The sequence below is a fragment of the Panthera onca genome, chromosome C1, assembly GCF_046562875.1.
Source record: "Panthera onca isolate mPanOnc1 chromosome C1, mPanOnc1 haplotype 2, whole genome shotgun sequence".
NCBI lineage: Eukaryota > Metazoa > Chordata > Mammalia > Carnivora > Felidae > Panthera > Panthera onca.
This window is the reverse complement of record NC_138346.1, coordinates 130,655,814-131,232,529: the sequence shown is the minus strand read 5'-3', so window position 1 is coordinate 131,232,529 and position 576,716 is coordinate 130,655,814. Positions and strand designations below refer to the sequence as shown.

The following is a 576,716-nucleotide window of genomic DNA, read 5'->3' as shown; positions in this document are numbered from 1 at the left end:
GATTAAGTCACAATTTCATACATCAAAATATGATAATTCAATTTGTCAGTGTATTCATTCTAGGAATTCATGTATTCATTCACATGTACAATTTCTTGATTTAGTGTATTACATATGAATTAGTAAAGGTATTGATTAACTTTGGTATGAGTAATGATTTTTCTGATGTTTTCTATTAGGTAATTTAATTCCAGCTTAAGACAGGAAGCCATCAAAATCCTACAGGAAAACACAAGCAGTAACTTCTTTGGCACTGGCTGTAGCAACTTCTTACTAGATGTGTCTTTTGAGGCAAGGGGAAAAAAGCAAAAATAAACTATTGGGGCTTCGTGAAGATAAAACATTTCTTCACAGCAAAGGAGACAATCAACAAATCTAAAAGACAGTCTATGGAATGGGAGAAGATATTTGCAAATGACATATCTGATAAAGGGTTAGTATCCAAAATCTATAAAGAACTTATCAAACTCAACACCCAAAAAAACCAAATAATCTAGTTAAAAAATGGGCAGAAGAATGAATAGACATTTTTCCAAAGAAGACATCCAGATGGCTAACAGACACGTGAAAAGATGTTCACCATCATTCATTATCAGAGAAATACGGATCAAAACCACAATGAGATACCACCTCACACCTGTCAGAGTAGCTAAAATTAACAACACAGGAAACAACAGATGGTGGTGAGGGATGCGGAGAAAGGGAAACCCTCTTGCTCTGTTGGCGGGAATGCAAACTGATGCAGCCACTCTGGAAAACAGTAGGGAGGTTCGTCAAAAAATTAAAAATAGAGCTACCCTATGACCCAGCAATTGCACTACTAAGTATTTATCCAAAGGATACAAAAATACAGATTCAAAGAGGTACATGTACCCGATGTTTGTAGCAGCATTATCAAAAATAGCCGAATTATGGAAAGAGCCCAAATGTCCATTGACTGATGAATGGCTAAAGAATGTGTGTGTGTGTGTGTGTGTGTGTATATATATATATATATATATATATATATATATCCACAATATAATGTTACTGAGCCACAAAAAAGAGTGAAATCTGGCCATTTGAAATTGCAGGGGTGGAGCTAGAGTGTATTATGCTAAATGAAATAAGTCTATCAGAGAAAGACAAATGCCATATGATTTCACTCATATGTGGAATTTAAGAAACAAAACAGATGAACATAAGAGTAAAAAGGAGAGGCAAACCGTAAAAGAGACTCGATATAAAGAACAAACTGTAGGTAGTTGGAGGGGAGGTAGGTGTGGGGGATGGATTAAATGGGTGATTGGTACTAAGGAGGGATGTACGCTCGGTGTTGTATGTAAGTGATGAATCACTAAATACTACACCTGAAACTAAACAAACAAACAAAAAACACTCAAAAAGCAAAGAAACAAAAAAACTGAAAACAAAGCAAATAAATAAATAAAAAGTTTATGTATATGATGTTTGGAAAAGTTAACGAGCCTTAAGTTTGGTCAAATACTCTGTTAGAAATAAGCTAACTGAAAAAATCAAGGACATTTTCACGGCATAACATACATTTATTATATTGAATATTAAAAAAGAAACCTGTGAAACAGTAAAAGATGTTAGTTTTGCTGTCATAAGAAAAAAATACCCTCATTTTTATCTAACAATTTAAAAATATTTTTAATATACTAAAATATAATTTAACTTTGATATACACTAACAACCAAGAATGGCAATCATTTTTCAAAAAATTGAATTTGACAAAAGGTAAAAATTTTTCAAATATAATCAATATTTTTAATTCCATAAAAATGAATACTATTATTATAATAATATTGTTAATTGGCTAGCCAGTTAGAGATCCAGTGTTCTTTCTTGCCACCTCCACTCTAGACTGGAAATGCTACACATTTTTCCCCACCTCTGTTACAGGGAAGTATAGCCACGTGACACAGATCTGATCAATGAAATGAAAGCAAAATGTACTGAAAACTTTGGAGAAGGGTTTTGCATTTCCTAAAATAGAAACAGATGTCGCTGATGCCATTCATGTCTGTTCTCTTATTTTAAACACTCACATGAAGCCTAGAGCTGCTGCAACCTTCGTGGCACCATGACAGAAAGGAAAAGAGGAACATTGAGATTCCATGACCAATATCATTAAGCTTCTTTTCTCTCATTTTTAAAGATATAATTGACACATAACATTATATTATCTTCCTGTGTACAACATGATTCGGTATGTGTATGTAATGTGAGATGATCATCGCAGTAAACCTAGTTAGCATCCATCACCGCTCATAATTACAAATGTTAGCTCTCAAACTAATGCCACAAGCTACTGACATCTTTATTTCTTCATATATGAAAAATATTGATTCCTATTTATTTAAGACATGGTAGGTCAGGATTGATTCTTACTGATATTGATGTGACAGACAGTTAAATGTATTTTTAACTTGTATAATACTTTTTTATTGTTTTGTTTGTTTCAGGTTGGCTATTTCACTGAGCAGATTTTCTTTTATTTGCATTATGGCTATTATTAAAATTATGCTGTTCATGAACAGCAGAAAAAGCTATGATTTCTTATAAAATTGATAACGTCAAAACAGCAGTCAGGTTAATTCACGTTAGAAGAATGAGTGTTACCAGGATAATTCAGCACGCTATCAGAAATTTCTAAGCTAATTCGATAAACTTTCATTTCATTTAGCTGGCATAGATTTGGTGGGATCTCATGAATAAAGAGAACGGTCATGCTAAAAGAAGCATCCTTAAAATAGAAAGAAAGTATTTCATAGGTATGAAATTAACATTATATATGTGTTCATATAAATTCTGTTCCCTATTCATTTTTCTTTTATAATGATTATAATAATAAACCTAAATCTCCAGTTAAAATCTTTATTTCATTTAAGGTCTGTAAAGCTAGGTTCATTAAACAATGAAAAAATACACATAATAATAACTATAATAACAATAATAATAATAATAGCTGAAATTTATTGAGTGCTTATTAAGTTCTGGATGGGGGTGTAAGTGATTTACATATAAATCAGTTAACAAACTTATGAATTCAGTACTAATATTATCCCAACTTTACAGATGAGACACAAAGAAATACAGTAACTGAGACACAAAGAAATAAAGTAACTTGCTCAATGTCACGTAGTGAATTCCAAAATTAAGTTTTGACTGATGTAATCCATTTGCAGAGCCTGCTTGCTTGTTATCTACAAAGTGTCTCATTTTTTCTTTGTGTAGACATGGGATGTTGTGGGCAGAGGAATCATTTCCCTTCATAGATTTATCTCAGTCTTGAAAGAGGGATTGTCTGGTATATTTTGAAAATGGAAACACAATATGTGTTCTTCTCCAATAGCCTATGGAAATTGGTAACCAACCTTCTCTGTTTTTGCACAAAAACATGTGGGGCAGTTGCAAAGAATAAGCAGATCAGTTTGTTAGTATTCATCTTTCAGTCTAAGAAAGTATATAGATTTAGTTGTTTGGTAATTTCGTAAGGACATGGTCAACTGGAAGTTAATCCTTTTTCCCTTCCCTACTTCCTTCCATTCTTCCTTTCTTCCTTTCCCCTTCCTTCCTTTCATCTTTCCTTCCATTAAACAAGATTCTGGAAATTTGAAAATGAATTTCATAGTATTAAATGATTTTATTATTTTAAAAAGAAGAAAGAATTTGTTCGTCCTTAAAAATACTAGATCTGCTAATTTTTCACATACACTGTAAGAAAAAAGTTATTCTTTTTATTCTAATCCTTTAGAAAAATTTTAAAGAACTTTATTTTTTAAACTTAAATTTTATTTTGAAAAATCAAGTTGGGTACCTTCCAGTAAGAGGAAAAAATTAAGGAATTTCTTTGGAGTGAGAAAAGTAGGTACTCTTTAAAGTCAAAGGACAAACTAGAGAACCCATAATCTCTTCAATGGGCATTAAAAATGAAACTTTAGCATCCAAGTAAAGCTAGATCTAAGAAAGGAGATACCATGCACAGTGGGTGTAATAAAGCTGTTAGTGGCCTAACATGTTGCAAGTGTTTTGTCACCTATAGCACTGCATTCTTTAAAAGATGTCTAACACCCAAAAAATCTCTCAAGTGAATTTATTGACTAAAACCAGTTCCACAGAACCAATTAGCATCTTACACAGGCTGCCCTGCAAGGCTTATGAGGCCATCCATCACCTGTCCATTTAACTATTTAGCATTTGTTCCAGCAATTTGTCACCATGTCAGAATGCTAGCATTTCAGAATGGGAGTTTTTGGTTGAAAGAAATCTAACTCAGATACTGCAGATACTTCTCCTTTAATAAGACTTAGAGAAGATTTATGTTTCCATTATACTTAACCTTAAACATCTTGTCTTGGAGGGTGAGGTTAATTCTTTACACTGTAAATTTTTCAAACTTAAAGCAGTCGTTTTACATGAATTTAAAAATATTATGCAAAATGGAATTATTTTATATTTTCACAACAATTCAGAGTGATAACACTGCAAAATACCTTACTTATCTCACAGCTTCAGTGATTACATTTTTATTACTTTTCCAATTCAGTCATTTGCTTTTATATTCATTTCTCCTACCTTTATTAATTTCACACTACTGAATGAATTACATCATATTTACCACTGAATGAAAGAGAAAATATCTGCATTGCTCTTAACATTATGCAGCTCAGGTAGACTTGGAATTCTGGAAATATTTAATGGTGGAAAAATCACTGCAGCATTTCATTTCAATTATATATAATTTACAATCAAATATGTACCCATTTCAAGCACAGAGTATTAATTATAAAGCTTGGCTGTTGATTACAGATCGTAGTCAACCATTTAATTTTTCTCTCATAAAATGTCACACAAATACTACAATAGTATAAATTGAAACATGCTGGTCACTTAATGTAGAATAAATTGACCAGAATCACAGAGTAGAGGACTGTAGCAAAAATATAATTTATGAAATGGGTCCATGTAGTAGAACAATTGTAGAAAAATATAAGCTTTACATATTGTCAAAGAACCAGCCATTATACTACCTTAGACATGCCAATCAAATGAAAATTATTCAGGTGTCTAACCTCTAGAATTGATTAAAAAATAGGATGCGTCTTTTACTGGTGAAAACAGATATGTAGCTGGTCTCTTTTTCCAACTACCCTGTAAGTTCACCTGATTAAGATTTCCAATGCAAAAGAGGCAGGCCAGATGCTGGGAACTCAAATGCCATCCCCTCATCTGAATGCTGTTAAGCAGTTCCCATGGCATTTCTCACAGCCTTTCAATGTGTGCTTGTCACTAAACTCAATCCCAGAGATAAAACAGAAAATGTAAACTCCTGAGGGAGGAGAGTTGAGTAAAAAGCTTTTCTGAAGTCCTGAGCATGCTGTGCTTCTGTCTACTAAAGCACTAAAGCTTTAGTAGATAGCTAAAGCTTCAACCAGCAGTCTCATCTCTCTCAACATATACAGCCAAGAGTTTGACACGGATGGATATTAGGTTGAAGTAAGGAATGTACAATAAAAACGTACATGAGTAGGTGTGCACACATGCATACATGGGTGTTCACAACTAATCTCCACGTTTAAGTCATTGCAAACCCCATCATCCATATCCATTCCTGACAATTATGTTGTTACTAGAAAATATATTTAACTAATAAACCATCCTTTAAAGGGTGGAGAAAAGGAGAAAAATGTTTTTAAGGATTATTGGTTCGATATATTATATTATATTATATTATATTATATTATATTATATTTACACACCAATATATATTACATTTTGACAGGTTTTTGAAATTCTTATTTTCAAAATGAGTCTAGAAAAGAAATAATCTTACAGAGATATTTTCCATTGGTATCTAAAATAATAACATTAGAATATTTTCTTAAGGATTTGTCAAATAAAAAATAAGTTATGTGGCCAAATCATTTAGCTTAAATCCTCATTAAAGTAGCCTATCAGAGGTTATAACTTATCAGAGGCCATAAAGTACCTTATCAGAGTATGCAGACAAATATAACTATTAGAGAAGAAATTCTTGAGAAATTGTCTTCTTATGAGTAAAAGGGGTGGAGAGAAGAAAGAGGGTCGGAGGTAACAGAGCTAATAATGAACAAAGTAAATAGAAATCTCTTGGACCCACCTATGGAAACTACAGAATAGGAAGGACATACTCTGCTGATGACTCAAAGAAGTAATGATGATCATGCTGGTTTTGGTTATGCTCTTGTTTTTTGTTTCAGAAAAAATAATTCTCTGTGTGTAATAACATGATAGCTTGATTTTCTCATGACTCTCAATTAAGGATAAGTACTAGGATTGAATGGAGAGAAAGTGAATTGTATACAAATGTTGATTGATTTCTTTTTTTAAATAATTTTTTAACGTTTATTAATTTTTGAGAGAAAAAGAGAGAGAGAGAGAGAGAGAATGCGAGCAGGGTGGGGCAGAAAGAGAGGGAGACACAGAATCCAAAGGAGGCTCCAGGCTCTGAGCTGTCAACAAAGATCCCGACATGGGGCTCAAACTCACGAACCATGAGATCATGACCTAAGCTGAGGTAAGATGCTTAACTGACTGAGCTACCCAGGTGCCCCAGATTGATTTCTTAATCTACTTTAGCATAGGAATTGGAAAGAGTATTGTTTCCATACATGTATCGTACCAAATTCAGATATAGCAGCTGTACAGAGATTACCTCTGGGCAGAGTGAGCTCCTTTTGTTAATTAATCATGATAATAATATATTAATATTGGAGAGGACTTTTATTTATCAAAAATTACTACTAGTAACAATAATAATGATAATAACTATTAATAATACTAATAATGCTACTAACTATATTCCAGCCACTATTCCTTACTTTTTTGTATAAATGTATTTATTTCTTATTTATTTTTATTTTTTAATATGATTTATTACCATGTTAGCTAACATACAGTGCATACAGCGTGCTCTTGGTTTCAGGGGTAGATTCCCATGATTCATCACTTACATACAACACCCAACGCTCCACCCAACAAGTGCCCTCCTCAATGCCCATCACCCATTTTCCCCTCCCCCCCCCACCGTCAACCCTGAGTTTGTTCTCTATTTAAAAGTCTCTTATGGGTTTGCCTCCCTCTCTGTTTGAAACAATTTTTTCCCCTTACCTTCCCCCATGGTCTTCTGTTAAGTTTCTCAAGTTCCACATATGAGTGAAAACATATCTGTCTCTCTCTGACTTATTTCACTTAGCATAATACCGTCCAGTTCCATCCACGTTATTGCAAATGGCAGGATTTCATTCTTTCTTATTGCCAAGTAATATTCTATCATATATATAAACCATATCTTCTTTATCCATTCATCAGTCGATGGACATTTGGGATATTTCCATGATTTGGCTATTGTTGAAAGCACTGCTATAAACATCAGGGTACAAATGCCCCTGTGAATCAGCACTCCTGTATCCTTGGGATAAATTCCTAGTAGTGCAATTGCTGGGTCACAGGATAGTTCTATTTTTAATTTTTTCACACTGTTTTCCGGACCAGCTGCACCAGTTTGCATTCCCACCAACAGTGCAAGCAGTCACTATTCTTTATATATCATAACTCATCCAATACGTTCACCATCTCTAAAAGCAAAGTATCACAGGGGAAGGGGTACAATTTGAGCCCAGAAAGGTCTCTAGTGTCTATACTCTTAACTTTTATTAGAGTAAGCTCCTCTTAACTGCCTCAACTATTATAGAAGCAAAGAGAGAAACTACCATTTATTGAGTTCTTTCATTTTTACTCGATAGCAACTTTATATATACTATCTCATTTAATACTACCCGAAATCTTGTAAAGTTATTATTGTCCCAGTTAAATAAAAATGACTTGTCAGAGGTTATAGCATGAGTAATTGACAGAAGATATATTCAAACCCAGGCCTATCTCATCTCACAGTGCATGTTTGATTGCCTTTCAACCAGTTAACATAATACTTTTGCCTGTACAAAGCTTCTGTTTTAGCCTTAATGTCATCTGTAGTCTTCCTAGGACATTAAAGCTGTATTAAAGCTTGGAAAGGGTAAGCATAACATGAATGTAGATTTTCTTTATTCTCATAATTATCAACTTGGAATAGCCATCTTAAATTTTCTTAAGTCTTCAAGGAATAAGAGAGAAATAATTTTCTTCATGAGCCATAGACAATGCTAAGGTTTAATTAAATAATGAATATGTGTGTAAAAATATAAAGCTATTGCTCTAAATATGCCAGTGGTTTTATTTTTTTAATGTTTATTTATTTATGAAAAGAGAGAGAGAGAGTACAAGCAGGGGAGGGGCAGAGAGAGGGGAAGAGAGAGAATTCCAAAGAGGCTCTGTGCTGTCGGCAGAGAGCCTGATGCGGTACTCAGTCTCCTGAACTGTGAGATCATGCCCTGAGCTGAAATCAAGAGTCAGATGCTTAACCAACTGAGCTGCCCCCCACCCCAGGTGCCCTGCCAGTGGTTTTATTTTAAGGCAACGTGAGTGAGAGTTCTTTGAGAGCTTCTCTCCTATTGCACATGATATTTCCATGACTAATGATGGTGGCTGGCACATAGTACGTGCTTGAACTATGTGCTGAAAAAGAGGACTCAGCATAGGCATGACTAAAGCATGTGAACAGAGGAACAACAATATTTATTAAGTGTACCAATTAAAAGAATTCTAGAAGCTACATTTGCCCATAGGACAATGTTTCTAACTTTGCCGGATGAGGCAGGGTAGAAATAAACAGAGATGTGAAAGGGAAAACAGTCAAGTGTAGTCCCTACCCTCTTCGTAGAAATCTTTAAACTCTTCTGGAACTTTGATGTTTAGTCATATTACATACTATGGTGACACATCACCAATAATTAAATGGTAGGATCTATATAGAATAATTTGCCAAGAAGACCCTCAAAATTCTATTTGAAGAGGAAGCAGGGAGAAAAGGACTGGATATGATCTAAACAGATACAGAGAAAAGTGTGTGTGCATGTGTGTGTGTGTGTGTGTGTGGCATATATATGTGTGGTTGCTTTAAATATCAATGTTTTTCCCTTCCTCTATAAGTAACATTTGACTTAAGCCAGAGCTAATATTGTCAAATGAGCAAACATTCATGGATAAATGCCTCACATCTGGCAAAGTGAAGTTAGCTGACATTTACTTCATACAAAGGAGCAAGGATTAAGTCAGACAGAATCTCATAGGATCTAATATTGGTGTATTTTTCTCTCAGTTTTTTAGTTGTTTTTGAAGAAAAGTAGGAAAATTCATTATCAACCAGGAGGTTTAAGGGTAAATCATATATTATATATGTTTTTAACCTATTTGTCTCATTGTATCAATAGATACACATTGTAAAAAAGTTGAAAAGCACAGAAACATATGTAGATAATTTGGAAAATGCAGAACATGTTAAAAAAAAAAGGAAAAATAGCTCATGACTCCTTAATTCAGAGAGAAACACTCTTAAAATATTTATGTGTTTGTCCACAGTATTTTCAGTATGTGGATAGAGAGATGATAGATATATTGAAAGAAAGAAAAATAGAGTTAGATATATGATAGATGACAGATGATTTATCAGTAGATAGATATATAGATTCTGTACAGAGATACATAGAGTTATGTGTATGCATAAACATTTTTTATAAAACTAAAATCAAATTAAATAGACTCTTTGTGACATGCATTTAATTTCAAATATATCCTGAGTATTTTTCTGATATAATTACATAGTTTTGAAAAACTTAAAATTATTTTATAACATTCCATCATAATTATTTTATCTTATGGCAATAAGGTGCAATTTAAAAAATTTACAAGAACACTTTCAAAGATATCACTTTGACTCTAAAACATCTGGGGAGAATGAAATTTTGCTTAACATGAATGTTGTAATGGAGAAATGTGACAAGAAATGTTGGAGAGATAAGCCAGTGTTATAAATGTGAGAATAGGGAAAGTTGAAAGACTCAGAGGAATAAAGAATGATGTGGGCAACTGGGTACATGGATGGTGGTGTTTCATTGTCACTGGGGAGACAGTAAAAGAAGTTATATTGTTGTTTTTAGAGGAAGTCAACATGTAATGATCACTTCAGTTGATGCAAAAGGATAATCAGAAGAATAAATAATATTGGTAAAAATTAAGAATGAAAATTGAAATTAAGAATAATGTAATATTTTGAATAAAGAAGTTGAAGTAGGTAATAGGAAACCAAATGAGAAAGAGTGAAGGGCCTAGAAAATGATGGTTGATATGATTTCAAGACCATATAAAAATAAGTTAAAAAATGTTAGGAATGAAGCGCCTGGCTGGCTCATTTGGTTAAGCATCCTACTTGGGCTCATGTGATGACCTTGCAGTTCAAGAGTTCGAGCCCTGCACAGGGCTCTGTGCTGACAGCTCAGAGCCTGCAGCCTGCTTTGGATTCTGTGTCTCCCTCTCTGTCTCTGTACCTCCCCCACCCATGTTCGTTCATTCTCTCTCTCTCTCTCTCTCTCTCTCTCTCTCTCTCTCTCTCTCTCCCCTCCCTCCCTCCCTCTCTCTCAAAAATAAAAATAAACATTAAAGAAAAATTTTTTAAATGCTAGGAAGGATAACAGGTTATAACCAAAGAGTGAATTTTTGATGCATATAACAGAATGTATGTGGTATATATGGAAGTTAAAAAGCATGATAATAAAATGAACTCTAATAATTCCAAAATCTAACAGAAGAATTAGAAGATCACCAAAAATCATTGAATAAATTCATGTTTTCCTCTTCTATCCCATCCTTATATATTCTAGAGGTAAGTAGTTCCTGGACTTTTGAATTTATTATTATATTGCTTTTTAAAATATATATTCATACCAAGTACATTTTTTCTCTTTTTCCATTTACCATCAATTCTAACCCTTTAACTATACAACTTGATGTTTCTGACTAATATAAGGTGATATCTGTTACAGGTGGAAACACTCTGACTCTGCAAAAAGAGTAGACACGAAGTCCCAACAATCATGGTAGCCATCTCAGTTCCAGAGATTCCAGAAAATATGCATTCTTCCCTATAAGTTATGTGTGTGGCTTCTAGTGGTATTTTCATGATCTATGAAAGTAAAGTTAAACATCACTAAAAACCATCTTTCTAAATGGGAAGAAAATGGGGGTGGGGGAATCAAACATATGCAAAAACAGATACATAAAAATTTGTTTGATGTATACATAACAGAAACCTACACTGTTAATGCAGCCCATATTTTGTAATTAGTCAGAAGTTTATGGTGATATTTATCATATCCTTTCTTTTTTACCTATACCATTTTTCCATCACCCTCAGCTAACTTCTCAGCTGGTTAGTATCCTCTACTTGATGGGACAGTTTAATTAATTTTGAAATATCTAAGTCCTTTATATAATCTTGTATTTATTGAATTATTATGTTTTTCCATTGACATCTACCATTTATCATGAAAGTACAAAGAAATGTCAGTAAAACATGTAGGTTACATTCATAGTTTTCTCTGTCTCCATTGAATACCAGCAGCCTTATTTCTTCCTGGTACTTGGAATCAATCATCTTATTCTATCTATTGGCTCAAGATCATAAGGAGCTTATTAGCATTCTCAACTTAAAAGAGAAGGATCAATGTTGTATCCCATTTTGAAAAAATTTCCCCATTAAGTCTTAAGAATTCTGAACAGAAATAGCCCAAGACTATGGAAAGAGAAAGCAAAAGTCTTGCAAATTAATAGTTAAGTGGTACTGTAGAGGGACCACTCACACTCCACTCCTTAGGTCTCAGATAATGTGTATTCTGGCTATAGAATAAACAACACCACTACATTTTATAGGATGGTACCCCAACTTCACTGGATAATTTTTTGGCAGGTGCTATAATTGAACCTTCCATAATTGTATCAGGCTAGCTGAATGTAATGATGGTAGTAAATTTTATATAATCCGTGAAATCCATGATCCATGAGCATTGTTTTTTGTTTCTTTTCTTTGTTTTTGTTTGTTTTAAAGAAATGTGAGGGTCACCTGGTTGTCTTAGTTAAGCTTTCGACATCAACTCAGGTCATGATCTCACGGTTCATGAGTTTGAGCCCTGCATTGGGCTCTGTGCTGGCAGCTGAGGGCCTGAAGCCTGCTTTGAATTCTGTGTCTCCCTCTCTGTCTCTGGCCCTCCCCCACTTAAACTCTGTCTTTCAAAAATAAATAAACGTTAAAAAATATTAGGAAAAGAATAAATGTGTTATTTGGTTGTAGCAATGCAGTTTGTGGTATCAAGATTGGCTTCCTAAAACTATGAATAGTGGTAGAGGCAGAAGCATTACTGGGAGGGAAAGGAAATTAAATTCATAACCCATCTTCCCTTTATAATCTTTCACCAAGAGCCTGACTGGTATCTCTATGAAAGGACCACATCAGGTGCTTAGCACCCTTGATACTTAGATAGGAGTAGTGAAATCATCTTCAGGATTGGGCAGTCCTGTTATTAAGCCTATGCACAGCTTGCATTTGTACACCATGACCACTTTGTAGAGAAATAAAGAATTAAAGTAATTGACATCCAAAACATGGATTATTTTATCTGATTATGGAAAACTCATTTTCATTAGACCTTTTTGGTGAGTACCAAAAGGGGGAAATTATGTTCACAGGCTATACCCATTCAGAGAAGTCAATTCTCATGATTTTTACTTCTTTATCATCAAATCTTATTTATCTCAAGTCCCTGATCAATTATCAAATTGCCATTGCCCATGAGTCCATGAAAACCCATTCCTTTGGTTATCACTTCAAGCAAAGCAGATAATCAGATATGCTACTATAGTGGCTAAAGTTTTGCTCACTAGCAGAAAGTCTATTTGCCACTGTCTTTCAGGATCACCCCTGAATAGAGTTGTAATATGATTTTAGACTGCAGTTGACTCTTGAACAACATAGAAGTTAAAGATGTTGATTCCCATGCAGCTGAAAAATTTGCATATTTTTGACCCCCCCAAAACTTAACTACTAATAGCCTATTGTTAACCAGAAGCCCTACTGATAACATGAAGAGTGAATAACCCATATTTTTTATGTTATATGTGTTATATACTGTACTCTTACAATAGAATAGGCCAAAGAAAAGAAAATGTTATTAAGAAAATCATAGGGAAGAGAAAATACATTTACAGTACCATACATTTATCAAGAAAAAATCCGTGTATAAGTGGACCTGCACAGTTCAATCCTGTGCTGTTCTGGAGTCTGATGCCAGCATATCTGTCTATAAACCAGATCTGAGATATTTTTCTTCCTCCATCAACCAGTAATAAAGAATTTCCCATGAAAGCATAGAAATTAGTGTAAGAGTATTTTTACTGAAGTCTGAATTCCTTACTCATGCAATGGCTTTGTGTCTTCAGAACCTATTCAAGGACTATCTAACATGTACTGTTTCCATTTAATAAGAGGTTGCTTCTGTATGTACCCCTTCTGGCTTCGCAGATCACATAGACCTTAGTTTAAATGGGTAGCATAAGTCACATAGTCACTGTGACCCAATAGCCAAATCTTCAGATTCTATAACAGTTCAATGAAATACCTGTTATTTAAAAAGAAAATATTCATCTAAGCCCTCTCATATTACCATCCTAAGTCTGAAGTTCTCGTTTCTTTCAGACGAATTCCCTAACATTTACATGGAAGAGTAGGTGAAGTTGTTGGAGTCCGTGTCTTTGGCAGCATCTCCTATTATCCACACAGCCACCAAAATAACTTTGTTGAGAAAGTTAGTTTTGTCTTGCTTGTGAGTAAATTGACTTCTAAACCCTTTCAGGAGATACAGTTCAGGTTAGGATGAGTAGTTGCACACAATCCACTCTAACATTTCTATTTTCTTGAGTATTTTAGTTATTTCCCTCCACATTATGCTAGAAATATTCTGGCATGCCAACTTCATTTCATCTGACAACTTTTGAATCCCAGTATCAATCAGCCAACTAAGATCACTTCCAGCATCTTGAAGCTAAAGCATTAAATCTAAAATCTCATATAAATGTCTCATATGAATAAATTTGGTCTGATCCAATGTTATAATTCATCCTGCTCAGACTAATACCATAAGAATTCATTCTTATGTGTATTCTCAGATACCTGACAATAAAACTAGTAATGTCTCAGTTATTTTGCTGCCTAAGTGTTCTCTCCATGAAGCACATGTTGTGATATTCTCCTTAGTGATAAATTCAGACTGTATCAACAAGGATGGTAGAGGTGAGTCTTGGGGAGAATAGACACCTTTCTTATGAAGCAACTATCTCTGGTCAGGTCATTGCATAGTCTATCCAAAGATAGTGGAAAATGAGGCTGTTTCTGGTGATGAGAAACAATAAAGGGGAATTGGGAGTTCTGAGGTTCTCAGCTTTATCCAGTTCCTCCCAAATTTCTACATTCCAAGTTTCAGGGTCCTAGTCTATCCCTAACAATGCCCTCATCTTAATATAGGAGATGTATTGAAGTTTTACAACTCATGCAGTCGTTTTGCAACCCAAACAATATGTTTTGGGGTCTGTCAGAAACCACTACCACATTCATGGCTGGAGGGATAATGAAAAGAGGTAATATTATTATATGTCTTAGAGCCTTGGTTGGGACTGCTTTGCAGACCTGAGGCCAAAGAGAGATTGAGTCACGGAATAGAGATAACTTCTATTTAGATACTATAGGAAGCACATAGAGAAGAAGAAATATATTGGCTTGAGAAAGCTTCTTCATACTCTCAAAACATCCATCCTTCCTAAACATACTAAGAAGTCAGCTAACATATGACATATGATGTGTTATAGAGAGAAAGTGGGAGATTGTGGACAGTTATCTTAAAAGTAAACAAACATTCAGTTGTCTAACATAATACCACACATATACAGCTAGTCTTCTATGATGGACATTTGTGTTGTTTCTAGGATATATTTTAATGAAAAATAAATAGTATAGCTATAACAGTTTTTGGCACCTGTGAAAGGTTTTCTCCAGTGTATATGTCTATAGGAGGATTGCCACATTTTCAAATTCACAAAATAATGTGAAATGCTTGAACTATTTCATCTTTCCTTTAACTATGTAACAGTTTTTGTTAATTTAATCCTTGACAATTTTTTTTGCCAACTTGGAGAATATAAAATCATAACTCAATGTGGTCTAGGAGTGGACACCTTTGTTTTCAAAATTAGAGTTGTGAGAGTTCATATAGCAGAAGAAAAGTGTTGTAAAAAGCCCTCCAGATGAATAAGCCAAATATTTGAGAGACTAGGATAATTTCTGAGTCATCACTGTAGATTATAAAGCCAGATGATAGCAAGACGAGATAAAGAAGGTGATAAAAGCAGGTGCAAATGGAATAGGAGGTAATTTAGTTTCTAATGTTATCATAATATTAGTTTTTGGACTAGAGGAGACATTTTTAACCTAAAAAGGATACACCTACTGGCAAAAAAAAAAAAAACAAAAAACACAGACACATAGATCAATGGAACAGAATAGAAAACCCAGAAATGGTCCCACAACTATATGGTCAACTAATCTCTGACAAAGCAGAAAAGAATACCCCATGGAAAAAAGACAGTGTCTTCAACAAATGTGTTGGGAAAACTAGACAGAGACATGTGAAAGAATGAAACTGGATCACTTTCTTACACCATACACAACGATTCACAATGGATGGAAGACCTAAATGTGAGACAGAAAACCAAAAAAACCCTAGAAGAGAACACAGGCAGCAACCTCTTTGACCTGAGCCATAGCAACTTCTTACAAGACACGTCACCAGAGGCAAGGGAAACAAAAGCAAAAAATAAACTATTAGGACTTCATGAAGGTAAAAAGGGACTGCACAATGAAGGCAACAATCAACAAAACTAAAAGACATCCTACAGAAAGAGAGAAGATGTTTGCAAATGACATATCTGATAAAGGGTTAGTATCCAAAATCTATAAAGAACTTATCAAACTCAACACGCAAAAATAAATAATCTAGTTAAAAATGGGCAGAAGACATGAATAGACATTTTTCCAAAGAAGACATCCAGTTGTCTAACAGACACATGAAAAGATGCTCAACGTCACTCATCATCAGGGACATACAAATCAAAACCATGGTGAGATACCATCTCACACCTGTCAGAATGGCTAAAATTAACAAGTCAGGAAATAACAGATGGTGGTGAGGAATAAAGAGGAAAGGGAACACTCTTGCTCTGTTGGTGGGAATGTAAACTGATGCAGCCACTCTGGAAAGCAGTATGGAGGTTCCTCAAAAAATTAAAAATGGAACTACCCTATGACCCAGCAATGGCACCACTAGGTATTTACCCAAGGATACAAAAACACAGATTCAAAGAGGTATGTGCACCCTAATGTTTATATCAGCATTGTCAACAATAGCCAAATTATGGAAAGAGTCCACATGTCCATCATCAATGGATAAAGAGGATGTGGCGCATATATGTGTATATATGTATATATGTATACATATATACACACACACATACAATGGAGTTTATATATATACATACATATACATACAATGGAATATTACTGAGTCATCAAAAAGAAAAATTTTACCTTTTACAGTGATGTGGATGGAGCTAGGGTGTATTATGCTGATCAAAATAAGTCAGAGAAAGACAAATACCATATGCTTTCATTCCCATGTTGAATTTAAGAAACAAAACAGATGAGCATAGGGAAAGGGGAAAAGAGAGAGAGAGAGAGAAAGATGGAAGCAAACCATAAGAGACTCTTAACTATGGAGAAAAACTAAAGGTTGATGTAGAGAGATTGGTGGGGGATGGGTATTAAGGAGGACACTTTTTGGGATGAGTACTGAGTGTTACACGTAAGTGATGAATCACTAAATTCTACTCCTGAAGCCAATAGTACACTATATGTTAACTAACTAGAATTTAAATAAAATTTTGAAAAAAAAAAGGATATACCTAATCTTTAAGTGGTAGTGGAATATTCTCTCTATAGGAAAACAAGAAATCTTCATAAGAATGAACACCAGCAGATGAAGTTGTTTCAGGAAAAATCAGAGTTCAGTAAAAGCATAATATTGGTAAAAAAAAAAAAATGGTAAAGAGGTAAAGAAATAAGGGACATTTTGTTGTGTTTGAAATAATATTTATTATACTTTGTTTTAATTATATTTCTAGGTCATTTGAAGTTATCCCAAAACAAATGTCTTATACTATAACATTCCTTTTTAGAGCTCTTAAATCAGTTTTCAGGCTGATATATATGTCGGCTAGCTGATATGGTTATCAATATATATTTAAGTTACATACAACTATGATAGGACCTAATACTCTTTCATTTATTATATTCACTGGATAAATGGGGAATGAAATCTTAGGTCACAAATATTTTCCTTAAAACTATGCAGATGAATTATTGTTTTAATATTTTCCTTCATGTAATATTGTGAGATTAAAGGAAGTCCTAATTTTCTTCCTTTGTGGATATCCTACAGTTTTTTTCCTTTTTCATTTTTAAACATTCTGATTAGATTTTATACAATTATTTCTGTATTATTAAAATTTAAGGAAGTCACCAAATTTATGTAGACAGGGGTATAGTTCTTTTCTTCCCTGGAACCCTGCGGAATCCTTTTAACCTACAGACGTGTGACATTCTTTGACTTTTTCTTTATGGTATTTCTAACTATAGCTTCCATTCCACTGTGTTCTGAGGTCTCTCTAGACAGCACCAATTATCTCCAGGTTTAATTCTGTTCTTGGTGCTCCAAACATACTCTCTTTGCTTGTTATTTTCATCCCTTTTCCTCATCCTCCATATTCTAGAACATATTTTTCCTCCATATTACTTTCTGTAGTGTAAGCTCTGTTATTTCTTTTTCCTCAAATATAAGGGACTTTTCTCCCTGCTGCTGCATTTAATTTAATTTTAGTATTTTCCTATCTCATCCATCTCTGTTTTATTTCAGTCTGACTCTCAGCCAGAACTTTTGTCATGTGTCTTTTGTCTTATCATTCCACATTTCATCTCTTGTTACAGAGGATCCAAGTTATATTGAATTATATTGAAAACATAGATATATTCTAGCATTTATTCTTTTTTCTTACAACAAGATTTTTTTCAAAGCTTCTTATTTTTTCTTATCCTTAAATGGTATAACCATTTTTCTGCTTTTTTTTTTGTCATTGTGGAATCTTTTTATAGGCCAAAAATGAGGGGTTTCATTCTTCTCTACTTTATAACATTAATACTAGAAAGATCTATTCAGGGATATTATCTCTACCAAGTGGAAAAGTTCTCCTGCTGTTTTCTTATCCTTAGGTATATTGCTGTTAGAATATGCATCAGAGACATAGTGATACAAAGCCCTGTTTCAAATGTTTTTCACACATAGGTTCATGAAAGTTTGGCATTTGCTATTCTCAGAATCTATGGTGGAATAGCTTACCCTATTTTCACTTGTTTATAATTGATGAAATTGTCCAACTTACTGCTCTAAAAAATAAGACTAAATTTGAGTTAAACAAAATGTAAGCTACGATATGGTTATATATTAATATTTATACACACACACACACAAATACACACACACATATACAGAGTCACTATTTCTTATGACAGAATCAAGAAATCAAAACTCTGAAACTAGTAACTGATGAACAGAACATTTGGGATTACAATAAAGATGCATTCAGAAGACATTGAAAGCTAGAACAATTCTTCATCTTCTCCAGCATCAACATCAGCCAGGGAATCATCAGAGGCCAGAAAACTGGCACATGAAGAGTTGTGTCTTGTCTCATGTAATAAAAAGATGAGGACAAGAAGTTCCAAAGGTATGCAGATACTGAGTCTTATATCAAGCATATAGTTGCTCTGAAATCTTCAGTGTGCTGGTGATGTCTGCCTCTTGAACATAAGATAGCTGCAACAGTTCTGAACATCACACTTAGGAACAAGTATCGTTTAGCATGAGGAAGGGGGCACTCTGGTGACTATCTCTTTATTATATAGGAAAACATTTCCCAAAAGTTGTCCAGCAAGATTCCATTGGTCAGGATTTGCTGTGGTTGCATTCATTAACAAAAAAGAAAGACAAAGAAAAAACATAGAGAAAGTGCATATTCAGCATTTTTAACCTCTGAGATGAAAGCCAGCTTCTACTAGCAAGGGAGTATGGCACATATTCAGTTCATGGGCTTATGTCACGGAGAACTAGAGATGAATATATCTTTTCATGAGACCTAGAGGAAATATTCAAATGTAAAATTTCATTCTGAACCTCCAGAACTATCACCAATAAAGTCGAGTCTTTTTTTTTTTAAATTAATTCCCAAACAAAAAGAATGCTTAGAACTGATTGATTCCAAATATTTTAGAAGATTGGCATGTAGATTTTTGTTACTGGCTAGACAAATAGGCTAATCTGTTATTTTGAACCATGTTATGAACATTATTTAAATTAATATATCCCAAAATGTCAAGGAACCCTGAACCTATTCCCCAAATTTTATTCTCTAGGCTTTTAAAAGTATGTCTCTATATCCAGACTTATATAAAACCTAGAACAAGGGAAAAGCAAAAGTATCTTAATTTCATGTCACTTTTCTGCTGCTATACTAAATAGTATTTCTACGTATTGTTTATTTCATTGTCATTGATCACAGCCAAAGACTGCTTTTCCTCATCTTATTAGAGAAACCTCACATAGATCCATCCAAAATAAAAATGTTAAGCTAAAGAAGTGGTTGATATAAAATTGCATTATCAGTTCAAAGATCACTACCTGAGGTTAGTGGGAGAAAAATCTAGAGTAACCTAACAGAGGAACCTCATATGTGTGTCTTTCCTTCTCTAGGAAGGGTGAGCCTGCAGCAAAGGTGATCAACTTATTAGGTCGCTCTGGAGTTTGAGCAGATCCTGTACTAGGCAACTTTGTGGTTTTGCTGCACATTCTTTTTGCCTCAAGCCACACCTGTTACCAGCTCTACTCCTGGCTGCCTTTCTGTTTATTTTAGTCACCAACTGAACTATGATGTATAGTTATCATCACTGGTTTCAAATACTACATTCCCAATAGGGGGGAAAATGAAGCTCAGGCCATAAACTCCCTATATGATGCAAGGCTTCTCTGGCTTTCATATCTCACTACAAATTAGTAACTTTTTTTTAAGTTTATTTTATATAATTTGAGAGAGATGAGAGAGGTGCAGAGAGAGAGAGGATGAGAGAGAATCCCAAGAAGTCTCTGTGCTGTCAGCATGGAGCTCTATATGGGGTTCGATCCCATGAACCGTGAGACCATGACCTGATCCAAAATCAAGAGTCTTATACTTAACTGACTGAGCCTCTCAGGCTCACCCCCAAATCAGTAACTTTTAATGGGTTTCTGCTTAGATGTTCTCGAGTAACATCCCTGGGAATGGTACTGTTTCTTAGGAAAAGAAGCAAGTATAAAATGTTCCTTGGTGACCTCCTCAAGTCTAGTTCTATATGCTTTACATCTAATACTAATTCTTTATTATTCCTTATTTGTGAGTAGCATCCTTCTCTAATTAAAAGCAGTTTCAGATTGTTTTTTTCAAACTTGAATATTCTATTAGTCATTTCAACAAGAGTTGGGGAGGAAAATTGGATAAAACTATTCCTTTCAGCATCTTGACTTGATATCTTTTATGCATTATTTTATACTGCTAAAATTTGAGGGAAACAATTGGAAAAACAGTTTCACTCCTGAGAGAAAATAAAAGAGATAATTTCATCCGAAAAATATTTCTCTGAAGCTACTGAAATTGATGGAAATCAAATCAACTCAATTTTCTTTTTCCATCTGTATGTTGTTATTGTTGTTCAATTATAGATATGTAAAATTTTGTGAAGTCGATCTCAGAATATTGCTTAGTATAAGATAATTTCTTAGCAGACAATTTATCAAGTGCATTCCAGAATAAAGAGCTTTATAGGATATTCTGTACCTTGTCTCCTTCTAAGTGAGATCTCAAGACAAAAAATAAAATAAATAAAATAAGTAATGAAATACTTCAACTAAAACATCCACCAATCTTCCCCCACCACCACCACCATTTTAAGAACACGCATGCTCTTCTTTTCTTCAACCTATTTCCACAGAATAACATCATAATAAATAGTTCTGTCAACCACGTGGCATTCAGAGGTGCTGACCAGAGCATAAAAATGCTTAGATAAAAGAGATAAGAAAGCTAAAAGTACAATAAGTTGATAAACACTTGTGTTGATGAATGCATAAATAAAGTAAAAAAGATAGCTGGAAGAATTCTTAAGATTTGTGTGTATGAAATCTGATTATTCTTTTCAGAGTATATCAGTGGAAACACACCTATTGAAAAATCTTTTAAGACTTGAAACTTGAAGCAAACCATGAGAATTTCTAAATATAAAACCTACAAATATTCTCTAAGTTATAATAAAGGTCCTCAGGCCCTAGCACAGAAAAGCTTATGAAAATAGATGTGGCCATTCTGGAAATAATTTTGCAAGTATTTAATGAACCTTAAATTATATGTATTTTACAAGCCAGGAACTCCATGCCCCAGTATTTATACATTCTAGTAAAATTTAAGTCAAGTAAATAGACACATATGAGGATATCCATGACTCTGTGTGTATGTGTATGTATACATAAGTGTGTATATTCTGTAATAGCAAAGAGAGGAAAATAAGTGTTCAGCAATGAATGGATAAATAGAATGCAATATATAGAAACAATAAGACATCTTACAGCAGTTAAAATAAATTAAATCTACATATATCAACATGGACCTCAAGATGGATCAAAGGCAAATATTAAGAGGAAAAACAAATCACCCCTACAGGTCCACTAATGTAGTTTTGTAGATATGAGATCATGGTGATGATTTTTAAACAAGGAAATATATAAATGGTTTTAAGACATACATTACCTACCTACAAACTATAGGTAGCATGGGGGTAGGGAAAATGAGATAAAGGATGATAAATGAATAATAAAATAAATATATAGGGATTCTCTTTGGAGAAAAAAAAAGCAATATTCTGATTTTGAAGGTTGTGATCCATTTAATTTTGTCAACTTAAGATCAAATGTAAAATCAAAAGATGAATAAAATTAAGTCAGACCAAAATTGAAAATATTAAAATAAATTCAGTCCTTTAAAAAATCTTATTAAAGAATAAACTCATAACTAATACTAGAACCTTAAAGTATAAATTGTGAAGCTTCTTTTATGTGATGGTTTAATTATAAAAGGTACTTTGATCCTAATACAATGAACATTTTTCATTTTCTCTTCTACAGGACATCTTATAAGCATTTAACACTCTGAAAATTCCATTTTTAATAATATATTTTCTTATTTTCTATGTTTGTTCATCATTCTGATTTTGTTATACTTCCCTAATTATTCCTTGTATTCCCTTTTCCTGGACTATTCTTCTCTTCCAGGCCTTTCATTTTCCTTTCACTCTATAGCATTTATCTTTGGGATCTCCAGTCAAACCTCTCCATGAATACTAGGATCTCAACAGACTTCAAACACATTTCCAACTCTGAACATAGAATCTTTACTCTGATAAATCCAGCCTTCCTCCAGCAATCTATCTCATTGAGCAGCCCTGTCATCTAAAAGTTTCCTTCTTTACCTCTTTCTCAGAAATTCCATGAATTCAATCCACTGGTCACTGATGATTCATGTCATGATTTTTTTGCCCCAAATTTATCCTTTTTTTTCCCCACCTGTCACTTATAGTCATATCATGCCTGGAACGCTTCAATAGCTTTCTGACTGGCTTTGCTACTTCTACTCTGATCAATCCAAACCTGTTATCTACACAGCAGCCAGAATGATCATTTCAATACTAAAAAATCTCTTCAAAGTGCTTGGGTGGCTCAGTTGGTTAAGTGTAGGACTCTTGGTTTCGGTTCAGGTCGTCATCTTGTGGTTTCATGAGTTCAAGTCCAGTGTTGGGCTCTGTGCTGGCAACACAGAGCCTGTTTAGGATTCTCAGTCTCTCTCTGTCCCTGCCCCTCTCCCACTCACACTGTCTCTGTCTCTGTCAAAATAAACTGAATTTTTTTTTAATTCTCTTCATTCCATTTGCCTGCTAAAAGCCTTTCAGTAGCTCCCTATTACTTGAAGCATGTCACAAAGAACAAGTTTCCAATAGGTCCTATAAGCCCTGAATCATCTGTTTTGTGTGTGTGTGTGTTTTGTTTTGATTTTGTCTTTTATATTTCCTCTGATGACCTAAGCAAACCAGTTAGGGACTGAGACAACTTTAGAGCTCATGCTCCAGCCTTGTCTAGCCCATCATAACCATGCAGGAACATGGATCCTTTGCTCCTAGAGCTCGTAGTTTGATAAGAGAAGTTAGTCTTTTTTTTTTTTGAGTATAGTTGACACACAACTATTACATTAATTAAATTACATTACTATTACTATTACTATTACTATTACTATTACTATTACTATTACTATTACTATTACTATTGTTTTAGGTGTACAACATAGTGATTCAGCATCTCCATATATTACGCTATGCTCACAAGCATAGCTGCCATCTGTCACCACACAACACTCTTACAATATCTTTAGTATATTCCCTACACTGTGCCTTTTATTCCCATGACTTATTCATTCCATAACTGGAAGCTTGTACTTCCCACTCCCCATCACCCATTTTGCCCATCTCTCCAAACCTCTTCCCTCTGGAAACCATCAGTTTTTTCTCTGTATTTATAGGACTGATTCTACTTTTTTTTGTTTATTCATATGTTTTGTTTGGTTTTTAGATTCCACATATGAGTGATATCATGGTTTTGTCTTTCTCAGTCTGACGTGTTTTACTTAGAATTATACCCTCTTGGTCCATCCATGTTGTCACAGATGGCAGAATCTCATCATTTCTTATGGCTATATAACAGCCACATCTTATTTTTTCTTTTTCTCCTTCTTCTTCTTCTTCTTCTTCTTCTTCTTCTTCTTCTTCCTTCTTCCTTCTTCCTTCTTCTTTCTCCTTCTTTGAGATAAGAGCAAGAGTAGGGAAGAGGGACAGAGGGAGAGAGAGACAGAGATCAAGAATCCTAAGCAGGCTCCACATCAGCATGGAGTCCAACATGAGGCTTGATCCCATGATCCTGAGATCATGACCTGAGCCAAAATCAAGAGCTGGATGCTTGGAGCACATGGGTGGCTTAGTCGGTTGAGCATCTGACTTCAGCTCAGGTAATGATCTCATGGTTCATGGGTTCAAGCCCCATGTTGGGCTCTGTGCTGACAGCTCAGAGCCTGGAGTCTGCTTCAGATTCTGTGTCTCCCTCTCTCTCTCTCTGCCTCTCCCTGCTCATGCTCTATCTCTCTCTCTCTCTCAAAAATAAGTAAACATTGAAAAAATTTTTAAATAAATAAAAGAGCTGGATGTTCAACCAACCGAGCTACCCAGGTTCCCCTTCTTTATCCATTCATCTATCAATGGACATATGGGTTACTTCCAAATCTTTGCTCTTGTGAATAGTGCTGCAATAAACACAAAGGTGCATATATTTTTCCAGATTGGTATTTTTGTTTTCTTTGAGTAAATATCCAGTAGTGGAATTATTGAATAATACGGCTTTCTATTTTAATTTTTTGAACAACCTCCATACTGTTTTTCACAGTGGCTGTACCAATGTACATTCCCGCCAACAGTGAATGAGAGTTCCTTTTTCTCCACATCCTTGCCAACACTTGTTATTTCTTGTCTTTTTGATTTTAGTCAGTTGGAGAGGTATAAGGTGATATCCCACTGTGGTTTTGATTTGGATTTCCCTGATGGTAAGTGATAATGAGCATCTTTTCATATGTCTGCTGGCCATAATGTATGTGTTCTTTAGAAAAATGTCTATTCTATTAGTTTTTTTTTTTAATGTTTATTTTTGAGAGAGAGAGAGAGAGAAAGAGAGACACAGAGAGGGAGAGAGTGAACAAGTAGGGGAGGGGCAGAGAGAGAGGGAGACACAGAATCCAAAGCAGGCTCCAGGCTCTGAGCCATCAGCACAGAGCCTGGCGTGGGGCTTGAGCTCATGGACTGCAAGATCATGACCTGAGCCGAAGTCAGACGCTCAACCAACTGAGCCACCCAGGAACCTTGTCTTCCCATTTTTTAATTGGATTGTTTGGTTAGTTTGTTTTTTAGTGTTGACTTGTATAAGTTTTTTATGTATTTTGTATATTAACCCCTTATCACATATATTATTTGCAAATATAAGTAAAGCTCGATTTTTAAAAATAACATGTAAACTTCAGATTTCAAAATGTCTACCACAACTCAAATGTTTTAAAAAGACTGTATAAAGTAAACAGATAGCATCTGTGGCGGATTTGAGCTACAGGCCATATGATGCAGCTTCTGTCTTGTAGTGGCTGGTTCCATTGGAATATATTTGTTGTTACATGTTACTTAAGCATTTCTCAGGCTCCAAATTTCTTAGATTTCTACATATATAATTATGAATACTAATATCTGTTGAAGGAATTTATGAACTTGGTGTTCTATTTTTATTTTTCAGTAATTTCCATCATGATTAAGTTTAACAGAAAATCAAAAATTAAGAATTAATGCACAGATAAGAAGACACAGATGGTGGATAGATGAAATAATTTATGTACAGTTTCAACTTTAAAAGTTTAAAAATGGGTGCTTTCAGAGTAGACTAAAACACAATGTAGAGCCTCGGTGGGAGGCAGAAAACCTGGAATGCAATAATGATAAAATTAGCTTTGCCTAAATTCTTCCCCAAATTAGATGCAAGTTCTTAGCATGAGAGAAATAGTTCAGAGGGAATAATACAGAATAAACCAAGGGCCGGTACTCTCATCTGGACAAGTTTGATTAAATTCCCACTTAAGTTCTATGTAATTCTTCATAGAACTAAACATATTTTGAAAAGAATTTAAAAAAACAACACTAAAATGTGCAAGACTAAAGAAATCAGTGGTTGTCAAAAGTAAGTGAATGATAGCTCTATTCTTATTCTCAAAGGAAATGTGATAAAATACAGATTCATTTAAAGTACAAATGTCCCCAAAGAAATGTGGTATAGATACATAATCACTCACAAAATAATTGTGGGAGCAACTAAAAGTTGTATTTGGAGCTTGGCACTGTTTCAGAATTAGGCCGTGTTATTACGTGAACTTTTGAACACGGAATCAAGTCTCTGATAGGGTAGGTATCTTGTCTATACATTAAGAGTTCAATGAATCTTTCAGGGACAATTAAGAAGCAAGTTAACTCCTTTCTGTCTGAGAACAAGTGTTACTCGTTTTCTAGTAAGAGGTTTTTCCAGGATCACATCCCCTAATGTCCCCTCTGGGATCGTCCTGACAATTACCTGTTTGGTTACTAATTATTGACTCTCATAGCTTTGACTTTTTCTATCTTCAATTCACAAACATTGTTGATTTAATCTTTTTAAAAAATTAAATTCAACATATTATCTCACCCCAACTTTTCACCTCTAACGTCCATCTTTTCTTTAGAACAAAACTTCTAGAAAGAGGACTTCATGTTTTTATACCATAACAGAAAAAGACTATATATATATTTTAACAATATAGGAATTTTTGTTGGTATAAGACCCAGTTAAATGGTGAAGTTTTATTTTCAGAACTAAAAGTTCAAACCAACATCTCTTCCTTATTCTCTGCTTTAGGCTTTCTTCATCTAAGATAGATTATTTTGCTGATTAAGAGCTAACATGTGAGGGGGGCCTGGGTGGCTCAGTTGGTTAAGTATCTGACTTTGGTTCAGGTCATGATCTTGTGGTTCGTGAATTCGAGCCATGTGTCAGGCTCAGTGCTAACAGGTCAGAGCCTGGAGCCTGCTTCAGATTCTGTGTCTCCTTCTCTCTCTGTCCCTCCTCCACTCTTCCCCCATCCCCCACCAACCTCAAAAATAAACACTTAAAATTTTTTTAATAAAAAAAGAGCTAATGAGGGAAGTGCTGTGCTGAGTATTTTATATGTATTAACTAATTTAATTTTATCATAATTATTTGGCACATTACACTGTATTAGGTCAGAATCAAAACTTTCAGACAAAACTAGAGGCTACACAAGTTGCCAGCTATGAATTCAGCATCCAAAGTTCACCTTCTGCTGGAATAAGCAGAACAGAAAAATAGCAACTAAAAGAAAGAACTATCAGAATATTTTCTTAGAATCCTTAATCTACCCCCACTACATTCAGAATAAATACCAAAATTTTGAGTGCTATGCTATCAAAAGCCAAAAAATAAAATAAAATTGTAAAAAATAATAGCACAATATTTGTAAAAAATATTTTACATAGCAAATATTTTAAATAGCAAAATAATTGTAAAAAAAAATAGCAAAAAAGCAGAGCTATGTTTCTCTTTCTTCACCTGATCAGCTTTCTTATGGATTACAACCCAATTTGAGGGGCGCCTGGGTGGCTCAGTCAGTTAAGCAGCTGACTTCGGCTCAGGTCATGATCTCGCAGTCCATGAGTTCGAGCCCCGCGTCGGGCTCTGTGCTGACAGCTCAGAGCCTGGAGCCTGTTTCGGATTCTGTGTCTCCCTCTCTCTGACCCTCCCCCGTTTATGCTCTGTCTCTCTCTGTCTCAAAAATAAATAAATGTTAAAAAAAAAATTAAAAAAAAAAACCCAATTTGAGCATTACTCCCACTGGCAAGCTTTACCTGATTCCCATAGGTATTTTGTCACTCTTTTGTGTTCCCATAGCATTTTCCCTTATAATATTTTTAACCCTCCATTAAAATGTTCTTACTTTATTAGCCTGTCTTGCAAACATGCTAACTCACTGAGGTCATTATTCATCTGTGTATTCTTGAGGCTTAGTGTAGTCTCTAGCACATAGTAGATGCTTATATGCAGAAGAGGAGGAAGGGAAGAAGGGAAGAAACAAAGGGAGGGAGGAGAAGGAGAAGAGAGCAAGTAACTAAGTTCTGAAAATGAAGACTACAATTGAACAGGAAGTGGTTGAGATTATGTGCATAAAATGAATAAGAAAAACAGAAAAATATGTTGAACAGAAAGCAAAGCTAAAAGTTATCTTTGAGTTCAGTGAAGGCAAGGAGTTTGATTTCTGGAATTTCAAAAGGTTAATAAGTAATAGGATCCATATTTCTGAAATTCTGTGATATATAATGTAATAGTAAATAATACTTAGGACCTATTAACATATATGGTAATATATGTTTGTATATATGTATGTATGTAATAGAGGTAACTAATGACAGAGGCAGGCTCTTTTGAACATTCAAATTATATAGTAGAGTTTAAAGCAAAATAACAGAAATCAATGCTTATACATGACTATATTTTAAATATTGAATTTATGGGGCACCTAGGTAGTTCAGTGGTTTAAGCATCTAACTCCTGATTTCAGCTTGGGTCATGATCTTGCAGTTCCTGAGTTCGAGCCCTGCATCAGGCTCCATCTCATAGTGCAGAGCCTGCTTGGGATTCTTTCTCTCCCTCTCTCTCTGCCCCTCCCCTGCTCTCTCTCTCTCTCTCTCTCTCTCTCTCTCAATAAATAAGTAAATAAATAAATACACTTAAAAAAATAAAATATTTAATTTACTAATTAGCTATGCTTCCTATTCCAGCAATAATTAAGATGTGTGATTTCTTAATGTTGGGTACACTGATCATGCCACATCTGAGAATATAGACAGTAATTTTCATTATTATCATTATCACAATCATATTTGATATTCCTTTACTCAAACACTCTAACTATAAAAACGAAGGCTTGGGGCACCTGGGTGGCTCAGTCAGTTAAACATCCATACTCTTGATTTCAGCTCAGGTCATGATCTTGTGGTGTATGAATTCATGTCCCACATCTGCACTGCCAGTGGAGCTTACTTGGGATTCTCTCCCTCTCTCTCTCTGCGCCTTCCATGCTCTCTTTCTGTCTCTCAAAATAAATAAAATGAACTTTTTAAAAAAAGCTTTATCTTTCATCTTTTGCTACTCTTTCTCACTTGCTTCATCTAATTAATATATCTGTTACATGATATTGTAACAGATATGTCATATGTAGGTATGATCTCAAACTGTTATAAAGTCATCTGCCACTGGTTTATCTCTGTTCTTTCCAATGTTATATTCATAATAAATGCAGCTGCAAAATTAATTTTCCCTTTCCTAAGCTCATGTTACTTTAGTAGTTAAAGAACAATTTCCTACTCACACGAGAATTGGGATGAAACTGTTATTTTTTGCATTTTTGAGTTTCTGTTGAATGGCTCCATTATATCTAGTTAACAATCTGTGTCTGCACTTTTCAGAAGAGAACTGCAGCCTTTCTGTGAATCCATCTGGGCCTTGTTCCATTTTGAAATCTAGGGCATTTTCCTATTTGACTCCTTCTTGATGAAATGTTCCATAACTTGAAGTTCAAGCATGTGAGTTATTTAATTAAGATTCAAGCTCAAGCACATATTTTCTGCTATATAGTGTGTGTTCATGTTCATCTGCACGCTAAACTGAGTACATTTTGCCTTTTCTGTAGGCATTGATTTTCTATAGTAATGTAACATAAGGAGTGTCTGGGCACCCAAAAGGCACACAAACACTTAGAATGAATGAAACGATGCTTGTATCAAGATAACTTCCACAGTTTTAACATAATTAATAGTCATTTTTTGAACATTGAATTTGTATTGCTTTTGTAATAAATAACCACAAACTTGGTAGCTTAACAATACAACCTTATTCCAGTAGTCTACCCTCATCTTCAGTTTCACTTTCAGGAGTTTAGTTATCCAAGGTCAACCACAGCAGGAAGCAGAAAGTCAATAGTTGCCTAGAGCTACATCACACTGCTTACATCATTCACCTCACTTCTCATCTCATAGGCATTTTGCCATCTCACATCATCACAAGAAGAAAGGAAAGGTGAGTACAGTACAATAAGATATTTTGAGAGAGAGACCATATTCACATACCTTTTATTATAGTATATTGTGATAATTGTTTTATGTCATTGCTGTTGTTACTAATCTCTGACTGTGCCTAATTTATAAATTAGGATTTATCATAGATTATCATAGATATGTATTCATAGGGAAAAAAAACATGGTATATATAGGCTTCAGTGCTGTGGATGGTTTCAGGCATCCACTGGGGGTCTTGGAAAGTATAACCCATGGACAAGGGGGGTACTACCGTATCTTACAGTTCTGTAGGTGAGAAGTCCAACACTGTCTGACTTAGCAAAAATTAAAGGGCCTGCTAGTTGCAGGGCTGCATTCCTTTCTGGAGACTTTAGGGAATAATCTGTTTTCTTGTGTGTGTGTTGTTTTTTGTTTTTTTGTTTTTTCTTTTTTGTCTTGTTTGTTTTTTGCTTCTAGAGACCACACATATTCCCTGGATCATGTCCCCTTCCTTTTTCTTCAAACCCAGCAACAGTAGGTGGAGTGCTAATCAGGCTGCCATCTCTCTGGTTCTCTGCTGCCAGGAAAGGTTCTCTGCTTTTACGAACCCGTGTGATTAGATTGGGACCACCTGGATAATCCAAGCTACTCTTCCTATCTCAAGGTCTTTAACCTTAATCAAATCTGCATACTATTTGCCATGTAAACTCATACATTCCCAAGTTTCACCAATCAGGGAATGCCCATGGGGGATGGCCAGCATTAATCTGCCTATCACACCCTTAAATATAAATATCTATAAACATCTCTTAGGCACCTACTATAATGATCTGGCAACGTGATCAGGTAAGTAACTCAGAAGCTCGAAGTATCATTTAAAAAATATTATGAAAGTATATATTAAATATAAAAAAATCATAAATGATGAAAATCTTCATCTCAAAACCAATTCCAATTCCACTCCTGCCATTGTAAGTACTATATTCTTAATACATTTACATATATATTCATACACATATAAATAGGACCATACTTTTATTCAGCAATTGCTTTCTTTATTTAACAACTATATTATCAGTTTTGCACATCATTGCATATAGATTCAACTCATTTCACAGTGTAGCTATAACACAATTTGTTAAATGTTTGCAATATTAAAGGAATACAAAACATTTTTATTTTTTAACTTAAAAATATTTCAGTGAATATTTTTATAATTAAAACTTTGAGTACATATTTTTAAAACTTTGAGTATGTGTGAGTACATGTTTGTAACTCCTTGGTTACACATCACAAAAATGCAATTCAATTAGCTCAATAGCAAAATCAACTTATTGGTTAATATAATTAGGAAACCAAAAAGTGCATGTAATTCAAGAACTATTAGATTATGGGTTAAACAATGTCATCAGGCATCTGTCTATCTATATCTCCCTTTTTCTCTGCTCAGTGTCATTCGAAGATAGTTTCTTTTGCTATGGTAGAAAGAGTATATCCAGCTGTCCAAGCCAACATTCAAGAAGAGAGAGTAACTTTCTAGAATATTTGGAAAGATCCAATAGCCACACTGATTAGTCTAGTCTGAGTCATATATACCCAGATGGTAGAAAACAATCAACTGTGGGTAAGGAGATAGAATATTCTGACTTGAGTCACAGAATTTTGAAAGAGAGCATGGAGATCCATCCCCACTGAAACAGCAGGATAGAAAAGATTACTGTGGTTTAGATTGGGTTAAGTTCCCAAAGGAAGGGACCCACAAAGTTTATATTTTTCTGTGGAGTTTCTGAGTTACAAGGTATGCCCATTTATAAACTTCATAGTTGTTATGGGCTGAATTCTGTATCCCCCAAATTTGTATGTTGAAGTCCTAGCCCCCAGTATCTCAGAATGTACTGTATTTGTAGTTAGACCTTTAAACAGATAATTAAGGTAAAATTAGTTCATGTCAGAGAGGATCTAATCCAATATGACTGGCATCCTTACAGGAAGAGAAGAATAGGACACACGCAACACAGACTTGGGAGCAACCATGTGGCACACGGCAAGAAGGTAGGCACCTACCAGCCAAAGTGAGAGGCCTCAGAGGAAATCAAACCTTCCTACATCTTGACCATAGAATTCCACCCTCCAGAACCATGAGAAATTAACTTTGTGTTGTTTACCCATCCTGTCTGTGGAGCTTTGTTATGGGAGTTCTGGCAAACTAATATAAGAGTCATTGGCAAATTTAAAAAGAGAAATATAGTAACATTTAACACTCCTACCAGCCATATAAGAGAGTGACTAACCTCTTTTCATTATCGATTGTTAATGGTTTCCATTCTTTGACTAGTCAAAATGGTATCTCATCTTAAATGTAGATGTTATTTCCCTAAGGATTAGAAAAATTAAATATTTTGTATCATTTTGGTCATTTCATTTCCGATGAATTCACTGTTTATATCCTTTCTTCATTTTTATAAGGTTATTTTTCATTTCATATCATTGATTTGATTTTCTGTTATAAATAATTCTTCTAGTTTGCTGCATGTCTTTTGTTTATTTGTATCTATGCCTGAGTGTCAGTTTGATCCTGCTAAGAAGCAGACAGAACAAAATGGAATTAGACATGAAAGATATTTCTTGGGAAACACCAGGAGAGAAAATGGGGAGTGAGCCCAAGGACATAGGAAAAGCTAGTGAGACCGTGGTGTAGGTCCGTATGGAAGAAAGGAACAGGAAAGAAACAACAAATATTAAAAGTCCTAGACTATGGTGCAGTTATAAGAAAATTTGGTCAAAATATCCATGAGGCGGCGTGCCTGAGTGGCTCAGTCAGTTAAGTGTCCGACTTTGGCTCAGGTCATGATCTCAAGGTTTGTGAGTTTGAGCCCCGCGTCAGGCTCTGGGCTGACAGTTCAGAGCCTGGATCCCGCTTCAGATTCTGTGTCTCCCTCTGTCTGCCCCTCCGCTGATTGAACTCTGTCTCTCGCATTGTCTCAAAAATAAATAAACATTAAAAACAATTTTTTAATTAATTAATTAATTAATTAATTAATTTTAAAAAACCATCCATGAGGCAAAGTCACTATCAGAGGACTTGCCCATCTCCCAGGAATGGGCCTGCCATAGTATCCCTGCTACATGCTATCATTTTTGGGGAGCAGTTCATGTGAGGTATGGTCTCTCTGTGATGTATTTCAGAGCACAGAAGCCAGAGTTTTTCATCAATTAAGCTCCAGGCAGTCAGTGATCTGAGAGGTAATTCAGAGCTCTCATGGCTGCTACAGCCTGTTTGCTCTAAAATACATTCCTCATGCTTCCCCTGCTCTGTTCACTAATGCAGAGAGCTTCATTTCCTAGACTCTCCTGCAAACCACCTTTTGACAGTTTGTGCCAATGGTAGTTTCAAGAGAGAAACCATTTCCCTTTCCCTTCCTCTGCTTTTGGAGGGTATCTCCAGCACTGGCTGCTCCTCCCACCAGGCTCCACCTTTTGCAGAAAGGATTCTTCCTTCTTAGTCCTGGTTTCCATTGACCTAGCATATAATAGAGATATAATTATTGAACATGCAAGAATAATTTTGATCAAATGCTAGAGGCAAATACCTTTGTAAGTAGGTTTTTGGGTAGAATAGGAGAAGAGAGCATGGAAAGGGGGAGTAGAGGGAAGGAAAGCAAAAGATATATCATCAAGCAGATTTCCATGGCAATAGGGGCTTAACCCCACTGGGAAGTTGGGGAGACATTGTGGAGTGCGTTTTAGTATTATCCCAACAAAGAAATGTGAAATATTTATTTACCATTACTCATCTGTCATTGAGATATCAAAGTCGGGGACTTCCGGTTTTCCCTGTGGGCATGAGCTAAACACTTATACTCCTCCATGGCTGGAGGCTGAAGGGTAATAAATGTCTGGCAGAGAAATTCTATAATTATCAAGGTAGGGGGCTGAGGGGTTGTGTGTTTGGCGCAAGCATCATCTGCTACAGTTAATGCCTCTTTTGGGACAAAATATGAATCTACCAAACACTGTGTTTGAATATTTTAATCAGACATATGGGGAAAGGAAAAAGGGTTAGCTTTTTCATTTGCTAGAACGGTAATAGAGTCATATGTGAGGAATGTGATAGGATGGAATGGGGTAGGAGCTGGTGGGTATCAAAAAAAAAAAAACATACCTTCAAGAGCATCAAACCAGCTTCTTCATGTGAGAGAATTTATATAATAAATGGAGTCACTCAAGGAATTAATATTTACATATACTCATTCCGCACATGGACTTATGAAGCACTGTTATCAATTCACCATTCTCAGTAAGAGACTATTTCAATCTTATTTTATTTTTTATGAAACAAAAATATTATGAGGTCTTAGTTAAGGCCTTTCAATTCCAAGTAATAAAAACCCATATGAGCTAGCTTAATTTAGGACTTCGTGCTTGAGCTAGTCAGAATTATCATATGGTAAAAAAAAAAAAAAATGCAGACAGGTCTCATGAGATACTAGAATCAGGAACTGAAAAGCCATCAGAAATAGAAGCATATATTTCCTTTGTTTTTCTATGAGTCTCTTGAGTTTAGCTTTTTTTTTTTTTTTTTTTTAGTTTAGATCACATTCTCCCTCTCTCTCCTTAACTCCCTCTCTCTCTTCCTCTATCCCTCTCCCTCTCATCAATACTTTCCACCTCTCCTATTTGGTTGTCTGTGGTTCTGCAAAAACGTGTTCATTTTCTATTGCTATGTAACAAATTACCAGAAGCTTAATGGTTTGAAATAATACCAATTCATTATTTCACTGTATCCAGAGGTCAGGAGTCTGGACTTGGTAGGTTAACTGGATTATCTGTCAGGGTCTTAACAGGCTGAAACCACAGTGTCAGCTGAGACTCTGGGTGCTCTTCAACATTCATTGCTTGTTGGAAGAATTTAGTTCCTTGTGGCTATAGGAATAAAGGCATATGGATTTTTCTTTTGCTTTTTTTTTAAGTTTTAATTCCAGCTAGTTAAGATACAAGTGTAATATTAGTTTCAGGTGGACAATACAGTGATTGAACACTTCCATATATCACCTAGTGCTCATCATGACAAGTGCACTCCTTAATCTCAGCACATATTTAACACACCCCCCACACATACACACCTCCCCTCTGGGAAGCATTGGTTTGTTCTCCAGTTAAGAGTCTGTTTCTTGGTTTGCCCCCTTTGTCTTTTTCTCCCTTTTGTTTTGTTTCTTAAATTCCACATATAAGTGAAATCATATGGTATTTGTCTTTCTCTGACTGAGTTATTTTGCTTAGCATAATACTCTCTAGCTTGATCCACATCATAGCAAATAGCAAGATTTTATTCTGTTTTATGGCTGAGTAATATTTCATCTTTTTATCCATTCATCAGTCAATGGACACTTGGGCTGTTTCCATAATTTGGCTATTGTAGAGAATGCTGCTATTAAAATTGGGGTGAGTGTAGAGGCACCTGGGTGGCTCAGTCGGTTAAGCGGCCAACTTGGGCTCAGGTCATGATCTTGCGGTCCGTGAGTTCGAGCCCCGCGTCGGGCTCTGTGCTGACAGCTCAGAGCCTGGAGCCTGTTTCAGATTCTGTGTCTCCCTCTCTCTGACCCTCCCCCGTTCATGCTCTGTCTCTCTCTGTCTCAAAAATAAATAAACGTTAAAAAAAAATTTGAAAAAAAAATAAAATTGGGGTGAGTGTATCCCTTTGAATTATTACATTTGTATTCTTTGGGTCAATACCTAGTAGTGCTATTGATGAGTCACAGGGTAGTTCTATTTTTAACTATTAGAGGAACCACCATACTGTTTTCCAGAGTGGCTACATCAGTTTGCATTCCCAACAAAAGAGCAAGATGGTTCCCCTCTCTCTACATTCTCTCCAACACCTGTTGTTTCCTGTGTTGTAGATTTTAGCCATTCTGACATGAGTGAAGTGCTATCTCACTGTAGTTTTGATTTGTATTTCCCTGATGATAAGTGATGATGAGCATATTTTCATGGGTCTGTTGGTCACCTCTATATCTTCTTTGGAGCAGTCTGTTCATGTCTTCAAGGCAGCTGGATTTTTCAAAGCCAGCAGGAAAATCTCTGTCATCCACCAAATTTCATCTTTTAGGAAGGGCCAGCTCCCATGTAGCTTCACCTGGTTAGGCCAGGCCTACATAGTATTGTCTTCTTTTGATTTCTCGATGTCAACTGATCAGAAACCTTAGTTAACATCTGCAAAACCCTTCCTCCTTTGTCAACATAACCTTATCCAATTATTAGAAGAAATCCACCATATTCTCAGTCTCATCCACATTCCACACTTATGAAGGCACGAATTATACAAGGCACGCACATCAGGGAATGGGAATCCTTGGAGCTATCTCAAAATTCTGCCCTCACCAGACATATCGCCAAATGTGACCCCAAATGTCAAGTTTGGTTTTGGTAAACAGCTAGCGGGCAGTGACTATTTCAAAATTAATTTTAAATTTCTGGGAGTAAGACTGAATGACTAAACTGGGGTCTGGCAAAGACCCCTGCCTAATCATTTCTGGCTTATGGGATTGAGTAAGTTACCATAAACCTGGTTGTCAGAGTGTTCAAAATAGAGGGAATACACAATACAGTATCAAATAATAGATTGAGAAAGAGTAATTAGTAGGAAAAAAAGAAAACCAAGGAACTGTGTTGACCTAAAAGTCAACCAAAAAATATATATATATATATATATATATATATATATATACATCACACACACACACACACACACACACACACACACACACACATACCTACACACACACACACACACACACACACACACACACATATATATATACACACACCCAAGGGTAGGGTATAATCAGCTAAGCAAAATGTTGCTTAGGATTAATAATTAGATCTAGCAATATAATGATAAAAATAGTAAATACAAAAGTGATATAACCACTATTTCTATTACACATAGTACCATTAACTACCCTAAATACATACAACTTCCTGCATTCAAACATGGTAATTCCTACCCTATTTCTAGAACTTTTATTTTCTACCCTACTGTAAATTAAAACCATCCCTGTGATAAACTACTCACTATCCATCTATTATCATCTCAATGACTATTCAAACTTTCGTATGAAATCTCGATAGATATATATAGATAGATAGATATCGATATATAGATATATCCTTCCATGTCATTGAAAATGACAAGATTTCATTCTTTTTTATGGCTGAGTAATTTTCCATTATATATATGTATATATATGTATATATACATGTATATATACATATATATTTTTTTACACCATATCTTCTTTATCCATTCACCAGGTGGTGTACATTTCACCTGTTTCCGTAATGTGACTATTTTTGATAATGCTGCTATAAACATCAGGAGGCATGTGCCCCTTCAAATCAGTATTTTTGTACCCTCTTATAAATACCTAGTTATGTTAAGATCTAGTCTCTTCCATTTGCAATGATGTGGATAGAGCTAGAGAGTATTATGCTATGTGAAATAAGTCAGTCAGAGAAAGACAAGTATTATATGATTTCACCCATATGTGGAATTTAGGAAACAAAACAATGAGAAAAGGGTGGGGGGAAGATACAGAGAGGCAAACCAGGAACGGACTCTGAACTATAGAGAACAAACTGATGGCTCCCAGAGGGAAGGTGGGGTGTAGGGAATGGGTAGAATAGGTGATGGGGATTAAGGAGTGCCTTTGTCATGATGAGCACTGAATGTTGTATGCAACTGTACATCTGAAACTAATATTACACTGTATATTAACTGGCTGGAATTTAAATAAAAACTTAAAAACTTCTATTCTCAGCAGTTTTCAATATTTGGGTTTGTTTTTTAATTGGATAAAAATCACAGTACTTGAAAACTTCTTTTAGTGATCTTTAATAACTTTCATTTTTTTAATGTTTATTTTTGAGACAGCTACAGAGACACAGCACGAGCAGGGCAGGAGAGGGGCAAAGAGAAAGGGTTGAGACACAGACTCTGAGCAGGTTCCAGGCTCTGAACTGTCAGCACAGAGCCTGATGTGGGCTCAAATTCATGAACTGTGAGATCATGGCCTGAGCTGACATCAGACACTTAGCTGACTGGGCTACCCAGGCGCCTCTGTGATCTTTAATAACTTTAGTCTAGAGATCTGTTTGGAAAACAATTAGCTAGACCAGAAGAAACATTTCAAAATACCCTTGTACAAGGCAAAGTGGTAGAATGTGCTTTACTAATAGAATGTGAATTAATCTCCACATTCTCTATGTGGATTTCAACATACTTACAGAAAGTGGTTGGGGTCCTATTATTTCATATTTCTATGATTTCACTAATTTTCAGCTTTGAATCACTCAATACTGCAGGCAAAAATGGAAGTAGAGAATTTAGCCACTTCAGTTCAGCAAAGCACATCGTTAATTTGTTGATAATGTCCAATATAGTATAGTGGTTAAAAATGTAGTTATTGTTGCACAAAGCAGAACTGGAATCAAATCCATTTCCTTAGACACACTTCTTAACATTCTAGACCTCAGTTTGCTCAGAGGAATAAGAGGGATGATAAAAGAATCTACAGTTTTGTATGTGTGCAAAAATTAAATAAGACAATGCATATAAATTACTTGAATCCCAGAAATCATGCAGGTAAACTGCCATTATTATTTTAATTATTATCAATCTAATTAATTTGGATCTCAGTGATTTTAGAGCATTGATCTACTTTTCTTCTATTTCCAGCCAAAGTAACTATGGACTTCAATTGTACTCATTTCTACCATGTAGAAATCTAATCAAAACAATTTGATTATATGTGGCTTGTAAGTCTCCTAAAATGTTATTTTATTAGAGCATATCATCTGGATGCAAAGGTAGTAGAAAATTACTTGGTTAATGCACATTTGGAGCCCATTTCACATGCCAGGAAAAAGGAAAGTTTATTCTACTTTCCATCCAAGCATGGTTCTGGGTATGTTAGTTGCAATGTAGGCTTTGGATCAAATATTGAGTTAGTAATGACCTTTTTGGAAGGAGACGTCAATCTAGCTTAAATGAAAAAAAAGGCACTTCCTATAACCTACACAGCCTAACTGGGAAACCATTCTATTAGAGTAAACTTCGTTCCAGAATCAAAAATTATGTAAGAAGCAGGAAAAATGGAAGTTAGTACTTATTTCTTAGATTATCCCTCTGTATGGTATGTCTTTCTGAGTCCAACTTCTGTGTCTTTCTCAGTCCACTTCATTTTCTACTCTCTTAACTAATAATATTTACTACTTCATATGCTTGGCCTACTTAGTATAAAGGCTAAGCTGCTATTTTAAAAAAGAGGCCTAAAGAAAGAAGCTTAGAAAAAAGATTTTTTTTCTCTCAGATATAAAAGTTTAAGCAGCCCAATTCGGCAGTCATTCAAAGACTCAGATCCTTTCTAAATTCTGATTTTTGTATACCCTCTGATTTTGTTTTCAGCAGTTTAGGCTGGATTGTAGGTATTTTTAAGTTCCATGAGATGCACGGCAGGATGGGGTCACATAATGTCTTAAGACCAAGACAAACATTTCAATGATGAGAATTTAGTGTAAGGTCACATCTGGTGTAATGGAGGTTGGAAAATATTGTCTTTACATAGGCAACCATCTGAAGACCACTGTTTTCTACCTCAATACTGAAGTCTCAGCTCCTGAATTTATTTATCTTAATTTCAAGAAACTAGGAAAACTGTTTTTAATCCCATTTCTAAGTTTTCAGTAGGGAGAATCTGAATGGACCACTCTTGACCTAAAAAGTGATGGACAGAGATAAGTGATCTAAAACAAATAGGGTTATCGATACCCATTTCTAAAGTCATAGAGTGGTTCAGTGGAAAGAGGTTGAACAAATAATCCAGTGTTTATTTACTACCTATGTCATGGAATGTTAATTTTGTGAAGCTAATTATAATGCTGATACAATGCTGACATTAAAACAAGATAGTACAGTCAAAAACAGCTACCAACCAAACAAATTTGGTTGATGAAAATATTGTTATCTAAAATACTACCAAACTGAATTTTGAAGGTACTTCAATAGTAAAACACCATGTTCAAGTACAGTTCACTTTTTAAAATTAAAAATATTTTATAGATTGACTCTTTTTATATAATTGATTCTATCAGTATGTCAAGGTAGAGAAATTATTGTTATATTTTTAATGAAAAAGCATTTGAATTGATTCAACACACATTTTTCTATTTAAAAACATAGTACTAAAAATAGATTTACCACTGAAGAGATACCATGTCTGAAAACTTTTCAGTCTTAATTAGATATGGTGATAGACTGCATGTTTTCTTCCTAATTCAGGAAACCCATAGAATGCTAACCTGACATGATGTATGAGTTGGCCTTGGGATCACAGTCCTTGATTCAGTCTGCCAGGACATGAGTGCCAGAATATCTGGCTTCGTCCTATACTGTGTGTGTGTGTGTGTGTGTGTGTGTGTGTGTGTGTGTGAAAGAGAGAGAAAGAGAGAGAGAGAGACCAGAGACAGAGAAGGAGATAGAGGAGATTTTAGTGTGTGTATGTGGAAACTTCCCTGAAATGTTATTTAATAAGAAAAATGGAAATAATCTTTTGCTTATTAGTTATTTATTATATACCAAGTATCTTTGATATTGGTGGTACCCATGCTATTATTACTAAATTTTTTACCATTAAAAAATAAAAAATAAGAAAAGCCAAATATTTTTCAAAGTTTTGGGTACTTTACTATTTCATTGAATAAAAAATAAAGAAGAAACTATTTAGATTATTCTCAATGGAGAATTCTCTTCCTTTTTTTGGTCTTTCACAATACCAACTAATTCTGTAATTGAATGGCAGATTCCAGCACTTAAAATACTTTCTAGATGTATGACTGTTTGCAGTGAGATAGATCTCCAAACATAAAGTATAGCACTCAGATATTCACACATATTATTTGTTCTTATGTGAAAAGGAGTTATTAATTCTTATATCTATTAATAAATCAGTTTTATAGTCATGCAATCAAAGTTCAGTAAGAGTTTCTAATTCAAACTTGCAGATACATTAGAATGAAATATGTTTAAATCTAAACAAGCAGCACTAGTCTCAAAATTTGCATTTCTACTTCCTGTCTTTCAAGATATAAAAATTTCCCTCAGCATATCCTGTCTCTAATCCTCATAACACCACATTAAGAGAATAAACATGCTTTGAATATATCTGCTTTAAGATAGATAGATAGATAGATAGATAGATAGATAGATAGATATAGATATATCCTATACATATTTTTCAATCTTTGCTTTGCTGAGCATTAATTTAGTACCTGTGTCCTAATTGTTTATTTGTGTATTTCTGAAATGCTTAGCTAAGGGGAGCCCTGCCAAGGAATGCCATGATCAGTTGTTTCTAGACCTTATAAATAACACTTATGCAAGCCTACAGACAGACCATCTTTATATAGTCCTGATGCAACTGTGTATATGGGATGCTTAGTCATTATTATGTAACCACTGAGCAATGTAGCTAGATAATGCTGATGGCATAATAAATTGTATTTCAGATATAGACATTAGACCCAGCATTCTGGCTTGAAAAAAGACAAGTTCTGCAAACAAGTAATATAATTTTGCTGGGGTTTCAGGATGACATACTTGAGGTGTAGAAGAGGGTGTTTGCTAATCCCCCAATCTCTTTCCACAGCCTGGTGAGATCTTACTCTAGAAGGCAGAATTTCATCACCATCAACCCCAATACATCTCTATTTAGATAACAGGAAATATAAGCCTCCCAACACAGTAAATTCGCCTCCACCCCAGCTTGATGCCCGCTACTAATTACAAAAAAAAAAAAAAAAAAAAAAAAAAAAAAGATGTTTCATTTTTGCCAAACATCAAACATTGTCCTTGGTAGCACAATTTGAGTAGCACATTCTGATACAAATAGTGGAAACTCAGTGAAGGATTATTAACCAAGGGAAGGGATAAGTAATTACCACATCTTTGAGAAATGTCTTTGTGATCTCACTCCTGGATTCAATAGCTTTATAACCATCTGTTCCTCTCTCCAGTATTTCCTATCACAATTTATTCATCCCACTATTTCCAGTTATTCTTTCTTCAATGAGACATTTCCTAGGACACCATTCTGTTTACAACCTTGATAACTTTTGAGGGAAAAAGTGTGTTGATGTTTATTGAACTCTATATTTGTTAACATTCAGAATATGTCATCAAAGTTTTTGTAGACTAGATATGTAAAAATTACTCAGTAAAATTAAATTAAGGGACCCGTGTTGGTTATGTGACAGTTGGAAGCATTACCCACTACTTAGCGATTCATCTTGAGTATATCTGAGGTAAATGACAAAGCATTCTCAGGGCACAGATATTCAGGGTCAACAAAATATTATAAATTTTTGGTATGTGTTCCTCTCTTACCAATTACAAGGGAATGAATTCAAGTGAACTCAACAGAAAAAAAATTCATTGAGTTTGGAGAAACCGTAGGAGTGGATCTTTGAGATTGGAACACAGTGTTCCGTGTTGTTTTCTAATATTGAGCTATCAAACTGACAATTGAGTATGTGAAGCTGGAGCTCAGGGAAGATGAAATCTAAGTATTTATATTTTTATGTCATTACAAATAATTGGAATATAATGCCCATAGGACTAAAGTAGCTTATCTAGGAAGAAAGTGCAAATAGAGAGGAGAAAAGGATTGAGGACAAGGTCTGGGGCGGGGAGGGGGGGGGGCGGTGCTCCTTCTAGAGATTAGTGAAAGGATGTATGGATGACAATGACAACAATAACAACAAAAGACTGAGAAGGAAAAGAAGATAATTAGGAGACAATGCCATCATAGAGTCCATAGAAGGAAGTATATCAAAAGGAGAGATTGATCAAAAATGTCACAGGAAGAAAGGTGGATTTCAGGAGATGGAAAATGTTGATGACCTCACCAGAGTAGTTTCAATTATTGTTTGAATAAGAACTGGGTTAAAGTGAAAATGAGATATAAGGAAACAAGCTCAATTAGTTCAGACAACTAACTTTCAAACTTTTGTAATAAATAAATAGAAAAAAGGAAATTGGGAAGGGAAAACTAAAGAATATGGAAGTAATATGTTGTTGTTTTGAGTTCCGATTAGTTTGTTTTAAAACAGGATCTGTTATAGCAGTTGATGAGAATAATCCCGGAGAGAGGGAATATTAATGATGCAGGGAAATGGAACATTTCAGGACAAATTCCTTTAGTGGCAAGAATTTGTAGGATCCCATGCATATTTGAGAAACTAAGTTGTCTGAGATCGCAACAGAAACATTCACTGAAAGAGGGGGATTTCCAATAGTCAGGGCTCTAAAATGAGACAGTTTCTTTTTAGTATACTTTTCAAATGGAAGAAGCTAGATTATTGGCTGAGATTGAGGAGAAGGTAAGTAGTAAAGTTGGATAGAAAAGAGGTATTGAATTACTATTTAGGATGGTAAATATTCTTTGAATATACAGTAGGATTGTTGGATAGTGCGGGTACCCATTTGAAATGTGTGTTCCTAGGGGCGCCTGGGTGGCGCAGTCGGTTAAGCGTCCGACTTCAGCCAGGTCACGATCTCGCGGTCCGTGAGTTCGAGCCCCGCGTCAGGCTCTGGGCTGATGGCTCGGAGCCTGGAGCCTGTTTCCGATTCTGTGTCTCCCTCTCTCTCTGCCCCTCCCCCCTTCATGCTCTGTCTCTCTCTGTCCCAAAAATAAATAAAAAACGTTGGAAAAAAAAAAAAATTAAAAAAAAAAAAAAAAAAAAAAAAAAGAAATGTGTGTTCCTAAATTTAATGTCCACTCAATATATACAAATGCTCTTAAGAAGACATTCTTTATGTATAGGTATGTGCATTTAATAATTGATGGGGCACCTGGGTGGCTAAGTCGGTTAAATGTCTGACTTTGGCTCAGATCCTGATCTCGCAGTTTGTGAGTTGGAGCCCCACTCCAGTTCCTGTCAACATGGGGCCTGCTTCAGTTCCTCTGTCTCCCTCTCTCTCTGCCACTCTCCCACTCTCTCTTTCTCTCAAAAATAAATAAACATAAAAAATCTCTTTAAAAATTAAATACTTGGGATTTATGAGAACTGTTGTTTTCCCAGGCAAATATTTTAAAGGGATATAGCATTCAATGGCATTTATAAGATGCTTGTTGCAATGATGGATCATGGAATCTAAGATGAGTCAGGAAAACACAAAACATTAAGTGTTATGGACAGAGGAAAGGATGAATAATTAAAGCCAGTAGGTTAGAGAACAGGGATTCTCATTCAGGTTGAAGAAATTCTAGACAGGAATATTGAGCTGAAAAATAATGGAAAATAGGACAATCATAAGGTATAAGTCAAGATTTTGAATGAGGTGCTCTTATTGGTGATAACAAAGTTAGGGTTTATGGCTGAAGAGTAATGGACGAAAATGTTATTGAAACCAAGAAGATCAAAGGTCCAAGATGCTCAATAGTGGCTTGGCTCATCCTTGTGGGTTTTGACATTAGGCAATATTCACAACGGTCCAGGAATGGAACTATGGGCTGATAGATGTCTAAAACTGTTGGCTTCTAATAGTCACTGACAAAAAAGGGAATAGGGCACAACAGATTTAGAGAATATTGAAACTCTACTAAATCAATGTGATACAATTAGTAGAATGTTAATAGGCTAAAGGAGAAAAATGTCTCAATAGATGTTGAAATGGTATCTTATAGAATTAATAAATACATAAAAATACATGTGTGCATATGTTCATTTACATATATCTGTCACCATTATTATTTAACATTGTCTTGAACATAATGAGGCAATTAGAAAAAAGAAACAGAAGTGAGGTATAAGTAATGGGAAGTAGAAGGCAAAACTGTATATATTTATATTTTATCACTTATTAGTAAATTTGGAGGAAAAATTAGGCAATTTCCATAGTCTCTTCCGGGGTTAACATTCTTCAGTACCTCGGTATTTCTTCCCTAGCATTTTCAAAGGGGACAGTTTAATTGCCCCTGAAAACCAGCATGCTTCTTGCTGAAGCTTTTTGCATTGCCAAGGTCATATCTATTGACTGGAAGAATCAACTAAAAACACTGATGATTATATAGGATCTTCATAGGTACAAGTAAACCCTCTTTATAAATAATTTAGTTTGCTTCTTTACATGTGATACTATATTCCATGCACACACCAATACTGTTATCTAACTGGTAGAAGGAGGACAGTCATTTGATAGGAATAGTTTAAACAAAATTATGATAAAAGCTTAAGCTTGGCTTTCAGTTGCTGTTTTTTTTTTTTTTTTCTAAAAGTTAAATGGCATTTATTTAAACGATCATGGTACAAAAAAGTAGTGAATGAAGAATGAGGATAACTGGGACATTAAGTGACTGAGCTAGTTTGGATGATATCTGAATTTCACTTCAGCTAGAAAATGTACTTTCTCACTATATTTTTGTTCTTTTTCTTGTCCTAATTCTTCACTCTATCTTTTTTCTTCCATTATCTGATCTTTATTTGACATCGCAAAAAATTAAATCAAAATAATAGAACTACTGTTATACATAACAAAATTTTGATAAATATAACTTCCTTACACTATTAAGTTTCCAGATATTCTAGAATCTGTGGAAAACCTGAAAGGACTAATACAACAAATTTTCATTGCTTGATCTATTGCTCAAGAACAGAATGGATATTATTCAACAAGCCCAAGCAGACACGAATGGATATTCTCATAAACAAAATGCTGGAGGCTAGCTACATCATCTCCAGCTTTATTTCCTAAATTCTCTTTTTTCTGTTCTAGACCAAGCACTCAAATGATATATCACCTTTCTGGAATGTCAGAGAGGGTAGCGATTACAACCAGGGAACATGTTAATCAGCAGAATTGATATGTTTGTATCCCTAGTCCCATTTTTTTTCCTCTCTGCTTTTCTTTTCTCTCCATTTTTTCTTTATATTTCAAGTCCCTATTGCTGAATTTATTGTGGCCTGGATTTCTGCCCTTTCCCCATTCCACTCAGAAGCAAAAACTATATAGTTGGGGAATCAGGAGAGCCAAACATATGTGTGTGTGTATATTTTAATTTATAATATAAGGAGCACCAAACTGAAAGGTATTTTTATTTTTGGCACAAAATATTTAATTAGCTATATTAGTAAACTTTTTATCACATTGCATATATTATATATGTTAAACACTGTATGTAATACATTAATAATAATGTTTATCCTTATCTTCAAGTAGATAACATTTACTGAAAGAAAAATTAAAGGAAACATAATAAATATTTTCTCTAAGAACAAATAAACAGCACAATAAATTTTAGAGGAGAGATACAGTCAACTGTGTCAGAACTCAAAGAATAAAAATAAGGAGGTAAAGGAGAGGAAAAGAGAATGTGAGTAAAATTTTGAAGGGCAGATCTGAGAGTACATCAAGTAGTAGTAACCTGCAAAAGTAGAAAATAAATCGATGTGTATGGAATGTAACCCGCAACCCAGCTTCACTGAAGAATACGGGAAGAAAGGTCATTAGGGCTGAGAAGGTACTGGGTGTGAAAGGCCTGAACTTTTAGGTGGGAAGCTGGTGTCAAGTTATTCACCATCATTGGGAGTCAGGTGGACTACAATGATTTACGGAGCCCAGGGAAACATAAAAATGCACAGCCCCTTGTTAAAATGTGATCAAGAATTTCCAGACAGCTATAGCAAAGCATTAAACCGGGTGTGGGTCCCTTCTTAGCATGGAGCCTTGTGGGACTGCACATGGCCATGAGTTGGCCCTGTTGGTTAGTCACTGTCTTTGAGTGCTAGGGAAATGATAAGAGGTTTTACTAAGGAAAATAAATCTAGCATGAATAAAGATTCCCCCTGCTTTTCGAAAGTTTACATACACTACTTCACTTTTATGGAAGACTGCATTAGTACCTGTTTTTTGGTGTTTTGTTTTTCTAAATGAAAGATATCTGAAGAGCATTTTTACTATTATGAAAATGGGCAAAAAATGAAAATAGGGGTGCCTCGATGGCTGAACTGGTTAAGCATCCACATCTTGACCTTGACTCAGTTCCTGATCTCATAGTCATGAGACTGAGCTCCTTTAGGCTCTGTGCTGGGCTTGGAGCCTGCTTAAGATTCTCTCTCTCTTTCCCTCCTCACTCACATGTGTGCTCTCTCTCTCTCTCAAAAAAAAAAAAAAAAAGAGAGAGAAAGAGACAGAAAGAAAAGAAAATGAAAATAGCATTCAGCATCTGTTTTATGGAGAGCCCTTATAGAGGCAGCACATACCCCCAACCATGAGAGTGACCCCACCAAGCTCCTTCCCCAGAGCTACACTCAGTATCTCAGCATCAAGCTGCCAGAGCTTTGAACTGTGTCTGTGAGCATCTGTGCTTTATCTCAATTTCTTTTGTGCTTTTAGTAACATGTGTCCTAAGGTATCAGGAAAGCCTAAGACAAGTTATTTTTGGGTTCTGGGAATGCTCACAAAAATTTTTCCATATAAATTAAATGTAATTGCTTCTTTATTTTATTCCATTTCAGCTTACAGAATGTTTCTTAAAAATGCTCTACTTTTGGATAGCGGGAGAAACATATCCAAGATAAACTGGAGAGTAAGAGATAGGGAAGGGAGAATAATTGAAAAACACTAGAATTTTAGAGAAGAGTTTATAGTAGCCAAATTGTTCAGAATAAAAAGTAATAAAAATTTTTTGAAATGGAAAATCACCAATAGTAGTTGATAAAAGGCAACTGCTAAAAAGATAAAGAAAATTGAATCAAAGATGAGTCCACATTTTTGTCTTGGATGATTAGGAGAGACAGGTAACATAACAGAAAAATCAGAAAGAGGGGCTGATTTCAGGGAAACATTAGGAATAATGCTGGTCTTAATTGACAGATGCCAAAATGCAACTGGATGGAAAAATGCATGAGGTAACTGGGGATATGCAATCAAATGTCAGAATAAAACGTCATTAGGGAAAGAGTTAAAGATCTGAAAGTTATATAACCTAAAGGAGAGAACGGTTGTCCTCTTTTAGAATGAATTGTTCAGATAATTAATCCTTACAATCAAGGGAATAAATTATTCTCAGATGAGATACTGATTTTCTTATCCTAGACTTACCTAGGTCTTCTCTATGCAAGTTAGAATTGAAGGTGTGAAGACGAATGTGATAACTAATGGAGAGAGATTTGAGTAAGAAAATACTTTAGACTCTAACTTGGAAGGTACCAACACTTAATAGTCAGAGGGAGAAAGAGAATACAATAAAGGGTAAAATAGAAGAAAAGAGATGAGTTAAAGAATCGCAAGTTTAGAGATATTGCCGAGGACCAGTTGTGAGAGAGAAAAAAGGAAGAGAGGAAGAGAGAGAATTGAAGATGTTGTGATAAAAATGAGAATTTCCAGAATTCATGACTGTAGAGACAGGACAGGGTTAAGAGTTTTTGATACTTTGTGATTTTAAAAGGGGCCAAAAGTAACTTCTTGTAATATGTTTTATTCTTTGAAAATGCTAGTTAAGGTTCAAATATGATTGGTATATTTTTCTATTATTAATTTTATAGAACTTATTTTTTAGTTCATCTCCCAAAACATCAGCTTTCTGGTTTATTATTTTAAGTTCTATATACAAGAGTTGTACTCTGACTTTTTGCTCCAAAGCTATTTAAATGAATTATATTTAGCAAGTATTTTCTGCAATCTAAGAGCTATTGATGCAGCCCTTTACTTCCATTGTCTGATTTAAATTTCAATCTCATGAAAAACAGGAAGCCTTGGTTTACTGGAAAGGTACAAGAACTAAAACAAATCTCTACCTTTCAACAGTTATACTTGCATTATAATAAATCAAGTTCAGAATTCACTGTGGATTCAGACTAGTACAGACAAGAAGCCAGAATTATCTTGGCCATTTCTTCAAGTTTATAAAATATATGCACACCCTTAATTCTGACTGGGACAGATAGATAGTTTGTATTCTTCCACCAACACCATAGGGGAAATTGTTTTTGGTAATAGTGTTTCATTGTGAACAAGATCACATAACCCTGCTGAAAATACAAGGTGTACTTGCTCATATTCTAAAGTTATTTAAGAAATATCGCTGCTTTGCTGTTCTAGGTGTCAGGGATGGCATATGAAAATTGTGAAAAAGGCAACATTTTCCTTTGGTTTTCTCTGTGATTCTTGTCTTCCTTCCCCTGCTCTGCCCATTACTGCAGCAGTACCTTCACTGAACATGATAATACTTATTAAAGGATACAATAAGTAATAATTTACTTCTGAGTATGCCTTTAGGTTTTGAATTCTCTAATAGGAAAGTTTCTGCTCTAATAATGCTGGTATCAGTATTTTATAACAGTATCTGAATTATAATAGACTCTCAGCATACATTTCTTAAGTTAATGTTAAACGTATACACATGAGCCAAATTTGGGGAAATACTGAGGGACATTTTCCGATTTCTCCCAGACCTAGAAAAAGATTCCCCACCATGGGAATTCAAATAAGTCTACGGACTATGGCCTGCAAAGTTTCACAAACATGAGAAGCCTTAAGGTAAAATTCTGGAACATGGTGAAACTTCATGAAATCAAGCAAAGCAGGATAAGGAGAATGAATGAAAAAGTGACGTTAGGGATCTCCTCCAACAAGAGTTCATCTCAGCAATATTTTTCTCCTTGTGAGAACATTTAAAGAAATGAATCATACAGTATATAACTTTTTGAGAATTTTTTTCATTATGCATAATGCATTTGAGATCTCTCCAGGTTTTCGCATGCATCAGTACCTTTTATTGCTGAGTAGTATTTCATTGTATGGTATTCCATTGTACCAGTGTTGGCTTAACAATTCACCTATCAAAGGACACTTGGGTTATTTCAAGTTTTAGATTATTATAAATAAAGCTGCTATGAACAATTGTGTATAGGTTTCAGTGTGAACATAAGTGTCTACTTCCTCTGGGATAAATGTCATAGAGTATGATTGTTGAATCATACTGAAAGTGTATATTTAGTTTTGAAAGAAACTGCCCAACTGTTTCCCAGAATGGCTCTTCTATTTTACATTCCTACATGTAATATATGCAAGATCCAATTTCTCCACATGCTCACCAGCTTTTGGTATTATCATTATTTTTTTCACCCTTCTAATAAATGTTTAATGATACATCCTTGTGGTTTTAATTTCCATTTCCTAATAGCTAATGATGTTGAGAATATCTTCATGCACTTGCCATGCATATCCTTTCTATTATGAAATATCTGTTCATGTCCTTTGCCCATTACATGATTAGATTTCTTTTTTTTAATTGTTGGATTTTTAGAGTTCTTTTTATAGTTTGTATACGAGACCTTATTTGGATGTGTTTTGCAAATGCTTTATCCTAGTATATAGTTTGATTCTTTATCTTCTTGATAGTGTCTTTCGCAGAATAATTTTTTTTAATTTTGATGAAGCTTAATTTATCTTTTTTGATTTTTAACAAATCACAATTTTGATATCACAACTTAGAACTCTTAACCTAGCTCTAATCCCAAAGACTTTTCCTTATGTTTTCTTCTGACCCTTAATATTTTCAACAATTACCTATCCCAGTAAATGTTTTCCTGACATGCTACAATACTGTGATAGCAAATAAGTGATGTAGTTAGATTTAGTTATAATTGAAACGCATGAAAAATTTCCTGAAAGATGACATAATTTAACATGAAAATAACATTATACATTGTCATTCTGTTTCAGAATGAAAGGGTTGGGGGAAAGGTGCCAAGAACAAATTCATGAATAGAAAGAACATCGCTAAGTGGAGCATAGCCAAAAACTTGAATAAAATTTTCTGTAACTAGCTTTATGTAGCCATTTAATTAACTAATTAGTTAATTCTTTCCACCCATTTCCAAGACACATATACACACTGATAATCCCATAATTATCCATTAATTAAATTATCCTGTAAAAAGTGCCACATTTTTAAAAGTGAAGGTAGACAATAGTATTGTAAGAGAAAAGTAGGTTAAGCATAATTACTGCCATTACACACAAAAGTTAACTCTGTATGTCCCTTAGTTGAAGGCATAAATGAAAGCATAATTAGTTACAAAATTTTTATTATTTATTAGTAAGAAGTATGCTTGCTGGTTGGGAGAAATTATTCATTCCCTATAAAATTTCAAAAGGACTGATGATGACATACATTTTTTCCATCGATGCCATAAAATGAGAAAAGAACATTGTTTACAAATGTAATTTTTACCAATAAGCAGAAAAGACATTCATGTAGTCATACTGACCCTTTAAAAGATCAGTTCTCAAAAGAGCTAAAGAAATGCTTTTTAGTTATATAAGTTTCTGCTGTTGTAATGTCATATGCCAAAAGAAACGGGGTCCAAAGGAATAAATATCCCTTTTTAATTACTCTTAAATATTTCAGTTAACTCAATCTGAGCTGAGACATTTCTGAGAGGAGTTAATGATCAGATTATTAAAGGTCAAGGTCACAAGAAAGAAGCAATAGGAGTCTAACATTCATTAAGTACCTGCTGTATGCTGTGGTCATTTATGTACACAAGAAAATGGTGAGGACACAGAAATTGTTTTACACAATTGCTCTAGTTAATTAACTTGATTCATTTCATGTTCCTCAAGGGACACAAGGAAATTTGGGACTTCTTTTAATGTACTGTTTGCTTTCTGGATTTGTTTCTTTAACTGTAACGCCATACTCAGATCAGCCGTGTATTCTGATTATATTTTAAAGTCATTTTAACATACGTGGGCCAATGGTACAGTTCTCAACTGGACCTACTATTAAAAGTATTCCTCTGAGCCAGAAGTTTATTTTCATTATAATTATTCAAACTTTATACTTACGATGTCATGTGTTTATGGTTCTAAACATACATGAGAGTCAACAATACCATGAGAAAATCACTGTGATGATAACAATAATTTTGGAAGAGAATGCTTTCTTCAAGACTCTATGACTCACACAGATATATGGCATACTGTGAGTTTATTAAATTGGAGATATCTAAACATCTTCTGACGCTATCAGTTGAAAATTAGATAGTACCCCAACTTTTGAGGACATTGAGTTTTATATGCTATGAAGTCTCTTTTTTTAATTTTTTAAGTTTATTTATTTATTTATTTTTGACAGAGAGAGACAGAGAGAGAGAGAGAGAGTGCATATGTGCATGCACACAAGTGGGTGAGGGGCAGAGGAAGGGGGAGAGACAGAATCCCAAGTAGGCTCTGTGCTGTCAGTATGGACCCCAACACAGGGCTCAATCTCACGAACCATGAGATCACGACCTAAACTGAAATCAAGAGTAGGATGCTCAACCTACTGAGTCACCCAGATATCTAAGCCTCCTTTCTTTTTAAAATAGATGAAGCTAATGTGATGCCCACCTAGATTAATTTATGAATTCCACCTGGCTCCATTGGCTACAAATAGTAAAATATTCTGGGGAAATTGGGGTTAATGTTTTACTTTAAATCAATCATACCTTGGACCCCAAAATATAAGCTAATGTATTCCTACTCTGAAGGTATTATATATAAGTTCTGGGGGAAGAAAAGAGCATCTAGCTATATTTCAGAACAAGCCACTGACAAAACATTGTGATGAATATCTTTGGAGGTGAAGGCCTGCCAGTGCTTAAGTAGGAGTCTCCAAGGTCCAGAATCAGGATAATTTCAGACCTCAGATCATAAACCCTTTCATTTCTTTGAAAGCCTCTCTTTTTTCAAACAATCATATAATAGAAAATCCGTGTGATTGAGATCCTGAATTCAAATGTGTCACCCAGAAGAGAAAATATCTCACTTTGCATTCAAAGTGGAAGAACTATAGGAAGCTTTGTGGGGAGGGTGTCTGCTAACAAAGCATGTAGGCTCAGGAGCACCTGAATCTCTTTATGTAGGAATAATGTAAACTCAATATTTAGTAAATAATTCTGAATTTTTTGCAGCTCTCCCCCCACAAAAAAAAACCTCTCCTTCCAGAGTGCACCAACACTCTCATGTTGGTGAGACTAATCAGGGCTAAGAAAGAAAAAGATTCAGTTATGGCTACTCTATGGAAATGTAACCAAATACCCTACTGGAACTAAGTCTACTCAGAGAACCATAAACCATGAGAGTATGATCCAATCTATTTAAATTAGGATCTTAGAAATTTGCACTCAGTAGGTTTTGCAATTCTGATGAGGGGATTCCTAGATATAATCTAGAACTTATTTTAGACACCATGCTCCTTACTTTGCTTCTAACAAGGCAAAGAAGGGCACACGTGGAGTCACTGTGATGTTGGGCCTTTAATTCACAGACATTTACCTTCTCCAGCAGGGGCTGGAAAGTCCATAATTATTCTATGAGACTTCCCAGGATTTTTTAAAATAGACATAAGTAGGGTTGGTAGTATAGTTTTAGTGAAGACAGTGAGATACGGTCAGCATAGATATAGTATCTATCATATGGATATATGAGCTAGTATCAACAAGCCTTGCTGGTGGATTGAATGAAGTTTTGATTACAGATTAGAAGTCTGAGCAAGAAGGTGAAGCATGGTGACCTTTTTCGTGGGAAGGAGCATTTTCAGGATGATGTGAAATGCTGAATTCAACGGATCATCCTTTAATCGTATTTAATACATGCTTATTAAATAGCCAAGCAGAGATTCCAGGTAGGCGGTATTGTGGATTTGAAGCTCAGAAACAATCTCTGCAGTTAACACCTAGATGAGAGAGTCGACACAAGTTGGTGAAAGGAGACTGAAAAAACTGTCCAGTCTAACCATTACAGAAGGAGGAATGAAATGCAAGGGGAAAGTGTGGAATGACACCAATAGTTATGTGGCCCCCCACAGGTCAGCAAAAACTTAACTGTGATAACACAATGCATTTTTATCTTCTGAAATTTCCTTCCCCAAACATATCTTGAGCAAAGCTTTCAGAATAAGAATATAATGGATGTACTCTCCTTGCTTCCCTATGGGGAAGAAGGGAGCTGGAAAAGAGTGTGGGGCATAAATTGTCAGCCATCCCTGCTATCCTAGGGGAAACTGGACTTCCAATGAATTTGAGATTACACCGAGTACCTACCTCCTCTTACGTGAGAAATTAGTGTGGAATGTCCAATGGAGTGAAAAATTGAAGGCCCTATATAGGACTTCTGCCTTGAGAAATGAGAGACCAGAATGGGAGACAGAGACATCAGGGGCAGCTGTAGAGTCTGAGAGAAAAAAAGAAACAACAGAAATAGAAAGGAGACCACCTCCTGCAGATCCAGAAGTAAACTGAGATGAGCAAAGTTCCAACACCAGGTAAGATGGAGTAGGCACACTCTAACACTCCCCATCTGAGCGAAGATAAAAAACTGACAGAATGCGAGAAGCAGCAATTCTAGGACTCAGAAAGTAAATACTATAAGGATATTAGGTAAGAAGACAAGAATTTGAAGTGCTGTCTGTTTTGTTTCTCCCTCCAGTTTCCCTTGACCTGATCTCGATGAAGTTTGAAAACTGAATGGGGGCCCTGGGACAGACAGACAGAGCTCTAGTAGAAACTTTCTAATTCTGGCTTGAGGAACAGAAAAAAGGAACACATAACACTCAGAATGCAGAAATCTCCCTTTTGTTTCTTTGTCTTTTCACCTTCTTTGTTCTGTCAGTCACTCCTCATCAGTCATGTGATGGTAGTAGCAACAGTGGCTACAACAGGACCCTAAGAGGAGAATCTTTCTCTCTGATTGGTTGAACTGTGTTACTAAGCAGGTAGTGTTGCAGGTTTTTGTTTTTTGTTTTTTAAATCAATACCCAGGTCTGTTGTCTCGTGCTTCAAAGAATGAAGAGGTGGACACAGAATAAAATTAGCAGCAGGAAAAAGTTTATTACAGTATAAGATCATAAAGGAAGACTATTATGAAAGCTCTCTTTACATTCATTTGAAAGCGAATGCCTGCAATTATAGGCAAGGGTCCTTGTTTTAGAAGGTTCTGGTCAGCCCTCCTTTCCTGTCGTTCCTTCTCAGGTCCTACCCTTATTGGCTTGATAACTCTAAGTGCTGGGCTGTCCATTCCGGTTTGGCTCATTTCCACTGTACAGTTAAGCAAATATTCTTAAATATGACACCAACATCAACATAGAACAAAATTGGTAAATTTTCCTTCCCCAGGAAAAGAAAATGAGCCATTTTAATGAACCTTTCCTACAGTATATTGGAAAAATGCCTAATACAGAGGCGTATACAAATATATGTGACCTAAATTAATAACTAACAAGAGTTTAAAGACTATATATATTTAGCCCTAGTTTGCTCATGATTTTGCAATGAATCTTTAAAATTCAAATTGAAATAATAATGTTTAGCCAGTGAAATTTGTTCTTAAGATGCTGATATAGGGACCATTCACAATCATTTTTCCAAAAGGATTATGTCTGTAAATCCAATGAGAATTTTGAATATGAATATACAAGTATTAATATGTGAATTGAATGAAATGTATGAATGAATATATGGTAAAAAGTATCTGTTTATTTCCTAAATTAAGTATACCTAAAAGTGTATAGAGAAAAATAGAGATACAGATAGGCAGAGAGAGGAAGGACATGAGATATATATATGATTTACATTTATGGATAATTGATAGTCATTATTATGAATCATCTTTAAAGGAGAGAAGCAATTTTAAGACAAAGCAAAGTGTTTTTCTAACAAATATGTTAAAATATTTTTAAAAATTTAAATAATGTGTGTGTTCAATAATTTATTAATATTTTAGAGTATACAGTATAGTTAAGAAATTCTAAAGAGGTACACTACCCTTTTGGTATTTTCTCAGGAATTTACAGTTTCATTATCTTGTCAGTTCCTTTAAAGTTCAGAGGCTAATGCCATCCTGGCATCGACCCTGCTTTTAAGTTAACAAAATACTTTAATTTCAGTTATAACTTATCCCTTGTAGTTTAATATCTTTGTGTAGTGCAGAAATTTAAAATAAGAACTACAAGAGGTCAATATCTGAAATTCTTGCCTCACTTCTGGAATAAAAATTAGTGTTTTCAAAGGCTTGAAAAGGATCTCAGGAGAACTGATTTCACTTAATTTTTAGAATTAAACAGATACCATTGGTTCTATTCTGGGAATTAGAACATTTGTAATTACTTAATATATTAATTATTTAATATGATTTGTGGTAAATCTATAGTAAGAGAAGTGGATATAGTTATCCTATCTATATATACCTCTTAGAATGTAATCACATTGTCTTGTACTTGATGTCTCAGGTTCAAAGTATTCTGTTATTATGTAAGTCAGAGGTTTCAAAGAGCCCATAGTTATAATGAACAATTTACCCAAGAGTCACTATGAATTTCTCCTCAGTTTATTCTGGAGTCCCAGTTTATCCTCACTCACAGGATTTTTTTTTTTTTCCAATCAAATGGCCATCAATGTCACTGCAACAATTAGAATTTTTCTTCATGTTTCCTGCAGTTAGCTGCCATAGAATATAACATGCTATTTGAAATCATTCTTCCTGTATAAGAAAAACATCATGTTATCAAAAAATGAACTCAGGACAGAACTATCCTAATTTCTCTTTTGCTTCAATTTACTTCATTAATGAAAACCACATGCAAATGCAAAAGTAAACAAAGTATTTTAAAAGGGAAATTTAAAGGGTGGGTTTCTGTGTAGAGTAATATATTGAAGATCCCTAAACCCACTGCCTGTAAGACATACAAAAGTTTAAAAATATTTTCAAGCAATGATAGAGACTACCAGAAAGTAGAAGAATCATTTGAAACTAACAATGAAGCAAGGACACCATCCAGGAAACTAAGTAAATTGAAAAATTATCAAAATGCCCTGATGTCATTTAGTCTTAATGCTTAGAGCTTCCATGTGTAGAAACTGCATGGAGGAGAAGAGAAGGGGTTTCATGGACTGAGCCTGGGGTTTGCACTAGGTGGTGAGCCAGAAGAGAAACAGCTCCTTACAAATCTGGAATCAGGACAAGCTATATCTTGAGGAAAATTATGAACTAAGAGAAATAGCTTTTATTGTGGGCTATGGATAGTGGGTTAAATAAACAACAAGAAAACTAGTCCCCTATGCCTCCCTGGAATTTCAAATGTATTAGTCACACTCATGTGTTTAGGGCCATTTATCCCCAAATCGTCTAGTTAAGATAGTAGGTACTCCTAAGCATACCAGGAAAAATCAAAACACAGGTCTTCTTGGGTAAATACACCCTAATACACATGTAGAGTGTGAGAGATATTACCTAGGCAGAGGGCATGGGGATCTCCAATCCAATAATAATGTCTTTGAACTTTTGTTCCAACAGCTCTGATAGAGGTGTGTGTTTTTGTAACACCCAAAAAAATAAGAGGGAATTCAAAACTAGTTATCTACTTTGTAACTAAATCTTTAGCAAATTTCAGTGGATTTATTTTTCATGTCTTGTATAAATTACATCTTAAGGTCTTGATGAACAGTGTTGATTTTATGGCAGGTCCACTGTAATCAACATGGGTTTTACAATCATGGAGAATCAGAGAGTAACTTAAAGTGAATGTAGATAAATGCAGCAATATTTAAATTAAAGTAATTCATTTCCAAAATTAAAGAATGGTAATGGAAATACCATAATAAAATCTAGCCTGCATTGTTATACAGATTGTTTGAAAAGACTAAAAGTGAAAGGAATCATCAGTAGCTACCTTAAATAGGAAACCCTGTAGCAAAAAAAAAAAAAAAAAAAAGAAAAAAAAAAAAGGAAAAATATCCTTCCATATTGTGCTTTCCAAAAGCACTCATAGGATTTCAAACAAGCATCTCACATGGAATTAGGAATATGTTGTTTAATACATTATTAATATATTAAATATATATAAGTTTTTTCAGGCTTCAGTGTCCTTATAGGCATAGTGGAGATGTTGTATAAATTTTGATAAATATGTTGTTATATTGCTATATTACTGGTACAAATACTGTACCCAAAGAAAGTTTATTATATAACTATTCAATAGGGACTAAAATCTCTTGCGGTGTGACAAAAAATTCTCTCTTCATTTTACTTATCCGTTCATCATTCAAATATCTTTATTTCACATTTACCATGTACCACTCACTGTCCTAGGAACTGAGGATGTAGCAATGAAACAAAGTGCAAAAATAAATAAATAAATAAATAAATCACTAGCCTGTTACATTTGTGTGCTGGAGAGACAGATACAAAGGTTAAGTGAATGAATATATAATATATGAGACGCACTAAGTGTTTTGAAGCAAAGTAAGGCATAGTAAGACAGAATAGAGAATCACAAGGTGTTTTATATAAAGTGTTATGGTGAGACTTCTCTGATAAAATGACATTTGTTCAGAGACCAGACAAAAGTGACCAAGAAAGCCAAACACTTTGCAAAAGAGGAAATAGCAGGTGCCAAAAACCTAGGGCAGAAACAGGTTCATCTTTACTGATGAACTCATGAACTCGTGAACTCATGGCTGGCGCAAAACAAGCAAAGGAGAGGGTAGTTAAGAGAAGGTATCTGAACGCTGTCAAAGAGCTAAATCATACAGAGCTCTCAGTGGAGAGTTCTGAGCAAGGTAGTTATATGATCTGACTCATGTTTTAAAATTATAACTATGGCTGCATTGAGGAGAATAATCAGTGGAGAAGATGAGGCAAGAATGGAAGCAGGGAGAGCCGTTACAGAACTATTGCAAACGCCCAGGTAAGAATGTTTACATGAGGCTATGAATGTTTAGATCAGGTCAATAGCAGTGGCAATGGAAAGATCTGACAGGAGGTAAAGACAGAAAGAAATGTGGAGTATAAGAGAAGGACAAATGTCAGAGGACTCCGTGATTGTTGACTTGAGTAATTGAAAGAACTGTCTTCTTTTTGGAACGGGAAAGACCTTTGGTGAAGGAAATCAGGTGTTCCGTTTGGAACATGTTACATTGGAGGTGTCTATTGGACACTGAAATGGAGACGCTGAGGAGGGAATTCAATTTTCAAATTGAGAATTCAGGAGATAGTTTTGAGTTGAAGATATACATTTGGTTGTCATCAGAATAAAAGTTATTGAGAGTCATAGATCATGATGTTACCTAAAGTATAAATGTATATGAAGGTAAGAACTCAGAGGACTAAGACCAAGCCTGTCCAAAGTTAAGAAGTCAGGAGGAGGAGGATGAGCAGCAGTGGCATGTAAGAAGAAGCATCCAATGAGGTGGGTAGAGAAGAAATGAGTATTAACTCAAAAATAAGTGGGAAAAATGTGCTTCAAGAGGAAGTCACGATCAACTCTATCAGTTTGCTTTAGTAAGATACTACTTGAGAATTGAAAATTGTATTTACTACCTGGAGGTCATTTGTGATATTCACAGTAACTGTTTTTGGTGGAGTGGTCAGGGGAAAAACCTGACTGGTGTGTGTTTAAGAGATAATGAACAGAGACAAAGCAAGTTCACTGGGCAATCTCACTGTAATTGGGAGCAGAGAAGTGTCACAATAGTTACAAAAGGGTGGGAGGTCCATTTTTGCTTATAGTAAGAAATACAATAGCTTGTCTAGCTGATCTTGATATGATACACTAAAGAGGAAACAATTGGTGAGGAGGGACCAGAAGACAGAGTTGTAGGAGTGCTATCCTTGAGTAGGTAGGGAATTCACCGAAAGGACTGACTTCTGCTAGGATCATGGATAGTGCACAGAAGGCAATTTATATAGGTGCGGATGTGGATTTGAACTACATCCCACATACCTGGCATTACTGTGCTTATTCACATGTTCATCCTGTACTTGACAACCATTTGCTGAGCATTTTTAAATTTGGCATCCTTGCATAGGCCAATGAGCAGGACACCTTAAAACAAAAATTGAGGTGAATTAAGATGTTGACTGCAGCATTCTAAATTTCCACAAAGGTAATTAAGAATCAGAAAAAATCCGTATTTAACATAAAAGTACTTAAAACTCATCTGTAAACTTGAATTATTTTCGTTTTCTTACATTTTGAAATGACAACTTTGACATAAGAAGCATCTAGATTTTCTACCCTTCTTTTTCCTTCTTAAGTTCAGGAGAAAACATTCTAGTATCTAATGTGAAGGAGAGCAGAATTTGTCAGCCCAAATAGGCCTCTTTAGCATAAGGATTATTTTAGGCTGATTATTTTTAAGAAACAGCAGACACTGGAGAAGCTCTGAAAATGAGGTAGAAGTTACCCTTTTGTAAGAGACATTTACATTTACAAGGGAAATCTCCATTTGTAAAGATGTCTCCCAGCTGTACCAGGAAGAGGGCGAGGACCAAATCTCTAGAAACTCTTATCAGTGAAGAAGGCAGAGACTTCTGCAAAACAAAAATACCATTTTTTATACTGTGCTTTGCCTGAAAACCTCCCATAACTGGACCCCTCCCCCCAATATCTTTTGTCTTTAGCTGGAGATGGTATTTAAAGTGAAAGTTTGGTACGCTTTGGGGAGATAATAAGTTTTCCTGTGTACCTCCCTTATATACTGGATTTATACATGTTATTAACTTGTTTGCTTTTCTCTTGTTAATCTGCCCTTTTACTAAAGGGATTGAGGTATTAGCCAAGAGTCTAGGATAGAGGGAAAAATATTTTTTCTCCCCTACAGATAATTCAAATTGTCCCTTTTGGATAGAAGATACACATTCCGGCACTTACTTGTATTACCATATAGAGGAAGTGCAAAAAAAGTTACCCTATTGGTCACAGTGCAACTACAAAACAAAAATTTATGTATTTATTTATTTATTTATGTCCATGTGCTTGGTTTTTGTTATTGTTGTTGTTGTTCATCCCTCTTATGATTTTTATGTTGAATGCTAGTAAGACAGCCCCAGGGTCAGTCCCAGCCCATCATGCGCATTTTAATGACTTGAGATGGAAACACCTGGTATTTATTTTTGGTTGTAATTGGCAGATTATATAACCTACTAACAATGTAATTGGTAACTTTACACAGCTCAGGATGTTTTGCCGCTAATGTTAAAATGTGATTGAAATGTAAATACAGTAACAAGTATTGCAGATAGCAATGAGTTCTAATATTTTTATTTAAAAATGTAATCAAATTGGAAGAGCAAGTTATAAACAATTTAATGAATAATTTAGGGTAAAACTGTATCTCTTCTCACTGAACATTGATTAGCTATTGCATTAATCCAATAATTGAGATGTTTTGCTTTTTTATTGTCACTTTTATCACAGGGCAGTATCTATTTTGAATTAATCAGTGACATTGTCAGGCAAAAAGGCTTCCAACATTTAAAAAAATCTTATGCTTTTTATGTGAAAGACCTTTTTATATCTTGGCAATGTAATATAATTCTGCTGCACTAAAGGTAGAGGAGAGATATGTGTGCCATTTTTGAATGAAATATTCATGTTCAGACTTTTTTTTTTTTTTTTTTTTTTTGCTTTTTCTTTTCTTTCCTTTTTCATTTATATGATAAGATAGGTTTCTCTTTTGGTAAAAGAGAAATTGACCGGCTCTTTAACAAAGGATTTTTCACACCAGTTTTGAAGCTTTATCTCTGTATATCAGCTTATATCTTCTGCAGCTGTTCCTACCAGTACCATAGATAAATAAGTGAAATCAGTAGCAAGAGAATTGTTCTTTATAGATTGAGTCCTGCATCAGGTTGGCACTATCACCTCTTTGGGTCATCACCTTTTTTATGGTGATTGGCATATCTGATCTGACATTTTCCAGCCTGCCTTTCCATTGGCTGAATTTCTCTGTTAGCCCTCCCAAAGGCACAACCTTGGACCCTGTGCTTTGTCCAACAGCTGTGCTTCTCAGGAGTAGCTAAGCATTTTCATGAGGAAAGGACAGAGAGGTTAGGAAAAAGTGTCAATCATCTCTAGTTCTATTGCATTCCCCACTGCCCTGGAGATAAAAAGAATATCATTTAGGTGACTTCGGCATAAATACTATTATGTTCACTTATGTCTAATTGTACCATCTTGTCTGGCCTGGTCCAATTAATATAATTTGTGGAATCACAAGTCTATTTCAAAATATATATTAATTAGGAGATTATTGTAAATAAATATATATGTGATGATGAAATAAACCTTTTAGAAACTAATCACATAGAGTTCCTAAACTACTTTTACATATGTCATTATACTTTTATTAAACTATTATAAAAGATAATGGTTTACTTTAGGAATAGGACTTTGTATATTCTATAAAGGAAGGTTAATCACTAAAACTTGCCACCAAAATTCAACTGATTAAATTAGAAGATCTAATTGACTTTACTCAATGATTCATGAACAGGTAACATCCCATCTAGCACACAGAAAGGAACTTCAAGGAGCTATACAAAACAGAAGACTTTTAAACAAAGACTTTCAAAGACTTTAAAGGTGGGAAAAGGAGGTTTCTGGCAAAGAGTGGATTGTTTCAGGCACAGTCTCCTTATCTCACTAGAGCTAACCGAGTAATTCCAGACTGTGCTAGTTAAAGATCACCTTTCTGGGACAGGCTGAAACTGCAGTTAGGTTGGGTATTACGTATTGGTTTGCTGATGTGGGGCTTAGCAGGAGTGACTCCATTAGGGCCTGGTGTTTCTTTCTGTCTTTAACAAGCTCTAAAGCAAACAGTCTTTCCCCAGTGACAGAAAGGAACCTTTCGAATGCTAACATATATTTGAAATTAGTATATGAAAAGATTTGTAGCCCCGTACATAGATTGCCTAGAAATTTATGCTTAAAGATGAAAAAGTAAGATATACACAAATCAGTTAGAAATAGCGGCATATTTTTCTGAATTGTTTCATATGATTTTTCCTTGGTAATATGAAGTAACCATTGAGCTAAAATTTATTTCTACTTTTATTGATAGAGTTTTGTTTCCAAAGTATTAAAATATTCAAAGTAAAGAATAATAGAAATTTATTGAAGACATAGGAAATCATAAAAACCCACTGATGTGAAATTATGTCACATCCAAGCAAATATGCTTTTGTGAATGTCTGCATTTTAGCTATATTTTCTTGCCTGAAAATTTTCAATAGCCACACAAATTCATTGTAATCACAAAAGCATTTAAGAAAATTAAGTTGCAATGTAGCACAAGTATTTTATCTTTTACAAAAAAAAAGTTTCTAAAATGATCTCAAGGGATTGCATTTCTTTTCTTTTCATAAGGATTCTTAGCAAATCTAGTGGGGAAATGTTTACCATAAACACACTAGTAACTTTGATGAAATAAATTATTTTGCTATCGGGGGTAGGAGAGGAGGAAAAAGCCTGTTCACTTTGTTAAGGAGCTGATCTAAAATGCATCAGCTGTCATCTGCGCTGTCCCCGTTTGACAGTTCAATACCTCCTCATCTTCTGAGAATGGCATTGCTGAACTCTGAGTAAACGGTGACTGTATGCAAACTGTCAAAGGGAGCCTGACATATCATTAGTACTGACCTCCATGATGACAGTCACAACATGAAACCAACAGCACAGCTAATTTTCATTAGAGTTCAAATTAATCTCTAAATCTTTCCATCCCGGACTGTGCAAAGCAAGTCCCAGAAAGAAGGCATGTGATGAACTGTGTGATAGATGGACATAATCTTAATGCTTAGGAATCCTAACATAAAAGTCTGCATTCTAAAAGGCTTGTGCGATTATTTTCATAACTCAGGCAAAATGCAGCCTTTGCGACCAACAGTGGGATTAAATTAGTGTGTGGTAACTCACAGCAAGTATTACAAATTGCCCAGTCTCAGCGGCACTGCGGCTTTAATACCCTCCGAGCTCAGATGCTTCTGAGGCACGCAGGTATGGCGTGGCGTGCCAAGCTCTCCGACGCTTCTTTGCCCAGCTGCTCCCTGGCCTTACTTCAGCATGAAGTGCGTGGGGAAATGCACAACACGTGACCTCCAGTGTGAGAGAGCCAGCAAGGGAACAGGACCAGCAAGTGTCATATTGAAAACACTGTGCAGTGATGCAAATGCACCAATTTTCTGGCGTTTGCTCTTCAGATTTCAAGAAGTCACAGAGCTAGGTCATCTGGGGGAAACAATCCTCCTCCTAGCCCCAGGACCTTAATGATCACACATGACCCATCCTCTCACCCTGGGAGAGTCAAACCAAATGACCCTTGGTCCTGACAAAGCCTGTTTACTAAAGCCATCAACACATTCGGCTTCAAGTTGTCAAGTCATACATCCAGCATATGTGATTCTCTGAGTATTTGTTCAACTCCATCTGGGGGAAAATGCATTTTAAAGATTAAAGGATTGATTTCAAATATTTAAATTGCCTATTTCTGTATGTTAATATATAAGTTGATTTCTTACAGAACAAGCCAAATTTTCCCAGAAAAGTATATTGGGCATCTTTCCAAGAGCATTAAATCTTTGAGGTAGCCCTGGTCCTGTTGCTAAAATTACTGCCTCCGTGCATTAAATATTGGCCTGTTTAGTAGCTCTGGGTATGCAGAAATAGGTAAGCCACAATACGTACTGGAAAACAAGCTCAAAATCTGAGACATTAACTGTGGGATATTGAAGGGCAAGATCAGCCAACTAAGTTGGGAGTTTATTTAGCAATCAGATATGGAATAGTTCATTTTGTGCAAAGGCTCTGGACAGCTGGTGAGGGAAAGTGGCAGAGCTACAAACAGTGACAGGCTCTGGAGACAGTGACTACATTAGCAACAGTGATGTATATACAGTGACTCATTTTTTTTCCACTTTCAGCCATCCTCACATAAATAGCAACAGCATCAGCAACAATAACTAAGCTGAGATATGAAACATCAATGATATATTTTACATTTTCTCAACATTGGGACATTTGTCATAACTTAATGGAAGCCACATGGCATAGTAGAGAGAGCACAGGGTTTTGAAGTCATACAGACTATGGTTTCAATCTTGCTTTTTGATCCTTCCTGGTTTTGTGACCTTGAAAGGGTTAAACTCTTTTATTATCAGTTCTTCTTCTGTAAGATAGTGATAATAACCTCCAAGTTACTTACCTAAGTATGCATTAGAAATGATATATGTGAATAGAGAGTATCGCTGGCGTATCAAGTGCTGATTATAGATTTTGCTTGGTGAGGCTGGATTTCTGGAGAGTATTATTTTCTGCTCGATGCTTGAACTAAAATTTAGGTAACGGCTAACAGGTTAAGACTGTTTTGACTTGAATTTTGTGTTTTGAATATTTGGGTTTCCCCCGAAGTACAATTACCTGTGTCAAAAGTAATTTAAACTTTTTATTTACTCAATTTTATTTTTCTCATAAAATTGAGGATAACTAGTTAATGGCACATGTTGACCACAAGGAGGAGCTCAAGATTCCTTTATCCTCTCACTCATTCCCTTAGAATGGGATAAATCAAAGGACAGCAGAGGTCCAGGTGTCATGGGTAAGTTTGTCTCTGTCTATACCTTAAGACTGTCATGCTGTCCCATTGCAGCTTCTCTTCAGCTTCATCACACTGGAGCTGTAACCTCTGAGGTAATTACAAGGTTATTGGATTAAGTGAAGGCCTCTTTCAATATGAAGGGCTACATCTCTCAGAAGGCCTTGCATGGGGAGAATTCATGTAGTTGTGCTCCAAATCCTGAAGAGGGAAAACACTTTTTATTTTCTTTACTCTTCTTTGATCTGGTCTTTTCTTCCCCCTGGAGTAGTAATTTTTTAAGAACTATGATCTGGAAATAGGTTTAGGGAGAAAGAGATCAAGTAGGTTGCTTGACCTACTTAGTTGCCTTGTTTCAATGACAAGAATCTTTGCTATCCTACAGAGATCAGGCTGATGACACACAAGGAGATTTCATCAAGAGTTGTGTTAGTATAAGCTTTACTTGCAACTTAATACTACAAGAGATCGATTGCTGCATATTTGAGCTTTCAGGATCCTAGATCAGGATGCCAGGCAAAAAAATCATTCTTTACCTTAGTCTCTTCTTACAGGCAGCCATAGTGCATCCTCAGAACTTGGGTTCAAATCATGGCTCTGCCATTTGTTAGTTGTATGAACTTGGGTAAATTCCTTACTCTTCATGTGCTTGTTTCCTGATCTGTAAAATTAAGATTATAAAAATACATTTCTCATAAGGTTGTTAATTCATTTATTTATCAGATATTGATTGAGCCCCTGCTAGTTGACAGACACTGCTCTAGACTTTAAAATATGATGTTTAACAACAAGCACTTGGTCTGCACAAGCTAGGTTCTAATGAAGGATATTGACAATAAATGAATATATACATTCAATAAATGAATTATATATATTTAATATAAATATAAAGTAAATATATAATTAAATATAAATATATATATATATTTCTGTCTCTCTCTCAAAAATGAATATAAATTTAAAAAAATTACCTGAGCAAAGGGGAAAGTGTAAGTGATATGGTCAGAAAGGGTCAAGAGACAGATAATGAAATGTCCTTTTGGGCCATTGAAAGAAATTCGGCTTTTATTCTATGTATGATGAGAAGGTATGTCCCTTTGAGCAGAAAGTGACCCAATAGGATTTCCATTTTGATGACATGTGGACAGTGAAACTTAGGCAAGTCCAGATTGGATGCACAGAAACATCGGAAGTTATAAAAGTGGCCCAGCCAATGATTATGGCTTGGACTGGGGCATACGTGTAAACATAATGGGGGAAGAAAGAGATTAGAAATATATTTGAATAGTAGAGCTAACAGAAGTTTCTCATGGATAGATGACATGTAGGGTAGAATATGAAAGAAATGTGAATGTGAAGTTTTTGCCTAAGAATGAATGGCAGTGCTAGGAGAGAGGAAGAATAATACGTATATCAAGAGTTCCTCTGAGGTGCTTGCTTAACATCAAAGTAGAGATTTTAAGAATATTCTGATAATTACTAAAGTCTTAAAACCATGTTTTACACATTAGAAGAACTCAAAGAACCATAGCTATTATTTCTATTTCAATTTCTGCTTTATCATCTGACATAATATTGACAGAGAAGGTGAATATGTGCACAGATCAAGGATAAAAGTGCTGCATGGGGACAATAGGGCTACAGTACTGAGAGCTGAAATTATTCTGGATGAAATCCCCTAAGTAACAGCATCTGGCATTTGCAGGATTAGCATTTATTAAGCAGGCTGGATGTATGGAATTTAGGGATTCAGATGTGCCCTGGTCAATTCTTTATGGGCCTCACTGGAGACAAAATTAGATGAATAGAAGCTATCTTTATTTTTAAGTAATTGTTCAGAGGAAAAAAAACACACACACACATACCTGGATAAAATTTTTTACTGTATAGACCACCGACTGTTTTTTCTTCCTGTATAATTGAAACTATTTCTATCTTTAGGTCTAGTAGAATATATTCTTCCAACTCACCTAGGATCCTTCTAATATTGTCCATGGTGCTTTTGAACATGAATAACTTTGTGTCAAAGACTATTGCAGAGAATTTCAACTAGCTTTTTAAGTTATATTTTAATATTTTAAATAGAGAGGGTAAAGTACTTTCAATATAAATGGAGATATGGGTACTAAAATTATTTTGAATATATATTAGGAGACATTTTTAACACAGAAAGACCTAGAGAACAAAATCATGGGTAGTTATGTCCCTACCACAGAACATTATCAAAGATAAGCATTTTTTCCATAATCACTTCAGAATTTTTTGAAGAACAAAACTCTATAGGCACAGTTGAAATCCCTTATGGTTGTCTCCCAGGTCTCATTCTTGTTGACTACCCCAAAGAGAAAAATTACCTTGATTTGGAGTGTAGTTTTTCTTACACATCTTTCTAACTTGTGTTATATAGCTATGTATTCAAATACAGACTTTAGTATTTTTGCAGGTATATGGCTTTATCTAAAGAGTAACAGTCCACACTTTAATCATTTGCACTCAACCTTATACTTGTAAAAGTTATCCATTTTGATACATATACCTTTTGGCCATTTATTTTCATTTTTGGAAATATGCTGTAATGCATTAATATAGCATATTACTTCATTCTCCAGTTTGTAGGCTTTTAAGTTGATATAGTTTTTCAATATTAAAATGAAGTTGCAAAGAATTTTTTCCTATATAATCTCCTTGTGCACAAATTCACTATTTCCTCTCAGGCACAGACTATTCCCAGTGTGATACAAATGGATTTGAGTATATCAATATAGTTGTGCCCTTGGGCCTCTGAGCAGCTGGTGGCAAAGGAGAAGGAGCCTCCACATGTTGCCTCCTAGAACAGCTTAATTTATTTATAGGTGATCCTTCAACAGTATGGGGTTAGGGATGCTGACCTCCCAGACAGTAGAAAATCCAGGTATAACTTTTGAGTCCCCTAAAACTTAAGAACTACTAATAGCCTATTGTTGACCAGAAGCCTTATTGATAAGATAAACAGGCAATTAACAGATATTTTATATGTCATATATATCATGTGCTGTAATATTATAATAAAATAGAGAAACAAAAATGTTAGGAATATCATAAGAGAAAACACATTTACAGTATTGTACTGTATCAAAAAGCATCTGTGTGTAAGTGGACCCATGTAATTCAAACTCATGTTGCTCAGGAATCAACTTTAGTAGGTGTTCAAATATCATTCAGACATGTTTTATGGCAAGGTAATATTTGGGAAACACACATTCAGCTTATGTAGCTAAAAATGGAATTTGTAGTAATCGGGTGTGCAGAACAGAGTTGACATGGCAAGACTGAATGTTATCTTTTCAAAGGCCTGCTTATGAGGTTGGTCCTTACCTGACATCTGACATCTCTGAGAACTTGGATTCCAGGACGTTTTCACCACTCTCAAAACTGATAAAAGCATTTCACTGTGCCTAAAATATTTGTATAAACAATACAACTACTACTGAATACCTGCTTTCCGTCTGGGGCTCTAGAATTTTGGTACATGCTGGGCAGAAGACAGTATGTGGCTGGCCTCCAATAAAAACCCTGAGCACTAAGTCTCTAACAAGCTTTCCTGAGAGATACCCTTGTGTTGTCATAAGTCATAGCTTTGAGAGCTATGTGCATCCTCTGTAATGCCACTGGAAGAGGACTGCAACCTGTGACTGGTTTCTGCCAGATTTCATTCATGTGGCTTTTCACTTTGATGATTTTACTCTGTATTCTTTTTGCTGTAACAATCATAGTAATGAGTATGATTCCATGCTGCGTCCTGAGAGTCCTCCTCTTGGAGAATCATCAGATCTGGAGGTGGTCTTGGGGATTTCCCAACATGGAATATTGCTACATTATTCTTATTGTGAGAGCTTCATTCGAAACATTTCTGGTTTGTGACTCGTAAACCACGTGTGATGTGTTCTGTCTTGCAACTCAGAAGATCCTAATTCTTTTTTTTTTTTTTTTTTTTGAGAGAGAGAGAGAGAGAGAGAGAGAAAAGTGGAAGAGGGAGAGAAAAAGAATCCCAAGCAGGCTCCATGCTCACCACAGAGCCCAATGCAGGGCTCAATCCCACAACTCTGGGATCATGACCTAAGCTAAAATCAAGAGTCAGATACTCAGCCTACTGAGCCACCCAGGCACCCCTGAATATTCTGATTCTTTATCTGGATCCCAGAGCTTTCAGTGCAGATCCTCTGAAAAAAAGGAAGCTTCTTCTTGGTGGATGCCCTTATTAGTGAGCAAGCAGCCAGGCTTCAGTGGGGAAGCTGAGTGTGTAGGCCATCTGTTACATCCTTTGCTTTTCTGTGCACCCCTTATGATTCACTTGTTTCATTTCACATCATAATATTTTTCCACTTCAGGAATTTCCTTATGGCTTGATTTCAAGCCACTTCTGTAACACCCCTCCTTTCCATTACTATTAATCATTATTTAATACTTTGCTTATAATTATCTCTGTACTTCTCAATAAGTACCCCAAAGATGAACTGTCTTTAAATGTCTTTTAAAAAAGAATATTTTTGTCTCATTAGTTTAATAATATCATAAATTTAACTGATTCTTTTCTCAGTGTATTCACTTTTCTATTCATTGTACTTACTGAACTAAAGATAGATAGGTATATATCTATGTATCTATGTATATGTATCATACTACATACATACGTACAAAGCACACTCTAGAATATCTCAAGCAAATGCTCATATTTTGGAAAAGCACTTAGATTGACGAGTTAAATATCCTCATCTCTTAAAGGATTAATTGCTGATTACTTAATTAAGTATTTAATTTAATTAAGAGGCTTTACTTGGAATAGATACATTAAGAACACCTGTTTGGATTTTCACTGTTGCTTTTGTTTCTGAGAAATCTTGTTTTGCCAATATTTTGATATGAAAAGTGATTTTTAACCAAAGAAGCCTCTCAATTAAATTTTTTTCTTAGAAATAATAAGGAAAATGGAAGAATAACTTTTGAAGTTAGTCATTATATTTCTGTCTTAAAAAATTTTACCCAGACTTCAAATTTTGCTCTCTACAAAATGCTCGGAGCCACATTATTCAAGGTAATGTATTATCATTTCTGAGAGTAAATTTGGCAGCTTTGGTAGGTTCTTTAGTTGTTTCATAGCACATAAATGCATTTAGCAAGTAACATCCCATAATAAGGCTTATTTTACCAAGTAGGTTATAGATTCCTGGACGATAAGGAGACATGATATAAGGAGCTAAGGTAGGGTGTCATAATGATGCCTGGCCTTGTGATAGATGCACAGCAGCTGGACACACACACACACATACACACGCACACACACACACACCACTGCTAAATATATAAATAGGGGGATTACTGTTGACAAAAGAATAGAAAGTATATGATTTTTTTTTTTTAACTTCATCAATGAGTCACCAAAGGGAAGACATCTTATAATGACTTTTTTTCTAAAGTTTCCAAGTTTGGACCAAACTTCTCCCAGACACCTCATCTGGGATCACTAGGGCCTGGGAAAGTCAGTAGGCTACTCTGACTTCCAGACTTGTAAAAATGATGATGCCTCATTCTTAGAAGTGATTTTTCAAAGAGTTCTCATCCAATTTCACTTTCAAGGCTTGCTTGCTGTGGTCCATCCCTCTTCTATTTACTGCACAGCATCCACTTAGATACCCTGCAGTAATTGTTAATGTAACTGCTATTGAAAAAATAGTGCTGCCAAGGGATAGAACACATGTTGCCTGCATTAGAACTTACTTAAAAATCAAGTGTTTTGGATGTCAAAACCAGTACAAACCTTAGGGACCTGACACTTAGATATTAATTCTTTGCCATTATGAGATAAATGCTTCAAGCAGAGTCAGAGATTTCTAGATGGTCCCATAAAAGAAAATATTACATATTAAAGGTTAATAAGTAGGTAGGACTTTTTATTCTGTACTTCACTGGCAAAGGTGAAAAAGAAATGAAAATAATGATGCATTTTTTGAAAATATAATGAAATCTGGAATAAAAAGATAGATTTGTTTTTAGTGTTGTCATGGGTGCATTCAACTCATATGAATTTGAGTAAAATAGTTTACTGAGTGTCAATGAATCCTATAATTTTAGACAGGAAGGAGCTAAATTGAAAACCTACTTTGGAGATGTCAAAATTTTTTGAACATGAAAATCTTTTATTTTTTTTTTTTAATTTTTTTTTTGACGTTTATTTATTTTTGAGACAGAGGGAGACAGAGCATGAAGGGGGGAGGAGCAGAGAGAGAAGGAGACACAGAATCGGAAGCAGGCTCCAGGCTCTGAGCCATCAGCCCAGAGCCTGACGCGGGGCTCGAACTCACAGACCGCGAGATCGTGACCTGAGCTGAATCGGACACTTAACCGACTGCGCCACCCAGGCGCCCCAAAAAAATCTTTTATTTTAAAACATCAAACAAAAAGGTTGTGTTTTCAATGCCTGATAACTTACAGAACATTTAAATATTTTTTAAGCTAGTATAATTTCAGTAGTGTTACTAAGTGTATACATACCTTTTCAAGATATTTTCTCTATTATGTATACACTCAGCACTTGGAGCATATGTGGATTCACCAACCACTTGAAATTACACCATTACCCTCCTCTTCTTCACTCCTGTAAAGTATCTGATCAAAAAGTTCAGACCCATGATTTAGAATAAGAAAAATCTGAAATCCAGGAAGTAAGTGATTTACATATAACTATGGATGTTCTAATAAAAAGACAAAGCCAGGACTCAATATCAGGTCTTCTGATTTTTAAGACTGCTTCCTGGGGTGCCTGGGTGGCTCAGTGGGTTAAGCATCCAACTCCGGCTTAGGTCATGATCTCATGGTTCATGGGTTCGAGCCCCATGTCAGGCTCTGTGCTGACAGCTCAGAGGCTGGAGCCTGCTTCAGATTCTGTGTCTCTCTCTCTCCTTCTCTCCCTGCCTCTCCCCTGCTCATGCTCTGTCTGTCTGTCTCTCTCTTTCTCACTCACACACACAAATAAATAAACATTAAAAAAAATTGAAAAAAAAAAGATTCTGCTTCCTGAAGACTAGTCCTTTGCATTAAGGATATTGTTGTATAGCCAGAAAGGCATGAATAAACTTTAGTCTGGCTGGCATTTCAAAACAAGGAAAATGCTATTACTACAATCAAGGTCAACTTAATCTGACCTTTTACTTTGTAGTCTAGGTAATGAGGTCCTTCCCAGAATGGGAAGAAATGGGTATGCCAAGAGGAGAGGAAGAGCAGAGGAAAATACCACTGGTCCCTTACAGTCAATTATCCTTTGTTTTCCATATCTGCTCTGGCTTATTTATTTCCACTCAGTACTGGTCCCTGAGAACAGTAGCTCCAAAAGAGAGGGTCTTCTTACTAAGGGTCTTTCTGCAATACTGTTATACCTTCATTATACCCCATTACAGCCAGGGGTAAGTTTGTGTGGTGAGGTCTGCAACTTTGTACTGAGAGTTTCTGTTCTGAATTCAGTAAGAGAAAACAGCAGGTGATACACTATTTTATTCAGTTCTTTAAGTACGGAGGTATTGGTGGACAAAGATTGTAACTAACTATGATAGGTGTGGCTTAGAGAACTATACATGGTAGCTACCCACTAATATTTAAAGGCTGAGCAGCCCAGGGGCAGAGTGTAAATTTAGCCAGATTAAAACAAGTAGGCAGGGGGAGGAAATATTATTAAAACAAAACATCATAATTCAAATGGAGAGAAAAGATGACTCTACCTGTAAATAGTAGATTAAATAAGCAAGTAATATGGTGAGGTGGAGGTCAGATGGAAAGATACTTCTTTTACGGGAGGCTCCTGTTTTGGGAAAGGAGTTTTCTGGGATATGGGGTAGGCAATATTAAGAGGTTCATTGAAGTCAGGAAGAGATAGAGAACACAGGTTAACTGTTAGAGCAAAATGATCTCCCCACATTCTTCTCTGCCTAATGGAGAAATATTTTATTCTAAATCCAACAAGTACTGAATTCCTGAAAATGTATGTGACTGTTTTTTTGTGGGGTATGTTAAATGAAAGTATGGCAACTCTCTGATTTTGAAAGAAGTTCTACATGACATGATTATTAATAGAATTTTGAATATACTGATTGCCTAAAGCCTTCAATTTTGCTGTAATAAAATAGAGCATTTCCTTTAAAGAAGTTAAATAAACTTTAACAAAAAGATAAGCCATACATCAGTGTTAGAATGGATTATTTTAACAGCCAGTAAAAAACTATATAACAATTGTTCACTGCAATCCTTTCCTCTGAGTCCTCTTTACCCACCAAGAACTGATTTGCTTATTAGGTCAGGCAGTGATTTGCAGAAATGTCACTTACGATGGGTCTTTCTGCAGTGCTGTTACACTATCTTGTCCCTTTACAGCCAGTGGTAAGTTTTTGAAGTAAGGCCTGCAATTTTGTACTGAGAGTTGCTATTCTGAACTCAGTAAGAAAAACCATTAGATTAGAAAGCAGGTGACACACCATTTTACTGTTTTCTGACTAAGGCCGGAGGGATTGATTTATGGACAAAGATTAAAAACGCACAATGGGTGTGGCTCAGCTAAATGAGAGCTATAAATGATAGCTACCCACTAATATTTAAAGCCTGAACAGTCCAGGGGCAGAGTGTAATTTTAGCCAGGTTGAAGTAAGAATAAGGGGTAAAAGAGGGTAGAACAAAATCAGTATAATCTAACCAGAAGAAAATGTCACTATGAATTAGTTTGCAAGAAAGAAAGAGGAAGCACTTCATTTACACATATATATTTTTTTAAATAACAGTTTAAGTAAAGTACTTCCACACTTTGAAATGTAGCTTCAATTTACAATGATACTACCTAGGAAGATGAGAATGGAGAATGGTATGACCCAACATGTGAATGATTTTGGGGATGAGAAGGTATGTCAGGAACTACTGGCTATTAATGGCTTTGGGTTTGTTAAACCTTAATAAATAGAATTTTAGTGTAGATAGTTTGGGAAATATAGGACGGTTTTTATTTTACCTATAAGTAAGGAGGGGGTCATTTGCAACTGGCAATATTAAGAACCCAAACAAGAAGCTTTTAAAAAATGCTGGAGGTAAAAAAACTATATAGAATAATGTCTCTGATATGTAAAATAATAGATTTCTGTGTACTGGTGTATAATGTTTATTGCCCTACATATTCTACATCACTTACATTTCCACTCCTCTCCATTTCCACATCACTTAATAATTTTTCATAAATCTTAGATCCCACTAATCTTAATTTTTCCTTGAGTTTTTAGACTGAATCTGACATGAAAATACCTCAAGCTTCTGCAAGTCCTGTCTTCATATTATTATTTGTTGTTGTTGTTGTTAAAATATAACTTTTAATATTTGCTTTGCTAAGGAAAAATGATAAATTGCTTTAGTTTTATATGAATGAAAATATATTTATTTGGCCAATATGCCCATATCATGTTATTTGATATAAAAATCAAACTTGAGGGGCGCCTGGGTGGCTCAGTCGATTAAGGCTCTGATTTTGGCTCAGGTCATGATCTCACGGCTCCTGAGTTTGAGCCCTGCACATGGGGCTCTGTGCTGACAGCTCAGAGCCTGGATCCTGCTTCAGATTCTGTGTCTCCCTCTCTCTCTACCCCTTCCCTGCTCACACTCTGTCTCTCTCAAAAATAAATAAACATTAAAAATTTTTTAAAATCAAAGTTGACATTTATTTCTCTCAGAGCAATTAATGTTTTAATTTATTGCCCTCTACAATGTATTTGTTAAAAAAGAATTTTATTTTTTTCTTTTTTGGCCTAAGAATGATTTCTTTATAGATAATCCAGATAATTCTCTGACAGCTTTATATATATATATATATATTTCATTCTTGCTGTTTTGCAGCTTTAGTGTATCCTCGTCCTCTTTCTATGTGAGCACAATTGTGCTCTAAAGATGCAATAATTTAGAGTCTCAGCAACTCTCTTCAATGTTTCTCTCCCTTTTGACCGTCTTCTGTTGGAACTTCCCATTAGACGTGTGACTGAGTTTCAGATCCACCCTCTAGGTCTCCCTATTGCTATTTGCTTTGGTTCTTCAAATTTGTGGTATTTTCAAAATCACCACATCTCTCCTCAAATGAATTCTGTCTTAAAGTTTATAGAGTTCCATTTTTGTTCAAATCTAACCCTGAGTGTTTACGTAATTTACCTTAAGGTTTTTGTTTTTTTTTCAATTAACGGAAGCCTATATTTTACATTATACCTTATACCTATACATTCTGTAGGTATAAGAAATATATAGTGACATATATCCTTCCTTATAATATCACACAAAGTATTTTCACTGAATCTATGCTCCACCTACTCATCTGCCTTTCTTCTTTAACCTCTGGCAACGACTGATCTTTTTATTTTCTCCATAGTCTCCATAGGTTTTTGCTTTGTCCAGAATGCAAAAATCATACAGTATGCAGCCTTTTCAGATTTGCTTCTTTCACTTAGTAATATGCACTTTTCTTCCAAGTCTTTTCATGGCTTGATAACTCAATTCTTTGAATCAGTAATATTCCATTGTACGGAAGCCCCACAATTCATTCATTCATTCATTGGTCTTTTGAGGGATTCCTTGGCTGCTTTCCAGTTTTGGAAATCATGAATAAAATACCTATAGACACCTGTGTGCATGTTTTTGTGTAGACATAAGTTTCCACTCATTTGGGTAAATACCAAGGAGCATAACTGCTGGATTGTATGGGGGAAAATGTTTATTTTTAGTTTTATAAGAAACTGCCAATTGTCATCTAAAGTGACTATACTATTCCCACCAGCAACGAATGAGAGTTTCTGTTGCTTCCAAACTTTCTAGCATTTGGTGTTGTCAGTGTTTTGCATTTTAGCCATTAAAATAAGTATGCATTTGTATCCTCTTCTTTTATTTTTAATTTGCATTTCCCTGCTTACATATGAAGATGAGCATCTTCTGATATGCTTATTTTCCATATGCATATCTTCTGTGGTGAGGTGTCTTAAGAGCTTTGGCCCATGTTTCAATTGGATTGTTTGTTTTCTTATTATAGAGTTTTAAGAGTTCTTTGTTATAGTTTGGATAATAGTCCTTTATCAGATAGGTGTTTTGTGAATATTTCCTCCCAGTCTGTGGCTTGTCTTTTTACTTGCTTAACAGTGTCTTCTGCAGAGTGTGTGTGTGTGTGTGTGTGTGTGTGTGTAGTGTATATATATATATATATATATATATATATATATATATATTTAAGTTTTAAGTTTTAAAAGTCAAACTTCATGATGTTCTTCTTGCATGGATCATGCTTTTGGTGTTGTATCAAAGAAGTCATCACCACACTCATGGTCACCTAGATTTTCTTTAATTTTCTAGGCATTTTATTGTCCTGCATTTTGCATTGAATTCTGTGATCCATTTTGAGGTTTTTTTTTTCTTTTGAAAAGGTCTGTGTCTATCTATGATGATGATGATGATGCAGCATGTGGATGTTCGTTCTTCCAGCACCATTTGTTGAAAAGACTATTCTTTCTCCATGAATAGATTTTGCTCCATTAGTAAAGATCAGTTGACTCTATTAGGTCTACTTCTGTGCTCTCTATTCTGTTCCACCGATCTCTTTGTCTATTCTTTTGCCAATAGCACTCTGTTTTGATTACTGTAGCTTAATGGTAATCTTGAAGTTAGAAAAAGTCAGTCCTCTAACTTCAATATTGTGTTGATTATTCTGCATCTTTGGCCTTCACATATAAACTTTAGAATTAGTTTTTCAATATCCTCAAAATAACTTGCTGAGATTTTAATTGGGATTGCTAAATTTATAGATTCAAGTTGGGAAAAACTTACATCTTGACCATATTGCGTTTTCCTATCCATGAACATGGAATGGCTCTCCATTAATTTAGATCTTCTTTGTAAATCTCTTATACAAATTTTGTTATACTTATGTCTAAGTATTTAATGTAAATACAAGTATGTTTTTAAATTCCAAACTTTTCATTGCTGGTATATAAGAAAGCAATTGACATTTGTATACCAACCTTGCAACCTGCAACTTTGTGATAATGGGAGAAGAGGCGTGAGGTTTAAAGAGTAAGAGGGATTTAGCACTGTACTACTAGCTTTGAGATGACAGAAGGGAGGCATGAGCCAGGGAATGTGGGCAACCTCTAGGAGATGAGAATGCCCCTTAGCTGACAGATAGAAGGGATAAAGGGACTTCAACTGATTTTACATATATGTAACCTAATAAAATAATATATGCCAATTCATAGATTTGATAAGAGGGCTCTCAAACCAATTTTCAAGCAAATCACCCAAGACTGTAGTCCAAAACTAGACCATAGATTTGGTTCAATAATAAATCTGCTGCTTTAGTGAACCATAAATAAATCACTACTGTCTCCACCTGCTGATACAGCTTTTTTACCAGGAACCTTGTATTGCAGTCACTAGTAAAATGCTGCCATTGGCATCACCAAACATCCAACACTTCTGCCATCAGACATGGCAGCAAAAATGAAAGTTTCACAGAGTAGAGTTTTTTTAAATTGCTTACTTGTGAACTGAAGTCTTATTGATTAAACCTATTGGCAAACCCTGGATCATAGTCCCGTATCCTGGTTTGCAGGACCTGCCTAGAATTTGGGTTTCTACTCCTACATTGGGGAACTAGGATTCATTATGTCAGTGTACCACCAAATATGTTTTATGATTTCAAATGTACTATATGTAATGTTGGTAAAAGGAGAATACTAAACTTGTGGATTTAGGATAACTTATCTGGGATAGAAAATACATAAATAAAAATGAGATATGTGAATATGCAGATAAAAGGACAGGTGAGTTTATGTAACAGGGTAAAATAGGATGGGAGCCAAGATTAATCTGGGTAGGCAGTGATCCCTGTTGCTTTGTTTGTAGAACTCTATCCTCCTTTCATGACATTATAATAAAAATAAATTAATTGAATAGTGACCATGAGCCATTCAAAGCAAAATCTTACAAACTTTGTTTTCAAGCATCCATTAAGAAGCATATCAGAAGTATTTCAATAGAGGGTAAAGGGATAAACCATATGGGGGATAGCTTGGATGGAAGTATAGCCAGATCTAATTATTCACTACTGTTACTTCTATAAAGGATTTATGTACACTAAATCATTGCTCATAAACAGGCTTCGATTCCTGCAAGCCTCTGATCACATTTTTATCGACTGATTAAAACAAACTTTTTATGTGTGTTTCTTTTTGAAGATACCTTATTTAATATGTATTATTGGTTCCTTGACATTGAAGTCATGGCCAAGAGAACTATAACTCATATCTGAAAGAAGCCTGTCTAACACAAGGCACATGACAGCCTTCTTGCACTTAGGAACACTAGGCAGAACCTCAGCATTATACTTTGGGACTATTTAAAACAGAAAAAACACCCAAAAAAGCACAGAAATGTGAAAAGCATGGCACTAAAAAGACTGTGAAAGGATGCTTGTTTATAGTAAAAGAGCTGAGACAGAAGGAAGAGGGTTGCCTTGTTTGACCTCTCAGCTGGGAATGTGAGTCAGGTGGCTTAATTTTTTTTTTTTTTTTTTTTTTTTGCCTTTCTGCATATGTAGAAAGCCCATGAAATACAATGATCATAGGTTTTGGAGTTACACAGTAAATTTGAGGTAATGAAGTTTGCAGATATGGAAACTATGTATAATGAGGCTCAACTACACATGGAGCACGCAGAGCCTGCATGCTGGTCTTTTCTCCCTCTAGCATCATCTCTACCATGTACATAAACCAAGTTTCCATGATCAGTGTTGCCTCACCTTTCCTTCTTGTTGATACCATGTCTGATAAGAACCCCAGGATGTAGCCTGGCAGCAAGCTCCGTATGATACATAACGCAAAATTGGGAATAACCTAAACTTCCAAACAAGAGGGGCTTGGGCAATAATCTACATAAAATTGTCAATGTTGTGAGATCATCTGAAGCCATTCAATATTATGATATACAATTATTAAGCTTCAGTGATGTGGAAATACTTTTATGTATTACAAATGATAGATTCCATCCAGAATAGAGAAGAGTGTCATCAATTTTCATAATTAATGTATGTGAAATATATTTTTCTATGAATAGGACTAACAGATTTTCATCAAAATTTCTATCATTGTCATTCTTAGATTGTGAACTTTGAGGTGTTGTATTATTTTTTAGGTTTATTTATTTTTGAGAGAGAGAGAGAGAGAGCAGGATTAGGGACAGAGAGAGAGGGAGGCAGAATCCCAAGCAGACTCCTTGCTGTCAACACAGAGCCCAGTGTGGGGATGAACTCACAGAACTGCAAGACTATGAACTGAGCTGAAATCAAGAGACGTTCAACCAACTCAGCCACCAAGGGGCCCTGAGGTGTTTTAATTTCCACTGGTTATCTTGATTTTCTACTTTTATACAATGATTACATTTTATTTGTGCATCTAAAGATACATATAAAATAGGAAAAAATTAGGGGGTTCAAATTAATTCAATTAATTCATAATTACCAGTAATTATGCAGCATTGTCCATATGCAGAACTGTTTGTTTTCCTTCCCTTCCTGATTTTTATTTTCTTCTCATTTTCAGTACATATTTATGGTTCATCTAATCACATTGAAATGCTGTCAGTCAAAAATACAGGAGCTGAACTGAATTCGCACTTTAGTTTATATATGGCCATTGATAAAAACTAAAATTTGAACTATTTTAGCAAAGACTAAGTTCAAAACTAAGAACATTATATAAGTGACATTATTTGAGCTTTAAAATAATCCTGTTAAATGAGTGAATATTATTTGCATTTTTTATAAATGTGAAGTGCTGAAAGAAATAGTTTATTTAACTGTCTAAGAATACACAGCTAGCGAGATGTGAAAGTAAGATTTGTAGTCAGGGAGTCTAATTTCAGTGCCCATGTACAAGCCACTATGCTATTGGGCTGTCTCCAATAAGAACTTCCTGTTTTCTGCTTCATTGTCGCTGTTGGAAATACCCTATAAATTTGAAGAATATATTTTTGAAATGGACATTTTTTCACTCTTGGGACAAAGAACTATTTGAGGAGGGAGATTAAGGTTTGGTGTGGGTGGAGGAGTTGAACAGGAAAGGAAGAGAGTAGAATTCCCTTGGAAACCTTGAAACAATCTAGCAGTTCCCCATGTTAATGCCTGCTTTCCATCTAACAAGTCAGAGAAAAATATCAATGGGCATTTTAGATTTTTTTGCTCATAAACTCATTTGATTAATGATGTTAGCTGAGGAACATCAATTACAAAAGCACACTTTGCTCTAGGAAATCCCAAGATCCAGTCACAAAGGGATATTTATGGGAGAACACAAGAGATTTATGCTGTTTATGTAAAGCACTATATGTCTTGGATGATAGTTTGTTTATCTTGTACTTCAGAACAGGGATTCCAAAAATATGTATGCTATGAAAGACATCATAAGAGAAAGAGGCCCACAGTGTGATAAATGCACGCTTGCTTCAAGAACAAATTACTACCAAATAAACGGATCTCTTTAAAAATTTGTGAAAGCAGAATATCCACTCACAACCAAATATCATTGGCTGGAAGAGAAAAAAAGAGACATCTACAGTAGTATATGTGCCTGCTAACTTTATTTTTCAGATTTCACATTGGAGCATATAATTTGCAAATTGCATGTTTAATCTTCCAGTTCATTCTGAGTGATTCAAAAGTGAGGAAGAATGCTACCACTAGCCCCTTCAGTGAGGATTTATTCTGTGATGCTGAACACACTTAAATTGTGTGGAAAAAGTCTGTAGCTAACAAAAAGAAAACCAAATAAAAACAAAAACAGAACTATAACCTGTGATATATTATTGGTACAAATTATCGTTGCTATCATTTATCTAATGTCTGCCATTTCCCAGGCATGTATGATATAACACAATATCATTAATTTCCAAACTTCTGTCCCAGATAGCCATTTTATTGCATGCTGACAGTTTAGCAAACAGGGCCTGGGTGACTAAATAAGTGACATGCCTAATAAAACTCCATTGAATTACGATGTATGTATTTTATTTATAACATATATTGTTGCATAAAGGTCCCGAACTTCCACACCAGGCACAGAGTTTATAATTGCTGAAATTCAGCTATATTAAAATCCCTACAACAAATCTTTGATATCAAAACCTGGTTTTGAAAGTTCAGTTTGCTTTGCACTTCATCTACCATATTCCACTAAAAACAAATATTGGTGCTGTGAGGCAACAGTAGGTGGGGAAGAGACTAGGACAAGGATAAGAAGAAAATTTTAAAAAGAAGGTCCAACTTGTAATCCAGCAGAAGTAATCCAAACTAGTGGGAAACAGGAAAGGAGAAGTAAAGAAGAAAAAAAAAGAAAATACCTTAAGTGTAAGATGTATACAAGATGACAGAAATCATTCCTAAAATAACCAGAAATTTAAAATGTATTTAAGTAGGATAACTTTAAAAATTAAAGAGACTTTCAGATGAAATAAAAAAATAAAGTAAAACTGTAGAAATATGTGGTCCACAATGAACACACAGAGACTGAAATTTTAAATATGGACAAATATGCATTAGGCAAATATGAAAAAAAAGAAAACTAGAGTTTAAATTTTAATATATATCATTCTATGTCTGGACAGGAAAATATAAGCCTCTCTAGGTTTTTCAAAAAGAGAGAATTTAATGCAAGGAATTGTTTTTATTTTTTTATTTTTTAAAGTTTATTTATTTGAGAGACAGAGAGAAAGAGAGCATAGCTGAGGAAGGGCAGAGAGGGAGGGAACAGGATATGAAGTGGGCTCTAGGCTCTGTGCTGACAGCAGAGAGCCCAAGGCAAGGCTCGAACTCATGAACCATGAAATCATGTTCTGAGCCTAAGTCAGATGCTTAACTGACTGAGCTACCTAGGCGACCCAGGAATTATTTTTTAAATGTTGGAAATGTTAGAGAAGAAAAAGTGAAAAGGGGAGATACTTCCAAATAACCTCAGGAAGGTGTTAACAATCCTTAGACTCAAGGAACGTACATTGAAAATACCCTTTGTTGATGTTTGAAACACAACCCTCCCCCAAACCAAGAGCCTGCACTTGCCCACCTGCCCAGCTGCTCTGAGGCTGCAGTGGCACCTGTAGCGGCTGCTACTGGAGATGAAGCCCACAGTGGTTCCTTCTCCACCTGAGACTGCATTGCTAGGGACTTTGCTTCTTGAAAGAAGACTCAAGTCTCCAAGTCTGCATTTGCCTGCCACCATTCATATCGACAGAAGTGCTGCTAGAGGAAGAAAACAAAAGTAGGGGAAAATATGTTTTCCTTCCTCTGCTTTCCATTGTCTTTCCTGTGCCTTGAACTGACAGAACTTAATGGGGATCTTGTTGATAAAAGTGTTGATAAATGTCGTTTGCACAGACCCCTAGTATAGAGAGGAGATAGATCATTGTTGGGTGAAAGAGATTGTAGAGCAAATAAGGGATCACCTCTTGGGGGAATAAGCACCCATTCTCATCAACAATGCAATTTACAATATATAGAACAGTATTAACAATAACAAAATTCTGCCTAATATGTTACAGCTCTACCTTACAAAGACTAATTCCACACACTTACCCTCTCCCCCCAACTCATACATCCCATTATTCACTGCATCCCTCACTAGGTGATATTAATACCTTATCTAGTTCAAAACATTCAACTGAAATATCCTATAGTCTAGCAACTAAATTGTTAAACCAACACTTTATAAAGATAGGATGGAAAGGACAAAAAGTGACAGAACTGGTTAATTTAAAATGTGTATGTAGTACAAGAAAGTCAGTTTGCACAGTGCTCAAGTTTTCATTGCAGGAACAATTCATGGACATGTGTACAGGGTTATTAATTATAGTATTATTTCTAATAACAAAATGTTGGGAAAAACTCGTGTCCAAAAAGAAATGATTGGTTAAATGGCATAACCATACAAGTATATGTGTGGTTATACCAGTCCTATAAAGAAATAAGAATAATCTCAATGAATTGGTATCTTTGAGGTACCCAGTGTTTAAAAGTAAGGTGCAAAGAATATAAATAGTATTCTGACTTTTTGTAATAAATGAAGGAAATTAAAGAATATATTTATTTATGGGCGCCTGGGTGGCTCAGTAGGTTAAGCGTCCGACTTCAGCTCAGGTCATAATCTCACGGTTTGTGAGTTCGAGCCCCGCATCGGGCTCTGTGCTGACAGCTCAAAGCCTGAAGCCTGCTTCAGATTCTGTGTCTCCCTCTCTCTGTTCCTCCCCCACTCGCACTCTGTCTCTGTCTCTCTCTCAAAAATAAATAAAGATAAAAAAATTTTTTAAAAGAATATATATTTATTTATACACATATAAACACAGTCTTACATTTGAAAAAATAGAAGAATAAATTTGAAACAGAAGATTGCTACGTACAGGAGCAGAGACTTTTGTATAATAATAGTTTTCACTTTTGACAAATAAGAAATCCATTATATTTTCAAAAATGAAACAATTTACAAACTTCTAAAATTAAAAATAAATTGAATAAATGAACAAGCTATATATCTTACTGGTTAAAAAAACACTCAGATAAATAATTCATCATAAGTGACTGTAAAACACAGGGTTTTGACTGTAAAACACAGGGTTTTGACTGTACAAACAGTGGAATATATTCTAAAGGCAAAGGAAACTAATAAAAATTTGAAATTTTACTCCAAAATTTTAGTTTTTATGTTGATATTGTCATTTTAGAAAAATTTTGTTATAGATTTTGTAGCATAGATTTATCTTATAGATTTCAGTAATTATACTTTTTAGGGATTAAGAAACTCAGTCTGAAAGGTAAAATGTAATCATGGAACTTTAAATATGTATGCATAGCAATATTAAAAATAATTGAGACAAAAAGAATGTTTTTTAATGTTTCAAGACACATCATTAAGCTCTGTCCACTGACATGAGCTAATGTCAATACCAATCCAGGAGCAGTGAGTTCCCCTAGGACCTAGATTTCCATCTTAAATATAATTTCTTCATGGCAGAGCCAAGACTCTTTGGGGAAAGGACTGATTGTAGGTCTGAGTAAAAAAAGGTACAAGGTAAATCCCAGATATCTTTTTTGAACCAGAAAGCAAAGAAGTTTCCAAAAAATTTGTTAGAATCACAGAAGAATTAGGAGCTGGCCTATAGGAGCCTGCACTGGTGAGAATGATGGCAGTATGTGCATCTAAAATAATGACGTTTAGGGCATCTGGGTGGTTCAGTAGGTTAAGTGTCTGACTCTTGGTTTTGGCTCAGGTAATGATCTCAAGGTTCATAGGCTCGAGCCCCGCATCAGGCTCCATGCTGATAGTGCCAAGCCTACTTGGGATTTTCTTTCTCTCCCTCTCTCTCTGCCCCTCCCCCTTTCTCTCTCTCTCTCTCCCTCTCTCTCTCTCCCCCAAAATAAATAAACTCAAAAAAAAAAAATTAAAATAATGATGTTACTTATTTCAAATACAATCAATCAATAACAGCCATGAGTACAGAATGATACTCAAAAAAGAGAAATCTAGGAAAAATTTTCACTATTCAATGCCATTGATAAATCATCTCCTTTCTTTCAAATATTGTAACTAAAAGAAAAGATGCATGAGGGTTTTTTCCCCCTTTCATCAGGCACTTTTTTTCAAAGTAGCTGAATAAGGACCAGGAAAGCTCTTGACTGGGGAAAGCTCTACTTTATAGAAGACTTCAAGGGAATATTTTGGTAGAACTAATGCCAGAATTAGAAAATCATTCTTGTTGTATAGCCCTTAATGAAATGGTTGACATGCCAGGATTATCAGTGAAATCGATTTTATGTATCTTGTCAAAGCATGCATTGTTATGTTATATATAGTATACATAGTATTATATATACTTTGTAAAGTAAATACAAAGTGAACTATGAAGATTACCCTCTAGTCTCAAGGGAGGAAAAACAAATCACAAAGAAGGGATCTCCCATCATCACCTTAAGCCAGTGGTCAATATTAACCTTATTAATGGAGAGTCATCTAGATGTTCTGAGTCTCCTAAAGTGATGTATAATAACATTTAAGATTGTATTCTACCCAAATATGTTTAACTTGAATTTATCACACTTTTAAATCTAAATTTAAATACAAGTGACAGATAATTTAAATGATACCACAGAAAAAGCAACCATGGAAATCCAAAAGATGAGACACTTTGGAGGACAACTGGTATGGATGAGTCTGTTCAATGAATCAAGGGCATGAAAAATAAAATTAATCTGATGTTAAAAACAAAATGACCTAGAAGGACAGTATACCACATACAGTGCATTTCTTTTAATTTTTTAAATGTTTTTATTTATTTTTGAGACAGTGAGAGACAGAGCATGAGCAGGGGAGGGACAGAGAGAGAGAGGGAGACACAGAATCTGAATCAGGCTCCAGGCTCTGAGCTGTCAGCACAGAGCCCGATGCGGGGCTCAAACTCACTGACTGTGGGATCATGACCTGAGCCAAAGTCAGACGCCTAACCAACTAAGCCACCCAGGCACCCCTACAGTCTGTTTTTATAGGCAAATCTAACAAGTTTTATAAAGGAAATTTTGGGGAAAATTCACTTATTAACTTGGGCCTTAAATGAAATAAATATCTATTTATTAGAAAAGATAAGTTTTGTTTTGTTTTTGTTTTAACTGAAAAGATCAGTCTATATACTGGCATATAATGTGTGATAGTATTTTGGTTAAAATGCATATATATATATATGTGTGTGTATATATATACATATATATATATATAATTCATAAAAATAGGTGATCTCTTAACATTGTTTTGATCAAGAAGGTAAGGATATGATTTAATTCTTATTTTTGCTTTTCATTATTTCCTATCATTTTACAGTGCATATATACTTCTTTTTGCATAATAAAAGCTTGTGTAACATTAATTAGACATTATTATGACATTAAAATTAGTACAAATATGATAACATATAGATATTAAATTAATCTCTTGCAACAGCATACATTTAAATCCAACAATTTTGTGGGAATTGAGCAAAAATTTAGAAGATGACTGGTCTAGATGAAGGGGACTTATTAGGTTCTCCTTTGAAAAATAACAGGGAGAAGCCAGGAATCCAATGGAAGGACTGATATCAACAAATAGAATTCAGAAAAGGAAGGTCAAAAGTCTTAGGCTTTTAGAAGAAATGGTCACATTCAATGGTAAACAGAAAAGCAAATTAAACAGTAGGGAAAGCCTACTCTATGCCTAGTCAGCTGGCATAACTTAGTTGATACAGCCATGTGATATAGGTGCGTAGTTTCTACTGCTGAAATATAATATGGCACATTCTTTTTAGGGGGGAGGGGCAGAGGAAAGAAGAGAGAGAGAGAAGGAGAGAGAGAGAGAGAGAGAGAGAGAGAGAGATCTTAAGCAGGCTCCATATTCAGCATGGAGCCTGACATGGGGTTCAATCCTATGACTCTGGGATCATGACCTGAGATGAAATCAAGAGTCAGGCACTCAACTGACTGAACCACCCAGGTATGTCCACATTCTTTCTTAAAAACAATTTGAGAGTATACTGATTCTCGGAGTCTTGACTTTTTCTTTGACAATATTTTGATTCTGAACTCTCTCTTAAAGTTCTCTATTACTATTACATATATAGTACATATGTGTCTATGTATATATTATGCATTTGTACATGTGTATGTATGTGTATGTGTGTGGATGTATATATATGTATGCATATATGTACATATAAACGCAAGTGCTTCAGTAATCTACTAACCTAGGACCCTGTTATTTAGTATTAGTTTGTTTATTATGTTTGTTTGCTTATCTTGCGCTTCTCTATATAAGTATGCAGTGTAAATTTAATACATGAAAAAAGGACAGCATGATGTTATTTAAGAGAAATATCTTATCCATGATCCTCTACCAGCACCAAGACAAAGAAGGGTTCTTGTCAACATTTTTTTTTCCATTGGGCTAATAAATTTCCAATACACCCTTTTACTGACTTTTTAAAAATTATCATTATTTACATTTTAGATAGGAAAGAATTTGACAGAAACAGATAATGAGTAAATGACTAATGAAAACTGCAAATGAGTGAGGAGCTAATTGCACTGAGATTCAAAAGAGGCCTAAAGCAGTGGAATCAAGTGCCAGGATGCAGAAGTAGGTTTTGCTGTTTGGAGGGTAAACAGACCTTGCTCTGAATGAAGCAAAGAAGGGGGAATCGTGAAGATAGAACAATTTTGCGGGGGGTGGGAGGGGGAGTGGGTGTTGGCAAAAGACTGTGAAAGTTTATGAGGTTTAGCTGTTCCTCACTCTTAAAAGGAGCAAAGTGATTTTCCACTGGAGGGAAACGTTAAGGCTTTGGGCAGTAGTTCTTTACTTTGAATACACATTGGACTCACCTCTAGAGTTTTAAAACTACTGATAATGGGTTCCCATTCTCAGACTTACAAATTTCATTGATCTATGTTGTGTCCTGTGCATTGAGATTTATAAAAGTTTCCTTCCCAGGTGATTGTAAGGTGGAGCCAAGGTTGAGAGGCACTGGCAAAGGAGGCTTAAATAAAGTTTGAAAATCAATTTATGCATAAAGAGATAAGAGGCCATTTGTGATAGATACGGGATTGCTGGGCAAAGTGAAAGCCTACTTAAAACTGGACATGTCACTTTGTAGCATTTCTAACCAGCATGATGGTCTAACACTTTAAACAATGTTGACACGTAGTCACACAACTAAAGAATGAAAACTGGGGGGTTAATACTCTTAGAACCTGGAAATAAATTACAACCTACTTCTCCAAATATCTCTATACCCAAGGTAAAAGTGACTACATGAATTGTCCAAAAACTTTTCTTTGGTAATATAGATTTTACCTAACCCATATCTGTTTCACAACAAAGTCTTCATGTGAACCACAATTTTTATCCATGTACTGAATACTTCAAAGTAAAGTTAATGTATGTGGCCAAATTGAACTTAATGCTAACACTCTAGATCTGAGGAACAATTTATCTCACATCTGACAGCTTTGATGTCCTAATCTCCTTCCAGTTTGAAGGCAAATTAAAAATAAGATTTTAATTACTATGTTATTGACCTAACGGCATTTTTGGGGTTTCTTTTTCTATAAAAACAAAAGCAAATTCTTTGATGTGCTAGAAAATATTTGTGCTAGAAATTTCTGTGCCTTTAATCACTGCTCTCGTAGAACTATATTTGCATGGTTATAGGCAGCATCATACAAAAGAAAAAAATCATGACTCTTCGGTGACTTAAATTATTTTATTATAATTTTTTTAAATACCCAAGACTTGGTATAGGTTTCTTATGATAATAGCTCTTTTATGATTAAAAAAAATATTTGGACAAATTAAATATAACCAAATCAAACAATGAAATCTCAAATTAATAATATTAAATAATAAATAACATTACCAATAATATTTTACTGATAGCAAATGCCCTTTTCAACAAAAATATTAATGCCTTTATGGGAAACACTTTCCAACCCCTGGCATTTCTTTTTACCTTTGTAAGCTTCATCTCTACCACCAAATCTAGGACTGCTGCAAAAACCTTTATATAGTGCTTCGTTTACACATAAAATCAGCCTGTGTTCTTTTCTCATTAGCCTACAATAACCAAGCAATACTAGGCTTAAACCAATGAGATACTAGGCACAAATAAGATGGGCCTCAAGAGGGGCACCTGGGTGGTCTAGTCGGTTAAGCATCTGACTTTGGCTGAGGTCATGATCTTGTGTTTCATGAGTTCAAGCCCTGCATCAGACTCTGTGCTGACAGCTCAGAGCCTGAAGACTGCTTTGGATTCTGTGTCTCCCTCTCTCTCTACCCTTCCCCTGTTTGCGCTCTCTCTCTCTCTCTCAAAAATAAACACAACATTATAAAAATAAAATAAGATGGACCTCAAGAGGTTATTTTAGTTCTCAGTGTAAGGTAGCCATTCAGGTATTGGAGACTACAATAATAATGAATTTTTGTTAGGTTATAATTGAAAAGAAAAAAAAATTTTATGGTGAACTCACATAATTCTAAGATACACCCTTTGATTCTGTTTTAGAAATAATAATATAATTAGCCACATGAAGAGGTACTAAACTGAGTTATTGTTCTATAAATCATGGACAATCAAAGACAATAGCATTTTATGTGTACAGGTTACCTATGTAAACCTTAAACAGTTGGCTATCTCTATAGCTCAGTTCCTTCTAATACCAAACACAAATAACATTATTATCAATTCTGGCTTCCTGCTGTGAGGGTCAACAGATGTGTCATAAACACAACGCTGTATTTTTTTTTTTTACAAGAACAGATTTGAGTTTTGATCTCATGAAGACCTTCCCCTTGTTAACCTTAGAAAAGTTGAAAAATAAATTTCTAAATGTAATAGATGTCAGAAATTCACATAATTTTTTAGATAAAAGAAAGCACAGAAGAACATCTCAGAGTGAAAAGATAATTACACAGTAGCGAAATGAAATGTTAAATGCAGTAACTAAAAATGAACTTAATAAAAGATCATTATTAATTGTTTTATTCTTAATTTGACTGCCACTTTAATGTTAAAATCCCTAACTAGAAGGGATGGGTATATTAGTAACTTATGTCTACACTATTTTTACTTTATATACATAGTGAAGATGTCCTCACTTAGCAGGAAAACCATTCAACCATTTCAATCAAAGATTAAATATTCATTCAAAATATGGTTTAAAAAACATATTTGAAACCTCAAAAAAATTGCATAACCATTTTATACTAGGCATAAGTGGGGTTTCCACAATTGTTTGACAATGGCTATTGCCCAGACTCCAGAATAAATATCTACCAACCTAAGTTAATGAAACATTGTGAATAGTTTTATAAAATTTTCAGTATTATCCATAAATGTTGCCATCTAATATAATCTGCACTTACCCTTGCAAAACTGAAGTTAGAGTTGCTCACTATATACCAATTATCTGTTAGGGAGAAAACAAACAAACCAAGAAAATTAAATCTACTAAAATGTTTCTATTACGTTTACTGTTCCTTATCTTAGAAATAGATTAAGCTAACCAGTAACAATATCAGAAATAGGTATTACAATTCTCTTTGAAATTTCACCTGCCTTGTTTAATACTTCATTTGTTCTGACATGTGCTTTTAACTTTGAAGTTACTAGATCATTATAATGTTAACTGAAATGCCAAGTGTGACTCTTAAAAGAGACAGAAAATCATTTCTGAAGTGCATTTACCTATGGGTATTTTAAATGACTTTAATAAGCTATGAAAATATGAAATAGATACATGTTTTAAAAAATCATGACTATTCACTGTCCATATCTCTTTGTTTCACATGACCTTTTTTCTTTTTTTGCTTACTTTGCTATTCTTTGTTTTAAATATATGGACGTTTTAAGAATTCTTGTCTCCCCTATCATCAACAATTATATCACTTGATATATTTGCATTTACTCAGAATAATCCAGTTGGATTCTAATGCCCTCCATATTTATGGTTTGGCACACGTTCTGGATATGTATTCATTTTCCCCTTTCATTTTGTTTATTACAACTATAGATAAGCTCCTCTGAAAACTATTTCATGAATTGTTGCCAAATACCTATCCTTAGAAAGAGAAGAAGGATCTAAGATCAGTGTTATGAACAAAGTAACTGAAAACTACAAATTAGGAATACATTTCTTATGTTACTCCTCTAAAAAGCAGGATTTTCAGAGATCTACGAGAGTGTCAGTAGTTGGTGAAGTGGTTTTAAAGCACAGCTATGAAGTTTGATATATCTGGGTTTGAATTAATTATGTGTCATTGAAAAACATATTGAAATTTTCAGGGCTTCATTTCCTTATATGTAACATAGGACTATAATACTGCCAATCCCTTGAGTTAGTGTAAGAATTAAATGAGATAGCACTGAACAAAATGATTAACATATAGTGAGTACTCAAAAATATTGAACCGTTATGTCTCTGGTTTTCTATACCCATGTGTCAAAACAAAACAAAACAAAACAACAAAAAACCTTTAAGTGAGAAAGATATACATGCCTACACACCCCTTTTCCCTCCATGCCTCTACCCCATTATACCAAACAAACAAATATTATAAACATTTACATACCCAAAGAGGGACCTCAGAAAGAGTGAAAAACAAACTGTATTGCCAAAAAGCCACAAAGATTAGAATAGAAAATTGATAAAGCACATTCAGTTCTGATATGTAGGAAACTTGGAAACTATCACTCTGTCCTCACTATTAAAAAAAAAAGTTGGACAAATTGAAAATCAGTAAGTTTCTTGGATCCATCAAAGAATTGAGGTTGCAGGGCAAATTGAAACCCCCAAATTCAGATAGACAGACTGGTCTACCCCTGTGATCTGCTTACCTGGAACAGAAACTGCTGGACACCATAAGTGGTAAGACTACTTACTTCACTAGTAAATGTGATGAATTTACTGAGTGTAGACTAGTCTAGTGTAAGAGTTTGGAACATCTAGGGCCACAAACATAGGTGGAGTCTACATAATTTCTCAATCTTTTCCTCCAGAAACCACAGGGTGGGGGGTAGGGGAGAATAAAACAGCCAAAACAGATTATCCAAGAACCATGAGACAATATCAAAAGGTATAAAGGAAGTGAAATTGGATGAACAGAAAGAACTAAAGACAAAAAGGAACAAAAATAGTTGAGATAATAATGACTGAGGGCTTTCCCAAACTAAGGACAGACTGAGGAAGTTTAGAGAACATGACATGATAAAAACCAAATAAACACACCTAGGGATATCACATCCAGACTTCAAAGAATCAGACAAAGGGAAAATCTTAAAGAAAGGCAGAGGGTGAGAAAACATCACATCATATCCATATTGGAACAAAGATGAGAAACCACATAAGTAAGGATGAGTTGAGTGAAGTGTCTAAAGTATTGAAAGGAAAAAAAGAAAGAAACTACAAACCTAGAATTTCCCTTCAAAAAATATGGACAAACGACTGTCTCAAGCAAATGACAACTGTGGAAATCCATTGCCAGTTTGCACAGTAAGGCATATTAAAAGAAGCCCATTAGGCAAAAGGTAGGTGATAAAGGTCTGAAGATAAATCTACCCAGAGAAAAGAGGAGTGTCAGAGGAAGCATAAGTGAAGCTAAATTAAAATATGTACTCTTTCTTATTCTTGAATGATCCAAAAGATAACTGTTTAAAGTAATAACACTAGCAATGTAGTGAGTGAATATAGGATATGGATAAATTAATTGAATGCTAGCAATATCACAAGGGATGGGAGAAAGGATGGGAATACTTGGTTACAAAGTCTTTCACTATTCACAAAGGGAAATCGTGGCATTTGAGAGTACACTTAAATTATTTTTAGGTGTTATTGTAAACTATAAGGCAATCATTAAATAAAAAATAATTATAATCGTTATGCTAAAAGAAGAGATAAAATAGAGCTGCAAAAAGTGCTCAATTGAAACATAGGAAGTCAAAATAAAAGGAGATAAAAAATAAATAGCAAATATAAACAAAAGTTACTAAGATGTTAGATTTAAATCTAACTATATTAATAATGTGAAATTTGAATGGTATAAATATTCAATTAAAAGATAAGGAATATTGGATTGGATTTTTTTAAAATGTGTGTTGTCTACAAGAAAGTAATTTCATAATATATGTATTAATATCTTTATTTTTAAATGTAACTTTTAGGTTAAAAGTAAAGGTGTGGAGGGGTGCCTGGGTGGCTCAGTTGGTTAAGCATCTAACGCTTGATTTCAGCTCAGGTCATCATCTCATTGTTCATGGGATTGAGCCTTGCATCCAGCTCTGTGCTGACATTGTGGAGCCTGCTTGGGATTCTCTCTTCCTCTCTTCTGACCCTTCCCCTCTCCCTCTCTCACTGTTAAAATAAAATATTTTTTTTTAAGTAAAAGTATGGAGAAAGATATATCATAAAAACCCAATCAAAACAACACTGGGATGGCTGCATTAATTTGAAGAACAGTTAAAAACAAGATTATCAGAGATAAAGGAAAACAAGATTTTAAAAAAGAAGGGCATCGAAAGAAGTCATAACAATTCTAAATGTGTAAGCACCTAACAACAGAGCATCAAAATACATGAGGCAAAAATCTAATAGAACTGAAGGAAAAATAGACAAATCTGCTGTTATACTGGGAGACTTCAACAACTCTCTGTCAGAAATTGATAGTTTAAGTAGGCAAAAAATTAGTAAGGAAATGGATGAACTGAACAGCAAATTGATCTAACTGATAATCATGTAATACTTCATCTAACAATAGCAGAATTCATGTTCTTCTCAAGCACAGATGCAATATTCACCAATAGATTACATTTGAGCCATAAAACATACTTTATTAATTTAAAGGGATAGAAATTATGCAAAGTATATTCTCAGATCATTGTAATATATCATATTAATGCATTAAAAATGGAAGAACATATGATCACATTAGAAGATGCAGAAAAAGCATTTAAAAATTTTATTACTCAGTCATGATATAAACCAGCCCTGCAAGAAACTTTAAGGGGGACTCTTTGAGTGGAGAAAAAACAACAAAACAAAAAAAAGATTTTTTCTTTTTGCGAAGCAGCGAAGACTAGAAAGGACCAGAGAATATCACCAGAAACACCAACTCTACAGGCAACACAATGGCACCAAATTTATATCTTTCAATAATCACTCTAACTGTAAATTGACTAAATGCTCCAATCAAAGGACATAGGGTGTCAGAATAGATAAAAAAAAAAAAACATAACCTACCTATATACTGCCTAAAAGAAACTCTTTTTATATCTAAAGACACTACAGATTGAAAGTAAGGGGATGGAGACCCATCTATCATGTTATGTATGTCAAAAGAAAGCTGGAGTAGCCACACTTATATCAGACAAACTAGATTTTAAAACAAAGACTATAACAAGAGATGATGAAGGGCATTATATCATAATTAAGATGTCTATCCATCAAGAAGATCTAACAATTGTAAATATTTATGCCCCCAACATGGACCACCCAAATAATAAGTCAATCACACACATAAACTCATTGATAATAATACAATAATAGTAGGGGACTTTTACACTCCATTTACAATAATGGCCAAATCTTCTAAGCAGAAAATCAACAAGGAAACAATGGCTTTGAATGACACACCGGACCAGTGGACTTAACAGATATATTCAGAACATTTCATCCGAAAACAGCAGAATACATATTCTCAAGTGCACATGAAACATTCTCCAGAATAGATCACATACTGGGTCACAAATTAGCCCTCAACAAGTACAAAAAGGTTGATATCATACCATGAATATTTTCAGACCACAACACTATGAAACTTGAAATCAACCACAAGAAAAAATTTGGAAAGACCACAAATAATTTGGAGATTAAAGAACATCATAGTAAAGAATGAACGGGTTAACCAAGAAATTAAAGAGTAAATAAAAAAGTACATGGAAGTCAATGAAAATGATAACATGACAGCCCAAAACCTCTGGGATGCAACGAAGGTGGTCATAAGAGGGAAGTATATAGCAATCCAGGCCTTCCTAAAGAAGGAAGAAATGTCTCAAATATACAACCTAACCTTACACCTAAAAAAGCTGGAAAAAGAACAGCAAATAAAGCCAAAAAGCAGCAGAAGATGGGAAATAATAAAGATTAGAACAGCAAACAATGATATTGAAATTTAAAAAAAAAAAGCAATGTATCAATGAAACTAGGAGCTGGTTCTTTGAAAGAATTAACAAAATTGATAAACCCCTAGCCAGATTTATCCAAAAGAAAAAGGATATGATCCAAATAAATAAAATCAGAAATGAAAGAGTAGAGATCACAACCAACACTGCAGAAATACAAACAATAATAAGAAAATATTATGAGCAATTATATGCCAATGAATTGGGCAGTTTGGAATATATGGATAAATTCCTAGAAATATATAAACTACCAAAACTGAAACAGGAAGAAATAGAAAATTTGAGCAGACTCCTAACCAATAAAGACATTGAATCAGTAATCACAAATCTTCCAACAGAGTCCAGGGCTGGTTGACTTCCCAGGGAATTCTACCAATTATATATATACACATATACATATATATATATACACATATATATGTGTATATATATGTATATGTGTATATATATGTATATGTATATATATATACATATATATATATGGGTACCTGGGTGGTTCAGTTGGTTGAATGTCCGACTTTGGCTCTGGTCATGATCTTGAGGTTCATGGGTTCAAGCCCCTCATTGGGCTCTGTGCTGACAGCTCCAAGCCTGGAGCCTGCTTTGGATTCTGTGTTTCCCTCTCTTGGAAGTCCTATCCAAGACTTGGATGTCATGCAAATGACATGATTGTCCTTATAGAAAACGTCAAAGAATATAGAAAACCTAGCAAGCAAGTATAATATGGTCATATGCATATGAGGTCAGTATACAAAAGTCAATTGCTTTTTTTAATGTTCTCAGAACAATTGGAATATGAAATTTAAAAAACAGTTTATAGTAAAATGAAAAAATTGAATTCTTAGATATAACTCTAACATAAAATGTATAGGATCTGTACACAGAAAACTACGAATAATGGGTCTCCTGGGTGGCTCAATTGGTTAAGCATTTGACTCTTTTTATTTAGGGTCAGATCATAATCTCAGTTTGTGAGATCAAGTCCTGCGTCAGGCTCTGTCCTGATGGTACACGTGGAAGCTGCTTGGGTTTCTCTCCCCCACTCTCTCTGCCCCTTCTCCATGCATCCACTCTCTTTCAAAATAAAAAAAAATGATAATAAGCATTAAAAAAATAAAGCTACAAATATTGATGAAAGAAATCAAAGAACATTTATGTAAATGACATTTATGTAAATGGAGAGATTTTCTATATGCATAGATTGAGGGACTCAACATTTTGAACATGTGAAACTTCTTGATATTTAGAGATTCAATACAATACCAGTCAAAATCGTAGCAAGTTTTCTTTTATAGATGTCAACAAACTGATTTGAAAATTTATATGGAAAGAAAAAGAATGTAGAATTCCCAACAGTGTTTAAAACAAACAAACAAACAAAAAATTTGGAGGGCTCACTCTAATTTTGAAACAATAAAAATTAAGAATAATCATGACAGAGTGTTACTGATGAATTAACAGACATACAGATCAGTAGAACAGAATAAAGAACCCAGAAACAGGTCCACACAAATGTAGGTAACCAAGTGTTGACAGAGATACAAGGTCTCAATGGAGAAAGTTGAATCTTTTAAACGAAAGATCCTAGAGCAATTGGACGTGAACATGCAAAAATTGAGCTAAAACATAGACCTTACATCTTTCAAAATAATTCATTCAAAGTGGATTATAGGTCTAACATAGGTTCTAGAAGAAAACATAGGGAAAAACTTGAGTGACCTTGGGTACTGGGGTCAATTTTTAGATACTACACTAAAACTACAACCTATGAAAGAAAAATTTGAGAAGTTGGACTTTATTCCAGACTTGCTCTATGAAAGACACTTGGAGAAATATTTGTAAATCACACATCTAATAAAGGACTTGTATCCAGAATATACAATTATTTCTTAAAATTTAACAACAGGAAATGAAAATTCAATTTTAAAATATGAGCAAAAGATCTCAAAAATATTTCCCCAGATAAACAGATGACAAGTAATCATATTACAAGTTGCCCAACATCATCAGGGAAATGGAAAGTAACACAATACTGAGATAATTATACAATTCTTAGAATGGTTAGAATTCACAAATTGGAAAAACCAATTGCTGCTGAGGATGTGGAGCAGCAGGAACATTTATTCACTGCTGGTGGGGATACAAAATGGCACAGCCACTTTGGAAGACAGTTGGGAGTTTCTTACAAACCCCACATAGTCTTACAATACAATTCAGCAGTCTTACTACTAGGTGTTTATCCAACTGATTTGAAATAATCGAATCCACACAAAACACTGCACACAAATGTTTACAGTAAGTCTACTTATGATCACCAAAAAAAAAAAAAAAAAAGAGGAAGCAGCCAAGATATTCTTCATAAAGTGAGTGAATAAAAAAAACTGTAGTACATACATATAACTGAATATTATTAGTGTTAAAAAGGAATGAACCATCAATCCAGACAATGACATGGATGAATCTTAAATAAATACTACTAAGTGAAAGAAGCTAGTGCAAAAGTGCTGCATATTGTATGGTTCCATTTATTTTTTTAAATTATTTTCAATATATGAAGTTTATTGTCAAATTGGTTTCCATACAACACCCAGTGCTCATCCCAAAAGGTGCCCTCCTCAATACCCATCACCTACCCTCCCCTCCCTCCCACCCCCCCATGAACTCTCAGTTTGTTCTCAGTTTTTAAGAGTCTCTTATGCTTTGGCTCTCTTCCACTCTAACCTCTTTTTTTTTCCTTCCCCTCCCCCATGGGTTTCTGTTAAGTTTCTCAGGATCCACGTAAGAGTGAAACCATATGGTATCTGTCTTTCTCTGTATGGCTTATTTCACTTAGCATAACACTCTCCAGTTCCAACCACGTTGCTACAAAAGGCCATATTTCATTCTTTCTCATTGTGACGTAGCACTCCATTGTGTATATAAACCACAATTTTTTTTATCCATTCATCAGTTGATGGACATTTAGGCTCTTTCCATAATTTGGTTATTGTTGAGAGTGCTGCTATAAACACTGGGGTGCAAGTGCCCCTATGCATCAGCACTCCTGTATCCCTTGGATAAATTCCTAGCAGTGCTATTGCTGGGTCATAGGGTAGGTCTATTTTTAATTTTTTGAGGAACCTCCACACTGTTTTCCAGAGCGGCTGCACCAATTTGCATTCCCACCAACAGTGCAAGAGGGTTCCCGTTTCTCCACATCCTCTCCAGCATCTATAGTCTCCTGATTTGTTCATTTTGGCCACTCTGACTGGCGTGAGGTGATATCTGAGTGTGGTTTTGATTTGTATTTCCCTGATGAGGAGCGACGTTGAGCATCTTTTCATGTGCCTGTTGGCCATCCGGATGTCTTCTTTAGAGAAGTGTCTATTCATGTTTTCTGCCCATTTCTTCACTGGGTTATTTGTTTTTTGGGTGTGGAGTTTGGTGAGCTCTTTATAGATTTTAGATACTAGCCCTTTGTCCGATATGTCATTTTCAAATATCTTTTCCCATTCCGTTGGTTGCCTTTTAGTTTTGTTGGTTGTTTCCTTTGCTGTGCAGAAGCTTTTGATCTTCATAAGGTCCCAATAGTTCATTTTTGCTTTTAATTCCCTTGCCTTTGGGGATGTGTCAAGTAAGAAATTGCTATGGCTGAGGTCAGAGAGGTCTTTTCCTGCTTTCTCCTCTAGGGTTTTGATGGTTTCCTGTCTCACAGTCAGGTCCTTTATCCATCTTGAGCTTATTTTTGTGAATGGTGTGAGAAAGTGGTCTAGTTTCAACCTTCTGCATGTTGCTGTCCAGTTCTCCCAGCACCATTTGTTGAAGAGACTGTCTTTTTTCCATTGGATATTCTTTCCTGCATTGTCAAAGATGAGTTGGCCATACGTTCGTGGGTCTGATTCTGGGGTTTCTATTCTATTCCATTGGTCTATGTGTCTGTTTTTGTGTCAATACCATGCTGTCTTGATGATTACAGCTTTGTAGTAGAGGCTAAAGTCTGGGATTGTGATGCCTCCTGCTTTGGTCGTCTTCTTCAAAATTACTTTGGCTATTCAGGGCTTTTTGTGGTTCCATATGAATTTTAGGATTGCTTGTTCTAGTTTCGAGAAGAATGCTGGTGCAATTTTGATTGGGATTGCATTGAATGTGTATATAGCTTTGGGTAGTATTGACATTTTGACAATATTTATTCTTCGAACCCATGAGCACAGAATGTTTTTCCATTTCTTTATATCTTCTTCAATTTCCTTCATAGGCTTTCTATAGTTTTCAGCATACAGATGGTTTACATCTTTGGTTAGATTTATTCCTAAGTATTTTATGCTTCTTGGTGCAATTGTGAATGGGATCACTTTCTTTATTTGTCTTTCTGTTGCTTCATTATTAGTGTATAAGAATGCAACTGATTTCTGTACATTGATTTTGTATCCTGCAACTTCGCTAAATTCATGTATCAGTTCTACCAGACTTCTGGTGGAGTCTCTTGGGTTTTCCATGTATAATATCATGTCATCTGCAAAAAGTGAAAGCTTGACTTCATCTTTGCCAATTTTGATGCCTTTGATTTCCTTTTGTTGTCTGATTGCTGATGCTAGAACTTCCAGCACTATGTTAAACAACAGCGGTGAGAGTGGACATCCCTGTCGTGTTCCTGATCTCAGGGAAAAAGCTCTCAGTTTTTCCCCATTGAGGATGATGTTAGCTGTGGGCTTTTCATAAATGGTTTTTATGATGTTTAAGGATGTCCCTTCTATCCCGAATTTCTCGAGGGTTTTTATTAATAAAGGTTGCTGGATTTTGTCAAAGGCCTTTTCTGCATCAATTGACAGGATCATATGGTTCATATCTTTTCTTTTATTAATGTGATGTATCACATTGATTGATTTGCGAATGTTGAACCAGTCCTGCAGCCCAGGAATGAATCCCACTTGATCATGGTGAATAATTCTTTTTATATGCTGTTGAATTCAATTTGCTAGTAGCTTGTTGAGAATTTTTGCATCCATATTCATCAGGGATAATGGCCTGTAGTTCTCTTTTTTTACTGGGTCTCTGTCTGGTTTAGGAATCAAAGTAATACTGGCTTCATAGAATGAGTCTGGAAGTTTTCCTTCCCTTTCTATTTCTTGGAATAGCTTGAGAAGGATAGGTATTATCTCGGCTTTAAACGTCTGGTAGAACTCCCCTGGGAAGCCATCTGGTCCTGGACTCTTATTTGTTGGGAGATTTTTGATGACTGATTCAATTTCTTCGCTGGTTATGGGTCTGTTCAAGCTTTCTATCCTCCTGATTGAGTTTTGGAAGAGTGTGGGTGTTTAGGAATTTGTCCATTTCTTCCAGGTTGTCCAGTTTGTTGGCATATAATTTTTCATAGTATTCCCTGATAACTGCTTGTATCTCTGAGGGATTGGTTATAACAATTCCATTTTCATTCATGATTTTATCTGTTTGGGTCATCTCCCTTTTCTTTTTGAGAAGCCTGGTCGAGGTTTATCAATTTTGTTTATTTTTTCAAAAAACCAACTCTTGGTTTTGTTCATCCGCTCTACCGTTTTTTTAGATTCTATATTGTTTATTTCTGCTCTGGTCTTTATTATTTCTCTTCTGCTGGGTTTAGGCTGTCTCTGCTGTTCTGCTTCTATTTCCTTTAGGTGTGCTGTTAGATTTTGTATTTGGGATTTTTCTTGTTTCTTGAGATAGGCCTGGATTGCGATGTATTTTCCTCTCAGGACTGCCTTTGCTGCATCCCAAAGCGTTTGGATTGTTGTATTTTCATTTTCGTTTCTTTCCATATATTTTTTAATTTCTTCTCTAATTTTCTGGTTGACCCATTCATTCTTTTGTAGGGTGTTCTTTAACCTCCATGCTTTTGGAGGTTTTCCGGACTTTTTCCTGTGGTTGATTTCAAGCTTCATAGCATTGTGGTCTGAAAGTATGCATGGTATGATTTCAATTCTTGTCTACTTATGAAGGGCTGTTTTGTGACCCAGTATGTGATCTATCTTGGAGAATGTTCCATGTGCACTCAAGAAGAAAGTATATTCTGTTGCTTTGGGATGCAGAGTTCTAAATAGATCTGTCAAGTCCATCTGATCCAATGTATCATTCAGGGCTCTTGTTTCTTTATTGACCATGTGTCTAGATGATCTATCCATTTCTGTAAGTGGAGTGTTATTACCACATTCTTATCAATAAGGCTGCTTATGTTTGTGAGTAATTGTTTTATATATTTGGGGGCTCCGGTATTCGGCAGATAGACATTTATAATTGTTAGCTCTTCCTGATGGATAGACCCTGTGATTATTATATAATGCCCTTCTTCATCTCTTGTTACAGCCTTTAATTTAAAGTCTAGTTTGTCTGATATAAGGATGGCTACTCCAGCTTTCTTTTGACTTCCAGTGGCACAATAAATAGTTCTCCATCTCCTCACTCTCAATCTGAAGGTGTCCTCAGGTCTAAAATGAGTCTCTTGTAGACAGCAAATAGATGGGTCTTGTTTTTTTTTTTTATCCATTCTGATACCCTATGTCTTTTGGTTGGCACATTTAGTCCATTTACATTTAGTGTTATTATAGAAAGATATGGGTTTAGAGTCATTGTGATGTCTGTAGGTTTCATGCTTGTAGCGATGTCTCTGGTACTTTGTCTCACAGGATCCCCCTTAGGATCTCTTGTAGGGCTGGTTTAGTGGTGACGAATTCCTTCAGTTTTTGTTTGTGTGGGAAGACCTTTATCTCTCCTTCTGTTCTAAATGACAGACTTGCTGGATAAAGGATTCTCGGCTGCATATTTTTTTCTGTTCATCACATGGAAGATCTCCTGCCATTCCTTTCTGGCCTGCCAAGTTTCAGTAGAGAGCTCGGTCACGAGTCTTATAGGTCTCCCTTTATATGTTAGAGCACGTTTATCTCTAGCTGCTTTCAGAATTTTCTCTTTATCCTTGTATTTTGCCAGTTTCACGATGACATGTCCTGCAGAAGATCGATTCAAGTTACGTCTGAAGGGAGTTCTCTGTGCCTCTTGGATTTCAATGCCTTTTTCCTTCCCCAGATCTGGGAAGTTCTCACCTATTATTTCTTCAAGTACACCTTCAGCACCTCTCCCTCTCTCTTCCTCCTCTGGAATACCAATTATGCGTAGATTATTTCTCTTTAGTGCATCACTTAGTTCTCTAATTTTCCCCTCATACTCCTGGATTTTTTTATCTTTCTTTTTCTCAGCTTCTTCTTTTTCCATAATTTTATCTTCTAGTTCACCTATTCTCTCCTCTGCCTCTCCAATCCGAGCTGTAGTTGTCTCTATTTTATTTTGCAGCTCATTGATAGCATTTTTTAGCTCCTCCTGGCTGTTCCTTAGTCCCTTGATCTCTGTAGCAAGAGATTCTCTGCTGTCCTTTATACTGTTTTCAAGCCCAGCGGTTAATTTTATGACTATTATTCTAAATTCACTTTCTGTTATATTGTGTAAATCATTTTTGATCAGTTCGTTACCTGTTGTTATTTCCTGGACGTTTTTCTGAGGGGAATTCTTCCGTTTCGTCATTTTGGATAGTCCCTGGAGTGGTGCCGGACTGCGGGGCACTTCCCCTGTGCTGTCTTGAATAACTTGCATTGGTGGGCAGGCGGCAGTCAGACCTGATGTCTGCCACTAGCCCACTGCTGGGACCACAGTCAGACTGGTGTGTGCCTTCTCTTCCCCTCTCCTAGGGGCGGGATTCACTGTGGGTTGGCGTGACCCGTCTGGGCTACTTGCACACTGCCAGGCTTGTGGTGCTGGGGATCTGGCGTATTGGCTGGGGTGGATGGCAAGGTGCACAGGGGTGGGAGGGGCAGGCTCAGCTCGCTTTTCCTTGGGTGATCCGCTTTGGAGGGGCCCCTCTTCCGTGGGCCTCTTGTCTGCACTTGGCTCCCGAGACTCCGTCGCTAGTCTTCTGGTGGTTTTCTTGGTTATTTAGGCAGGTGTAGGTGGAATCTAAGTGATCATCAGGACGCGCGGTGAGCCCAGCGTCCTCCTACGCCGCCATCTTCCCAGGATTCCCCCTGTATGGTTCCATTTATAAGGCAAATGATGTGGAAGGAAAGTCATCACTGGTTGCTGGGAGTTTGCAGAAGGGGTAGTTTTTGAAGAGTTGAAATTCTGCATTTTTAAGAGCTATTAAACTATTCTGTATAATACAAAGTGGTATATTACATATTTGTCAAAATCCACCAAACTCTATAGCACAAAGCGTGAGCCTTAATATAAGCAATTTTGAAAAATTTTGACATTTGGGGATCCCATAATGAAATTCAGACTGTGACAAAATATTCCAACTGCATTACAGTTGTATGACATCACCTCATTGAAGAGGGAAAATAAGTGCTAACCCAAATGACCATCAGACTGAAGACAACAGGAGCTGTACATATGCACTGCCCTCTAGTTATCAAAATTGTTTCTTCCTGGTGTATGAGTTAACAACTCTGGAACCACTGTAGTTATATTTTTGGATCTAATAAATCAGTAAGTGGATGGAAGATGGTGGGAGCCAAGTTTCTCACTATTGGAGTCAAATGTTAAATACAAGCAAGGAGAAAAATCTGGAATGAGTCATGTGATACTGGCTTATAGTTGGCAACATTAGTGTCCATTTATGGTTAGTATAATATAGATACAGATGGACAAGTATAGAAATAGGTATAAGTACATGGGTATACATGGGTTAATATATACACACACAATCCCAAATCTAAGAGATCCTAGAAATAACACTCAAGTACCAAGGAGCCCATCTGTTGCCCAGATCTTGGTTTCTAATACTGCTCCAATAAAAAAAATTAGGGCTTCTTGGATAAATGGCTTATTATAATACTGGAACAATAAAGATACGAGATGACCCTGGAGGTAGTGTTAAAAATTAAGAAAGTATTCAGAAAAAGAACCTATTGAGAATATGTCAAAAGGACACAGATGCTGACAGAAAGAAATCCAATGGCCAACACTGGAATAATTTGAGCAGCGAAATATATAAAGTAGTATTGGATTATAATAAAAAATCTAAAATAAATATGCCCAAGTTCATGCTGCAGAAATGATTGAATAAATAAATGGGAAAATAAGTAGATTTCTCAGGTAAAATAATTCCAAATAATTTATGTTGGTATTTCCCCTCATGGGGGTGGCATAACTTTTCATTTCTAAGTATGGGCTATACACATTGACCTCCTAAGAATACAGTATGAAAAGCTGGGGAGAGGGATTTTATAAGTGGAATAACTTAATACCTCAACTAGCTAATGATGGTTAGCATCAATTGTGATAACTCATGTTCATAAAATGTATCTGTCATATAATGTCATAAAAATAGCACTTTACCTCTGTGGTCTTCCTCCCAAAAACTCCTAACTCCTGTCTAATCATGAGAAAATACCAGACAAGTCCCAGTTAGAGGACATCCTACAAATACCTGGCTAGCACTTCTTAAAATACTTGAGCTCATCAAAATCAAGGCAAGTCAGAAAAACTGTCATAACTGAGAGGAGCCCAAGGAGACATAATGATGAAATGTGATATGGTATCCTGAATGAGATCCTGAAACAGAAAACAAACATTAAGTAAAAACTAAGGAAATATGAAAACAGTATGGACCTTAGTTAATAATGTATCGATACAGGTTCATTAGTTGGGTGATATACATCATACTAATATAAGATCTTAACAACATCAAACTCGATATAAGGTATATGTAAATTCTATAAATTATTTCTGTAACTTTTCTTTGAATCTAAAAGTTTTCTAAAATAAAAGAGCATATTATCAAAGCAACGATAAACAACTGGTGTCACCTCTGAAAAAGCTATCTGGTTTATGTTTGTCTCAAAAGTACAGGACACAAATAATGCACAGCCTCTGATCTGAAATTCCCTTTCTAAAATTAACTGATAACTAGTCATAGTAATTATAAAGGCATAATTTTGTGATTTTTTTCCATTGAGATTTTTACTGGAATAAAGCCTGGGGAGCAAATAAACACTCTTTTATTCAATAATAAATACTGAGAGTTTCTGGGACTTTTCTCTCTTCAGAATAGAAGCATCATTACCTCTTCAAATTGATAATAGTTTCCCATTTTTCTCTCTCCTTTTTTCCCAAGGATTTATTCATGGTGCAACTAGTGTTACATTCTCTTCTTTAGGCACACTGAGGAGCTCTTTCCATTACAGTATATCAAGTATGTAGTTCAATGCTCAATAAATTTGTTCAAGTATAGCTTGTAATAAAGGGAAAGTAGAATGAATTTTATTAACCATCAGATATGTATTTTTTCTAAGAAATCTGGAGTAGAGAGCCAATTTGGAGGGCACACATAAATCTTATAAATGTATTGGTGGAGAACCAGTGAGCAATGCTATCAAACACTGTATTTCTTATAATTTGATGATCTTTAAGTAGATGGGTGTGCAGAGTGTCTGGAATGATATCCTGAATATTATTCTCACAGTTCTTAATATCATTCTCAAGGCTATTCACATATGGAGTCGTTAGAAAACATTATAAAATTGTTTAATATCTCTCATTTAATATTAGAGATTGTCTTTAGAATTTCAACATTTCACTGAACTCTACATATTTTAGTAAAATAAAAAAACCAATCTTTAGTATAATCAAAATGTCCTGATTAATTACCAGGGATTGATAAAAAGCCCTGGCTTAGCTTGATTAAATATAACTATTAATAAAGAATAGAACAATGAACTCAGGACTAATGTGTTCAGATACTGCACTGTAGATATGTCAGAAACAGCTTGAAGGCCACATTTCTACCAACAGTCATAGGGAGGAAAGACTTTTAAATAAAAGCACAATTGAACTGCAGAAAATGTTTGAATACGAATAATTATCTGGAGTGCTTTTTGCTAAGATATTCCAGTAGATTATTGTACTATGCTAAGATCCACCAGTCATTTTTAAAATAATTGTAAGCATTTCAATAAAATTTAATGCTACAAATATTTTTGAGCATCAGAATAATCTATAATTGTTGCCCTTGCTGGGTTGGGCATGTGTTAGGCTATACATATATTTTCTGTGTGTGTGTGTGTGTGTGTGTGTGTGTGTGTATGTAAATCTGTAATTAAATTTATCTTAAGTAGAAAAACAAACAATGATGTTGTGCCTCTGTTCATGCAATCTGCAAATTATTAAGTGCCAGGCATCATTCTAGGTTCTTGGAATACATCAATGAATAGAACAGACAAAAATCTCCATCTAGGTTCCCCATGAAATTTACATTCGAGTAGTAATTTGTAAGAGTAAAGGAGCAGTGGGGGGGGGGGGGAATACTACAAATGATGTATCTAATAAATAAGTACTTCATATTGTATATTAGAAGATGATAAGAGCTGTCAGAAGATTTTTAAAAAGAGGGGCAGGATAAGGGAGACCTGAAACATAAGGGAGTGGGAGAATGGGTTAACATTTTTAACTTTTTTTTTTCCTAGTGAGTGTCATTAAATTTAACAAATATCTGAAGAAAACCAGAAAACTAGCAATATGGATATCTGATGTAGAGGAGTCCTGGACAGTAGGAACAACCAGTACCATGGCACTGTCAAAACACTGCTATGTGCTCCAGGACGAGTAGAGAAGCGAGTAAAGTTTTAGCAGAGTGAGCAAAGTGGAATATATTAGGATATCATTCTAGGTTGAAAGTAATAGAGGTCATGCATGACTTTAGAGGGAATTTATCTATCTATCTATCTGTCTGTCTGTCAGTCAGTCAGTCAGTCAAAAGGTCTCACATGTTTATTACTGAACCAACCTACTGGTGCAAAAGCATCATAACAGAGAAAAGCCATTTCCCTGATAAAACAGATCTACTGGTCAGGCAGTAGGGAGGCAATGCAATAAGAACACAGGACTTTCAGGCAGCATAAATGTGTGCCATCTCATGTGCGGTCCCTTACAGCCCCAGCGTCATTCTTCTCCAATGCTGCCTATTGGAGTTGTATCTGATTTTATTACCAGTTTTCATCCAAATCCACTGGGGAATGGGACGATTCTGCTGTTGTTTCTTGACCAGGAATCACTGGATCTTGGAAGTCTTGTGAGAAGACCTGGCAAGAAACAGCAGCACACACCGCAATGGCGGAGAAGAGGAGCTATTTTAGAGGGAATTTAGAGAAGTTTGCATTTTACTCTGATTTAAATGGGAAAACACGGAAGGGTTCAGAGCAAAAGAATGACAGTTCACGTGGAATGTCACTCCATCCTAACAGCAAGCAAAAACCTGAACAAACTGGTAAATCAACAACTTATCTTAGTTCTGTCAGGGATGTGAGGTCACAAGGCAAACTACTACCCCCCAAATTGGAGTTACAGGCAGATCAACACAGAGCAGCACAACTGAACAGAACAGAAACGCTCAAGCTGAAAGCTCTACAGGAACTAGTACTGGCGGGAAAATCTAGACTATAACTGATAAATTTCTAGAGAGTCAGTGTAGACAAGTCTGAGGATAAAAACCGCAGGATGGCACAGTCTTAGGGAGTAGGGAGGCAAACTTACATGAATTTTAGCTCCAGTAGCTCTACCAGGTATTAACAGGGAATATGGGAGAAAAAAAGTCCCTTCAGCCTTCTAACAGGGGGAGGGGAAAATAACCATTTTGAAATACATCAGAGCATTCTGTTCTTTGGAACATGGCCCGGTCTCAAGAGAAACTAATTTATCAGACCCTAACCTATTGTAGTTTTATCAGAACTTAATCTACTGAGGGGAAGGAAAATATCCAACTCCAGTCCCTCTAGCCATCCTGTCCCACTTAAAGGGAGTAGAGGACAAAGAAACACTTGTGAAGTTTACAACCCCAGGGCTGAGGTTTACTAACAGACTGAGACGCAATCCAGGACTGTAGAACAGACTATAGAACTCCTCCCCATACCTTACTATTACATTATTAAAGGCCTATTTATCATGTACCTTTTCCCCAGTACATCATTTCTGGCCCTCAACAACAAATTCCAATGCCTATGAAAATGCAAAACAAAACAAAACAAAACAAAACAACAGCAACAACAAAAGCCACTCAGAAATGGCATGAATGTTAGCCTCACCAGACCAGAAGATTAAAACCATGGTGATTAATACTAAGGTCTAAAAGTAGACAGCATATAAGAACTGCTGGGTAATGTAAGCATAAAGATGGAATTCTAATTAAAAATCAAAAAGAAATGCTAGGCATAAAAACATTCTGACAGGTATGAAGAACACACGTTATGGGCTCGTCAATAGACTGGACATGGCTGAGGAAAGGATCTCTGAGCTCGAAAATACGCCAAAAGAAACTTCCAAAACTGAAAATGAAAGAGAAAGAAACAAGACTGGGGGAAAAACAAACAAAAGCAAAAACAAACCATGACAGAATATCCAGGAACTGTGGGGCAACTACAAAAGGCATAACACATAGATAATGAGAATACCAGAAGGAGAAGAGAGAAAGAAATAGAAGAAATATTTGAAGCAATAATGGCTGAGCATTTCCCCCAAATTAACGCCATGCACTAAGCCACAAATCTAGAAATCTCAGATAATACCAAGCAGGACAAATAGCAAAATTAAACTACACACCTAGGCCTGTTGTATTCAAACTGTGGGAAATGAAAGAACAGAAGAAATCTTGAAAGAAACCAGGGTATGTGTGGGGGGGAGGGCACCTTATATACAGAGAGGAGCAAATATAAAAATTATACCTGACTTCTCAGAAAAGGAATAGGAAGAAAGGTTTAGATGAGGTCAGAATTTTAATTTCAGGTTTATTAGGTTTAATATGTCTGTTAAACTCCAAGCAGAGATGTTAAATAGCACAAATAGCTATCTGTAGATTAGGAGAGAGGTCTGGGCTTGAAATATGCATTTAGGCATCAATGTCATGTGGACATTTAAAGCCATTAGAGTGGATGAGATCACCAAGGTAGTGTTGATAAAAAAAAAAAAAAAAACAAACAACAAAACAGAAAGCTGATCTCTGGGGCAATCCAACATGAAGAGTTCTTAGTAAAGATAAGCAGCTAAGGAGTGTAAAGAGTGACCTATGAAGCAGAAAGAAAATCAAGAGGCTTCCTGTATTAAAAACAATTTAAATAGAGTTTACAGGGAAGAGGGGCACAGTTGCTAACATGTGGCTAATAAGGTAATTAAGGTAGGAACTGAGAATTGACCATTGGATTTAACAAGATGAAAGTTATTGCTGATCTCATAGAGAGAAGTTTGATGGAACGATGCAGAATAATTCTAACTGGATTGAGATTAAAAGAGAATATATATATATATATATATATATATATATATATATATATATATATATATATATGGAGAGAGAGAATATAAATAATTTACCCAAGGAATTTTGCTGCCAAGGAGAACAAAGTACTTTAGTGGTAACTGATGGGTAAGTAGAGTCAGGATTTTTTTTTTTAATGTGGGATAAATATTAGCATTCTAAGAAAAGGTAAAAAAAATTGATAATATGGGAGATTACGGAAATGATGGTCAGAGGAGATATATGTAAATTAACCCAGCTGTTCTAAGACCTACATCTAAACCCTCCATTGCTTAACACAGTAGGAGTTTGTTACTCACTCAAAAGTTTCATGAGGGTCTCCAGTAGGTTGTTTTCTATGTAAAGTTTTCAAGGGACAAAGTCTTCTTCAATACTGAGCTTCAATCTGTCCCCTAAGACCTGAGAGTTCCTTTTTTGCCCCCTTGACTAGTTATTGGAAGGACAGCATGGAGAAGACACATTTTTTTTCTTAATTACTTGCCCAGAGTGACACATATTTCTTTCACTCACATACGATTAGTAAGAATAATATCCTTTATCTAGGTACAAGGGGAACTGAAAAGTGCAACCCCAGGATGAGTAAGTTTCTAATTATCAAAATTGTTTACTGTAGAAAGAAAGCATGTATCTTTTGTGATCTGTCAGCCCTCTGTCCCATAAGATGGAATCTAGTGTTGAAATGGAGGGATTGGCTTTACATAGGGGAAAGTTATCATCACAGAATAAAAATGGGAGACTTTGGGGGCACCTGGGTGGCTCAGTTGGTTAAGCATCCAACTTCGGCTCAAGTCATGATCTCACAATTTATGAGTTAGAGCCCCACATCGGGCTTTCTGCTGTCAGCACTTAACCCACTTCAGAGCCTGCTTTGGATCCTCTGTCACCCTCTCTCTTTCTGCCCCTTCCCTGCTTGTTCTCTCTCTCCCTCTCTCTCTCTCTCTCTCTCAAAATCAATAAATAAACTTTAAAAAAAAGGAGACTGTGGTATATAGGTTTTCAGAAATGGGAAGTGAATGGACTAGACCATATCATATGATTGCCTGGTAAGATTAATGGCCCATTTGAATTTCATGTAAATTTATAATAAGAACAATTAACAAGGTTATATGTTCTATCAAGCCACATTCATCTATAGAGATGTATGTCAGGGAATCAGTGATGAGTTGAAATTAACTAGACTTAAGCAAATGTGATAAAACATGAAAGGTGTAAAGGAACAAAGGGTATGTGCAAAGCATGATTGTAATGATTGGCCATAAAATTTTATTTCATTTTATTTTTTAAAAGTTTATTTATTTATTTATTTATTTATTGAGCACAAGCAGGGGAGGAGGAGGAGGAGGAGGAGAGAGAGAGAGAGAGAGAGAGAGAGAGAATATCCCAAACTGGCTCTGTGCTGTCAGTGCAGAGCCCAACTCAGGGCTCTATCTCATGAACCATGAGATCATGACCTGAGCTGAAATCAAGAGTCAGATGCTTAACTGACTGAGCCACCTAGGTGCCCTTTGAGATAATTCTTTTTAAGTTTATTTATTTATTTTGAGAGAGAGAGAGAGAGAGTAATTAAGCAGGGGAGAAACAGAGAGAGAGGGAGACAGAGAAAAACCCAAGCAGGCTCCACACCATTAGCACCGAGCCCAACGTGGGGCTCGAACTCAGGAACCATGAGATCATGAATGGAACTGAAACTAAGAGTTGGGTGCTTAACCTACTGAGCCACCCAGGTGCCCCATTGACCATAAAATTTTAAACGGAAGAAAGAGGACATTACGAGGATGAGGGACAGTGAAAAATTGATAGGATTAATGGATCAGAGGGTGGAAAATGTACATTCAGAGCCCTAGGAAGGGAAAAAAAAAAGCAACCAAAAAACAAAAAAAGCAAAGCAAAGCAGTGGTCACAGAACGAGCTGTACAAAATTGATGTTTCAAAGAGAGTGCAATTATTAGTAACAGGTATATCTACAGAGTAAGTGGCTGAGGTAGGGTGGAGGACAAGATTATTGGATGCAGATAATTTTAAGGAAGTTAAGGCCAGATGGGTAGAGCATTATCTACAATTTAATTGAAATCACCAAGAGTTAGGATAGAGGTAATTGAAGAGGGACAGCTAGAAAATGACTCATGGAGAAATGAGTAGGAATGATCCAGCGTTTGGGAGATAACAGCTACAATTGCAGGATATGAGGTTATAAAATCGAATAGTATGAAATACAAAGCTTGGGGGTTTTAGTGGAATTGAAGGAAAATGCCCTGAAACATGAGAAGAAAACTCAAAGACATCTACCTCATTACCATTTCTAGTGGTACAAGGTCTATAAGAGGGAAAAATAATTTTATAGGCTACAGAAGAAAGCATACACGGAAAAACTCATCATAATTTAGGAACTGGGGTCAAAAATTAATGACCTATATAGGAGGATTATATTTTTGCAAGATAAAGAAAGTTACAAAGAAGTTGTTTTAATTGAACCATGCTGTTATAAGAAACACAAAGGCAAAGACAATGGGATGTACATAATGTGTAATTGACCATAAACTGAACTGAATAGTCCCAAATCATCATAAGGCAGTGTCACTTACTTACTAGCCCTCCTCCCCATTTTCACCAGGAAAATAAAACTTCTTCCAAAATAGAACTTAAGCCATCCTTTTTGGGGGGCGGGTGGGGAGCAGGGACTATGGGCTTATACAAAGGCTGAAAGTCAGTGATCAACTGACTTTCAAACTGGCGTTGTGGCACAATTTTCTTTGCAACGTTTAATGTATTTCATTCTGATTGTGCATATCAAGGAAGGATTCTTGGAAGAGGAACACGTAAATTTCATTCTTTAACATGAAAAGTTTGTTTTGTTTCATTTTTTTAAGTTTTAACTTTTATTTAAATTCCAGTTAGTTAATATACAGTGTAATATTAGTTTCAGGACTACAACACCTGGTACTTCTCACAAGTGTGCTCCTTAATCCCCATCACCTATCTAACCCATCTCCCACCCACCTTTCCTCTGGTAACCATCAGTTTGTTCTCTATAGTTAAGGGTCTGTTTCTTGTTTTGTCTTTCTGTCTCTTTTTTAAATCTTTTTTCCTTTGTTCTGTTTCTTAAATTCCACATATGAGTGAAATCATATGGTATTTGTCTTTCTCTGAGTTATTTCCCTTAGAATAATTTATTTCACTTAGCTCCATCCATGTCATTGCAAATGGCAAGATGTTTTGTTTCATTTTTTGAGAATGGACAAAAAAATATTTTGACTGATATCTCCATATGTTAGGTGACAAATCAGAGCTATAATCCTCAAATAATTCCTAGCTTACAAGTAATTTGTCCCCACTCACTCTTGACTGAGAATGTCATTATTTTCTATATATGTCCACCTACATATATTTTTGGAGGAAGGAAAAGCTGTAATATTTCATTTCTCTTTTAAATAAAAAATTAAGTCAAATTATAACATACATGCCAAAAAGAATGCCACATCATAACTGAACAGTTTGAAGAGTGAATACATCCTTGTATCCACCATCTAGACAAATAAACCAAAAATTATTAGCACCCTAGAAACTTTCCTTGAGTTCTATACCAGTCATTACTATTTCTCCTTAAAGGCAGACACTGTTTTGACTTCTTTCCCCAACATTAGACTTTTGAACTTTGTATAGAGTTATACAATACAAATAGGCAGAATTCTAAGATGGCTCTCAAGATTCCCTCTCCCTGATATATATGACCTGTATATCCCCTCCTTCTGGGTATAGGAAGAACTTGTGAATATAATGGGACATCCTTCCTGAGGTTAAGTTACTAATTAGTTGACTTTGAGTTATGCAAATGAGAGATTAGCTTTGGTGAGCCTGACTTAACCAAGTGAGCCCTTCAGAGTAATGGGACCCTTCCTGAGAGAGTTTCAAAGTCATATATGTTCTCCTACTTGAAGAAATAACCTGTCATCTTATGAGAGTTTCAAAGCCATATATGTTCTCCTACTTGAAGAAATAACCTGTCATCTTGGACCTGAGAATGACTTCCAGGACCTAAGAGCACACTGTGGCCAGCTACCAGCAAGGAAACATAGACCTCAATCCTGCAATTGCAAGGAACTGAATTCTGCTAACAGCTTCAATGAGTTTTGAAGATGACCCCAAGCCTCAGATGAGACTGCAATGCCAACAGACACCTTGATCAAACCTAGTGAGACCATGAGCAGAGGAAATAGCTACCCATTCCTGGAATCCTGACCCATGGAAACCATGAGATAATTAACATACATTATTTAAGCCGCTAAATTTGTGTTAAATTGTTACACAGCAATAGAAAACTAAAAAAAAAAGAAAAAAAAAGAATATTCCTTGTTGTTGCATGGAGTAATAGTTTATTCATTTTTAATTCTCTGTACTATGCCACTGTATGATATAAAAATACTTCAGATTATTCACTCTATTATTCCAAGCTTTTGGCCATTACAGATAGTTACATGATGAACATTCTTGCTGTGTTTTCTGTGCACATGCTCTATTGAGTAGGACTGGAATTGTGACTCTAGAGCATGTATCTGCTCAGCTCTAACAGACACAAACAGTTTTCCAAAACAGTTGTATCAACTTAGAATCCCAAAAACAGAATGAAAAGTTTCACTCCCTCCATATGCTTACCACTAATTGACATGGATCTTGTAATTTTGTTTGTTTGCTTGGTTTTTTAGAGTTTAAATATCCTGGTGGGTGTGCAGAAGGATCTGATAGCAATTGCTACTCCCCACATTGTGAACCATCTTCCCCTTAGTCTTCTGTTTGGGTCTGTGGACTGACTCGTAAATTGTATTCAAATCATGCTGCTGTTTTTAAGTGAGCTGGCTAGAAGTAAGGATTTGACTTATGTGGCAAAGGATGGGAAGATTATCCCTTTAAAATCAGCAGGCAGCTATAATTATAATTCTATGAAAAAGGCAAGATGTTCCTTTAATCAGTTAGACTCCTTCTTTTTACCTCTGACCACTTCTCCAGAGGTGCTCCTGAGCCCCACGGTTCACCCTTAGTTTCAACTCCTACACAGTGTAAGCACAGCTGTTATGCACAGACATTACCAGAAATTTTAGCTCGTCTTAATATAAACTTATCAGAATTCCAGTAGTAAATGAAATAAAATTTTTGCTATTATATCCTTTGAACATTTTATCTTTTGTGACAGTTGATTCCAATAGAAAAAAAGTACAAAAACCATGAACCCTAAAAGAATGTAGTATTCTAACCTTTATTTAATTAATAGTAGAATCACTATAATATATTAATAAAGTAATGCTTTCTCTCAGAAGACATATTCATTTTTAAAGATCTTTTTCCTGGATTGTTCTTATTTACCTTTTGATTGCAAGGGTATATCTAACATAAATTATGAGAAAGAATTATACAAACTGCATAATTTCCCTGATGTGCTCACTCTGGATCTCATCACCCTACATGTATGCCTTGTTTTAAGCAGATTCCATGTATAATAAATTCTATGATTTAAAATTTTTTTAATGTTTATTTTTGAGACAGAGAGAGAGACAGAGTATGAGTGGGGGAGGGGCAGAGAGAAAGGGAGACACAGAATCCAAAGCAGGCTCCAGGCTCTGAGCTGTCAGCACAAAGCCCGATGCAGGGCTTGAACTTGTCAACCTCGAGATCATGACCTGAGCTAAAGTCAGATGCTCAACCGACTGAGCCACCCAGACGTCCCATAAATTCTCTGATTTAAAAAAAAAAAAAAAAAGACTTACCTGGGAGTCCCTTACATAGTAAGCTGTCCAAAGTTTTAAAAATTATTACATTTATATAATACTAATTAACACTTTTTTTAGGCACAGCTAGAGTATAAAGAAACATACACTTGTCATGTGCAAGTAGAAACAAATCAGAAGATTTTATTTCCATGAAGCATTTCAAGCCTATAAGAGTATAATATAGCATAATAAATAGCAGCACATCCATCATTCAAATTTACAAATGTTAACATTGTGTCATATTTGAGTCAGAAATATTTACCCAGTAAATAAAAATTACAGATGTTTATATACTCCTCTCCATCCCTAAGAGAGACCCTGTGCCTGAACTAGTTGTATCTCATTCCTGTGATTTTTTAAAATCCTGGATGCAACTTCAAAGTCATCTATTTCATGATAATTACCTTAGATAATAATAATAATAACAATAGTAATAATAATAATAAAACTAAAATTAATGGGGACGGGCAGGATGGAAGCTGAAATGACCTCCAGAAATCCCTGAGAATTGGTAAGTCACCTGACTGGAAGTCTGTCAGGGAGATAAACAAAGAAAAGCGGGATCTTCACCCAGCTCTACCATAAACCAACCAGCTGTGGGAAGACACAACACAAGTAGCCTGCCTATTTGTGGAGCAGTTGTCCAGAAGTGCTTATTGTTTATTTATCTGTTTGGGTTTGGGGGGAGCACATTTGACACATAATGTTACATTGGTTTCAGGTATACAACTTGGTGATTTCACAAGTACAGCTACCATCTGTCCTGTTACATAGCCATTACAGTACCATTGGCTGTATTCCTTATGCTCTTTTTGTTCACATGACTCACTCATTCCGGAACTGGAAGCCTCTACCTCCTTCTCCCCTTCACCCATTTTGCCAGGCTACTTATTCCCCTTCCCCATGACAACCATCAGTTTGTTCTCTGTATTTATAGGTCTGAATCTGCTTTCAGTTTGTTTATATGCTCGGGGTTTATATTTTGCTTTTTAAAAAGATTCCACTTATAAGTGGAAACATATCATATTTGTCTTTATCAGTCTGACTTGTTTCATTTCACATAATATCCCCCAGGTCCATCCATGATCCATGCTGTTGCAAATGACACAATCCCACCCTTTTCCATGGCTAAGTTATATTCCAGTGTGTGTGTGTGTGTGTGTGTGTGTGTGTGTGTGTGCATGTGTGTGTGTGTGTGTGTGTGTGTGTGTACATCTTTATTATATTTGTCTGTTGATGGAAACTTACGTTGCTTTCCTATCTTGGCTATTGTAAATAATGCTACAATAAACATAGGGGGACATGTATCATTCCAAATTAGTGTCTCCAGAAGTGTTTTTTTGCTACAGAATTTTTTAATTCCAATGTAGTTAACTACTACAATTACAATTACTACTATAACTAATATTATATTAGTTTGGGGTGTACAATATAGTGGTCCAACAATTTCATACATCACCCAAGTGCACTCCTGAATCCCCATCACCTATTTCACCCATCTACTGCAATACTTAATACTACAATAGTATTTTAGGAGTTAAATTGTAAATGCCTGTAAATTGAGCCCTTTTCTTTTGTGTACCACAATTCCTAAGACTCCCTTTGTCTTACACCAACCCACTTTATTATTTGAGCTTAATTCCTCCTAGTTAAGCCATTTTAGTTAGGTTTATGCTAACCAAACTATTTACATTCTGTGGGCCTTTGTAAGTTGAATCCAGTGTGTTCCTTGGTCACAGTATCTTGAGAACTATATACAGAGGGTCTGCCTTCTTTACCACCATATCTCCAGTTCTCAGAGTAGTCTTTGACATGGGTAAATCAATAAATGATGAAAGAAAATGATCTATTTCCCCCCAAAAAATCTCAATCCAAGGAAATAAAATTTAACATGCTAAATTACTTGCATTCCTTGAATAGGCTATTCTATTACTTGATAAATAATTGGTTTGAAAACCAATAACCCTTGGGATGACAATAGTCTTTAGCCCTTTGGAAAATTATGACTAAATCTTTACATATGCACATAGTTGATTGTGTCTTCAGAAGCCTCTAGTTACATGTACAAAACAAGTAAATAGAAATTACTTATTATGCCCATTTTTGTAAGCTATATAATGAGTACATTTGAGCAATATTTCTAGCATAAAGCATAGTAGCTGTCTTTATAGAGTTAAACATTTCAGAGAACTTTATAATAAGTGGAAATATTTTCAAATGAAAATAAATGTTATCAAATTCAGTCTTTGATGAGACATGATGAGTCCATAACATTTATTATTATTGAACTTATTTTTGTTCCCTTCCAAATCTGTCATTAAACCCTAGAAGAAACATTTTATTCCTAGCAGCTTCAGATAATAAACTTCTGCCTTTGTATTTTCCCACCCAAACTCCAAGATTTTCTTATACTCTAGGCATTTCCAAGCATTTCCTTCTCCTATGGCAGTAATTCTCAAACTTCAGGGTATAATTAACTAAAAGGCAGACTAAAACACAGATTACAGGACCGTAGCCTGAGAGTTTCTGATTCAGTAGGTCTGGTGTGTAGCCCAAGGCAATAGAGACTGACTCAATTTTTAATATCCATTTCTGAACAGCTTTCAAACCCCATCAGTCCTTTTACTCCTTCTGCCCTCCATCTGGACAAGCTGTTGAATGTTCAGAAAGTCTATGTGTTCCCTCTTTGGTACTGGTGGGAAGTGCAATGAAGCAACACCAGTTGCAATCTCACCCCCTAACCGCCATAAGAACCCATGCCAGTCTCCTTTCCCTGTTTCTCAAACCATTTTTGAATTTGCTTGAGAGTCTACCATGATGTCAGAAATACTATCATGTGAGTTACAAACTTTTCAAATGTTCTGTGGTGGGGGGGAGGGGGCATCCATCATCCGTAGTAACATGCAAACAAAATTTGGGATGGGACTCCAACCCATATCTGTAAGGTGATCCTGACACCCAAGAATTTAAATTTCTAGACAATTTCCAAGGTATAGTTATGCCACTGATCCAGGTTCCACCTTTCAGAACCCTTGCTCTAAGGAGTCCCACCCATTCACAGTTGACCCATTCTATAGACTGCTTCTAAATCTCTCTTCCAGAAAACTTCTATTCCATTTCATTCTGTAATTATTTCCTTAGTAGTATCCTGTATCCGCAACTAAAGTTCAATCTCATGATGAGTAGATACTATATGTCATTTTTTTTTAATTTGCTTTACCTCATAGTATAGTATTAGTTTAATAGAAGTATTCACTTGTTTCTTCATTCCATGTAGGTACTAAGATTAGTGATTTAAATATCAGGCCCCTGGTTCCATTGTGTGTATACAACACACACACACACACACACACACACACACACACACACTAATTATAATCTAACCATTGCATTAGATATGTCATACAAGCTCATCTAATTTTTTGCTGAATTTCTGCAAGTATATTGTTTTCAGCCCATTTTACAGATAAGTGCTTGGAGAATCAAGAGTTTAAGTGGAAGATATAATAGTTAAACCCAGATCTGTGTGACCCTAATTCCTTTTCTTTAGTTATATTTCATACTGTAGTCAGAATATATTATGACCTAGCAACAGACTCATCATATAAAAAGGTAAGTAAATAATTTTTATAAAGCAGATTTGTGGTAGAGAGTAGTGGGAAATAAGTGTTTTTTTCTTTTTCTTTTAAAGTTACTATAAATTCACAGAATGTGGCAAAAATCATTCAGAAAGATCCCATGTACCCTTCACCAAGTTTCCCCCAACAATAACAAATTTGTTACTGTAGTACAATAACAATTCAAGAAATTGACATCAACAAAGTACATGAAAGTTTTATAAGATTACTCCAGTTTTACAAGTATTCATTGTGATTGTGTGTATGAATGTTTGTGTGTTTGTAGGTCTGAGCAGCTTGGTTACATATACAGATTCATGAGACCACTACCACAATAAAATTGTCACATTGCCACAAATAACTCTTGTGTTACCTTTCATAGTTACACTGGTGTCCAGAGTGGCTCTATCATTTTACATTCTCATGAGTAGTGTATGAGAGATCCAAATTCTCTGCATCCTCTCCAACATTTGATATCGTTACTTTTATATTGTATTAGCTGTTGTAATAATATGTGTATTCCATATGTAATAATATGATAATTCCTTATGGTTTTGATTTTCATTGCTCTAATCATTAATAATGTTGAATATATTTCCATATGCTCATCTGTCATTTATGTATTCTCTTTGCTGAAATATCATTCATTTAGCCCGTTTTCTTTTTGGATTGTTTCTTACTGTTGAGTTTTGACTTTTTTTTTTAATATATATATTCAGGATAGGATAGGATTCATTTGTCATCTATGCTGTTTGCAGATATTTTCTTCCAGTCTGTAGCTTGTTATCTCAGCTTCTTAAATGGGTCTGTGACAGAGCAATTATTTTAAGTTTTTATTAAGTCCAATTTATTTTTTTTTCCTCTATAGATCATGCTTTGTGTTTCAAATGTAAGAACTCTTTACCAAGTTCTAGGTCCCAAAGATTTTCTCCTGTTTTATTCTAAAAGGCTCATAGTTTCACATTTCACATTTAAATGATCTATTTTAAATGATTTTTCTATAATGTTTCAAGTTATTTTTGTTGAGGTTAATTTTTTAGCCTATGGAGGTCTAATTAGTCCAACACCATTTCTTTCTTTCTTTCCTTCCTTCTTTCTTTCCTCCCTCCCTCTCTCATTCCGTGCTTCCTTACTGCCTTTCAAATATTGTTTTTTAAGTATAATTGACATATAATATCTTATTAATAGCAATTCGGTATTTTTATACACTAAAAAAATTATCCCCATGATAAATCTAGTTTAATCTATCACTATATAGTTATCATAATATAATTGTAATATAATTGAAATATTATAATAAAAGAATTGCATAAAATAATGTAATAAAATATTATAATGAAAAATATTTTTGCATATATAGTTCATATCATTTTACATATATGTTTTTCATTATACTCTTTAGGTCCATCCATGTTGTCACAAATGACAAGATTTAATTTTTTTCTAAGGCTGAATAATACTGCATTTTAATATATCACATCTTCATTATCCATTCATCTACTAATTGTCACATAGGTTACTTCCATATCTTGGCTATTGTAAATAAAGCAGTGAACACACAATTACAAATTGGTGTTTTTTTATTGTCTTGGGATGACTATCCAGAAGTGAAATTGCTGTATTGTATAATAGTTCTATTTTTAAGTTGTTTTTTTTTTAATGTTTATTTATTTTTGAGACAGAGAGAGACAGAGCATGAACGGGGGAGGGGCAGAGAGAGAGAGGGAGACCCAGAATCCGAAGCAGGCTCCAGGCTCTGAGCTATCAGCACAGAGCCCGACTTGGGGCTCAAACTCATGGACCGTGAGATCATGACCTGAGCCGAAGTCGGACGCTCAACCGACTGAGCCACCCAGGCGCCCCCTATTTTTAAGTTTTTGAGCAACCGCCATACTGCTTTCCATAGTGGATGAACCAATTTGTGTTCCCACCAGTAGTGCATGAGAGTTCCTTTTACTATACATCCTTGCCAACATTTATTTCTGGTCTTTTAGATAATAGCCATTTTAACAGGTGTGAGGTCATATCTCACTGTGGTTTTGATTTGCATTTTCCTGATGATTACTGTTGTTGAGCATCTCTTCATATGCTTGTTGGCCATCTGTGTGTCTTTGGAAAAATGTCTGTTCCTCAAACATAAATAGGTTGTTTGTTTGTGTTTGTATAAAGTTGTAGAAGTTCTTTATATATTTTAGATATTAACCCCTTATTGGATGTATTATTTGCAAATATCTTCTCTTGTTCAGTTGGTTCCCTTTTTGTTTTGTTGATGGTTTCCTTTGCCATGCAAAAGCTTTTTATTTCAATGTAATCCCATTTGTTTAACTTTTGTTGCCCTTGACTGAGACAGGTCCAAAAAAGCTTACCAAATACTCACCACCTATAGTTTCTTTTAGTAGTTTTATGGCTTCAAGTCTTACATTCAAGTCTGCAATCCATTTTAAATTTACTTTTGTGCATGGTATGTTAGTTGGTATAGTTTCATTCTTTTGTATGAAGCTGTCCTTTTTTTTTTTTCCAACACCGTTTATTGAAGAGACTCATTTCCTCATTGTATATTTTTGCCTTCTTTGTTATAGATTAATTGACTGCATATATGTAGTTTTATTTCTAGGCTTTCTAGCTTATTCCATTGATCTATGTGTCTGGGTTTTTTTTGTTTTTTGGTGTTTGTTTGTTTGTTTGTTTGTTTTTTGCTAACACCATACTGTTTTGATTACTAGAACATCATAGTAGAGTTTGAAATGAGGGAGCATGAGACCTCCAGCTTTGTTCTTTTTCAAGATTGCCTTAGCTATTTGAATATTTTGTGGTTTTATACAAATTTTAGGATTCTTTATTCTAGTTCTGTGAAAATCCAACATCATTTCTTTAAAAAAATATTCTTCTTGCATTTGATTGTCTTTGTAGTTTTGTCAAAATTCAGTTGTTGATATTTCTGTGGCTTTTTTTCTGGGTTCTATATTCTGTTGCAATGATTTGTTTATTCCTGCTACTAATACCACAATCTTGATTACTGTAGTTTTATGGCAAGGCTTAAAGTCAGGTAGAGTGTTTCTACTCTCATTTTCCCACATTTTACCCAAAATTTCCATATTGTTTTTCTCATTCAAACTGTTTTAGCTATTCATTTTAGAATAAAATTGTTTATATCTACAAAAAATCTTGCTGAGATTTTGATAGAAATTGAAATTAAATTGAGTATACATAAAGTAGGTCACAAATCGATTTGGGTAGATTTAACATATTTATGAGTCTTCCAACCCATGAACACACTATGTCTCTCCATTTTTTAAAGCAATTTTTTAAATTTCATAATCATTTTGTAGTTTCCACCATATAGATCCTATGTATTCTGTTAAGCTTATACCTAATTATTCCATTTTTGGGGTACAATTGTAAATGATTTTGTGCTTTTAATATAGAAATATAATTGACTTATTTTATCTCTACCAAACACTGATCATTTGTATTGCTGTAGACAAGAATTATTTACATTGCTATCAGCTTTGCACAACTTAATGTGTATCACAACAGTGTTATAAAAAGGAATCATCACTTAGAAGCACAGAGGTGCACATCATATTATTTTTAATTTTTAAATTAATTAATTTTATTTTATTTTACTTATTATTTCATCATGATAAGTATCCCTTTAATTCCCATCCTCCATTTCTTCCATCTCTCTACCCTCCTCTCCTCTGGTAATCATCAGTTTGTTCTCTGTAGTTGAGAGTCTGTTTCTTGGGTTGCCTCTCTCTCTTTTATTCCCTCTGCTTATTAGTTTTGTTTCTTAAATGTCACATATGAATGAGATCATATGGTATATTTATCTTTCTCTGACTAATTTCGCTTAGCATTATACTCTCAAGCTCTATCCATGTTGTTACAAATGGCAAGATTTCATTCTTTTTTTACGGCTGAATGATATTCCCTCATATATATATACCACACTGTCTTTATCTATTCATCTACTGATGGACACTTAGGCTGCTTCCATAGTTTGACTATTGTAAATAATGCTGCAATAAACATAAGGGTGCATGTATCCCTTTGAATTAGTGTTCTTGTATTTAGGGGGTAAATATTCAGTAGTGCAATTCCTGGATCATAGGGTAGTTAATATTAATTAATTAATGGGTTGTAATATTAATTACTACCCATAGTAGAGTCTGGAACAGCATGCCAACATCAAGCACATTAGTATTTTTAAACAAAAATTTAATATACACATCGAATATAATAAAGTTAGCAAATAACCTCACTTAAATTTAGAACAAATTTTGCTATCAAATGGAATATTTTGAACTTTGTTTTCCAGAGCTTTTTAGATTCCATGAGTGTAGGAAAGGGTTTATGTACCTCTATGGGCTATCTCATGCTATAAATATTTTGTTTATTTTTACATGTTCTTATTTTGTTATACATTTAAATATTTAAATCACTTATTTATACTTGACTTTTATAATGAACTAAGATTTTAATGAAGATTACAAACTAGATTTTTTTGTATTCTTTGTGATGAAATAATCAAATGTTATTGCTTCGTTAAACAATTCAAAATCAGAAATCATGACCTCCCAAATCCTTAGGGAGAGACCAGTCTTAGCAGTGACCAATGCAGCTGTACACACTTGTAATTCAAAGGCACTGAGGCAAAAACTGTCAAACATTACTAAAATTGACAAGGATACATGGTTCATTAGTCTAGGAACTGATGCATTATAAACCAGTCAGTGATCAGCTTAATAATTTGAATTAAGTTGCACGTTTATGAAAAAACTATACTAGCTATTGTAATTAGTTTTCAAATCATGCTTGGAAGAGAGGTACATACAATTTTGGGCATTTATCACCAGGTCAAATCTAATGCCTATCAGAGCAAAATAATCAATAATCAAATTTAAAATACTATTGTTTTAACTGAAGATTTCTTACTATTTTCTCAGTATTGATTTTTAAGGCTCACCTGTGTCAAAAAGCCAACTCTTTGTTCGTTGACATAGAATTAACTTGGAAATGATTCCCCATTCAGAATAGCTAAATAAGACAAAAAAACAAATTTCACCTGTAGTTGGAAATATATTGCCTCTCCAAGAGTTATTTTTCCTGACTTACTAAATTCAATCATGCATGCAAAATATTTTTATTATTTACAGTTGACATTGTTATTCTAACAAGGATTGTTCTAAAGTTCCTTATCCAGTAAAGATTCTGTATAAGAAATCACTTATAGTTCTTCATTTCATTTTTAACATGATAATTATATGGTTGTGTGGGAAGGAATGTACGTGTGTGAATAAAATGGAACTTACTGGTACAGAAAATTTTACCTGGAGGTGGAGTGCTAACATAAACCTAAAGTGCATGGAAATGTCTCAGAGGTTGGACAATTGGTGGTGAAAATAGATACTGCATCAGGGAAAAATGATAAAACTATTGCCTTTACTAACACAGAAAGTAGGCCATGTTCCCACAAACCCTACTATTTGCTCTGGGGAAACATATTAACAAAATTTACAATGATGATATGTGATCATTGTTTTAGTAAAATTCTACAAGGGCGGGATGAAGTCAAACAAGAATTACATGAATTGACAGAGATGGAAGGAGAAACAGTACAGATAAAAGAAATTGCTTGCAGCTGTTTGTTTTCATTTTGTCATAAATTCGTTATCATTGAATTGAAGAATAAAGAGATGTGTATAGCATAAAGACCAATATGTGTACTCTTTTCTAAGCTCAAAAATTATGACAAGAAGAGAAGTTTGGCTGTGATTATTTGCAGAAGAGATTTGGATGAAGAGAAGAAAAGGAAAGAAAAATGGAAGCTGATTAAGTTTTGGGGGATTTGATTGTCAAAAGAAACAAGCCCTGCCTTAAAAAAATCCTCTGTTACTGCCTCTAAAGCAATCCCGGCCTCTGAAACTATACCAGCAGAATGCAGACTGTGAAAGCTATGGTTTGCCGAGCTACTTTTGATCATAAAGAGTAGAATGATATTCTAACAGAAGGAAGAACAACACAATAGAGGGAACCAGAATATCTTGATGTAGCTATGAAACAGAACACAGTCACTTCAGACCAGGACTCTGTATCTAGATTGTTTCATGGGAGAAAAATAAACTCTTGTCTGAGCCAATATTCTTTAGGGGGTGCTCTTCTTATGGTTCATATCATGTACCCTAAAAGTGAAAAATGAAACAACTGCTAAATTGTATTAAATGATCTGTTTAAGATGATCTGAGCATTATAAAACAGATAGCTTGATGAAAAGAAAAGAAAGAATAGTAATTAACTGAAGCAGGAACATTTGTTCCTGACTAAAATAGGATGGATTGTGGCAGATTAATGCTTCCACAGGTAAACTAAAAATTTAAGTAAATGAAAGAAAGAAGGAATGAGGCACTTGAGAACTGCAGAAGTAAGCCCAATTTGAAATGACAAGATCACACAGTCAGGAGAACCATTCCATGTGGAATAGTCACTGCTTCTGGGTGCTAGACCAGAGGCTAAGAAGCTGAATCACTGATAAAAGAGGTAAATATCTGACTTTAAACACCAGCAGAGTTTTTGGCAATTTTGTTAGTATAAGTTTTCAAAAATTAGAGAGTTGACCAGCTAGAAACTCTGCAAATTGAAATTGATATTCAACCTGTTTTCTCATTAAGACATTTATAAAATTCAAAAGCTATTCAGAACAAGAGACTGAGAAATTGGAGACTTCTTTGAAAAGCAGAACAGAGACTTGCTTCTGCCTAGGATGTAGAAAGCTGAAAAGAATATCACTCATTCTGAAAATACCAGATAATCTACAAAACCATGGCTGTTCTTGAACCTTTTAGAGAACTCAGGTCACAAGCCAAATAGTCTAATATCTAAGGAAAGTCAGGAGCTTCCAAGAAGAGAAAGAGCATGAGCACTAGATCACCTATGTTGAAACATGGGCGAAAAAATCAGCCAGATATACAAGTGAGTAAGAATTCAGGTTAAAATTGTAACTAATTGCTAAGATCTGGGTATTGCCTAGCATGGGAATCTAAATCCCAAGGAGTCACAGATACAGGAGGAAATTGGACCAATTACAGACTCAGCTCCATGGATCTCTATTAGGCACTCACAATAAAGATCATGGTCAAGACAGTGGTGCAGTCCTGGAGGAAAGAAATGACTATAGCTGCAGGAAAGATAGAAACTCTAACTCAGATTGTTCTCTTTTAAGTGACAACTGATTAGGCTCTTAGAGGAAAACCAGCAGAAACTATTGCCCTCATGGGACAGGTGAATACCCTTTGTAGCTAGGGAGTGGAAAAAGGAACCAAACCCTTTACCCGTGAAGGAAGAACAGGAGCAATTCTGAGCCCAGACCATTAGAGGTGTTCTACTGCTGGCACAGGGACAGATCACATCATTGAAAAATGTCCATACCCAAGACTCTGGTATACAGACCCAGGCCAAAACTAAGGTAGTTCTGGGACAACAGAAAACACTCCACACCCAAACACCAGACTGCCAAATACTGAGTAAAAAGCGATAGCAGTCTACTGCTATGTGCAGGCAAAAATGTGAGCGAGTCTCTCTCTAAGGCATAAGAGCAGAGAAATGGACTAAATATGAGGTGAGAGGAGAAACACTGGGAAAAAAATCTTCCCCTTAAGCACATGGTAATCAAGTAAGAATTTACACTGTTTAAAAGACTGACCACAACATAGGTGCATAAAAATCCAAAGTCAACTCAACTCTTGACTATGCTGACTCAACCCTCCTCTCCCGTCAATGCATTAGCATAAGAAATATAACAATTTTCCGGTATAAATACTATTTACCTGATTTTATTATCCTACATATGATATTCAGCACTGAGTCAAATATTTAAAGACACGCTTTAAAAAAAGGCAAGGAGGGGCGCCTGGATGGCTCAGTCAGTTGAGGGTCCGACTTCGGCTCAGGTCATGATCTCACAGTCTGTGAGTTCGAGCCCCACATCGGGCTCTGTGCTGACAGCTCAGACCCTGGAGCCTGTTTCAGATTCTGTGTCTCCCTCGCTCTCTGACCCTCCCCCGTTCATGCTCTGTCTCTCTCTGTCTCAAAAATGAATAAAACGTTAAAAAAAATTTTTTTAATAAATTAAATAAATAAATAAATAAATAAATAAATAAAGGCAAGGAAAAATTATCCGCTGTCAAGAGAGAAAGCAAATCCAAAGGCCCAAACTCAGATACGACAAAGATGTTAGGTTGGAATATTCAAAATAGCTATAAGTAATGTATAAAAGACTCTAGTATGAGTAATGGCTAAAATAAATGATCAGATGGGGAATTTCAACATGATACATTCAAAAACAAAAACAAAAACAAATTAAAAATAAACATCTAGAATGTAATAGTCAATTTATTGAAAAGCAACACTAAATAAATATCTTATCACATATCAGAAAACAAACTAAGAATTACAACAAATTTTCAGAAATTCTGCAAACTTGAAGACAATAGGAGGCATTAAAATATTTTTTTAATGTTTATTTGTTTTTGAGAGAGAGAGCCTGAGTGGGGGAGGGAAAGAGAGAACAGAGGACCCAAAGCAGGCTCTGCACTGACAGCAGAGAGCCTGATACAGGGCTCAAACTCTTCAACTATGAGGTCGTGACCTGAGCCTGAGTCTGGTGATCCAGGGACTGAGCCACCCAGATGCCCTGATAGGAGGACTTTTAAAAGGCTAGAAGATAAAAACTGTCTTCTCCAAATTCAGTACCTTTTTGAAAATGGGTTTCAAAAAGAAGGAAAAATAAAATCATTTTAGATAAGAACTAGAGAATTCATTGCCAGGAAATCTGCACTACAAGAAATTTTAAAAGAAATTATCAGGCATACCAATATAGTACCAGGAGAAACGTGGATCTACATAAACATATGAATAGCTCCAGATAAATTTTAAATAACTGTAAATATAAAATGTTTTTCTTCATTTTTAATTGCTCAAATGGCTGTCTAAAGCCAAAAGAGTAGCAATCTATTGTGAGTTTATGGCATATGTAAACATAAAATGAGTAACAATAGCAAAAGAAGTCCATTCCTGAAAAATCTCTTAGCCAGCTAGGAATAGAAAGCGTATGAAAAATAACATACCAATGCCCTTGTATCTGACATGAAAGTCTGACTACTTGTCCCCTCACATCACGCATAAAGAAAGATATCTGGTCTCATCATTTCTATACAACAACCTACAGAATATCTTTGTGGTATAAGAAGGTGATTCAAAGAAACTAAAGTTATACATATTTGAAAGGAAGAAAGAAAATTGTCTCTATTCACATATGACATGAACTTTTATGTAAAAATCTCCAATAATCTACAAAATGCTTCCAGAACTAATCAGTGACTTAATGGTGCAGTATACAAGGTTACTATTACTAGCAATAAACAATTGGGAATTGAAATAAAAACCAGTAGCTGCTACTGTAGCACCAAAAATATAAACTACATAGATATAAGCTTTACAAAATGCATGCAAGATCATATGATGGAAACTACACTCACTGTTGAAAGAAACAAGATTTAAATTAATAGAAATTCTCAATATTTAGATATCAATTGGTAAGTGTATAAACTGGACACAATCTCACTCAAAATATCAGCCAGATGTTTTGTAAAATCAATAAGCTGAACTAAAATGTATATGGAAGGGCACCTGTGTGGATCAATCAGTTAAGCATCTGAGCTTGGCTCAGGTAATGATCTCGCAGTTCATGAGTTCCAGCCCTGCATCCAGCTCTCTGCTGTCAACGCAGAGCCTGCTTCAGGTCCTTTGTCCACCCCCTATCTCTGCCCCTCCCTTGCTCTCTCCCTCTCTCTCCTTCTCTCTCTGTCTCTCAAAAATAAACATTAAAAAATAAAATGTATATGGAAACTCAAAGGAAATAAAATAAACAAAATAATATTTAAAAATAACGAAGTTGAAGGGTTCACGGTACTTGATTTCAAAACATATAATAAAGCTATAGTAATCAACAAATTGTCATAACTATCAACAAATGGATCAGTGGAACAGAATAGAAAGCCCAGAAATAGATCCAACCTTATAGTCAGATAAATTTTTTAAAAGGCAACAGAAAATCCAATAGGAAAGAGATACTTTGAACAAATGGTGTTGTTGATATACATAGGGGTGTGAGGGAAAGAATTTGACTCCTGCCTCACGTTATATGCAAAAATTAACTTCAGATACACCATAGATAAAAACATACAAGCAACAATTATAATGCTTCCAGAAGAAAACATGTGAAAATATTTTCATGGCTTTGGGTAGGCAAGATTTTCTCAGGACATAAAACACAATACACAGAAAACAAATCTAGGAATCAAAACTAGACCAAAACAAAACAAATAATAGATGTAACTTTTCAATTTCTAAAGGCAATATTATTGAACTACTTTTAAGATGAATCTCTTAACCGAATGGTGAAAAGGAATATTTTATTGATTTTAATTTTCTAATCACTCAATTCAGGTAAACTAACTCAGTATTTTCCAGTGTGGTCTTTAAACCAATTACATAAGCTATATGACTCAATTCCCTAGGTCCAGGACAGTATTACTGAAACAATCTCAGATGATTCACACAGGAAATCTGTACTTTAGCTAGCATCTCAGGTGACTCCTAATACACCTTAATTTGAAATTACTCTAGATAAGATCCATATTCTGCACACCAGTTGAATTTACCCTGATTGTCTCAGCAAAACTGAGATTCACCTTATAATGTAGTTGTTGCTTACATCTGTTCTCCCACTTTTGTATTAACTATCTTTTCTTCCCTTATTTCTATGGCATACAGTGCCCTAACTCTCTAACTCTATAGCCCCATAACCCTATCTCCTTCGAGTAATCTCTTATTCCTTGTTTTGGAAGTACTCATTGGGTTGTACTACAAATTAAAGAATAAGTATTAAAGCCAGTATTGACATTTACAATAATTCCAAATATGTTCATTTTTATCTATTGTGCAAGAAGAAAATCCAAATGTTTGTTCTCCCTGGATAGCTCTGCACAGTGCCTGGAAGAGAACCCTCTCACAACAATCCCTTCTCACACTTGGTTCTGCCTGCATCATTCAATATTGTTTGTCCAGTGAAAGAAATAATGAATGTGAGAATAATGATAACAGATTTACATAAATCTGACCATTTACAAAGTAATTCCATGTTTATCTTGGATTCTCCCAAGAAGCCTAGGGTTGAAAGAAATCATTATTTATAGATGAGGAAACTGAGTCATGGAAAAATAAAGAATTGGAATAGATATCAACTCATTCCTGCCACCTGCTATTCGAGTGGGTCACAAGACTGGTAGATGGGAGGTGGCAGAAGTGAGGCTTAATATTTGGAGCTACATCTCTTCCAATAATCTGCACTGCATCTTGGGCTTTTGTAATGAATTTTCTCTTTCAGAGCTACCCTTGATGTGTTATTTGAGTTCATTTATAAGGAGTATTAGAGAAAGACAAATATTTTTATCCATTAGCACCTTCATGAAGAACCTTCAGGGAAATGAAAAGTCATAATGTGAGGCACATTGGGAAGGGAAATGAATATTATAATATTTTTCTTGCACTTTGTTAACAAATATTAAATTTCAATATTAGAATGGTTTTCTTGGTCTCCAACTTATTAAATCATGGTCTTAATCAGTGCTGAATATGACCAGTATCTTCGTCTAAAAGCAAACACAAAAACTCTTCTGGTAAAACAACAGTATCATAGAAAGGATGCTCAGAGATTTCACTGTGATATTAACAACACATTGCAAGAAAATAGAGTCTTCTGGAACTCAACTGTACAAAGTAGACATATCCCTGTTTGTAACTACTGTCATGCATACAGGTGGTCATCCAAGGATATAGAAATCATACTAGACCTACTCATCTCTGGAAATACAACAAATTAAGAAGCATTTGTTACCCTTAACCTTGTAGCTATGGAATTTGATTTTAAGTATCATAATGCCTTGTTGTATGGAATTTTGTTTTTAAGATCATTTTAATCCTGGGATCTTTATTTGTTGCTCTTGTACAAGGGACAGCAGCTTCCAATCTTAGATGGAGTGAACTAAACACCTTACATAAAAGGACAGGTGTTTCCACTTCCCTGTTAATGACTCTCTAAGTGTGGATGATGATGATCCTTATCAGTCATTACTAAATTTACTTCACAGAAATTAAGAATTAAATTACAGTTTCAAGGCTCATTAGGTCTTGTTAAATTTGTTGAATTGCCCACGTGTGTATGTCTTGTCCTCCATGGGATATCTGTAAAGCAGGTGTTTCAATTCATTTTAAGTTGGTTGCTTTCTATTCTGCCCAAAGATTATTATACAATTGTGTTTGAAATTCCAGGTTGGGTTCTTATATTTGAAGATCAGACTTCAAATAGTCATATTTGACTATCAAGTTTAGCATAAAGAGGAATAATATGGAAATGGTCTCTTATGGGAGCTTTTAAAAAGGAGTATTGAATGTGAAATTCAAGGGCAGAATAGGGACCATATTCCAAATTTTATCTTTCTCCCTTGTCTCAATATTGTGATGCCAAATAATTCCAAATACAAGTGCAAGTGGAAAGATCTTTTACATTTTTATCCATGCCTATGGGGATGTGTCTTCTAATGCACTCCAAATACAACTTATTTCTCTTTGTTTGAATGCAGGGTATATTAAATCAGATAAAATTACTGCTGTTGTAGAAGTCCTTTCTGCCCTCATTGTCTGTATACTCTCGTTGGTGAGAGGAAAATGCCCCAGACAATGTCACCTTCAATTGAATGTTCTTCTGTGAAAACTTAAACCAAATCAAACAAACTGTATATTTTGGGGTGCAGAAAAGAACTAGATTTGGAAGCAGTTCAAATAATTGTCTGGGTTTTTTAAAGCAAATGTTTATACTTGTAAATCAACCACTTTAATATGATAAGAGAATTACATAATATTTGGAAGATCAATTAATATACCTAACCTGTTAACTCATAATATATCATGAGATGCTGTAGTTGTACTAAATTTACATTGGAATTTTAGAAACACAATGAAGTCTCACATCAGATGTCTTACAGAGGCATCCTGAGGCAATGCAATGTCACAAAAATGGAGAAGATATTGGAAATGGATTTCAGCTTCTTTGATCCAGGTTTAGTTTCTTCTCCACCAGATAATAGTGCCTGTGTTTAAGAATGAAAAGAAATACCTTCCCTGACATTGACATTGATGATGATGATGGTAGCAGTAGTAGTAATACCTGAAGCCAGTAGCAACTATAAAATTACTCAAGGACTACTTGTTATCCCCAGGACAGAGTTTTCTTAGATCCATGAAACCAAAAATAGGAAAGTTTGTGAAATAAATGAGAGTTTTTTAATGGTCAAAAACCAAGCCCGTAGCAGATTTGCTCAAGAAGCTAGTGTTTTGCACCCCATCTTTAATACCTGGGGCAATAGTACAGCAATATATTCTGTCATCTGGTGATACACCCGCACTCTCAAGGCAAATCAATATTCAAATCCTTGAAGAGTTTCTAAGAAAGAACTATTTACAGTGGTATCACTGAAACAAAGACAACTGACTCTCCTAAATTATATATACACCTTCCCACATAGACAGTGACTAAAAGAGATGCAAGAATGTAAATTCTTGATGCCTTCTCAATACAACCCTGAAAGGCCAATACAGTGGAATAATTGTGATCTAATAATTTATGAGAGAGTAGTGAATAATCATTCAGAATATAGGCTTCAAAGTCAGACATCTCAATTGTAGGCACACCACTTTTCTCAATATTTGGATTCTAAATATGTCAAAAAAACAAATGCAAGTAAAAAGAGTTTTAACTTTGTGTGACCTTGAAGAACCTCCTACTCAACTGTAATGTTCAAAAGGATAATATAGTGGTAAACAGGTCAGGATTTGTTAAGAGGGTAAAATAGGATTGTGCTTATCACCTGCTGGCATAGGACATGCCACAGATTAAACACTCAAAAGATATAAGCTACTATTATTATGGTTATTAATCTTACTGTTGTTAAGAGTTTCTTAGAGTGTGCCTGGGTGGGTCAGTCAGTTAAGCCTCAGGCTTTTGCTCAGGTCTTGATCTCCTGTTTCATGGGTTTGAGCCCTACTCCAGGCTCTGTGCTGACAGCTTGGAGCCAGGAGGCTGCTTTGGATTCTGTCTCCTTCTCTCTCTCTCTCTCCCCCTCCTCTGCTCATGCTCTGTCTTTCTCCCTTAAAAATAAACATTTGAAAAAAATTTTAAAAAAAGTTTCTTAGAGGTATGGCACATGTACCATTTATTCTGCAAACTTTGTGTTGTAACAATAAATGTTATATAAATGGAATTCTGAACCATTAAGGCCTCCAGTACAATTACAGTTAAAACATAGAAACAACATTAATCAGTAGACTCCATTGCACTTTTAATAGGCAAAAAGATAACTTTAAAAATTAGCATGTAAGCATTTTAAAGTACTGCCTAGAATGCTTCCATGTTTCAAGACCCTCTAAATTCTTTCCAGATTCTTTGCTAATGTTTAGTGTCATGTCAGAGGAGGTTTTAATGGCAATAATTCATAGCATAATTCTGCAAATGACAAAAATTTCTGACTTCAGTTTGACTAAAAAGTATTGATTCAGAAGAGAATCCAGATTTTTCCAGACACCAACATATTTGAAATGCCAGCCTGGCTTTTATTTTTAATCCAGTGGATACATTTTCTCTGCACTATTATTGCACCCTCTATTATTTTCTGTACTAAGGCAGCAAAAGACACCAAAATAGAAGCCTTATAAAATTCATAATTTAATATTGCCTTAAGATGCAGTAATTTTGCTGATGAAACTTTTTTTTCCCTTGAGGTCTGCTGAAATTCAAAACCCATAATGAATTGGGATTACAGTACCTAATAATCATGTTTTAAAAAATGCATTGGAATTCAGCTTATAACTCTCAAAAAAAATTTACCAAAGGATACATCGTTTATAAAATATCATTATATGGTAGTCTACACATTCAAATACATTTTTAATTCTAAATTTTTCTACAGCTTTCCTTTTTCTCTGTGTTTTCTAAATATACTCTCCGTATATTTTCTAAATATACATATAAAGATATAGAAAATAACAATCAGAGAAGGTTAAGATTATATCAAAATAAATCACACTAGCAAGCCATTCAATAATTTAATATTACCTCATGTTGACTGGCGATGCATTTTTATCCATTATTTAAATATAGCTAATTCAAATCGAAATATAAATTTATAAATACCACAATTAATGGAAGAACATAAAATCATGTGTAAATGTTTTAATATCCTCCATTTGTTCTTCATATAAATAAAATGATCTATTTCCTTCATTAGTTTTACAACATTGAAGTCCTTTTCATATGGAAATTACACAAGTTAACTCCCTTTTTACAAAAACAAAGTAAAAGATGCTTGTATTTCTATAAAAGAATAAAAAAAATACCAATTAAATTGTGTGTTTAAAAGGGTGTGTTTTTCTAATAACAATTATTTTGCATTGTAAAGCATCCATGAATCTCTGCATTTGAATAAATATATCAAATTAAGTCACCTACTGCCTGCTGTATACTTTTAAAAAAATACAATTACATTGTCCTATCTTATTCTCCACAAGCAATAGAATCTCATCCTCCAAATAAATAATATACTGGTATAAACATAACCACACAGATCTCTTCTAAATTATCTCCATTTATTTTTTAAAACCGTGACTATATAAACGTTTTCACCATAATATTTTAGGGTATTTTTCAGATAAACTTTAAACAAGTACACAAACCTATAATTGACTATATTTGCATAAGTTTTAGTTTTTCTTTAATTTCTTTAATATATCTTTTAATTTTTCTTGGTTATTTTTAAACCAATTTTAAAATTATTGCTACTGTTTTATGACTTCCTTGTTAAGAATTTCAAAATAAGTTACAGTTTTTCTTTATTTTATCTAGTTTAATTGTACCACAACTTTCCTCCCTGGGAAGCGCCCTTTGAAGACCCTTAGAACGTGAATATGAATCCATCAGGAGCTGTTCTGTCATTTAGGTTTAGTTGATGGCACCTGATGGAATAAACATGCTAAGGTTGCTTGTAAATGGTTCCAAGGCATTGATTTGAAATATAAATTCCTTTGTAGTTTAGATACTGAGAATTTAAAAAAATTTTAAGATTTTTATTTATTTTTGAGAGACAGACAGTGAGCGTGTGAGGGGCAGAGAGAGTGAGAGAGAGAGACAGAGAGACAGAATCCAAAGCAGGCTCCAGGCTCTGAGCTGTCAGCACAGCTCGAACCCACAAACCATGAGATCATGATCTGAGCTGAAGTCCTTCACTTAACCAACTGGGCCACCCAGACACCCCTAATTCTAACCATTTTACGGAATCCTTCCTAAAATTCCAGTCAAGAAAATAGCAATCAGAGTCATTTTCTTCCAGGATTCTGTGATTTAATCCAGAGAGGTCTTATACAGAATATCATTTGCTCCAATGACGACAAATTTCTGGGTATTAAGTGAATGGACCAATTAAGTGTTGTGGGCTTTCACTTACCGAGAGCTGTATGTGGGAATGTGATTGGACCACCACTCTACTCTTCTTCCTATCAAAACCACAAAAACAACCAAACCAAAATCTCAGTATACTTTTTGGCAATATTTTGGGTTTTGTTCTTACAAAACATATGACAATGAATAGATTTGGAATTATTGTCAGCATATATTTTTGAAATAATATTAAATGTTAGTATTAAATGTTAATATTAAATATTCCAATGTACCATTGGAAAGTCCAATATCTTAGGAGAAAGTTTGGGAACTGTTTCTATCTCCCCTTCATTCCCTATTCAACTAGCCTTTAATATTTTTAGTTTACCCTATAAACTAAAGCTGATCCTCTACTGTTGTTTTCTATTCTATTCAAGTGATGTGTTTAGCTAGCCAATATAACCTGTTAACACATTGAATTTCCTAGCAGCGACTCAGTAGCTGTCACAGTAATCAACATGGGAACACCTAAATGCTATAGATGGCTTCCTATTGATTGCTATAAAAACACACAAATAAAATGTGAACTCTAAAAATCTATTTACAACCATAGATGCAGTCCTTAAGTACAGTTTGCTGATTTTCAGCTGCCTTTGCTTGAGCAACTCTCTTTCAAGGACATCCAATAACAGCAATATTATAATAAAGCCTACAATTACAGGGTGTTCAGGAAACACCTATCTTTTAATTTAAAAACTAAATAAATAAATAACACTTTCTTGACAATAAGCTAATAAACCCACTTGACTAGACTTTATATTCAGGTTATATTCCACTGCATAGTTAATGTTCATATGATAAATCCACCATTTTGAGGACACAATGGCAAACTGAAAAACGCACTGGAGTGATGTGTCTTAAATTGAATTTCTCTTCTGACACTTGAGTCTTAGTTTTTCTTATCTGTAACATGGAAATGCTAGTTCTTTCCATTCCTAGAATTACAACATTCAGAGAGTTTCAGAAGTCTATGACAGCTTAAAGGTTATTTACTCTGTTGTAGACTCTAAGTGTAAAGTTCTCTTTTGGCCAGAAAAAGGGTGGACACAGGATTAAAGCAAGAGATGGCTAATGTCCGGGAAAAGACAAGAGCCCCAAATAAGCGTCCTTGCCCCATTTTTATTAGGATCAGACAGCTTACAAGCATGGCGATGGACGTGCACAAAGAGACAATGAATCTGTGAGCATTAACTTGTGGATGTGAAAGAAGGGAGTCTTGAAGATATTCGTGGTTAGAGGTTTGGGTTAATACAAAACAAAATCCAGGTGCCGGGCAGTCGGGAGGAGGGTTGTTTACATTGGACATGAGGTAGCACCTCTGTTTATCTTAGCTAGTCTCAGGGATGAGACAGGTAGGGGAATAACCTCAGGGTTGACAAGGCACCTTTTCTTAACCATCTCCACTCTGGGCTGCTTTGACTGCAGCGCAGCGGTCCATAGTCCAATTCACCAATTTACCTAACCTGGCCCTATCCTCCAGTGAAAGCACCTTTTCTGCTATAGTACTAAATTGGGGGTGCTTCCACCCTGAATATCTAATCTTGTTTATTTCATATACCTGTGTATTGGGCACCTTTGCACTGTTTCTATTTTAGGCCTTTTCCTCTCTCTCTCTCTCTCTCTATTCTGGGGGCTCTGCACCCCCTGTCTATTTTGGGGTGCCTTTGTACCTCCCTATTCCTGGTGCCTTTGTATCTCCCTATTCTTGGGGTGCCAATCTGATTTATCCAAACTCGAGTGTGAGCATTTTATGACTTCATATTTCTTTATGCCTTGTCAACCCATTGGTGTAAGCCCTGGGAGATTCCTAGGTTTATCCCCCACATTACTCTAGTATCTTCATTTTACATTTGGAAACTGAAGGCCAATAGCTGGGCCCAACGGTAGTCTGAACATTACTCCTGAGAGAGAAATGACAAGGATGATATTCACAAATTTAATAGCTGCGAAAGCAGCCCACCAATCAGGCAGAATTAATGGCAGCTAACTAGAACACCCGCTTGCTATACACAACCAATCATGCCTCTCCTAGTATCGGTTGGGTAATGTGTTGGTTTGCCAGGGCTTGTAACAAAGCACCACAAACTGAGTAGCTTAAACAACAGACATTTATTGTCTTCACAGTTCTGGTAACTAAAACTTCAAGATCAAGGTGTCAGTAGGTGATGGTACTTTATGAGTAGTGAGAGGAAGAATCTGTTCCATGACTCTTTCCCGGGTTCTGGTAATTTGCTGGGAATCTTTGGCATTTCTTGGTTTGTGGAAAAATTCAAATAAGGTCACATCCTAAGCTATACCGGAGGTTTGAACTTCAACATATGAATGGAATGGGAGCACATTTAAACCCATAGTAAGTAGACTAAAAATGTAGTAGATAAGGATGATGCAGCATGAATTACCAATGCTCCATTGGTAAACTTAAGTGCTCCTGAAAATATTCAGTAATTTGTCTCTCATAGTGCCATTGATTTTCCAGTAATTCTTTTTCTCTAGAGAAGTGTATAGAAAAATGTTACCAGGAATAAATTGGTATGTACTTTTAAACAATTCATAATAATAATAGAATTGATATCTTCATGACCAAAACTTGGAAAATCTATCAGATGCTGTGAAAAACCAAGGTTTTGGTAACATCTAACATGTTACATCCTGGTACTGTAGCAGCCAATAAAATGAACACATTAAGTCAGGATTGTATCACTAAGAGTTTGGCAAGGATTTGCAACAGCTAAACATTTCTCAAGACTGAAGAACAACAGTGACAATTCAGAAAGAAACAAGTAAAGATAATGCAATAAAATTTCTGACAGACACCAAACCACAAGTTATATGCACACATACATACATATGTACATGAGCATCATAAGAAGTGACACTTGTATCCTAAATTCCCCCTGAGAAAGGGAACATTCTGATTTAATCTCATAAAGACACTCATGGCCCGCCCAATCCAGACATCCAGGAGAGATCTTAACTACAAACTTGAGGTCTTAATGTCAGTCCTGAGGTTTCCATAGTACAAAGCTGAGATGCACCTTATTTCCTTGAGCTTCATGAGGGTAGGATGTTATAAATATGTAGTCAAGTAATAGATAAGCCTGATACTTTAGGGCTGTAGCTGTGGACATTTGCTTCAGAGCAAAAGTGCTTGGGGCATAGTTTTATCGAGGGGCTGTATTTCATCACAATATCCTTCCACTCTAGCTTATAAGAGTAAATACAGTGGAGCTCACTTAAAAATTTCTTAAAGACTGTCTTTGGAGAGAAAGAGAGTTCTTGTTTGCCAATACTACCATTGGCTTTTTTCTTTTTACTACTTTTTCCATTGAATAAGTAATGATGACCAGAGAATATTAGCAATTTGGAAGTAACATTAACTCCTTCAGGCTATTGGAGTATCCAAATGAGTCACTTTAAACCAGAAAGGTGTTGCAGGATTTTTTTTTTACCTCTAATGTATGTCATACTTGATCAGATGTTGATGGCAACAACATCAAATGTCGATGGCAACATTTGCATCATTTACATTCAAATAATTTTGTTAAACATTCTTTTCTTTTTGGCATCTTTCACTTTTAATATGTCTCGGTAATTACTAATGAAATTTAACTAAGTAATTTAACTACTAAATGTAACTCCCTAAAGGATGTTTTTTGTTCTGACTTCATGAAACAAAACTCTCCACTCTGATTCCATTGAAATTTATAGAATAAAGATTTGGGAACATAGAACAGCACTCAGGTAATGATTTGAGCTATATTTACAGATTCAACTAAGGAAAATCTCGGGTCTATGTGGATTCACTCTACTGTAGCATTTGTCTGAAAGCAGATCTGTAGATATAGTAATGCTTATTTTAATACAGCACAGGCTATCATAAAAGCCACTTTAGTATATCATTCTTGAAAGGGATAGGAGAGAGACAAGTTGATTATACATCATTTAGAGAAATAATTATAATAGGGTAATAGCTAACATGTATTTGATATCCAAAATGTCAGGTACCATGCAGTATACTTTCTACAGATGGTCATAGTAGTATTTACAAAAATCTTACATAGTAGAGGATATTATCCCCATTGTAGAGAAGAGAAAACTGAAGTTCAGACAGGGAAGTAAAAAGCATCTTTTTTTAAAGTTTATTTATTTATTTTGAGAGAGAGAGCAAGTGGGGTAGAGCAGAAAGAGGGGGGAGAGAGAGAATCCCAAGCAGGCTTCGCACTGTCAGTGCAGAACCAATGTGGGGCTCGAACTCACAAACTGTGAGATCATGAGCTAAGCTGAAATCAAGCATTGGACACTTAACTGAGTCACCCAGGCGCCCCTAGAAAGCATCTTTTGAGCTGCATAGCTACAGTTTATATTTTTAAAAATCAAGATAAGAAATCTCAAAAATCATTTTTTAAGGAAGTACTTTATTTGTTGTTTTATTGGAAGTGCTGAAGTGCAATGGAAATAAAATGGTTTAGGAAATAAATACAAGCTTGTTTTTTACACCTGTGCTAACACTAATGGCAAAGAGGAAAGCAGAAAATTCATGCCAGTTTGAGGTTTTTCTTAAAAGAAACATTTTCTGAGAGGAAAAAAAAAATCCCTGATGGCTTTCTTTATGTCAAATGTCTTATAATGAAAGACATGAAAGAAATATTTTCTAAGGGAAGTTTTTTTAAAAAGTCACTGAACAATTATTCTTTTTAGTCTTCTCATCTGTAATAAAAGAAAAAATAGAAAAAAATGAACTATAAAATAAATACAAAATATTCCTCAATGATAATAAGGCAAACAATTACACTTATTTATATTTCCCCATGGAGAGAGAACCTTCTAACAATTCAACCTGAAAGATCATCACAGACTCTCATTCTAAATAAAAAGGCTGCTATGACCTTTTGCAAAAGACTGCATTTGAGACATATATCTGAGTGCATATATCTGTAAGATTTTCTTTCTCTTTAATGAGACAACAAGTGGACAAAATGAGAAAATCCTCAGGCTCCATGGTCCCTGGCCAACGTCATATAGGACATTTATTTTAGTTCATTGGTGATATCAAAATCTCTGTTTTTGTTTGTTTTTTGTTTTCTTTGTGTTTTGGTTTGTTGGTTTGTTTTTACAGCCACTCTCAAGAGAGCATCTGCCCCAACAATGTGCAGGAGCAGTTAAGGATGATCCTAAGATCCTGAAGACAATGCCCAATGCCCTGATCATAATCCTGCTTTCTTTTTAGTCCTGCAACTTTCTCCATCAACAAAGGCCCCACATACCAATAAAATTAAAGAAAATTCTTTTTTCTCTCCTTTCCTGTCATAATGTTTTCACAGCTTAATGATGTGCTCTTTATCAAGCCTTTCTTTTCCATTTTGTCAGATTCTCTATCACTGTTATGTGGGCTGTTTTTTGTTACATTTCTGTGCCATGAAGCAATGTCGGTCACTGGCTATTTACAACATTATTTGGCTGCATACATACTAAAAAAAGCTTTTTTAATGTTTATTTTTGAGAGAATGTCAGCGGCGGGGAGCAGAGAGAGAGGGAGACACGGAATCCAAAGCAGGCTCCAGGCTCTGAACTGTCAGCACAGAGCCTGACGCGGGGCTTGAACTCACAAACTGTGAGATCATGACCTGAGACAAAGTCAGTCGCTCAACCAACTGAGCCACCCAGGCGCCCCTGGTTGCTTATATACTAAATGTTTTTAATGTATTGCTATGTCTAAGTAACTTTCTTTCCTTCCTTCCTTTTCGTTTGCCAAAATATGGCATTGTTTTCTTGTCATTCATTAGTTTTGCCTATTTGTTTTCTTCTAAGATTCTAAGCAAAGTCAAATATGAATAATGAGAAACATGAAAATGAAGAATTTTTAGAAGTTTATAACTTATAAATTTTAGAAGTTATATATAACATTTATAACTTATAAATTTTAGAAGTTATATATAACATTTATAACTTATAAATTATATAAGTATAACTTATATAATTATATATAAGAAGTTAAATATAACATAAATTTTAGAAGTTATAATTTTAAAAGGTAGAGGAAATAGCACAAATCCCGTTGTATGGATTACACATGTTCTGATAAAATAATTAATTTTACCCAGTGTTTAAGTATTTAAATTGCTAAATTCTGAGGAATTTTTAATCCCATGAAACCCTCATTAAATATGGCAAGAGAAATAACAGTTAAATTTTATGATGTGAAAGATGACAAACACTTCATCCAGGAAGTAAAGTATAGAGCAGTGGTTAAAAAAAACAAGGCTCTGGAGTTATGGATATATGGACTTGATTTCTGTTTCTAAAACTTTTTTTTAATGTTTATTTATTTTTGAGAGAGAGAGAGAGACAGAGCATGAACAGGGGAGGAGCAGAGAGATAGGGAGACACAGAATCCAAAGCAGGTTCCACGCTCCAAGCTCTCAGGACAGAGCCGAATGCAGAGCTTGAACTCACAAACCATGAGATCATGACCTGAGCTGAAGTCGGAGGTTTAACTGACTGAGCCACACACACACACCCCGATTTCTATTTCTATTTGTATTAACTATATGTCTCTGGCTAATACTTTGTAAGCCTTGGTTTATTTACTTATAAAATGAGTATAATGATGACCCCTATATCATTGGGTTATTGATATGACTGCATAAGAAAAAAAAAAAAAAAAAGAAACTGGACAGAGAAATGTCCAGAGAAAAATACTTTGCAATTATTAATAATTAACATTATCAGTCAGAACTGAAGTATTATTAAGAAACCATGGAATTATTAGACAATTATGATCCTAAATTCATAGGTTAGGTAATCCTACAATAACAAAAGAAGTAGGAGGAGAAGGAAAAAGAGAAGCAGAAACAGGAGACACAGAAGGAGAAGCAGGGAGAGGGGAAGAGAGAGAGAGAAGGAAGAGGAGAGAGAAGAGAAGGTTTATCGCCCACATGTTGTGCATGTCTTTTCTATTCAACATCATCATGGCTTTGGGACCCCGGCCCTCAGAACAAGCTCTGTCTGGAATGTTTGCTTTTGTGGCAGAAAGGGAAAAGACAGACATAACAAATACCTGCTGACTTTAGGCTTTGTCTTGAATGGAATCTTGACATGTTAATGCTAAGTCTTAACCTGGCCTAACAGTGGGTGAAACAGTATCCAAGAGCTCCAGAAACTTTGCATTTAGAAAGATTCAAATCCTAAGTGTTATAAACTGGGTGACAAAATAATCAACCTAGATCAATACCCTGAATTACCACCTAAGCCAAAACAAAACAAAACAAAGCAATTTTCTTTTGAAGGAAAGTAGCTACACATTAAAAAAAAGTCGTAAAGACCTGGCTCAAAATTCTGATTTTCTAGGCCACTCGCCTGTTTTTACACATCAGTAGAAGACACGTATGTAATTTCATCATTGAAATTCAGGTTTCTAAGAGCATTTATTTTGATGAGATATTAATCGATGCACCCAAGGAAATTTTCTGAAGCAAAATTCAACCTTATGAAATAATATATTTGCTTGGCATTTCTACTATGAACCCAGAAATGTTTTTAATGTTAGAAGAGGCCTGCACAGTGTCCCCCCCTTACCAATACATACATGTATTTCCCCAAAGATAATAGTCCAGAACATAAAGTCAACAATGTCAGTCCATGAACCTGAGAAAGCCTGAGAAGTCCTCAGTGTTAAATGTTTATTTCCAACAAGAGATACTACTCTCCTTCCTAAAATCACCATTAAAAGATGTGGGGAAATCCACATGTCAAATCTCCACAAGTTCAGTTAAAAAGAGAGGAAAAAAAAACACACAAAATAAACATGCCCCTATCTCTTTGATTACTTATGTTAACCTCCTTTGCTAGCTAAATTTTCTGAAGGGTTCTTCCTGTCTCCCTCTATTCTCTGATTTCTTCCTCTAATTCATGCCTCACCTTCCTGCAATCTGCCCTCTTGTCCCACATTTGCACAATACTTAAGCCATTTGAAATGTGTGAAATATTATACAACCGGTTTTGCTCAAAAGACTTTTTTTCTTGACCACCTGTAACTATTTTAAATGTGTATTTATTTATTTTGAGAGAGAGAGAGAGAGAGAGAGAGAGAGAGCGCGTTAGCATGGGGAGGGACAGAGAGAGAGGGAAAGAAAGAATCCCAAGCAAGCTCCACGTGGACAGTGTGGGGCTCAAACTCACGAACCATGAGATCTTGGCCTGAGCTGAAATCAAGATTCAGACACTTAATTGATGCAGCCACTCAGGTGCCCCTCTTGACTACCTTTCAAGATCTTAGTGAAAACAGGATGCAAATTGAATAATTCAATAGCAGGTGGCTACTGGATTGAATATTTTGTTAATTTATTGCTGACCTTAGAATGAACAATTTCAGTGGCTACCCTGCTTTTCACAACACACAAGTGCTGTGTTATACTGAGGACACACAATCTGCCTTAAAACCTTCTTGTTCCTTGGCTTTCGACACACCACTTTTTCTTGATTTGCCTTACAACTCACTCAACATTCCACAACTATTTTTTTTAACCCAGTGGCTACTCTTATTCTAGACATTTCTTAATTGCTGGTATAAATCAAGATATTATTTTTGCTTTCTTCTTACTCTACACAGTGTCTTCTGAGTCAGCCCATCATTTCTTCCACTCTGAATTTGTCTTTATTTCTTCCTCACAGTGAATGGTATTACTAACCACTTTTGTGCCTAAATCAGAAACAGAAGTTTCACTCTTAATACTCTTGCTTCTTCCCTCTACTTTATCTCATTGCATTCCAGCAGTCACTGACCCCTCTTTCTCCTACCTCTAAATGTATCTGCAAGCAATCCTTTCCCTTGCCTTCATCCATAGTGCTGCTCCCAGTTTGCATTATTTCTTACCCAGGTCTTCATAATATATTTTATCAAGTGATTTATGAGCGAAAAGAATCAAACATCTCCAGGAGTGTGAGCACACTTATGAAAACCTGGCTGGCATTCTCTGTAATGCCAGATACAATGAGACTTCTCACATTTCTTCTGGGTTACTGTATATACAAGCATGTATCGTGCAAGCAAACTGCTTATGCCTAGGCTAAGTATCAAACCTGAGTGAATGTGAATAAATAGGTAATAACCATCAACCAATTTATTATGTTCTTATTTATAGTCCCACAAGCAGTGCAGGTCAATGGAGTCACATAGAAATGGGAAATAGGAAACCAGCATACATTGACATCCACTAAATATTGGACAATCCTAGATACTTTACATATATTATCTTACAACAGTATACAGTTTTTAAGGGCAGGAATTGTGTTCTGTTCTAAAGCCCCAGTACTATTTTTATGACATAATAGGTATTCAATGAGATCTACTTATTAATTAAAAGATGTTTTATTGCAATGATATGTGGTAGGTTCTACTACCATGACAGTTTAACAAATGAACAAATCAATATTTGGAACAGTCTAGAATAAGTTTCATTCATTTGTTCAATTTTTTAAACTGAACGACCTCTGAGGATACATGACTTATACAAATAAGACAAACTAAACTTGTTACTTTCACAAAATTTTAAATCTAATGAAGGAGACAGACAAAACAGGAAAAAGATGGATGGGTAGATAATTGCAGTAGCCTGTTTTAGTCACTATTCTTCTAAGGTGACCCAAAAATCCAAAGAATAGTCAACATCATCCATTCAGCAAACATTTATTGGTACCTATAGAAATAACTTAGCTATTTTTTCAGATGCCCATAATCTCTATGAATAAAATAAAGCAGGATCATGTGACAGAATGGAGGGAAGTGGGACAACGTTAGATGTAGTCAGGAAAGGACAATCTGAGGCAACATTTGTGGAAGAGTGAGAAAGAGTAATCCATGTGAAAATATGGGGGACAGGAGGCACTAGGGGGAGAAAAAATAAGTGCAGAAGCCCACAAAACAGAAGAATGGCATCCCCAGTGGGTATGAATAGAATGTGGAGTCTGATTCCGAGGGCCCTATTGTTTCAGATCAATTCAGTAGCCACAGGAAATTTAGCTTGAAATTTTATCTTCTTGGAAATGGCTTTACAGGCATTTTGCATATTGGAGTTGTAAATGTCAAAATGGTACTTTAGTGAAGCAAATGTACATGGCAGATAAAGGGTAAATTATGTCCAATTTCAATTTTTTAAACTTAGAGATTGAAATAATTTAGGTATATATGTGTGAATTTGTGTGTGTGGATGTACATGTATTTCTTTACCACAGAAACATGTAAAGGTCTTGTGTCTATAAATAAATTGTGTCTATAAGTAAATAAATTCTTAAAGATAAGTTTCAAAGCCTATATTGTCTTGTAAAAGTCATCTGGATTTAGAAATCCTATGTTATTTTAACATCCCCTAGTGGTTCTTTGATAAAATTGGGGTTTTCTTGGCAAATTTAAACTGTAAGTCTAAGGAAGCATATTTTCTTCTCAAAATAAAGAGTCTGTTCCATTTGTTCCAAGTAGGAAAAAAAAATGAAAAGATAAAATGTTTATTCTTATGACATAAGATATTAACCTCTTAAAAGATCTAAAGCAACTTTCCTTCAAACTACACCATAGCTGACAATAGCTCCAAAAGTGAGAAAATAGAAGTTGCCATCTAAATACCATCACTCATGGACTTCCCTCCGATACCAAATGGAAAACAGCAACATAACAGACTAGATTTTCCTCTTAGGAAAGTTTATAAGAGTGGGGGAAAAAAGTTAAAAATCTCTCAGTAACATGAATTTGGAGATTTTTCATCCACAGACAGTGTTTTTCTCCTCCAAATAATTATATGAAATCAATAAGAGAGGCATTGTTTGTCTTCTTTCCCAATTTACATTTGCAGGACCTTTGGTACAAAGTCACTAAGTCACAGAGAAAGTCTGGGGCTGAGCCAAGACTTTCAGGTATCCTGTTTGCTAACCTCTTGTTACTTACACTCAACCAGGCTCTCAATTTTTTTTCCTTCTGAATACTTATCATACATCTTTCAGAATCTACCAGCTAATTGACTTCACATTTATGATACTCAGTGGGTTTATGTACCTTTGTCTCGTGTGGTGCTTAAAGATACATGGTTAGGGCGGTCCTCCCCACTTTGTGTGCTAGTGAAAGGGAGCTCTGTAATCTGCAGCCTTACTACGAAAGAGAGCTGAGAAATCTCGTGTCCAGTCTCATATACATTGGAATGTTTAATTCCGAGTATTTTCATTCTGTCCTCACATTCATGGGATCTGTAGCCATTGCTTACAATGTTGACTATAAGTTCATATCCTATTCTCGCTAACATATAAAGAGATGGTTTTTAAAAAATTTAAAAACTTTTGAGCAAACCCAAACAACCAGTTATGTAATCTGTCTACACATTTTCAAATGGCTAGATTATAGAAGACACTAAAAATGTTAGTGGCATGATTTACAGTATATCTCCTGCCCTGTTAAGGAGGACGAGATAGAAATGTTACATGTTCAGAGCTTCAGGAAGATAGGTAGGTATTTAGCTGGGGAAAAAAAGCTAATTTCTTTCACCCTTAGTGGTAGAAAGAGTGGGCATTTCGTTCAGCTGATTTGGTTTTATGCACTCTTATGCTCAAGCTGAAATATATAAATGTACAATAATAAAGTAATGATAACAGTCATGTTCCATTTTCCTTTTCTATCTTAATAGCTCCAGGTAGGTAATTTTACTGTGTATATAAATCATTAGTCTTCAGCAGCCACCCTGTTCTCTAGTTATTCTTAGGCTCCAAAGCAGTTTTATTTTGCTAAGAGCCATTTCCGATTGTCTCTGGAGTAATGGCAGGGGTGAGGGAGAATTCAAATTAGCTTCAAGGTACATTTAGTTCTATTACTCAGGAATAATACCCCCATGACATATAGACCATTCCCTAGTCAAATACTAATTTACAATTGTCCTGCATCAGTATAACCAGCATGTACTGCTAGATCTTTTCTAAGTTTGATTTCAGTGGTTGAAACTGAGCATTTTTAAAAAAAAAATTTTAATGCTTATTTATTTCTGAGACAGAGAGAGACAGAGCATGAACAGGGGAGGGTCAGAGAGAGAGGGAGACACAGAATCGGAAGTAGGCTCCAGGCTCTGAGCTGTCAGCAAAGAGCCCTGTGCAGGCCTCAAACTCAGGGACTGTGAGATCATGATCTGAGCCGAAGTCAGAAGCTCAACTGACTGAGCCACCCGGGAGTCGCTGAAACTGAGCATTTTTGATGATTCCAAGCTTCCTAGTGAAAAACAAAACAACAAACAACAGTAATGTTTCCCCATAATTTAAAAAGATAACCAAGAAAAGGCATCAGGGAGGAATCCACAAGGAGAGTCTATGTAATAAATAGAATTCCCCAAATTGAGCCAAACAAAATGTCCAATGAACTTCAAGGATTTAATAGATGTACTAAACTACTTCAGTCAGAAAAGTTACGAAAATAAAATTAATTATAATCAATAGACCCTTTAAAGATTCTGGGCCTAAATTCATGTTAAGAATTCCTGGTTTACTAAGGTTTAATATCAGTGTTTTCAAAACTTTTATGCTCTTACACATGTGTGTTGCAAGTATTTAGGTTACAATTAAGTCCATAATAGTTGTGGGGTTTTTTTTAAGGAATAATGGAATAAATAGAATAAAGGAATAGTGTATTGTTCTTTTCAGGACTTTCTTGATCTTTGCTTATTTTTGCTATATAAAAGTGCATAATTATAATGTGAAGTTAAGTAGGGAGAAGGGGAATTCTATGCTCTTCTATTTTCCTCCCAGAACTAAAAAATAATATAATGCTATAGTGTAAGCAAGAAGAATAAATAATACAACTTTTATGTTTGGCACATAATAGGCACTTGATAAATATTTACTGAATTGACACCATAGCTCCTAGTGGTCAAAAGGTGAGAATTAAAGTGACAAAAGGAATAGGAAGATAAAGCAAGGGAATAAGCATCCATAAAGTAGGTCCAAATTGCCTCACTTCAATTACTCCCCAGTTCGCACAAGTTAAAAAAAAAAGTAGTCCTTCTTTTGGGTGGCCCTCAATCTTTGGTGCCCTTTGAATGTCTCTTAATAGTTCCAGTTCCACCAGTAGATGGAAGCTTTTGTAGAGCAAGTGCTTGATGTGCTTAACTTTGTACACTGTTTGTTCAATTTGCGGGTCTATCAGTTACTCTTTTAAGTTTTGGTTTTTTTATTTATTTTGAGGTTGAGAGAGAAAGAGAGGTGGGGAGGAGAAGACAGAGAGAGAGAGAGAGAAAATCGCAAGCAGGCTCAAACTCATGAACCACAAGCTCATGACCTGAGCCGAAACCAAGAGTTGGACCCTTAACTGACATAGCCACCCAGGAACCCCAGTTATTCTTTTAGAAGTCATCATAGAGAGTGTTTTAGTGACTGAGGTAACTTTTGTACCTCTCACATTTTGTCTGGGCTCATGAAATCCTGCCTATATCTGGAGAGCTTGTTAATTCATGAGTGGAAAGAGGCGGGAAGGTGAGGGTGTGCCAGGCAGTTAAGGAATGTGGTGTTTTGATATTGTGTCCAGATGCAATCATATCACCACTATCATTTGACTGACTTTTGGAATCCTCCTAGAAATTCAGGGTAAGCCTGAGCCTAGCCTTTCAGAGATATGTTGAGCCTTGTATGAAGAATTGGTGGCCATGCTCCTGAGGAATCCATTCAGTTTCCCTACCCCTGACCATCTTGTTTGCCCCCCTTGTTCCCCTTTCCTCTAGCACTTGTGGCCTGTTTCCAGCATGGGTCACAACTGAGAACAATTGATGTTTAATCTAACACATTCCTCTGCCAATGCTTCTACTCCCTGAGGAGGTGTTAAGTGGTTGTAATTTGCATTCTTGAAATCTACTGTATCTTAAAATGTTCCTTTTTGAAATTTTTTGGCTCCCTCACTGATGCCCTTGGTTTGGATGAGGAGAAAAACAACCAGTAATTAATAGCATGCCCTTTCACTAGAAATGACAGATCCTTCTCACCAAATTTGTGTTTTATTTCATAATTAAATTTTCCTCTCAAAAACAAGACTCTAGTTAACAAGGCTCCAGTTTGTAGGTTTCAATCAAAGGGCATTGTACCTGCCTCAGAAGGATTAAAGATAACCCTTACATGGTAATGGCAATGGCTTCTCTCATCTCCATCCAACTTTTTCGTTGTCTACCAAGATCCCTCCACTAGACAAGATTGCATTCTCCAACTCAGTGGGAAAATGAAAGATATACAAGAGTACATCTTAGAACAAACATACTTTTTTAAAACTATTTATAGCTCTTTCCTTCTGCCCAGTATATAAAGCAATGGCACACATATATAATAAAGTATTAAATTACATAAATTCACTTTCAACAATCACCCTGTAATACATATTTTGCATGAAATTTCTTGATATCCAAAATACATTGGATATCAAGGAACATATTATCTAGATTTTACAAAAGATATCAAGGAAAATATTATCTAGATTTTACAAAAGAAAAATTAAAGCTTAAAAGATAAAGTAATCTGCTTAATATTATCCCAGCTAATTAATACAGGACGAAAGGTTCGAATCTAGTTTCAATGCTTTCAAAGGTCATAATGTTAAACAAAATAAAACCTTATCTTCCAACTTTAATTCTTAAGTATACACTTTAACATCGCCTTGGGAAGAAGGCAAAATTTGGTCTACAAAAAAAAAATTATAGATTTGGTAAAGGCCTTTTCCTTAATAATAAAAATAATTATTATTACTATTATTATAATGGAGGGGAATGTAATGATTAAGAATTAATCCCAGCTGTTATTTGGGAATAAAATAAAAGTTTCCCAGTTGTCTATTTTATGCTTTCTAGGAGGTGAGAGGAAATGAAATGTTCCCACAGATGCTTTGTTCACTCTGGTGGCATTTTGCCATATTCACTGTCATCATCTAGAGGGCCAGGCCCTCAGATAGGAGCTCCACTTTGACTCTGGCCAATCACTTCTTCAAGGAGGGAAAAGTCTTGCACTCAGGGCCGCTAATAAAACCTGTCCTTACATTTCCATCATGCTTTATTATTTTGTTTGCCCTCCTGATTCCTTGGTGAGTTTCAAGATTCACAAGGAAGGTTCAGGGTATCACAGTGGTCAAAGAAAGAGCTGTTTCTCTAGCCTGTTCAATCAGCTTAATGAACTCTGGGCCACCCAGCTCAGGCTGATGCTATCATATCCAAGAAAGACTCTAGGTAGAATTATCAACTCCTAAAGTAAGGGCAGACTTTATTTATCATCTTGCTAAGTTTTAATTAACAGAGGAGGAAACTAAGGACCCGAGAATTAATGGTTTGTGAGATTCTAATCCTAGGTTTTTGGACTCTCAGACAAATGCTCTTTCCATCACACCACCTGTCTAAAACAAACATCCAAACCCAGACTAACTTAGAGGGTTTTTTTTTTCACGAAAACACACACACACACACACACACACACACACACACACACACAATCTTTTAAACCATGAGCTACAGTAGGCAGGCACAGCACTTACTATTGTGAACATAGGTTCAAGCAGCAAAATCTAGCTAAAAGTTAGACTCCAAATGAGGGACCTCAACCCCTCAGATCTGCGGTTTTTTTTTATCTGCGTGTTTGAGGAAGTGTCAACCCCTCTAGGTTCAAGCACCAAAATCTAGCTAAAAGTTAGACTCCAAAAGAGGGACTTCAACCCCTCAGATCTGCGTTTTTTTTATCTGCATGTTTGAGGAAGTGTCAACCCCTCTGATGGCATGATCAGGAGCTGAAGTTCAAGTCTTGTGGTTTCACCTGTATAACCTGTTAGACCTCTGCCATTAACTGAGCACTCCAGGATGCATCATTCCTGTGCCTGCTATAATCTGGGGCTATGGTCAGAGACTTGAGCCCTGGAAACTTCAGGACCTGAGCAGCCAGGGGCTTCCTGTTCTCATCTGCCACCTCAGCATCCTACCTGCCTTAAGCATCTGACCAGTTTCCTTGGAGTAGATTTCAGTGACCTGCAGGAGGCTAACTCTTTCTCTGGGAAGCTATCCTATGGAGGAGGTCTCTATCAAGTAAGCCCTTACCTCACACAACACACACTTATCATCATTAACTATGGGACAAACATCCAGCAGTGTTAGGAAAACTGGCAGGGTTATTTGACTCTGAATATAAGTGGCCTCAATATTTTTTAGACACTGATATTCATGTTTGGCATTTCACTTAAATTAAGTACCAGAAGTACCACAATTACATCTTTTTGTTTTTTAGAATCTTCTTAGGAATGAAATCTGTACCTAAATGTCTTTTTAATTTGGGATTTCCTATGAATCCAAATGTCTTACTATGTGGTGCTACCACTAAAACTCTTTAATGCAGCTCCCAGTGTTAATTTTGGGCTTCGTTTCAAGAAGTACTGTCTTGGGGCAACAGTTGTCACTCCTGCCTGCATATTAGAATCATCAGGGAGGTTTTAAAAATCCAAATGTCCAAGGCACATCCTAGGACATATATATACATATATATACATATACATATGTATATACATATGTATATATGTGTGTGTGTATACATATGTATATATACATATATATACAATATTATATATATATATATATAATACACACATGCCTGCATCTGTGTGTATTTCTTGCTAATAAAATAGAGAATTTATTTATTTTTTTAATTTTTTAATGTTTATTTATTTTTGAAAGAGAGAGTTAGCAGAGAGAGAGGGAGACACAGAATCCGAAGCAGGCTCCAGGCTCTGAGCTGTCAGCACAGAGCCCAGTGTGGGGCACAAACTCACGAACTGTAAGATCATGACCTGAGCCAAACTCAGATGCTTAACCAACTGAGCCACCCAAGTGTCCCTAAAATAGAGTACTGAAAAATTTGTACATTGTCAATCACAAATGTGTCTATTGCAGAGAAGCAAGTAGCAATTTATTTTTCTGCAAGCAGTCAATATATTCAGTTTATACTTTTCAATGCTAATTTAGAGTTATTTGCATTGTCCTGATGGAAATCCAGTACCCAGATATTTTGGGATCACCTCTATTTAAATATTGTAACAAGGGAATTACCTCCAAATTTCACATAAATCAATTCTTGAATGTTTTCTGCTGTTACATGATACCTGGGAAGCTGATTTAGATAAAAATAGATGCTAGCCAATGAATTTGCTCGCTGCTGCTTAAAAAGACATATATCAGCAGCCACAAAGGCAGTATCATCAAATCATGGGAATTGATCGATTATTTCAGACCACTATGCTGCAGACTCAAGTTTGAAGTTATGCAAATGGAAATATATTCTCTTTGGAGCTAATTCCGGTTTTCTCTTCTGAAGTTATTTCTTTGGGTTGTACCACAAGGAGTTGATTATTCATCAGTTACTGAATCAAATACTTGTGAAGTCTATACTTTGTGTTAGGCCTTTTATATGCAATGTTTGTGTTTTAAATAAATAAAGAAAAGGCATTTGTATTTTATATAAAACACAGGATCTAGCAAAGGAACTCATAGCTATTTTCATAAATATGTTTCTGCTTCTACTAAGATGCTAAAGCTTCAGTATGAGGAAGACACTAAGATGATTCTGTATTAACTCGAAGTCTCACTGTTGCCCTGGAGACACCCAGTCACAAGTGAAGATAAAAGAGGAGTATGTCATAATCTCTATCGATGGGGTAACTTTGCACCTGAACTCTATCCATGTATGTGAATAACCATGTGATGAAAGCTGCTAACTGCATAACATTTGAAGGAATTGCAAAACTCATATTTTAGGGGTGTGAAAAAGCAAGAAGTTTGTTGGTTATGATTTTTTTCCAAAAAGGACAATCTGACACGGAGGGATGGCTTAGAATTGATTGAATTAAAAGCAGCTTGGTTTTTAACTTTATTTGAAAAATAATGCACTTAATTAAGTCATCAGCACCTTCTCAGCCTACATTTCTACAAAAAGCAAGAAAGATTCTCACAGTGATTAAATTCTCTGAAGTGTCAAAATATGTAATACCAGTGTCTCAAGCAGGGAATTCAAAAATTAGGGTAAACAGATCTGATTTGGGGCAAGGAGGATTTATTAAATTAAATTGTAATTTTTAACTATGCTATATAATTTATTCTTACTTTGGATGTCTTTTTTTTTTTTTTTTTTTTAATTTTTTTTTTTTTCAACGTTTTTTATTTATTTTTGGGACAGAGAGAGACAGAGCATGAATGGGGGAGGGGCAGAGAGAGAGGGAGACACAGAATCGGAAACAGGCTCCAGGCTCCGAGCCATCAGCCCGGAGCCTGACGCGGGGCTCGAACTCACGGACCGCGAGATCGTGACCTGGCTGAAGTCGGACGCTTAACCGACTGCGCCACCCAGGCGCCCCACTTTGGATGTCTTTAATCATAATAATAATTAAAATTCATGAACATAAACTTTTGAGAGAATACATGTTACGACTGTGTCATCCAGATAAGGAAAACCATAAAACAGAACATTTAGGTAATTTGATATGCATCCCATAGCCAATAAGTGGTGGGTCCAAAAAGAGGGAGTTGATCAAGGCCTCACCTATAAAAATTATCTAGGAAGGGTAATAAATGACATGAGTCACATTCTAGCAGTGCTAGAATGGCAATGTAGTTTTTTTTTTTTTTCTTTTAAATAAGTTCTTTTAATGGTCCATTTTCTGAAGTGAGTTAAGATTCTTAGGGGATCTCATGACTCTTGTGATAACCATCACCACTTTCAGTTTGTTAATTCTCTTAGATTACAATCTATATATTTTATGGCAACAGAGAATACCATCTCATGACTGTAATGAAAGATGGGTATTTCCTAAGATCTAAAATACTCTAAAGCATACTTCTGTTATAACGGGATAAAGACTGCATACTTTAGAAGCTATGTGTGAGCATTACAGAAAAAAAATATAAATATTTGTCCTAAAAGGTTTTCCTCACCCTTAGCTCATGCTACCAGTCTCCCTACCCAACCTCTTCCCAGACCTGTTGCACTTCGTTTTTCACATGTGCAGGTGAAGACGGTGAAGACTTCCAGGTGAATTTAGTGGTCATGTAAGGAATTGCCTGATCAATAGAGGCAAAAAGTGGTAGCTACTAGTTTTAAGGTGTGAAGAGAAAGCAGAGCATATGGCAACCACTTTTCACCGTTTTCATGCACCAAATGAAGAACAGGATGCAGACTCAGAGAAAAAGTTCAATGTACATGTATGTTTCTATGTGTCTGTAACTCACAGTGGCCTGTTCTCAACCAACTATAGGGACATAAGGGGTGGAGCTCAGGGAAGAAATCAAATTGATTTTTGTTTTGATTTGTTTTTCTGAAAGGATTCTTCTGCAACTGATACTTTTTGTCTCCTCAGAGCCTTAAGAGTGGCTCAATCAAAGTACTAGTCCCTCTTATGAGTCTGAGAGGGAGGTTAAGAAAGGTTTAAGTAGGAGGAGTGTAGGCAGTCTCAGAGCATTGCTTCCCAAACGTTAAGATGCCCACAGATGCCCTGGAATCTGGTTAAAAATGCAGTTTCTGGGTTAGTAGGTCTGAATTGGGGCCTGAGACTCCTCCTTTCTTTTTTATTTTTTTATTTTATTTTTGTAACGTTTATTTATTTTTGAGACACAGAGAGAGAGAGCATGAGCTGGGGAGTAGCAGAAAGAGAAGGAGACACAGAATCCAAAGCAGGCTCCAGGCTCTGAGCTGTCAGCACAGAGCCCAATGCAGGGCCTGAACTCACAGACCGTGAGATCATGACCTGAGCTGAAGTCGGATGCTTAACTGACTGAGCTACCCAAGGCGCCCCTCAGACTCCTCCTTTCTAACAAGTTCCTGACCATAGCAATGCTGCTGGTGTTTGGATACTGACTGGTTCAGTTTTAGAGCATAAGATGACCTGGAACACATGGCACGTGACCAAAATATGTCCCAAAAAGAAGCATTGCATTTTTGGGTTAAAAAAAAAAAGGAAGCTGGCTACAGGATGAGCAATCCCCCCAAAAGAGATTTGTGTCATTTGTTAATATCCGGTGTTGCTTTTCTGCATTTTAATGTTTATCTATTTATTTGAGTGAGAGATCTCAAGAGTGTGCACAAGTGGGGGAGGGGCAGAGAGCAAAAATACCAAGTGGGCACAAGTGCCTTTTCTTTCTTTCTTATTCAAGTCAACCAGTTATCAACATGTGTACTATCTATTTTCTCATAATTATGGGTTTTCCAAGATCAATTGTGTATCCCATACTGGCTTTCCCAAAATAGTGCATTCCTGAGCCTCAATCCTGCTATTCTGCCAATGTGTCCACACAGAAAATATAAATACATTTATAACATGAGCCCCATGAATATATAACTAGGAAGAAAAGTTTTGAGAGAGAAATAATTATATTTGAAAACAAACAGATACTATGTGAGATACACACACACACACACACACACACACACACACACACAGTCACACACACACTATTATAGACTAAGACACCAGGCGCCTCCAGTTCAGGGTTGTCTCTATCTACCAACCATATAACAACCTCGGCAAGTCTTTGAACATCTTTAGACCTTAACTTTCTTTATACGTAAAATGAAGGATCTGAGATATGTTGTCTTTAAGTTTCCTTCCAGATACAAAATTCTATGGATAAAGAACAAGTGAATATCTTTTAAAAGACTTCCCTTTTGAGTTTGTCTCTCTTTCTCTAAGGAGACAAATACTGTTACTTTCTGTCCTGCAGGGCAGCCTGACCCCACTCTCTCATCAGTAGCAGAACATTTATTAAAAACAAAAATGCTGACAGTGACTTTGAGGCCTGATTTAGTTTGTGTTTTCAAGATACAAATGCTCCCCATCAGTCCTTTTAATTGAAAGTAAATGGTATTAGGAAAGTGATTACGACAGGGGAAAGGGAAGGGTGGCCCTGCTTATGGTCTTTAGCCATAAATAGCGTTTCTTTAAAGGGCCCATTCAATAATGAGATGCCTGGTGGGCAGAAAACAAGCAGAAATAAGATATTAGCTTCTATTCTTTAGTGAGTGAGTCCCTTGCTGCCTCATTTACCCAAATAATAAAATAGAAAATAAGTTTAAATTCCTTTAAGAAAAATACCACTACCGCCAGAAACTCTGTATCCTCCCTAAACATTACCAAGTTATCTGCCACAGGTACCTTTTACTCTTATATGAAATTAAGACTCATTGAGCATATGTGAGGCACAGTGCTGGATGTTGGGGTTATATAGATGAATAAATAGCATTTCCTGTCTGGCAGGAATTCATTTATAGCTGTGACAGAGACAGAAAAATAAAGGGAAAATGACATTTATTTGGTGTTTGCCACATGCCAGCCACTGCTGGACCAGGTATATATATATTAGGTTATTTTGGCTTCACTGCAGCAACTCAGCGGAGTAGGTATATGTGTCCTTTTGCCCAGAAAGGAACTTGAAACTCAAGAGAGATTATACAATAGGTCCGGTAATAGTGAGTACAGCTAGGACTTGCACTCACGCTTTTCTGACTTCCAGACTTTCACTTGCTCAGGACAGCTCCACTCATCCAAACAGATTAATTGTAATACTCCATGAAACTGAGCGCAATGAAGCCAAGAAAGAAATAAAACTAAATCTGCTTTGAGAAAACATAGAAGCCTTGACATCGTAGAAAATATGTGAGCTATGCCTCAAGGGATGAGGATTTTGCCTGGAGGAAAAGGGCACTCTGGGCAACAGAAACAGTATCATTTATTCAGCTTCGGGGGATGACAGAGGCTCCCAGTAGACCATGGGAATGGCTGACAAAAATGTGTTCAGCTTTATAAAACGTTTTTTGGGGGCTCTTGGGTCACCACTTGGTTAAGCACCCAACTTTGGCTCAGGTCATCATCTTACAGCTCGTGAGTTCGAGCCCTGTGTTGGTCTCTGAGTTGATAGCTCGGAGCCTGAAGCCTGCTTCTGATTCTGTATCTCCCTCTCTCTTTGCCCCTCCCCCACTCACACTCTGTGTGTGTGTGTGTGTGTGTGTGTGTGTGTGTGTGTGTGTGTGTTTCTCAAAAATAAATAAACATTAAAAATAAATGAAAAATAAAACATTTTTTGCCCGCTTGACAGTGACATTTTTGCTTAGTCACCCTGGCTGCTATAACAAAATGCCATAAACTGGGTGGCTTATAAACAACAGAAATTTATTTCTCACACTTCTGGAGGCTGGAAGTTTGAGATCCAAGTGCCAGCAGAGCAGAGTTCTGGTGTGAGCCCTCTTCCTGGTTGCAGACTTGCAAATTCTCCTTGGGTCCTCACAGGGTGGACAGCAGAGCAAAGGAAGCAAGCTGTCTTAGAATTTATAAGAATACCTTCATGATTTCATCTAATCCTAATTTATTTCCCCAAAGCATCACTTCTTAATACTATCACATGGGGGGAGAGGGGGTAGAATTTCAACATAGGAATTTGGGGAAAGGGAATATAAATATTCAGTCTATAATACCTTTAAAGAGTAAATGTGTATGTGTTTAGCAAAATACAGGTTTAAGAGGCAACATAATTTTGAAAGACCATAAGACCTACTTTACAAAATGTATCTAATCATTTAATAAATGCTTAACCTTGTTCAAATCATGACAGTTTAATGAAATCTTGCATTTGTGTAAGAGTTTGCCATTTCAAAATACTTCTTTATTATAGTCAGAACCAGAAGACGATCATTCCAGGTACCTTAACACCTCTAATCTCAAGGTTCTTACCAACTCAGTGACAAGTAACATGTAATTGGAGAACAACACAAAGTATGACAAAAAAGCAAGTTATTGAAATTATAAGCTAGTAAGAATCCAATTTTGATCAATTTTCCATTGTATACAAGTAAAACCACCCAAGGCTTTCTGTGTCCACTTTTGAAATCACAAAATAAAATTTTCCCTGAAAAAAATGAAGTGTTTTCTGATACAAGACAGAGGAGACAGGGAATGGGTTGATGACAGTGTGTTTCCATGATACAAATATAGTCTTAGTATTTATAAAATTCCATAGGATTTTAAATTTGTCAGTCAGTACTTACAGAGATGAAAATCAGTACTTTTCCTTGGTATTGGTTTAGCTCTCTAAATAAGAACTTGTTAGCACACATATGCCTGAGAATCCTAACTTCATAACATTTTTTACTGAAGTTGAGGAGCGAGTTTTCACCTATCACATAATAATTTCATCTTATAAACGGCATAGTGGCTCATTATAACACATTCCCATTTAATAGCCCGTGGTAAAGTTATGCACCATAAATCACTTATTGTGAATTTTCTAACATACATATGGTTCATATATATTTATTTGATTACTAAATATTAGGTGTTTATCATTCATCATGATGTTCCTCAGGTCTACAGTGCCCCTTGCTCATGGAGTTGCTAACTCGATGCCAAAACAGGGAAAATATAGGAAATGACACAGAAAACATATCACATAAAGAGACCATCATACACTGTACAAACTATGTGAAATTGAATTAGCTTTGAAAGGGTCATTATATTGTGGAGTTGGAGAACAGTGGGACAAGCCAAGTATAAAGAGAATAGACTTCAGAGCCAAATTTGCCTAGACTCCTATATTGACTCTACCATTTAGTAACTATAAAGCCAGTTGGCATATTAAATTCTTTGGAGAGCTGATGATAAGGTTAAACATTAGCTTTTTATGAAGTCTTTTCTGATCCTATGTCCTTCTCCACAACAATCTTCACCAGACCTCTGTGCTCCCAATAGAACTATATTTATATTTCTATTTTAATATTCACCCTCTCATCTTTTATATTCACTGTATGCCAGGTTTCATAAGCTAGACTATGAGATCTTTGAGGACAGGGAGGTTTTATCTTTTTATCATCAGTACTTAGCATAGTTATAGATGTATAACAGAGTAAAAATTCAAGAGTTCATTGAGTCAATGAAAATTGTAGCAGAGCATTATTTTTAAATCAACATCATAATAAATATTCCAGAAGAAGGCTGTGTACTTTTTTTTAAAAAGTGATTTTGGGAGATCCCGGGAAGATGGCGGCGTAGGAGGACACTGGGCTCAAAGCACGTCCTGCTGATCACTTAGATTCCACCTACACCTGCCTAAATAACCCAGAAAACCACCAGAAGACTAGCAGAACGGAGTCTCCGGAGCCAAGCGTAGACGAGAGGCCCAGGGAAGAGGGTAGGAAGGGCGGAGAGGCAGTGCGTGCTATACGGACTGGCAGGACGGAGCCAGGGCAGAGGCCAAGCAGAGGCCCCAAGTCTGGCTTGCAAAAGCAGAGGGGCCGGAAGGTGTGTATTCTGAAAGCAAGCGGGACTTGACATCTGGAAGGTTATAAGCTAACAGCTCTTCTCAGAGAATGGGAGGGCTGGAGGACAACGGGAGGGAGAGTTGTTGAGCCCCGGACGACAGAGCTCAGCTTGGCAGGGAACAAAGGTGCTTGCCAGCACCATCTCCCTTGCCCATCCCCCAGACAAAATCCCAAAGGGAACCAGTTCCTGCCAGGGAACTTGCTTGCACCACACAAACACCCAAAGCTGTGCTTCTGTGGATCCATCCCTCCAGCGGTTCTGACTCCCCCCTGGTGCCACAAGGCCCCTCCAGAAGCAGATCTCCAAAGGAAAAGTGAGCTGAGTCTGCCCCTCCCGCCCCTGTGCACCTTGCCGATCCACCCCAGCACCACAAGCCTGGCAATACGCCAGACCCCCAGCACCACAAGCCTGGCAGTGTGCAAGTAGCCCAGACGGGCCACGCCACCCCACAGTGAATCCCGCCCCTAGGAGAGGGGAAGAGAAGGCACACACCAGTCTGACTGTGGCCCCAGCGGTGGGCTGGGGGCAGACATCAGGTCTGACTGCGGCCCCGCCCACCAACGCAAGTTATTCAAGACAGCACAGGGGAAGTGCCCCGCAGTCCGGCACCACTCCAGGGACTATCCAAAATGACCAAATGGAAGAATTCCCCTCAGAAAAATGTCCAGGAAATAACAACAGCTAACGAACTGATCAAAAATGATTTAAACAATATAACAGAAAGTGAATTTAGAATAATAGTCATAACATTAATCGCTGGGCTTGAAAACAGTATAAAGGACAGCAGAGAATCTCTTGCTACAGAGATTAAGGGACTAAGGAACAGCCAGGAGGAGCTAAAAAATGCTATCAACGAGCTGCAAAATAAAATGGAGATAACTACAGCTCGGATTGGAGAGGCAGAGGAGAGAATAGGTGAACTAGAAGTTAAAATTATGGAAAAAGAAGAAGCTGAGAAAGAGAGATAAAAAAATCCAGGAGTATGAGGAGAAAATTAGAGAACTTAGTGATGCACTAAAGAGAAATAATCTACGCATAATTGGTATTCCAGAGGAGGAAGAGAGAGGGAGAGGTGCTGAAGGTGTACTTGAAGAAATAATAGGTGAGAACTTCCTGGATCTGGGGAAGGAAAAAGGCATTGAAATCCAAGAGGTACAGAGAACTCCCTTCAGATGTAACTTGAATCGATCTTCTGCACGACATATCATAGTGAAACTGCCAAAATAAAAGGATAAAGAGAAAATTCTGAGAGCAGCTAGAGATAAACGTGCTCTAACATATAAGGGAGACCTATAAGACTTGTGACCGAGCTCTCTACTGAAACTTGGCAGGCCAGAAAGGAATGGCAGGAGATCTTCCATGTGATGAACAGAAAAAATATGCAGCCGAGAATCCTTTATCCAGCAAGTCTGTCATTTAGAATAGAAGGAGAGATAAAGGTCTTCCCAAACAAACAAAAACTGAAGGAATTCATCACCACCAAACCAGCCCTACAAGAGATCCTAAGGGGGATCCTGTGAGACAAAGTACCAGAGACATCGCTACAAGCATGAAACCTACGGACATCACAATGACTCTAAACCCGTATCTTTCTATAACACTGAATGTAAATGGACTAAATGCACCAACCAAAAGACATAGGGTATCAGAATGGATAAAAAAACAAGACCCATCTATTTGCTGTCTACAAGAGACTCATCTTAGACATGAGGACACTTTGGATTGAGAGTGAGGGGATGGAGAAGTATTTATCATGCCATTGGAATTCAAAAGAAACCTGGAGTAGCCATCCTTATATTAGACAAACTAGACTTTAAATTAAAGGCTGTAACAAGAGATGAAAAAGGGCATTATATAATAATCACAGGGTCTATCCATCAGGAAGAGCTAACAATTATAAATGTCTATGCGCCAAATACAGGAGCCCCCAAATATATAAAACAATTACTCACAAACATAAGCAGCCTTATTGATAAGAATGTGGTAATTGCAGGGGACTTAACACTCCACTTACAGAAATGGATAGATCATCTAGACACACGGTCAATAAAGAAACAAGGGCCCTGAATGACACATTGGATCAGATGGACTTGACAGATATATTTAGAACTCTGCATCCCAAAGCAACAGAATATACTTTCTTCTTGAGTGCACATGGAACATTCTCCAAGATAGATCACATACTGGGTCACAATACAGCCCTTCATAAGTATACAAGAATTGAGATCGTACCATGCATACTTTCAGACGAGAATGCTATGAAGCTTGAAATCAACCACAGGAAAAAGTCCGGAAAACCTCCAAAAGCACGGAGGTTAAAGAACACTCTACTGAAGAATGAATGGGTCAACCAGGCAATTAGAGAAGAAATTAAAAGATATATGGAAACAAATGAAAATGAAAATACAACAATCCAAACGCTTTGGGACACAGCAAAGGCAGTCCTGAGAGGAAAATACATTGCAATCCAGGCCTATCTCAAGAAACAAGAAAAATCCCAAATACAAAATCTAACAGCACACCTAAAGGAAATAGAAGCAGAACAGCAAAGACAGCCTAAACCCAGCAGAAGAAGAGAAATAATAAATATCAGAGCAGAAATAAACAATATAGAATCTAAAAAAAACTGTAGAGCAGATCAACAAAACCAAGAGTTGGTTTTTTGAAAAAATAAACAAAAATGACAGACCTCTAGCCAGGCTTCTCAAAAAGAAAAGGGAGATGACCCAAATAGATAAAATCATGAATGAAAATGGAATTATTACAACCAATCCCTCAGAGATACAAGCATTTATCAGGGAATACTATGACAAATTATATGCCAACAAACTGGACAACTTGGAAGAAATGGACAAATTCCTAAACACCCACACACTTCCAAAACTCAAACAAGAGGAAATAGAAAGCTTGAACAGACCCATAACCAGCGAAGAAATTGAATCAGTCATCAAAAATCTCCCAACAAATAAGAGTCCAGGACCAGATGGCTTCCCAGGGGAGTTCTACCAGACGTTTAAAGCACAGATATACCTATCCTTCTCAAGCTATTCCAAGAAATAGAAAAGGAAGGAAAACTTCCAGACTCATCCTATGAAGCCAGTATTACTTTGATTCCTAAACCAGACAGAGACCCAGTAAAAAAAGAGAACTACAGGCCATTATCCCTGATGAATATGGATGCAAAAATTCTCAATAAGATACTAGCAAATCGAATTCAACAGCATATAAAAAGAATTATTCACCATGATCAAGTGGGATTCATTCCTGGGCTGCAGGACTGGTTCAACATTCGCAAATCAATCAATGTGATACATCACATTAATAAAAGAAAAGAGAAGAACCATATGATCCTGTCAATCGAGGCAGAAAAAGCATTTGACAAAATTCAGCATCCTTTCTTAATAAAAACCCTCAAGAAAGTCGGGATAGAAGGAACATCCTTAAACATCATAAAAGCCATTTATGAAAAGCCCACAGCTAACATCATCTTCAACGGGGAAAAACTGAGAGCATTTTCCCTGAGATCAGGAACACGACAGGGATGTCCACTCTCACCGCTGTTGTTTCACATAGTGTTGGAAGTTCTAGCATCAGCAATCAGACAACAAAAGGAAATCAAAGGCATCAAAATTGGAAAAGATGAAGTCAAGCTTCCACTTTTTGCAGATGACATGATATTATACATGGAAAATCCGAGAGACTCCACCAAAAGTCTGCTAGAACTGATACATGAATTCAGCAAAGTTGCAGGATACAAAATCAATGTGCAGAAATCAGTTGCATTCTTATACACTAACAATGAAGCAACAGAAAGACAAATAAAGTGATCCCATTCACAATTGCACCAAGAAGCATAAAATACCTAGGAATAAATCTAACCAAAGATGTAAAAGATCTGTATGCTGAAAACTATAGAAAGCTTATGAAGGAAATTGAAGAAGATATAAAGAAATGGAAAAACATTCCATGCTCATGGATTGGAAGAATAAATATTGTCAAAATGTCAATACTACCCAAAGCTATCTACACATTCAATGCAATCCCAATCAAAATTGCACCAGCATTCTTCTCGAAACTAGAACAAGCAATCCTAAAATTCATATGGAAGCACAAAAGGCCCCGAATAGCCAAAGTAATTTTGAAGAAGAAGACCAAAGCAGGAGGCATCACAATCCCAGACTTTAGCCTCTACTACAAAGCTGTAATCATCCAGACAGCATGGTATTGACACAAAAACAGACACATAGACCAATGGAATAGAATAGAAACCCCAGAACTAGACCCACAAAAGTATGGCCAACTCATCTTTGACAACGCAGGAAAGAATATCCAATGGAAAAAAGACAGTCTCTTTAACAAATGGTGCTGGGAGAACTGGACAGCAACATGCAGAAGGTTGAAACTAGACCACTTTCTCACACTATTCACAAAAATAAACTCAAAATGGATAAAGGACCTGACTGTGAGACAGGAAACCATCAAAACCCTAGAGGAGAAAGCAGGAAAAGACCTCTCTGACATCAGCCGTAGCAATTTCTTACTTGACACATCCCCAAAGGCAAGGGAATTAAAAGCAAAAATGAACTACTGGGACCTTATGAAGATCAAAAGCTTCTGCACAGCAAAGGAAACAACCAACAAAACTAAAAGGCAACCAACGGAATGGGAAAAGATATTTGCAAATGACATATCAGACAAAGGGCTAGTATCTAAAATCTATAAAGAGCTCACCAAACTCCACACCTGAAAAACAAATAACCCAGTGAAGAAATGGGCAGAAAACATGAATAGACACTTTTCTAAAGAAGACATCCGGATGGCCAACAGGCACATGAAAAGATGCTCAATGTCGCTCCTCATCAGGGAAATACAAATCAAAACCACACTCAGATATCACCTCACTCCAGTCAGAGTGGCCAAAATGAACAAATCAGGAGACTATTGATGCTGGCGAGGATGTGGAGAAACGGGAACCCTCTTGCACTGTTGGTGGGAATGCAAATTGGTGCAGCCACTCTGGAAAACAGTGTGGAGGTTCCTCAGAAAATTAAAAATAGACCTACCCTATGGCCTAGCAATAGCACTGCTAGGAATTTACCCAAGGGATACAGGAGTACTGATGCATAGGGGCACTCGTACCCCAATGTTTATAGCAGCACTCTCAACAATAGCCAAATTATGGAAAGAGCCTAAATGTCCACCAACTGATGAATGGATAAAAAAATTGTGGTTTATATACACAATGGAGTACTACGTGGCAATGAGAAAAACAAATATGGCCCTTTGTAGCAACATGGATGGAACTGGAGAGTGTGATGCTAAGTGAAATAAGCCATATAGAGAAAGACGATACCATATGGTTTCACTCTTATGTGGATCCTGAGAAACTTAACAGAAACCCATGGGGGAGGGGAAGAAAAAAAAAAGAGGTTAGGGAAAAAAAAAAGCATAAGAGACTCTTAAAAACTGAGAACAAACTGAGGGTTGATGGGGGGTGGGAGGGAGGGGAGGGTGGGTGATGGGTATTGAGGAGGGCACCTGTTGGGATGAGCACTGGGTGTTGTATGGAAACCAATTTGACAATAAACTTCATATATTGAAAAAAAAAGTGATTTTCAAAATTATCAAATAAACATAGGAAATCCGTCTATATATAGGATCCCAGTATCTTTAATTTTCTATGAACATTCAATTCACAGAAAATATAAGTACAAATACCTTATAAGAAACAAGATTATTTCTTGCTAAAACAACTTAAACGTTATCAGCACAGATATACCAATTTCTACATAGTAGAATTTAAAATTTAGTTGATTATACATTCTTAAGAAATCAAAGTTTAAGAAAACAAATGTATGAGTTCCTTAAATTTGTGTCTTACCATTTTATTTAAAACATCTTTCCTGAGCCCCAACAATGTGGTCAGCACTGTATGGTATGGGACACTTGGGTGGGGGGGCTTGAAAAAGAGAATAACAATTCAATTCCTGCCTTTGAAGCTCTCAGCCTGGTGAGAGAAAGAAAGATGTAAATAAATATCATAGCACAAGCTGGTAAGTGTTATAATAGAACTAAGTACATTATATTACAGAGACAGAAATGCTGGAGTAACTGTAAAATGTCTCTTTCTTTTTTTGCTTGCTTGAAACTAGAAAATAATTGTGAATTATGCTAATAATGAAATCTAGGTCCCTGCTATTATAGCTGCCTTCCCTTTGAAATGCCTTTACTTTAATGGCTTTGTGAAATAAAGACTGTGACTATTGTAGATAAGCTCTGAAAAGCAAACACTGATTTTAAAAAGGAACTGCATCACAGGGACATGGGCTTTGCCAGTGCATTTATACTGATTTTAGCAAATATTGAAACTTCATCTGACACCACAATGATCTAAACAAAATTATAATAAAATTACCTGTAATTAGAGAGTGAAATTTCTCATGGAAAGCTTTCATTTGGGGCGTTTGGAAACAATAGAGTTTTCATTTCTGCCTGGCAGAGTTATGATCTTTGTTTGGATAAATATTGTGTGGCATTTAAATAAGATCCTCTTTCCAGAACAGGCAATGGGGATTTGGGGAAAAAGACAATTAGTCTGGCACCGACTAACTAATGTTAGCCTGCTTATATTTTACCACAGGCAGCCCTTTAAATCTCTGTCTAGGACAGTATATAGTGAAAATGTGGAAGAATATTTGTTTCTGACTAGAAAACATCAGGTTCCATCATTGTCTCAACAATGCAAAGTAATCTGTGTATTACTTTACATAATCTTTAGATGGAAAAACACAAACTACGACCTTTAAGGAAGTCAGTTTCTTGGGCACCTGGGTGACTCAATCGGTTAAATCATCTGATTCTTGATTTCGACTCAAGTCATGATCTCACTGTTTATGAGTTTGAGCCCCATGTTGGGCTCCATGCTGAATGTGCAGCCTGCTTGGGATTCTCTCTCACTCTCTGTCTCTGTCTCTCTCTCTCTTTCTGTGCGTACCCCCAATCTGCTCTTTCTTTCAAAATAAATAAATAAATTTTAAAAAAGGAAGTCAGTTTCTGACCCTCAGTTTTTCTTATTTGTTTTTCTTATATGTTCGAGCTCCGCATTGGGCTCTGTGCTGACAGCTCAGAGCCTGGAGTATGCTTCGTATTCTGTGTCTCATTCTCTCTCTGTCCCTCCCCCACTTGTGCTCTGTCTCTCTCTGTCTCTCAAAAATAAATAAATGTAAAAAAAAATTAAGAATGATATCTTGCCATTTGCAAAACGTGAATGGAGCTAGAGTGTACAATGCTAAGTGAAATAAGTTAGTCAGAAAGACAAATACCATATGATTTCACTAAAATGTGGAATTTAAGAAACAAAACAGATGAACATTGGGAAGATAAAGAAAAAAAGAGAAAGGGAAACAAACCATAAGAGACCCTTAACTATAGAGAACAAACATAGGGTTGATGGAGGGAGGTGGGTGGGGAGATGGGCTAAATGGATGATGGGCATTAAGGAGGACACTTGTGTTGAGCACTGAGTGTTACATTAAGTGATGAATCACTAAATTCTACTCTGGAAACCAGTATTACTCTATATGTTAACTAACTAGAATTTAAATAAAAACCTGAAATTAACTAAATACAATACAATACAATACAATACAATACAATACAATACACCAGTAGACTTTGAGTAAAGGAGAATACTCTTCATAATATAGATATGCCTTATCAAATCAGTTGAAAGTCTTAAGTCCAAGGCTTACAAAAGAAGAAGGAATTTTGCCTCCAGACTGCCTTCATACTCATGACTACATCAGCTTTTCCTTGAATTTCCAGGCTTCTGGCCTACATTACAGTTTCAGACTCAGCAGCCTTCACGGTCACGTGAGCCATTTTCTTAATTAAATCTTTATTCATCTGTCAAAAAAGAAATAAATAAAAAATAAATTGATGTCTTCAGTCCTGAAAACAGAGAAGGGAAGGGGAAAAAAACCTGTGAAGTAGACATTGGCGTACCTTCTCTAGGATGTATCTGAAGGCAGGGATGACTGCTGCATCTGGTCTCCCAAGTAAACGCTGGGTAAGTGAGTGATAGGAACTGTCATGAGAGCAGAAGAAATGGTTGAGTAGATGTGTAAACAATGAACTTGAGATGATCTCCCTTAACCCCAGGAGAGAAGGAGAATATTTTGGCTTCATCACATAGTGGTATAGATGTGGCACTAGGAGCTGTGGGACTCTAGAGTCTGGCATCTGGACCCAGAAGACATAGCAGTGACCAACCTCCTTCTTTGCATCTCACCTTCTCTTGTCTTGCCCACCTTCTGGGTGCAGCTCAATGCTTCCCTTCTTAAGTGAGGGTGCCAACCCATCAGGCAGCAAGTAGCCTGTTGCTCTTTGAAATATTCACAACACTTTAACCATACTTCTCTTTGAGCACTTGTTACCTTTTCTCCCTGAGAAGATTATAAATTCCTTAAAGGGTGATTCATATTTCATTGTTGTATACACAGTGCCTAACATAGTGCAGACATATAATGAGTACTCAATAAATATTTGCTGAAAAATTAATCTGTGTATATTTAATCATAACTTAGAAAATAGCCCTGATGGGAAATATGAAAATGAGTTAAGTTTACTAAAACCAGATGCAATTGAAAGGCATTTTTGAATGGTGATAATGTAAAAATCAAACAAAGGGAATAAAAATCAACCTCATACTAAAATTCCTGTGATCTGTGAATATCACCATGACAGAAGTAATCTTTCCTTTCTTATACTTAAAGAACACCAAAAAAAAAAATCAATATTATTAGCCTAAGTAAAATTTCACCCTGACATTGCCTCCCCAATGGCCATGAAAGAATACTAATGGTCTTGTTGTGGTATTTGGATAACCTGACATGTCAATATAAATTAACTCTGCTTTTCTTGCTTGCCAGCTTCTATCTGCAACCAATTCATAACTTTGTTTCTCAAACTTGTGCCCAAATAGGCCACATTCCTGGCAAACATTCAGCTATCCCTTCCCAGGCTCTGACATCTCTATGATTTCTCTGACAGCCTTCAGAAAATGTCCTGTCCCTCACAAAGTTTTTTCTACACAAATGTGAAGAAAAGCCCCTTTCTTCCCAAGGAAGCTAAAAAATCTCTTTCTCTCTTTGAAGCATAAAAGAAAAGGCTTATTCCCATCAGACTAAGTAAATAAGCAATAAAGCTGGAATCAAAGGTGCAAGAAGAGGAGTTTTCAATCCTACCTAAAGAATGTTTATATATGTTGGCTAATTCCTTAGAGAAATGATTTATTGAGTAAAATATTTATCTTCTGCCAAAGTAGTGGCTAAAAATAAAGTCATGATATTCTTTGTGCAGATGGTAGAAAAAGACTCAACAGATCATTGTAAGGAAATGTCTAAAGGTTTTACACAGATACTTCATCGGGAAATAATCTAATCAAGTAAGTAAATACAGGGGTTCGTTCATTCATTCATTCATTCATTCACTTATTCATTCATTCATGGCACAGCCTTTAATATATGACCTGTCAATTATGGGTAAGTATAATACCTGGAAGTGCTCTTCCTTCTCATTAAAAGACAGATCAAAATACTGTAATCCCCAAATCAATGGCTCTCCATTGAGGTTAGAGTCAGAAGAAGATTCTAGGCAAACGTTCCTTTAATTGAGAGGCCTGATAGGTATCTTCAATAAGAATCCAGATTTGATTTACAGATATAAAGACCATGAAAACAATCGCAAAATCTGTACCCGGGTCTTTCTGAAGAGGGAGAAAGTCAAGTGTGATAAATAACAAGTTACTTTATAGACTAGTGAAAAACTTAACTGACTCTCAGAAATATATGGAGAGTATTTAATGAATGAAAACAAACCACAGACTGCAAAACTAATCAGCCAAAGGAAAGGAAGAAAAAGAAGGTAAAGAATTGCTGAGGCAAAATCTAAAGGAATTTAAGTTTCACTAGCTCTAATTATGTGGCAGACATTTTTCTTCTCTGTGATTGCATTTTATCCAAAGTTTTAGTTACTTCTCAGCAAATCCTAAGCCATTAAAATGTCTCTCTTAAGGAAAAAAAGGGGCTAACTAAGGCAGAATAATGAATAAAACTTTTTATCTTATGTTTTCTTTAACTGGAGTGTCTAATAATATTGAACGTTTGATGCACAGCTAAACCATCAACAAGTCCATCGTTCCTTTAAATTAACCTGAATGCAAAGTAAAATTTAGCAGCTTGTAATTATTCACTATACATCCTTTTTTTCTGTCTCTTCTCTTCCTCTTTGACCATTTGCCAAGTTTATTTCTACACTTTTCATATCTTCATTGCTGTTGGGAAGGGAGAATTTCAATAAATCTATGGGGGGAAAAAGGCTAAACAGTAATTTCGGATTGTATTTGAAATTTTCTTATACACACCATGTTTATATATGTTATGGTAGAACAGGAATCACAGTGAATAGTAAATATTTTAGCAATAGGCAACATATCTTAATGATTGAGCACGTTGTAGGTGGACTGCATGAGTTAAAAATTGCAGGCCTGAAACATACTAGCTGAGTGAACTTGAGCAAATCAATTAATCTCCCTGTGGTTCCATTTTTTTAATGCAGAAAATGGGCCTGATAATGATAGTACCTGCCCCTTGGAGGTGTTGGGAGGAATAAATAAGTTAAAACATGTAATATACTTAGAAAAGTGTCTGACATATAGTAAATGAAATATAAGTATCTAGTATTGTAATTAGCAATTACCAATTAAAAGCAATGTCAGACTTCTCTCCTGAGTCGTCACCCTGGGGGAGTCTGGTCACCAACTAAGTGTGCCAGTTTGGGGCTTTATAGGAGCAATAAGTGAACTTCTGTGTTTGTTATGTCAGCTGACATTCATTTACCTAATTCAGTTGTCATACATGGTTTCTGCAACCATAAAGTATATATACAGCTCACTCTCTGGTTGAAAATTCTATAAATTATATTAAGTTGCAAAGTTTCCTTCCATCTTGTTTGTTTTTTTTTAATATCCATTCACATTTAAACATGTAGATCTACTTAATTCATGTTTAACTGTTGTAAATATTACCTTTTATGAATAAATGTTGAACTGTTCTGCTATTGATGAGTTTTAAGATTGTGTCTAGCTTTTTGTAATAAAAAGTGCTCCAGTTAACATCCACATACATCTTCTACAGATATAATAAAACTTTCCTATGACGAATGCTTAGAAGTGGACTTTCTACATCATTGGGGATATACATCTTCAGCTTTAATAGATAGTTCCAAATTGTACTTCAAAGTGCACTTATCAACATATTGAGCTATCAAATTTAACTTTACCAAACTGATACACATAAATATATTTTGTTATTTTATTATTTGTTACATTTCTTAATTATTAGTAAAATTGAACATATTTTAATATGTCTGCTGGCCATTTAGTCTTCTTCCTCTGTCAGAGCCATCATTTGTCATTCTATTGGAATGATTCTCCCTTCATTATTAGTTTGCAGAAGCTTCCTGAATACTGTCAACATTAATCTTTTATATATTTTAGATGTTGTAAATATATTCTCAACTATTATTTATCTTTTCAATCTAATTTGTATGATTTAGTTCAGTCTAGTGATATTTAGATTATTGTGTGCTAATTTCTTGATCCTTTCCTTAATTTCTGCTCTTTTGTGCCCTTTTCAAGAAAATTTTTCATACCCAATATCTTTGGGGGGAAATGCCCCATATTTTCTTCTAAGTGGTTTATAATTCAGGAGTATGCTTGTTTCTTTGTGTGTAAAATATGGAGATAGTTGTACTTCATGAAAGTGTTATGACGACTCTTTAGAGTCAGGCTTAACTCAAAGCCTGACTCTCATGTGGTAGATTTTCAATAAATGTGAATTACCATTTTATTCCATTGCTTATAGATCCAAATTAATAGGAGTTAATTCCAAGTTTTAGAGAACTTGGAGGGAAAAAGAATCAGAATACCTTTGGGGGAAGTGTATTTGAAGAAATTTAATATGAATCCAAATTTAATTTCCTCCCACCTACCTCAACCAAATGTCTGAATTGCCAAATAGTAGACATGATTCAGTATCCTCGGGTCAAAGAAGAAGGCAAAAGCATTTGATTTACAAGATGCTCACTAAATAAGGTAAAACTGGAGTGCTTTCTGGCTGAGTATCTTCAAGACAAAAGTAAATTTACCATGGGAATCTAGGAAAGTTGCTGAAAAGGAGATCTAATTTAAGAGAATTTTACATGAGTTATAACCTCAAACAGTGACTGAAAGGTAAATAAGGATCTGGAAATTCGGTGATTAAAGACTTGAATCAAACAGGGCTTAAATATCGGGAAGCAAGCACTAGATGTGTTCAGCTAACAAATGTGAAGCTACTTAATTTCACCTTTCATTTTGAAATGACAGTAGTTTATTTTATGCTGGCATATATATAAGGGGAGAGTAAATATTTCTGTCATAAGGTCGTATGAGTTTTATCTGCCCTAGTAAAACTGGTCATTAATATTCACTCACACCACCATCGTTTGAGCACGGAGTCACGTGGCTGTGACTTGTGTTTCAAATATATTCATTATAAATCCTTCAGCGGGGCTTTTCAAAAAGAAACAGCCAGCATCCCTTGTCAGATTGAAATAAATCTATTTTTGAAGTGTTTATTCTCTTTTCGAAGGATGTTTTTTTCTACCATTTCCTTATTAAAAAAATTTTTTTAAGGGGGCTGAGATTCAATTTTGGGTGATTCTGATCTCACAGAAAGCATTTATTGTACATAGTTCATGGAATATGAGGGTAGAGTATATAGCTAAACATACTGAAAAGTATAAACAAAATTTACAAACAGTATAGAGATATTAAGTGGAAGGATAAACCTCTTTTCTAAACTAATGTGTGTGTGTGTGTGTGTGTGTGTGTGTGTGTGTGTGTGTGTGTGTGTTTTAACTTATGGAGTGAGGAGATAGCACTTTACCACCTCTCCCTCCTACTTTGCTTATCTTCAGTTAAAGAGACCATCCCCTGTAGACACAGCTCTGAGTCTTGCCTGAACCAAACCTAACAAACCCTGAAAGAATATTCAGAACATCATCCACCAAAGTAGGTAAGAATTTGAAGTCTGATATCCAGGAGGTCTGGACCATTACCCCAAGTGATTTGCTTATTTATAAGAGTGTATCATCTTTTCTTCACATATGCTTTCCTTTTGTATATTTAGTTGGATTTCCTTCCTAATTCATGATTTCATTGCAGTTTCTCTACCCATTCTGCAAATATGAGGAGCAAGTACTTGCCTAGATTTTGCTAGTTTTCCTCTTTTTTGTGGGGAGACTCTTTACTGTGCCTCTGAATATAGTCCAAGCTCCAACATATATATACCTGAACCAACTAGCTTAAGAAATATTCACCAGCATTCTGGGCACCACCCTTCTATCTTTCCCCTCCACTTATGCGTCTTGCAAAGTACCTGCATGTCAGACTAATGTTCAACTTGAAACCTTCATATGTTCTTGATCATTATACACTTATGCCTAGGAGAATCTGTCCTCAGATACAATTCTCATATCCCAGGGCTCACATCATTCTTTTCTGCCAAGTATTTCCTCATTTTTTGTATTATGTTAAATTATTTTATTTATTTTGTTTTCTCCTTTACCTATGGGTCTCACTGGAGACAGATGTCTGACTATATTTGGAACATGTTTATGATGAACCAATTTAAAAATATATTTCTGATGCATTTGCTTTCAAAGTAATTTGTGTAAATAACTCTCCCCAAATGATCTCACTTCAGTTGTTTTTAAGTTAGAAGGTAGTGAAATCTAAATATTAATTCAAATGAAGTTATTTTTTAAAACAAAGAAATGGATTCTGCTTTTAATAACAGCAAGTTAGGTAATTTTTTCTTGACTTTCCCAGTGAGGGCAACTTGGAAAAAAATATCAGTGTGAAGGTCTCAGAGAGCTAACGTGATAATGAAAAATAAATGGATCAGATTCCAGTAAAGAGAGGCCCCTGGAGGTGTATCCAGCTGTGGGCTTTTTGTCCTCCTAAGACAATTGCTAACTCCAGAAAGGATGGCTTCATGGATGAAAGGCTAAGCAGGACTTTTGACAACCTAACGTGTCTGGGAAGACAGATGCTGGAATCTAGGACTGACAAGGTCATGTCCTGCTGAACCTCCCTTTATTTGGATTGTGACCTGAAGGATAAGCACATTCACAATAACACAAACCAAAAATCAGTAGTCTTTTGCAGGGGCTGCATTCTGCTCCAGAGCCCAAGTCCTGAAATTCTACTAAGGTGACCCCAGAATTTCTATTGCCCCCAAGTACTTGGCAGGAGCAAATGTAGAAATACTCTAAAACTATTTCTATGAACACATTTACAAACACAGTGCACAGATACAATTTAAAAAATAACTAGAAAAACAAAGTAAAAACCACGTCTATAAAAATATTTGAGCCAGAAACCAGAAGAAGCAACAGACAACAGAAATAAACCACCAGAGATTCTAGACATGGACACATTTATCTGCTTACTGCATTCAAGAAGATAAAAGAAAATACTGAATTCTGGGAAATAATTATAACAAAATAAAGTATAAGGAAACTCTATATGAAAACAAACAAAAACAGATTTATCTACTTTGTTACAGACAAGCCACAGCCAAAAATAGAACTGGAAGAAAATATCTGAAAGATGAAGATAATCTTTCACGTTCATTATGCCACTATTTCCTCTACTTACCTGGCTTAAAGACATCTGAATTTGTATAGATATGTGAATTGACCAGTAGTAGTAATAGCAGATAATTTAAAACATATCAGTTGATTCTAAACTATTCAAATTCAGTGTATGTTGCTTAGGAATTGTGCCCCACCTTTAGTAAATGCTTAATACATATTTGCCGAAATAATAATAGATGGATGGATAGCTGAATGAAGATAATACAGAAGATTTTGCTGTGATTAGTGATCAGTGGCCCTTTCATGATCATAGCTGGAAACAGCCCATGAAAACAAAAAATCATTGCTTCTCTGTTATCTGGTTGCAACCATGATCTTTGGCCAATATAGACAGCAGAGTTTATGTTTGAATGGACTGTTTACTATGTCCATGACCTACAGTCCTATTTTCTTCCAAAAAAGAACAGAAACAATTATGTGAAAAATTTCAAAAAACAAAAAACAAAACAAAACACAACAAAAAGCAGTTAAGGAGTGGCATGGCAATTTAAATTTAAATAAACACTTTATGCAGACTAATTAGCAGTGACTACAATGACTGCTCCTTTTCTTAAATTGTCATTCCTATTTAAGAAATTAAACTCAAAATATATGTTACAAACATGTATTTTTTAAAAGCATGTGTTTATGTTAAAGTGGATTTTGGTCTTCAAGGTGGCTATCATATATGATTTAAACTATGCAATACAAATGTGAAAATAATCTCTAATGTATATCTATCAAAAGCTATTTTTTCATTTAACACTCCACTCAAACAGCAATTTCAAAAACAATTTTCTTATCTCCTTTTCTATCAATGATGAAGCATTATTACTGGCCAGCAAGCAATCAAAAGCAATAATAAAAAGATATCCTACCTTAAGCATCCTCATAGTAGGTTTTAAAAAGCCTGAGGTTTGTACAATAAAGTACTTAATCACCTTAATAATTTTTCTCTCATATTGCTCTTTGATCTTTATGTTACTTGAGATATGTTTGTTTCATATGATTTAGTTTTTCAATATGATATTATATTCTCAGCTTTAAGAAAATCGAAATATTAGACTACAGAATGTAGTCTTTAAAATTACTTATTTGCTATGGATCTATTGTTAAACTGTAACATACAGTTATCTTACATATATTGCCTATAATATATATTATTGTATATCATTATATATAATTTTATAACTTTACACTTTCTGCATTATTTTATTTGTTAAAACAGTTTTAAATCATTATGATTGTGTGTTAACCAAGGCATCAGAATCTGACTTTTGAGAGTAAGAACCATCATTATTATTATTTTAAAAAGCAAATATTATTTTTAATTAGCCTCAAACACTGTACTCTGGCAGGAAATCCAGAATATATTAGATACAAAAGTGTTGGAAATGGTGCCTTATTATCCTAGCCCTTCTATCACTGTATGAAAGAAAATATATATGTGTATATTTGTCTTCCTCTTGGTTAGTTGTCACTGAGCCAAATGCTGCTCTCCTCACCAATCATATCTTTTTTTCTTAAAGAAAAAAAAAAAAGAAAGTACTGGAGGAACAGGAATCTGTATCTATTGTTAATCAGGACCATAGAAAAATTCCCACTTGTCACTACTCAAGCCCACTTTTGATGTGCTGTGAATGTTTTCCACTCTCATACCGAGAGTGCAAGTCTCACATTCACTGCTTTATGGAGCTAGCAATGTCCAAGACTCATAGGTCATCCACAACATTATTGACAAGTCAAGACAGGTGCAAGTAGGTGGTTTCCACATTCCAATTTTCCTGGTCCACAAGCATCACGAGTTTGGTGCTGAGTTCCTTCCACTCAGCTTCCTGTCTTTGTAATGGCATTACCTTCATCATTCCTTCTGCTTCAATTAGAATTAATTTTTTTTTACCTCTTTTCCTGTCCTTTCTCAGCCATGGTCTTATCTAGTCTTTGGATGTGAAAATAATTTTATCTGTGAATATGCATCTGATTCTGCTTCTCAAGGATCTCCCAGTTGGTCAATCTAACTGTATGAATAGCTCTACTCAGTTTGAACAGGAAGAGGGAAAAACAGCTCTTGGGATTCTGGTAACTGTAGCAAGCAAAAGGCCTACAATGGTGGTCTAGGAACTTGTTCTAAAACATGTGGTTTTCATTATTGAAGCTGGGGAATGTCTGCAAGGACACCAATCATGTCCTATATGGGACTTGAACAACATTTGCCTAACACAGCAGAAACCTTGAAGAAAAAAATTTTCTCTGCTAGGATCCTCCGAAAGGTTAGGACTTTCTTCCACATTATCATAATACTAGATTATTATCATACTAACTAGACATCAACCCTATAATTTAAAGGGGTTTCATAAAAGAATAATAAGTAAAATCTAATAATTATTTATTTTTTAAAAAAGCATGTAAGGCATTGCATTTAGTACTTTATATACATCATATCATTCACTTCTCAGAAAAACACCAGGGATAACATTTAAGATTCCTATTTTACAAATAAGAAAACTGAGGTTATGCTCTTAACCATTATATGTAGAACTGAAGTAAGTAAAGGATGCTCTCACTCTTTTTCTGGGACAAATATTGGCCTGGATATAATTTTTATCATTTAGTATGGGACCTCTGTTAAGAGTCACTAACTTAAAGAAGTAGAACTCAGAATTAAAACCAGCAGAAACGTATTCCTTACAAACGAAAGCAGAAATAAATGTACAAAGAATTTACATTTCAGCATCACTGAAATTCATGACATTTAACTTTTATGAAAAATATAAATGAAAGATAAGGCAATAAGAGAAAAAATAAGGTAAAAGTAGAGTTGGCTGAAAGTAAACAGAAATTAAAAAAAAGACAGGTAGAGAGTAAAATATACTAAGTAAGAGAACTCAACACTAGGTAGTACTAATTGTATTCCAGGAACTATTCTGAGTACTATGTTTATACTAACCCATTCTATCCATATAAAAGCCTATCGGTATTGATAATATAAGATAGGATTAATAGGATCAGTATTGAAATGTTTATTACTGTTCCCATTTCTTTGAAGAAATTGAAGCAAACAAATGTGACTTGTCCAATGTCAGGCATCTGTAAATTGATAGCATTGAGATGTAGAACTAAACACAGTTCTCACTCATAACCCCTTCTACTATCCTGCTTCTTGAGTTACAAACATAATGCATAATATTATAGAACCTGAGAAAAATAACTTGGGCTCTGGAGATAAGAGAAGTTTTTATCTTCATTATGCTCCAGGATCTACATATAAAAAATATGGCTTATCTCTGCACCACAGTGTCTGGAGGCTTATCCCAGAAAACTCAAAAGCTAGAGACTGGCATCATCTGGAGGCCTTTTCTTCACATGTCTGATTCCTGCACCGGTAGGATAGGACTTGAGGACTGCTAAGCACAAGACTTACCTATGGCTTCTCTGTGGACATGGGCTCTCACAGGACTGTAGCTGGATTCAGAGAGGAAAGGTCCAGACCATGAGACCTTCAAAGAGAACCAAGCAGAAACTGCGTGTCTTTTTCCAACTTAGCTTCAGAAGTCACATAGCATCCCACTTTATTGGTTGAAGAAGTCACAAGCCCACCCAGATTCAAGGGGAAGGAAATTAGACTGCTATGGATAAGGAGTGGTATTTAGAGAACATATGAGATGGGAGACAATGTCAGGGGCATTTTTAGAAACGTGATCTGCTACAGAAATAAGAAAGTTAAAACTAATATGATATAATTTTAGGTGATAAGAGTAGGTCAAAGGATAGAGCTAGTGTCCCTTTTAGGGACAGTGCTCAGGGAAGTCATTTCAGAAGAAGCTACATTTAGGCAGAGACACGGATGATAAAAAGGAATGAATTATGCAAAAATCTGCAGAAAGTATGAAAGTATATCCTAGCAGAGACCATGGTTAGTGTCCTTGTCCTGAAATGGGAAAAGTTTAACCTATTTGCGAAAAGGAAGGAAGGCCATGGTGTCTGGAATCTAGTGAGAGTAAAATAAAGTAAGAGAGAAAGTGGATGACATAGGAGAGCCCAAATCATTTTTTAAAAGCCCACTAAGTATTGATAAGATATGTGGATTTAGTCAAATCCTAATTAGAGGTCTTCTGAGAGTTATAATCAGGATGGGTAAGGTGACCTAATTTACTCCTTTTTTAAAAAAGGTCACTCTTGGGGCACCTGGGTGGCACAGTCAGGTAAGCATCCCAAGTTGGCTCAGGTCATGACCTCACAGTTCATGAGTTCAAGCCCCATGTTGGGCTCTGTGCTGACAGCTCAGAGCCTGAAGCCTGCTTCAGATTCTGTGTCTCCCTCTCTCTCTGCCCCTCCCCTGCTCATACTCTGTCTCTCTCTCTCTTTCTCAAAAATGAATAAACATTAAAAAAATTTTAATAAAAATAAAAAAAGGTCACTCTTGGTGTCAAATAGAGAAGTAAAAATGACAGCAGGGGGTCTATAGAAGTCTGGTGTCATCAGTCACAGGACCATGTGACATAGACCATGGTGATAATGAAGGGGGTGGTAAGGAGATGCCAAAGAGCTCATGGAGGTGCGAAAACTTACCGATGGGTTGGAAGTGGCATTGGAGAGGAAGGGAGGCATTGGAAATCAAGGATGACTCCACAGTTTTAGGGCAAGAATTACTGAGTGAATTGTGATACCATTCCTTGTCATGGTACAACTGGGGCAGAGGGGACTTTGGTAAAAGAGATCCAAGTTCTCTTTTGGGCATGTTGCCTTGAGACAGCCCATGAGATATCCCACATATATTGTAGGCATCAAGATGTATCAAGAAGAATGTCAGGAGACAAATCAAATCAATATGGTATTCTCCAGCATCTACTGCACATGGCTCTAAAATTCATTAGAATTATGTAGTGATTCACATGAAACAATTTTATAACTCAAGAAAAAATAACTTAGAAGCAAGTTTCTACTTAAACATTTACAGTGCTATCCCTTACAAGCTTACAAGGTTAATTTTTCCTATCAAATAGTGTTCTCTCCCTAGCAAATAAGAAATTACAAGAAGAAAAAAAAAATGTAGGGCAAAAAGGGCCTATATTATTTAAAGCCAGACTCAGTCCCTTACAACACTTAAATTATTAACATTATCATCAAAGTCAATGTCCAGAGACTATGATCTGCTGGCAACCTCATTTCATTATTCAGCTCAACTCTGAAGAAATGCTTCCAGCACAAAATGAACAACCTAGATTATCTTCCTCCCAGGCTCAAATCATCCTTTCTTACCATCTCCAGGGGGTTTAAGAGCAGAGAGAGGTTGAGAGGCCTGTGTGCTTGCCAGAGGGTGTCTCTTAGTCAGTTAAATGGCCTTTGAGAATCTGCCTCTTCCCTTCCTGAGGCTTCTAGGCCACAAGAGTTTCTCCCTCTCTGAGAACAAATAAAAGAATGAAGATGTTACCTGGTACGTTTCATTCCAGAAAACAATTTCTGCAAAAAACAAGTTTCCGAAGACATGCTTCTATTATAAAAATAGTGGCAAAAAAAGCAACAAAATGATCACTTTGATTTCTAAAAAAAAGATAAGAGGTTAATAAAGTCAGATTCAATTATTTTTAAGAGATTAAGCCTTTATTAGTTTTAATTATATGGATGCATGCTTTGATATTAATTTGAGAAATTGATGCAAGAATCGTTTCTCATTGGAAAGGCCACTTAGTATAGTTGTTACCAGCTGTCTCTGATATCCAACTCCTTGGCTTTGAATTCTGACTGTGCTTCTTCCTAGCTGCATAATCTTGGCCAGTTTTTATAATTCTCTATGCCTCCATTTGTATATATGTAAAATTATTATTACATTAATAAAAACTTCCTCAGAGGGCTTTTGGGGTATTGAATGCTTAAATAATTTAATACAAGTAAATAACTCAGAACAGAGAATGGCTGTACACAGTATGCCCTATGCCAGATAAGTTTATATATTAGCTATTATTAACTCTCCTTCCCATTCTCACCCTTTAATTTGCATCTCACTCAAGGTGATAGTACTTATTGTACCATTACACGATCCACATAGATCCTTTAGCCTTCAAAACCAAGAATTCCTCAATTAGAGGCACAGAATACTGAATTGAAATGCTCATCGTACGTTTAGTGATATCAATGTAATTATGCGGAATATTGTAAGGAGGGTAGGAGACACTCTAAATTTTACTTTGGCAATATAAGAATTGTCATTTTGTTACCTCTTTGCCTGTTACAGATGTTTCAATCATAAATAATATCTAAAGACTGTTTTGGGTGCCCAGTGAAATTGTGTGTGTATATCCATTCTATCCAAGCACTATGCTGAGTGTTTTATATGTAAATATCATTCAGTTCTCATAGCAACCCTATAATGATACATTATTTGTCCCATTTTACAAATAAAGAAACAGGCTTAGGAAGATATAAATATGCCCTAAGTCCCATCAATGGCAGACATGACATTGGAATTTGACTCCAAAATCCATGCCTAAGCATGGCAATAATAATGGGAAAATATAAATAAAAGAAAACCACATTACATATTGCTGTATTAAAGTTTCTGGAGTTCTATGAAACCAGTTTTTCATTTGGTTTCCAAATACAAGATGGTTCTTTTTGACCTCATTCATTAAGAGAGGCCATCTGAGTTGAATATAAGATACAACACGGTGTTTTGCTGGACAAATGGCCTTGAACTGAAGGATATGTGACTTTACTGTCTATGGGGATTTGCAGATAATTTTTTAAACGTTAAAAGGCCCCAGTTTCCTCAGTTTGAAAGCAGAATGCTAGATACATTTGTTTCATACTGTTCTAGATTCAGGTGATGATACACAGAAAAGATGGCTAAGTGGATTTGTTTTACATATTAATCTTGCAATTCTGTAAAATGCTTCTTTTAAAAAATGCTTAACTTTTTTAAAAAGCTCACCAGACTAGATCATTTATATAGGGTCAATTACCTCGAAGGGTAGGGAAACTCCTTTGAGTCAGTTAGGGTGCTAAACTTTTTATGGCAATCTCCTCACATAATATCCCCTGAAACCATGGTGGGTATTTATTATTATTCCAATTTTCCTGAAAGGAAACTGAAGTTCAAAGACATAAGCTGAATGTCCAAGACACAGAGCTAATAAACAGTGGATTCGGTTCTGACCAAGTTTGTCAAAATCCACGTTATTTCCATTACACTTACTCTGCTCTTCTGCAGGTATTAAAAAGACCTGAAAGTTGAGTTACTTTGAGTGTATCCTATTGACAAAAATCCTACTGACAGAGGCGTTCTTTTTAGAGAAAGATCCCCAGACAAGAACCTATTATTGTTTCATTGATACACATATTGTTAAATGTTGGGAAATCCACTATTATTGTTGACTGTTCATAGCATTTTCATTTGAAATGCTACTGTCCTAGTCATCTCCTTAGCAATTACTGAGCATAGTCCTATTCTCTGATTGTTTTTGTCTGGCATCTCCTACAGATACTCACTAAAATACCAGCTTCTATATCTGGAACAGTAGTTAGTGGGCTACCAAATGGACACGAATGATGACAGACTTGAATGCAACCTCCATAGTGGAAAAACTCCACATGAGCTAACACCAATGTGTGATCTTTCATGTGTCTATTCACTCGGATGAAAGATAAATCCTATCTTCTCAGGGAGATGACTACGTTATTGAAATCTTTCTATGGGTTTTCTAATTCGCAGAGTTTTATCCTCTCCATGCATGAGATTTTTGTATCTCCAGTAATGGTGACTGTATTCTCTTTACCTTGAAAAATATACTGTCCTCCCACACAGAAGCAAAGGAAATGTAGAATGTCTTAGGAATTGTTAGTTTAAAAAAATCTTTTTATAAATTTGGAATGAAAAGTTCTTGTTAACTACAAAATTAACTACATCTGACTTAATTGTCATTAACAAAACTTCTTCTTAAGGGCCTGTATCAGCTGTCAAACTTATTAAGTCCCAGACTTTTTTTAAAAAGTTTATTAATTGCAACATCTTAGAATTGTGTTTGTATCTAATCTCATCCAACTGTCAAAATCCAAGGCCACAGTATGTTTTTGAAAAGTAAGTTAAGTACCTCTAAGAGTTAAAATCAGAGTAATGAAAACCTAACATCTGGCTTCCTGTTTGATACTAAGATGTCATGCCCTTTAATCTAAGAAAGGATAAAATGCACGAATACTGCTGAAACCAAGACAACAGGCTCAAAATGGAGTCACTCATGCTAAGTACCACATGACCAAACTTCAACATATGTACAGTTTCACCTCTCCCAGAAGTGGAATCTTAACCCAATCAATCAGGAATCACCTGATCAGCACTAGTTAGGTAATCTGCCTGATACACCCTTGCCGTCCCCCAAAGGAAGGTGGCCTTGCAATAACCAACCCACTTGTTTGCCTAATATAACTTCCTTGTCCCACTCCCTTCTGGCTATGAAGTCTGTCATTTTGTACAGCTAACTCCTCACAGCTCCTTTCTATCTGCTAGATTGGATGCTGCCTGATTCAAATTGATTTTTGCTCAAATAAACTCTTAAAAATTTTAATACACCGCAGTTTGTCTTTTAACTGTACTCTCAATAGCTCTGCAAAGTTAAATCTCTCCAAATGCCCTTAGAGGTGGGCATGGACCTTGTCTTTAAGGGTCTTCTTTATGCAATATGTGCTATATACTGGGGCTTTGGTGTCTTTCCCTTATAAGAAAAGATTTCCAAATTTCCTCTCCCATAGAAATAGATTTCTCTGCTCTGCCCCAAATCTAGGTTTGCAGACTTTTACACATAAAAAATACTTTTGAAATGTTCCCCAAGCTCTAAGAAATAATCTTCTTAAAAAGATTTGCTCTCAAATATGGAAGCTGTAAAACATTTAGAACTGTATTACATGTGCTTCTTTCCCATTTCTATTTTTTAAATTCTAGAACTTTTCTCACATTCCTGAATGAAAAAGGACTCTCAACAGGAAAAAAAATAGAATAATATATAACATATAACACATAGCAAGCAAAGTCACTATGTCACTCAAACGCCTCCCTATTCTAAACCAAGTCTCTTTTCATGGCTCACTCTGCTCTCCACAGCGTCTGCCTCCTCCAGGCTTCACCCTTTGCTTTCTAACAATTACCATTGCCAATCACCCAGATATCTCTCCCCATGTGTGTGTGTGTGTGTGTGTGTGTGTGTGTGTGTGTGTATACAAGTCTTTGTATGGTCATTAAATCACCTTATCTATAAGTTACCAATTCCTGACTTTTAAAACAATATCTATGTTGAAGTAAAACAAAGAACACATACTGTATAGACTCTGTGGCTGATCTGTGAGAGTTTTAGTCTAGAGACACCCAGAGATAATTCTTCTAGCTCTATGGCAATAATTATAAGAACATCTTTGTGTCAAGTTCTGTTATCCTGGGGAAGACAAAAGTCATAGGAACTGTGTTACTGTTTGTATGTACTGTTGTTTACCATACTATACTCTTTGTTGTATTGTGTGTGTGTGTATATATATACATATATACATATGTGTGTGTATACATATATATATATATACACATATATATATATGTATACACACACATACATACATATTTAACGCTGAGTTTAAGATGGTACATCTAATCAAGATATATAATCATCCCACCATATATCCATAACAACCCATGTGCAGAACTGCTCCAGCTTGACTATATTTCAGAACTTTTGAAGAAATAATTGCTAATATGGCTGTTACCAGGAACAACTACATGATTTTGAGTGTAAAATCCTGGGACATTGTCTCTGCTTTGGAGAATGTTGCTAAGCTGCCTTATGTGTATACTGATCACACTGAATTTTTTACTTAGACTTTAGATCTGGAAATCCTGTTTCATTGACCCAAGAACTGTCTTATCAGTTCACACCTAGTAATATTTGTCAATAGATCTTTCTTGCATATAAAAATTGCAGTAAGGAAGACCATTTAGCGTCTGTGATAGGACTGTACATGATAGCCATTCCTAGGATAAAAATTGTCCTCAGTATTGTGGGCCCAGAAATTTCATTTGGTCAGAAAAACATCAGCAACATTCACTAAATGTCCACTATCTAAACATTGATGAGTACCGATGATAAAAAAAAAAAGGAGTAAAATACAATTTCTGCCTAAAAATCCAGTAGTCTAAACATGAAAAATGTTTAACAAATAACATACATTGTGGTCAGTAGTACTTTATAGAAAAATATGGACTCTTGTAGCAAGGAGGATGTACACACTGAAGTTTTTTGTTTTTTGTTTTTACCTTAGTCTAAATTGGTAAATGACATCCACGTGTAGAAAAGTTGAAGGAAGAGGGGTGCCTGGGTGGCTCAGTCAGTTAAGTGTCTGACTCTTGATTTCAGTTCAGATCATGACCTAATGGTTCCTAGGATCCACATCAGGCTCTGTGTTGACAGCACGGAGCCTACTTGGGATTCCCTCTCTTCCTTGCTCTCTGCCCCTCCCACCACTCACACACACAGGTGCATTCTTTTTCTCAAAATAAATAAATAAATATATTTTTTAAAAGTCTGAAGGAGTAAACCTGTGATAACAAAATTTTCTACTCCCCCAATATAGTATTTCCCTCATCTTTGGCAATGAACTCCACATTTTTAGCTGAGTAAATGGCCATCCAGAGTAAACATTACACTTCCCATCCCGATAGGATAGACAAAGAAGTGATGTAAGCAATTTTAAGACATGTCTATAGAGGGAGGGAGAAAACAAGCCCTCCTCTGCTCTTTGGACTGCCTGTAATATAGATGAGAAAACTGAAGCTCAAGGAAACTTCAGATTTCATGAGAAGAAAGCATGTTGAGAATTGTGAAGTAAAAGATTGAAGGTACATAGGTCCCCAGTGATTGTGGCAACACTATGGTAGCCTGAATCTCCTTATATTTAGATTTATTTTTGAATAATTTTTATACATTTCTATTCTTATTTTTATCATTTTTTTTTACCTTTAAGAAATATAAGCCTTTCTTTAGGTATAACTTACATACAATGAATCACACCCATTTTAAACACGGAGTTTGATAAGTTTTGACAAGTGATTTTGCAGTCAATCCCACACATTCTCCCCACAAACTTCCTCCCACAGAAACACAAATTTGCTTTCTGTCAAGAAAGATTACCGTTTATTTTCTGGGATTTCTTGGAAGAGAATAATAGACTTTGTAGTCTTTTGTGCCTGACTTCTTTCACTCAGCATAATGAAGTTTCATACATCAAGAGTATGCATGCCTCTTTTAATCCTGAAGACTCTTTCATGATATGGATATACTACAATTCAGTTATCAGTCCCTCTGTTGATGACCTGGTTATATCTGGGTTTTGGCTATTGTGAATAAAACTCCTATGAACATTCTTTTTTTTTAATTTTTGAAAAATGTTTTTATTTATTATTGAGACAGAGAGACAGAGCATGAGCAGGGGAGGGGCAGAGAGAGGGGGAGACACAGAATCTGAAGCAGGCTCCAGGCTCTGAGCTCTCAGCACAGAGCCCGAACGCGGGGCTTGAACCCACGTGAGATCATGACCTGAGCTGAAGTCGGACGCTCAACTGACTGAGCCACCCAGATGCCCTTCTTTTTTTGTTTTTTGTTTTATAATTTATTTATTTAAATTCAAGTTAGTTAACATACAGTGTAGTATTGGTTTCAGGAGTAGAATTCAGTGATTCATCACTTACATACAATACCCAGTGCTCATCACAAGTGCCCTCCTTAATGCCCCTCACGCATTAACCCATCCCTCATCCACCTCCCTGCAAGCAACCCTCAATTTGTTCTCTGTATTTAAGAGTCTCTTATGGTTTGCCTCCCTCTCTGTTTTTATTTTTCCTTCCTTTCCCCTATGTTCATCTGAACATTCTAAGTACAAGTCTTAGAGTAGACACAAGTTTTGCTTTTTCTGTATAAATAGGAGTGAGTGTCTTATGCTAAGTGTATGCTTAACTTTCCATTGTTAAGAAACTGTCCAATTCTTTTCCAGTGCAGTTATGCTATGTTACATTTCAACAACTGAAGTTCCAGTTGTTCCCTATCCTTACCAACATTTGGAATGGTTAATCTTCATTTTTGTCATTGTAATGGAATCTCATTGTTACTAGGATTTAGTTATGCTGTTTTATCATTGTGGCTTTCATTTGTATTTCCTTGAATAACAATGGTAACATCTTTTATGTATTTAATAGCCATTCATATATCTTCTTTGGTAAAGTGTCTGTTCAACAATTTGTCAATTTTGAAGTTGCCTGCTTACTGAATTGTAAGAATTATTTATTTTTTACAAAAATTCCTTGTTCATCTATGTAGCACAAATAGTTTCTCCCAGTCTGTAACTTTGTAGTGTTAATAGTGTCTTTCAAAGAGCAGAGTAAGATTTGTGTTTTTTCTGTCCTATGCAAGAAAGCTTTGTGTACCCCAATGTTACAAAGGTTTTCTCCTATATTTTTTTCTAGAATTTTTAAAGTTTTAGTTTTTACATTTATGTCTATGATTCTTTTGAAGATTTGTAGATTGTGTGAGATAAGTCTATGGGTTTTTTTTTTTCTATATCAGTATCTAGTAGTTTCTTTTTTTTTTAAACATTTATTTATTTTTGAGACAGAGAGAGACAGAGCATGAATGGGGGAAGGTCAGAGAGAGAGGGAGACACAGAATCCGAAACAGGCTCCAGGCTCTGAGCTGTCAGCACAGAGCCCCACGTGGGGCTCGAACTCACGGGCCTCGAGACCATGACCTGAGCTGAAGTCCAACGCTCAACCCACTGAGCCACCCAGGTGCCCCGAAATCAGTATCTAGTAGTTTCAACACTATTTACTGAAAACAATACTTTCCCTATTTGAATTGCCTTGACTCTTTAATTAAAAATTAATTTAGGGGCGCCTGGGTGGCTCAGTTGGTTGGGTGACAGACTTTGGCTTAGATCATGATCTTGCAGTTTGAGTTTGAGCCCCGCGTCGGCTTGTGCTGACAGCTCAGAGCCTGGAGCCTACTTCGGATTCTGTGTCTCCCCTTCTCTCTACCCCTCCCCTGCTCACGCTCTGTGTCTGTCTCTCAATAATAAATAAACGTTTAAAAAAAAAGAAAAAAATTAATTTATCACGTGAGTGAGTTTATTTCTGGACTCTATTCTACTCCATTGATCTATAGTAATACTCTTTTGCAAATATTCATTGTCTTCAGTACTGTAACTTTATAGTAACTCGTGAAATCTGATGTTGTTAATGCTTCAAATTTGTTCTTTGCTGTCAGCATGGCTTTGCTATGCCAGGTCATTTGAATTTTCATGTAAATTTAATCATCTTGTGAATTTCCTCAGAAATGCTCAAAATTATTTTGATTACCATTAAATCCAAAGAGTTAAAGATTAACTGGGAGAAAATAGCATCTCACTAATATTCTGTCTCTGATTCCAAAGGAATGGTATATCTTTCAATTTCCTTAGGTCTTTATTTTAGCAATATTTTATAGTTTTCAGTGTATAATATCTATGCATATTTTGTTAAATACATTCCTAAGTATTTTGTGTTTCAGAATACTGAAATATGGAAATGTATTTTTATTTCCTATTATAGCTGTTTAATGTTAATAAATTGGCACAATTATTTTGTATATTAACTTTATATACTGTGACTTTGCTAAACTTATTCATTCTTGTACTTTTTCTTGTAGATTGTTTAGCATTTTCTAGATATAAGTTCATGTCATCTACAACTGAAGGTAGCTTAGCTTCTTCCTTTACAATATGTATTCCTTTTTTTTTTTCTTTCTTTATTACCCTGGCTTGAATCTCTTGTATAATTTTGAATAGAAATGATGGAAAAGAACATCACATCTTCTGATCTAAGGAAAAAAGCATTTAGTCTTTTTCACCAAGAAGAGTGATAGCTGTGGGGCTTTGGTGGATGCTCCTTAACATGCTGAGCTAGTTTCTTTTATTCCTAATTTGCTGAAAGTTTTTATCATGAATGTGTGGTAAGTTTTGTCAAATAATTGGCCTATTGAGATGATCTCTATTGAGATGATCATATGGCTTTCTTCATTTATTCTCCACATGTGATAGAATGTATCAGTTGATCCTTTTATTCTAAAGTTATGTTTTATTCCTAGGATAAACCCCAATCAGTCATAATTTATTATCCACTTTATATATTTTTAATTCAATTTGTTAGTATTTAATTTTTTAAATATTTTTTAAAGTTTATTTATCTATTTTGAGAAAGAGAAAGTGGAGGCAGGGAAGGAGCAGAGAGAGGGAGAGACAGAGTGCCAAGCAGGCTCCACCTTGTCATCTCAGAGTCCAGCCTGGGGCTTGAACTCTTAGAGAAGCCTGAGATCACGACCTGAGCTGATTTCAAGAGTAGGATGCCATCCAGGAGCCCCAGTCGTTTTGTTAGTATTTTATTAAGAAATTTTGTGTCTGTATTCATGAGAGATATTGGTGTACTGGGTTTATTGTTATTATCATTATCATTATTATTATCCAGATATGTGTGTTTGGCAAATATTTTGTTAAAAATGAATGAATCAAGCTTGTCATTTCAAGGAAAACAATTGATAATATTTACTGCTAAAGATCAACACTGAGTTTCCAAATGAAATTTAGAATTTCGAAAAACCTGTACCTGCCACAATGAGCTTAATAACATACTGTTATTTAAAGTCTTTTATTTTCTTTTTTTAAGTTTATTTATTTATTTGTTTATTTTTAAAAGTTTATTTATTTATTTTGAAAGAGAGAGCAAGTGGGAGAGGGGCAGAGAGAGAATCCCAAGCAGGCTCTACACTGAGATCGAGGGCTTGACCTCATGAACCAGGAGATATGACCCAAACCAAAATCAAGAGTCAGACGCTTAATCAATTAAGCCACCCAGCCACCCCAATTTAAAGTATTCTCTGATGAAGCTAATGGTTGTATTAATAAATATGATTTTTATGTCATATAATAAATGTGTTAATATTTGAAAATTTTACATCACTCAATGACCCAGTATTCCAAATCACCAATGCCTGTTGCTACAAAACATGCATGTGTCAAAATACTCAAAGTGCAAAATAGACCAATGAATTTTGAAAATTTCATCATGTGGTTTCAGATTTGACAATGCAATGAACCTTTAAGTCACTATCACTTGTGGAGTTTGGTTTTCCATCAAAGAGGAATATTAAAAGTTACATGAAAAAGCTGATAAAATATTCATTTTCTAACCACTTATCTGAAACAATATTTTCTTCATACAATTCAAACCAGTCTATTGTGTTATAATAGATTGAACGAATAACCATAGAGTAAAACTTTGAATTTAGAGTAACTTGTTCTGCTAGTGTTCCACAAGATGAACAAACATTTCTAATAAATTTTAACTTATTAAATGAGTGATGTCTTGCAATACAAATAGTATGTGATGCTGAACATCACATGGTCACAACTGAGCCAATGGTTCTTCTGTCTCTCTCTCTCTTCCTGACCCCCAAAACCCCTGATAATCACTAATCAGCTTCTGTCTCTATGGGTGTACTTATTCTGACTATTTCATATAGATAGACTCATACAATGTATGACCTGTTTTGCTTGACTTCTTTCCTCTAACATCATATTTTTGAGGTTGGTCCACATTGTAGCATGTATCTGTACTCCATTTTATGTGAAAGTAATATCCCATTGTAGGTATATGGATTGTTTTCACCTGTTTGGCTCTTGTGAATAGTGCTACTATGAACATGTGTGTACATGTGTTTGAGTAACTGTATTCAGTTCCTTGGTGTATATATCTAGAAGTAGAATTCTAGGTGATATGTTAATTCTTTACTTTGAGGAACTACCAATACGTTTTCCTAGATATACCTTTTTATATTTGCGCATGCATTTAGTGTTTCTAGTGTTTCTCATCCCTTCTTTAGAAATATGGGTCACTATCTGTTCCCAGTTCCCCTGAACATGAAGAATGTCCTTTATCAATTCACATGACTGTCTACATCATTTTTTTACCCATTTTTGTTTACCTGAAAATATCTTTTTTTAATCTTCACTTTGAAAGATAGTTGCACTGGATATAGAATTTTTGGTTGACAGCCTTGCTTTCTGTTACCATTACTTTAAGTATGTTGTTTTAATATCTTTGGCCTCCACTGATTATGAGCAAAAGTCATTTATCAAACATCATCCCCTGTTATATAAATTCTTTTATCTGTTTTTAAGAATTTCTCACTATCTTTGCTTTTCAACAGTTTAACTCTGAGGTATTTAGGAGGGTTTTGCTTTATGGTGACATTGCTAAGGGTTCAATGAATTTCTGGTTCTATAAATTAATGTTTTCAATCTTATTTGGCAAATTTCCACCCATTATTTTTACATGTTTTTCCTACCCTTTTATATCTCTCCATTTTTTCTAGGACTCCAATTACATGCATGTTATATTGTTTGGCACTATTCTTCACATTTTTGTGGCTTTGTGTACTGTTTACCCATATTTTTTTATCTCTATTCTTTAGACTAGGTAATTTTTATTTATCTAACTTTGACTTTACTAATTCTGAAAACTCCAGTTTACTGCTGAGAACATTTCATAAATTTTTGCTTAAGTTATACTTTCACCTTCAAATTTTCTATTTAAACAAGTTTCAATTTCTTTGTTGTGGTTTCCCATCTGTTTCCTTATTGGAGTCATTTTAAAAATTATTCAAACACAATATAGTAGTTGCCTTAATGTTATTTTTACTAATTTTTAATAGGCATCACATTTTCTTCTTTTTTTGTATGTCTAGTAATTTTTGGTTGAAAACTATACATTTCAGATAATATAGTGTCTATCCTTCTGTGTTCTTTAGAGAAGACTTGGCTTTTTGATTCTTCTTCTTCTTTCTATTATTATTCCATTAACAATTAATTTGCTTAGAATCAAACTAGAAATTCTGTCTCACCAGGTGTGCAGTAGCTGATATCTCTGCTCAGTTCTTACAGAATCGGTCTCTGGTTTCTTTTATTTCATTTACCATGTCTCCTTGATGATCTCCCTTAGGTTTGCATGATTTGACATCCACCAGGGATTTGGGCAGATTGTAGACTCGTATTTCAGATATCACCATGTTTGTGATTTTCTTACTTCTTGGGAATCTATTTTAATTTTCTGATGTCTCTGCCAGCCTTTGCTTTTGTCTTTCTATACCTCAAGAAAATAAGGTTTCTTCAATTTTGCTTTAACCAACTTGCAAATAGCTGGGGAATGCATTCAGTTAAAAACAATGAAGAGAAGAAAAACAACGGAACAAATTCACTAATTTAAACTGAGATCCTTTCTGATCTTTCCCTGTTTTGTTCTTCTGTTTGTCTTTACCCAATTCTCAGCAGACGTTCTTGTGTATGCTTAATTGAACAGTCATTCAGGTGTTGGGTCAGCTCTCCTGGAGCTCTCTTGCATTAGGATATCTCTCTTAACTTTCCACCTGTGTTTTCAGCCCTAAAATTTATTTCTGCCTCCTCAAGTGGAGTAAGTCAGTCTTTGGTTTTTATCCACTGTAGCCATGAGTGCTAGGGAGTGCCCTTGGCCAAGAAAGGTGCAAGCTTGCATTATGTATCTTTTCTAGTTGAAATATTTCAAGAGTAAACTGTTCTGGCTCCTGCATGCTTCAAATGCTTTCTCATGTCTTTTACCCCTGTTTTAAACGGTATATATTTCTCAAGATTGGATCTATTATCTGTGGGGGACTGACTAAACCTCTTCATTCTACCACTTTTCCATTATAGAAGTTCATCTTTGGCTTTTTTATATAAGAGAAATAATATTCTCTTTTGTTTAAACTACACTTATTTTGAGTTTCTGTCACTAACAGGTAGGAGAATTAAATGAATTTATACCAATAATTTCCTTAGAACAATGTCTAACATATGTTAAGTGATCAGTATGTTATCTATCATAATCATCATTAATATTATAGCCCTTTATCCAAACCCAAGTACCACTCCTGCTCTACAAAGGCCAGAACACTCTTGTCAATTATTTAACAGGAACCAACTTCAAAGAAATCCCCATATGGTAGAAATAGAGCTACAAAGATAAGGAGAGAGAAAATCTGCCTGCCTGCAGCCAGGTTACAGCCTGCATTAAAAATAAAAAATATATATGTAAATGATAATAATAGGATAAGGTAACTGATAAAATGGAGGTATATTAAAGGGGCAGAAAGTCTGCCCAAGATACGATGGGAAGGTTTCTCATAGAAGGTAATATTTGATCCAAAATTTGAAGGATAAAGGATTTTTACATGGTGGACAAGGAGAGGCATTGTCAGATCCAGAATCTTCTTTTTATCACACCCATCTAGTACAGTGTACAGCTGAATATTCAAAGTTCCCTTTTATACTCTATACAAATCATTCCTGCCATGGGGATTAGAATTAATTTTGTTAGATTTTATTTTCATTTATAATACTTTTTCATATGCCCAAAACACTTTGTTAAGGCTTCAGAAGTCCCAAATCTACTCAGTTTTTATGAGCTGGTGAATTGAACAGCTGGCTAATACCATTCATTACACATTGAGAAGGTAACATAGTTTCTATATTCAGAGAATATTTATATTCTTGAAATCTATGATAATGTTCTTCTTCCTTCTACCCAATTTACACTACTTTCTCCTCTTTTGATCCCAAACAGCCACACAAAGAAAATATTTGTAAAATCAACAGTACTGTAACTTCCAAGATCGTATCCTTCAAATGTTACTATCTCTTGTCAGTTTGGATTGATCTTAAGAGTTTTATGCATCTAATACCAACCACATAATGCTTTGGGGGGGCTGAGGTTAGATTTTTTTCATTCTCCACCCTCATATCCCACATCACATTTCAGGCAAACCATCTCTGATTTATCCTCAGTGAGTGCTCTTCAGTTTGCCCCTAAAGCAAATATAAACCCTAAGACAGCATTTCTCAAGACATCTTTGATTAAGAGTTATTATCACTTTTTGGTCTCCAATCCAGTCCATTCCAAAACTTCTCTAAAATGCTAAAAACTTAATTAGTAGGAGAAATATGATATTTAGTTGATGTAGCAATGTCAAACTGCTATGAAAGTTTTTAAAGGCTTACTCTAAATGTCAGTACCTCACCAGTGTATGAAACACATGTAAAGTGCCTTTGGTTTTGTATATGCCCACAGAAACTGGTCAAACAGAGTGGGAAAAAACTTTTCCTTCAGTGAGGGTCCCATAATCAGTGTCATGTGGTTAACACTGTTTCTGACATAGATTTTATCTGGCGTCCTGATATATGGTCTCCCTGTAATCAAACTTAGCATCATTGAATTTGTTGCCATCCATCTGACAGAGATGATGTTAAATCAATCCAAATTCATCTTATAATTAGACTGACCTTTGAGGCTTGTGTTGATCTTCTGAGTGTTTGAGAAGCCTGTGGGAAATATTCATATTTTTTGAAAATCAATATGTGGGGTATTCTGGTTTGGCTCTCATATTTATTAAGTGCAGAGTGGCATTTTGCAGGGATATTTTATGATCACAGTATGAGAAACATTTCATTAAGCTATATTTGCATTAATTTAGTGGTTAATGGCATCTCAAATCAAGAGAGCTGGATGAGCTGAGACCTCAGAGGTCTTTTTTTCCCCCCGTTAGCAATGACATCTCTATTTCCTTGCTATAAAAATTCACTACAGGAAAGCATGTTCTCATTAAAATAAATATATCTTCCCATTGGTTTCCAAGTTGGGACGCAGAGGCCTATGAAAATAATCAATCTGGAAGAATTCCCATAGTTTCTGTTACCACTGTATATTGTTAAATAGAATCCTCTTGTCTAATGTGCCACATCAAGCCAAAATGGGAAGATATTTCCCACCATGGCTGTCTCAAACATACTGTGACAAACATCTTCACAGTTAAAATTCAAAGTCAAGACATATCAAGGAAGCAGACATGAATTTGCAGTTCTGACTCAATTCATCTGGGCAAAAACCAGAGGAAATTTTTTATTTCAGATACTGTTTCAATAGGAATTGCTTTTGCCACAGTTGAATGCATTTTAAGCATTCATTCGATATTTCAGAAACCTACCGAAGTGAAATTCACCTCTGCTTCTATAAGTCGCCAAATATAAGCTACACTCAAGATAACTTTCAGATTTTGCAGACCAAAACCAAGAAGGAATAATCTGTTTTTTCATGATTTTTTTTTCTTTGCCATGGACCTATAATGTGAGAATCCTGAATATTGTCAGAATAGGTAAGTAAATGTTTGATTTGAAGATCTGAGGTAGGGTGGGGGTTGTTTTAGTTGGTTCCCTAGTATTGCTGGTCTTGCTGCCCTGTAGTTCATCTGCATGTGATTTGATGTTTTGATACATCCTTTTTAATATGGGTAAGTTCAAGTGAATCTCCTAGAGTGCTTCATTCTTTCAACAAATATTTCCTGAGCACCTAATGTACAGCAAGAACTAGATATACAGCAATGAAAAAACAAAAACAATACCATGGTCCCCCAGCCTTGGCTAGTGGAGCTCACATTCACAAATCAATATGTGCTGAGGAGAAAAATAATATAGGGAAGGAGAATTAGACATGCTAAATGTTGTAATGCCCCTGATTTCGAATCTGAGAGACCACCAAGGAGCCGATAGTGGTGCAAACGCAGGAGGGTTTATTTGAAAGCTCGAGGTTGGGCCCAAGTATACCCAACACAGCAGAGCAGGGACCTGGACCCCTAGGTTAAAAGGCGTAGCAGTTTTATAGGGGCCAGTGGCCAATGAGATTGTAACACACACAGAAAGTTGCATAGTCATGCCAGTCCACACGCAGGTGGCCAACTGAATTACAATTTACCCTATAGTAACTGTTTGAACTAGCCTATCACTCTGGTCAGAATTGGCGGGTAAGTTTGGTGGGCAAAAGGCAGGGTTTACATTCTTTGGTGGTTCGGGGTTCCGCATTCCTATATGAGCTGGTTTCCAGTAAGGGTGTGCTCAGCAGCTTGACTAGGGTGGGGGAGTGTCTTAAGCAATAAGTAGGTCATGTGGGGGTTATACATGAGATGATGGGTGTAGCACAAAATAGTTAGGCTTGCTCTGTTTGTCCAGGGGTAGGGGATTTTTGTTAACTTCCTTGGGTCCCACAATGTGAGGCACTGTTGGGGTTATAAACTTTTGCAACTTTTGAGACTCCTTTGATCTTTCCTTCTTATTAATGTTCTGCCTCCAATTTGCCACTTCTGTCTTGGATGAAACTTCACATCTCAGGATGCAGATCTGGTTTCCTGAGCAATACCCTAAGGGGACATTTGATACAGTCCTCTGATGCTGGGGGACTGAGAAAGACTAGGGATGTATTTTGACAAGTGGAAAGTGGGAAAGAGCTGGGCATTTAAGCCCACCTTCTTTGTCATTTTCGTGGACTACTCTGATACACAGTCTTTCCAGACAAGACTTCCTTTCCAGACAAGACTTCCAGACAAGACTTCCATACCAAATGAATTTGTCTCTTCTACGCTTACTGTGAAGACAAATATATTAGAAAACAAACACAAACAAAACCTCTCTGTTTACTCTACAAATGTTTCTGCCTCCCATTTCTTGCCTTTAGAAGTAATTTTCACAAAATAATGCTCACACATACTGAATTCAATTTTTTCCCTTCTCTCTTGAACCCATTGCATTCATAGCTGTATTCCTGCCACTCCACAAAGACCACCCTTGTCAAAACCACCAGTGGAACAGAAATATTGATGATATAGGAGAGAGAGGAGGAAATTGCTTGCATTTATAGAGTCTCCTTTTCTAAAAGTGTCTTGAAATAAGATTTTAAACATCATGTGTGAGTTTAAGAATGAGTTTCTGTGAAGACCAATGGAGCCATATGTGATCACTTCTATTCTTTGTATAAGGGTGACCACGACACAAAGGAAGAACAATTATTTTAGCAATCATTTAGTTCACACATCATTTGTAGACTCAACTTCAAGGATCATTCAAGTCCTATATCCTGTTAGTCATTACACTTAATGAAAGGAAAGAATGCATTCCTGGTGCATTAAATCAGTAAGGCAATAAAATGTCGTTTTTTGAGTTCTAAGCAGATAGACAAATAAAATGTGTAAAAGAAAGAAGCAGGATAAAAAAATCAGTAGTAATAATAGTAATTGTATGTAGTAATAGTAATAATATTAATAGCAACAAAAATAATAGTTTACACTCACTATTTATCATATCTATCTGTCTATCTATCTAGTTTATCTATCTAGTTTATCTTCATGATAAAACATTTTGAGGATTATCAGGACTCTGAGGCATAGAGAGATTGATTACATAGCCAGTAAGAGACATTATTTATACATTTATTGACATGTTTCCTCTCATAAGTTTTCATTTAGATTTAGCAGTTCTACAGTACATAGCAGTATTTTCAAATATTTTGCACTAACAACTACTAAGTGGGATGGAACACACTGCTAATTGAGAACAGTGCAATAGAATAAATTTAATCCATTTCTAAAGAAATGATGCATGTTAAAATCTAGGTCTTATGCTCACATTGTGACTTGTTCATATTTTTATTATAACTTTTATAACTCGGCCTAACTCTATACTAATTGTTTTAATCACTGCAACTTCAAGTTACATGAACTACTTGGCCATAATTAAATAATACGACATGACAAGCAGTCCCTTTCAGGATGATTACAGGATATTATAATTTCATAATAAACTACAATGATGTTCTATCTTAATTATACACATTAATAGATTCTGTACACATTTAATTATCTTCTACATTGATATTCCTATAACTTTTAAACAATTCTGCTTGAATATAACCAGTGCTCAAGCATAGATTCACTAATGGGGCGTAACGAACAAGTTACTACCGTACTTTAGGATGGAAACCACTCATTGATGTATGTGATTTTTCATAGTTATACAGGTATAAAACTGAGTGATTAAAGCTTATAGTTATAATATTTATATAACATATATATTTGGCAGATAATAAAGTAGGGCTATGAATAAAATAACCATTTATAAATAATAAAATATACTTTATTTGCTTTTTTTCTCCCAGAGAATGGACTACTTTTACATACAATAAAGTGTGGATTTAAAGAGTTTATTAAATATTAGGAGTGCCTGGGTGGCTTAGTCGGTTAAATGTCTACCTTCAGCTCAGGTCATGATCTCAAGTTTCATGAGTTCAAGCCCCATGTAGGCTTTGCCTTGACAGCTGGGAGCGTGCTTCAGGTTCTCTGCCTCCTTCTCTTTCTTTGCCCCTCCCCCGCTTGTGCATGCTCATGCTCTCTCTCTCTCTCTCTCTCTCTCTCTCAAATAAATAAATAAATAAATATCTTTAAAAAATAGTTTATTAAATATTTAGAAAGATTTGTTCTAATATTTTCAACTATAGAAAGTTTAAAAATGTTTAAAATTTATTCATTTTTGAAGGAGAGAGACAGAGTGTGAGCAGGGGAGGGACAGAGAAAGAGGGAAACACAGAATCTGAAGCAGGCTTCAGGCTGCCAGCCCAGAACCCAACCGGGGTTCTAACCCATGAACCGTGAGTTCATGACCTGAGCCAAAGTCAGACGCTTAACTAAGCCAATTTGCGTGGCCACCAGAAGCTATATGTGAATGCCTGGTTTCCCACCGACTTCCCAATAAAAGGTGTTGTCATTCTTTTAAATGTGCGTCAATTTGATAGATGTGATAATATGTTTTAATTTTCATTTTCTGATTGTGAGTGACCTAAAGGCCTTTTTTATGTATTTTAATTGTGTACTTATGTCTATTTTTAGACTTTTTCTTCCTTTCGTTTTTTTTTTCTCTTCTGTTCTGATGCAAAGTTTGTCCATTCATATGCCAGAACAACAATATTTAAAAATTTTTTAGCGTTTTATTTATTTTTGAGAGACAGAGAGAGACAGAGTGTGAACAGGGAAGGGACAGAGAGAGAGGGAGACTCAGAATCCCAAGCAAGGTCCAGGCTTCTAGCTGTCAGCACAGAGCCTGATGCGGGGCTCAGATCCAGGAACCACAAACTGTGAGATCATGACCTGAGCGGAAGTTGGACACTAAACCGACTGAGCCACCCAGGCACCCCCAGAACAATATTTTAATTAAGGAAGTTATACTATATTTTAATACCTGGGAAAATTAAATGTCCTTATAGTTTTTTTCCCCAGTGTTTCCCTGTCTTTTCTTACAAGTTTGCTTTTCTTCATATTACCTTAACTCCACCAAAATAATAATAATAATAATAATAATAATAATAATAATTTGTATTATTTTTACTTGGATTGTATAAAATTTATAAAATAAGCAGAACATAAATTTTATGATGCTTGTCCTTCTATCCAAAACCAATAAATGTCTTCACTTTTGTTTATTATCATTTTGTATCTTTCACAGCTTAAAACAATTTCATCATATACATTCATGTAATTTTTTTACATTTCTTGTTAATTTTATTACTAAATATCCTATCTTTGCTGCTGTTACAAATGGGGTTCTTTCTTTCATTATATATTCTGACAAGTTATTAATTGTGTACATAAAAGATGTTGATTTCTGTATGTTAATTTTATATCCTATTTTTCTGCGTTCTTATATTTCTTGAGTTAGTTGTATAATAGATTCATTTTTCAGCTTTACTATTATATCATCTTTAAAAAAAGATAATTTTATTTCTTTTCTAGTGATTCATTCCTCTAATTGATTTCTCTTGTTTAATTGTACTAATACTTCCAGTACAGTATTGAGTGGCAATGGAGGTTGCTCTTAATCTTAGTGGAGAAGTCTTTATTCATTCCATGTTACGTAAGGTGCTTTCAGGGACTCCTGAGTGTGTCAGTCAGTGAAGCTGGACAGTGTGGAGCCTGCTTAGGATTCTCTCTCTCTCTCTCTCTGCCCCTCACCCCCCACCACCACTCATAAATAAACATAACAAACAAACAAATAAATAAACATTAAAACATTAAAAAACATAAAACATTAAAAAAATAAAATGCTGGTCTTAGGACCAAGGGGTATTTTAGTTGTATCTTTATCTTCTCTTTTCTCTCCCAAGTTATGTAGTGGTTTGTATATTTTGTTAATTTAAAAAAAAAAACTAGAATTTGATTTATTCATTTGTTATATAATTTCTCTATTGTCTACCCTGTTAATTTCTCTCATTTTTACCAATTCCTTATACATTCTTTTGCAATTCCTTTCTAATTTTTTGGGGGGAAATTATTTTCTTTATTTTCACTTTTTAATCTTAATAAGATGAGTGCCTGGGGCTATTATTTTTCCTCTGATCAGTGATTTCAATGCAGCGCATAGATGACTATATGGATGTTTTTATTGTTGTTATTTTTTAGGAATTTTAAAATTAAAATTTTTAGTTTAAATTTAATTTTTTTTACATTTTAGTGATTCTCTTTTCAATCAGATTTTGTTTAATAAGCTTTTAAAAATATTCTTTGTTGGAAGGATATTTTTATTCATTAATAATTTCTAACTTGTTGCTTTGTCATCAGCTAATGTTTAAAATATTTCTAATTTGTTAAAATTATTTATGTTTCCATGATGTCCTAAACACTATCAATTTTTTTAAAGTTGCTTATTGTCTTGAGAAGAAAGTGTATTCCGATATCACACTCCATTATCAGTATGTAAAATTCAATATATATCCATATGCTCTACCTTACTGATGAAGTTTAAGCCTTCTATAACTTTTCTTATTTTTGTCGACTTGGACTGTCTTGTATTGAAAGCGATATGTTAAATTCTCTTCTTATTATCATGCTTTTATTTCTGTCTTCTTGAAACTTCTCTTTATATTTTTTCCTTATAAAATAGCTGTTTTGTTATTTAGAATAGACATGTGTTATATTTGTATTGTGAATTGTACCTTTTAGAATTAAAAGTGGATCTCTCTTATAGTAATGGGCCTAATAATAGAGTAGTCAAAATTCTAAGATGTCTGTCAAGATCCCCATTCCTGTGGAACATACCTTGTATAATATCTCCTGTCTTTGAGTGTGGGCAGGACCTTTGAATATTATGGGATATTACTCACAAGACTAATAATTATTTTGTGGCAAAAGGGATTTTGCAAATAATCAACGTTTCTACTGAGTTGAATTAGAGTTAATCATAAATTCCATAGGGTTTCTGATTAGAGACCAGCTGAATGGATCCAATTTATCAGGCAAGATTTTTTTTTTTTTTAATTTTTTTTTTTTCAACGTTTTTTATTTATTTTTGGGATAGAGAGAGACAGAGCATGAACGGGGGAGGGGCAGAGAGAGAGGGAGACACAGAATCGGAAACAGGCTCCAGGCTCTGAGCCATCAGCCCAGAGCCTGACGCGGGGCTCAAACTCACAGACCGCGAGATCGTGACCTGGCTGAAGTCGGACGCTTAACCGACTGCGCCACCCAGGCGCCCCAATCAGGCAAGATTTTAAAGGAGACAGATACTCTCCTGCTAGCCTAGAAGAAGCAAAGTATCATGTTTCCAATATGTCACACGGCAGGGCAGAATAGGTAACCTATGAGAGCTGAGAATGGCTCCCAACTGAAGATCTATAAGATAATGGGGACCTCAGTTGTGTAACTGCAAGAAATTGAGTTAACCCAACAATGAATGAGCTTGCAAGTGATCCTTGGTCTTAAGATCATGGTCTTAAGTAACACCATTATTTCAGTCATATAAGACCTAACCTGAGAATTTTAACCTATAGAATTGTGAGACAGTAACGGTATATTGTGTTCATTAATTGTGATAAAATATGCATACATAAACTGTACCATTTTAACCATTTTGAGTGTAAAGTTCACTAACATTAAATATATTTCACAGAGTTGTGAATCACCACAGTGCATCTCCAGAAACTTTTCATTATCTCATACTGCAACTCTGTGCCCAATAAACAAGAACTCCCCATTATTTCCTCCACCCAAGCCCCAGCAACCACTATTTTACTTTCTATCTCTCTGAGTTTAACTAGTCTAGGCACTTCATATAAGAGGAATTATATAATATTTGTCTTTTTGTGTCTGACTTATTTCACTTATCATAATGTCTTCACATTTGTCTATGTTGTAGCATGTATCAGAATTTCATTTTTTTTGAGGCTGAATAATATTTCACTATATGTATATATCAAATCTTATTTATCCATTCATTTGTCAATCGACATTTGGGTTATTTCCACCTTTTGGATATTTTGAATAATGCTGCTTTCAACATTGGTATACAAATATCTGTTTGTGTTCCTGCTGTCAAATCATTTGGGGATATATCCAGAACTGGAATTACTGGATCACATGTTATTTCCATGTTTCTTTTTTTGAGGAACTGCCAGAGTTTTCCATAGTAGCTGCATCACTTTATATTCCTGCCAGCAATGCACAAGAGTCCTAATTTCTCCACATGCTGCCCAACAGTGGTTCTTTTCCTTTTTTCTTTTTCTTTCTTTATTTTTTTAAATTGTTTTTCAATAATAGTTATCCTAAGGTGTGTAAAGTATAATCTCATTGTGGTTTTCATCTGCATTTCCTAGTAACTACTGATGTTGAACATCTTTTCATGTGCTTATTGGCCATTTATATATCTTCATTGAAATAATGTCTGTTCAAGTCATTTGCTCATTTTGAAATCGAGTTATTTTGTTATTGATGAGCTGTAAGTGCTCTTTATATATTCTGGATGTTCATTTCTTTTTTTTAAATTTTTTTAATGTTTATTTATTTTTGAGAGATAGAGTGTGAGTGGGGGAGGGGCAGAGAGGGAGACACAGAATCGAAAGCAGGCTCCAGGCTCTGAGCTGTCAGCACAGAGCCTGATGCCGGGCTCGAACTCACAAACTGAGAGATCATGACCTGATGTGAAGTCGGCCGCCCAACCAACTGAGCCACCCAGGCACCTTTGGATGTTCATTTTTTAACAGATTTAAGATTTGTAAATGTTTTCTCTCATTCTATGGGTTGCCCTCTTACTCTTTTGATAATGTCCTTTGATGTAAAAGGTTTTAAATTTGATGTAATCCAAATGATCTATTCTTTTTTTTTTTTTCTTTTATTGCCTATCTTTTTGGTGTGCTATCCAAGGAATCATTTCCAAATCTGATGTTGTGAGGATTTTCCCCTATGTTTTCTTCTAACGGTTTTATTGTTTTAGCTCTTACGTTAGGTTCTTTTATCCACTTTGAGTTAATTTTTCTATATGATATGGCTAAGGGTCCAACCTCATTATTTTGTAAGTGTGAATCCAGTTTCCTGAACACTATTTGCTGAGAAGACTGCCCTGTCCCTATCAAATGTCCTTGGCAACCATGTCAAAAATCGTTTGACAAAATACATGAACGTTTATTTCAGGGCTCTCTATTCTGTTCCATTGGTCTATATGTCTATCTTTATGATAGGACCACACAGTTTGGATTACTATAACTTTGTAGGAAGTTTTGAAATTAAAAAGTATAAGACCTATGTCTTTGTTCTTTTTCAAGATTGTTTGGGCTTTGGGGTTCCCTTGAGATTCCATATGCATTTTAGAATGGGTTTTTCCATCTATTTCTGCAAAAATCATCATTGGGGTTTTGATAGATATTGTATTGAATCTGTAGATAGCTCTGAGAAGTATCAACATTTAACAATATTGTATCTTGCAATCCATGATCACAGGATATCTTTTCATTTATTTATGTCTTATTTAATTTCTTTCAGCAGTGTTTCATAGTTATCTGTGTACAAGTCTTTTGCCTGCTTGGTTAAGCTAATTCCTAAGTATTCTATTGTTTTTGGTGCTATTGTAAATGAAATGGTTTTCTTTATTTTCTTTTCATATTGCCCATTGCTAATATGTAGAAACAACTGATTTTGTATGTTGATTTTATATCCTGCAACTTGCTGAATTTGTGCTATCTTCTGGATTTTCTACACATAAGATCACATTATCTAAGAACAGGGATTATTTATTTCTTTCTTTCCAGTGTAGATGCTCTTATTTCTTTTTCTTGATTCATTGCTCTGGCCACAACTTCCAATACTTTGCTGAACAAAGGAGGCAAAAGTGGACATCCTTGTCTTGTTTTTGATCTTAGAGGAAAAGCTTTCAGTCTTTCATTATTGAGTAAGATGTTAGCTGTGGGTTTTTCATATATGGCAATATATATGGTTCAATAAATGGTTTTTCATTTATTATTTTAATCTGCTGATTTTGTGGTAATTTGTATGCAGAAATATAAAACTGATATAATAATGAGGAAAACTCTATGAAAATAAATTAAAACATTAAAACATAATTAGAGGTGGAGACTGTTATGTCTATTATCTCCTCTTTAGAAAATATAAAGAATTTAGGGGAGCCTGGGTGGTTCAGCCAGTTGAGCATCCAACTTTGGCTCAGGTCATGATCTCATGGTTCATGAGTTCAAGCCTCACATTGGGCTTGCTGTTGTCAGCGCAGAGCCCACTTCAGATCCTCTGTCCTCCTCTCTCTCCATCCCTCCCCACTCGTATGCACTCTCTATCTCTCTCTCAAAAATAAAATAAACACTAAAAAAAGAATATCTAAATAATTTAGACAAGGTGATGTCACAGAATATTAAGTTTATAAAGGGAAATAACTTTGCTATTATGTATAAGGATCAACTTCATATGTGTACTTATTAGAACATGTAAATGCAGCCTAAGTATTATATGTCTTCCAGTTATATGTTTTCCAGTTTAGAAAAGCATATTACAGTGGTATATTTCTATCTTGCCCATTCTACTCAGCATCTCTACCTAGAACATAGGAAAAGGTAAAAGCTCTCACTCTTGGAACACTATGTATATTGGTCTGGGTTTGGCCATTTACACAGTTATTTTTAATGCTTTCCTATGTTTCCTCTCTCTCAAAGAGTTCAATTGGATAGGACAGAGTAACAACACAATGTGCATATATATATGTATATATATACATACACACATATGTGGATATATATATGTATACACACATACACACGTATGTGTGTGTGTCTGTGTGTCTCCCTGTGAAAATATAAAATGTGTTACAAGTGCTTAAGAACAGATTTATGCTTGCTCATTCTCTCTCTCTCTTTTTTTTTGTCCCTTGATTTAACACTTCATCTTTTCCCTAGTCATTCATCAGAAGATTTACATCATATTATCAGTCCATTGCAGATCCCCTCTTTAACAATATCTGATGAGGATTCAAGGAGTATTTTTTCTTGTCGCTAATAAATATAATATGTTCTTTAGAAAAGGACAACCGTTTGACTACATGTATATAGAATAGAAGAAAAGTGTTGTGAGGATATAGGAAAAATCAACTCTAAGGTTTATCAACTAAATCCTAATCTTTCTTTCTTGTCTCATTTATAATAACTATTTCTTAAAATTTATGGTCTCTAATGTGTCTGAAGCCACAGCCTCTTGTCTCTAACCTCATAACCCTTAAGAACAGGGACTCTGGAGGGGCGTCTGGGTGGCTCAGTTGGTTAAGCGTCTGACTTCAGCTCAGGTCATGATCTCATGGTTCATAAGTTCAGGGTTGCATTGGGCTCTGTACTGACAGTTCAGAGCCTGGAGCCTGCTAGAGTTCCATGTGTCCCTCTCTCTCTGTCCCTTCTCTGCTCATGCTCTGTCTCTCTCTCCCTGAAATAAACATTAAAAAATAAATAAATAACAAGGACTTTGGAGCCTGACTCTGGCCCCAGATCCTGGTTCATTATGTATTTGTTTTGTAACTTTGTATGAGTTCTTTAACCTACCTGCCACTCTCAGCCATGTGAGATTTCAAACTGAATCGAGAATCTCTCCACTCAAATATCCATATCAACAAATTTAACTAAGTCCTACATGCTATGCCTCTTAACCTGATCCAACAACCATAAGGATCCATTCCATACCCATTCCCCTACTTCATGATACTACAAATTGTCAAAATTTTCAATCACTTCAGTATGGTTTCTACTTATGCATAAGCTACATATTTTTTAACCTCACTGTCTGGACCTAGAGTCTGATTATAGGTCTAGAAACAACAGGAGGTTATAGAACATGTTTTGAAGAGGATTTTCAGTCCCCTGTAATTCCACCACTTCAGGAGAGGCCATTACAGATTTCTTAGGTAGATGGAGATTAGCTTTTTCAAAAAAAGGAGGAAAAGTTGTTTCTATAGGCAAAGGAGACTCAGAAGTATTTAGGAATCAAGTTCCCCAACTTTATCAGAATCTGTTCCATATAATCCCATCCATAAGTTCACATAAAGACTCCTTCCTAATGAATGTCCTAATTCATTATGTCCATTACGTCCTGTTCTTATGTCCTAACATAAGAGATATTCTGCAGTTGTAAATTTAATTGATTTTTAATGTAGCCAAAAACAGTTTTAGGCTGGTTTTCAGAAGTCTCAGTCCTATAGCTACAGGAGATAACAGTTTATTTCAGGGCTGACATAGACTGAAGCATATTCCTATCTTATCCTTGACTGGAAAGTTAAAACTCTGAATTCATTAGGTACTTTCTGGGGAAAGTCCTCTGGCACACTTAAAAGCCACTAACCAAACCAATTTTGCTTTTTATTTTTATAAAATATTCGGTGGCAAAAAGTACCTGGTCCTCTAAAACCATTCCTTCTATAAACAGTTGATTACAGGTGTCTACAGATGATATTTTAAGTAACGTTTTTGTCATGTATTAACCATGTGTCCATTACCACTGTTCATAGGGTCATTAATGTCTTGAATTATAATTAAAGCAAATAACAAATTCCAGGTAGCCCAGAGACATTTCAAAGTACCCTTTCAAAAGGCTCTGTTCCTCTAGAGCTTTCTGGTATGAATTTCTCTATAATTTAAGTTTCAGTCAGAGTAGAAGAACAGCTCTGAGTGATATAGTAGACCAACTATAGGGAATACACTGTGTGCAATTATAGGTGCTATGGAAAGTTGTTGAGTTTGTATATTATAAGAGTATGAACAGTCAAGAAGAAAAGTGAGGCATGAAGCAGGGGACAGCAAGAGCAACTGTAAACAATGAAGACATACTTGACCCCACCTTTATCCCTCATGGCCTCCCATCTTGATAGTGCAGTGAGATGTAAAAGAATGGAAGCTCTTTCTCTGGCCCACGATTTGAAGAAAGTAAGGGGTAGATACAGAGGGGTTTGGAGTCTCTGCAATCCCACCCGCTGCCCCACACCGTCTGGTGTAAAACAGATGATCAGTGACAAAGTGGGTGAGCTGCAGTGTGCTTGCCCCTGTGCTGACTTTCAGAGGGTAAAGGCTACTTCTTCACTTCTGTCTTCCAAATCTCACACACACACATCTCTCCTCTGGCAGATCCTAAAGTGAAAAGGAAAACTAAGAAATGTGCTTCCATGTAATTAAGTTGATGTGTAAAACTGTCAGAGCACATGGGTATTTTTATGTTAAGCTACAGAATCCAACAATTCTTTGAACATTTCAGAAATCAGTCTTACTCCATCCTAATTATTCTATTTGACTCATTATCTCAGCCCTTAGATCTTCAGTTTGTAGAGCATTATATTGCATTTTGACCTGTTGCTTAAAATTGCTAAAGTCATACACTAAGAGTGCCTGGGTGGCTCAGTTGGTTAAGCATCTGACTTGATTTCAGCTCAGGTCATGATCTCATGGTCCTGCATTGAGCTCTTTGCTGAGCATGGAGCCTGCTTGGGATTCTCTTTCTCCTCTCTCTGCCCCTCCCCCACTCTCTCTCTCAAAATAAATAAATAAACATTAAAAAAATTCATATACTATATGCGGGTTTAATTTCCATTAAGTTTGTTACTATTTCTCTAGGTCAGTTCCCATAGTGTCTGTATTCAATAGCATGTTTGTTTACATATAAAAGATCCCAAATGCAAGGAAATTGTGAACAAAAGGAAATATGAGTAAAAAATAAAATGTAGACCATATAATTTACCGACAGTTTCATTCATGTCAATTAAGTTCCAAGATTTCATCCCTGGTACTCCATGACTCAACCCCATAACAAACAACCCATGGATTATGACTAAATTTGGGGAGTTTTCCATAATTTTGCAAAATCCTAAAGATCTATCATTGGAAAAAGTTCTAAAAATACATGTTACCTAATTCCAGAGTATATTTGACATAAAAATTGACATTTAAGATTTGGTCTGCAGTTTAATTTATATAGAAATAAAAAATAATAATATCATAGCAGGGAACACTCTCTTTCATCTAACAAGAAAGCTATGCTTTAAATGAAGTCATGTCTTGTTCCAATTGTTATCAATGGATCCCACCAGTACTACATATCCAGTATCCTGCATGACTATATTTAATGCAAGAAGTGTGATCTTACTGACTATAAAATGCTAATTAATTTTTTTCATAGACTATCCAACCAGCCACTTAAAAAAAATCAGTATGCTAATCTAATGGGTTTAAAGCACATATGTATTTTAACTTGCATTCTACCTAAGTCCACCAATGTGATAATTAGTTATTACTACAAAATTGACAAATAGACTAAAATCATGTATCTGCTAAAGAAGAAGTTATTGATTTCAGTTATTGATTTTTGTGTTTGGAAAAGTAAGTCAGAATCATTACATACATTTCAATGAGACTATTCTATAACCAAATCATCAATATCTTTCTAGCGTAAAATTTTTAAAATTCTAAGGTTCATCCTATCAGAATAGTCATTTTCAGTTATTTTTAATAACCTTTAAAAATTCCTTATAAGTCTTTCTTCCATCTTTTTCTTTCCTTTAAATTTATTTTTCTTTTTCTTTTAGGTTCTTTTTCTCCTTGGGGTGCTAACTTTCACTTACTTTTTCTTCTGTTTGCTCATTTATTTCAATTGTCAAAACCCATTAAATATTATTCTTCATCTCTATTCATTCCTATTCAACTGCAGGTAGAAATGAACCTTCCCTTCTTTGTTCTCCACTGTGCATGTATTTCTATGACAGACCCTATGATAATTTATTCCTCTTATATCTTAACATGTCTGTCACCTCCACTATCCTAAAAGCACTTTGGAGTCAGAGACTATGTTTTACTTTAAATCCCCGATGTCAAGCACATTATCAGTAAAGCAGACAGTGACTGAAGGATGGATAAGTGGATAAGTGAATAATACAATCAAAGTGCCTTAAGAATCAGAGACTGTTTTCTCAATGCGCAAGGAGTAGTGTCATCAAATATGTATTTGAGAATCTGTGAAGCAGAAGTACAACAATGTTTGTGCAATGATTGGGAATAAAGTGCAAGAGATTGATGGCTCGGTATGATCAATGCCTTTAGTGTCCTGGGATTGGTGCCACTGTTCATACACTGTGTGAATGTGAGACAGAGGAACAGACATCAGCTTGAATAAGCAGCACGTGTTTGTAGGGTTGATTTAATATTTATCTCGTGAAGCTCTCCCCTTCTGTCTGCTGGGAATGAGCCATCTTCCCTATGAGTGAAAGAAAAAAATTATACAAAAGGTTAAGAATCACTGCTCCATGGTTTAAAAACGACCATAACTTAAAATATAAATAAACTGTACATGACACCAATTTAGAAACATATTGCCCATGATTCATCATCTGGCTGCTGCTCCAAAGGCTGATGGATGTTTACATCAAAGTGGGGGAAGGATCGACATGTGCTCACATAGTACATTCTGGTCCCTTCAGGCTCCTGGTGAGACCTTCATGCATATACATGGTAAGAGTACACACATAATGGTTTTTTTTCCCAATTGCTTCTTAGAACAACCATGGCTGCAAAGGCTCAGGCTATTTTTTGTTTCTCTTGTAATATGTGGCTAAACTGAGAAATCTATTAAGAAAAGTTTCTTTTCTTCATTCACTCATCAGTATTGTAAGATGATTTTTGTCTGAGAGCTGCCTATTGTAGCAAACAATATTTCTTAGTTTCATTTCTTTTAAATTTATTGTTGTCTCTCTACTGGCGATTCTGACATACCACTCGAAAGATTGAAGGACTTCATTCTGTATCTCTTGGAAGTGGATCAAGCCAACCAAAATTTATACATTTTTTGAATAACTTAGAAGCACATCTAAAATTAAAACTGACTTGGGTAGAGGAAGAATGTCTCCAAGAATGTCTCTTAGTTTTCATTATACAAAGAGAGGATGAAATTGTTCCTTTGGTTCTAAACAGGATACACACACACACATACATGCACACATGATTAATGTGATTTGCAATTGCATCTTCTTCCTGAGAAAAGATCAAATTTCTAATGTTATGAAACAGGCATTAAGAAACATTTAAAAAATAATACATAAAAATAAATATATGATTCTTGGTCTAATCACCCTCAATAATATCTTATTGTTTGCTACTTGATTTTGTACATGTGAGTAAACAATTTAATATGGGCTCCAAAGTGAATTCTTCAAATTGTTTCCATAGATAAATGCATCTAACATGAACTCTTTTTGGTACAAAGCCCATCTAGGCAGAGGCTAAGTTAGATCTATTTTAAGGAGAATTCTGGTCTACAGAGAATTTGTTACATTGAAATTACTATGCATTTTTAATTAAAAATAATTTTCAAATTTTTATGATATCCCTAGGGTGCTATAAAACCAGGGTTTGTAATCACCAAGATAGACAGTTTACCATATGGTTTCACATAGTATTATGGCTTTGTAAGTAACAGTTTTAGCTTTAAGTATATGTTTGTTAAATATGCTGTAAGGACATTATGTGCTTTTTCAGGTTTAAAGAAAGGAAAACCATGTTAATTCAACATTTTTACATATCCATATCTGTTTTTTGTGATCCCTGATCCTCATTAATGGAATGCCCTGGGGGGGGGGGGGCACTTAAAAGCAACTAAGCATCAGTTGAAAATGCATTATGACTTTATTTTCTTCCCAGAAAAAAAGAGACTCGATCCATTTCCATCCTTATAAATTATAAAGTGCTGCTGCCCTTCGCTGAGGTTTTAGCTGCACTGAGGCAGAGTTCTCGACTTGTCAGGTATTAATAATGGCTCTGCCTGTCTGCCCTTCAGCTGAGACATTAAACTGAGGTCTCATCCGCTTGCCTCCAGTGGTTGCTCAAGTGGGGTTAAAGATCGCATCTTGCTTTTCTGAAAGAGGATGGGGCAACCTCAGAGCCTTGACCTTCATTTTCAAAAAATGTAATACACAAGGCTGGGGGTAAGTTACTGCTTCCTATCTGAAGATGCTAACTTGATTTCCATGGGCTGTGGAATCCTCAGAATCAAAACAATGAGTGTGAATTTCACTTTAGACTATTTTCAAATTATGTAACATAATGCGATCTCTTTCATTCTGTTTTCCAATGTTGTAATGGGAATAGGCATATTGGTAATTTGATGAGATATAACTTTTCTGTTATAGCTAAATTTTAGATGTCTACCAAAATGCTTTTTGAGAACCCATTACCTAAGTAACATAGGACTTTGTAGGGAGGAGGCGTAGCAGCCCCCATTGATTAGAGAGCAGGTGTATATTTCATATACCACATTAAATCAGATTCCTTAGAATCAGGTAGAAGGGTCCAAGGTACATAGAAACATTCCCATCTCATTTCAAATGAATTTTGATTATTACTATACTAGTTGAAGCAAGCAAATATACTCACGTAAATTTCACTTGAGTATGTAGTATTATCCATTATGAAAGCAACTGGTGGAAACAACCAAATGTCTATCAACTAACAATAATAAACCAAATGTGGTATAGCCATACCACGGAGTATTATTCAGCCATAAAAAATGAATATGGATGCATGCTATCACCTGGATAAACCTTGAAGACTTTATGCCAAGTGAAAGAAGCCAGACACAAAAGACTACATAATGTATGATTTTATTTACAAGAAATATCTAGAATAAGTAAATCTCGAGAGACAGAAAGCAAACCAATGGCAGTCTGGGCCTGGGGGCAAAGGAGAATGGGGAATAACTGCTTAATGCGCATGGATGATGAGGCTGGTGTGGAACTAGGTAGTGGTGACTGTTGCACAGCATTGTGAAAACGAAATGGCACTAAATAGTGCCATTTTAAAATGGTTAAAATAGTAAATTTCATGTTATGTGTATTTTACCACAATAAAAAGGTGTTAACATAGGGTTAAAAAAAGTAACTGGAATAGGCAATGTGCATTTGAAAATTGGAATGGGAGAGGAATTACCAAAATAGCTCAAAAAGCACACTCACTTGGATTACATGAAGATAATCTTACCTTCACAGAATATAAATTAGATTTAATTTTCTTAACTTGACTACTGAAAGTGAGAAACTAAATGCTATCACATGAATATATGACAGGAAACAAACATGGAAGTGATTGCCAACTGTATTTTACCTCCAAGTTAAATAAATATCTTGAAAGCAGGTTCTTTCCATTTCGGGCTATTCCCTCCAGTGCCTAACAAAGTTCCCGCCACATGTTGCTCAAGCAAGGAATGTTAAATGTACAAGGATGAATGAAAGGGAAATGCTGCCATTTAAAAAAGAACAAGTCTATAATTTTAAAGAGGCCTCTTTTAAATAAAACTCCAAAGATGTGGAATCATAAAGTCAAAGAAAGAAAGATTTCTCCAAATACTCGTGATCTCACAAAGACATACCATCAGACTCTTTGAGGTATCTCAGGAGAAAGCCCTGAGGCTACTTCAACAATTGTAGACCACCTCCTTTGAGCATCTATAATAGGAGTAGGATCACTTTTCAGTTAACTACATCAAATAATATACTACACTTTGCTTTGTCACCCAGTACAGCAAGAAATATAAAACATTGTTTTCCACTTCATAGAACAACACGTTTCAGAAGCCACTGAAGGGAAGTGTATGTTTTAAGAATTTCTTCCTTAACAGCACTGTCCCTACCATGGCTTCATAAAGACGTCAGCCTGTTTAAATTTATGACTCACGTAGCCTTCCAAGCCACTTCATTAAACTCTGTTCTACTACTACCATGCAAGAGATGGATCTCACTGCAACTCTGAACATGAAAGGAATGAAAAGTTGGTTGAAATAACTCAAAAACAATAGACATAGGAAGAGGACAGAAAGATGTAAAAGCTACCATCCCTAGTTTTCTCTAGATGTGTGTGCAACATTTGATTTGGAAACTATGAATCGGACTGAATTCTTTCAGCTCCTGTGTTAAGATTTTTGTAATCGTATGACCAATAGCATGTTCCCTTCTCCAAGGACCAAACCAGGGGCTGAAATAAGGGAATAATTACCAAACATTTTTAGAATGGTTTCCTCAAGGGGAAGGAGTAGGGAAAGGATACGAGAGGACCACCTCTGTGAGACTCAGGCTCCTCTTCTGCAATTGAAGTGATAACTTTGACAACCAGGTAGCTATTTCCAGTACATCACAGCTCTCCATAAAACTCCCTGTGTAATTGTTCAAGGTGAGAGGCTGAATAAAAAGCTATGATAAAAAATAAAGCTGGAAGAAGGGAAGAAACTTTCTCTACAAACACATTTTAAGTACACTTATTAAGGTAAAGTAATTTTTACTGTAACTATTTCATGCTGAGTCAGATTTTTCCAATATATGATCTCCTACCTCGAAATAAATTAGAAATTTTTGAAGGCTGCATGAATATGTTCAAGCCACTGGCAGAAAAATGTGCTAATGGTGCTTTAAGAGACTGAGTAACCAACAATCTTCACAAATGCTTAATTCAGAGTAGGTATATAAAATGCCAACAGCAACCAGTCAATTCAGTCATCAGGTAAAAAAATCAATTACATCTATCAAAAACATTTTAAAAAGTAAAAGCAATTACTTCACATCACATAGCAGATGTATTAGCAGATTGATGAAATACCCTGTTTTCTCTATTTTCAAAAACTTTGGGAAATATGAAAATGTGGTTTTACCCACATTACCCATACGATACACAAATACAAAAATATAAATACATACATCAAAACTAATATGGTGAAAATCACCCAAAAGTCATATGAAAATGTGGAAAATGTGGTAATGCTAAATTAATAAACGAATAAGGACCATAGGAACTTTTCGAGAACACCATTATCATAAGAAAGTACATAATATGCTAGATATTTCCCTATTCTCTTTGATTATATGATAGCACAAGTAATAGCCAGTGTGTATTGATTAACTACAAGTGCACCATCTCACTTAATCTTTAAAACAGACCAAGGCACAGAGACATCAATCGTCTTGTTGGAAGTCAGAAATCTAGCAACGTCAGAACATGGATTTGAACCTGTGCCTTCTGAAGTCAGAGCCTGTAGCCTGAGCCTTTCTTCTTTCCCAATGAGCTAGTTCTAAAAATATGAAGCTAGATGAGTAAAGAATTTGTAATACATTTAACTCAGGTTCCTAACTGATTCAAGTGATGGGGCTGATTATTCAAAAATTGCGCATTTTGTATTTTCCAGGGCCTTCCTTAAGAAACGTATAAATTGAAATGTATAGCATAGATAATCAAGGTTCAAGTATTTATTGGTTGAGAGTACTTAGAATGAGGTCTCAGGCTCAGATGAGTCAGGAGCCCATTTCTAATCAAATTCCAAAATGAAGATAGAGACATTTCATTTCTTTTTAAAAGTGCTCAATGAGAACACAGAGTGTTTACGGCACTGGCCGTACACTCCAACATTTAAACTTACCCTATAGCTGTGGTACCCACAGATCGCATCACGTTGTACCATTAAGAAGCCCCGTGAGAAACAGTTTGGAAAAGGAATGAACCCATCCTGCCCCCTAGGATGCAGGAATTGTGATATGAAACTGATTCCTGATCAGCTCTCTTTCTACTTCTTCATCTCCTCACCTTCTCTATTGCCTTATTATCTGCCAAGTCCTTGAGTCCAAGGGGAGCCAGGAAACAACAAGGTTTGAGGTATATATGCTGAAGAGTAATAACACTGGGAGAGAATTGGTTGCAGAAATCAAAAATCCAAGTGTTATTCTTGATTTTACCACATCTATCTAGCTTTGATGCCTTGGGAAATCATTGAATCTCTCTGAGACCCTTCCTGCTTTGTAAAATGACAGTAATTATACCTCCTTTGAGTTTCCCTGAGAATCCAACGAGATAATGTGTGTGAAAATGCTTTGTGGATTGTCCAAGTTGCTTTTTTTTTTTTTGGCGAAGAGGATCATTTAATAGCCAACCCCTTCTTAATATGATTATAAATTTAGAAAGCCATGAAACCCCTTTTAAAATAATGTATTTGGGTTTCCTTGATATTATTACCAGTCTAAGAAAATTGTCAACCCAAGTGATAACTATGAAAGAGACAGATGCAGAGACCAGGGTTTGGGTCTGGCATGGGGAGGACCTGGCCTGTACCCGAAGAAGGAAGGTTAGTGAGGATGGCATGTCCCATGAGCACCAAGTCAGCAGGCCTGCCTGGCATGGTGGTATGTTTCAAATAGACAGAAAAGTCATTTTTCACTTTTTTAAGGGTTTGGAATTTCTGACATTTCAGATACGAATATATTTAATTATGCATTTCAAAGATAAATTTGAACGATTTGAGTAGATTAATCATTTTTACACTTATCTATTATGCATAAATATGAATGTGCTAAAAACTTCCTTCTATAATAATTGTTCAAATGAGTTATTTTATTTCTGTAAGTACATAAATTCTTGATACACAATCATTGCATTAACATTAAAGAAACATTAAAAATTTTCAGAATGTTTCACTGATGACTCACCACATTTCTCCATGAGTTTTTTTTTTTTTTTGCTTCAACAGGCTATATACCACCAAAACATACATGTGTAAAAACATGAGAAAACAGAAATCAGTGAGACTAGCTTGTACACAAATTTATCTGGCAATCATACTAAACATTCCTCTAAGAATTGTGAATAAGAAAAATTAGAAAAAGTTCTATCTTTACAAAGGGTTAAATATGAATATTCGTTTCACTCTTAACCATTAGTAGTGGTCTGGCCACTATTTTATTAGAAAGGGAAGACACAACGCCTATGACATAGATTTAAGAAAGGAACAAAATAAGAAAATACATGGCAGTTAAACAACACACAGGGGGATTGGAGCTGTGATTCCATATTTCATTTTCACAAAAAGACTGAATATCCTTTCAAGTTTTGTTCCCCTTGGGTCTCCAAAATAGGACACTGTATTGAAATCAGCAGGTCATATGCACAAGAAGATGGTTTAACTGCTAATTAACACTGGATGATATACTGAGAATTACATGCTAATTAATTCTCTGTAGGTCTAAATGCCCTCTCTTCTGTGTCATTTTCAATGAACATATTAATATGAAGACTAAGGTAGCATGTCTGTCACATGAATTAGTAATCAATGGAAATTGTGTGTCAAAATTTAGACATATTAGGATTTTTTTTTTAATAGAGATGACTGAAATACAGAAAACCGCTTACTGGAAAAAAACTCACATACATTCATAGAAATGTCATTGTTGAATATTTTGAAAAACATCAAAGCATTATCACAAGAAAAAGGGATGAAAGTGAGAAAGGAATTTAAAATTGCAAAGATCCCTTCTTGTAGACCCTTAATTTCAACAGAGTCAGACATGTCTACAGCCAAAGAGCCCTGTGTCAACTGCATCTCAGTGAGTAGTTTCATAATATCCCTTTAAGAGTGCTTCTTACAGCAGCCCGTCTAGCCGCCTCTCTAGGTTGTAGACATCAATGAGATAGCGCATGTCTGTCAGAAGAACATCATTTCCTCTGGGGTAAGAGATGTCTACAGATAAGTTGGGTTTTGGGGGTTAGCCAGAGGTAGTTGCACTATGTATTTCTTCCAGAAAGCTCAGTATTTTTAATTGTGGTCACCATGTCCCACTGGTTTGCTAATGCCCTCCATGCTGCTTCCTCTTATTCTCCTGAGGATAAAGAGGCTCACCTGTTTAAGAATCTCCCCACCACAAATAAATACTATCAAACGGATTTTAAAACCTCTGTGGTCGATCCTTTTGTGAAAGGCCTCACTATCTGTCGGTCTTTAGATGCGATTTGTCTACTTATTTATTTATTGCTTTCATGAATTATTCTATTTGGTCTCCAACATTTAAAAAATACCTAAATATTTTACAATCATTAAAGCTGGCTGGAGAGCTTTTAAAAAACATTGTTGCAACAGAGTTTCTAGCAAAAGGCTCCCTTTTGGTGATGTAAGGTTGAAATGTGACTGAATATAACAATTATAACTTTTCACTTGCAAAATAATTCATCTCTTGAGTAAACATTAGCTGTGTGTACATTTTTTAATAAGGAGAAAATATGCATAGCAACTCAGAAATGATAATGTGCGCCCAATAATGCATATCACACAAGGGAATATCATTGTTTTGCTCTGTATTGACAAGTTTTTTTTTTTTTTTTTAATAGCAATTTCACTTAGAAAGGTCAAATTAAAGCCCCGCATTGTATTTAACTAACAGATTCGGTAACTATTCAAAATCAAAGTGAAGTTTCATTGGCACTATTTGTAAAAAGAGCCAAAGTATGTAGTGATGGAAGGCCTTTGCAAGTTGAGAGAGCAAGGTTTGATGACTAACACTGCAATTTAATTGTTTTGTGATGTTGTATAAGCTTCTAAATTTTTGTCCTTAAGTTGCCACATATATAAAACAGACATAATAATATTTGCTGTAACATAGTGGTCTTGTGAAATTAAGTAAGAAAATGTAAGTCAATTATCTAGCATATTGCCTGGCATGTAGAAGACAACAAATGTTAGCAAATAATGATTCTGGTAAAAAATAAACATATTTTTTTTCTTTAATTAGCAGTCCCATATATTTAACTGCAAATTAGGGTTGACCTAGGGGCAACCAATACCATTACTGAAAAGTAATAAATAAATAACACTAACATGCAAAGCTAGGGCCATGAAAAGAATCACAGGTATTCATCAATAGTTGTGAATCTGAATCAGTGTTTAATGTCATTAATCATGGCTAAGATATCTGAGTTTAGCCCTGGTGTGTTAACAAACTAGCCCAGACTCTTTACATCTTTAGATGGAAAAGATCTTTGGGTGGAGAGGAAAATATATAGTAGTTAAATGTATATGCATAGGTTTTGGGGGCCAAACTCTATAGATTCTAGTCCTAGAATAGAGCAAATCTCCTGGTGTCTCTGTGACTCAGTTTCCTTCTCTGTGAAGCTATGATAAAGGTAGTATATGCTTCATAGGATTTTTTTTTCAGGAGGGTAGAGGCAGAGAAAGAGGGAGAGAGAGACACCCAAGCAAGCCCTACACTATCAGAGCAGAGTCCAATGAGGGGTTCTGTCTCACCAGCTGTGAGATCATGACCTGAGTGGAAACCAAGAGTCAGACACTTAACTGACTAAGCCACCCAGATGCCCCTATTTCATAGGATTTTTGAGGGTATTAAATTAGTTGAGGGTAATAAATATTTAAAATAGTATCTGGCAGGAAGTAAGAAGTTAATTTACTATTATCTATAAAAAAAGATAAGCCGTAAGTATCAAAAGTTTCCTCTAGCTCTGATATTCTATAATCACATGATTTGGATTGTATTTTTACCTTTCCCCACTAACATGAATTTTTCTGAATCTGACAGCCCTCCCTCATTTTATTTCCTTTCACATTACTCTCTTTTTGAAGCCTGAGGATAAATATTGGATAAGACTTGCCTCCCTGTTCCTATTTTAACATACATATTATAGAATTAAATGTCTATGCTATGTCTGAACATTGCCATGATTTAGGTATTATTAGCCTATTGTTTAGAGCATCAGTTCTATTACCACAAAATTTAAATATACACCTACCAGCAAAATAGAATAGTACACTATTTCATTCTTCTCTCTGTGGTATTGAATGAACTAACATGGAATCAAGGGAAGAAATACCAGAGCTGTTTCAGGAAATTTAATTGCTCCCTAGTGGATCCAAATGCCCCTTGCATTTGTTATATTCCGATGCATATGAACTTTTCCCTAAAATTTCATTATCTTGGCCAAATTTCCTTTTAATCTTAGCAAACTGTTTCACTCTTGAATAGGAGATTTGTGCATTGCAGGGTATAGAGGATATCTCAGAGAAATCTGGGACAGTAAGAAACAAAGGAGCGATGTTTGCAAGAACTTGCTAGTAGCATAGTGTCAGCAATGATGACTATGAATTTAATAAATATGTTAAGCTTTTTCCTAGCAGTGATTGATCAAGTCATACTGTTTTATATTCCATATTAGTAGTCATTGACATCAAGATTCTCAGTCTGTTTTGTACTCCTTTCTACTCACCTCATCATATTTTCTTGCAATCTATCCTCCTTGGTGGCCCATTTCTCATCTTTTGCTCAAATACATTTTGACATATGTCAGGTTATATCACTCATTATCACCACAGCAATGGTCCCAATCCATGCCCCTATGAAATCTTCATTAACTAGTTTGCAAAAAGTAAAGCAGAAAAATAACAGAGGGTTTCACTTCATCAGTCATAGATTACACAGCCATGTATACACACGATGCTAACTTTATGTCCTGTATGTCATTTCTTATACACTTAGTCATCTTACCTACACAAAGCATACACATCAACAATCAAAAGTATAAAAATTTTTAAAGACTACATTCACTTTTACATTTATGTGCACTCTCTCCTAAGATTCCACTTACCCAAGAGTAAAGGCAAAATTAAATTATAGACATAGAAATCTATAGACATAGAAATCTATACACAGGGGAAAACAATTGAGTAGAGAGAAAAAAACAGTGGGTAAAGTATTTAAAGAATATTTATAGGTTAGAAAGCAGATAGAGAAATGGAAAATGTTTTATGATAGAGGAGGAAGCTACAGTATAATTACCAATAGAAGAACATAACTGCAAGAAATTAATTTGCAGCTAGAACCCCAGTAAGACAAGAAATAAATATGAAGCTCAAAACAGAGAAACCTGGTCAAGAATCTAGATAGAGTCAGGTGATTAATACCCATGTCTCCCTTACCCCTCAAAACATACATATGAAACACAGTGCTATGTTTCTGGGGAAAAAAAATTAACACTGACAGACTTTTTTGGTCTCAAGGACACCAGGCTCAGTAGAGAGTTGGGGTGCAGGGCCAAAAATACAATATGTAAAGATCTGGTACTGACTGGTACAAACTCCAGACCCTCTCAGTGTGTGTCCTTTATTCTACTTATAAGAACACCTGCTTCAAGGTGTATAAACCCAAGTGGAAGACTGAAAAATTCTTATCTTGAAAAACTTGAGTGTTCCAAATATCAACACTGGAGATGACCTCCAGTGGTCAAGTTTGCTTATCCCTGGATCATTCATGGTAACAGTCAACCACCCCCACGTGTTTGAGGGAAGATTTTGGCCTAAAAAAGAGATACCATGGGGCGCCTGGCTGGCTCAGTCCGTTAAGCGTCCGACTTCAGCTCAAGTCATGATATCGCAGTTCATGAGTTCAGGGCTGCATCCGGCTCTGTGCTGACATCTCAGAGCCTGGAGCCTAACTTCAGATTCTCTGTCCCCCTCTCTCTCTGCTCCTCCCCTGATCTCACTTTGTCTCTCTCTGTCTCTCAAAAATGAATAAATGTGGGTTTTTTTAATTAAAAAAAATTTTAAAGAGAGAGGCCGGAGGACACAATAGAGGCAAGAAACTTTGGGGAAATAGACACAAAATAGAGAGCAGGAAACTTAAGTGTATAATTAGCATCCTGAAAAAAAGAAGATATTCCATCCATGAAATGAATGCAGGGTGCTATTAATTTAAGAGAAATAACCAGGAAAAAGAAACAGCTCTTGAAAATTAAAAACAGGATCACTGAAATTAAATACTACTGCTACTCCTTCTACGAATCATGGTAATAGAAAGCTTGGAAGATTTATAGAATCTCCCAAAAGCAGAATAAACCAGCTTTTAAATGTTAAAAGCAAAATTAAAAGGTGTTTTAAATTAACTATTTAATCAAGAGTATCCCAAATCCAACTAATGGAATAAAGAAAATAGAAAAAACAACCATACAGCAAAGTTGCTCATAACTGCAGGTTTTCTCCAAACTTAAAATCCAAATACTGCTACTACTAATAATAAATTCTTTACTTACTGTTACTTCATGAGCTTTGTATGCATTTATGATAATTTAATAATACATTTAATCCTCACAATGCTGTTAGGAGATAGATATTATCAATGTAAATGCCATTTTATAGATGAAGAAACTGAGCACTAAGACATCAAGTGAAATGTCCAAAGTTATGCAGCTGTCAAGCGGTGGATGTGGGTGTTGAATCTAGGCAATCTGGCTCTAGACTCCATATGCATAACTGCTTAGTGCTCAGTTTCTTCATCTGTAAAATGAGATTGACATTGATAATATCTATCTCCTAATGACATTATGAGGATTAAATGTATAATTATTATTAAATTATTATAAAATGCATTCAAAGTTCATGAAGTAACATCTTACAGTAAAGAATTGATTATCATTACAACTATAGTAAAAATTTTGGAGGTGGGGTGAGAAGAGTTTTCATACAAAGTGTCGGGAACTGAAATGGTATCAGCTTTTATAAACAAGACACTAGAAAAAAATTAAACCATGCTTTCTTAAATTCGAGGGGAAAATATTTTTTAAAGTTTACTTATTTTGAGAGAGAGAGAAAGAGAGCACATGCACAGGGGAGGGGCAGACAGAGAGGGAGAGAGAGAGAATCCCACACAGGCTCTGCACTATCAGTGTGGAGTCTGATGTGGGGCTCAAACCCATGAACCCTGAGATCATGACCTGAGCTGAAACCAAGAGTCAGAAGCTTAACCGACTGAGCCACCCAGGTGCCCCAAGGGGAAAATATTTTTAACTTAGAATCCTTTAGAAGCCAAGCTAACATTTAAAGTGTGAGGGGTAGGGGCGCCTGGGTGGCGCAGTCGGTTAAGCGTCCGACTTCAGCCAGGTCACGATCTCGCGGTCCGTGAGTTCGAGCCCCGCGTCAGGCTCTGGGCTGATGGCTCAGAGCCTGGAGCCTGTTTCCGATTCTGTGTCTCCCTCTCTCTCTGCCCCTCCCCCGTTCATGCTCTGTCTCTCTCTGTCCCAAAAATAAAATTAAAAAAAAAAAAAAAAAAAAAAAAAAAAAAAAATAAAGTGTGAGGGGTAGAACAAAAGTGTTTTTAGAACTTCAAAATTATCACATTTTTGTTGTTTTGTTTTGTTTTAAACACCCATGCATTCTTATTTAAGAAAGCCCTGGAAGACATACTATCTCAAAACAAGAAGATAAATGAAAAAGAAGATATTGAGAGGCCATAATCAAGAGCTCTGATAAAGGAGAGTAGTAAAATCAGCCCAGGATAGTAGCTGTGCATTAGGCCCAGAAAGAAGGCGAGTAGATTTGTGAGTGCATCAGATGCATATCAGAAAGAAATTGTTAGAAAAATAAATAGAACTGGTAAGTTATTTCATGTCTTAGACCATCTGGAATATTGTGGAAAGGGGTCTAATCCATGAGTCTGAGTATTATGGAAGATCCACTATAAATAAAAGATAAGTGAACTAAAAATATATACGCACACAAAACTAAGATAAAAATAGGGAGGCAAACCATAAGAGACTCTTAACTATAGAGAACAAACTGAGGGTTGGTGGAGGGGAGGTGGATGGGAGGATGGGCTAAATGGCTAAATAGGTGATGAGCATTAAGGAGGGCACTTGGGATGGAGTACTAAGTGTTATATGTAAGTGATGAATCACTAACTTCTACTTCTGAAACCAATACTATACTATATGTAAAATAATTTGAATTTAAATAAAATATGGGCAGAAAAAATACACAAATATTAATTTCCAGAAAACCAACAACAGGTACACGACAAAAAAAAAAATCATGCTGTGTATGTTGGCTCAGAAGTGAACATCACTTACAAAATTATAGTAACATAAGTACTCAGTATTTATTTGACCAAATCCCTGCTGTAACTCCCCCAAAGACGGGAGGAAGGGTGTGGAGAATTGGCACCTCCCATAATAAGATGTTGTTGGCTAATGTCTGATGCTGAGCTAAGAAGACAGGAAATAGTATTTAGAAATAGAGTGTTAAATAACAGAAGAAAACACTAAACAAGTTAATATCTGTTGCTGGGTAGCATGATGGAAGTCAAAGAGAATGGAAATGTGTTCTTATCAAGTTTTGTAGTATGACTTAAAATTTTAAATTATGTGCCTGTATTAAATGGATACAGCTATAGATTAATTGTTAAATAATATTTTATGAAAACCTTCTGACTCTCTGATGTAAGTCTCCTTCAACTCTAGAACCCTCTCATTTTAGAGAAATAGTTCATATATTAGTTTTACCACCTCTATCTCTGACCAGCTTTTAGGCTTTAGATTCTCTCATAAATTCCCTTTTCTTTTATTTCAGGACCTGCCAAAGACCCTGTGGATTATAACAGCAGGTCTTTCCCATTAATGCTACTGGCAGAGATGCCCAAAATATTCCTGATTGATTGAAGCCTGGTTTGCTAGTCCCTCACTTTCGGAACACTAAATTCCTTTGCAAATTAAAAACAAACACAGCTGAACTATCTTATGTTTAATTTAGCCTAGCCCAGATTAATGGAACTTCAGGCAATTTGGAACCCTTAGGAACTTTTCTGGGATAATTATAAGAATATACATATTAGCACCAAAGTTTCTTCTTTAAATCATTATTTTAAATACCACATTTATAAATTCTAAGTTGCTAGGTTTTGGAGTGGGTTTCTGTTTTGGTGAGGGGGTCATTGAGAGTATAGAAATATAGAGTGAATAATAAATAAAATGGATTATTGTCACAAAGAAGCCCCTCTCTAAAAAATTACATCAGGGGCACCTGGGTGGCTCAGTTGGTTAAGTGTCAGAATTTGGCTCAGGTCATGATCTTGCCTTTTGTGTGTTCAAGCACCATGTCGGGCTCTGTGCTGACAGTTCAGACCCTGGAGCCTACTTCTGATTCTATGTCTCCCTCTCTCTCTGCCCTTCCCCTGCTTGTGTTCTGTCTCTCTCACTCTCTCTCAAAAATTATTAAACGTTAAAAATTCTTTTTAATTTTGTCAGATTTGCTTACAAATTTTTGTCACAAATAAGTACTAATTGCTAACACACAGGTCACTATACATATAGTATACACCATGCACACACATGCATGCATATATAGTATTATTTATTTGATGCAGCTGAAATGACAGTCTCTGCTTTTTTCCCTCCTCACTGTATTTAACACATATAAAAGCTTTCCATTGGTTCCAAGACTGTAGCTACAATGTACATCTTATTTCATGGATATGGCAATGTTTAACATTCTGGCTGTTTAATATAATCTTCCTTATGTGCTTGCACAAAAATAAATAAATAAATAAATAATAAAAAATAAACAAAAACAGATGCCAAAGTCCCATCCTATTTTATCAAGCTTATAACAACATAGTTTGGGGAGCTATTACAGTCTCACTCATGACTATGTCACAGAATACCCGTAACTCTCCCTTTGGCCCTGCTCTTTAAACACACACACACACACACACACACACACACACACACACACGCGCGGGCGCACACACACACACACACACACACACATTAACTTTCTGCTGTGGCTATTGGACTCTCCTACAATTTATTACAAAATATTGTCCAGTGGAAGAATAAACACAACTATTTCCCTAAAGATTATAATATTCAAGGTTCTACATTACTTCCAGGGTCCCTATATATCCCTGTTTGCCTGAGAAAGTCCCAGTTTATATGATTTCCAGAAAAATTTAAAATAACAACCAATTTCACTGACAAAATTTGCTTGGTTCAAGTTTTTACGTGTTGCATATTTAAGGAGGTAGTGGATCCAGGTCTGGTCCTTAGTTTTTAAAGGATGGAATATGTGACTACTCTAGGTCCCTGAAAGAGATACAATCTAGAGTTTGAAAAGGTAAAAAGAAATAAGCAAAGGAAGATAAGTAAACACATTTCAAATACACTTGAATCAAGGGGACCAATAAGAAATATTAACAAATTGAATCCTGACATCGGACTTAAGACAAAATCTGTTTTCAGCCTGATTTAAGATTGTTAGCTTGCAACGGGAGAAGTCTTTGATTGACAAGAGCAGATTTACAAACTGATGCTTTGATTAATCAGTGAGGAATCTAACCTCGCAGGATATCTTGTGTAAGAATTGTGGTAAGGGCTGACCAACTGTAACCACTCTGCTTTGAGCAGAACTTGCTGCCATATTGGGATCACCTTCTACTTCAACAACCACAAAATATGCTGTAGGAATACAGAGGAGGGGACAGGTCACTTACCAGAATAGAACCTGGAGATACAGAAAAGCTTTCTGAGGAAAAGAGAAAAACATTTTATCTAAATATTTAAAGATGAATAGAAGTTTGCCATATCAGGGAAGGAGAAGTCAAAGGCTATTTCAGACCCATCTTAATCCAGGAGCATGACTAGACATGTTGTACGTGCCCAGACCCATTAAACCACACTCAGGGCACAACAACTGCCATGACCTTATTTTCACAGGCAAGATTTTGTTCATCTAAACACTATCACACTACACCTCAGTGGCCGGCAGAAGCTGTAAGCTATCTGCCAGTATGTATTGCCTCCTTGTTCTTTAATTTAAAAATAATATAAACACATGGTTTTCCAGTTTCAGTCCCTATCCTCCCCTGTCACTAGCTGAAATTATGTGACTTTGTTATATAAATGGAAGGGTTAAGTTAAGTGGTGCTTCTGGGAGATGCTTACTTTGAAAGGTAAGGAGTGTACTATTTTCTCTCCTACTTCCGTTTTTCTACCTGTACTGGGAATGTGGTTGGGAGCCTGGGGTCCTAGCAGGCAATTTGAACCATAAGAACAAGAGCCACTTGCAGGGAGAGTGGAGCAATGAGCCGAATGTACCTGGAGCCATCCTCTCAGTCCTGAATTCCCTATTCCTGTAATTATTTCAATCAAAAGGAAATTAAGTCCATCTCATGTTCGACTCGCTGTTATATTAGCCAAACCTAATTTTAATTGATAAACCTTCTTAAGAGTTGTCATCAATTTAAGGGGATCATTGATACAAATGGCCTCACATCACCTCCAGTTCATCTCCAAAAACTGTACCTGAAAATTGAGTCAGAGCGAACTAAAAATATTTTTAATTATGTTTTCGGTTAAATGGTTGTATTCCAAAGCACATCCCTTCTCATTTTTAGGAGAGTTAGAATATTCAGCTCTATTTATGGTACATTTGTAGGGGGAAAAACATTTGAAAGCCTCGTGTTTAATGACACAGAGAAATAGCAATCACTTTTTAAAGATGTTGTGGGAACATAGATTTTAAATCAAAACAAAAATGCCATTTCGAGCTGGGATGGACAATCCTCAGAAGGATTAGGATTTGGGTTCTAATTTGCAAGCAGGGCTTCTGTTTGGATTAGGATTTGACTCCAATTTCCCTTTATGGATTTAGGTAAAGCTTTTATTAATCACTCATCCTAAAGAATGACTTGAGTCTGAGGGATGGAACAATAGATATACTTTTATTTAATAAACTCGAACAAACGAAAAATCTAAGAGTGAGTCTGGCTGTTATACCTGAGCTTTCTGCCTCTTAGATGCCAGATGCTTTTGAAGAAAGCGTGTCATTTTTTTTAATATGAAATTTATTGTCAAATTGGTTTCCATACAACACCCAGTGCTCATCCCAACAGGTGCCCTCCTCAATAACCATCACCCACTTTCCCCGCCCTCCCACCCCCCATCACCCCTCAGTTTATTCTGTTTTTAAGAGTCTCTTGTGGTTTGGCTCCCTCCCTCTCTACCTTTTTTTTTGCCCCTTCCCCTCCCCCTTGGTCTTCTGTTAAGTTTCTCAGGATCCACATAAGAGTGAAAACATTTGGTATCTGTCTTTCTCTGTATGACTTATTTCACTTAGCATAACACTCTCAAATTCCATCCACATTGCTACAAAAGGCCATATTTCATTTTTTCTCATTGCCCTGTAGTACTCCATTGTGTATGTAAACCACAATTTCTTTATCCATTCATCAGTTGATGGACATTTAGGCTCTTTCCATAATTTGGCTATTGTTGAAAGTGCTGCTATAAACATTGGGGTACAAGTGCCCCTATGCATCAGCACTCCTGTATGCCTTGGGTAAATTCCTAGCAGTGCTATTCCTAGGTCATAGGGTAGATCTATTTTTAATTTTTTTGAGGAACCTCCACACTGTTTTCCAGAGTGGCTGCACCAGTTTGCATTCCCACCAGCAGTGCAAGAGGGTTCCCGTTTCTCAACATCCTCTCCAGCATCTATAGTCTCCTGATTTGTTCATTTTAGCCACTCTGACGTGTGAGGTGGTATCTCAGTGTGGTTTTGATTTGTATTTCCCTGATGAGGAGTGACGTTGAGAATCTTTCATGTGTCTGTTGGCCATCTGGATGTCTTTTTTAAAGCAGTGTCTATTCATGTTTTCTGCCCATTTCTTCACTGGATTATTTGTTTTTCAGGTGTGGAGTTTGGTGAGCTCTTTATAGATTTTGGATACTAGCCCTTTGTCCGATATGTCATTTGCAAATATCTTTTCCCATTCCATCAGTTGCCTTGTAGTTTTGTTGATTGTTTCCTTTGCTGTGCAGAAGCTTTTTATCTTCATGAGGTCCCAGTATTTCATTTTTGCTTTTAATTCCCTTGCCTTAGGGATGTGTCAAGTAAGAAATTGCTGTGGCTGAGGTCAGAGAGGTTTTTCCCTGCTTTCTCCTCTAGGGTTTTGATGGTTTCCTGTCTCACATTCAGGTCCTTTATCCATTTTGAGTTTATTTTTGTGAATGGTGTGAGAAAGTGGTCTAGTTTCAACCTTCTGCATGTTGCTGTCCAGTTCTCCCAGCACCATTTGTTAAAGAGACTGTCTTTTTTCCATTGGATATTCTTTCCTGCTTTGTCAAAGATGAGTTGGCCATACTTTTGTGGGTCTAGTTCTGGGGTTTTTATTCTATTCCATTGGTCTATGTGTCTGTTTTTGTTCCAATACCATGCTGTCTTGATGATTACAGCTTTGTAGTAGAGGCTAAAGTCTGGGATTGTGATGCCTCCCACTTTGGTCTTCTTCTTCTTCAATATTACCTTGGCTATTCAGGATCTCTTGTGGTTCCATACAAATTTTATGATAGCTTATTCTAGCTTTGAGAAGAATGTTGGTGCAATTTTGTTTGGGATTGCTTTGAATGTGTAGATTGCTTTGGGTAGTATTGACATTTAACGATATTTATTCCTCCAATCCATGAACATGGAATGTTTTTCCATTTCTTTGTATCTTTTTCAAATTCCTTCATAAGCTTTCTATAGTTTTCAGCATACAGATCTTTTACATCTTTGGTTAGATTTATCCCTAGGTATTTTATGATTCTTGGTGCAATTGTGAATGGGATCACTTTCTTTATTTGTCTTTCTGTTGCTTCATTATTAGAGTATAAGAAAGCAACTGATTTCTGTACATTAATTTTGTATCCTGAGACTTTGCTGAATTCATGTATCAGTTCTAGCAGACTTTTGGTGGATTCTATTGGGTTTTCCATGTATAATATCATGTCATCTGCAAAAAGTGAAAGCTTGACTTCATCTTTGCCAATTTTGATGCCTTTGATTTCCTTTTGTTGTCTGATTGCTATGTTAAACACTATGTTAACAGCGGTGAGAGTGGACATCCCTGTCGTGTTCCTGATCTCAGGGAGAAAGCTCTCAGTTTTTTTCCATTGAGGATGATATTAGCTGTGGGCTTTTCATAAATGGCTTTTATGGTGTTTAAGTGTGTTCCTTCTATCCCGACTTTCTCGAGGGTTTTTATTAAGAAAGATGCTGAATTTTGTCAAATGCTTTTTCTGCATCGATTGACAGGATCATATGGTTCTTTTCTTTTCTTTTATTAATGTGATGTATCACATTGATTGATTTGTGAATGTTGAACCAGCCCTGCAGCCCAGGAATGAATCCCACTTGATCATGGTGAATAATTCCTTTTATATGCTGTTGAATTCGATTTGCTAGTCTCTTGTTGAGAATTTTTGCATCCATATTCATCAGAGATATTGGCCTGTAGTTCTCTTTTTTGTTGGGTCTCTGTCTGGTTTGGGAATCAAAGTAATGCTGGCTTCATATTATGAGTCTGGAAGTTTTCCTTCCCTTTCTATTTTTTGGAACAGCTTGAGAAGGATAGGTATTACCTCTGCTTTAATGTCTGGTAGAATTCCCCTGGGAAGCCATCTGGTCCTGGACTCTTATTTGTTGAGAGATTTTTGATAACTGATTCAATTTCTCCACTGGTTATGGGTCTCTTCAAGTTTTCTATTTCTTACTGTTTGAGTTTTGGAAGGGTGTGGGTGCTTAGGAATTTGTCCATTTCTTCCAGGTTGTCCAGTTTGTCGGCATATAATTTTTCATAGTATTCCCTGATAATTGCTTGTATTTCTGAGGGATTGGTTGTAATAATTCCATTTTCATTCATGATTTTATCTATTTGGGTCATCTCCCTTTTCTTTTTGAGAAGCCTGGCTGGAAGTTTATCAATTTTGCTTATTTTTTCAAAAAACCAACTCTTGGTTTCGTTGATCTGCTCTACAGTTTTTTTTAGATTCTATATTGTTTATTTCTGCTCTGATCTTTATTATTTCTCTTCTTCTGCTGGGTTTGGGGTGTCTTTGCTGTTTTGCTTCTATTTCCTTTAGGTGTGCTGTTAGATTTTGTATTTGGGATTTTTCTTGTTTCTTGAGATAGGCCTGGATTGCAATGTATTTTCCTCTCAGGACTGCCTTTGCTGCATCCCAAAGCATTTGGATTGTTGCATTTTCATTTTCATTTGTTTCCATATATTTTTAAATTTCTTCTCTAATTGTCTGGTTGACCCTTTCATTCTTTAGTAGGGTGTTCTTTAACCTCCATGCTTTTGGAGGTTTTCCAGACTTATTCCTGTGGTTGATTTCAAGCTTCATAGCATTGTGGTCTGAAAGTATGCATGGTATGATCTCAATTCTTGTATACTTATGAAGGGCTGTTTTGTGACTCAGTATGTGATCTATCTTGGAGAATGTTCCATGTGCACACAAGAAGAAAGTATATTCTGTTGCTTTGGGATGCAGAGTTCTAAATATATCTGTCAAGTCCATCTGATCCAATGTGTCATTCAGGGCCCTTCTTTCTTTATTGATCCTATGTCTAGATGATCTATCCATTATTGTAAGTGGAGTATTAAAGTCTCCTGCAATTACCACATTTTTATCAATAAGATTGCTTATGTTTGTGATTGTTTTATATATTTGGGGTCTCCCATATTTGGCGCATAGACATTTATAATTGTTAGCTCTTCCTGTTGGATAAACTCTGTAATTATTATATAATGCCCTTCTTCATCTCTTGTTACAGCCTTTAATTTAAAGTCTAGTTTGTCTGATATAAGGATGGCTACTCCAGCTTTCTTTTGAGTTCCAGTAGCATGATAGATAGTTCTCCATCCCCTCATTTTCAATCTGAAGGTGTCCTCAGTCTAAAGTGAGTTCTTGTAGACAGCAAATAGATGGGTCTTGTTTTTTTTTATCTATTCTGATACCCTATGTCTTTTGGTTGGAGCATTTAGTCCATTTACATTCAGTGTTATTATAGAAAGATATGGGTTTAGAGTCATTGTGATGTCCGTAGGTTTCATGCTTGTAGCGATGTCTCTGGTACTTTGTGGTCCTTGCAACATTTCACTCACAGAATCCCCCTTAGGATCTCTTGTAGGACTGGTTTAGTGGTGATGAATTCCTTCAGTTTTTGTTCATTTGGGGAAATCTTTATCTGTCCTTCTATTCTGAATGACAGACTTGCTGGATAAAGGATTCTTGGCTGCATATGTTTTCTGTTCATCACATTGAACGGCCATTCCTTTCTGGCCTGCCAAGTTTCAGTAGATAGGTCTGCCACTACTCTTATGGGTCTACCTTTGTAAATTATAGCCTGTTTATCCCTAGCTGCTTTTAGAATTTTCTCTGTATCCTTGTATTTTGCCAGTTTCACTATGATATGTGTTGCAGAAGATCGATTCAAGTTACGTCTGAAGGGAGTTCTCTATGCCTCTTGGATTTCAATGCCTTTTTCCTTCCCCAGATCAGGGAAATTCTCAGCTATGATTTCTTCAAGTACACCTTCAGCACCTTTCCCTCTGTCTTCCTTTTCTGGAATCCCAATTATGCATATGTTATTATGTTTAATTGTGTCACTTAGTTCTCTAATTCTCCCCTCATACTGCTGGATTTTTTTTATCTCTCTTTTTCTCGGTTCCCTTTTTTCCATAATTTTATCTTCTAATTCACCTATTCTCTCCTCTGCCTCTTCAGTCCAAGCTGTAGTCACCTCATTTTATTTTGCAGCTCATTGATAGCATTTTTTAGCTTCTCCTGACTGTTTCTTTGTCTCTTGATCTCTGTAGTAATAGATTCTCTGCTGTCCTCTATACTTTTTTCAAGCCCAGTGATTCATTTTATGACTATTATTTTAAATTCATTTTCTGTTACATTACTTAAATCGTTTTTGATCAGTTCGTTAGCTGTCGCTACTTCCTGGAGTTTCTTTGAGGAGAATTCTTCCATTTCATCATTTTGGGTAGTCCCTGGAGTAGTGCAGAACTGCAGGGCTCTTCCTCCATGCTGCCTGGAGTAACTTGCATTGGTGAGTGGGGCCGCAGTCAGACCTGATGTCTGCCCCCAGCCCACTGCTGGGGCCACAGTCAGACTTGTGTGTACCTTATCTTCCCCTTTCCCAGGGCAGGACTTACCATGGAGTGGTGTGTCCCCTTTCTGGGCTACTTGCACACTTCCAGGCTTGTGGTGCTGTTTCAATGGGATTTGGCCAAGGGCATATTAGCCGGGGTGGATTTGTAAGGTGCACAGGGGCAGGAGGGGCAGGTTTCACTCACTTTGCTGTCAGTGGTCCCCTGCGGGAGGGGCCCTGGAGCACCAGGAGGGAGGCAGGCCCTCTGGAGGGGTGGATCCACAGAAGCACATCTTTGGGCGTTTGTGCAGTGCAAGCAAGTTCAGTGAGGGGAACTAGTTCCCTTTGGAATTTTGGCTGGGGGATGGGAGAGGGAAATGGTGCTTGCCAGCACTTTTGTTCCCCCGACAAACTGAGCTCTATCAGGGCTCAACAACTCTCCTTCTTGGAGTCCTCTCGCCCTCCCCACTCTCCAAGAGCAGAGCTGTTGACTTTTAACATTCCAGATGTTAAATCCTGCTGGCTGTCAGAACTCACGCAGTCCAGCCCCTCCGCTTTTGCAAGCTAGACTCGGGGGCTCTGCCTTGCCGGTCGGGCTGCCCCTTCACTGCCCAGCTCCCTCCCGCCAGACCGTGTAGCGCACACTGCCTCTCTGCCCTTCTTACCCTCTTCCGTGGGCCTCTTGTCTACACTTGGCTCCGGAGAGTCCATTCTGCTGGTCTTCTGGCAGTTTTTTTGGGTTATTTAGGCAGATGTGGGTGGAATCTAAGCGATCAGTAAGATGAGGTGAGCCCAGCGTCCTCCTACACCACCATCTTCCTCAAGTCTTGAAAGCATGTCATTTTTTAGGAGTTTATGATTCAATTTCGAATTCATTTAGAGGCATTACATTGCTAATTATATCCATATCGAACATTACTTGGAAGAATTTTTTTAATCAAATTTTTAATGTGTCTATGTTTATATATATATTATATTATTATATATCATATATTATATTATTAGGTAATATTTATTTATATTTATGCATGCATGCATAGATATAAGATAAATATTCAAAGAATTCTAGATAAGCAAAATTTTGTATAATGAAATTATGGTAATCATCAAAGATAACATATTTGTGATAATACAAATTCTCATGTAACTGTTAATTCAGAGATCAAGCCAGGGACAATTGGTGCCTACCTTCCTCCCAGTGCACTGTCAAACGGGGGCATGCTAAAAGTCTTCTGTGTATAGAGAGAAGGTAAAGGCAAAGCCATGAGGTCAGAGGGGAAAAGCGTGAGTAATTCTGTCTCAGAAAGCAGGGGATGGCCCATGGTAGGACTTAGCTTTCCCCAAATTCTCTCAACCCAAATCTGCCTGAATGAGAGATGACTTCCAGCTACTATGAAGAATTCTAATGTTGCTACTGACTAGTAACTTCCAATCAGCCTAGAACCTAGGTCCTCCCTGGCAATTACAGCAAGGCACACAAGAAACGCTAGAAGGCACTGAATAGCCAGGAATAGAATAAAGCTTGATCTATAGATGGAACTCAGGAATTCCAGCAGGCCAGTTTGAGGGCCAGTCCCTGACAGTTATTTCATTAACCTCTTAATAGTGATTGACTCTTTGGACCACATTTATTGTACTCTGATGGAGTTGCACTGTATTGAGAAGAATGGCAAACCTCTTGTGAATTACACATTGCCCATAATTTCCTGTGAGTTGTTGTAAACACATATGCCTGAGTCCACCCCAGGAAATTCTGATTAGTGTGTCTTAATGAAGACCAGGCGTCTGCATTTCAGAAGCTCCTCCCACTAAATCTGCTGCTTATCCATATTTAGAACCGCAAGTGCAAATTATTGCTTTATGAACAAATTGTGTCTTCTCAACAAGATGGAAAATCCCTTAAGTTTTAAGACCTGACTTTATATTTCTCTTGGTTACCCAACAGCAGCTAAGTCAGTGCTGAGCATATAATGCCACTCTAATAATGTGATGCAGTGGCTCCATCTTACAGATTATTTTCCAACCCAGTCACCTATCCCTGAGTATCTCTCTGTCCTAGAATAGAGAAATGAAATAGCTATAGTTACATATGGTTATATAGCTGTATATAACTATATAATTATTACCATGAAACAATAGTTATATGTATAACGATAGCATATATATAACTTTATATGGTGCAAGCCATTCAGCTATGGGAACCCTACCCAAGAGAATGGGATGCAATGAAGACAATTTTCTATCAGCTATGTAATGTGATGAGAAGGCTGAGGAGCCTTGTACCCCAAGTTGTCACTGTAAAGAAAGCAATATTTAAGTGGTATTGAACACAGAGGCGATAAGGAATTAATAGACCATATGATAAGTAGTAAAAGTACTCAGCAAATGGTATGGAGTGGCCTGAAATGAGTAGAAAGATAGTGGGATGTAAAGCAGTAGCTAGAGCAGAAGAGATGAAAAAGTCAGGCAAAGGCTTTGGGCAAAGGCGGGCAGCATCCCTTCTTGGGCACTAGCCATGGGGGCTATTAATCCTGCAGTCCTACAGGAAAACTGAATAGTGACCTTGCTCAGAACCATAAAACTGGTGAAGTCTAAGGCATGTCAGACTATACACATGAACATAATAGGGGATTCTTACAAGTTTTGATGAAAGGTAACTCCTACACTGAACCATTAGGTACTTCCTATTGGTTCATGAGAATTGCTGAGAATTGAAATAAGAAATAATCTATGTGCCTGTGAATGTATTCAATAGGTAAAAATATCTGTCATATTAATGACATATGTTTTATAGAAATAGTATTTTTTCCCCTGAAGAGCAATGTGGAATAGAGATTATTTGTTTCCTTTTTACCTTGCTTTGTATTAAAAGGGAACTACGGGATTAAAAATTATACTCCACAGACATGATACAACTTCATTACGTGTAAACATATTTGCTCATTTAGCTATTGTGCTTTGAAAAATCTTTGTATGCTAAGAAACAAAATACAACATAGTGAGTCTCACAGCACACTTCAGTAGCTCATTCTTTCAATCCAACAAAGGATCCAATAATACTGTAATAAATAAATTTCCTTCTCTATCCTATGGGGCAGATTTTCTCTGTTGTGTTTTTCCTTCATTAAATATAAAAAGCTAAGGCCTCTCCCACTGTTGTCAGTTTGTTTTTGTTGAACTTCTGAGTGGATCTTTAAACATTTGACTCTAGTTTTTTGTTCCATGTAAATCACATAGAATTATAATAACATGTTTGTATTGTAAGCAATAATGTTTGTTTCTGTATGCCTTCTACTCTTCACTTAATTGCAAATGATGTCATTAAGATTGTCTCTTTTCCATTCCTTTCTTTTCTTACTTATTCCAACCCATATACATTTTTTAGTTTTTATTTATTTATTTATTTTGAAAGCATGCAAGTGGGGAAGGGACAGAGAGAGAGAGGGAAAGAGAGAATCTCAAGCAGGCTCTGTGCTGTCAGCACAGAGCTTGAAACAGGGCTCAGTCCCACAAACCATGAGATCATGACCTGTGTCAAAATTAAGAGTCTGGCACTAAGCCGACTGAGCCACCCAGGTGCCCCTTAACCCATATACATTTTATAAAACCTCTGAATGGGGAAGAGGAGCTATCTTGATATATGCTGGTTTTTAGAGGAATAGTGGCTATATAGACTTTGGTTAAAGATATTTGCAAGTGTTTTCTTGGCCATATTACGTAGTCATAGTGTATAGTGGTTTTTTTTTTTTCTACTTGATAGTTTCTGAACAAAGGAAATGTGGCTTCTAAGAGTATGGACTCTGGAGCCAGGCCTCCTGGATTCAAACTCTAGCTTTGTCGCTCAAGCTTTGTGAACTTGAACAACCTGTTTAATTTCCCTGGGCCTCAGTTTTATCATCTCTGAAATGAAGATTTTTTATAGAAACTCACCACATGAGATCTTCAGGGGTAAACTACATTAGCATTTGTCAAGTGATTGGAGTAGTGGCTGAAAAAAAATAAGTGTTATATGTATGTTTAAATAAAATGTTATATGCTTGAAAAAGGCATATGTGTTGCCAAATAATTGAAAAGATATATCTTGATCTCTGCCCTCAGTTCTTGGCACAGAGCTCTTAAACCCTTGGAATTATCTGGGTGATCGAATTGTCTTTTGTTCAAATGAGATAATGCTTGGTGGACTCCTGCAGAGGGGCTGAATGAGGGATAGTCATGAAAGATCTTGCCATGATTAGCAGCTTGGAACTTCCATCCCCACACCCTACCCTCCAGGAAGGGGAGAGGGGCTGGGAATTGCGTTAATAATCTGTCATGCCTACTTGCTGAGACCTTCATAAAAATCTCAGAAGCATAGGGTTTGGGAGCTTCTGGACTGCAGAACACGTGGAGAGGCTGGCAGGGTGGTACTCCTGGAAGATCATGGAAGTTTTGCACCCCTCCTCCTACACTTTGACCTTGCATCTCTTCCAACTGGATGTTCATCTGGATCCTTTGTCATATCCTTTTATAATGAACCAGTAAAGATAAGTAAGTGTTTTTTTCTGAATTCTGCGAGCCATTCTAGCAAATTATCAAATTCAAGGAACCCTGATTTATAGCCAGTCAGTGAGAAGTACAGGTGAAAACCTGGGACCTGCCACTGGCATCTGAAATGGGAGGAGCGGCAGCCTTTGTAAGGCTGACTTAACCTTAACCTTAACCTTAACTTTAACCTTAGCCTTAGCCTTAACCTGTGGGATCCGATGCTATCTCCAGGTAGACAGTGTCAGAATTGAGTTAAATTATAGGGTACTTGGCTGGTGTCTGAGAATTGCTTGATGTGAGGGAAAAGTCCCAAACATATTGTAAGTATATGAGGAAAGGAGAAACACAGGAAGTAAGATTTATCAACAAAAACGCTACATAATTTTAGATAAAATATACTCGCCAAATACTTCTCCTAATATTATTTGAAACAGTACATTCTTCCATAACTATAATTATCATTTGATTCCCCAAGATTGAGGACTTCCAGTAACGTGATGTTAAAAACAACACTAGAATAACATGTCTGTAGATGAATATTTAACATATTTGTCATACTTATCATAGGGTCAATTTCTATATGTGAGATTTGTAATCACAGCATATACATTTCTAAGGCTTCAGATGCTGACTACAGATTTGCCACTAATGGTTGTGACAATTGGACTTCCCCTGGTAGTTTACAAGAGAATATCTAGTTGTAGCCACTTGCTCACTAACACTGGGAATTTTCTTTTAAACACTTCATTTTGAAAGAAATTTAGAATCACATAGACTTAAAAATTCAGTGTAGACAAGCTTGTGTACTCTTCACCCATACTTATATTCTTTGGTATTTTATACTAGCGATTGAATATTAATTCTCCCTAACTTGGTACGCATGTTAACCAAGTGATACATGCGTACCAAGTTAGGGAGAATTAATGTTATTTATTTAAGAAGAAAATGTTATTTATTTAAAGCGCCTGTAATTGAGAGGCGCCTGGGTGGCTCAGTCAGTTAAGCCTCTGACTTCTGCTCAGGTCATGATCTCATGGTTCGTGAATTCGAGCCCAGCAACACGCTCTGTGCTGACAGCTCGGAGCCCGGAGCCTGCTTCGGATTCTGTCTCTGTCTCGCTGCTCCTCCCCTGCTTTCTCTCTCTGTCTTTCTCTCTTTCTCAAATATAAAATAAACAAAAATAAAAATAAAATAAAATAAAATAAAATAAAATAAAATAAAATAAAATAAAATAAAATAAAGTGTTCATAATCGAACTAAATGTTTCAGGTCTTAGAACTCGCTTCCAAAACCTCAAACAGCACCTGAACATGTTACAACAGGCAATTGTATAAAAGCCAGCTTTTAGATCACAGAGTGGAAATGAAAGCCAATTATATGATCACATTTGTAACGTTGTGTTCAGTTCTAGAAAGCACACTGTAGAGCAAATACTGAAATGTTGAAGAAAGTGAGTAATGGATGAATGGTAAAAGGGATAGATGAAACAGAGATGATCATAGGAGAAAAATAAAAATTGGAGGAGACATAACTTGATCTTAACAATTATCATTAAGTGATATTGGCATTTGTAGGAGTGTGGTGCATTTGCAAAGATAATTATAGCCAATACATATACGTTATTCCAGGCATATTGTTTATTTCATATACAAATAAAATCTTTATTATTATTTTGCATAACAGAGAAAATACTCCATTGAATAGAGGTGTATAAACAGGAATAATAATAGCATCTACCTCATAACAATTACATTCATCACCTAATGCAGTGCCCAGTGTACAGCTGATACTCAGTAAATAACACCTACGTTATCTTATTTTTCTTCTTCTTCTTCTTCTTCTTCTTCTTCTTCTTCTTCTTCTTCTTCTTCTTCCTCTTCCTCTTCTTCTCATTCTTCTTCTCCTTCTTCTTCTTCATCATTCTTCTTCTTCTTCTTCTTCTTCTTCTTCTTCTTCTTCTTCTTCTTTCTTCTTCTTCTTCTTCTTCTTCTTCTTCTTCTTCTTCTTCTTCTTCTTCTTCTTCTTCTTCTTCTTCTTCCTTCTTCTTCTTCTTCTTCTTCTTCTTCTTCTTCTTCTTCTTCTTCTTCTTCTTCTTCTTCTTCTTCTTCTTCTTCTTCTTCTTCTTCTTCTTCTTCTTCTTCTTCTTCTTCATTCTTCTTCTTCTTCTTCTTCTTCTTCTTCTTCTTCTTCTTCTTCTTTCTTCTTCTTCTTCTTCTTCTTCTTCTTCTTCTTCTTCTTCTTCTTTCTTCTTCTTCTTCTTCTTTCTTCTTCTTCTTCTTCTTCTTCTTCTTCTTCTTCTTCTTCTTCTTCCTTCTTCTTCTTCTTGTTCTTCTTCTTCTTCTTCTTCTTCTTCTTCTTCTTCTTCTTCTTGTAGTGATGTATTTACTGCTTTGGGAAATATTAGACCCAAAGGCTTTTTTAAGAGTGGACAGAGAATGTTGGTAGTAGACGGGAGATTAGGCTGCATCAACATATTTCCATCCAGACCTTAGATTCCATTATTATAATTAGCATTTGATTTATATTCAATGAGATTATCATCGAAATGTCTCATAATTAATTTAATTCAGCTTTCTTCAGCCTCCCTGAGAGAAATTTTTGATACGTCCTTTTCTTTTTGTCACTCTCTGGAGGAACAACCAAACCAAAGAGAAAAGATAATAAAAAGTGGTAAAAGATAAAAGAAGAAACAAAGAGATTGAATAATCCAAAAACTAGTGAATGACTTCCTGAGACATTCAGGAATAATGCTGCTTTAGGGAAGGAAAAAAAAAGACCATAAGTTATTTTGATGTTTCCACATGGTTGTGAAGGAATCATGCTGGACCAAACACATAATAATGTGTTTCTAATGCTCTTTCTTCCTCTTTGTGGAGCCATCTTTCCTATTTTCCAACTTCTTTCATGGGCAGTCATAGTCACCCTAGCTGTCTGGGATCTTACTCTAATCAATCTATCTTGGCACCAATGGAGTCCTGAAACTGTCTCATCTTCCCTGATAAATTACCTGCATTCAACATTGTACTGAGTTGGAATAACCATTCTGATGAACTCTTGCTATGGCAATTCAGGTTTAATATGTTGCAAGTCAAGAATAATAGAATTAATTTGAACAAGTCCTTTCAGTCATATACCAAAGTAAATATCAATAATGGAAATTCCAAGCAAGAACGGGGGCAGGTAGATAATATTGGAGGTGTGTCTTAATGCTAGACATAAAATTGTGTATTTATTAGAGGAAAGAAAATTTACTTGGGAGAATGGCAAGTTATGTTAAGAATAAAATTAAAAAGGGGCGCCTGGGTGGCTCAGTCAGTTAAGCATCTGACTTCAGCTCAGGTCATGATCTCACAGTTCGTGAGTTCAAGCTCTGCATTGGGCTCTGTGCTGACAGCTCAGAGCCTGGAGCCTGCTTTGGATTCTGTGTCTCCTCCTCTCTCTGCCCCTCCCCTGCTCATGCTCTGTCTCTCTCTGTCTCTCAGTAATAAATAAATGTTAAAAAAATATTTAAAAAAAAGAATAAAATTAAATAAGTTACTGTTGGTGGACAAATAATATATTTATTAAGTTTACTTATTTCTTTTGAGAAAGAAACCATGCACAGGAAGGGAAAGAGAGAGAGAGGAAGAGAAAGAATCCCAAGCAGGCTCTGCACTGTCAGTGCACAGCCCGACATGGGGCTCAGTCTCACAACCGCGAGATCATGACCTGAGCCAAACTCAAGCATTGGATGCTTAACCAACTGAGCCACCCAGGAACCTTGGCGGATAAATAATATTGAGTAGCCCCAATATAGGCATATTTAGTACGCATTTGGCAAAGGCCAGGTCTATAGTCAGAGTTCATTTGTTTCTCACTTGGTGCTGGGTGTTTTTCCACTGTTCTAGTTCTTCTGTGGATCTTGAGTACTTTGTATATTGATGCTTTCCACTTTAGACCAAAGTGGTATCAATGAGGAATCAGTTTTGTTTCTTTATCAATCTGACAAAGACTTGATATGATATCTGAATAATGGGAACGTGTCTGGAAAAGTGCAGGCCCTGAACTTTGCAGGAATCAAGACCTTATAGCTTAGATCATCCCAAGTGCACACACACTCCCTGGAAGCTATCCCATGAAGAATTGATAACCGAGTACTATCAATACCTCTTGATAAAGATAACAGGTGTCTATGCGTAATTTAGTGCTTTGAGGGTCAGAGAAGGATAAAGCTGTCAAACATAATTCCTCATAATTTTCTGATTAATTAGCTTCACTGTAATAATTCCAGGGCTGAGTCCCTTTCCATCAAAGATATAAAGATCTCTTTTTAAACTAATTTGCTGATGCTTTAATACAACGTACCAATGTAGGAACACATAACCAACTGCCTAAAGTTATTTCAAAATATAATTTCACCCAAGAACAATGAAATGGGGAAAGCTTGACTAATGAATAAATATAATAATAGAACAAAAAATCACCATACAGAGAATTAAGTTTAATAAATTATTCCAAAAGAAAAGCCCAGGAAAATTAATATAATAAAGCTATTTTTTTATATTGTAGAAATGAATTTCCCTATTTTTTATGCAATCAGTTGCCAAGTGTGGAAGAAAGAGTAAAAAACAAAAAAAAAAAAACCAACTATATCAAAGGTTATATAGTGTTTATAACAGAGCGCATGTTCAACAGACTGATGAGCCTAAGAAGTTCAAGCAATTAAAATATGTGATGGGGGAGGGTCTTTCTCTGAAATTATCAAAGGTATTTAGACTTAGAACTTTCTAATAGGTAATTATAATTTCTTCATAGCTGGGTAAGTTGACAGGTAGGTTGGAAGAGTTAACATGAATCTCTTACAGGAGTAGAGAAATAGCAGTCGGGTGGGACTGAGGTGTCCACTGCCACCATCCTCGCGACTCTGTACCTCAATAACTTGATCAAAACTCAAAGTTTTAGTGAGTTTTGGAAGTGAAACAAGGATGAATGCCACTGAAATAATTGTTATAAGAACATTTCCAAAGTAAGTAGAAAAAACTTTAGTATGTGCCTGCCCTAGGATTTTTTGTCTTTTGGCCATCACCATCCTATGGTCTGGTCAGGAGTCAGATAGATTCCTTTTTTATTTTCATTTATTTTTTCATAAGATTTTAAAGCTACCTTTCTCTGGTGGTGTAGTAGCATGTGATTTGGTTAAGCACTGTAATTTACTTTTTTAAAAAGTTTTTTCAAGTTTATTTATTTATTTTGAGAGAAAGAGATAGAGAGAGCATGAGTGGGAGAGGAACATAGAGAGAGAGAGAGAGAGAGAGAATTCCAAGCAGGCTCTGCACTGTCAGCACAGAGACCGATGTGGGGCTTGAACTCATGAACCTGTGAGATCATGACCTGAGCCAACTCTGATGATTAACCAGCTGAGCCACCAAGGAGACTCAAGCTCTATAATTTTCTTAAGAATGTCATGCCTGCCTTCCATTAAAGTCAGCACAGCAAAGCTACCTACTTTGTTTGCCTGCTTTGAACATTCTCACTCCAAATTCTTGCCAGAAAACGTAAACTGCTATACCCTATGGCTCAGTTCTGATGAGGAAATTCAGTGACTGCCCAAAGAACTTTAAACCTATATGTCTCTCTAATTTAGTGTTCGATGCCATGCCAAGGTAAGATGGTATTAAAAATAACGTGTTATTTTTAATAAAGTACTGAAGCTTGCAACTTATTTTTTTAACAAATTTGAAGGACTCATCAAACTAAACAATTGGGGAGAACGCTCATCAACATTATTGAGTTGTTCTTTTACCTTTAGAACCAGTTTTGCTCAATTGCTTTTATGTCGTCAGTCTGATTGGAGAGAATAAGACACATCTCTAAAGATGTACTATTTTATTTACTGAAAATGCTGTCAAATACATCACACAATATCCTTTTTATGAGAACCCAGGGGAACAATTTTTTAGATGTCAATATCAAGAAAACATGTGCTTCTCCTGGTTTTCTGGTATGTTCTAATAAGATAAATAACTGTATTGCCTCTTTTTTGACTAAAGGAAAAATGTGAATTAAGGCCTTGGTCTCTTATTTAACATTTAACTATAGAAAATTTCAAATATGTGCAAGATAAACTGAACAATGCATTGCACTCCCATATATGATTCATCAATCTTCAATAATTATCCAGTCTTTAGTTTTTGTTTCATCTGGACCATTTCCCACTCCCCATAATTATCATTATAATCACAATTATTTTACTTCAAATATACATACCTTGCACTGCATGAATATTAACTATATACTTTTGATAAGACCATGTAACCCAGAGCTTTATCATGATAAAGACCATTTTCATCTCCCTTCTCAACCCATTACTTTTAATGATTAAATAGGTCCTTATGACATTTAAATCTGTTTTACTTGCTTCCTCCCTCATCCACTTTCTTAATTCCCCTTTATCCAGATACCTTCTATTTATTTTTACCTTTTTATATTATTTATATATATTTAAATTATTTTTATTTCTTTGAGTAAAGTGGTTAAATAAAGGGGAATTTTAAATGGGTTATGAAAAAATGGATATAAGTTGACATATCTTTAAAAGGAAAAGTTATTTCTAAAAGAAAGAAAAGAAAAAGTTATTTCTTAAACAACTCTGAAAGTCCTATAATACAAATGAATGTGTAGAAAAATGTAGGCATGTATTTTTCCAGGAAAGCTGTTAAGAATTTATGGAATTATGATGTAAAAGCATATTATTACCCTCAAAATAAATTTAAACTTAATTTAATAAGCAGTTAGACTCAATTTAATGACATTTGGAAGAAATCAAATTTCTAGAATTATGTCCTTTTATATAGCCAGCTCATGCTAGAACCATTTGCTTTCATACCAGCTTATGCTGGAACCATTTGCTTTCATTTTTAGTGGTTTACCCTTTGATCTCAAAATCTGTACTTGGTATAATAGACTACATCTTTTCATGACAAGGCTTGTTGCTTATGATTAGTTAATACTTTCTAACTAAGGTAATGGATCACTTTGGTTCATGAATTTTAATGGTTTATTTACAAAATTTCAACATGATCTCTTTATAACATAACTTTAAATTATCTAGATCAGAATAAAAATTGCTTCTTAAAATGTGGTCCTATAAACTGCTTGCTTATGTTGGTTAATAATGATAAAAGCAAAACCAGAAACAACCTGTACAGTAATTGCTATGTACCAGCTCTATTCTAATTGCTTGAAATATAATTTATTAAATTTTCATAAAAGTTTGTTCAGATATATGCAATTATTATATATGCATTTTATAACGGAGAAATTCCCTATGCGACTTAGAGGTTAAGCATTTAATCTCTGGAAACTGGTGGTCTGGGGGGTGGTGTGCAACACTGACTCTTACTAGCCATATGACCTTAGTCAAGTGCTTTTGTTGTCCATTACTATGTAACTGTCAAGCTAAGTAACTTACATGAACTCTCTTTTTCTCCCCCTCTCTCTTATATATAGTGTTTCTTGCTCCAGGGATTCACCATGTAGCTTGGGCTTCATAAAGCAAGGTGATTGCAGGCTATTCACAAATTTATGTTTTATAACATAGATATACATAAGCCTTACAACACAATGTTATCTTTCTTTGTCATCAATATGTGGCACCGCTGGTATGCATGCATCATCTAGCCTCCTTAATTAACTTTTGTCTTATTTTTTTAAAAATCCACTATTTTAAGAAATCATTTTCTGAAGGGTAAACTTTTTGTTTTAAATCTTTGAATGAAGAATACCTAATACTTTAATGCTCAGATATCCCAAGGAAATATCTTTTCTGATGTCTCTTATGAGGACATAGTCTCTGTTGTACCAAGCTGTCTAAGTGAAACAGTACAGAAATTTATTTACCTAAAAATTAATTAAATAAACTAATGTGTATAGATGGCTGAAAATATAATAGCAAAATATAAAACAGAGATTGAAAGAACTTCATGAAAATAATAAGAACATTTCATAGCTTTTTCTAAGGGAGGAAATGACTAAAAATATCTCAGGATTGAAAAGAAAATTCAGGTTATGTGTAGCCACCTCCATGTGGACCACAAGAAAAGTAAATCCAGGGCAATACAGCACAGTTTTCTGGGTACTGGGCATTTCTTGGATATTGAAGTGAAAGGGTATAGATATGAAGGAAAAAAACTATAAAATCTGGGAGCAGAAAGCCTAGGTGGCTCAGTCAGTTAAGCGTCCAAATTTGATTTTGGCTCACTCAGGGTGTGATCTCTCTGTGGTGAGATCCAGTACCTCATCAGGTGCTCGAGATTCTCGAGATTCTTTCTCTCTCTCTCCCTCTGCCCCTCCCCCTCCCTGGCTCACACATGCCCTCTCTCTTTGTCTCTCTCAAAATAAATAAATAAGCATTTTTAAAAAAAAAAATCTGGGAGGGAAATATGGGATTATTTTGATTCCACAGTGGTCCATAAGTAACTTGATAGGTATTGTGGACATCAGCCACTGAAAGGACACGGTGCTATCACCAGGAGAGGATAAGGTTATCCCACTTGTACCTCACTATGAACTCCTCCTCAACCCATGCTTCTTTTCATATTCTAAACACTGATTCCATATCTGCAGAGTTTTTAGGACATCCGGGTGAGTGGTATAGGAACCACTAATTTTCTTTAACAACAATTTAAAACAGTTTATGACAAATTTCAGCTTCTGCCTCTAGGTTTACTCAGGGAACCCCTAAAGGGATATTTGTCATCCTTTTTATCTTCTTTATTGTACTTTGAAAGGCAGGGCCAACAAAACCCCTCTTCCCGTTCCCTTTTCTTTCTAGCTCTGCATTGCTGAGTGTGGTAAAGGAAAACTCATCCTGCCCCTGAATTCCCCATCTGATAATAATGGTCTTTGGAACACTCTGATCAATAATCTAATATTTAGCAAGTCATCTATTCTTTTTTTTAACTTTTTTTTAAAAGTTTATTTATTTATTTTGAGAGAGAGCAAGTGGGGGAGAGACAGAGAGAAGGAGAGAGAGAGAGAATCCCAAGCAGGTTCTGCGCTGTCAACACAGAGCCCCATGTGGGGCTGAAACTCACAAACCGTGAGATCATGACCTGAGCTAAAATCAAGAGTCATACGCTTAACCGACTGAGCCACCCAGGTGCCCCAGTAAATCATCTATTCTTAATTTAAACTTATACTTAAGAAAACACAAGAAAATATTATCTCCCTTTTTTTCTTAATCAAGTGTAAATTACATTAATTTAGTATTGTTTTTGCTAACATTGCAGCAAAGTCAACCCTACTCAAAAGTTTATACGCATTTGCTTACATAGTATGAGTATTGCCACGTGACTGCACCCTCACTTTAGTACCTATTGTTAAAAGATAAACTGAGACATTTGAAAAATGTAAAGAATTTATTTGAGCAAACATCTATTCCAATTGGGCAGTGCCAAACCAGAAGTGGTTAGGAGTGCTCCACTCACAGGCGCTAAGGGCAGTTGTTGGAGCACAGAAGGGAAATTATTTGATTGGCTATAGTGTCAAGCCTACTTAGCTCTACGTGACTAGTGATCCCTAGGTTTTGATTTCATAACCTTGAGACATTTACTGGCTTAGATTTTGCTTTGCTTACTTACACCCGCCACAGCATTAGAGCCATCTCAGTCTAATTGCCTCCTTATTTAATCAGCTTAACACAACTATACTGTTTCTTACTTTGAGGTTCCTAAAAACAATTAGTGCAATTTCACCAGAAGTTTCCTATTAAAATGCCAATTGTTAGCTGGGAGTAAAAGTGGGAAATTTAGGAGGATCTTCTTGATATATATTAGTGCAAAAGAGTTTACTTTTTAAAAGGCTAATAAAAAGATCCTGCATGTAAAGTTTCTGCCTTAGGAGTGTAAGGTGAGGATAGATTACACACAAAATGTAACTTCAGTGTTTGCTAGCCTACAGATACGAATTAGGTGACAAATTGGCTAGTGACCAAATTTTGAGGGCCAGAAGCCCCTATGTGCATGACTGCTAACCTCAAGATGTCCTTCACCAACAGACCACAGGGGGTGCCTTCTCAGCATGCACACAAGACCAAGCAAGCACTCTACAGCCTTCTGACACTTGGTGCCCTAAACAGCGTTCATGCAAGTCTCTTCTGCACCCATCTGGCCTCTTACATGCCATCTAGCCTTGCATTAGTAAGAGGTCATGTATTCCTTCAATTCCATTGGGCCACTCAAGACAGAAAGCATTCTGGTAGATTTTCAGATGATGGCAAAGAGAAAATATGCCAATCTTTTGTGTACCCACACTCAGCGGACTTGCTTAAGTCTGATTTTTCTTACATCATACACAGCCATTTTATCCTCAAGATACTACTTGTGTGCAGCTAAATTAACTCAGAATTGAAGGAATTCTAGAATCAGGTGTCCTGCTGATCTCAAAACTATTTAAACTCTCTTTAGCCTGGCATTTTCTTCTTCCTTTGTGATGCAGTTTCTCTTGCATACCCTGTAGTGCCTGCAGAACTGTAGTTTTTTGGCAGCTGGTCTCTCTTCTACAAATTTTAGGTATGTGATCTTAGGTGGAAACATGGTACAATTTATTTTCTCCCTGTAGGAGGCTCCGTGAAAGCCATAGAAAGCAGTGGATGTAGACAGACACTTACTTGATTTTGAAAGAAAAGATGTTGGCTAAATTCACATGCTTATTTGAGACCCAGTCTACACCCCATTTCCATAACTACTGGAATGGTCTTTAGAGATGCAGTCTTATAAATAAAGAAAATGACACCTAAAGCAGCCAAATAAATTTTAAATCTCATAGACATCAGCTAACAAGAGTCCTATGTCATCTCCACTTTGCTTGATCCCTTGGAATACATAAATTCACATGAAGGGCAGAGAGTAAAAAAGAAACAAGACAGAGAAGAGGAGGGTTATGTGAGTTCGTGTTTACAAAAGGGCCGCCATTAGATTGTGAGCTTAGCTTCTTGAAAATGGGGAGGGAAAGGCTCAAATGGAAGGAAAATCATCACTACTTCAGAATTTTAAAAAAGATATCCATTAACATAAGTATGTCAAGGACATAAAATAGAAAAGCTTCTATTAAAAAAATTATCACTAGATGGCTATAGGTATAATAAAAGAATCACTGCTACTTTAAAACATAGCTTTTAATTCAAATTGTGCCTGAGCAAAATAGAATTAGGGCCAAAGTCTAGCCCCCATGGTATATATCTCAAAATTTCATTACAAAAAAAAAAAAAAAAAAAGGAATAGGCATTTTAGACAATGCTCATCCTTATAGCACTGTTTTCTTGTTTATTTCAGTCTTTTCTTTTCCCCTTTTTGCTATATGTTCTGCTTTTCTCCAAGACCATGTCCATGTACTAAATAAGCAAATGTGGTTTCACTGATACCTCAACATGTTTCTACAGACCCATGTAAAGTAAAAGAGGAACAGCATAAGATCGTGGTCTTTATGTTCATTTTGACAGAAAGGATAAGAATTCCCACTCAAAAAAATGATTTCACCATAAAAATGTTGACAAAGCAAGGTTCCTCCCATGGAAGACAACCTACATTCCCACCAGTAACAATTGTTGAGATCAACAAGAAAGGGATTAAGTGAGCATTTGCTTAAAGTTGTTTTCAGATAATAGTAATGCCACCTGAGTGAAAACACATTGCCACTTGAGGGAAAATAGCTTTCCACTGCCACAAAATATGAAGTTATGTGGTCACTTGGAATTGCATTAATTCACTATAATTGGTAGACAATATGCTCATGTGTTACGGACTGAAAATAACATCAATACATTTATGGCAGTGAAAGTCTGTTTTTTTCTTACTTCCTAATCAAATTAATTATATATTACAATTTTATTGAGATTTTATACTTCCATTTTTCCTCACTTAATGAATCTTTTATAATCTATAAAGTAAATTATAACTCATGAATATCTGATTTTAAAAACAACTGAAATCACTAAGGAAGCGAAAATAAATATGTGTAACTCCTTATTCAGACATTATTTGCATGCACATTTATAAACACGAATGTTTATATATAGTATGCTAAATGTCTATGTACAAATATGAATGCAAGAATGGATACAATTATATGGCTATCAACCAGTAAAACATTCAGTGCACATTATACTTTGTGGAATATATTTTGCCTGGATGAGTTGAAACAGATTGTATAATAAAATGAACATGGCAAAAGTGGGTTTTAAGTCAGGAAACAGAACAGTAAAGCAATTTCCTGAGTTATTTAAATGCTTTCAATGAGAAATGTCATTACATACTTGAGTTACACTGGCATATAATTACATGAGCATCACAAATAACAATGTCTTACTAAGAAAAACAGAAGTTATTATAGAAAAATTATTTCCCATCGTGAATCTTCCTTTTAAGCTCAGGTAAATACACACAAAGAGGATTTGCATGTTTTCAAAATTAATGCTAGTCATTAAACCATCAATTATCATGATTTTTAAAAGTTTTTTAGGGTGCCCGTGTGGCTCAGTTGATTAAGCGTCCAACTTCAGCTCAGGTCATGATCTCACAGTTTGTGAGTTCGAGCCCCATGTCAGACTCTGCTGACAGCTCAGAGCCTGGAGCCTGCTTCAGATTCTGTGTTTCCCTCTCTCTCTGCTCTTCCCCTGCTCATGCTCTCTCTCTCTCTCTCTCTCTCTCTCCTTCAATAATAAATAAACATTAAAAATTTTTGTTTTAACAGTTTGTTTCTAATTACATTAAAAAAAATCTTAGTCTCAGTAATATTGTATATTAACTTTGAAATAGCAATAATTATTTACTGAAAATTAAATTCAATTAATATTTTAATTGAAATTATTATAATTATAGAGAAGGTAGCAAAGCCACAGATTACATTTTTAAAAATTACCTATTGTTCTTTGTATTAAAATTAGATATTTGCTGGAATTGCACATTATGTATAACTCTATTGTATAATTATAAATAATTTAGAATGTCAAAAATCACAAGTGACTATTTCTCCCACCCTAATGACAAAGAAGATCCAGATTCTACAGAATTATAACTTTGAGTCCATAAGGAGCTGGGGTCACAGGGTAATCAGATAAAGTGAATTCTTAGGGGTGACAAAACCATCTGAGTAGAGCAGGATATATGAGTTGTTTTACCATTTAGTAGAGTATTGGAGGAATTAGAGGTAGTCACAAAAGTGGATAAGAATAAAAGAACCATTATTTTAATGGATTATTTTTTTAGTATGAAATTTATTGTCAAATTGGTTTCCATACAACACTCAGTGCTCATCCCAACAGGTGCCCTCCTCAATGCCCGTCACCCACTTTTAATGAATTCTTTAAGACCATTACAGAGCAGAGTATCAGTTTAGAATCCCTGGGCGTCCCAGATACAAAAGAAGTCAACCAATAACAAGTGACAAGCCCTTTTCCCTTTGTTTCCAATGGTGATTACAAGAAAGACTGTGCATAGGGCAAAGACATTAGAAAGTTCCCCTCAGTGGTGCACAGAACTTTTTTTTTGCAAAGTAAAAAATTATTCGGCACTAGAAACGTGAAAGAAAGCCCTCTATCTCCCCCTTCCAAGAAAAGATTCACTGCTTTAGAGCAAGGGGTAGCAACACAGTCATCTGCTGCTGTGGGACAGGGAGGAAACATTTCCACTCCTTGATCCTATGCAAAAGTTGGCTGCTGCTGCTGCTGCAAAAAGAGCCATCTGCCACTGGAGGAAAGGCAGAAAGTCCACGTGAGACAGGACCTTCCACCAATACAAAGTGGATATCTGAAGCTGCTGACGGGGCTGGGGGGTTGGAGACACAATAGGATACAGCTTATACCAGGTATAAAGCAGAGGCTAGCTGCCACCACGTGGGGGGGCGGGGGCAGGAGGGTAGGAAATAAGAATGCTTAGAAAACACCACCACTGAAACTGAAAATGAAGCAAGAGAGCAATTCCTGACTCCCACCTGACCAGGAACCTGACACAGAGTAATAAGCAACAGCAGATTACCAGGGAGGGGGAAGAATGAAGAGAGAATCTCTCCATGGTACCTGTGCGCAAGGTGTTCCAAAAGCTGAGGGTGGAACATGAGTAAGATCAACTCAGAAAAAAGCCTTTATGCCCATATGAAGCACAAGGTAGTCCAAGCCCACCATTGAAATGTACCATAACTTTTGACTTCCCCAGACTTAACAACTAATGGCCTACTGTTGATCAGACACCTTAATGATAACATAAGCAGTCAATTAACACGTTTCATATGTTATATGTATTATATATTGTATTCTTTTTTGATTTATTTAAATTCAATTAGTTAACATGCAGTGTAGTCTTGGCTTCAAGAGTAGAACCCAGTGATTCATCTCTTACATGTGATACCCAGGGATCATCCCGAAAAGTGCTCTCCTTCATGCCCATCACTCATTTAGGCCATTTAGTCCCCTCCAGCAACTCTGTTTGTTCTCTGTATTTAAGAGTGTCTTATGGTTTGCCCCCCTCTCTGCTTCTATCTTATTTTTCCTTCCCTTCCCCTATGTTCATCTGTTGTGTCTCTCAAATTCCACATATGAGTGAAATCATATTGCATTCTTAATGATAAAGTAGACTAGAGAAAAGAAAATGTTAAGAAAACCATAGGGAAGAAAAATACATTTACAGTACTGTATTTATTGAAAAAAAAAATAGTCCACATATAAGTGGACCCATGTAGGTCAAACCTGTGTTTTTCGAGGGTCAACTAGGCAATGAGACACAAAACAACACACCAACAAAAATGATCTATTGTCAAGAGAAACAACAGTCAACAGAAAGAGAAACAGACATGATTTAGAAATTGGAACTATCAGAGAAATACTTTTAAATGGATATGATAAATGTGTTAAAACTTTAATGGGAATGGTGACCAACAAGTATGAGCTTTGGTGAATTTCAGTAAAGAAATGAAATGAAATCTTAAAAAAAAGATGAAACAGAAATGCTAAACAAAACAAAATAAGGTATTGGAGGTGATGAAACACTGCAGTGGAGGAAACAGCACACAGAACTATGCAAAGTGAAACAGAGGGAAAAAAGAATAAAAAACAAGCATTCCTTCTATGTCTATAGGATAAATATAAAACAGCCTAAAAAATACTTATAGCTGGATTCCTGGTAGAAAAATAAGTAAGTAATAGTTCAAAAGAAATGTTTCAATAGATAGTGTCTGGGAATTTTCCAAAATTGATTTAAAAAGACAAAAAAAGCACAGATCCAAGAGTCTTAGAGAATGCAAGCAGTAAGAATACAAAGAAAAATACAAATATGCTAATGGAAATATAAAATCTTGAAAGGAAAAAAAAAAACATTTATAAAGAAGTAAAGTTAGTATCATCAGATATCTCATCAAAAACTAGGTGACATCAGGGCACCTGGGTGACTCAGTCAGTTAAGCGTCCAACTTCGGCTCAAGTCATGATCTTGCAACCCATGAGTTCGAGGCCAGCGTTGGGCTCTGCTGACAGCTCAGAGCCTGGGGCCTGCTTCGGATTCTGTGTCTCCCTCTTTCTCTGCCCCTCCCCTGCTCGTGGTCTGTCTCTCTTTCTCAAAAATAAATAAACATTAATTTTTTTAAATAGGTGACATCTTGAGTGTAGTAAAAGCAAAAAGTAACATCTTTAAATAATGAACGATAAAATTGGCAAACTACAATTATATACTCAGAAAATAAACCTTTGGAAATGAAGACAAAATAAAGATTTTTCAGAAATACAGAAGCAGTTAGTTGGATGACATCAGATAGCAACTGCAAGAATTGTTCAAATGTTTTTCAGATGAAAAGAATATGATAGATGGAAATTTGGATCTAATAAGCAAATTAAAAAATCAAATGTGGGAAAATATAAAAATATTTTCTTACTTCAATGATTAAAAAAAATCACCTTATGAAGAAAAATATAACAACATTTTGTAAGTACGTAGAATTTATAAGCAAGTAGAAATAAAATGTACAGGGAAAAAGAACAGAAGATAGAATGGGCAGTGGAACGTATACTGTTGCAATTGACAGTCATAACTGAGTTAAGTTAAAGATGGACCTAGTAATTAGGAAAGAAAAGTTTTTAAATGGTGCAACTAAAAAATCAGTAGTGATAAAAGGAAATAAAAATTACTATGTTGACATCCAGTTTCTGCTGTGGTGTGTAAAGGACGTGAAAATAATCACCTCCATTTTTTGTCCCCCAAAAGCTGGACAAGCAGAATTTAGTAACTTTTCTCAGACTCTCTAGAGAATGGAAATGACAGGGCAAACTGCCACCCCTAAATCTGGAGATAAAGGTGAGTCCACAGTGTCACAACCAAAATTTGCTCGTCTAGAGCACAGGACATTGGGACACAGAAATTGCAATTTTGATGACTAGTTGGTGGCTGAGTGCACACTATTGGGAAAGCAAGAAACTCCTGGGGCAGCAATGTCATAGGTCCCCACGCTTTTGTGGGCGTTATGTCTAGTAACCCCACCAGATTCTCATCCTGAAGATCTGAGAGATATCCCCTCAGTGGTCTGACAGATGAAGGAGAAAAGCAATCTTTGTGAAACAAAGACAAATGATCCAGGAAGAAAAATAATATCTACATCCAGTATTGGAAAGGATAAAGAGAATTTCACCATAGTTTCTACAGACAGTAAAAATGATAAGAAGGGGATAGTATGAACAACTTATGGCAATAAATTTGATTTAGATTAAATGGAAAAAATATCTGGAAAGTAACAGTTTGTCAAAGCTCAATGAAAAAGAAATAAAATGAGTAGCTCAGTATCAATTAAAGCAATTAAATAGATCAGTTGAATTTTTAACTTCAAAACTTACCCACAAAGAAAACCCTAGTCCTAGATGTCTTCACTAGTGTATTCTACCAAATATTTAAGAAAAAAACATTGTACAAAATTTGTTCCAGAAAATAGAGGTGTAGGTGATGCTTCCCAATTCATTTTATGAGGCTAGTTTTTACCTTGAAATAAAACCTAAGATATTACAAGAAAAGAAAACTATAGACAAATATCCTTAGTAAACACATAAATAAAAATCCTTGGCAAAATATTAACACAGTCCATCGAATGGAATTTATTCTAAGAATGAAAGGCTGATTCAAAATTCATAAATCAATGTACATTCCTATGTTAACGCATAAATAAGGAAAACATGTTAATATGAAAAAGTTCAAAATAAGGATTTGGCAAAACTAAGCAGTCATGCATGCCAAAAAAAAAAAAATGTCAGCAAACTAGAAATTAGAGAAAATTTTCTCAACTTGATATACAACCTATAGCTCATACTTGTTAATAAATGGCTGAATTATTTTCCCTTAAGATCAGAAACAAGCTAAGAATGTCTGGTCTCACCACTTCCTTTCAATATTTTGTTCCAAGTCTTAGAAAGTGCTAGATTGCAAGAAAAAGAAATAAAAGTCATATAGACTGAATAGAAGTAAAACTGCCTTTAATTGAAGGCAACATGATCTCACTAGTAAACGATCCCAGGGAGTCTACAAATAAACTACTATAACTAATAAGTGAGTTTAGCAAAGTTGTAGGATACAATGTCAGTTTAAAAACTCAATTGCACTTTTAAATATTTCCAAGGAGTGATTGGAATTGAAAATTTAAAGTCTCATTTACGATACCATCAAAAATCATGAAGTGATTTGGTATAACACTAACAAAACATATGTAAGACCAATATGTGAAAACTACAAAATTCATTGCTGAGAGAAACTAATGAAGATTCGATTAGCTGAGAGCTATATTATGTTTGTGGGTTGAAAGATTCAATAGTGTTACAATACCAATTGTATTGATCTGAGTTGATCTACAGATTCAATGTAATCCTGACTGTACATGATGATTGTATTTATATGTATAATCAAATCAAGTTATATTTTTAGATGTTCATGGTGTAAATCCGGATAATTGTTATTCTGGTCACAGTGGTTGAAATGGGGCACAAGGCAGGCACTAAGCTTCTGGGAACGTTCTTTTTTTTTATCTATTGCTGTTTACAGGAGTGTTTTTGCTTCATGAAAACGCATCAAGTTTGATACTTTAGATATGCTCTTATTCTTCTATGTATATTATTTTAAAAAGTCTTTAAAAATGAAATAAAAAAGAAGGGCACTTGGTAGCTCAGTCAGTTAAGCAACCAACTCTTGATTTTGGCTCTGGTCATGATATCACAGTCTGTGGAGTCCACCCCCCCCCCCCCTCTCAGTGTGGGAGCCCGCTTGGGATTCTCTCTCACTCTCTGCCCCACCCCCGCTCACGTGTGTGCATACTCTCTCACTCTCTCTCAAAAATAGATAAACTTTAGAAGAATAAAAAAAAAAAGGAAGGAAAAAGAAGACTAGTGGTAATTATCTCATGAGATACTTGATTAGCAATAGCAGATTGTGAAACAGAAGAAGGCATTAGACAACAGCTTTTCCATCTGTATCCAATTCAATGCACAATACAGTGGGAACCTGCAGTGTGCAGGTAAAATCACGAGTGGCAGACCAAAACTAAAATCTTACCTTCCAAATATGTGATGTCCTTGTTACCCTGAATATTTTGAAAATAATACCTGGAGTATTCCCAATTAGCAAAAGTGCATAATAATTTCTCAACCAATATTTGACATTATTATGATTCTAACTCAGAACGTACAGCAGGCACATAAGCCACCTACACAACCCTTTAAATCACTCTTTGCTTCAATTTGATGCCTATGAGGTTAATAATTCAAAAGCAAGGAGAAATTTTTGAGACTTGGTTATGTTTATAATTCTTTAATATTCTGCATCTAATTAATAGCATACAAAACTTCAACCTTGCCATCTACACATTTGGACAAGAATTAATGCCATACAAAGCATGTCTTAATACACAGAGCTATAATATTTTTTTTTAATTTTGTCTCCACCTTGGACACAATTATTTAAAGTTATTGCTCTGATCACGGGAAATTTTTTTTTATAAGTGGGATTCAATTTAAGTGAGACTCAAATCAAGCCCTATCCTTTTTAATAAACAGGGAGTAATAAACAAAATTAAGTAGACATTAAAAAGAGGGAAAATATCATGGGACAATCTTTAAAAGATATTTAACTCGGATTACTTGGTTTCTAGAACAAAATTGTTATAATTCATTTTTAATGCCCTGTGGTAAGCAGATTTGTCACCATTATTATAATTTAGTCCTGGGAAACATTATTTAAACTACAAAAATAATGGCCTCCATTCAAATTTTAGGGCACAGGGCTTGCAATACTGGTTATGCAACTAAAAGAACCATTAGATACAGTAAGGGAGATATAAAACCAGAGGATTTTCATTTTAAAGGATTTCATTAAAATCAGAGGTGAAATAAATATAGGTTGCATTTCAATTTCCTAATAGATGTTGTAGGGAGAAGAGGTCTCTTTTGTTTGTCCCTATCCTCTTCCTCAAACCGCACTCCCTGGTAATCAAGGATAATGATTCTGTCAACTCCATGTGACTAACTGGCCAAAGGTAAGTTCATAGACAAGGCCAGACTGTCCTTTATTCGGAACCACTTTTCACAAGAAAGCATGCATCCAGGTAAATTCTTTTTGCCTAGAAGCAAGATTGTGGTGATGTGGCAGACGGTCCCTCCACTACGACTTAACTCTATGAGGATGGGCAAATTGTTAAAAACCTCTGTGCTTCCATTTCCTCATCTATAAAGTGAGAATAGTAATGAGGTTATTGGGAAGATTTCACTGCTTTAAAGAAAGTGCTAAGCACAGTACTTAGAAGATAATAAACATCAATATTGGGTATTAATATTACTACTACTTAGAGTTCAGGCATAAAACTCTTGCTTTAGCCCAGTTTATTAAGAATTCTGTAGTGGGTTATTGGGAATTAGCCTAGGTATTAGCCTCGTGATTCCTTGATTCCTCATTTGTTATTGTTCAAGGGTGTAAACAGCATGTCACTTGAGACCTCAATAGTGAGGAGAGTAATCGTCCTGAAAGGATTTGGTATTTCTAGGTTTCTTAAACAAATATTAACCATCAGTACTTCAAATACTAAATCCCCAACTGAAGCATATGTACAGCAGAGACATAAAGCTTTATGATCTGGATTCTACTAAGATTTTTAAGCTATGGTACCTTTAAGTATCTTTTTTAATAGCTGTTTTTTAATTGAGGTATAACTGACATATAACATTTTATCAGTTGCAGGCATACAGCATGGTTCTATATCTATATACATTGTGAAATCATCACCACAATAAATCTAGTTAACATTTATTACTATACATTGTTATAATTTTTTTCTTGTGATACAAACTTTTAAGATTTACTCTCTTAGCAAATTTCAAATATGCAGTACAGTATTATTAACTATAGCCTGCGTGCTGTGCATTGGATTATCATGACTTAACTATTTGACAACTGGAAGTTTGTACCTTTGGATATCCTCCACACATTTCTCCCACCCTCTACCCTGCAACTCTGACAACCACCAATTGGTAATCTGTACCAATGAGCTTGTTTCTGTTGTTGTTGTTTTTAATTCTACATATAAGTGAGATTATATAGTATTTGTCTCTCCCTGTCTGACTTATTTCACTTAGCATAATGCCCTTAAGGTCCAACCATATTTTCACAAATGGCAAGGTTTCATTCTTTTGATGGCTGAATAGTATTCCACTGTGTGTGTATATGTGATATATATATACACTAATTCAGTGATAGACACCTAGGTAGACACCTAGGTCTTTTTCCAATGACTCCATATCTAGGTTATTTAAAACAATTCTGCAATGAACATGACAGTGCGTATATCTTTTTAAGTTAGTGTTTTTCTTTTCTTTAGAAAAATACCCAAAAATGGAATTGCCGTATCATAAGGTAGTTCTAGTTTTTATTTTTTGAGGAACCTTCATATTGTTTTCTATAGTAGTTGCACCAATTTACTTTTCCACCAACAGGGCATGAGGGTTCTTTTTCTCTACATGTTTGCCAACACTTGTTTTTGTTTTTGTTTTTCATGATAGCTGTTTTAACAGTTGTGAGGTGATATCTCACTGTGATTTTGATTTTCATTTTCCTGATGATTAGTGACATTGAGTATCTTTTCATGCACCTGCTGGCCATCTGTGTGTCTTCTTTGCAAAAGTATATATTCAGATCCTCTGTCCAAATTTTAATCAGATTGTTTGATTTTCTGCTGTTGAGTTCTATGAGTTCTTTATATATTTTGGATGTTAACTCTTTGTCAGATATATGACTTGCAAGTATATTCTATTTCGTAGGTTGATTTTCATTTTGTTGATGGTTTCCTTTGCTGTGAAGAAGACTTTAAGTTTGATGAAGTCTCATTTGTTTATTTTTGCTTTTGTCACCTTTGCTTTTGAATTCGGATCCAAAAACTCATTGCCAAGGCTGATGTCGAGAAGCCTACCATCTGTGATTTTTTTTCTAGGTGTTTTTTTGTTTGTTTTCGTGACTTACATTCAAGTCTCTAATCTATTTTGAGCTAAGTTTTGTGTATGGTATAAGACGGCAATCTAGTTTTATTCTTTTGCATGTGGCTCTCCTGTTCCCAACATCATTTATTAAAGAGACTGCCCTTTGCCGTTATAAACTTTTGGCTCATTTGTTGTAAATTAATTGACCATATATTTGTAGGTTTATTTCTGGACTTTCTATTATGTTCCATTGAACTATGTGTCTGTTTTTATGTCAATATCATACTGTTTTGATTATTATAGCTTTGTAGTATAGTTTGGGATTATTTCCTTAATTTCTCTTTCTGATAGTTCATTATTAGTTTATAGAAATGCAACAGATTTTTGTTATTGATCTTGTATCCTGCACCTTTATTGAATTCATCTATTAGTTCTAAGAGTCTAGGGAAGAATTTTTAGGGTTTTCCATATCTGCAAATAGTGACAGTTTTACTTCTTCCTTTCCAAATTGGATGTCTTTTATTTCTTTTTCTAATGACTCTAGCTAGGATTTCCAGTACTATGTTGAAGTAGTGAAAGTAGGTATGTCTATCTTGTTCCTGATTTTAGAGGAAAAGCCCTTAGCTTTTTTCATTGTTGAATATGATATTAATTGTGGGCTTGCCATACATGGTCTTAATTATGTTGAGGTACTTTTTTATACCCACCTTGTAGATAGTTTTTCATCATAAATGGGTACTGAATTTTATTAAATGCTTTCTCTGCAAGATGATTATACAATTTTTATTTTTCATTTTGTTAATGTGGTATATCATGTCTTATGATTTGAGAATGTTGAATCATTCTTGCATCCTTGGAATAAGTCCTACTTGATTATGTATTGTTGAATTTAATGTATTGTTTTACTACATTATTTAATGTATTGTTTGTATTTTAATGTATTGTTGAATTCAGTTTGCTAATTTTTTGTTGAGGATTTTTGCATCTATGTTCATGGGAGGTATCGGTCTGTAATTTTCTTTTCTTGTGATGTCCTTCTCTTGTTTTGATATCAGGGTAATGCTAGACTTGTTAAATGAATTTGGAAGTGTTCCCTCCTCTTCTAATTTTTGGAGGAGTTTGAGAGGGATTGATATTAATTCTTCTTTGAATGTTTTGTAGAATTTACCAGTGAAGCTGTCTGGTCCTGGATTTTTGTTTGTTAGAAGGTTTTTACAAGTTTCTTAACCTGTCAGGGGCCACCTGAGTGGCTCAGTCAGTTCAGTGTCCAACTCTTGAGCTCAGCTCAGGTCTTGACATCTGCATCCTGCATTCACACCCTGCATTGGACTCTGCACTGGCCATGAAGCCTACTTAAAAAAATTAGTAAGTTTCTTAACCTGTCAGTATCACCTGTCCTTTTCTATAAGATGAGTACTGACAGCACTCAGGACAGAATCTGGAATTTGATGTGTATGCAACCAAAGGGGTAATACACATGGTGATTATCATTAATATTATCAGTTCCAAAGAGAGTTTGACACTTTTAAAAAAAATACACACAGAGATTTTAATTTATACCTATTAAAATTAGAAATGGGAATCCAGAGAAGAACACAGATCCTCCATAACTCAGAGTTAAAAATTGCTGGTGATGAAAAAATCCATACAATGATCACCCTTTGGTCAAGTTTAACATTATACCATAGCAGAATTGATACCTCTGCTTGGAGTTCTGTGGAGTCATTTCAGAATTTTGGTGTAATTTCCAAGTGTACCTTCACTTACCTGGAGACACCATGAAACCCATACTTGTGTCTATTTATAGCATACAATGAAACTAATATACAGAGTAAGTCCTAAAGAAGTCCTTTCATACAGGATGCAGAAACTTAAGCAGCCATAAGATGTTATAGACACAAGGAGCTTTAGAGATACACTCTGAGTTTCCTTACACAAACTCATAGATTTGTTTTAACTACATAAAAGAGGTAGGGCACCTGGCATACGGTAGCTATGCAGTAAATATTTGGTGAGCATATAAATGGGTGGGTGAGTGAAAAATGAAAAAAAAAATTTTAAAGATACATTGGTGACAAATCTCACATTCACATTTCCCTGTAAGTTGTTTGAAGTGTAATAAATTTTTACTTGCTTCGACATGTCTTTAGGGCTTCTCCTTTATTTTGGTGATTTATAACATAGAACAACAACAAATTAATTACCAGTGGAATATGTATAATTAAAGTTCTATATTAATGTTCTTGAAACATGAGAATATTTTTCATCATTGTTTCCCCTGTGCTCAAACTTATTGATCACATTGTTTGCTGCTTTTTTTTTTTTAGTAGAAATAAACCAAAATCAAATGCGCATTTATTCTTGCCCACCATGATTTCTTGGTCCTAGGGATCATTCCCTGCATGCATGTTATAATTCGGTTAATGAAATTTTTAACCAGTACTTTAAGCAATGTTTAAAGAGAGTACTTACAAGGACTTTGACCTTCTATTAATCCCTTATTGCTTCTCAGGGCAAGAGATCCTCCAAATTTATGTAGAATAAGCTCATTCAATGAAAAACACCTTGAAGATTATACTCCATCCCACTTACTGGGTTGGGCACAGCAGAAATCAAGGCAGGTTCTGTCCTTGACTTTATGGAGCTTAAAGTCAAATCCTAAAACTCTCTTCCTACCCTTTTATTCAGAACTCTGTTTCCTGACCAATCTGGGCCTCTGAATTCTTGGCCATGGCCCACATATTTCATCTCTAAAAGTGTTTTTGGTCTCTAGTCATTAAAACAAATTCTAGGTAAAAACGCTAAAAAAAGATCTCCCCATAGAAAGATCTCTCTCTATGGAAATAAATCTACTCAAGTTTCAGAAACAGATGAAACCACAAACTAGGAATGAGGACATTTTTGTTTTCTCTTTCCTGTATTCTAGTGAGGGACATCAGCCTGCTATATTCGAAATAAATTTATGATTCACATTTTAATAGTTAAAAACTCTGCATAAATACTGTGACTGCCTTTTATTCCAAATATATACCTAAATCACTTTTCAGATATGCATACTGACCTATGTTTACTGTATTTATTTTCAAAGTGGAAATATGACCATTTTTCAAATGTGTACTTGACCTCATATAATGTTACTCTCCCTGTTTTGAAATGTATGTTTAATTATTTTATGCATATCATTATAGATTTTATTATCTACTTATGAATGCGAGGTCCTCTCTTATCTAAGAATCCCATAACACTTTTTGGAAGATTGTGTGCATAGGGGGTGAGGAGTTGATCCCATGTGTAGAAAAGAAAACATGAAAATGGTATGTGAAGAATTGTCATAGTCAACTCCACCTCTTGCATGAGGATGTTTTAGCAAATAGCACAAGTCATATTTCAAAAAAATTGAATCTCTACTTTTAGTTTTACTCATATTAGGATTCTTCAGAAAAACAGAAACTAATATATATTAGCACAATATATATTTTATAAACTAATGTATATTGTATATACATTATAAGGAATAAGATCATGCGATTATGGAGACTGAGAATTCTCATGATCTATCATGTGCAAGCTGGCAACCCAGGCATGTTGGAGGTATGGTCTCAGTCCAAGACCAAAGGTCTGAGAACTGAACACTGATAGTGTAAATCCCAGTCATTTGTAGGGGCAGGAGATCAATGTTTCAGCTCAAAGAGAAAATTCTCCCTTCTGCCTTTGTTCAGTTTAGGCCCTCAACTGATTGGTTAATGCCCACTCACATTTACCACATCTACCAATTCAAATGCTAATCTCATCCAGAAATGTTTTCATAGACACACCTTGAAATAATGTTTAAACAAATATGTGGCCACCTTGTGACCCGGTGAAATTAACATACAAAATTAACTATCACAACACTCCTTTTGCTGCAAGCAGTTACCTTTGTTCTTTTTTATTGCAGACAAGTTCACGTGGAGAAAGATGTGGCCACCATAACCTCCAAAGTACGTGTAGCTATCACAGTTTTCCAAAGTACGTGTAGCTATCACAGTTTTGTGGAAATACTGTGATTTTAATCTCTTATCCAGATACTCAAGGAACTAATTAACTCACCCTAGGTAAAGTGCCCCAAACTCATATAATCTATTGGCACCTAGATTCAGTCACCCGTAAAAGGATGTGAATGTTTTCATAGGAACACTTGAAATTGGAGATCTCTCAAAATCAAAGATAGTTAACATAAAAGGGGATATTGGTCATACCACCTAAAATGGATTTCCTGTATAATTCAGGGATACCTCATAGTTCTGAGACTATATTTTCATGTCTCAATGATCGCCATAAGTTGGTATTTCTCTTATTCTTCCCTTGATTATCTGAAATTTTATTTGTGCATCTGAAATTCAACCTTGCCCCCTTTTCTTTTGCCTATCCCAAACCAATCCCTTCTGAATTCCCAAGTAGAGTTGAAATCACTTGGTGAACTTTTCTTGGTGTCCAATAGAATCATCCACCATTTCTTCTTTTTTCTAGCTCGTCATGGTGCTGTCTTCTATTGCTTTAACTGCTAAGACATGTTTTGCTGTTTCCATATGGGGGTATATCATGTACTTATAACCTTCATTAACATATCCATTGTTTTTGATGAGGTTTCCAGTATCAGAGGCTCTCTTTACACAAACTGGATTTAGAGTCATAGTCTCCGGTCTCCATATGGTTTTGCTATCTATTCCTGCTCCCCTACCCAGAACCTACCCCCTGACTCCTCCAATCTTGTTCTGATGCATGCGTAGATAGGATTCAAGATTCACTTCACTTAACCTTGGATCAGATTAATAAATCATTGTTTAATGATCTGAATTAAGTATAAAGTGACCCCATTCCTTTTCATGTGTTTACCAAGAGGTAAGTTTTTATGCTTAAATTATTTTAGCTGAATCCATTTTTGGATCCATTGTGGATTATGTAACAATTTGTAATATTACACATACACAACTTCATAACACACAAGGGGCCTTTCAATAACATATGGTCAGAAAAATAAATTATAAAATAGAAATGCACAAATAAAATCAAACCAAGAAAAAAGTGAATGAAACTGTTTTGTAGCAGTGACAGTAAGAAATTGAAAGTGTCAAAGTTTTTAAATTAATTATGTACCTATATAACATGTTACACAGACAGTCAAAATAAAGCCAGTTATTTTAGATTTTAAGAAAGTAATAATTTTCAAATTGTAAGTTAGAATAACCTAGAGAGGATTGTTAAAATTCATATACTCAAACCTGATGAGTGAAGATTTTGACCCAGCAGGATTAGTGCAACGTGGTCATCAGGATTTGAGAACCATAACCTTGAGGGAGGCTGCTGATCTCAGATCATCCTTTCTTTTCTTTACAATCTTTACTATAATAGTTAGGGTTAAGCAAACCCTATTACTTGTGTGTAATCACATCTGGGCTTAATTTCCAACACAGAATTTTATGACTACAGAAAAAAAAAAAAGGTAATTTTTTGAATGACTAAATTCCAACATCAGAATAAGGATCATGTATAATCACTTCCCTCTTGGAGTCTTAGAAATGATTCCCCCTTTGAACTATATTTTGCAATTTCCTGAAGGGGATAATGATCTATTCCCTCACAGAAGACACTTAGAGATATTTATTATTAAGAAATAATGAGTAAACCTGGTTAGATCCTGGGTTCTAGAATGCTCGTATGTGTGCAAGTGCACACACACACACGGAGTAGACCATCCTCCTCAAACTTTAATGTGAGTGCACTATCATCTGTGTGTCTTGTTAAAATGCAGATTCAGATTCAGTGGGTCTGGAGAGGGGCCAGGGATTCTGCGTGTCTATCAACCTCCCAGGGGATGTAGATGCTTTCTGTCTCCATCACACTTTGAGTAACTAGGATAGAAACTATATTTTCATACTATATGCTTTAAAGCTTATTTGCTATATGAGATTATTCTTCCCACTGATGGTAGGGTAAACCTTACATGAATGGAATCAATTCTTAGAGGAGGAGAAACTTTTCTTTAACTATAAAAAAGCTGGAAAGCTGGGAGAGTTTTACCAACTTTTAAAAATATATGCATTTGTTACATTAATCAGTCTACCAGAGTCAGCTTTAACTAATTTGGAGAAAAAAACGCAAAGAAATAGCATATAACAAAGGACATTGTATTGGTTTTCTGTCTGCATAACACATAACCACAGACTGAACAGCTTAAAATAATACAAATTGTTAACAAATTTCCTTGGATCTGAAATCCAGGTGAGGGTTAATTCAGGATCTCACAAGTGAAGTCACTATGTCAGTTGAGGCTACATTCCCTTCTGGAGCTTGGGATCCTCTTTTATTTTATTATTTATTTAAAGTTTTTTTTTTTTTTAAGTTATCTCTACACCCAACATAGGGCTTGAATTTACAACCCCAAAATCAAGAGTCACATGTTCTACTGACTCAGCCAGCCAGGCACCCCTGGGATCTTTTTTTAAACTCACCTGGTAGTGAGCAGAATTCTTTTTTTTTTTTTTTTTAAAGCTATGAGACTAAAACCTTGTTCTCTGGTTGATTTTGGAGGTATACAGGGAGGGGACAGCCTGTCATAGTTCCTCATCACCTGGCCCCTCCCTTGGCCTCTCCTGCTTTGGGTATTTCTCACTTCTGTTGTTTCTGACCTCTAGACTGAGATTTAAAGTGTTTATGTGATTAAGTCAAGCCCGCTCAGATAATTGAAGAAAAGTCAATTGACTAGTGAGCTTAATTACATAAGTGATACCCCATTATATTTGTAGGTGCTGCCTGCATTCACGAGGAGAGAATTACACAGAGAATATTCACCAAATGCTGAGAATGTTGCCAGGGTGAAATCCCACCTATGGAGGACATATATTTCTAAGAAGCAGTAACATTAATCACCCCCTCTCTTCTCACACTTTTATTTAGACACAATTGCACTCTATTAAATATTTTTTTCATAACCTTTCAAAAATTTTAGTCAACTCCATACAAGGATAGATAAAAGGCATTGGCTGATTTATTTCCACCCAAAGTATTTCAACATATTACTGGAGTTTTTAAGGTGTAACCTTTTGGCTGTGTTTTTAATGCATTAGAGATCTCTAAAGTCACAGCTTTCTCTCAGCTCTTTATCTACATAATATCCGTGATGGTCAATATTGTTTTAAAGTTTATAACAGAAGAAGCCCACGTAAAAAGTAACAATTTACATATTTATAAAACATTTTAAACATATTATATCTTTGTAATAGTAATATGGAGTTGGTGTTATAATTTAAAGATAAGAAGCCAGACTCCAAGAGATGAAGTGACTTTTCCAATGTTCTTCCAGTTAGTAAATGATGAGACCAAGTAACCTCATGCCAGTTTCGACTTCCAAGTCGAGTGCCCCAAGTTCAGGGTGACCTGTCAACCCACAGCACTACTCTAGAAGGATTGGATCATTAGATTGAATGACTAGAATAATTAACATAACTGTTAAAGGTGCCCCAAAGAACAGGGAAGCTTACACACCTAAGAGAACATGGCCCGGGAAGAAGAGAAAATTGCGGTACATGGTGATCACCTGTAATCGGTGCCGTCAGAAGAAGATGTTAGAGCTGACACAGAGATCGATAGTCTAAAAGCTTTGGCCAGCCACGTGGTTAGGGGCAGCTATGGTGGGTCTAATAAAAAGATGATTGTTATATGCACTGGGAAAAATACTGTTGTGATATACTGTATCTTAAAAGAACATCTAGAAAAATACAGTTTTCATTTACCCTGGAGAAGATAATGGAGTGGTGTTTTATAAATGGAAGAAAAGAACAGTTTTTTTTTAAGACAGAAGGAGTGAAAAATATATGTAGGCATTTATAATAAGCATGCAAGTATATAAATCATATATATTGGCATATTATACATTTTGCCATATATCCATGTTTTCATTTACTTTACTATAAATAAAAACATTATATATTACTGAAAACCCAAAATAGCATCGTTGAAAAACATGAAAAGGAAAATATATGAATTATTTATTGTACAAATGATTTTCTAAAACATGGAACATAACAGACCTAATCAACTAGACCTATACTATTTTATCCCTGTTATTAAAATTTTTACCTTTTCTCTCATCACTGATGTTTAGCGTGGATTTTACTTTATGGATTTCTTTTCCATTACCATTTAGTACATGAAACAGATTTAAACCAACGAGTACATAAGTTCTTGCCTAGGACCAGGCCATGACAAAACAAAATGTTTACTGTAAAGAATATAATATTATAGGAGTAGTTTCTAAGAATAAAATTAAGCTACAATAACAACCAGAAAGTATCTTACACCTTGGCTTTTACACATGAGCTTATTTAAGCTTGAGCCAAATTACACTATGGATCTGTTCTAACATAGGGATAATGTCAGTGAAAGATGAACAATAAGAATATAATGGGACTATATATAAAAACACTAAGGTTTGTATTCATTTAGGAGGAAAATATTAAAAACTGGTGAGTATAGTGATCAGTCAAAGAGAAATGAAAGAACTAGAATTAGGAACTGTGCAGAACTCTATACATTTATAGAATGTACTTGCTCTGCCCCATTGTATCCACTGGCTACTGCCTCACTTCATGCAGATTCCCGCTCAGAGGTCGCCCCATCTGAAGCCACACTCACCCACCTGGCAACCTTGACTCTGGCCCTCCCCAACACTCCTATTTGGCTCTCACTTCCCACTAGAATAGAAGCTCAAGAAACATAGTAACATCGTCAATTCCTTTCTCTCAACAGTCACTGCACTTACTAAGTTACTCAGTATTACTCACTGAATGATTCAATGGGAACACAATTGGTTACCAATTGATTAAAATGGAAGAAAAGCTCTTCAGATGCAGCAGAGCAAAAACAGTTCCGAGCGACTCTTCACTGGCATCTAAGTTTTTTCCTTTGCAAATGCTGATTGCAAACCATCTTGTATATTTTGTGCTTTGCCATCACACAAATTTCAGTTTCGATTTTTATTATCATGACGACTAAAGGCAATGATAATCCAGAAACCTAAGTTTAGACCAGGTCTTTCATGTTGCTAAGTATTAATTTAATGACCTTTAATTTTTTTATCAGTTTTAATCAACAAATTAACTTACCACACATTAATAAATTAATAATTTATCAGTATTTATTACTTCAGGTTTAAATAACAAATATATGTGTCAGCTATTAAAAACTTTGTATAAAAATTCTTACAAGGACAGGGCACCTGGGTGGCTCAGTTGGTTAAGTGTCTGAGTTTGGCTCAGGTCATGATCTCATGGTCCGTGAGTTCAAGCCCCGTGTCAGGCTCTGTGCTGACAGCTCAGAGCCTGGAGCCTGTTTTGGATTCTGTGTCTCCCTCTCTCTCTGCCTTTCCCCTGCTCATACTCTGTCTCTGTCTCTGTCTCTGTCTCTGTCTCTGTCTCTCTCTCTCTCTTTCTCTCTCTCAAAAATAAATAAACATTAAAAAAAAATCTTACAAGGAAAAGTAACTATCTTTAGAATTCTGAAACTCTCAGCTCATTACCAAGTTTTTCCAATGAAATAATTATATTTATGGTATAGGTTTTAATAATATGTACTTAGAGTACAGTATCACTTTGGAGTCAAATAAACTTCGAGTGTCATCATATTGTAAAAATATAACAAAGTTATTGAATAAACTGGACTTCCTAATGTAAAATTGTAAAATACTTTTCTTCTATACCTTTGCTTCAAAAAGTTCTTTCTCCCTGACCATGGATAAAATATTAGGTAGATAACATAGATTTTTCACTCACATTCTATGGAAAGCAAATAGATTTATTGTTCGGATATTATGAATCCTTACTAATATAACCAAAAGTATATTCTCTCATTTGACTTAAAGACCATTTTACCCTCCTCTGCTTAGTTCTGAGTAAGACCAGAAGCCTCATGTGGGGACAGAGATAGATTTTTCTGCCACTTTCTTATTTTACCCCTTTCCATTAACTAGCTTTTGTTTCTAGACCTTCCTCTTTGGGGCAAAGAGAGCAGCAGGATTTTTGTTTCTTCATTTTTATTTGTTTGTTTTAAATGAGAAAAAATGGCAAAGTGGTTATTACCTGGTTTTAGGGAAAATGCCAACATTGTTGACTCTGACTTCCATGGGGCAGTTTTGTTCTTTCTTCTTAACAGTCCCTATATGCCCATGGCTATAGTTTACCTGATGTCTTCAACATGATGATTCCTCTTCCAGCTTGGTGCTTGCAACAGTATCTCAGTCTTTGACTTCAGGTAGTTCAGCACAGACACTAGTTCTCTTTTGAAGTTACTTGATCTCTCCGGGAGGGCCTCTACAAAGGATTATTTTTATAACCACCAAAATCAGACTCCCTTTCTCAGATCTACTTAGTCCATGGCAGCATTCGACATTCATGGTCCTTGCGTCACCATCAGTGGAAACCTGTTGTACCTCACAATAGCTCTTTCCTGAGGCTGCATTTGCCCTAGGACTTTTTAATGAAGGTGTACCAGTCAGATTTTTTCCAGAGAAACAGAACCAATAGGATATGTATGTGTGTGTGTGTAATATATAATATGTAATATACATAATATGTAATGTCTTCCAGGAAACCTCAGGTTTTGCTCTTATGGCCTTCTAAGTGATTGGATGGATCTCGACCACATTATCAAGGGTCAACTCTTTTACTTAAAGTCAACCGATGGTACATGTTAACCACATCAGCAAATGCCTTTTCAGAACATTGAGATTCTTGTCTGATTAAATGGCTGGCTACTGTAGCCTTGCCAAATTGGCACATAATACTGACCATTACGGAAGACATCACACACTGATCTCTGTGCTGTCCTCAAATTCCTGAGAGCACATGTCAGATTCTTAACTGGCGTGAGGTGCTACAAATGCCCCCCCAAACACGGAGGAAGAGCAAATGTACAGCCCTCCCACAACACTCCAAAGGGAGCCTTATTATCAGCTTCTCTATTGAAGTTTTAGCTTTTTCCATATAACTTAGAGAAGGCTTATAGGCCAATAGATGTTGAACCAGTTATGAGCCCCTTCAAATACAAGCCCCATATAAATGACCAAGTACCTTGTTTTAAAATATAACCGTATTCAACGCATATCTTTTTTATTTCTGGGTCACAACTAAAACTCTGAAATAAGAATTTTATTATATCATCATATTGTACATGATGTACAAGGTACTAAAAATAGAGACGAACATGATATCCTAAGTGCAGAATCAGGAAACCTATGCAAAAGAAAATATAAATTAGCTAGTTTATAAGGGATGAGCAAAACTTTTCTGCTACACAGAGAAGGAAATCAAGGAATTCCAAATAGAGAAAATGGAATCTTCTAGAAGACAACGGAGGTCTCAGGTCATTCTATAAGATGAGCATGGCACAGATGACAAAATTTAACAAATGCAGAAAGTACAGACCAGTAAACCCATAAACATACAAGGAAAATTCCTTAACACAATAGTGGCAAATTAAACTCAATTATATATAAAAAAGATAGTATATTATGTCAAAATGGGATTTATTCCAGAATAACAAGGTTGGATTACAATTCAAAAATTAATCAATATAATTGTCACTTTAAGAAAATAAATTCCAGGGGCACCTGGGTGGCGCAGTTGGTTAACCGTCTGACTTCAGCTCAGGTGGTGAGCTCAAGGTTCTTGGGTTGGAGCCCTGTGTTGGGCTCTATGCTGATAGTGCAGAGCCTGGAGCCTGCTTCAGATTCGGTGTCTCCCTCTCTTTCTCTGCCCCTTCCCTGCTCAGTCTCTCTCTCTCTCCCTCCCTCTCTCTCTCTCTCTCTCTATCTCAAAAACATTTTAAAAAGTTTCTTTTTAATTTAAAAAAGAAAAAAAAAGAAAAGAAATTCCACATATGAATGACATCATATGGTATTTGTCTTCCTCCAAATAGCTTATTTCACTTAGCATTACACTCTGTAGGTGAAATAGGTAAAAGGGATTAGGAGTAAATTTATCTTGATGTGCACTAATATGGGGAAACGGTTGAATCACTATATTGTACACCTGAAACTAATATAAACTGTATGTTAACTACACTGGAATTAAAATTTTAAAAAAAGAATAAAAACAATTTGATTACATTATCAATCGTAATGGAAGAAAACACCCTCAGTATTATTATAAAGGGCATTTATTTGAAAAACTTAAGCTCGGGGTGCCCGGATGACTCAGTCAGTTAAACGGCACACTCTTGATTTTGGCTCAGGTCAGGATCTCACGGTTTCTGAGATAGAACCTTGCATCGGACTCTGTGCTGATAGTGCAGACCCTGACTGGAATTCTCTCTCCTTCTCTTTCTGCTCCTTCCCTGCTTGTACTCTTTCTCTCTGTCTCTCAAAATAAATAAATAAACTTAAAAAATAATAAATAAAAAAATAAGCTAACATCATAATTAATGGTGAAAGAAAGACTACTACCCTTTAGGTGTGAAGAAAGCAAGAATATCTACACTTATCATTTTTATTAAACCTTTTGTTAAAGGTCTGAGTGTAAAATAAGGCGAGAAAAATAGACTAAAATCTAGAGATCAGACAGAAACAAGTAAAACTGTCTCTATTGACATGATTGTTTATAATGAAAGCCGTAAAAAATCTTACAAAAATCTGATAGAAATACTAAGTGTATTTAGCAAGCTCACAGCTATAAGTTCAATGTACAAAAACAATTATATTGCTCATATACTGTTAGCAAATAGTTAAAAAAATAAAATCAAAGAAAACCTCTCTGCAGTAGCATCAAAAAGGATGAAATATTTGGGAATAAATTTAGAAATGGTTGGCAAGACTTTTATTCTGGATACTGCAAATCACTGCTGGAGACAATTAAAGATAGCTAAAGAAATGCAGATTCATAGCCTGCTTATAGATCAGAAGATTCAATATTGTTAAGATGCCAATTTTGCTAAAACGTATCTTCAGATTCATTGCAATCCTAGTAAAATTTTAGCAATCATTTGTGTGGAAATGGAGAAACTACTTCTGAAACTTATATGGAAATTCAAAGGACCTAGAATATACAAAGTAATCATGATGAAGTAGAATACAGTTAGAAAACTTATACTAAAAGATTTCAAGACTTATTTTAAAGCAAAAAAATCAAGATCACATGGTAAAAATGACAAGAATATCGATCAACTGAGAGAGACTCAAAAAAGCCTATATGTGGTCATTTGGTTTTCAACGAAGATGTCAAAGTAATTTACTCAGGAAAGAAGTTCGACTTTTTCATGAAAAATTAATTGGAAACATATCGTGGAGCTAAACATCAAACAAAAACTTGTAAAAGGAAACATAGGAATATATGTTTGCAACTTGGGTTTAAGCAGAGTTTTTCTTAGGAGGGCACAAAGAGCAAAAATCATAGAAGGAAAAAAAATAATGAAGTAGATTTCATCAAAATTAAAAACTTCTCATCAAAAAACACCTTTCAAGAAAGTGAATAGGCAAGAGGTGCCTGGGTGGCTCAGTTGGTTAAGCGTCCACCTTTGGCTCAGGTCGTAATCTCATGCTTCACAAGTTTAAGTCCTGCCTCGGATTCTGTGCTGACAGCTCAGAGCCTGAAGCCTGCTTCAGATTCTGTGTCTCCTTCTCTCTCTGCCCCTCTCCCGCTTGCACTCTGTCTTTCTCTCTCTCTCAAAAATAAATAAACATTAAAAATAAAATTTAAAAAAAAAAGAAAGTGAATAGGCAAAACACAGGCCTATAGAAAATAATTATAACACATATGCCTAACAAATACATCAAAATATATAAAAAAAAAAAAACCCTACAAATCAACAATAAAATGACAAAACTTTTCAATACATGGACAAAGACTAACAGACTTTACAAAAGTAGTTACACAAGTAACCAATAAGCATGAGAAAAACTGCTCAACATCAGTAGCCATCAAGGAAATGCTAAGTAAAACCACTGTGAGATGCCACACTCCATGAGCCAGAATGGCTAAAATTTAAGACTCACATCATTGGACATTGGCAAGGTGGTGGAGAAATTCATTCTCTTATACATTGTTGGGGAGGACGCAGAGTGATAAAAGTTCTTTGGGGAAAGTTGTAGCACTTCTTTATAAAATTAAATACACACTTATTTTCTAATCCAATAATTCCTAGGTATTTACCCAAAAGAAATGAAAGCTCATGTCAACAAAAAGACTTGTATAGGAATGTTTATACAGGTTTTATTCATAATATGAAATAGCCCTGACACTGGAAGTAGCTTTGGTTTCTATCAACAGAAATGGAAAAACAGTGTACTTACTATGTTAGTACAATGAAATACGACTCAGCAATAAAAAGAACAAACTACTGATACATACAATAACCTGATTGAATCTCAAAACCATTATTCTGAGTGAAAGAACCCTTACACAAAAGAACATACTTTGCAATCTCTTTTATATAAAATGCTAAGAAAAGTGAAAGAAAAAGTTTTAGTAAAAAAAAAAAAGCAGAACCCAACACAACAGTAATCATAGCTGAAAAGGCAGGGGTTTGGGACTGACTGGGAATGAATATGAATAAATTTTATAGGCTAGTATTTCAATAATTTACCAGTTACACAGGTGTACGTATTTGTCAAAACTCATTTGACTAGCATACTTAGGATTCTGGCATTTCACTCTATTGAAGGGTTTAGATATAGTGATGTCTATTTTCTTCGAAATAAATAAAAATAAGATGAATTGATGGATGGACAGATGGATAGATATGTGATAAGAAATGAAATGTTGATTGTAGGATCAAAGCAGGGATTAATATGGGTGTTTGATGACATTTTTGCAACTTTTCTGTGTGCTTGATACTTTTCCTAATAAAATGTTAATATAAGGTATAGAGAAAAGAAACAGGACATGTTACAAACTAAATGTCATTGGAGCATAACATTTGTCAAAAGACCACTAGAAACATTCCTGGGAAGTAAAATGGATTTTATTTGTGAAGGAAGTTGTATGCCATGCTTTCAATTTTTACGATATCCCATCATCTGTGGGAAAATATTAATGCAACATGCTCTGATCAACTCAACTCATTGTTTTTTAAAGTTTATTTGTTTATTTAGAAAGCAGGAGTTGGGGAGGGGCAGAGAGAGGCAGGGAAAGAGAGAATCCCAAGCAGGCTCTACCCTGTCAGCATGGAGCCCGATGCAAGCTTGGAACTCACAAACCATGAGATCATGACCTGAGCTGAAACCAAGAGTTGGACACTTAACCGACTGAGCCACCCAGGTGCTCCAAGTCAACTCAATTTTTAATTGTTTTTACACCATACTTTCCATATACTACACACTGTCCATCCCATCTGTTAGATCCTAACAATATAACTAGAAAACAGAAAAATGTAGGGGATGTATTCTAATAAATGGAAAACTAGAAGATGATATTTTATACAGGACAGTGCATAAAGGACAAGGAACTTTATAAATACCTAGAGTTCATGCCCCGCATGGGAAATTTTAGAGAAAGAATTCTGCCATCTGTTTAAAGGATAGACTGGAAACCTTTGCAGTAGTCCAAGTGAGGAGGAAGATCACAAAGAAAATTGATACTAAATTGAAAGGGGGCATATCCTAAAATGCGACACCATACATCCAGGTCCACTTACCATTAAATAATTCACTGTTGTTTTAAATGACTTGATCCAGGGGGCACCTGGGTGGCTCAGTCTATTGAGTGTCTGACTTTGGCTCAGGTCATGATCTCACAGTTAGTGAGTTCTAGCCCTGCAACAGGCTCTGTGCTGACAGCTTGCAGCCTGGAGCCTGCTTCGGATTCTGTGTCTCCCTTCCTCTCTGCCTTTCCCCGCTCACACTCTGGCTCTCTCTGTCTCTCAAAAGTAAATAAACATTAAATAAATAAATAAATAAATAAATAAATAAATAAGTGACTTGATCCAGGAGGGTGGTGTCAAGAATAAAATGAGTCCAGGGAAGATGAAAACTGTATTATAATTATAAAAGCATTTAATAAGATCACAGAGAAAGATGGCTTGTGATTGCTATTTATCGCCTAGTATTGAGGCTGGAATGTTGGAAATTCCATGAAACCTAACCCAAAGCTTAAAATCGCTATGGTTATCCTATCATTCATGCCAGCCACCCAAGGTAATCTTTTTTCAGTCATTTTTCTGAATGGATCAAATAATTCAGACCACCCCAGTGAAGTCTAATTAGGATGAGCTTTTAAATTTATCTGGGGAAAAATGTTCAGAGCTAATGAGGCATTGCAGGGAAAATAGACCTAGCCGTAAGCAATCTCCGTAAGAAGAGAACATTTCAGCAGCCTAATTCAAAGACTGCATTGTGTGTGCATGTGTATACAAGAGAGGTTTTTTTCTCTTCAACTTCTCACCCTTAAACCAGATTTCTCTTGAAAGAAGGGAAAGTGTTAAGATGACATGAAAATTTTAAGAAAAGGGCAGGCAACATTCTTCTATGAAAAGCCAGTAACACTCTTTTCTTCATAAATACAGCCCCTCAAATGTTTGAAAATGTAATCACATCTTGTAGCAACTGAAAATAAAATCATGCTGAAAACTGAAGAAAACATTCTTAGGGTATGTATTTTCATACTTATTTTATATAGGGAAAAAGCAGGGTTTTTTTTTCCCTAGATAAGATGCAGTCTGAAAGAATATTTTAAATTGTGTTAACTGATTCTATTTCAGGTAATATTTGAGGCTATGAAATACTGATTTATTTGGTAACATCTTAAAGAGAGTAGCTCTCAACCAACAAACAGTGGAGATTCATTTATAAACAAGCAAACGCCCCTGCTTCACAGGTGAGGTTAATCTCTGGCAGGTGTTCTGCACTGGGTCCCAGGATTTCTCAGCTGAAATAACTTCAGTTGTCCACAGTGGTGATTTACAGACCCTTTATTAACAGCCCTCCCTTCCTTGAAGCCCTTTCTCACTTCCCTACCGTTGCTTGCAGAAGTCATTTCCTAAATACCCTACTTTCATGTGAATCTTTGTCTCGGTGCCTGCTTCGGAGGAAACCCGGGGAAGACCAGCACGGTATGTTAATTTTTAATACACAGCTGGAATCCCCTAGCCAACACGTTTGCTAGGATCTTTCTTGTCTTAATAAATGAGATGAATCTTTATTTTTATTTTCTCATATTATCTTTACCTGGTTGTTGGAATCAAATTAGAGTAGGCTCCTGAGATTTACAATTATTATATAGTTGTTCATAATACGGTTTTGTTTTTAAATATTTTGTGTTGAGATTTTGTTCATTTGTACCGACTCTATTTTTTTCTTATTTAGTATTGTCAAAGATATGCTTATCTTTACAAAGAACACATTTTAAATTTTTTTCCCTGTGGCTTTGCTCTTTCATTGATTTCTGATTTTATCTTTACTCTTTTAATTGTGTTTCATTGAGTTTCCTCTGTTCTTTTCTTTTTTTTTTTAATTTTAATGTTTGTTTGTTTATTTATTTTGAGAGAGAGAAAGAGAGAGAGAGAGCGAGCACAAGCAGGGAGGGGCAGAGAGACAGGGAGACACAGAATCCGTAGCAGGCTCCAGGCTCTGAACTGTTAGCACAGAGCCAGAGGCAGGGCTCGAACCCCTGAGCTATGAGATCATGACCTGAGCCAAAGTTGGATGCTTAACCGACCGCACCACCCAGGTGCCCCTACTGCCTTATTTTCTAATTTCTTTCCTTGAATGCATAAGGTACTTGCTAAACCATATGATGCCCCTCTATGATGCTACTGTACTGCTAAACAGTTCTGGTTTTAGCTTGTAGAAATAGGCAACGTGGTAAAGACAATTTCCTTTGGTTGTGATTCTAGTAACCTAGGTGTTAGCAGGGGAGAAAGTAAGCCTGTACCTGTTTTCCCTACCCCAGCTTGGCTTTTGGCTTCTGTGGCATTACCTATCCAATCCCTGCTGTTGCTATTGATTCCTGTCAGTAAGGAGGGCCCTGATAACACAAAGTGATGCAGAGAAGGGGGGCAAGCAGAAATGGAAAGTTTTATTTTACCTTACCCTCTTACCACCACCTCAGTTACCACCTGTGTCTGGTTGCAGCTATCCATCCATAAGGAGCCACACACACCCACACTAGTTTATGATAACCTTTAGTCTTCCCAAAGATTTCTCCATGTTTTGTTAGTTTTATATGGGTTTTTTTTTTTGTTTTTTTGTTTTTTGTTTCTTGTTTTTTATTTATTTGTTTGTTTTTTTGGAGAGAAAGATCCAGAAGGTTCTCCACCTCCTCTGACAGAAAGAAGCTTATTTCCAGAATGGAGTTTGTTTTGTTAGCTTCAGATGTTGGATAATTATTGGTTTAATTCTAGCATGACATCTTGCTCTTTACTTCCCCAACCTCCCTTGCAGATAGTTCTAGCTAGCCCTGTGACCCAATCTGCCCAATGAAATTAAGGGGAGGTATGCTGTGGGATTCCTACAAATCTTTGTATTTTCCAAACAAAGGATCTGACTTGACCCAATCTACCCAATGAAATAAGGGGAGGTATGCTGTGGGATTCCTACAAATCTTTATATTTTCCAAACAAAGGATCTGACTTGACCCAATCTACCCAATGAAATAAGGGGAGGTATGCTGTGGGATTCCTACAAATCTTTATATTTTCCAAACAAAGGATCTGACTTGACCCAATCTACCCAATGAAATAAGGGGAGGTATGCTGTGGGATTCCTACAAATCTTTATATTTTCCAAACAAAGGATCTGACTTGACCCAATCTACCCAATGAAATAAGGGGAGGTATGCTGTGGGATTTCTACAAATCTTTATATTTTCCAAACAAAGGATCTGCTGCAATTTTTTCCTCATCTTGAATATAGATGTGATGTCTAGAAAAGTTACAGCCATTTTGTAATTGGGAGGGAAAAGCCTAAAGAATTGCAGAGTCTAAACCTGATGTCTATTAGTTGTGGTTTCTGTTACACAGAACAATGCAAATTAATAACTTCTTACTATGTATGATAGCTTTTTAAAGGAAAAGAGTGAGTATTTGGGAAATACATATGAATCACACAATGGTTATCCTAAATAAATCATTCCAGTTAAACCTCATGGAAAGCCCACATATGGTTATACACTCCTCCTCCTTTTTTATTAGAAAACTGAGGCTCATAGAAGTGAAGAACCTTTGCTGAGGGCTAAAACTTAAAGGCAGTTTTGTATTTTCCAATACACCATATTACCCACCCAATCTATCTATGTGTCTATAATACCTAAATGAATCTACTGGGAGTGTATATATGTATACACTGTGTGTGTGTGTGTGTGTGTGTGTGTGTATGTACACATACTTTTAAAATACCTCCTATCCTGAGGAGACTTATTTGTATAAATGGCATTTGCTTCTGGCAAAATTGTAACTTTTTTATAACTCCTAATTCCTTTGGTTCTCAAGGTTTTTTTGTTTTGTTTCGTTTAGCATTGAGAATACACTGTCATAAGGCAAAGCCCCTTGTGTGGGCAACATCTTAAATACTTTCCAGCTAACAGATAATACAGTATCAAAATCTAGCTCAGAGAGAATGGAGCCCAAGCTAGGCACTTGGCTATGGTTCTGAAAAGGGAGGTTAAAATGTCCCAAAGACAGCCTTTGTCTCCTGTGCTATTCTATCTGAGACAGGCCCTGGGGATATTATTAGTCTCTTTAACATCTGTGAGGGAATTAAAGTTGGAACACAGGCCAGTGGCCTCACACTAGGGAAGTGAGATATAATGTGCGACCAGAAATCTAAGCTACAGAAAAGATGCTGTCATGCCTTTCTTTTAAATCCACTCTCTGTGTAAAAGAAACCAGGCTTTGTCACTGGCAATGACAAGGAACGGAGGCAGATCCAGACTATGTCAGACTACAGCAAAGGCATTAACCAAAGCACCCACAGTGTTATGTAGCTTTGAGCTATAGGGAATAATGAGTCTCAGTCTTGATTTGTTTTTGAAGAAGCGAAACACTTAAGGAGATGGTAAATAGGCTTTGTTTTTAATTTTCCAGCTTCGTGCCTAGATCAGATGATGTAATCTTTATTCTCCTTAGAATATTTTCATCTATTTCTAATGAATTACGGAATATCCTAATTTTGGAGCAGAGGTTATTCTTGTTTATTGCTGCCTTAAACAATGAAGGATGCAAACTTGACCACAAAAGACCTTGATAATTAACTCACAGAGAATCATAAAACTTCACCTCTGGTAAGGACCTTCGAGATCACAGAATTCAACCTCTGTGCTTTACAGATGAATTAACTGAGATCCAGAGAGGTTAAATGACTTTGTCCAAGGTCACGGTGCTCATCTATGGCTGCACTGGGACTAGAACCAAGAACTTCTGAAACCACTTCATTGCAATTCTTCCCACCCTGGGCAGCTTTCATGTGATAAAATACAAATAGGCAAATTAAAAGACCCTAAACCAAAAGAAAGCCAGGTCACAGAAATTCCCAAATCTTCCCAAAGGTTAAAAGATTTGTGGAACAATTAGCATTGCAATGGCACATTCACACCTGAGCACACGCACACACACACACACATACACCCACACCCATAAACCTATGTTAGGTCTCAAAGACATACCAAGGTATTTTTGGTGGGGTCATGCATATGCCAGTATGGATCATAAAGAAAGGGTATCCCAGTAGATTGATTTAGTCCAGGGTTTTGTTCTTCTAAAACACATGGGTTCTCTTTGGAGATTACAAACTATATAGCTTTGTATACATTATAAATAACATATACATATTTTAATACTTCCATTAAGGAAGAATAGTAAATCATAACTGCTTTGCTACTGGACTTTAATATCTATGCCAAGGAAATGCCCTCATTATCCTGCTGTTTCTTAGATTGTCCTTTATCATTTTCTTTGCTGGCATAATCACCTAAAATATAACCTTGGAAAAGTACCTTGCCTTTCTTAGTTCTAACTATTGAAAAACATCCCTGGGTAAGTAAGTACATTATGCTCATTTATTTATTCTTACAATCCTTATTCTCAGACTGCAATGAGATGCCTCTAATTCTGACTTCTTTGAGGTCAAACTCCCTCATTTCCCAGAGTGGGAGCTATAAAGGTAGGGACTGACTGACCTTCTTCTTTTGGTATTTTGGACCCAAGACACACTGTGCTGGGCCATTTAAGACATGATCAAAGCTGAGCCAGTCCACCCCTCCCACTGGAGAGAAGTTGTTGACAAAGGAAAGATTCAGTGACTAACACTACTAACAATAACAACAAGAATTTACATTCATGGGTGTGCTGTAGATTACAAAGGACTCTCCATGTTTTATCTCCTTTAATATTCACATCAGTTCTGTGAGGAAGAGTTCCATGTTCAGGTTAAGAAAGTGTCGTTATATTATAATTTATTATTACTTATACAAATAAATAGTTCATGTAAATTATTATTTGTGAATTAATTACCCTGAAAAATCTTCTCAGAAGCAATACTTGCAAATAATGTTTATTGAGTTCCTCTTATATGTGTCAGTGAAAAAATCTTAGCACATATCAAGATAACTTCATTTTTTTTTACATGAGCAGACTAAGATTTCACAAGTGTTAAGTCACTTATCCAAGATCACACAGCTAGTAAGCAGTGGAGCTATAACTGAATTCAGTCAGTATGAGTATAGCCCCTGGTTAAAAGTGCAGTTAAGCTGTGAATATGGAAGGGGGAGAAAAGGCAAGAAGAGGAACAAGAAACAATTATACTTATTGCTAGTATAGTTACTATTACGCATTACTATTACCTAGGAGTTTCCTGTTGGCAGCCATGTTGAAAAGGAAAGCATGGTGGATTCGGTGATTTCCTTTTTCTGATTCTTTCAAAAGGGGAAAGATGCTGCAAAGAATTTCAAATAGATATACATGTCACTGGAATTGAGTGATAAAAAAGGGTTTCTCTTTGGTGATCCAATGTCCACAGACATGGGTGTGGGTGCTGGGTATATTCCATGGCCTTCCCTCAACGCCTTTCTGTGCTCCCCCATCTTGCTGAGCAACTGACCTTTGATAACCAGCTGTAATGTGTTTCTTTGCCCTCTGCCTTCTGTTCAGTTTGTCCAGTGGAGAACTGGCAGGAGATGTGAGTGCTAGCTGTAGGAGAGTGAGGTCACAGTATTTATTCTCCTCAGGTCCCTCCTTGCTGGGTGGCTATGAGTTGGTTGTGTCTCTCTGTTATAGACCACTTCTTAGGCAGCCACCTCAGAATTCTGCTGATTGTTCCTTCCCCAGCCCTTCAGACATAGGGTAATGGCTCCTACCTGTTGTGAGCCTGAGTACTACACTATCCCTTGTTGGGTTTCCCAAACTCTGTCCACCTCTTTGTGAATAGTCCCTTTATAAAACACTCCTCCAACTTGTCTATCCTCCAGGCCACATAGCTCATAAGTGTGAGTTCCTGGTCATACTTCAAATGTAACTTGTCTGCCTCCGGAGTCTGTAAACTTTCCCTTACCACATGAAAGTTCTATTACACTATACATATTACTCACTGAAAAGGAAGGACTGTCCACCTGCCTTTTAAATGTGTCAAATGTACTCAGTCTGTAACATGAGAGTCTCCTTACATTCAGCTTTCCAAATACTTATAATTAAGTATTTGCTGCTTCATGTATTGGACATGTATTGGACACTTCATGTTATTGCATTTAATTTAGGACTCTTGCATTTCTCCAGTTGTCTGACAAAATCAGCAGGACTTTTCCTAGAGTTACCTATCTACCCCATGAGCCTTTATGTCAACAGTGCTATTTTCTATCCATGGCAAAAAGCGCTTAATAGAAAACAGTAGCATTATGGAACGTGGTATACATTTTATATCTCTGTAGCCTCAACCTCTGTTCTGTTTTTCCTAAGCCACTTCATAAATACATACTTTTGTTTGAAGTAGAAATTAGATGTGTGATATTAAGTAATCAGTCATGCCAATTTTTAAATGTTGTGGTTATAGGATTCATAAAATTTTCCTGGGACACCATTTCATGGTCCTTAATAAATGAATACTGGTTTCACTGGTTTTAACATCCTTGCTGCCTTGAACAAGAGATTTCTTCTGTGTTTTCTTGTTTTTGCTAATGGGAAAAAGTCACTAGAAAGTTAGGTCTTTGAAATCAAAAGTCATATCCTTTTAGTACAGAGAACCATGTAGGAGACATTCTAATAGCAGGGTAAGAACCAAAGCTGAAACAAGGTTATCTCTACCACAAATTTTATTTGAATCTAGTTCTCTTTTGGCAGCACAGACTTGGAGGTATGGAATCTGTGTCCTCTCAGGGTAATCACTAAAATAGATGTCACTGGCAATAGAATAGATTCTACCACAGCTGTCTCAAACAAGTACTTCAAAATCATGCTTGGTAATAAGAAGCCCAAATGGGAGACTCATACAGAAGCATTACTAAACACATTCCTGCCTTCTAAAAGTGGGTCATTAAGGAAGGCCAGATCTATCAACTCCACCATAAATCAAATTAAAATTTGTCATATTTAAGATGAATCAATCCTTGATCCCTGGACCAAGCAATCTCAGAAATTGATGATTTAGTTATGTCTTCCCTTTTTTATAATTGATAAAAATATTTTTTATTAAACAGTAAATTGAATTAGGTTAATATGTATCCAAATGTGCTTAAAGTCAAACAGAATTAGAAAAACCTTTTTGATATTCACCATCAAGAAAATATTGCAACTCATCCTGTGCAGAGCAACTCAACTGTGTGTGTGTGTGTGTGTGTGTGTGTGTGTGTGTGATTGATTGCACAATATTTATTTGATTTGCCTTTCTTTTGAGCTCCTGCTGTACTGTCTATTTCAGATCTTACTCAAGGGTTTTCTTAGGTTAAAGAAACAACTGATGAAAAGTTGATGAGGAAACCTCATGGGTGTGTTTGTATGTGTTTGTGTGTGTGTGTCAGGAGTTTTGTGAAAGCCACATTTTCATCTTCAGCATTCAAAGTAAAATAGACCACTTTAATGAAAACATAACAAAAAACCTTTATTGGCTCTCAGTGGCAGCACAACTTAAACCTTTTCTGATTCAGTTACTGTTTGCATATTCTAGTCCCAGGTCATAATGGTCATAACTATTATGTTCCTCTTATATAATAATAATGTTGCTGTTCTCTAGGAAAATATTGGAATCAAATAACCATACCTGAAACCTAGATTCTTCACCTGCAGATTATATGCACATATTGAGAAAATTATTCACCCACCATTCCATGTCTTTAAAGTATCAGTAAAGTAGTCAAAAAATCAGCTAAATCCTACCACCTCAAAAGATCAGTATTTTAAATGAATTTAAAGAGGAAATGGCTATTGGAGACTTCCTAAATTAAGATACATGGTAGGAGCTTGATATATGTCTTTTACAAATACATTATTAATGAATTTCTTTTCTGAGATAGTTTCTGTGTCTAAAATATTGAATTTTATTATTATTATTTTTAATCTTTTCTAAAAGTAAGAGGCCACTCTGTGGCACTTAATAGATAGTATGTCTTCAATGGGAGTTAATAGAAGTGACTTAGAGAAAAATATGAAGTGATTGATATTAACCTTCATCACCCCTTGCTTAGCAATCTTAGAACCCATTATCAATCACCCCCACCCCAAAATATATACTATGAGCATGATGCTCTTTATAGAGAAATAATTTTAAAAAATCATGGACATCATTATAGGGCTTTCCATTATAATGTATTTTAGAATGCTATACCTCTCCATCCATTACAGTTATCATAATTTATAACTATGTGTTAATTTGGATAAGTATTCATATTCCAGTTATCTATTGTTGCCTAACAAAATGCCAAAAACTTAACAGGTAGAAATGACAAAAATGTTACTACATTTAATTTTATTTTATGGGTCAGAAATTCAGACAAGGCTTGTTGGGTGTACGTTTTTCTGCATGCCACAGACTGGGGCCACTTAGTGGTATTCAACTGTTGTCATGGCTAGTTGGGAGGGGACAAGATGGTGAATCACATGACCTTGGAGTCAGGGAATGGAAGACTGGGCTCAGTTGAGCCCCCTTCTACTCCATGTAGACTGAGGGTCCCTCAACAAGGTCTATACTGCAAGATAGTAGGATTTTTTTTGTATGACAGCTCAGAGCTCCAAGAGACCAAGGTAGAAGTAATCTAGCATGGTGCTTTAGATATATTAAAGAATGAATAAATATTTGTGATTGAATGAATGTATCTCCTAGAAATATTTTCATTATACTAGATAACTGAAAACAAACTCCTAACTTAAAGGTATGGTTAATTAATTTTTAGTGTCAAGGACATTATATTAAACCACAGGCACTTAATCAATGAATATGGGCTTGTGGATGAGATACTATTGATTCACTTGACCACAGCAAACTCTCCATTTGAGCACTGATAGGTAACAGTGCTTGGGTACTAGTTACATGCATTACACTCTTTTGGATCCTGCAGATAATGTAAGAGGAAAAGGGGACTCAAAAATTCCTATGTCATAAGCTATATGAGGAAAGGGACATGCTATACTGCATGGTCTAAAGTATTTGTTGGGTAAATAAATGAAGCACTCTCAGTAAGTGTAGATTTTTCTTATGGTTGAAGAGTTGGTGCCATTATAAATATATATGTTATCATTTTTCTTTCAAAATAAAACAGTGTTTTGTTGTTAGCAAAATATACAAATATTCTAGCACTTAAAATACTGAGTCTTTCACACAGTTCTGCATATTTTTACTAGATGGTAAGTTTAGATGGTAATTCACCCAATCAAAGAAAACATATTAAACATAAAACTAGTTCAAAATCAGTAAACTCAATTGCTCAACCTCATTATAAGATTTTTAACATTGTATATTCTTGCTTCCTTTGTTGTAGATTAATTGACCATATAATTGTGGGTTTATTTCTGGAGTCTCTATTCTGTTTTATTGATATGTCTATTTTTGTGCCAGTACCATACAATTTTGATCACTCCAGATTTATAATATATCTTTATATCTGGCATTGTGATACCTCCAGGTTGGTTCTTTCGCAAGATTTCTTTGGCTATTTGAGGTCTCCTGTGGTTCCACACTTGTTCTAGTTCTGTAAAAAAAATGATGTTGCTATTTTGATAGGGATTTCATTGAATCTGTAGGTTGCTTTGAGTAACATGGATATTTTAATAATATTAATCCTTTCAGTCCTTGAGCATGGAATATTTTTCCATTCATTCGCATTGTCTTCAGTTTCTTTCATCAGTGTTTTATACTTTTTGCAGTACGAGTCTTTCACCTCTTTGGTTATGTTTATTCCAAGGTATTTTATTCTTTTTAGTGCAATTGTAAATGGTGCTGTTTTTTAAATTTCTCTTTCTGCTACTTTGTTGTTAGTGTATAGATGTTACCAATCCTACCTCTTTACTGTATTTGTCTGTTACTTAGAGTTTTTGGTGGAGTGTTTAGGATTTTCTGTGTATACTCTCATGCCCTTTGTGAATAGTAACAATTTAATTCTTTACCAATTTGGATGCCTTTTATTCATTCTTCTTGTCTGATTGCCATGGCTAGGACTTCCAGTAATAAGTATGCTGAATAAAAGTGATGAGAGTGGACATCCTTATCTTGTTCCTGAGCTTAGAGGAAAAGCTCTCAGTTTTTCACCATTGAGGATGATGTTAGCTGTGGGTTTTTCACATATGACCTTTATTATGTTGAGGCATGCTTTCTCTAACCTCATTTTGTTGAGACTTTTTATCATGAATGAATGTTGAATATTGTCAAATGTTTTTTTCTGCATCCATTTAGATGATCATATGATTTTATCCTTCATTTTGTTGATTTCTATATTATTTGTGAATGTTGAACCATCCTTGCATCCCTGGAATGAATCCCCCCCGATCATGGTGAATAATCTTCTTAATGTATTGTTGTATATGGTTTGCTAATATTTTTTGATGGGTTTTTGCATAGTTGTTCATCAGGGATATTGTCCTGTAGTTTTGTATGTGTGTGTGGGGGGGGGGGGGGGCAGGGGAGTAGTGTTCTTAGTTTGGGTATCAGTAATGTTGGCCTTGTACAATGTATTTGGAAGCTTTCCTTTCTTTTCTTCTTCTTTTTTTTTTTTTTTTTTTTTTGGAATAGTTTGAAGAGAATAATACCTATTAACTCTTTAAATATCTGGTAGAATTCTCGTGTGAATCCATATGATCCTGGTCTTTTACTTTTTGGTAGTTTTTTGATTACTGGCTCAGTTTTGTTACTTGTAATTGGTCTGTTCATATTCTCTATTTCTTCCTGGTTCATTTGGAGGATTGTATGTTTCTAGGAATTTATCCATTTTCTCTAGGTTGTCCAGTTTGTTGATGAGTCTGGCTAAGGATTTGTCATTTATGTTTACCTTTTCAAAGAACAAGTTCATGGTTTTATTGATTTTTTTCTCTACTTTTCAAAAGAAAAATAAATGTAAAGTATAATGACATGACTTGCAACTTTGAGTTATAGTCATAAAGAGCAAAAGGGGAAATACTTGTGCTTCATTAATCATTTAAAAACTAAAATTGAAATCAAAACCAAAAATAAAACTAAATAACACATCAGTTTATGTTGGGGAGAATTAGAAGAAGAGAACAGCATGCTACTTCTGAGTACTTACAAAGTGTCTAACAATACCTCCTGGTGTGCCTGGGTGGCTTAGTCGGTTAAGCATCTGACTCTTGATCTCAGCTCAGGTCATGATCTCTGGGTTCCTGAGATCAAGCCCTGTATCAGGCTCAAGCATGGAATCTGCTTGAAATGCTCTCTCTCTCTCCCTCTCTCTGACTCTCTCCCACCTGTGCGAGTGCTTCCTCTCTGTCTCTCCCTGCCTCCCTCTCTTCCCCCCCAACAATAAATAAACCTAAATAAATAAATAAATGATAATAATACCTACCATATATTGAGTACTTATGATAAACTAAGTACAAAACTATGCTCTATAATTCATTGTTCAAAAGAACCAGTGAATTATTACACCCATTTTACAGATGAGGAAACTGAGTCCTATGGTTGTTCACTTATTTTCCCCAATTCACACAGCTAATAAGTGACAAGCTAATATTTGAACCTTAGTCTGGTTAGGCCAAAATCTATCCACCTAACCATCTTAGTGTACATGTGGTCCTGTGAATACCTTTTTTCATTCAACAGATAATAATTGAGTGGTTAAGAAGTATAAGTCATATTCAGGTGCTGACAATAAAGACAGGAACAAACAAGACCAAGTCCCTGTTCCTTTAAAGCTAACTACCTAGTTTGGGGAGAAATAGAATAAACAAGATATGTACAGAAGTCATATTGTTATTAGGGTTATGAAGAAAAATAGAGCAAGTGAGGGGGATATGGAGTATTGATATTGAGGCTGATATTAACATAAGGTCAATGACTAATATCTTTGCTGAAATGTTTAAAGTATTTTTCACTTCTATGCTTTTAGGATCTTGAAATTCCTTTTAGGAAGATACTAAGTTCCTAGTTATAATGAAAATTAAGTTGCTGTAAAGGGCTTTGAACCCATTTATCCCTCCAGGTACAAAATAGGTTTAAACTCAGAAGGACAGTGTATTTCCTCACATAGTAGTCAGCTCTGCAACTCCCATGAGGCTGAAGACATTACCTTAGACATACAGAGTGCTAAAAACACAGGAAGGGAGAATGTATTTTTTAAATTGTTTTTCATGTTTATTTTTGAGAGACAGACACAGAGCAGTAGAAGGGCAGAGAGAGAGAGAGGGAGACACAGAATCTGAAGCATGCTCCAGGCTCTGAGCTGTCAGCATAGAGCCCGATGCAGGGCTCAAACCATGAGATCGTGATCTGAGCTGAGGTCAGACATTTAACCGACTGAGCCACCCAGATGACCCATGAGAATGTATTTTCTAAAATTTTATAAACCATCTTAAGGGATGAGTATGATCAAATTAAAATTACTTAACTAATGTAGAGCAGAACATGGTTGTAGATTATAGGTTTGGTCATATACTTATTATATATTATTTCAGATATGTATATATTATGTCACCTATTGATAAATATTATATTGGTCAAAATGTAATATATTTTATGGGGGAGAGGTTTTACAAGAAATGGATTGCTTCAAAGTTAGCTTAAGCTCAAGACTAGGGTTAGCTCAACAAAACCAAAGGTGAAGATCAGACAATTCCAGGTGTCTCACTGGATCAGCTTGTAGTCCTCCATGGGTGACATTAATAAGGCTCAGCCTCAATGGGCCCCACATTCTGATGCCTCTTACACTTTCAAACTTTCAAGAGGCAGACCACGAATGGCCAAGCTTGCACCAGGGATGTCCACCCAGAGAACTGGGTGATGTTGCAGAGACCTGGCCAACTGGAGAGTTGTTCATGGTCTCTAATTCAGTGGGTGCCATGTTGTTTGTTTTCACTCACCATAATTTCTGCAGTGCCTGACATAGTGCTGGTATGCAATGGACAATTAATAGGCATTAGTTATAAGAATATTTCTCAGGTCTCAATGTAGCCACATACTATTACTATCATGAGCACTGGCATGTAAGAGTATAACATATTTGTTCTTTTCAAAAAGTTGTATTGAATCAGGTAGTCCTAGGAAGATTGGTTAAATCCAAGCAAGACTCCTCTTTTCACTGCTTCACAATTCATCTATCAAAGCATCCAAATATTCAACATTGCCTAAAAACCCTTACAGCTCTTGAAGCCTTTCTATGTATTGGATATTTTCAACCAAGGATTTAAATGTGTTTATTAATTGGCTAAACACAGCAACAATAATATTCATGTCAATGATACAAAACCCAGTCGTGAAGCAGAGTTACTGAATGCATATGAAGATATAAGTATGGAAGCAAAGGATGCCCGGAGGAACACACACCTATTTCGGTGATTTGTCTACTCTGTGGAGATCAGTCTTGAGATTCAGTTCTCCAAATGCTTTGTGCAATGAAAACAGCAATCTGCTGTACTGGATACTGTAAATACTGGATCCTCAGTAGCCCAGACTCATGAGAACTGCAACTGCCTATCAATATAAGGACCACTAAAGAATCATAAAGACAGCTATGGAAAGGGCTGTAATAATCATTTATTTTTTAATTTGGCTTTATAACTATTTTGGTATTTTTTTTTTGCAAATATGGAAAAACCTAGAGACAGGAAATCTTCCCTTATTTACAGGTGAAGAAACTTAAGTCTAGAGAAGCTCACAGACTTCCCAAATTAAGCATAAATGCTTATCTATAGAACCAAGATTCAAAATCTTGTCTGACTTGGCTCTGAAGCCCATGTCCCTTTCTTTACATCATTATGCTTCCCGTATTTTAAAAATGGGACTTGAGATGTTAATATATATCTTTAAAAGGGTTCCAGGAGACATGTCACAAAATCAATTTGCCAACAGTTGAAAAAGAGGAAGCTACTGAATAACCTGGAACCAGACCATCTGTTTGAGGAGCAAATCCTAGAGACTAACAGTGACATCCATCCTGCAGTTATACACACTCCTGAAAAACCAAAAGAAATTATTTTTACCAATAGGGGGAAAAAGTTGCTCAAATGCTTACAAAAGACATCATCACATTAAACTGTAACTTTAAATAAAATATTCTTAACACCTGCACACTAAATTTGAATTCTTGTGACAAATATTTTAGGTGACAACCAATCTAATAATAACATCAACCACTATGACTTCATCCAGCAAATTCATTCTTTAGAAATTTTGCATAAGACATTTCCTAATTGTTGTAACCTTATGTTATCTTCTTTATATAGAAAGGTGAAGAAACTGTTGTGTGGTTGATGATCTACTTGAGAATACAGGCTATGTCTTTTACATTGTATAAAATGAAGCCAGCATCTAACACAGTACCTAATATAGGACAAATATTCAATAAATGTGGAATGGACACTTTGCCATTATATGGGATTGATTTGGACTAATCAAGTCACACTGTTGTGCCCTGCCACTGATGGCATTAGAGAGCCAGCTACAGAAGGCCACTGTACAGATAATGTCCATGGAGCCACCGGAAATTGAAATCCCACCAGGTGTGGATTTATCTGTGGTTATAAACCACACTAGCAATACTACCAAGGCCTTTAGAATGTTTTACCAATTAGCTTAGGCATGAAAAGAACATAGGACATAGAATCAACTGAAAGTGTTATTCAGTTTGAAGCATTTTACAAATGTTAGTAACGTTAATATTTTCACATGTATTTCCTAAAACCATGTTTCCATTAGTATATCTGTTTTAACACTTTGGCAACATGGGCCAGATTCTGTTAATTAATCTGCAGTTTTCTTTTTTTTTTTTAATTTTTTTTTTCAATGTTTTTTATTTTATTTTTGGGACAGAGAGAGACAGAGCATGAACGGGGGAGGGGCAGAGAGAGAGGGAGACACAGAATCGGAAACAGGCTCCAGGCTCCGAGCCATCAGCCCAGAGCCTGACGCGGGGCTCGAACTCATGGACCGCGAGATCGTGACCTGGCTGAAGTCGGACGCTTAACCGACTGCGCCACCCAGGCGCCCCTAATCTGCAGTTTTCTATATGGAGGAGTGTTTGAAAATTTTGAATTCATTTCATCTGAATGCTGTATAGCAGTATAACCGTAACTGAATGATTCTGCTGTCTTACCTCTGCATTCTAGAGCCTTCACCCTGGTTTTTCCCACTGAAATTTTGAGAAGGCAAAGGTAGACCAGAAAGAGTACTGAGAAAGGATTCAGAGGACCTGAATAACTGCCATATGCTCAAGTTCTTTTAACTTTGGTTTACATACCCCTAACTCATGGTTTAACTGTCAGGATCAAATAAGATGATGTGCTTCATAAACAGTCAAATAAATAGAAGTTCATCTTATTGCTGAAAATCAGTTCACCATTTTGATGCTTTTTTCAGACATCAATGGCAGAATCCCAGATGAATTTGTTTTTACCACATTTACACCTTATAGGTATTGGCTTAGGTGTCTCTTCCCTCCTGTACAGGCAGTGAGGTTTAATACTTTAGTGTCTCTGCAAATGCTTCTGTCCAATTAACCTACCTGTCAATCTTTCAGTAGGTATTACTAAGTTCCATAATAAGTGCAAGTTATGCCAGAGGATGGGAACACAGTGGTGGACTAAATGCCCTGTCTGTTAACCTCACAGAGTAAATACACCATCAAAATGTGGCAAAGTCATTCTTTCCTACTCAGTGCTTCTCAATGAGGTAAAGTCTTTGGAATATGAGGAAACTGAATTATAGTTGAAGAGCAGTCATATACAGCCAGACTCTAAGAATGTCTTCCTCCCAGAACTACTATTTCCACTTTTTTGCTTGCACACTCTGATGAGATTTAAAAAAAAAATAGGCAAAACATCCAGGTTGACCAAACTATTATTCAGATAGTCTACATTATAAAAACAACATTGCTGGGATCACCTGAATTTTTCAATCATCATTATATACTGTTTAGAAGTAGCCTAATAGCTTATGTGGAACACATATGAACCTTCAGATAGGAAAAGGATTAACTATGAACGTTTATGTTAAAATAATTACCCCCACTTTTGTTCATCGCCAAAAATGTCTGATTCTATGCACATGCCCAAAAACTCTTGGTTTCAAAGCATGATGATAATTCCTTCAACTCACCTTGATCTAGAAACAAAAAAATATGCCAGAAATTTTGTTCTCCCTGGAATGTGAAGGGCACTGATGACATTAATGACATTCTGTGGTATGTCAAACCGATAGAAAAGCAGGAAACATCCGACAAAAAGACTCCCATCCCTAAATGGCAGAAATTATTGAAACCACAGGGCATATAGCACTCTCTCTGGGAGCCTTTATCAGGGAACGGTTGGAGGTGGGCTTTTTGGAGCAGCCTGTAGTTAGCCCTCTATTCATGCTGGTCAGGTCTTTTACCAAGAGAGTTTTACTTTCAGTATTTATGTAGTACAGCAGGCAACTGTTTACCTCAGGGCATGAGAGTCAATCCAGTGCTTCAGAATCTGTGCCACTGGCAGCTCTGTTGCCCATGGAAACAAAGGCTTCTTTGGAGGGAGGGAGGGAGCTCTGCAAGGGGCAAAGCAGAAGATAATCTCATCAATTTGGCTGGTGCTGTATTGGAAGGTATTTTTGCTGCATGAACAACAGCCATAAAAAATTGTACACGATTACAATATTTTATAATCATTTAAGAACTTGTTTTTGAGATCTCTAAATTATATACAGCATTAAGTTCATGCTCTTTTGAATGAATTTTGGCTTTAAGTAGAAGAAGTATTTAACTGGGAAGGGCTTGCGCACTTTGTCCTACCTTGGCAGCAAGAGGGAAATGTTGATCTGAATTCTTGTCTGACATATAGGGGAAGGTTCTCAGATTGTGTCATTTAGAAGAAAGCTTTGGAAAATCTGGATGAGGCTGGATGGACCACACTGCATGGCTTAAAATGTACTGCAAGTGGCTTGGACTAAAATCTCACAAATGCCTTCTATCTTTTTCCCAACATTCAAAATATAAATTAAATCTTCTGTTAGAGTCCATTATTAATAAACATTTCTGAAGATTAGCAGCTTGACCTTTCTAGTGCCCTTGTAATTAGCTCACTTTGTGCCCAGATAGCACAGTGGAAGATGGATTACAAAAGAGATAGAGAATGAGAAACCACGACAGCATGGCAGTCATCTAGTGAGTAACGTAGAAAGTAATGGGGACAGGAAAGAAAAAAAGGGAAAGAGGAAGAGGGAGAAATTTGTATTTATTGAGCACTTGTTCTGCTCAGGGCCAGAAACTTTACATAGGTTGTCTCGTGTAAACATCATAATAAAACTGAAAGACCTATATCGTTGTCCCCATTTTAGATACTGGGGGGTTGCAAAGAGACCTGTGGAGATGGACTTAGTAGGTGTCTAAATAAATACAACCGAAGGAAAGTAACTTTTCAAAACTGTTAATACTCCTACCAAGTCAAATTATAACTTTTTAAAAAATTACTGTGCCTAGAGTACTGAAGACATAGATGATGGTCAGGGAACAATCATATTTTTTCAATAAATTATGTTCTTCATTGAAATCAAAATATGGCCACCTACATTATGTGATATGTTCTGGGCATAATGTCAAGACTGGTGGAGATTGGGTTGTGAGAATTTTGACTCAACATTATTCCTAAACATCTTTATAATGTGATTTCACTTTACTTGAAATTCAGACTTGATATCCCCCCAAAGACTAGAGTAGACCCAACTCTATTTTACATCAAAAGAGTATCTATGAGAACAAATAAGACATAAAATAAAACTTCATTTTCTTGAGACAAAGAAAGTATGTGAGAAACTTGGTGATTTCTTGGTATGGCTCTGGTTATGGGACAGGCAGACGCCCTGGATTCAAATCTGGGCTCCGCTACTTACTAGTTGTGTAATGTTGGATATGTTACTTAATATTTCTGCAAACCAGCTTTCTCACTTCCGATCTGGGAATTCTATGTCTCCCATAGATTTGTGATTAAGATATATTAGGCAAAATTGTTTTGAATATTACCCTAGTTTCATATTGCACGAAAAATTATCAAAAGTCTCTGAGTCACTGAAGAACATGGGTAGTAAATAAAACAACATGCACTAAAAATCAATTTAGTTCAAGATGCATTCATTGGTACCTATTGTGTGAGGTAGGTGATGACATATATATATATACAAAGACAAATCGGACATCATCTATGGCCTTGAGCTTATCACCTAGGGAAGAGAAATAGACCTAAATTATTTTAATACAAGGTAGTAAAGCTATTGGAGAGAGCTATACATAAGATGCCAAAGGATGACAAAAGAGAAATAGTTATGAGACATAAGGTTCCTGGAGATGAAAACTAACCTGAAGCTTAAAGAATGAACACAATTAATAAAGGCAAAACTTTTGATAAATGTACTGTAGATAGATCAGGTCCAAAATCAACCTTAAAGACATCCCAAGCAGGACACCTGGGTGGCTCAGTAGGTTGAGCATCCGGCTTCGGCTCAGGTCATGATCTCACTGTTCGTGAGTTCGAGCCCCGCGTCGGGCTCTTTGCTGACAGCTCAGAGCCTGGAGCCTGCTTCAGATTCTGTGTCCCCTTCTCTCTCCGCCCCACCCCTGCTTGTGCTCTGTCTCTGTCTTTCAAAAATGAATAAACATAAAAAAAATTTTAAAAAAAGACATCCCAAGCAACAAAATGTAGGGAAATGTAAACAATATAGTTTGTACAAATCTTTAATTATGAAACCAAAGGGATTGGATTTCATCCTATAGATGGTAACGAACCAATGAAAAACCTTAAAAAGGACAGTAATTTGAACAACTTTTTTTCTTAAAGATCCCTCTGGCTGTAAGATGGGGCTAGATTGGCTGATGAGGTGGGAAAGAAAGGGCACGTTGAAGATGAAGAATTGGGTTAATTAGCTGTTTCACTATTTCATGCTAATGAGAAGGAGAGTCTGCTTGAATTTGGTATCAGATAGTTGTAGTGCAAAGTAGGAAATAGATTTCAGAAAAATTTAGGAGATGAGAGCAAAAGGATTTGGCAATCAGTTGGATGTAATGAATAAGGAATAGGATTCAATGGTAACTCTAGGTGGATGGTGATACTTTTTACAAAGCTATGTAATGTGGGGAGAGGTAAGAAAATCTGGAAGACAAAACTACAAATTCTTTCAAAAAAGACCTGTAAAATAGCAAACATTTCTACAATGCTTGGGTGGAAATGTGTAACAAGAGTTAGATTGTTTCAGGGCTGGGACTATAGAAATACATTTGCTTCTCATGTACATATATGGGAAAGAGTTTCATCTAAAAGAGAAGAGGATGGTATCAAAAGAGTCTAAGATTTAAGTGGGAAGAATCATAGACCATGAAAATGGAATACAAGAAATCACCACAGTTTAAGTGGTATGCAAAAGAGGTACTCAGAAGAGAGTTTCATAGGAGTTTCATAGGAGAAACTTAGAATTAGAGGTCAGAGGGGGTAAGAGGATAACTGGTCCCACAGAAGGCAAGTAGGAGTTTCAAGAAAATCAAAGAGCTTATATATCCATCCAATAAAAGTTATTGTTTTTGTTCTAGGCCTTAATTCAAGGAATATAAAAGTTGAAAGATGTCCATGGGTTGTTGACCCTTGCCAGAGCAATTTCAGTTTGCTTGGCACAAAAGCTAACAGCTGTGAGTTGCATTGTAAATGAGAAATGAGGAAGTGGGGCCAATGAGGGCAGATTACCTTTTCATGGAGAAGAAGGCAGTCAGGCTGTAACCACAAGGAGATACAAGGTCAAGGCAGGCAAATTTGAGATGAAAGAGCTCTAAGGACAGTTACAAGAAAAAAAAAAAACATGCACTGGAATGTAGATGTTTGGAAACAAAGTGATAGTGGTAACTAATAAAAGGTCATAAAGGACAAGAGGAGTTCTATTTGGGAATAGGAGAGGCGGGAGGAAGAGAGATACCTCACCTTTGAGAATGAAAATGGTACAGAGCTACTGTGTCCAATTCTACTATCTGAAGCTTAGAATCATGCTGTTAGTCTACTAAATCAAATTCCCAATATTATCTCCCCACATAGAGTAAATAGTTTAAATAACGTAGGTAAGTAAAACACAGAACTTTCAATTAATATTAATATTGGATTGTAAGTGAAGATGGACAAAGTAGTAGTGGTGTGTGTGTGTGTGTGTGTGTGTGTGTGTGTGTGTTATGAGAAGAGAGCTAAAGGAAACCAAACCTATTTCCTCAAATTCCTTGATGTTGTCAGTGAGCTATTCTTTCCCTTTGTTCACATTCTTTGGAATAGACAAAGGGTGGAAAGCAGACAAAACAAGTATTTCTAGAAATTTCAAAGTTTTTCTCAAAATTTATTGATCATTTGCTATATTCAAAGCACTCTATCATGGGAAGATGTTAAAAAGTCAATGAAAACAGAGGCCTAGCCCATTCAAGTTCATGATCTAGTCAGGTAGAGAGGTAACTATAAAAACACCTAAAGGGTAAATATACTGTCACCTATATAAAAGCTTTATCTTTTACCTCTTTAAAAGCAAAATAGAATCTAGCTATTTTAGAATACCACTTTACTTGAAGGCCTGAGATACTTGAAACTCTTGAAATGTCATTTGATGTGTAGATACATTTGACATACATTAAAGAAGAAGTAACCTAAGAGGTTTGTCAGGCCAGAGGAAGTGCGACTTTCTGGCCTGAGAGGGATGGCGAAAGCCATTGGAATGATTTATTGATAAGTGATGATGTGCAGTTGTAGTTCAAAGACGGGCAGAGTCAGCTCTTAATAATAATAAAAAAATTCATTCCAAAGGTATCTTGCATTTTTTAAATTTATTTCACAGATAAAAATAGGATGTATGCAGGGAGAATTGCTTTTCTTGAAACAAGAACTTTTACAAAGTGAAAAACTTGAAATTAGATCATACATCAGCATGAATAAGATAGCCTAGCATGTTCTCTACTTGCAACCGTGCTGCCTTGGTAATATGCCTGAACTTGACAGAGCTGCTTGTGGAAAAGTAAAGATTATCTTCCTCACATGACATTGTTTCTTGCTTGGACCTGTGGAGGGAAAAAAGTTTTTTATTTTCAACTCTAAGATTATTTTCAGATTAGTAAACGGTGATACTACACACAAAGCTAGGCAGCCAAATTGTGGAATATTTAGGAAGAATATTGTGTATGGTAATCTGTTTAGTATGTCTTAGTGGTAGGATTTATTTCCAAAAAAAATGTGATTTCTAAATGTATAATATTTATTGTAAATGCTTACTTTTACCAATTTATCCCCATAAAATACCCAAGTAAAGCTACCAAACGGCATGAGTTCTAAAGTTCTTTGTGAAAAATAAAGTTTGATAGACTCTGTGATTTTCAGTGGAAAATCTGTGTTTGTAGACTCTGTGATTTTCAGTGGATCATGCAGTAAAATAATCAGAACAACAGAAGGCAGAAAGTACCAAAGTAAAGTCAAGGAGATTTAAAAGTATAATAGAAGAAAGTATAGATATAGAAAATATTTATGTAAATTCACCTATGTGCATCTGATTTGTAATTTGCTGTTAAGGGTTTTGAATTTAACTTTTTAGATAATCCATGAGAATCCTATCTTCTAGAGAGGAAGGCATGCTGTGGAGAGCATCCTCACTTCCAAACAGATCTCTCTGGTGTCTACTGGACATAGCTCACCTATAAATCAAAGAAACATGGAGAGTCATAGCAACTCCTCTGTCCTCTACAGGACAAGCTACTCAGACTGGACTTATTGGAGAAATTTTCACCACTTGCTGATTATCTAGCATGCTAAGCTTGATGGTCTGTCCCAGACGGAAGGATGGCAACCCAGGGTCATGTAGAAAATTGGATCAGATATGTATTCAGAGACATTTGGGGACCCAGGGGTAATTTAATTCAACTTTATGTTCTCTTTCACCATTTCTCTCTGTTGCGGACTGTGTCTGCCCCCAATTCATAAGTTGAAATACTACCCCCCCGCCCCGCCCCCGCCCCGCCGCACTGTGATTGTATTAGGAGGTAGGGCCTTTGGGAGATAATTAGGTTTAGATGAAGTCCTAAGGGTGGAACCTTCATGAATGTGATTAGTGCCTGCAGATGAATCATGAGAGAGCTTGTGTCCAATCTCTGCCCTCCACCACATGAGGATGTAAGGCAATGTCTGCAGTCTATAACCTGGGAGAGGGCTCTCAACAGAACTCAGCCATGCTGGCATCCTGTTTTCAGACCACCAGCCTGCAGAGCTGTGAGAGATAAATTTAGATTGTTTGCAAACCATCCAGTCTATAATATTCTAGTACAGAAACCTGAACAAAGATACTCCTTGACTTTTCTTTCTTTTTAATTCTTCTGCATTATCCAGACACTTTTTTGGCTGAATTCATATATACACATGTATGTGTTGAATTCCACATCCTCCTGCACCAAAACTGTTGGTTTTATTTCTTTTTGCTATTGAAATTAATTCAGCTGGCCTAAATCAATTTGTATTGTACCTAAGATTTGTGGATTAAGTGTCTCTGATACAAGGATATAGTGTATTTTTCCTTGAAATCATCTCAGATACAAGCACCAGAAAAAAGCTCACTGTATGTCTTTATCCCATTATTTTGTACCTCAGTACATTCAAATTCAGGTAGGATCTGTATTTAAATATTAAGGATAAATATTTACAGGGAGACTAGCTGGTATGCTGAGCAAAGTTCATAATGTTTAAGCTAAAGGGGGGCTTTTCAACAAATTAAAGTATAGGTTCAAATGGCAAAAATCATACATTGTTTTGTATTTATTATTGGTATTTCTTATCCCTAAGAAAACAAATGGTAGTAATGTGTGTGTGGGTGTGTGTGTGTGTGTGTGTGTGTGTTTCAAAGACAAAGTAGATTGAGTTGATCCAACATGAAGCCTAAGAGAGGAGAATATCAATACTTATTCAAATAACTCCGTAGATGCTTTTCCTATAAGTAATGGAATAGATTTTAATTTATAAACCATAATGACAGCTTACCATAGATCATTATTGAAAAGCAGATCTTGTTATCTGTTTTCTGTTTACTGCCTGTAGTGAAACGCAAATGTCTAAGACTGTTGTGTCACAGCCGCTTCCTTTTAGATGAAGCTAACATAGGTATGATTCTGCCTCTGTCAGACAGTGATAACCATAGGCTTATAGGTTGCAGGAGAGCTATCCTCCTTCACAGTTAAAATTTTAAACTTTGAAAATCAAAGAAATGCTGGTGGCTGTTGTTTTTTAACATTCCCAGTAGTACTAAATACATGGGTGAGAAAAGTCACAAATTCTACAATGCAGTCAGTAGCAGGTTGTATTACTAGATTTTTGTACTAGAGCTAGTCCTGAACTCCACACAGGAGGTGATAGAATATGATAGAGAAAAAGGCCCAGGAAACAAAAGCTAAGATAGGAAAAGATCTGACAAACAATGACAGAGAAGGACATACCAGAAACTGCTGGTTTTTACATACACACACACACACACACACACACCAATTCCCCAATAATCCAAGAATAGCAAGTTATTTCATGTTTTGTGTATATTCCCAACCCTCCCCGTACACTGTTTTTCCCCATCTGATTATCAGCCTCCCGCTTGCCCAATTCTTCTTGAGAGTATAGCCCTTCCTTCCCATGCACATATTTATGTGTCTATACCTGATAGAGATGACATTAACATATTCATCTGGCATCCTGAGTGTAGCCCTCATGGCCACAGATGCTTCACAATAAAAAAAGAAGTGGGACTCTATTAAAGTTGCAGGGATCTCTATGAGATATCCAAAGTGGGCAGCCATGTTGGAGCTAGAAGGCTGGTCACATGGCACCTCAGCTGTGCTTCAGATTCAACTTCTCTTCCCATGTTGACATCTAGTAGCTGAAAGTCTTAAGCTAGTTTTTCTGTTCTGGTTGCTGAGCCCAAAGGACAGGAAATCATTACAGGGAAAACATTTCTAGCAAAGGTCACTTTAATAGAAAATTACATCAATCACCTTGAAGAAAAAAAAATACATTTCAATTGATGTCATCCGTCCATGGAATAACATCCGTTTTAGTTACTGACTTGAGTTTTTAAAAGTTACTCTAACTTTTGGAGAAAGCACATTAAAAATTAACCAGGACTTCAACAGTGATTTCAATCTTTTAAAAAGGAAGAGATGGTTATTAGCTATTTCATGTCAGAAGCTAAATGGTTACCTACTTAGAAAGGGAAGAGAATTTTTTTTTGGATGTACTCCCAATGGAATGCTAAAAGGAGGAAATCTTTCAGAGTCAGAAGATCAAGTGTTTACTTTTTTAGCATACTTTCTTACATGATTGAAATTTGGCAGATGCACACCTTAAAGATGGTGATAATTTTTTCTATGTATTTTAAGTATATGCCATTTACTTCCTAAAAATGCCTTACTTATTTTGCTTGTGAGTTTATGCAGAAGGAAGGAAGGGAATGAGGAAGGAAGGTAAGGAAAATTAGAAAACGGCAAGTCAAATACATGACAAGTACAAATGTTGCAACTTTCTGGTTGCCCCTTCAACCCTGTAGAAGAGCTGCCTAGAGTCCGCTGGCCTGAAATGCCCACAGTTCAAAACAAATCCTTTTTCCCCTTTATTCGCCCCAAATGTTTTCATGGCTGAAATGGCTTCTCAATCATCTCCTATAAAAATGATATAGAATATTTAAGACTGATATTAAGTATAGATTCATAATATAGGCAAGTTGCTGCAAATGATTCTATCTGAATGACCAGCCTTAAGAGGCCTGAGTGCCTCCAGCTCCCAAACTACACACATATTTCAGCCTTGGTCTCCGAGCCTCCCTTTCCCTTACAGGTAATTGAAGTGCAAAGTCTGAACATAGCACTTAGAAAAGCACTTGCTTGAACACAAACACTTGAACCTGCCCTATTACAGTGATTCTTAAAGTGTGGACCCCAGACTAGCAACATCAGGATCACCTGGAAAATCTCAGGCTTCATCTCAGACCCACTGAATCAAAAACCCTGGAAGTAGAGCCAGCAGTCTGTGTATCCGCAGTTCCTCTGGGTGTTCTGGATGCACGTGAAAGTCTGAGAATCATGTGCCCCATTAGAAGCAAGGAATGGGTTCCCCCTTTCTCTTCTCTGCCCAGTAGCCCTGATCTCCTGAATATGAAGAAAATGAGTTGGCTGGAGGTTTTAGGACTCACCTAAAAGTTGTGTTTCACTGGCACAGGCTGCTTTTGATTCGTAAGGCCAGGTGCAGAAAAACCAGGTGCAGGCCAATGGCCATCAGAGGCAAATCCCTAGCAAACTTGCCAGGATTTATTCTGGGGAGTGTGCCTTCAACAGTTATCTGGAAGCACATTAATCATTATCATCTGGCATCTATACACTGAGCTGGGTGAGCTGTTTGATGACAACACCTCACCTCACATTGCTTCTTCAGAACCTTAACTGGGTACACAATAGTTACCAAAGAGGTAAAATGAGGCAACTTGCAAACTGTCCCAAGGATAGCCTGTTTCTCCATATTCTCACTGTACTGTTTTCCTTGTACTGTGTCTTGTGGCCAGGGGGATCAAGCCAGAACAAATGAGTTCATATTTCTATTATAAGGAGGAGGTGAATGCAATTGGTAAAAACCACAACCTCTTGGTGTTTAGTAATTAGTGATCTCCCTCAACTGGAGAAGCATTCTGAGAATTTCTCCTTTTGCTATAAACATATTTTTATTGCAAATGTCATTCCCACCACCCCCCTACTTATAGACTTTTTCATATAAGAGCCTGTCATTTCATCAATTATTAGAAATCTTGCTCAAAATATCTTCTCTTCAATATCAGGTTTCTCTTCTCTACATTTTTATGCTTCGACTAGATCATGTGAATGTTTTCTCTTGTGATATTATTTGAGGTCAAAAGCTAACATACCAAAAAGCTTTAGCAGACTTATAGCATATCTGCCAAAAGAAAAACTTCTGTTGTAGTAAATCTTTTTTCCACATTAGAAAGGAGTGAAAAATGCTGCTGAGAAATCTCTGTGCCAAAGAGATACTGTGGAATATGTGCTGTGGTGGGGTTTCACTGGTTTTTCTGGGGATTTACATGAATATGTTTTCCTATTGAGCAATATCATTCCCCAAATTAATGACAGCAAAACATTTGAATTCCAAACAAAATGAAAATTCCATTTTGGCAGCCAAAGTGATGTAGAGGCTTGCGTTTCTGCTCTTTTGGATCTGACCTAATGCCACCTTTATTTCCCTTACTGGGTTGTTGTGGTGGATAAGGAGTAGACTATGCCTTTGTAAGTGAGGGGAATGATTTTCTCTTTATCCTTCTGAGTTCTTAGTTGAGACCCTGTAATAAAAGTTCAACCAGAAAAAAACCAACAGAAATTTATTAACACATATACCTCATGTACACATGGGAGATACCTGGGAAAAAATGAATAACTCCCCAAAGTAGCATAGGATTCTGACTGAAATACCATCTTAATACTGAAAGGACAGAGGGGATGTAGGCCTCTTAGGGGAGACAGAATGGTGTTTAGGGAAGATCAATGGGCCCTTATGAGAACAGGTGGGCAGTATGACCTTTCATGATAAAGTCTGACTGAGTGTGGTGTCAATTTCTTAGCCTCTCTCTTAAGATAAGAGTCAGTCTTTCCTGTTGATGAAACCCCCAGGGAAGGGATTTCTGACAAGTGAGTTTTTTTTTTTTAAGGATCTGTTTTGAGATATAGCAGGAGCATTTACAGAAACCTCTTCCTGTATTTGCTGATTTTCAAGTGCCTACAACTCAAGATAATCACTATACCAAAGGAGCATATTTTGGGGTGTCATATTCTCCTATGCTTCACTTTCCAGTCTTCTCTTCAGCTGGCAGAAATCTCAATATATTGCAAAGATTGTTCTTTCCAGATCTCTAAATGAATCTTCTGGAGGACGATTCATTCTTTTTGGTCTCACAGTGGGGACATTGATCCTTAGGGTGGAGTGTCCACTTTCCAGATTCGTTCTAAAGTTCCTAAAATCCAAATAATAACTAGTGTTAATGAGTGTCAGACAAATCTCTCCACTGCTGAATAGGTAGTTGAAGACCTTAACCCATAGGCAGACTGGGAAGTCCTGGCCACCTGTACTTTCTCCATCTATTGACTTATGTATAGTGAACTAAAATCCTGGTCTGGCCCCAGGTGACCTCTATTTCAAACCTTGGGTAAGATTTCATAAATATTAGATTATGTCCTTTAAAAATTTAGGGAGCTCTCTCTTCTGGAAAAGAGACTTACCAAACACATTCCAGTGCACTGGTCATGTCAAAACATCTGCCAGAATATCTGGGTGTTCTCTATTCACCAAGGGGGAATGCTACCAATCTTACCTACCCAAAGGCCTTATAGATTCCCCCTGTTGGTGAGACTGCATCAGGATCCCAGTGTAACTTTTAAATATAGTGAGATATGCTTTTCTGTGGAAATAATCTATAATCCTAGTACAGATTATGTATGCTTTTCTTCCTTCCACACTCAACCACTAATGCCTTTGGAGAAACAAGATAGCTTAGAAAACAGGTATCAGCTGAACATTAGTCTACTTGCCTTGACATCAGATAAAGGGCTGGGCTACCTAAATCAGAGACTTGAATTCATAAGAAAATTCAGCGTCCTTACCACTCCTGGGCAATAAACGTTAGGATTTAAAATAGCGTTTCAACAAAGGGCCCTTCAAGGATTTGCCTTGAAATACGGTTAAAAATTCACATATAGAAGTAAGTGAATATTTTTAATGTTTGGTTTACAAAGAGGCTATCTTCTTTGCTTTCCTTCTTTTCTAAATATGTTTTGTGCTGGCTCTTGAAAACCACATGAGAAAAGGAAATTTGTGAAAATGCTTTATAGATGTTGCTACGTTTTCTCTCTTAGAAATAATCGGAAAGTGAAAATCATTATGGTTACTCAACAATCTTAGTGTGGTGGGATAATAATCTGAGATATTCTTTTTCAGTTCTGTATTATTTCTCTTTTTTTCCCTTCCATTTTAGCAGTTAGCTGGTTCTGTTCCACATTGCCTTGCGGTATGTACATAAGTAGCAAAAGTAACATAAAAAGGACAGCTTAGTGGTTAGGAGTGAACTCCAGAGTTAACAAGTCCTCATGCTGAGACTCACTTTGCTATTTAATAGTGTGACCTTGAGTAAAATTTTTAACTCTGTTCTTCAGTTTTGCATCTGCTAAATGGAAATAATGATAGTATTTACCTTCTAAAATTTGAATATTGAGATACTACTATATTTAAGGTAATTAAACTATGCTTTAAAATGTTAATGATAATAATTGACACTTATTGAGCACTTATTTTGTGTCAGACACTGTTCTCAGTTAATAATGATTCATTTAATACAGCCCTATGATAGAGACGGTATGCTGCCACCACCACCACCATCATCCTCGAACAGACAAGCCAACAGGGCATACGATAGTTGATTGAGGGTCTGATGGAGTTGGGTGACATCAGACCACTCCATTCCAGGCTGCTGCAAGTGTTTCTTTATTCTTGAAAGAGTTGCTACCTGACAGTTGAATCCTGTACTTCTCATGGTGAATCATAAGAACGTAAAAGAAAAAGCCATATTCAATAGCACATTGAAAGTCTCTGCTTGTGTCACATCGCCATCAAGACGAACAGATAAAGGTGAGGAAGTAAAATCTGGTTGCCATCAAGTCATGACAAAAATGGGGAAGAACAATGTTTATGAGAGGAAGAGAATGAGAATTGAGACCATTAATCCAATCTACCATAATAGTCTAACAGAGAAAACAGATATGCAAAGACGTATTTATAAAATGATAGAATGAAGTCACACTTAAAGTGAAGGTTGGACTATAAAAGTCAGTGAGTCAGAGAAAAATTGTATAGAGTTTCAAAATTTCCCAGAAAACTCTTTAGGAAGACACTTTTTTGAAGACTGAGTCACTCATTAAGTCGTATACATCAGGTTCCCCTTCAGTGTTGGAACAAATAGTTATTTTATTATTTGATCACCAAATCAAGTATAAGCCTGTATGGGGGTCACAGTGAATAAACCCAGAATGGTGGGGAGATATTACCTTCTGAGATGCAAGTATTTGACAACAGTTAAGGGAACCAGTGTAGGAACTCATGCTCATTTAGGACATTTGCTTCAAATGGAATGGGATATGGTTAGTGGCTGTAAAATCACCCTCTGTTTAAAATCTTCTTCTCTCTGCCTCTGTTTCTCTGTCTCTCTCTCTCTCTCTCTCTCTGTCTCACTCTCTCTGTTGTTCTCGCTCTCTCTCCCCAGTCCCAATCCATGCACACTTAGTTGAATTTGTATTTTTAAGTGAATGTTTAATGAAATAACTGAGGGTACATACTAGAAGGAAAAATAATTATGGGTTGGACTACAAATCCTTTCTGGAAGAGAGGAAGCCAATGGATGCTTAGCAAATGCCTACAAAGGTAGGGCACTGGGCTGGCATATACTATATGAATGACAATTAAGCTGAAACTTAAAAATGGTTGGGATTTAAATAGACAGAGATATGAAGGAAGGGTATTCCAGGTGGAGAGAAGAGTCTGAGCAAATGCACAGAGGCAGGAAAATTAAACAACCGAGACTAATCCCAATTCATAATAAGTTAAAGAATATGAGTCAAGAATCAATTACCAGGGGGTTATTTTTACTGAAATATGTAATGTCATTCAGAGCTGATATTTACAATGGTAGAATGCTATTAGCACAGGAATTTGTTTAAACAATCATTAGGCCAAATTCTCTTTAATTCTAAAAATAACAGCTTTACCAATGGCTTAGGAAGTTATTTTCAAAATAACACCCCCATTTAAAAAATATACTTAAATCACTATGACACCTGACAACGTGTCATCTATTTAAATTACAAGTACCATTATTGAACAACAGATAGTATTCCAATAATAAATTGGAACGTTAGAAGAAAAATCAAGTTTGCAATAATTAAGGAAGCAGTCCTGGCATTAGGATTATAAACTGTGAACTGATTTAGAGGAAAATTACAGTTGCTATTTTATGGTCAGATAAATATAAAGGGCTACTTATACATCATTCAAATTGAAGCTTATAAACAAAAGGCAATTTCTCTACGTGATTTGTATTTTACCTAAAAGGTAGATATAACTCTGCATTTCTCATGTCTTCAGAGTAAATAATAAATCTAAAAAGTTCAAAATTTGAATTTCTTCAAGCATGAGGGTGGATACTATGGGCTGTTAAAATATGTATAAGTGCAATAAATAAAATACCATATAAAGCTTTGTAACTGATAATATAACAAATGGCCTTACTGTAGGTATCCATTCTATGATTTGTAGGGCCATTTAATACATTTAATTTCCCTAAATCTCAACATCCTGGAAGTGAAGCTCGTTACTACCCACTATCTTTACAACAATAATAATTATTAACCCAACAGCACAAAACAGACTTCTATGAATCAATATTTACTGAACTGTCAGAATCTATGTCAATGTATCAGTATTATAGGTGTTTAGAAAGCAAGCACTTCTTCAGTTCATGAACTATTTCTTTTCTTTTTTTAAACATTGTTTTATTTCTGATTTGAATGTAAATGTGTCTAGTGTTTTATTTTTTTTTAATTTTTAATATAATCTATTGTCAAATTAGCTTACATACAACACCCAGTGCTCATCCCAACAAGTGCCCTCCTCAATGCTCATCACCCACTTTCCCCTTTCCTCCACCCCCCATCAACCCTCAGTTTGCTGTCTGTAGTTAAGAGTCTCATATGGTTTGCTTCCCTCCCTCTCTGTTTGTAACTATTTTTTTTCTCCTTCCCTTCCCCCATGGTCTTCTCTTAGGTTTCTCAAGATCCACATATGAGTGAAAACATATGATATCTGTCTTTCTCTGACTTATTTCACTCAGCATAACACCCTCCAGTTCCATCCATGTTGCTGCAAATGGCATGATTTTATTCTTTCTTATTGCCAAGTAGTATTCCATCATGTATATAAACCACATCTTTATTCATTCATCAGCTGATGGACATTTAGGCCCTTTCCATAATTTGGCTATTGCTGAAAGCGCTGCTATAAACATAGGGGGTACATGTGTCCCTATGCATCAGCACTCCTGTATCCCTTGGGTAAATTCCTAGCAGTGATATTGCTGGGTTGTAGGGAAGTTGTATTATTAATTTTTTGAGGAATCTCCACACTGTTTTCCAGAGCAGCCGCACCAGTTTGCATTCCCACCAACAGTGCAAGAGAGTTCCCATTTCTCCACATCCTCTCCAGCATCTGTAGTCTCCTGATTTGTTCATTTTAGCCACTAACCAGTGTGAGGTGGTATCTCAGTGTGGTTTTGATTTGTATTTCCCTGATGAGGAGTGATGTTGAGCATCGTTTCATGTGTCTGTTGGCCATCTGAATATCTTCTTTGGAAAAATGTCTGTTCATGTTTTCTGCCCATTTCTTCACTGGGTTATTTGTTTTTAGGGTGTGAAGTTTGGGGAGTTCTTTATAGATTTTGGAATCTAGCCCTTTGTCCGATATGTCATTTGCAAATATCTTTTCCCATTCTGTTGGTTGCCTTTTAGTTTTGTTGATTGTTTCCTTTGCAGTGCAGAAGATTTTTACCTTCATAAGGTCCCAATAGTTAATTTTTGCTTTTAATTCTCTTGCTTTTGGAGATGTGTCAAGTAAGAAATTGCTGTGGGTGAGGTCAGAGAGGTATTTTCCTGCTTTCTCCTCTAGGGTTATGATGGTTTCCTGTATCACATTTAGGTCTTTCATCCATTTTGAGTTTATTTTAGTGTATTGTGTGAGAAAGTGGTCTAGTTTCATTGTTCTGCATGTTGCTGTCCAGTTCTTCCAGCACCATTGGCTGAAGAGATTGTCTTTTTTCCATTGGACACTCTTTCCTGCTTTGTCAAAGATTCATTGGCCATTCATTTGTGGGTCTAATTCTGTGTTCTCTATTCTATTCCATTGGTCTATGTGTCTGTTTTTGTTCCAATGCCATACTGTCTTGATAATTACAGCCTTGTAGTAGAGGCTAAAGTCCAGGATTGTGATGTCTCCACTTTGGTTTTCTTCTTCAATATTACTTTGGCTATTTGGGGTCTTTTGTGGTTCCATACAAGTTATAGGATTGTTCTAGCTTTGAGAATAATGCTGGTGCAATTTTGATTGGGATTGCCTTGAAATTGTAGATTGCTTCGGGTAGTATTGACATTTTAACAATATTCTTCCAATCCATGAGCATGGAATGTTTTTCCATTTCTTTGTGTCTTCAAATTCCTTCATAACCTTTCTATAGTTTTCAGCATACAGATCTTTTACATCTTTGGTTAGGTTTATTCCTAGGTATTTTATGGTTCTTGGTGCAATTGTAAATGGGATCAGTTCCTTTTTTTCTCTTTCTGTTGCTTCATTATAGGTGTATAAAAATGCAACCAGTTTCTGTACATTGATTTTGTACCCTGAAACATTGTTGAATTCATGTGTCAGTTCTAGCAGTCTTTTGATGGTGTCTTTCATGTTTTTCATGTAGAGTATCACGTCATCTGTGAAAAGTGAAAGTTTGACTTCTTTCTTTGCCAACTTTGATGCCTTTTATTTCATTTTGGTGTCTGATTGTTGATGCTAGGACTTCCAACACTATGTTAAACAATAGTGGTGAGAGTGGACATCCCTGGTGTGTTCCTGATGTTGGGAAAAGCTCTCAGTTTTTCCCCACTGACGATTATATTTGATGTGGGTTTTTCATATACGGCTTTTATTATGTTTAAGTATGTTCGTTCTCTCCTGACTTTCTTCAGGGTTTTTATTAAGAAAGGATGCTGTATTTTGTCAAATGCTTTTTCTGCATCTATTGACAAGGCCACATGGTTCTTATCCTTTCTTTTCTTAATGTATCACATTGATTGATTTGCGAATATTGAACCAGCCCTGCATCCCAGGAATGAATCCCACTTGATCATGGTGAGTAATTCTTTTTATATATTGTTGACTTTGATTTGCTAGTATCTTGTTGAGAATTTTTACATCCATTTTCATCAAGGATATTGGCCTGTAGTTCTCCTTTTTTTGTGGGGTCTCTGTCTGGTTTGGGAATCAAAGTAATGCTGGCTTCATAGAATGAGTCTGGAAGTTCTCCTTCCATTTCTATTTTTTGGAACAGCTTGAGAAGAGGTATTACCTCTGCTTTAAATCTCTGGTAGAATTCCTCAGGGAAGCCATCGAGTCTAGGACTCTTATTTATTGGGAGATTTTTGATAACTGATTCAACTTCTTTACTAGTTATGGGTCTGTTCAAATTTTCTATTCCCATTTGAGTTTTGGTAGTGTGTGGGTGTTTAGGAATTTGTCCATTTCTTCCAGGTTGTCCAGTTTGTTGGCATATAATTTTTCATAGTATTCTCTGATAATTGCTTGTATTTTGAGGGATTGGTTATAATAAATTCATTTTAATTCATGATTTTATCCACTTGGGTCCTCTTCTTTTGAGAAGCCTAGATAGAGGTTTATCAATTTTATTTTTTCAAAAAACCAACTCTTAGTTTCATTGATCTGTTCTACTGGTTTTTTGAATTCTATATTGTTTATTTCTGCTCTGATATTTATTATTACTTTTCTGCTGGATTTGTGGTTTCTTTGGTCCTTTTAGGTGTGCTGCTAGATTTTGTATTTGGGATTTTTCTTGTTTCTTGAGCTAGGCCTTGATTGCAATGTATTTTCCTCTTAGGACTGCCTTTGCTGCATACCAAAGGGTTTAGATTGTTTTGTTTTCATTTTCATTTGTTTCCATATATTTTTTAATTTCTTCTCTAATTGCCTGGTTGACCCATTCATTCTTTAGTAGGATGTTCTTTAACCTCCATGCATTTGGAGGTTTTCCAATCTTTTTCCTGTGGTTGATTACAAGTTTCATAGCATTGTGATCTGAAAGTGTGCATGATATGATCTCAATTCTTTTATATTTATTAAAGGCCGTTTTGTGACTCAGTATGTGATTTATCTTAGAGAATGTTCCATGTGCACTCAGGAAGAATGTACATTCTGCTGCTTTAGGATTAAAAGTTTTAAATATATCTGTCAAGTACATCTGGTCCAGTATATCATTCAGGGCCATTCTTTATTGATTTTCTGTCTAGATTATCTGTCCATTGTTATAAGTGTAGTACTAAAGTCCCCTGCAATTACCACTTTCTTACCCATAAGATTATGTGTGTGATTGTTTTAGATATTTGGGTGCTTCCAAATTCAGTGCAATGACTATTATAATTGTTAGCTCTTGTTGATAAACCTCATAATTATGATATAATGCCCTTCTTCATCTCTTGTTACAGCCTTTAGTTTAAAATCTAGCCTGTCTGATATAAGTATGGCTACTCCAGCTTTCTTTTGAGTTCTGGTAGCTTGATAGATGGTTCTCCATTCCCTCACTTTCAATCTGAAGGTGCCCTCAGGTCTAAAATGGGTTTCCTGTAGACAGCAAATGGATGGATCTGTTTTTTTTTTAAATCCATTATGATACCCTATGTCTTTTGATTGGAGCATTTAGTCCATTGAAATTCAGTGTTATTATTCAAAGATATGGGTTTAGAGTCCTTGTACTATCTGTAGGCTACATGCTTTTAATGATGTCTCTTGCAAGTGGTCCTTGCAACATTTCATTCACAGAGTCCCCCTTAGGATCTCTTGTAGAACTGGTTTTTTGGTGATGAATTCCTTCAGTTTTTGCTTGTTTGGGAAAATCTTTATCTCTCCTTCTATTCTTAATGACAGGCTTGCTGAATAAAGGATTCTTGGCTGCATATTTTATCTGTTCATCACATTGAAAATTTCCTGCCACTCCTTTCTGGCCTGCCAAGTTTCAGTAGATAGGTCTGCTACTACCCTTATGTGTCTACCCTTGTATGTTAAGGTGCCTTTATCCCTAGCTGCTTTCAGAAATTTCTCTTTATCTTTGTATTTTGCCAGTTTCACTATGATATGTCATACAGAAGATCGATTCAAGTCTGAAGGGACTTCTCTGTGCCTCCTAGAGTTCAATGTTTGTTTCCTTCCCCACATTGGGGAAGTTCTCAGCTATGATTTGTTCAAGTACACCTTCAGCCCCTTTCTCTCCCTCTTCTTCTTCTGGAACTCCTATGATACGGATATTGTTCCATTTCATTGAATCACTTAGTTCTCAAATTCTCCCCTTGTGATCCAAAATTTTTTTCTCTTTTTCTCAGCTTCCTCTTTTTCCATAATTTTATCTTCTAATTCACCTCTTCTCCCCTCTGCCTCTTCAATCCTCGCTGTGACCACCTCCATTTTATTTTGTACCTCCTTTATAGTATTTTTAAATTCATCATTACTATTTTTCAGTTCCTTGATCTCTGTAGCAGTAGATTGTCTGCAGCAGTAGATTCTCTGCTGTCTTCTATGCTTTTAAGCCCAACGGTTAATCTTATGACTGTTATAAGCAATATAACTGAACAAGAATTTAGAATATCTGTTTTGATCAATTCTTTTGCTGGAATTTCCTCCTGGAATTTGTTTTGAGGAGAATTCTTCCATTTCATCATTTTGGCTTGTTTTCTGTCCCTTATGTGTTTTAAAAGCTTGTTAAAACACCTGTGAGCACTACTGTATTAAAAAGGGGTGATACACTGTCCAGGGCCTGGCCCTTCGGAGAATTTTTTTGGAGTGTTCCTTGCTCTCTGTTGTGATGTTGGTTACTTTATCTCCCTGCTCATAGTGCTGTTTTGGACCCTCCACCAGATGTGCTTTGATTTGTTCATTGAAGTAGCCCTATGGCCCATCAGGTTGTCCCAGTAGGTCCCTGGAAGTGCAACTGTCTCCTTTCCTCCTGGACTCTTGGGATTCAAAGTCCTTTGACTTCAACACTTCCTTGTTTGAGAGAAGAGGGAATTATGGATCACCCTACTTCTCCACCATGTTGGCCCCTCTTCTATTTCTTTTATTTTCAAGATGGCTTTTTTGTAATCTCAGTCTATATTTATATTGAGGCCGAGACTTTTTGAAAATCGGCTAATCCTAGTATTTAGTCATTGTCACTTTATTCTACTTGATGTCCAATTATTTTGCCTCTGTAGCATATATAACAGAGGAGTACAAAATTCCACACTGAAAATTCAAAAAATTTTACTAAGAAGCTAACATGTTAGCCAGGTACTGTCCTAGGAGCTGGAATATGAAAATGAATACCATAATATCCAGGTTATGCCCTAACGGGGCCAGTGGAAAGCTATAAGGAGTAGAAAAATGAGTCATAATGGAGACTAACTAGGCATAAGGTGATGGGAGACTTACTAATTAATTGAGATGCTTAAAATGCTAAAGGCAGACAAACCTTGGGGGTCATAGAAGGTGCCATTAAAGAAGATAATATACAATCTACAATTTAAAAGAAAAGAGAACTCTGCAGGTTGACAAGCAGTGAGGAAAGGCACCATTTTCTTGGGTGCTCAAGGATCTCTGCAAATTTATAGACACAATTCCTCCCTTCCTCAACCCCCAAACCCATATTCATCATTCCTTTTTTTCACCCTCACAATATCTCAGCAGGGGATGGTAACATAATACTCTAAAAATCAAACCATGAAGCAAAAAGAAAATCTCACATTAGCTGTGGAACTCATCTTCATGATTAAGGTTTAGGGAATTGCTATGTGGAGCAGTATGTCCCCCAGCAATTGGACCACTGTTGTGAATTTACAGTGAAATGAAACACGAAATCATTCTGTTACAGAACCTGGTCTGGATCACCTGGTGGAAGAACCAAGCAGCACTTGGAGATCTTGGAAGGCAGGAGTTTTATTTCACACAGAGATCACTCTCCAGTGGTCTGAGCCCCCTGTAAGGAGAGGGAACAATTTCTAGTCTGTTACTTCCACATTCCACATGAGTAGTAATTTGGTGCATGTGGCAATTGGTGTAGAGAGAACCTGGGAGGGGAGTCTTTGGTCGGGGACTTGAATTTCCCTATCAGTCCTGTCGGCCATCTTATAACAGATTTTTCCCTATCATTCCCCACTTTGATACCCCTTTAAACAGATCTAGGCTGTATTAGAGGGCATCATCTTCATTTATTATGGGCTGGTCCTTTCCCTTAGTTCCCTGATTTGCTTTGTGACTATTCCCCACTGGTTTAGTCTCAAAGGAAGATGCAGGTGCCCCCTTTCTCAGCAGTGAGGAGGTCAAGTGCCCATCTTTTCTAGAGGGTAACTCCTGCCAGGGAAGTTATTTGGCTCTGCAAGGAAACTAGAGAGTCAACCACACATCAGTCCCACAGAAGAGCCTATGCCTCCTATGTCAGCCCATATTCCCATGGCTATTCCTGCCCCTAGGAGGACCGGTAGCAACACTGCTCATTTGGCCTGTGCCTTAGGGCTGAAGGTTTACAAATGCGGCCCAGAATAGAGGCAACCAATACCAATAAAACATCCTACCCATAAGAGGAAGGTGAGTGCAAACAGGAACCTCTCACTGTTTCCCCAGCTTTCTGGCAAACCTTTGCCAATCTGATGGCAGGGAGTAAGGACAGTCTATTTATTCTATCAGACTGGAGATTCCTCAAGCTTCTGCTGTGCTTAGACCAGCCAGCTTCCGGGGTGTGGCTGGAGCAGGGCTGAAGATCCTAAGAATCTAGGACTCTCTGGAAGTCCTGGGCTTTCAGTGGGTTCATCAGGCTTGGGTCAGTCTTCCAAGTCTGAGGCTCCTCAGGATTGGCCCTCTTGACTCTGGAGTGGTGGACCCATGAAGTGATGTCTGTGACCTTGAGGACAGTAGGGGTGATCAGAATAATGGTATGAGGACCAATCCACTATGATCTTTGACCCACACCAAGTCCCCTGGTGAGAAGGGGCATACAGGGGATAATTTAAAAGGGGAGAAACTTTGAGTTCTTGGTGTCCAACAGACATGCAGAAGGGCTAGGGGCAACAGGTCCGGCCACAGGAGATCTATTTCCTGACAAAACTTGACTAAGGTTCCTTTGAGGGTGCGATTCATCCGCTCTACTTTCCCTGAACTTTGAGGCCAGTAAGCAGTCTGCCACAAATGCAGGCCCATTATTGCTATGGATTGTGGCAAGCCGAACCAGGGGATCAATTTCTTCTTTGACCTCCTGGTGGGGGTCAGGGCATGGATAAGGGAGGGAGCTATGTCTAACTCCTTATTAGCTGCTGTCTTGGCTGCTTTGTCTGTTAGATGATTCCCTTGTGCTGTAGGGTCATCTCCCTTCTGGTGTCCTTTGCAGTGTAGAACTGCAACTTCTTCTGGAAGCCAGACGGCCTCAAGGAGCTTTAGTATTTCCGCCTTGTTTTTGATGGTCTTCCCCACCGCAGTGAGGAGGCCCCTCTCTTTGTAGATTGCCCCATGTATGTGTACAGTATTGAAGGCATACCAGAGTCAATGTAGATAGTATGCCCTCTCTGATGGTGAGCACCCAGAATAAGGCATGTAATTCAGCCCATTGTGCTGGCCATCCTATGGGTAGGGCATTGGCCTCTAAGACTTTATCTGTGGTTGTCACTGCATACCCTGCCTTTTGAATGCCCTCTGTGATGAAACTGCTACCATAACTGAACAAGGGAGGTCTGGGTCCTGTAGCGCCTGGTGTCTTGGGAGTACTTCATCAGTCACCTCGAACAGTCATGATCTGGTTTCCCTTAGATGGTAGGAAAGTTGTGGGGTTCAGCATCCACACTGTTTCAAGAGTGACCCATGGATTCTTGCAGAGGAGACCCTGGTATTGTACTAGCCTGAGAGTTGTAGAGGAAGCAGTGTCCTTTAGTATTCATGAGAGACACGACAGCATGAGGGACCTTGAAATTTAGTTCTTGTCCCAGGGTGAGTTAATCTGCTTCCTTAGTGAGAACTGTGGCTGCTAGTGCCCTAAGGCACTGTGGCCATCCTGCCTCTACTGGGTCCAGCCTCTCCAACAGGTATGTTACTGGCCACTGCCAAGGGCCAGTGGTCTGTGTGAGAATCCTGAGGGTGACCTTTTCCTTCTCATGCACAAAGAGATTAAAAGGCTTTTCTATATTTGGGAGACCAAGGGCTGGTGCCTGTCTCAAGGTGACCTTTACCCCTAGAAAGGCAACTTCAGCCTTTTCTGTCCAGACAGGGGTTTCTGGATCTGGCCCTACCAAGAGATTATAGAGGGGTCTTGCTATTGTTGAGAATCCAAAAATCCAGTTTTGGCAGAATCCCACAGCCTCCAGGAATTTTCATAGCCCCCTCTTAGTTTGGGGCCCCTCTTAGGTGGTGATGACTTTCTTTCTCTCTGGCCCTAGTGCTCTTTTTCCTTGGGTGAGGAGGAAGCCTAAGTATGAGACTTACTGTTGGCAGATCTGTGCCTTTCTCCATGAGACCCAATACCCTGAGTCCGACAGGAGGTAGAGGAGGTCCCTTATGCCCTCTGTACAATTCTCTTGGGTATTGCTGACAAGGAGGAGGTAATCCACATACTGGAGAATGGTGCAGCATGTGTCCTCCATTGGAAAGCTGGTGAGGTCTCCAGTCAGTGCCTCCCTCAAGAGGGTAGGCGAGTTTTTCAACCCATGTGGGAGGCACGTCTAAGTCAGTTGCATATGACACCCTGTGTCTGGTTCCATCCCTTCAAAGGCAAACAAGGGTTGGCTCTGGGGGGCCAAGTGGAGGCGTAGAAGGCATTCTTTAAGTCTAGGCAGGTAAGCCAGCTGGCAGAGTCTGGGATCTGGCTGAGGAGGGTGTACAGGTCTGGGACCACCAGGTGCAAGGAGACATAGATTCAGTCTCAACTGGAGGAATAGGTTGAGCTGCACATTCACTCACACATTCAGACCAGAGGTTAATACATTCCTTCCCTGGGAATCCCTACCTCTGAGACCTCTAAAAGTTGTCTGGGAGGTCATCAGGCTCCCCTTCCATCCCGATGGGTGGGTCGGACCCTATCAGGGGCCTCAGGACTTACCAGTATCCGATGTTGGGTCTGGGTCCTCACCTGCCAAGTCTCCTTGAGTCCAGTGGGAACGACGGAGTGGGGCTGGCCTGAGGCGACTGAGCCAGAGACTGCCAAATATCAGACAGGGTGCGCCTTCTCTGTTGCAACTCCTCATTGCATCACTGCCTCGCTGTTTTCCCAAAGCAGTGGCAACAATGGGCCAGCGCAGTTGGGTTTCCAGGGAACCAAATGTTATGGAACCTGGTCTGGATCACCCGGCAGAAGAACCAGGCAGCACTTGGAGATCTTGGAAGGCAGGAGCTTTATTTCACACAGGTGGGTTCAGAGGAGATCACTTTCCAGCAGTCTGAGCCCCCACGTAAGCAGAAGGAACAATTTCTAGTCTGTTACTTCCTCATTCTGTATTAGTAGTAATTTGGCATGCACAGCAAGCGGGGTGGGAAGAAGAACCCGGGAGGGGAGTCTTCAGTCAAGGACTGTTGGCCTGTTGGCCATCTTAGGGAAAAATCTGTTATATCTATTCAAGACAAGTAAACTTAGTATTATTTTCATGTGCTCCCCTCTTGTTTTGGAGTCTCCTCTGTAGTCTCAGATTGGGGTTAATTACTGATGATTTCTCCCTTTGTATTCATAATTTTTCTGTGGCAGTTTCACACTGTTATTATTGGGACTTTCTTTTGTCCTCCTTAATTAAATGCTGAAAAGCTTCCAGTTGATTTCGCAGTCTGCTGAAGTAGCGAGATAATTTGCAATCTAAATAAAGTGTTCAGCATTGATTCAACTCTCAAGACCCACTCTCTTGCAGGCGATGTGTATGAGATGATGCTGTGGTGTTATTCATCTGTGACTAAAAACAAACAAACAGACAAACATTGACTTAGAATAAGGTTCACTATCCTTCAAACAGGACATCACTTCTTGGAGTTTGGCTTTCTGTGCTTGCTCTATAATTCACTCAGTATTGAAAACTAATTGTCATTGTCACATGGAGTCACTCATGCTAGAGGAATAAAACGCAGCACTTCTTGGGTGACAGTAATAGGCCCAAAGCAGCAGGTGGCAGCTGCATGTGTGAAGCAGTTGAAAAAGGCTCATGTCACCAAGGAAAATGGCCCCTTTGCAACATGACAGAAATCTCACCATATGTATGTAAGAGTCAGTGCTCTAAGAGGGCAGTTTAACATAGAAGAACACATTTTTGTAAGGTCAGCTTGAGAGAAGGTGTTTCTGAAAGAAAGAGGAGAGCAAGAGACAGAAAGAAAGAAGTAAAATAGGGATGCTGAGTAGCATTTGGTGGGTGTTTCTGTAATAACAGTGCATGTGCTCAGATGTACTTGCGTTATTGTAACACAGGACCAAAGCCCAGGGCTGAAATTATTTGAAATCTGAAAGCATACAGACCTATGAAATATACATGTGGAAGCACTGTGGCTTTCTGACCACTTTGGGGTCTGTAATGCACTGGTGTAAGGCTAATTAAAATAATAAAATGAAGCTCACAATTCCCATTTCTGCTCAGAAGAGGCACTGTGGGAATAATCAGAGCCTATATTTCCCCACAAACCTGTACATATTAGGCACACCGCTGGTTTCTCTCCACAAATCTTTTTAATCCATGGATACTTTCTCTGAGAGCTGCTTCCTGTTGGTGAGGGGGTTCTGTAGCGCAGCCTGTCATCTCTCCAATCATGTGCTGGAAGCAAAAAGGAAATTGACTATTAGGGTGTGTTGTAAAGGAGGTCAGAAGCACTTTCAATGGAGGGGTTCTGAGTGGGTAGAGCATGCAACTCTTGATCTCGGGTTTGTGAGCTCAAGCCCCATGTTGGGTGTAGAGATTACTTAAAAATAAAATCTTAAAAAAAAAACTGAAGTCCTGGGGCGTCTGGGTGGCTCAGTCAGTTAAGCATCTGACTTCAGTTCAGGTCATGATCTCACAGCTCATGGGTTCAAGCCCCACATTGGGCTCTGTGTTGACAGCTCAGAGCCTGGAGCCTGCTTTGGATTCTGTGTATCCCTCTCTCTTCTCTCCTCCCCCACTCATGTTCTCTCTATAAAAAATAAATAAACATAAAAACAAATTTAAAACAAAACAAAACCTGAAGTGCTTTCAGTGGAAACATAACCATCTCCAAATCCATTTGGTCTTCATATGGGTACATTAGGGTTTTTGAGAAATCTTATGATGCCTCCTTCAGTTTTTATGCAGCTAAACTTCATAGGGTATCACCCAGGGAAGTATTCTTTGAGTAGTTTCTCCGATCTCAGGCACACTAGGCATTATGAGACATAAAGAAATATAAAACTTGGTTCTTGCCTTCAGACAAGTTATAATTGAGTTAGAGAACAGAGCCACAACCAAAATAATGACAAAGAAAAAAATGAATATATCAAAACTGATTTAAATAGTACACTTCATAAGAAAACTATAGGTTTATACCAATTAAAAAGAGTCACTGAAGCTTAAAATCACCAAGGAAGGATGAAATCTACTTAAAGTGTGATCCACAGACCGGCAGCAAGACCAGAATTTGTTAGAAGGCAGGCCATGCGCCAGACCTACCATATCAGAGATTTGATTTTAACAAGATGCCGATGACTTGTATACACAATAAAGTTGGAGAAACATTGGACCAAATTGTGAGGTTCAAGAGGGATGGATTCCTAACTATGTTGTATTACAGCTGATGCCCAGTGACTAATCACCCAGCATGGATAGGTGATAAACAAATATCATTAAAGAAGACAAACAGTCCACTGCTAAGCACTAGAGCATAGGGAACAATTAAGGGTACATATCAAGATAAAAAGGATGGGGGCACCTAGTGTCTCAGTACTTTAAACATCTGACTGTTTTGGCTCAGGTCATGATGTCCTGGTTTGAGTTTGAGCTCCACATGGGGCTCTGCACTGACTCTCTTTTTCTCTCTCTCCCTCTCAAAATAAACTTTATAAAAATATAAAAAGATGTAGATATTTTTTTAAATATCCAGAGAACCCCCACTCTGGGTATAAAAAAATAATACTTACATTAATTTAAAGTCTTCATTTGGCTTGAGAATATTGCCCGAACTCCTAGGGAGTGATACTTAAAATGTCATTTTAAAAGTGTATTTTTACACTTTTTGTAAGTGTATTTTTATTCATTAATTTCTATTAAATAACTAAAAATTATTTACAATACTTTAAATAAAAGGCTACCTTTTAGTACGCTTGTATAAAAATAGAAAAAATTTATGACTCCAGAACATAAACTAAAATAGACTTTAGAAATATTGTGCTTTCATCCAATTATTCTTTATTGATAAGATTCTATGAAAATTCTTTTTATATTAAATTCTCAAAAGAATATTAAGAAACTCATGACATCTCTTACTATGCCCATTAAAAATTAAGTGAAAAGTTAGAACTTTATAAAACTCAGACTGTAATCACCCAGGCTTTAAAAGCATGTCTGTTTAATTTTATTATCAGGCTTCTCTAAATGGGCATAACTGTAATTTTTTAATTATTGAAAAATTCCAATGCAAAAATCAATAAAAAAGCACAGAAAACATTATGTAAAAACGTCGTATGGGTTTCCGAGTTATGTTTTAAGCTAGGAAGAGGCTGGACTAGATCAGTGGTTCTCAATAGTGGCAACTCATTTTAATAGCCTGGGTAGCTTACCAAAAATACCAATGACCAGGTCCTACCTGGTCCTACTATGTCAGAATTTCTGGATATGAGACTTCACTATGTATTAGATGAAATAGGTCTGGCAATATTATCCCTTTGTAATTACATCCTTTATAATTACCTTTGTCACTTATATAACCCAATTTTGTTATTAGTATTCACATTTTACGGTAACATTGTTGGCATAAATCATACAAGTACTTTGGCTAGAAATAAACAAAAGACCCATTATGATAAAATCCAAAATCAATCTATACTTCATATCTTGTTGATTCTTCAAGAAAGACAAAGGATATAGAGCTTTTAGGTCTTTATTAGCTTATAACTGTGAGCCCTATCTCTGATTCTACTCTTGATGGTAGATACAGAGTTGGTGAAGGGGGAGGTTGATGATCCTTTGTAAGCACCCTTACCCTCTACTTACTCCATTTTAGGAATGAATGACAATAATCATTTCCTTTGGGGGCGACAGTTTAGTGTGTCTGCATAATTCTTCCATCAAACCAGAAATCAAAATTTTAAGGTAATAAAAATTAGTCATTATTTCTAATTTATTCAACACTATTTGCCAGATAGTTATGGGATATGACAGTGAAAATGGCAGATGCAGTCCATGTGCACAAGGAACATACCCTTTAGTTATTAGAGACAAAGAATAAACGGCAGCAGATAATATAATTTCAGGTAGTAGTAAGTTCTATGGAAACACAAAAACATACCAACATGATTCTCATTGATAAGATGGGGTAGATGGTCAGGGAAGGCCTCTCTGACAATGTAACATTTGAACTAAGATTTAATTGCAAATAAGAGCCATATATAGGAAGATTTGGGGAAGAATATTTCAGGCAGAGAAAATAGCTTATTGCAAAAACTGTAAGGTAGGAGTGAACTTGGCCTTTTCAGAGAACAGAACAAAAGCTTATACGACTAGAGAAGAATGAACAAGTATTTGACTAATAAGAAATCAAGTGAAAGAGGGTGGGTAGAAGCCACATGACATGCTACTTTAGTGGCCATGGTAGGAGTTTGAATGTTTGATCTTATATGTTCATTAAGGTGAGAAGCCATGCAATTTAAGCATTTGCTTGGAGGTAGGGTAGGAAGAGGGGTGGCAAGATTAGGCAGTGGGTGTAACATGTCTTGGATAATAAGTACCTGTGAATCTCTTGATTTTCACATTGATTTTTACGGAAACAAAGTATTTTGCTTTAAGTTTTGTTTTCTTGGAGCATATCATTAAAATGTAATGTGAAAGTTTTGCATTATTTTACATTCAGTGAAACAGACTCAGAGTTCAAAGAACTTGCCAAAGGCCACATAATTGATAAGTGGTAAGACATGGAGTTAAATTCAAGTTCTAAAACTTGGAGTTACATATTCGTTTTTTGGTATTAAAAATAAGTGAGAATAAAATGACAAAAGCAGGGGCTTTTTGGGGTGGGAGGGGCTCAGTGGGACTCAGGTCATGATCTCACAGTTTGTGAGTTTATGAGTTCGAGCTCTTCATAGGGCTCTCTGCTGTCAGTGCAGAGCCAGTTTCAGGATCTTCTGCCCCCCCCCTCCCCTGCTCTCCTCTCTCTCTCTCTCTCTCTCTCTCTCTCTCAAAATAAATAAAAATAAAACTTTTTTTAAACTGACAGAAACAAAACAACAATAAAGAAACAACACTTCCTATTTAGTAAATATTAGAATTTCTAATCTGAAGATCTGTACTCTGAAAACACCCTATAAGAATAACATGCAGGAAAGCTGCAAAGTTCCAAATGTGAGAACTTTCAGTCTAAGGCAGTATGGTGATCACAATGTGTGATAAGTCCTGACCTAACTCAACATTAAATTATCCATTCAAAACAAACACGGTCAATGTCTTGAACTAGGGCCAACCAAAACGGCTCATTTTCAGGAGTCTGGGAGGCAGCCTGAATATCTCTGTTGATGAGCAAAGCTTTTCAAAGTCCCAGAGAGTTGAGATAGGAATGAACAAGGAGCACAACATGGGAGGAAATCTAAGGACGGGTCTGGGCTACCTGCAGTGGTTAAAAGTTCATTTATGGGTTTTGTTTGTTTGAATTACTCCTAAACATTCAATAAGATATTAAAGTTATTATCTAGGGTCCTAGGCATTGTAGGGAATAAGAATAATTTCTTATGACTAGGGAGAAGCAGACAAGTGGAAGGTAAGTTATCTGCCCAAATCAGAATGGGGTAATGAGGTTCTCACCAATGGAAATCTGTCCCCAGCACAACTGGCAATGCCCAGGGAAACTCTTAAAACCAGCTGGAAGATAGTGTTTACACTACTTTCCAAACATGAGAGCTTGTGCCCCCATAATTTGCATCATATGTAGATCTTGGGATCAATATTGGAATCTGGAGCCAGACTGCCTGGGTTCAAGTCCTACTCTTCTAATTACTAGTTATGTAATCTTACATGAGTAACATCTCTGTGCCTCAGTTTCCTCATCTTTATAATAGATGAAGTGAATTGAGTATACACAGGGCATGGGAAAGTGCCTGGTATGTAGTAAATGCTACATAAGCATTGACTCTGATTAACATTATTAGTTATTAGTGTTGCTGTTGGTGCAGTTATATAACTCCTAACCCAACACAGTCAGTGTGAATGTGTGCATCAGAGAAGGGGGGCTAATAGGGCTCATAAACTGGTTCTGTATCTGTAGAATATAAATAGCAATTTGCAACTTTGGAATTTAAAAACATTAAGTATACCTGCAAATTGTTGATGAAAACATACTATACTATATAATACTATATGCACAATTATGTATAAGAGGTCTTCAACATGACTCAATTTATTTATATAATCTCAATACCTGATACTATAAATAAGATATATCATTAAAAATGTTGACATGACAGGGAAACTGGATGGTTCAGTCGGTTGAGCATTTGACTCTTAATCTTGTCTCAGGTCATGATCTCACGGTTCTTGAGATCGAGCCCCACATCAAGCTCTGTGCTGACAGCGCAGAGCCTGCTTGGGATTCTCTATCTGCCTTTTTCTCTGCCCTTCCCCTGCATGCATGCACACACTTAATCTCTCAAAAATAAACGTTTTTTTTAAAGAAAGATCAAACATATTTAGTACCGGAGTCAATGGACATATTTAAATGCCTAACCAATTGTGACCTGAATCCTGGATTCTCCCATTGGGGCAGAGATATCCTCCTGGCTGGCGACTTTGTCATTCACTCACCTCTTCCTGGTTCAGCAGTCCTGCCCAGCCACTCATCCAAGAATGTCAGCCATTGTAATTAAGTGTCTACTACAACTGAAATAGCACCCAGAGAAATTCTAAACATTCAACAATCCCTTATATGAAATGGTAAAGATGGGATTTGAGGAAGGAAAATAGATCCTTTCCCCCCCCCCCTTTAGAGTCCCATTTCCTTTCTGACCTTGCACAGACCCTTTTTTCCCTGAGTCACATAATAGTTGGACTGTCATACCTCCGCTAACTGCCTGCTGCCGACCTTCACTCCTCCACACACCTAGTTACTGCCCTCCTGAGGCCAAGTCCTCCTACTAATTCCAAGCCTGCTAGTGAATCTTGGCAGATACTTTCCTCAGATGACTCTCCCTTTCCCACTTCTGTTTAATGAATTGTCTCAGTATTAAACTTAGCTCTTTACATGACCCTTGCCTCTCCGCCCTAGAGAATTTCCAGAACTTCAGTTAGCCCTTATGTCAGTTTTATTCACTGTATGATACACATTTTTTATGGCATTATCTGTGGGCATTCCGGAACGTGATCCAAAAATTGGGAAATCAACACTCAGTATGAGGTATCCATGCCTTTGAGGATCTCATAGTTTAGCCAGGAAGCAACAGCCATTCCATTACTACACTGTCATATGGGAAATAAAACAAAAGTATGCAGAGAACCTGGAAGCACAGAACAGAGGCTGACTGGAGAGGAGATGCAGTAATTTCCCAAAAGTTGACATTTGAGATGAATGTAAAAGGACAAGACAAGGTCCATCAGCAGAAAAAGGCTGGGGTTACAGAAAGTGGGATGAGAAATGCATTTTAGGCAAAGGAAATATTTATGAAAACCTAAAACATTACTGATTCCACCTTAATTTCATAATACCTTTTACCTGCATAGATTCCCTACTCTTCTGTTAAAATCTGTTTCTCATTTATCCCCAGAACAATTCAGGACATTAGCACCTATCTACTCCTAAAACCATTATTATGCTATATGTTAACTAACTTGGATTTAAATAAATACATAAGTAAATATGTATTTATTTAACACCTACTTCTGGCCCCTAATCTTTGAGCTCTCAAGCCATTACAATAAAATATCCAGCCAAGGCATACCCCCAGCAAATGAATAACTTAAATAAATTGCATTCAAATAACTAGTTAAACATTTGAGACATATAAAGAAAAAACTGGAATAAATTTCAGATAGATCTATAATTAAATATAAGAAAGGAAACTATATAAGTATAGACATAGAAAAAGTATGAGAGAATATTCTTTATAATCTTGGAATAGGGATAGCCTAAATGTGACCCCAATACCAGAAACTATAAAGAAATTCAACCAGTTTGATTTAAAAAATTAGATGCAAATATTTGGCAAAAGGCAACATGAACAAAAATGGAAATGATGCTATAGCTTTGCCCCTTGAGATCTATTTTCCATCCGTTTTTAATCTGCTTTCTATCCCTGTGACTAAACAGACCTCTAAGGCCTCCAGAAATCATTGGACTGGCCTGAATCAGTAGCTTCTGGGGGTCCTCTGGTTTCCCTTGAACTCTACCATGGAGAGCCCCAGCAGGCTTGGTGGTCACTTAGAACCTGCTGTGCTGCTCAATGTCCACTTTCATTCTCAATTTCCAGGAACCTCTTCCTCCCTTTGTCATTACACCCTAGAGGTATCAGCTCTAGGTTGCAGCATAATCCCTTGTTGTTTCCTCCCCCACCATATTTTTTTGTTTCTTTGTTTGTTTGTTTATGAGAGAGCATGTGTGCATGCGTGCACGAGCAGGGTAGTGGGGGCAGAGAGAGAATATTAAGCAGTCTCCATTCCCAGCACGAGGGACACTATCCCACAACCCTGGGATCATGACCTGAGCCGAAATCAATAGTCCAAAGCTCAACTGGCTTAGCCACCCAGGCGACTTTCCCACCATACTTTTTAAAACATGGCCCTACCATCTTCATAAATGAATCTTTCTCAAATTTTTCTAGTTTGATTGGGCTATGTGTTTGCTGTTGGGACCCTGACACATACACGAGGATAGAAATTGAAATGTATATAACAAAGATTAATGTTTATAATATACATCATAAAGAAATAACTGCAACATTAATAGTAGCTGCTTTTTAGTACTGATGCCAGTTACTTTGCAAATATATTCCAAGAGTTAACCCATTCATTCTTATAACTATACTAAGAAGATTGCAACTTTACTAATAAGTAAACTGAAGCTCAGAGACATGAAGTAGCTTGCTCAGTCATATGGCTGGTAACTGGAGAGTCAATGAACAAATCCCATCTGATTATACAGAACCCACATTCTTAACTATAATGCTATGCTCAGAACAGAAAAAAAAAAAGATTAAGTGATTTGAATAACAAAAACCATAGTTACTACTTATATAGCATTTACTATCTGTAGGGAATTTTCTAAGCATTTTATTTATATTAACTTATCTAAATCAGAAGAACTTAACGAGGTGGAAGAGTTAACTAATGTGATCAAGGTCATATAGCTAGCAGGTAGGTTTTTTTTTTTTTTAAGTTTATTTAATTTTGAGAGAGAAAGAAAGAGCACAAGCAAGGGAGGGGGAGAGAGAGAGAAAGAGAATCTGAAATAGGCTCCAGGTTTTTAGCTGTCAGTGCAGAGCCTGGTGAAGGGCTTGAACCCACAAACCATGAGATTATGACCTGAGCCAAAGTCAGACCTCAACCAACTGAGCCACCCAGGTGTCTAGTAGTTTTTGAGCATAGATACACTGATTTGAGAATCTGTGAGCTTCATCACCATACTTTACTGATTCTTAGTAGCGAATAGAAAATCTACTAGAAAAGAAATGCAAATGAATATGACCAATATATGAAATAATCAAAGAATTGAAAACAACATTGAGTAATTTATTTTTGTCTGTAAGATTGGCCAAAATATTCAAGATTTTTTCAAAGCCAGTTTGGGTATCATTGCCTCTCCATTCCCCATTGCCTCCTTTGGGACTTGGTAGCATTTCTGCTGCTAATTCTTTCCATTATTTCTTTTCCCTCAACTACCTCTCAGGACATCATGTCATTTCTCCAACCAAAGTACCTCCCTTACTGACGTCCCATCTCTTCTTTCTCAGTTAAGCTTATTGAAAACAAGTGTTATACTCCCTTTTCCCTTGTCTTGACTTCCATTTAACTCTCCAGCCACTCCTGCACTCTGCCTTCAGTTTTCTCCACTTCTCTGAAACCACCGTGACCAAAGTCACTAGAGACCAGAACATGTAGGTTGTGAAATCCATTGAACACTTCCCTTTTGCAACCACTCTTTTACTGGATCTATACCACTTTTGATATAGTTTTGCAATGATTTCTTCTTGAAAACTTTCTATTTTGTTATGGCCTCTGCCACATATATTACCTCATAATAGTTCACTTAACCAAAGACCATTTTAGCCTATTTTATATGTTTGCCATTGTCTTTCAGTCTGTTGATCATGCCGCCCCACCCAGGCTCCTTTAGCTTTCACTTCAGTCTTATTTATCACGTTGCCAACTGTAGGACTTAGGGTGACAACAGTGAGCTGTAGGACTTAGGGTGACAACAGTGAGCAACACAAAATCCCTACTCTCACATAGTTTTCATAGTTAGTGTGTGTTAAGTGAGGTCAGAGACAATCTATACCAAAAATAAATCATAGAAAACAACCGATAACGATATGTGCTGTGCAGAGAATTAACCAGATGTGATAAAGCATAATTGGGGGTCTAAAGAGCCTTCACTCAGAAGGTGGCATTTGAGCTGAGATTGAATGACAAGATAAAGCCAGCCATGTGATGTTGTCTGGAAGAGCAGTTCAAGCAGAAAGAATGGCTAGTCCAATGTCATGAGTGAACTGAGCATGTTTGAGGAGGACAGAGATGTCTATTGGGTTGTGAGTGTAGTGGATTATGAGACATTGTGTCTGTGTTGGAGAATGTGTTAGATCAGTAGAGATTTTAAGGCCAGTATGAGGAGGGTTTAATGGAAAATAGTGGAATGATATGATAGAATTTATATCTTTATAAGATCGCTCTGATTATAGAAAATGAATTGCCGCCAAGGAGGGGTGGCAACAAAAAGACAATTTAGGAGGCTTATGTGAACTATTTAAGATAAAACAATGGTTTATTGGACTAGAGTGGTACTAGAAGTGGCAGCAATGGCCACTTTGGGGTACATTTAGAGATAGTGGCAGAAGTTTCTGGCAAACAGTAGTGACAAAAAATGGACAAATCAAGGCTTGATCAATGTGATATAATTCATTAAAATCACGGATGTGTGAGTGGTAGTGATGGTAAAGAAAGCATGTCTTGACAATGTGTGAGATTATTATTGATATACCTCTGGAGATGTTAGGAATTTGGAGGAGTTCCGTTTGGAATTCAAGGGAAAGTGCAAGGCAAATAATACAAATTTAGAAGTTACTGCATATGACTTGTATTTAAAGCTGGGGGGGGGGGGCAAGATAGTTCTCCAAGGTAGATTATGTTGCTATAAAGGGAGGGAAGAGTGGAGTACTGATTCTCTCCAAGGTTTTATAATCACAAGATAATGTGTTAGCAAGTGAGTTTAAGAAGAGAAATGGTCAGAGTATTACAGGGCAAGAGAAAAATGTGTTTTAAGGAGAGAGTGAATACCTGCCTTAATACTGCTTTGAGTCTAATAAGACAAGAAAAATGATGAAAATATTCAGTTTTGACAAAGTGAAGGTCATTTGTGACCTATACAGGAACAGTCTCAGTGAAATGGTGAGGGCAGAGACCCTATTAGAGGAGCTGAGAGGACAGGTTGGGAGAAAATGGAGTCAGCAACTCTAGGTAAAACTTTCAAGAAGTTTTGTAATTGGGGTAGCAGAGAAATAACTGATAACTAGAAGAAATGAGATCAAGAGAGGGTTTGTGCTTTTTATTTTGTTGTGTTTGATTTTAGTTTTAAGGCTAACAAAGTGCCTCATATTTGTTCCAGACCTCTGTTAAGGCACTACTATAAATTCCATCCCTGAAGACTGGGACATGGAAACTTTTCTCCACTCCTTTTTCTCCTTCATTCATAATACACAAAGTATTATGGACAGATTTACCTTCTGTTTCTTGAATCTAGTTTGTCCTCTCCATCTCTATTACTATTGTTTTAGTTCAGACACTCCACCTAGATAAAACTTCTTTCTTCAATCTTACCATCCTTTATATCCCTTTTAAAATGGAAAACAGAGTCAACTAGATACAATACAACTATTTCAATACCTTACTGTGGGGAATAAACTTAGGAATTCCCTGGGCTTTCACCAATGGGTTAACAACGCATAAAGAATTAGAAAGCCATAGGGGGCTCAGGCCCAAGTTTGGGTAAACAAGATTAGGTAAATAGGTATAGAGAGAGGGTACAGAACAAAGGTATATGGGGTAAACAAGATTAGGTATTCAGGGCGGAAACACCCCCCAAATTAGTAAAATAGTAGAAAGCTGCTTTCATAGGAAGGAAGGATCAAGTTAGGTCAACAGGTAAATAGGGCTATAGACCACTGCAGGGTGAAGTTGCCCAGAGTGGAGCTAATTAACAAAAAAAAAAAAAGGTGCCTTGTTGACCCTGAGGTAGCTTGCTCTGTCTTTCTAGTCCCCTAGACCAGGTTAGGTAAACAGAGGTGGTTCCTCATGTCTGCTGTACACAACCTTCCACCCAGTGCCAGGATTTTTTTATATTAACCCAAACCCCTAACACCACATATTTTCACAACTCCCTTTCCCTTACGCCCATGAGTTAATGTTCACGGTTTCATTGTCTCTTTATGCACATCCATCACCATGTTTGTAAGCCTTCTGATCCTAATAAAAACAGAGCAAGGACCCTTCATTGAGGCTCTTGTCATCTCCCAGACATTAGCCATATCTCACATTTTAATCCTGCATCCCACTTTCTTGCTGGACAAGAAAGAACTCTAGACCCAGAGTCTACAATAGATAGTGACCCTGACGTGACAGAAGGAAAGGGGACTATAGGCCGACATGGACAAGGAGGCAACGTGGCCAGGAGGCAGTGCAACACAAGGACTGCAGGACGCTGTGGAACAACTAAAAGAGCTCCAAGAAAAAAAAACACACCAGGGACAGTCTCTTCCTGATGAGGTAAGAGATAAAGCGAAACTATATTAGGATTCTCTGCCTTGGAACTTTTTGAGAGATCTATCATGAGAAACTCCCTAGCCCCTGAATGACAGCCCTTATACTCTAATTCTTCAGTCACTAGGAGAGACATCAGGGACTACTCTAAATTATATGGCTCTCCTTAGATCATTGCTGGCTGTCCAACAAAACTGCCCTTGGTTCCCAGAACAAGGAACTTATGATCTTGACGTGTGGGAATTAATGGGGAAAACATTGAAGGCCAGGTATTCTGAAGGGGATAATGTCCCCCCTGAGGTAATCTTCACCTGGTCCATTGTCCTCACTGCCCTTCTCCACTTGAGCTCAGACGGTGTATATGAAGACATAGAGTTATCTAAAAAGGAGGAGAAATCTTGGTCCTCCTATACTCAGACTGTGCCTCTGGTGCCTCTATAGCCAGAAGATACTCCCCATCCCCCCAAAGGGTGGGACGATGTCAAGCCTCCAGAAACCTTATCAACCGGCTCTGATAAGATCCTTACCCCAATGCAAGAATGCATTAAAAAAGCCCATAAGACCAGTGAATTCCACCTGTTTCCCATTGTCAGGCAAAATGGACAATATGTCCATGAAAGCCTGCCCTTTCAAATAGTAAAAGAAATACATAAATCAGTTCAACTATACAATCTTCATAGCCCTTTTACAATCAGCATTTTAGAAAATATTTATGGTACTTATTCCATGTGTGCCTGGGACTGGGGCTCTCTTACAAACATTATTCTGACCCGAGCCCAATATTCTATCTATGCCCACCAGTTTCATAATGCTTATGTGATTTGTGCTGTGCAAAACTTTGTGCTATTCCAGTGTCTTGAACAATTGTCTGGCACAAGGCAATATGTCCTACCAAGTCAGCAAGCTCAACTCCTGATCATTGTCAGGGAACAATGCTCCAGAATAGTGCAATGTATTCTACATAGGCTATCCCTAATATAAGGAACTCTCTCTCTCCCACTGTTTCTCCCAATACACTCTGGTTACTCTAACTCTATGTGGGGGCTTCTCCCTCATTCATTTCCTGGATTCATAACTATGATGATTAGAGCCAATTGTCTCTGGCTAGTCTACCTCTGGATGGAGATTTTAAGGAATATTCCCAAACAGCTGCGGAAACTCCTTTTGTTACAGGGAACTTCCCTGTCTTCTCTGGCCTGACATGGACTGCTTAATTCCCCTACTGGAAAACATAACAAAATAAAACAAAAGAATACAAAAGAAAACAAAAATCAGTATCTGCTCATCTATCTGAGCTGACAGGCGTTAGGACCACATGAACTCTTTCTCTGCCCTCCTTGCACCTTTGTCTGCCTTCAGGCCTCTTGGCAGCATCTCACCTTTTCTGCCTTCCCTTCCCCCTCCTCCTGTTTCTGCACCACCTGAGGTGCAGCCTGCATATCTGACTCTTCAATGCCTCAGAATACTCCTCCTCCCCATGCTGTCAAAAGGCAAAAACCACTCCCTTAGATTTCAGATTTCCTCGCTGGTTCCATGGGGAAAAAATTAACAATGATAAACTCTTAAGGGGACACAGATGAAATATTATTAATATTTTAAATTATAGAACTTTATTCTACTAAGGTTTACTGAAGGTCAAATAAGCTCATGTTATCTCTGTTCCAATTTGTTTTAGCAAAAGGATGACTTAAATAATGGTTAACTTTGTCTGCCTCATAATTTTCATGGGTAATTGTTAAGATAGCTTTCAGGGTCTTTGGTAACTAAAAACTTTAATGTTTTGCTTAAATGATAAATGAAGTTCTTTGGACATTTAGGCCACTTCCAAATCAAATGGAATGCTGAAGCATTGCTTACTAAACATAGGTTTATGCTCCTGACTTCTTACAGAAAAACAAGACAAAACAAACAAACAAAAACTAAGAATATTAAATCCATGCTTTATACTTAATGGACTCCTAAGTCTACCACCCAAAAAATTTCCTGATGTAACAGACAATTCACAATTGGATACTACTTAGTTTTCACTGGAGATTAAGGTTTCTAAGAGTTAAAATTCTGCTAAATGTAATAAAGGCTAATGTAAATAAGTAACTTCATATATAAAAAAGTAAGAGATATGTATTTTCATTTTTTATATCTCTCTTACCTTTTTGTTAAAAGTAATAAATAATAAATATATAAATATATTTATAAATATATAATAAATATGTAAATATATAATATATATAAATACATATTTATTTATAAATATATATATAATTTTAGGGGCGCCTGGTGGCTCAGTTGGTTAGGCGACCGACTTCAGCGCAGGTCATGATCTCACAGTTTGTGAGTTCAAGCCCGGTGTCAGACTCTGTGCTGACAGCTCAGAGCCTGGAGCCTGCTTCAAATTCTGTGTCTCCCTCTCTCTCTCCTCCTCCCCTGCTCATGCTCTGTCTCTCTCTCTCCCCTTCAAAAATAAATAAAAACATTAAAAAATTTAAATATATATATATATATATATATATATATATATATATATATATATATATATATATAATTTTAACAAAAAGGGTAAAACAACAGGACAACATGCCCTTTTAAGTTGTTTTACTTAAACCTTAGTTGGAATTACCAATTCCTTGTAATACACAAGGCCAAGCAATTGTAAAATGAGCATATATTACGCTCAAAAACACGTTAAAAAAAAAGGGGGGAGATACCCCTGGCTGTCTGCATTACAACCTCAGCTCCTTCTTAATCGTGCTAGGATTACTCTTCATTTTTTAAATCTTAATCCTCAAGGACTAACTGCAGCTGAGTGACATTCTTCAAAATCAGATAAACCCTCTCACCCTATGGTGCTATGCAAAAACCCCCAAGGGGGGCCCAAGCAGACTGGGCCCACTCAACTTTCCACCTGGGGTTGAGGATATGCTTGTGTCTTTTCAGATTCTGGACTTCTGTGTATTCCCTCCCGTTTGGTGAAGCCTTACCATGGCATAATGGAGACCCCCAGGATATTTTCCAATGAATCAGAACTTCCAGAGAATGACTCTGAGTGAGTGGCTACCAGACCCCTTTTTACAAGATGGGAGCCTCTTCATGGACTCCTCATCCTGAGGCTACTCTACAATGGCAAGTCCTTGCCCCTGATAGAACATGGGGAAGCCTTCAATGCCTGTCTAACCAGGCCGACATCCTCTTACAACACAATGATATTGCATATACCCCTTATTCACATCTGATGGCAATGATTTCTGGCATTAACAAAAATTTGATATGTGTAACCCTGATTCTTCTTGCCTTCATTTGTCCAGGCCAAGCTCAATATTCATATTGTGCTCATCTCCTTAACCCATCTATATTTGATAGCTTAACACTCCTAGCCTGGGATGTTCCTATTAGCAGTAATGACAGAGTTCATGGGAGGAGCCAATCTTAACCCACCCTTCCAAACTGAACAAGAGCATTGGCTTTATATGCCAAGACCTCAATGGTGGCTTACTCCAGCACCTCCTATGTGTGTTACTAAACTTAGCAACTTATCTGCTTGTCTCCAACTAAAAATCAACTGGCTTTTGCATGTACAGCCCAAAACCTCTACAAGGCCAATTTTACCTTTTTCTCAGCCACACGCTTTGGTATACCTCAAAAAACAAACATATCTCACACTCCTAATGTTATGGCTTGCTCTGGTCTCAAAAGTCAGACCACCCCTGTAATAAATTTCCTTGGACAACCTTTTATGGAGAGACAGCATCATCTTCACTGGGGAAATTGGACCATTACTGACAGGGGTCCTAGAGGACATCTTGAAACAAAATATTCAAATAAGACCATATCCTTTGACCAGTCTATTAGGGAGAATAATTATTGGAAAGATGGAGGCTTGTCTGGCCCTATAATTTCTGCACATGAAGGGAAATTAAAAGGACCTTGGCTTGTTAATCTTTGGAAGCTAGGCCTTCCCTTCTTCACTTATACTATTAACCATGGTAAACTTTATTCAACTAGACATACTAACATAACTTGGGCCTCCTTGAACAATGATCAATTTTCATGGATCACTATTTGTGTCCCTTCTCCCTACGTTCTCTTTGGTACCTCCACTTTACAGATCCGACAACTAGAAAATGATAATATCTCTACCTCCCAGGTCTGGTTTATGTCCTGCATAAGTAATTATATCACCCAGTTAAATATCTCCTCTTTATTAGTACTTAGACATCACATCTTAGCCTGGGTTTCTGTTACTAGCTCTGAGCCCTGTATACATCAATCAGGACTAGGCACACCTTCCAAGTTTGTTCAACACTGGTACTCTACTATAAGGCAAAAGAGATTTGTTGGCCTATTAATCATGAGGATCCTAGCAGCAGTAGGTGTTATTGCCTTGGCCACGGTAGCTGGAATCAGCCTGCACCATACTATCCAGAGAGCCCATGTCCTTAATAAATTTATGGTCATAAAACTATATACTGATTCACAAAAAATATCAGTGGTCCATAAATAATAATTTCCCTTCCATCTGTGAATTTTAGATTCATTCATTCCCCAAATATCTTAAGCATCAACTATGATGTAGATACCCTTCTAGGAATTAGAATTCAACAATAATCAAGACAGCCATGATCCTTAGAATAATAAAATGTACATACCCTAGTGGAGAAGACAAGGCTCAACAAACAATTAAACTTTTTGTTATTTAACATTGTGAAAAGAGCAACCAAGGAACATAGTATGGTATGAAAGCACCAACCTTGCCACCCATAACTTTCTTTTCGTTATTTCCCTCCTATGTTCTTTGTTACTACAGTTTATTTAGACATTTGCTCAACAATATTACTTTTGATTTGGAGACGATCTGTCAGTGATGAAATATACATCAAGTGCTCATTAAATCAAAGACAGGAGCTATTCACTGTAATGTATAATAGGAGGTATATGCCATAGTCTTTGGTGTCAGGGATCTCAGTAGTGGAAATTAGCACAAAAATGAGTAAGTAAGTGCCATAATAATTTAAAGGCAGAGATTCTCAGATGTGGAAGGGTTCAACCTGAAGATGGTATCTAAAATGTCCAGTACTTAACATTTATTATCAATAAATGATGCATTATAATCTCTCAGAAACTTCCTTCCTATACAACAGTCACTACATTAACTTAGGCCATTATTATTAGTCACCTAGATTATGAATAGATCTCTTAAATGGCTTTCTCCTCCAACCCTTCTCCTTTTTTGTTGCTAAGTCATTCTGTGCAAAACCACAAATCTGACCTTGTCACATCCCTGCATTTAGTCTGTCAGTGGCTTTTTAGGTTTTCAAATAAAGCCAGCATTCTCAATATGGCATTTGAGCTCTTGCATGATCCAGGTGTCATGGTCTGGTATTGCAGTGAACTTTCTGCATGCTGAAATCTAACCACAGCAATGTTCAATCTCCAGTTGGCCCATGTTCTCTCAGATCATTCTAATTATCTCCACTTTATTTCACTTTCCAAACTCCTACTATGCTTCTAGATTCAGATCGGGTGCTATCTCTTACAGGAGCATTTGCTGTAAATTTCCAATTTCTGACAGGAGTGTTTATCTGCTCCCATGAAACTTACTGCCTACCTCTGTCTTAGAAGCCCACTTCTCTCTTGTCACTTTCCCCCATAAGACTGATTTTGCAGAGCAAGGACTGTGTTTCTTATCTTTCTCTAACATCTAACAAACTTCCTGGTATCACCTAATAACCCACACTTTTTATATGGATAAATATATGAATTCTTCAAGTGGTAGAAGTATTCCAAGTCATAGTGTTAAATGAAGCAAAATGGCGAAACAAACAAACAAGGTGTAATCTGTTAGATGATGGAAGCAAGTCTAATTTGGCAAGAACAGCAATTTTCTGCAGCAAAACAATAGATAACAAGTCTACAAAAATTTGTCATTAGATACAGCTTTCTGGGATGATGAATGTTTTCTATTTTGCATTGTCTAATACAGTAGTCACTGGCCAACTAGTCTATTGAGTACTTGAAATGTGCCTGGTGTACTGGAGGAACTAAATTTTTAATTTTGCTCAATTCTAGTTAAGTCAGTTTGAAATTTAAATGGCCACTGTGTGGTCTACAATATTGGATAGCACAAAAGAGATAAGTCTGCAGAAGGCCGTGGATATCAGGGTAAGGAGACAATATTTTCTAGAGGTAATAGAAGATTTTGAAAAGCTCTAAGCAGAAAATTGACATAAGCCAAAGAGTGTCTTCATGTGCTATGAAATCTAAATACTAATAAGTAATGACATAAAAGTATGAAAATCATATATTGTTATAATTGGTATAATGGTTATTTCTAAAAGTGTTATCTCTCATTTTTGTCATGAAATGAGGTGAAGATAATGGACATTAATTTTTTTTATCTAACTTACTAATGCAAAGTGATACTGTAATTTTTTAGAAATCTTACTGACAGAATTAGAGTAAAGAGCTTAACTATTATTTCCTTATAATCTAATTAGATAGTAAAATGCACAATTTGTAATTTTAAAAATACTTTGTTTTAACTGCATGTATTTCATATAATAGGTAAACAACACACTCGTCTAGTTGACCTGAATCCAGAAAAATTTTATTATGCAACTACTGACAATGGCTTAGGCATAAGGTGACAACAATTCTTACTCTCCTGGGGACAGGAGATTTTGGCTCAGGTCACGATCCCAGGGTCATGGGATTGAGCCTGTGTAGGGCTCCATGCTGAGCATGGAGCCTGCTTAGGATTCTCTCTCTCCCTCACCTCTCCCCAACTTGTGTTCTCTCTTTCAAAAAAGTGTGTCCATGTTTAGATGACAAATTATATGGTAACTATTTATGCTTCCCTATCACAAACTGAAATATGTTTTTATTATAGCAAATATGTACATTAGACTACATAATAGTAAACACATCCAATATACTTTTTTCTCTGTTGACATAAGCATGAACAGAGAGTCTGAGATTCTCAACTAGGCAAGAGAGGATCAGAGACTGAGGTGAAGATATTCTTAATATATTTGAAATGCTTATGAATTTCAAATTGTGAGATAAATTTGTAGACACAATTGTATTTTCCTCATGTGGTTTATCAGGATAAACTAAAATGATTGTATAAAGCACTCAACATAGCACTTGGCAGAACCTGATTCATGAATACCAGCTAATACAATTCTTATTGTTATTGTGTGATTGTTCTTAAGCTTGGCTTTATGTTCTCCTGCCTCTTTGGGCAGGTTCAGCCATCCCAGAATGAGGTTTGGGACCAAGAACATGTGCAGCTTTAGGTAGCTCAGGTGGCCCCAATCCTAGCAGCACACACAGGACACCAAAGGTTGAGTTTCTGCCTTCTATTCAACAGTGGATTCTAATATATGTCAGAAAAGGCAGATGTAAAACTATACTAACTTGACCAAACTTAGCAAGGGAAGCAATATGTCTGAAATATCTCATGACTTCTCAAATAGGAATCCTGGCATTTATATTTTATATAATACTCCCCAAAGTGCATCCTATTTTTTACCCAAAGCAGGCTTCCTCGTGCTCATTTCAAATTACAGAGGGATTATTATATGGGGTGAAACTAGGGGTCCTACATCACCTTGTTTAGATAGTATTCCTGCCTCAGGAGTTCTGATAATTAGAGACAATGTATAGAAAATATTGTCTCCAAGGTGCCTGAGTGGCTCAGTCAGTTGAGCGTCTGACTCCATTTTGGCTCATGTCATGATCTCAATGCCCTGGGATCAAGCCCAGCATTGGGCTCCATTCTGAGTGTGGAAACTGCTTGAGATTTTCTCTCTCTCTCTCTCTCTCTCTCTCTCTCTATCTCTCTCCCTCCCTCCCTCCCATTTGTCCATTTCCCACCACTCATGCTCTTTCTCTAAAAGATGAAAAAAAGAAAGAAAGAAAGAAAGAAAGAAAGAAAGAAAGAAAGATACTGTTTCCTAGTGTGTTTTCTTAAAAAGTAACTATTACTTTCTAATTGATTTAGAGACCATGATAGATAAACTGTATGGGGAAATGTGAAAAAGACATATGAGAAAAAGAAAAGAGAAAGGAAAATAAATTAATTCAAAACAGTGACCATTTTGGACTTTAAGAGAATTAATGAATTTGGAGGGGAAAGGACTAAAAAAATCTTTCTAAAAATCTAAGAAGTTTACCTGGAATTTAAAAGCATTGAGGTAGTATTAAAATATATATGTATATATTTTATACATATATAAACATATATGTATATATATGTATACATATATATGTATATATATAAACATATAAACATATATAAACTTGTGTTTATACAACACAAGTATATAATATATACTTATAGATATATATTATATATTATATATTAATTATTTATACACTTAAATACTTACAATGTAAGTGTATAATCCTAGGAAGGAAACAAATCCAAACATACCAAAGATGTTTGGAAGAATTTAAAGCAATGGATGAATGAAAGGCAGATCCATATGCATGTGCTCTGAGCCTTCAGTTGAAATGTTTGTATATTGTGTGAACCTGCTTGGCCATCTGCTGAGGCCAGGAGCTAGGGAGTGAAGAAGCAACAGGTATAGGACTTTGTTAAAACAGGCCTCAAAAGAAAATTGTAGGCTTCTGAAAACGAAAATTCCAGAATCTAAATGATGGTTCAGGAATCCCGTTTTTGCTGCTGTATGTAGGAGGACTTTAACATAGTAAGAAGTTATAGGAAGGTAATAATAATTAACTAAAATTGAGATTAAGAAAAGAAGCACAGCAGTTAAGATACAATTGGGGGCAGGAAGCAATATGAGTGATTTAGCCTTCCTGTTTCTTCTTTATAAGACAGGAGAAAGCCATTCATGTTATTTTCAGATAATACTAAATTGGGACATGTTAATAACATAATGGGGATATAAAAAAAACAAATCAGTGATTCCTATATAATAAGCACATGAACCAACATATTAATAAATTCAGTATGGAAATTAATCTAAAAAACACTAGTAAGCGAGTAAATGAAGAGTTGACAAAATAGGTTGTTCTTGTTTTCTTTTTGCTCCTCCATACCACATGATACATAGCAAGTAGATTTTTATATCGAATCACAGGATTTTCCCTTAAACCTGGGAAGATGTTTAAGCTTTTGGTCGATGTAAATGGTGATTTTCATTAGTCTGAAAGGAAATATGTTCTAAATTTAACATCAATATTTTATCTAATGATTCAGGTTCATCCACTGAGGTCCCAGAGAACAGGATGTATGAGAAAACATTGCTGGATATTTTTGCCGAGAACTAGCCAGGAGATTGTACATCAAGGGAAAGAGACTGCAGCAAAAAAAAAAAAAAAAAAAAAAAAAGGGGGGGGGGGATGGGGGAATTTCCTAGGCGATTAGAACCAAGATATTGTCAAAAACCACTGACTTAGATAGAAAGAGACTTTATTCAGAGGAAAAACTAATGCATTAGGGAGAAAATTCACATCTCAGAAATCTGCAAGCATCTCAAAATCAAAAGAAAAGGGCTTTTCTTTTAAAGGATAAGGAGGAGTAAACACAGCCAGATAAGCAGAATCTTTTAAAGGGCAGTTGGACAAGCAAAAAGAAATGACCAGTTGGGTGTGGAAGGAAGTGTCTTGTGATTCCCAGGAGAAGCTGATAAGGAATAGGCCCACTTTTTAGTGCTAGCTCAGACTTGTGGGCAAGCAGAGTTTAAGGGCCTATAGGAAGGAGAGAAGCTTGACTAAAGTTTGGTCAAGATGAAGAGAAGGTTAAGAAATGGTCAATTGTGAACACTTGTCAATGTCTTTCCAGTGGTGGGAATATTAGACTTATATCCATATTTTTGTGGGAGGCTGTATACAAAATTTAAGAAGACAAGATCCTGGGAAACTAGTGTAGAAATTAGGCCTTGTTTCAGAACTAGAAATACAGAATAATGGAGGCCAGGTGTCAGAAACAGTTATCACTGGGGACTAAAATCCTTACCTAGTCTCCCATACATAATATGCCAAATGCCCTGCATAGTTGGGGAGATTTGCCCAGCAAATGGAGAAGGATCTGGGAGCAATAGAAGAAGGCCATCACTGGAACAGATTGAGAAAATAGAATAAACTCTTTGGATAATAAAAATAAACATATAGAAAACCACCCAGAGGAATAAGGAAGATGGCGGTGTAAGAGGACGCTGGACTCACTGCGTCCTGCTAACCACTTATATTCCACCCACATCTGCCTAAATAACCCAGGAAACTGCCAGAAGACTAGCAGAATGGACTCTCCAGAGCCAAATGTAGACAAGAGGACCACAGAAGAGGGTAGGAAGGGCGGAGAGGTGGTGCGCTACACGGACTGGCAGGAGGGAGCCGGGGTGGTGGAGGGGCAGCCCGACCGGCAAGGCAGAGCCCCCGAGGCTGGCTTGCAAAAGCGGAGGGGCCAGAAGGAGTGTGTTCTGACAGCCAGCAGGACTTAACAACTAAAATGTTATAAGTCACAGCTCTGCTCTGAGAGCGGGAGGGCTAGAGGACAACAGAAGGGAGAGTTGTTGAGCCCCAGAGGACAGAGCTCAGCTTGGCTGGGAACAAAGGCGCTGGCCAGCGCCATCTCCCCGCCTGCACCATCTCCCTTGCCCATCCCCCAGCCAAAATCCCAAAGGGAACCAGTTTCCATCACAGAACTGCTTGCACCAGGCAAACACCCAATGCTGTGCTTCTGTGGATCCATCCCTCTGATGGGTCTGCTTCCTTCCCGGTGCCACAGGGCCCCTCCCGAAGCAGACCACTGAAGGCAAAGCCAGCTGAGTCCACCCTCCCACCCTGTGCACCTTGCTGATCCACCACAGCTAATATGCCAAATACCATCAAAGCAGCACCACAAGCCTGGCAGTGTGCAAGAAGCCCAGACAGGGGCCACACCACTCCACAGTGAGTCCTGCCGCTGGGAGAGGGGAAGATAAGGTACACACCAGTCTGACTGTGGCCCCAGCAGTGGGCTGGGGTCAGACATCAGGTCTGACTGCGCCCCCGCCCACCAACGCAAGTTACTCCAGACAGCATGGAGGAAGAGCCCTGCAGTTCTGCCCTACTCCAGGGACTACCCAAAATGATGAAATGGAAGAATTCTCCTCAAAAGGAACTCCAGGAAGTAGTGACAGCTAACGAACTGATCAAAAACGATTTAAGCAATGTAACAGAAAATGAATTTAAAATAATAGTCATAAAATTAATTGCTGGGCTTGATAAAAGTATAGAGGACAGCAGAGAATCTATTACTACAGAGATCAAGAGACAAAGAAACAGTCAGGAGAAGTTAAAAAATGCTATAAATGAGCTGCAAAATAAAATGAGGGTGACTACAGCTTGGATTGAAGAGGCAGAGGAGAGAATAGGTGAATTAGAAGATAAAATTATGGGAAAAAGGGAACTGAGAAAAAGAGAGATAAAAAAATCCAGGAGTATGAGGGGAGATTAGAGAACTAAGTGACACAATTAAACATAATAACATATGCATAATTGGGATTCCAGAAGAGGAAGAGAGAGGGAAAGGTGCTGAAGGGGTACTTGAAGAAATCATAGCTGAGAACTTCCCTGATCTGGGGAAGGAAAAATGCATTGAAATCCAAGAGGCATAGAGAACTCCCTTCAGACGTAACTTGAATCAAAATTCTGAAACACATATCATAGTGAAACTGGCAAAATACAAGGATACAGAGAAAATTCTAAAAGCAGCTAGGGATACACAGGCTATAATTTACAAAAGGTAGACCCATAAGAGTAGTGGCAGACCTATCTACTGAAACTTGGCAGGCCAGAAAGGAATGGCAGGAGATCTTCAATGTGATGAACAGAAAAAATATGCAGCCGAGAATCCTTTATCCAGCAAGTCTGTCATTCAGAATAGAAGGACAGATAAAGATTTCCCCAAACGAACAAACACTGAAGGAATTCATCACCACTAAACCAGTCCTACAAGAGATCCTAAGGGGGATTCTGTGAGTGAAATGTTGCAAGGACCACAAAGTACCAGAGACATCGCTACAAGCATGAAACCTACAGATATCACAATGACTCTAAACCCATATCTTTCTATAATAACACTGAATGTAAATGGACTAAATGCTCCAACCAAAAGACATAGGGTATCAGAATGGATAAAAAAACAAGACCCATCTATTTGCTGTCTAAAAGAGACTCACTTTAGACTGAGGACACCTTCAGATTGAAAGTGAGGGGATGGAGAACTATCTATCATGCTACTGGAACTCAAAAGAAAGCTGGAGTAGCCATCCTTATATCAGACAAACTAGACTTTAAATTAAAGGCTGTAACAAGAGATGAAGAAGGGCATTATATAATAATTACAGAGTTTATCCAACAGGAAGAGCTAACAACTATAAATGTCTATGCGCCAAATATGGGAGCCCCCAAATATATAAAATAATTAATCACAAACATAAGCAATCTTATTGATAAGAATGTGGTAATTGCAGGAGACTTTAATACTCCACTTACAACAATGGATAGATCATCTAGACACAAGATCAATAAAGAAAGAAGGGCCCTGAATGATACATTGGATCAGATGGACTTGACAGATATATTTAGAACTCTGCATCCCAAAGCAACAGAATATACTTTCTTCTCAAGTGCACATGGAACATTCTCCAAGATAGATCACATACTGAGTCACAAAACATCCCTTCATAAGTAGACAAAAATTGAGATCATATCATGCATACTTTCAGACATTCACAATACATTCATTCATACTTTCAGCATTTCACAATGCTATGAAGCTTGAAGTCAACCACAGGAAAAAGTCTGGAAAACCTCCAAAAGCATGGAGGTTAAAGAACACCCTACTAATGAATGAATGGGTCAACCAGGCAATTAGAGAAGCAATTTGAAAGTATATGGAAACAAACGAAAATGAAAATGCAACAATCCAAATGCTTTGGGATGCAGCAAAGGCAGTCCTGAGAGGAAAATACATTGCAATCCAGGCCTATCTCAAGAAACAAGAAAAATCCCAAATACAAAATCTAACAGCACACCTAAGGGAAATAGAAGCAGAACAGCAAAGATAGCCTAAACCCAGCAGAAGAAGAGAAATAATAAAAATCAGAGAAGAAATAAACAATATAGAATCTAAAAAAACTGTAGAGCAGATCAATGAAACCAAGAATTGTTTTTTTGAAAACATAAACAAAATTGATAAACATCTAGCCGTGCTTCTCAAAAAGAAAAGGGAGATGACATAACTAGATAAAATCATGAATGAAAATGGATTTATTACAACCAATCCCTCAGAGATACAAACAATTATCAGGGAATACTATGAAAAACTATATGCCAACAAACTGGACAACCTGGAAGAAATGGACAAATTCCTAAACACCCACACAGTCCCCAATCTCAAACAGGAAGAAATAGAAAGCTTGAATAGACCCATAACCAGTGAAGAAATTGAAGCAGTTATCAAAAATCTCTCAACAAATAAGAGTCCAAGATGAGATAGCTTCCCAGGGGAATTCTACCAGACATTTAAAGCAGAGATAATACCTATCCTTCTCAAGTTATTCCAAAAAATAGAAAGGGAAGGAAAACTTCCAGACTCATTCTATGAAGCCAGCATTATTTTGATTCCTGAACCAGACAGAGACCCAGTAAAAAAAGAGAACTACAGGCCAATATCCCTGATGAATATGGATGCAAAAATTCTCAATAAGATACTAGCAAATCGAATTCAACAGCATATAAAAAGAATTACTCACCATGATCAAGTGGGATTCATTCCTGGGATGCAGGGCTGGTTCAACATTCGCAAATCAATCAATGTGATACATCACATTAACAAAAGAAAAGATAAGAACCATATGATCCTGTCAAGAGATGCAGAAAAAACACATGACAAAATTCAGCATCCTTTCTTAATAAAAACCCTTGAGAGAGTCAGGATAGAAGGAACATACTTAGACATCATAAAAGCCATTTATGAAAAGCCCACAGCTAACATCATCCTCAACGGGGAAAAACTGAGAGCTTTTTCCCTGAGATCAGGAACATGACAGGGATGCCCACTCTCACCGCTGTTGTTTAACATAGTGCTGGAAGTTCTAGCATCAGCAATCAGACAACAAAAGGAAATCAAAGGCATCACAATTGGCAAAGATGAAGTCAAGCTTTCGCTTTTTGCAGATGACATGATATTATACATGGAAAATCCGATAGACTCCACCAAAAGTCTGCTAGAACTGATACATGAATTCAGCAAAGTTGCAGGATACAAAATCAATGTACAGAAGTCAGTTGCATTCTTATACACTAACAATGAAGCAACAGAAAGACAAATAAAGAAAGTGATCCCATTCACAATTGCACCAAGAAGCATAAAATACCTAGGAATAAATCTAACCAAAGATGTAAAAGATCTGTATGCTGAAAACTATAGAAAGCTTATGAAGGTAATTGAAGAAGATATAAAGAAATGGAAAGACATTCCCTGCTCATGGATTGGAAGAATAAATATTGTCAAAATGTCAATACTACCCAAAGCTATCTACACATTCAATGCAATCCCAATCAAAATTGCACCAGCATTCTTCTCAAAACTAGAACAAGCAATCCTAAAATTCATATGGAAGCACAAAAGGCCCCGAATAGCCAAAGTAATTTTGAAGAAGAAGACCAAAGCAGGAGGCATCACAATCCCAGACTTTAGCCTCTACTACAAAGCTGTAATCATCAAGACAGCATGGTATTGGAACAAAAACAGACACATAGACCAGTGGAATAGAATAGAAACCCCAGAACTAGACCCACAAACGTATGGCCAACTCATCTTTGACAAAGCAGGAAAGAACATCCAATGGAAAAAAGACAGTCTCTTTAACAAATGGTGCTGGGAGAACTGGACAGCAACATGCAGAAGGTTGAAACTAGACCACTTTCTCACACCATTCACAAAAACAAACTCAAAATGGATAAAGGACCTGAATGTGAGACAGGAAACCATCAAAACCTTAGAGGAGAAAGCAGGAAAAGACCTCTCTGACCTCAGCCGTAGCAATTTCTTACTTGACACATCCCCAAAGGCAAGGGAATTAAAAGCAAAAATGAACTACTGGGACCTTATGAAGATCAAAAGCTTCTGCACAGCAAAGGAAACAACCAACAAAACTAAAAGGCAACCAACGGAATGGGAAAAGATATTTGCAAATGACATATCGGACAAAGGGCTAGTATCCAAAATCTATAAAGAGCTCACCAAACTCCACACCCGAAAAACAAATAACCCAGTGAAGAAATGGGCAGAAAACATGAATAGACACTTCTCTAAAGAAGACATCCGGATGGCCAACAGGCACATGAAAAGATATTCAACGTCGCTCCTTATCAGGAAAATACAAATCAAAACCACACTCAGATATCACCTCACACCAGTCAGAGTGGCCAAAATGAACAAATCAGGAGACTATAGATGCTGGCGAGGATGTGGAGAAACGGGAACCCTCTTGCACTGTTGGTGGGAATGCAAATTGGTGCAGCCGCTCTGGAAAGCAGTGTGGAGGTTCCTCAGAAAATTAAAAATAGACCTACCCTATGACCCAGCAATAGCACTGCTAGGAATTTACCCAAGGGATACAGGAGTACTGATGCACAGGGGCACTTGTACCCCAATGTTTATAGCAGCACTCTCAACAATACCCAAATTATGGAAAGAGCCTAAATGTCCATCAACTGACGAATGGATAAAGAAATTGTGGTTTATATACACAATGGAATACTACATGGCAATGAGAAAAAATGAAATATGGCCTTTTGTAGCAACGTGGATGGAACTGGAGAGTGTGATACTAAGTGAAATAAGCCATACAGAGAAAGACAGATACCATATGTTTTCACTCTTATGTGGATCCTGAGAAACTAACAGAAACCCATGGGGGAGGGGAAGGAAAAAAGAAAAAAGAGGTTAGAGTGGGAGAGAGCCAAAGGATAAGAGACTGTTAAAAACTGAGAACAAACTGAGGGTTGATGGGGGGTGGGAGGGAGGGGAGGGTGGGTGATGGGTATTGAGGAGGGCACCTTTTGGGATGAGCACTGGGTGTTGTATGGAAACCAATTTGACAATAAATTTCATATATTTAAAAAAAAAACAACTAAAGGCAACCAACGGAATGGGAAAAGATATTTGCAAATGACATATCGGACAAAGGGCTAGTATCCAAAATCTATAAAGAGCTCACCAAACTCCACACCTGAAAAACAAATAATCCAGTGAAGAAATGGGAAGAAAACATGAATAGACATTTCTCTAAAGAAGACATCCAGATGGCCAATAGGCACATGAAAAGATGCTCAACGTCGCTCCTCATCATGGAAATACAAATCAAAACCACACTCAGATATCACCTCACGCCAGTCAGAGTGGCCAAAATGAACAAATCAGGAGACTATAGATGCTGGAGAGGATGTGGAGAAACGGGAACCCTCTTGCACTGTTGGTGGGAATGCAAATTGGTGCAGCCACTCTGGAAAACAGTGTGGTGGTTCCTCAAAAAATTAAAAATAGACCTACCCTATGACCCAGCAATAGCACTGCTAGGAATTTACCCAAGGCATACAGGAGTGCTGATGCATAGGGGCACTTGTACCCCAATGTTTATAGCAGCACTCTCAACAATAGCCAAATTATGAAAAAAAAAAAAAACAAAAAAACCTAAATGTCCGTCAACTGACGAATGGATAAAGAAATTGTGGTTTATATACACAATGGAGTACTCTGTGGCAATGAGAAAGAATGAAATATGGCCCTTTGTAGCAACGTGGATGGAACTGGAGGGTGTTATGTTAAGTGAAGTAAGTCATACAGAGAAAGACAGATACCATATGTTTTCACTCTATGTGGATCCTGAGAAACTTAACAGGTCTAGGGGGGAGGGGAAGAAAAAAAAAGAGGTTAAAGTGGGAGAGAGCCAAAGCATAAGAGACTGTTAAAAACTGAGAACTAACTGAGGGTTGATGGGGGGTGCGAGGGAGGGGAGGGTGGGTGATGGGTATTGAAGAGGGCACCTTTTGGGATGAGCACTGGGTGTTGTATGGAAATCAATTTGACAATAAATTTCATATTAAAAAAATTAAAATATATATTATATATTATAATATTATATATATAATAATATATTATATAATATATATATATATATATAATGTGGCTCCAATATTTTTTATGAAATTTTTCTCAACTGTCTAATTGTAGTAGGTGGTTTTAATTAAAAACAAGGTTATCTTGAACACCATCTGACAAAAGTTTTAAAAACTTGAATTAGGATTGTCCTGAATGATTACAAAAACACAATTGCCAATCTTTTTTCACCCAGATGATATATATTCACGACAATAATAATAATGGTGGCTAATACTTATTGAGTATTTGCTATGTGCCAACCACAGAGCTGAGATCCTTCATTCATTATGTCATTCTCTCAATAACCTGATGGGTAGGTATTATTATTATTATTTTGCAGATGGTGATAACCTTTACTACAACAGCATCAAGTAAGTAAATGAAGCTCTGAACACATAATTACTGAAGTTCACATAGTTCCTAAGGACAGCACCAGAAATTGAAACCACAATTTTCCAATTTCAAAAGCCTTGTTCTTTTCCACTACTCTACACAGTATAAAAGACTCAGTTACATTCCAATGAATGTTTTTTCCTTATGTGATATTCTGCTATATTCAGATCACCGATACCCCTGCAGATACATACACATTTGGATTGGACATATATATTTAATATATAAAGATCATCCACACTGTGATATCTGAAGGTCTACCTTCTTTGGTTTCAATCCCCTTACTTCATAACCTTTGCACCATGCTATCTCCCACTTGTTTATAAGTTCTTGTGCTTTCCAGACTGAGTCTTGTCTATTCAACTGACTATCAGGAACCTTGAGAGCAATTATAATACTGTGGTATCCTTGACATTTCACAAAGATTCAAAGACATTGGTTGAATGTCTTTGATATTTATATTATGAAATTACACACAAAAGTTGATGACATAGCATGCATAAAAGAGACAAAGTCTGATGGACATAGTTATTAACTGTACTTGAAAATATAATGACTATTATGCTTCCATTCTAGATTATTTGGATTTAGAGATTGGAGAAAGAGGGAAAGGAACTAACACCTGTAGGGAGCAAACTACTTGCCAGCCATTTCATATATATTCTCTCACTTAATTGAAGCACTGCTGCCCCTCTTACAAATGAGGAAACCAAGGTACAGAGGGTAAAAAACTTTCTTGAGTAGACATTGTCAATGTGTTCAAAAAGCTGAGACTTGAAGTTGGATTCCCTCAACTCAAAAGCCTGTAACTTTCTCTCTTCACACCTCCTCCATTCAGTCATCCAGTGACCTCAGCAACTTTTTGTTCAAAGATTCTGCATCACTACGTAACAGAATTGACTCGAGCTAATCAACATGCATTTCTAAATTAATTTATTTAAACTATAAAGTTTCATTTTACCTTTCTTCCTCCATGAGTATTCTGCTGTCTACTGTTAAGTGAGATACAAAAGAGGTTTACAAACGTGTAATACAGTGCCACTCTTCTATTTTTTGTTTGCTTGTTTTGGAAAATGTAGTTATTAATAAAAATATGCTGTTTATGTTAACATGCAATGGGTTTACTGCTGTTATTTTTAAATGAATTAATATCTTCAATCTCCAGTTTAATTTCTCAGTTTTTTTCTGGGATATTTATTTGGGGGTTTGTGATATATTTAGATTTTTTCTACCAACATCTTTTGAGCTTCATGTGTGTTTTTCTTCTTCTTTTACAGTAATTCATATTTTTTTAGTTTTTCCAACTTTTCCTTTAAATTTTTGAAGTTATTCTCTTTTCTATATTCAGAGGCTTTTACAACTATTTTAATATTCACACATAAAGTCTAAAGTTAGCCCTTACATTTTATCCTTCTTCTTAACATACAAAGACCATAGAATGCCTAACAATGATTAATCTTCCAAACTTATGATATTTTATCCAAAATTTTTAGTCTAAACCCACAAATTCAACATTGTTGTTGTTGTTGTTTGTTGAGTCTTGGGTTTAACCGCTGATAGAAAAGGTATCTGTAAATATAACCCACATAAAAACACTTTGATATTCAAGAATTTTTAAGGATATAAAGGGATCTTGAGACTAAAAATTTAAGAACTCTTTTTCTGAGCCAATACCAGTGGTTTTTCAATTTCTGAAGCCCAAGGGGCAGAAAGTTTAGCTTCCTACCTCCCTACCCAGTTCAATCAGCCAATGTGTAAGAGCTAGAACTTTCAAAAGTCCTTTGTTTCATATTTATTTTGTGTTTACTGTGGAGTCTAGGATACACTTTGTGCCCTGTCAGTAAATAATTTCTGCTTAACAAATAAATTGAATCACTTAATACCATGCCTCCCAGATTCAGCTATAGCACTAGGAAGCAGTGTGTCTAGTAGACATAACTGTGTTCCTGAAAAAGCGGGAGGGTAAAGGTTCAATTTGAGGTCACACCTCACAGATTATTTTAGATAATAAATATGGCTCATTCACTTCTTCAACAAACATATATCATATACCACTCAATGCGGGCATTATTGTTAGACCCGGGGGAGTCAGAATTGAATATGAGTGACACAGCTCCTGCAGCCTTGGAACTTATGTTTGGGGTAGAGGTAGTCATTATTAATCTAATTGTACAATCAGTGGTTGAATTATATTTGTAGTAAATGTTATGAGACATCTGTAAGATGTTATAAGAGCATACAAAGCATAAAGAAATGAACTTATACTGTCAATTACCTGCCTCTATAAGCCACAAAAGGGGTTTAGGCTAGTTTCTTTCTCTTTAGAATAATAATGAGAGGGAGTCTGAAGGGGAGTGGTTCATTCCATGTAACACATCAAATTCTTATTCAGATAATTATTGGTTCAGTAATTTGATCAGTTTCTGTTTTCTCCACTCATATAGAAGCTACATGAAAGAAATGGCTATTTTTTATTTCTTCACAGCAGAATTCCCTGAATTTAGCATAGCACATGATATATGGTGAGACGTGGTACGTGCTTAATACTACATTTGTTGAGTAAATGAATGAATACCACATTTTTCCAGAAGGCTTGGTAGAGCTTCCTAATAGATTCCTATTTTTAGCTTTTATTGATATGTAAAATTTATAATTAAAAGGGGCTAACAAAGGCCATGGAGTTTTAAGCTGCAATTAATTTTTGCTAAGCAAGAGACTGTCTCAGCACATTAATGTGGCAAGATGTTTTCATTTAGAAATAAGAACCTAGTGAACACCAAACACAGAGTGTTATTTTGGCAAACAAATAGCCAGATCAGAAGCAACCAAAGAAGAAAACTGAGGGAGAAACAAAAAAATGAAATGTAACTGAGGACACAATACAGACGGTGTCATAAATGGGACGAATGCAAACAGACGGACAAATAAGGAGCCAACGAATGAGGCAGCAGGATGAACAAGAAAGAAACTGGAGAAACAGAGAATTTATCAAAATGGCAGTGCAATTCATGGGATGAGAACAGAGGTTGGTGATCACATTGTGAGATATAGGTGATGAGTAGAGAGGCAAAGGCAGAACAAGGAAGAAGGAAAGAGAAAGCAGGGAGGTAGACTGAGAAACCATCCAAGTCACCTTGGGTTGGTAAATTTTAGCTGACTCCCTGAAGAGAAAGAATTAATGATTTGAACAAAATTCTGCTTATAAAAGCTTTCATGCATCTAATTTCATGTGTTGAATACAAATGGCGGATACATTCATTTCATAAGTCTACCCATGGTGGTAATAATACATTATCAAGAATACTCCAATAAGAAAATAGCAACAGGTTGAGGAAAATACCTAAATTGGTTAGCATGCTATCAACCATTTGATCACTGAAATGGTGCCTGGGAAGACTCTCTTATTGATCTTCTGAAATGGTGTACATTACTCAGTGGTACTGGTACTGCTTGCACTCTGCTTTAACACCTTCACCAGGGCTACTGATTTGTGTAAATGTGTGTGTGTGTGTGACTGTGATATTGTGATTATGATAAGTCTATAAGTATAAGATATTATTATAATTATTATAAAAGATTAAAAATTGTAATTTGTCCCCATTTCTGGCATGGGGCTCCTAAACCCTTGAAATTTCCTATGTGATGAGAGAGATAAAGGTATATTCTTCTATTCATATCACACCTGAATTTATGTTAATTAGGTGACTTTTGGCAAGCCCTTAGGCAACTTGAGGATGGGGACTGGTTGCCAGAATAACTAAGCATGATAAGAGGACTTTCAGCCCCACTTCCCATCTTCAGGGGATGGAGAATGCCTAAAGATTGATTTCTATCAACAATAGCCTAGGATTTAATTGCACACCCACGTAATGAAACTTCCATAAAAATACAAAAGGACAAGATTTGGGGAGCTTCTGTGTTGGTAAACACATGGAGATGTGGGAAAAGTGGTATTCAGAGAGGGCATGGAAGCTTCACATCCTTTCCCTCATAGCTTGCCTCTTCCATCTGGCTATTTTTGAGTCATATCCTTTCATAACAAACTGATAATCTAGTAAATAAACTGTTTTCCTGAGTTCTAGGAGTTGCTTTAGCAAATTAATTGAACATGAAGACAGGGGTCATAGAAACTTTTGATTTATGGCTGGTCTGTCAGAAGCTCAGGTGTGAACTTGGACTTACAATAGGCATCTGAAAGTTGGGGGCAGTTTTGTGGGACTGAGCCTTTAACCTATGGGATCTGTCACTATCTCCACATAGGTGGTGTCAGAATTGAATTAAATTGTAGGACACCCAGCTGTGTTCACAGAATCTGAGAATTGTTTGGTGTAAGAAAAGGTACCTCACATTTGGTGATCAAGAGTGCCAGAAGTGAGGTGAAGTTTTGAGAGTAGGGGAGACACAGAGAGGAGTGTTTTTCCTTAGAGTGATGGCAAGTAATTTAAAGCAGTATTTTTTTATGAAAATGTTTATATAAAGATCTAATAGAGTTTTGAACATAAGACTTCAAAGAAATTTGTGCTTAAGCAGAAATTACTCATCAGATCAAACACACCCTTCTGTGGTATACTTCAGAAGAAAAGGTGTAAAGTTTTGCACTGGATCTATTTACTGAATGGGGAAGGGAATTCCATAATACCACAGAAATTGTACAAAGTAATTAATATCCCCTTATTTTTAACCTTTATAATGTAGACAGACACTAGATAATTAAAACATGAAGATAAAATCAAAATTCCTTTCTAGCTAAGTTTCTCTTTATTCTCTTCTAGCCTTTGTGTGGTACTGATAATTGGTAGCAAAATTAACTAGTTTTAGTTCAATCTTCTTTTATCTACACCCCCCATCTTTAGGAAAATCTTCCTATACAGATCAAAATATTTGTAATACCCAAGAACAAGAAAACTACTATGGTCTGAATGTTTGTATCCCAACCCCCTCCCACCCAATTCATATGTCAAAAACCTAATATTCAGTGTGATAGTGCTAGTAAGTGGGATGATTAGTTCATAAATGGAATAAGTGCTTTTATCAAAGAGGTCCAAGGGAGTTCCCTTCCTCTTTCTCCTTGTAAAGTTCTAGAGAGACTCTAGAGAGAAGAAGAAGGCTTTCTGTGAGGTAGTGGGTCCTCAACAGACACCAAATATGCTGGCCCCTTGATCTTGGGCTCCCCAGTCTCCAAAATTGTGAGAAATCTGTCTCTGTTGTTTATAACCTACCTTGTTTATAGTATCTTTGTTGTGGGAGCCTGAACAGACTAATACAAAAATCAAGATTGTCAAAGACAGTCACTACTTCTGCAAAAAGACAGAAGTCTTCAGTATTCCTGGGGGAAGAAGTCCTGTGTTGATTTGTTCTTTTGGCCATTTATGATGTGTTCACAGCATGGAACATACAGCTCAGACATTTCTTGTCACTTCTACACTCCTCCCATCTCAACCAGAAAGAAAACTTGTAATGAAGACAAGTTCACTCTTCTAATGCTAACAGCTGTTGAGAGTCTCATTTGATTGGGATATAAATAGATTTTGTGAAGATTGGTACATTAACCAATGATAATACTTAGGAAACAAATTGGGAGTATAAATTGTTGACTAAAAATAACTGCTTCATGGGGACCCAGTCCCATAGTGAGTGGGAATGAGTAAAGCACAGTTCCTTCTGGGAATAAAGAACTTTCTGAGATGAATTACAAGTAATAAAAAGAAGAAAGCCACATTCTTAACTGATGAATGGAAATCCCTGAGGAGAAGAGCACTCATTTGTACTTTTCTCCTTTTGTGTAAGGCTGATTTCTAAAATGTTGATTTTATTGTGTGAACCACTTCTTTTTTGCTTTCAGGTTTGTCTGGACAGAGAAGATTGTCATATAATGGCTCCGATTATTTTAACTCAATTTTACTAAATGCTCCAGTATTAATCGTTTCTTTTCAGCCTTTAATTGATATATCATTTATGTTAGAAGCTATTAAGAAAATGTATAAAAGATGTATTAACCAGAATAACAGAGATCTTTCCTCTCCTGCCCATTCTTATTCATGGTGCAAAGACAGCTTCCCCCATTACCTCGAAAGACTCCACCTCCCCCATTTTATTTTTTTTCATAATACTTATCACCATCTGCCATACCATGTGTGTGTATGGGGAAGCATAATTCCATGATGATCCCCTCGTGAATCCCATCCATGTATAATGCCCTATTTTGAATCCAGGCAGGACCTGTGAGTTGCTTCTAGATAAGAATATGGCAAAAGTACAGCGATGTCACTCCCTTGCTTAGGTTCCGTTGTATAAGGCTCCTTCTTAGCAAATTGAAGCAAGAAATTCTCCTGATGGCCTTCAAGAAGGAAACCACCAGATGTGAAAGAATCACATGGCAAGGAACGATGGGGGACTCTAGAAGCTGAGAATGGTCCCTGCTGACAGCCAGCAAAAAGGTAGTCCTATAGCTTCAAGCAACTGACCACAACTGCCAACAACCACGTGATCTTGAAAGAGAACGCCAAGCTCCAGGAAGAACCTCAGCACAGCCAATACCTTCACTGCAACCTTGCAGAAGGGCCAGCTAAGCTGTGCCAGGACTCCTGCCTGTGGACACTGTGAGATAGTAACTGCATGTTGTGAACTGCTGATTTTGTGGTAATTTGTTACCCAGCAATACACAATATGCTGTATATTTTATTTATCTGTATATGTATTGTCTGCCCCTGCACCCTCCCAACACATTCATTAGCTTGTAAGCACCATGAGAAAAGGATTTTTTTTTTTTTTTTTTTGCCTTCTTTTGAAACTACTTTATCTCCAGTGGCTAAGAAGATTACTCAGCACTTTTTAGGCTTTCCCTAAATAAATGTTAAATGAATTAAATGAAATGAAAATATTCATTTTTGTAGAGTTCTAAGTTTTCATCAGTGAATATATTTTATATCAAAGCTGTTATTAAATAAAGTTCAAGATAACACATCTTAAACTGAATGGCTTACTAATTTATTGAGAATTGCGGTCTTCCTATCCTATGGCTCTGTTTTAAATTTTGATAGGAAAGTTTTGTTTTACACAGAAGAAGGGCATTCAAAAATTATTTCATCACACATACAACTAAACATGAAACACTTAGCATGACTGGATAATATACTAGGTATTCAGGAGTGTGAGATGAAGGAGACTAACTTCTCTCTTCTGTTCAGGCCAATATAGGAGGTGAGGAGGTAACCCAGGAGTGTATACAAGTACAAGGAATTCTGGGGAAACTGGGTGGCTCAGTCAATTGAGCATCCAACTTCAGCTCAGGTCGTGATCCCACTGTTCATGAGTTTGAGCCCCGTGTCTGGCTCTGTGCTGACAGCTCAGAGCCTGGAGTCTGCTCTGGATTCTGTGTCTCCCTCTCTTTCTGCCCCTCCCCCACTCACACTCTGTTCTCTCTCTCGCAAAAATAAATAAACATTAAAAAAAAAAAGTATAGGGAATTTCCTAACAGCAGTATTAACAAGTGCTGTGTAAATAAAAAAGATGGACAAGAGTAGTAACAGCTGGAATTACTGAGTTTTTGTTGTGCCACACCTTCTTGCAAAGCACTTTGCATGCATTATGCCATTTTCTCCTCCACTGTTCATAGCTTTGTTTTATAGCTAAAGAAAACTAGGTTCAGACAGTGTCACTAACCCAGAGTTATGCAATGAGTGACCAAGCTGAGATTTGGACTCCTACCTGCCTAATCACTATACCAATGGCTCTCAAACACTAAAGTGAAGAAGCATTACCTGGAGAGTTTGTTAAAAATGAGGATTCTAGAGGCTCTTTCTCCAGTGAATCTAGGAATAGCTCAGAAATATACTTTTTTTTTCTCAAGCAGCTATCCAACTGATGCTGATTCAGGGCATCTGGGACTGTAAATAACATGGCACTTTACTATAAATTCAGTCTTGGGGAGAGGTAAAAACGAAGGCTTCCTCCAAGAGGTAATGCTAACATATAAAGCAGGTAGAAAAGGGGAAGGGAAAGTGAGAGCCTAGGCCAATATCACAATCTACGAAAGAAAAGAAAAGAAAAGAAAAGAAAAGAAAAGAAAAGAAAAGAAAAGAAAAAAGAAAGAAAGAAAGAAAGAAAGAGAAAGAAAGAGAAAGAAAGAGGGAAATCAGAGCACACATTGCCTGTGGCAGGAATTGTACGTGAATGTAACTGGGTGGGTATGGTGGTGTGTAGAGAGTTAACAGAAGAGGGAGGTAGAGGCTGATCATGAGAAGTCTGTTTGCCATCCTAGGATGGATTGTCACATGATAAAAAGTGTCTGAAGACAAACTTACTTGAAGTCAATTTCAAGAACCTCTTTGTAAGAGATTTGAGAATATGGATAATTTACCTAATTGCTCTGTGACTTGGTTTCCTTATCTGTCATTGGTGATCATCATCCTATCTCATAGATTTAGTATCTAAATAAAATCATATACACAAAGCACATAACAGTGCCTGGCATATTAGCACATAATAAACAATAGCCATTAATTTCATGCTGAAGTCAATGTGCTGCCCCTGAGTAATTTTTATGCCAAGTCTTTCTCTGGTAGCTTTTTAGTGACTGGGTTCAATGGAGGGAAATGCCAAAAACAAGGTGAACCGTTAAGAGACTGTTTAATGCATGCCAAATGTATATAGTCAGAGGAGGGATAGGAAAGCAGGATTATATCTGAAAACTATTTAGGAGTAAAAGCTACAGAACTGAGGAACAACTGGATATTGGGAGAAACAAGAGGAGGGGGATTCCAGGTTTCTGACTTAGGCAACTCATCTGTCCAATTCCCTCTCTGTGGCCTGGTTGGCGGTATGGCATTAGGATCCAGAAGCAGCTGTTGGACTTTTTTCTTCCTTTTGTTAACTGTCTAATTTTCCCTATGCTGAGAGCAATGCCATTGCTTCATCTGCTCCAGAGACACTAAGACAGCCGATTTCAGTTTCTTCAAGGGGCCTTGGCCTTGCTTCTGGCTATATCTTGATTTACACCAACATGCTTAAAGCCTCGTTAATGTCACCCAGGCTAGACTGTCAACTGGAATAAGCTTTCTAGCAAGGTTTCTCCCACCTCCTCTCGCTTTCAGGTTCATCAAACAAGGCATATGTTTCTGTCATTGCCAAATTACTGGCATACACCGCAGAAAGTGCATTCCCATTAATTACAGGGCTGTGTCAGAAATACCTTGACACTGGAGCTGTTGAAGGTACCCATTATGCATGCACTAATGGTATACCTTGTACCTATCCCCCAAAGCCCGGCTACAAAATGCCAAGGATTTGTCATCATGAAGTGAAATCATTAGAGAATATGGGTGACTTTTGACAAGTGCCTACACTTGTAGAACTTTAAGGAATAGCAAATCAGGGTAGCATATTTTTGGAGAGAGTGAATCTTACAAATAAATGCCTATTTTTATTATATATTGATAAGTACAGAGAAGTCCCTGACTCTATCGGAGGCTCTAGCTCTTAGCCCATAATAACAACTTTCCTCAGTATATCCTGTTAGTTACCATCAAAGAATCAGAGCCAACAGGCTGCAGGTTTATATATAAACATAAGGAATGTCAGTGGGACAGAAAGTCAACAGTATAGGAACCAATATATATTTTACAAAATCAATATGTGGCAAGATGAAGGCTGGATTTAGGGAATAAAAATTGGAGATGCGGTGATCAGTTGGGAGATTACTGCTGGGTGAGAAAGGATGAGGACCTGAACTGGACCAGTGATGGGGAAGATTAGTTTGAATGTCAGAAGAGGTGATACAAACACAGTTTATTGCTTTCCCAGAATCCACAAGTATCATTCCACAACTTAAAATCATCTCCAGTGGTTTCCCTTCTAAAGAAAAAAAATCAACCTTGTTGATATCACACCCTTATCTTTTGCTCCACTAAATCTCCCATCCTCTGAATAAACTCCACCCCATTTATTCTATTTTTTCTTTTGCCACATAGGCTTAAACTTATCATTCTACTTCTACAAACTCATTTAAAAATCTCATTCAACAAATACCTATGGAACACCTACCATATGCCGTACTTGTTTGTCCTATGGTCTCTGTTCTAGTGAAACAACCACTCAACATGAATTAGAAATCTCAACATCATTTAGTCATGTAATTGATGAATTTATTGAGCAACAATGTTTCAGGCAATGTTCTATGTGCTAGGAATGTGATTATGAAGAAAACAGATTAAAGAATCCACCTGCAGGAGACTTACAGTCTAGCTAGGGGGACCACAGTTAATAAACAAAGTAAATAAAATATTTGCTATGCCAGATGCCTCTAAGCATTATGGAGCACAGTAAGTTGGGAAAGTGATTAGGAGGTGAATTAAGAGTGTCAGCTTAGGGGAATAGAATTTTAGAAAATGTTGTCAGGGAAGACCTTACCGCCAAGCTCTGTTTGAGCAAGGCCATGTGGAAGATGAAGAAGTAAGCTATGCAGATATCCAAGGGAAGAGCACTCCAGGCAGGTGAAAGTGTAAATGCAAAGCTTTGTAGTGGGAGTATGTCTAGAGTATTCCAGGAACAGCAAGGAAATACAGTGTGACCAGGGCAGAGCGAGCATGAGGGAAAGTAGAAGATGAAGTAATACAGGAAACGTAGGGTAGATTGTATAGACCATTGTAAGGATTTAACTCAGAGCAAGAATTTTGAGTATAAGAATAATGCAGTATGACCTAGATTTCCACCAAGCACAAAACAATCAAAGCACGGAGGTCAGTCAAGAAGCTACTGCAATAATCCTCACAAGAGGCAACATTATTGTGGACTTAGGGGTGGTGAGTTGTGCAGGTGGGAATAATCAGATTCTGGGCAAATTTTTATTTGATTCATTTATAGATAAGATGTAGAGTGTTGGAGAAATAAAGAATTCAAAGAGAACTCAAAGGTTAAGTTGCTGTTTATTGAGATAGGTAAGACATGAGGAGAAGCAGATTTCAGGGAAAAGCCGAGAAGATGGATTTTAAAGCATTACATCTAAGGTCGACTAAAAATCCAAATGGGGATATGGAGTAGAAAGTGGGATATAATCTTGTGTTAAAGGGAAAGATCCAAATTGAAGACAGAAATTTAGGAGTTGTCACTTTTGCTGCTCAATATGGTAGTCACCATGAATATTTTTTTAAATATTTAAATATGTGGCTATTTAAACTTAAAGAAATAATGTAAAAAAAAAATTAATGAGCCCCACTAGGCGCATTTCAAGTGCTCAATGTGGCTAGTGGCTATCATATCAGACAACCCAAATATAGAACATTCCCGTCATCTCAGAAAGTTCTATTGGACAGTATTTAAAGACATGAGATAAGATACTTGATGAAATCACCAAGAGATTTGTTTCTAAGCTCTGTTTCTAGCTTGGAGAGAGAGAGATGTTTGTGGGGCATGGGATGGGGGGAGGATTATTTTTCTCACAACACTACAAATAATGGGATAAAAAATTCTTCAGATTTTACTGTTAGAAATTTATTCCAGTTAATCCCCACTTCTCTCCCTCTGTCTTCACTTTGTATTTCTGGACTTCCTTAACCTCTTGCTGGGATGATTACAGTAGCCTCCTAACTGATCTTTGAGCTCAGGTCTGTGTTTCTCATTTTCATCCTCCACACTCTTAAAATAAAGATCTAAGTCACTCTCCAGTTTATAAACTCCCAATAGGGGCACGTGGGAGCCTCAGTGGGTTAAGTGTACCACTCTTGATTTCAGCTCAGGTCATGATCTCAACGGTTTATGAATTCAAGCCCCACATCAGGCTACGCACGGATAGTGTGGAGGCTCCTCAGGATTCTCTCTCTCAGCCCCTTATACACTCACACACACTCTCTTTCTCTCTCCCTCCCTCTCCTTCTCAAAATTAAATAAACTTTACAAAAAATAACAAAAGCTCCCAATAGTTTCATCACAACCTACAAAGTAAAGGCCAAATATGATATTATTGAATACGAAACTTCCATAACCTGTCCCTTCCCTCTTCAGCCTCATGTTTCATATTCTCTATCTGTAATTTTATAATCCAACAATAATAAACTCCCAGTAGTTCTCTTCTAACCTCTGTTTCTTTTTTAAAAAAAATTTTTTTTTCAACTTTTTTTTATTTATTTTTGGGACAGAGAGAGACAGAGCATGAACCGGGGAGGGGCAGAGAGAGAGGGAGACACAGAATCGGAAACAGGCTCCAGGCTCCGAGCCATCAGCCCAGAGCCTGACGCGGGGCTCGAACTCACGGACCGCGAGATCGTGACCTGGCTGAAGTCGGACGCTTAACCGACTGCGCCACCCAGGCGCCCCTAACCTCTGTTTCTTATTTATCTCCTTCTGGTCTCCTTTTCCTGAGATTAATATTCACCTTTGACAGACTTTTACCCATCTTATGTGGCAGAGCGTAAGTGTTTTTTCCTCTAGCTTTGAGTAAGATGTTCCATTCTGTGGTCTTATAACACCCCATGTTCCTTTTGAGCATACTATTTAACACCTGTGACTGGAATGATCTGTTTCATCCCCCCAGTGGACCAGAACTTTCAGAGGTTAGTGCCTATACTTTTTACATTTTTCTACCTGCAAGGCTAACTATACTACCTGGCACATGGGAGGCAAGAAAGGGCCACTTTTTGAACCAAAATGAAACAGAGGGAGATTTTGTGATTTCTTGTCATTACATGAACTATTCTGATGCTTGCTCACACTACTTCAATATCCTTCTAATCCCTTGAAGTGTCCTACCTTTTCTTGTCTTTCAGCACCCAATGTCAATGTCATTTTCTCTGTGTATCTCCCTTTCTCTCCTCACCTCAATCTCATTTTTTCTTCTTAGCATTATTCACATGTCTCCAAAACACCACTTTTCACAGTGATGACCATGTCTCTCTTTGGCTCTTATGGACAGGGAGGGTGTGATGCATTTATCACACCCTGGGTCTTTTGTACCATTTATTACATAGTAAGCCTTCAGTAAATGCTTATTGAATACATTTTAATCTGTACTGATTAAGAGCTCCTGAAATGGGTACCATTATATAAACCATTGATTACAAATTAAAAAAAAAAAACAAAAACTATGTTTAGAAGTATGTATGGGTGTACATGATTTCTTCAAATGATTAAATCTGGAATTAGCTTTGAAATGAATCTGATTTTACAGGTGAAGAAATTAATGCCAGGAAAGTCAAAATGAGTTTTTGAGTCAGAAACATTTCAAGTGTCTCGGCCATCACCTTGCCTCCTGTTTTGCCCACTCTACATCCTGCTGTTTTGCTTCTCCTTGATTCTTCCTCATTTGGCTTCTCACCCATGCTCTCAGCAATGCAATGCTTGCATGGACATTTGATATGATGGACAGAGATAAATATATACATTTCCCCAGCTTTGCATTACAGTGGCATTTTGATTATGAGGTTAAGGTTTCTGCCTGAGTAGAAACAAAAGCTAACACAATATTTAATTTAGAAATAATATGCATCCCAAGCCCACTCCCTTTCTCCTCATGGGAGTCTAAACCCATCCTGTACTTATTCAATAAAAAGAAATGGAAGGATCATGTTTCTTGCAATAAATTGTTTCAGGCCAGAACAATGCTTAGAGGGAGCTGGAAACACTTCTCTCCCCTGAATGTGCTGTAACACCAACAGCTGCCACACAGAGAGCTGAGCTAACTGACCCATTTCCTCACAGGCAGGTTAATTTCAGGAGAATTTTCTAAGAAAAAAACATCTCTAGACACAATATCCACTATTTAATCACACATTCACGCATACACACACCATGTACAATGTGCAGAAATAAATTATAGTAATTTCTCCCCAAGAAACTACCAGTGTGGTCATACCAAGAAAATTAAGAGACGTAATAATGAGCATTTACTGTGAGTGGCACTGAACTAATTACTACTTTCCAATTAAAAGCATTTGAACAAATAGCAAAATACTCATACATGTCATTGATCCAGAACCTTAACCTTCAAAACATATATTTGTCCTTTCTTTTGGAAAGTGGGTGGGGCAGCACATATCTTTAAGAAATATTCCCTAAAAGAATTAAGGAAAGGACACTTAGCCATAATTCTAAGTCAAAATTGTTGGAAATATTTCTAGTTTCCAAAGAAATCTAATTGTAGCCTTTTTTTAAATTTTTTTGGCAGGGAGCAGGGGGTTGGGGTGGCCTATGATATTTTGCTCCAAGATTTTTGTCTCAAATAAAAATTTTTCAATATTTCCTTTTATAGAAGATGTTATTTTAATCTAATTTTCTCTTTTTCTACATATGTATAATGAGCATGAATAGGAAATGTATGTGAGAAGCTCCCATATCTTGTTTCCTCTGGGGTTGGGCAGTAGAAAGTCGAAAAGGGTCTGAAAATGATATATTTTATAGCCAGGATTCTTTAAATGGAGTGTTCTAAACCCTGCAGATGTGGTTACTCTTGATTGACAGACAACTCTGGTCCCAGTTCAAAAGACGGGCTCAGTTCAAGGTTGCATTTACTATGGTTACTCCCAGAGCAAGTGAAGTGTTTTACAAAACATCTAAACTGGATTAAAAAAACACACACACACAGGGGTGGACACAGCTTTCCATTGCCCCCTCGCATTCCTCTTACTCATGTCCTCAAGTTCAGAGCTCTCAGAAGTCTGTATGGAGAGAGAAGTCCTCTGGGTCAGAAGATTACAGAATGGTAAGCTTTCTGACTTTTATATTCAGAGCCACATCAGCACATAGCATCAGCTCATATTTTTCTACTCAGGAAACCACATCACCAAGCCTGCTTTCCAAGATCTGGTTCTTGAAATTCTTGTTGTGTTGGCATAGGAATGATGCCCCCTTTTCCATGTGTGCCTGACTCACAGATCCTGCTTGGTTTTTTGTTGTTGTTGTTGTTGTTGTTTTTTGTTTTGTTTAACTTATTTCCATATGGGGACTTCTGGAATAGACCAACCATAGACTACTACACCGCTCAAGGAACAAAGTTGTACTTGCATCCTTATGGGACAATAAATCGACCAACATATTATCAGTGATTTAAAGCCCTTCATTACCCCAGCGCTTGTCCTATGAAGAGATAACTTTAGGTGAAAAGCAAAAGGAATACATTCTCCATGCTCTCAATGTCAATTATATAGAGGGAACCTCTGATGAAGTTTGACAGTGATTTTTAAAGTTTAAGCCTATTTTGGAGACCACCAAAAATCCCCATTAGTACCAAATATCACAACATTTTAATTTAAAAAAAAAATCTGTCTCACAATAAGCCAAAGTATGTTATCCAGTTGTTATCCAGTTATCCAGTTATATTATCCAGTTGAAAGAAAACTAGAAAAGGAAGGGATAAATTAATATGCCTGCAAACAATTTTGATGTCTACCACCATGAATTATTCAAAACCTTGTAAGAGGCCATTATATATTTCCAAGGGATATTTTAAATTAAAAACTTAAATATTCTTGTTCCAGATGTCATATTGTAAATAATATGACAATCCTTTTAACATATTTTTCCCTTGTCAAAAGGAAAGGAAAGAAAAGAAAAGAAAGAATTGTATATAAATCTTCTTTAATATCCTCTGCCTGGTGTATGATATTCTGAGTAGCTAGGGACTCAATCTATCTGAAAGGAATGTTATCAATATTAAAAAACTGAGGATCTGTCCCAGATTCTCCAAATTTCTCAGCCATGTAACCAAAGGCACAATTCCCCAAGATTGCCAGCCTTCCCACCTACAAAGATTGCTTCCCCACTGTCCCTGAAACACAAGCTGGTCACATGAATTCTGTACTGTTTTTCATACCGCTTCACCACTGTTATTCTCCAGGACATCACAAAGTGATCAGTGTTATAACAGATGTGAAAACTGTGTGGAATGGGGACATGTAGGTGATGTTCCCAGCTCAAATTGTCAAAGGGATATGGAGAGAAAAGTAGTATTGACCAGGCAAAGAATAGCTGATAGCCATTTTAGAAAGAGGAATAATTGTATGAAAAGAAGTAAGAATTGATATTTTATAGGAGAGAAGTTAAAAAATATTGACTAGATTTAGGTTCTGGGGGGTCTTGTGTGATTCACCAAGTCCAGACTACATTCAGAACATTAGAATGAGTTAAAGGAGCATTTAAAAAGAGGAAAGAAAATGAACATGATTATATTTTAGAAAGAGAACTCTGGAAGCAATGTGGAGAATAGATTCAATCAAATTAAGGCTAAAGACTTAGTTTAGAAGTAACTAAAATGCATTCCTTCCCCAGAGAGAAATGACGAGTGATTGAATTAAGGCAATAGCTATGAAAGCAGAGACAGGATGGATCCCAGAAATGTCATCTAGACTGGTGGCCAATGAGATGGGAAAGGTAATGGAGAGTAAAGAATTCAAAATGATTCTCTAGCTATTTTATTGCCTTGAAAAATTGTGTAGATGATACCACTCCTCACAGAGATATGGACTTAAAGAGCCAAAAGTTTTCTTTGGGTAGGTGACGGAAAAAAAAATGAGTCTAAGTAAACTACAGGTTGTGAATAATGAAATTAATAATGTAGACTAAGAGGCACTACTCTGTTTTATCTTTATCTCATTTTCTCCTCACAGAAAACCTCTGTGAGGTGATTATTATTACTATTAATACTCTGTTACAAATAAAGGAATTGAAGAAATGAAGTAATCTTTCAGATAATTAAATTCTTCTTACATGTCCAGTAGACTGTTGGATATGCACAGTTAAAGCTCAGAAAAGAATGCTCACCTGGACATGTAAGTATAGAACTTGTTAACTTTGTAGCTGACATCATGAAGGTAGACATGTTCACCCAATTGTATGTAGAGTGAGACGAAAATACCTACCAAAAGAAAATCTCTGAGGTAGACAAATCTCCCAGGAATAGAGTGAAGAAGCAAAACATGGAAAGGCAAGAAGTCTAGGTAGAGACTATTATCAGGAAGGATGAAATGCTTTAAAGTTTAAAATCTAAATATTGGGCAGGTAATGCAATAGGTCTTCTGGTTGCTATCTAGTAGGTCAGGAGCAGCTTGAAGCAAAGGGTAGTGGATTTTTCTGGGCTCAAATCAGATAATGGTGTGCGCAGGCATTATTAGCAGGACAGCAAGTGAAGACAGAAAACCAAAAATGAATTTCTAAAGCAACCTTGATGTGAAGGCAGGGGAGAAGAGTAGTAAGATCTGGGAAATAGGTTGGTTTATTGGGTCATTGTTATTGTAAGATGGGTAAAACTTGAAGAGAAAGTGTCAAAGTATAAAGTTAGGGGTAAAAGAAGGGACAAGTGCTGGCACACTGTTCCTTGGGAGAAGGGATTTTAGCAATAGGAACTAATGAACCTTAAGCAGCAGAAGAGTTCCTTTTCCATTAAACAGTAGTAAGGTTTTTTTCTCTCAAGACCCACATCCTCCATTTAGGCTTTCTAAGCAAGGTAGAGGGATTATGAGTGAAGTTTTTATTTTTGTTTTAATACTATGCATGTTTTTTTGAGGATTTGAAGTTCCTCTTCCCAACAATAGACTCCAGCTAATGATTCAAGTTTCAAGATCAGAGTCTTTTTGTTTATCATTGGCTTTAATTTTTATATCTCTTTTACTTGTGGAATAGCTGTGGAAGGCATAATATAATAGTCAATCATTTAGTGAAAATATTCTTTTTTTTTTCTTTCAAAACACATTCTTCCATTGGAAACTTAACAGCTATTGTATATAAAGAATTACCTCAGAAAGGGATGGGGATACACATTAGAAAGTTTTGTTCACTTACAGTCCCTGCTGCCTTACAATTCTAGACACATGTACTTTTCACTCCTATGACTATCTCTGTGTCTCCAAACTACTTTTCTAATCTTTGGTTTCTCTAGTCTCCTCAGACTGCCATAATAAAATACCATAACTGGGTAGCTAAAACAACAGAAATTTGTTTTTCTCACAGTTCTGGAGGCTGGAAATCCAAGATTAGGTTACAAGCATGGTCCGGGTCTGGAGAGAGCTCTCTTCCTGGCAGTTGCCTTTTCTTTGTATCCTCATGTTATGGAGAGACCTGGCTCTTCCTCTTCTTATATGGCTGCAATCCTATTGGCTTAGGACCTCACCCTCATGATCTCACTTAACGTTAATTATCTCCTAAAGGCTCTTCCTCCAGATACAGCCAAATTAAGGGCTAGGACTTCAACACATGGATTGGGTGAGGGGAGAAGGACATCAACCTATAGCACTGGTATTGTAGTTAATGCTATTCACTAAATTACCAACCTGCCCTTCTAGCTTCATCAGCTGTTGATCATCTAAGAGTGCATAAACAGCACATTTGTCACACCTGAAAACCTAGTAAGGCGTTCACTAGTCCTCTTGCTGCTTGTGGCTCTGAGGTAGCACAAAGGGACTTAACAGGACTTGTGGACAGGGAGAGGGATCCTGGCCCTTGGGCTGTGGGACTTGCCACTATATGAAAAGGAAGTACTAGTGCCTCCTCTAGAAAGATCAGGGGCTGCTCCAAGGCTTGCAGTTAGAGTAGCAAGAGGTAATGAAATCTTTTTACCTTCTAGGTAGTCTACTAGGTTAGGTATGCCTTATATCCTTGTCCAAGCAGTTTTTCTATGCATAAGGCCAGCCTTCACTCTAGGCTACAGCTGCAGGGGGCCACTCTCATATCAGGCTAACCCCAACCTCTCATTTTCCTACCCGACTCACATACCAACCATTCATAGCTGTTTTTCCCAAAGTAATTAAAGTGTTTCACAAACCTAATGTTTAAGTTCCCACTTCTGTCTGCCTAGGATTTCTCTTCTATGTGGGGAACATCTTCTAATAACCCTTCATCTATGAGACATTCTCTACCCACCTCAACATAGCCAAGAAAAATCTATTCTTAAGTCATCTTACCACAGCACTTGGAGTATTCCTCTATGATAGCACTCACAATATCATATCAAAAGTATTTATTCTAGGGGTGCCTGTGTGGCTCAGTCGGTTAAGCATCAAACTTCAGCTCAGGGCATGATCTCACGGTTCATGAGTTTGAGCCCCACGTCAGGCTCTGTGCTGACAACTCAAGAGCCTGGAGCCTGCTTCAGGTTCTGTGTCTCCCTCTCACTATGCCCCTCCCCTGGTCATTCTCAATCTCTCTCTCTCTCTCTCTCTCTCTCTGAAAAATAAATAAACATTAACAAAATTCTAAGTATTTATTTTATTTATTGAATATGAATTTGTTAAAGGCAGAAATTATATCTCAACATTTGTTATATTCTCAGGTGTTATTAGCATGCCAGGTATATGGTAGATGCTTGATGAATGTGTGTTGAGAAAATTCTTAAATGAAAAAACTACTCCAACCTTAGAATTCCCAAAAACATGTGTGGTTTATACCTTACATTGTGTTTATTTTTTCACTGAATCTAGTCTTTCAACAAAGTTATTCGATGTTACAAGCATCATACTAGGTCCCTGGGTAAAACCATAAATAGAGCAAAGTGGAGTCTGGAGCCAGACGGACTGAGTTCGCTTACGAACTTATCCAATTGCTCATGACTTTGGGCAAGGTACTTTATCCCTTTAAGCTCCAGTTTCATTATATATAAAATGAGGAAGATCATAGTGCTTTCCTATGTGATGTGCTATGAGATCTAAATATAATAAATTAATTTAAAATATTTAACACTATTTTGACATAAAGTAAACACTCAGTGAAAGATATTTTTCTTCTTTCCCTTCTTCTTGTCACTGTTACACAAAGAATGATCACTGCTCTTGTGGATCCCATCTTGAGTAAGTACACAGGAGCCCTTTGAATTGACAGCAAGCTTTGAATATTACTTGTCAGATAGGTTTGTATATTCCTTAGAGATAGGGATTCTGTAAAAACAGGACCTCTTTGGGGAGAGCAATTTCTCCTTCATGATAATATTGTACTATCATTGTTAAAGTCAGGAAAAATATTTAGCTGCTTGATGTATGCATTAAAGTATATGATAAAAGAAGAATCTGGGTTGACTCCCATCCATTGGATGAAAGTGCAATAATAAAAATATACTTTGAGGGAATGGTTGCCAGGGATCAGGCACAGTGCTCTACATGAATTACATTGTTTTCTCCTCCCAGCAAACACTTTATGTAAATATGCTTTACCACAGTGGAAAGTGAGTTTCAGAAATCTTAAGTAAGCTGCCCAGTCACTTCCTCTTCTACCCATAATTCATTATGCTAGTGATTCCCAGTTTTTAAAAGAGTTAACAACATCCTGGCACTTTATATTTGATTTTGTGATGTTCTGTCTCTTCTCGGTCCCACTTGTATCTTTCTGTTCACCTCTAAACTATAAAGCAGTATGTGATGCATCCCATATTTGTCTCTTAGAAATATACTTAGAGTATTTTTGCTTTGAGGGCTTTCTTTTAAGAAACTGTGGAGTGCTACTAGAGAAGAATAGAAATCCTCTGGGAAATGGGGAAATCACAGTGGGAAATAAGTAGAAATAAGAAGGGATAACAACTGCACATGTTGTATATGGGGAGCATCAAACATTTACTCCAATAGTCTGCGCCATATTTGGTCTCCAATATGGGCCAAAGGGAGCAAGTGTACACAATGGATGTCACGAGCAGCCCCACTAATTTGGCTCATCTTATCTTTTCTTAAAATGCTTCATTGTCTTTGTTGGTGACTATTATACAGTTAGATTTGGAATTTTTTTGTGTGCTGCATTTTTGTTATGGAGTATGTGTATATTCTGAAGTGAATGGCAATTGGATATGGTAACCTTGTGTCCTGATTTTAGCAATTGCCCTTCAGTTTTAATTTTTATTTTTTTAAATGTTTACTTATTTGTTTTAAGAGAGAGAGTGCACTCAGGGGAGGGGCAGAAGGAGAAGGTGAGAGAGAATTCCAAGAAGGCTCCCCACTATCAACAAAGAGCCCAACACGGGACTCAAACTCACCAACAGTGAGATCATGACCTGAGCCGAAATCTAGAGTTGTATGCTTAACTTATTGAGCAAGTCAAGTGCTCCTGCCCTGCATTTTCCATTTTTAAAGTAAGTGCTATTGTTAATAGTTACAATAAAATAACCCACCATAGATCTGGAAGACTCCCATCTTATTCTTTCTGCTGGCAGCATGATCACATCTGTTGGCTTGTAAGATTAGATGTAATGAACAGAAATCACACTTCAACATACTTTTAAACCTGAAAGATGACCAGGGATAATTGATCTTTCTTTACCAACTCTTTTTGGGGGCAATGTATCTAGTAACACTTTTTCAAGGGAAGCATACAGCGAATTCTCTAATAAGACGAAATGCTCTTGGACACAAGGGCTAAGAGCAACAAATTCCTTCCAGTCTTGGATAGAAGTGGAAAAGCAGTCAACACTGTTGCCCATCTGGGACATTTGGTAAACCTGCTGTGTGCAAGGACCCATGCAGTGACCTAAGAATGCATGAGGCTGCCAGACAATCAGATTACTGGCCTGTAGTGTGTTGGACAGCCAAAATATGATGGGCACTAAAGTGTGTATCATCACAGAAGAATGGTCTCCTCAGATCACTTTATATGATCATTATTCTGGTATAAGGAAATGGTCATAACTGCTAAGTGTAGGTCTCTAGAGGTCTGACAACCTAAATAGACCCATTCTCTCAGAAAATGCTTCTCATTATTAGTAATCCACAAATCACTGTGACCATTGGTAGGAAGAGATTGGCCTTTAGCTTCAGTCTGCATTGTAAGTTCCTCTTTTATAACAACCCAGGCCCCTCCTAGACTGGAAGTGTGACCACGACATTCTTGCAGTTGTCCTTCTCAGGAGATGAAGCCCTGGGCTTCTGCTGTTTATGATCATACTTCCTGAACATGAAAGGTACACTCATGTGGACTCTGAAGTCCTGGAGAGAATTTCTCCTTATTTTGAAGCCCCTATTGGGGCACTTGGGTGGCTCAGTCAGTTAAGCGTCTGACTCTTTTGTTTTCGGCTCAGGTATGATCTCATGGTTGTGAGATCAAGCCCTATGTCAAGTCCCACACTGGGGCTCCATGCTGGGCATGAAGCCAGCTTAAAATTCTCTCTCCTTTGCTCTCTGCCTCTCCCTGGCTCTCATGCTCACTCCCTCTCTCTCTCTCAAAAAAAAAAAAAAAAAAAAACAAAAAAACAAAAAAACAACAACAACCCTATTATTTGTATAAACTTTGAGGAAAAATTACTGAAACCTTTGTGTTGTATGCTTTGGCCTACAGAAACAAGATTTGCTAGATTTAAACAAATTCTCTAGGATTCAGTTTGCTGTATCAGATGAATCTGTGTTATGTAAAGATAAGAACTACAAGGAAAATAAAGCAGAGAATAGAGATACAAAGTTCTACGGATTTCAATTTTAGATCAAGTAGTCACAGACGGTTTCACTGTAAAGATAATGTTTTTAAAAAAGGCCTAAAGGAAATGAGGAAGATATCACAAAGTATTAAGGGAAAGAGCCTTCCAGACTGAAGGAAAATGAAAATACAAAGGCCCTGCAGCAGGACCAGGCCTGGTAGGCTCAAAGAAGAGCAAGGAAGATGATATTGTAAGAAATAGTGAAGGAAAAGCAAGAAAGAAAGTCAGAAAGATAATACAGACTGCTTACAGCAGCAGCATCCAATAGAAATATAATGTGAGTCACATAAGTAATTTTAAATTTTCCAGTAGCCACATTAAAAAGTAAAAAATAGAACATGCAAAATTAATTTTAATGTTATTTAATCCAATATATGAAGAGTATTATCATTTTAACCTATAATGAATGAAAAATATTGACATTTAAAAAAAATTTTATACAAAGTCTTTGGAATCTGTTGTGTAATTTCTACTTACAGTACATGTCAGTTTGGACTCCATATCTGGAGCACTCAGTAGCCACATGTAGAGATGGCTACTGTGCTGGACAGTATAGACATAGGGGCTTGAAAGCTCTTTTAAGGACTTTGGATTTTACTCTGAGATAGAAAGCTACAGGAGGAGTTTTAGGACAAAAAAAGACGACTGCTTTGACTCACATATGTTAACAAGATCATTCTGACTACTGTGTTTAAAGACTGAAACATGGAAAAGGATCAAATTTGAAGACTATTGCAATATCCAACATGACATAGGATAGTAGCTCAGGTGTTGGTCATGGAGGCTGTGAGGAATGGTTGAGTTCTAGATAGGTTTTGAAAGTAGAGCTGACAGAATTTGCTGGCAGATTGGTTGTCAGTTATGAAAGAAAACAGTCAAACAGACAAATTGTGCCAGATATATATATTTTTTGAAAGTGTCTCTGATATTTGCCAAGTGCAATGTTGGTCAAGAATCATTGGTCTGGTGGCAACTCCTGTTTATCTTGATGTAATCCCCACTGCTTTGCTTTCCTGATGAAACTCTAAGTCTGGAGAGTTATTTATTTTGGATAGGGAAGTAATAGGATTTGGAGAAGGAAAAGTAGGTTAGGACTTCAAAGTGCCTTAGAAGTTAGGCATTGATGAGATAGGTTAGAAGCAGTGAGTGCCTGCAAGCAGAGAAATTTTATGATTAAACTATGATTCAGAAAATGCCAGCAAAGAGGAGAAAGACTGCTGTGAAGTCTGTTCTGAGGGCCTATGTAAAAGGTTCCAGAGGCTTGGGCTAGGGAATTTTATAAGTACTGTCATTTCTGCTTATTGATCAGGATTCTGTTTATATGGGTATTATCACTCTCTGAAATTCATGGAGCTATATAGTTATCATATGTCATATATGTATATTCATTAAAAAGCAAAATAAAAAGAAACTGGCCATCTCTCTGAAATGTATCAACATTCACCAGGATCATATTATAAAACTTAAAAGGCCAATGTCTTAATTTATAGTGAGAAATACAACTATTATTTATACTGAACAACTGCCTTAACTAAATTTTTTGGTAAAATGACATAGGAAGTGAAAATATTATCAGAAGGTGGCTGGTTGAAAGTGGAAACATAACAAATAGAGATATTAAAATGAATTGATGACTGGCATTATTGAGCCTTGATAATGTAATTCACCCATCCTCACCACTGAGACACAGAGCTTCATGCTGTTTTCTATGAAATTTGCTGAAAACTATTATGTCTCATTGCTCTTTTGCCTTTGCTGAACCACCTACCAAGACTGATACACCTTTTGTGATTGTCTTCTCGAAATGTCCTAAGTAAGATCTTGGAAATAAAGTTCTTTTAAGATTACATTTTAGGTCCTAGTCTAGAAGATCCATATTATAATTTAACAAAAAACAACTTCTGGGGCACCTGGGTGGCTCAGTCGGTTGATCGCCCGACTTCGGCTCAGGTCATGATCTCATAGCTCATGAGTTCAATCCCTGCATTGGGCTCTGTGCTGACAGCTCAGAGCCTGGAGCCTGCTTCTGCTTCTGTGTCTCCCTCTCTCTCTGCCCATAACCCACTCACATTCTGTCTCTGTCTCTCTCAAAAATAAATAAACATTAAAAAAAATTAAAAAAAAAAACAACTTCTAAGCTTTTTGAGGAAAGCCACATTGCTATTCTCATGTAAAACCCATAGTATCTTGGTGAGTTGCTACACATAGCACTTAGAGGATGTTGAAAAGTCAAAGATGAGCAGGAAGATCTATGCCTTGGAAGAATATTATGTTATTCCATTAACTGAGACAAATGTAGCAGGAGGAGGGACATGATTAGGGAGGATGGTGATAGGTGTACCTTGAACATGGTAAGTGTGAGGAGATCCAGCCAACTGAGTTCACTCTGTATCTCAAAAGTCCTAGAAAAGAAGACAGTTTGAGGTATACATATGCTCATCATTTTGCTCTGAGGAAGAATAAAATTGTGAGAATCATTGAAAGTACCAAAGGAAAGAGGAGGAGGAAAGAAGAAGCTTGGATCAAGAAGGCCCTTGTTGTATATGGCTATTTATAGAAGGAAAGGAAAAGAAGAGGGTCTGAAGATACAGAGAAGATAAAATATCCCAAGATATTGAAAGACATTCAAGGAAAAATTTCAGGAGACTGTGTAACCGGCATTATAAAAGTAATGCTAAATAATACAGAATGTTAAGTCTGAGACTTGAAAACTTATTTTTTCTAATTTAGAGTTTCAGAGAAATCTATTTAATAAATGAATGGTCTGCAAAACTCACACGCCATACCTCGCTTCAAACTTGACATGGGTATCAGGAGTCAGAAGCTAATAAAAAAATAATACTTTGTCCCATTGTTTTGACTTATACTGAGTTATAATATTAATATATGATTTATTCTGAAATAATATTACAAGTGAGCTTGAAAGTTACAACACAGTAAGGTATTCCTGTTGGGAGATATAAAGATAATATCCTTTGTATAAGTTCATTGCATAGAAATATCTACATAAATATTTTTGTTTTTTGTCTTCAACTTAAAATAGGGGGAAAAAGTGTATTCATAGGTATGAGGAAAAGAAATCAAGAAAGAAAAGTCCAAAATAGGTTAGAAAACAGTCAAACCAAGTAAGTTAAGGAGGAAGTGTGAAGTAATGGAATGAGTGTACAAGCTGAGAAAGCTTGCAATGGAGGAACAATATGACTTCATCCTAGATATTGGAAAGAAAAATGAGTAAAGAGACCCAAAAAATAATGAAGAGCAAACTTTAAGGAACTGCTTCTGGATGGTCTTAAGGTTTTCAGTGACATAATACCTAATGTCTGCTATTAAGGCCGTTGTTTGACAAAGTAGTTTAGGACCTTGAGACTATCTGGGAAGATCTATAACAGCCTCAAAAGAGCCTATATAAGTGTATACAGGGATTGCTGAACTCTTTTTTTTTTTTTAATTTTTTTTATTTTTAAAAATTTTAAAGACCCCGTAGAGATTAGACTGCACAAATGTATAGTGGAATCTTTTTTATTTTTATAGACCTTTTTTTTTTTTTTTTAGAACAGCTTTAGGTTCATAGCAAAATTCAGTGGAAGATACAGAGATTGCCCATATACTGCTTGCCCACAGTGGAGTCTCTTAACATGTTTAAATAAGTGTATTCAAGAATCCTTCAACTACATAATAGTTTACAAATAAAAGAAAATAAGGAATATAAAAGGCAGATAATATAATTTCTAAGTTGAATTTCTTAGAAAATTCAGGGTTCAAGTCTTGAAAGTAGTAGGGTTTAGTTTCGTTTTGCTTTGTGTGTGCTTGATAATGAGTTAAAAGGTATTAGTGGGTTGCTGAAATGAGATACTGAAAAAGTTCATTGCAATTTGGGAGATTAAGTAATTGAGTGGGCAGGACTTCAGAAAAGTTATGGATAGAGATTTTTTTTTTCTAAGTCATCAAAAATGACCACACAGAAGATGAATGTATCTGCATGCTATGGGCTTCAAGGAAGTCAAAGTATTGTTCAGGGATAAGTGTTGAAAACAGAAACAAAGATTAGAGAAGGTTGCGGAGCAAGAATCCAGAGTGAGGGGAGGTAACAAAACAAGAGAGCTTGCAGGGAATCAAGAAGAATACCACCTTCCTTCTTGCATTCAGGATTCTGGAGGTTGCATCTCTACCCTGACGAGAAAAGAATTAAAGAAAAATGTGTCAACTGGTTTGTTATATTTTAATAAATACTGTAATGGCTGAAGTTGCAATTAGAGAATTTCTGTTTCCATCTCATTAGATACTTTTCTGAACTATTTCTTCATAGGTTTCAAAGGTAAGTTTTAATACATTTTTACATTTCCCATTCAATTCAGACAGAAAAGCCATATGTTGATAAACTTACTGACACTCAATCTGCTTATCATTGTTCCCCTTCAAACCCCCAATTGCATATAAACAGAAAAACTAATCAACTGAAGCAGAAACACAGTATCAATTAGGCTGGTGCCTGGGAACTGAAAAAAGAGCAAACAAAATTAATTCCAATCAGTTTGGTAATAAAAAATCAAAAGTGTGTAGTAACTCAAGATGACTATGCCAGAAAGTCGTTGTGATTTGGCAAAGAATTTTTACATAAATGTTTATAATCCTTCAAAACAGTATTTGTATATGTATCTTATTATCATTTTAAAATTATGTTTAGAATCACTGTTAAGATAGTTAAGACTATATAAAACAGGAAATTGAAATTTTCAAACATACATTCATGTCTCTTTTGTGGCTACAATCACATGTTGCAGATATTTCAAAACTTAAAAAAATTGACAATAATAACTACAAGCATTTATTTTGTACTTTGTGTATTTTATATTCATTAAAAAAATCATTATAGTAGTCATTCAAAGCATGATGGACCACATTATATTGAAGGACCTGCAAGTTCTTAAGAGAATTCCAGTAATAGAAGGTTCTCCAAATTACCTTCAAGAGTGCCGTATGGGAAAATAGGTTTAAAGGCTCAGCAAGCCAAGAGAGGACCAACCCTTGATAATCTCAATAGAACCAGTCAAATAAGATTCAGGAGGCATTACTTACCACCTGAAAAATGGAGAGGAGAAACAGAGCACAGATTCTATAGGGAAAACAGGGAGATAATGACCATGCCCCCTTCTGCCTGGTAGCCAATCTGCCACGGGGCCAAACGACAGTATGGAGAAGCCTTGAATGAGGTTGGAAATGTTAATGATCACCTAGGACTGAACATATTAATGACTGCATTGATATTTTTCACTAGAATTTATTATTTGAGTGTCCAGAAAATTCACTGCAATTTTTCTTTAATTGAATCCCATGAATATAATGGTTCCAACTAAGTGGGCTTACCAAGGCATTAAAACAAGGATGCAGCTCTTTTCTGATTTTAGCCTATGTGTTTTAGTTCCACCTAACAGTTATACTTACATGACAGCTCCAATTACTTAGCGTAACATTCAAAGCCTATAAAAAGTGGGACTTGCTTGCCTCCCTTGCTTCATGCATTCCCCCAACTATATTCTCAGATGTATGTGCAACCCCTAGATGTCAGACAATTTTATGAGTCTGTTCTATGTTCAAGGTGGTTGTTCTAACGAAAATTTCCATAATTCATTGCTAAAATATAATTTTCAAAAAAAAATTTGCATGGCTGTCATGCAAATGTAAAATGAACCTGAGAGGGGACTTGGTGGCTCAGTCTAAGCATCTGACTTTGGCTGAGGTCATGATCTTCCAGTTGGTGGGTTCGAGCCCAACATCGGGCCCTGTGCTGACACCTCGGAGCCTGGAGCCTGCTTCAGATTCTGTGTCTCTCTCTGCCCTTCTCCCACTTGTGCTGTGTCTCTCTCTCACTCTCTGTCTCAAAACTAATAAATAAATATTTTTAAAAAATAAAATAAAAATAAAATGAACCTGAGAAAGTGAGAAAAAATTATTAATATAATTAAAATATATATTATAATTAAAATATAACATATAAAATATATAACATAAAATAAAATATATATTATTAAATATATATTATAATATATACTACATATCAATATAATAGAAAAATATATATATATAATGAAAACTGGTCCTGTACACACACACACACACACACACACACACACACACGTACAGAGTATTTAGTTAGGAAGCAGCAATAAGTTTGCATATATTCAAGTCTAGTTAATATCTCATATCCCATAAGGTGATAAAATGCAATGTTTAGAGTTATTATATGTGCTGGATAGAAATCAATTCTATATTTCCTGGGGAAAAGTCAATTTTCATTCTTATGAATGAATCATTTATATGACTCTTCGTTTTCTAAAAGTTAAGTCCTACCCCTTCAGAGTTGAATATAGCCTATTGAGTAGGAAATCAACTGAAGGTGCACAGCTCTGACCCACTAAACATCATCACTTAGCACTCCTCTGAAACGACAACCAACAATCTCTTTTTCTTATTTCTATGTCTTGGACAATTTTTCTGGTACCATTACTTTCCTGGTAAACTCACTCATCTGTCAAGACTCAGCCCAATTTCCATCTTCTCTGTGAAAATGTTTTGACTGCTTCCAGGAAAACTCTCTGTCCCATTTTACCTTCTGTGATTCCTCCATCACCAACATCATACTTTAGATCAAGATGGTAGTTATTTTGTGTGTCTTATCTCTCTCCTTAGTGACAAATAGTATTCTTGGCATATGAAACCATAATCAAGTTGCACTGTAATTAGGAATCCTGGTTTGAAATCTAGCTTCATCATTTAGTTGCTGTGTAACCTCAGGCCAGTTATTTAACCACTTGGAGTTTAATTGATCTCATCTTTTAAATGAGAATAATGTCTAACACAAAGTTGGATTGTGAGGAGTAAATGAGGTAAAATATATAAAACACTTATTTTTATATAGTAGCAATAGTAATAAAGGTATCAAGAACATAGAAAATGATCAAAGGAAGTGAAATTTAAATCTAGAAGTTTAAACTTGAGCTTTGAGAACTCAGAATGTGTATGTTATGTGTGATTTGGTATATTTCACTAGACCATTGAGTCCAAAATGTCAGTTTCAAATCCTACTGAAAGCAGATGGTAAAAAATAGAAATGATTTACTTTATCAAATTATGTTAATCATAGTAATTCACAAAGCAATTTAAATTTCTTTAAAAATTTAGCTCCAAAAGGATTTTCTACATCCTTTTTTCCCTGTGTTCTTTTAATTTATAAACTGCACAAAATTTCCTGTAATTGTATAATTTTCAAGGCCTCCTACCAGATATTAACATTTTCAAAAGAAAAAAAACTCATAAAAATTTAATAGTTTTCCTTAAGAAAACATGATTTAATTAGTGAGACATTTTAAATTTTAATGATTGCATTAAAAAAAACCCACAATTCTAGGCACAAGGAATGATGCAGGAGAAGTTAGAAGCTCTGTGGTTCCTGCACAGTACTCACACTGATCTGAGTGGTCCCACAAAAGAAAGTACAGCACTATCGGATCTAGAAAGCCTGCTTCTATTACTTTCCAAACCATCAGCCTTCTCATTTTGGAGGGAAAAGAAACAAAAAATTGGGTTTTAAAGACAGACAAAATGGGAGCTTGAAATATGACAAGTCACTTGAATTCATGGAGTTCTATCTTCAACCCAGCAGTCACCACCACCAAAACAAGTGGAAAAATGACATCAATATGTTCTTAAAAGAGGTGTACTACCTCCACACAATAGTTCAATTCCAAAAAGATTTTTCTAAGTTGGATTTTTGTAAATTGATTCATCTTTTAAAAGCAATAGGAGGACTAATGATTTAAAGAAATCCATAGTTCAGTCTGTTTTTGAAATAAAGGCATTCAATGGCTTTTTCATTTTTTCTATTTTATTAACTTATATTTTCATAGAATAGAACCAGGAGTTGGCTGATCAGGTTATTTGTGCTGAATATTCTACATTCTCATAATAGATTTGGAAAGCCAGTATAAAACCATGAATTGTGTCATGATGAATAATAAATACCATCTAACACATTGAGTTCTTGCTTTGTGCCAGCATACTGAGTGTTTTATATGGATTGTTTCATTTGATCTACAGTGAGGTATATCTTTCTTCTTGATTTTATAGAAAAAGAAGCAGGAATTAAATTGTCCAAATAAAATGATGTAACCTGGATCGGATATAGTCAATTCGATGACATAGCTAGGTTCTTTGGCCCTACCATGCAAAGTAGATAGCAGAATCCAAAGTTCTACCATCCAGGCTTCCCTATCTTAAAGAGCCTAATAAAGTAGTCACTTCAATCTGTGGGGGGAAAAGATTGCTCATTAAATATCCAGATAAAATTCCTCATTTCCAGTGGCCCAGTATGAATAAGCTTAAGGAAAAAAAATATATTTCCCTTATAATCTTAAGAGGAATTTTAAATGCCCTTCATTGGGAGTGTAGAGGGAGTATTTTTCATGAAAGGATTTAGGTTCCTTTGACTCTGAATTTGTGTCAACGGAAAATGCATTTAGAAAAGTATTAAATCTATTAAATTCACCTATAACTTGTGGGGCTAATTTTTAGGTATAATGAACTTTAAGAGAGTAAATAATGAGATGAATGTGTGCTTTCTCAAATAAAACTAACAAGGCTCATAAAGAGGTCAGCTTGGTAGAGTTGTGGGATGTCTCATCAAGATAGCCATGGTTTCTATCTCATTTATCTTTCTCATAAGAAATACTGCATAATTATACATTAGCTATCCAAAGGAATAAATTAGAAATCCTAAGGGGAACAAACTTTCTTTCAAAATAATGAGTAATTAACATAATAATAATCTCAGTATTTCAATTAATAATCAAGAGATTGTGTTGAAACCCAAAGGGGTTGCAAGCATGAGGTCAAATATTAGAAGTGGTGCAGGTGGGTGAGTAGGTTTCAGTGATTGTATTCTAATCCTTCCCAGATATTTAATTTCTCCCTTTACTAAACCTTCTATGACATCATAAGCAGGAAGCATAGGACTGTCAGCATTGATTTGACAATAGGAGTATAATCTAACAGAAGACAAAACGGTGAGAAATTGTCCAGAGATGGGTTGTAGTTATTGGAGGGATGACTTTGTTGTCTTGAGAGATCAGTGAAACTTAATCTTCCAGAATCCAAATTTAAGGCATCTTTTTAAAGTTTAAAGGTGAAAAGACTCATTCTAGTGCCCTAAGGCTATAGGCTATAGCCTACATTTTTAAACTTTGCAAAAAAAAAAAAAAAAAAAAGTGAAAAGAAAAATGGAGCTAATAAGAGGACCAACCCATTAATAAATGGAAAAGTTAATAAAATGATGAATTTTAAAGTTTGCTTTAACAAGTAATTAATAGCATTAGTATGTGAGCTTATCACACGTGATGATCAAAGCATTTTAAACTTTGGAGGATTAAGATATTAAAATAAGAGCTAATCTAGCTGTTTTAATTGCCTTGTCAATTGCCCAGTTATTTAAACTGAGTAATTTATAAATCAGATTTAGAATTAAACCTTTCTTTTCAGAGTTGAAACATGGGTCTAAGACTAGCAGCTTAAAACAAGCAGTTCTGTTTGGCTGATCTCGTCAATGTGGAATCTTCAAACCACAAACTGCTTTTGTTGTTTAATTATTCTACAGGTAAAAGGACTGTGGATATGTGACTCTGTGAGAAGCCATTCTAATTCTCATTTCTCTAAGACATGAAACTTAAAGAGTTCTGCATCCTTTTTGTCGTCTTCATTTACTCATTGACAATAAGTACATTTTCTGTCTTGTTGCTAGATGTAATTCTCAAGCCTTAGAAATGTGGTTTTTTTTTTCATGCCACAAAAGGCCAGGTCACTTAGAAACCAATTATTAAGAGCAGAATGGATGTTGCCCCCACCCACCAAGATTGATGAATCACTGTGAAGATGGCTTCACTGTAATCCATTATCTCCAGCATAGCCCATAACATAACAAAAGGAAAAAGGAAAAACGAATGTCCTTTTCATGGATAAAATATCACTAACTGCATCACTTTTTTTTTTTTACATTACACATTCCAGAAAGAAAAGTGAAATTGGAGTGGCATTCGATTCCAAAGCAATGCTGATGTATCCACAATCAAGAAAGAAAAAAAGAAACAAAATTTTTTTATTATAATTACAACCAATACGTGTTGGGATTCTTGAGTTGGAATGTGCATGGTGGAATCATAAAATAAAAACCTATTTCCTTTCATCATCACCATCAAAGTACACACAGCTAAGAAACTTACCATTAGATAAAAGATTAGCAGTGAGACTGATTTTACTGTTTACATGATTAAGTGCCCTTGTGCGGTCTAAAGTATGTTGGGAGATGCCTGTATTTCTGAAGGTCAGACATTGAGAATGCAAAGTAAGGGTGAGGAAGAAGATAAAAGCTTACCTGTGGCAAAAACATTTCATAAGAAAAGAAACATCTGGTAGTGACTTTCATATTTATGGGACTAGAATCTATCCCAAAGTACCTTGTGAAAACTCATAGATTCATGCAGTGATTAAAATGAAGAATGTCTTCAAATCTTTACTGGAATATATTCTCTACATAACACAAAACAATTGTCAGCTGATTTTTATGTAACTTAGAAGTGTATGTTACTGATCAGAAACAGCAACAAAAATGCAACAGTGTGTTGGTATCCAATTACTTCTGTAGCAAATCGCCACAAATTTAGTGGCACAAAACAATACAAATGTATTCTATACAGTTCTGGAGGTCCAGAGTCTAAAATCAGTGTGTCATTTTAGTGTGTCATCAGTGTGGGTTGTGTTCCTTCTGTAGTCTTCTGAGGGAATTCTATTTCCTTTCCTTTTTCAGCTTCTAGAGGCTGCTTGCATTGCTTGGCTGGTGGTGCTTTCTTTACAAAACTCCAACTTCTACCAGCTCATCTTCTACCCCTCATTCACCCTCTTGTCTCTTAATAAGACCATTATCATTAGATATGCCTTATCCTCTACTCCCAGATTACCCAAGAGAATCTCAAATTTCCTGATTTCATCACATCTACAAAGTCTCTTTTGACATATAAGGTAACAAATTCACAAGTTACAAGAATTAGGAAATAGTCATCCGGTGGAAGTGTGGAGTAATATTCAGCTACCGCCAGGTATCTGCTGGCCTCCAAATATTCAGTCCATCCCAAATGCAGAATACATTTGCCCCATTGCAAGTTCCCCCAAAGTGTCAAACCATTACGGCATTAACTCAAGCCCCAAATCTCAGTAAGTCTCACCTGTTCAAAAAATCCCAAATCTCACCATTTAACTTATCTAAATTAGGTATGAATGAGAGTCTGACTTTAATACATCCTGGGAAACAATTTCTCTTCATCTGTGAATCTGTAAAGCTTAAAAACAAGTAATCTGCTCCCAAGCCATACTGGTGACAAGCATAGGTTAACAGTTTTAGGCAATCTCATGTAAAAAAAAAAAAAAAAGAGAGAAAATGAAAGGAAAGAGGAGTCCTCAGCCCAAACAATTTCAAAATCCACCTGGGCAAGCCTGGTTAGGTTGCAAGGTCTGGGAATGCTCTTCTCTGGCATGGCACTCTGCCTTCTTGGCTCTGGATTCTACCTCTGGGCTCATAGCTCTACCCTCTAGGCCTGTAGCTCCCTCTGCACCATCCTTTTTCATGAAGGGTAGCACATGCTTGCAATTGAGTCATGCTTTTAACCAATTTTCTTTCTGTAGAATCTTGGAACTCTTAAAGCCTCTTTTCATTTCACCCTCTCTCTGTCCTTTTCAGTCCAAGCTGACAGTGTTTCTGGGGGTATAACATTCTAAACAAACTGTGGGTCTTCCGTGTATATCTCAGGGATTCACTCCATTAGATAAGACATTCCTCCACAGATCTTTCCTATATAATCCTATCTCTATTCCCTGCTTCTGCTGAGATGGCCGAGGGGGTCCATGAGTGGCATGCCTAATCTCTTCAAGGAGCTCTCTGTGTGGCTGGATACTTTGACCTTTTGATCCATTGGAGACACTGTCAAGAGATTATCCAGCCATACCCTTGACTTTATCTCTGGAGTATGATTTCCTTACAATGATTCTCCTAATCTTAGCATCTTTTATAATCTGGATTGGCTGAGAACTTCTCAAGTCAAGTTCTCGTTTCTTTTTTGGGTGAGAGTTCCCTCAATTTATCTCCTTCCTCTTGCATTTTACTATGAGCAGCAAGAAGAAACCAAACTTTACCTTCAATATGTGCTTGGAAATCATCTCAGCTCATCATATCCAAGTTCATCTTTTACATATTTTGATTCTAACACAAGTGTAGGACACAATTCTGCTAAGCTTTCTGCCACTATGTAGTAAGAATCCCCCTCTGGTGTTCATTTCCTTCTGAACTCTCATCAGAAGTAACTTTGACATTCATATATCCATAAACATTGTTTTTAACTATTTTGGTATTCCCTACAACGATACAAGATTTCTGTGTTCCTCGCTTCCTTCTGAGCCCTTACCAGCAATGTCTTTAACATTGACCCTTCTACTAGTAGTCTCTTTAAGGCATTTTTATCATTTAATCTAGGTCTTTTTTTTTTTTTTTTTTATCATTCTCTCAAACTCCTCCAGCCTCTGCTCGTACAGTTCCAAAACAACTTCCACATTTTTAGGTGTTTGTTAAGGAGCAGTCCACTTTTAGGTACCAAAATATGCCTTAGTTCCTATGGCTGCTGTAATAAATTATTACAGAATAAGTGGCTTAAAACAACTCTTACAGTTTTGGAGTTCAAAAGCCTAATATCTAGCTTCTGGCAGGGCTGTGTCTTTCTAGAGGCTTTAAGGGAGAATTTGTTTCCTGGCCTTTCCCAACTCATAGTCTGCCTGCATTCCCTAGCTAGTGACCACTTACCAGCCTCAGCACTACCTCTTTCTCCTACAGTAACATCCACATGGTCTGCCTCAAGGACCATTGTGATTATATTTAAGACCCATCCAGATAATCTAAGATAACCAGTCTTTGAATCTCAAGATCCTTAATCACATCTTCAAAGACACTTTTGATGTATAAGGCAACGTATTTACAGATTTTGGAGATTAGGACATAGATATCCTGGAGTTGGGGTGGAGGGCATTATTCAGCCTGCTATAAACAGTCAATGATGACTTCTAAGTGGTGAAATTACCAATGATCTATGTTCATGCATTCTTTCATTTCATTCATTCATCAATTATTCATTCATCATCATTATTCTTTCTACATGAAAAATTTCATGCTTGGTGCTAGAGATACAGAGAGAAAAATGTAATTTCCACCCTAAGGAAGTTAGTGTCCTATATGGAGAAAGACAAGAAGATAAAACATTGAAACTTACTGGATGAATAAGAAAACTTTTAACTCAGACTGAGGGAAAAGGATAGATCACAGAAGGTTCAGGGATCAGGACTGATATGTAATGAAAACTTGAAATCAGTCAGCCAAATGATGGGGCATAGGGTGAGTTCAGGCAGAGGCAATAGCCTGTGAGAAGGGAGTCCTTTTCTTATTTTCAGTTACATCTTTTAATATCTCAGGGAAAACCATTGTGATAAATTGTTAAGCAACCAATTCTTTTTCCTCTGTTGATCTGTACTTTTCAGTCTTAAATAAAAATAGGTAATAGTTCCTATAACGACCCATTGTTCATTAGTCGTGGCTGGACATGAGAGCAAGCAAACCTTTTCTGTCTAATAATTACTCGGGTTTTCTCTCATGTATTAAGACTAAGAAAAACAAGAATGAGGTTAGTTGGTGGTAGGCACTGGAGCTAAGATACTATGGTATACAGCAGTGGTGTAAAAGAATCATCCATAGAGCTATTGAAAAATATAAATTTACAATAGCAGGCATAGTTTTTATCTTGAATTCCCACATAAAAATGAGCAAAGTAACTGGATAGTAAAATCAAGACCATACAGATTGCATTTACAACAAAAAACTACAGGATGAGTTATCTCCATAATGTACCCCCCAATACATGTGCAGGTGGCAAAAAATTGCCAACTGCCTTAGGAACTGCATGAAATTCCAAGTATGCAGTCCGATAGAAGCATGGCATGGAGTCCGATAGAAGCAATGTGATATTTGACAGGCTTAAATACAAGAGGACACCAAATAGCCAACAGATATTCGCTGGGACAAGCAGTGGGCCCACTAAGAACAATGGCCAAAGCTGAGGGGTTTTTCCCCTCTACGGTATGTGAGTAAACTCAAGGAGGGCACAACAACGTCATCTGAGGGACTGAGACTGTCTGTCCCCTATGAACTCTCAAACTGACCCACTAGAGTTGCCTTCTGGAATAGGAACCCACATTGAGGAGTAACTATTAATGGTGGGATCAAAATTGACCAGGACAGAACAGAAGCAATGGAAGAAAATAATCCAGTGTGGGGAAAGCTGACAGAGACATAAAACCCTACAAAGCAAGCATGTATATATATATATATATATATATATATATATATATATATATATATATATTTTTTTTTTTTTTTAACACTAACCATACACACACATGCACACACACACACTCAAGCGTGTAGAAGAAAAAACTCTGTGAGGTTAGACAAATTATCTAAACCAAGACTCTTTCTGAAAGTACTGGAAAAAAAAAAAAACTTCACTCAAAAACAAAATGAGTAAAATATGTATCAGACTTAAATTCCATACAAACACCCACAGTTTACAAAAGAATTACATGGGGAATTTGTTGAAAATACGGATACCTGGCTCCTCTCCCAGGAGGTCTTGGCTCTCAGTTACTCACTATAATGACCTAATGACCACCTCCCTTCAATATCCACATCATTTACTTTGTTATGCAAATATGCAAGTATCCCTGTCTTATTATCAACCATAAACTTCCAACCACACTCTTTTATTTTACTAGTTTAATTCTCAGAAGATAGTATTTCTTCAACTTTTTTTTTTTTATAAGTTCATTGCATCTTACTACCTTGACATGGACTATATTTATCCTCTTAAAAATTGGTTTATATCTCCAAATATATCTTGGTCTATTTTAATGAGAAAATGTGAAAAAAAAAAGTTACCAATGTTAAATCCAGTCTAGATTATACAGTGATGAAATGTATTTTGAAACAAATTCAAAGGGGTTAATGGTGAACTTAGTATACGTATGGTAGAGGACACAGAGTTTAAAATATTATTTAAGTAACAGATACAAGAAAACACATCAGGGGCGCCTGGGTGGCTCAGTCGGTTAAGCGGCCGACTTCGGCTCAGGTCATGATCTCTCATCAGTAAGTTCGAGCCCCACGTCGGGTTCTGTGCTGACAGCTTAGAGCCTGGAGCCTGTTTCAGATTCTGTGTCTCCCTCTCTCTGACCCTCCCCTGTTCATGCTCTGTCTCTCCCTGTCTCAAAAATAAATAAAAAACGTAAAATAAAATAATTTAAGAAAACACATTAAAAAAAACCTGATTAACCTGGTATACTTTGACTATAAAAACATAATAAAACATAAATACAGTAAAAATAATTTCACTATGTGGGGTTTCAAAATGTCTATGACAAATGGCCTCTCCAACTTAATTCCTAGGTGATGACTAAAAGCATATATATCATCACTTGAAAAATGTTTTATTGAATTTTAGAGCTTATATTTTTGGATTATAGTTCAACATAGTTTAAGTAGATTGGCATGAATTGTATATAAAACCACCAATTTCAATATATGAAAACAAAGCACTGGGGAAATGGCAGGTTTATATGTAACCAAAAAAAAATTTCATCTGTGATAGTGTCAAATACATTTGTTATCAAGGAAATACTCAGGGTAGATGTTAAAACCAAATGATGATATGAAATGTTGCTTCCAAACCTTAAATTATGCGCTGGGGTTGATGAAACTGAGCAAGACAAGCATTCAAAAAAGTATTCAAGAACTTGATTCATAAAATGGGTTTCTTACTTCTATATTTTCTATATCATTGTATTCATTTTCATGAATATGCCTGGGATTTTTCCAATTGCTATAAACAAAGGAAAACACAGCTTTCAGAAGACTCTGTTTAATCTCAGGTTTCTCTGCTACATTCGAAATAAATTTATAAAGTAAATATAATAATATAAAATGTATGCAAACTTGTTAGTGTGAATCTTATGTTGGCAATTTCCATTCATTGCAACTATGAACACCATGACTCTCCTCTGAAGACCTTATCTACTATATTAGTAAGTTTAAATATACTAAGCGTTATATCATAATAAGTACCTCTGGCTCATGTTATACATTTCACCTATTGTGCCACTAAAATCCATTGATTTAAAGCCCCAATATGTAATCTGGAAACCTAAATAAGAATTAATGCCAACATGGTTCAATTTTATCACATCTGCACTTTACATAGTGGTGCAAAGGCAATTAGCCAGGCACTTTGATCAATATTTACAGGCAAACTTATTCAGTTTGGCTATTATCTTGAAAACAGATGTTGAAAATTTGCTTCTTTTCATTTTTATCTTTACTTTTCTATAATTATAAATGGAATGTTTAGTTTATTTCATCTCTTTTTTACTGTCAATTTTATGAACTCAAAGTAGAAAGCTATGAGTTTAGTTTGATATTCCCTGAATTCAGAATGAACTACAACTAGACCAAAAAATGTATTTTATTTTTCTCCAATCTGAGAAACATTGACACAATCTCTATATTTGAAAAAAATAGATTATAAAAATAAAATATAGATCCTCACCACTTACTTTAACCTGTAGCTCATAAGGATTTCCCCCCACCCCCCAGATTTAAGATGAATCTTTATTTATCAAGACTCCATTTATTAAATATCTTTCCTCCACAAATCAAATTAACACTAGGATTTGTCAGAAGGTCTAAATGAATCATATCCCTTACATATGAACTGAACTAAATCCATTGTGTCTGGAATCTGTCTGTCATAAAATTTGGATCTGGTACATAATGACTGTCTGTTATCTACAGCTGTGTGGCCTTCCTTTAGAACTTCAGAACAGAGACCATAAATGTGGCTAGTGCAAGATCACAGTCACTGTAATCCTTCAAAACAAAATTAATTAATTTATTTTATGACATACTTATTTGGATGATTACATACTGGTAATTAGCATTTGTATATATTTTTAAAGGCAACCATTTAAAGTGCCAATACGTATTAGGCTAGTAGAAAGAAGTTGCAACAAAGCCCTCTCTTTCACACTCTCAAAGTCCTATCTGATAAGGCAAGAGAAGGCAAATCTGGTTTGTTCCAATCAGGTTTCTTACCAAAAAAAATTCTGGCAAAGATGATCTTGGCTCATCATAGAAAGATTTTCTGGAGGCTGCTGCTAAGCTCACTTTCTTTTGAAAAAATCAATTTCGAGACAGGATAGTGCAAAGGGTAAGTTTTTCATTTAAGACTAATTATGGAACATTCATAGACTACTTGTGCTTAGTATTTAATTTCCAATTTATTTTAAAGAATAGGAACTATGTTCATAAATTTTACTTTGCCTAAATATACCAGTATATCCACGAATATCACCAAAATTAGGACAATTTGATATTCTTAATGATTCTCTGTTGAAACCTGCACACTGGGTCAGAAGGTGAGGACCCTCAAATGCCAGGCTCTTATAGTTCTGTGCATAGGGATTCTCCTCATCAGAGTCCAGGGGTCTGAGAAAGCATCCTCCCCCCAGATTAAGTCCTCAAAAAATTTTTTCACCACAACTAATTAAGAAAACAGTGCTAAGTGGACACTTCCTTTTCTTTAGTTAAATATGGTAAGATTGAGTATTCCTGGACCCCATGGGGATGTATCATGGGTTGTCATTCCCTCAAATGTGGGTATTCCTTATTAAAGATATCTACGAGTGTCAATCAAATTTTCATAATCACTGTTATCTGATGTCTCAACTCTGTCTCCTGCTACTGTCGGGGGAGGAAGAAGGTCTTCTTTACTTCCAGGATACTTCAGTTAAGAGTAGAAGCAGAGTTCGAAGAGCCTATGATCTGAGGTCCAGGCATAAAGATACTACTTTCTATGCTAGAATGGCTCAAAGTACTTTCTTGACTGTTCTATGGGTACAATCAAAAGGAAGAGACAGGGGGATCAGAGGCATCTGTGTCTCCCAGTGTGCTTCTACCTTGAGCTACACACCCAGGTATGATATCTGACAACCAAATTTTCAGATGGCATCTGAACACTGGTTCCAAATTTTCAGATGGCATCTGTCTGCTTACCATCATCACCTGCTACAATATTCTTCTGTTCCTTATATTTTCCCTTTAAGTAATTTATCTTCTTAATATGTTCCCTTCTGCCTGACAAGATTGAACAACTAGCTCACTCTTCCACACCTGCACACACTGGCTTGTGTGAAGTGTGTTAGAAACCTGTAAATCATCCTGATGTCTTTCATTATTCCATCCTTGTAAAAAAAATCAGTACCATGTTCTTTAATAATTTTGACATAACTCTGGGAAGTATGACTTCAGGTACTTGGCATCTTGCTGACTATTATTGCCTAGACTGGGAATAACGAAAGATTTCCTTTTAGTTCCTTCAATTTGCTCTAAAGAAAATGCATTTGTTCTAAAGCATGACTGGGGTTGTTGGATAGAGATGAAGCTGAGGAGAAAGAGGATGAGATCCAGCACACGGGGGATGTGGGTGAGCTGCTTATGAATAACCTCCTCTCTGCATGTTTCTACTATATGTGTCACTGGAATCTGTACCATCAATAACTTTCTTTCTCCAACCTTTAAGGATCCCATCCAAACTGTTCATTAACTTTGCTTGGGCAGTCATAAAAACTCAACAGTTTTGAGCAAGACTGATGAGGATGGATCTCAACTGTTTGCAAAAATTCAGTGCTGCTGCTTTGTAAGTCCCAGTGCTTCAGGTTTCATGTTGTCTTACCTCTTCCAGCAAAAAGTCTTCCTTGAATCCCCTAAAAATAGCAGTCCCCAAATATAGTGATGCTTAGGCTGGCACCTCCATAGAGAGGGTCAATTTGGTCCTGGCAGGAAAGGGCAAAGGGAGGCAGCTGAGGCTCAGGTTCGCCATTGTTTGTGCTTGGGACTCCTGGCTCCAGGTGAAGGCAGACCCAGGTCCACACTGATCTACGTACCACAGTGTAGGGCCAGAGTGGTCCCCATGAGTGTTTAAATAGAGCTTTCCTTAAAAATGTGTTTAGGGACACCTGGGTGGCTCAGTGGGTTAGGTGTCGGACTCTTGATGTCAGCTAAGGTCATGATCACATGGTTTGTGGAATCAAGCCCCACATCAGGCTCCATGTTGACAGCATGGAACCTGTTTGGGATTCTCTCTCTCCTTCTCTCTCTGCCTCTCACGCCCCTCAAGTGCTCTCTCTCTCTTTCTTTCTCAAAATAAATAAATAAATTTTAAAAATGTATTTATATATATTTTGTATATTTATCAATTCAAGTTTCATCTTTCTATAGAGGTTTTAAACAACTTAACCATATTCTAATTGTTATTTAAATGTCACCTTCTGTAGTTCTATTTTATGCTCTTATTTTATTATTCATTTCTTAATAGCATAATTGATCATTTTATAATGTATTAGAAGATTTAAAATACAAGAACAGTCTTTTTTCATATATGTCTTTGAAAAAAGAAAGTTGAACACCTTTATAGCTTCTCTCTTACCTTCTACACTTCCCATATATCTTTATCTGGAAGGTAGAGTCTATTAATTTTCACTTTTTATTTTTTATATCTTATTTAGTTCTAACAGTTATACCAGTTAAGATTTTTTGGCCCTAGCACTCCCTTAATTTGGGTGTTCTGTATTTTCATTTATTTTTATTGGTCTTTTTCCTATTTTTATAATGTTATTTAATTAAATCCAAGTGTTTCTTTTAAAAAACATCACATTAAGTGGCTAGTCCATAATTGGAACAAACTTTTACCTATGCTTAGAAATATCAGTATTATTTAACTCTTGAATGTTCGTCATTGATCCCATGAGTCTCCTTGAGATATCTTGGGACATATAGAGATAATACCTACAGAATATGTATTTATACAAGACTCAAGAATGATCAATTTGGATAAAATAGGAGCATGTACTCAGGGAACTAGGTGCTAGGAAAATTGAAAAAGGAAAAAGACATCATTGCTGAGTTTAAAGTGTAGAATTCCATACCTTAAGATACTGTATCACACCTGCCAGTGCTGTATTCAGGAACGGGTATTTGCATAAGTTATTTAATCAGTATTTGTTTGATAGGTTGTTTTATTATATATTGGCATTGAAAATTAAAGTTAAAAATTGTTAATGTATTTTCATAGTAGTTTGCATTTATACATTTTACTTAGCACATGGGCCTTTTTAAATGTCTCTCAAGTCCCAATCTTGGGAATTTATTTACTTCTGTTCTAAATTTTTTTTCTTTTAGATGTGGTATATATATACAATAGAAAATTACTCAGCCATAAAAAGAATGAATGGCAAATTGTCATTTGCAATGTGGATGGATCTAGAGGGTATTATGCTAAGTGAAACAAGTCAGTCAGAGAAAGACAAATACGATCACTCATATGTGGAATTTAAGAAACAAAACAGATGAGGGGCTCCTGGGTGGCTCAGTCAGTTGAGCGTCTGACTTCGGCTCAGGTCATGATCTCATGGCTCCTGAGTTCGAGCCCTGTGTCAGGCTCTGTGCGGAGAGCTCTGGAGCCTGCTTCTGATTCTGTGTCTCCCTCTCTCTCTGCCCCTAACCCACTCACATTCCGTCTCTGTTTCTCTCAAAAATAAATAATAAAAAACACTTTAAAAAATTAAAAAAAAAAAGAAACAAAACAGGTGAATGTAAGGGAAAGGGGAAAAATAAGAGAAGGAGGCAAGCCATAAAAGACTCTTAACTATAGAGAACACACTGAGGGTTGCTAGAGGGGAGATGGGTGGGGGATGGGCCAAATAGGTGATGGGCACTAAGGAGGCACTTGTTGGGATGAGCATTGGTGTTATATGTAAGTGCTGAATCACTAACTTCTACCCCCTGAAGCCAATACTACATTACATGTTAACTAACTAGAATTTAAATAAAAACTTGAAACAGAAGAAAAAAAGGATCACCATAAGGAAAATGTATTTTTTTTAAATTTTATTATGTCATTGCTAATTTATTCACCTCTCTTTGTTCTTTGTTCCTATCTGCTGGTTCCTATTACTCACATAGTATATTCTCATTCTCCATCTTCTCTTGTGATTATGTACACTGTTAAAATTCTTCCAGTCTGACTTCTATTTCATTGCGTTATTTTCCTCAGAGAGAGTTCTACCATAGTATGTTGAATGTTTCCAATGCTGATTTCATATTTTATATCTTAGAAATCATTCTAGTCTTTTCTGGGTTCATTGTTAAGACCTGGGTTAAGTTTACTAAGCGTTGGTATGAGTTGTTTTTATACAAGTTTCTGGGAATTCACATGAAAGTTTGTCTTTAGGAGTTCATATTACCTTTAGTATTTTTTGTGATTTCTCCTTTTTCTTTGACGCTTCAAAATATTTTGTTTGTTTCTTTGTTTTAAACTGAGAACAGGTTTTCTTTAAATGAATACTCTCTTCTAATTAGCTTGCTTGCTTCTGGGGAACAGAACTTGAAACAGACTTAAAAGCCCCAATGTTTGGAATGGGGAAGAAGACCAACTTAAGAAGTTTCTTTAGTTGCTTTCAAAACTCAAATATTTGCACAACACATTCTTGTATTTTTTAAAAAATTAAAATGCATGGTTTTATGCATTTAATTTTAAAAATTAAAAACATGATTTCATGTTGGTGACTCTATATCCCAAGAAGATGATTAATAATGAATAGAAATGTACATATGTGTGCACTTACTGGAAGCTATATGTTAAAATGTTCATAACAGCACATTCTTTCTCATAGCCCAGATGAATAAACAAAAAAGCAAACAAAAACAAATGTTCAGCAATAGTAGAAGGAATAAATAAATTGTGGCATATCCATAAAATGGGATATTAAATAACAGTACTACAGAACGTACTGCTAATAATACACATACTTACATACATAATATTAAGCAAAAGAATCCAGATACACAAAACTAAAACTCCTCTATGGTGACGAGAGAGATGGGGTGGTTTCATTTTGATGAGGAGAGCTATGACTGGGTGGGAACACAAAGGCCACTGTTTAGGAACTGGTAATGTCCTACTCAGGGCTATGGGAAAGGGTTTCATGAATATGTTCACTTTGTGAAAAGTTATAGAGAACTATATTGTGATTTGTGCACTTTTTTGTATGCATGTTATACTCAACTGTCTATTTTAAAAATGAGGGGGGTGCCTGGGAGCCATCTGTATCTGCCACTAATTATCAGTAACTAATTATCTGCATCATCTGTATTGAATACATTAACCAATGATAACATATATCACATGCTGTTAAACATGAGTAAGTGTTGCGCCTTAAACAAGGACAGGCTGAGATAATTCCAAGGAGGAGTCAGAAATGGCTTCGTATTTGAGGGCTGAACAATTGGGCCTTGGGGAGTTAGGTGATTCATAAATATTTGCAAAATGTGAACATTATTAGTCTGAATCTTATTTCTGACAATCAATTGAGTTACCACACTGGGAAAAGAAAGTACAGTATAAGCTTTTCTAACCAATTATGCTAATTATCTTTTGGGGAAATTCTGGACATAAGCATAGGTTTTGGGGATTTTGATTCTTATGAAATAAAAATACATGGGGCTAATTTTGTTTATGTAGTCACTAGCGTGTTGCAAATAGGGAAAATGACAAACATCACAAAAGTGACATATACTTGCAAATTGCATGTTGCACAGATTTCTAATTCAATGAACTATTAACTGATTTATCTTTGCATTTATGCTTTTTGATTAAAAAAGCATAGTGATATTTTAGAAATGCAGATGTAAGAAAATATGAGAAGAAGAAAAAGTATATGTACCCAAGTCTAAGGTGACCTTCCTACCGTGGACTAAATCTATCTGCTTATCCGAGGTCTAATTTCACTTTCAGAAGCATTACTCAAAGAATAAACAGAAAAATCCAGCAAGTCCACTAAATGTGGACTTCATCAATCAGCTGGCAAACACAACCATGTCTAAAACAAGTCAATGATTATTTCTATTGGGTCAGAAAGCAGAAAATCAAATATAGAGCGGTTCTGGATTTCAAGGGTAGTGAGTTATCTGAGGCCAACATCACTTTCCACAAGTATGCTTTCTCCCTGCAAAAGATATTATCAGTTACCATGGGATAGACAACTCTGTCCTCTTCAAAGGAATTTGGAAAATGATGTCACTTACAACAGATAAACTGTGAAATGTAAATGAGGGAGGGAGCAGATGTAGTAGCAAAAAAAAGAAAAGTACCCTTAAAAAAAGAACTTTAAAATTAATTCTTACCTCATGTAGCCGTGACAAATAAGAAGCCACAGAAGAGAGATAAAGGAGGAGACCAGTGGGATGAGACAGTATATAGGGAGACAGTCACATCAGCAGAAAGCCATGCCCCCTGTGCCATTCCCTCTCCCTCATCATACTTCCCAGCTTTGGCACCTTATGTAAATGTACACCTGCCTCACATAGTTCCACAGATTCCCTCCACTCTCCACAGAGGCTTGGAGAATTCCCCAGAGGAGCAATGGTGATGTTGGGGGGAGGGGGGGATATCCTCTGTTCACTTGCTCACAGTGGGCAACCTAGTTAAATAAATTTCTTATTGCAATCTCCAGTTGCAAGTAAACAAAAGCAAATGAGGAGTATATGAAAAAATGGAATGGATAAATGTGGGAAAGAAAGGTCACTACATGCATATTTAGTGAAAAATGTTTCATCTTATTATATTTGCATATCAACACAAAATTAATTTCTAGATTTTCAAGTCAAAACTGTACCGGATCACTGGCATTCCATACACCAGAACAAACCTCTATTTGGTAGCATCAGTCACCCAACTAGGTCACGCAGAACAGCCTGAAGGCCACAGGACTTCACTTTGTAGTTCATAGTATAATTCTTACGGCAGCCTTCTCACCCATACAAAGCAGAGACTTTACGGCAGAAACCCTCCAGGGAAGGAAATACAGTAGTATGTTTTTGTTTTGTTTTGTTTTGTTTTGTTGTGTTGTATTGTGTTGGACTGGTTCATTTCCAGGTTTCTGTACTCAGCTGGACAAAAAAAAAAAAAAAAAAAAAAAACCGAAAAAGAAACCCCCACATGCAGAGATAAGAGAGAGTGGGAAAGAATGCCCAGATTGATTTTGTTTTGGGTTTTGGGTGAAAGGAATCTATTTTATATCCACCCCCAATAGCTAAACAAGTGAAGGGAGTTAGTGCTCAGTGTATATGGTATGTGAGGCAATGCATCTAACCTTGCTTAATATGCACTTGCTGTGTGACTTTAGGCAAGTCATTTCCTCCCAACCTTAACTTTAGTGTACCCTTTGTATAGTGTGGTTGGTAATAATACCCCTTCCTGGGATTGTTTCAAGAATGTAATTAGATGATGCCTATGAAAGCACTTTGTGAACTCTAAAGTGCTCTGCAAATATAAGGGATAAAAGATTGGAAAGCTGCCTCTCCATGGCTCCTTCTCAAATATTCTCAGATATTAACATTTTAGTGGTGAAAAAGGAGTGCTAATATTTCTCATTGGCACTTTCCTACTGCAGAAGGAAGTAATCTAAGTAGAAAGAATATATTTTTCCTTGAGACTCAATAAAGCTATTTTCATTTTAATTGGAAAATTATGGCACATAAACATTTTTATTTTCCCTGAATTGACCCTTTTGGGAAAAAAAATTAAAAGTTGTTCACCATTTGTCTAATGGAAAATTCTGAAAGACTGCCCTGGTCTTGCCATAACCTCTGTCTGACCTTGCAGAAGTTACTGTCCTTCCCATCAATCAGTTCCATACAACAAATATTTATACAGCCTCAAATATATGCCAAGTTCACTGCTAAGCTCAACCTGAGGAACAAAAAAGAGAGCAAAAGACAGTCCTTCACGGGCAAAAAGTTTACAATGTGACAGTTTTTTGTTTTTTTTTTTTTTTAATCTCCAAATGGAAGTGGTAATCACTGTGCTACCCACCTATCAGGTTTGTTATGAGGATGAAAAGCTGACACGGGACAGTGCTTGGCAAACTTGAAAGTGGTACATAAATGCAAAGTGGTATTATTACCAGACATAAAACCATCAGCAGCATATAGATGGCGAAAGAATACTTAACAGAGAACGATGGAAAAAGGCTTAATAGAGAGCCTCTTCTCCATGTATACACAGAGATATGCATATATTATTTCATCCATACAATGGACTGGTTAGGTGGATATTAATTGCTGCTTTTGACCAATGGGGAGATTGAGACTTATATCAGCTGAAATGACTTTGCTAACAAATCAGAGCCACTGCGAAGACTCTACAGAAGCTATTGATGTAAATTGTGCATTGGTTCGAAATCCACACGTTTTTACCAGGGAAAGGAGTTGCCAAAACCTAACAAGCGGCAATAATCAGCTGGAGAAATGGCTAAAAACATATTTTGTTCAACTTGTTTTAAAAAAGGCATTTGAAGGAAAGGAACAAATTGAACTAACTTAATTAATATTGCAACATAAAGGATTCAAGAAACATATCATTATCTTTTCTGAAACCCCTGAACATAACTCGTGTCTAGAATAATTTTTATTTAAAAGCAAAACTAGTGCTGTTTCCTGAATCCTTGAGTACTTGGAATGGATTGCAAAACTGCACATTTCAGTACTCACATGGTTAAAAGAATCATTTAGAGAGGCCTTCATAAAATCAAAATTTCTGTAGTCCTTTCTGTATGGATTAGCATACCAAGCAAAATACAAAAGGTAGCTTAAAGCCCAGATATATTAAAATCAAGAGCTTAACTTCTAATATCCTCTCTCCAATCAGGTATGGATTTACAAAACATTTTACTATGGTTGTTATTTTTCCTAGCTAAGACTCACAACTAAATCCACCAGTCTGAAAGATTGTTGAGTTATATTGGTATGATTTTCAAAATTTATTTCCAACATATAGCAGAATGAGATAAACTCTAGGGGTATGTAAAAGCTGGAAACCGCTTAGACGCAGCTAACAGGAACACATATAAATCAAGCAGCCTGAAATTATAAATATGTAATGACGATTTAGAAAAAAAAAAGTTAAATGATTAGATCTCTTGCTGACCTAAATGGCTATGAATTAACACTTCTTTCTCACGGCAGGAAGACAACTACTAATATTTATCTAGCATCTTCTAAGTGCTAGACCCTGCGGTACATGCTTTTTATATGTATCTTATTTACCCCCCACAAAAACTCTATGAAGCAAATAATGTTGTCTTCATGTTTTAGCCAGATGACTGAAGTTCCAGATGATAGAATTGGGATTTGGAATTAAAATAATGGTCCAAAAACACACAACTAATAAATAGAGCCAAGATTCATTTCTGAGTCTATCTATTCACACTTCAATGTCCTACGTCCCTCTTGCATGTTAAGTATCTTAGAAGATCACATCTCTTCTCTGTGTGCCATTTACAAAAATAAAAATCTCAAAAGGCAATGAAGATAATTCCCAATATAGGTTCATTCATTCATTTCACAAATAATTATTAAGTACCTGCTCTCTGCCAAGACCAGTAATGGGCAACACATTAGTGAAGGAAACATACATGGACTTTGTTCTCATGGGGTTGATTTTTGTCTGAATTATTCCTCATTTTGAACTAGAGGCATCTCGAAATAACCCAGAATTGAAAAGAAACTAGACTCTACATAGTAAACCAGATGTACGTAGTCTGTCACCCACTGTCTGGTGACTCAGGCTAAATAGTAAGCACATGGAGCCCAGTTTTGTCATCTATGAAACAGAGATGATAAAAATTATACTATTTACTTCCAAGTGGTGTTATTAGGAATAAACAACATAACGCACATGAAATTTCCATGAGCATTTAAAAACAGACGGTACATACATATATGTATGTATGTATGTATGTATGTACAAGCATTAGCATTCTGCTTACTAAGGAAAAGATGCTACGTCTTTATCTTATAAGAAAAGCAATTATGTGACATGCTGGCAAGTTTTTACCAGACTGCAAACATTTGAGAATCTTGCTCATGTGGACATGCAGAGGGTCAAAGCAGGGGTAGACTGCAGGAAAATATGGGACTGGAGAAATGAACAAGAGAGAGAGAGACAGTAGGCATAAAGACTTCTGAAGATATATTAAGGAATGTGGAATTTCTCCTCATGATAAAGCAATTGATATTAAGAGGCTCTGATTTTAATTTTGGCTTGGGGGTAGGCAAGGAATATTACAATCCGACTTGCCTTTCAAAGACACCTCACTGATTTCTAGGTGGGCAGTGAGCTGGCAAAGTTAAACCAAGAAGGTGAATAAGAAGATGTTGAAACCTCTAAGCTAGAGCTTTTGCTGAGTTACCATGACCATGACTGAAAATAAATGAGTACTATAAACTATAAGCAGACTAAATAGCTTGCCAAAGAAATGAAACACTAATTGAGAAGCCAGATGAGTACTGAGCAAAGTGAGGAGGGGCCCAGAGGTGATTAAAGTTGTATCCTCTGGCCCAGGCTTATAGGACTTCCAGATTTGACTAGAATAATCTCTCCCCTACCCAAGGTCTCCCAATTATCCTTTTTGTTCAGACTGGGGGGAAAGGCTGAAATACAAGCACCATCTGTGAGATGGTCAAGGCCAAGAGGGTGCAGCATTTACTTAGTAGGGGCAGGGGTCTTCTCTGACTGAGAATTCATTAGTGAATTCCAGCCCTGTCTTTGTCATCATATCCTCAGCACTCAGAGCATCTCCTCTCTGTACACAGTGCTGCTGCAGAGCAAAGTACTTGTGTCTCCCACAGGAAGATAGATTGATTCATTTTTGCAGTATCATAATATTAAACAGCTGGGCATTGCTTCTCACTGTCTCACTTCTCATACACTTCTGCTTTGTCAGCCTTAAGTCCCATGGCTAAACACTGTGAAAACCATAGGAAATGTGTTATGAAAGCAACTACATTGATGAACAAAACGTATAAACCCTCTGGATATATGTGAAAAATCCAACAATTTTGGATTTTTGCCCTTTTCCAAAACTCTAAAAAAAATGTTCTGCTGATACAAAGCCTCATATTTGAATGATCTATCTTGTAACTTCATAGTTATGATGACCATCATTCTCATTGAATTCATGATTATATCAGTTATGCAACTGGAACATGGAAGTTAAATAAACTATTCAAAATTCACAGATTGATTAAAAAACTGCTAGTACTTAAAGGCAGATCACTTGACTCCAGGATAAATTGCCAACTCCTAGACCTGGTGTAAAGGCTCTGCTTAGCCAAACTGGCCCCTTGATCAAACCATACAGTAGGCTCAAAGGCAATCTTTGCTCAAAGTCAAAACCCCATACGTGAATCTTCCCACTATTACCTTTGTATTACCTGTGGACTTTTTATTGATATTGGGTTGATAACAATAATATAGTACTGACAGAAACAATGATAACTGAGCATCTGTGGCATAATGGTTAATATTAAAAGAGTAAAAAAAAATTAATAGAGCAGCAGTAGCAAGGTGATTAAGCATGCAGGTTCTGAATGACACTGACTGGGTCAGTGCACTGGCTCCAACTTTCTTTGACTATCTGCATGAGCTTAGGCAAGTTACTTGCCCTCTCTGCTCCTCTCCTTTTTGTTTTTTAAAAATAACTGTATCCTTCATGTGTAAGAAAAAAATAGGTACAGGGGATCATAACAAAACCATCTAATATAAGAGATTTAATATAAGCATTAAAAGAAGTAATACATATTTAAGACTCTGACATACAGTAAACATTCAATGTCTTGCCTACAATCATTATTTAGAAAATGTATGTGTGTACCTATATTATTGTATTGTTAATATATTATTAGTATTATTATTGACATTGTTGCTATTACTATCATTATTGGAGTTATTTTCTGGTTCCCAACAGCCCCATGAGATAGGTAGTCAATAAATCTCCTTAATTACTCAGCTCTTATGGGACTAAGTCAGAATTTGAACCAGATATGCCCAATACCAAAGTCCAGAAAGCCTTGTGTATTAGTTTCCTATTACTCCTGTAACAAATTACCACAAATTCAGCAGCTTAAACAGCACAAATTTATTATTATACAGTATTGTATGCCAGAAGTCTAGCATGATGTCACTGAACTAAAGTCAACGTTTATCAAGTCTGTGTGCCTTTCTGTCTGTGTGGGAGAATCCATTTCTTTGCTCATTCAGTTCCTTTGCAGAGTTCAGTTCTTTGTGGTTGTCAGACTGAGGTCCCCATTTCCTTACTGGCTGTCAGCTGAGGACAATTTCCATTTCTAAAGACCAACCATTCTTTGCCTCAAGGCTTCCTTCCTTCATCACCAACTGGAACAACAGAGAGTCAAGTCTATCTCACGCCTTGAATGTCTCCTGCCTATTCTAACATTACATTTCTCTGACTGACTCTTTTGCCTTCCTCTTCCATTTTGAAGGGCCCATCTGATTATGTTGGGTCCACACAAATAATCCAAAATAGTCTCCCTATCTTAAGGGTAATGACCTTAATTCCATCTTCCAAGTTATTTTTGCCATGTAGTGTAACATATTTACATGTTCTAGAGCTGAGGGCATGGGCATCTTTTGTGGGCCATCACTATGGTACCTCTTATTTGTGCTGGGAACAAGCTGGAGTCAGAGAAGTAAAGCTGCTAGTGACAGAACATTATAAGCAGGAGTTTAAAATTAATCAAACTTTCTAAAAGGCAACTGTAATTGCATACTAAACCTGTGGCCAATGGTGAAAGCAAGAGTGTGGGTTCAATAGGTCACTTTTGTGAGAAACAAAGCAAATTACAAATTTATTAAAGTAGTAAATAGGGGAAAGTGAAAAAAGTTAAAAGAAACTATGGGCAAATATTAATTTGACAGTGCTAAATAAGTTCTTTAAAAAAAATGCTTTAATATTTATTTATTTTTTGAGAGAGAGAGAGACAGTATTTGAGCAGGGGAGGGGCAGAGAGAGGGGGAACCAAAGAATCTGAAGCAGGCTCTAGGCTCTGAGCTGTCAGCACAGAGTCCGACGCAGGGCTCAAACTCAGGAGCTGTGAGATCATGACCTGAGCTGAAGACAAACACTTAACTGACTGAGCCACCCAGGCACCCCAATAAGTTCTTAGTTTAAAAGAAAATGAAGGAAATATTTTTAAAAGAGGATTAATAAAGTTAAGTAAATAAAATGTGTATACAAGGAGAATATGTGACAAAGGATAATTCCCACAAATTTATTAATACCTCCTACAAATTAGTAAGAATATGAAAACTCAAAGACATGTGGATGAAAGAAACTAGTAAACAGGTAATTCATAACTGAGGAAACATAAGTGGTTAATAAATATATGCAATGACTTAATTTCATATATGTATTCACATACCAAATTTGGACAAAGATTAAAATTTGCCCAAGTAAGAGCATTTTCCTGGTGATATAACTTCTAAACAATTATCTGAAAGAAATAAGGATAAATGAGTACAAATATGATGTACAAGAATATTCATCAAAGTATTATTTACCTATAATAGAAAAAAAAATGAAGAAAAGGGCATATGTGACTAAGACTATTTTATGTGTTTGCAGCAAATAATTTATATGATCACTATTTAATGTTTTTGGCCAAACATGTGAACACATTTGGTATTGGAAATAAATGGAAAATCTATTCAAATATTTTGAAAAAAAAAATTCAAGCTATTGAGAAAAGACATTGAAACCATAGTGAACCCAGCAGACAGCTACTTTAAAATCTTTTGTAAGAATTCAAGTTATAAATATAGAACTATTGGGGAAGGAATAAACTGGGAAAAAGGCTAAAACACAAATGTGATGCCAATCCCGGACTTCAAGCTTATTACAAAGCTGTAATCATCAAGACAGTGTGGTACTGGCACAAAAACAGACACTCGGGGGCGCCTGAGTGGCTCAGTCGGTTAAGTGTCCGACTTCAGCTCAGGTCACGATCTCGCGGTCCATGAGTTCGAGCCCCGTGTCGGGCTCTGGGCTGATGGCTCAGAGGCTGGAGCCTGCTTCCAATTCTGTGTCCCCTCTCTCTCTGCCCCTCCCCCATTCATGCTCTGTCTCTCTCTGTCTCAAAAATAAATAAACGTTAAAAAAAAAAAAAACAGACACTCAGATCTATGGAACAGAATAGAGAACCCAGAAATGGACCCACAAACGTATGGCCAACTAATCTTTGGCAAAGCAGGAAAAAATATTCAATGGAATAAAGACAGTCTCTTCAGCAAATGGTGCTGGGAAACCTGGACAGTGGTATGCAGAAGAATGAACCTGGACTGCTTTTTTACACCATACATAAAAATAAACTCAAAATGGATGAAAGACCTAAATGTAAGACAGGAAGCCATCAGAATCCTCAAGGAGAAAGCAAGGAAAAACCTCTTTGACCTTGGGGCCAGCAACTTCTTACTCAACACATCTCCAGAGGCAAGGGAACCAAAAACAAAAATGAACTATTGGGACCTCATCAAATTAAAAACCTTCTGCACAGTGAAGGAAACAATCAGCAAAACTAAAAGGCAACTGACAGAATGGGAGAAGATATTTGCAAACGACATATCAGATAAATGGTTAGTATCCAAAATCTATAAAGAAATTATCAAACTCAGCACCCAAAAAACAAACAATCCATTGAAGAATTGGCAAAAGACATGAATAGGCACTTCTCCAAAAAAAACATTCAGATGGCCAACCAACACATGAAAAACTACTCAACATCACTCATCATCAGGGAAATACAAATCAAAACCACAATGAGATACCACCTCACACCTGTCAAAATGGCTAACATGAACAACTCAGGCAACAACAGATGCTGGCAAGGATGCAGAGAAAGAGGATCTCTTTTGCATTGCTGGTGGGAATGCAAACTGGTGCAGTCACTCTGGAAAACAGTATGAAGCTTCCTCAAAAATTTAAAAATAGAACTACCCTATGACCCAGAAACTGCACTACTAGCTATTTATCCAAGGGATACAAGTATGCTGTTTCAAAGGGCACATTCACCCCAATGTTCATAGCAGCACTATCAACAATAGCCAAAGTATGGAAAGATCCAAATGTCCATCGATGGATGAAATGGATAAAGAAGATATGGTATACACACACACACACACACACACACACACACACACAAAAGAGTATTACTCAGCAGTCAAAAAGAATGAAATCTTGCCACTTGCAACTATGTGGATAGAACTAGAGGGTATTATGCTAAGCGAAATTAGAGAGAGACATATATCATATGACAACTCATATGAGGACTTTAAGGTACAAAACAGATGAACATAAGGGAAGGGAAGCAAAAATAATATATAAACAGGGAGGGGGACAAAACATAAGAGATGCTTAAATATGGAGAACAAACAGAAGGTTACTGGAGGGGTTGTGGGGGGGGGATGGGCTAAATGGGTAAGGATCATTAAGGCATCTACTCTTGAAATCATTGTTGCACTAGCTGCTAACTAACTTGAATTTAAATTAAAAATAAATAAATAAATAAAAGCTAAACAGTTGCAAAAAAAATCCAAATGTGATGCAAGCATATAAATGCATCTGGTTTCACGGAAATTAGGGCAAACACGAAGTTTAGAAGGATACTATCATGAATTGAGTTAGATTTAGTCTTTCGTTTTCATTTAATGATTCAGAATTAACCATGATTTTTCATTTAATGGATAAGATTTATGGTTCTACACAAGATTGAAAATATTAGTAATTAATAGAAAAGGCTTGGTAAAGACATATGATCACTCACTCAAAGACAATTCGATATTGGAAATGAGGCGTGATTACTTTACATCCGGCAGAAATTTATAACACTAAATTGATAGTAACACTTAACTATAGGAAGAGAATGTAAATTTCACTCAGAGTTCACACTATGAGTAATGAATAATCAACCGAAGAATAATTGCAATCATAAAATATCATTATTCACACACTTTACCTCTCAGGGCATCTTTGCACAATATTGAATATAGAAAGACTTGATTAGAAATGGAGAAATGATCACTTCTCACTGGCATCTGAAAAGATATAATAGTCAACACTGTCCAAAAACTTATTTCCAGTAATCTTATTTTTGTAATTACTCACATGTCACAACATCATAAGCTGTAGGTGTATCCCCATATCCCATGCCAAACTTCACGTTTCTCAAGTCATAAGGTAAGAATTCTAATGTCCTATGGACATAATTCACCACTGAGAAGAATTGATTAGAATATCTTTGAAATTCATTAGTGTTGTATTTCTCCTTGAAGTAGTGTTCAAGAGATATCAAGATCTCTCTACCTATATCTGCCCTCAGTAAGGTACTGTCTGACGATGCTTAGGAATGTCTGGTGAAAGGAAAAGACAGGTTATCCCCCAAGTTCAAGAATGTGACCATTTGATTATTTGGGATTTTCTGAAGACATGTACTAAGACCATTTCTTAATCAATATTTAATTATAAGCTAGAGAGTTCATGTGGGTCACCTAACAGGGAAATCTTTGTTAAGAAGCTCAAGGGGTTCTCCGACTAAAGTCCTACAGTAAAATTGAGACTAGGTCTAGCATCGTCATGAATCTACCAAATACCAGCAAAGAAGTGACAATCCCACACAGATGAAAATACATTGTTTAAACTACATTTAAGCTACAGGGATGAGAAGAAGGAAGAGATGACTGTTTAAATGTCTAAGAATGTTAATAGATTCCTATTCACTCTTTCACTTCACCAGTTAAAACATTAGCACTCTTCCCTGTCTGTTTGTTGTAGTGGAGCCATTCATACTCAGCCTGCAAAGACTTCAGGGCTGAGAGATCTGTCATGTTTTTTGCATATTCCAAAGGGTTACGTACTGCTAGGAGACAGCACTAATAATAAAGCATGGTCTCATGAATTCACACTAATAACTAGAAAACCAATACAAATTGCAGAATTGAAGAGATTAACGAGAATGCAAAGACATACGATAAGCAAATCAGCCCTACTTCATCAAGCAAATGTTCTTTGCTGTACAATAACAAAGATAATTGAAGACTGCACTGGAAGGGAGCCTAACCATTTAATAAGTATTTGGCTGTAATTCACTTGCCAATCAGAAACTGAGACATGACAAGTTCTGAAGCAGATAATGCCTGATTTGAGCAGTGCCCTTATTGTTTACTGATTTCAAATTTGGCTTAGAGGGTTACATTAGAGTTAAAAAAAAAAAAAAAAAAAAGATTCCAATGGAGGGACCAATCAGCCACCATGAATGTAACTTAAAGTAATATCATGTTCTATCTTAAAGTTCTATCAAAATAAAATTCATTTTGTTGGTTTCTCTATAATCAAGACATTACTATTTTTATATATATAACAAAAAGGAATGCAAATTAAAGCAATCACACTGCTGCAGTTTCCCACTCATGGAATAGACTGCCAACGTTTTCTAATAATGGAATCTCACTAGTCCTGTACCCTTAAGCCTAGTTTCTCTAAACTTAAGTACACTTTGCTGTAAAGCATGAATAGCAGTGCCCAACTTGTAGGGTTGTTGTGAGGATTATTGCAATGCATTGTGGATTTAGTAACAAAGACTAGACGTGTAGGATCACTGATACCTCCCAGCACTGTTTTGCATGAGTCTATATGAATGAGGAGTTTTGTTTTTGGTTGCAAGAGGAAGGAAAAGAATGGTGCATGGTGACAGAGGCAGAGGAAATCAAGTTGAGGAAATAAAAGATGAAGTCTATCGTCCAGCCACCCCAAGGTCTAAAAAAGAGGTGCAAGACAGAAAATGAGGGATTTCTTCTTCAAAAGATAGTGAGAGCTGAGGTATGCAGTCAGGAACACTTCAGAGCCTAGGGAACAGAATTAGGATGAGCAAAAGTCTTCCAATCTTTCTGTGAAACTAAACGGCAGCATCAAGCCAGCTTGTAGAGAAAACAAGAAGCATCAGCAATTGCACCTATGCCTGACAGAAAGCAAAAATTTCAAGACCACTGACAGCAGTGGCCATAGTGAAATATCTCTCTCAAAACATTTTGAAGCAATAAATGTCCAAGACAATGCTAGCACAAAAGAATATGAGTAGACTTTTCTTGAGCACATGAGAACACCTCTTAGAAACACCACCTCTTAGAAACACCACAGAGAAATGGAAGGGTTTGGCAGGGAAGTGGAGAGGACTGCTGGAAGGAGCCCAAGAGACATTGCAAACTGGACCTTAATGTATTTTGTACCTGCAGCTAATAACACCTGGGTCACTTAAGTCACATGGTCTACATATTTTTGTTTTTGCTTTTTTACCCCAACTAAAGACAAGCTCCTGGTGGACGGATGCATAATCTCAAATGTCTTTCCTTTCCCACATTTACCCAGCACTATGCTGGGCACAGGTTAGCTGTTTAATACATTCTTAGTGACTTTCATAGTGCATAGGCCAGAGAAATTGATCAATAAATGAATAAGTCGAGAGGATACTTTAGAAAAAATTGACAAACAAAACATAAATAAATCACCAAGAACAGATGGCATCCAACCAAATGTTTTTAAAGCAGTCAGAGGACGCTGGAATTGCTGGCTAAAATGTTTAATCTTTCATTAGAATTGGACACTGCACCAAACTGTTGGCACTTTGCCATCTCGTTTTTTAAAAAGACTTGGAAAGTGACCTTGGAATTGGTTTGCTGCTACCGAATTGAAAATTAGTAAATTATGTGATAAATATTAGTAATGAAATAAGCAGTTTTTAGTTGTTTTTAAAAAGGCAAAATGGGCCAAAAATGGAATTAAATTTAACTAAGTGGTGTTTATATTTTGGGTACAAGAAGACAAAGGGGAACCAATGGGAATAATTTATTTCAACCTTTAGAAAGTCTTGGGAAGATTCCAGACCGACAAATTCACCAGAAGATTAGAGAAAATGCTTACTCATTCATGAAGAGCAAACTGACTTCGGTAGAGGAAACAAAGGTAGGACCATATTGTTTTTCTTTGCCTATATGATAGCAGCTTTGAAGTATGTGAGGGAGAGTGACAGGACAGATTAATATCTTCATAACTGATATCGAAGAGGAAGCAAACAATTCTAAAGAATGAGCAAGATTTCAGCAAATAGAGAGGAGAGGGAAGGACACTTCAGGTAGAGGAGACAGCATGTGCACAGGGCACAGGGACCTAATGCCTGCTGTGTTGTGTCAGGGAACAGCCCCAGCTCAATTGAGGAAGAGATGGCTAATGTGGCTAATGTGCAGTCTGCACCAGGTTATGTGAGCCTTCACTTAGAAGGATGACTCTATCCATTAGGCAACAGAGAAGGGCATTTCAAGCACAGAACAAAGGTGACAGACACCATCAAACTTGTTTTTAAGAAAATACTTTTGGAAAGATAATTTGATGAGAAGTTAGAGGAGATGAAGAGGTGGACAAAGATTAGTAATAATGAGGAGGTAAAAGTGACAGGTTTTTTTTTGTGAATTTTTAGGTGGTGAGAAGGAGGAGTCAAAGAAGAATCTGATGTGTTAGAGCTTGAGGGACTGAGGCACTAGGTGAATAAGTCACATAGGAAGCGAGTAGGTACAGCAAAGTATAAGGAGTTTGGCACATGTCACATTTAATTAACGATAGAAATGTTCAATTTGACAGAAGTATAGGTTAATAAAAAATTAAGTATGTATACACATATACCTGTAAAAGGGATCGTTAAAATCTCAAGAGTGTCTATTTTATACCAATTTTTTGAATACTTCTTATATACCCCAGCATGGATAACTTCCTTTTCAATCTCATCCTGTTACTTCTTTTTTTCAATGTTTATTTATTTATTTTGAGAGAGAGAGAGAGAGTGAGGGAGTGAGGGAGGGGCAGAGAGAGAGAGGGAGAGAGAGAATCCTAAGCAGGCTCCATGCTCAGCACAGAGCCCCATGCATCGCTCAATCCCACAACCATGAGATCTTGACCTGAGCCAAAATCAAGGGTTGGATGCTTAACTGACTGAACTATCCATGTGCCCCTCATCCTGTTACTTCTAAGGCAGGATATTATTATTTTCCTTCTGAGTTATTTGGATAATCGTTTTACTATTTCCTCTACTTTCCAGTTCTGTTTACCCTCGAAATCATTTGCATCCTGTAGACTAGTGTGTTTTCAAACCACTAGTTCCCCAAGTTGAGGAAACACTGTCTACTATCCCCCTTTGGGACATTTATGGAGTATCAAAAGTCTCTGAAGGCCCTGGAGACCCTGCAGCTTGGAAATATGCTTGCTTGGCTGTGTTTAACTTAGTGTTTCCCAAATATATTTGACTATGGAATTTTTTTTAATTTCTTTTTATTTCTCCAAGTAAGATTTTTAATACCTAAGAAACTAACTTTGTAATTTACTGGATACAATAAATATGCCACTTTATTTTATGACTCGGATTAAAAAAGAAAATTTTCTATTTTCCTATTTCTTATAGAATCGAGGCCAAATGCATATGTTTTTTACTCAAACATCCAAAATCTAACACAAATGTGCCTCTTAAATCTAATCTTGGCCCTTTATGAATCTTACCAGCTCTTCCCCTGGAAATGTGGCATTTAGAGTGGCTACTTTGATACAGCTGATTACTAACACCCACACCATTTTAACTGAATGTCTTTGATGTGGTTATTTTGAAATAAATAAGTAAAAAACCAAACTTTCAATTCTTTGAATTCTGGAAAACATATATTTTTACCTCACTTTCAGCCTCCCTCCATCTATAAACTCTACCACTTTATGATCAACCCAAGGTAGATAATGAGATGACATGGAGGCCAGACATATGAGGCAAGAAATGGACTGAAGAATGAACTGGTTTGTGAGAAATGTCTAGCAGACAAATCACATATCATCAGGAGTCATGTCACCAACCTTGTTTATCTCAGGAAAGACCATTAATCAATATAAGCTAAGTGTTTCCTTATTATCTCCATATTAACATATACCTTGTATGGCCTGACTCTTGGTCTTTTATTCCTCACTTAGAAATATCATTTCCAAATGGGAATAGATAGACCAACTAGCTTAGTGATAGTACTTTTCCTATTTATATCTACGGGAAATTGCTTTTGGTAAACCCCTTTATTTGACCAATGCTATTTCATTGAGACTATTTATCTGAAAGAAAAGTGGCATTACTGGGAAACACGGCAGAGAGTTGGGTCATGGTATGATTACTTATCTCAGCATCAAATTGTACAAAAAATTCTCAGTAACATTTTTGTTATTTCCCTTAATAATCAGTGGCATACATACAATGTATTTTATTTTGCTAAATATTTTTACTATGATGAAAAATCATCAGGCATTAAACTCTTAAAATGTTAACCTGGTATTGGTTGTTTTCTGGCTTTAAAGAAGTGATGCTCACTGAGCAGCAGGAATGGGGGTAAGAAAGAAGTTAATATCTGAGATACACGTTGTAGCGTGACTTTCTTTCTAATAAAAACAAACATACTGGGACGCCTGGGTGGCTCAGTTGGTTAAGTGTCCCACTCTTGGTTTCAGCTCAGATCATGATCTCACGGTTTGTGAGTTTGAGTCCCATGTTGAGCTCTGTGCTGACATTCAGAGCCTGCTTGGGATTCTCCCTCTCCCTCTCTCTCTCTCTCTCTCTCTCTCTCTGCCCTTCCCATACTCACTGTCTCTGTCTCTCTCTCTCAAAAATAAAAATAAATAAACTTAAAAATAAACATACACATGGAGCAGATGGATCTATGTTGTAAAATTTTTATTTTAGAGGCTTCTCTGGGCTTTGTCACATCAAGGAGAAACACAAATCCAACTCCAGTAGCTTTGAAAAAAATCATACAACTCTGTACTGGAGTACCTTGAAGAGGTGAAGAAGCGGGGAAAACACATCACAGAAAGCACTCCAAATGTCCTAATCAGTCCTATTTATCCCTCCAAACCCTCAAAAATCCTCTTTGCAGGACAGCTGTTATTCCCTCAACCTCTTTGTTTCTCTCTGAACACTGGCCCTCTTTCCCTCTTTGCCTTCCTGATAAATGCTTTCCTTTCATGACTTACTACATCACCTTTCTTATTTAAATCAATCCACGTCTTTTCTTTCCTCCCATTCTTCTCTATCAGAGACAGAGATATTAAAGATACCTCTCCAATGGGAGGTAACTCCCATTATCTGATCAACACAACGGGATCCAAGAACATGAACAGAGAAAATGCCTTCCTTTGCAGGCAGAAGAAAAGAAAAGCCTATGAATACTTGCCATCTGGTATGTTCATCACTGTCGCATCTATTTTTCCAGAACCGTTTTTGATATAAATGCATCAAAAAAAACAAAATAAAACAAAACAAAACTGCAGCATCCAAATGGCCATATGAAAATGCTTTACCTCCTGCTATCCTTAATGCACCTTGTACGCCAGCCAATTACTTTCAAATATTTATTCCATTACATTTGATCTTGAGTTCAATTATTGTGGGTCCTGCCAATCCATAGCCACTTCAAGCTACTATAATTTCGTTCATTCATTCAAAAGATAGCTGCTGAAGCCATATGATTGCCAGGGATGTGGGGAGAGGAGATGCAACCAACAGACAGTGGTCTAGCTTTTAAGATAATTTACATTCCATCCAAGTGGAGTGGGAAAATAGAAGACAAACACATTCAAGTAAGCAAACTAACAAGAAAATGTCAAATAGAGTGAAGTGTTAAAATTTAAAATTAAAATAGTTTTATTTGACGGCAGCGAATAAGCTGCTTTTGATGTGCTACCTCTCTGAGATCTGAATGACAGAAAAGAACCAGTCATGAGTTCAGGGGAGTGCATCAGAGAAAAGGAATGCTAGTGTGACTAGGCAGGAGTGTGTTGAGTGTGTTTGGGGAACAGAAAGGAAGCTTTAAAATGTCTGGGAACAAGGCATACATAAGGCTAGGCTAGAAGGCAAATGACAGGTCATGAAAGGCTTTCTAAGACACAGTCAGAAGTTTGGATTTTATCCCAAGCATAAGGAGAAGCTACTGGAGAGTTCTGAACTAGGAATTTTCTTGAGCTCTTTTATATATTTTAAGCATCTTCAAAATACTTTTCTAGATATAGGAATTATATCCATTCTTCAAAGTTCAAATCAAGTGTCCCACCTCTATCATTTATCCTCATAAAAACTGACCAAAATGTTCCTCCTTGTTATAAATTCTGTTAGAACACTAAATTTGGGGACCAGGTAGACTTGAAGGCCAAGTTTAAAACTATGCAGCTTTGGGTCCAAATCCTAACTCTACCACTGAGACTAAATGGTGTTTAGAAATCCCAAGAAACTTTCTGAGTGGCAGCTCAATTATCTCTAAAAGCGAGATAATAATGCTTGCCTTCCAAAGATGTTACAAGGGTTAAATGACATAATTTACAGAAAATACTTAGCACACTGTGTAAAACATAGTAAGAGATTTTAAAAGAGTAGTTTCCTTAATCCCACCCATTCCCATTCATTCAATAAATTTCTTCTGAGTTCCCAGTGGAATGGAATAGAAACTGTGAGAGGTCACCAAGATCAATCACATTCAGGCTTGACCTTCAAGGAGTCTTCAATCCTTCACCTAATAAAGGAGAGAAACATGCAGGCAATGTCTATAATACGATGGCATAAAGTGATAAGTACTATAAGTGAGGAAGAGATAACTTTTGTTTAAACCACAAAAAGAAAGTATTCTCTTTCTTTTTCTTGTCCCTTCCATCCTTCCCTTCCTCCCTCCCTCCCAGCTTCCCACTGCCAAAGTTGTGCTTCTTTTTGCAAGCTGCCTTCCTCATACTGGAAAGTAAATGGCTTCTTTAAGTGTGGTTGGGCCTGATGGCCTCAACTAACTCCTGCTTATGTAAGACTTATAGTAAATCATTATATCAGAAAAGTCGTAGAACTCCAGGAAAGGTTTGATTGGCCAAATTAGAATTACTGACCCATTCTAAACCTATTGCTGAGATTGAAAAGACAGGCTACTTTAAAAAAATTCAGGTGTAAAAACACTTACACAGGGTGGAGGTGGGGATATTGTGTGTGATAAACCATACCTGAACCACTAGGCATGGGGTATGCAGTGCGTTGCACTGTGTCCCTCCACAAAAGATATGCCCAAGCGCTAATCGCAGGTACCCATGAATTTAACCTTATTTGGAAATAGGAACTTTTCAGATGTAATGTTAATGATTTCAAGAAGAGATCATCTTGAATTTAAATGGATAAAGGGGAGGGATATTGAGACACAGGGAGGAAGGCCAGGTGAAGACAGAGGCAGAGACTGAAGTAATGTCCTCACAAGCTAAGGAACACCAAGAACCACCAGAAGAAGCCAGAAGAGGCAAGGAAGGAGTATGGCCCTGATGGCACCTTAAGTTTAGAGATATGGCTTCCAGAACTTTGAGAAAATAAATTTCTGTTGTTTCAGCCACCCAGTCTGCAGCACATTCTTATGGCAGTCCAAGCAAACTAATGCAACTTGTATTACTGTTGCTACAACTACTTCCAATAACTGAAATTTTTGTGTTTATGCAGTATCAGGCACTGATCTAAGGGCATTACATATGTTAACCCATTTAATACTAACACAGACCCCATAAAGTAAGCACTATCATTAGCCCCGTTTTATAGATAGATCAAACTGCAGTAGAACCAAGTTAAGTGACTTGCTCACATGAATAGGGACTTGAGAATATGGGTTCAGATCTAGCCAGTCTAGGTCTAGAGCTCTCAACATCTGCACACCATCATCTACCAAAGCCAAAGCACAACTGGGCCACAGGGCTTAAAACACAAAAGTTATACCCTGTCTTATGTTTTTCATGTGGTCTAATGGCCTCTCCTCCGTCACTATATATCTGTGGGATGTTCTTTCCCTACAGGTCAGGTACCTTGGGAAGGAAAGTTATTGCCTCGTTAACCTGCTCCTCAAAATTTTTATTTCCTTTTTCATGTCCCAGAATGTAAAAGTTACTATTACCTCCATCAAAAAATAGGGCTTTGGCTACTGTATCTGTGAAATAATTCACTGAAACCCTACCCGATTTAGAAGTAGTTTTGCATATGTGATTCTTACTGTTCATCCTTTATTTTCCCACACATCGTGTTCTTGCCAACTTCAAAGTGTGGAGGTCAATTTAAATTCTCTTTCAGGCTGAGGCTGCACCCATTCTTCCCCATGCACTGTTTCTTTCTTTTTCTTTTTGCTTCTTTTCAAGACTGAAAATGCTGAAAACACATGTATTATTAAGCTCCTCCTTACACTTAAAAGTGTGCTGAGTCCTGGATTAACCAAAGAGAGCATTGCTGTCCTATAGGAACTGTAAATATATGAGAGAATCATCTGTTAGATACAATCTAAAAGACATACGTATCCAAGTAAGTGCAAACAGATTCATCTATGTACTAAAAGGCCAAACGGGCCGTCTATCAAAGATATTGCATTGTTAGTGGAATCACTACTTTCCATTTTAAATCGAAGCTAAACTCTATTGGTGCATAAGTTGTTTTGAAATGAGAATGTGCCCTTTCTTGTTTATTCCAGAGGCAGCAGTTTTATGAGTTCTGCTGTAACACTATATTTTTGCAAGGGACAATTATGACCATAAAGGGAATTGTGTGGTAAAAACTACAGAATCTGCCAGTAGGCAAGAAGATGACCTTTTCACTCAGCTGGCTTGCCAAATTTGAGCAGGTTCTTAGCATTTGGGAGAGATTTATGGCCACTAAAGGAAGCCTGACTGCAAATTCTTTATTTCTTAAAAGAAGAAGACGATGAAGACGAAGACGAAGAAGAAGAAGAAGAAGAAGAAGAAGAAGAAGAAGAAGAAGAAAAATAAAGAAAAATCTATGTGCAAACAGTAACAACTTGTGATTCATATTGGTTCAAGAACTCTATTCACTAACATTTTTCTCCTGGGCATTGAGACTTGGAGTTTCTTCTACTCTATAATCCATGCCCAACCCCTCCATTCAAGGATATTTCCTCCCCTAAATCCCTCAACAGTATACCCATTTAGTGATTGTCTACATACACAGGTGGAAAAGTTAAATTTGCAAGAGCAGAATTTCCCAGGAGAAACCTGTACTTCAGACTAGAAGGAATAAGCCTAGAAATTTCCAAGTTGGCTTAGCAAGAAGCTTTTGGGAATATATCATAAATAACTCAGTTCATCCTGATAAACAGGAAGAAAGAACATTGGGGGACCATTCCAGGTGAAGTAAGGGCCTATATTATGCATCAACCTGGCCTGAAGCAGGAATTGGTTATACGGACAATAAACACAAGTTGATCTCTTTGCTAATAAAAGGGGTTAAAGACCATGATGTAATATAACATAATTAGGATATCAATAAAAGTAAATTCCAAAATAATCAAAAATTCAATTCTTTAAATATTAAAAAGATAATTGATTAAAATGTGTACATTGAAGACAACTTTGGAATGATAGATATTTCATAAGTAACAAAATGCTATCATTTCAAGAAAGAAGGACTACTACTTATTAAAAATTAAAGGTTTCAAATAGCTATTTTTTCCTAAATGAAGTGTAAAAACTAACTTTAAAAAATGTTTATAAAGACACCCAGATAGCTAACAGACACATGAAAAGATGCTCAACATTACTCACCATCAGGGAAATACAAATCAAATTTAGCCAGAATGGCTAAAATTAACAACAAAAGAAACAACAGGTGTTGGCAAAGATGTGGAGAAAGGGGACCCTTTTGCACTATTGGTGGGAATGCAAACTGGGGCAGCCACTCTGGAGAACAGTATAGAGGTTCCTCAAGAAACTAAAACTAGAACTATCTTATGATCCAGCAACTGCACTATTAACTACTCAAAGGATACAAAAACAGATTCAAAGGGGTACCTACACCTCAAATTTATAGAACCACTATCAACAATAGCCAAATCATGGAAACTGCCCAAAAGTCCATCAACTAACAAATGGAAAACAAAGATGTGAAATATATACACAAGGAATATTACTCAGCCATCAAAAAGAATGAAATATTGCCATTTGCAATGACATGGATGGAGCTAGAATGTACTATGCTAAGCAAAATAAGTAGTCAGAGAAAGATAAATACCATATAATTTCACTCATATGTGGAAGTTAAGAAACAAAACAGATGAACATATGGGGAGGGGGAAGGAAGAGAAGAGAGGCAAACAAACCACACAGTACTCTTAATGATAGAGAACAATCTGAGGGTTGATGGAGGGAGGTGGGTTGGGGGATGGGCTAGACGGGTGATGGGTAGGAAGGAGGGCACTTGTTGTGATGAGCACTCGGTGTTGTATGTAAGTGATGAATCACTGAATTCTACTCCTGAAACCATTATTGCACTATATGTTAACTAAATTTTAAATTAAAAAAAGGGAAAATTGCAGCATATTTTTAAATATAAATTTAAATTTAAATTTAGATTTTTAAAGAATTTACAAAATAATAGTAAGAAAGAAACAAATAGTCCAGTAAAAATACTAAACGGAGGATATAACCAAGTATTATGGGTTGAGCTGGGGCCTAACCCATTATCTAGTGTCCTTATAAGAAAAGGGAAATTTGGGCTCAAAGACAGGTAGGTTAGATGGCCATTGAATTAGGTAGAGATTGGACTTACTGCTGCCACAAACCAAGAAATGCCAGGAGATATCTGAAGCTGGAAAAGGCAAGAAAGGATCCTATCTGAGAGGCTTCAGAGGAGTGTGGCCCTTCCAGCACTTGATTTCATATTCCTTGCCTCTAGAACTGTGAGAAAATTAATTTCTGTTGTTTTAAAACACACATCAAGCAACTGACATAAAAACAAGCAAATGGCCAACAAATATTAAAAGTCAGTTTGAGCATCTTTTCTTGAATTATTGGCCACTAGTAATTTTGCCTCTATCTTTGCTTCCATATATCACATTTTCCATGGAGCAGCGAAAATGTTCTTTTTAAAATTTACATTAGATTAAATCAGACACCTGCTAAAAAACAACCCATATCTGTTATATTAGGATCAATTTGGTTGCAAATAACAACAAACCGAAAAAGCAGAGGCTAAAGCAAATAATGTTACTCAGGGACCAAGATGGAGGAACAGCATGAAAGCTTATTTTGCATCTCACATCCATGAAATACAGCCAGATCAACACTAAACCATCATGCACACCTAGAAAACTGATCTAAGAATTAACACAACAATCTGCACAACCTGAACCACAGAACTCAGCAGGTATGTGGTGCGGAGAGGTGAACTGGGGGGAGAGAGAAGCCAAAGAGGGCAGGAAGCTGTTTTTGTTTGAGGAGAGAGGACGGTGGGGGGGGGAGGGGAAGTTCAGGAAAAGCACCCCCACCACAAAAAGTAGCTGGAGAGAAAGTGGAAAAGTGGAAACAGCTGCAGGGACTGAAAAACAAAGGGGAGGAGAGGGTTTAAATTACATTAAGACTCTATAAACAGGGGGAGCACAGAGTCTGAAACTCCACAGCTGGATACCTGGCAGTTCTCCTGACAAGGGCGAATCCCCAAGAGCAGAGTGGAGTCCGGGGATCTTTGGGTCACTTGGCGAGAGGTGGTTCCCCTGCTGGGAGGACATTTGGCAGCCACCCCAGCAGACTCCAGTGGTCCCAGCAGACCCCAGAGAACAACCACATTTGCTGATGCTGGAACAAGGTGGTAAAGGGTGAAGCCTGGTGCCAATGGTGTGTTGCGGTTTTCTGTAATCCTTGAAACGCTGCTGCTACACTATCCCGTGAACTTTTTCTGGGGTGGGCTAGTACCCAGCAATAGTCTCTGGGCATTGGCAGGAGCACAGTCCTGTGAATATTCCTGGGTGCAGCCAGCACCCAGCCAGTGCTTGGTGAGACCCTCTCCCAGAAGGTCTGAGCGAGTCAAAGCCTCAGTCCCTCAGAAGTGAGGGGTTGGGAAACATAGCCGCATCTGAGATAAAACTCAGGAGGGAGGTGCTGCCTGGCAACCTGATGGCTTGGTTGCAGACAGTGTAAAAGCAGGGAGTTGAGGGAGGCCAGAGACAAAGGCCAGGTGGGCAATTGCTGATCCGGGAGAACAGCGTTCGGATAGCAGACACTGGGTAGCTGGGTGACGCGATTTTCACCACTACCCCACTCCTGCCACGCCCATACACACCTGTAAGCGCCACAACAATCCACCCCAGTGAGCTAAGCAGCGCCATCTAATGGAGAACGGAGCCATTACACTAAGCCCCGCCTAACTGGGCCAATCTCCCTTTAAGAACACAAGTCTCTCTGCCTGCTTAGTTTACGGATTAGAAGGTACTTCATAGTTGACTTCTAAGGGAAAACGATGTAATTTCAATCATATTTCAGACTATTCTCTCGTCCATCTGTTCAATTTTCTTTTTTTTCTTTTTCATTTTTCTTTTTCCTGAATACAGAAAGAAAAACCTTATTTTTGCATTCAATTTTTATTAAAAATATTTTCTTTAACTTTTTTATTCTACTATTTTTTTACTTTTTTGTAAATTTTTTAAATTCTATTTTACTTTTATCGTTTCATTTTATTCATTTTTGTAAATTTTCAAACATTTTCCTCCCCCCCCCTTTTTTTCCTCTAATCTATCAAGCTCCTTGCAATACCAGACCAAAACACACCCAGGATCTACCATCATTTATTTGATTTTTGTGTATGTGTGGGTTTTTTTTTAATTTTTCATTTTAGTTTTTTTACCTTATTAATTCCTTTTATTTCTTCAAAATGACAAAATGAAGGAATTCACCCCAAAAGAAAGAGCAGGGAGAAACAATAGCCAGGGACTTAACCAACCCTAATAGAAGCAAGATGTCTGAACTAGAATTTACAATCATGATAATTGACACAAAAACAGACACTCAGATCTGTGGAACAGAATAGAGAACCCAGAAATGGACCCACAAACGTATGGCCAACTAATCTTTGACAAAGCAGGAAAAAATATTCAATGGAATAAAGACAGTCTCTTCAGCAAATGGTGCTGGGAAACCTGGACAGTGACACGCAGAAGAATGAACCTGGATCGCTTTCTTAACACCATACACAAAAATAAACTCAAAATGGATGAAAGACCTAAATGTAAGACAGGAAGCCATCAAAATCCTCAAGGAGAAGGCAGGCAAAAACCTCTTTGATCTTGGCCACAGCAACTTCTTACTCAACATGTTTCTGGAGGCAAGGGAACCAAAAACAAAAATGAACTATTGGGACCTCATCAAATTAAAAACCTTCTGCACAGAGAAGGAAACAATCAGCAAAACTAAAAGGCAACTGACAGAATGGGAGAAGATATTTGCAAACAACATATCAGATAAATGGTTAGTATCCAAAATCTACAAAGAACTGATCAAACTCAACACCCTTAAAAACAAATAATCCAGTGAAGAAATGGGCAAAAGACATGAATAGACACTTCTCCAAAGAAGACATCCAGATGGCCAACCAACGCATGAAAAAATGCTCAACATCACTCATCATCAGGCAAATACAAATCAAAACCACAATGAGATACCACCTCACACCTGTCAGAATGGCTAACATGAACAACTCAGGCAGCAACAGGTGTTGGTGAGGATGAGGAGAAAGAGGATCTCTTTTGCACTGCTGGTGGGAATGCAAACTGGTACAGCCACTCTGGAAAACAGTATGGAGGTTCCTCAAAAAATTGAAAATAGAACTACCTTACAACCCAGCAATTGCACTACTAGGTATTTATCCAAGGGATACAGGTGTGCTGTTTCAAAGGGGCACATGCACCCCAATGTTTATAGCAGCACTATCGACAATAGCCAAATTATGGCAAGAGCCCAAATGTCCATCGATGGATGAATGGATAAAGATGTGATATATATGTACAATGGAGTATTACTCGGCAATCAAAAAGAATGAATCTTGCCATTTGCAACTACATGGATGGCACTAGAGGGTATTATGCTAAGTGAAATTAGTCAGAGAAAGACAAATATCATATGACTTCACTCATATGAGGACTTTAAGATACAAAACAGATGAACATAAGGGAAGGAAAGCAAAAATAATATAAAAACAGGGAGGGGGACAAAACATATCTCTTAAACATGGAGAATAAACAGAGGGTTACTGGAGTGGCTGTGGAAGGGGGGAGTGGACTAAATGGGTAAAGGCATCTACTCCTGAAATCATTTGTTGCACTATATGCTAACTAACTTGGATGTAAATTTTAAAAATAAATTAAAAAAAATAATGTTACATAATAGGAGACTAGGTTTATGTAGGTCAGGGACTTGACAGTGTCAGGAAGGGCTCAGTTGATTTAAATCCATGAATCTACTTCTCCAGTCTCAGTTTAATATGACACTATTTCCCTTCTTCCTTACCTCCCCCAACTTTGGATTGTATACCATTAAACTATGCCGCTAGCTATCCCTCCATATTGCAGTCACCCACAGACCCTCACTGTAACTCTCTAAATATTTTAGCTCCTGAATCATGATCACTTTCACCAATGCCACTCCTGTCATAATTCTGGGTAACTTAATTATCTATTCATGTGATCTTTCCAATCCCTTGGCCTCTCAGTTCCTTGACCTCCCCTCCAACAAGTTGATCTTATAGTGTACTTTGGCGACTTGATCCCATGGCTTACATTACTAATAATTACATCCAATTTATAAACCAAGTTTCAGTCATCCAGTCCCTGAAGACAATTTCCAATTATTCCATTTTAGTGTCGCTTTTCCAGGGGACTTTAATGCATTAAAGTTACTTTTTGCTGTCCCTCAATTCCCTCAGTTCCTGACTTCCATCATTGTTAAACTTAAATTCCACAGTCTTTCATTATAACCACACTCATGTAAATTCATGATCTCCAACATTAGATGGCTTAGTGTTTCCTAATAACCCTGCATTTCCCTGCTCTGTTCAGTTTCCCATATTTCACATTTTTACACTCTTCTCCAATGAACGTCCTTATTACCATCCACTTCTCCCATGAGTTCAACTGGTTGACTGTCAAATAGGATCACAAATTTAACATGTCTAAAACTGAACACTTCATCTACCATGGAAACTCTGCTCAACTACCAAATTTCCATCACGATGGAGGGCAACTCCACTCTCTCCCTTTCAGTAAGCCAAATATTTGTTGGATAAATAAAATATTTTTTGGCTTCTTTATAAGCACACGGCTTGAAGATAGCCACCATAGTGTCTGACATCATCAGAATATTCAAAGCCAGGAAACAATGCTGAAAGAACACATGGTGCATATCTTGGTTTGGTTTTTTTTTGTTTTTTTTTTTTTTTTGGTTTTGTTTTGTTTTTTTTTATCTAGGAACAAAAGCATTTACTAATGTGCCCCTCCACAGCTCACTTCCCCATATACATTATTGGCTAGAATTAGTTGGCATTTCCAACCCTAGATGCAATGAAGATTTAGAAATTGAGAATTAAATGTCTAGAACTTGTTTGGACCTGTTGCAATTCATCCCTTTGTCCTGGGCACCTTTCTTATCATATCTTTCCATCCTTCAACTTTAGTGTGCCAGTTACTAAATTTGAGTTCTGATGACTTTTGTCTTGCCCCCACATGTTTGTTTGCCATAGCCACAGTGTTTTCCCTTTTTGTTTCACAAATAAAATTCATATTTGAGTAACACATTTTGCACTAGCACTTCCCTCTTTCTGGTAGTTTTTCCTTCTTTCTTCCTATGACTGGCTCCTTCTTGTTTTTTTTAAATCTTAGCTTAAAAATCGGTCTCTCAAGTAAGCATTTCCAGTCTACCCAAAATAAAATTGCCAACTATCCAATGTCTGTCACATAACTCTGTTTTAACTTCCTGCATAGTTTTACCACCTTATCGTGTTTGTTATTGGTTTATATCTAGCTCTCTCACTCCAATCCCATCCCATCCTGGAGCTGGAATGAACATACTTGAGAGTTGTAACTTTGCGGATATGATGTATAGTCTATTCAGATAATGCAGAAAGAAATTTTTTAGCTATACAACAGATTCTGAATTAATATTTATTGAATAAAATGTATTTAAACAATAATATACAATTTCTTACCTAAGATATGGATACACATAAAAATATCAAACCCCATTATTACCAAATGTATAAGGAAATAGAAAGTATCCACTGTTGGTGGTAGTACAAATTGATACAATATGTATAGAGAGTAACATAAAAAAAAACCACGTATAAGTGTACTATTTCAAAATAATAAACTTCTTTAATCAAAAGGTATTATTAGGAGAAAGTAAAGGTATGTCACAGAGTGTAAAAGGTATCTTTTTAAATGTTTATTTGTTTTTGAGAGAGATAGAGCATGAGCAGGGGAGGGGCAGAAAGAGAGAGAGGGAGACACAGAATCCCAAGTAGGCTCCAGGCTCTGAGCTGTCAGCACAGAGCCCCATATGGTGCTCAAACCCACAAACCACAAGATCATGACCTGAGCTGAAGTTGGATACTCAACCTACTGAGCTAACCAGGCATGCCTGGAAAAGGTATTTGTAACACATATATTCCATTCGCCAAAGGTTTGTATCCTGAATCTGTAACAAAATCTAACAAATCAGTTAATACATAAATAAATGGTTATGAAACTTTAACTGCCAGCTAGAATTAATTCCAATATAGAGGAGGTAAGAAAATCCAGAGTATCTGCAGGCCACCTCAATTAAAAATTACAGGATAATGTAGCCCATAATCATGAAAAAAAGTCAACAAAAGCATACAAGCAGATGTCCCAGGTGCAGAAATTAGCAGAAAAGGACTTTGAAAGAACTATAATAGACATGTTAAAGGATTTATAGCAAAAGATGGCAGAATGAGTGAACAAATAAAGAATCCCAGTAGAAACTTGGAAATTCTAGAAAAAGAACATAGTGGCATATTAGAACTAAAACATGCTCTATCTTGGGGGACTTTGGCTATATCTTCTGTGATGAAGTAACAAAGGACCAGATTTAACCCCTACTTTAAGGAAGTAAGACACCAGACAAATATGTAAATTAATGTTTTTCAGACCTTAAATAATAGATATCACAAGACAGTGAGCATAGACAGATAAGAATATCAAAATCCATTATTACCAAGTGTGTAAGGAAATAGAAAGTGTCCACTGTTGGTGGTAATAAATGGAAGCAATGAGATGAGACCATTGTCTCAGGGGACTAGTATTTCCAGGCCATTGCCCATAAACATATCCTGGTCCTCTTCATGAACTGAGGAGACTTTATTGAGAACTCAAGAAGAGAAAGGCAGCCAAACTATGCAGAAAGAGTATTAGAGAGAGGGGTACTGCACAGAAAGAACTTGGGAAAGCTGGAGAGTATTCTCCATGAGTCCTCAGCTGAGTACTTATCATACAAGGGTGAGAAAAGAATCACAGGAAAAGAACTGAAGAAAGAATTCCTAGGGGTAACACGAATTTAGGTATAGCACATGTCCCAGCAGACAGTGGCAAGCCTCATGATACATGCACCTGAGGAGTAGTATTGCTTCATTAGTGTGACAAGACTACAGACTACTCAAATCCAATCTAAAAAAGCTTAATCACAAGCCTTGAAAGGATCAGTCTGTTTCAAAATAATTTACCTATACCAGAATAAAACTGGAGTGTATAAAAGACAAAATAATCCAGCACTCAGAACGTTACAATTCAAAATGTGTGGCATCCAATCAGAAATTAGCAGGCAGGCAAGTAAGCAGGAAAACATCATGTATAATGATGAGATAAGTCAATCAATAGGAATGACAGTAACAATAGAATCAAAAGACCAGGATATTTTGAAATAACTTAAACTATATTTGATGTGTCAAGAAATTAAAGGAAGTATGCAAGAAAGTAGAGGAAGCATGCATGAGTATGTTAAGCAGAGCCATGAAATATATTTTCTAAAAAATTGAACTTTAAGGGATTATATAAATTATGTCTATGATTAAAAATATACTTGATATGACTAACAGCATATTAAATACTATAGGATAAGACAGTGGAGAATGTGACAACATAGCAATAGAATAAAAAATGAAACAATGAGAGGGAAAAAAGCCTAAAATAAATGAATACATCATTGAGATTTGGGAGAACTTTAATGGGTCAGACATATGTATAATTGGAATTCTGAAACAGGGATAAGAGAACAGGAAAAAAATTAAACAAAAATTTAAGGCATAATGGCCAAAACTTTCCAAAGTTGATGAAAACTATAAACTTAGAAATTCAAGAAGCTTGACAAACCCCAAACATGAGAAAACTATACTAAGGTACATCACAGTCGAATTGCTTAAAACCGGTGACAAAGAAAAAGATATTAAAATCAGTCAGAAACATAGCATAAAAGGGAATAAAAATAAAAATAATAGTAGACTCCTCCTAAGAATAACTGCAAGCTAGAAGACAATGGAACAGTTTTTATCAACAATAACAACAAAAACTCTGGAATTCTATACCCAGAAAAAATATATTTAAAAGGCAATTATTCATATATATTTGAGGTCTTCATTTCTTGTTAAACATTTTTAATTTCTGTAAGCACACCTCAGAAAAAATAGTTTTGAAAAGAGACTACATTTAAAATTTTTTTAATAGCTTATTTATTTATTTTGAGAGAAAGAGGGAAAACGGGGGAGGGACATAGAGCTGAGGAGAGAAAGAATCCCAAGCAGGCTCTGCACTATCAGCATGAGATCATGACCTGAGCCAAAAGCAGGAGTCTGACGCTTAACTGACTGAGCCACCAGGTACCCACAAGACTACTTTTTTTTAATGTTTTATTTTTGAAACAGAGAGAGACAGAGCATGAACAGGGGAGGGACAGAGAGAGAGAGGGAGACACAGAATCCGAAGCAGGCTCCAGGCTCCGAGTTGTCAGCACAGAGCCTGATGTGGGGCTCAAACTCACGGACCATGAAATCACTACCTGAGCCAAAGTTGGATGCTTAACCGACTGAGCTACCCAGGCACCCAAGACTACTTTTTAACTTTGCATCATTTTTATCCATATATCTTAAGCTATATGCATTGCTTTTATGGTAAAAACCCTAAACATTTAAAAAACCATAATTTCAGTGAGTTTGGAATGGAATAAAACCCAGTTTTAAGAGACCAATGGTATGAATTGGATTGTACTAAATATCAAAAGGAATTATGCCTCACTTCAAGTCAAAACAGGTACCAGGGAATATTGCTAAAGACAGAAAAACTCAGATCCTCTAATCCAGAAAGTGAAACTCATGTTTGCTCCAAGAAGGGGGAAGAAAAAACAGAAGTATTGCAGGATAGGTAAAATACTGCCATGTAAGTCTGCTGGCATAGACAGAGGTATGCTCTATTCCTGAACTGTGACTGAGACTTTCGTAAAATTCAACAATGTGCAAATCACTAAGCAAATGGATTTGACTTCCTATGCCACATTTGTCAACAATATAATGGGTTATAAACAATGTGTTTTCAATGACCATTCAAAAAATTTTTCAATTGAAATATGAAGGGTAAGAAGAAAATCCTCCATTCTTTCACCTGTATGCAAAGTAAATACTAAAGGAAAAAAATGATGAGAGAGAAAAATCTCAGTAAAGAAGACTTCCAGCATTCTTAGGTGCTGGTTTGCAACTTTGGAAGCTTCTCAGGTGTAATCTGAAACGAGCACCCACACACAGCGGTTAAGGAGATATTAAAGAGCAGGCCGCTCCAGATTGGGAGGTGGCAAGTTTAATAGACAAGGAAATTTACATGTGATGCTTGTCTTGGACAGGCACAGTGGGTAAGTTATCTCTGTACTTGTCAGCCAAATTGTAAAAGTTGATACAAAGCCCTCACCGGGTTCAGTCACATATGTCATCCAGAGGGTCTCAACACCACATCACTATCTTAAGGCTAAATCCTTGTGGAAGCTTCTGGGAGCAGGGAAGGCAAAGAAAACACACATTCCAAGGACAGCAGAGGGGGGTGAGAAGCCTCCTATTACCAAGTCTAGCTTGAAGTTCAGACCATGCTTATGTCCTTTCAATGACCTCCCCCAATATTAGGATGAAAAAAAGGGGGGGACGATCTATTTCTTTAATTTATTTTAATTTATTTTTTTTAAGTAGGCTCCATGACCAATGTGGGGCTTGAACCCACACCCCCCAAATCAAGAGTCACATGCTCTACTTACTGAGCAAGCCAGGTACCCAAAAGACAGGGATGATCTACGCAAAATTGGAATTATGTGGTTTAGTAAAAATACTGTCTTCCCCACTTGTCTATAGTCCCATAAGAGTAGAAAACATGTCTGTCTTCCTTGTCCTATCCTCATTGCCTAAGCACAATACCTGTACACAGTGAGAAGATAATTCTGAATCTATGAATTAACTCTTGGTACTATATGTTTGTCATTGCACAAATAAGGGTGAGAAATTGGGGCTTAATATTTTAACACAAGTAGGCAAATATAGTTTTGTGCATAGTAACATAATTTGGAGCTATGGAACTGACAAATAACATGTGAATAGAATGAGAAATCTCAAGTAAATACTTCTTAATAGAAAGGGAAATGCCAGTATTTAACAAAAAGTGTGTGTGTGTGTGTGTGTGTGTGTGTGTGTGTGTGTGTGTGTGTGACAAATCTAAGAATAAATCCTGGTGTTTGGAGAAGAGTGTTAGGATGATTCCTTATTGAGAAGCAAGAGAGGGGCAGCTCCTGGGTGACTCAGTTCTGAGTGTCCAACTCTTCATTTCAGCTCAGGTCATGATCCCAGGACGTTGGATCCCGGAGCGTCAGGCTCTGTGCTGAGCATGGAGCCTCCTTAGGATTCTCTCCCTCTCTCTCTCTCTCTCTCTCTCTCTGTCCCTTTCCCCCGCTCTCTCTCTCTCTAAAATAAAAGAGAGAGAAGAGAGAAACTATATTTTCCTAATCTATACTACAAAGGAGCAAAGAGGAAAGAATCAAGTGTTTGTGAAGAAAAAAAAAAAAAAACACTCCTGAAGAATCATTTAACTTTTAACTGAAAGAAGAATAAAGAAATTTTCTAGTTTTGATATATCTCTGATAATATCTATACTCATAAGAACAATACCAATTCTACACAAATTCTTCCAAAAAACACTTCTCAAGTCATCATGTGAGTTCCCAACTCACTAGATCTATACTAATATGAAAAAGACATGGCTATTATAAGAAAAGAAGTGTACAGACCAACATACTTCATAACATAGATTATTAGAAAATTGAATCAATAAAATCCACCATAAAAGTAAGTGTGCTTTATCCTAGGATCACAAGTTTGGTTCAGCAATTGAAATAAATAAATTTAAATAAATGATGAAATAAATAAATAAATAAATAAATTTAAACAAATAATGAAAAGATGCTTCACATCATCAGTCATTAGGAGAATACAAATTAGATTCACAATGGCTAAAATAGAAAATATATTTCAGTGGCTAAAATGGAAAATAAATCTGATAATACCAACACCTGTTGAGGATACAGAGCAGCTGGAACTGTCACCACATTAATAGTGGTAATGTAAAGTGTACTCACTTTTGAAAATACATTAATAGTTTTTATAAAGTTAAACCTATGCTTACATGCAACTATATAATCCCTACCCTCTGGTATTTAACCAAGAGGGAAAACATATGGCCACGCAAAAGCATTTGCAAATGTTTATAGTACCTTTATTATAATCACCCCAAACTGGAAATATTCCAAATGCTCATTATCTGGTAATAGAGAAATAACTGTGCTACATACATGAAATGGAATACTGGTCAGCAGTAAAAAGGACTCAACTCCTTTCACTCAAGTGAAAGAAAACAGACACAAAAGGCTGCTTACTGTGTGATTCCATTTATATGGCATTCTGGAAAAAACAAAATCATAGGGACAGGAGACAGATCAGTTTGCCAGGGGCTATAGAAGCTGGAAGACACTGATTAGAAAGTATCAAGAGGGGGGTGCCTGGGCAGCTCAGCTGGTTAACTGTTCAGCTCTTGATTTTGGCTTAGGTCATGATCTCACAGTTTGTGAGGTTCTAGCTGCACATCAGGCTCCGTGCTGACAGTGTGGAGCCTGCTTGGGATTCTCTCTCTCCCCTCTCTCTGCCCTCCTCTGCGCGCGCTCTCTCTCTCTCTCTCTCTCTCTCAAAAATAAATGAATAGACTTAAAAAGAAAAAAAGAAAGAAAAAGAAAGTATCAAAAGGGAACATTTCGGGATGAGGGATGGAAATGTCCCGTATCTGAATTGTGATGTTGGCACAGAAATGTATGCATTTGCCAAAACTCAAAGAACTGTATATCTAAAAAGGTGAAGTATACTGTATGGGAATTATTCTACTTATCTATTGTTCCCTACCAAAGTATCCCCAAACATATTAGCTGACAACAATAAGCACTTACTATCTCATGATTTCTGTTTATCAGAAATCCAGGCTTAGTTTTGCTGGGCACCTGTGGCTCAGTCTGTCACAAGGCTGCAGTCAAGTGGTGGGTTGGGATTACAGTCATCACTGGGTTCAGTAGAGGTAGAATCCACTTCCAAGCCCACTCAGTGAGTGTTGGCAGAACTCAGTTCCTCACTGCCTGTTGACCAGGGATCTTCCTCAGTTCCTTGAGAGGTGGGTGTCTCCGTAGTGTAGCTCACAGCACGACGGCTGGCTTCCCACAACATGAGCAAGCAAGAGATCAAAAGAAGGCAGCCCAAGACAGAAGCCACCGTAATTTTTAACCTTGGAAATGATAGTCCACCACTTTTGCCTTATTCTATTCATCAGAAATGAGTCACCACATCCAGCCTACACATGAAGGGAGGGAATCACGCACATATGTGAATACCAGGGGATAGATCTTTGGGGGCTATTTTACGATCTGCCCACTACACAAATTATACCCCAGTAAGGAGAATTAGAAATAGGACTAATAGATAAGTATACAGTGAAGGGTACCTAAGGCAAGGAGTTTAAAATGAACCAGAACATGTTAACAACATAAGCCTAGCATGCATGCTTACAAATCAAGAGTGATGTCTCTATCAGTTAAGAATGATGGGGAGAATGTAAAGAAACAGGATTTTGTTGATTAGACACACATCTTGTTTAAGAATAAGACTTGAACTAAGGAATGAAGATACGGTTCAGGACTTAGAGAGACAAGAGATGGTGCCAGTTGTTAGCCCCGAGCTCTCTAGGAAAAACTTCCATCCAAAAAGCGAAGAGAAAAAAACAGAAACCTAGTTACAAAACTGTTGGTGTACAAATGAGAAATTGTCAAGGCCCAAATACAGGATTTTTAAAGTTTACTGTGGGGTCTCAATTTCCTCAGGATTGGCATGCAATGGGGACAGGAGCCAGGCAGATCATTACAGTGATCCGATCTGACAGCAATGTGTGTGAGGAAACCCTGAAAGGCTTTACTTAACCACAAGTTCAATATGTGCAATAGTGAAATTAATTTGCTTAAAAGGCCCATTCACTATTAGGCTGCTTTCAAAAGCTACCATGTCCAATCAAGGGACATTCCTGTCCACCTTCATGGGAAGATCATACAAGAATTAAATGATTTGGCATACATTTTCTCTGTCAGTGAGATCAATTTAACATTTAACATTTAAATGGTATTAAACAAATTTTAATAGGTTATTAAAATCCAAATGTAAGGTGGATAAAGAGATTTAAATGGAACATGCAGCATGCACACAGGGCATAAAATATAAAAATGTATTTTTACCTATTAATATATTATGTTCATTACACTTCATATATGTGTTATAATAATATAATATAAATTCTATTTATTCAAAACTATAAAAATTTCAAATATTCTGCCCCATTGCCAAAAAACCTCAGATGCTTCCCTAAGGTCATGGATATTCAGGGAGAAGTAAGAATTCTAGTTCATGTCATTGTGCAGACTGGGAAATGGAAAACAGTTACAGCGGCAATGGTGTTCTGCTGAGCCCACTCCTTTAAAAGCTGTAATATGCATATAAAGCTGAAGGGAAAGTTTGTGATTTATTCCTTACATATATATACATATACACTGGCAAGAGTAACTGTTTATTATCAGGTTTCTCTTTGTTCGAGTGTATTGGAATATGCCATTAATTTGGATGCCTTCTAATGGGTTAATAGAAGACTAATTTTCATGTATAGCTTCAATGAGCCATGGAGCCATTTGGCTCTGGAATGTGAGTCACTCTTGTTACTTTTTTTAGAATATAAAATCCAGGGGATTACGGGCCATATGTGTCTTGTTTACGATCCTTAGTAAAAAGCCTGCTCCATGGTAGGTATTCAATATTTCAAAATTCAGTGATAGCACTTTTTCTATTCTTTAACTGTGACAATATGAATTCTTGTTGGTATATATGATCTTGTCTCAAGTGTTGCTATGTTAGACTTTTACCAAAAAAAAAAAAAAAATTCCCAGAAAGCAAATAATTTTCTCATGTAATTATCCACAAACTGTGTAATTATCCACAGAGTCAACCCTGCCTTCTCAAACAATCTGGAGAAGCCTAGAGGGGTGGAAGTAACAATTATAGTGATTTTTCTGAAGATACAAAAGCTCCATTAAAAATATGCTGAGCAAATATGCATGAAGCCAGTTAACATAAAGCAGAGCTCACTCGTAGAAAAATTAAAGATGAAATTCAATCAAATTATAAATTAGAACCAAGAAACTATAACTGGAAGAAAATTGAGGTAATGGACTAAATGGCTTAGTTCAGAACACTAATGATAAAAGAGTTCAAAACCTTTGGTAACTATTGAAACTCTGTAAAACTATTGATAACATATCAATAAAAAGAGCATTTATTTTCAGCCAGAGTTGATGCTGTATGACCACACAGATGTGTACTACTGCAGCATATAACTTCTATACCTAAACATGACTGAGGAATCACTATTTACCAAGTACAGAGCGATTTACATAGGGCATTCATTTCATCTTCTCAACACTCCCCTGTGCAAGACATCACAACCTCCTTTTTTCTTAAGTTTATTTATTTATTTTGAGAGAGAGAGCCACATGCGTGTGCATGAGCGGAAGAGGAGCAAAGAGAGAGAGGGAGGGAGTGAATCCCAAGCAGGCTCCATGCTGTCAGCACAGAGCCCAACACGGGGCTCAGTCTCACAAACCATGAGATTATGACCTGAGCCAAAATCAAGAGTCTGACGCTTAAACTACCAAGCCACCCAGGTGCCCCTATAATCTCCAGATTACATACAGCGATTAAAGGGTATTCCCAAATTCATTCAGCCTGTAAACAGAACTAAGATTAAAACCACATGTTTCACTCCTAAGCCCAATCCTTTGTCTTACTTAGCATCTCCACCTGAAATACCACTATCCAATTAATTCAATTATTTATATCAATATTTATTTGGAAAGTGGAAATTCTTGGTCTGATTTCATTTCTCCAAAATTATACTAAAGATTTAGTTATATGTAACCAAAGATTTAGGTAAAATGATGCTCACCATGATATTGCTTAAAAAGTAAAACAAGATAACCAACAGAAAAATAAGCTCCCTAAAATTCTAAAAGAGGCAAGTAACTAAAATATTGTAGAATAAAAGAATTCTCTCAAATATTAATGACATGGAAAGTGTTTACCAAGTATAAAATCTTAAGTGATTACAAGCACTAAGAAGTTCACAAAGTAGGACCATAGCAAATATAACTTTAATGTCTTTTTCCTTATGCACTGCATTTATGACATTCTATTCAACATACGATTTTTTTTAGCATTTTTGAAAATTTATTTATTTATTTTGGGGGGGGGGGAGTGGAAAGACAGAAAGAGGGAGAGAGAATTCCAACCAGGCTCCACACTGTCAGCACAGAGTTCAACATGGGGCTTACACTCACGAACTGTGAGATCATGACCTTTAAAATGTTGCTGTCTGAGGCACCTGGGTGGTTCAGTCTGTTAAGCATACGACTTTGGCTCAGGCCATGATCTCAGGGTACATGGGTTTGAGGCCACATTGGGCTCTGCTGACGCCTCAGAGCCTAGAGACTGCTTCAGATTCTGTGTCTCCCTCTCCCTCTGCCCTTCCTCCACTCCTGCTCACTCCTCTCTCTCTTTCTCTCTCTCTCAAAAACAAATAAACATTTAAATAAATAAATAAATAAATAAATAAATAAATAAATAAAATGTTGCTGTCTGAGTTTAAAGTTTACCTGGTTCCAATTCAACATATAAAATACACACTTCTTCCCCAGAAGATGATTTCAGTAACAGAAGAAATATAAATATAAAAACAATTCACAGTTTCAATATAAAACCAAGAAGGAGCCATCCACTGAGGAATAATCTGAAAATATAAAGGACACTGCACTGGATTAATGACACAAACTTAGAGTAAAACAAACAAACAAACAAACAAACAAACAAAAACAGCATGCAATTCCATTGGTCATAATAGGATAGTTTCTGAATTAAATGGAATTGCCTGTCAGGAATCTGGACCCAAGGTCTAGGTTCACCACTGCTGGAGGGAGTGAATAAACCAAGGAGTAGTCAGCAGCTAGTTCATTCCAGACAAGTATTCCGTGTGCCTGGCTATGGTGTTTGTTCTCAGTGAACACTAGATAGATAGAGATATAGAGAGATAGAGAGATAATGTAAACATGTTCCTTGACAGAGTTTAAGAACAGACTTTTCAGCCAGAGAGAGAATGAAGGAAGTAACTCAGGTAACTCTAGCTCTGAGTATTTACACCATGGAATCAGAAAAAGCTGCAAAGCTTGTGCTTTTTACTTCCATAGAGCCCATTGTCAACTGTTTACCAGAACACAATACTGCTGCAAGGGAGGCTGGAAAATTAAGGCTTTTGTTTTTCTTTTTCTTTTTCTTTCCTTCCTTCCATTCTTTCTTTCCTTCATTTCTTTCTTTCATTGCTTTCTTTTCTTTCTCTCTTTCTCTTTTCTTTCTCCTTCTTTCCTTCCCTTCTTTCTTTCCTTCATTTCTTTCTTTCCTTCCTTTATCTTTTCTTTCTTTCTTTTTTTCTTTCTTTCTTTCTTTTTTTTGTTTTAGTTTTTGTTTTAGCTGAGCATATTACCATTCCATATTCTGTTGACAAAGAAGAGAAGGATGAAATGGTAGAAAACTAGCAGTAACTAATACATGGAAAGATGTTAATTTTAGTTCTCAGAAATTAAAAACCTGATTACTAAAATAATTCCAAATTTCTACATAGAGAATAAGTTGTTCAAGAACAAATTAGATTTAAGATGGAATTCATAGTCTAGAAGATATACTTATTTTTTTCCAATATACAGTTCAAAATAAAAAATAATATAAAACTATAAAAAAGCTTCAAAAGACATAGAGAGTAGATTGGAAGGATCCAACACATATCTAATAGAAATTTCACGAGCAGTTCAAGTATACTACAAATAGGAAATAGAAATAATGGAAAAGGAGAAAACATAAAATACTCAGTATGGAAAATGTTTCCTTAGAGACAAATCTAGGACAGGTCTTCATGTAATCTGGGACATCAAAGAATAAAAAGAAATTCAAATTATATTCAGAATAAAAAAATAAGTTAGTTACATTAGATAGAAAAGTAGATGGTAAATACTGAACATTTGTTAAAGAATGAACCACAGACATGCTTTTAAGGATGGATGGAAGGGCAAACTGGGGGCAATTTGACATTTTCTACAAAACTGTTAAATATGCATATCCTTTGAGTGATCAGTTGGTTTTCCAGGTTTTCCTTCATAAATATTGGTACAAATATGCAGGGACATAGGTAAAAAAAAAAAAAAAAAAAAAAAAAAAACAGCTGAACCTTGTACAGTAGTGAAAACTAGAGTCAGTCTAGAGGTTTATCACTTAAGAATAATTACATACATTTTAACATTTTCAAATTATGGAAATCTACATAGGCAATCAAAATAATAAGTTATATGTCAACATACTAATATGGAAGGATTGTACTACATATTAAGTCAGGAGCAAATTATAGAACAATGGATAGAATTTGTATATCAGAGGAAGTCCAGAGGATACAAAGAAATTGTTCACAGCAATTAATCTTAGAATTGGTAAAAGAAGACTAGAACTTCCGCTCCTTATTTCATACTTTTGTTTTGTATTTGAGTTTCTCACAAACGGACTTTGGAATTTCTCACAAATTTGCCGTTACAAATTTTGTGTAAGTTGTACTAGAATACATTCATGAATAAAGGCTAACTTTCCAAACATAAGAATAGTCCAAACATTCAGGGGAAGATATAATAATGAAGAGACTATACCTGTATGAATTATCATTTTCATGTTTAGGCAGAAATCATGATATTTACTTAATGTGACTATATAAAAACTAAAACAAAACTTCAAAAACAGCTCCCTTATTAAAAAAAGAAAGAAAGAAAATGTAAAGTGTGTGGAAAGCAAATACCATAAACTAAGATAAATGACAAAAAAATTGAAGTGACAAAATCATGTAGCATGTACAATAAAGTATTAATTATATGTACATGCAGTATTTTAAAATACAAAGTAGAAGACAGAGTTTAAATAGTTTGCCTAAAATTATATAGCCAAGAAAGTGAAGATATGACAAAATTGGAATTTTACTCAGGCAGCATCAGGGGGGCACACAGCTGGACTGCCCTGCTGCCCATGGATAACTGGCAAGTATTAGCCATCAGGCAGGACACAACAAGCCCTCTCAGGCCCTCCTAGTGGATGTTTAAGTCAGTTCAGAAATTCTGAAAGTTGTAAAATATTTTAAATTCCTTCAAAATGTGGCCTGTTAATCTCACTTATAGAAATTTACTCTAAAACAATTGGAGAAGTATTCAAAACAGTCTTATAATGACCATAACTGTGAACTTGTGCATACCACTAAAGTATCCAACAATAATGGACTGATTCAAATAGTTAGGATTTATAGATAGACACAGATTCAGATATATAGAGAGAAAGCCACATAGAAGCATAGAAATTTGACTTTTGATATATTTTAAGAGATGAGAATACAGTATATTTGATATGCTTTCATTTATGAAAGAAAGTATATGTACATAGAAATGTGTCAGCAAATATAATGAATTCACCCCAGAAGATGTATTAAATGTCTAGTACAGAAGGGCAGCATCTTATAGCAATTACAAGCACCTACCCTGTAGCCAGATCACCTGAGTGAATCCTGAGGCTGCCACTTCTGGCTGTATGAACTTGGGTACATTATATATCCTCTCTCGGTGGAAAATAGTGCTGTGAAGAAAATTCATGGGGGTAAGGAGAATAGGGAGCCATGGGTGGGAACTAGTATTTGAGTAAGAGTGGTTATAGCAGGCTTCTTTAAAGTCTGAAGAAAACTGTAAGAAGTGAGGAGTAGAGATAAAGCTACTCAAGTAGCTAAGGAATAGAATTCCAATCAGAGGGAATTGCAAATGCAAACGCTTGAGGCTGGGGAAGTCCGTCCGTAGAATGTTCTAGAAGAAACAGGAAGCCAGCTTGAATAGCAGAGTGAATTGCACCCAACTGTTCATAGTGGAATTCAGGGAAGCTAGTTTTCTCTTCATACTTGTTCAGATTTTTGCAACGAGCATGAAGTACTTTTAGAAGTGAAAACAGCAAAAGTATTTATGTTTGGAAAAAGGAAAATAACAAGTTACTCTTTTTTGATTACTCTCTCCAGTGAATATTATGAGTGTTCCCTTTCTTAAAAATATATGCTCATCCTTCCTAAGCAAAATTCAAAGCCATCTGCTTATTCAGGCTCTCTCGAGAAGGGTTGGAGTGAGGAGTCTATGCTCATGATGCTGTTTGGGACAGTGCTATTTTAATGCTTTACTTTTTACCTTGCCTCTCCCCTCCAACCATGTTTGATTAGAAACCATTTTTAACTTTAAATGACTTTTCTTTTAATTGGCATTTCCCTCATGTGCCAAAAATAATGAGTATATATTTTAAAAGTAGAAAATGAATTTGATAAAATATTTTGCTTGGCTAGAAATGTTTTCAGTAGTTCATTAACTGCAAAATAATTCCCTACTGAATGCCAGAGATCCTGTGCAAGATGTTGCCTGGGGCTAAATAATATGTGTTCACCTTTTAATCACACTGACAGAGGGGAAATGGAAAGCAAGTGCACCGGTATTCAACGTGCAGTCTTTATTTTAATGGAGAGGAGCTGAAGCGTGAATAGTACAAAGTATCAGATAATACAAAAAGTGTTTATGGTTTTGTTGGGCTGTGAGTATAACTTTTCTATATGGGTATTTCCAAAAATCTTAGCATTCACTCCCATTCAAGTAAAGAAACCATGTTGCAGAAACCTGATGTAAGCTGGTAGTGGCTCTCATTCCTGTTGTCTCTTTCTGCCTGATCTTCAAGCTAGTGATTGACAGCATTCCTTCCTTCCCAGACTATGTATTCATGATTTTCAAGAGCCGTGGCTTAAAAAAATTATAGCTTGTTCTGGCTCCATCTCTGCAGTCACGTCAAGTCACAACTTCACCCATACGACAAGGACACCTGACACTGTTAATTGAACCTTTGTACAATTTCACAGTTACACTGTAAGCAAGTCAAGGGCAAAAAATTGTGTAGTATTTACATTTCTTATCCTGAGCAACGAGCACATAGCACTTGGCAGGTAATAAATGTCTAATATTTGTTTGTTGAAATTAAAAGACATTTCTGAACCTCAGTAACTTCGTACTTTATATTGTAATAATAAAAGAGAAATTTGCAGCTTTATTTCAATGGTACTTTTCTTCCTACTCTAGTTCTGATTTTCTGATTTTGGCCAGGTAAGGTCAGCAAGGACCCAGTATAATTGCAGAAATGTGTTTCTTTTTATTAGTGACTACCACTCCAGTCCAAATTTGTATTTCAGTTTTATGTCCTTAATATTTACAATTTTGTTTTTGAAAGATGAGGCCGAAAGTAATTACAATGAAAAATCGTTAATTATTCTGAACTAATTAATATGGGTTTTGTTCAATGCTTGGCTATGACACTATTATGTAAACCTAAAGTATTAGGTTTTGTTTTGCTTGAGAAGAAGAAAATGTACCAAAGATTTAACAGGATTAAGTGGACTATTCATTATGTGTGCCATTTCTACCCTCAAACCCACTCCCAAATTTACGGCAATGAATAATCCTCCTATGGACTCAACAAAAAACAGAGACCGAAATATTTAAGGCAGATTATCAGCACTGCTATTAACAATAATATATCACAGAACACGGTGGAGACCATGCTTCTTCTTGCCATTTCCTTCTCTTTTCCTACTTATAGTTCATTAAAACACCTTAGTGTGGCCTTTGAGTTTACTCCAATGCCTACTTCAGAGTTACTCTGTATATTTATTTTTATTCCTTGAAATCCTCACCCCTGCAAAAAACTACAAGGTACATTGTGTAGGGATACAGGTACAGGTAGGGAAAATTATGAACAGCTTTGGTTGCATTACCGAGATTTTTTGTTCTTCCAGTATGCTCTGCAAACATAGGCCACTAGTCACTGCTACTAAATGCTATTTCTCTTTGCATGGTGTTATACTCTTCTGCCTTTTTTAAATGGGCCTTTATTTTTTACCATGTCTCAAACATCAATTTTTGAGTTTCATTGCAGTGATTGGAAGATTTTGTAGTCCCTATTCTCTTATCAGGAACTTCTGTCCTGTATATGAACAAAAAAATCACCTCCATCCATGCAGAAGTCATGACCTCCTAACACTTGCCATCTTACACCACCTCTGGGTGCAGCAGCTCTGAAGGTTACCTTTGAATCACTGCAGTCCCATATCACTGCACCCTGACATCCAATAAAACAGCAGTCGAAGCTTTTTTTTTAAATCTAGAACCTCATTCATCACCTGCTAGCAATTTAAAGTTTTAAAATGATACTATATTACATCTTTAGGAATGTTCTATTTATGACATTGCTTTCACTTCAATGTAGCTTTGTGGGTGGTGTGTCATAGCAGGAGCTGAAGCAGAAGAGAAAGTTCATTAAATAATCATTTCGTACTTTATAATATATGCTCCTAATAAACGCATTGAAAGATTTAAAATATTCCAGGGAGGATATATTCATAGAAGCAGTTTGAAATATGATTTGAGCAATTATAAAAATATATTTATCAAATGCAGACAACCAATCAGTGTATTTCAAGGGAAGCTACTTTCTTGAAGCTTTGACTTCACTTCTAATTCATTGTTATCACCTAAGTTCTAACATTTCATTTCTGCTGCAAACTCACCACCATTTACTTTGCCTCCAGTATATATTTATTATATTTAAATACACATATATATTTATAAAAATATACATTTGTATATTTTTGTTTGTTTTGTTTGTATATTTGTTTTGTATACTTTGTAGCAAACAGGTAAAAATTAAATTGAAAAATGTATTCAATAATGAAATAGTTAAATGACACAAGTTATTACTCTGGATCGTCTTTTTTGAATTGATTAATTGGATAGCGTAACATAATAATGATTAATCTATTTTCAAACACTTACGTCTAGTTTGTTTTTCCTTTTTCACCAACAAAGTTAATATGCATGTTAAAGAATGTTTGATAAGGTTGTACATAAAATATTTTGTTGTTATTAGCAAAAACCTAGTTTTTAAGACAACCAGACCTTAGATCTAACACAGAGATATAACTCTCCTTGATATTATTGTTTTTGCTTTGGAAAGAATCTCTCATGTGGCCTCTCATATAACAGATGAAAGATAGTGAGTATCCATTGCCTTGGAGAAAGTTTTTACCAGGTTTTATGAATTTTTATTTCTGTTTTTCAACAGAAATTGCTCCACCCCAAATTTCTTGGTATGTAGAATTCAGTTTTCTGGGTATAATGTAAAAAAAAAAAAAAAAATAGCAAAAGGCATGAAGATATAACCAGGAAGAAAATGATTAGGATCCTAATTTCTTCCTTTTTTGAGAGTGGAGCCCAGACAGATGATCTTGTCCAGTTCCAACCTACCATGTAGCTCTATAGGTGAAAAATGATGGTGTGGGGGGTGTGTATGTGTTTGCATATGCATGCATGTGTATGTGTGTGTGTGTGTGTGTGTGTGTGTGTGCATGTAACCTGAGACAGCTGTGTCATGATAGAAGCCACAGAGTCTCACGAAGTCTCTTGAGCAACCATCATCTGGTAGTCTCCCATCTTAGTGGTCTCCCAACCTTAGGAGAATTTGTCTGGGTCATAGCTCTAGTGCCTAAAAAGACCATCCAGGACAGCCTCACAGCTCAGCATCAATGGCAGCCCCTGAAGAATTAAGTAACATTTAATTGTATTAAATTTCTCTGGATTGTTTGAGTTTCACCGGCTTCACCAGGGCCTCCGTCTCATTTCACAGCAGCAGCAGTATGGCAGCACATTTTGGAGTAGCCAGCATCTGGAGGTGATTATGGGCTCCTTAAACTCCAAACTGGCACATCTACAAGCTGGCTTAAGGAAAGAAATGAGAGCAAGTCGACCATGGGGAAGACAGTTTTCTTAAGCCAAGGGCAGACACTGGTGAGAGATACAGATGTAAGCATCAGCAACCAATGTTCCTGGAAGCTGGTGGAGTGAGTGTCTTTCTACTGGAGAAGGGATCCAGGCAGCCCATTGCAACACTATAATCCACTTCTTATTCTTTTACACTGCTCACTCCCTTCTAATGTAAAGTTTGGCCAAACACTGGTTTGTCTTGTTAATTAAGGAAATGTACAAGAAGAAAGTTAGTTGAATGAACTACATTTTCTGCCTTGGCAGCCACAGTTGATAACTATCATCTTTCCAGCAGGGGAGCCATGATGACACTGGGACCAGTCATCAGTGTCAACTCAGATTTATGCCCAATAGTCCTATAAATGTCTGGCCATTCCCTTTTGTTCAGTATGAGCTTACCTGAGCAAGTAGCCATAATTCCCTTCAGGGAAGGTCTAGGGGAATCATTATCATATGTATATACTGTGGTATTTCAGGATCTTTGCTCATGAGGCCTCACATTCTCCAGTCAACGGGTTCCAGATATGAGAACTAAACAAAAGAACATAAACTTTCATTAGGGTGATCTCCTTCTGCCTCCTGGTTATACATTGTAATTCATTTTAATGGTATATATAAGGCAACACTCTTAATGTCTGGCCATATATCTTGTTCCTATAAAAACTGTCTTTAACCATCTTCCTAGCACTGTGGAGTCCAGGACCCTGGGCTGACAGTCCAGTCTTGCCATGTATTACAGTAGTTGTTCCCACATTGCTTCTGGTAGTTGATGCTGCGTAGCCTTATTTTGGGATCTCTCCCATCATGCCACTGCTAGGGAACCCAGTTCTGTAATGGTATCTCTTAACCTCAGCCCCGGCCTACCAAAGACGCCTACCTTGAGCTTCTCAATGATGCTAGTACCATTCTAATCATCATATTCTCTATGACTTTGGCAAATGGCATGCCCTTCATACTTTGGCAAATGACATGCCTTTCAGGCTCTCTCTGGATCATAGTCAGCTTGTGTGTTTTCTGGGCTTTTAGAGTTTATTTAGCATACTTATTTCACTTGTCATTTTGATCCCACCTCTACCATCTGACATGTACTTATAATATAGAGAATCACTTTCCCCACCTTCCAAGAGCCCTCCTCACAGCATGAGAGCATGAGAGGTCTTGTGTTGTGCTTTAAATTCTTAGCTTGGGATGGTATGCCATATCAGTAAACTTTCCCTTATCAAACTTTATATCTCCTCTCCCCCACCCCCACCCCACACATACCCTGGCAACCTCAAGCAATCTCAAGATCCAGTTCTATATGTTCTCTGACAACTGCTCCTTATACATGCTGCTGGATGCTGTATCCCATCAGCATATAGCCCCTTTCCTCTGTTAGCAGGCTCAGAACAACCCATATGTTATCTTATGAGAAGAAGCCTTTCTATCATCCTATGCCAGGGATGTGTTTTCCATTTCCAACACCTGGAGAAGTGCTCTGGGTTCTAAAGTCTTAAGTACATCATATCAGATATCTGCATCCAAGTTTCAGGGTCCTATTCCTTCTTGGTAAGAGACCTTACTTTACTACAGGAAACTTCCTATGACTGAGAATTCAACCTTCTCTGGAGCTCTGCTACTTTTCTGATTAAGTTTTTGCTCACATCTTCATCCTCTGCCCTTTGTTTGCTAGAGATGAGACTTTATATATACCACCAGGAAAACCATACAACCTTCACGTTCTACCTTAAATTCCCTTACTTTACTTATCAATTCACTTGTGAATCACTCTCAGCCTGTTTTTATCTAACATATCAATACCAGAAACAGCCATCTGATCAGATGTTCTCTAGAATTAGTAATTTCCTTGTACCTCTCAAACACTTGAGATATTGCAAGCATTAATGAATTCCTTTCTACCCAGTTCACCACCTGTAAAATTCTTGACAGCTACACCCCACAACACGCCAGGAGCTGCATTCCCTGCGATTTGGCCAACAGATGCTGCAGTTCCAAAACCCCATTTTAAAGCCTGCTTTTTAGGTCACTTCCAGTACTAACTCTTCTAAGTTAAGTTCACTATATACAAAAACTGAGAACAAGATATGTAGGCAAGGGACTATAGGGAAGGGACTATAGGGAGTCACACCTGGAAGGAAGTAAAGAGAGCAGGACTGGCAGAGGGAAAAGTTGGAGTTCAATGTAGTTGAGGCAGGGGCCTCAGGCCCTCAGACAAGTTCACAGAGAGAGCTCAGGAGTGAGATAATACTTCAGAGTTTTGCCAAATTGAGACAAGGGGGCCAGGCCCTTTTCTCCCTCCATCAATTAGACATTGGATGCAGGTTGCTTTAAAGGAAAGGGTGCAACTTTAACTGAGGGCAATTGAAGGGGCAGCCGGGAGCAGCCTGCCAGCCAGAGTTCTGAGTGTCTCCACCCTGAAAGGAATGTTCTAGGTGAAGTTCTATGGCATGTGCTATACAAGGTTCTTTGAGTATAAAAATAAAAGAGAAATAGAAACCAGATATCCAGATAAGATTCTAGGAAAAATATTGCACTGCATATTTTCTGAACAAAGGAAAGAAGAGAGGAAAAGAGAGAAAGAAAGAGATGATGAGGTAACATCCTTCTATACCTATTTTCACAAGACATTGTGCCTTACACATAATATATATGCTGAGTGAATGAATGCAAAATGAGGCTACCCTTTCCATTCTATAAAAATATTGCACACATATATCATTCAGATTATAAACATCTTCAAGAAATTCTACTCCATCATACTTATTATTTGTAAAGATAAAATCTCTGATTGGTTCCTTGTAACCTTTGCTGAATATTATCTCATAGCAACAGCTAATTTGTGTAGGCATATTTGACATTTGGCAGGAGTTTATTCCCTTAACCAATACAATATAGGCAATTGGGCTTTACTTCTTTTGAAAAGACAAGTGAAATACATTTAGTAAACATTATCTTACAGCTTTTGTTGGCCTGTACCTGGTGATGTTAATGGTGCCTTAAAATAAGTAATTAAATATACGCTTTGAAATAATTATTTAAATAGTCAACTCAGTAGCATAATTTGTATTAATAATATTTACTCACTTCTAAACAATGGACTTCACATTTTTTCTTAATTTTATTAATATTCATTTCAGATTGGACTTTTTTTTCTGTTTTCAGGTATATTAAAACTTTAAAGCATGATAAATGTTCAGCAAGTATATTTAGATTTTATAATTATCTTTCTGAGCATTCTACATTTGAGCTATAATTCCATATAATTTCATGTTTTTTCTTTACCAAAAGTTTAATGATGCTGCCATAATAAATCATAGTCTTTAATTAAAAGGATTACCTACCAACAAGCTATTTCAGATAGTCCTAAATGTATGATTTCAAAGAATTTTCACATCCTTTATAACAAAAAGATTAGTTTGATGAGAAATGTCATTTATATATTAGCAAACTCTTAAAGGTTTATTCTGTAAATCTTTTTGAACAGCTATTATCTGGTCAAAGCGTTGTGCTAGATGCTGTGGAAACAAAGCAATGAATAAGATCTTATATCTGCCTTCATGAATGCTATAACACTGAAATAAGAGATCATGAAAATAATGAATCATAATAGCAAATAAAATAAGTAAAATAAAGTTAGTATAAGCAAAGAGAAATTATCAAATTATTCCGATCCTAGGGATGAGGGAAGACTTTATATTAACCTCTATCATAATATTTATCTGAGTGCTATAGCTGTTTTCTTCTCTGTCTTTCTCACTAAGAGTGGGATTGAATGCTCATCTCACTATTTCCTGTGTGTACCACCGGGCTGTGAGCTAACAGGTGATCTTCTAGCTTTTTGGTGAGTTATTATGTAAATTATCTACACTTTGAGAGATAAGTGTCTGTTCTGTAGAGAGCTTTCCAAAATGACAGGAAGGTGTCAACTTGTTCACACAAGTCAGTTGGTGTTATGTTTAATGTTCATCTTAAGGAATTAGAGGCAGCTATTCCTGAAGTAATCAGTTGATGACCTATTGTAGAATGTCTTGGATGCCGCACACCAGGATTTAACATTTCCTTCTTTTGTAGGTAAAGCGTTGAGTACTGTCTTCATCATTACACAGCATAATTTGAGAGTTTATCAGGATCTTGGGTTACTTATGTCACCCATTAGGATTCCCATTAACTTTCTAACTGAATCTCAGAAGGGAAGAGAAATGAGCCAAAGGAAACCAAAGAAATGGACTAGTTTTGCTCTTAATTTAGATGAGCCAGTTGCACAAACAAGGAATTGAGGAAACTGGAATATATTTTTTAAACCGTATCTTTATTAAATTCCTGCCATATTTCAGGTAAAAATAATATTCCTTGAATATGTTTCTAATTTAAAGAACCAACTTCACTGAAGGGTGTTCATAACACCACTCTCTATTGAGTGAAATGGTTTCCCACTGGCACATGGGTGAGCAATTTTGAAAGCCCTATACATGGATACTGATAACAGTTAAAGTAAATGGACATCAGGTTTCTCACTATTGAAGTGGGAAGAGAAGCAAGGGAGGGAGGTTAGAATGACCCATGTGGTAGATTGGAGTTATATACTCTAATGAACTCACGTTCGGTTTAATATAGATAAAGGTGGGTATATTTGCAGATATGTGCACCTACATGGGTTGGTATACATCCAACCTTCTAGGTAACTTAGAGGCCTAGAAACAATAACCTAGCAGTAATGAGCACACCTAGTGTGCAGATCTTGGTTTCTTACACCATTCCCCAATAAAAGGAAACATAGTTCCTTGAGGAAGGGGCTGATTCTAGAAATGAGGCAGGAAATATAGAAGATGAATCCAGCATATCTTGTAGTGCTAGAAAATAAGTGCTCAAAAAAGAAAAAACTTATGGGGCCCAAGAGTCAACTAAATGAGCTCCCAGTGGTCAAAGTTGGAACAATTTGAGCAACAAAATTTATAAAGTAAGGACTTGAGTTAATAATAGTAATGATGACATATCAACATCAATTTATTAATTGTGACAAATATACCACATTTAATCCAAGTTGTTAGTAATAGGGGAAAATAGGCATAGGATATACGAGAACCTTTTTAGTTTAGTGGGGTTTTTTTGCAATAATTCTGTAAATCTAAATGTGTTATAAAATTAAAAAGTTTATTTTTAAAAATCACACACTTTCAAGAGCTAAGTATATGTTCATGATTTATCTGTGGATAGATAACAATATCATATCCCAAAGATCATTGAAAGCTCTTATCTTCAAGATTTCAAGTCCATTAAACTTGCAAGATGCTCAAAGCACATAGTCTAGGCCAATTTTATGCCAAAAGACAAGTGCCACATTTCCAGAACAATTTTAATAACAAATTTTTATCCATAAAAACAAAACTAATGTTTTGCACTTACTGTCAGATTAAATTTCACATTGCTTTTCATCTTTATTACTTGTATATGAAATACACTGCAGATTTCAGAGCAAAATTCACTTAGACAAGTAAATGACTTTTGTGCTGTATATTTCCACACATTAATACCATCATTTGCATGCTAAAGAAATGAAATTTTTATTCTGCTGCGGCCACCAAGGATTAATTTAATGAATTGAATAGAGTTTCGATTGCCTTCTGAGAGAGAGAAGGTTAAAAGGTACATTTTGCTAAATATTTAAAATCTTTAACCTTTGTGGTATAGATCTCCATGATTAAAAAAAAAAAGAAAGATAGCTACTTAAAGCACAGTTGTATCTTGCTTGAAATTTTTCCTTTTCAAATCCATAGGTAACCTACATGATCTTTGAATTAATACCAAGTATTTCTAATAAGGCTACAACTCTCCTATGAAAGAATTTTCAAATTTGTTTGTCAGGTTTCCTATGATTTCTGTTTTATCAAACAAGTCTATCGAGGAGGAACTTTTACATGTGGGCAAGCAGTATTAAGAGTCTTTTCTATGTGTTCTTTTTCTGCAGCAACGCATGAGATCATCTTAGAATTCACTATTTCCATTCATAGTCCTATTTCATTTTCAATTTGGTGACTTGTGGAAACATTAAGAACTGTCTTTTAATTTGTGTTCTTGGCACTTCTCTATCAATTTATTAGAATACAATTGATATTCCCATCACAAACTGTCAAACACAGAACAATCCATAATACTAGAGTGTTTTGTGATGCAAAGGGCACTATGAATAGCATCAGACCATTTCTTTTATTAAATATCTTTTCTTCCTTTTAAAATATTAAAAGAAATCAATCAAATATATGATTGAGACATATCTGTAAATATCTAATATAGCAGTCTGAAGAAAATTAATTAAAACAATCTCTTGGCGAGCCAGTTGGTTCTTTGGCTCAGGTCATGATCTCATGATGCTTGAGTTCGAACCCCGCATTGGGCTCTGTGCTGACAGCTCAGAGCCTGGATCCTGCTTTGGATTCTGTCTCCCTTTCTGCTTTTACCCCAATCACAATCTCCCTCTCTCTCTCTCAAAAATAAATAAACATATTAAAAATTAAAAAAAAAAAAAATCTACCCCCTCTACAAAAAAAAAACAAAAACAATCTCTTGGTAGGAAGAAAGAAACATCAGTTTTAAGTGGCAAATTACCTCATAAAATGTGTTTTATATTCTTGATATAAACGGAGAAGAGTATCTGGACTTTAACATATAATAATAAAATATAAGAATTTAAAGTAATATGTTTTCTTGAATCATTAAATTTAACCCAACCCATAATGGGTCTATTTAGTATTTCATTGAGCATTTAGAAAAAAGTAGACTCTTTTTGAGGTTGGACTAAAATGAATTTTTCATACACAAATATATTTTTTTGGCCCACTACTTTTATACCTTTATATTATAAATACATACATGTTAATACATATGAAGACAAAGGACTTAAAAAGTGATTTGTGGAAAGGACGCCTGGGTGGCTCAGTCAGTTGAGTGTCTGAGTTTGTCTCAGTCAAGATCTCGGGTTCTGGTCCCTGAGTTTGAGCCCCGCATCAGGCTCTGTGCGGACAGCTCAGACCCTGGAAGCTGCTTCAGATTCTGTGTCTCCTTCTTTCCCTGCCCCTCCCCCTCTTGCACTCTGTCTCTCTCTCAAAAATAAATAAACATTAAAAAAAATTTTTTAACTTAAAAAATAAAGTGATTTGTGGGGCTCCTGGTGGCTCAGTTGGTTGAGCGTCCAATTCTTAATTTCAGCTCAGGTCATGATCCCAGGGTCGTGGGATGCAGCCCCACATCTGCCTCTGCACTGAACTTGGAGCCTGCTTTGGATTCTCTCTCTCTTTCTCTCTCTCTGCCCCTCTCCCCCGCTCTCTCTCTCTCTCAGATAAAATAGCATTAAAAAAATAAAAAGTATTTTGTAAAAGGTTAACTGTTTACAACACATATTGTAGCTGCATACTCCTTGCAGCCACAGATCTTTCCTGTGTGTCACTCTAGTCTCTTTCCAGTGGGCTTTGAACAGGACCCTGAAGCCCTACACTGCTGGCGAGCCTTTCCATTCCAGCCAGATTGAAATTAAATCTTTCCAGGAAGATTACCATCTGTCTGAATACGACACTTTCTCCTCATACAGGCAATCTCTGCTGTCTGCTTTCTTTCCTTATGTATAGGTCATATTTGTTCGTTGCATGTATCATAAACTTTTGTTGAAACTGGGCTGTTTAGGTAATATATTTTTAGCAACTCTGACTATTGATTTCCACCCCCTTCTCCAGGGCTTGTTTTTATTCTTGTTTCCTTGTTTATTTAATGACTTGGCTAGAGTATTTCAGTGAAGTTTCTTATGCTTGCTGTGTGAAGCCTCTCATTTGCTCCTCCTAAGGTATAGCCCTGGGTAGGTGCACAATCACCATAAGATGACAATTGTTTTAACAAGACTCTCTTTGTCTCTTTCTCTGATCTAATGACCCATCTGTCTCTACTGGTATCACACCCAGCCCTTAAGCCTCCACTAATTATGGACTGATTGCTCTATTGTTTTTGACAATGTCCTCAGGCATAAATTATTCCACAGTATAATCCAATTAAATATGGGCAGGGATAGTTTTTAAAGACCCTCTTGGAGGTTTGTTCTGACTCTAGAAAGGTTTTTCTTGGCTATTTCCCTAATTGTCTCTGATGAACTAGCTGGCCTCTGGTTTAGTTTCGTGATTTCATAGAGCTAACAGCTTCCTCTTAATTGTTTATCACCTAAGCCTCCATTGTTTTTGAGAGTGTTCTTTCAGTATTGAAGTTACTCTCACTGCATTTTAAATAAAATTAATTCCTTTGGTGAAAGCCCTGGAGTTCTCTGTTTTAGTGGACTATTTCCTTGAGCAATTGATCTGAACACTGAGTCTGGGGCCCTAACCTCTGTTATTCTCAGCTTGCCTTTCCTGGAATTGAAAATCTGTCCCACAAATTAACTAGGGTGAAGATCAGAGCCCTAATATTCATGCTCAGGTAGAGCAACCAACATATGAGTAGAGTCTAGGAGGAGAAAGGGAATCTCTGACTTTTCAAGTAGACCCACCAACAGAGTTAGAGAGGATTCAAAATACTTGTGACCTACGCTTCCTAGTAGATGCAGTGTCCCTTGATTGAGAGCTCAAAAGACAGACATATATATCCACCCAGAGGGGAGCTTCTGTTAAACTGAGCTGGTACTGAGGAGGGACTGAAGGAGAGCAGAAGGATGTAAGATGTGTTTCAGCTTCCACAGACTCTCAGCATACTTATCAAGTTTTACTAGATTTTCTTAAGTAAATGTGTCTTCATTTATTGGCTTATGCTCTCTGGATAATTGTCAGAGGTTTTCAATAGTTGTGTGCATGTGTGTGTGTGTGTGCATGTATAGATACATAATTTTATCTATCTTTCTGTATAACTATCTATGTTTCTTTCATGGTGAGCAGTTCAATGAACTCTTCATGCTGACATTTCTAAAGTGCAAGCCTGTTGATACCATTAGTGTTTGAGCCAGCCATGCCAAGCTATCATCAATAGTAACAGGATCCTCTAATCTTACACTATCTTTTAACCAAGTCAATGATAGGGTTTCTAATAGTTCAGTGCTGGTATTTCCAGCTTCAAAGCTCTTTCCTCCCCCTCATCAAACTTTCCCAGGAGAACAAGTCTTAGGATCTCCAAAGCCTGACTTAAACAGCAAATGTGCCTTTTAGCAACTTTTTAATTTCTTTTTTAAAAATGTCTATTTATTTCTGAGCCTGGCATAGGGCTTTATCCCATGAACCTCAAGATCATGACCTGAGCTGAAATGAAGAGTTGGACACTTAACTGACTGAACCACCCAGGTACCCCAGCAACTTTCTAATCTCTTAAACATGTAAAAATATGCAGCAAGCTCTTGCTATAGACAAGATATTAAAACTTTTAGCTTATTTTGTACTACAAAATATGATTGTCTTCATGGATAAGCAAAATGTGTCATATCAATGTGATAAAATACTATTAAGCAATAGAAAGGAACAAACTATTATAGATCCATGCTTCAACATGGATGAACCTCAGAAACATCATGCTAAGTGAAAGAAGCATATTATATGATATTATATGATTGCATTATATGAAACATTCAGAGGAGTAAATATGTAGAGACAGAAAGAAGCTTAATGGTTGCCTATGGTTGGGGGAAGGAATGGACATTGACTGCAGATAGGCACAGGAAATCTTTCTGGGATAATAAAAATGTTCTAAATTGAATTTTAATGATGATTGCAGAACTCTATAAGTTAGTAAAAATCATTTAATTGTACACTTAAAATGAGAGAATATGTGGTAAGAAAATTATACTTCTTAATTGGAAGGATAGAATAGAATTAAAATAAATAGAATTCTTGAAATATGATTGCCTTATTTGCCTTTACAATCCCTATGTTTTGCACAGTGCCTAAAACATAGTATGTTCAATAATGTTGGTAAGATGAGTGAATCAATCGATTAGTTAATAAGAGTCCCAAAGGACACAGACATCAACTCTTGTCCAAATGGTAGTGTCAACAGACTGGAGTCACGGAGCATCCACAGATCTGTATAAGCTCACCATGTACTAGGAGAGGGAGATGAGTAACAAAAACACAAAATGCAAATAATAGTAAATTAGAGGCAAATCTTATCTGAGTCTAGCTCTGATGATCAAGTACATAGTTACTTTAATACCATTTTTCTCCCAACCCACACCTCATCTAAGGAAAAATGTAGGGAAAGAAGGAGGAAAAGCTGAAAAGAAAAGGACCCAGGAGCCCCTCTCCACTGAGCATGTTTCAGTCAAAGGAGCTCACTGCTATCTGATTTTATATTGTAAAGATACCTAAATTATATGTTTTCATTTAAAGAAAGTCTATAGCAAACAAACGAGTGAAAAGTATATGAGCAATTTTGAATAATCACATTGATCTCTATGCCAGATGATTTTAAGCAAATTATTTCCTAATTGATCTTATAGATCATCTTCTCAGAAAGCTGTCATTGACCTGGAACACCCTCCGCTAATCCATAACCTAGGAAAAATTACATATCGGGCTGGGAAAGGCTGGGCAAGGGTTTCCTCATTCATCATTCTACTCCTGGGAACATAGTAGGTCCTTAAATATTTATTGTATGATTTAATGAAATCTTGAAGTTACTAAAACACAATGCCAAGGAAATTCAGTGTTGTAAGAAACCTTGCAACTCTGAATTAGCTGAACAAACACAACATCCATTTGCCAGTTTGTCATAGGTTTCATTACTCCCTTATGCCCACATTGAGATGTTGATATGTTAAAAAACTTACTGAATAATCAGTGACAGGTACAATAATGCACCTGCTACTCTGTTCACAGGAACATTTTGCCTGATAAAAAACAATATAAGGCCAGTATGCAAGCCATTTTTTCCAATTCAAAGTACCACGAAGCTCATCATCTAATGATAATATAAAGCCACTTAAAGGTCCATTTATCATATTCATAAAGTGTTCACAATTATGCCAATAACTATATTTAAAGACTTTGGGTTTAGTATTTTTTTTTTTTTTTTTTACATCCTATAAGTGTTTCTGGCATCCAATTTCTGACCTGCTCCTAGATAGGAACCAGGTACATTTTGCCTTCTGCTCTTTATTAATTTAGGCATTTCCTTTCCCATTTAAGTGAGAAGAAAAGAGACTGGAAATGAAATTTAAATGAGAGGTTTTTGTTACTTGATTACAATGCCAATAAAAATTTTGGTATGGATTGAGGTTGAGAAATATTGCTAAATGTAGTTTTTCAATTAGCTATAGATTTCAATTATCCATGGATTTCAATTATCCAGGGATCCCTCTCCTTTATTAGAATAAATAACTGTGAGTTAATGTAACGTATTTGGATAGAACTTAAATCTCACCACGCTCAACTTCATTATCTGGAACTGGGCTTTCATTTTCGAAGACTGAAGGGAATTTAGGAAATTACATTATTGTTATTTTTTCCTTTCTTTAAAAAAGCTGACACAAAGTGTTTCATGCATCAAGAAAACAATAAACCAGAAAGACTGTCAGCCACTTTTTAGTACTTTACTGATTCTAAAACTTATATTCTATCATATTCCTGAAACTCAATGGCTGTGATTCTTGGGAAACATTTTGAGACTAAGAATATGCATAGATATACAGGTTTCATTCATATATTACATGCATATATGTGAATAAGCTACACTAAAGTCTTGAAAGAAATTTCTAAACTTAATTAAATATAAAAATATTGCACAAACGTCTACTGCCTTCCTGAAAAAACATTTAACATTAACGCCTATCATCAGAAGGTCTTAATTGAATCACTATGGTTAAGAACATGGGCCAAAGATTTGAATCATGACCTTCAGGAAGTAATAGGACTTCTTGAGTCTCAGTTTCCTTCTGAGTAAAATGGATATATTAATGGGTTTTTGTGAGGGATAGGTTATAAATATATATAAGTATATAAATATATATAAGTATATATAAAAGTATATATATATAGGTAATAATATCTTTAAGTATAGATATGTAATACCAATATTAGCATAATGCCTTGCACACAGGTAATTAAATAACAGTTGTACTATAGCAATTATTATCATCTTTGACCCCTTTCTTTTCCTTACATCCATATCAAATCAGCTGAAAAATCATTGCAATAAATCAATTTGTATAGTGTCTCTCAAATGTATCCAGTTCTCCTTTTCCCTTCCACTAGTCTTACCTAAGACCGTAATAACACTTCCTGGTCTATTGTAATAGTCCCATAATTGTTCTCACTCCTTCCAATCTTTCCTCCCATACCCATAGTCCTGCAAGAGATCCCTTTTAAGAACACAGTTGATCATGTCTCACTCTGTGGAAGAAAAGCTTTAGTATTTCACCGTATATCATCAAAATAGAACCTCACATTGGTTCAAAGTCACAATGTCCTCTAATCCACATTTCCAGTGTCTTCACCCTCTGTACCACCTTCTGTCTTCCTCTCTTATTCATCACCCAAAAACATCTTAAATCATGCTACCTGCCTGATGACAAGCCCTAGATGTTCCCAGTTCACAATCTTGCTTGAATTATTTTCATTGCCCTTAAAACCCTTCCCTCTATTTATGGTGAAACCTGAAACATCCTATAAAAAGACACCTGAAGGGGCACCTGACTGGCTCAGTCAGTAAAACATGCCATTCTTGATCTCAGGGTCATGAGTTTGAGCCCAATGTTGGGAGTAGGGATTACTTCAAAACAAACAAACAAACAAACAAACAAACACACAAACACTTGATTCTGTATCCTGGTGCCTTATCAGGTCTCCTAGGCACTGATTCATAGCCATCTTCCAGAAGTCCTGTGTTGTGCATTTTAGCATGCCTCACATTTACTGGAGCTCTGTATCAGAGCTGGCTTTTACTTCTCTGAAGATCCCTTAGATTGACACTTTATTACGACTACATGTTTGATTTTCCAACACAACTCTGACACTAAGCAAAGGCTTTTAGATTCCTTGATAATGCTCTTGAAAGAGTCTCATGCCAATAAGACTCACTAGCTCCAGAACACTAGTCTGAATAAATCATCCAAGTCCAATTTATATAAGAGGGAATTTAGAACAATCCGTTCCTCTCTTCCTCTTATACTCTAACTAATGTGTCTCTCAAATTTCTACCGCCTATTTCCTCTCTCTCAAGAAGTATTTCACAGCCTCTTTTAAACAAATTTTTAATGTTTATTTATTTTTGAGAGAGAGAGAGAGAGAAGAGAGGCCTAGTGCGAATGGGGGAAGGGCAGAGGGAGAGAGAGACACAGAATCCAAAGCAGGCTCCAGGTTCTGAGCTGTCAGCACAGAGCCCAATGCGGGACTCAAACACACAAGCCATGAGATCCTCACCTGAACCAAAGTTGGATGCTCAACCGACTGAGCCACCCAGGCGTCCCTCACAGCCTCTTTAATTGGAGTACTCTCTCTTTCCCCTGTAATCCAGGTGATCCTTGCATCTCTCCTATTATTCAGATCATACACTTCTTTTTCAGAATTTTTTATATTTGTGCCTTTTACTTTTACTATATCACAAGCTCTTAGATAACATATTTATTTTACTTTCTATGATACCTACATTGGAATACATCTCATAGCAAATATTCAATAAATGGATGATGAATTAAATTGATACAAGAATATCACCTAATATTTGTAAAATACTTCACACTTTGGAGAGCAAAACTATAGATATAGACATATGGCAGAGCAATGTCCAATTACAGAAGAGAACAATGAGACTCAGAGTCATAAATATATTACTTCAAAACAAGAAGCTTAGTTCTAACAGCTTGCCCCGAGTTTCCCTACAATCCTCGAGACCAGCTTTCTAGTTTCAAATATAACTATGATTCAAAATTTTGTGGTGACACTCTAATGTTGTAGAGATAATATAGAAGTCAAGTCACTGCCTAACATATGCATTTTTCCTCTCCCACATGGAAATAATCTTACGGTTCATGAAGACAAAAGTGGTTAAAAGAAGGGAAAAGATGGTCATGATGCGATGTTACGGCACATAGCATTTTATAAGGAAGAGGTAGAACTAAATATGTTAACCTGGAAGTGTCTCTAAGACATGAGGTTATATTCAAAATTGTTTCAAAATGACAAAACATTATATCACTTACGTATTAAAACCATAAAATACAGGATACCATATATTCTTAGAGTGCATATGCATTTATGCAAATGCACAGCAAAAGGTCTGGAAGAATATGTACCAAACAGAAGTCATTACCCCTGAGAATCAAGGAGAGGTAGACTGGGGTTGGGATGCCAGTCATCCAACTGAACTTCAGAGGTTGCTTTTATTTATTTATTTTTTCCATTTCAAAAATGTTTGTTTGTTTGTTTTAACAGGTAAAATGTATTCTGGCCCTAAGCCAGATGTCAGAGTTCAAATCCTGTCTCATTTACTACTTGTGTAAACATGAGCAATATATTCTCTTCACCTCTATTTGTCATCTATAAAATCTTTATGATATACCTACACAATAGACAACACTACCTTCATGAGCATACAAACATTTAAATTTTTTTTTAATTCTTGTGTTAAATAGCAGAATCTTTAAATAGAAAACAGACATCCAAATTCCTGAAAACATATATTTTACCTTTTAGATGTTCCATATTTTTTTCTGGGAAGTTTCTATATACTATAGACTGGATTCTGAAAATGAAACTTAACAGTACCAATTTAGAGATGCATATGTACTTTAGCCATTGAATTGAATTATTTCCTAATAATTATGTTCTAATGTTAAGGTTAGAACACCTTTCAGACCGTACTAAAATATTACAAAGACCTTCATGTGGAAAATTCAGCAAAAATTTAATACACTATCTATATGAATAATTATGTTGAACATACTTTTCATGGATGATAACATCAGTTTCCTATACTTGGCTACATTTTTTTCTTATGAAAAAGTTCTCTTCAATGGTTGCAAATATTTTTTCACTATTATTGATCTCTCAAATTTGGAAATTTTTGACACATAGCAAAGTGATTTCCTATAGTCTCAACATATACGTAAAGGTGGCAGAACTTGCCCTAGTGATGAATCCAAACTGAAGCCTACATCTACATCATGCCCAAATGGATCTTAAAAACCTAGTTACTGCTGGATGAAAGAAACAAAAGAATTTCCTCATTAACTCAATGACATTGCTACTTTATTTTACATGCCTCGTTTAATTAAAAATGAGGCTGTGCCAACAGGGAATATCAAGTCTCATTTTGCTCAGACAACTAAATGCTTTAAAACTTCTGGCCTTCACCCATTTTTTGCTTGTTTGTTTTTCTTAATGTTCTTGTTGAGAAAACCCATAATGGAAAATAACTTTTAGTATCATTTCCCAACATTTCCTGAGCATAGGCGATGGACCAGGAATTGTGCTAAGTGCTGGTAGTATAGATAGGAATACATGACACTCCTTAGCTTTGTAAAACTTGCCATCTAGAAAGAAAAACAGACAAGTAAACAAGTGATTTTTTAAAAATTTATCTGTTAAAACTAAGGCTCCTGTGTTTTACTCGCATACAAACAGTTCTTTAAAAGCAATTACATTAATCCTTAAACATATTAGTTTGGGGAAAAAATTGCAAATTTATCCTAAACAATACCAATTATGCTATATGCTAATTATTTATTATTAGTGAGTTTTTTTCCTGTCTGTTCTTCTTACTCAAGATATTATTTGTCATATTTTTCTAGTTTGATCTTTATATATACAGCCTAAATATTCCTATCAAATTTATCGTGAAGACATTGCAAGGAAAGGATCCATTCACTAGGTGATTTTCTTTTAGGCTTCACCTTATCTTAGATCAGAAGCTTGGATAGATCTTGATTAGCATAACACTTTTTGTCAAGGAACCACAGGGTATCTCTAGCTCAAAATCTTAGCATTTAAAAAGCAGTTGAGAATCTGGGAGGGTTACTGTCCCTTGGACACCTGTTATAAATCTGAGTAAGCGATACCTTGGCAACATTACTTTCCAAGTGTTTCCGTTTGATATAATCAGGCCTGACCACCAGCTTATGTTTCTGCCAAGTCTATTATGTATAATTTTTAGTTGATGTAATTCTTTTAAAGCCAAATCAGAATGCTGTGCTGTAAATAAAGCTCACTCTTCTTCACAGCAGGCAACTGTGTGATTACTCCTACTAACTTTATTTCCCTACCCTTCCAAACCATGCATATCACCAAGGAGGTGCCTGGGTGTAAGAGGAAAAGAATAGCGTGTTCCTGAACTGTAATGATGTGTACTTTATCCGCCATTGACTTACACAATGAAAGAAGTAGTAATTGCCTGATGATGTGTCAGGTGACCTTTGGGTTTTACATATAAAAGAATTCAGAGGCGATAATACAGAACAAGTAAAAGTGACATTTTCAATATCACAGCTGGATCGGAACAACCTACTATTTGTCTACTATTTCCATGTGAACGCTGAGTACTTGAGTCGGCTTTTTCATCTTGTCACAAATTTGACTGCATTATTTGGACTTTTAGAAAGTTGTAAGTAAGTGCTATGGTTACTGATTTCAAATAAATTATTCTGATCTTAGATATTTTCAGTCTTTCCATTCTCTGAGCTCCTGTAGTGTCTACTGTCTGAATCATGCAACCCAGCACTTAATTAAATGTAAGCTTTTAATTGTGCCCTTCGGTATAAAACAGAACTTTCCATTTCTGCTGTAACACTGACTGACCTATAAAGGACTGGCACATAGTAGGATGCTGATAAAAAACCTTCAGAGGGGTTCAGTCTCTTAATTTCTGACCTGTTACACTCACAACTCATATGGTTAAAATACTGCAGCAGGAAGGGATGTTAGCTCTCTTTACAGATATATTAAGCCATTTTCAAAATTGGCAAAAAATAAAGAAACTCACAAATCTAAGATAATTTCCTTTCTGCTACTATGGGCCACCCTGCACAATTTTAATGCACAATTCAGAGATACTTTTAGGTCTCTAAATATTTTGCAAGAGGAAAAAAAATTGTTTCCCATCTCGAGAAAAAAATCAGAGGAGGAGACACAGTACTCAAAGACCACATTGAAAAAACTGTCTAATTCTGAATTAGGAAACACCCGTGGTTCAATTGCTCTAAAACAGACCACACATATACAAAAAAAAAAAAAAAGTTTGAAGCAATCTAAAAATTAAGAAAAATTTATTGGTATTTTTATCAAATAAAAAGTGAAATTAACAAAAACCCTTTTTTATTGAGCTCTTACATCAAACTTATATAAGATTGCTTTATAAGTACTATGAGCGTAGATATTAATTTATTTCCCAATATATTCTAGCCAACCTAAGTATGTATTAAAGATAATATAGAATCTCTATTTCTCAATAAAATTCAAGAATTAACAGGCAAGGAAAATTGTCCTTATTTCTAATGCATGCTGATCTAGTAATTTAAACCATCATATTCTGAGCCATAAGACGAAGTTCTTAAGTATTTAAAGTAGGGATTGGACAGTTGTCCAAAAGCAAAGTAAAACAAACAAAAATTCTCATGGATTCATATATCTCATCCATTCCCAAATGGATCTTGCCAAAATATATCTACCTTAAGTTAACGCAAGGAAAATCACATAGTTTTGTTTCCCTCTCCATGGATTGCCAGTTGAGTGGTGAGAACAGTTAAGGCACCATGAGGCCTAGATGAGGGATCAACATGAATTCTTCTCCACTCTCCTCTTTCTTGGCAAGTACCTCTTACCACCAAAACCAATGTGGTTTCCACCTGATCCCTCAGGCCACTGAACTCCTACCCTTTGGAAAGGAACTCCGGAAGCCATTAGACCATTTTAACAAGAGAAGTCATTCACCTCCATATACCCTTCAAATCTGTTACATAAACGAGAGCAAGCTGGGTGTTCCTTCTGTACTGCAGCTCGACTGCTAAGTCAAACAGCTGTGAAAAGTTACAGTGGAGATACAGCCACCGCATGGCCACCCGCTGTTCTCTGTGACAGCTGCCACTGCCCCTTGACACTGAAGAGCATAGCACCATTGTCACCCAATAACTAGGCAGCTTGGGATATACATATACATATATATATATATATATATATATATATATATATATATGTCAGCATACATTGGTCTGAGAATTTATGCTGTCATTCTAATACCAAGAGTAATAGCTAATAACCTCTGTTTCCAAATGTATATTTGCGAAACTGTCAAACCAAGGTGGTATTTCTACATTAGCAGAAATAGTTGCCTTTTCCAACATCAGGCATGACTTAGTTTTTTTTAATTTTAGGTATAAATTAAAACAAACTATGGTTCTTATATGTATGAAGAAAGGAAGCTTTAGTTTCTAACTCTTTGGGCAATTATATATCATAAACATATTTTTAGGAGTCCTGATCAACTCCATAATAAAGATCCTGTCTTTTATAAGCATTAATGATCTATTATTCAAGCCAAAATGTTGTAGACTTTATGATTTTCACTTAATATTCAGACCAACTGTCTCATGACTATGTAACATCTCATATCTCGTCAGTGTCTCCAGCCCAAGAAAAGTTGGACATGTTTTTCTCTCTTATTTGAATTGTGAAATTCAAATAAATGTGAATCAAAAGAAGATGTAATCCTTATATAAAATTAGCTATTATGGTCTGCTGGCTGAGTGATTAAGAACAAACTACTTAGGGAGAAACTGTGTTCTAAATTGAAGGCAAATCCCTACATAGCACCTTCATCAGAAGGAAAATAAATATGTGTCTGCAGACATAAAACTTACACTTTCTGCTCCCATGGGGCTCTCCTTTGACAGGCAGAGCCACAAAAAAAAAAAAAAAAAAAAAAAAAAAAAAAAGATAAACCTCTCATTATCAGCCCAAGAACACAATATGGATATGGTAACTGAATTGAATAGGAGAAAATAATTGGGTTGGAATTTATTTTTATAATATGGGAATGGAGCATTTCCTATTTTTAGTTTAAGAAGAAAGATGATTCCAGTTTAATGCTGCTGTTGATTTAGGCTGTTTTCTTATCTTTTGTGAATAACTTCCCAATGACTGAGCTAAAGAGAAACTTGTACAACTCATAAATACCCGAACATTACTAAAACTATCCCCTGTACCTTTAGAGGCTAGAATTTACAGATAGATACTGAGGGACCTTGTGATGATGCATTGGATTAATTCACCAGCCTCTCACTTCTGTAAGTTTCTAAGAAACCAAATCTTTAGAGCTGACATATGGGAGAGTGGTGATATATTGCATTAATTCTGTAGCCCCTTACTTTCATTTTAGGTCCTATATGTTCCAATGGACATTTGTCTCCATCACAGCCACATCACACCAAACATTTGATTTGTCAGTTCATTTGGTCAAATACCACTCAAAACAAGAAGTGCTTAGGGAGGAGAAGAATCTAGCATGAGACCTGCAGCCCTTTCTCAAGTTGGCCCAAATGGCTTTTTCCTTCCAGTTTCTCAGAATCCTGCCTCCCTAGTTGTCTTTCCCTTTGATCCACCCAGGACTTCAAAGGGATAGTTTGGTGCATTCTCTCCTGTTTTTTTGTTTTTTGTTTCCCCCACCCCCACTAATGAATCTATAGCAGCATGAATTTTCCATATTCTGTTTAATGCTAAACATCAGAGTTTTCAGTTCATGGTCTCACTTCCTCTGATGCCATTCTTTTTGCTCTACAGTCTCTGCCTAAGATTATAGTTTATGTTTCCCAAGTTTTTCTGGAATAGAAGTTTATTATGGATGAAGAACAAGGAAAGATTAGGAAAAAAACACTGAGAACTGTATATTAACTCTGTCACTACCTTTGAAACATTCTGAAACTGGCTATAAAACAAGTAATATTGGTAGTTTGTAGAGAAAACCATTTTCATGTACAGTATTTCACATCATCCTCATAGAAAGGTGATTATCAATCTTAGCATCAATTTGCATATGAAGAAACTGAGTCTTTGACATGTTAAGTGACTTGTCCACAGCCACACAACCTGTAAAGGAGAAAGCTGGGAAGTCAACCAGGTCTAGCACATGCTTATCTTTCCCCCAAACCACCTTGCTCTCCAGTGAAAGTTAGAAAACCTGTGGTTTAAAACAATAAGGTACAAATTAACATCAATGAGAACAGGCAAATTCACAGTGGCAATGACCTATTGAGCCCTTCCAGCACAGAACAGCAAGTGAACATCTGCATGAAATATGTATATCACTGCCCTTAGAAAGGAAATATAAACTCTTTCAGAATATGTGGGCCAAACACAATGTCTAGTGCTCTCTTTGCAGCTGCCCTTTTGTAAAACTCACAGGATAATCACATATTTAATGTCTTCCCCATGAAACTGGAATCTTTACAAAGGGAAAGAACATCAACTCTCCTTTGCATACATACCAAGAAGGAAAATAAAGTAATTCTTCCTTTCATTCTAGATTCTGGGCAATGTCATCCCTAGAGTTTCTAGGTTTACTAGAACTGTACTATAAGCCTCTGTTTCATCCTATGTACAATATTGAAAAATAGAATACTTTGAACGTGGATTTTCTGAATCCATTAAATGCAGGCATGGAGTGACATAAGTCAATATACACTTATTACTTTTACAATGAAGACCCTGAAAAGAATCCTTTCAAATGTAGCAAACAATTTGACTTATGTGAAATCATAGGCTATGTAGAACTATGGGCATCATTAAAGAATAATTGATGAATAGGACATAATAAGGAAAATAAAGTCAAGAGTTATGCAAAATTAGATGGATGGTGCTAGGCAGTGTCTGGTGAGAAACACAACAAAACCTAAAAACAACAAAAACTTGAGTTGTTCAGGAGTAGACCTGTCAGAAGCAGTGTGATATGTTGGAAAGAGCTCTTGAGCCAGAAGGCCAGGTTTCCCTATACACTAACTGTGTAGCTGTACACAGTCCATTTAAGTTCCCATTTCTCTGATGCTGTTATAAAAAGACTTTGAGATCACATGCATAGCCCCCTTAAAATTCATGCATGTGATAAGTGGATGGGGGCATGCTGTACAATGTTGTGCAAATATAATCTTATGAAAAGAGACGTTACTACACTGGTGGTTTTAAACGGACTTTAAATTAGTTCTGATAAGAGAAGAAATAGCCAATTGTCTATGTAACAGATAACATAGTAGCCATTTTTCAACTTCAGATTTGAGCTTTAATGAGCTATCATTTCCTCATGTTCATAATCTGGCCAAGAACTGAAATTGTATCTCTGGTCTTGGTTGAAACTTTTATAAATGGTTTTGCAGTCCTCTTGACATAGAAGCATTCAGAGAACCATTAGCCATCTTCATAAGACTACATCAAGGTCCTTTTTGTTTTGCTCTGTTGAGTTATGTAGGTCTGGCCACTACAATATTTAAATTAGGCCCGTGCTTCTCTCTGTTAAAGAAGATAAAGAATGATTCATGCGCTTATTGCCTTGGGAGGTGTTGGGTTAAAGGAAAATAAGCATTTTTTGCCAGTGAAGTAATCCTTACACTCAGAATAACTGCTACAGATAAATGGACTTTGAAATGGGGAATGATAACCTTCCCATCATTAAGAAGGCCTACAGGAGACCTTACCTTCAGCCTTCCTATTTAATGTAATAAGGAGTCTTTTTAAGGACTTGTCAGGGGACACAGTGGTAGATGAAACATAGCTCCAACTATGTCATAGCAAGCAGACTGAAGCCATGAGTCATCCAGTATGCTGAGAAGTGCCATCTCCAGACACCTTTATCTAGGCAAAATGCATGTGAGGATATTGAGAATTATGCAGACCTTATATGCTGTTTTTTATGCAGGATTCAAATAAAAGGGAAGGCAGATGAAAGCCAAAATGGTTTCCATTTATTTTACAGTATGGCACATTTTGAGGGTGAGGAGTGGGGTGGAGGATATTTAACTTAGCCTCAGGAACCCTGGATCATAGTTCTAGATCGTACAATAAGTTGAAATGTGATCTTGGGAAAGGCTGACATAAATAATGTTTTAAAAGCATTTTAAATTATAACACTGTATCATTCTTGATACCTCAAAGAAACCACAATTGTTCATCTTTTGTCCAGTCCCATGGCTATTTCTATCCTCTATCTGTCTAGAAGGTCAAAAGCAGAGTCTAAATTAGGACATCTCGCAAAGACAAACAGCATGGGGCATATTCAATATCAGCTTATTCAGAACATACCAAAGGCATGATCTAAAGTTTTTCCTCTGACTAAGCTCTGAGTACAGACTTTAAAACAGTTCTCTATTTTCAGATCTCTTCATTTAATGTTTTATAGAATCTGGAAAATGTAGAGAAGAGGGAATCACTTTTCTTTGTCAGTCGACATGATGCCATGACAACCAGTTGCAATGTGAAAGATTGTCAAATCAACAATTGTTTTGTCTACATGATGCCAAATAACTACCAGTTTGATTGATTTGTTTTTTTTTAAGTATAAATTTGTTCAGTTGTTGAAGCATGTAGATACAAGCCTTTAAATAATCATACATTTTATTATCTGTTCAGGGAACAAACCAATTTCAAATATATTATCTCATTTTTATTCTGATTTTCCCAACAACCTGTTCACTCTCAATAGAGCAACTATTAGATTAGTTTTTTTTCAAGTAAAGATTTGAAGTGGGATTTACATATCTTAGGCCTAACTATCCTAATTAATTGCTCTGTCTTCGTTTTTTAAGTGGAACTGAAGGAACTACAATGTTTTGTACATCGAATAATAGTGTGTAAACTTAGCCTGGCCCAAATAAAATGTTCAGTAAACAGAATTCAATTAGAGGCTTTTATTTTCCATCATCAACAGCAGAACCTCCAGTTTCCGGCTGGATTATTGCCCTTCTATCTACTGGCGTATGTTGAATACCCTCATTGTCTTGAATAGCGTAGGTGCTGGAAAAGGAGAGTGGTTTTTCTATGTTGCATCCAGGTTTGTCTCTTTTACTTCAAATTAAAATAGTTCTCCCCTCAAATATATGAACTCCTTGTTTGGTTTCAATAGACCAATTTTACTGAAACACCTTAACATTGTAAAGATACCAAGGCTTAAGAAAGTAATTTGGTCAAGATCACCTGACGGTAAATGTTCTAATCAGGACATGAATCCATGTCTGTATCACTCCAAAGCCTATTCTTTCCACTACTTTTTAAAATGTTTTTTTTTCATATTGTACATCGAATCCTAAAACTCTGTGGTTACCCTGGAGCTTCCCATCCATTGCCCCAGTGGTTTTCTGTCCCCCTAGGCAAGGGCAGATACCAAATAGAAACAGAAACTATTGCTCAGCTTCAATTACAAATTCAATCTTTTATCTTATCCCTAGATACAATGCTCTCAAAGGCAAGTATTATTGAGCATGAAAATTATTTTCTTTATTCTTCTGGATCTTATTAAAATAGCAAGAGCTGGCCCTGAATTCTTAAGCTGTGGATGGAGAGAATATACCATCTGGATCAGCCTAACCTGTGATCTATTTATTCCCTCACTTACTGTGGAGTGTCAACTATGCAGGGAACAAGATAGACTCATGGAACTTCATGGAACTTTCAGTCCAGCAGATGGCTCAGATATTGACTAAGTAATAAGGTGTGTGGTGGGCAGAAATGCAGAGCACTGTCAGGGACATTTAACAGAGAGTGAACTTGGGCTGGAGCCCAGTGAAAACTATTCACCAGAAGTGACAAGATATTTGTGCTGTAATATGAAGTGTGACCATGAGTTAGCTGGAGGAGGGAAGATCCAGGTAGCTAGAAAAACATATTCAAGGGCTGTGATGGTTAGTTTTGTGTATCAACTTGGCTAGATGATAGTTTTCAGTTATTTAATTAAATACTAATCTAGTGCTGTGAACAACACTAGGTGTTTTTGACCATGTGGTTACATCTACTATCATTTGATTTTAGGTAAAGGAGATTTTCCTTCATAATATGGATAAGTCTCATATAATCAATCAAAAGGCCTTAAGAGTAAAACTGAGGAAGAGGAAATTTTATCTGTGGACTGAAGCTTCACTTCCTGCTTAACAGCTTCCAGTCTGCATGAATCTACAAATTTCAGACTTGTTAGCCCACAACTGTGTGAGCCAATTGCTTGAAATAAATCTTATATACATTTACACACACACACACACACACACACACACACACACGGTACAGTTCTTCTTTTCCCTCAAAAGTGTATATGTCTATATGGTGTATACTTTCCCTCATGTATATATACAGAATGAGGGAGAGAGAGAGGGTGAGAGAGAACAGAGAGAGAGAGAAGAATCCTGACTGATTTAAATGCTGGTACCAGGAAGTGGGTATGCTGCTGTAACAAATACCTTAATACGTGGAAGTAGCTTTGGAATTGGGGAATGGGCAGAGACTGGAAGAATTCTAAGGTACGTGATAGAAAATGCCTAGATCATCTTGATGAGATTATTAGTGAAAGTATGGATGTTAAAGGTACACTCTCAAAAGGAAATGAGTAACAAGTGATTGGACATTGTAGGAAATAGGATACTTTTCATAAAGTGGCAGAGAACTTGACTGAATTGTATTCTACAATTGTGTTGAAAATAGAACTTGTAGGCAATAAATTTGGATATTTAGCTGAGGATATTTCCAAGTAAAGTGTAGAAGATATGGCCCTTCTCCTTGCTGATTTTATTAAAATTCAAGTGGAAAGAAGTCCATTGAAGAAGGGACTATTAAGCAAAATGGAGCCAACACTTGATGATTTGGGAGGTTATTAGTCTATCCAGATTTCACAGAATGGTAAAGACAGAAAAACTATCATTGAGAAAGCATGCTCTGGACAGGAGACCAAGGATATGGCTGAGCAGCTTTTTGTTAAAGAGATTAGGTATGTGATTTATGGATCCAATCAACCATCTCAGCTGAAGCCAAGTATAGTGAAGGAGTTACCCAGGAAGGATCTATGGAGAATCATTTTGTCTAATGCTTGGATCACCTTGACATACAGGAGAGGCCCTGGAGGATTTTGATATTGTTATACCAGCAGAAACATTTCCATCTTGAACAGAAATGGACAGAAGCTGGATGAAATGAAAGAATGTTGTTTTACTCCCAAAATTCAGGATATGGGTTGAGAGAGTTATCCAACTGCAAATACCTGCTACCATTCCAGAAATAGGAATAACAACAGAAATTGGGGAAGCTGCTAGTGAGGGCATAGAGGCCACTATGAGGGTACACAAGCACATACATATTCTTCAACAACCCCAGCCAGCATCCCTCTCAGCAGGGATCACCATAGCCACAATTTACTAGCAATTGTCTCTTCCTATAATTTGTTCTGCTTTAGGTTATTTATTTTTACACAATTACTAATGCCTCTTATACCAGCTTGTTTTGACATATCCCTGGGAAGCACACTATATTTATATTACAGGTAGCGGGGGGTTACTAACATGCCTGTAATCTGCCTAGACTCCAGTTTTCATTTTATCAGTTCCTAAATAAAGACTCACAATGATTCTCCATAATTTGATCAAATTCTGACTTCCCACTGGGTCTTTTAAGATTATAGAAAATAACTGGAGATAAGGGTGTGTGTCTTGATTCCCACTACTTTCTATTGCTTAACATGAAATATCTGAGTCCTAGCTCTTTTAGCTTCCTTACATGTTCCATCCTCATGGCCATCTTTGATCCTTTAGTCACATTCTTACCCCTGTCACAATGCTCTCTATACATTCGCTACCTCTCTGCCCACCAGGTTCCTACTCATGTCTCATAGCCAACTCATTTTCCAAAATCTTCCCAGATTGCTCAAAACTACCTAGCCCTTCTTAATTAAACTCAGTACCAAAACTTTATTTTGCAATTTTGGGATTATAACTTTTTACAAGCTTTGGTTTGTAACTTTTATCTAATTGTTTAATGAGTTTGACAGTCATCTCTTTCTTAACTATACCATAAGGTACTTGAAGACGTTGATTATATCTATTTTTGCAAACATCAAAACACAGGGAATAAAGCGATGTAACAAAAGCCATACGTATTATGATTGAGAGCTGCAGGGCAATTGAAAGCATTTCTGAATCAGTAGGGAGTCTTCTTCAAACCTCACTCACCCATCTCTGTTTCTGGAACTATGTCCAGAAAAGCAAAACTCAAAGTTCGGTCCTCTTCAGGCATCATGATCATCCAAGATGGTGTTTATATACAGCTCCCCAAGGCCTCTCCTGCAAGGATTCTGTAGCAAAGCCTTGACATCTATATTTTTACCAATCCAATCAGGTGGTTCTGAAAGTTGAAGGGCAATCTTGTAAGAAATACTGCTGTAGGGGTTAGTAATAAAACTAGATGTCCTGGAATGCAAGAAGCAATCAGGAAGAAGAGAAACACAGGCTATAGCCAGGCCCTTGGAGAATTTCCTACCCCCTGCAAGTTGTGGTCTGAAACCTTGGACTGAGGCTTTCTCTTTCTAATTCCTCACTCAACAATCTAGACTTAAACTTACAAAGTTCTACTGAGTCTTCTGTATACACACTAACTCACTAACTCTTTTAAATCTAATAAACATGTGTGTTAAAATCCTTTTACTTTCCCTCTGTTACAGGTGAAGAAACTAAAGCACAGAGGGTTAAATAATTTGCCCAAGGCCATAGACTAAGTATATGGCAGGGCTGAAAACCAAACCCAGGTCATCTGGCTCCCAAATCTGTACTTTTAACCAGTATAAAACCACCACTGTGTCTTGTAGGGGCTCTACATTTTGGATTTATTCTGTGCTTTTCCCACCTGCTAATGTCAATAAAATAAAAAGATAAGTATTCAATACCTATTATGTGTAAGATGCCATGATAGGTACTAGGAATACAACTTAGAATAAGATTCCATCCATCCCCACCTTCAAGAAGTCTACATTACAATGGAGAATGCAGGCAAGTAAAGTAACATGTAACCAAATGCATTGGTAAACATTACAATAGGGGGAAAGAACAGGATATTACAGGAATATAAAGGACAGGAACCTATCTTAGTCTTGGGAACTGAAAAGATGGCCCTAAGGAAAGATCATGTAAGCTGAGATTTGAAAGAGCTCCTGTAAGCAACTAAGGTAGGCTCGTGGCACTAGCAGTGTGTAGAAGAGGGTGGCCATTTGAGAGTATTATAGTCAATGGTAAAGGCACATCAAAAAACATGAGGTAAAAGAAAGTTCGGGACATTCTAAACAACATAACATAGTTCATTGTCACCATAAAGTAGTCACAAGAAGGTAAACGGTAACAGGTGAATTAAGGAGGAAAGTTTTCACAAATCTTTTCTTGATTCCTGTATTTCAACTGCTGACCTTTAGAGGTCTACTCAAACTCTTGATTATCTTCCAGGCTCAGTGGTTCAGTTTGAGGTTTTCTTGACCCATGAAATAGGATTAATAGAATCCTAGTAACTCAGTAGAGCTCACCTTAGAACCTTCCCCTGAATTTAATATGTGCCAACTGAGCAATTAGCCTAATAAATGAATACTTTTTCTAAGCATACCTAGGCATGTAACTGAACATAATCTTCTCCAAACAACAAAAACATCACAGAGGATTCAGAACTCTATCTGTAAATATATCCAATAAAAGAAAGCTTAATCTAATACTTGAAAACTTGAATAATTTCTGTCAGTTGTTTAAACACTTCTAATTTATAGTTAGGGACCTTCATTTTCAATCTTCATTAACAAGCACAGGGCAATAAAGATGGATCACTATATTAATAAAACAGAATTATTATGTGTTATTTATACAGGGCAGCAATAAAACCAGACTGAGAAGATTAAGCACTCTAGCATGCTGTAATTTATGTCAAAGTAATGTCCTACTTTGAAATCAGATTCTGGCTTAAACAATGAAGTAGAACTTATATTCAAAACAGTAAAGGGGGATGGGAAAGTAAAAAACCAGCTTTAGGGGGAGTATTGAAAATCTTGTGACCAATTTAAAAAGGAGATCACTTGAGGAATATAATCCAAGACAAAGGAAGTTTAACCATGGCTCCTTCTGTCCTTCATAATCCTCCATGTTTGGTCAATGTCATTTCAAAAGCAATCTTCAGAAGAGCAAGTGAGATTAAGTGTTTCAAATGTCCTTTGAGTACTCTCTGATGCTCTATCTGACCCTGACACTCTGAGTCACTACTTAGAGAAACACAAAGAAAACATTTCAGTATATTTAGGGATGTTTAGTTAGTAGAGGAAGCATCTCCACAATCAAAAAATGGCTTATACAGGAAAGCTAGCACTAGGAACGCTGAAGCCTTACTCCTACTATATTTATCCCTATTAAAACTATAAAACGATAGCTCTTTGAAATAATTTTGACAATAAATTAACAATATGGCTTATTGTAGTGTTTCTTAGACCTGATTTTGAAAATGTTTTAAGGCTGTAATTTTTAATATGGGGCCCCACCAAGACGTGTGCAACAATATATTAGGGGAAAATGATAGCCAGTAACATAAATCTGTTGCATCACCCTGGAGAATCAATTTCACTAAAGAATTTGGAGAAAAATTTTGATTTTTTTTTACACTTAAGAGGTTTTGTCACACCCACATACAACCAGAATTACTTTTTGGGTGTGAGCCTAGAAAGTAGTTTTTATGGGCTGTAAGGGACTGTCAAGTTTTATACGTTTTGTGTTATGAGGAAGCCCAAGATATTAGTATTACAGTTGAATTAAACAGAATGGCTCTTCAATGGAAGACAGAATAGATTATGGCCTTTCTCTAGTCTTCAGGACCGGTGTTTTTTCCAGAGATGGAATTTGCCATATTTTCCTGAGTTTCTCTCTCTCTCTCTCTCTCCCTCCCTCCCTCCCTCCCTCTCTGTCTCTTTACACACACAGATCGTTGACTCACCAAAATTATCTTAATATCCTGTCACAAATGTGTTCATATTTTTTTCTAAACTATATGATTGCCATTTTCCCATGCTGTAGAAGAATGAAAAACTTAAAAATACACATGATTTTAGTCTCATGTTGGTTTTGTGTTTTAAAAATTTAATGGTTGAAAAGGCTTTTTTTAATTTTTTTTTTTTGCAGTGAATAAGGACTTGAGGTTTGAAAGAGAAAGTTTGAAGAAAACTTCTCTGAATCTCAAGTTTTCTTATCTGTAAAATGGGGATAGTAGCTGCCCTGAAATTTCACACAATATAATGTGTATGCAGGTACTTTGAAATCTGTAGATCACTGTATGCATGTCAAGGGATCCTATTTCCATTTTATGATCACATGAATTGCCTCATATAACCTTCCCCCACATACATAAAAGTACAAAAAAACCCACAAACTATACAAATGCAAGTACAAAATAAAAACAATAAAATAGTTTCTGAATGTGTAATGTATGTCTAAAAAGCCATAATGCACAGGGCATGAAAGACTTGACCATGATTAATAATGACGAGCACAACATCTGACACAGCAAATATTTTTAAAAATGGAAAATATGGGGGCATCTGCATGGCTCAATTTGTTGAGTGTCTGACTTCAGCTCAGGTCATGATCTCATGATTCATGAGTTCGAGCCCCACATCGTGCTCTGCGCTGTCAGCACAGAGTCTGCTTCAGATCATTTGCCTTCCTCTCTCTCTGCCCTTCCCCTGATCTCTCTCTCTCAAAAGAAATAAAAGTTAAAATTTTTTAAATAAAAATGGAAAATAATGTTGAATATTGTATCTGTCTAGCTCCAGTCAGAAAATATAAGCTATCAGTTATTTTAACCACATTGTACTGAAGCAATGAAAGTATAGAAAGCAGGGGCACCTGGGTGGCTTAGTCCATTAAGCGTCCGACTTCAGCTCAGATCATGATCTCATGGTTCATGAGTTCAAGCCCCGCATCAGGCGCTGTACTGACAGCTCAGAGCCTGGAGCCTGCTTAGGTTCTGTGTCTCCCTGTCTCTGCCCCTACCCTGCTCATGCTCTGTCTCTCTCTTTCTCTCAATAATAAATAAATGTAGAAAGAAAGAAAGAAAGAAAGAAAGAAAGAGAAAGAAAGAAAAAATAAAGTGTAGAAAGCAAATATTACTGCATCAGGGAGATAACAACTGCAAAAGGAGCGATATTTCAAAGGGAAGAGGTTAGTGACTTAAACTTAGGAGCTGGAGAAGAGCTCACACAGCTGACTTTCATACCTCTAAGGACAAAGAGATGTTTGGCTGAAGGATCTCCGGGCTTAGTATTAGGGAGGGAGAGCCCTGTGTCCGGGACTCAGAGGAAGTGGAGGAAATCTCTTCCTCTCCCAGCTCTCCAGTCTCCCTCTCAAATCCCATTTTAACATAGAGCCAGCTCTGAGCTGGCAGAACAGAAATGTGGTGGGCAGAATTCCAGCACCAGCATCACAAAGCAGAGTATGGAAGGGCAGGTTTGGAGCTGGCACAATAGCATCACACCCGACTCAAACATGGGAATGGCAGACTGCATGCAAGAATAAAGGAACAGAGGGGAAAAAAAGAAATGAAGGAACCATTCATTTATTCATAGCTGACAGGGCAAAAATCTAAGCTCCCTATAGTGCTTTCTCAAACCTGTATTCCTGGAGACTGGATATAAGCTGAAATTTATGAATCATATCACATTCAAATGCACTAGGGAAGTTTGCTATTTAGAGGAATTTCATGGCAAATTGTTTTGCGAGACAAATAATCACTCACTAATTTAACTGGTGCATAAATCACAATTTTCATACATTTGGTTTGCTTAAGGAAATTGGATCTATACTGAAAAATATGAGATTCATATTATAAAATCTCTAATACCTGCTTGGGTCCCAGAGGACATCCTCAACATACAATAAGGTGCCAGATTGAGTTGGCACAATTTTAGTCCTTGGAAAGATGATAAACTCCTGTTTCCTCACACCCACCCTGGTCCAAGTTTGAAGGTATCACAGGAGAGATCGAAGGAATTGGTAACATTGATGAAACAAAATGTAAATCTGTGAGAAGTATTAAGAAAGAAAAGGTAGAGGTGTGTGTGTGTGTTTGTGTGTGTGTGTGTGTGTGTGTGTGTGTGTGTTAGATGGAAGTGTGCTGTAGTCTTCTGGAACAGATGGTCTGATACCTCAGGAGAAGAATGGGTTGTGAGACAGCATTTAGGTTATCCTATTTTGCCCCACTGCATACTGTCCTGGGAAGATCATTGTTTTGTCTTCCCTCACTCCCATGACCAGTAAGAGCCAAAAAATTATGACAGTAACCAAAAAGCACCATAGTTATGTCATAAGATGTACAGCTGAAATGGAGAGCAACTGATAACTAATCAAAACAACATAGCAAGTCCCTGAGCATTTCCTGTGCTATCTTCCACTCCTTCCATGAATGAGAGCTGAAGAATTATACCCAAAAGAGAAAATTGTTAAAGAATATAATGACGAATAGAAAATATGGAAAACATAAAGTGCTCAAATAAGAGGTCTCTACCTTATGTTGCATCCATGTCTGACACCCACATTCTAAATCTACCAGAAGGTATATATACTAGGACTTGGGTTTTAGCTTTTCAACCTGATTAGACATTACCAGCCAATGTGGCTAATATTCCTATAACACAAGAGAGTAACTAGATAATTGAGAAAGGCAAAAACTATAATATAAACATAATTCAACAATCTAGATGGAGCCTAGACATATTATAAAAAATGTAAGAACACTAAAGAAAAAGAGAAAATTGTTGTTTTTCAGAAAAAGTAGATTGTTAAAAAGAAAGTCAAATTAGAGTGGCAAAAAAAAAAAAAAAAAACTCAAGAGCAAGACTAGGTGCAAAAGAGAGAGTGGAGTGATATATAAAAATATTTAGAAGGGGGCACATGGGTGGCTCAGTGGGTTAAGCATCCGGTTCTTGATTTCAGCTCAGATCATGATCTCATGGTTCATGAGTTTGAGCCCCACATCAAACTTCATGCAGACAGTGTGGAGCCTGCTTGGGATTCTCTCTCTACCTCTCTTTGCCTGTCCCCTGTTTGCTCCCTCTCTAAATAAATAAATAAATAAACGAACACACATTTTTAAAAAGTTTAAAAAATATTTAGAGGAAAGAAGTTTTGACTCTGAGCATTATATCTAGGTAAACTGACATTTGAATATATCAGTCTATAGACGAACCTAAGAATACAAAGCTTAAAAAGGTTTGGCACACAGAAACCATCTTTGGAAACATTCTTGGAAAAACATAAACAAATCTAGGGGATTGATAAGGGTGTATGGTAATTTAGTAAAAATCTACCATTATATTATATATCAATCTAAACCACACCACGGTAATTAATCCAAACAATGTAAAATTATATATGACAGCAAAGTAGAGGGAGTAGTGGTAGGTGGGTAGCCTGGAGGAAATGAGAAGGAAATGAGGGTATGGATACATCTTATTTGGGCTAAGATATAAACATTGTTAAGCTTAGGAAGTTGAAAACAAAAAATAATATATATATGAGACTTACTCTATGTAACACTACAATTAGAATGTGTAATATCCATGGCAGGAAAGAACCAATAAAAGATATGTAGGTAAGGAGAAAAAGGGAAAAAAATGGTATATGGCAAAAAATCTAATTCAATAATAAAAATAATTTTAAATTTTAAATTTATCAATTAAAAGCAGTAAACTACCATGTTGAATAATGCTAGTATCCTACTACTAGTGATAGATGAGCAGTAAAATGGTATAGAAAGTTTAAATCAAAGGGAAAGGAACAAATATAACCCATAGTTATGAACCAAACAAACATTAGGTGAGCATTTCAATATCAGACAATAAACAGAATAGGAGATTCCCGGTAGCTCAGTAGGTTAAGCATCTGACTCTTGATTTCCGCTCAGGTCATGATCTCACAGTTTGTGAGATCCTGCTCCATGTGGGCTCTGTGCTGACACCACAGAGCCTGCTTGGGATTCTCTCTCCCTCTATCTCTCTGTCCCTCCCCCATTTATGTGTGCTCTCTCTCTCCCTCACTCTCAAAATAAAATAAATAAATAAAACTTTTTAAAAAGAAAATAAATGCCAAGGTGGTGACTTAACAATGGAATCTGTGGTTTCCCCAATATTATTCCAGAGGAGCAGCAAATTGAGCCTGTTCTGATTTAGAGGCCCCACAACTGAGCATTCCTGAACAGATTATAGGTCATGATAAGCTTCTTACTGAAGTGATAGGTTCTTTCCCTACTCAATGCCATTGGCCAAATAGCCAAATAACAAAACAGTATTTGATGGCAAACAGGTAATTTATTCAATGGCCAGAGAATGGAGAAGGGAACTCATGCTCTAAGGGCACCTTCTTCCAAGTGTCCATCAATAGATGAATGAATAAAGAAGATCTGAATAAAGAAGATCTGGTTGTATATAAACAATGGAATATTCTTCAGTCATAAGAAAGGATGAAATCTTGCCATTTTCAATGACATGGACAGAGCTAAAGAGTATAATGCTAAGCAAAATAAATCAGAGAAAGACAAATACCAGATGATTTCACTCATATGTAGAATTTAAGAAAGAAACCAAATTAGCAAAGGAAAACAAAGGGGGGGAGAGAGAGAGAGAGAGAGAGAGAGAGAGAGAGAAAGCAAGAAACAGACTCTTAACTACAGAAAATAAACTGTTACCAGAGGGGAGAGGTGGGGGATTGGGTTAAATAGGTGATGGGGGTTAAGAAGTGCACTTGTCATGACAAGCACAGGGTGGTGTATAGAAGTGTTGAATCACTATATTGTACACCTGAAACTAATATCACAGTGTATGTTAACTGTACGGGAATTAAAATTCTTTTTTAAATAAAGAATGAATGAATAAATACATACATACATACATACATACGACATTTTCTTTCCCAGTAGGTCTCATTGTCATAGTTTTGTAGGGTTAGGGTAATTAAGGATTGGTAAAAAAGCTGACCTTGGGGTTTTTCAGGGAAGAGAGAGGAAACTTCTCTAAATTAGAGTGCCACCTGTTTTCTTCCTTTAAGTGGACACAGTAGAATCTGTCCTGGCACTGGTCGATGTGTTTTTGTTATTACAATGATAGTAAAACCTTGGTATGTGAGCATAATTCATTCTAGGAACACGCTTGTAATCCAAAGCACTTGTATATCAAAGCGAATTTCCCCATAAGAAATAATGGAAACTCAGATGATTCCTTCTACAACCCAAAAATATTCATATAAAATGATTACAACTCTGCAATATAATACAAAATCATAAAGAAAATACACAATATGAAGTAAAATAAACAAATTAACCTGGATTTACCTTTGAAAACCTTCGTGGCTGGTGTGAGGGAGACACAAGGGAGGAGGGTTATTGCATGGGATGACTTTCATTATCACTAATGGATGTTGACTACAGTCCAGTATTATTAACTCTTGTCATATACTGTATTTAATATAACTGACAATAAGACAGCAGAGGAAAGGGTCTCTACCTGCAGACAGCCTTACTTAGAATGAAGCAACGCATTCCTAAACTTACTCTTGTGTGGAAAAGCAAAGGACCGTCCATAGGTAATTTGAAGTGACAAAAAATAGGGGGAGAGCCAAGATGGTGGAACAGCATGGAAGTTTTTTGTGTCTTGCGTCCATGAAATGCAGCCAGATCAACACTAAACTATCCTGCACTACTAGAAAACTGATTTGGGGATTAACACAACAATCTGCACAACCTGAACTACAGAACTCAGCAGGTAAGTGGCACAGAGTGGTGAACTGGGGGAGAGAGAAGCTACAGAAGGCAGGGAGCTGTTTTTGCTTGCAAAGAGAGGATGGAGGGTGGGTGGGGAGCAGAGTATGAGAAAAACACCCCCCCCCCCAAAAGCAGCTGGAGAGAAAGTAGAAAAGTGGAAACAGCTGCAGGGACTGTACTAAAAAGGAAGGAGAAAGGAGAGGGTTTAAATTCCATTAAGACTCTATACAGGAGGAGCGCAGAATCTGAAACTCCGCAGCTGATACCTGGTGGTGCTCTGCTGAGAAGGGTGAATCCTCAGGAGCAGAGTGAAGTCTGGGGGTCTTCAGGCCACATGGGGAGAGGCGGTTCCCCTGCTGGGAGTATATCTGGCAGAGGCTGTGTCAAGGCAAAGGCCCCAGTGGACCCAGAAGAACAACCACATTCACTGGTGCTGGAACAAGGTGGTAAAGGGTGAAGCCTGGTACCAGAGGTGTGTTACGATTTTCCATAAACCTTGAAATGCTGCTGCTACACAATCGTGTGAACTTTTTCTGGGGCAGGCTAGTACCCAGCAATAGTCTCCGGGCATTGGCAGCAGCACGGTCTTGCGAACGTTCCTGGGCACAGCCGGCACCCGGCCAGTGCTCGGTGAGAACTTCCTGCAGAGGAGCAGAACAGGTCAAAGCCACAGTCCCTGAGAAATAAGGGGTCGGGAAAAACAGCCACATCTGAGATGAAACTCAGGAGGGAGGTGCTGCCTAGGGCTTGGTCACAGACAAGGTAAAAATGGGGAGTGGACAGAAGCTAGAGACAAAGGGTGTGCCATTATAGATCAGGGAGAACAGAGTTCCGAGACTGGGTATCTGAGTGACGCCATTTTCAACCCCCGCGTTCATGCGCATACACACCTACAAGCACCACAATAATCTACCCCAGTAGGCTATGCAGCGCCATCTAGTGGAGAACGGAGCCATTACAATAAGCCCTGCCCAACTGCCAACCTCGCTCTTCAGGAACAGAAGTCTCTCCATGTGCTCAGTTTACGGACTGTAAACTGCTGCATAATTTGACTTCTAGGGGGAAAACAAAGTAATTTCAGTTGTATTTCAGTCTGTTCGCTGGTCCATCTATTCAATTTTCTTTTTTTTTCATTGCTTTTCTTTTTCTTGAACACAGAAAGAGAAAAAATTTATTTTTATTTTCAATTTTTATTAAAAATATGTCTTTCATTTTTTTCTACTATATTTTTTATTTTTTTGGTAAATTTTTCAAGTTCTACTTTACTTCCATCATTTCATTTTATTCTATTTCATTGTATTCATTTTTTTTCAAATTTTCAAACGTTTTCCTTTTTTTTTCTTCCCTTTTTTCTCTAATCTATCAAGCTCCTTTCAACACCCATACCAAAACACACCTAGGATCTAGCATCATTTACTCGATTTGTGTGTGTGTGTTGTTTTTAATTTTTTAATTTTATTTTTTACCTTATTAATTCCTTTTCTCCCTTAAAAATGACACAATGAAGGAATTCACCCCAAAAGAAAGAGCAGGAAGAAATGACAGCCAGGGACTTAATCAACACAGATACAAGCAAGATGTCTGAACCAGAATTTAGCATCATGATAATAAGAATACTAGCTGGAGTAAAAAATAGATTAGAATCCCTTTCTACAGAGATAAAAGAAGTAAAAGCCAGTCAGGATGATATAAAAAATGCTATAACTGAGCTGCAATCTCAAATGGATTGCATTCGATGAATGAGGCAGAGCAGCAAATCAGCAATATAGAGGACAAACTTATGGAGAATAATGATGCAGAAAAAAAAAAAAAAGAGGGAGACTAAGGCAAAAGAGCACAATTTAAGAATTAGAGAAATCAGTGAGTCATTAAAAAGGAACATCAGAATTACAGGGGTCCCAGAAGATGAAGAGAGAGAAAAAGGGGTAGAAGGGTCATGTGAGCAAATTATAGTGGAAAACTTTCCTAACTTGGGGAAAGACACAGACATCAAAATCCAGGAAGCACAGAGAACTCCCATTAGATTCAACAAAAACTGACCATCAACAAGGCATATCAGAGTCAAATGCACAAAATACTCAGGCAAGGAAAGAATCATGAAAGCAGAAAGAGGAAAAAAAGTCCTTAACCTACAAGGGAAGACAGATCTTGGCAGGGCAGAAAGGTGTGGCAGGATATATTCAATGTGCTAAATCGGAAAAATATGCATCCAAGAATTCTTTATCCAGCAAGGCTGTCATTCAAAATAGAAGGAGAGATAAAAAGTTTCCCAGACAAACAAAAATTAAAGGAGTGACCTTTAGTGACCACCAAACCAGCCCTACAAGAAATTTTAAGGGGGACTCTCTGAGGGGAGAAAAGACAGAGAAAAAAAAGAAAAAAAAAGATGAAAAGCAGCAAAGACTAGATAGGACCAGAGAACACCACAAAAACTCCAACTCTACAAGAAACATAGTGACAATAAATTCATATCTTTCAGTGCTCCCTCTAAACGTCAATGGACTCAATGCTCCAATCAAAAGACATAGGGTAACAGAATGGATATGAAGTGACAAAAAATACACTAGTGCCAGTTGTGGGCACCTTCTAATGTTCTGAAAAATCACTCATTTCTGTCAAACAGCATGGCCTGAGACCAAGTGTCCAAGCATGGAAGACAATCATCCACAATCCCATAGAGAGAGAGAGAGAGAGAGAGAGAGAGAGAGAGAGACAGAAGAACCATTGGCTCAGCTGTGATCATGTGACGTTCAGCAGCACATACTATTACTATTGCAAGACACTGCTCGTTTATCAAGTTAAAATTTATTAGAAATGTTTGCTCATGTTGTGGAACACTTTCAGAACAAGTTACTCGCAATCCAAGGTTTTACTGCAGGTGGTAATAATCCCACGGTCATCTGGAGGGTTAGCACAGAGTCTGAACTGGATCAAACCAGTCAAAAATTGGGTCATGGAGGCTTGTTTGGAGTTTGTGGCTTCTGGCATTTGACCTTAGTCTCTGGTGGCAATCAGCACTTCTAAGCAGGGCTAGAAAACTGGGTTATTGTGGCTTGTTAGTGAGTCCCTGGTGATAAGCTCAGACAAAGAGAAAAACATATCAAAACCTTAGATGAGTCTGAAAACCAAAATTTCAAAACATGTGAAGAAAACTAATATTAAAAACCAACAACATTGGTAATCAAAGAAAATGAATACAATAAAAACTTAAAAACAAGATTCTACAATGGATTTCTCATAGACATGATTGTTCACCAATATTTGCTCCTCCTACCTGGAAAAGTATTTTAATTCTTCATTCTAATGAACTCAGATATGGGTGATTTACTCTGAAAAAAAAAACAACAAAGCAATAAAATTCCTCTATGAGTCTACTGCTTGAATATTTCCTGTAATATGTATGTATGTATGTATGTAGGTAGGTATGTATCTATCTATCTAATTATCTTTCTTCCTATCATTTACATCTATGTAAATATTTGCATGTGGATCCATTTCCTTTTGTTTCTCCAAAGGGTCCTGTGTTTCCCTCCAATAGAAACAAAATACAGCCCTGTCTTATACATTACAGCTCTTTAAATATTTGTAACAAATATCATGTATCTTTGTCTTTCATTCTATCAATTAAACATCCCAACCTCATAATTTTTCCTTATGCAGCATTAATGTCAAGGTCCTCACTATCACACTTACCTATCTATTTCTCCAAATGTTTTGTTTTGTTTTGTTTTTACTGTTTGTTTATTTTTGAGACAGAGAGAGACAGAGCATGAGCAGGGAAGGGGCAGAGAAAGAGGGAGACACAGAATGTGAAGCAGGCTCCAGGCTCTGAGCTGTCAGCACGGAGTCCGACGCAGGGCTCGACGTGGGGCTCGAACTCACGAACTATGAGATCATAACCTGAGCCGAAGTCGGATGCTTAACCGACAGAGCCACCCAGGCGCCCCTATTTCTCCAAATGTTTAATGCGGAAATCTTAAACTTTACATTGTTGGGAGTAAATATGTAAAACAATTTAAGTCTGGAACCACAACAAAACCCACTCTTGTTAGTCTTTTTCCCTCATGATTATTTAAAGAAACATCACCAAAAATATGGTCTGAACAAAATCAGAAGCTAGAATATAATGGGGAAAATATATTCTTAGTCAAAAATCTGGATGAAAATTCCATCTCTGCCTCTCACATGAGCAAGTTATTTGACCCTTATGAGGCTTGGTTCATTCAGCATTCATATGGGGATTCAAAAGTCTTATTTCCAGGGGTGCCTGGGTGGCTCAGCTGGTTAAGCATCTGACTTGATTTTGGCTCAGGTCATGACCTCACCAATGTGAGATGGAACCTCACATTGGGCTCTGAGCTGAGCATGGAGCCTGCCTGGGATTCTGTCCCTTTCACTCTGCTCCTCCCTCACTTGTGCTCTTTCCAACAAAGAATAAAAATTTTAAAAATATTTAAAAATCAAAAGACTTACTTACATAATAATCATGGCTTAAGGAATTATGTAAATAAACTCAATGAGAACCACTTCACAATGTTTGAAAATAATGATAAAAATATATTTTAAAAAAGCACTATCCAACTTTGAATCATACATCTTGACAAAATAAATACTTGAGTGTAAGTCTGACAAAAGCATGAATTATATTCTCCCAGTTGCAGAGGTTATTTTTGAAAAGACATGTCTCAGCACTAGTCATTTTAATCTAGCTCATTTGGAATAACCCTTAAGGTGGGCCAAAAAAGCACAAACAAACAAACAAACAAAAACAAAATAACACAAACCAACTCTGCCTTAATATTATTTTTCCATGGTGATTCTTCCTAGTTCTGATGTTTCTGTATGATGTATTTAGTTGAATGGGACTCAGTGATGGAAGGAAGGCAATATTGTGTAAACTTGGTTGACAGTTTGCAATTGATGGGGAGGGTGCCTCAGTAAAAGAGAAATCTGGAGCTGGAAGTCAATAAAATAAAAATGTGAGAAGCATGAAAATTTCACTTACATAAGAAAATCACTGATTTTTTTTGAAACTGGAAGAAAAATTATTATTCTAGGCATGAGAGTGCCATGTAGTATCTTGATCCATCATGGTTACCTGCAAGTGATCATTCTTCAAATTTGTACAGACACACACACCATGGATATGTGCAGGAATGCAATAAGCAGAACATGAATGGGCAAGGGCATCCGCAGAATTCTGGGAGGAAAACACTGCTGCTCAAATGTGACAACGTGTGATTGAATGTGTAAGTAATAGTCAATATTTTGACTTTAGAAAGAGGTCATTACAGGCTCATCCAGGAAAGCAGAGAAGGATTTTAGGTTGTCAAGTCAAAGAACAATGTCAAAGTCCAGCTTCTTGAGTGAGCAGGACTTGATCACTTCCCAAAGAGAGACCCCTGACACACTGAGAGGGGCCCGCTCAGCCACTAGGCTCCCACTGCTCCTTTACTGGGCATTGGAAAGAACAGCAACTGCTTGCTTGCCCTCTTAACAGGAAAGAAAAAAAAAAAAGTGGCCACAACAGCCCTAACAGCTGTCACTGCCAGGGAAGGGGACATGGAGAATTCGAAATGGGATAAATAGGGTTGGCACGACAATAAAGATGTGGAGAATTAATAATGTACCAGGCAACTTCCTCACGATCTCCCTAGCCTTCCATCAAAAGCAACTGAGACTAATTAAATCAAGCCAAGTATTTCAATTGACACATAAAAAGACAGGTTTAGCTCTGAATTCTTTTCTCTGTTTGATATGATTAATGTTGCATTACACTACAGAAGGCCACTTGGTAAGCGGTTAAACCATGGTACATTTGGCATTTATGAAAGACTTTTTGTCATGTAGCAATGATGCTTTTAAAGCCTGACCACACAGTTTTGAGTTTGGCTTTGATTGCGCCCTGGTGAAGGCTGTCTGTGGAAAACTAGTGAAATATTTTTCTCCAGCATGTAGTTAGGCCTGCTGCTTTCAACACTGAGACAAGATGTTAGAACACATTTGCTCAATTTCAGATCAAAGAAACCTTCCTGACTTACATTCCTATACATTTCTTCTATAAACGCTTAACTAATTCTGTTGACCTCAGTGCTCAGAGTAGATATTGTTATTACTATTACTATAGCTACCATTGTGTAATCATATTGATCTCATAAAAGCTCATATTTTTTATTAAAAAAATTCTTCCACATGTCCTCTCAATTTCTTACTTCCACTCCAATTTTAAAATAAATTTTCAATCATCAGCAATTCATGTCACATAGAATGCTACCTATATTTCCATAAAAACATTGAGAAATAACCATATATACCTAAAGCTTTTCAAACCCTGTTAGGTTTTCAACTCTTGAGCAATGGAATCATAAGAGTTAACACAAACATTAGCAAATGAATCTGCTATCCTTAACAAATGAGTTTAGAGAGTAGGAAATGTTTTATTGAAACAAACCTTAATGAACATTATAGGAAAAGAAAAAGAGACGCCATTATAGAATGCATGTAAGTACCTTTGCCACAAAGACAGACTTAATATAAGAATCTATTTCTAAGTAATGCTTCCTTTCAATGACATCATTTCCAATAAAACTTCCACTTTAAACTGAACTATCTCCAAATTTGTATTTGTCACTATGGGTGCTCTTTTTTCTAAACTCATTTAGGAAAGCTAAGGATGGCTGTCTAATTAGTCTACAGGGTAATAACTTTTCACACTTAAGAAAAATACTCATAGTTTTTAAGCCCAGATAGATGAAAAATTATTTAAATGGAAAGTATGTGGTAAATTTAGTGTGAAAAAAACTTAAAAGAAAGAATTCTGGTTAGCCAAGGTTTGCTTTCAAATAATTAAAAATAAACCATTCCACACTGTGGAGTGGAAAGATAAGGGCCTGTAGGCATTCTTAAATATATATCTCCCATTATATTATTCATTGTTTAACACTTGCTAACATAGAACACAGTATGTGTAATAGTGCTTATACCTCTCAGACCACAACCATTGTTATAGCCGCAAAAGAAAAAACAACACTTGGATTGGTTTAAAAGAGCGAATTCCAAAACGTCTATGTCTCTGCATCATTGTGTGGCTATTGCTAATGGAGGTCAAGGCAGGCCAGCTTCAAAGGGGCTGCAAAATTCGTCAGAAATATGTCTACTTGCTGTACATTTCTAGGCATTCTCCCAAAAAATTTCTGGTTCTTGAGAGCCCCTTATTTCAAACGGAAACAATATATCTGACCTAGTTTCCAGCATAGAGCTTATATTCATTCAACTAGGCTTCAGCTCCCTATCTCATCATCTGCCTCCTTGATAAAAGCTGAGCAGATACCCCTCTAGTAGAACTCATTATCCAAAGGCTTCCTTCCAGGCATTAGCCCACTCAGGTAAAGTGGTCATTATTTCCCAAGGATAAGGGTTACTTTCTGAGTTGTTTTTTTTTTTTTTCCAAAGCCACATTTGATTATAAGGATAGCACTCCTAACAATTTCTCTTCCTCGTTTCTCCTTCCTGTGCAAAAGGCCATTGGTGGGACAGTCTGCTAAGGCTGAAGAGAACTTTTGTTCTTAAGAATTTTTAGGTCTAAGAGAAATCGTCAGGAGAGTCACGCCATGAAAATTGGCAAAATAAATTTCTTATGCGTCATTTGCTAAATAGAATTCCAAGATTACCTGCAAAATCGGGTTTATTTGAGTGCTTTTTATGGGGAGAATTTGTAAATCAAGGATAAAAATTCTATTTTATGTGTTCTGATTATGCAGTATTAACCGTAAAGATAAGGGCTCTGTTATATGTAAAATATCACCAAAGAATTAAAAGACATTATCAACTTTTATAGAAATGTGTTTGTATATGTAGAGAATGCATATTTATACCAAAAAATATAACAAGTTCTCATTTTAAGATGATTCATTTTTGTCGTTGTTGTTTTATTCAGATCATGAGCTTTGATCCAGTTTCTAAAACTAGCTAAATTCATGCATTATCTCTTCTCATTTTTGTTGGTCATCAAGATGACACATTTAATTCCCTTCAATTGATTACCATGACTCAAGTTCACCTATTTCCAACTTACAATTATTTCAGGAAGGATTCAGTGAAACTGCCTATTTTGCCAAGGGAAAAATATTCAACTTTTGATTACTTTCTTTTATTTTCTTATGCTAGAGAGCTTCTAAATCTTCCCTTTAGCTTTGCTTCACCGCTCTCCAGAGCAAACTGCCAAGACCCTCCCATTATCATTCACCTCCCTAAACACTTCCATATCATTTCTCTTGTGTGCACTTTACAGAATCACAGAACAAACCAATTTAATCTCTGATGCTTGACAGTATATTTCACAGGTTGGTCTCTCTTTTATGTAATACTTATAGATGTGGATTGATCAAATAAAATATTTAGAAAAGATTAGTTTTATAAGAGAAACTTTGATTATACCAATTTATACCAAACAGGTCATGCACATTCTTTCATGTTTAATATATGTATCTATCTATAGAGACAGAGATACATGCATACATACACAGATACACAGATACATACCTGCTGCACATAAGTAAAATTGCCTGTTTTGCACCCGTTTGCTTACCTGTCTTTAAGGTAATCTAAACTATTGTGTGTGTGTGTGTGTGTCTTTCTGTTTTGTAGCATAATTCCTTTTGCTTTATGGCTCAATAAATAAAACATTCCATCATTTAAACCAACTCTTAAAATCTGTGTAACCAAGATAAGGATGTGGTAAGGATGTTACTTACATAGTCAATCACAGTTTCAGTGGGAGATAAATAATAAATACTATAGCACTCATATCCTCTATTTCCTAATATTTTACCCTTCCTTATTTGGCAGTTACTGGCAGATAATAGGTGATTAATATATATTTGATAAGGGACTGATTAAATTGAATGCTCTCAATTGTTTAAAACATCACCTTACCTTTTCTCATGAGTGTTGAACTAAAACATTTCATGATTTCCTAGTCCACCAGAGTTATATTCCTGTTTAAGTTATTTTTTCCATTACATTTAGTGTAATACTGGTTTGGTTTTGTTTTGTGTGTGTGTTTGTTACAAATTTCTATGACCTTGTGAACCCTATCCAGAGTCCAATTAAGTAATTTAAACCATTCTATTGTTTGGAGACTTCTACGTGTCTTGTTGATTTTTTCTCCCAAATAAATTAGCATGCTTTTCTTTGAATATTTAAATTAGAAATTTCCATAAATCACTTACTCCTTATTACATGCATCAAACTTTATACAATCAGTAGCCATCATGACAAGTATCAAAAGGGATCAGAGCAGAGTGAAAAAGGATTTTTCTGCCTTTTCTAGGGCACTGTTCTGCATTCCACTTTGCTGTTGTCCCCACATCTTCTTCCATCCCAGAGAAAGACAGGTCTGCTCCTGCCCAGCCACCACCTCCCCAACTCCACTCGAGTACAGTGAGTATCTCCTTTCTAAGGGACTGGGAGTTCAGGGCATTTTCTCTTGCTTCCTTTTTTAACCTCTCTCCTCATGGTTCCTTCCTATCCAGTTGTCACTTTTCTTTTTTTTTTTTTTTTTTTTTTTTTTTGTTATTTTTATTTATTTATTTATTTATTTTTATTTTTTAATATATGAAATTTACTGTCAAATTGGTTTCCATACAACACCCAGTGCTCATCCCAAAAGGTGCCCTCCTCAATACCCATCACCCACCCTGCCCTCCCTCCCACCCTGCCCTCCCTCCCACCCCCCATCAACCCTCAGTTTGTTCTCAGTTTTTAACAATCTCTTATGCTTTGGCTCTCTCCCACTCTAACCTCTTTTTTTTTTTTTTTTTTTCCTTCCCCTCCCCCATGGGTTTCTGTTATGTTTCTCAGGATCCACATAAGAGTGAAACCATATGGTATCTGTCTTTCTCTGTATGGCTTATTTCACTTAGCATCACACTCTCCAGTTCCATCCATGTTGCTACAAAAGGCCATATTTCATTTTTTCTCATTGCCACGTAGTATTCCATTGTGTATATAATCCACAATTTCTTTATCCATTCATCAGTTGATGGCAGTTGTCACTTTTCAATACATATGTTACTTAAACTTCTTTGAGCTAATGTCTCTTAGTGGCATTTGACACTAATAATCAAATCCCCATAGTTAAAATATTTTCTTTCCTCATTTTCCTCTGACTCTCACTCTTCTTACACTCTTTCTACTTTATAGGCTACTTACCAGTTTCCTTTGTTGTTATCCATCCCTAAAGGTTAGGGTTGCCCTACATTCTATTTGGGGAACTCTTCTCTTCACTCCCATCCATGGATTCTCTGCCAGGCACCTTGCTTCCAGCACCAGTTCAATGTTGGTGCTTCTCCATTCTCAATGCCCCGGTCTTCCCCTCTCTCCTGAGCATCAGACAGATCTGTCCAATTGCTTACCAGACCTCTGAGTCGAATATCCCACAGAGCATAAAACTCTTGCCTGTATTACTTCTCTATGGCTCTTGTAACAAATTATCACAAATGCAGCAGCCTAAAATGACACAAATTTATTCTTTTACAGTTCTGGAGGTCAGAAGTCCTAAACTCAGTGTGTCCGCAAGGCTGTGTGTTCTTTCTGGGAGCTATAGGAGAGAATTTATTTCCTTACCTTTCCTGGCCTCCAGCTTTTTCTCACACCACTCCAACTTCTGCTTCCATCATTGTATCTCCTTCTCTGACTGTGACTTTTCTGCCTCCTTCTTCTTATGATTACATAGGGCCAACCCATACTGTCCAGGAAAATCTCTTTATCTCAAGGTCCTTAATTTATATATTTTTTAAGTTTATTTATTTATTTGGGGAGAGAGAGGGTGAGGGAGGGGCAGAGGGAGAAGGAGATAAAGAGAATCCAAATCAGGTTCCACACTGTCAGCACAGAGCCCAATGCAGGACTCAAATCCACCAACCCTGAGATCATGACCTGAGCTGAAACCAAGATTCAGATGCTTAATCACCTAAACCACTGAGGTGCCCCCTCAAAATCTTTAATTTATTTGCATCTGCAAAGTCCTCTTAGGCAATCAGGATGTGGCCCTCTTTGGGGTCCCAGTATCATGTCTACCATAATATACCGCATTGAACCACTTCTTCCCTCCAAACTTCCTCCAACACTGATTCTCAATGAATGACACTGCCATATAATGAGTTCTTCAACTCAGAAAAATCTTGGAGTCATCCTTGGTTCTTTGCTTTAATTTACTTGTTTGTTATACAGATTCAGTCACCAGTTTCTACTGATTTTATATTCTAAATATTTTTTAGGGGCGCCTAGGTGGCTCAGCCGGTTGGGCATCCGACTTCAGCTCAGGTCATGATCTCGTGGTTTGTGAGTTCAAGCCCTGCATCGGGCACTGTGCTGACAGCTCAGAGCCTGGAGCCTGCTTCGGATTCTCCCTCTGTGTCTCCCTCTCTTTTTCTGCCCCTCCCTGTTCACACTCTGTCTCTGTCTCTCTCTCTCTCAAAAATAAATAAACATTAAAAAAATTAAAAAAAAAAATTTTTAAACCAATTCAAATTTCTCCATCTTCAGTGTTGCTTACAAAAATCAGGCTATTATCACTTCTTGGCCTTTTCACAGCTCTCCCTGTAGGGTGCCTTTCATTACCTGTTCTATGTTCCTAAACATAATTCTGATTCTGTTAGTTCACTGCTTATCGCCATTTCCTTCAGAAGAAAAATCAAACTTAGCTTATATTATAAATTTAACGTTTCCCTCTTAAATTTTTTTAATGTTTATTTATTTTTCAGAGAGACAGAGACAGAATGCGAGTGGGTTAGGGGCAGAGAGAGAGGGAGACACAGAATCCCAAGCAGGCTCCAGGCTCTGAGCTGTCAACACAGAGCCTGACACGGGGCTCGAACTCACGAGCCGTGAGATCATGACCTGAGCCGAAGTTGGACGCTCAACTGACTGAGCCACCCAGGCACCCCTAGTGTTTCCCTCTTAAGCCTTATCTCTTGCTGTCATATCCCCATTTCCTGCTTCTCTACTGAACTCAAAAGTTGCATGAACTCTTCCAGCTCCATGTTACTCACGATGAAAGCTGTTCATTCTGTCTGGAATGCCTTGTCCTATCTGAATCCCTGAGTCATACTCGTGCCTCCTACCTATCCCCCCACTTTCATAACATTCACCCTTGAAAGTTTTCCTCTCTGTGTTCAAGCTGGTTGCCACCTTTCCTTTGTTCCGCATGCACATGAACTTTACCAATCTGGCATTATAAATAAACACAGGTTATACATAACCAAAGGTTCCTTATCTGTACCTCTCTTCACATTGTATGCTCTGGGAAGGCAGGACCTATGTCTGCCAAGGCTGTGGCTTATCCTTGTGGCTAGCACAGTGTTGTACAAGGGCTCACTATGCTTTGTGGAAGAAATGGGTTTGCAATAAACCTGTACCATTTCTGTGAGAGTTACTAAATATAACTGAAGAATTTGATACTGACCAACATTGTATGAACCATTTAGAGCCATTTCCATGAAACATTTAACATTTAAAATTCTTATTATATACAGAGAAAATCCAACTCAATTAATGTCTGTGAAAATCATACTGGGGACATGACACTCTGTCAGCTACTATCAAATGTACAAAATTCACTTAAATATCCTGAAAATGCTAACAAGAAAAATATGCTAGATATAAAAATAACAATGCAATATACAATAAGATGCATGTTTTAAGAAAAATCTCCACGGATGCACAACTACGCAAAAAAAGAAACTGTTATTGTAAAATGTTAGTGCATTTGGTCAGTCAATAGTCCAGGCTGTAAAGACCATTGCCCTGGAGGTGGAGCCCAGTATCACCATCAAAAAGATAAAGGACAATGGGAAGCCTGGGTGGCTCAGTCAGTTAAACATCTGACTTTGGCTCAGGTCATCATCTCACTGGTTGGTGAGTTTGAGCCCCACGTCAGGCTCTGTGCTGGCAGCTCAGAGCCTGGAGCCTGCTTCAGATTCTGGGTCACCCCCCCCCCCCCCGTCTCTCTGCCCCTTCCCCGCGCTGTATCTCTCTCTCTCTCTCTCTCTCTCTCTCTCTCTCTCTCTCAGAAATAAATATAAAAATTTTAAAGAAAGAAGATAAAGGACAAGATCCAGCATAGAGAGGACACCCCCTGAGTAGCAGAGGCTCAGCCCTCCAGAAACGCAGCAGGGACATGGCCACGTGTTTCTGACTGCAGCATCCAGTGTCAACTGCCCCAGGACCTACATCTGAAGAAGAGGTGGCTGTTCATTCTTCAAACTTGTGTTGACAGTGTCCAATGATGGTATTACGCTGCACTCTTGCCATTCACCCAACTTAAGTTTAGAAATGACCAGTTTCAGTCATAGCTGAACCTGTCCAAAATGTTATTAAAGGTTTTGCTGCATGGTTACAAACAAACCAACAAAGTACCCTGAGGAAATAAAGAGACAGTGTATTTTTCATCTTTTTTTTTTTAAAGCATAGCATCTCACTGGGACTTGGTATATATGTACTGAGAAGGAAATCTGGCAAAAGCAGATAAAAAAGGGGACCAGCCAGATGTCCAAGGCCAGATACTCCCCTTGCATGCTTTTGGCTTCTGTAATATTGCTTGCCTCCTGCATCCTCCAACTGCCCACATAGCACAAGCGATAAGTGCCCCCCTCCCCTGCCTTTTTTTTTCCTTTGAGCCCCTGCAATCCCACCCATAAAAGGAGACCAGCGCCAGGTCTCGGGGATCAGCCTTTGGAGGTGACTCTGTTGGGCCGGCACTGGTGCGAAATAAATTGTCTTTTCTGATTCCCCGAGCACATGTTGCTTGTCTCTTTCTGGGTGCCAAGTATTTGCTGTAACAGTATAAGCATTTTAAAACATGGCACCATAAATCTTTGATTCTTCCTCATCAATAAATGGGGTCATTGTCCCACGTCTTAGATCTAGACGGACTTGTGTCTGCTTAACCATAGAGTATAGCAAAAGTGATCCTATGTGACTTCTAAAGCTAAGAAACAAAAAGCCAAAAGCATCCTCCTAGTTCTCTTAGAATATTCAGTTTCTTGACTCTAATTCTTGGGATGTTCTTTCTCAGAACTCACTTGCCATGATATAAGAAAATTTGAGATACATGGAGATCGGTCCAGCTAAGACCAGACATTTGAGTGAGAGAGTTTCCAGATTGTTCAGCTCTCTGAGTCTTCCCACATGAGGCTCTCATAGTAGTGGCAAGAGACAAGTAATCCTCTGTGCCCTCTCCAAATTCCTGACTCATAAAAAATCTGTGCACATGATGAAATAGCCCCATTATTTTATAGTGCTGACTTTGAGGTGGTTTGTTATGCAATAATAGATAAGCAGCCCAAGGGTAGCTGCTCAAAAAGCATTTAAAGAAGAAAAAGAAGAGAAGGGAAGGAAGGGAAAAGAAGGAAGTTAAGAAAAAAGAGAAAGAAAGAGAAGACAGAGACAGGAATACAGAGACAGGGAGAATAGAGAAACAGACAGAAAGACACAGAGAGAAAGAAAAAAGAAAGGAAGGGAAGTAAGTTAGAAAAGCAGAAAGTTTGGAAGAAGAAAAGAAATCTCTAATTCAGAGAGAAGGAGAAAAAGAATTTTCTGAAAGGTAGGATTTAAGCTGGGACTTTGATTGATGGGTAAGACTTAGAGAGAGGGCTTTGTAAGAGAAAAAACATATCAAGTGGGTCAGTTAGGTGTCAGTCTAAAAAGCAAAGGCCACTTGATGTATATCAGATATGAAATGTTTAGCATAGGAACCAGAGGCTTAGACAACCAAGGGAAAAACTGGGATCAAAGGTCAAGAAAGCCACCAGCATTAGATGGAGATGGGGGAGTTCTCACAAGTGTGCTGGGCTGGGGGTGGGGAATCCTGCTCATTGAATCTCAATGCCTGGCTGCCACTGTGCTTGGAACATAATGACTTCGCCTTCCCTTATGCCTTCCTACTCTTGTATTAGTGTTTTTTCTTGGCAAACTATCCTATATCCATTCAGGGAAAGGAATTCTGGAAAAAGCATTTCCTGGCTTCCCCTCTGCCTTACAGAGGAAGTGATGGTGAGTTGACAGAGGGCCATCAGCACACCAGGCAAGTAAGTGCTAGTAAGTCAGACATCAGTGTGGACACAGGTCACCCTTAAAAAATAGGAAATTCCCACTTTAACTGGATTTTTTGGTGGAAGATAAGAATCAGAAAGTAGGTTGGAGCCAGATGTGTACTTTTTTTTTTCCCTGTGGGAACTAGGAGGAAGAAAACACACAGCATAGGAAAGAAGAACTGGGAGAGAAACTGCAGAATAATAACTAATAAATAGGATTCGGTGATTGCTCATGTTGGGGCTAAAACCTGGGATTCCAACCTAGGATGCTGGGCTACAGAAAGTTTTACTTTTCCTACTAAGGCAGTGGTTCTCTAAATTTCAGATTTTTCATCTACTATCCTGAAGATTTTTGTTAAAATCCATGTACTGTCCATAGTATTGATCATTTAATTTAAATACCATGATTTTAAATCAGTAATTCTGTTACAAGGAAGATTGACATCCTGGTCCAAAATGGCACACGTGTATCACCCAGTAAAATGGAAGGTATCAGTGTGAACCATCCTGAGTCTGATGGCCTGATGACTCCTGACACTCCATGCAAATAGAAATTGTTTTCTTTCTTAGCAGAGGGAAATAAATGGTAACAAACTGTGACCATTAAGCAAGCTACACCAAGATTTATGCCTCCTTTTCCAAAGACAAACTATACAGATAATGCATCAAGGAAAGAAAACGTGTACTATTTGGGGGAAAATCCTAGAAGAAAGTTTCTTAACCATAAACTGTACTTTCTTATTTTTTAATACTTATAATAGTGAATAGAAAGCCACTTGCTTCCAGTGGAAACACTGGCTGTCACTGTGACTCTACTAAAATGAAACTAGAGAATTGTGTTGGGACATCACCCAAGCATGTAGATTCTGCCTCCAGGGGGTTAATAAAGGCTGTTAGTCTGCCATTGCCTGATCATGCCCATTTATCAGGCTGTGGATTGAATATCCACCCCACTTTAGTTCAGAGGCCCTGCTGAAGTCATCCCACCTTTGATCAGAGAATTAAAGTACTGCAATACTGTAGCCATGTTGTTCAGCATTGTCTTGGAGAGAGAGAGAGAGAGAAAAAAAAGGAGGCTAAATACAAAGAAAAAATTTTAACTGGTGTGTGTCTCTTTTCTATGCCCATCTCCCTGAAACTGAAAGAATAAAAGGAGAGCTTAGCTCAGAAAGGGAAGAGAAATCTGGTCTGGGGGAGTCCTAAAATAACTATAAAAGCAAAATATTCTTGTTGAACTCTGGCTAGATGTTTTTACCTGTGAAGGTTTTGTCTCCGAGATCTGCTCATCCTTTCTCTCTAAAAAAAAGAAAAAAAGAAAAACAAAGGTGATTATCAAGTGCCACACAAGCATAAGGTCATACCAACATCAAATATAATATTCTGGCTCTCTTTGCTGTAATCAGACGTCTGAAAGAAAATTGTAAAGGAATACTCTGTGAGACAGTTGTGCTTAATGTTGTAGGAAGAACGTGATCAATTTTCTTGTTGTTGATCTTGGTGTTATTGTTTTGAGGGAAAGGTAGGAGATAATTCCAGAAGCAGTAAGAACAATCCTTGGTGTCAGGGAGTTCATTTTAGAAAGCTATTATAGAAATAAAGCAGGAAGGAGATAAAAGTCTAACTTACTAGTAATTGAAAACTTGGTGGGATCATCTGAAAAACTTTTAGGAAGTGATATGGTAGAAGTGAGACAGGATTTGAGGATGGCACAGAGGATTCTAGGTTAGAGGCTATTTATTTACTGATTGATTGATTTTTAAAGTTTATTTTCTTTATTTTGAGAAAGAGAGAGAGAGCATAGACATGGCAGAGAAAGAGGGAGAGAGAGAGAATCCTAAGCAGGCTCCACACTGCCAGCATGGAGCCTGATGTAGGGTTTGAACCCATGAACTGGGAGATCATGATCTGAGCTGAAATCAGATGTTTAACTAACTGAGCCACCCAGGCACCCTTAGATTAGAGGCTATTTAAACAATGATGTTGCCAACGCAAACTAAGATTATAGGAAACCGAACAAATTTTGTTTTGGACAGAGGGGGTTAAGATAAGTTTCTGTTGGAGCTGAAGTACATGTAGAACACCTTTTTGGATATATCCAGGAGGCAGCTAATACGCTGAGCTTGGATGTGCTCAGATCTAGTGATAGAGATTTGGAAATCAACACTCTGTGCTACTTGTACTCACAGAAGTAAATGAAGTACTCCACGAAGGCATGACAAAGCAAAACCTCAAGAAGACCAAAGGCAGATTTCTTGGTTACATCCTACATATAAGGAGACACCGGGGGAAAGGGGAGCAGCCAAAGAGCAGAGAGGCAGGAGAACCACAGATGCAGGTGACACTGTCAAAAACAAAATGGTAGAAAACAAATCGGCTGAAAATCGGTAACCCAGAAAAGAAGAAATAAAGGTTGGTGAGATACTGAGAAGACAGGGAACAGGATCAGAGTTTAATTCCCGTGATACCTGCTTTTTCCCCTTGTGGTTCTACAAGCTGTCGTGCTATTTCATTCACTTTGTATTTCAAACCTGCTGGCTACTCTGGAGGAAGCCCCTTCCCTTCCATCTTCCTCTTGGTTAACTCCTGCTCATACTCACCCTTGCCCACGCACTACCCCCACCCAAAGGGCTGCTTTTGCACTTCCAATGTCCTCTAATAAAACACATGTCATCCTCTATTATACATTTCATTTAATACCCTGTAGTACTGACACACTTCTCTGTCTTCTCAACAACAATCCGAGCGAGCGCTTGAGAGTAAGGATACTACACCTGCTTCTGAATGGGGCAGTACTTGGTACACTGTAGATGCTTCTAGATCACACATCACAGCCTCTTGATCAGCAATGAGAGAATCTAGCCCAAGGAGGCTCATCTCAAACAAGTTTGATAGTATTAATTGGAGGTGAAGGAGGACTTAAGCAAATACAATTAGGAAAAATTATAGCTTATCGGTGAAGTGTGCATGGTGAGTGGGCTTGTAGGCAGAGAGACAAAAATGACTAATTGCCTCATTTTCACATCTAATGCAATGTTACCTAGTTATTTGACCACCAGATTCTGGGAACATCCCATAATCAGTGTATTTCTTCTCTGCCCTTAATTTGAGCTTCTAAGTTTTCCTTGGCCCTCTCACTCCTGGCTGGCAGCCCTAAAATATCCCACTGTCTGATGGGATGCTGCTTAGCACATAAATCAGTGACACTTTTGTCTCCCAGCATGAAGACTATGAAGAGTTTACTCTTTGAAGAACCTCAAAGTGAACTGGAGAGATCAATGGGTCTCACTTCCAAGGAAGCGAATGATTTTTTACCTATACTAGTTTGCTGCTAGATTTTTTTTAAGATAGCCAGGCAGAGAGCCTCCCAACCATTCTCAGTGTGAACTGTATGATAACCACATAGGACAGAAAATATAGATGGTTTAATTCTGTTCTTCTTGAAGGTGACCTAACAAAACATTTCAGTGAAAGTTTAGGGACCAAAACTTCTAGTCAGTTCCAGTCATCTCAAGAAGTATATGCTATACTTCTGTAAATGTCAGATGCTATGCTGACCTCTGAGAATAAGGTAGCCGTGAACTTTCCTTCATGCTCCTTACCATCTAGTAGAGAACTCTGATGAAAGTTTAATTATAAAGTAAGCAAACAAACACAAATAAATGACAACATGAAGGACAAAATGCTTCTAACATATTAATTTAGTGGCTGAATATTCTTCTCTTAAAAAAAGCAGAGTTCTGGGGTTCTTAGGTGACTCAGTCGGTTAAGTGTCCACCTCTTCCGTTCAGGTCATGATCTTGTGGCTTGTGAGTTCGAGCTCTGCATCGGGCTCTGTGCTGACAGCATGTAGTCTGCTTGGGATTCTGCCTCCCTCTCTTTCTGCCCCTCCCCCGCTTGCTCTCTATCTCTCTCTCTCAAAATAAATAAAAATAAACTTTAAAAAATTGTTTAAAAAGAATCAGAGTTTTAAATTTCCTTACAGATTCCATCAACTCTAAAAATCTTAGGGGCACCTGGGTGGCTCAGTCGGTTAAACGTCCGACTTCAGCTCAGGTCACGATCTCGCAGTCCGCGAGTTCGAGCCCCGCGTGGGGCTCTGGGCTGATGGCTCAGAGCCTGGAGCCTGCTTCCGATTCTGTGTCTCCCTCTCTCTCTGCCCCTCCCCCATTCATGCTCTGTCTCTCTCTGTCTCAAAAATAAATTTAAAACAGTTAAAAAAAATTAAAAATCTTAGTGAAGTATAAAGATTTAAAGATTATCATTCACAGGTTTTTCTTTCCATTGGCAAGAAATGCTCTTATTACAGCAAGAGCACTGTGGAAAGAATCCTCAACCTCACCTGTCCCTTCATTAACTTACCCTCAGGTTTCTAAAATGCCAATATGATCACATTATTCTCCTGCTCATGCATTTTCAGTGGGTTAATGTTAGCCACAGAATGAGCCCAGGTTCTTTTAAGTGGTCTGTGGGTTTTCTTGTGTTTTTGTCATCCAGCCACTGACTATGGCCTTTCAGCCCTATTTCTACCAAATAGCCCTACCATCTTGATGCATACACCACACATATACAAACACTTTATGCTCCACACTGTAAAACCAAGAGTTCTCAAAACATACTACGATGGCCTTTAAGTCCAACTTGCACAAATTTTCCTGTTGCCTGGAAGCCGCCCCCTACCATTCCTACTTCCTCCCTTGCTGCAGTAACTCCTCCTTCCTTCAAGACATAGCTCCTATGTCCTTCCATAGCAGTAGGTGGTGAAAGAGTTCCTTCTCCATCTTAATGCTATTTGTGCTCCTGTGGCAACCATCACTTGCTTCTGTGTCAGCATTTGCTGCACTGGGTTTATTCATGTGTCTCTTCTACTAGGTAGACTCTAAGGGCCTTAAAAACAGAGACTGTTTATTAGAGTTATTTTCCTATCCCGAGAGCATAAACCAACGGCCGGTGTATGGTAGTACTCAACATACATTTACCGATAAATGCATTTATCCACAATAAACCTGTGCCATTGACAGTAATAGATATTTCACACAAAGCAATGACGCTTAAGTAAAAGAGCAAGTAATAAAAGAACGTTATTTTAAGCGAATTTGGCAGGGACTGGAATTCTATTTCTATAAAAGCTGTCATGTATCACAGTTTAACCCAGGGGTCTAATAGATGTAATCCTGTTTCGGGGGAGTACTACAAAGCATCAGTAAATAGCAAGTACTTTAAAAAAAAATTGTTATCGAGATAAACTGATTTTAAATGCCCTGGTCTTATGTGCCTGTACATTATCCTACAGACTCACATTTGGATGGCCCTTTAAATAATGCCATTTCTAAACACAAGCCTGCAAAACACTAAGCTGAGAATTTCTAGATGAAACCACTTTTACAGCAAACTTAAAAACTTATAGAGTTTTCCTGTTTTAATTAAAAAATATATATTTCACAATAATCTCATGATGGCTTGCACTCAGACTGCAACCTATAATAGTCTCTGATTTTTATGGCTGGTTTTCTGTGGCATATCTGATGTACAATGAAGTCTTAAATGCTTGCTTAATAAGAAATTTTAAATACAGATTATGTGATTCCTCCTTGCAACACTTTCTGCTTAATGCCCTTGTTCTGCAGGAGACTTCATTAACATGTGCCCTGCTCTTGTCCTCCAAGCCCTCATTGCTTCAGACAAGCATGGGTTTAATTGAGAGAAAACCAAGCTGTAACTGTGACTCAGGTGTGAAGGCTGTTTCTCTCGGCAAATTAAATCCAGTGGAATGACTGAGTGTTCCTTTCCATACCCTTCTGATAGATTTAATACTGCATATTAATTGTTGTTCTCATATCCTCCTCTATGGGATTGTTTTCCCCGGGATCCTAGTGAGGGTGATTGATGTTCATATAAATTTGATGGTTTCATATAGAGAAAGAAAAAGTAACATGTGCTAGTAAAAACACTAGTTTATAAGAACTTAGAGCAACCTAAATATTAATACAATATTAACACATGCTTTTGCAGATGTAAAAGGAAAAACTTTGGTTAATAAAATTCAAAGGTGAAAATCAGAAAAAAAAACCTGTTTTTTTAGGTATAGTTTGTAATATCTTATCTTTGTGACATACAAACTGATGTGTCTTTTGGTTTACCAGTTAACCCAATTGGCAAGAATTCTTTGACCGTGTTCATAGTGACGCTAAAACAATTAAGGAGAAAATGAAGATTTTAGAGTGTATGTTTCCAATATCCCCTCATCCTCATGCTGAACTGTCAGGTTCTTCAGGACAGGAGCGGGCTATGCCTGCATCACCCAGAGGCTCCTTATGTGTTTCTCGAGCTTGAACCTCACTGTAACATATTTAAGTTTACTTAGTACAAGTGTAAAGATATCATTTTTTAAATCAACCCTCATTTTTCTTTCTCACCAATTTCTTTATAATTTTTTTTCTCATTATTGGGCACTTTTTTCCATAAACAGCCTCAAATCCTTTCTAAAATAAGGCAGAACACACACACACACACACACACACACACACACACACAAATGAAATGAAGAAAGAAAGCTAACTCAACATTTTCACAGAGAAAGAAAAAACTAATTGTAAGTTTACTTTATAATTATATTTCTAGTTTATTTTATATTATTGGAGTCTCGTTTAACTGAAAGTTTCTGCTTTGGGCAGCTTATAGTTTATGTAAAATTACTTTGCTAAACTGGACTTTTAAGGGTGAAGCAAGTTCACTTGTGAAATCCAACCACATCTTTATTAACTAAAGGCCATAATGAAGGCTGAATTTCTTGCTGAAAAAAAAAAATTATCTTGGGTATAGATGCTAATCTAAAGCCTACTTCATGAATTTGCTTATTTTTTCTGTTCCCTTCAGACATTAGCCGGCCAAAGCCATTACACATACATTAATTACACCAATTAGTCCCAACTGCACATACACATACATTCCAGATTTGATTATCTGAGCTAAAAGAAGTGGTTAGGCATGGCACAAATAATACAAATGAGCAAAAAATTCAAATCCCATGTACATTGAACTAATGAGTGTATTATATATTTTTGGTATAACTCAGTTACCTTATTATGCTTTCTTAATTCAACAATGTAATTACCTTAAATTTTCTTATTCCATCCAGGTAATGATAGGGAGAGCAGACCTAGATTTATAACAGGCATTGGGAAAGCCAGCCTACTACAATTTAAGGATTTGGTCATAGTCTTCTCTTTCTTCTTTATTTTCAAATATGTATTTTTTACCTAGCTGGACATCCTCCATACTGTTGCTTAAACTCTCTCCCATGTCCAGCACACAGGGATTATCCTCACAAGCATAATAGTAAGCATTCATTCATTCATTCCCTGGGATTAAGAGAGGCTGGAAGGAGGCTAGTCCCTACCTTAGAACAATTCCAGCGTTTATTTCCTTGGAGTTTGGGGAGTTCATTACTTTTTTTGAGTTGACCTTCATAGCATTCTGCTAGTTTTGATCACCCTGTGTAAGACAGTATAGTGTAATGCGGTGTAACTCAAACTTTAGTGTGCAAAACAAAACAATTTGAGGAGTTTGTTTAAACACAGATTGCTGGCCTCTCGCCCCCAGGGTTTGTGATTCAGTATGTCTGGGATGAGGTTCAATAATTTGCATTATTACCAAAGTTCTGAGGTGATACCGATGCTGTTAGTCTGGGGACCCCACTTTGAGAATCACTCTAGTGTAATGGTTAAGAATGCAGCTTCATGGGGTGCCTGGGTGGCTCAATCAGTGGCCGACTCTTGATTTCAGCTGTCATGATCTCATGGCTGGTGAGTTCAAGCCTGCTTGGGATTCTCTCTCCCTCTCTCTCTGCGCCTCCCGCCCGCATCGTGCTTTCTCTCTGTCTCTAAAAATAAATGAATAAACTTTAAAATATAAATTAAAAAATAAGTAAATAAAAAGACTGTACCTTCATGAGTTTAAACCCAGTTCCAGCATAACAAGCTGTATGACCTAGGACAATAGGAAACCTGTAACCTGAAGGTAATTATACCAACTTACTTCATAAAATCATTTTGGTGATTAAATGATTTATACATTGAAAATGCTTACAATGATGTGTGGTACCTAGTAAGTAGTAAGTGCTAATTTTTATTATTGGTACTGTTGCTGTTGTTATTTACAAACACAGGTTATCCAGAATTATTGTAAATGATTTAACGCTAAAAAACAAGAACAAAATGGCTTTCTTGGAAACACTTGGCTGAACATGGGACGCTGGAAGAAAAGGAATGTTGATAGGCTAACCCCTCAGAGTTACATAGAGAAGAAGATTCTGGGAAGCACGTGGGCCTTGACATATTACACCAGATAATCACAGGACAGGAGGAGAGTGCATGATAGAGGTGAGAGAAAGGGCAGTAGGGTGAAAGCCTGATTTTTCTCTGAGGTACAGATGTTAGGCTCACATTAAGTGTTCAGTAAATATGTGTCATATGTCTGATATTTGTTTATTTAGGCTCTGAGTCAGAATTGAGTGTATGAACATGAGCAAAAACAGATATGCTCTCTGTTCTCCTACAGCTTAAAATTTAGTATAAAAAAAATCATAAAAGTCCATGTAAAAAAGCAAATGTCACTGGTGCCAAATGAAGAGGGTCTTACTGCTTTTGAGATGTTAGGTGACACTTCTCTGAAAAGCAAGGGATTGAGCTGAGGTCTGAAGGACAGCATGGGCAGGAGTACAGTTGTAACCCACAAACATTGCAAGTTAAGTCATAGAAATTTCTCAATTACTGAAATGAATTGATAGATGATAAATAGATGAATAGATGCTAGATAGATGGATGAATGATGTTGAATCAATGCCTATTATTAATTAATGATTATGTGTGAAAGTTACAGAAAACTCAACTTTTCAGGGTCCTAAATCAATAGGAAATCATTTTTCTTAGGTAAAAGAAGTCTGGGGAAAGGATATTGCCGAAGTTGGTTCAGTGGCTCAACCTTTCCGGGACACATGGCTCTGGAATTACCTGGGCTGTTGCATCTCGAAGGCCACCTCTTGGTCTCAAGATAAATGCTATATTCACAGCAGAAAAGGGGTAGGTTCCTGGTAGTTCTCCACTCCCCCCAAAACATATTTCTTCCTGAGTATCATAGGTCAGAATCGATTCACCAATAACCCCAGAGGCAAGCCAGACTGGAAAGTAACAAAAGCAATTGTCTTGATTTCCTTAGTTAACCTAAGGACCCCCTTCACCAGGAGGGCTGTGGGTACAAAGCCAACATCTTGTTACCTAGGAAGAAGGAACAACTAACAGTTTCTGCTACAAAAACATACATAATTTTGGTTTCTGGGTGCATTTATAGTTATTGGGTTGTAAATCTGAGAGTTTGGTGAACATAACAATAAAAATTGATGTATGTCTGGCTGTCTTTTAGCCTGGGTTGGTAGAATTTCCAAAGCCCACAGAAACATTCATTAAGGCTTTTTTTTTCCAGAATGATGATTATTTTGATACTATGAAGTGGAATTCTCTTTTGCTCCTTGTGGAAGGAGGGAACAAGCAATCAATAGGAAATTGAATATTTATTGGAAATAAATGATAATTTTTTGGAAAAGCTCAAAATAATTTAGAATTTACTATTCACTGGTGCAAAAGATTGTGGAAAACTTAAGCATATCAGTGAATTGTTTTGAAATGAAAATCAACATTTTCTACCTTTCCATTTATGTTTTAATTAAACAATTCTGTCTAAATATAACATTTTGGTCATTTGGGGGGAAGAACACTGAGAAAGCAATTTTACTGTCCAAATTATTGAAGTTGTTTTTACTTCAAAAATAACTCAAGATAGAGTTGACTTTTATTTATTTATTTATTTATTTAGGTTTTTCTAAAGTTGTTATTTACTTATTTTGAGACACAAGAGAGGGGCAGAGAGGAAGAGAAAGACAGAGAATCCCAAGCAGGCTCTGCATGGTCAGCACAGAGACTGATGCAGGGCTAGAACTCATAAGATCATGACCTGAGCCAAAATCAAGAGTGAAATGCCTATCCAACTGAGCCACCCAGGCGTCCAAAGATAGAGTTGACTTTTAAATATACTTTTATTTTTTATTTTAAACCTGGTAGTGACTTTTTTTTTTAATCACATGGGCATTTGGGTAAACATTTCCCTTTTTTTTTTTTTTTTTTGTAAATGGTAGATATTTAGCATATTTGAATTTTGAATTTTTTGAATCTTAAATGGTTTTCAGTGTATTGTTTTTTGTACTGTCCTAATTTTTTCCTATTCATTTTTTAAAAGAATTTCAAGCTCAAGTATCCTCTTCAATAGAAGGTGGTATTTCTGACCTACCACCAGCCTCAGGTCCTTTGCCTCATAGACCCAGAGGCAAGGAGCAGATAAGCAATCACTCCTCACTCCGGCTTCCTTTTCTGCAATCTCTTTCTCATAGGGATCTTCACACCATGTTGCCTTGATAGGCTTACTTCTTTTGTTCAGTATCAAATAGTATTTGTGTCAGTCTTGCTACAAGTCAGACCACATTTGCTGTCTTTCCTCTTCCCTTAGCTCCTTTGACTGCAAGAATGTGTCTCATTTATCTCCCTTAACCCTACTACCCGCACACATGGGAGAGAGAAGCGGCAGAGAAAGAGTTGTAGAAATAAAGTTACAAAAGTCAGGAGCAGAGTGACCCTTAACATAAAATGTCAGCTGCAAAAGTGATAGATGAAGAATGATGATAAAAATAAACTGCTAAGAAGATGTCCACTTTTGCTTTCTTTATGACCTAAGTAATCAAGCCCAGAATAAAAGAATGTAGCCAGTTCACTGGGCAATGGCAAAAAGAAAGCTTTTAGACACTGGACCTTTTAAAAGAACAAATATGTGAACTGAGCTCTGTCTCTATAGTCAAAAAACCTTCCTCATTTTAATTAGAAAGTATAATGGGGTGGGGGAGATATAAAGAGAAGGAATAGAGTTTAATATTTATAGGGAAAGATGAGGAGAAAATGTGAAAGGTCTTAATAGTTAGCCCTAATGTGCACAGAATTGTGTACAAAAGGATATAAAGAAAAGTTATTAATAAATAACTCAAATGACTGTCAGCTGTAGAATTATTGAATAAATTAGGGTATATCTGATGAGGGAGCTTGGGGCAGGCTGAGGGCAAAATGCAGGCTGGCACCCGACCCCCCACAGGTGGGATCTGTGTGATATTCCTTGGACACTGCTGGCTACAAGAACAAAGGAAAGAGGTCTAAGTGCTTGCCATGGTGATGTGGGAAACTAAGGCAAATTAAAAATTAAATTCCCTTACTGCCTACAGCCCATAGACAAGTCCTTGAAACCGGCAGTGACCTCCCTCTAGGAGCTCAGTTGCCTGGATGATGGCACTTTGCTAGGGGCAAAAAAGAACCCTGGCTTAACATTACCCCAACCTCGAGGATCCTGTAAGTCAACTTCCTTTATCTCAACTGCCCCAAAATACATGCTGGCAATCATACTCCAAGCTTATGGCCCCCCAATATACATCTGAAGGGTCTCATGACTGAGGTTTTATTAAATGGTGTTTCCCTAGCAACAGCTAGTCCCTTAAGGTCCTGGAAACCTTGCTTCCAAAATTCTATACAGACTTACTCTATCCCTGACCACCCCCCCCCCCCCCGCCCACCTGAAGGTATATAATGAGTTACCCATCATGATCCCAGCGTCTTTGTACCAAAGACGTCTTCCAGAATTCTTTCTTGGCTGTCGGCTCCAGACCACCCCACCATCACCCCAAAACTTCATCATATCCATAAAATGAAAAACTACTGAGTGACTAGAAAAAAAATTATATATACACACACACACTCACCTGTATGCACACACATACACACACACTCACATATGCCTCACATATATGTCAGGCTTTGTAACATTTAATCCTCATAGCCACGTTATAGGTAAGATACTATCATCATCCCTATTTTAAAGATGATGAACCTAAAGCACAGATGTGTCAAGTCACCTGTTCAAAGTCACACAGCTCATAAGTGGAAGAACTGGGATTCACACCTGGGCAGCTCCATTCTTAAGCCCTGAGTGATCCTTGAAGCGAGATACTCAAAACTCACCATTAAATGAAAAGAAAAGTTCGCTGAACAGGAGGGGGTATGCTGATGGTCCCATTTTTGTAAATGTAATATAGAGCTACAAAGAAAGAGTAGAACCGAATCAAAAGCTAAAGAAGAAAATGAGGCAATCTAAAGCTCTCTGGCACATCCCCAACTAATTATAAAACGCATTAAATTGTGTTAGGGAGATGGAACATTCCGAAATTCCTCTAAAGCATTTGGCTCGCTCTGAAATGCCCCTTCCGCTGTAAGAGAAGATCCTTTCGTATCCCCTCTACTGACCCGCTTGATTGTGTCAGCTCTATTAGAAAGCTGCTTCTCACTAATCCAAGTTGACTTTTTATTAGCCACTTATACCTGAAGCACTAGACACATGACAATTTTAGGGTTTCGAAGGTGAGGTCACTTAGATCTAGGCAGACTCAGATCTCGGCCGTGACCAAAAAAGACAGCATTCGAACTTGACGTTTAGCTTAACCGGTGCACTTTTCACCACCTGCTTTTAATTCTTTTGCGAGGAGAAAACTAGGGAGAATAGAACAAATCCAGTGACCCCAAGCAAGTGAGGGGGAATAAGAGAGCAGCTCTTTGCAATATAGGATTTCTCTCCAGTGGTATGTGGGCGTGAACTAAAAGATAAAAGTGCCAAGGTCAGCCCACAGCTCCAGGGGTCCTCTCCCAAGATGCCCAGCCGGGGATAATTACCCTCACACTGGAAAATTACCTACTTTGTCCCTCAGGCGCAGAGACAAAATAAATCAAAGCACTTGCCAGGCCTGGGTTTGTCAGCCTGCCACTTTTCTGTTTTTAGTGTTTCACATTCTCTGAGTGATTTATTTATCTGTGTAAATTTCGAAAGTAATTCATTAATATTAGAAAAAGGCTGGGACTTGCTCTTCAGTGGGGGAGGGCTTTGGAACAGGGAGAGCCATTTGTTGATGTATTCAGTCTTTGTCTCCACCCTGCCAAGGGCATCACACCTACTTTCGTTATATTCTGGCCCGAATTTCTTGGATCTGCGGGAAGAGGGGAAGGGAGTGTCACTGAGATGTTAGGAAATGTTAGTCTACAATCCCCAGTGAACTTTGAGACTTATGTATGAAAGAAATGTTGGTATGGGGCATTCGGCTTCATTTTTCATAAGTTATTTTGTATCTTGAAGAACTTCAAAAAATGTAAAAAGGAAGGCAGAGAATTTTCAAAAAGGGCTAGGAGGCAACTGACTAGAAACACAATCCCCAGGATCCCATCTCTGCTCCGATGGGTCACTTTCTCCAGGTCAAATTGCTTCATCCTGTTGTTCCAGAGTCTTCTATATACTGGAAGCAAAATAAGACTTACAATATTGGAATATAGAATTTTAGAACTGAGACAACACAGTTAATCCCACAATGCCTTATTTATACAGAAGACTACTTGCATCTTGGGTTTTGGCGAAGTTACATGAGTCATTAGTGAATGGTGGAGTATGAGGGTTCAGGTGTCTGGTCTCCCTACCTCAGGAGTTTCCTGCCACCTTCATAGATGATGAGCCAACAGCCTATGGGAAATTTATGGTGACAAATAATAAATCTATTTTTAATGGGGCTATTCACTTCATTTTTCTGTGCTTCCATTTCCTTAAGTAGAAAATAAGAGGTCTACAGAGTGACAATGATGTGGTGAATTCCACAAACGTTTTTTCAGATCCACCAACCATTTGGAAAAACAAACAAATAAACCAATGACAGAGACATATGGTAACTGAGTAGAAAAGTCCAATAACATAAATAAAGGACAGCCAGTGAATTACTAAAGAAAACTTCATCTTCTCTAAAGTCAGCAACATATGGAGTTCAGGGCCTGAAGCTGGGTTTCCTGAAATAAAGGCTTACGTTGTAAGATGCTCCGGAGAGAGGGCTCCATGACTGGATGTCTAAGTCTGGGCACATGGCGTGTTGGACATAGCTCTGTGTAGAGATGATGTGGGAGTCAAGCACCTAAAATGTCATCAGGAATCCTGAGTCAAGAAACCAGTTTACACTTGCTTAATATAGCATTTATTAAGCATGTATAAGCAGGAAACGTTTTATTCATGAACTGTTATGCAATATTCCACACAACACATAAGGAAAACTCCAGGCAAAAGCCTAGTCAAAGAACACCCTGTGCTGCCCTTTTCTCAGTTCAAGGCCATCTTCTCAGCCCCACACCTCATACTCTCTGACCATGGCCCTTCAGTCCTCTGACAGTCCTCACCTTCGGAGTTTATGGTTGAGGGTCATGCCCTGAATGCTTTTCCTCTTTGTAAGGCTGGAGGAAAAATTAGAGCGAGAGAGCAAGAGACAGAGAGGAGCACCTATTACCAAAGGGCAGAGGGGCTGCGGGTAACCAGTCATTCTCTCTGGACGGTGAAAGGGGACTGAATTAATAATTACACCAGTATAAATGGTATAAACCAGAGCCACCCCCTGCAAAACAGCATGTGCGGTCATCCTATAAAGAAGACTGCTAGTAGCTCCAGTGGTAACTCAGGTTGCCACTGGCCATTGGCCCCTGCAGGGCAGGTGAACGCCAGCATATCTCATCATTTCAATGCCCTTCTCCCTTTTCCCTTCTCTAGACATAAAGCTATCAGAGTTTCCAGAGAGAATTGATTGCTCCTTTTTCCAGGTGTCCTTAGCTCTTTGTCTATGTCTATATTGTATCTGTATTATATTGTATCTGTTTGTAACCAAGTATATGTGTATATTTTATAGTTTTATAGCAGTAATTAACATGTCTGCCTTCACATCCAGAACCAAAAGTGCTCTACTCTGCAGATAGTAGGAGTTCAATGAATGTTTATTGAATGAACAAATGCACGATGCATGACAGAATAACTAAAGCACAGCTTCTAGTTAACCAGCAACTGTGACTCCCTGAATTTGTGTTTTCACCATTCTGGTTTAAAGGCTATGAACTTGAGGACAATTGCTTAATATCCCCCTTGCAGATTCCATCCCTAACCTTTGCTCTTCAAACTTGTTCTTTATTCTGATCCACAGCCAACCCTTTTTGTCAACCTCAGAGACTTCTTGGTGTCAAATGAAACTCTGAGATATCACTTAAAATTTCTTTAAAGATAAAATATTTGTGCAAAAGGAAGGAAAATGCCTTAATTTTCAATGCTTTGACAAAAGTAGTGATGAGAATTCACAGTGTGTGCACAGCCAGGTTGTGTTGGTGATGAGGAAGAAAGAGACTCATCGCCCTTTCTGAGATTGAATACGCCTTGCTCTTTACTATCAAGGACAAGGCAAGGTAGAAGAGAACAAAAACCAAAGGGCAAGATGGTTAAGGGACAAGATTAATGACATTCATAAAATTGATGGAGGCCTGCGGGCTTGAAGTGATTGTAATAGCTCACGTGAAGCCCAAGGACGTAAATATTTTAACAAACAATCACTTTTGGTCTCATATCCACCATGGGGCCACAAAGCAAAAGTGGGGATATTAGTCTCTCTCTGAGGACTCGGTTATTTAACAATTAAAGGAAGGAAAAAATAACCTAAAAGGATTTCCCCTTCATATTATTTCTCTCTGAAACTATACTCAATTAATTCAAGACTTGGAGTACCAAGATTCTCATTCACATTGCTTTTCTGTACCCTGCAGGCTTTGAGATGTTCGTAGCATCTAGTTTTCTCTGTTTAAACTTGAACCTATACATGTGGTCTTCCCTCCCTGGAGTGAGTTTTTTTAGTAAATTGGATGGGAAACTCAGGCTCTCATCTGTCATTGTACTTAATTGCCCTTGGTTCAACCCATTTTGTTTTTTGTTCCTTTTGAGGGACATTTCAGTAAGGAGGGTACTTCTTCAGTGTCAACCAGGGGGAGCTCCCCAGGTGCCACACATTCAGTGTCTAACACTGGACTCTAGGCCAATTCAGTCAATTTCCCTCATCCCATCTCATCTCACAGGCCAAGGCAAAGTGGCACTGTGAGATAGATTGGGGAGCTGATCACTGCCAGCAAGAAGAGAGTGACATTGCTCACTTTGGAAAGGTAAATCAACTTCATAAAGTGTATCACCAGTTTAATAAGAGTCTATATTTATTGAGCACTAATTATGGGCCAGGAACTGCATTGAGTGATTTACAAACATTATTTCATTAAACTATCACTACGGTTTTATGAAGTAGGTACTTTTATTATTGTCCAGCTTCAAATGTTGTAACTAAGATTTAGAGAGCTTACGTAACATACTCAAGGTCACAAATCTAGGAAGTGGAAAAGCTCTGAGAGTTCCCCCTTTAATTAATCTACTATGATACCTCACATATTAATGCATGAAAAGAGACAAAGCACTAAGTAAATGATGGTCAATTTTCAAAACACGAGAGAGGTACTGGCTAAAATTATATGGTGACCAAATGTTTAAAAGAACTCTGAAAATCTCAAAAGCAGAAGCATATTTGCATTATAGCACTAGTGATTTTGTTGAGTTTTTTTTATTTTTTAAAAAATTTTTTAATGTATATTTATTTTGAGAGAGAAAGACAGCACAGAGCCCGTCACGGGGTTCGAACCCATGAACTGGGAGATCATGACCTGAGCTGAAGTCGGACACTTAACCGACTGAGCCACCCAGGCGCCCCTTGTTGAGTTTTTCTTAAGGACCGCCTGTGAGGGTGTATTCTTCATGGGAATATGGGATGGGATAATAGTCAAGACCATCAAGACTCAATGGAAGTAACTAATGCTCGATTAGTTATGAAGTAACAGCTCTTCAAGGTAGCTAATGCGCTCAACATTTCCCCCTGTCCATCCCTGTTTGGTTTCCCAGGTCCCATCCATCCAGGAGACAGGATCTGGGAATGTGGTAAGTGTCTCCCTCCAGTGGTTAGTTCCATATGTCATCTATTTCTTCTGCTGACTCTTCTGGTATCTGCGTCTCTCAGCATTTTTTTCACTCCTTATTTTTTCCTTTGCATCTCTTACCTCTGTATCTCTTTACCACTGAATTTGGGCCTCTCCTCCCTTGCCTTCCTCTTCACTCCCCATTTAAATATCCTTCCTCCTATTGGGACTTGCTATTGAGCATAAGTCTCCAAATTCATTGAGACGGGGACCTGTTTCATAAAAATTATAAAAATAAAGTGAAACTGCAATTTTCTAGATCAAAACTAAAACAGTTTCCAACACTTTAAGAATTCCACCCTAGACACTAACTATGGTATTAATTTGGAAATTCCATTTCATAATTCTGTAGAACAAAAACTTACTATCAATTAAATAATACTGACACATGTTGAGAGATGTGATAGCCTGGCATTCAAGAGCGTAGGCTCTGGAGGCAGACACTAAATAAGCTGGCTCAGGTGCTTATAGCCATGTCACCTTGAGAAAGTACCTTCATTGCACTGTGCCTCAGTTTTCTCATTTGTCAAGTGGGGATAATTATATTAATTAGTTTGTAGGGTTGTTGTAAATATAAAATGAATTCATGTATAAAAAACATTGAAGAGAGTAGAGGGTATACGGTAAGTAGTCAAAGATGTTATAATTATTACAAAGTCTTCACGATGTCAATATCTGCTCCAATAAACCAGAGAAATGATTGATTGATCTTAGGCTGACCAAGCAAATTTATGCCTAGATGCATAAATAAACACCTGCTTAAGATTTATACTCAGTCTCTGCAGTATCCTTGGTCTTATACAAGCAAAGCAACAACACAGAAGTACTTTCTCCAAATACTTGCCCAAGAATAGAAGAGAAAAAAAGGAACCTATCTATTTTAAGATTTTGTTGTGGGAGGAGGAACATGGAAGTAGATGTCAGAAGAATTAGCTTCTACCTCTGATATTCTCATGTATGAGTTTTAAGAACTCCTGAGCCTCTTCGTTTTTAATTGTAAAAACAATATTACTAACCATAGTGACATTTCAAAGTCGCCATGTCAATAAAATGAGATAAAATAATGAAAACATGTCACAAATTATAAATCTCTATATACTTCTAGTGGTTACTGCTTTGTTTTTTCAAAAAACATTTTAGAGCACTGATGTTAAGCATTATCCTTGTTGGCCACAACTTTATGCAAAGCCATCTGATATGTGCTAGATATTTCCATAACAGCTCTCCACATGCATATCATTATCTCTGCTTCACAGGTGGGAAAACTATGGCTTGGAAAAATTGTGGAATGCTCGAAGTTACACAACGTTAAATGACACTTAGATTTTTTAATACAGTTTTTCAGTTTCCAAAGTCCAGATAATTCTTTCAATTATGTAAAAGCAGCTTCTTTACAGTACCTCTTTCCTGGTGCAATTAACTAGATAAAGGTATAAAGCACAGTAGCATTTCTCCGGGAATATATAGTAACTACATATTTTTAGTATTTAGAAAATAACACATAATCAATCACATAACAGAATGTATGTTTATCAACACTTCTGTAACAAATAAGCCATAACAATTCAGGATTTTAGTTAGACCAAGGAAATTTATTTCTCACTCATTTAACAACACACATTGATATTTTTGGGCAGTGAACAGCATTCTTCCCTATAATGATTTATAGACTTGGGTTCCTTCCACCTTGTGGCTCTGCCTTCAACTTGGGTCTTGGAGTCCTCGGTTCCCAGCCAACAGGAGAAAGAAAAAGAAACCCCACCTGCTTCTTAAGAAAGGCTTGACCCAGAAGTGACATTTCTCACTGATGTTCATAATCTATTGGTGACAGGGAGTCATGGGGTCACATCTGCTGCAAGAGGGGCTGGCAAATATAAGGCCTGGATGGGCAACCACTCCAGCCACAACAACGCTCTCTGGAAGAGAGGACGCAAACATTAGTCATGGCTGCCAGAGTATGCAATACAGAATAAGGGATGAAAGTTTGCAATTCCCCCCCAAAAAACCTCTGGGACCAGGTGGGCTTTAGAATACAGAAATTTTGGGGCGCCTGGGTGGCTCAGTCGGTTGAGCGTCCGACTTCAGCTCAGGTCATGATCTCACAGTTCTTGAGTTCAAGCCCCGTGTCCGGCTCTGTGCTGACAGCTCAGAGCCTGGAGCCTGCTTCAGATTTTGTGTCTCCCTCTCTCTCTGCCCCTCCCCACTCATGCTCTGTCTCTCTCTGTCTCTAAAAAATGAATAAATCTTAAAAAAAATTAAAAAAAAAGAATGCAGAGATTTTCAGATTTTAGGAAGATAATGCAGTCCCTGTACCACATTATATGCAACGCCCACATAGGGTCTAGCGAAGATCCCTCTAATCAAACCCAGTAGTATTTCTGCAGTGAAACAAATCAAATCACACCAAAATGCATAGATAAAAATATAAATTGTTTCACATCAGTTAAAGTCAGTATTTCTTACCAAAGAGGCTTTCTAAAAGCATACAGCAGATGCATAAACGTTTAGATTTCAGAATTGCACACGAGGACTTGTGAACTGGCATCAGATAGGATTCAACAAAAACATAAGGGAAGGACTTCAGTGTCACTAGTGGCAGGTGTGAGAGCTCTCAGGCAAGTGAAAGGGGGTCAAATGTAACTGGTCAATTACCATGTGCTCTAGCTCCTTAGCACGTTAAATGTTTTGATCTTTTTGTATTTCCAAATGCAGAAAGTTATTATGCCAAGTGATAGAATAAGCACTTAACCATTTGTTATGCACACAAAACAGCTGCTACATGGCATTTTCTTTCCATTTACAACACTAAGTAGATGAACTGACACTTTGAAACCGATCATCAAAATGTCCTTCCCACTAAGCTCTAGTCATCACCAATAGGCACTTTTAAATGAGTCATAAACCTTTCAACTCAGGAGCAGAACACTTTATGCTTAGCTTTATAGTATAGTCATTCCATTTGACTCTTTTTTATGGTAAAAATAAGAGATAATTTATGAGTTTCATTTGGGCTCATTTTAAACTACTTTTAAATCCAGGCAACCTCAAACAGTCTCTTTGACCCAGGATATTTCTCAAGCCAAATTTTTTGATCCAGGTGCTAAATGCAGATGACCACACAGAGATAGATTCTATTGCTATGAATTAATCATTATGAGCTTTAATCTTTAGTGATTCAAGTCTGATAATGGCTAAATCTGGTGATGTGACCTTGATGTTAATTTTTTTAATTATATATTTTTTTGCAAATATAGGTCAGTTAACTTTCTCATGACTCTAGCTATGTTTTCCAGTCTCGTGGGTTCTAACAAAGGCACTAACCTCAGGCAATTTGGAAAGGCTTTGTTGCATGATAATGAGAAGTTGAACAGCACATACAAAAACCCGATATTTATTTAAATAGCATCATGAATAAAAAAAACTGATGTTGCAGCATTCATCTCATGACAACAAACTACTTGAAAATGCTGTAAAACCTAAAAATAATGTATTTTAATTTTCCTAACAGCTTGAAGCAAGATTGGATGTTTTAAAATTAAAACCATATATGGCATTGACTGGTAAGTCTTAATTCAAACAATGAGGCTGCATATGACATAGTATTTCATATTAAGTTCAAGACATTAGCTCAAATATTTGTGTTGGTAAAAGACACAGAGTATGACAATTTATGTAAGTTACCCCCTTCAATTACTATCAAACTCTTTATCAAAGTAGTAGTAATATCATAAGTATACAAGATGTGCCTTTATGGCTAGTAGCTTGAAGATTCTTGAATATATCTACAACAAACATAAAACACAGGTCTTCCCCAAATGGGCTGAACTGAGCCCAGCTTTAGAGTTCCAACTATGACCATAGGGGTCAACTTTGGGCACATGACCTGTTTCCTCATTCGTAAACCAAGGCGAGTGGATTTACTGACATTAAGTCCATTTCAAGCTCTGGCATTCTGTGGTTTCAAACAACATTATTTCAGAAATACAAATTCATTTCACTGTAAGGAGTGTATATAGGCTTCTGTGGCTTCTGTTTCAAGTCATCATATGACAGGAACTCTTCCCCTTTGAATGAATCACTGCTGTTATATCCTGGTCTTCTTGACTCCACCATGCTCATAACACAAGTGTCAAAGAGAAGTTGCACCAGGTTAAGTTGCTGGGGTTGATCAGTCAAGGAAGACTTTATTCAATAGAGGCAAGAGATTGAACTCAACTACACTGAAACAAACAAACAAACAAAAAAAGAAAAAAAAGCAGGAGAAATTTTAAGCACCAGAGTGAGCTAATGGAAAAGAACTGGAGGGCTTTAAGAGGAGGCTGGTCAAAGGTGATTAAAGCATCTGTATTTGCTCATTGGTACTTTTCAAAGCTAGGCTCCTACCCTTTCACAGAGATTGGGAGTTAGGAGTCCTATCTTTCTTGATAATTATATTTCAAAAGGATGTCTCCCAGATCCTTAAGAAAGATATTCCTGGGCTATATAAGATTTAGATCTCAAAGAGGTAGAGAAAGAATGTATAATTGCAAGTTTTCTAAAGAAGGTACTCTAAGCAAAAGGAGGCCAGGTATCTACAGTTAGGAAGAAAAGTGCCTAAAATTTAGTCAAGCTGAACAGAAAAGTAAGTCATTGGTAATATGTTCTTATAAACCAAATTCCGTGGTTTGGAGGAGGCCAAACAGGGAATCCCCAGAGGCCAACATGACCTGGAAGTAACCCCCACAATTATGACAGGACACTTGACTTCAGGCAGCTTGCATGTAGGCAGCTGACTTACTACCATTTCTCTAGTGCCCAGCAGATGCCTGTCACATAGCGGTAATTCCATAAAAGGAGTATTCAATATGCAAAACTAATCTCTGTGAATCAGTTCGTGAAGATGGTCATTTTTCCTCTTGCCTTCACCAACAGAGAATTCTTGACCATCTGCGAGTGCACTAATCTATTACCATGACTCTCATTAAGTCTATATAGAACAATGTCTTAAAATGGAAGAATCTATTTTACCTCTCTCCAGAGCCATGGCTGAGAACATGACCTAGGGAATCATGAAAGAGCTAAATTCAAGTTTTGGTTCTGATTTACAGTATTGGGTTGACCTTGAACCATTTTCCTAACCTTTATGAATCTCAGTTTTCACATCTTTACAAAAGAAATAACACCAGTACTGGGGTACCTGGGTGGCTCAGTCAGTTAAGCATTTGTCTCTTGATTTTGGCTCAGGTCATGATCTCACAGTTTGTGGGATCAGGCCCCATGTGCTGACAGCATGGAGCCTCCTTGGAGTTCTCTCTTTCCATCTCTCTCTCTGCCTTTCCCCTGCTTATATGTGCACACACTCTCTCTCTCTCAAAATAAATAAACTTAAAAATAATAAAAAAAAAAGATTCTCTCCCTCCCCCACATTGGAAAGAGAAGAAGAAAGAAAGAAAGAAAGAAAGAAAGAAAAGACCAGTACCTACTTCACAGGGTTGTCGTGAGGGTTGAATAAGAATGTGTGGAGATAAGCACTGAGCAGAGGATTTTCCACAGAGTAAGCATGTAACAAGTACTGGCTTGTTTTAAATTTTTAGTGCTCTTCATGCCCAAGGCTTGCTAATAGTTTGTTAAATACATACCTACATACATACATACATACTTACTAAAGCAGATGGGTGATATTTTAATTCTATTACTGTTTCTGTCCTGGATGTTTGAACTTTAGATAAAGAAGTAGGAAATCATGCATTCATTGAACAGACCCAATATAGCCAAATGTGTCAAAGATTTCATCTTCATTGATATTTAATAAATAAAAGTAAATGAAATGAAATTCTTATTTCCAAAGGAGAAATTGATGATAAAATTTCTTACTGATTTGTGAAATTAATAAATGAACACAATTCATTGCTTATTCTAATTAAAAATCTGTCCCATTGTTTTCTTTGCCTGTTCTCTTGAACCCAATCCAATGTCTTTCACCCCAACACCCACAAAGATTGCTCTTATCAAGGTCACTAAAGACCTCCATGTCATGAAATTCCATGGTCAGTTTTCAAATGATTAACCTTGTTTGCAACATTTGTCTTTCTACCTTAAAATACTTTCTCCATGTGGCTTCTAGGACATCAGATTTCCCTATTTGATTTCTGCCCCTCTGAACATTCCTTTGCAATCTCTTTATCTGATTCTTCCTCATTTACTCAATTTCTCAATGTTACAGAGCCCATGGACTTAATTTTTGTACCTCTTCTTTCATAAATAATGCATTCCTTTGTTGATCTCATCAAGTCTCAAGCATGTAAATGTCATACATTTATAATATCATAAAATTATATCTGTAGCTCAGACTATTCCTTGGAACTCTAGACTTATGTACCAACTTTCTACTTAACGCACTCACTTCCAATTCCAATACATGGCTTAAAATTAACGTGTCCAAAACTGAGACTCGGATAATGACTACAAAACTTGCTTTAAAAAAAAAATTCCACAATGTAGTTAATGGAAATCTCCATTCTCCTAATTGCACAGGTCAAAAATTTAGTTGTCTTCTCCCAATAATAAAAATTCAAATTAATACTACACTGAGATACTGTCAAGTTTGGCAAAAATTCAAAAGGTGACAACATTCTTTCTATTGTGACTAGGGAATGGCTGTCAGAAGATAGGCACTTTCATACATTGCTTGTGGGCATGCAAAATAGTATTACTCCTCTGAAGGCTCTTTTGGCAATATTTAACAAAACTACATTTGCATTTACCTTTTGATTAGCAATCCTACTTTTAGGAATTTTCTGTATATTCCTCCACAAATAAGGAAATACGGTGGCACCTGGGTGGCTCAGTCGGTTAAGCTTATGACTTCGGCTCAGGTCATGATCTCGTGGTCTGTGAGTGCAACCCCCCATGGGGCTCTGAGCTGACGGCGCAGAGCCTGGAGCCTGCTTCGGTTTCTGTGTCTCCCTCTCTTTCTGCTCCTCCCCTGCTCGTGCTCTGTCTCTCTCTCAAAAATAAATAAACATTAAAAAACTTAAATAAGGAAATATGTATGCACAAGGTTTTTCATAGCAGCATTTTTATTATTGCAAAATATTATAAAGAACTTAGAGGCTCGTACCTAGAAAATAATTAAGTGAACTATGTTTCATACATCCATGCTCACAGATCTACAGAAGAAGAGGGAGGATCCTTATGAATGAATAGGGAATAATTTCTAGTATATATTATTAAGTGAGAAAGCAGTGTACAGAGATAGAAGTGTAATTTACTGTCTCTTAGAAAAAAGTAGAGAAAGATGCACACGTGTACCTGTTTATTTTTGTAAAAAGAAATACAGCGATGATAACTAAGTAATAATGTAATTAGCTAATTGGTAGATGGGAATCAGATGGCAGGAAGTAACACCTCTTTGGGAATAGCTCTTTGTGGGATCAATCTGATGTTTTACAATTAAAAAATAAATTAATAAAAACTAAAGAGAGAAATATAAAATTGAATACTAATAGAAACACATAAAATAAATAGCACAAAAAATAGAATATATAACCACATCGGGAAAAACTATACTAATCCAAAAAATATTTGTACACATTGATTATATACTGTCAGTCTAAAGACAATGAAAATTGCAAAGACATGCTCAACTTAGTAGAATTCGTCTTCATAGCAGTATAGATGTGGCAATACTCAAACTGTTTTGTTGTGTATATCGTGAAATTGATGATACGTCAACATTTTCAGATCCAAATTCTTATTATGGGAGAAGGAAAATATAAATTGGGAATGTGGGAAGGCAAGAAAGAAGCTTATAGCTGGAATTGGAATTAGAAATCTCAGGTATACATGGAATCCCTGAGGTATACATGGAATTGTAAGAAGTAATAATTATCTATTTTCTGTCCACAGAAATGGCCCAGTATCAATGAGTATAGTGTCCAGTTCTTGGTTTCTAAATACCCCTCTGCATTAACAGGAATCAGAAATCCCAGTTCTAGAATTTGATGGCTGATTCCAGGTCAAGGGCAGGGAAAGTGCTAGTGAGTTAATGGAAAGCTTTGCCTTCTAGAATCAGATCACTTCTCCCCTCCCTCACCACTTGGATGATTAGAATAGGCTTTTGGTTTGTTTCCCTGCTTCCATTCTTGCCCCATGCATTCTATTCTAAATAAATAGTAGAACGTAGAAATAGTAGAAGGTAGAAATAGCATCGTATGAAAATGTAAGTCCAATCCTGTCAATCCTAAATCTCCCAGTGCCTTTCCATCTCTCTCAGAGTAAAAACTGCATCTTTGAAGATTTCTAAATCCACACAGAATCAGGTCCTCTATTGTCTCTCCTTTTCACTTCCAGACCTAGTGACCACACTGTTGCTTCTCAAACTCACCAAGAGCACTTTTTAACTCAGGAACTTTGCACATTTTGTTCCCATTAATATAGGATGCTCTTCCTCCAGATATTTATAAGGCTCTTGCCCTCACTCCCATCTTTTCTTTACTCAGCTATCATTTTCTTTTATTTTTTTAAGTTTATTTATTTATTTTGAGAGAGAAAGAGAGAGAGCGCAAGTGGGGCAAGGCAGAGAGAGAGGGAGAGAGAATCGTAAGCAGGCTCCACTCTGTCAACACAGAACCCTACTTGGGGTTGGATCTAACAAACGATGAGATCATGACCTGAGTGGAAAATAGGAGTCAGATGTGTAACCAACTGAGCCACCCAGGTGCCCCTCAACTATCATTTTCTCAATGAGGTCTTTTTGGTCACTCAAAATCACTAACCCCTAAGTCACCCTTTCCTGTTCCCCTTCTCCATTTTTTTTCTTTTTCTTTGGTATCACTTTCTGTTTTAATCATCTTTATTTTCTGTCTATCCCACTACAGTGCACATTCCACATATCTGTTTTGTTTATTGCTGTGTTCCCAGAGCTTAGAATCATGCTAGGTACATTAGAGAAACTCAAATACTTCTTTACTTAAGTAAGCTACAGAGTAACCAAACCTACCCAAAAAGTCAAAAGAACAAATGGTATATATAGTATAGTATATAAATATAGTATATTATATAATATGCATTATATAATACCACATGTATAAATATATTGAAACAAAATGTGTTCATAAGTTTGCATAAGGGAGATATGACATGGATAGAATGATAATGGAAGGCTAAAAATTGAGCTGGAGCTTGACTAACAGGAACTGGAAAACAAAAAGAGTATTTATGGAAGCACTTGATGGAGGAGTCACTGTTTATTTCCCAGAAAAATAATAAATTATTTTGAACATATGATTCTTCAAAACATGAGATTTAAAATAGATCAAGGGGTGCCTGGGTGGCTCAGTCAGTTGAGCATCCAACTCTTAAGCTCAGCTCAGATCATGATTTCACCTCTCTCTCAAAATAAATAAATAAACTTAAATTTTTTAAAAATTATTTTTATTTTGGGATGAGCACTGGGTGTTGTATGGAAACGAATTTGACAGTAAATTTCATATATTAAAAAATAAATTAAAAAAATTATTTTTAATGTTTATTTGTTTTTGAGACACACACACACACACACACACACACAGAGTGCCAGTGGGGGAGGGGCAGAGAGAGAGGGAGACACAGAATCGGAAGCAGGCTCCAGGTTCTGAGTTGGCAGCACAGAGCCCGATGCGGGGTTCCAACTCACCAACCAGTGAGATCATGACCTGAGCCAAAGTCTGAGGCTTAACTGACTTAGGTACCCCTAAAAATTTTTTTAAAACTACAACAGATTGAAAATTATTCTATCAATACCCCTTTCATACTTGAATCTTCCAAACCACCATTACTATGTCTTGTGAGAAAATAAACAAAAAACAAGGGAAAACAGGCAAGAGTCACTCAGGTTAAGGATACTGAGCAGTCACTGCTTTATTTAAGTATCCAACCTAGAAAATTAAAGAAACATTCCTAATACCATAAGTATCTCTACTCTAGTTTATGAATTATGTCATTTTCTGATATCATGTCACATTTTTTTTCCTCTTCATGGGTCTGATCAATTAATTCTTTTAAAATTCAGAACCTGGGTGAAAAATCAGGAAAGCATCCTACTACCTCCTCTGCACTTCCATAGGATTTTAAATAAGTAATCTGGGAGACCCTTGGCAAAATACCCTTCGAAGAATCGGAGAACACTGTATAGCACTCACTAGGCAATCAATGTTTTTTTCCTCTTTCAAGAAAAAAATGAATTTGATGAAGCATAACTGCTGTATACTATTCATAAGAAAGTTATACCAACATGTGTATGTTCACCAAACAAATTACAAATTGAAGAAAATGCTTATAAAATTCTGAGAAAAACTCCCTTTGTTCAGAAAGTGCCCTTGTTTACTATTTAATAAACAAAGAGAACTCCTGGTTAAATCTCACCCAGAGGCTGTTATGATGGGATGAGTTATCATGATAGTCTATTATTTACGTCCTAGAAGAGATAAAAACAGGACATTTTTGCACCTATCCAGAAGCCATCCAGTCATGCACACAGAGCTTGTCTGAGATTGTGAACAAACACCTCTGTCTCACCTCTCTACCTCCAAGTGAACTCTGTCAGTGAGGAATCTAGAACTGCTCAGACACATAAAGAAAATCTGCCCTCTGTCAGATTGCTGAAAATCACTGGTTGATATCTGAAGTTGCTTAACATTGTCTGAGATAAAGAATGAGTATACAGTATACTAATCTTTTATTTGGCTTCTTTTTTTAGTGTCCTAAAACATTCAGTTTTGGGGGGATTTTTTTGTTTTGGTTTGGTTTTTTGTTTTGTTTTGTTTTTATGAAGAATCAGAGTGGGACCTTCTCCAGAGAAAGAAGTCATCTCTAATTTGGTCAGTTCTAACATAATGCAAAATTGCATCATTATTATTAATCATATTACTTTGCATTGTAATTATTTGGCTACTAAATCTCTTTTTCCACCAGCCTGTAACCAACTCAAAAAGAATTCTATTCTAATGGATCTCCATGCTGTGTTTGATCCAATACTTAGTACATGGGTAGCACACAATATAAACTTCTTAAAAGGATATGCAAAGTGAAGTTCATTAAATCTGTGAATGACATAAAGCTAGACAAGTGGACAGTTCATGCACTGAATTACAAAATGAATAATTCAAATTATTATTGAAAACAGTCTAAAATCTAGTAGATGATGTCTTCAAATCTTCTATGGAGATGTTTTAATAATGTACCCAGGGGCTCCTGGGTGGGTCAGTCAATTAAGTGTCTGACTTTGGCTCAGATCATGATCTCGTGGTTTGTGAGTTCGAGCCCCACATTGGGCTCTGCACCCTGCTTGGGATTCTCTCTCTCTCCCTCTCTCTCTCTGCCCCTTCCCCAGTTATACGCTCTCTCAAAATAAATAAATAAACTTAAAAAAATGTACCCAAATACAGGCCAAAAGACTAAACTGCAATTCATTAAGAAAACTCTCATGGGATTTTATTCACAACAAACTCACAATAAGCCAATGTGAAATGGCCTCTTAGGGAGTTAATGCAGGACAAGGCTGGTGCCCCAGGTGCCCCAGGACCACATCCTCGTCTCCAGAACCTGCACATCAGGCCACAAGAAACCCTCCCCATGTTTTAACAGGAAAAGAACATTTAAAAAATAAATGTTCTTCACAATAAGAAACCCTTCACAATAAGCCAATGTGAAATGGCCTCTTAGGGAGTTAATGCAGGACAAGGCTGGTGCCCCTGGTGCCCCAGGACCACATCCTCGTCTCCAGAACCTGCACATCAGGCCACAAGAAACCCTCCCCATGTTTTAACAGGAAAAGAACATTTAAAAAAAATGTTTTAATGTTTATTTATTTTCGAGAAAGAGAGAGAGAGAGCACAATTGGGAGAGGGGCAGAGAGAGAGGGAGATACAGAATCCGAAGCAGGGCTCCAGGCTCCTAGCTGTCAGCACAGACCCCGACGTGGGGTTCGAACTCACAAACTGTGAGATCATGACCTGAGCTGAAGTTGGATGCTTAACTGACTGACCCACCCAGGCGCCCCAGGAAAAGAACATTTTTAGCTCTATAAAGGAAGAGACTTGCTATTGAAACAAATCTACCTATGACATAGAAGCAAAGGGCAAAGAATATAGAGGAACTGCAGAAAGTCCCAGAGGGAAGCAAAAACGGAGAGGGCTGCAACAATTTAAAAATAGAAACAAGCCCCGTCTGCTCAGAAAATCACTGCCTCCTGATGGAGCTAGAACGTCTCTGAAAAGCAACATTCTGAAATCTTCCAAGGGTTGTCAGCATTAGAGAATGGCCTGTGAAGACCGAAAGAATTAAAGATTAATTACAAAAATATATTTTAGAAAGCTGGGCAAGCAAATGATGACATAGAACCAGTAAAATAAGCCTCTGTCAAATCTCTGGAGGGGGTTGAGCTGTACTTGAGTTAAACCATTAAAAGAAACACCTTCCTGGAAAGAAGACTTGCTGTGGAGAAGAATCTCCTGGGATCTGTTCAGCAGATGAAAGATGAAGCTAAGGATTTGCAGCAGAAATTAACAGAACAGTGGAAGCAAGAGAAACCCAGAACTCCCATTCCTAGCTCAGCAGAAACTAAGAGGTTGGACATGGCCATCCAAGTCCAAAGCAACGGCTCCAGAGAGCTCATTGAGGAGGATCTGGCTCTGGTCTAAACATCTTGAGGAAATCAGGGTGACCGGTGCATCATCTAACGCGTCCCCCACCCCCCAAAGCCTGTGGCCTCAATGTCCTCACTTAATCTCAAATGAATTTACTGTTGTAAACAGGACATCCTGACAGACCTCACAGATCAAACTAGGCAAGTATTCTGGTGTTACAATGGGAGACCAGGGACAGAAATGACAGTGACCGATAATCCATGTACTTTTGAACCATGAAGCTTTGGGAAATTCTTGGAATTTGGGATGCTGCCGTTAAGAATTTCCTCACCATCACTGCCATCACCACAGAATATAGTCAAGAGGTTGCTTTAAGAAAACCAGAAAGCCCTTGATTGGTCTGCCCATTTGATTAGTTCATGCATGTCCTTTTATCACTTAGCTCTCAATCAGTTAGAGTTGCAGACGGTCATCCATGTCTGCTAGAACAAAACCTTCAATACTTTATGACATTAAGGATTAACATTTTAAACTATTTACAGAATTCAAGTGTCAATCAAGCAGATTATTTTTTTCTAAAATGCACCTCAGTGCCTACCTACAGATTGGGCTATTGGAGGTGTGCTAGTCTCCAACTTCTGGTTGAAGTTGAAGGTAAATTTCATCCTAAAGAAGTCCTACAAAGGTAGTTTATTCTGTATTGGCTTCCTGAACATTAGACTATCTGACTGTGTGTTGTTTTGGGCCATTTTCTGGCCTCTAGAGGAGCCTCTATCAGGGCAGACCGGCCTTAGTAACATGGCACTGGTAATAGGGCTTTATTCAAAACCTTATTGAATTGATAGAGACATCCTTTAGAGAAGATTCACATAGGAAGATTGTTGCTGGAGGCTAATTTTTCAAGAAGTAAAATAATACTGGGTATCAAATAATCTAGAGTTGATAAACTGATCATTGTTTGTTATAAATGGATGTTTAGACCGAAGAAGAACACACTAATTTCAGGGCATTATTCTCAGGTCAATAACTTTCTACTTTCACTACTAAGTTATTTTTTAGAAAAAAAACAAAATGTACCTTTGAGTTGAAATTATAACTTTTATGTATGTTTGATATCCAGTAGAAGAAATAAGGCAAAGTATTTGGCTTCTTAACCAAAGAAATTTTCTTAATCTGCATCAGAAAGACAGGCTTTTATTTTTTGAACAACAGCAACAACAACAACCACAACAACAACAAAAAAGCAAGGGAAAGTAATGTTCAATTTGTTTCCAGCTGAGTGCTAACGCCGTGATGATGTTTAATAGTGCAATACATATTTATATTTTGATGTTGTCTCACATGGCAGTAAAAAGCTGTTTTGGCTTCTGTTTGTTTTCACTTAACCAAGTCACTAATATGAAAAATCAATTACCTTTAAAACTTTTCCCATTCAAGTAGGCTTTTTGGTAATATATTCTGAAGAAGTGTATATACTGGTAAAGGTATTTTAACATTTGATCATTTAATTGAGCCTTCTAAGTTTCCATTATAGAGAGTAACATTCCATATTTCCCTTCTCTCAAATCTATCTTATTCCCCAGAGTTGCTATGTGGAATAAAGTTTGTTTTGAATGCTAGGAAAAAAAAAAAAAAAACTCATACAAGCTTATAGGACTAAAGTAAGCAGGGCAGATTATCTATTTGTGATTGTTGTTCTATCTTTACGTTCTGAAGAAATGAAAGATTCTAAGGAAAAATCCCAAATCCATAGTATGGCTTCCAAACAGGGCCAGGATGAGGGTGAGGCCAGAGAAACACCAAAGGTGCAAAATTTAAGAAGATGGTCATTCTCAAGGTCATGCGAAGAGGGCTTTCATGATCTGATCTCTTCCAGTGCTCTTTCAATGTCCACGCCTTGCATCCTGTACCCCAGGTCTACTAAAACCGTGACCGGTTTTTAAATGTGTCAGGCTCATGATAGTCTCTCTTTTAGAAGTGATCTAAAAGAGTTTCTGAAAGAGTTTCTAATTATCCCTCTTTGTCCATCTAAAATTGCTCTCCCTATAGCTGTCCAATATGGGAACGATTTCTGGAAAACCCTTCAACCACATGAAATTCAACTGAGTCCTTATTCCCTTAGTATAATATTTATCACACTGTATGCATATGTTTCTTTTTCAAATCTAATTTACTGAAGAATAGTTTGCATTAAATAAGAGCCACCTATACCATGCTAAGCAAACATAGTACATCTCTCCATTGATTTAGGTATTTCATTTCTCTGAACAATTTGAGTATACAATTCTTATATATATTTAACTTCATTCCTAGGTATTTCATGCTTTTGATGCCAATTTGACATCAACACATTTACATAGTAATTTAATTTAATTTTTAATTATTCCCTGCTAGTATAAAGAAATACAGTTGGCTTTTCTATATTGATTTTGTATTTCGTGATCTTGCTAAATTCACTTTTAGTTCTAGTAGCTTTCTTGTAGATTCTTAGGATCTTCTAATCATGTTATATGCAGATAAAGACACGTTGACCTCTTCCTTTCCAGTTATATATCCTTTATTTCTTTTACTTATCTTATTGCCCTGACTATGCCTCTAATAAATGGTGAAGGGCACTGTTGAGAGTGGGATAATTGATCTTTTCCCCAAATTTAGAGCCATTAAATATGATCTTAGATGGAGGGTTTTATAGATGCTCTTTTCAGTTTAAGGAGGTTACTACACATTCTTGCTATCTTGAAAGCTTTTATCATGATTTTATATTGTTTTGTCAAATCCTTTTTCTGCATCTATTGAGATTGTCATAAAGTTTTTCTCTATATTTTACTAATACAGTAAATATATTGATTTTCAAATTATAAATCAATTTTGTGCTCCAGAGATACATCTCATTTGGCCATGGTATGATATACCAATTATATATTACTGGATTTGATTTTTTCTGTTTTATAAAGAATTTTGGTATTTATTTTGCTAAGAGAATTCATCTGTAGTTTTATATTCTGTAACACTATAATTTTATAATGTTAACATCATAAAATGAATTTTTGACATGTTCCTTTTTGTATTTTGTGAGTTTGTGAATGCTGAACATTATACTTTTCTTAAAGGTTTGTCTAGGATTCACAAGTGAAGTTATTTTTCTTCAGGGGAAAGTATTTAATATAATTAATTCAATTTATTTATTAGGTATATGGCTATGAAAATTTTATTGGGGGGGCAGTTTTTATAATATGTGCCTTGCAAGGAGTTTATCTACTTATCTACTTTAGTACCAAATTTATTGGCATATTATTCATATCATAATGTTCCCTCATTATCCTCCTAATGTCTATAGAATCTATAGAGATATCCTTTTTTCATTATTGATATTGGTAATTTGTATCATTTTCTTTCTTCCCATTCAACTTAGCTTGAGTGTTTTCAAATTTATTGATATTGTCAAAGAAAAATCTTTTGATTTCATTGGTTTTCCATATTTTTCCTTTTTTTTCTTTCATTGTTTTCTGTTTTTATTATTGCCTCCTACTCAATACCTCTACTTTTTTTACTATTTTTAATTAATTTATTTGTTTGCTTGTTTATTTATTGATTTAGGTTACTTGTACTATTATCACTTACCTTAAGTTAATTTGTTTTTCATTTGGTAGCATATGAGCGAACCTAAATACTATATTTTAGGCATATTTTATTATTTTTTAAAATAAGATTTTAGAGCTATAAATTTCCTTCTATGTAACACTTCAGTTGCATCACCCAAATTTTGATATATTGTGTTTCCAATGTCATACAGTAAAAAAATTTCTAAATCTTTATGTAATTTCTACTAGACCTATGGGTGTTTTGACCTATTAGGTCAAGTTGGTTAATATCTATTGATTTGTGTATTTGTTCTATCAGTACCAAGAAAGGACTGTGGAGATTTACATATATAATTGTTGACTTATCTATGTATCTTTCAGTTTTATCAATTTTTGTTTCATATATATTAGACTATTTGATATTATCTCATACATAACTAAGATCTTTCATTTCCTTTTCAGCTTTTTTCTCGATGTATTTCAGTTTGGATAGTTTCTACTAATATATCTTCAAGATCATTGAACTTTTCTTCTGCAGTTTCCAATCTGTTGTTAATACCACCCATTTAAAATTTTCATTTCATATACTGCATATTCAACTCTAAAATAACCAGTTCATATAGTATATGAACATGTATATGTATATATGTATACATATATACATATATACATGTGTGTATGTGTATATATGTGTGTGTGTATATATACATATATATATCTCCACATTGTTGCTTCATTACATTTATGTTTTTCTTTAAATCCTTCAGCACACTTATAATCATTGTTTTAAAGTCATTGACAATTCTATAATCTTTGTCATTTCTGGGTCTTTCTCTATTAACTAATTTTTCTCCTTGTGATGGGCCACATTTTCCTGCTTCTCATATTGTTAATTGAATTTTAGACAGCATAAAACTTACATTGTTGGTTGTTTTAATGATTTTGTGTAAAGAATGTTGAACTTTGTTCTACCAGGCAATCAAGTAACTTGTGAGTTGGCTTAATTTTTTAGGGATCTGTTTATAAGCTTTGCTGGGGTAAGTCTAAAGTAGATTTTTTCTAAGCCATTCTGCATATGTAGTAAGTGTGCTGTGTGTTCAGTGACATTTGTCCACTTTACCTGATTGAGACTCAACTATCTCACAATAATGTGAGCTCTGGTTATAACTCAGTGATAGTTTTTCTTTGTTCTACTTTATGAAGTATAACCCTATATATGTGCAGTTTGTAGTCAGTCAAAAACTCAAATAAGTCTCCACATACATTATCTAGGACTCTTTTTTTGTAGATTACAGATTTCAGCCACCTTAGCCTCCTCAAACTCTGATCTCTGTCTTGTCTGGGTTCCCCTTTCTCTACCATGGTCCTGTGAGTGCCTTAAAAGAGAATCTATTCCTTGTCTTTTTCAGCTTCTAGAAGCTTACCACATGCCCTAGTTTATCCTGTAGCCACATTCCTTAGCAAATTCCTTTGCTCAGGGCCACATTAATCCAATCTCTGCTTCTGTTATCACATCACAGTCCTCATAGGCTGATCCCCCTATCTTCCTCTTATGAGGACACTATATTTGCATTGGATCCACCCAAATCCAATGGATGTATCCAGGATAATCCAGGATAATCTCCCAATCTCAAGAATTTTAGTCATGTGTGCCATATAAAGTAATATATTCACAGGTTCTGACAGTTAAGTCTTTGATATCTTTAGGAGGCTATTATTCATCCTATCACGTATGGCAATTTGTGTAACAATTACAAAGAATACATTTACATGAAGATTTTGGATTTTTGAATTAAACAGGAAGGAAGGGATTTTATTAATTGTCCATGGGAGTGAGTTAACAGATGGATAGGCCAGTGTAGTAGTGATGACTCTCCAGAGAAATAGAACCAATAGGATGCAGAAAGGTAGAGACTTGAGATTTCTTTTACAAAGTTAGCCCATGTGACTGTGAGGGTTGGCAAGTCTGAAAAATCTCCAGGGCAGGCCAACAGACTGGATATTCTGGCAAGAGTACATGTTTCAGTCTTGACCCAAAGGCAGTCTGGAGGAGGAATTCCTTCCTCCTCTGGGGATCTCAGTCTTTTTTTCTTAAAACTTCTAACTGATTGGTAGAGGCCCTCTAACTGCTCAACGGCTGCCGATTTAAGAGGCGCCTGGGCGGCTCAGTCAGTTAAATGTCCGACTTTGGCTCAGGTCATGATCTCGCAGTTTGTGAGTTCGAGCCCCACATCAGGCTCTGTGCTGACAGCCTGGAGTCTGGAGCCTGCTTCAAATTCTGTGTCTCCCTCTCTCTCTGCCCCTCCCCCACTCACATTCTGCATCTCTCTCTCGAAAATAAACATTAAAAAAAAAAAAGTCTGCTGATTTAAGTGTTCACATCTAAAAAATACTTTTACAGCAACATCTAGACTGGTGTTTGGCCAAATAGCTGGGCATCATAGACTGGCCATGTTGACAGTTAAAAATTAACAATCACATATAGCATAGTGTCCATGCTTCCACCAAGTCACCTGTGCAGAGGATTTGTTATAGGCAGAATAGAGTATGGCTCCGGCATTGGGGGTCCGAAGTGAATATGAAATCATTCTGGCACCTCAGCATTTGGAGGCTTTGAGAACATTAAACTTAAATCTTGGTGTGGGCTTTCAAATTCTTATGTTAAAAAGAGCTTTTTTAAGTAGTTTATCTAGCAGAAAATATCAATGAGAAGGAGCCCATGCATGAGATAAGCCAGGGCTGAATGTCTGATTCCTGAACACAAGAGAAACCCACTCCCTGAGAACTTTGGTATCCTAAGAGAGATTTTCAAGTTCCTGGATATCCTTTGAAATTAGAACAAATTACGTCAAAGTTTATACTGTTAATCTTAAAATGATCCCATCTATCTTTTTTTCAAGTTTTATTTTTATTTTTGACAGAGAGAGAGAGAGAGTGTGTGTGTGTGTGTGAGTGTGAGCTAGGGAGAGGCAGAGAGAGAGGGAGACACAGAATCGGAAGCAGGCTCCAGGCTCTGAGCTGTCAGCACACAGCCTGATGTGAACTTGAACTCACAAACCATGAGATCATGCCCTGGGCCGAAGTCAGACGCTTAACCAACTGAGCCACCCAGGCGCCCCTGATCCAATCTATATCTTAAAGGGGGAAACACCCAGGAAAATTCAAGTTACAGTTATCTGTGCTTCCACTAAGCAGAAAGTTTCAATAGTCAGTCAGCAAATAAGTAGGAAGAGAATTGGGTAAGAAAGAAGAAAACAAAAATAACGAAACTCCTAAATAGGGAGAAATTTGTAAGTAATGTGTATTACCTACAGCATTCAGGTCTCCTCTCATATTTCCCCACTCCCCACTAATTCAGTCCCACAAGCTATTGGGAAACACAGAAAATGACACCATATACAAAACAACATAGTATTAGAGCTCTTGGACTTAAATATGAGGAAATTAATACTCGCTGTCAAATTCTAACACATCAGTATGTTTGGTTGCAAAGGATGTTGGATGGATTCTAGCTTTTCTCTCCCACTGTGCAACAGACACTACACAACCATTGTAGAGACCAGTGACTTCACATGCATGCCATTTTTATGGCTTCTTTGCAAATAATGACAGGTGTTTTGTTGTTAAACACAATAAAATAAATCAGCTACATACGCTGATTTACACACATATACACACATACTACATTATGGGTGTGCACTCACACCCTAACCAGAAAACACCATTCTAAAATAATGATAATGATAATAATAATAATAATAATAATAGCTATCGTTTTCATAAGGTTGTCACCCAAAACAGTTTTGAGTAGATAAGCTGATGGGCTTTTTAAGGGAGAAACTGCAAAGAAAAAAAGTGATCTTAACATCTATATTCTTGAGGACTATACAAATTCAAGAGACTGGAGAAATAAAGAAAGCAAGGGGAAGAGGCTAGACAGGAAGAGAACCTGGAAAGTAAATATAAACAAGGATAGGAAAGGAGAGAGCTTCAAGAAACTCAAGAAGCCAAAGGAAGAAATAGAAAGTGCTAAATGCTGCAGAGAGATAAGGGAGGATGACAAAGAAAAAAAATGGCAGCAGAGATAAAGTAGTGTCCTTGAGACATGCAGGAGAATGATATAACACAGGGGGCAGGGTTATCCTCAGACAAGTCACAGGAGGGAAGAAGTAAAGGAAGTTTGGAAAATCAATTTATGAAGGTGCCAGTGAGGCAGGAAATTGATAGAGAAAGTTGAAAACTTCATACTAGTAACTTGTTTTCTTGATAGAGTTTGAAGAGATTGTTTATAAGTTAATGGCAGGATGATGGGAAGGCAGGTTGAAAATTATTATGAAGATTTGACATCATTCTTATGGTACATAGATTTTAGAGTCCTTAATAGTGCTTAAAATCGCTGATTTTTTTTTTTCTCCTAGTACCTAGAGATCCTGGTGTAGGTACCAAGAAAACTGATCTATAGTTAGTGTTTCACCAGGCCAATATGTTTCACAAGGAAAAGTGTTGGAAATGATAGCTCAAGCACGTGTTCCCAGCCTTTCTAGAAAGAGGAAATAAGCATGTGCAAAGGCTCACAGTGAGAGGAAGTCTTTGTGTTTCAAGTACTGAAAGTCATGGAGCACCCCACTCATGATGAAGCTAAAGAGGAAGATAGGAAAAAGACCAGTCAATAACCTAGAGAATGTTCATCATAATCATGAAGATAATAAGCAGAAAGTACCCTGATTGGGTTTGTATATTTGCAAAGGTCATTCTGGCTACAATGGGAAAGGGGTAGAGTGGGTGTCAAAATGAATGGAAAGTAGACCAGTTGAGAGGCTATAGCAATTATTTTGGGCTAGAGGTGACTGTGACTTAGAAAAGGTGGTGATGAGAGAAAAGTGGATACTTGGCATATATTTAGAAGCAAAATCAACATTCTTGTTGCTAAATTGAACATCTACGTAACACCCATTTGTTGGAGTGGACAGGTTGCAGATTACTGCATCTGCAAATATGGAATCCATAGTCACATTTATATGGTAACAAAGTACAACCAACAAGCCACAGCATGATTTTTTCTCAACGTTAAGAAGAAATAGAATGCTCATAATGAGGAAAGCTACCCCTGATTTTTGAAATAGGTATCAGAGTGTTATTTGAATTTGACAGCAAAATTCACAGATTATGTAGCCTGCTTTGCTTTGTCATTGAGTCTGCAAGCTAGTGAACAATGTCACCATTTATTCTAGAAGGAATAAGCACCCAACCAAATCAGAGAGCTGAGTAACGGCTCTCAGTAATATTCTCATCAGAACTCATTCTGGCATCAAACTAAGTTCCCCAGACAAATTACCAAGTTTTATACATAAATTTTTTCCTCTCAGCCAAAGCTTTATCCTAACTTACTTTAAATTTCTTGCCTGTTTTTCTTCTCTCCCATAAAACAAATGCCAGTACTTTCACCTCAAAATGCCTTCTCCATTTTATTGTCTTATAACAAATTCTCCTCGGTCTCTGCTAGCATATTTTGTACTGAGAAAGAAGTTGGGGAAAAAAACATCATTAGATTTTAAGCTCTTTAAGAGGACTTTGTCTTCTTTTCTCCAAAATGTCCCCCAAACTTATGATAGTTCCTGGGATATGATCAATGTCTAGTAAATACTTGTTGAATACATAATAAATACATGAATGAATACATGAGTGAGTGGATGAATGAATGAATAAATGAGTGAAGTTAGCTTAAATGACATTTTCTCAGAACAGCCTTCTCCAATCCTCCAGAATAGATCATGCTTCTGAAGGAAACCAGAATACATCACTCCAAAATGCGCCAATTTGGCATATTGATTATTTTGAATCAAAGACACTTAGGAAACAACAGGTTCAAGAAGAACATTCTGACCCTGTTTTTTCTTTCTAAAAGCAGGAGATAAAACTCCTTTTTGAAAGGTCCTTTCCCCATACCAAAAGGAAGACATTCTTATCACAGGGAATTTGGGGTTTAGAAATATGTACAAACGAACCTTGTTAAACTCACCCTCGTTTTCTTACTTACTTCCTCACCATTTACCACCCCTGGCTCAAATACTTGTCAATTCTTAATAAATTTATCATTCTTTCATCTAAAAGGTATAAAAGCTTCCTGCTCCAGTCATTTCTCTGGATCTTCATTCTCTTATGAAGGCTACCATGCACATGTAATGATTTAACAAAAATTTTCATGCTTTTCTCCTATTCATTCTTTGACTCAGCCAGAGACCCAAAAAGGGTAGAGGAGGATTTTCCCTCCCCCAATTTCCCTATTGATCACTCTTTTTAAATCCCCACTCTTCTGCTTCATGGCACTGTTCACAATTGTAATTAAGCAATGAAGTGGGTAATTGGCTATTTAACTTCCATTCTCTAGCATACTCTAAGCCCCATGAGAGCAGAGATCATGCTATCTTATTCACTTCTACCTCTCTGGTGCCTAACACCCTGCCTGGCACACAGAGGTAGGGCAATGCATATTGTTTGCCAAATGATAAATGAAATAATCAAGAGATATGAACACGCCTAGATAAGGGAAGGAATTTGCAGCTTCAGACTTACCCGGATTTTGCAGTTGAGGGAATGGAGGCCCAGAAAAGTTAAGTGACTTGCTCACTGTTTCATAGCTAATAAGTAGTCAGGGCTGCATTTCAATCCCAGTTCTCTCCAACTCCATAGCTTGTGCTTTGAAATGGAAACACTGTGCCATGCTGCACCATTTAAGCAATGATAGATTCATTTAAAGCACCAGAGATCACATTTTAGTAAGAAAAAGAGTTTGTAGTATGAGATGAATCAATCAGCCATATGGAAGGAAGAAAAAAAGAACAGGCTGAAAGCTTCCTTTCACTTTGTACAATATGAATTGTCACAGGAATCAAATTTGGCACATACTGTAAAGCAGAGAAAAAAATTATCCCACATTGGATGTAAAATGTGACTTGCATTTTGCCTGTGATTTTGAAACCCTGAAGAGGATACCAAAAGACTTGTGGAGTTGAGGGCATGATGTTTTGATGATAAGCTTTTTATGCACTTATCCCCAGGCAGCGAGGTGAGGACCTGAAAAATTAAAGCTGACCTCAGACATAATGAATACATTAAACGATGAAGCGGCTGGTCAGGGTCAGGCAGCCTTCTTGAAGCAGAGTGGATGTGTCTCAGGACTTTGAGTCTCCAGACGGAGGGAGGGCAAGGAAATGGCCTATCGGGCCATAAAACATTTACATCTGTTCCTCTCCTGCCACTTCTCTTTGAGGTTGTTTCCTTTGCCTTCAGCAACATTCTAGGTTCACAACCATATTCTTCTGCCTACTAATTGGAACAGAGGACTAACAGCCATGATCAAGTCTCCACTTGGAACCGGCATCTAATTCTAACAATATCAAGTAGATAATGGAGTTTATGGAGCACTAATTATTAACTCTGTCTCACCTGCCACATTTGGGTTCCACAGACTGTCGTTTCCCATATGGCTCTGTGGTACAATGTTTACCACTCTAGAATCTCAAGTCCCAACCTTTCTAATAGGTCCTTATCACAGAATTTCAGCATTGGAAGGCATTTCAGGGACCAAGTGAAATGCATAGCACAAGCAGTGCTCTTTAAAACACCTATCTTAAAGACTCATGTCCAGCCTGTATTGCAACACTTTGATGGGGAAACACTGCCTCACGAGGCAGCTTCACTCTGCTGTTGAACAGATCAAATCACTAGAAAAATCTTTCATTATTAAACCAAAATGGGCTTTCTTGTAACTCCCACTCCTGTAGCTTCCTCTGCTCTCCAGATTTTCCAAAACCCTTTATCTACATTGTAGGCCATGCTGCAAAAAATAGGGTCCATGGACAATAGCTCTGAAATCTTACAAACTTGGACTCAAATGCTAATTCTGGAACTTAGTCATCATTTATTCTTCTTCAAATCCAATTTCTTCCCCTATGTAATGCAGGTAACACCTCATGGAACTTCTGTGAGAATTACAAGAGTGAGATGCTGCTCAGATCAAGGGGTAGAGTCCAGTGGTGAAGAGCATAGACTCTGGAACCAGCTGGCTTGGTTTGAAACTTGACCCCAGCACTTAACAGCTGTGTGACCTTGCGCAAGTTACTTGAACTGTCCGGTCTCATTTTCTTCATCTATATAGTATCTAAAAGGAAAATAATATTATCTCCAGCCTGCTTCTATCCAGGAGCGTCATTGTCCACTAGGACCTTAGATCCTTCTACTGAACCCTCTACATTGGGTCCAGAGATAGTGGCCAGCCAAAAGAGCTGAAAAGGCAGACAGGCTCTTAGCCACAACAGTCCAGAGCTGTCACCCACCTCTTCCTCTCACATCCTTTTGGCCAGAACTAGTCTTGTGTCACATCTGAAAAATGAAGCCTAGTGGTTTTCCAGGACAAAGAGGAAGTGGGTTTGAAGAGTATACAGTAATGTCTGCCACATGCTCTAAGAGAGCGCTTAATATATATTGCCCCTTAGGTGTGAGCTATCGTTATCACCATACCATGCAATAATAGCAATTAGAGCAATTATGATTACAAGAGCCCTTGGTATTTAAAATATGATCACACTCACTGGGCTAAGCATTCTTACTTTTTCCAGTGATTGCTCATATTATCATGGTTCAAGGTCTTTCATTTGCCCTTAGACTTCATAAAAAGTCTTTATCCTGGATCCTAAGCAATGCGGAACATATACCTCATAGCTCATGGTGTGCCCACAACACAAGCACAAATCAACTGTCCCCATTTTGAGTTTCTTTATTTTTCTTCATTCCATGTTTTCCCTGAATCTGTGCCTTCCATTTACTTTAACTCAGATGTAGCTTCCAGACATACTATTGATTGAGGATTTTCAAACTGTGAATTTTAACACATGAGTGGGACAAGAAAATTTCAGGAAGTCTAAGCCTGCATTTTTTAGAATAGGATAGAAAAAATATAGAGCTCCTGTTAGGTTTCAGGGAGTCTGTATATGTAGAGCATTTAGAATACTAAATTTTAAAATTGGAGAAAAACTTGAAAAGGAAGAACATTTTCACACGAACTACAGCATAGATGAACCTTGAAGACATTATGTTATGTGAAATAAGCCAGTCACGAAGGACAATTATTGTGATTCCACTTACATGAGGCACCAGAGTAGTCAAATTCATACAGATAGAAAGTGGAATGGTATTTTCCAGGATCTAGGGGATGGGGATGTGGGAGTCACTGTTTAATGAGTACAGAGTTTCAGCTTGGGAAGATGAAAAAAAAATCTAGAGGTGGGTAGTGGTAGTGGTTGCACAGCAATGTGAATGTTTGTAACATTACTAAACTGTACACTTAAAAATGGTTCAAATGGTACATTTTATGTCACATATTGTCATCACAACAAAAACAGAAAAAGATTAGAAAGTATGACTGCCTCACACTTCAGTGAGGTAGGTATTGTTTTGCAAAACATTTATTTCCTATATATGTGTACTTAATCATGAAGTAAATGTATGTCTTCCTGTAGGTCAAGGTTTAAAAAAAGCCACTGTCACAGAAAATAATCATCAAAACAATAATATAAAACATATACGCTATTTTTCCTGGGCAGATTCTCCCTTGTTAAATATAAGTTTCTGAAAATTGCTGCTTTGAAGTCCCAGAAATAGTTGTAGCAGTGTATATAAACACACACACTCACACACACACACAACACGCATGTGCACACACATACATGTGCACACACACATATCACCTTTCACTCATTGAAATTACTCCATATTCTTACATCCCTTCCTTGTCTCCTGCTCACTTCTTTCTATCCTTTAAGGGTCAAGTTGAACATTGTTCTTCTGGGAACCCTCCTTCACCCCACACCTGCTCCTGCTTAGAGAAAAACATACTTCTTTATCATAGCCTTTATTATTCTATTTGCAATGCTTGTTTAATTTTCTGTCTCCCTCACTCAGTGATAATCTCTAAGAACAAAGGATTAATCTTGCTCACTGATAAGTCTTTAGGATTTACCACAATGCCTGGCACCTTATTATGGGCTTAATAATTATGAATGAATGAATGAATGAATGATGACTGAATATGGAGATAGAGCTACTTCACTAACGAACTTAAACTCAAACAGTCTCTTTTAGGTAACTCAGATAAATATTGATTTCATTTTTGTCCCTATGTCTTCTTAATCCCCCAAGGTCTACCCTCAAGAGAAGAGGGATAATATAGGTATTTATTTTCTAATTATTTCTATGATCCTTTCTTCCAATATGACAGTGAGGAGCTTAGCATTCAAGACATGTATGCAATGAGATCATTAGAGCAAAGAAAATTTTATCTTAAAGAAAGGAAACACCAAGATTTTGAGAGCTTGTACACATACTGAAGTTGAGTTTCACTTTTGGCTCCATGTTTCGTGGCAGCCACAGAAGTTTGAGATCCATAGGTGAGCCTAAAAACCCATAGACCCCTACAATTTCAGCAGCTCCTTTGAGGGTATTAGTCATTCAACTGCGTCTTTAACAAGTGACAATTTTTCCCAGACTACAAACACTCACCCATGAAGCCCTGTTGTATTGCTCTGACCTTCAGTATCTTCTCATTGTCTATTCTTGTCTCCAAACGATCAAAAGTGAGAGAGATACATGGTGCTCTGCTTCCATTCATTTGCTGTCAGGTTTCTAGAGAGGAGGCTAAGCTAGCATTTGGGGTCAAGGAGGGAGACTGGAAGCAGGTAGATAAAAGGTCAATTTGCATTTTCTGTTTTGCCCATTTTTAATTAACTCCCAGGTATTTTTTTAAATTCACATTACTTCTACTGGATACTCTAAGGGGGCATAAGAGAATAAACTTTGGATCATTCATTTTCACTGTTGAATAAACCTCTCACGGTTATTTGAAGTGTAATTTGGTTCTCTGATGCCATTCTCCACATCACATTTAGAATCTTCTGCTAATACAGGAAGTTAATTTGCTTTTCCTTCACTCAAGATATTGATACATATTTATGAGAACTGGCTCTTGGACCATCCTGCAGCATATCATCAATAAACAACCAACTATCGACAAGACAGCCATTGAAAGAGAACTTCTCAGAATATATGCCCCTCCTGGAAATTCTGACTTACAATTTAGAGTAGAAATCAAAAACTAATAGTAGCTTTTATAATTGCAAGTGACTATCACATGTTCTCACAGAACCCCAGGACCCCCAAGACCCTGAGGATCAAATGAATTATCCCAACTTTAAACACCTTTTTCTATCCAGCCTTGCATCTCCATACTCCAGCCTTAAGAGGGTACCACGGTTAGATGTTAAAAATTACTTATTACATAAATTTTTGAGTACCATGTCCAAGAAAATATAAAAAAGGTGCATTCCTAGGACTTTGTAGGGGTATGTTCTGTTTAGAAAAAATGAGAATGAAGTACAAACAAGGAATCTTTAATTTTACATGCAGAAAGAATAGAAGAGAATCCAAATAAGAACACCATATCCACTGCTCCAAGTGGCTGGTAATATTCTGGGACCCAAGAAGCAACACGTGGGCAAGAGGGGAAGTTTTGGGATCCCAGGACTAGGTAATCAAAGCTGTGCCCGTCAGGACACCTAGAGGTGAGACAGGGACTAACCAGCAACAAGGGTCTCAACAGGAGGCGCAGGGGATGATGTACTTCTCTTTACTCTGCCTGAAATATCTTTCCCTTACACTATTATGATGCTTCTTTATATTCTTCAGTTCTCAGTCAAATGACACTTCCTCAGAAATGACCCCTCTGACCACCCTCTTTTACATACTTGCAGTACCCCAGACATTCTTTTTGTTTTTTTTTAAGATTTTATTTTTAAGTAATCTCTACACTGAATGTGGGGCTCAGACTCACAACCCTGAGACCAAGAATTGCATGCTCCACCGACCAAGCCAGCTGGGTTCCCCAACATTTTTTTATAGACTTTATTGTCAAGTTAGCTAACATACAGTGTATTCAGTGTGCTCTTGGCTTCAGGAAGAGATTCCCATGATTCATCACTTACATACAACACCCAGTGCTCATCCTAACAAGTGCCCTCCTCAGTGCCCATCACCCATTTTCCCCACTTCTCCTCGCCCCCTCCCACTCCCTTCCACCCTCAGTTTGTTCTCTGTATTTAAAAGTCTCTTACGGTTTGCCTCCCTTTCTGTTTGTAACTACATATATATATATATATATATATATATATATATATATATATATATTATATATATATGTGTGTGTGTGTGTGTATATATGTATGTATGCATATATATATACACACACACATATATATATACATACATACATATATATATATGAAAAAAGAAAAAAGAAGAGAAAGAAAAAAGAATATGTTTTCTTTCCCTTCCCCCATAGTCTTTTTTGAAGTTTCTCAACTTCCACATATGAGTGAAAACATATGATGTCTGTCTTTCTCTGACTTACTTATTTCACTTAGCATAATGCCCTCCAGTTCCCTCCACCTTGTTGCAATGGCAAGATTTCATACTTTTTCATTGCCGAGTAGTATTTCTTTGCATATATATAACAGACATTCTTGATGTCATTGTCAGCTGACTTTTTTCATAGTTCTTACACATATTAAATTATTTCATTTTGGATTTCACTTGTTTTTATTTATCTGTCTCCATATGTTTCTCTATGTTTCTCTTCTTCCTTCTCTATGTTTCCAAGCATATGACTGTGTGTGGATGAGGTGCTCAATAAAGACTTGTGACATGAATGAATGAATGAATGAACAAATCATGCAATACATTCACACATGAACTGCATGCAAACTACATATGTAATCTGCTGCTTGTCAGATTTGCCTTGATTAAACATGTTTCCTCCTGATAGGAAATACTACAATACATCCATTTCTTTCTAAGAGATCTAGAAGAACTTGCCATATGAAGGATGCCCCATCAGTGCAAAAGGTCTTATTTAATCCTCATAATACTCTGTGAGAGTGGTGTTATTACCTATCTTAGAAATGAATAAAGTCACAAGCTGTACATGAACCAAGATTCTGTCTCCAAATCCCCCGTTCTTTTCTTCAGATGAAATTCTGAGCCTCTTGTTATCTGTGGTGCTGAAATGAAAGAAACGTAAATGTTGGTAGGTCACCAATCACCTCTTTGCTTTCTTTTTCTTTCTCCTGGTTTTAATATCTTCAAAAGGTAGGGAGGAGGAGTGTGTGTGTGTGTGTGTGTGTGTGTGTGTGTATGTGTGTGAGAGAGAGAGAGAGGGAGAGAGAGAGAGAGAGAGAGAGAGAATAGATTCTGTGCCAGTGTCCAACATTCATTATGTCCCCTGGAATTCGCTAGTTAAAACATTCTGACTCCTCATTTCTCACCCTGGGTCAGTGCAGTATGTTGAGAAGGATAATGACTTTGAAAATAGAAAATATAAATTCTAATATTGACATTAGTATGTATTAACTTTGTAGCTTTGGGCAAATTACTTACACTTTTAAACCTCAGTTTCCCTAAATGAGAATAATAATATCATTTACATTATACAGTTGTTATGAGATGTAAATGAGGGTTTATATTGAAAAATACTAACAGTGTATTAAACACTCATAAGATCTGCATAAAAGTTTGCTCCCCTCTGCTTTATTTAGGTTCTATTTTTTCCTTTTTATTATTTTACCCACATACATGTTAGGGTTACTTATTGCTTGGGCATTTCTATATTACTCAAGTAATAAATATTTTGTTTTCCCCCACCACTTTTTTGTATCTCATAAACCAAGTTTAGGCTACCGGTGTTAAACATTTATTTTAGTGGGTTTTTTTTTTATTATTGTTTGATCTTGTCCCTCTGATAATCCACAAGTGTGGAAGTAGAGCTGTCTGTGGTTGTGATTTTTTTTCTAGTTATAACTCTAACTGAGCATAAAAAGAATTATAGAGTCTTAAAATCTGGAAGGAAAAAAAAAACTTAGAGGTCATTAGTTCCAAAAGTCAGCTGAATAAAACTTGCCTGGGAGCTTGGCAAAAATACAGATATTACAACCTGGCCGCATAGATTCCGATTTAGTAGGTATGGAAAAATACTCAGAAATTAGTACTCTTATGAAGCTCCCCATGAATTCTGTGCACTGCCAAGTTTGAGAAGCAATGAAATATAGACTCGCAGTTTTCAAATATTGTTAAATCTGTGGAAGACTTTTTTCACCTCTTTACTTGGAACCTCAATATGTAAAACTAATAAAAGTAGAGCTGTTTTAATTGAAGGCAGGGGATAGAAACCCTGGATGCTCCCTTACTCTATGGTTCTTGAGGACCACTGAACTTTAACGAGGAACATAGTATGAAAACTATTGATCTAGACCAAGTCTTCTAAAATATCACTAACACATGGTCATTCAGCTCCAGTTTGAAAGCTACCAGTGATATAAAACCTTCCTGTTATAAATAGCTTTTATGATTGAGATATACAGTTATTTATTATTTGCTTATAATATATTGCTCCCCCAGACTTTGGCAGGCTTGTACACGGACATAATTAAATAGTTCAATTAAGCATAAAACTAAAATTCTCACTGGAGTGAACATAATACTTTCTTCCCATCCCTGCTTCCTGGTGTTCTAATCATCCTCTTCTGTCTCCTTAATTCTTTCCTTAATTTCTCTTTTTTTTCCCCAGATAGTCAAAATATAACAAAGAAATAGCATACAGAAGGGCAAAATGCTAAAAAAAAAACCAAAAACCTTTTAAATTATAAAATGGAAAATTTATCATTGCTTTGACAACGGGAAAAAAAAGTGAATTAGCTCGTTTATGTCGTCTCTTGATATAGTTTGTAAATATCACAAAGATATTTAAATGTCTGCTTATTCTACAGCACATGCTCACAAAAATATTTTTGAGCACATACTCTGTGCCCAGCCATGTTCTAGCACTGGATACACCAAGGCAAGTCCAATCCAGCTTCTGCCCTTCATGCATTCACAAAGTAGAAGAGGATACAAATACATAAACAGTTGTAACATAAACAATGAAGTAAGTGCCAAAAAGACATTATAAGAGCAAAAAGGGGAAGGTGACTAGCTGCAGGAGGAAGAGCTCTTTGAATTGGGCTAAGAAGAGTAAATAAAGGAATCAGAAGAAACAGAAGAGGGAAAGGAAAGAAAGACCAGTAAAAAGTACAAGAAACATTTTTCTCAAGAGCAAAGAATGGAAAATAAATGAAATATTTGGAATTTTACCAAAATAATCATGAAGAATACAAGATCTCTAAGAAATCTCTGTGATTCCCAATTGTGAATTTTAAGTAAATCTGAGTTCTGAAAGACAATATAATTTCATCTGTATCATAACTCAAGAGAAATGTGTTAAATTAACAGCAGCATGAACCTTATTTTGTTAAAAAAAAATCTAGGTACCAGGTATGGTGTGACAGAGTAAGAATTACTGAATTTCATTATTAGCCATATAGATGTATTTGACACTTTATATATATCAAGCAATTATAGAAAGAGCATTATATCAAAATACTAGAAATTTAATTTTACTTTAGAAGAAAAAACTCGTATGTTTCATCAGGTTTGTATGTTGCCAAATCAGCATTAATACCATCTTCTTCTGATATTCCCTCTATATAGCAAGGGAGAAGCTGGAGAAAACCTACATTTCCCAGAATCCCCTTCCCTGTATAGTTCCAGAATGCCGTCCCCTAATGAGAGGACTTCAATGCAAGGAAGTGAAACGTTGAAGAAAAGACGCCATCCTTTCTCAGAAAAAGTTGTAGCCAAACTCCTGGGCAGAAAGCAGACTTGAAATTTAAATTAGCATACAGGGGATCTTATGAATCATCCAGGACGGTGCTACGGACTGAGAGAGTTGGTGGGAACTCTTCTGAGGTTCTTGGGGTTTGCAGCTGCTTCCAGGTGAGCTCTTGAAAACCACAAGTGTCAATGCTTACAAGCAGAGACAGTCTGTGATGGCTTCATTGACCTTTGCCTGAGTTTGCAAATGGTTCTGTAAGCCTCCAATTCCCTAGAGGAAAACACTTTTATACTTGGGATACATAGACTGGCTTCTTTGTCCTTCCTGAACCCAACTGGTACAATCAGAAGGAAATTCTTCATTAAGTTTCTTACTACATCTCCTTCATCATAAACAACATTGCAGTGATGACAATTGTTGTACTAGTTATTATAATTAGAAAGGTTGAATAGAGAATTGTGGACAAGTGCATATACTCTGTGGAACCAGGTTCCTGGGGTTCACATCCCAGCTCAGCAATTTTCAGGCTATGTCATCTTGGAAAGATACTTAACCCTAGTGAGCTTCATTTTTCTTCCCCTGTAAGATGGGGAGAATAATAATACCTTTCTTAGAGAGTCACTTGAGAATTAAATATTAATACAAGGAAGTTCTATGAAAATCTTTAGCACAAAGTAAAGTTTCAGTAAGTGTTAAGTTGTCATCATTGCTATTTATTCTTTAAATTTTCTCTGATCTCTCTTAAGAGCTCTCATCTGGTAAGTAGTGATGGAGAATCTCTCCTTGACCAAAAGTTAGTTAAACTCCTTTAAGCCCCATCCTTGACTAGGCCCCATCCTTCATCTACTGAGCTCAGTTTTAGGAAAGAATCCTTCTAGGCCAGTTTAATCAAAAATCCGCCACCCTGGGGTGCCTGGGTGGCTCAGTCGGTTAAGCAGCCGACTTCGGCTCAGGTCATGATCTCACGGTCCATGGGTTCGAGCCCCGCGTCAGGCTCTGTGCTGAAAGCTCAGAGCCTGGAGCCTGTTTCAGATTCTATGTCTCCCTCTCTCTCTGGCCCTCCCCCATTCATGCTCTGTCTCTCTCTGTCTCAAAAATGAGTAAATGTTAAAAAAAAAAAATCTGCCACCCTGGATATCTAATTAAGCTTCTCTTCCCTCACCCTTGACATCTAGTCAAGTTGTTCGTTCCCTAAAACATTGATGCCTAACCAAATTCTTCTTGGTAATTTTCCATCCACTTTTTTACCCTGCTGATTGGCTATGAATCGCTTCTCATCCCTATTGTATTAAGTGTTGAGTCAATTTCTCCCTGATTGCTATAGTCTTGAATAAAGTCTTCTTTGCCATTTATGACAAGTGTCTAGATTTTTTTCTCTTTTATAGTGGCAGGGAGAAAAAAAAAGATAATTTTAGTCAACTCCCTTTATACATAGTCCAATAATTTAAATATTCTCTTTAGATTTGGCCTATTCTCCCGCCCCCCTTTTTTTCTATGCTTCTGTTTAAAATGTTACCTGGGTATGCAAGAACACTTTACTTGACCTTGTGCTAGTCTTTAGGTGTGTGTCATTTTGAATCCACTAGTGTCCAACTGGTTTTATTTTATCCTGGCCTGTTGGGATCCTCCCTTTGACTGAAGAGATTATGGTCTACTATTTCTCAGCTCGATCAGGACATGGTGACCCCTCTCTGCAGACTAAGCCTTTTCTGGGCTCTCAGTGGTGCTGAAGACCACTGAGTCTCCACTATACTCTATCTGGCATCTGATTCAGCTGCTCCTTCCTCTCCCCAACCCTGCACCACCAAAGATTTTGCTATGATGACTCTTGGTTTCCTCCATGGCCCCATCACATTCTTACTGGTGCTCAAATCTATGTCTATGCCATATAAGATCCAAGAAAAGTCCTCAAGTACAAAACAGAATCTCTGTAGTTGACAATGATTCCATATTGGCCTGGATTTGTTTTGCATAATGATCTCTTCAGCTCACTAATGGGAATAGGGCAAGAGTCCACCCCCATCTAGGATATCAAAGCTGACAAACAAGATCTTGTAGACCCAGAGATTTCATCCAATATCTTTCCAAACTCACTCTCATCTTCTTTCAGTTGTCTCTACCCATAATCCTCTCAGGATCAAAAAGAAATAAAGTTCCCTTTTAATTTTTCTGTCATATCTTGAGGTAACCTCATCACACTATGGTAGAAACCCTATCACATGACATCAAGTCCAGTGCTTTGCATTTTAACTGGGAGGTAAAGGACTTTTAAAAAAAGTTTCTTTTTTAAAAATACTCAATTAAGTTGCTATAATATTCCACTGACTTTTTTTTCTCTATGAGTTCCTTTTGTAACAATCCAAATTTCCACTCTGAACTCCTTAAACATACAAAAATAAGAATAATAATAATAAAAATAAAAATAAACAAATAAAAAGTCAAAGATAAAACACTCCAGTAACAGAGCTACTAAGATTAAGCAGAAAATTGGTAAAGCAGATAAATACAAGATGGAATATAACTTTTTCTATACTAGCATTACTGCTTGAAATTGAAATGGGACAAAATAACTCATTTACAATAGCAACAAAAACTGTTATATATCAAAGCATTAATTTAACAAAGAGGTTAAGACTATATGATGATCATTATAGGAAAACTTCTGATTAAAAAGCACAGAACCAAGAACAAAAAATGAAAAGATATAATATTTTGGATGGGAAGATTCAATATCACTAAAACATGAATTTCCTCCAAATTAATTCATACTTTTAATTCCAGTACCAAAGGTTGTTTTGTTTGTTTGTTTGTTTAAGGGATGGGGGAAATGGGTAAAATTATCTTAAAGTTAATGTGACAGAATTACAAGAAATTGTAAAGAAACAGGGTGATGAAAGAGGATTTATCTGAGCGGATATTAAAAATTATTATAAGTTCTCTGTAGTTCAACAATATCATGATAGGAAGAAAAAATAAGTCAACTGAACAAAATACTCTAGAAATAGTATGTCACACCCTAGGCAAAGATCCACTATTTGACAAAGATGGTATAAATTAATCAGCAGAAATACAGTTTATTTAGTTAATGCAGTGGTGCAATTGGCTACCATCCAGCAGAAAATAAAGTTGAACTGGTACCTCACACTGGAGAGACATAAAAATAAATTCAGATGGATTAAGAACTTAAATATTTTTAAAGTAGTTACAGAAAAATAGACACATAGATATAACTTAGGGTTGGAGAAGCTTCTTAAACAAAATGGAAAATCTAGAATATCTAAGAAATAAAATAAATGTTTTTGACCAGGTAGAAATTAAACATTTTGGTACAGAAAATAATATCATTTTTAAAAAGTTTAAAAAAATTAAGAAAAGTATTTGCAACATATTGGACAGAAAAGAAAATAAATACTTGTCTATAGTATACAAAGAATCATTTTCAAATGAATAAGAAAATGGCAAATTACCAAATAGAGAAATGGTCAAATGATACATATAGGCAAATAACTGAAAAACCAATAAAATGTGATAGATATATGGTCACTAGATATGCAACCTCATTAGTATCTAAGAAAGCATAAACTAAAGTGATCACTGAGATAAGTTTTGGTTATTATTGGATCAACAAAACTAAAATTTTTAAAACATAATCTCCGATGACAATAAACGTAAAATGAAGTATAAAAAATAGAAAGCATTTTGGCCTCTGGTAAAGCAATCTCTCAATATATATTAAAAATAAAAATGCAAACAACCTTTGTACCTGTCAGAGTTCTTGGCTATAATAAGAGAAATAGGGCCTCGATAATTTAAATAGTAAAGAGATTTATTGGAAGGAGATTAATCACTGACAGGGTGCACAGAAGGGTTAGAGAATGAGATCAGGGAAAGGGATGGGGATCACTCAAGTTTGAACAACTGGAGCCACAGCCAAGGGCAAGCCCAGGAACAGCCCATTTCTCCCAGGGGACACTGGACACTGTTGCTGACACTCCACTCAATTTTCAAGAAAAGAAGGACTTTAAACTCTCAGTTTTAAAAATTGGATTTTGTTTTTCTAAATGAAAAGTTACTTGAGAAAACAATGTCTCTTTTGGTGAAACGTACCTTGAAACATTTTTAATTCCTTCAGTTTCAGTTCAATTTCTTTTTCTCAGAAAAACTTCAAAAAACAATTAAATGGAACAATTTTAGTAAATACTAGTAGGTGTATATGTCAATATATACATGTAGATGAATGACACTCATCAATTTTTGATAATAATTTTTGGTAATGAAATATTTTGGATATTTCTTATACATTTTAATGATTGGTAATTTTTTTATAATTAGGAATATCTGCTTTATTAAAACAATAATTTATTTGAATAAAAGTAGACTGCACCATTGACGTATTTTGAAAAAAACTATGATTACTTTAAATACTTTAACCCTGTAAATAGTGGATTTTTTTTCCCCATAGCAAGGTGACTGGAGAGAATCAGTTCCGGCTTTGGTTCCAAAGTTGAATTCAGTCAGGTTTCTAGATTGACTGGATTCTCTAGAATTTTTGATGTGCTGCCACCTTGGTTTCAAGAAGGCTGCAACAGCTTCTAGCATGTTGGGCCACAGGACTGTCCTCAAAGATAGAAAGTGCAAGGCATTGCCTCTTTCGCTCAGTGATACTGCCCACCAGCTTTCTCTTTATATCTCACCTCTACCCTACTTTTTGTCTGGCTTTCCTGAGATTAGATAAAAGAGATCTCTTCATGATATAAGAACAAAGTTGAGGGACATATGGATGGCTCAGTCGGTTGAGCGTCCGACTTCGGCTCAGGTCATGATCTCACGGCCTGTGAGTTCGAGCCCCACATCGGGCTCTGTGCTGACAGCTCAGAGCCTGGAGCCTGCTTCGGATTCTGTGTCTCCCTCTCTCTCTGACCCTCCCCCATTCATGCTCTGCCTCTCTCTGTCTCAAAAACAAATAAACATTAAAAAAAAAAAAAAAAAAAAAAAAAGAACAAAGTTGGGATACTGTTAGCCAGGAAAGGGGAAGAAAGAGATGATGGCTTTTAAAGAAGCAATCTGCCCTGCCTATTACCACCATTACCATTTTGTTAGTTTCTGTGTGTGTGAGAAAGAGAGAGAGCGAAAGCAAGCGAGAGAGAGAGGGAAAGGGAACTTCATAAACAACTCCAAACTGTTTATATCTATGTTTATTTTTGTAGCAAATATAGAAATTCAAGATCTCAACTTAGCTAGTCATCTAGGAAAGACATTTGGCATTTTCATGAGATATTCTTTATTTTGCTCTTCATTAATCCTTAAGTACAGAGTTTATAGGGTAACAATGGCTTCTCTTTCCAATATATTTCCTCGGATTTTGCTGTTAACTTATGAAATTTGTGGTAGGGACTAGGTTTAAAAAGCTTAGACAACTGGTGAATTCATATGTCCATGTCTCTAAATTAATTAGAATGAGCTACATTGAAATTAGCATTTAATTTGTACTTTATATTTTCCTTAACCTTTTTGAAATTCATTGCTAATACATTCAAAGTAATATAAATTTTTTGTCCCAAAAACATGATTTTCTTGGGGCACCTGGATGGCTCAGTCAGTTAAACATCCAACTTTGGCTCAGGTCATAATCTCACAGTCCGTTAATTTAAGCCCCACGTTGGGGTCTGCACTGACAGCTCAGGGCCTGGAACCTGCTTCTGACTCTGTGTCTTCTTCTCTCTCTGCCCCTCCCCCACTCACTCCCCCCCCCCCCCGCCTCTCTTAAAAATAAATAAACATTAAAAATTTTTTTCAATGTTATTTTCTTTTTCTTATAGACTTTACCTTTGTACTTTTGTAATAAATTTGGTATTGAGAAAGAAGCATTAAAAAACAGATCCCAGAACAGAAACTGGAAGGTGTCAGTCGAAAAACTTCATGTAATGATAACTATAATTTTTTCCTTCTCTGCTTTAGAAGAAAGTCCCAGTTAAATGGCTGATTGAGAGTACTGGAGAAGCCAATAAAGGCCTCAGTGAGAGAAGAGAGTAAGTTATAAAATTCTTATCTCAGGGGAAAAAAAACAAACAGTTGAGGGAAGCTACTTTTAATTTCTGTGCACATTTCCATGATCCAGGAAGGCTTGTTTTGCCCCTACATTAAGACAAATTGGTGAGTTTCAAAGGAACATTCTCATCAAAGTCTAATAAGATTCGGTTTGGACTAAGTGGGTAACAATTACAGATAATGAAAAAGGTATATAATTGCACCTAGATGTTTGTTTTCTTCAAAATCTTCATCACTCTGTATAATCTTTTAAAGGTAGCACTTAGGAATCTTGGTTAATGTCTTGTTATTTTAATAAAAAGTTCTATTTTTGTATTAAATTAAAAGTCTTAGAGTCTCTATTAGTTAACTCAATCCACTTCACAAAACCCAGTGTGTGGAACACATATTGAAAACCATTACTCATTCATTGGCAACTGAATGAGTTTCAAGCAAAATACCCAAATATATTCCAGGACCTAAAACCAAAGGAAAGTGTGGCAGGACTTTCTTTTGCTTCATGGGGAATTGGGCCAACATACCTAAGAAAGAAAGACAGGAGAAAGAAGGAATAATTGAGAACACTGACAGTATAAACAATCAAAAAATTAAGCCATTTAATAGGACCAAAGTACATGAGGACTTACATCTTGGTCAATGAACATGCAACAACTTCATTCTTTTACTTTTATCTCCACCTTTGGTTAGTTGCTTGAGGCAAATATAACATTTGGGCAGAAATTTGGAAAAAAGACTTGGAATGCCACTATAAGGTCCAATGGGAAAACAACTTCATCTGGCTCAAATATGGTTTGAATTTGAACCAGTTATTTAGGTATCTTTTTTTTTTTTTTTTTTTTTTTTGGTAATTTGTTTAACCTTAATCAAATAATCTTGTTATTTTCTATTATTTCTGGAATCCTTCCATTTTAAATTACACAGGCAATAGTGTGGGGTTTTATTTATTTTCAATTGGCCATTACAGAATTCTCCGTTTATGTGGCTGGGAGAGTGGAAATTTGGGCCGTAGTTTTATTTATTTTTTTTTTCAACGTTTTTTATTTATTTTTGGGACAGAGAGAGACATAGCATGAACGGGGGAGGGGCAGAGAGAGAGGGAGACACAGAATCGGAAACAGGCTCCAGGCTCCGAGCCATCAGCCCAGAGCCTGACGCGGGGCTCGAACTCACGGACCGCGAGATCGTGACCTGGCTGAAGTCGGACGCTTAACCGACTGCGCCACCCAGGCGCCCCTGGGCCGTAGTTTTAATTAAGACAAGAGTAATTTTATAAAAGATTTGGCAACGTTCTTTCCCTGAATGATGCTTCAGTACAACTGCTTCACAAGCAGTAAACATAGCACACTGATTTGATTGTTGAAAAATGAACAAAATCTGCATCAAATCACTTCAAACTAACTGTGAGTTTGATTCATTTTGCTTTCCTAGAGTTCTAATATTTAAAGTCCGGTAAATTGTAAATTGAGAGGCTATAAGATTTCTTCTTAAAGGAAACCAAAAAAAAAAAAAAAAAAAAAGGGCAAACATACATTTAAGGTGTTTAAGTGGAATTTTCATTTGTGGGGCATTGGAAAAAGAGTAAAAGACATATTTGAAATTCTTTCCTCCAATGTTTGCCACTTTAAACTCATTTTTAGACATGGAAGTAAGTTTACAAAGGAGCATAATAGGCACAGTTAAGGGAATTTTGTTTAACCTCTCTTTCCTTCATTGTATACATAAGACATCAGAAGGAAAAATATTTCTGTCATTGCTTTTGTTTATTCTCTCCCTCTCTGCCTCTGTCTCTCTCTCTTTCTCTCTCTCTCTCTCTCTTTTTTTTTTTTTTTTTTTTTTTTTTTTTTTTTGAGAGAGAGAGTGAGCAGGGCAGAGGCAAAGAGAGAGAGGGAGAGAGAGAATCCCAAGCAGGGCTCAATCCTCAATCCCATGAACCATGAGATCATGACCTTACCCAAAATCAAGAGTTGGATGCTTAACCGACTGAGCCACCCAGGCGGTCTTGCTCTCAAAAAGCCTCTGGAGTAAGTATCTCTTTAAGTGGTAACACAGCATTCAGAGTTCAATTTCTAGACCACAGTTTAATGCAGAAGCTATAGGCATAAGTAAAAAAGCCAAATCCCGGTTATTTTTCTTTCTTCTACATCTCTTGTAGGGACACAAAGAGATCTACCAGTGGGCATTAATTACTCAATCACAGAAAGTACATGAAAGTGGTCAATCACTACTTGTCAAGCATAACACTCAACACATTTTCTTTTTTTTTTTTAATTTTTTTTAATGTTTATTTTTGACAGAGAGAGAGACAGAGCATGAGCAGGGGAGGGGCAGAGAGAGAGGGAGACACAGAATCCGAAGCAGGCTCCAGGCTCTGAGCTGTCAGCACAGAGCCCGATGCGGGGCTCGAACTCACAGACCACAAGATCATGACCTGAGCCAAGGTCGGACACTCAACCGACTGAGCCACCCAGGTGCCCTAACACATTTTCTTTAAAGAAGTGCATCTGCCAGGGAGAATAGAACCCAGAACTCCTAGGGGACAGAAAGACAATCAACAGGGATGAATACAAATATATTAATGAAAGCAGCCACATTTGGTAATAACCCCCAGTTTCAGAAGGATTTTTAGAAAGCTTTAAAATCTGACTTTTTAAACTTTGTTTTCCTTTGTCTGGTTTTAACTCAATTCAAACAATCCCTCATATTTTACTATCCTGATAGGGATTTTTTTTTTTCCTGATTGAAACAGTTCTTAGACTGGAAAATAGAAGATGCCCTATTCAGGGTCGAAGCCCTTACAAGTACCTGCATAAAACTTGAGTCCATACATCTTAAAGCAAAATACTAACACCCTAAATCCACTATCATGGTATTATGAACTGAATGTGTCTCTGGAAATTCATAGGTTGAATCCTTAACCCTCAATGTGATGATATTTGAAGATACAGCCTTTGGTAGGTAATGAGAGTTACATGAGATATGAGGTTAAGACTTCCATGATAGGATTAGTGCCCTTCTAAGAAAAGACACCAGAGACCCTGGTGGGTCTCCACCATGTGAGGACATAAAGAGGAGGTAGCTATCCGGAAGCCAGGAAGACAGCCCTCTCCAAGAACTGAATCAGCCAGCACCTTGATCTTGAACTTCCCAGAGCTATAAGAAAATTAGTCATGGATTTCTGTAGTTTAAGCCACCCAATCTATAGACCCAAGCTGACTTATACTCGTGGTCTATAGGAAAATGATATTATGCAAAGACTTATTTGGAATGCACAGGTCAGCCTGACCTTAGCTCTGTGTGACCTTGAGTAAGTCATTAACCTGTCTTAACTTGTTCATCTAAAAGATGGGGGTAATGATACTTGCCTTATTCAAGTGTGTGAAAATATAAACATGGTGAAATAAATGGCTTCACAAAGTGTTTGGCAGTAGCATCCCCATCAGTTCTGTAAAAAGTCATAGCTCCTTTCAGTCGAAAGCACAGAATGTGACCTGATGAATCTCCTGCTATTTTTACAAAACCCCTGCAGATTCCATCCCTTATTTCTACCAGTACTTCACTGCATATTAATAAATGGTTCACATTTCTTTTTTATAATGCCAACAAGAAGTATTTCACCAGGCAAACAGCTCTTCCCAAATGTATTATCACTTTGTTAGAATATGATGTTACCCTCTAAAATCTGGTTGTTTTCCAAAGGTCTTAAAATGAAATTCTAAGCCCATCTGAATAATGTACCAATAATTCAATATAGTAAATATTTTTGAACACTTAATATATGCTGGAAAAAACATTGTCCTGGGAGCTGTAGAACACACAGGGGTGGCTAAGACAGGTCCTTGCCCTCAAAGAACCCAGAATAGTGAAGGAAACAGACATGGAAATAAATGTCTTCTAGTGTGATGAGTGCTGTACTAGGCACAACCATAAGACATAGTGAAGGCACAAAGGAAAGACTGATTAGTTCTTCTTAGAGTAGACAATAAAGCCTTCCGCCAGAAAGTAATACAATTAAGCAGGTGGCTTTCTAACATTGCTTAAACTTTGTACCTTAGTCCAAAGTGAAATGAATGAAGTGAATTTGTGAGGAACCATTATTTGCAAGGTACATTCTTGATAGATCCACCTGTGGGTTTTTTTTTTTCTGTTCCAGGATCCAACACAGGATACCACATAGCACTGAACAATACTGAACAATAACACTAGCAGATTATAACCACTGTTGCTCCTGTTGCCACTACTGTCTTATTACTACCGCCATTACAATTACTACCCATACTACTACTGCTAATAATAATCTCTACCATTTGTATAGCTCTTTACAAAGTACTTAACACACATTTCATTTCAGTCCTAGTCTTTAGTTGCTGTTCTTAATTTAGTCCCAAATGAGGAAACTGGGGTATAGACAAACTCAGCAATTTGCAAGGTTAGTTCTTTTTTAAATTAAGGATAGAGATAAAACACCAATAGCACTGGCACATCTTTCCCCAAAATGATGAAGCTTAGAAAACAGGAAGCAAGTCTATACCCTCCAGATGCTCTACCCAAGTAGTGCCCTAGCTCCCACTATCCTGTTTCTTAACTACTTGAAAGAATTAGTTAACATTCTCATTTGCATCAATTAACATTCTGAGAACTCTAACAAATCCTGCTCATAAGCTGTGTTTATACTACATTGCTTTTCCTTTTTTCACATTTTTAATTATGAAAGTAAAATATGCTCATTATAGGCAACTGAAAACTATAGACAAATATTAAGGGGAAAAAGAATTAATCCATAACCCTAAAACCCAGAGATATCTACAGTTAATATTTAATGATCTATTTCCTTCTAGCATGTTTTCCTTTATGTTTTTCTCTGTGCTTATGAATGTATTTTTATTACGGAATATACTGTATAAATAGACATGTTATGCCATATTATTATTTTAATAACTTTTTGGAATAATTTTAAATTTACAGAATAGTTGCAAAAATAGTACAGAGAGTCTATAAACCCTTCACCCAGGCTTCCCTAATACTAACATCTTATGTTAGTTTTAAAACTTCTTAGCTTTGTAAAAGTTGCACTATATTAGTATTGTGCATATTTTTTAACTAAGAAGAGAACTTATTATTAACCTAAACTACATATTTTCTTCATTTTTCACCAGTTGTTCTGCCAGCATCCTTTATCTGTTCCAAGATGCAGTTCAGGGTATCAGACTGCAGTTAATTGTCATGTCTCGTCTCCTTGGTCTCTGGTCTGTGACAGTTTCTCAGTCTTTCCTTGTTTCTCATTGCTTTGACATTTTGAAGATTGCTGTCAGGTGGTTCATAGGGCATCCCTCAATTTGGATTTTTAAATATGTTTTCTCATGATCAGTGCCCTCTTCATCACATCATATCAGGAAGTACATGACATCACCATTAATTTACCACTGGTGAAGTCAAACTTGATCTCTTGGTTAATGTGGTATCTGTCAGGTCTCTTCACTGCAAGGTATTATTTTTCCCTTTCCATACTCTGTTCTTTGGAAGTGAGTCACCAAGTCCAGCTCACCCTAAAGACTTGGAAGATCAAGCTATACCTCCTGGAGGAGGAGGAGTTATATATATTATTTGAAAAAATTTTCTAAGGGTGATTTATCTGTTCTTTGTTTATTTATCCCCTTGTTTATTTATATCAAGACGGACTCATCAATATTTATTTTATGCTTGGAGTCATACTATGATATTTATTTTGTTGCTCAAATTGATCCCAATTTGGCCAATAGGAGTTCTTTCAAGTTGGTTTTTATGTCCTTTAAAATTCCCCAACAGTACTTTTCGTTTCCTTTTGTTTTTGAGCATTTTTTTTTCTTTCTGGCACTACAAGATACTCCAGGTTATCTTGTACATATCCTCCCTTAGCCCTAGAATCAGTTATTTCTCTAAGGAGCCCTGATTCCTTTTATTGAAGAATGGGGCTAAAAACCAAGAACTGGGTTCTAGGTGTAATTGCTTAAGTGGAAATACAATATTATTCACCAACTATGTTATAAGTGAGCACGAAGTAAAACAATCTGTTATTTGATTTGACGTACAGTTGCTGCTTCTCTAGTTTTCCTTCATCAAAAGTATAATCTGGATAATAAAACGTGGCTAAAAAAACAAAACGCCTAGGTTTATATGCTGGCCTTATCACCTACTTGCTGTGTGACCTTGGGCAAGTTGCTCAACTTTTCTGTCATTCAGTTCTGTCCTCACAGTTCTAAACATGTAACTAGCAACAATACCTACCTCACTGGTTAATTGCGAGGCTTTAAATACATTGATATTTACAAAACACTTGGAATGGTGCCTGGCATCTACAAATTACTATATAAATGTTAGTCGTTTTCATTGCTGTTCTGACAACTTTAACCACAAGCCCAATACTGAAAACACAACATCCAATAATAGCCGACACATATTGAGCCTATCTTATGAGAAAGGCAATCATTAATCCTATCATAAAGTACATCCTATTTTAAATAAAATATTTTCTTATTATTAATTATTAACTTAAATTTGCTTCAATGGGCATATTTTAATCCATATTTTATCCTTTAAGTGTTTTTATTCAACTTCTCATAAAAACTTTATGTGCCAAAGCATCCCTAAGATGGCCTCTATGAATGCCTTCCCTTATAGTAAATATATGCTATTTCTCACATCTGGAAGTAGAATCTAGCTCTCATTCCCTTGATTTGGGACTTTCTTGGTGACTCATTTAACCAATAAAATACAGCAGAGGTAATATTTTTAAACTTTTGAAACAAAGTCTTATAAGAAATTTTGGCACTTCCTTCTGGGTCCCTTGAAACTCTTATTTTGGGGATTACCTGTCTCGGAACAAAACTACCATGAGGGAAATGCCCAAGCTGCATGGTGAGGCCAAAGGTAGACACTCAGGTTGACAACTCCAATGGAGCCATCAGCTGACAGCCAGCATCCACTGACATTTGCCTGGGATACTCAGCTTAGTCAAACTGCAAATGACTGTAGACCCAGCTGAGAATTGATGCTGCTTTGTGTGCTGTGTCCAATTCAATACACAGAACTGTGAGTGATAATAATAAATTATGACTTCAAACCACAAAGTTTTGGGGTGTTTTGTAGTGTAGAAATAAGTAATGTAAACAGATGACCTCTTCAATCTTTTATGCTCAACCACTGATGACAAACTTTGTTCACATAAGTAAAGGTAGCAAATGTCAGAAGATCATCAATAACCTTCTGTTTGCCATTTCACCATTGCAGAATTTAGATCATTTACTTTATCTAACACTTACGTTGTGAAATCTAACGGCTCTTTTTTTCTATCCATCGACCAAAAGTTTACTTTTAAGAAACTTGGTGATAATCTGCTTGGATTTTAAGTCCAATATAGCTTTTTCATATCAAGTATTCTAAAATAATGGTAAAGCTTTTCTTTCCATATAGCCCCATGTTGATCTACTGGATGTTAATAATTCTTCATTAAGATTAAAATTTTAATATCAACTAAATATCATTAGTAAAATGTTTTTCACTCCATGTTTTCAAGATTTCATTTTCATTTTGAATCTGTAAACTGTGTACATGTTGATGTTTTCATGACATTCTTGGTGTTTTCAATAAGTTCCTTTAGCAGCTGAGTAATACAAACTTTAGCAAGCCAATAACTATGCTTCAAAATTATTCGACACGAGAATCATTCAGAAAAAGTGGTTTTGATTCTCATAGCTCATTAATTTTTGACTAAAGTTTTTCTTTTGGTGAGCCACACAATTTAGTATGAAACAGGAAAGAGTGGTGTCTGATCTCATGTCTTCACAAAAGCTGAAAATAGGATGGAGCTGCCTAGATTTTATTAGATTCGCTATTTTGATAATATCATTTAATGTGGAATTCTGTTCTGTAGCAAATGTCTACATTTGAAAGCCTTACTGTGAAGAAAACAATGTATTTCTTAAACCTTAAGGTTTATAATATGATCTATATGTGAAGGCCTTTACAACTTTCTGCCATTGTTCCCTCACCATCAGGACAAATTTATGTAGGGTTTCTATCTGGTGTGTATCAAAACATTCACTTATCAATTTAAATATTTCATCTCCTATAGGCTCTTTCAGTATTTTACAGAACAAATAAAGTTCTTCAAAGAGTTTCTCTTTAGAGATTCTCACTAGCACCATTACTAAAGTACTATTCAATCTGTAATAAAACTTGTTTAATCTAAAAGTATTTTGGATTAGTGTGATCTCTATGTTATCCAACATGTCCTCAATGTGTCTACTAATTGAATTAATCAAAAAGTGGTACATTTCCTATTGTCTTTGCATCATTGACCCCATGTACTACATTAGCAGTTTCAAGGCAGGCTGTTAAAGCAAAAACTCTACAATTGATTGAGGCATTCTGTATCTAGGCACTACAGAGCTGTGCAATTAGTTCCTTGAGCATAAACTAATATTGTACAAATGATTTCATGTAGTAAATTTGTTTCTGGGTCATTTATTCAATAATGTTTTGTCTAGATCCTACTATGTGACAAGTGTGGATCTTCATCAATGAACAAAGCATGTGAAGATTCCTGCCCTTGAGATGATTACATTTCATCAAAGAAAGACAGACAGTACCTTATATCAATAATAAAAATTAAATTCCCTAATGTACTAAAATATATTAGTTTGCTAGGTCTACTCTAACAAGGTACTGCAAACTAGATAGTTTACACAACAGAAGTTTACCATCTCACACTTATGAATTCTGGAAGTCTGTATTTAAGATGTAAGCCAGAGGTCTGTGAAGAAAAACTTATCCCATCCCTCTCTCCTAGCTTCTGCCAGAAATCTTTGACAATTCCTTGATTTGAAGACACATCACCCTTATCTTTGGCTTCGTCTTCACATGGCATTCTTCTTGTCTGTGTGTCTGTGTCCTAATTTCTCCTATTTATAAAGAAACCAGCCACATTTGGTTAGGGGCCCACCCTATTCAAATCTGACCTCATCTTAACCAATTATATCTGCAATGTCACATTCTGAGGTAATAGGAGTTACAACTTCAACATGTAAATATTTTTGGAAGGACACAACTCAATCCATAACAGATGAAGTGTGCCAAGGATGAAAGAAAGAGTAGATTGGGGTGAAGGTATGGGGGGGGGGGGCGGGGAAGGGAGGATAGATTGAAATATGAAATAGGGCATAACTTGCCAAGAAGGTTTAAGAGAGAATTGAAGTAGTGGAGAAAGTTAACTAAGAAGATATCTAGGGAAAGACCCTTTCAGGCAGATGGGAGAGTAATGTAAAAGACTTTTGGACCAGAATAGACCCTCCAGCTTAAGGAATAGCAAGAAGTCAGTGTGGTTGTAGTAGAGGGTATAGTGGAAGACAGCAGCAAAGACTAAAGAACAATTCATGTAAAGCTTTGCAGGCCATTGTAAGTTTTTGCTTCCGCTCTGAGTGAAACGGAAAGCCAAGGCAGATCGTGAACAGAGTGACGTGACTGATTCCTGTTTTACAAGAGTCACTCTAGCTGCCATATAGAGAATAGACTTATGGTGGGTAAGGGCAAAAGCAGAAGCACCTACTAGGAGACTCTTTGAGTAATCTAGACACAACATGGTGGTGTCTAGGGCAAGGATAATAGTAGTGGAAGGATGAGAAATGGTAGAAATCTGCCTCTCCTTTTTTGGAATAGAGTTGACAAGCTTTCCTTACAGAACCGAAGGGTGTAAGAAGAAAAAAGACAATTAAAGGATTACTCTAGATTTTGGGTTCAGCAACTGTAAAGAAGAGGTTGCAATCAACTGAGCGAAGGAAGTCTGTTGGTGAAGCAGGTCTGTGGCATACTCTGTTATAGAGCGGCCTCTAAACAGCAACTAATAACCTCTGCTTCTTGGTATTCATATTCTTGTGCATGAGTCTCCCTTTCAGTGTGCCTTGCATCTAAGGATTTGTTTTAGTAAATATATTACAGCAAAAGTGATGAGGTGTCAATTTCTACATTAGGTTAAAGAAAAAGAATGTGGCTTCAGTCTTAGATGCTTTCTCTCTCTTGTTCTCTTGCTCTGTGGTTCTCTCTCCCCTCTTAGGGTAGCCAGTTGCTATGATGTGAACTGTCTTATGGAGAATTCAGTTGGTGGGGAATTGAGGGAGGCCCCTGGCCAAGAGCCAGTGAGAAACTGAGGCCTTAGTCCAACAGCCTACAAGGAACCGGATCCTTCCAACAACTATAAGGGTGGATTTAGAATTGAATCTTACCCTGGTCAAGCCTGTAGATGAGACAATAGCCCTGGCCAAAAATTTGACTTCAGTCAATCTCGTGACTGATTTCAAGCCATCGAACCCAGCTAAGCCATGCCTGGATGTCTGACCCATGGAGATTTTGAGATAACAAGTGTTAATTGTTTTAAGCTATTAATATACGGGAAAATTTCTTATGTAGTAATAGATAAGTAGAACTCTTTTTTTTTTAATTTTTTTTAACGTTTATTTATTTTTGAGACAGAGAGAGACAGAGCATGAACGGGGGAGGGGCAGAGAGAGAGGGAGACACAGAATCGGAAGCAGGCTCCAGGCTCTGAGCAGTCAGCCCAGAGCCCGACGCGGGGCTCGAACTCACAGACCGCGAGATCGTGACTTGAGTTGAAGTCGGACGCCTAACCGACTGAGCCACCCAGGCGCCCCAGTAGAACACTTTTTAAAAGTTCAACACTTTTTGAGAAAAATATTCAAAATGTTTTGAGTAAGATACCAGAGAATTTGCTTACAACTTTTGATTCATTTACTAATATTCCATGTGGAAAAAAAAATATATATATATATATGTGTGTGTGTGTCTATGATTTTTTAAATCAATTCAGATTTATTTATGCATACCTGATAATAATCATAATTATAATCATAATCATAATCTCTACCACCTCCTGAGCATGACTATGTGTCAAGCATTGCTCTGACCATTTATGTGGCTTCTTTAATCCTCACAATAACCCTCTAGGATAGATACAATTATTACCTCCATTTTACCAATGAGGAAGCTGAGTCCCAAATTTTGTAATTATTACCCAAAGTCAAACAACTAGTAAGTAGTAAGCTTGAACTGAAGTGGTATAGTTTCAGTATCTGTGCTGTTAAAAAACAAACAAACAAACAACAAAGAAACAAAACCACCAAGTGAAAATTTAACTGAAACCAAATGGAAGCGATTCAATGAGAACATGTAAAGGAGGTGATATGGTGGCTATCCATAATGTCCTAAGTACCAAAGCCACAATTACTCTATTCGGCAATCTACCAGAGTTAGTGTTTAAATAACATTCAAATATTAAGAAAAATTTTAAATGCTTTTGTGATTTTTAATGTATATGCTTTTGATGGTTTCAATTTTCTTCATTATAAAATCTTTACGATTTACAATCACTGCTAATTTGCAGAATTTATGACACACCAGATGGGAAACTCAGGAATAGCGAATTTTTCTTGAAGTTGTGTTTTAATAACAAGCAGAATTTTTAACTTAGATCGAAAAATTATTTTTATGTTTATTTAAATCGATAATAGGGATTATGGGGCAGGGGTGGGGAGATTATAGCTAAATCCTCACTCCATTCCTTGGTGATCGCAGCCACTAATGTGCCAGGATAAAGAAATGACAAAGCATAGGGGGAGGCAATCAAAGTCCCTGTATTTTGTTTTTGTTTTGTTTTATTTTTTATATATTTTTTTAAATCCTGGTAAGGAACACATAACATTAAATTTACCATTTTAACTATTTTGGGGTGTATGGCTCAGCAGTGTTATATACAGTCACACTGTTGCACAACACATCTCTAGAACTTTTTCATCTTGCAAAACTGGACCAGTATTAGAAGTCATTGTATGTTAAATGCTTCAGCTGCACTCATTTTATTTTCTCCTGAATCTATAGCACTTATTTGGACACTTAATTATAAATACATGGATGTTAAATGGCCTCATGGTAAATTCTGTTTTTCCCCAAACAGATTATAAAATCCCAGGATCGTCCTTTTTATTCCTTGCGTATCCCACCATTTCTTTACCCAGGCTAGGTTTGCACCAACTTCACACCAGGAGTGCCCACCCCCCTACTATTGAAATTCTGTGAAAGTCCCCCATCACCCCGTAACCCACTAGCCCCCCACACTCCATGTCCCAACCCTTCTCAAAATGTACACCACTGCTTCCAGGAATCTTTCCAAGCTGTGCCTTCCCAAACTACCAGCTCTTTAATGTTTTGCTTCGATCTTATTTGCATATGATCCATGGCACCTAGGAATCTTAGTACAGGATGCTATAATGAAATATCATATCCAGAGTGGCTTACCAATAAACACACATTTCTAATGATTCTGGAGGCTAGAAGATCAGGATCATGGTCAGATGCATTGTAAGGTTCTTGGTGAGTGCCCTTTTCCTGGTTATGTACTCACATAGCCTTTTCTTGATGCATGCAAACATACACACAGAAATCTCATGTCTCTTTTCTTTAGGGCATTAATCTTATCATGGGGATCCCGCCTCATGATCTTATCCAAACCTAATCACTCCCACCTTCAAATAGCATCCCTACTGGAAATTAGGGTCTTCAATTTGTGAATTTTGTGGTGTCACCAACATTTAGTACATATCAGAGTCCTAGAATAACTAACACCGAAGAAGGAGACAGAAACCTTTTAGCCTGAAGAATTATAGAAGATTGTATTGATTATATGGCATCTACTAGGCCTTGGGGAATAAGCAATGTTACTACCCAGGCCTATTTCAGAGAAAGAAAACAACAAAAATATTTTAAGCCTCGTTCTGCAGACTGTCCCATAAATGTTCTGTTTCCATCCAAATTTACACTCCAGAAATCCAGAGTGGCTGGGTTTCTCTCAGAGGGATGTGAGAAAACTGGGATGATCAAAACGGTTGCTGAAGAGAACGAGGAATGGAAAGTCAGGAAAAGAGGTAGAAGCGTCTGGATTTGGGAGCAAGTAGAGCGTGGGCAACACAGAAGGTCCAAACATCTTTGGTTTGTTTGTTTGGTTTTGTTCCTCTCAATTCCTATGAATATTCATTTTGTACATTAGTACTGTTAAACTTTTCCTGACCCCCTTAATGTGTTAAACCTCCCCTCAAGAGAAAGTCTTTGGAACAAATAGCATTTATGTTGGGACTTGAAACAGACTACTGTACAGACCAACAGCAACAACAACCAAAAGGACATAAAAGAGAAGGAAAGAATGGAGAGAACAGGGATAAAAGTAGATGAACAATTCTAGACTGAGAGGAAAGAGTACATTTAAAGGTTCTTAGGTGAGAAAGAGCTTGGCTTTAAAGAAAATTAAAGTCAGTCCAGGGTAATACTGTGCTAACTGGTCAGAAAGGATAAACTTGAGAATGGCTCATTGAATTTGAGATTGGAAGGAATGGGACAAAGGATTTTAGGAATTACAGTGGAAGATATCCAAGTTCATCAACCCTTGCAGTCGGCATATTTGACAACGAACTTTGACTACAAGTTTAAAGAATAGAAGCAGATTAAGAAATGTTTTTATAATTAGGTAACCTTTGCTAGATATTATCTGGTTTACATGGTATCAGCACAACTGAGAAACAAGCAACGACATGGCTACTCGGTGTCATTTCCCAGCCTGTGGAGACAGTTTGTGGTTTTTAATTGTTCGACACGTTTTCATTCTTGGCCCAGGAAAAAATCACTTATAAAGTAGGTCTCAGAAGGCTCATCACGTCAAGAGGGATGTGATTCTATCTGGCTGGGAGAAAGGGAAAATATAGGAATGATTAAGGACTCTAAGGTGGTGCTCAGGAGAAAGGGAATCCAAGGAGATGCAGTTTCCAGAACGTCAAGCCCCCTCCCTGGCCCCAAAGTACGAATCATTTAAAATAAATAATATGTTGGGACGCCTGGGTGGCTCAGTCGGTTGAGCGGCCAACTTCAGCTCAGGTCATGATCGCGCAGTCTGTGAGTTTGAGCCCCGCGTCAGGCTCTATGCTGACAGCTCGGAGCCTGGAGCTGCTTCAGATTCTGTGTCTCCCTCTCTCTCTAGCCCTCCCCCGTTTGCATTCTGTCTCTGTCTTTCAAAAATGAATAAATGTTAAAAAAAAATTTTTTTAAATAAAATAAATAATATGTCTGTAATTAGCGTTCCCAAAAACATCATCTGCATCATTACTTCTAACACAATTCCTCTGCCAGGAGCTATAAGAGCCCATCACATGATTTTTGTATCAGTACAGGTGATATAGGAAAAAAGAAAAAAAAAACACCACCATTTATTATCTAGGAGTCACTGTTAAAATATTCTAAACACTATTTTTTAATCTAATGATTGGGTGGAATGGTAGAAGCAAATTGTGTATTGTAATGTGAAAAAGTCTTTTCATAAGGGACAGGAAATACTTTAATTCATTGTTGAAGTTGAAAGCTGTTCACATTGTATCAAGCAAGTAGCAAATTCATGCAACTTTGAAGTTTTGTATATCTGTTACCCCACACCCTTCTATGATCATTAATACTTTGCCTAAAGAACAAGGCTCTGATTAAAACTGATCCATTGACCATAAGCACCATTCTAATATTTATTAAATAACTTTTTGAATAAGGGAGATTTTACCACTCTTCAATTCATAATTTTTTAAAAATATTGTTTTTATATTAATCAGTCACTTTATCAAGTCAACTGGCTAGCCTTTTGATCAGTGAAGGTATCGGTCTCTGATATGTAATGAAATAAGCCAGTTTTCAAATTTATAATAGGTTTTTTAGCAAAGGTTTTATTTGTGCAATGGTATCGCTGGCTACACCATATTGTATTTTTGAAGATATGGTGTCAGGGTATACAGAGCATAAAAGCCAATTTATTTGTACAATACTTATCTTCACCTTAAAGTGCATTTAATGGAGAGATGCTGTATTAGCTGTTCCCCAGATTTCAACTCAAGCCAACATTTCCTGAGTGACTTCAAGAGATACGTCCTTGTGCAAGGTACAGCATAATGCAAGAGTGAGTGAATTCCTTTTCCTAACATTTCACATTCTAGAGAGGAGCTGAGATACATGCACAAAGAACAATAATAAAAACAGAATGTAAGAATTCCTAAAAACAAATATATGAACAATTGTTATGGGAGCATACAAGAATAGAGATTAATGGCTGATATACCCAGAGGAACATGGCATTGAGCCTAGTTAAGGAAGGAGAGGGCTCCTTTATTGAAAGACTTTATTGAAAACAATGGATTTAAGTTGCAGGGGTGCATTTTCTAAGTCATATATCATTCTTCTTTAAATACAGTTGCTTTGCATCTGTATCTAATATTTATTTCACAGGTTTGGGATTTAAGGAGTTTTATAAAGTCTAAATCATTGCACAGTTAAAGAAGAGTATAATTACTATTACATCATATTACTGCTGTGTCCACGGCGCCAGACCAGTCATTGTGAAGATTGCAAAAGCCCTGCGAAAGCTGCTTTGAAGACCTCAGGCGATGTGTAAGTGGAGACAAAATACCCCAGGATACGCAAGACAGACAATGCAAGGCAACAGGCAATTGACTGTTGTTGGTGATTTTCTTTACTGCCCAGAGACTGGTCAACAATCAGGGCCCCAGCTACAGACTTCTGCATCAGAGGGCCCAGAATGCCAGCCAGGGGGCCTCCCTTTGTACCCTGGCTCTAGGTAGAAACAACAGATATTAGGAATGGACCTGTTATTGATCTAAGGCTCATACAATACTTGGACAGTTTCTTGTGACCCATCTTAAGAAGCAGGAGTCCTGACATGCCCTGCTGTATGGGATGCTTTGAAGTAGGCTAGAAAAACACAGATGAAATACCAGGTTGACTCTTTGGTTCCTTTGATGTCCTCTGACAATGTCACCCACTACTGCTTACCTGATAATCGTTAAATAACGTATTTTACTTGCGTAGAACATAACTGACTATAATGGGTAACCCTCTTCCACTCTGTATTTGAAAATTCACAAACCTGGTTTGGACACCTATCATGTGCCAGGTTATTTACCATTTTAATCCTTATCCTGGGAGGGCAATTAAATCCCTCAGTGACTTCTTTTAAAGATGAAAACAGGCATGGAGAAGATTATTACCTACTTCCTGAAGCTACCTGTGTTGCCTCAGGACTAGTGGAGCCTTGGGGAGAACAGAGGATGGGCTGAGAGGGAGAGAGCACACCTGAGTCATAAGCCCTAGGAGTTTCCATGGTCTGCTTTCCTTTCATTAGCTTAGATTACACACAGGCCATTCTCAAAAACTAAACTAAACAAAACAAAACAAATGAACAACAGCAACAACAACAAAACCAGAGTGCCCAAACCCAAATCTACTGAGGAGATCTGTGGGATTTGCTTTAAAAAAACTTTTAAAAACCCTAGCGGCTTCCTGAGAGGAAATTTAGGGCTCCAGGGAGCTGTGTCAACTCTCAACCACGGTCACTTTCAGGGTATCAAAATAAGCAATCATAAAGCAGTAGCCAAATGGCCAGAAAGAGTTAATGTAGCTTCCACAGATGCCAAACTCTCCTGGAGACTCAGAATAGTGGGCCCCGTGTGCAGGTATACATTCAGAAAGCAAAATGGGGAAAAATTTTTAAAAAGGAAAAAAGAATGCCAAAAGATACACTGGAGTAGAATAATGTTTAACTTAATAAATAATACACATCATAAAATATGTATTTATTTAGTAAACACCTAGTATACCACAACATCAGTCACCCAAATCACCCTGGTTTTGCAGCTGAATAATAAATACAGCACCTTAAAATATCTGGCTGCCAAGATGGATAAAAGAGTGAAGAAGCCAGCACATACTGACCTCAGACTCCACAGCCTTCCCTGCCTCTGGGGGAGAAGACACAGAGGATGCTGAGTGATTAGGCCGCAGAGGCCGCAGCAGCGCTCCGAGGCACTGAATAATGGATATCTTTGGAAGCCCTTGGTGGAGGCTGCAAGCAGCCACGGGAGGAGGGGAAAGTGTCCAAGAACCTTAAGGGTCTTGCAGAGACCAGAGGGAAACCAGGAGAGAAGAGACTGGCAATAAATCTTTCAATACCCAAGGAAACAGGCCACCAGGTAAAGGATTTGGTCCATTTTCGCAGAAGAGCATTTGCTCCCTTGCCATAACAGTCATTCCTGTGAAATGAATATATTAATGCCATTAAGATCCAGTCTGAGAATGTCGGACCCACCCATAGTACCCATTTGAACCCATTAGTTGTTTAACCCTGGCTTAGAGATTAGCAGAAATTAATTGACAGAACATACTTCGTCGGGAATTTTCAGAATGCTTTGCAGATGGCTGAACCTAGACACTTTATTGACCATAAAAGTGTTCCTAATGCAAACGAAGGAATGCTGAGGCGGCACTACTGTCTCCAATAGGTTGCAGTTTCCAGCGATCAACTTCCTGTCTCCTATCAAGCCTTCAGCCTGCTGTTCACTGCGCAGCCGTTATCTTCACATGCTGACACATGTAATCTAGCATCCTCACTTTGCCACAGTCAGAGCAATTGCTTGACAATTTGATTACAGTTTCCTGTCAGCTCATGCACGGAATATTTCTGTGAGCTTTCAGCAATCGCAAAATATTTTGATTTTGAAATGATAGTAATCCGTGAAGAAGAACGTCCTCAAAATATTGATTTCTGATAACAAATCAAGATCTGCATAAAGGAAATTGCTTTAAGTGCCTATGAATAAGGATGAGTTGGAGCACAGAGGGAAAGAGAGTGGAGGCTGTGATTACACAGGGAAAAAGAAAAGGACTTGGGTTGTGGAAGCTTTGGAAGGAGGCCGAGCTTGTGACAAAAGAGCCACCGTTGGATTTCAGTGGCAGTGGCCTGGTGGAGAGAATCGAGTCACCACCGGGCTGGACCATTAGATAGTACGTGTGTGTCAGTTTCATTTCAAAAATGCTCTTCACCCTAAACAACTGACGGTTGTTGGGCACGTATATTGGTGGAAACTCCACAGGAAAGGGAAATGAAGAATGAAACGCTGTCATTGAGAAGGCAGAATATCTCTCATTTTAATAAATAATTTGCAGATTAGCATGTATTTAAGTGAACTAGTATCAAATGTTAAAGGTCATATCTGTATATAAGGCTTTGTGTCCCTTACTGCAAGATGGAGAGAGGCTTTTTCAATATAGGAGTATGACTGGCTCTTTGTGACCCCTAATAGACATATGAAATAGGATTTGTCTTGAATTATCGACCTTTCCCTCTGAAATGAGAATGTGCCGAGAAAGACCTCCACATTCTTTTTTTCTGTTCCCTCAGAAATCAGTCATTCAAAATGTTACTACCAGCATTTTAGGCATTTCTACACAGTGGTAGTTTTTTACAGAATAAGACAAAACTGAAGTTATTTCCACAAATGAACAAGATAGAAATGGGCATGCAATCAGATTTAAAAAAAAAAAAAAAAACTCATGGAATTTTAAATGGAAGAATATGTTCTGAAATGAAACCCTATTATGGTAGCCCTGGAGCTAAAGGTAATTTATAGGTAGACCAGTAAAACATGTGTTCCTCAATAATGCAATCAATCATTTTACCTGGAATCTAGCCACTCAGCAATGTAAAGCTCCAAACATGAATCTAGATTTTTTTTCAAGCTGCTATTAGTCAAATAGCTTTAATGACTTCTACTTTTAGACAACAGTTAGGGCTATTTAAATCTATAATTTGTCCTACATTTCTTCTTAAACAGGCATGCAACCCTACATGCTGACATTGCTTATATTCATAACAGGGCAAGCAAATGGTGGCAACACATGGGCTTTGAAAGCATAAATGATACAGAAAGTTTCTGTCACTGACATTTCTTTACCTGTTTGTGATAAGGCATAATTTACATGGGGTAAAATTCATCCTTTAAGTGTAACACTCTGTGAGTTTTGACAAACATATGCAGCCATGTAACCACTATCACAACCAGAATACAGAACAGTTCAATAATTCCCCCCAAATTCCCTCCTGCCCTTGGTAATCCACCCCTTCTACACCCTCAGCCTCTGGCAACCATGGTTCTATTTTCCATCCCTACACTTTATGTTTTCCGGAATGTTATATCAATCGAATCCTATAGTTTACGATCTTTTAAGTCTGGTGCCTTTCACATAAGAATAAATGTGACTGAGATCCATTCATGTTGTTGTGTTATCAATATTACATTCTTTTTATTGCTGAGTATGGATGTACCTCACTTTGGATTGATTCCAGTTTTTAGTGATTACTAATAAAGCCACTATTAACATACATGTTGTTCTGTGAACACAAAAATTTCATTTAGCTTGGGTAAGTAGCTAGGACTAGGGTTGATGGGTCGTAGAGTAAGCATATGTTTAACTTTACAAAAAAACTGTTAAACTGTTTTTGAAAAGTGACTGCACCATTTTGAATTCCCAAAAGCAATATATGGGAGTTTCTGTTGCTTCACATCCTTGCCACCCTTTGGTATTTTCAGTTATTTTATGTGCTTGTTTTAGCTCTTTTTTTAAATTTTTTTAATGTTTATTTATTTTTGAGAGAGAGAGAGAGCGTGAGCAGGGCGGGTGGGGGGGTGGGGGGGCAGAGAGAGAGGGAGACACACACAGAATCTGAAGCAGGCTTCACGCTCTGAGCTGTAAGCACAGAGCCCAACACAGGGCTCAAACCCACAGACTGTGAGATCATGACCTGAGCCAAAGTTGGATGCCCTACCAACTGAGCCACCCAGGAGCCCCTTGTTTTAGCTATTCTAATAAATATGCTGTGGTATCATTTTATGGGTTTTATCTGCATTTGCTTAATAACTAAGGATGTTGGGCATCTTTTCATACACTTATTTCCCATTCCTATATTTTCTTTGATGAAGTGTCTTTGTAAATCTTGTGCCTGTTTTTTAGTTGGGTTGGTGGTTTTCTTATTACTGCCTTTTGAGGGTTCTTATGTAAGCTGGATACAAGTCCTTTATCAGGTATGCAATTTCAAATATTCCTCCTAGTCCATGTCTTTTAATTTTCTTAATAATGCCATACAAGGGGAGAAAGTTTTCATTTCAATGAAATCCAATTTATCAATCCTTTCCTTTTTTTTTATAGATTGCACTTTTTGTATCTAAGAAATCTCCACTTGATCCAGGATTGCAAAAATTTTCTTCTGTGTTTCTTCTAGCCTAAAGATCATTCACAACATAGTTTAAAATAGATCCAATATTGGGGCGCCTGGGTGGCGCAGTCGGTTAAGCGTCCGACTTCAGCCAGGTCACGATCTCGCGGTCCGTGAGTTCGAGCCCCGCGTCGGGCTCTGGGCTGACGGCTCGGAGCCTGGTGCCTGTTTCCGATTCTGTGTCTCCCTCTCTCTCTGCCCCTCCCCCGTTCATGCTCTGTCTCTCTCTGTCCCAAAAATTAAAAAAAAAAAAAAAAAAAAAAGTTGAAAAAAAAAATAGATCCAATATTAATGAAATCTCAGTGATATTTGTGAGAAAAGAAAGGATAATTTTTTTTTTTAATTTGGAAAAATAAAAACAGACTTCAGTATATTGTATACTTGGAAATTCTGAAATCACAGTCTTTTCTCTAAAACATAACAAATTACACCAGTACAATCATCCATTCATTTGTTTGTCAAGTATTTATTAATGTCCCTACTATTTACAGCTTATTCTGCTAGATGGTGTTTCAATGTGGTTGATCTCGTCCCTCAAGAATTTCACACACCTATATAGGGCAGAGACAAGTAGAGAGACAATTGTAGCACAGTGTGATAAGAGCAAGGATTAAGGTGGTCACCAGCAACAACAGGAGTGAAAAGCAGGATACAACACAAAATGCTAAAGTATAGTAACCCCACTTAAGAAAGGAGATAAAAGTTGTAGCCCCCAGGAGCACAGTTTTATGGAGGAGATGAAAATATAAATACATAAATAAGTATTTAATTACCAGTATTCCTGGTGCTATGAAAGAAAGTTATAGGAAGTGAAGAGAATATATAAGAAGATATAATTTAGCCTAGGAGCCTAATGGAAGACATTTCTAAGAAACTAACATGTAAATTGGAAGTTTAGCATAATTAGAAATTCATCTTGGAACAAGAGGGGAAAATTCAACATTCCAGCCTGAGAAAACTATGCATTTAAAGATCCCAAAATAGGAATTAAGTGAGTGTATTTGAGAAACAGTGAAAAGACTAGGTTAATAGGGAATTGTGTAGTGATTTTCTAATTTAAGTTGAATGAGAATTACCCATGAAGCTTGCTTAAAATTAAGATTACCAGGCCTCACATATAAAGTGTTTACTTAATAGTTCTAAAAGAACAAGGTGATTATGATGTGATGTATCAACCACCACACCTCGATAAATTCTAGAATAGAAGCAGAGGGAAATAGTGGTAGGTTAAGGAGACAGGAAGTAGGAACCAAGTTATTCAGAGTAAGGATAGTAGACCAAACTTTACCCTAAATACCTTGAAAAGCCCTTGAAAGATATGGGGATGAGTCATGATCCAGTTTGCCTTTTAAAATTTATTTTAGGGGCACCTGGGTGGCTCAGTCGGTTAAGTGTCCAACTTCAGCTCAGGTCATGATCTCACGGTTTGTGAGTTCGGGCCCCACATCAGGCTCTGTGCTGACAGTTCGGAGCCTGGAGACTGCTTCAGATTCTGTGTCTCCCGCTCTCTCTGCTCCTCCCATGCTCGCACTCTGTCTCTCTCTCTCTCTCGAAAATAAATAAACATTAGAAAAATTATAAATAAATAAATAAATAAATAAATAAATAAATAAATAAATAAAATTTATTTTAAAGTGACATTATTGAAATGGTGACATGAATCATACTTAATTTCAGTACACCTCACAAGAAGACCAGCTAGCAACTATCCATAAACAAGACACCATTATGGAGGTCTCAGAACCATGAAATGAGGCTGAAGCCCTCCTCTGTGCAGCACAGATTGAGCAGAATCCAATTAGAAGGATAGGGAGAGGGGCTTCACTTTAACCACATCAACCACTCCCAAGGCCAGTACTTTGCCACAGCAAGAGGGCCCCCCTGGGCCTCCAGTTCCTCTAGTGATAAAAAGAATACCATAGTAAACATTCAGCTTCCCCAGAGTTGCAAGATGCTTCCTCGGAGGCCCACTCGGGTCTTACCTCATAAGTATCACTGAAGGAATCTGTCAAGCTCAACCACCGGGGATTAGGTAGAAATAGATAAGGAGTTGGAGTTTATAGCGACCAGCATTTGGATCTCAACAGACCACATTCCTGTTTGTAGCAACACCTGAGCAGAAATCTTAGCCTTTGGTTCTGCCGATCTGGAGAGCTGAATAGGTAGCCTTGTCTGGCCAGGGAGTTCAGTTGGTAGTTCTGCCTGACGTGAATCATAAGCCACAGGGCTGTACCAGCTGTGAAACAGATTCTCCAGCCCCACCCTGGCAAGGGAGGAAATTCACTCTGACACCAAACTGTTGAACACAGCATCTAGTCCCACTGCTCTGTGAAGCTTGGCCACAACACCTGGCAGCCACAGACCACATTCTACAACTTGCCCAAACAGGGAAGCAAGTCAGCAGTCCTTCCCACCTGTTAAATATTGCCTCTGGCCTTACGTGGAGCTTAAATAGGGACCCTGCAGGACTTTGGCACCCAGCTTGTGGTACTACCCAGTGGCAGAGCCCAGCCTACAATCCCATTCAGTAGCAGAGTCCATTTAAGGCCCTCCCCCATAATTGAACAGCCTGGGCTTCGCCTGTGCAGGGATCCCAGACAGTGACCTGCCTAATTGTGGAGCAGATCCTGTAGCTCCACTTGACCAGGAATCCAGGATGGTGACCTTGCCCAACTGAGGAGCACAGTCACCAGCTCCACTGTCAACAATGGATAGATTATTCACACAGAAAATCAACAAGGGAAGAAAAGAAAAAAAGAAAGAAAATCAGTAAGGGAAGAAGTGAACAACACTACAGATGAAATGGACATAACATATATAAAACATTCCATTCAATACAGCAGCAAAATACACATTCTTTTGAAATATACACAGTAAATTTTCTAGGATAGATCATAAGTTAGGTCACAAAATAATTCTCAACAAATTAAAGAAGACAGAAATTATATCAAGTATCTTTTCTGAAAACAATGGTACAAAACTAAAAATCAATAACAGGAGGAAATCTGGAAAATTCATAAACATGTAGAAATAAACAACACACTCATGAACAACTAACGTATTAAAGAAGAAATAAGTTAAATAAAAAAAAAAATACCTTGAGACAAATGAAAATGGAAACACAGCATTCCTAAACTTATGGGACACAGCAAAAGCAGTTCTAAGAGGAAAGATTTTAGCTATAAATGCATATCAAGAAAAAAAAAGAAAGATCTCAAATAAGCAACCTAATATTCTACCTCAAAGAACTAAGAAGAAGAAGAAGGAGAAGGAGAAGGAGAAGAAGAAACCAAGTCCAAAGTTAGCAGGAGGGAAATAATAAAGATTAAGGCAGAAATACATGAAATTCAGAATAGGAAAAAACAATAGAAAAAATTAGCAAAACTAAGAATTGGTTCTTTGTAGAGATAAGTAAAATACACAAACCATTTGATATACTAACAGAAAAAAAATAGAGGACTCAAATTCATAAGTGAAAGAGGAGACATTACAACTGATACCACAGAAATATGAAGGATTGTAAGTGACTACTCTAAACAATTATATGCTAACAAGTTAGATAATCTAGAAGACAAGCAATTTATAAATTCCTAGAAACATACAACCTACCAAGACTGAATCATGAAAATCTGAACAGATCAATAATGAGTAAAAAAGATTAAATCACTATTCAAAAACCTCCCAACAAAGAAAATCCCGGGGACAGATGCTTCACAGGTGGATTTTACCAAACACTTAAAGAAGAATTAATACCAATCCTTCTCAAACTCGTCCAAAAAACTTCGAACACTTCCAAACTCATTCTGTGTGGCCATATTACCCTGAAACCAAAGCCAGAAAAAGACACTAGAAGGAAAGACTACAGGCCAATATCCCTGCTGAATATAGACACAAAAATTCTCAGCAAAATACTAGCATATTGAATTCAACAACACATTAAAAGAATCATACACCATGACCAAGAGGGATTCATTGCTGGGGTAGAAGGATGGTTCAAGAGATGCAAATCAATAATGTGATGCATCACATTAACATAAAGGTAAAAATTATAAAATCATCTCAATAGATTCAGAAAAAGCATCTTCAAAAAAAAGAAATATTAAATACCCTTTGATAATAAAAACTCTCAACAAATTGGGTATAGAAATAATTTATCCCAGAATAAAAAAGGCCATATATGACAAGCCCACAGCTAACATCATACTCAGTGGTGAAAGTTTGAAAGTTTTTCCTCTAGATCAAGAATAAAATAAGGGTGCCCATTCTCACTACTCCTATTCAACATAGTAGTAGAGGTCCTAGCCAGAGAAATTAGACTAAATAAATTGCATCCAAATTAGAAAGGCAGAAGTAAAATTGTCTCTGTTGACAGATGACACAATCTTATATATAGAAAACCTGAAGAATCCACCAAAAAATTGTTAGAACTAAAAAAAAAAAAATCATCAAAGTTACAGGATACAAAATCAACAGACAAAAATCAATTGTCCCTCTATGCACTAACAGTGAACTATCTCAAAAATAAAGAAAACAGGGGCACCTGGGTGGCTCAGTCGGTTAAGTGGCCGACTTTGGCTCAGGTCATGATTTCACGGTCCGTGAGTTCGAGCCCCGCATCAGGCTCTGTGCTGACAGCTCAGAGCCTGGAGCCTGTTTCAGATTCTGTGTCTCCCTCTCTGACCCTCCCCTGTTCATGCTCTGTCTCTCTCTGTCTCAAAAATAAATAAAAACGTTAAAAAAAAATTTAAAAAAAAATCTCAGCCTTTCATTAAAATAAATAAAGAAAGAAAGAAAGAAAGAAAACAGTCCCTGTTCATAGTAAAATAAAAAATAATGCTTACGAATAAATTTAACTGAGGTTGCAAAATATCTGCATACTAAATACAGTAAGACACTGATGAAAGAAATTTAAGAAAGACATTCCATGTTCATGGATTGGAAGAATTAGTAGTATTTAAATGTCCATAGTACCCAAAGCCACCTATAGATCCAATGCAATCCCTATCAAAATTGACTTTATTATTGAATCTCTGCTATTTGGAGGCAAAGGAAGAGTTGGAGAAGAAAGACACAAGCCCTCTGTTGGCTCTTTTCTTTCTTCTAATAGTTTGGACGTTATCACATGTGTGATCTTATCATAGTTCTTGGCTAGAGCTGAAATTTCCTCCTTGCCCTGGTTACCTCTCCAAATTATCAATTTATTTCTCAAGGTCAGTTCAAATCTTACAATTTCTCTGAACCTTTCACACATTAAGCCATCCCAATTTTATTCATACATGCATTCAGTAAGTCAATCAACAGATGTTTAGAAGCCAGATGTTTACTGTATTAATTGGAACATCTAAATCCTTTCTTTAACCTCTCCAGTGCTTGATCAGTTTTCTGCTGTCTCATAAAAACCTCATTTACACTATTCATTTGACTCTTAACTTTGACTTGTCTTGTTGAGGTGATTAACTTTTTACATGCATGTACCATATCTTCACATTTAAGTTGGTGGTTCCTAATGTGTTTCACAGCCAAAGATATGAGGCAGGAATGATTTTCATAAAGTTATTTGTTCAACTTAAAGGACCATATTTTGTTATGAGATTATCTCTTTCTTGCTTTTTTTATGTTAAAATACAATTTGTTTTAAATGCACTCAATGGCCAAAATAAAGCAGCAAATTTGTCACATTGCCAAATTTTCTTAAACCTATAGTTTGTAAAATGTATGAGACTTTATTTATTTTTATTTTTTTAATGTTTATTTATTTTTGAGAGAGAGAGAGTGAGAAGGGGAGGGAGGGTCAGAGAGAGAGATAGAGAGAGAGAGCGCAGAGCCAGACATGGGGCTCAAACCCACAAACTGAGATAATGACCCAAGCAGAAATCAAGAGTCCACACTCAACTGACTGAGCCACCCAGGTGCCCCCATGTATGAGACTTTAAAACACTAATAGTCATATTACACCTCTCTTCATCCCAAACAGCTCCTGTCAGAGTACTTCACACACAGAGGAGGCTTGCCAAATGTCTTGAGTGGTATGATCATTTTATTATCTGTGAATTGTTCTGATTAGAAATCAAATCCCCAGTCTTCATTTCCTTTGTCCTATGTTCTGATAACTTAGAAAGTGATCAAAGGGTGTGCTACGTGATCCTGTAGTGTGAATCTTTTTCCCACCATAGGCACAAACTCAAATTTACTCAAATAAGTACATGTGCTCATAAGAGGAATGGGAGAGAAGGAGGAAAAGAGAGAGACAGAAAATTAAATAGCATGTAAGCATTTCACTTGATATTCCACTCAGTGAGCATATGTCCCAGAGTGAACACAAGGTGGAAAATGGGACTCTGCCTTTTCTTCTGGTGGATTCCCATGCCCCTCTCTTGGTGATCATCTTGCTGCAATTCTGAGGATTCTAGTTTTTAAAGATATTTATTACATATTATATGATACCTGAATTCAGTGCAATTACTTCATTTGGGACTCAACCAAAAAAGAAAAAAAAATCTATCTGTTCCAAAGCTAGAGGGAAAAATTGGCTGTACTGGATTTACTGAGAGATAGTATATCACTTTCCAACTTGGCACCTTCCTAAGGGATTTTCAAGGGCAAGTTTGCCTATACTCAACTTCTGCCTTAACCTGCTGACTCTAAACATTATTCCCACTTAAGATGCCACTCTAACTGCATGTCACTCCACTCTACCCTGGGATGGCTCTTTCTGACTTTGACATTTAATGTATTTTATATAAGCTGTTCTCTGCTCATAACTGGTGATTCAAAACATCATAATCACCTGCCACCATTTTAAGACTTTTAGAGGCACTATTATAGATAATAAACGTACAAAGAAAATCACAAAAAAAAGGCGGGGGTGGGTGGGGAGGAAGCTTTAGTATAAAGGTCACGTGCACACATTCCCAGAGGGGACACTCAGGTTAAGGAAACAAGTGGAGAATCCTGGATTTAAGACAATGTGAGAGAAAGAAGAGGCTGGGCGGGAGTTGCAGAATAGTAGGGGATACTCAGCCCCAACCTACTGTTTTCAAGGCAGGAGTGTGGGCTCATTGTTGCCAAATATTCTTTTTTTTATTTTTAAGAGAAGCTGAAAATCTGGATTTATATAGAAAAGGCTATGAAGGAACTTAAAAAAAAAAGAGAATCCTCTTGGTCAAGAGCACAAAGCCTAACAAACAAGATCGACAGGTCTGATGTAACACAGTGATCATCTATTTCCAATCTCTGCACAGCCGTGTCTTTATCATAAGTAAGTAACTTTTTTTTAAGTAAAAATACAACCATCTGAACCCATCCAATGCTTAATTAACATTCTGCAAATTGCATGATGTGTGGTTTTCTTTCTATGGGGCAATTATGGAATTTTGCTTAATCAGAACAAAATGATAATTTTTAGTTTTCTTGAAAAAAAGTATTTAATACCTCCCAACATAGAAGGACATTATAGCATGATGCCACGTCTGTGCCTAAAGCTCTTTCTTTTGATTAATGAGAAATGCTTCCAGTCATTGTTTACTGAGAAGTTAAAACATAAAATTAATTAGTTTCCTACCCCTGTAAGACAAGTTGGATTTATTCTTCACGGGTTCACAGTACTAGATTATCATCATACACAACCATAAACACAACTTGATGGTTTCTCTATCTTCAAAAAAAATTCTGTAGCCCCCAAATCAAGCCTTCAATATGAATCAAGGAATTCTCATCATAGGATGTATTTCTGACAGGGTAAGTCAGTACTCTAACATATATAGTTGTTGGCAGAGAATTGTCTGACTTTGTGATATACACAGCATCCGAAGTACATAGCTTGGAGGTTCAACTCTTACATCATTACTCCATACATACCAAACCTCTTTGCTCATTTCTGTAATCATTCACAGAGCACAGAAACCATCAGAGGGGAATAAGTCCAGGAAGGCAAATCGTGCTTCTTTTGGCTATAAGGGATATAGTGCTCAGTAGAGTGGAATTACTTTTCCAGCAAAATAAATCAGAGGGCTTCCAAAATTTTTTAAACCTCAAATCATGAGTGATGTTTACATTTCTTGTTGGTCTCTAGTTTTACATCCAACATATGGTGAGCAAAATATATCCAAATCCATTCCAGAAATAAAGGCAAAGCTGTCTTACAGTTTGATGTGCCCCAAGTCATCTGGTACCAGAGATTGTAAATCTGCCTTTTGTTGTATCATTCTTTCTGGTGAGCATATTTTAAAACTGCATACAAAATAGATCAATTAAAACTATCACTTGTGTAATTATTGTCTAATAATGTAAACTGGCTATTGTACAATGAACGTGAAAGCTAATATGGGTTTAAATATAGGAAACTTCTCTTACAGAACTGGAATGAACTCTCATCTTATAGATGAAGGAATAAATGACTTAGCATTAATCAAGCTGGGGCAACTCAATGGGTAGCAGAAAACATCCACCTATCTCTGCTCTGCCAAAATAATGCAGGAGAAATGGTCTATTTTGGTTTAAATATAAAATGCAGGGGAATTGACTGTTATTGACTGATCACAAGTTTCAAGATGATTGTTAACTCTGTTAAGTGTCAAGGTCATGAGAAGAGTGATGTACACATACATGTTCAGTAACTTTATAGGAAACACTCTCTAAACCCAATCTTTTTAAAAATGTTTTAATGTTTATTCATTTTTGAGAGAGAGAAATAGAGAGAGAAAATTCACATGAATGGGGGAGAGGCAGAGAGAGAGAGAGGGAGACAGAGAATCTGAAGCAGTTTCCAGGCTCTGAGCTGACAGCACAGAGCCCAATGCGGGGCTTGAACTTATGAAGCATGAACCGGGAGATCATGAGCTGAGTCAAAGTCGGATGCTTAACCAACCGAGCTGCCCAGGTGCCCCTCCATCCCCAATCTTTAGGAGCAGCCTTCTCTAACAAAGAAATGCTCTCTCTATATATATCTGTTCTATATTATACCTATTTTATTTTTTAAAAGATTTTCAAATGATTATAGCTTAACGCAAGAGCTATTTGAACAAATTCCTACGTTTAAAAATTTTTTTTAACATTTATTCATTTTTTGAGAGACAGAGAGACAGAGCATGAGTGGGGAAGGGCAGAGAGAGAGACACAGAATCCAAAACAGGCTTCAGGCTCTGAGATGTCAGCATAGAGCCCAACGCGGGGCTGGAACTCACAAACTGCAAGATCATGACCTCAGCTAAAGTCGTATGCTCAACCAACTCACCCAGGTGCCCCACAAATTCCTACATTTTAATTACACAAGTTCAGAGTTCTATGTTGTATTATTCTTTTATGATCTTCAGAGATATATGGTGCTGGTGGGTTTCAAAGGTACAGACTAATCGTCACAGTTGGGATGCCGTGTGCCATCCAAAGATCATGAAATTAATGAGGTCAACTTTAAAGGGGCCAAATTTTCTTGAACTGGTTTGATTTGAGCAAAAGGGACTCGTTTTCATGAAGTCTTAAAACATTTTTATTAGAGCTATTTAATTTTACGACACTGGTCCAAAGAGTTTTCTAAAAGTCAGGGGAAATCTCCTATATTTATCTATATTTCACTCTCTCCCTCTCTCTCTCTTCTATTCTCTTTACTTTGAAATTTAGGATCTCACTTATTTATAATTTGCCGACAATCGCTTTCCTATTAGAACACTCAGATCTGAAGGGTATTTAAAGATGTAGGGTGCATTTTGAATCTTAAAATCAGCATGAAAACCAATGTAAACTTTGTGTACATCTCTATAGTTTCATCAGCTTCCAAAACCTATTTTAGAAGCTCCTTCTAAGTGCATATAAAATTTTCACCTCTCAGTATTAAACAACAACAACAAAGAACTATTATTTCTGACTTAGGTATCAAGTGACATGGTTTTTAAGTTAATCTTCACGCACTGGAAGAGAAGATAACTTAAGTTCTGTTATTTATTAATGTTGAGTTAGTCCCCCACGGAGGTCTAATGAAATGATTAATTAGAACGCCATTTGAAACAGTATAAAGGCACATACGTTTGATACAAATATCTTTATTGCTACTAAAATAGTGATAAGAGAAACGTACACCATCCTAATTATGGCATTTTACTTGCTTCTTTTCCTTGCTGGTCATGATTCTACTGTTAAAATCGATAAAAAGTGTTTGGGCACCTACTGTATTTCTGGGCCTGGGAAATTAAGTAGATGACATTGTTCTTACCCTGAGGTAACCTAAAATCTAGTTGGCAAGCTACAACACACACACACACACACACACACAAACGCGCGCGCGCGGGCGCACACACACACACACACACACACACACACACACACACTTTTAAAAAATCACATTTGTCCTCAGGTCACCCTGGCCAGACATGTTTCAGACATTATAACCCACTATTTTAGGCAGTGAAATAGACCCTTCCACTCTGTCTACAGAAGCTGTAGGTAGATCTGTACATATCATGATCTGGAAAAAGGACAGACGAGGGCAGGACAGATGTGGAGGGTCTTTGACACTAGATTTATCTACAGAGAGACACACAGACCTATGGAGGTGGATGCAGATAGAGGTAGAGATACAGATGTATTCGTGTATATATATTTACCTGGCATATATCAGATCTTCCACTACTTGCAAACTCTGAACACATGCATGTTGGAAATGTGGACCTTGAATTGAGTAAATTAAAAATCTCTCATCTCCCAGAGTGGAACAGAAATATTTGGGGGAAGAATAAAAAATAAGAAAATAAACCACTGCCTGCCACCCCTCCCAAAATCACTATTAATGCCTGCAATTAAAAATTATGATTAAGGGCCTCCTGGGTGGTTCAGTTATTTATACATCTGACTTTGGCCCCGGTTCATGAGTTCAAGCCCCGCTTTGGGTTCTGTGCTGACAGCTTGGAGCCTGGAGCCTCCTTCAGATTTCGTGTCTCAGTCTCTCTCTCTGCCCCTCCCCCACTCATACTGTCTCTCTCTCTTTCTCTCTCTCAAAAATGAATAAACATTAAAAAAATTTTAACACTATTAATATAATATCTTGTATTGCATGGGAGAAACACTGCATCACCTGAGGAATAGAATATTTTTAATCAACTAACTGGGGAAAATGTCACCAGTCATAGCTTTATGGTTAGGCTTGATGTTTGGTAGACGTCATGAAGTATGCAGTAGTACGTGCATATATACTGTGGTGGTGGGAGAGGGGGACTTACATTCCAGAAAGAGGAAATGTGCCATCAAAGGTACTAGACCCATACAAACCATTTTAAGAGGGCAATGAGAAGATTGCTTGGCTGTATCAGGGAGTCTTGAGCTAGAGCCAAGCTAAGAAATGTGGATTTTTCATTGGTATTTAATTAGGAATGTTGGAAGTCTTTTGTATGAGAGAATAGTAGGCACAAAGGATAATCCTTATATGTCCATTCTTTCAGTGTTATAAAAGATAGATTAGGCGGATAGGGACCAAACTTTCACTTGCAGTAGATTAAACATAGGGTGTTTAGAAACTGAACCAGAATGGTAGAAATAGAAATAGGAAGAAGAGGACTAGGAGGGGTGTTTGGTTTTAAAGGCACTTGATAGCTGGATAGATAGTATGAGGCTAAGGAAAAAACAAAGATGTCATGACTTAAAGGCTAGATGCCAGACAGAGTGCTCTACCACTTATTACTTTATTCACAAAATGTATTCTTTTAACAAATATTTATTGAGGGTATACTATTTGCCATACACTGTGCAAGTCCATGGGGATTCAATGGAGTTTGTAAACTTCAGAGGAAGATAGATAGCCAGATATTAAATAAACAACATATAAGTATATTAATTACATGTATGTACAGAATATTCTAAATGTATGAACATATATACATATAATATATATTATTTAATATGTATTAAATGTATGTGTATTATATTATACATATCATTTTATATTTACATATACACCCTTACTCTTGAGGTGAAGATTGACATTAATCCAATAACCAATATATTAATTATAATCAAATTAACAAATACATAATTATGAACTCTGACAGGGCTATAAAGGGAAACAGGGGCAGCTATGAGTTCATGCAACAAGAGTACCTGGGTGACTTGGGATGATCCGAGGATGTTTCTCTGAGAGAGTGATGTTAACTCAGCAAATGATAGAAAGAGTCTTCCTGGGAGAGGGAACAGTGTGGACCTAGGTCTGGGAAGGAAATCATGAGTTCATTCCTGGAAAAATTGAGTTTGATGTACTTTTGAGACATCCAATTGGAAATGCTGAATCGGAAAATAGAAAATATGTGTCTGACGCCGAGAGGAGCAGTCTAGGCTGCAGATCTAAATGTAGAAGTCCCCAGCAAACAGATGAGTCATAGTTATGGATGATATCCACTAGAAAGAGAGTTTACAGTGACAGACTTAACAGAGCTGCAAGCAACCCTTGGAAATCTTCAGTATTCAGAAGTTGAGTAGTCTCCTGCTGGCACAGGAGACTAACAAGTTGAATGCCAGAAGAAAAATTGAGGAGGTTGTGCTATGAGAAAATTAAGAAGAGGACTGTTTCTTGCTGGGAGCAGTTAACAATATTGAAGGTTGCTTAGTGGGCACATAGGTTGAAGCCTAAAAAAAAACACCTCCTAGTGGATTTAGTTATGGAAAGGATACTGGTGGCCTTGATGAGAGTAGTATAGGAAGAGGGGGAGGAATAAAATCCAAATTATTGTCAGATAAGAATTGAGTGGGAGGTGAGGAACTAGAATGTTGCTTTAGCCAGAACCATCTGAAACATTTGGCAGTTAACAGACTTTAATAAACTTCCTTTTTGAAAAGAAGAATGAGTATTGTTGTTGTTCTCATTAGTTTGATGTGTGCATGTCTGTGTGTGTGTGTGGTTTTTAAGGAAACTGATAAATCAGTTTTAACCTACTTGAGCTTGGCAGAAACTTAAAATGAAGTTTTAAATGACAGAAACTTAAAATGATAAATTGCAAGCACCTACACAGAAAAAGCTCAGGAGAGGGTGTGAGGATGGAGAAGTGGACAAGGTAGCCATCTTAGAGATGAGGAGGGTTTCTATTGGCTTCGAGGGAAAGAGAGCACAGGGAAGAGCTAAAACCCAGGACTGGTCTTGATGAAATCTGCTTGGAGGAAAAAGAGCTAGAGCAGAAGCTGGAATCTAGAAATGAAGACAAAGAGGGGCACCTGAGTGGCTCAGTCAGTTAAGCATCCAATTTCAGCTCAGGTCATGATCTCATGGTTTGTGGGATTGAGCCCCAGGTCAGGCTCTGTGCTGACAGCTAGGAGCCTGGAGCCTGCTTCGGATTCTGTGTCTCCCTCTCTCTCTTCTCCTCCCCCACTCACACTCTGTCTCTCTCTTTCTCAAAAATAAATAAACATTTTTTAAAAAGTTTAGAAATGAAGACCAAAAAAAAGCAGTCCATGAAGGAGACAGAATAATGAGTTTAAAAAACAAGGAGTGATGACTTCCAAAGCAACATGTACAACTTTTAGATTGTGCTATCTTCAGTTACCATCAGTCGGTAGCTATTTATTCAAATTAAATAAAAGATTCTCTTATGTGAATGTTTTAAAAATGTGGAAGACACATTTTCCTGCTGTCTTATCCAGGGTGGTTTTGAAAAACAAAAATCAAGATAAAAGTGAAACATCAAGCAATGTTGAAAAGACAGAGAGTAAAATATTATTCCAATTCTCCCCTGACAGAAATAATCATCATTAACTTTAGTTAAAATTAATTTCAGCCTTGGGGCACCTGGGTGGCTCAGTCGGTTAAGCGTCTGAATTCAGTTCAGGTCGTGATCTCATGGTTTGTGAGTTTGAGCCCCACATCAGCTCTGTGCTGACAGCTCGGAGCCTGGAGCCTGCTTTGGATTTGTGTCCCTCTCTCTCTCTCTCTAACTTTCCCCCACTTGTACTCTATCTATCTCTCAAAGATAAATAAACATTAAAAAAATTTTTTTAATTAATTTCAGCCTTCTCTTTATGTCCTTACACGGATGGGAGATAATAAATACGGATATACAGAATTAGAACTGGATTCCAGAGAATTTTTATCTAAAGATTCCTATATGCCTGGATTCTTAGGCAACTAGATATAGATATAAGGCTTTTAGTAACAATTTTAGAATAATGGAATTGTATCATACGAACTGAATACAAATATGTAATTAAATTTTTATTTTAATTTAAAATAGGAAAAAGTTAAGTGGAAATAAAATGCTACAATTTACATAAATATTTCTTCAGCAGGGAGATATTAGTTCCTTAAATAGCTTATTTATTTAATGAAAATGGTTAAAAGGTTGTAATCCTGTGCTTTTAATTACAAGTTTCAAATATATACAAATTCACTGAATGCCCATAGTCATAGATGAATATATTAGTCTTGGACTTTTTCCCATTTACTTTCCTAAATCTTCCATGATTTTTCTTTACTTTTTTCCATTATATACTAGATACCATTTAAATTCCATCCTTTAGCTAAAAGTCCTACTCTAGTTATAATTTTATATTTTAACAGATTCAGAGCTTATTGGGGTTTTTTTTACATTGTTTTAGCATTTGTCCAGGTTCATTTTTGATTCATCTTCTGGTTGGCAAGATCCAGCCAGAAATGAAACAATTTCTTTCATTTTTGTTGCATTCAAGTTCTTCCACATATGAGATGGTCTGTCTATTGCCTTTTATAATTAAAGGACAGCTGGACTGGGTATAAAATCTTGGGCCACAGTATCTTTCTCTCAAAACTTTTATCATCATATATATTGTCTTCTGGCCTTGAGTTCTCTTATAAAAGTTTGAAGGCAGTCTGGTTGTTAATCTATTTTCTTCCAGGTTGTTTATATGATGATTTATTTGATTTTGAAATTTAGCGATTTTACCAAGTTTGGCACCGATAACTCTGTATCATCTTTTCCTACAACACAAATGCCTTTTTGAGTTGTAAATAAAAGTCTTTTTTTTCCCAGGGGCATTTTATTAATATATATTCAAATGCTTTTTTTCATCGTTCCACCCGTTTTCTTCAGAAATACTAAATATGCATGAGTGAGATCTCTTGCATTTTTTGTCATCTCGTTGATTACTGTTTTTGTGTCTTTGTTATTTTCCATTTAATATTGTCTGTTTTTCCCATTTAATTTTGTCTGTTTTTCCCATTCTACTCACCATATCATTGTGCTTTCAATCACTTTTATCATATTTCAAATTGCCTTATTATATGGTTTTATTTCCAGTATGTTTCATTTATTCCTTCTGTTTCTTTTCTGAAGACTAACAGCTTGCTTTTAACTTTCTTCTATTATACAGAGTCTCTTGTTCAGGCCCTTAAATTTCTCTTTTGACTTCTTTGAAATTAGAAGAAACTATTTATTTAAATTCTTCCTTTGCATTTTTAGGCAAGAATTCTTATGACACACATTTAATTTACTACCATTTGTTTATGTCTTTTTCCTCCAGTTAGTCCCAAAGTTTATCTGTTGGTTTCTAAGTCTTACTCAAGTTTGAATGAAGCTAGCTAGCTACCTGCTGGAAATAATGTATAGGACTGGAGAGAAGGAGCTGTAAACCAGGGAGGTCCAGAGACTAGACTGAATGAAACTTATAGTCTTAAACATTCTCACACCAAATCTTTCTTTTCCTTTGTCCTGAGTGCATGACTCATTTCTGTGCGTAAGTAGTAATTGTGACTCACAGAAAATCCTTTTATGTCAGCTGTTGCCTGTGCTGCTGCTTCCTCACCTCTGGCACACTCGCAAAGGGCGCGAGGCTGGAGTCCATAGTAATAGTGAGTGCCCGTTTGGTTTCTACCTCAGCGCCACCTCCCCTGCCATTCTGTGCTATTAAACTTATATTCCACAGGGAGCTTCTGTAGTTTTCTGCAGCCACTATACCCCCTGGATGTTGTCATCTTTAATCACAGAACCATTGGATATGCCTTGCGGATTGTAACATTTACTTTTGGAAAAATCGATACCCATTCATGTTCAGAAAGGCATGTGTTGTCTCTCAGTATTCTGCACTCTTTTGGCCCAGATTTTACATCATTGGTAGGTGTACCATCAGTTTGTTGTTTGAAATTTTAGCCATTTCTTTGTTTCATTTTAGCTAGGAGGTGCTTTTGTTTGTTTGTTTGTTTAATTTCCAGTAATTGTTTTTTATGGATTTGAGAAAGAAGAAACTTCACCATCCAAAGTAACTCTGCCATCTGAAACCTGAAGTTGGTGTGCATTAATTTAAAAATGCTGGGACAGGGGTGTCTGGGTGATCAGCAGTTGAAATGTGGGACTCCCAATTTTAGCTCAGGTCATGATTTCACAGTTTGTGTGTTCTAGCCCTGCATCAGACTCTGTACTGACAGCACGGATCTGGCTTGGGATTCTTCCTCTCTCTCTGCCCTTCCCCCACTTGTTCTCTATCTGTCTCTCAAAATTAATAAAAATAAGCTTTCAAAAATAGTGTTCGGATTATGCACTTTGATAGTTGTGCAAAGAGTGTATTATTGTGATTTTTTTGAAGAACTCAATAGTTTCAAAAAACTACAAATCCAGAAAAGGAAACTTTTCCTATGTAACTGGGACCTGTAAGGTACATGTAGAATAGCAAAGAGATAGATAGGCTTGAACGTAGAGGGAAAAAGTTATCCTGGCACCATTAAAACTAAAAGAATTTCAGGTGGATTATTTCTAACATGATACCTATGGACATTTAAGGTCGTGTACCCTCTCGTCTACTTGATTTTAAGTGCTTGCCCTAACACTATCTAGTTCTTCTTATAAGGAGAAAAAAGTTTCTACCTGAAAGATTTTATCCCTTACAACCCATTCTCTCCCCAAACCTGACCCTGCAGTGAAGTCAAAATGACAAATTTGTGACATCATCATAATTTTTTTCTTCTCCAGGAACAAACTGTGAAGCCATTAACACAGAATGGTGACTTCACTGTAGGATCAAACAGAGCAGCTGGCTAGAGAGGAAAAAGGGAGCATTCTTATTCAAACACACATACATCTTCAATAATAACCAGGGAAATTCAGAAAATTCTGTCAAAGTAAATTGCATTTTGTATAAATGCCATCTCCTTTCAAGTTTGCCCCAGCACGATCATCCTTCTTTATTTAGTGGTGTTGCCCTTTTCTCCTTAGAGACCTTTAACAAAATCTCCTTTTATATCTCATGTACCATTAAAATGACTTAAATGAGTA

General features: G+C 36.5%; 1 long non-coding RNA gene and 1 pseudogene across 1 annotated transcript; both read right to left on the bottom strand.

Annotated features, from left to right (window-relative positions):
• Positions 1-107,155: 107,155 nt before the first annotated feature.
• LOC132670912 (large ribosomal subunit protein eL39 pseudogene) lies at positions 107,156-116,178 on the bottom strand (annotated as a pseudogene).
• A 355,897-nt stretch (positions 116,179-472,075) lies between these two features.
• On the bottom strand, positions 472,076-474,326 carry LOC132673223 (uncharacterized). The gene is made up of 3 exons (XR_009607919.3): positions 474,035-474,326; positions 472,525-472,579; positions 472,076-472,328 (listed from the first exon to the last, which is right to left on the bottom strand). It is a non-coding gene; the product is annotated as an uncharacterized LOC132673223 (long non-coding RNA).
• Positions 474,327-576,716: the final 102,390 nt, after the last annotated feature.